The sequence below is a fragment of the Lepidochelys kempii genome, chromosome 17 (genome assembly GCF_965140265.1).
Source record: "Lepidochelys kempii isolate rLepKem1 chromosome 17, rLepKem1.hap2, whole genome shotgun sequence".
Classification (NCBI taxonomy): Eukaryota; Metazoa; Chordata; order Testudines; family Cheloniidae; genus Lepidochelys; species Lepidochelys kempii.
The window spans coordinates 24,789,169-25,365,884 of NC_133272.1; the positions used below are offsets into that span (position 1 = coordinate 24,789,169).

General features: G+C 49.7%; 5 protein-coding genes across 16 annotated transcripts; 2 read left to right on the top strand and 3 right to left on the bottom strand.

Moving 5' to 3' along the window:
• The first annotated feature begins 28,114 nt into the window (after nucleotides 1–28,114).
• On the top strand, nucleotides 28,115–36,624 carry VPS37D (VPS37D subunit of ESCRT-I). The gene is made up of 4 exons (XM_073315564.1): nucleotides 28,115–28,284; nucleotides 34,195–34,366; nucleotides 34,659–34,741; nucleotides 35,157–36,624. The coding sequence occupies exons 1-4, from the start codon at nucleotides 28,156–28,158 to the stop codon at nucleotides 35,661–35,663; spliced, it is 891 nt and encodes a 296-aa protein (XP_073171665.1). The 5' UTR covers nucleotides 28,115–28,155; the 3' UTR covers nucleotides 35,664–36,624.
• A 23,524-nt stretch (nucleotides 36,625–60,148) lies between these two features.
• Nucleotides 60,149–61,410, bottom strand: DNAJC30 (DnaJ heat shock protein family (Hsp40) member C30). Its single transcript, XM_073315469.1, has one exon. It carries the CDS (start codon nucleotides 61,393–61,395, stop codon nucleotides 60,511–60,513), a length of 885 nt encoding a protein of 294 aa, XP_073171570.1. The 5' UTR covers nucleotides 61,396–61,410; the 3' UTR covers nucleotides 60,149–60,510.
• BUD23 (BUD23 rRNA methyltransferase and ribosome maturation factor) lies at nucleotides 61,121–74,933 on the top strand. Its single transcript, XM_073315470.1, has 12 exons — nucleotides 61,121–61,413; nucleotides 62,288–62,325; nucleotides 62,971–63,066; nucleotides 63,442–63,524; nucleotides 63,671–63,767; nucleotides 65,626–65,722; nucleotides 70,794–70,844; nucleotides 71,456–71,541; nucleotides 71,864–71,909; nucleotides 72,529–72,590; nucleotides 73,997–74,086; nucleotides 74,438–74,933. The coding sequence occupies exons 1-12, from the start codon at nucleotides 61,366–61,368 to the stop codon at nucleotides 74,490–74,492; spliced, it is 849 nt and encodes a 282-aa protein (XP_073171571.1). The 5' UTR covers nucleotides 61,121–61,365; the 3' UTR covers nucleotides 74,493–74,933.
• A 372-nt stretch (nucleotides 74,934–75,305) lies between these two features.
• Nucleotides 75,306–414,092, bottom strand: STX1A (syntaxin 1A). Of its 7 annotated transcripts, XM_073315468.1 has the most exons (11): nucleotides 413,981–414,092; nucleotides 409,982–410,022; nucleotides 349,675–349,752; nucleotides 348,142–348,241; nucleotides 177,748–177,822; nucleotides 163,258–163,331; nucleotides 129,009–129,117; nucleotides 88,451–88,524; nucleotides 85,167–85,304; nucleotides 80,516–80,626; nucleotides 75,306–78,399 (listed from the first exon to the last, which is right to left on the bottom strand). In XM_073315468.1, exons 3-11 carry the CDS (start codon nucleotides 349,693–349,695, stop codon nucleotides 78,322–78,324), a joined length of 780 nt encoding a protein of 259 aa, XP_073171569.1. In that variant the 5' UTR covers nucleotides 349,696–349,752; nucleotides 409,982–410,022; nucleotides 413,981–414,092; the 3' UTR covers nucleotides 75,306–78,321. The 7 variants fall into 7 exon arrangements, with proteins under 7 accessions (XP_073171569.1, XP_073171565.1, XP_073171562.1 ...); XM_073315464.1 differs by lacking the exon at nucleotides 409,982–410,022; XM_073315461.1 differs by lacking the exons at nucleotides 409,982–410,022; nucleotides 413,981–414,092 and adding an exon at nucleotides 391,238–391,267.
• Nucleotides 414,093–498,018: 83,926 nt separating this feature from the next.
• MKS1 (MKS transition zone complex subunit 1) lies at nucleotides 498,019–562,510 on the bottom strand. Of its 6 annotated transcripts, none has more exons than XR_012155396.1 (23): nucleotides 562,380–562,510; nucleotides 561,927–562,045; nucleotides 560,446–560,510; nucleotides 555,208–555,363; nucleotides 554,462–554,559; nucleotides 554,016–554,144; nucleotides 553,583–553,687; nucleotides 553,069–553,177; nucleotides 550,597–550,653; nucleotides 548,408–548,450; nucleotides 547,841–547,903; nucleotides 545,798–545,868; nucleotides 545,351–545,420; nucleotides 544,932–545,039; nucleotides 544,112–544,245; nucleotides 543,298–543,380; nucleotides 543,122–543,219; nucleotides 511,280–511,424; nucleotides 505,453–505,596; nucleotides 503,318–503,886; nucleotides 502,336–502,401; nucleotides 501,799–501,904; nucleotides 498,019–499,511 (listed from the first exon to the last, which is right to left on the bottom strand). XR_012155396.1 is itself a non-coding variant. In XM_073315459.1 (20 exons), the coding sequence occupies exons 1-19, from the start codon at nucleotides 562,457–562,459 to the stop codon at nucleotides 505,500–505,502; spliced, it is 1,830 nt and encodes a 609-aa protein (XP_073171560.1). In that variant the 5' UTR covers nucleotides 562,460–562,510; the 3' UTR covers nucleotides 503,272–503,886; nucleotides 505,453–505,499. The 6 variants fall into 6 exon arrangements, 2 of the variants coding, with proteins under 2 accessions (XP_073171560.1, XP_073171561.1); XR_012155394.1 differs by having other exon boundaries at nucleotides 498,020–498,925; XR_012155395.1 differs by having other exon boundaries at nucleotides 498,021–498,925; nucleotides 503,318–503,461.
• Nucleotides 562,511–576,716: the final 14,206 nt, after the last annotated feature.

Consider the following 576,716-nt stretch of genomic DNA (forward strand, 5'->3'; position numbering starts at 1 on the left):
GGCAGAGTGGGTCTGCCTGGATAGCGGGTCCAGTGAGACTCTGTACCCCAGAGGGGACACCCCATAGTGGGCTGAGTCACCAAGAGGAAGCTGCAGCTCCTGGCGCGGGAGAGGGGTTGCAGTGAGGGGAGACAATGGGAGACCACAAGGGGATGTGTCGGATCTGGAAGCGAGCTATTCCCCAGAGCAGCCAGGAGGAGGCACCACCTGCGTTGAGTGAGAAGCTGTATGTGGAGCTAGCAGAAGCCAGACCGTCCTGTGGGGGGAACCCACAGTACATAGTGTCCCCCCTGAGCCACCAGAAACGGGCCTTGCTGGAGACACGGTGCTTGGAACCCTGCCTGCACCGCTGCAGCCCGAGGGCAGAGCCAGCTCTCAGAACACCAGCTTGGGCTGTTTCCCAAGTGTCTCCATTTCTGCCTCTGGACTTGTGCTCTGCTTCCTCCATCTAGGGGTCTGGATGCCTGTCACCCAGCTAAGCCCCAGAGTGAGTCACACCTTGGGGGAGCAGAGGTGCTTGCCTGCTGGGCCCGATCTGGTGGTCATGCTCAGAGCCATTGGAGCAGGGTCCTCGCTCTCTCACCAGGCTGCAGCATCATTCTCATGCTCATGTGCTCCTTCACCACCCCACCCCACCCCAATGCTTTCATTATTTAGCCAACATGGAGCAGTTTCTCCAGGAGGGAGCCCCACAACCCCATGGTGAGGGACTCCCCTTCTCATCAGGCAGGAGGGACTGGACCCGGAACCCACTCGCAGGCTGGGTGAGTTCACTAATCACTGGGCCAAGTCTTACAAGGGAGGGTGTCTTCCTCTGCCCTCCCACCAGCTTCTTGCAAGAGGCACCCACCTTCTGGAGCTGTTTCTCAGCTGAGACTCACTAGCAGAGCTGGGTACCTCACTGCAGCCTGGCCTTCCATATCTATCTCTGAGAGAGAGATGGGGCCCAGCACCCCGTCGGGGCAGCTTCTCCCATTGGCTAGTTTAGGCAGCTTCCCACCTAGCATGCTCCCTTTCTCAGGAGCCCATCTCACCCCCGGCAGCGTACAGGGAACCTGGGCACCTACCGCAGGCTCATGGATCGCAGTGTGTGCCAGTGATTTGCTAGGCACCTAACAGGTAAGCAGTGTGATGCTGTTGCAACGCCCACATCCTTTTATGGGTCCAGGCCTGAACCCTTCCCACATACAGCACAGCAACGTTTTGTATTTCAATTAGGGCTGTCAATTAATCGCAGTCTACTCAAGAGATTCACTCAAAACAAATTAACTTGATTAAAAAATTAATCATGATTAATCGCTGTTTTAATCCCGCTGTTAAACAACAGAATACCAACCTGCATCTATTATAAATATTGTGGATGTTTTTCTACATTTTCAAATATGTTGACTTCAGTTACAACACAGAATACAAAGTGTACACTGCCCCCTTTCCATTATTATTTTTTATTACAAATATTTTCACTATAAAAAAGAAATGAAAGCAATAGTATTTTTCAGTTTATCTCATACAAGTACTGTCGTGCAATCTCTTTATCATGAAAGTGCAACTTACAAATGTAGAATTTTTTTTTGTACATACCTGCACTCAAAAAACAAAACAATGTAAAACTCTAGAGCCCACAAGTCCACTCAGTCCTATTTCTTGTTCAGCCAATTGCTAAGACAAGTTTGTTTACACTTATGGGAGATAAGACTGCCCTCTTCTTATTTACAATGTCACCTGAAAGTGAGAACAGGAGTTCACATGCGCTGTTGTAGCTGGTGTTGCAAGATATTTAGGTGCCAGATATGCTAAACATTCTTTTATCTTTTTTACAGTGCAAATATTTGTAATCAAAAATAATAAAAGAAAGTGAGCACTGTACACTTTGTATTCTGTCTTGTAATTAGAATTAATATATTTGAAAACGTAGAAAAACATCCCAAAATGTATATAATAAAGTTCACTTTGTGTATTCTGTTCTTGTTTCACAGTGCAAATAAACACGATTACTATTTTTAATTGTTTGACAGCCCTAATTTCAACCACACTGTACTTCTCCCCAGCCCTCTGTCCCCTCTCCTCATTCACCACTGACATGGTCACAAACTGGGCAGACATTACGTGTGGGGTGGGGCAGGTGTATGTATAGGGTTGTACAGCAGTCAGGAAAGGCATGGTGGGTTCCCCATAATAGTCTTGACTTCAAGGCGCCAGCTGGCAGCCTATCCAGTGCTGTGTTATTAAGCAGTGTCCCATGTTAAGCACTATTCACTGCCCCTCTCCAGGTGGATGGTGTGCGATTCCATTTCTCTCAGCCCTGGACTAACAGGATGGTGAATCACACCCGGAATATGCCACGTGTATTGCTCTCTAGTGTTCCGTCCTCCATCCACACTCACCCTGGTCATTGGCACATGGTGGCTGCGTTTTACCAGGTGCTGTTAGGCCTCACCAGCTGACAGATGTTTCATAGCATGCCAGGCTAAGAAGAGGAGACTGCTCTGCAGTGAAGAACTGCCAATACTTTAACCCAGGGCTCCCCCAGAAAGCTCCCTTACCTTAGCTTGTGATGAGGCTGGTGTCTGGATGGGAGGTGCATTGCAGAGAAGCTGGGCAAGCAGAGGGTGCAGCATGCTGATTCAGCACACCTCGATGTTCTTCATAAAGACAGGCTACGGGCTCAGTTCAGTAGCAAAGGTGCTCAGCCAGGTTTATGGCTGTGAAGGCCCGGTACTAGCGCCCCATAGGAGTTATAGAGACACTAACACATGGATAACCATGACAACGGTACTGGTTCAGTCAGCACACCAGGATCCTGTCCCCTAGGCTGCCACAAAGATGCCTCTGCTATGACCTATAGAATTGTAGGGCTGGAAGGGACCTCGAGACATCATCTAGTATTATCTAGACCATCCCTGACAGGTGTTTGTCCAACCTGCTCTTAAAAACCTCCAATGATGAAGATTCCACAACCTCCCTAGGCAATTTATTCCAGCACTTAACCACCCTGACCACTAGGAATTTTTTCCTAATGTCCAACCTAAACTTCCTTGTTGCAGTTTAAGCCCGTTGCTTCTTGTCCTATCCCGAGAGATTAACAAGAACAAATTTACTCCCTCCTCCTTATGTAATTGAAAACTGATATCATGCCCCCCCTCCACCCCATACTCCCCCAGTCTTCTCTTTTCCAGACTAAACAAATCCAATTTTTTCAATCTTCCCTCATAGGTCATGTTTTCCAGATCGTTCATCATTTTGTTGCTCTTCTCTGGACTGTGATATTCCCCTAATGTTATCTGGACTGGAGATCTGCTAGGTCACTCCAATCCTTGACTCTGGGAGCCAGCCTTACCCTGCTCTGCTGTGAGGACCCCCACTCCTGGGCTGTTCATGCACAGCCTCTGGCATGTAAGCTGCTTGGATCATGCAACTGAATGACACTAGCCAATATCTCTGGTCCCAGACACAACCCTAGGAACCTCCATCTTGCAATGTCCAGTTATGCCTGCTGGACGCTGCAAGCTTATATGAGTTCATCAATTTAACAAAGAAATTGATATGCAACAGGCTTGTTATCCCAAGGGGAGTCTCTGACATGCTTCAAACCAAATGCATGGCTTCAGATAGACTAAACAAACAAATGTATTAACTACAAACGATAGATTTTAAGTGATTATAAGTCAAAGCACAAGAAGTCAGATTGGTCAAATGAAATAAAAGCAAAACGCATTTGAAGCCGATCTCAACACTTTCAATGTCCTTACAAATTTAGAAGCTTCTCACCACAGGCTGGCTGGTCAACCTTCAGCCAGGCTCTCCCCGTTGATCAACGCTTCAGTTGCTTGGTGATGATGTCTGTAGATGGAGGTGGAAGAGAGGGGAAGAGCATGGCAAACATCTCTTCCCTTTATCATGTTCTTTCTTCCCTCTTGGCTTTGCCCCCCCCCACACACACACACTTCAGGGTCAGGTGAGCATCATCATCATAGTCCCAAACTGTCCAAGGGAAGGGGGGCTTTATTTTCCCAGTTTAGCATCTTTGAGACAAATTCTGTTTCCAAATGCTTTACAGAATCAAATGCTAAATAACAGCAAGATGGGAAGAAATAATGGGAATGACAGCAAGAGGGAAGAAAAGCAATGGCTGGAGAGCTGATGATCTACAGAGTTGGGGTGGCTGATCCAGGCCTCAGGTGGCAAAGAGAAGAAAACTCTTCCACCAGTGAAGGGTGGAGCAGGGTGCTGGTGGAGAAGAAGGGAGACCGGAAGGGAAATAGAGAACATTTCTAGGATGGGATCAAGGAAAATCCATGGAGGATTTCAAAAATATGGGGGTTGCTTTTTGAACTGCCCCCTGAAATGAGTGGGAATCCGGTGGAGTTGTTTGGGGTATCAGTGATTCATGCCAGAAGGTGTGTGGACTTCACCATTGTGCACTAGTCTGGAGAGCTGGAACCTGGAGTGATTTATTAATTATATCATTGCTGTAGTGCCTAAGGCCAAGCCAAGCTGTACGGACTGTACACAGAGTAGCAGATGGTCCCTGCCCAAAAAGCTGACTATCCAGACAGACCTGCCAGACCCAGCGCGGGGGAAGGTGTAGAACACACCACCACGAGCAGAGGGCACAATGGGATGGCAGCAAACACCATGGGAGTGCCACAGTTTTGTGCGGATGAATTTAGTTCAGAGGGGCTCAGTTAATGGAAAGAGAAGTGAAGAGAAAAGGGATTAGGGGCCCTGGGCCGGGGAGCAGAGGTCAGACGGGCAGGTGTGGAGTGATGCTGAGGGGAAGAGATTGTGAGGGAGGGGTTGGAGCAAATGGCCAACCAGCACAGGGCAGAGAAAGTCATCAAAATGGCAAAAAGTTCGCTGGCTGTCCAGTGGTTGCTGCTTTGGTGGCTGTGCACAAGGCAGGAGGAATGCAAGGTGTGGCCACGGAAGATGCTGTAATTACATTGCTACCGGCCTAGGCTACCTCGTCATTTCATTACCTAGTTTTATATTATGACTTTGGGGGTTTAGAGGAAATTTAAAATTCGGACTTTTCATTCTCATTTGGGATGAAAGGGATTTCCAAAATGTCGGAATTTCCTTCCCACCTGCTCTGCTGTGTATGGAGTCTGAGATCGGCAGGGTCCCCCAGGAATTTGGGCAGCAGGTCCCATGAATTTTGAGAATTGGGCATCCAAATCTCACAGGCAGATTTGAAAATTGGTTCCCTCAGGCTGGTAGGTGGCAGGTAGACAGGTGATTGCCCTGCTCCCACTTCAGAGGTAGCTCTAACATTAGGTTCCAGAAAGGAAAGTTCCCAGCAGAGGGTCTCTTAGCTGTGGCATTGTTAATGCCCGGTCCTCAGTATGATTTGTGCTGGGTGACCCACAGAAAGCAGGGCACTTTGGTTGGGTATCTTATGCATCGTTTCTCTGAAAGTGGGCTGAAGACTCATGAAATTATTAGCTCCTTTCACAAAGATTTTGGGTACTTCCTGGTATTGGATGGCCCAGAAATACAGAGAACAAAGCTCTCATGGAATTTTTGCATCCTTCCTGGCTGAAATTGAGGAGAGGGATAGCTCAGTGGTCTGAGCATTGGCCTGCTAAACCCAGGGTTTTGAGTTCAATCCTTGAGAGGGCCATTTAGGGATCTGGAGCAAAAATTGGGGATTGGTCCTGCTTTGAGAAGGGGGTTGGACAAGATGATCTCCCGAGGTCCCTTCCAACCCTATGATTCTATGAAACCAGAGAATGCAGAATGAAGAAATGGTCTGAACTTCCAAATCTCAAACTGCTTGCGTTTGATATGAGTTGGGATGAAGATCTGTAGAGGTTCTTACTGGATCTGACCTGGTTTGTCTCTCTCTAACACAATAACATCTTGTCCCTCTTGCTCCTGTTCTGTCTGTGTGGAGGGTCTGGGACTCCAGGAACTCAAAAGACCAGTGTTTAAGGACAGCAGAGATAAATTGCATACCAGGCACAGGATCCCCTGGGCTGAAGTTCAGAATTTATCTGAAGGTCCATTGAAGATATTCAGGTTTCCTATGGCCAGGGTGAGAACTGTGGCTGACAGGGCCAGCAGGCAGGTGAGGAGCAGGAGGTGCTGGGCAGCTGAAAAAAGGAAGAGATGGAGTGACACTAAAAATACAAACCCTCCCTTCAAGGAGCTGAGAATCACAACTGACCCAGCTCCACCGAAGTCACACCAGACTCACCAACTGGACAAATCCACAGGGTACACTAGTGCTTCAAGGCCCAAGAACAGTGAAAAATTTTTAACCCAGAACAAAAGCGAACAGCATCAGGAACAAGTTGTTGAAAGCAGAGCCTGTAGAGGGAGTTGGCAAGGCCGTACAGTGAGTAACTCTTCTGCATTGCCCTGGCTCTCAGCAGCATGGCCTGGAACTAGGTGCTGGCTTTCAGAGCCTGGTGTTGAGAAGGCACCTGGGCATAGTCCAAACTGCAGATTAAGGATAAATGTTACCCTTATGGAGCAAAGTGCATCATCGGAGGAGATGGTATGATGCGGTAACATGGTTTTGGTAATTAAATATTCATGGTAAAAAGGCCTAATGGCCTGTGATGGGATGTTAGATGGGGTGGGATCTGAGATACCCAGGAAAGAATTTTCTGTAGTATCTGGCTGGTGAATCTTGCCCATATGCTCAGGGTTCAGCTGATTGCCATATTTGGGGTCAGGAAGGAATTTTCCTCCAGGGCAGATTGGAAGAGGCCCTGGAGGTTTTTCGCCTTCCTCTGTAGCATGGGGCATGGGTCACTTGCTGGAGCATTCTCTGCTCCTTGAAGTCTTTAAACCACGACTTGAGGACTTCAATAGCTCAGACATAGGTGAGAGGTTTTTCACAGGAGTGGGTGGGTGAAATTCTGTGGCCTGCGTTGTGCAGGAGGTCAGATTAGATGATCATAATGGTCCCTTCTGACCTTAGCATCTATGAATCTATGGATCACTATTGCAGGAAAGCAGGTTGTGTTTGTATTTTCCAGAAAGGGGCTTAGCTACTGCAAGGATAGGTGTGGGATAAAAACCTAGCTCAATAGACAGAACCAGAGAGCATTAGGCAAAACCCCACCAAACGGCCCAGCATGTGTCCCTCAAGAAACGTCTGGCATGAGCCATGACACACAGCACTAGCCATAACAACCACAAACGAGGAAGTCATGGCATTTGGCATAACTGCTGCACACATCCCTGTCCTGCAAAGGAACTGACAGCATTCTACCAGGGGCAGTGACAGCTGCTCTGGTTTTATGGTTTATAGGCTGGCTGAAGTGTTCTCTCCCTTCCACTGTTAAATGCGGTTTCTAACACATGTATCTTAGTATTTAATGCTACCATGGAGTTCTCCTCCTTGTCAGTTTAATTATAGTTCAGAGCTTCTGTTTCCATTTTTAGTGCTGTCTGTGTGAATACAAATAAAGCGTGTACAGCACGGTGGCTCCCATATGTCCCAAACTGCAGGAAAACCTTGATGCTGGGGCCTCTCTCCGGTAAGAGGAGAATGTATCTCACCATAGCAGGCTCAGACACTTTCTCGCTGCCTTCCTGCCAGGAACTGACAGCTCTCCCCCAATTAAGGAGAGCTTCCTGAGGGCCAGGGAGGGGAAACCCTCAAACGGGGACTGTCCCTTCTTGGCAGGGGTGGTTTGTCTAGTAGTGCAGCGTTGCCTGCGCTAGACTGCTCCCTAGGAGAGACCCATTTTGTGTGAGTTACTGGTTAGTTTTCGCTCTCACACACTTGTAGCTGGTCACCTACTCTGAGCCATTCGTTAGGCCAGGAAAGGTTGATGCACATTAACGGTTAGTGGTACTGGCCTTACAGGGCAACTCAGTGCACAAGGCGAGGGGCTGTTCCCCGTTCATGACTTCGCTGGAAGAAAGGGCCACCTCTGGGGGGAGCAGAGTGCATCTGCACAGCAAGGGGTGTGAGCACACAGCCTGCCCAGTGAGCCCCAGTTAAATACAGGGACTGCTCACTTAACGTCCTCCCGGTTAACGTTGTTTCGTTGCTGATCAATTAGGAAACATGCTCGTTTAAAGTTGTGCAATGCTCCCTTATAAAATTGTTTGGCAGCCGCCTGCTTTGTCCTCTGCTTGCAGGAAGAGCAGCCCAGTGGGGGCTTGGAACCAGGGTGGACCAGCAGCCCCCCATCAGATCCCCTAAGTTCCCTGTGCAGCAGCTTCCCAGCAGGCTACCAATTGACGGCAGTTCAGCTGTCCCGCCCCCACTGCCCTGTGCTGCTCCTGCCCTCTGCCTGGGAGCTGCTCAGGGAGCCTCCTGCTTCCTGTGCAGAGGCCAGGACAGGACAGGGCTCAGGATGGAGGGAGCTTGCTGGCAGCAGCTGCTGTCTCAACTTGCTGATCCACTTAAAAAGGCAGTGTACTTAGGGCAGGTCTTCACTTCAACAGGGGAGCGGCTCACCGCCGTCCTCACGGCCAGGTAAGTCGACCTAAGATATGCCGACTTCAGCTATGCTATTCGCGTAGCTGAAGTTGCGTATCTTAGGTCAACACCCCCCCGCCCAGTGTAGACCAGGGCTTAGAGTGGGGTCAGCGAACTTAAAAGGGCAATGTGCATCTCACACACGGGGCGTGTCTCTGTCTGTCTGTCTGTCTTCGTCACACACACACGGTGTGTGTGTCTCTCTCTGCCCTGTTGTATCTCCTCCCTCCATTCCTGCTGTCTTGTAGAGTGTGAGGCTACATTAACAATGTGTTCACTCTGGAGGGGTCAGCCGAATGCTAGTTCATCATTTAGCAGCAAGGCATTCCCTGGGAAACATCCCACCCTGACTCCACCACCTCCACCCAGCTTCACAATCAGCATTGTTGTGTGCAGTATCAAATTGTTCATTTAAAACTTCTACTATACTTATACTATATATAGATAGTCTTTTGTCTGGCGAAAAAAAATTCCCTGGAACCTAACCCCCCTCTATTTACATTAATTCTTATGGGGAAATTTGATTAGCATCGTTTCACTTAAAGTAGCATTTTTCAGGAACATAACTACATTAAGCAAGGAGTTACTGTAGCTGCATTGTCCACTTGATGCCACTCTGCTATTTCCTAGAAGGGCAGGAAACACAGTAAGTTACTGATTGATTTGGATTTTTTCAAATGGGCCCTGCGGCACTCCACACTCGTGTACAAAGATTATAAAGCAATATGCCCCCCCAACTCCCCAGGCTCCACTCATGAGCACCAGCTGTCACAGGCACTCAAAGGCTGTGGCATGGGAAGTGTTGTTCCTGGGAGAGGTTGAGGGAGTGGGAGCAGAAATAGCAGGGGTCAGAGACACCCTAGGAAAGCAAGGTGCCAGGAGAGGAAACCATAGCTTTCTCGGACATGCAGGTGCATACAGCAGTGCAGAGAGTGGAGTGGCACATTTCCTGTCTTGCTCCCAGACTCACCCATGCCGAGACTCACCCATGCCATCTCTGCAGGGACACGTGTGGAGCTGGAAGCTGCTGCAGGTGCAGGCTGGCTGGAGGGACGCTTGGTCCAGTATTTATAGTTCCCTCCTGCCCCGTGCGATTCATATCCTTAAGTAGCTTTGGAAACCTCAGCTCAGTAAATAAATACTTGGAGGCCATTATAACTTGCACTGGATGTGCCATGTTTGTCTTTCTTCCACAGGACAGAAGCGACTTTGTCTGTACAAAGTGCAAGCTGGTCTCCATATTGGAAGAGAAAGTTCAAGGTCTGGAGCAACAGGTATCGACCCTGCGTTGCATAAGAGAAACTGAAGATTTCCTGGACAGACGTCAGGATATGCTTCTACGGGCACAAGGTTCTGAAGATTCAGAGCAGGCTGCGCTGCGGGGACAGGAGGACGGTGAAGAAATTTGGCAGCATGTGACCTCCAGAAGAAGAAAGGGGAGCGTCCATGTACCAGCAACGCAGATACAGGTAAGTAACCGTTTTCATGTTCTCTCCACAGGTACTAATGCGGAGAGTGGACCAGATGATACGTCTGAGGGAAGGGAGCAGAAGGAGACTCCGCCGATTGGAAGACATGAGATGCACTGTGCTAGGGTTGGGGGTTCCACGACCACCGCTCCCAAGAGAAGGAGGTGGGTGGTGGTGGTCGGGGTCTCTCTCCTCAGGGGGCCTGAGTCATCTATCTGCTGCCCCAACCGGGAAAACCGAGAAGTCTGCTGCTTGCCAGGAGCTAGGATTCACGATGTGATGGAGAGACTGCCGAGACTCATCAAGCCCTCGGATCGCTATCCCTTCCTGCTTCTCCACGTGGGCACCAATGATACTGCCAAGAATGACCTTGAGCGGATCACTGAGGACTACGTGGCTCTGGGAAGAAGGATAAAGGAGTTTGAGGCGCAAGTGGTCTTCTCGTCCATCCTCCCCGTGGAAGGAAAAGGCCTGGGTAGAGACCGTCGAATCGTGGAAGTCAACGAATGGCTACACAGGTGGTGTCGGAGAGAAGGCTTTGGATTCTTTGACCATGGGATGGTGTTCCAAGAAGGAGGAGTGCTAGGCAGAGATGGGCTCCACCTCACGAAGAGAGGGAAGAGCATCTTCGCAAGCAGGCTGGCTAACCTAGTGAGGAGGGCTTTAAACTAGGGGGGAAGGAGACCAAAGCCCTGAGGTCAGTGGGGAAGTGGGATACCGGGAGGAAGCATGAAGAGGAGCGTGCGAGAGGGCAGGGGTCCTGCCTCATACTAAGAGAGAGGGACGATCAGTGAGTTATCTCAAGTGCCTATACACAAATGCAAGAAGCCCGGGAAACAAGCAGGGAGAACTGGAAGTCCTGGCACAGTCAAGGAATTATGATGTGATTGAAATAACAGAGACTTGGTGGGATAACTCACATGACTGGAGTACTGTCATGGACGGATATAAGCTGTTCAGGAAGGACAGGAAGGGCAGAAAAGGTGGGGGAGTTGCACTGTATGTAAGGGAGCAGTATGACTGCTCAGAGCTCTGGTATGAAACTGCAGAAAAACCTGAGAGTCTCTGGATTAAGTTTGCAAAAAGAAAAGGAGGACTTGTGGCACCTTGGAGACTAACCAATTTATTTGAGCATGAGCTTTCGTGAGCTACAGCTCACTTCATCGGATGCATACCGTGGAAACTGCAGCAGACTTTATATACACACAGAGAATATGAAACAATACCTTCTCCCACCCCTCTGTCCTGCTGGTAATAGCTTATCTAAAGTGATCATCAAGTTGGGCCATTTCCAGCTCAAATCCAGGTTTTCTCACCCTCCACCCCCGCACACACAAATTCACTCTCCTGCTGGTAATAGCCCATCCAAAGTGACAACTCTCTACACAATGTGCATGATAATCAAGTTGGGCCATTTCCTGCACAAATCCAGGTTCTCTCACCCTCTCACCCCCCTCCAAAAAACACACACACAAACTCACTATCCTGCTGGTAATAGCTCATCCAAAGTGACCACTCTCCCTGCAATGTGCATGATAATCAAGGTGGGCCATTTGTGCTGGACCTTGATTACCATGCACATTGCAGGGAGAGTGGTCACTTTGGATGAGCTATTACCAGCAGGATAGTAAGTTTGTGTGTGTGTGTTTTTGGAGGGGGGTGAGGGGGTGAGAGAACCTGGATTTGTGCAGGAAATGGCCCAACTTGATTATCATCCACATTGTGTAGAGAGTTGTCACTTTGGATGGGCTATTACCAGCAGGAGAGTGAATTTGTGTGTGCGGGGGTGGAGGGTGAGAAAACCTGGATTTGTGCTGGAAATGGCCCAACTTGATGATAACTTTAGATAAGCTATTACCAGCAGGACAGAGGGGTGGGAGGAGGTATTGTTTCATATTCTCTGTGTGTATATAAAGTCTGCTGCAGTTTCCACGGTATGCATCCGATGAAGTGAGCTGTAGCTCACGAAAGCTCATGCTCAAATAAATTGGTTAGTCTCCAAGGTGCCACAAGGCCTCCTTTTCTTTTTGCGAATACAGACTAACATGGCTGTTACTCTGAAACCTGGATTAAGTTTAGAAGTGTGAGCAACAAGGGTGATGTCGTGGTGGGAGTCTGCTATAGACCACCGGACCAGGGGGATGAGGTGGACGAGGCTTTCTTCCGGCAACTCGCAGAAGCTACTAGATCGCAGGCCCTGGTTCTTATGGGAGACTTCAATCACCCCGATATCTGCTGGGAGAGCAATACAGCGGTGCACAGACAATCCAGGAAGTTTTTGGAAACTGTAGGGGACAATTTCCTGGTGCAAGTGCTGGAGGAACCAACTAGGGGCAGAGCTCTTCTTGACCTGCTGCTCACAAACCGGGAAGAATTAGTAGGGGAAGCTAAAGTGGATGGGAACCTGGGAGGCAGTGACCATGAGATGGTCGAGTTCAGGATCCTGACACAGGGAAAAAAGGAGAGCAGCAGAATACGGACCCTGGACTTCAGAAAAACAGACTTTGAGTCCCTCAGGGAACTGATGGGCAGGATCCACTGGAAGAATAACATGAGGGGGAAAGGAGTCCAGGAGAGCTGGCTGTATTTTAAAGAATCCTTATTGAGGTTACAGGGACAAACCATCCCGATGTGTAGAAAGAATAGTAAATATGGCAGGCGACCAGCTTGGCTTCACAGTGAAATCCTTGCTGATCTTGAACACAAAAAAGAAGCTTACAAGAAGTGGAAGATTGGACAAATGACCAGGGAAGAGTATAAAAATATTGCTCAGGCATGCAGGAGTGAATTCAGGAAGGCCAAATCACACCTGGAGTTGTGGCTAGCAAAAGATGTTAAGAGTAACAAGAAGGGTTTCTTCAGGTATGTTAGCACCAAGAAGAAAGTCAAGGAAAGTGTGGGCCCCTTACTGAAGGAGGGAGGCAACCTAGTGACAAAGGATGTGGAAAAAGCTAATATACTCAGTGCTTTTTTTGCCTCTGTCTTCACGAACAAGGTCAGCTCCCACACTGCTGCACTGGGCAGCACAGCATGGGGAGGAGGTGACCAGCCCTCTGTGGAGAAAGAAGTGGTTCGGGACTATTTAGAAAAGCTGGACGAACACAAATCCATGGTGCCGGATGCGTTGCATCCGAGAGTGCTAAAGGAGTTGGCGGATGTGATTGCAGAGCCATTGGCCATTATCTTTGAAAACTCATGGCGATCGGGGGAAGTCCCGGACGACTGGAAAAAGGCTGATGTAGAGTCCATCTTTAAAAAAGAGAAGAAGGAGGATCCTGGGAACTACAGGCCAGTCAGCCTCACCTCAGTCCCTGGAAAAATCATGGAGTAGGTCCTCAAGGAATCAATTCTGAAGCACTTAGAGGAGAGGAAAGTGATCAGGAACAGTCAGCATGGATTCACCAAGGGAAAGTCATGCCTGACTAATCTAATTGCCTTCTATGATGAGATAACTGGCTCTGTGGATGAAGGGAAAGCAGTGGACGTGTTGTTCCTTGACTTTAGCAAAGCTTTTGACACGGTCTCCCACAGTATTCTTGCCAGCAAGTTAAAGAAGTATGGGCTGGATGAATGCACTATAAGGTGGATACAAAGTTGGCTAGATTGCCGGGCTCAATGGGTAGTGATCAATGGCTCCATGTCTAGTTGGCAGCAGCTATCAAGTGGAGTACCCCAAGGGTCGGTCCTCAGGCTGGTTTTGTTCAAGATCTTCATAACTGATCTGGAGAATGGTGTGGATTGCACCCTCAGCAAGTTTGCAGATGACACTAAACTGGGAGGAGAGATAGATACGCTGGAGGGTAGGGATAGGATACAGAGGGACCTAGACAAATGAGAGGATTAGGCCAAAAGAAATCTGATGAGGTTCAACAAGGACAAGTGCAGAGTCCTGCACTTAGGATGGAAGAATCCAATGCACCGCTACAGACTAGGGACCGAATGGCCAGGCAGCAGTTCTGCAGAAAAGGACCTAGGGGTTACAGTGGATGAAAAGCTGGATATGAGTCAACAGTGTGCCTTTGTTGCCAAGAAGGCTAACGGCATTTTGGGATGTTTAAGTAGGGGCATTGCCAGCAGACCGAGGGATGTGATCGTTCCCCTCTATTCGACATTGGTGAGGCCTCTGGAGTACTGTGTCCAGTTTTGGGCCCCACACTACAAGAAGGATGTGGAAAAATTAGAAAACGTCCAGCGGAGGACAACAAAAATGATTAGGGGGCTGGAACACATGACTTATGAGGAGAGGCTGAGGGAACTGGGATTGTTTAGTCTGCGGAAGAGAAGAATGAGGGGGGATTTGATAGCTGCTTTCAACTACCTGAAAGGGGGTTCCAAAGAGGATGGATCTAGACTGTTCTCAGTGGTACCAGATAACAGAACAAGGAGTAATGGTCTCCAGTTGCAGTGGGGGAGGTTTAGGTTGGATATTAGGAAAAAAAATTTCACTAGAAGGGTGGTGAAACACTGGAATGTGTTACCTAGGGAGGTGGTGGAATCTCCTTCCTTAGATATTTTTAAGGTCAGGCTTGACAAAGCCCTGGTTGGGATGATTTAGTTGGGGATTGGTCCTGCTTTGAGCAAGGGGTTGGACTAGATGACCTCCTGAGGTCCCTTCCAACCCTGTTATTCTATAATTCTATGATTCACTACCTTCCAGAGAAAACCCCCCTACAGTGCACGTGAACCTCAGATCTCAAGATAGCAAAGATACTGAATGAAGTCAAGTAGCTCAGCACAGTGGATTGTGTCTGAATGACACTTAGTTAAGATAGGTTTCAGAGTAGCAGCCATGTTAGTCTGTATCCGCAAAAAGAAAAGGAGTACTTGTGGCACCTTAGAGACTAACCAATTTATTTGAGCATAAGCTTTCGTGAGCTACAGCTCACTTCATCGGATGAATTCAGTGGAAAATACAGTGGGGAGATTTATATACACAGAGAACATGAAACAATGGGTGTTACCATACATACTGTAATGAGAGTGATCAGGGAAGGTGAGCTATTACCAGCAGGAGAGCGGGGCGGGGCGGGGGGCGGGGGACCTTTTGTAGTAATAATCAAGGTGGGCCATTTCCAGCAGTTGACAAGAACGTCTGAGGAACAGTGGGGCGGTGGGGGGGACGACTAAACATGGGGAAATAGTTTTACTTTGTGTAATGACCCATCCACTCCCTGTCTTTATTCAAGCCTAAGTTAATTGTATCCAGTTTGCAAATTAATTCCAATTCAGCAGTCTCTCGTTGGAGTCTGTTTTTGAAGGTTTTTTGTTGAAGAATTGCAACTTTTAGGTCTGTACTCAAGTGACCAAAGAGATTGAAATGTTCTCCGACTGGTTTTTGAATGTTATAATTCTTGACATCTGATTTGTGTCCATTTATTCTTTTACATAGGGACTGTCCAGTTTGACCAATGTACATGGCCTCTACACCAACATTCCACACAAAGATGGACTACAAGCCGTCAGGAACAGTATCCCCGATAATGTCACGGAAAACCTGGTGGCTGAACTTTGTGACTTTGTCCTCACCCATAATTATTTCACATTTGGGGACAATGTATACCTTCAAATCAGCGGCACTGCTATGGGTACCCGCATGGCCACACAGTATGCCAACATTTTTATGGCTGACTTAGAACAACGATTCCTCAGCTCTTATCCCCTAACGCCCCTACTCTACTTGCGCTACATTGATGACATCTTCATCATCTGGACCCATGGAAAAGAAGCCTTTGAGGAATTCCACCATGATTTCAACAATTTCCATCCCACCATCAACCTCAGCCTGGACCAATCCACACAAGAGATCCACTTCCTGGACACTACGGTGCTAATAAGCGATGGTCACATAAACACCACCCTATATTGGAAACCTACTGACCTCTGTTCCGACCTACATGCCTCCAGCTTTCAGCCAGACCACACCACACGATCCATTGTCTACAGCCAAGCTCTACGATACAGCTGCATTTGCTCCAACCCCTCAGACAGAAACAAACACCTATAAGATCTTTATCAAGCATTCTTACAACTACACTACCCACCTGCTGAAGTGAAGAAATAGATTGACAGAGCCAGAAGAGTACCCAGAAGTTACCTACTACAGGACAGGCCCAACAAAGAAAATAACAGAACGCCACTAGCCATCACCTTCAGCCCCCAACTAAAACCTGTCCAACGCATCATCAAGGATCTACAACCTATCCTGAAGGATGACCCAACACTCTCACAGATCTTGGGAGACAGGCCAGTCCTTGGTTACAGACAGCCCCCCAACCTGAAGCAAATACTCACCAGCAACCACACAACAGAACCACTAACCCAGGAACCTATCCTTGCAACAAAGACCGTTGCCAACTGTGTCCACATATCTATTCAGGGGACACCATCACAGGGCCTAATCACATCAGCCACACTATCAGAGGCTCGTTCACCTGCACATCTACCAATGTGATATATGCCATCATGTGCCAGCAATGCCCCTCTGCCATGTACATTGGTCAAACTGGACGGTCTCTACGTAAAAGAATAAATGGACACAAATCAGACGTCAAGAATTATGACATTCAAAAACCAGTTGGAGAACACTTCAATCTCTCTGGTCACTTGAGTACAGACCTAAAAGTTGCAATTCTTCAACAAAAAAACAGACTCCAATGAGAGACTGCTGAATTGGAATTAATTTGCAAACTGGATACAATTAACTTAGGCTTAAATAAAGACCGGGAGTGGATGGGTCATTAAACAAAGTAAAACTATTTCCCCATGTTTATTCCCGCCCCCCTGTTCCTCAGATGTTCTTGTCAACTGCTGGAAATGGCCCACCTTGATTATCACTACAAAAGGTTCCCCTCCCACCCCCCCTCCCACCCGCCGCTGGTAATAGCTCACCTTACCTGATCACTCTGGTTACAGTCTGTATGGTAACACCCATTGTTTCATGTTCTCTGTGTATATAAATCTCCCCACTGTATTTTCCACTGAATGCATCCGATGAAGTGAGCTGTAGCTCACGAAAGCTCATGCTCAAATAAATTGGTTAGTCTCTAAGGTGCCACAAGTACTCCTTTCCTTTTTACTTAGTTAAGAGTTGGCTGAAGTGTTCATGGGAGAATGTGTTTTTTTAATCTGAGCACCCATTCTCCTAGTACCAGTAGTGCCTGTCAGCTCACTACTCATAGCTCCTATCACAGCACGGCATCCCTCACCCTTCAAAAATCATGAGCCAGGCCCCAAAAACATAGGAGTGGCTTCAAATCACAACATTTCAAAAGTGTTAAATGTTGGGCGACTTCCATTCCAAACTTTGCTCTGCAGCCACAAGGGCTGAGCACATACTTTTAAACAAAATTAAAGCGGAGAGTCTCACAAATTCACATGGCTCCAGAAGCTGGGGCTTTAAGACAAAACATCAATTGCCATGAGAGTTAGCAACACTGTTATCCTGGCAGTGCCCACTGTGCATCTCAGCACAGTACCAACAGCCCTATTGCTGCATGATCCTTGGAGCAGTCAGTGGGGCACTTAACAATGTGTCATTGATTCTTCCACATTGAGATTTCCCTGGAAATCGGCTGATGGGCCTTGTGTGCACATTTCATTTGGAATAGCTCACTGACTCTTTAGGTGACCACGAGGTGGTGCCAAAGTCCCCATTGCAAGCTGTGGACATGCAGAGCCCTTGCCAACTCTTTGCTGTCCCATGCACCCTCCCTGGTGCTGGCCTGTGCCAGGCAATGATCCCAGGGAGTGGAGCAGGATGGCAGTAGGGTGACCAGACAGCAAATGTGAAAAATCGGGACAGGGGGTGGGCGGTAATAGGAGCCTATATAAGAAAAAGACCCAAAAATCAGGACTGTCCCTATAAAATCGGAACATCTGGTCACCCTAGATGGCAGTGAGCTACCATTCTCTCCCTCTGTGCAGCATCAAGGAGCCTATGTAACTGTATCAGTTCTAACAGCATGTCTCCAAGTACAAAGAGCCTGTAGCATTCTTATCAGCCATGAGAGGTTTCCAATAAATTTCTGCCTTTGGAAGGCAAAGAGGTCCCATGAGCGTGACCCACCCAGCGCTGGGGACACCATGGAAGAACGTGGGCATGACCCACCCAGCACTGGGGACACTGTGAAAGGATGTTGGTGTGACCCGCCCAGCACTGGGGACACCGTGGAAGGACAAGAGTGTGAACCATTCGGCACTGGAAACACTGTGAAAGGACATGGGTATGACCCACCTGGCGCCCTGGGAATGCGGTTCGGGAACAGCCTCCTAGTGCGACAGCTCCGTCTCCCCACTCACACCACAGAGGGACTGGCGGGCTGAGTCCAACGAAACTTCACCTTCCCCCTCTTCCCTTCACCCAACCCCAGAGCAAATTTCCACAATTTGCCCCAGATTCAATGTTGCAAGGAGGTTTTAGGGGCAGAATGGAAGGTGTTTTGAGCTGAGGAAAAAAGCCTGTTTGTTGGGGAAATCTAACAACTGAGGTGAAGCCATTCATGTTTAAAAATTGCATCTAAGCTGGGCAGGGCCGGCCTTAGAGAAAATGGTACCCTGGGCAAACTTGCATTTTGGTGCCCCTGGCCCCCATGGGCGTGGTGCCCCAGCCCATTGCCCCTGGCTCCCCATGGGCTTCCCAAGCTCCCCGCCCTCCCTTCCCCCCTAACCTCTGCACTGTGCCCCCTTCACCCCAATGCCTACTCCCCCTCCTGTGCTCCTAATCCCTACACCCCCTTCACTCCCAACCTCAGCCCCCCTTCCTGTGCCCTAACACCTACACTGTGCCACTTTCACCCCAATCGCTGCACCTCCCTCCTGCCCCCAACCCCTGCACTGTGCATGCCCATATTACCCCAACCCCTGCATTCCCCTCCTGAGCCCCTGACCCCTGCACTGTGCATGCCCCCTATACCCCAACCCCTGCATTCCCCTCCTGAGCCCTGCACTGTGCATGCCCCCTATACCCCAACCCCTGCATTCCCCTCCTGAGCCCCTGAGCCCTGCACTGTGCATGCCCCCTTTACCCCAACCCTTGCATTCCCCTCCTGAGCCCCTAACCTCTGCACTGTGCATGCCCCCTTTACCACAACCCCTGCATTCCCCTCCTGAGCCCCTGACCCCTGCACTGTGCATGCCCCCTTTACCCCAACCCCTGCATTCCCCTCCTGAGCCCCTAACCTCTGCACTGTGCATGCCCCCTTTACCCCAACCCCTGCATTCCCCTCCTGAGCCCCTAACACCTGCACTGTGGATGCCCCCTATACCCCAACCCCTGCATTCCCCTCCTGAGCCCCTGACCCCTGCACTGTGCATGCCCCCTATACCCCAACCCCTGCATTCCCCTCCTGAGCCCCTGAGCCCTGCACTGTGCATGCCCCCTATACCCCAACCCCTGCATTCCCCTCCTGAGCTCCTGACCCCTGCACTGTGCATGCCCCCTATATCCTAACCCCTGCATTCCCCTTCTGAGCCCCTGAGCCCTGCACTGTGCATGCCCCCTATACCCCAACCCCTGCATTCCCCTCCTGAGCCCCCAACCCCTGCACTGTGCATGCCCCCTTTACCCCAACCCCTGCATTCCCCTCCTGAGCCCCCGACCCCTGCACTGTGCATGCCCCCTATACCCCAACCCCTGCTCTCACACCCCAACACCTGCCCCCTTCTGTGCCTCTAACCTCTGCACTGTTACTGTGCCCCCTTCACTCCGACCCTGCCTGCCCTGTCAGGGACTCCCTGGGCGATGCTCTGGAGCTGCTCCCTATGAAGCCAGGCAGGACTCTGGGGGAGCCTCCTCTCTCTGAGCAGACTGTCTCCAGGGCAAGAAGCTCACACGGCTTCCACCTTCCTGGGCCTGACCTCGGAGCATTCAGCATCCCTGTGCACACCATGTGCTTCCCACAGTGAGTCCGCCCAGGCGGGGTCCTGAGGAAGACAAAGGGCCCTGCCCCCCAACTTCACAGTCAGACGTGACTCTCCGCCTGCCAGTAAAACAGAAGGTTTACTAGATGATAGGAACATGGTCTAACACAGAGCTTGTAGGTACAGAGAAGAGGACCCCCTCAGTCAGGTCCATCTTGGGGGGAGTAGGGAGCCCAGAACCCCATCTGGGCCTCCCTCCATTTCCCCAGCCAGCTCCAAACTGAAACTCTCCAGCCCCTCCTCTGGCCTTTTCTCTTTCCCAAGCCAGGAAGCTACCTGATCTCTTTGTTCTCCAACACCTTCAGTTGGCACCTTGAAGCGGAGGGGCCCAGGCCATCCGTTGCCAGGAGACAGGGCGTCGGCCATTCTCTGTGCAGACAGCAGCACACTGGCCCACTAGGGCTCTGCAACAATCACACACCCTTATCCCACCACCTAGATCCTTAAGAACTGCGTAGGGGAAACTGAGGCACCCACACAGTATTCAGAGAGAACATTAAGAACAGTCCCACTTTGTCACACCCCCTTCACTCCTACCCCCTGCACCTCCCTCCTGAGCCCCTAACCTCTGCACTGTGCCCCCTTTGCCCCTAAACCCTGTGTCCCCTCCTGCACCCATGTGGCGGGGAAACTGACCTGGATGCACAAAGCAGCTGGCATTGCTGCTTGCTCCCACACTGGACTGCTGCTCCTCTGCCCCATGCATCCCGGGGACTGTGAGCGGGGGAGCGAGGAGCCTTGTCAGGGCTCCCTGCATCCAGGTCACTTTCCCTGCCTGGCCTGTGTAAGGGGAGGGCAGGAGAGCAGCAGCTGCTGATGCCTCTGCCCAGCCCAAGGTGGGGAAAGTGACCTGGATGCAGGGAGTCCTGGTGTGTGTGTGTTGGGGGAACTGTGTGAAGGTGTGTGTGTTGAGGGGAGTGAGTGTATGAGTGTGCTCTCTCCTTAAGAAAGCACTCAGGGTCAGGAGCCTGAAGACTTGTTCAGACACAAACAGCCCAGCAGCTCTGGACCCATGTCACCTGTGTCCCATGTCACCCCAGCTTAGTGGAAATCGGGTATAGGTGGGGGGAGGGGGACACCCCGACATCAGCCCCCCCACCCCCAGCAGACAGGAGGAGGCTCCCAGGCAGGGAGGGGGCAGGGGGGCAGGACAGGAACAGCAGTGGCTGCATGCGTGGTGTAGGGGCAACCCTGCTCCGGAGGAGTCACCTGGCTCTGAGGTCCCCACTGCAGCAGGGGTCTCTCCCTCCCCACTGCTGCTCTCCTGCCTGCCTGCTGCCTCTGTCAGCACCCCAGACCCTCCGGACCTTTTCATCGGGCCCCTGCACCGTGGACCCAACCGACCCCCCCACCTCTTCACCACGAGCCGGCTACACGAGCTGCAGCTGGTCCATTTCCAGACTGCGCCAAGGAACATCTCTACACGCTCGTGCTCCACACCCTTCACGTCCTCACCCTCGCACCCTGCCCCAACACGAAGTGGCGGGACCTGCTGCCACCTCTAGAGGGTGGGGGGCCCCGGTGGGCCAGCCTGTATTCCACCCTGGTCCCGAGGCCTGCCGGGGATATCAGTTGGCGGCTCCTTCACGGGGCCGTGAGCACGGGCGTGTACTTGGCACGGTTCACCCCAATCCCAGACACCTGCCCCTTTTGCGGTGTGAGGGGAACCCTGGCGCACGTCTACCTGGAGTACGCCAGGCTGCAGCCCTTGTTCTGGCTCCTCACAAATATTTTATTAAGATTTTGGTTGCACTTTTCCCCTCACCTCCTGATCTATGCACCCCCTGTCCGTGGCCCCACTAAGTCACGGGACCTCCTGGCCCTGGCTAAAGTGGCCATCTATAAAACCAGAGTGAGGAGGTTGGCCAGTGGAGTCTCCTGTGACTGTGGGGCCTACTTCCAATCCTCCATCCGTTCACATATCCAGGCAGAGTTCCTCTGGGTGGCGTCCACTGACTCCTAGAGCAGAGAGGATACTGCACCTTTGAGGAGCAGTGGGCGCTGTCCAGGGTTCTCTGCTCGGTGTCCCCATCCGGTTCCCTTTGTTTGACCCTTTGACCGCACTCCTGTCCCTGTTGTTCATTAGTTGTCCCCACTAATTAATTGGTTTTCCAGGTCCTGTGGACCCCCCTCTTAGGCTGGGGGGGTATCCTTTAGCAGTGGGCTTTGCCCACCCACTTCCTGGATCCCAATAAGACCTTTGTCAGTCCAGCTAGCGCTCGGCAAGTCAGGTGGGAATCCAAACCCTGTGCACAATGCCCCCTTTGGTGGGTTGCCCTGGGCGGGACCGTACAGCCTGCCCCAAAGGCCGGCCCTGAAGCTGCACCAGAAAGCACGCAGCTGCACTTACAGAGAGTGCAACACCTCACACAATTTGCACATTTGTATGTAACTATAAATGCAACAGCTGGCCTTAAGCCAATAGTGCACCTAAAATGTGGACCTGGGGCTCGGGCTGTGGCTTTTAGCTAGGAGGAAATGAACACAGGCTCACCCTGCAGCGATTGTGAATGCGCTGAATGCTGCTAGGATTGGTAGAAGACAATGGAACCCGCCCCAGATAGAGGCTAATAGCACGATGTGAGATCCTGGCGCACTTACATCTTTGAGGTTCATGGAAATTAGAGAGGGACAACACCTAGAGAGTCCCATCGGCCCATCTCCTGCCAGGGCCAATCAGGGAGGGCGGGTGGCAGGAGGGCCATTTGGCCTGGGCCTCAAGCTCAAAGGGGGCCTCAAATGTAGACACTAGTTACTTTTTTGGCATTTGATAAGTTTTGCAACTTGTTTTTATCCACATCCCTATCGGACCAAAATGGGACATGCTCTCTCAGCTGAGAGCTGCAAATTTTTGGTAAAAGACATAATTTTTTGTTAACTGATATAGATTTTGTCATAGTAAAGAGTTAAAAATATTCATATTGATAAAAATATATCGGTTCTGATGGCACAAGATTAGACCACGTGTTGTCATTTTTTATTTTTATTATGGCTAGGGGCCTCAAAAGCTGGAAGTGGCCCGGGCCTCTCTGGACCTCTGAGGGGGCCTGTCTTCTGCAGGGTAGCACAGGCTTGGTCCTTACAGTCTGTTGTTCTCCAGTCTAGTTTTAAAAGACTCAGAATGAGACTTCTACCTGTTTCTTCAGGAGTCTATTCCAGCCTCACGGGCCCCACCTTTTAGGTGCACTTTTGGCTTCAGGCCAGCTCCTTGCATTTACAGTTACATACAAATGTGCAAATTGAGTGAGGTGTAGCACGCTCTGTAAGTGCAGCTGCGTGCTTTCTGGCCCAGCTTAGATGCAATTTTTAAACATGAATGGCTTCACCTCAGTTGTTAGATTTCCCCAACAAATAGACTTTTTCCCCAGCTCAGAACACACTTCCATTCTGCCCCTAAAATCTTTTTGCAACATTGAATCTGGGGCAAATTGTGGAAATTTGCTCTGGGGTGTGATGAAGGGTTTCCTCTGGGCAGGGCCAGCCCACAGCATTTTGGCACCTGAGGTGGGGAGCTCAAATGACGCCCCCATCCCCCCTTGCTTGGGCCAAAACTTAGAAAGATCTCAATTCTGCCTTCTTCCTGTTCTGCTCCTCTCATTATCCTGGTCTGCCACCTACCCCAATAAAGGAGAACTAACAACTTAAAATGCCTTGTTCAAACATTTTAAGTAACACTTAACTTTCAAACAGCAAATGTAACTTTTCTTGTCTGTGTAGTAAACACTAGCATTTTTATCTGTTTGAATAATCAAAGTGGTGCTTCTTTGGTTGCAAAGATTTGAACTGCTTCCTGCTGAAGGTCCACAGTCTGGGCCAGCTCATGCTCTGCTGAGATGGTTGCAAGGCCAACCAGCCTCTCCTGTGTCATTGTGGAGCGTAGCTGTGTTTTTATTAACTTCAGCTTGGAGAAGCTGCGTTCTCTACTGTCAACTGTTACAGGAAGCGTTAGACGTATGCGCAGAGCAACAAAAGCATTTGGAAAGAGGGTGATCATCTTATTTGTCCACATATATTCCAGAACAGCCTTTGGAGTTGATCCTGATGAAATGTATCTTGCAAGGGCTTTCAGTTCATCACCTAAATCACTCGTATCAATATCACGCATGTCATCATGTGTCCACACTGTCTCTAGTGCCCTGCATTGCTGGTGTAGGTCTTCTTCAGGTATAGTGAGGAGTTTTGGAATATCATACAACATCCCAAATATACTGCTGTGTTCCTTGAGCTGCATGAAACGTTCTTCAACTGACTGTATTGCACAATCTAGCACCCGATTAAAGAATTCAACTTTGAATTGTTGTTTGGGGTCTCTTATAGGATTATCCCATGCCTCGTAATCAAAATGTCGTCTTCTTCGGTGACTCTTGTATTCTTGAATGGGTGGGAAAATAGCTTCAGTGTGAAGTTCCTCTGCCAACTTCTGTGCACTCTTTAGAACTGGTAGCAGGGCCTGAGCGAGGGAAGGTATCAGCGTCTTAAGGGCCTAACTGGCTCCTACTACTTCAGTTGACGGCCTGCTCTCCTCAAGTGGGTTCGGGGAAGCAGCAGGAAACAGGAAGCTCCCTGAGAAGCTGGGGTTAACCAGTCCAGGCTCCTGGGGTACACAAGAGGCTCCTCCTCCCCGCAGCTCCTGCTTCTTTCTGTGATTCCCTCTCACCTTTTCTCCTGCCTGCCTGTTCTGTCTCTTGTGCCCTTCTTCCTCCAGCACAGCACTCCCCCATCCCTGTCCTCTAGAGCAGAGAGGATACAGATGCACGGGCAGCAGACACCATTTTCTACACTCTGGGTCCTAGTGGCGCCCCCCCCCCAGTCTGGCACCTGAGGCAGCCGTCTCAGTTCGCCTCATGGTAGGGCCGCCCTGTCTGTGAGTGTATGTGTGCACGCACGTGGTGCAGTGTGCACAGAAGGGTCTGTGTGTGTGTGTTTGTGTTGGTGTGTTTCTATGCTGCAGTGTGCTCAGAGGGCTGTGTGTATTGTGCAGTGTGCACAGAAGGCTCTCTCTGTGTGTGGTGCAGTTCGCACAGAGGGCTGTGTGTGTGTGTGTGTGTGTGTGTGTCGTGTAATGCACACAGAGGGCTGTGTGTGTGTGTGTGTGTGGTACAGTGCACACAGAGGGCTGTGTGTGTGTGTGTCGTGTAATGCACACAGAGGGTTGTGTGTGTGTGTGTCGTGTAATGCACACAGAGGGCTGTGTGTGTGTGTGTGTGTGTGTGTGTCGTGTAATGCACGCAGAGGGCTCTGTGTGTGGTGTAGTGTGCACAGAGCTGTGTGTGGTACAGTGCACACAGAGGGCTGTGTGTGTGTGTGTCGTGTAATGCACACAGAGGGCTGTGTGTGTGTGTGTTGTGTAATGCACACAGAGGGCTGTGTGTGTGTGTGTGTGTGTCGTGTAATGCACACAGAGGGCTGTGTGTGTGTGTGTGTGTGTGTGTGTGTCGTGTAATGCACACAGAGGGCTGTGTGTGTGTGTGTCGTGTAATGCACACAGAGGGCTCTGTGTGTGGTGTAGTGTGCACAGAGCTGTGTGTGGTACAGTGCACACAGAGGGCTGTGTGTGTGTGTCGTGTAATGCACGCAGCGGGCTCTGTGTGTGTAAGGGGGGTGCAATGTACATAGAGCACTATGAGTATCTCAAAGAGGCTGTGCACTGAAGGAGCTGGGTGCTGAGGCCCCTGGCCAAGCTGGGTATTTGCAGCATCTCAGACATTCTCTGAAGCTTTTTATCAGCCCGTTAACAAAAGTTTCCTGAGCCTGAGCCACAAGCTCTGGATTGGCAGCAGAAGGAACCAGAGCTGTTTATGCTGCTGACAGAGAAGGGGCTGGAAGAGACAGGGCTGGATTCTCATGCATATAATACGTCATTTCACCTGTTCCCCTCACAGCAAGCAAGGAAGCTGCCCTCTCTCACGGCTGGGCAGGTGGGGCACCGATGAGCAGCCTGAATGCACAGCACAGGGCTCGTTCCCTTTTCTGGTGTTGCGTCAGAAACGTGGGTGTGGCCATCCCAGAAGAGGTGCTCGGGGTCCCGGCTCTGTATTACTCCTCCAAGAACAGTGTGTAATGGGAGCTCACTGCCCAATGCAGCCTCAGCTGGCACCTTTGCCACTGCACACCTGTGGGACCCTAGCAGATACTGGCACCAGGGGACTGGGCATGTTCACTGTGGGATTCCAAGTGCCTGCAAGGTGTACCAGTGAGCCGGGGTAAGGAGGGCACACTGCCATCACCCTGACAATAGGCAGGGCATGGAACCTGCTTGCCCTGGCATGGGGCCTGCATGGGCAGAGGCACTGTGTTCACTACACAGGTAGCTGACCTCACTGACGAGGCCAGATGCCTTTGCTCTCTGTTCCTTGGGTACATTGCTGGGTACGGGGAATGAACGTAACCGCACGTGGGCTAAGAGCTGCAGGGACAGCAGAGCCTAATGCCTCTGAAATGTGTTTTCATTAAAACTCAGACAGCAGTCAGGGTGAAACCAGTCTAGTAGGTAGAGAAAGGGGAGGGCCTGGGGGGCTCCAAGAGTCGCACTTTAACCATGCATGCAACTTGCGTGCCACAGTTTGGCCAAGTCTGTAATAGACCATCTCCTGTTGGTTAGAGAGACACACTTTGGAGCCACACCGAGCCCTTCTTCAGGCCTCTCTCACCAACAGAAGTTGGCCCAGTAACAGACATTCCCTCCCACACCTTGTCTCTCTAGCATCCCAGCACCGCCATGACTACTGCAGCACTGCATCCTCTCACTGAAAGTCCGGATCAGGCCCTTCCCCTAGGGAGATGGGCAACAGGAATGTCAGACTGGTATAGCCTGGCAGTGACTCCATGCCATCTGCAGGGCTGGTCAGAGCACCCAGCATGCCCACAGGAACAGGGATCCAGTAGGCTAAGTGCCATCTCCAGAATACCAGGAATAATTCTAGGGGAGCTGGTAGAGGCCCCTATATTTAGCATGCCTGTCATTTTCCATTATAAAGAACTCTGGTGAGCCATTTTTGAGAAGCTCCAACACTTCCATTGTTTGCAGCTGGCCTCTGAAATTCCTCAGGGAGAAAGCCATGGGGGCAGGAGAGTGCCTTTTCTTTGTCCCTGTCCATGCAGCTTTGGCTGGGATACACCATTTCCCTGCTCTGGGTTGTGTTTCTCTGGAAAATGTTGGTATCCTGCCAAACAAATGACTGAACAAGAACGTTCGCAACAGCTGGGTCCTGCCCCCACAGCAGCAGAGGCTGCACTGGGAGGTGCTGGAGTACTAGCTGGGCCTGGATCTGCACCCATTGGGCCCTGCACATGACCCGAGTATCCCATCCTTCTCTCCTGGGGCTCCACATAGAGCATCATCTCCTGGGGAGGCGGGGGAGGACAAAAAGCTGGAGCTACCCCCTTTATACAGCGGTGCCCACCCACAGGGGCGCAGCCTGTCCCCACTCTTCTCCCCCGGGATAACAGCCTTGTGCTACTAGTGTACGTAATTAGTCCTGTAGCTCAAGTGGTGTAAGTCTTTGCGGAAGGCTCCGGGCTGGAGCCCTACTGTTGACACATGGTATGCTGATGACACCTAATTGCACACAACAGAATTTATTTTTATCTTTTTCAGAATCCCTAGGAAATTGCACACAAACCTCTTCCATGAAAAGAATGTCCCAGCTGTAGAGTCAAGCAGCCAAACCTTAGGAAAGGCCAGGTTTACGGCTGCTTGGGCACCCTTGACTTTGCCCCGTTGTGCATTATGACCCACTCCTTGATGACAGCACCCCATCTTAGTTTCCACAGGCCCCTGTCCCACTCAATGCAGGGGATCTAAGCTGTAATTCTGGCATTTCCTGACATTTGAGTTCTCCACTCCACAACCTTAAACATGTCCCTTTAATGTCACAGAGCGAGAATGTCACAGAGCGAGACAGGCAGAGCCCTTCCATGGGGACAGCCCCAGGCACTGCCCCAGGCACTACCCTCACCGCCTGGCAGAGGGAAGGCAGGTGCACGCCGATCTGCCTAGGCCAGCCATAGAGCTCAGGAGTCCTGGGCCCTGCACCGGATCCCCGGCGCACGGTCCCATGGCCTCCCAGCAGCGGGGCTGAGCTGCCCTCCCTGAAGCCCTGGCAGGCCCGGGGCCGCTCCATGTATGAAGGGGGCGATGGCACCTGCTGCCCAGGCAGCACTGGGGAGCAAGCCCCCCGGTCCCGGCGCACAGGGACTCCTTGCTGCGCTCGCCCCAGCAGTGCCCGCCCACAGGGGCGCGGCCCCTTTAAGAGCCCCCGCGCCGCCCCCTAGCGGGCCGGCCGCAGCCCGCTCCCCGCGGACGGCTCGGGGCGGCGGGCGATGCACCGGGGCAGGCGCGTGCGGGCGGCGGAGCCCGGCTCCCCGGGGCTCAGCACCGCGCAGCTCCGCAGCCTGCTGCAGGACGAGCCGCAGCTGGAGCGCATCGTGCGGCTGAGCGGGAGCAGGAAGGTAGCGGGGCCGGCGGGGCCGGGGCTGCAGCGCGGGGCCGGGCACCGGATCTCCCCTCCACGGCTCCTTCTCTCCCCCCCTCCGCCCCCCGGATCTCCCCCCCACGGCTCCTTCTCTCCCCCCCTCCGCCCCCCGGATCTCCCCCCCCGTTCCTTCTCTCCCTCCTCCGCCCCTCCATCTCCCCGGATCCGTTCCCCGGAGCTCCCCTCCAGCTGCACCCCCCGCCCTCATTCCGTCTCCCGTCCCCCTCCATCCCCGCGTCTCCCCGGATCATCCCCCTCCTCGCGTCCCCCCCCTCCCCCTCCCGTTCCTTCCCTCGTCCCCCTCCATCCTTCCGTCTCCCTGGATCCTTTCCCTGGAGCTCCCCTCCAGCTGCACCCACCCCCCATCCTTCTCTTGTCCCCCTCCATCCCCCCAGTACTTCACCCCCGTCTCCTCGGGCTCCTTTCCCCGCCGTCCCCCTCCATCCTCCCCAGCTCCTCCACCCCCGCGCCCCGTCCCCCTCCAACCCTCTGGCTCCTTTCCTCCCATGCCCCATTGCCCTCCATCCTTCCTGGCTCCTTCTCCCCTGTCGACCAGCTTCTTCCCTCATCTCCCTCCAGCCCTCTGGGATCCTCCCCCGCACACCCTGTTCACCCCTCGATTTGTCCCCTGCTCCATCCCCTACATGCCCTGTCCCCTGGTAATTTCCTCCCAGCTGTCTACCCGTCCCACCCCGTGCCTTCCTCCATTCCCCCTGCATCCTGCCTTTCCCCACCCTCAGCCCCCCCTCTCCAGGGCTCCCCCTGCTGCGTCCCCCCATTCTCCACAGGCCATTTCTCCTCTCCCTAGCTCAGCTTGGCTACACTCTGGGGCTGCCCCGGCCTGTAGCTGCCCATGGGAAGGGGCGGGGATGCGCTGGGAGAGGTGGTCCCTTGCGGGGCTCAGATGCTGTGGGGATGAAGGTGAGATCATACCTGGCCGGCAGACAGGCAGGCACTGTGAGGGTCTGCAATGGGGGTTGGGGGCTAGGCTGAGCTCCCCAACATTCTGCCCATAAGGGTCAGCTGGGGGGACGTGGTGACAAGACTCATTTAATGTAAACGACACTCGTATTTCCCCGGCAGTCTCCTGGGCTGGTCCTGTGGCAAGGCCTGGTTGAGCCTCTCAAGGCACCGCTGGGGTGGGTCACGGCTGCGGGGACTCCCCTCTCCGAGCTTAGTGGGAGCAAACTACTCCCACTCAGCCCCTTGACTCATGCCTAGCTTGCGGGGGGTGGGATGGGGGGGGTACTGGGGCAGACTCCATCCTGTAAACTCACCCCCAGCTGCTCCTGTCCTCCCCTGGTCTGGGCGCGGGGGAGTCCGGGCAGGGGGGCTTTTTGTCTGTTCCCATTTGGCAGCTTAGAGGTGGCTTCCCAAATCTCTCACTTCCTCTGTCCCTGGGCCAGATTCTGGGCCATGCTTTCCTCCTCAGCCTCCTCCGAGAGCCGATCCCTCTGCCACCACTTAGCACTGCTGCTCTTGGTCTTGTGCCATAGAGAGTGCCAGCCTAGGGCAGCTGCCAGGAGGGAGGGAGGCAGACCACATGCAGCTGGCACTTCTGTGGGGAGAGTTGTCCTGCAAGGCTCAGAATCTGGCATCCCCGGGACCTGGGTTCTGAAGGAGAGGTAGGAGACCAACAGAGGGGAACACCAGCTTCATAGGTAGACTTACCCCCCATAATGACCACACTTACTGCCTCATATCTCTGTATTGGGCCCTGACTCTCTTCCTGGCATGGCTAGCCCAGATAGTGTTCTCAGTGAATAATATACCACTGAAATGCAGAAACCTGTATTCATGTTGCAAATGGAAACATGCTGAGGCCAAGAAATGCAGAAGTCTGCACTCTCAAACATCGTCGCTTCACCCATATTACACATAGGGAGTATTTTTGGTTTCTAGGTAGGCTGTTAAACATTTACTTCAAGCTGCACAGGATGTGCTGTGTGGGCTCCAAGACCCGTGACGCTTTCATTTCCTGTGTGCGCTGTGGTTTAATTTTCAGCATCGAAGGTATATCAATTAGGGTCTTTGCCTTTTGTTATTTAATTCATAATCAAAGACCAAGTAAAGTTTGTACGAAGATCAATATCACAGGAATTCTTGAATACATTCTATCTTCAGAGATAAGTCCTCAGGCAAGGACTTATCGAAGGATAACAAAAGGAAAAATCATTCAAAATTCATTTTAAAAAAATCTTCCATAAGTCTCAAAAAAGCCGTTGAATTTGCTCAAATTGATACAAGACTAATTGTTAAATAGAGATAAGATTAGTCAGTTGTCTCAGAAGGATCAAATAATAAAAAATGAACGGAGCTAATGGAACCCAGCAAGTTCTTCCCGTTGTCATACTCAGAAGACATGTAATGCGTTTGATCTTTGATTAATCCAAGCTTGGCAGGGAAGAGAAAGGAGGGCAAGAAATCAAAAGCAGCCTTAAGCAAAAATAGTTGTTTACGTCTAGTGTGGGTGGCTTTAGATATATTTGGAAAGATGTTTGCTTGTTATCATACATAATGTTTCCATCTTTTTCTTGACTAGACCATACTCTTTATCATAAAAAATGTGTAAATGTTACAGTAATAAGACAGTGAGAGAATAGTTTTGTGTAAAGGTTTCAGTGCAGAACCTTTATTGGATATCCTGAAAATCTTAGATAGCCAGAGGAGAGGATTACAGTGTAGCAAAGAATTTAATAACAGGGAGAGTTAAAGTTCCCCACCCAGATATCAAAGCCAAATCCAATATTCTTGCTACAGTCTTCTCGATTTGGTATATTCCAAGGTAGTGAGGAATTACCTTTAATGAAGACTCCAGTTAGTGTCTTGATACTCCCTGTGCTTCCATATCAACAAGGTCCTTCTCTGTCATTTGGAACTGAGTTTCAGTCTGGGAGATTTTACAGTGTAGACTTTGGCACCTAAAGATTTGCTAATTACTCGGTAGGAGTATGGGGAGCTGTTGGAATTGGTCTGAAGTCATTACTAGATACAGTAACTTGTTCCAAAGAGATGGACTTTCTATTAGCCACCCCAACTGCTCATAGTGCTGAAAAGCTAATGGAGGCCATGGTGAGGATTGGAGCTACTGAGGGAGCTTGCCTTGGGCTGGGTAATTGGGAAGGAAGAGTCACCATGGTCCAAAGATCTTCCCATCATCTCCAGCTAGACCAGCAAAATATCCAAAACTGTAGACCTGGGTCAGCATGGGAAAGAAGCCTAGGTGTGAAGGGAGAAAAGGGATCCCTCTCCTAAAGCCAGTGTTCCCCTCCAGAGGCCTGCTCGCCTTTTTTTTCTTTTTTTAAAATATATAGATCAATGTGAGGGTACTCCAGGGGTTTGCAAGTCATGTCTGGGGCTGCTGACCCTGCTGATCAGCTCCTCCCCCTCCCTCCCAGTGCCTTCTGCATGCCACGGAACAGCTGTTCAGTGCAGGGCACACTTGGAGGGGCTGGAAAGAGGAGGGGCAGGGGTAGAGCCTTGGGGGAGGGGTGGGGGAGGGCTGGGGCTGAGTGGGGGCCTTAGGGGTCCACAAAAAATTTAAATCAAAATGGGGGTCCTTGGTCTGCTAAAGTTTGAGAACTGCTGAGATAGATCATAGATTCCAAGGCCAGATGGGACCATTGTGACCAGCTCATTTGACCTCCTGTATTACAGAGGCCAGAGATGTGCCCCAAATAATTCCGGGTGCAGACCTGTTGTTAAATAGAGATTGGAGGTTTTTCTAATTGCCAGTGTTGGAGATCTCACCACGACCCTCAATACATTGTTCCAGCGGTTAATTAGCCTCTTTCCCAAAGCCAGTTTCCACCCCACCCCACACTGTGGTACGGTGGGGGCATCGCTTAAAACAACCCTAGATGAAGTGCTGTGCAGATCTTTCTGTCCAGGGCCAGCTCTAGGTTTTTTTTGCCACCCCAAGCTCCGAGAGCACAACTGCCCAAGCAAAAAAAACCAACCAACCAACCAACCAAAGAAGGATGACCGGAACGCCGCCCCTGGAATTATGCCACCCCAAGCACGTGCTTGCTTTGCTAGTGCCTAGAGCCGGTCCTGTTTCTGTCTGTCCTTTGTTGGCTTTCTGAGTCTAGCCACCAGCGTTGAATTGGCCAGAGTGTAGTGCCTTGAGGAATTACTGCCAAAGAAATTGTCCCCAGAAGGTGCTGACAGAATGCACTAGCAAATCCTCATGCCCATCCACAGCTTCTAGGACAGACAGGAAAAGTGATTCTTCACCCAATTCTCCCCCTGGCCCAGCTGAGTTAATTCCCAAGCTGCTACCAGCAACTGCATGGACGTGGCATGTCTGTTCCAAGGAGGGTTAGTGTCCAGCAGCCAAGCACCTATGTTTAATGTCCTTGCAGGTGGTACTAATACAATGTTAAGTCTGCAAGATCAGATATTCCAGCGCCAGAATATTCCCAAAGTTTGGGTTGTTTAGGAAATGTTAACTTGTCCCCATTACATCAGGGCTTGAAGAATCCCTAGGGCCCATGCTTGCAGCGAGTGGAATGTCTCCCTGGTGTGTTTGGAGGCCTGCACCATCTATTTCTGCAGAGTTTAAGCTTTCAGTAACTAACAAATGAAGATCCTTATGGTTGTGAAGAAAACCTTCCAAAGACAACCAGTGCAGGGCTGGTGACTGAGCCTGCAGTCAGCTCTAGTGGCTCTGCTGCTGCTCTGAGCTTTGCCAAGCAGTTGCAGATTAGTCCGTTGTGCAGTGGTTGTTCAGAACCATTTGGGCATCAGTGACCATAACCAGAACCGCATCAGTTTCACTCTGCTGCTGCTGCTTGGGAAAGCTACAGAGGCAGATGCTGGAGTTACTCAGGGTAGAGAAATGGGGGCTAGGAGTAGCAGCCGCCTCTCCACCCCTTGATACAGACAGTGCAGTGGAGACCAACCCGCCTTAACATCAGCCAGGAGGCTCTGAAGAGTCAAGGGGGACGAGACAAGAATCTTCTTTTACCTTCAAGCAGCTGAGGGGGAAGTGGGAATGCTTCAAATTAATCAGACACAATTTATCTGAGCCAGAGGATGACATGAAAAGTGAAGCCTCAGCATGGTCCGGGGCTGACATCCTGCTAGAAATCTCAGCACCAGCCACTGGGCTGCTGCCCGGGGCCTTTCCCCTTGACCCTGCAGGTAGATACTCTTTCCTCTTCTGACCACCAGAGCCCTGGCTAGTAGATAGCCAGTTCATTTGCCGGGCTATGCGCAGGAATGCTAATGCCACTAGGATTAATTGTGAAGGTTTATTAGGCTCTGACGTGCTGGGATATGTTCCTGGGGAATTGGGTCAGATTATTTTAGTCTTTCTCGGCCTGCTTTCCAGCATCTCTTCCCCAGGTCTGTCAGAAAGCAAACCTGTCTCAGTGGTTGGCTCGTGCCTGTCAGTGTGGGGAATACAGGTGTTAGCCTGTTAGCCCGCAGAGAAGCTGTCTGGCCCATTTAAGATGTGTGGAGTTTTTATGTAATTTCCCCCAGGCCAGTTGATGTGTGGGGCTCCTAGCTGTGTGGCTGGATTTTAATGCAGCTGCAGCCTCTTGCCAGGAACTCTTCCCCGACCTGTTGTTTCTGGGGAAGCTGGGGCGGAGGGAGCAGAATGGTACTGAGAGGCGGAGCTGGTAAAAGGTCTTATTTTGATGCGGAGCTGACTGCTCTGGACAGTGCTCTGGTTAACATCCTTTGTACTTGGCTGGCTGAGTGAATTGGGGGGCTCTCTGTGGAGGACTGAGCTGCGATGGGCTGGTCAGTGGGGCTAGCAGTGTGCTGAGGAGTGTTTTCCAGAGAGTGGGGTTAGACCCTGCAGGGGGAGGTGGCAATGGAGTTGGGGGGTGGCTAGCTCTGCCTGGGGTGCAAGTTCTGAGCCAATATGTCCCTGTAGTTTCAGAGCTTGCAGCTGGAGCGGGAAATGTGCCTGGCTTCGAACTATGCCCTGGCCAAGGAAAACCTGTCCCTGCAGCCGCGGCTGGAGAACGGCAAAGCCTCACTGGCCATAAAGTACCAGGAGCTGCAGGAAACAAGGGCGGCATGTCAGGAAAAGCAGCAGCGAGTGGGTGAGTGGAGCCGCCCTGTGTCAGTGGGAACCGCTGTCCCCAGGCTCTGGTTCTGGGATGCAGCGGGGAAGCCGGCTCTGACCTGTCACTCCCTGGGTGGGCCCTGCTTTAATGGCCATTGAGGGAGGAGATTTTGGCTCAGCAAATGATGGCCCCGCAAGGGCAGGAGCATGGCTGGGCGATGGGGTCAGAGGCCTCTCCTTGGACTGGCCAGAGGGGGGTGGCTGGAGGCTCCGTTGCAGGGCCAGGTTCGTTTGTATGCCCCTGGCTGAAGCTGCTTTCCCCCCACCAGAGACCTGCCTGAGGAAGTGGAGCCCGCAGAGCATCCTGAGCCAACTCCAAGCCGCTGTGGATGCAGCCGAGGCAGAGTCGGAGGTGAGTTTGCAGGACCTGCTTTGCCATTGACCTCTCTGACTCTGGCACCTTGTAGCTACTCAGCTTCCCCACCCCCTCAGCCTCTGGGCCTCTGGGTCGGTCGCGATGGGAGCTGCATGGAGCTGGCCACCGAGCCATGTGTCACCTGCATCCTCTCGGAAGACTGCATGGGTGAAATCCTGACTCTGCTGAAGTCACTGTCAAAACCCCCATTGACTTCAGGATTTCACCCCCAGAGCATCCTCTCGTACGGCTGCCCCATCGGGTTTCTGGGGGTCCCCTGCTGCTCTGGATGGTTCCTGCCTGCTCTCTGGCTCAGTGTTGCTATCCATCTCCGGGGTCCTATGGGCCATCCCGGATTTGCATGTTCCTGCCCCCCACCCCAGGCTGATGTCCCATTCTCTGTGCCCCACAGGCGCAGGTGGAGAGGTTCCTGGGCCGGGAGCTGCCCCTGGATGCCTTCCTGGAATTCTTTCAGCAGAGCCGGATGCTGTCCCACCTCCGCAGGACACAAGTGGAGAAACTGGAGCAGCTCCTGCGGAAGGAGAAGCAGTCCAGGTGGCTCCCCACGTGCTGCGAGGGGCAGCGAGCCACCCCGCTGAGCCCAGCCCAAGCCCAAGTTGCCCTGGTGCAAAACGCAGCCTCTCCCAAGATGTTCCAGCTCCACTGTGGCTACACCCCTGCCCTGCTGGTCCCCTCTGATGCCATCATACCGTTCCCTGTGCCTGTTGCCCCTCCCAGCCGAAATCTACCTCCCCTGGCCTCTCGCTCAGGCCAGTCTCCAACATCTCACTCCAGCATCCCATGCCTGGGCTCCCCTCTGCGTCTGATTGGACACATCCCCCTGCTTAGCCCGCGGCCTTTCCGCGTGCAGCATGCGCACCCGTCTTACCCACAGAAGCAGGAGCCGCCCCACCGGTAGCTATTGGGGCAATGAGATGTCCTCAGACCCGAGTCCCTGACACACCAGCCGACCAGCACACATGAGCTTCCTGTGCTAGAGAATGAATGTGAACCGAACACAGCCTCCCCCAGCTGGGCGGCTCGAAGGCATTGTTCGCTCCCATCCCAGGTTCTCAAGAAGCCTCCAGGGTGCGCCGCTGTCTGCAGCGGTGACGTAATGAACTGCTCCCGATGCAGCTAGCAGTGGGGTCTGTGTGGCTGCCACGTGGCCAGAGGCAGGAGCGTCAGAGGCAGCCTGGCAGTGGTTAATTATAATAGGGGTTTCCCAAGAAGCCGGGTGCCAAGTTCTGGCAGGTGTTGCATGGGGGCGTCTGATTCTGCAGCAGCAGTGAGAGCAGCAGGCTAGGCGGAGTTGAGGCTGGGGCGAGGGGGGGTTGTCAGATGGCAGTGTCAGTGGGAGCGCAGCAGGTGTGTGGGGGGGGTACACAACATGAGGAGGTGGGAGGGGGGTTGCTGGCAGATTACGGGCACAGGGGGCAGGATCCCAGCTGCCCTGCATGGGTTGGAGGTGAATGCAGATGAGAGGAAGATACGGTGACAAGGAGGAGGGTCTGTGGGGCACAGAGGGGAATGCAGACCCAGGCCAGGGGCTATGAGGGTACGGTGAGCAGGATAAGAACAGGGCCATGTGGGCTGCAGAGGACTCGCAGAAGGAGGGCTCCTGCTGTCTCCCTCCCCTCCTGGATCTGCCAGCCTGTGGGACACAGTCTGTGTGTGTGTGCACACGTGTGTGAGGTGTGATGGTCAGGGGCAGGGGTGTGGGAGGCGAGGGGCAGGGCCAAAGAGGACAGGGCAGGGCCCCTGGTGCCACGCTGTATGGCACTAGGGCCTCCCAGGCAGCTACGTGGCAGTTTGTCAGGCTGCCCTGGGGAGCATGGGGCACAAAGATCATTTTCCAAATAAAGGCGCTTTCCAGTCTCTGCTCTTTGCTTGGGGCTTGTGCTGTGAGAGGAGGGGAATTTGCTCTGCCAGGAGGGTCACCGAGTGCCCTTCGCAGCAGGAGGGATCCCAGCACTGGGCCTTGAGGAGTAGGGGGCAGTGCGCTGTGCTGCAGGGAATAGGGGGCAGGTGGGGGACTGCACGCTGTGGGGAAGATGGGCGAGCGCTGTGCTGGGGAGGGGGCTGTTTAATCCTGGCTGGCATGGTGCTGTGCTTGAGGAAATGGAAGGGATAGGGAGGGTGAGGCTGTGCTGGGGGAAGGGGGCGGCTGCAGCAGGTTGCTCAACGGGGCACCAGGGCACAGCACTGGGGGAATGGCAGATGCGCTGGGATGTGAGAGGGGCTAATAGATGGGGTGAATCTTGAAAATCTCCATTGTCCCTGCTCCTCCCCCACCCATCTCTTCTCTGGCCCTGCTCTGGGAGCTGCACCCCTGTCCCCTGCGTGTCCCAGACCTTGCTGTGATACCCAGACTGCACTGACTCCCTGCTCAGTACAGCCCAGCAGCCTGCCGCCAGGGGAAGGCTAAACTGCCCATGGACAAGGGGGAGAGAGGTCGGTTTGTGGCCCTGTCTGTTGGAGGGATCTCAGGTTTCCCCTAATTGTGGTGCCTACAGGCCCTTCTCCCGGTGGCTCTGCCTCTCCTACCTTTCACTCAGTGAGTAATTATGGTAACCAGAGACAGCCCTCTCATCCCTGTGAGCCTCAGTGCATGGGAGGAGGGGAGAATACCTAGCCAGGAGCCTCCCACCCCTGCTACCGCTTGGCTGAGCTCCCTACCTCTTGTGGCCATTGAAGCCCTATGGTGGGTCTCACCAAGCAAGGGGCTTTTAACGGCAGTATCCTCCTGCCAACGTTACATCCCACTTATGCTTCCCCTGCCATTGGGGAAGGCATTGTTATCGCTTACTGCCCTGGCTGAGCCCCCCATGTGGACATTCAGCAGTTGGCTGTATTGGATCCCAACTTTGGATCCTTTGTGCTTGCAAGCCAACTGGAGCGGAGCAGTGCCCAGGCACTGGCTCTTGTCCTGGCCTCTTGGGCACATTGCCAGGGTGCAAACTCTATCTCTGGCACTGTGGGACCCCAGTCCAACTGCCCTCAGCTCTGAGAACCTGCCAAGCCTGTGTATGCTCTCTCCAGAGTCCATTCTCCATGGGTGCTTTGGGATATAATTTAACTCTTTGGGGACCATGTGACAGGTAAAGCAAAGAACACAGGTTTTACAAAGGAACTTCTTAGACGTGTGTACACACTTTACTCATAGACTGCACCACAGTGATGGAAAAACAGCAAACACCTGAGTGCAATTCCCTCCCTCTGGTGTCCTCAGCACTCCTTGGAGTCTTCTGGGTTCTGGTCAGTGTCCTGCAGGGAAGCCCTGGCAAGATTATGGGGAGGAACTCCAGTGATCAAGGGAAAAAGGGGAGAAATGAGCATGGGTAACTGCTACAGGTCATTAGGACTGGAGAGCAGTGAGACTGAAAAAGCCCTTAGTTCTTAACGCACTGGGAATGAAAGATGATATACACATGTGAGATTTTATCTAAGCAAACAAATATAGCCCAACTTAGCCTAAAGATTCCAACCCAAGGAGAAGGTGCCCTAGCTCTGGTTTGTCTGACTCTGAGACTAAAAGGAAGGCTTGGAACCAGTGACCATGAGCTATATATCGGAAGAACCCAATGCACAGCTACAGACTAGGGACCGAATGGCTAGCCAGCAGTTCTGCGGAAAAGGACCTAGGGGTGACAGTGGACGAGAAGCTGGATATGAGTCAGCAGTGTGCCCTTGTTGCCAAGAAGGCCAATGGCATTTTGGGATGTATAAGTAGGGGCATAGCGAGCAGATCGAGGGATGTGATCGTTCCCCTCTATTCGACATTGGTGAGGCCTCATCTGGAGTACTGTGTCCAGTTTTGGGCCCCACACTACAAGAAGGATGTGGATAAATTGGAGAGAGTCCAGCGAAGGGCAACAAAAATGATTAGGGGTCTGGAACACATGAGTTATGAGGAGAGGCTGAGGGAGCTGGGATTGTTTAGCCTGCAGAAGAGAAGAATGAGAGGGGATTTGATAGCTGCTTTCAACTACCTGAAAGGGGGTTCCAAAGAGGATGGCTCTAGACTGTTCTCAATGGTAGCAGATGACAGAACGAGGAGTAATGGTCTCAAGTTGCAGTGGGGGAGGTTTAGATTGGATATTAGGAAAAACTTTTTCACTAAGAGGGTGGTGAAACACTGGAATGCGTTACCTACGGAGGTGGTAGAATCTCCTTCCTTAGAGGTTTTTAAGGTCAGGCTTGACAAAGCCCTGGCTGGGATGATTTAACTGGGAATTGGTCCTGCTTTGAGCAGGGGGTTGGACTAGATGACCTTCTGGGGTCCCTTCCAACCCTGATATTCTATGATTCTATGATTCTATTTGTGTACATTTTCATGAAGGAGAATTACAGATTTCAGGAAGCCAATTTTGGGGAATTACCTTGTGTAGCCAGAACTCCCATTGAAAATTCTCTGAGTGTGCAATGAAGGATTGGGGCCCTAATGAATAAGGAACAAAGGTGAGAAGGCTGGGAATCTTAATTAAAGGGTGACAGACTATGGCTCCTCTGAAATGGAAGAGTGCAAGAGGCGGGTGGTGACCAGTGTGGCTTCAGGAGAGGCTGCTCAGAAAGCTACAGATAGGAAGTGGATAAAGGATATGGATAAAGGAAATGGATAGAGCGGACAGAAATGCTCAGGGGCAGGACAGCAGAAATGTAAAGTGAATCTGTGATTCCAAAATGTGTTGCAAGACGTAAGAGATTTGACAGCTATTGCAGGGGGAAAGCCCAGCAGAGACAAGTAGGCCCATTAATAAATTAAGGGGCTGAAATGAATGAGGACAGGAATGACTGGAACAGACTTCAGCTCCTTTGTTTGGAAGCTGCCTGGCATATTTTGGGTGCTACCATAAATATAAATAATTGTAATAGTAAAATGATGGAACAGATAGAAAAAATCCAAGGCTGTGGCTAACGGGAGTGCAGTAGCTGTAGTATATTGCGGTTTTGTACAGGATCTGATGCTGTCTCACAAATGTCTACAGAATTAATACAACCTAGGCTTGGATAAGAACAGGGTCAAGTGGAGTGAAAACTGGTAGAATGAGCTTAAGCAAAAGGCAAAGACCAATGCACTGTATTAGCTATGGGGAAGTGTCTAGCAGGGGGCAGGATAAACTCCAGTCTTACTTGACCCCTTCCTTAATGGTCTGGATGTGGGGACTAAACAGCACATTCGTGCAACTGACAGATGGAAGTAAAATGAGAAGAGCTGGAAATGACAGTGAGGAGAGAAATAGAATACTGGATGGAGACCACATGGACAGGTAACTGCTCAATGAGAGTCAGCGTGGGAAAGTCTCAGCTAATAAGATCTGGGAGTAATAATGGGATCCCAGGATTCACCAGCAGCCTGCAATATCTTATGGCTCCGTCATGTCACTGATCAGGGGGAGGGAGAGCTCCGCCCTGCACAGCTCAGATTTGGTCACACTCTGTGGGTTTCTGGCCTGGCTCACATGAAGATGTGGGAAGATTGGAGACTGAGGGGCTGAAGGCAGCAGCTACAAGGGAAGGTGCAATAAGCTGTCTCCATGTGCAGCTGTATGGAGCTGGAGCAGGTACGGCTGTGGAGGTGCTTCATAACATGCTCCAGCTCTGTGATGGGCGTAATCCCCGAGGCAGGACAGCAGTTGCTGAGGGTGTGGGTAGCACAAGAATTAAACCAACTTCCTGCCAGTGGCATCTGTGAGGCTGTGGAATGATCTCCCAGGGAGGGGGCACGACCCCATGCTTGGGACACGGAAGCTAGAGGGGAAGGTGCCCTTGTAGGTGGCCCGTAGAGGACAGCAGCCCAATCTCTGGCTGAACTAACAGGTATTCTCAATCATTACAGGCCCAGTCCGAAGAGTGCTGAGCCCCTGTGTCTCCCATTGTTTGAGGCTCTGGCCCCTCCGGACGGGGCGGCTACAGCAGAGCTGTAAACATTTGCTCCAAGCGGGGAAGGAGGCAGAGAGTGCTAAGCATAGCAGCATTTCAAACCAGACCCCTGGCGGGGACCTCAGTGCAATGGGAGTGAGCGGGAGAGGAGGGGCAGGCGGCTCCTCTCCAGTGTCAGTGAGGCTGTGGGGTTTTACTCAGACGCTGAGGTTAGCAGCACAAAGGGATCGTTCAGAGAGGGCCGGCTGGAGCAGGCATTCCCTCGCAGTCGCTCAGGTTAGACAGGGGCCGACTGTGCCGCTCGCTAGGGGAGTTAGCAGAGCTCCCTGACTCTCCGTGCTGGAGCTGCTGTGTGTGGGGAGGAAGGCCTGACGCACCTTTAGCCCAAACGACCCACCGCTGTGCTGGGAGCCCTACAGAGCCTGGTAAAGACACAAACAGCTGTCCGCTTTCCCAGATCAGATCAAATAGCCAGCAAGAGTGGAAATACAGCCCTAATCCATTGACCTCCCCCCTGCCCCTAGAGTCCCCAACCACCTGTTCCAGCCTGTGCCCAATTGCAGCGAAAGAAGGGGGAAGATGTGGGGCTGGCTCCATGCCCTGAAGGGTGACAGACAACGTGGTTTAGGCCTGGGGTGGCAGTGCACTGGGAGGAAGGCCCTGCCAGCCGCCCATCTCTATTATACCAACAGGGCTTCAGCTCGGATACCTCTGCTGATGGAGCTGTGGAGTGGGCCATAGGGAGAGAGGGGTCTCTTGGATAGGCAGGTCACAGACAGGCCCCTTAGGGCATTGTAGGTCAAAACCAACAGGCAGCCTGGAAACCAGTCTAATCTGAAGGTGACAAAGGCATCAAGGACAGTAGCAAAGTCTGCATTTGAAAGGAGCAGACAGCCCCAGTCATCCACAATTGGCTATGGCTGCTCCCTCATCTCCTAGCACTAATGCATCAGTTACGTCTTCTGCGAAAGGGCAAACAACGGGGGGGGGGGGCAGTGGATTGCACTGTAAGCGTCTCAGAGGAAGGCTGCAAGGGCTTGTTTCAAGATGGATGCTATTTCCCCCCCGGGGGTCAGTGTTAGGCCAGACACTGGGTCTCCTGCACCCTTGCAAAACCTGTGTCCTCAGAGGTTACCAGCAAAGGGTAACAGTGGGGATCAGGCCAGCCTGGGCGAGTATTAACCGCTTGCACTCTTTACAGTAGAAATTCAGCCCTTTTCAGCCCTGCATTCCCAGTCTCTTCTGGGTCCAGCTCCATTTGGGGCCTGCTTAACTGATGAGCAGGGTTGCCTCTTTGAGGCTGCCCTAGGCTGGGTACAGAAGAGGGAGCTCGCTCTAACTCTGCTGGTTGCTCAGACCGTTTGCCCCTGTGATCACCAGGGCAGCACTCCTGGTTGTGCTTCACTCTCTCTAGCAGACAGCTGCAGGAGGAGGAGGCCTGAGACCTCTCCCATCCTCCCTGCTCCTTCCTCTCTCAGTGTGGATGTGGAGAGAAAGCCAGTGTTACTGGAAAGCTCCTCCGGGATGTGTACTGATTTAGATTTACAGACACACCCATTGAAAAGGAGTGACTGGCCCTTGACCCGTCCTAGGCACTGCCGGATCATTCTTTAAAATGCAGCCATGTAACAGACCCCTCCTGTATCATCGCAGGGCTCTGACAGAAACGTCACACTGCTTAGTGTCCTGTGGCCTGGAGAATTTTATCCAGCACTTTTACACAGAGGTTGCATTCAAGCTCCAAACAACATGGAGCACAAGAATTGCAGCCAGCCTGGGAATGGTAGGGTGAATAGTTATACTTGTGCAGCCGAAATGCATGAGCAGTCGCAGCAGCTGGTACATGCAAATGACATATCTGCCCATAGGCACAATGGTTGTGAATATGTGTGGGCAAATCACTCATGCTAAATTCTAAAACTCTGGTCCTACATTCTCCCAATGGCTATTTTGAACTATCCAGCTTTTAGTGGGTAGAATGAGTGCTCTGGGCTAATGCTTTTACCCCTGGCAAACCCACGGCAGGGAAGGAAGCCTGAAGGAGAAATGGCTTGCCCTTTCCAGAGAGCTCACTGGTGAAACTTCACCCTTCTGTACGTTGGTTCATTGACTGGGAGCGAAATCCCCTTGTGATGTTCTCACATTGGTGGTCCTTGCCCAGTTGCATGGATCAGTTAATCTTAGCAGGAGCGCAGGAAGAGAGGCAGCCATGCTACCTAACTCCGTGCAGAACCTGGGCTGAGGGATTTGCTGTTGTGAGAGCTGCAGATCACCTCTCCTCTCCAGTAGTTGTCTGGGCAGTTCCTGCCAGTGACTGGGATGGGCAGGTAACTCTGCATTGCTAGTGGCCGGGCTGCGTGTGCTGAGGAGGCCCTCCGTGGAATAAGTTGCTCATGTGTCATTCATGCTTATTAATGTTTCGGAGTCCAGGCCTCACTGCTGGGCACGTAAGCTCTCTGCGGATGCTGTAATGGCAATGAATGCCAGTGGGGTCCTGTCCTCATTTGTGGTCATTTTCCCTGAAGAACAATGGGTGAAGGCAGCTCTGACATGCTGCGCCAAACCCCTTGGTGGGGAGTGGCGTTCTGGGGGCTGGGAGCAGGATTTTGGCTCTGCGGCTGCATTAGCTGGGTTCTAGGGCTGGGTGAGATGTTACCCGTGGCTTTGGGGCCAGCCAGGCTAGTGATGGGTTGGCAGCAGTGAATTCCTGCTGCCCGGCTGGTGGCCGTCCAGCGACAGTAACAGGTGCCGCAGGCACGAGGGAGTCTGCTCAGCGGCCACTGGTACACGTGCCAGCCCGGAACCCAGCCACCACACCCCAGCTTGAGACATTCCCCTGGCCCAGTGCAGCTGACCCAGCACAAGGCGAACAGGAAACCTTGGGAGCATCGCTGCCTCCTCAGCCAGTGGTCACGGAGGAATAGCCAGCTCCTGGCTGCTGGCCTCACGCTCACATCAGAGGAAGGGTCAGGGCTCTCAAGTACATGGATGGCCTGGTGGTTGCCCAGGTGATGAGAACAGCATCCAGCTCACCATGGGCTGGGTAGGGGATCTGATTATTCCCAAGCTCGTGGCTCCTGGCCAGTATGCTGACACTGAATGTCCAGCACGTCGCCCTCAGCACTGGCTGCCTGGCAGGGTGATGCTAGATTCAGCGACCACAATCTGCTTGGATATCAATGTGCTGGGTCAAGCTGGCCACTGCCTGGGCTTGGTGCCCCAGGCTGCGGGCTTGGAACTGGCCTTTCACACACTTCGCTGGCGTAGCGAGCACAAAGGTGCAGCTGCCAGAGAAAAGTGGCTGCTGACAGCAGTGCGGTGCAGGCAACAGCACGAGCAGTCTGGACAGAGGTGTGTAAAGTGAGTCACCTGCACCTCTGTAGGGCCAGCACCTTACGCCTCCCCCCCAAGCCTGAACAGACCCCGCGTCCCTTTCGCTCACCAGTGTGACCCCGGATCTTTTCATTTTGGGGGATGTTTTGCAAATGCAGCAGAAGCTGGGTCCTGTCCGGAGATGCCCCTCCTGCGAGGTACACCAGCAGTGCCAGGCAGTTTGAAACGCCTCTGGGTTGTAACTGGCTGCCAATCTCCTGGCTGCTTAAAACTGACCAAGGCTGGCATGGGAGTAACACGCTGACTCAAAAAATACCATTTGCTGTGTTATTGTCCAGCTGGATTGAGGATTTCCAAGCTCCGACTCTTGAACCCTAATCAAAATTGCCTTGTCTTTTTGATCCAGTTGATGTTGCTTTTTAACTTGGTTTAAAAACTGGATTTAAATGCACATTAATTAATGTCATTAGCAGCTAATGGTGCAAAGAAGGCAGCATGATCCTGCAGTCAGGGCACTGAATGAATCTGGTCTGGTCTTGGCTCTGCCACTGACCTCTGGGTGACCTTGGGCAAGTCCCTTCTCCTCTCCTGGGAATCATTCTATAAGAGCTGCTCTAGTTCAACCAAGCTGTCCCACTTTGTGAGGGACTCGGGGCAGATTTGCTGGCCTCTCTGGGCAGGCAGACTTGATGACCAGGTGCTCCAGGAATCCCTGGTCTCCTACTGGCTCTGGCTGGATGATGTCGGGCTGGGTCAATCCACTAGACCCTGGTGCCTAGCCCAAGCCTAGAGTAGTTGTTTTAACTTTTTATTACCCAGTTCAGCCCCTTCTGCACAGGCCAGATAAACTCTACCACTGAGCTGAGACCAGAGGTTCCTTAGACAAGGATGACATCCCTGGCCACACACCTTGTGAGCATGATCACTAGAGTTGGGGGGTTATGAGGTAACCAGCCCCCTGGGGGGGATTTTCCTTCCAACCCCAGTACTTGGCTCATGCCCTGAGCCAGAGAGTTTCGGTCCCTTCCTAGCTCTTGTTTGGGTTTGAGTATTTACTGTTTTAAATGTATAGGCTTGTTCTCCATAGAACTCTCCAATCCCTTCTTGAACCTGCTGTGCTCTTGGCCTCAGTAAGATCTTGTGGCAGTGAGTTCCTCGGGTTAACTGTATCTGAAAATGGTATTTCCCTGTATACATTCTGAATTTGCCACCTTTCAGTGTCAGTGACGGTCCCCTGCCAGTTCTAGGGGGAAGCTGTCCTAGCAGCTCTCAGGGATGCACGCAGCCAGAGCTCTGATCATGACGCTCGTATCCTTGCAATGCTGAAGGAAGAGGCAAAGTTTAGTATAGAGGGTAGGCCCCTAGCAGGATGCAAGTGAGGGAGGCAGGCAGATCTGTTAAGGAGAGGGTGTAGATTGGAACAGAGACCAAGAGCTGGAGCAATTCCTGGGAACCCAGCCCTGTCTCAGCAAGTCACATGCCAGAGGGATGTGCTTGGGGTCTCTCCAGCTGCCAGATCTACGGGTTGGAGACACACACTAAGGGAACTGATGGGCAGGATTCCCTGGGAGAATAACATTGGGAGGGGTGGGGGGTGGGAGGGGGAGAAAGGAGTCCAGGAGAGCTGGCTGTATTTTAAAGAATCCTTATCGAGGTTACAGGAATGAACCATCCCGATGTGTAGAAAGAATAGTATAGTAAATATGGCAGGTGACTAGCTTGGCTTCACAGTGTAATCCTTGCTGATCTTAAACACAAAAAAGAAGCTTACAAGAAGTGCAAGATTAGACAAATGACCAGCGAGGAATATAAAAATATTGCTCGGGCATGCAGGAGTGAAATCAAGAAGGTCAAATCACACCTGGAGTTGCAGCTAGCAAGAGATGTTAAGAGTAACAAGAAGGGTTTCTACAGGTATGTTAGCAACAAGAAGAAGGTCAGGGAAAGTGTGGGCCCCTTACTGAAGGAGGGAGGCAACCTACTGACAGAGGATGTGGAAAAAGCTAATGTACTCAATGCTTTTTTTGCCTCTGTCTTCACGAACAAGGTTAGCTCCCAGACTATTGCACTGGGCAGCACAGCATGGGGAGGAGGTGACCAGCCCTCTGTGGAGAAAGAAGTGGTTTGGGACTATTTAGAAAAGCTGGACGAGCACAAGTCCATGAGGCCGGATGCGCTGCATCCGAAAGTGCTAAAGGAGTTGGCGGATGTGATTGCAGAGCCATTGGCCATTATCTTTGAAAACTCATGGCGATCGGGGGAGGTCCCGGACAACTGGAAAAAGGCTAATGTAGTGCCCATCTTTAAAGAAGGGAAGAAGGAGGCTCCGGGGAACTACAGGCCAGTCAGCCTCACCTCAGTCCCTGGAAAAATCATGGAGCAGGTCCTCAGGGAATCAATTCTGAAGCACTTAGAGGAGAGGAAAGTGATCAGGAACAGTCAGCATGGATTCACCAACGGCAAGTCATGCCTGACTAACCTAATTGCCTTCTATGACGAGATAAATGGCTCTGTGGATGAGGGGAAAGCAGTGGACGTGTTATTCCCTGACTTTAGCAAAGCTTTTGTTACCGTCTTCCACAGTATTCTTGCCAGTAAGTTAAAGAAGTATGGGCTGGATGAATGAACTATAAGGTGGATAGAAAGCTGGCTAGATTGTCGGGCTCAACGGGTAGTGATCAAATGGCTCCATGTCTAGTTGGCAGCCGGTATCAAGTGCAGTGCCCCAAGGGTCGGTCCTTGGGCCGGTTTTGTTCAATATCTTCATTAACGATCTGGAGGATGGTGTGGATTGCACCCTCAGCAAGTTTGCAGATGACACTAAACTGGGAGGAGAGGTGGATACGCTGGAGGGTAGGGATAGGACACAGAGGGACCTAGACAAATGAGAGGATTGGGCCAAAAAAAATCTGATGAGGTTCAACAAGGACAAGTGCAGAGTTCTGCATTTAGGGAGGAAGAATCCCTACAGACTAGGGACCGAATGGCTCGGCAGCAGTTCTGCAGAAAAGGACCTAGGGGTTACAGTGGACGAGAAGCTGGATATGAGTCAACAGTGTGCCCTTGTTGCCAAGAAGGCTAACGGCATTTTGGGATGTTTAAGTAGGGGCATTGCCAGCAGATCGAGGGATGTGATCGTTCCCCTCTATTCAACATTGGTGAGGCCTCATCTGGAGTACTGTGTCCAATTTTGGGACCCACACTACAAGAAGGATGTGGAAAAATTGGAAAATGTACAGCGGAGGGCAACAAAAATGATTAGGGGACTGGAACACATGACTTATGAGGAGAGGCTGAGGGAACTGGGATTGTTTAGTCTACAGAAGAGAAGAATGAGGGGGGATTTGATAGCTGCTTTCAACTACCTGAAAGGGGGTTCCTAAGAGGATGGATCTAGACTGTTCTCAGTGATAGCTGATGACAGAACAAGGAGGAATCATCTCCAGTTGCAGTGGGGGAGGTTTAGGTTGGATATTAGGAAAAACTTTTTCACTAGGAGGGTGGTGAAACACTGGAATGTGTTACCTAGGGAGGTGGTGGAATCTCCTTCCTTAGACGTTTTTAAGGTCAGGCTTGACAAAGCCCTGGCTGGGATGATTTAGTTGGGGATCGGTCCTGCTTTGAGCAGGGGGTTGGACTAGATGACCTCCTGAGGTCCCTTCCAACCCTGATATTCTATGTTTCTATATAAAGGGGGTGCGAGTACTGCAGGGACTGCGGAGGTTGGTCTCTGTGGCACTCTGCACAGTGGGCATTTGCTTCTCTTTGGGGGACTAGAGTAAGCTGAGCCCTGTGGGGAGGGTTTGGGTTGCTCTGAAAGTGGAGCCTGGTTGGGCGTGATCCTGCATTCATTTAATTGGCGCTCCCTCCATCCATCCTCCATCTGTCATGCTGCGCCCCGGGGGCCAGGCTGAGCAGCTGCTGCCAGCTGGTGTGCAGCCAAGACCACCGGGGAGGGGCAGCCCAGGGAGCACAGCAATCCCGCCCTGGGCTCTTAGTCGTCTTTGCCCTCCCCACAGTCTGTGACTCTTTCTGGGGCCGTTTCTTGGTGTGCAGCCGGGGTCCTGGCAGTGAGGGCTGGGCAGGCCCCGGCTCCTAATCCAGCCCTGGTCTAACTTCACCAGCAATTCTCCAAGAAACATCCTGCACTAAGCTGCAGGTGTCCCCTTCCCCCAAGCCCCAGTACTCCCACTGCGTGCAGGCAAACCTTGGGTGGCCAGGATGGGTGCCAAAGGATCCAGGCTGGGCCTGGCAGGCTGCGTGCCTGGGTGTGGGAGAACCCACAATGCCAGGGAAGGTGAGTTGTGCTGCACCCCTGGAGGGGTACCTGGGGGTGGCAGGCCCCACATGTCCAAGAGGCTGAGCTGCCAGGCGGGCAGGGGGTGCACTAGGGTGATGGGGGTGGAGAGCTGGGGCTGGGGCCCACCACAGGCAGCAGGTTAATAGGGAACGGCATTAACAGAGGTGTCGCTGCAGGGGGTTCCTGCCTACGTGAGACGATCCAGCCCTGCAGCCCGTGTGCCTTTCCAGCCACGCATGGCCAGCTCCAGGGAGCTCATAGGCTGTGGCCAGGCACCTCCAGGAGTCAGGGAAGCAGACTGTCATGGGGGTGGGCTGCTAGGAACAGGTACAGATAGGAATGCCCCTTGGCAATCGGAGATTGGACAAGGCAGAGAGTTGAGAGAAGTGCTGGGGTGAGCCTAGCACAGCAGGATGGGGGCATAGGACTGCTGTCTAGACCCTCCTCAGCTCGGGGTATTAGCTGCCCCACTGAGTGACCCCCTCCCATGTGCTCCCTGGCTCTTGTACAGAGCTTTCTGAGGCACTGCCCCCATGCTTCCCCATCTCCAGGGCTTAGGTGCCCATCCATCCCAGTTCGGCTGGGACACGCCCTTTCTAAGCCCCATCCCAGATGGCCCAACTGTTTTGGCAAAACTGACAAAAGGAGAGGAATGTTTTAGGAGATGGGGGAGCAGCAATAGGCGCTGGGTGGTGGGGCTGGCTTGGGGGTCAACCCCAGCCCTGGGCAGCAGGGCTTGGCAGATGCGGTGTCCCCCTATCACCACCCTGCCGGGACTGCTGTTGCCTTGGGCTATGCCTGGGGCCGAGCTGGGGCTGTTCTGAACCCAGCACCCAGCCGCTGCAAAATGGGGTGGGGGAGGGGAGCGTGGTCACAGCCCATAGCCCTGCCCAGCAGCAGGCTGGCTTCCCTCAGCCCTGCCCCTTCCAGCCTCCTCCCACCTAGCTGGCCCCAGACTCAAGCCCTGTCCCAAGGGCAGAAACCTGCATCCCCGCACCAGCAAAAAGGTTTAACCCTTCCCCTGCCAAGCAATAGTGGAGCTCCATCCAGCTTGCCCCTACAGATAAGCAGGTGCCTTGAATTCAGTGCCCTGCTCCCTGGGCAGGACAAGCAGCCTGAGGCGGCTGAGTGCTGCCCCTGCACAGATCCCTGCGTTGGCCTTTGCAGAGAGCCATTCCCTGCATCTCCTGCATTATTGATAAGCCAGCATGCTACAGCACCTGGCCCCTGCAGAGCCAGTAGGGGAGGGGGAGGGGGAGGGGGAGGGCGCCGAACCCTCCTTCCCGCCCCCTTCCCCTGGGGTCACAGCAAGGTCACCGCGAGAGGAACAGCAGCTGTCAGCATAAAGCAAACCCCCCCTCTGCTCCTACCCTGACTGCACACTCCACGAAGGGCCGAGCTGGGGGAAATGCGCTGGAACCTGGACAGCCCTTTGCTCGCCCTTCAAGCCATCCCATAATAATCCTCTGCCCCTCTACCACACGCTCTGGGAGCTCAGAGCCCCTTCCCAGCAACAACCCCTAGGAGGCAGGCAGCTCGTGCTAGCTGCATGTTACAGATGGGGAAACTGAGGCACAGAGCATAAGAAACCCATCTGTCACACTGGCAGTCCCTGAGTTTGGGAGCCCAGCTGTAAACATTTAGGGCTGAATTTTTCAGAGGTGCTGAACCACCAGCTTGTGCTGATAGCAACAGGAAGGTGTCTCTGCTTAGCTAATTCTGGGCTCCCAGTGTGTTTGAGTTTGTGAGCAAGCTGGGGATAGAACCAGAATCCCTGACTCACAGCCCCCTCTTGTAGTCCCTAGCCCATACTGAGTCTCTTCAGCTAGTGCATCTCACGTCCACACTGCTTCCAGGAGGTGCTGCTGAGTTGGGAAGTGGACAGGACAGACACAGCTGGCGGAACACAGGCTGGGGCTGCAGTAAGAAACTTGCAGAGTGGCTGGCCCCAGTTTCTCTAGGAGCTGAGCCTCAGTTGGCTTTCAGCAGGATTCCTGCTGGTGGCAGTATGACAACCCCCACAACCAAGCCCAAAACTCAAGGACAAGCCCAGGCTGCCAGCTGGAGACGCAGAGGGTAGGACACCCCTTGCTGCATTAGCTCTAGGACTTTGTGGCCATTTCCTCTCCCTCCTCCAATCTCTTCCCCGTGCCTTGTAGCAACAGATGTGTGAGAAGCCCAACTGCCCATGCTGGGGCCGAGTGCTGGGCAGGTGCCCCAGCCATATCTCTCCATGGTGCGGTATAACACACACTCCCCTAAAGTGAGGGGCATGGGGAACACAGCTCCACCGCAAAGCACTCAAGAGAAAGGAGCAGAGCAAGGAAGCCTGCTGCATGGCTCTGAGTAGGACTGAATCCTGGTCTAATGGCATCATGCTGGGTCTTCTCCCTATGCCAGGGTTGCTTGCATAAGCAGGAAGGAAGCCCCCTGCACCAGCGGCTAACAGTTCAGCTGCTGGAAGGAACTGAAGCAAGGATCTCCACTTGTGTTTTACACACAGCAGGCCCCAGCAAGAGGGATAAGGGCTCCATCTTCAGGACTACTGAGGAACAGCAGCTCAACACCTGAAACCATTTGTTGTTCTACTCAGGCGTTGGATCAGCCCTTGGTGTATGTAGGTTGGTATCCCACCTTCTGCCAGACTGGACCAGACTTGCACTATGGAACAGGCCTGCCTCATGCAGTCCCTGCCTCCTGGCAGAACAACGATGCACGTAATTCTGCATCTCACTCTTGCCACACTGGATTAGATCATTGGGGCATGTGTGGAGGAAACAGATGTCCCGGTTGCAGATATAGCTGCACCCCGCTCTCATCTCTGAGAGCATCCCTTTAGGTGACAGGCCCTGCCCCCCCCACCTCTTTCAGGTGAGAATCCCATGATTCTCCCACTCTCAGACAGGGGCCACACTCCTTGTGTGTCAGCCTTGATCGCTGGGTTTGCATCCTGCCTGTCTTCCCTTCAAGGAACTGCAACTAGTGGTGAAGGCAGAGCCCCGCACTGGCCCTTCCAGAACAACATAGTATTTAATCTCAACACCAAAAGAAAGCAGAACAAGAGCTGAAAGTTTCAACACACTCACAGTTCTACACCCACATCTGTGTTACCTACAGGCTTAGACAGGGCTAGCTTATCCCAGACATCCCTGCCTCTGAAGACTGGGGTTCCATCTGCTCCCCAGCAAGCCCTGCCTCCCTCTCTCTGTTTTTCAGGGCTGTCCTTTTATTCACCCCAATGTTCTTGGTTCCAGTTTTTCCCACCCAGATACCCCCCCCCCCCCGCAATCATGGGCCAGACGAACTCAGCACAGCTGGAGGTGAAACTTCAAAGACGACACCTGCACTGTCCTTCAAATACTGGTGAATGGGGCTGTCTGAGGCTATTGTCCACTTTCCTGTGTATGTGCAATCCACTCCTGCAGGAATCAACCCCTTGTAATCACAGTGCAAACAATACAGTAACACTCAAATAGAGAGAATTCTCTTCTATTGAGGGTCTTATCCTGCACTCAGCACCGTCATACCTGACTGCCTTCCAATCATGCATTAAATAATGTGACTAACATCTGTCACGTGCTGGTCTCTCATCACCTCCCCAGGCGGCGACATGAAGTGTCGTGTTTAGTGGGAGAGTTTAACATACATGTTGCTGTGTGTTCACGTTAAAGAAAACAGGACAAAGAAATGCACGTTGCACTTAAGAGTGGAAGGTCCTTAGTTCCTGAGGAAGTTCATGACATAGAACATGTAGTATTCATAAATTATTACAGGCACCTCCCATGTCCTTCAGAGGAAGGCCTTGTGGTTAAGGCAGAAATATGGGACTCAGGAAATCTACATTCTATTCCTGGCTTCATATAATCTGTGTGTTAGCCCCATTACCTTGCTATGCCTCAGTTTCCCCATATGCATAATGAAGATATTTACCCCCTAGGGGTAAGATGTCACAGTAGCATTTTATTTGTCTGGAGATGAGGAGCTGGGCAAGCTGTGGCCACCAGGGAGAAGACGACCCAGAGCAATTCCACACACCTAGAAGTTTCCAATCGATACCAGGTTCTCAGCATGGAAACTGTGAAAGATACCTCTGAAGATCTAGCTGGTCCAAGGGAATGGAGAGATGCATAGGATACACCTGAGGATGGCAGCTTGGCCACCCTCTAGGAAAAAGCAAGCTTGCCCCCACGGAGTTCTCAAACCATCCAAGGAAGAGAAGACAGAGGATTCTTGTCAGGGATTCAATATTCAGAAGAATCAAAAGAAGATTCTGCAAGGGACAGGCAGACAACAGGTGGCGTGCTACCTTTCTGAAGCCAAGATCTGAGACATCACTCTAAAACTGGCTAGGCTGCTGAAGTCAATGGGAAAGGAGCCATTGGTGATGGTTCATAGTGTCACTAATCACAGTATGTTGTGGGATTGTGACGCTGGCAGACCAGGTGCCAGCTCTTGCCAAAGGCCCAGGGCCTTGCTGAATGCTGACAAATGCAGAGCTGGAAACCAGTCCAGCTCACCTGTGGGTTAGTGTAGTTAACACAGCTATAAGAATGTGTTCAGACTTTACAGAATGCTTGTAGGATGCTGCATGTACTGATCATACTTATAACCTCTGTAGCCCATGGTATAAAGTTACATTGAGAGTTTGCATTGTAAACCTCTGTAACTGTGTAACTCACCAAACAGAAGCAGCATTAAGGTAGCATGCTCATACTGCACACCAGATGGCCCACTGATAGTAAATGAGGCGTTGTGTAGCATCAAAGACACAGACCTTGTTGATTGCATTCCTCTCTCCTTCCAGGAAGGGGAGGCCTGCATGTGAACTTATCCCACCAGCTTGGAGCTGGGGTGAAGGGTATAAAAATCCCTGACAAGGAGAAACTGGATCTTTTATGCTTTCTGGGCTCTGAGGGGCAAAGATTCCTACACATAAGCAAGAGATCCCCATGCTGCTTGGCCTGGTCAGCCCTAAAGAACACGGAGATGATTACTTCAGAAGCTTATATTACCTTTTAAAATCTATGACTGTAACTAGTATGTGTGTGTTTCCTGTTTTAACCTGGTAAATAACTCCGTTTCTTTTCTTAGTTAATAAATCTTTAGTTAATTCCAGGACTGGCTACAGGCATTGTCTTTGGTTTGAGATCTGAGTACAGCTGACCTGGGGTAAGTGACTGGTCCTTTGGGACTGGGAGTAACATGAATATTGTTGTGATTATTAGTGTAAAATGACCATCTATCACCTAGTCCAGCCTGCCTGGGTGACAACACAGACTGGAATGCCCGTGGGGACAGTCTGTGGGTCTGTGGTAAGGCTGTAATAGTGCTTTAGGAGTTCAGACTTGTTACTGGGTTGGAGAAATCTAATTATAGAATGTATCACGAGTTTGGGTGTCTGCCCTGCTTTCTGACAGTCTGCCCTGAGTGAGGTTGGCACTCACAGCTGTGAGCCACTCCACACAGCATGACAGGGATATCTGACAGAAAACAGGGAACTTGGAACCATACTGAAGAAGAATGTTTAAAGTGACCTTCCCTAAGATCATTCCTTCCTACAAGTGGAGGAGGATAGAAGGCAGACAGCATTGGAAGTTAACTGCTGGCTAGGTTAGTGGTGTAGGGTGGAAGGCTTTGGTTTTGTGGAACATTGTTCCATCTTCTAAGAGGAGAGGAGGCCTTCACCTCAGTAGAAGCTGAACCAATCTCCTTAGGGACAAGCTGGTTAGCCAGAAGGGCATTAAACTAGGAGCAAAAGGGGAAGGCAAAAAGAGGTAAGAAATGAGCACTCATTTAGCACAAAGTTGAGATGTGGAGAAAAAAATTAATCAAGGAACCAAAGAAGATGCAGAGAAAAAATGAATTGCCTATACAACAATGCTAACAAACAAAGGAAATTTAAAGTGCTCTTTATGAGCATAAATTTGATCTAGTTGGTATTACTAAAATCTGGTGGGATGATTTGCCTGATTGGAATGTTAAAATCAATGGTTATAGCTTTTGTAGGAAGGATTGAGTGGGCAAAAAGAGTGGGTAGAAAAGAGGCACTCTATGTCAAAAATGGCATGATCTGTTAACTCAGAAGGAAGTGATCATAAATGCTTACAAATTTTGAATCCTAACAAATAAAGTACAGTACATGAAGAGGTACTAGCTGGTGTCTGCTACAGACATTAAATCACACATGAGAAGAGGATGACCAGCTCTTTACGCATCTATCTATAATGGGTAGGGGGAAAAAGCCACTTGATCCTGGGGGACTTCAACTGAGTGCCATAAAGCTCATGCTGCTAATATGTGGAATATATCCTTGGCATTTCTAAACATTAGAGATGACAATTTCCTAACTCAAACTGTTGCATCCAACCCAAGGGAATTCTATGTTAGAGCTTGTCCTAACAGATGGAGAAGAACTAATCACAGAACTAAAAATAATGGTAGCTTAAACACAAGTGATCATGACTTGATCACATTTGTAATGTGCAAACAGAAAAGAGTCCAGACCTGTATAATATATATACTTAGTGCTTTAAAAGGGCCAATTTCACAAAGCTGAAAACAATTATAAGCCACATCAGCTGGGAGGAGGAAGGTGTCTGAGAAACACATAGATGTAGTTTCATTATACAATGATAAAACTCTTTCCATTCCACTAGTATAGCAGGAGGATGTTCAAGAGCAACGACTAAAGTTAGACATTTTTACATCAGCAAGTCCATTCAAGAGTTTTAAAAGAGCTGATTGAGCAGCTTGCTGGACTGCTGATGTTGATTTTCAATAAGTCTTAGAACACAGGGGAAAGTACAGAAGACCGGAAAAAAGCTAATGTTGTGCCAATATTTCAAAAGGGTAAATTGAAAGACCCAAGTAATTATAGGCCTGTCAGTCTCTAATTGATCCCAGGCAAGATAATGGAGTGGCTGATATGGGACTCAATAAAAATTAAAGGAGGATAATATAATTAATGACAGGTTTCAGAGTAACAGCCGTGTTAGTCTGTATTCGCAAAAAGAAAAGGAGTACTTGTGGCACCTTAGAGACTAACCAATTTATTAGAGCATAAGCTTTCGTGAGCTACAGCTCACTTCATCAGATGCATATCGTGGTATGCTTATGCTCTAATAAATTGGTTAGTCTCTAAGGTGCCACAAGTACTCCTTTTCTTTTTGCGAATATAATTAATGTCAATCAAGATGGGTTTATGGAAAATAGATCCTATCACACAAACTTGATTTATTTTTTTGATGAGGTGACAAGGATGGCTGATAAATGTAATAGTGTTGACATCATAAGCTTAGACTTCTGTAAGGTATTTGACTTGGTACTGCACATTTTGACTGAAAACCTAGAACAGCAAATTAACACCACACACATTAAATGGATTAAACACTGGCTAACTGATAGGTTTCAAAATGGTAAAATGGGTAATCACGACCAAACAGGTGTTTTTCTAACAGGGGTCCCACAATGGTCAGTTCTTGGGCTGTGCTATTTAACATTTTTATCAATGACCTGGAAGAAAACAAACTTACCACTGATAAAGTCATCAGATGACACAAATTGGGGTCATGGTAAATAATGAAGAGTACAGGTTCAGAGCAATCTGGATCATTTGGTAAGCCAGATGCAAGCAAACTATGCATTTTAATACAGCTAAATGTAAACATACATATCTAGGAACAAAGAATATAGGCCAGATTTACATGATGGGGGGGCCCTATCCTGGGAAGGAGTGACTCTGACCCAAAAGGGCTAAGGGGATCCCAAGATGAATAAATAAGGAATCTTGAGTAGGAGTAGGGAGGTTATTTTACCTTTGTATTTGGCACAGATACGACCCCTGCTGGAAAACTGTGTCCAGTTCTGGTAGCCAGAAATCAAGGATGTTGGTAAACTAGAGAGGGTTCAGAGTAGAGCCACAAGAATGATTAAAGCATTAGAAAACCTGCCTTATAGTGATATCCAATGGCTAGAAGTGGAAGCTTGGCAAATTCAGACAGGATGCAAGGTGTACATTATAACAGTGAGGGTAATTAACTATTGGAACTAGTGAAGTATCAGCAACAGCTGCATTTTCCTTTCACAAGTCCTCGTTCTAAGGCATATTCTTAGAGCACGTGGGTTAATACAGTGATTTGTCGCAATATATTCCACCCCGAATCAGACCCAGCTAGCCGCCAAGCGTATGTGAATTCACAGATGTGTCTACTTCCGTGGAATAACCTGGCCCCTCTTCCACCCTGAGTGTGCCAGGAGCAGTGCACGTCTGGCATAGTTGCGCAGGTTTATTCCTACTCCATTCGAAGATGGTAACAATAAAGGAATTAGGAACAAAAACGTTCTTTGCAGGATCCTCCCAGACATCAGTGTGAACGGTCCGCACTGCACCATACCAGAACCATGGCACAGCCCAGCAGCAGAGCTCACAACAGTGCAATGAGTCTGTGTGCAGGGGCAGACCCAAGACCCCCAGATACTGGGCATTTCGCAGCCATAAAAGAAGTGCCCACTCAAAGGGCCCTGAGCAGGACTGCATGAGGAGCCCATAAGCCTTTGCACTGGGGATCAGAGGGAGGAGCAGTTTCTCCAACCTACTTCTCCATCACATTTCCATCTTATTCTTCCTCCTCTGACTTGGCCTCTTCCAGATGCTATGACTGGGAGAGTTGTCCAATTAGAAGGCCAAATCCTAATCAGATTTGGCCTGAAATACAGCATCAAGTCCACACTGCAGTCCAAATGCAGCTAGAAAAGCCTCAGTTGAGAAGGAGCATTAACAGAAGTAGGTCCGGAAGTCCCAGCACTCCAAATCTCTCACTCCATAGAATCTAATCCAGGCCTCCATCCCAGACTCCTAGCACCTTCTTATAAAATGACAATGTCGGGACCTAGAACCCCTCCCCCCCAGCCTAGAAGGTGGATTAGATTTAGGCCTGGTCTACACTGGGGGGGGGGAATAGATCTAAGATACGCAACTTCAGCTATGAGAATAGCGTAGCTGAAGTCAACGTATCTTAGATTGACTTAGAATCACGTACTTTGCATCCTCACGGCGCAGGATCGACAGCCGCTGCTCCCCCGTCGACTCCATTTCTGCCTCTCACCCTGGTGGAGTTGACGGCAGAGCGATCAGGGATCGATTTATCGTGTCTACACTAGACATGATAAATTGATCCCCGATAGATCAATCACTACCCACTGATCCGGCTGTAGCCGTGGTCTCAGTGGCTAATACCAAATAAGAGAGGGCCAAGGAAAGTAGTCCTTTTACCTCACAACACTCCTTGGGGCAGAAAACTCACCCATGGGGCAAGTGTTCCTCTGATCATACAGGTTTCAGAGTAGCAGCCGTGTTAGTCTGTATTCACAAAGAGAAAAGGAGTACTTGTGGCACCTTAGAGACTAACCCATTTATTTGAGGATGAGCTTTCGTGAGCTACAGCTCACTTCATCGGATGCATACTGTGGAAACTGCAGCAGGCTTTATATATACACAGAGAATATGAAACAATACCTCCTCCCACCCCACTGTCCTGCTGGTAATAGCTTATCTAAAGTGATCATCAGGTGGCCAATTTCCAGCACAAATCCAGGTTTTCTCACCCTCCTCACTTTGGATGGGCTATCACCAGCAGGAGAGTGAATTTGTGTGGGGGGGTGGAGGGTGAGAAAACCTGGATTTGTGCTGGAAATGGCCCACCTGATGATCACTTTAGATAAGCTATTACCAGCAGGACAGTGGGGTGGGAGGAGGTATTGGTTCATATTCTCTGTGTATATATAAAGCCTGCTGCAGTTTCCACGATATGCATCTGAGGAAGTGAGCTGTAGCTCACGAAAGCTCATGCTCAAATAAATTGGTTAGTCTCTAAGGTGCCACAAGTACTCCTTTTCTGATCATACAGAAGGCATCTCTGGATTCTGTGGTTGCTTCGGGGATTTGTTCTATGCATTTCTCTATTTACAGGAAAATTAAAATTTCCTGCAGCGAGAGGTAGGGGGCTAGGATTCAGTGCTCAAGGCTATGAGCCAAGCACAGTGGATCCAATGCAAGTAAGAAAGTATGAAAGTGAAATCCTTGGCATGCCAACAGCTACCTTGTGATATCCATTTTCAGCTTTGGGTTTCATTCACTCCATACTGCGTGGCAAAGTCCAAGTGAAACACAAGTAAAACCCTCACCTGCAGAAGGAAGGTTGCTTCCACTACAACATTCTCTGTCTTAAACCACCTCAACATTTCATTACATATAAATATATCCCTATTTGTCTGAACACCTCTTACACAGATCAGGATACAATGAAGTTCAGTACTGAGAATGCTACGCCTTCAAGTTATGAAGCCCTCTGGGAAGACAGGTTGGAGCCAAGTACCCCATCAGCCCTAGACAGGACAGGCTCCCCGCAGCTTAAACATAGAATGGTGTTTATGGAAGACCCTAAGAAGTGGAGAGACGAGAACCCTTCTCTACATGTAGATCCAGGCATGTGGCCTCACACCACAAGACAGAATATTTGCTACCACCATCCTGGGCTCTGTTCTATTGAACCCAAAAACCTTTGGAACCAACTGTTCCAGAAGTCAGGCAGGTCTCCAAGAGAGGCAGGGGAGCCAATAATAAAGGCAGCATGCCCAGCTCTGAGAGTCACACACCGGCAGCCCTGAAATACAGTACATCAGAGAGGTGGTAAAAGCAACCAGTTGCCTATACATTGTGGAGATAGCACCTGTCAGTTCTTGATAACTCAAGACCCACACCAAACTACTCTACAGCACCAGTGAGAATACAATTCACTCATTCATAAAGTGCAAAAAATAGGGAGGACCCAGTCTTTGCCTAGTTAGGCTCACCCTCTCCACTAGGAATTTACATCAGAATAGCTACATCTCTGTGTGAAAACCCCACACCCCGAGACATAGTTATATCAATTTAACCCTGGTGTAGGCAGCACTAGGTCAACAATAATTTTTTCATCAGCCTAGCTAATGCCTCTCGGGGAGGCAGATTACCTACGCCGATGGGAGAATCCCTCCTGTCAGCGTACACAGTGTCTACACTGGGGTGGGCAAACTTTTTGGCCCGAGGGCCATATCTGGGTATAGAAATTGTATGGCGGGCCATGAATGCTCACTAAATTGGGGGTTGGGGTGCAGGAGGGGATGAGGATTCAGGCTGGGGGTGTGGTTTCTGGGGTGGGGCCACAAATGAGGAGTTCATGGTGCGGGAGGGGGTCAGGGGGAGGGGGAGGGCTGCTGCTGGGGGTACCGGCTCTGGGGTGGGGCTGGCGATGGAAGAGGGTGTTCTGGGCTGGGACTGAGGGGATTCAGCTGTTAGCACGGGGATCAGGGCTGGGACTGAGGGTTGGGGCGTGGGAGAGGGGCAGTGCTTACCTCAAGCAGTTCCTGGAAGCAATGGCATGTCCCCCATCTGGCTCCAACACAGAGGTGCGGCCCGGCAGCTCTGCATGCTGCCCCTGCAGCTCCCATTAGCTGCAGTTTTCGGCCAATGGGAGCTGTTGGGGTGGTGCTTTGGGTGAGGGCAGCGTGCGGAGCCCCCTGGCTGCCCCTATGCATAGGAGCTGGAGCAGTAACATACCACTGCTTCTGCAAGCCGCGCACAGTGGAGCAAGCCCTGGACCTCACTCCCCAGCAGGAGCTCGAGGGCCGGATTAAAACATCTGGAGGGCTGGATGCAGCCCCTGGGCCACAGTTTGCCCACCCCCGGACTACACTGAAGGGCTAAAATGGCACAGCTGTGTCACTTTAGCATTTTAAGTGTAGACATACCTGAAGTGGGCAGGTCCAGAGGACTCTGTTTAGATGAGCCTGCAAGATTTGAGCCTGCAAGGTGAGCTGAAATGCACTGTATACCCATTAAAGGACTAGAGTTCAGGGAAGATAAATTTATTAACACCTAAACCCCAGCAGAAAGCTGCATTGTCTCTCCTGCGGTGAATGGCAGAAACATCTCCAGCGCTGGCAGGTGAACGGCAGATCCCTGAAGGCTGCTCTGGGCAGGCAAATGTCAGCGGCGACTCCTGAGCGGGAAGGGGCGTTACCCGCACCGAAGGAATGGGGATCGCAAACCGATTTGTGAAGCTGCTTTAATAGCAGTGCGGCTCCCTAGGGCGTCCTGACACAGCACAAGGCCCGCTCGGGACCCAGCCCCGGAGCTCTCCGCAGCCGCCCTCGCCCCGCGGCCTGTCCAGCGCCACGAGCGAACCCTGGGCCCGGGCCGGGCCCCCGCGCTTCACTGCGTGCGGCCCAGCAGCGCCAGGCCGCAGAGCAGGAGCAGGGCGAGCGAGAGCTCCGGCAGCCGGTCCCCGCGCCACCCCTGGGCCGCCGCCGCCTCCTGCCGCCGCCGCCGCCGCTGGCGCAGGGCCCGCTGCCGCTCCAGCTGCTCGCCGTAGTGGGCGCGGTAGAAGGCGTCGAAGTCGAAGACGGGCGCCGCGGGGGCGCGCCGCGGGGCCGCGCTGCGCGGGCCGGGCGCCGGGCGCGCGCCGGGCGCGGGCCGCGCGGCCGAGCTCAGCTCCTCGCGGCTCAGCAGGCCCCGGTCGTACCGGCGGCGCAGGGCCGCGCTGCCCAGCACGGCGTAGGCCTGGTGCAGGGCGGTGAAGCGCGCGGCCGCCTCCTCGCTGCCCGCGTTGCGGTCCGGGTGGCAGCGGAAGCTCTGCTCGTAGTAGGCCGCCTTGATCTGCGCCTGCGTGGCGCTGGCCGGCACGCCCAGCAGCTCGTACAGCCCCGCGGGCCGCGCCGGGCCCCCCCCGCCGGCGGCGGCGCCGCCGCGGCGGCCGAGGGGCCGGGGGGGCAGCAGGCGGCCCAGGAGCGCGCGGGGCCAGCCGCGAGCGGCGGGGGGCGGCGCCATGCCGGGGGGGGAGGGGCGGATCGCGCAGCCGCCGGGACCGCTCTCCTTAGCCCGACTTCCGGGCCGCCGCCGCGGCGCGCCAATGGGAGCGCTCCCTGTGAGGGGTGGGTGCCAGAGGCCCCGGCCAATGGAGTGAAGACAGACGCGCGGACGGACGGCTGCCTCGACCAATGGGAACTGCCGGCGCTCCGGCCTCACAGATTGCGCCGCGGCGCGGGGAGATGATGTCATAGGGCGAGCATGGCGGGGAGCGGCCGGAGGCCTGAGCATCGCGGGCCCCCGGAGCTGGTGAGTCGGGATCCGCGAGGCTTGGGTGGGGGTGAGGCCCTGGTGGTGGCTGCCCGGGGAGCGGGAGCGGGGGCGGGGCGGGAGGTTCTGCGTCTGTGCGGGGGCGGGGCGGGGCCCGGCTCGGGGGGATGTTCTGGGCCTGTGCGGGGGCGGGGCGGGGCGGGGCTGGGCTCGGCTCGGGGGCCCCGCGGGGCCCGGCTCGGGGGGAGGTTCTGGGCCTGGGCGGGGGCGGGGCTGGGCCCGGCTCGAGGGCAGGTTCTGGGCCCGGGCGGGGGCGGGGCTGGGCCCGGGCGGGGGCGGGTTCTGGGCCCGGCTCGGGGGCGGGTTCTGGGCCTGGGCGGGGGCGGGGCGGGGCTGGGCCCGGCTCGGGGGGAGGTTCTGGGCCTGTGCGGGGGCGGGGCTGGGCCCGGCTCGGGGGCAGGTTCTGGGCCTGGGCGGGGGCGGGGCTGGGCCCGGCTCGGGGGGAGGTTCTGGGCCTGTGCGGGGGCGGGGCGGGGCTGGGCTCGGGGGCCGCGTGGAGCAGGGTGGGGCTCTGTGGGGCCCGGCTCGGGGGGAGGTTCTGGGCCTGGGCGGGGCTGGGCCCGGCTCGGGGGCAGGTTCTGGGCCTGTGCGGGGGCGGGGCGGGGCTGGGCTCGGGGACCGCGTGGAGCAGGGTGGGGCTCTGTGGGGCCCGGCTCGGGGGGAGGTTCTGGGCCTGGGCGGGGCTGGGCTCGGAGGCCCCGGGGGGCGGGGCTCTCGGGGGCGCGGCTTGATCTGCGGGGCGGGCGGAAGTCTCGGCCCGTGGCGGTTGCCCCTGGAGGGCATAGTGGGGGAGGGCACTGTGGGGCCCAGCCCCATCGTTCTCCAAGTTTCACGCTGTTTGTTTTTCTTGCAGTTTTACGATGTGGCCGAGGCCTGGAAATACTCCCAGAAGTAAGGGTGCTTCCCTTGCATGCTTGCTCCCTTGCTGTGGTGTACATGGCCAGTCCCCAATGAAGGTGGTGAGGATGGGTCTTGTCCCATCTCTGTGCTGATGGCTGGAGCATCTGGAGTGGTGGTTGCTATGTGCGCCCAAAAAGTGTCAATGTGCACCAGGAAATGCAATCTGAACTAAATTAAATGGTGAAAGAGTTCGAGCAGGTCTGTGGTGCAGCTGCTCTGCTGACTTTAATGGGTGTGGAGTTGTGTCCTGTGCAGTAGTATCTGCTCCTAGCAAGAGTTCTCCAGTTGTACTGGGGTGTGCACAGCTCTCCCTATAGTGAGCATAAGATCTGCCGTTGTGCTCTTAGCTATTAATTCCTGAGGAATGGTAGAGCAGGCAGAGCTGGGTGCCTGACTTCAGTCTTAGTAATTGTGTGGAGAGCCTTTGGGCCCCCAAAGGAATGCAGAAATTCCCACCACAAGGCAGGTTCCCATCTTAGGCCTTTCCTTGTGCTTCCAAATACTCCATTGTTTTCATGAATAACTAAGGTCTGAGCCAGTGGTTACCTTGGCTGTGACTTTATTCTGGGTAGTAAAAGCCACTTAGATCTCTCATTATTGCTTTCATGGGAATAAAGGAGGATTCTTTCTCCTTAGCTCTCGAATGATTGAGATCCAGTCGCAGATGTCAGAGCGGGCCGTGGAGCTTTTGGACTTGCCCAAGGATCGGCCATGTTTCCTTCTGGATGTCGGGTAAGACCCTGCATATGAGCCATATAGAACTGTAAGGATGCTGCTTTCCCCCCCCACCTCACTGGCCGTCATGTTGTAGTTAGAGAAGGACAGAGCTCTGAATTGTCAGTGTAAGAGTTTTAGGTTTGTACTACAAATTACAGTGGAGCTCCTCCTGCGGCTTTGTGGAATTCCAGGAATACCATGATGATGACGACAATCATGGCTCAAATATCTAGAAAGAAGGAGGGTGTCTCAGTACTTAATTTCCACAGTTGCTGCTCAGAGAGAGGAAAGAGAAGATCATTGTCCTGAAAGGGTTTCCAGACATGTCAGTGAAAGGGCTGGATATTGGGATGAATCTGCATTTTCTAAGATCTGTTCTTTCGCTTTTAGCTGTGGCTCTGGTTTGAGTGGAGATTACATCTCTGAAGAGGGACATCACTGGGTTGGGATGGACATCAGTTCTGCCATGCTGGGTAAGTAGATTCTCTTCCACTGCATGCCCTAGTGGGCAGACAATACATATGTGCAGTGGGAGGGTTAGAAATGTATAAAATGCAGCCCTGGGTACTGATCTGAAGACTTGTGGCCATCGGACTGGCTTGTCTTTTGTGCTGTGCAGATGTTGCTGTGGAGAGAGAGGTGGAAGGAGACCTCATCCTTGCAGACATGGGGCAGGGGATTCCCTTCAGGCCAGGCATGTTTGATGGCTGTGTCAGGTAAGACATTCCTCTTTGCTTTCTTATCTTAGTTCCCAGAGGCTCTGCCTAGCAGGAGGACACAACACAAGCCTGGCCCTGTTAGCTGGCCTTACCAGCTTGCACTCCATAGCAGGTTGTTGAAATTTGGATGGGCTTTGAATTAGGGATGCTTCTTCCCGTAATTAGGAGCAGCTGCTGGAAAATTACCTTTGACTCTCATAATACTGGACTGTGAAAACAGGGGAACTGCTTATCCAAAAACCGAGGAATGGCTGAGAGTCACGGATAACTAAGGCTAGCAGAAGGTGCTGAATACCAGTGCTGAGCATGGCATAAAAAACTAGATCATGGGCATGCTGCTCATTTGGGGGGCGGGAATGGGAAGGGTCAGAACCCCTGAGCCGCAGACGGGCTCCCACTGACACTAATGGGTGGTTTGGCCAAGTATATAACCAGTTCGCTAGTTAATGCTGCTGTTACATTCAGCGTGTCACAGATCCATAGGACCTGTGCTATACCCCAGCTTTTAAATAGTCTGTTGGAGGAACCCCTTTGGTGTGCCAGATCCCCGAAGGGCCTCACTGCCTTCAGCTTAGGCTCACTGCCTCTGACGTGCTCCTGGGTCCAGCACTTGTGATTCACACCACGCACTCTGCCGGACTCCTGGTCACACTTTTACACTGTTCAGGGACTACTGCACCTCAGCAGGTATTTGCAGTGACACCAGGCAGCATTTTCAAAGCGAGTGGGGTTTACTAGTCACCTGGAACGCAGCGTCGGGAGTCCTTAGGTTAGCACAGAGAAATCAAGGTTATGACATAGTCCATCTGTCCAGGCCAGAGCAACCCGCCAGCCAAGCTGCTCCAGATTCCATTTCAGACTCTCAGTCCCTTTGTCCCTCCACGGGGATAGCAGTACAGCCTGTCCCAAAAGCTACTCTTTATTTCCTGCCTGGTACCTCTCAGTCCCTTGTTTCTGGAGCTGGCCTCTGCTCAGCTTCCCTGCTGCTGAGGGGTGGGGGAAAAACTTCCTTCCTCTTGATGGTTGTTTGCTAGGTGTGAATTGTCTGGTCACTGGGGCTTCTAATTGCCTCTTTGGGATTCTCAATTGTTATGGATTGATTTCAGCAGGTTCCAGCCAGTGCCTTAAAATTCATTGCGCCTAGGCAGCGAGATGAGACACTTCCCCCCCGCATGTCTCCTGCTGCCCCAAGAACAGACTTAGCCTTTGAGCCCCCGCTGGATAGCAGTGGAAGGTACGGGAGGAAACTGAGGCACATACAGGATCCATAATACTACAGGAAATTGCCACTTCCTCACACAGCATCACCCACAATTATGGACTCTGGTTATTGTCAAATGCCCTTAAGGTGTCGTTGCTGGGCTCCAGAGTGACTCCCACTATTTCTATAAATCTCTCTCTCAGCGCTCCTGTCTTCAGTGGTCTAAGGTTGCACTACATCCACTCAAATCTGGAAGATTTTTTAACCAGTTATGATCCATAAGGACTAGAAACTCTGTTGTAATGAAAGCTTGCATTCTGCAGAATCTAGATCTGACCGATAAGTACACCAAGTGGGTCAGACTTGCAAGTCAAATATGTGACCTCCTGAGCTAGACAGCATCTCTTTAGAATGGGCTTATACAAAATCTTTGCTCCTAAAAAGTAGGAAGCAGTGCACTGATGAAGCAAACGCAGTAGTTGTCTTGAGCACAGCAGTACGTCACATACTATCTTGGACTATAGAATAGGTACGAGGGACACTGGTAGAAGGAGGACGTTAGGGGACTTGCGTCTTTGTTAAAGAATGTGGTTCGGTTGCCCACATGGGAGGCTTGGTGGCTCAGTGTCCCTTAGGTCACGCATTCTCTTTCAGTATTTCTGCAGTGCAGTGGCTCTGTAACGCTGATAAGAAGACACACAGTCCCCCAAAACGCCTGTATCGATTCTTCTCAACCCTCTATTCTGCCTTGGTAAGTAGTGACAGATATGGCCATTTCCTGCAATGTCCTTGAAAAACCTTATTGTATTAAGTGTATTGTGAGTGGGATTGTATGTAACCTCTCTCGGGGGAGATGTGATGTGGGGCCTGGGAGCTCAAGGATTGTATTGAAAATGTGCCAGACAAGAGTGGATGCTTGGGACAATAAGGGGATTTCCTGGGGAATCCCCAGGAAGAGATTCATGCAAATTTCCCACTGTCAGTTATGCAAAACCCCAGCCTTCTGAAGCTGTGCTTGGAGGAGTGGATCATTGTCTGCTAATTACCCAGGAAGGCCCAGGTTGAATAAAGAAGCAGCTGAATGGCCCAGTCTCGGTTCTGGTTCTGAATGTGAGACCATTCTGAACTTGTAACCACAGCGAAACCCCCACTGTGAAGGTCTAACTCCAACCAGAGCCCAAGGTTGGAGTTGGGGTGACGTCTGGTAAACTTTTTAGCATGTGTGTAGGTTCTTCTATTGTTTTAATATATTTTCTCTGTAATGTCAGAATAAATGGTGCTTGCTTAGAAAGAGCTGCGTGGTAACTTGTAACTCCTGGTAAATATGCTGTTCCGAGCCTTTGGAATGAAAGTAAAGCGCAGACGCTGGCCTGTTTAGGCATCTGGCTTGCTAGGAATATCCCAGTGTAGGCAGTGAACTGTGCAGCCTGGAAAAACCCTGCTGAGGGAGAGAGACGGGGGTCTCTGCCTGAGAGAGCCGGAAACTTTTGCGTGCCCTTGATGGATCTTGGAGGGGGAAACAGGTGCAGTTACCCTGGAACTGTGAGTTTTCTTGACCCTTTATTCTGTTTTGATAAGTGGTGCCTTGCCAGCCAGCCAGCCACCCCTTCCTTCTCCCAGAATGTCGAGGGAGAGGATGTCCTCATTCAGGTGACATTCCCTAGCAGGCTATTCTGGCTGTAGTGGGTAGTAATGTCCATGCACCATTAACAGGAACTCCCAGTTCAGATCATGCCATGTTAGGCTGGGAGACTGTGTGCTAGGGGACACAGCAACGTACCAGCAACGGAGATACAGGTAAGCAACCGTTTTCATGTTCCCTCCACAGGTACTAATGCGGAGAGTGGACTAGTTGATACATCTGAGGGAAGGGAGCAGAAGGAGACTCGGCCGACTGGAAGGCATGAGATGCACTGTCCTAGGGTTGGGGGTTCCACGACCACCGCTCCCAAGAGAAGGAGGCGGGTGGTGGTGGTCAGGGACTCTCTCCTCAGGGGGACTGAGTCATCTATCTGCCGTCCCGACCGGGAAAACCGAGAAGTCTGCTGCTTGCCAGGAGCTAGGATTCATGATGTGACAGAGAGACTGCCGAGACGCATCAAGCCCTCGGATCGCTACCCCCTCCTGCTTCTCCACGTGGGCACCAATGATACTGCCAAGAATGACCTTGAGCGGATCACTGCGGACTACGTGGCTCTGGGAAGAAGGATAAAGGAGTTTGAGGCGCAAGTGGTCTTCTCGTCCATCCTCCCCGTGGAAGGAAAAGGCCTGGGTAGAGACCGTCGAATCGTGGAAGTCAACGAATGGCTACACAGGTGGTGTTGGAGAGAAGGCTTTGGATTCTTTAACCATGGGATGGTGTTCCAAGAAGGAGGAGTGCTAGGCAGAGACGGGCTCCACCTCACGAAGAGAGGGAAGAGCATCTTCGCAAGCAGGCTGGCTAACCTAGTGAGGAGGGCTTTAAATTAGGTTCACCGGGGGAAGGAGACCAAAGCCCTAAGGTCAGTGTAGAAGTGGGATACCGGGAGGAAGCATGAAGAGGAGCGTGCAAGAGGGGAGGGCTCCTGCCTCATACTGAGAAAGAGGGACGATCAGCGAGTTATCTCAAGTGCCTATACACAAATGCAAGAAGCCTGGGAAAGAACCAGGGAGAACTGGAAGTCCTGGCACAGTCAAGGAATTATGATGTGATTGAAATAACAGAGACTTGGTGGGATAACTCACATGACTGGAGTACAGTCATGGATGGATATAAACTGTTCAGGAAGGACAGGCAGGGCAGAAAAGATAGGGGAGTTGCACTGTATGTAAGAGAGCAGTATGACTGCTCAGAGCTCAAGTATGAAACTGCAGAAAAACCTGAGAGTCTCTGGATTAAGTTTAGAAGTGTGAGCAACAAGGGTGATGTTGTGTTGGGAATCTGCTATAGACCACTGGACCAGGGGGATGAGGTGGACAAGGCTTTCTTCTGGCAACTCACGGCAGTTACTAGATCGCAGGCCCTGGTTCTCATGGGAGACTTCAATCACCCTGATATCTGCTGGGAGCGCAATACGGCAGTGCATAGACAGTCCAGGAAGTTTTTGGAAAGTGTAGGGGACAATTTCCTGGTGCAAGTGCTGGAGGTACCAGCTAGGGGCAGAGCTCTTCTTGACCTGCTGCTCAAAAACTGGGAAGAATTAGTAGGGGAAGCAAAAGTTGATGGGACTCGGGGAGGCAGTGACCATGAGATGGTCGAGTTCAGGATCCTGACACAGGGAAGAAAGGAGAGCAGCAGAATACGGACCCTGGACTTCAGAAAAACAGACTTTGACTCCCTTAGGGAACTGATCCCCTGGGAGAATAACATGAGGGGGAAAAAGAAAAGGAGTACTTGTGGCACCTTAGAGACTAACCAATTTATTTGAGCATGAGCTTTCGTGAGCCACAGCTCACTTCATCGGATGCATACGGTGGAAACTGCAGCAGACTTTATTTGAGCATGAGCTTTCGTGAGCCACAGCTCACTTCATCAGATGCATATCGTGGAAACTGCAGCAGACTTTATATAGTCTGCTGCAGTTTCCACGGTATGCATCCGATGACGTGAGCTGTGGCTCACGAAAGCTCATGCTCAAATAAATTGGTTAGTCTCTAAGGTGCCACAAGTACTCCTTTTCTTTTTGCGAATACAGACTAACACGGCCGTTACTCTGAAACCTGTCATGAGGGGGAAAGGAGTCCAGGAGAGCTGGCTGTATTTTAAAGAATCCTTATTGAGGTTACAGGGACAAACCATCCCGATGTGTAGAAAGAATAGTAAATATGGCAGGCGACCAGCTTGGCTTCACAGTGGAATCCTTGATGATCTTAAACACAAAAAAGAAGCTTACAAGAAGTGGAAGATTGGACAAATGACCAGGGAAGAGTATAAAAACGTTGCTCGGGGATGCAGGAGTGAAATCAGGAAGGCCAAATCACACCTGGAGTTGCAGCTAGCAAGAGATGTTAAGAGTAACAGGAAGGGTTTCTTTAGGTATGTTAGCAACAAGAAGAAAGTCAAGGAAAGTGTGGGCCCCTTACTTAATGAGGGAGGCAACCTAGTGACAGAGGATGTGGAAAAAGCTAATGTACTCAATGCTTTTTTTGCCTCTGTCTTCATGAACAAGGTCAGCTCCCAGACTACTGCACTGAGCAGCACAGCATGGGGAGGAGGTGGACAGCCCTCTGTGGAGAAAGAAGTGGTTCGGGACTATTTAGAAAAGCTGGACGTGCACAAGTCCATGGGGCCAGATGCGTTGCATCCGAGAGTGCTAAAGGAGTTGGCGGCTATGATTGCAGAGCCATTGGCCATTATCTTTGAAAACTCATGGCGATTGGGGGAAGTCCCGGACAACTGGAAATAGGCTAATGTAGTGCCCATCTTTAAAAAAGGGAAGAAGGAGGATCCTGGGAACTACAGGCCAGTCAGCCTCACCTCAGTCCCCAGAAAAATCATGGAGCGGGTCCTCAAGGAATCAATCCTGAAGCACTTAGAGGAGAGGAAAGTGATCAGGAACAGTCAGCATGGATTCACCAAGGGAAGGTCATGCCTGACTAATCTAATCGCCTTCTGTGATGAGATTACTGGTTCTATGGATGAGGGGAAAGCAGTGGATGTGTTGTTCCTTGACTTTAGCAAAGCTTTTGACACGGTCTCCCACAGTATTCTTGTCAGCAAGTTAAGGAAGTATGGGCTGGATGAATGCACTATAAGGTGGATAGAAAGTTGGCTAGATTGTCGGGCTCAACGGGTAGTGATCAATGGCTCCATGTCTGGATGGCAGCTGGTATGAAGTGGAGTGCCCCAAGGGTCGGTCCTGGGGCCGGTTTTGTTCAAGATCTTCATAACTGATCTGGAGGATGGTGTGGATTGCACCCTCAGCAAGTTTGCAGATGACACTAAACTGGAAGGAGAGGTAGATACACTAGAGGGTAGGGATAGGATACAGAGGGCCCTAGACAAATTAGAGGTTTGGGCCAAAAGAAATCTGATGAGGTTCAACAAGGACAAGTGCAGAGTCCTGCACTTAGGACAGAAGAATCCCGTGCAGACTACAGACTAGGGACCAAAGGGCTTGGCAGCAGTTCTGCAGAGAAGGACCTAGGGGTTACGGTGGATGAGAAGCTGGATATGAGTCAACAGAGTGTCCTTGTTGCCAAGAAAGCTAATGGCATTTTGGGCTGTATTAGTAGGGGCATTGCTAGCAGATCAAGGGACGTGATCATTCGCCTCTATTCGGCACTGGTGAGGCCTCATCTGGAGTACTGTGTCCAGTTTTGGGCCCCACACTACAAGAAGTATGTGGAAAAATTGGAAAGAGTCCAGCAGAGGGCAACAAAAATGATCGGGGGCTGGAGCACATGACTTATGAGGAGAGGCTGAGGGAACTGTGGTTATTTAGTCTGTAGAAGAGAAGAATGAGGGGGGATTTGATAGCTGCTTTTAACTACCTGAGAGGTGGTTCCAAAGAAGATGGTTCTAGACTATTCTCAGTGGTAGAAGAGGACAGGACAGGGAGTAATGGTCTCAAGTTGCAGTGTGGGAGGTTTAGGTTGGATATTAGGAAAAACTTTTTCACTAGGAGGGTGGTGAAACACTGGAATGCGTTACCTAGGGAGGTGGTAGAATCTCCTTCCTTAGAAGGCTGGGATGATTTAATTGGGGATTGGTCCTGCTTTGAGCAGAGGGTTGGACTAGATGACCTCCTGAGGTCCCTTCCAACCCTGACATTCTATGATTCTATGACTGTATGAAAGCCTGGTCTGGAACAGGGGTTTATAACCACCTTTGTTTCCTGTAGGCCCGAGGATCCCGAGCCGTCCTGCAGTTGTACCCTGAAAACTCAGAACAGGTGACTTTGCCTGATGGGGAAAGGGGATGCAGGGAGGGATATAGCAGAGAAGCCCTGCTCAAAGCTTGGCTGTGTTTCCAGCGGGGGTTGGGAGCTACTATGGGTGTGTGAGGATGGGCTGCTTTAAGGGCCCAGCAGAACCGGGTTGAGCGTTTGGTTTGCAGTATTTCACAGTGGTCTGTTCACTGGTACTGGTGAAAAGCCAGAGCCTCGAGGAGCCATGGGTAGGCAGCTGGGCTGCGTGCTGTTTGGTGTGATGTAGCACCAGAGCTTTGTAGTGCTTAAAAGTCAACCCGCTGACCTTACCCTGAAGACTTACTGTCAGTTAGACTGAGCATGAACACAACCGATAAGAGCGGGGGTGGGGAACGGAGAGAGGAGTTAAAATAAATACAACCAAAGAATGGTTTCTGGGGGGATCGCTGCCTGAGGGTTAGATTTAGGGGTTGCTATGAAAGTGGGGGTGATCCCCCCGTTGGAGAGCCCTAGCCTGGCTAGACCCTGCAGTAAGGTGCAGTGCTAGCTGCTGGCTAAGCCTCGGGTACTGTGCTGTATATTACTGGCCTGGTGATGGCTGGACAGTTCCTGACAGCGTGTTCTCTCTCTGCCAGCTGGAGCTCATCACTGCCCAGGCCATGAAGGCAGGGTTCACGGGAGGAATGGTGGTGGATTATCCCAACAGCGCCAAAGCTAAGAAGTGAGTTCTGTCTCCTGCTGGGCTGGGGCCACTGAGTATGATCTGAGCTGGGGTGAGGCCATCCTTGTAGCGTGTTACTTTACTGGATTCTGTGACTTAGCTGTGTGTCCCCCCCGCATGGAAATACTGCCCCATGACAGAGGCTGGAGTTCCTGTCACAGACCCTGGTACAGATCTGTGAGGTAGATGGCCTGTGGACACCTGTCCTCAAGTGGGCTTCTGGAAGCTATGTGGGAAGCTCTTGACTAGGCCTCTGGGTGTTCAGAGTTCCAGACTCCAAATCTCAGGCCCAGGAATCTCATCTCATCTCTCTCTCTTTCAGGTTCTTCCTCTGTCTCTTTGTTGGGATGGCTGGTGTGTTACCAAAGGTAATGAGCTGCAGCTCAGAGGCAATGGCGCAGCTGGCAAAGTGGGAGGGAGCAGGAGGCGAAGTGCTCAGGGTCTCCTGCTGAGGGATGCTCTTTTGGTGGGTGAGGTTGCTAGGAAGCCTGAACAGGAGGAGCCTGGCCAGGGGCTCCAGGGGGCTGTGTGACATCGTCCCGCCAGGGGCCGACTTGGGCTTCAGAATCAAACCTTTGGAAAAGGGATCTGCACAGAGGGGCTGGCTGCCATCCCTGGATCGTGCAGCTCCAGTCACCTTTGTGTCTGAAGTCTGATGCAGCCACCCGTTGTGCACTGGTCCCTTCCCAGAAGCACTATGGGAGAGGGGGCCTAACCCTGTGCCATTAGTACCAAGATTGCCTTGCTCACTTGCCCAGCCTTGGCACTTCCACTGAGCCAGCTCGGGCTGGTCTGGTTTTGCCTCAAGCACTGGAAGATCAGTTTGCTCCTTCCCTAGCACACAGCCTGTCCCTGAGACTTGCTGACTCAGGCCCCGTTCAGTCCTCGCTCTTGCAGAGCCCCCTTCCCCTTCTGTCCGGGGGTCGTGGCTGGTGTGGCAGGGTGCTGCTCTTTGTGGCACTGAGGCCCATCGCTTTGTGCTTCCAGGCTCTTGGTGCTGAGTGCGCTAATGGAGAGGAGTCCCAGCAGGCCAAGTTCACCAGCGAAAGGTACCATGTTCACGAAGCTCCTCCCTGAGAGAGGGAGAGCCACTGGGGGCCTGGCTAGCGGGGAGGTGGTGTCCCTGACACTGGACTCAGGGAGCTGGAGGGCCAGGACCCTGCAGTGGGATGGCTCTGGCTTTGAGTGCTCAGTTTCAGGATTGCCTTGGCCTTGGCCCTTCCTGACCCAGACATTTCCCGTCAGCCAGCTCAGGGCTGGCATGGTTTAGGCCACTGTGGAGTAGCAGAAGATTTAGCTACTTTTTGGCACGGAAGATGGCCCGAAGGGATCTGTTCTGCTTGTTTATACCTTAGATCATCCAGCCTGATCCTGGCTGGGAGAATTCTGGGGTGGGGCTGAGTTGTGAGCGTTTGGGCATGAAGTGGAGTGGGGCTGTTGGATTTTTAAGATGTCCTTTCTCCAGTGTTCTTGGAGTTCAGTGGGTGGTAACCATTCAGGCAGGCTGGCCCAGAGCTTGTCTGCATGGGGACATTCACTGGCATAAGAATGTCCATATGGGCAGTCATACTGGCATAATTGTGCCAGTAAGTTACCTTGTGTAGCCCTAAATTCCCTCCCTTCTCAGCTGTTAGGCTGTCTCTCTTGTGGATACCCAGTGCATTTCTGTGCTGTTTGCATGTCTCCTCCCTATGTGGCAGTGCAGGGCAAAGCTCCCCTTGCAGCCGGTAGGAGAGACTGAGAGCACCAGCCAGAGGATAGTCGTCGTGGTTGCCAGGAACTGTTGGCTGCCATGTTTTCCTACCTCTGACACTGTTCCACTCCTTAACAGTACCCAGCTTACGGCTCCGAATTACTGAGGCAGTGTCCTGACAACTTGCTTAAAAAAGACCCTATTGCAGCAGCCTCCCCTGTAATCTGGGGTTATGTCCCATGGAGACCCCTGGTTCCAGCATGCAATTGGCTGTCAGACTAGAGTCCGCTCCAGTAAAGATGGTGCCCTGTATGCTGAGATGCACAGTCCCCAGGTGCATCCCTATCTGAGCTGAGGTGATGGCTGACTGCTTTCTTGTAGGGTATTCTACCCCCCTGTGATGCTGATAGCCAGCCAGCCTGCCTGCCTGTGTTCCTGCAGAGCACATGGAGAAAGCACTCAGCCAGGCCACACCTCTCTTCCTCTCCCGATTGAGGACTTTTCAGCATTTTTCTTGCCTGCGTCTGTGTCCTGCTTTGGCCAGTGCTGCTTGCCCATGCCGCTGCTCGCTGCCTTAGCTCCCAGCCTCCCCCACACCTGGGCTGTCATTGTCCTAGCTGGCCTAAGAGGGGCTGGGGATAATTGGCCAGTGCTCGCTGCCCTGCACTAGGAACTGAATCCCAGACCCCTCCAGACGCAGCGGATTGACTGACCCTCCTTGCGTGGACCCCCATCAGCGCCATCATTTCTGTTTCTCTATAGAACACGGTTCAGAAATGCCAAGGGCAAGTCTGTAAAGAAAAGCCGGGACTGGGTCTTGGAGAAGAAGGAACGTAGACGGCGGCAGGGCAAGTACGTACCATGGTGCCTCCCTTTGCCCGGGTTCCCGGGGGTGGGAGAGAGAGAGTAGCGGGCATTGTATGGGCTGTAACCCGGCCACCTGGGTCTCCCTTGCAGACAGTGGCTGCCACCGTTGTTTCAGGGCATGGTAACAAGGACATCACTTCACTTTCAATGTAGCCATTACCTGTCTTCGGGCAGCATGGCCACAGCCCTCTGTCCTGCTGCAAGCCTGTTCTATGCTTCTGCCGACCCCCCTTCTGGCTGTCATGGGGGCTCCAGCACTTCCGGCTTTGGGGCCTGATTCGCTTATAGCCCCCATCCCTCCCTACAGTGTAATCTGTTCTGTGCGCTGTTCTGCAGGGAGGTGAGGGCGGATACAAGATACACTGGCCGAAAGCGGCGGCCTCGCTTCTGACTGCCCCGTGTATTCCGGTTCTGTGGTCGCCATGCAACAGCCCCTGTGGAACTTCCCTGCAGCTCTCGGGCCTCCCTGGATGGCCCCCCCCCGGTCTGAAAGCTGCTTGTACGAAGTGGGTTTGTTTGTGGCCCTTGCAGTGGAAGGCTGGGCCGTCTCTGCTGCTGTCGAGGATCCCATTTGATGCTTCCGGTCGTATTGAATGGGAAGATACTGGTTGGGAGCAGACTCACTGCATCTATTTTTGTGTGCTGGGTGCTGACACTGAGCCAGCCACTTGCAGACCCCCTTTTTTTCACCATCTGTTATCCGAGCCAAATGGAGGGGGGTCAGAAACACTGGTGGGCAGCCTGCCCCCAGTACTGGGGCAAAGTGCCCTGGGTGAGGGGACCTTTCCTGCTGAGCTTCCAGCCTACTCAGTAAATAGTCCCTTGGTTACGAGTACTGCAGAGCTGTCATCTTTCAAGGGGTGGTTCTGTGCACAGCAAGGGCTGATGGACCTAGCGCTGGTCTCTGCTGCTCCTCCCTGGTATTTGTGCAGCGCTGTGCCCTCTGCTTTGCTGCTTCAGGGTTACATACTCTGCTCCTGTGGCGTATGCTCCGTGAGCACTGAGAAAACCCCCCAGTGGATCGGAGGAAGCACTTCTGCAGCACTCGTGGTTGGGGGCTGCTGTATGAGGGCTTCAGCTGGCCCTTGGAGGAACACTTCTGTTCCTGGCTGCAGCACAGCCAGGGCCAGCCAGCCCGCCCATGGGGGCGCCTTCTCTTCATCCCTCCCCTCTGGCGCAACAGAGTGAGGAGCCCACTGCTGGGTTTAAGGTTACAAATGTTTATTCTACATAAAAATTCCACTAACTGGGAAGCTGTTTTGCACCCAAAGCTGGGGGTGGGACAGGAGCTGGATGTAGACAGGGAGCAACATACAATGTTGTTCTAGCCATTGGAACAAAGCAAGTTGGGTTCAAGATCCACATAGAAAACAAGGACACTTAGCTCACGGTACAGTGACGTTACAATGCCAAGGGGTTGCTCTGAACTCTTTCAAGTACATTAATTAAAAAACAAATCCCCAGTATGAGTGAAAGGTACATGTGCGGCCCCCCCCCCACCCTTACTCCTGAAATACTGTCAAGCCTCTGGTGCTGGGAGTCCTATGGGCATGTAGGACAGATGCTTCTTGAGAAAAGACGTGTTTCCAAAGGAAATGTAAAACATCTTCCCCATGCACAAACATAGCATGGCTAATCACGTCAACTCGTGCAATGGGTGGGAGAGGGACAGGCCAGGGCTCTTGAAGGTGCAGGGATTGCAGTGTTGCACCAATTCACCTTCCCTCCAGTGTAAGTATAGCCCCTAACCCCTAGAGAATGCCCTTTGCCTTGCCTACTGCAGGCTTCTCAGCCCCACAGGTTAGTTATGTCAGCTCCCCACGGAGCAGCTGCTAGGAGGGGAGCCCTAGCTGGCAGAATCCCACTTGCTGTATTGCTGTCCCCCCAATTTCACCTGCCCCCTTTGTATTGCTGGTTTCTTTCCAATGTGTTGGCAGGTGCCTTATCCCCCATGGTACCTGTCCCCTGCATGCTCAGCTGTTCTGGCAGCAAGGTGGTGTGCTGAGTGCAGTAAGACCCTGCACCTGAGGATGTGGGGCAGGGCTGTCTGGCTCACCCCAGCCGGGGTTCTAGCCCTGCTCCTAAAGGCTGCAAAGGTGCTGTGGAGCCTTCTGCACCCACAAGGAGGGTTTAGGAAGAAATAGCTGATCAGCCTCCCCAGCAGCTGCATTTTGGAAAGGGTGACCACCCGTCCTTGCTCACCAAGAGCTGTCATGGTGGCAGCCTGTTATTGCTTGCTGATCTGCCACACTCAGGGCCCTCCCCACTCGCTGCGGGGATCCAGGCAGAGCAGACAGGGCCTTGGCGCAGACCCACCCCAGGCAGGCGAGCACAGGTGGGCTCTTGCTCCCAGGTGTCTCTGGGCTCGCAGGGCTGGGAAGGGTCAGGAGGCCAGGCTCTCACTGTGGGCTCCCTCCAGCAGGTGTGCAGGCTGCCACCACACACACGTTCACTGCAGCCCCTGGGGATGTGGTGCCCTGAAGCCAGGGGTGTCTTGGCAAACTGGTCCCTTGAGCGCTCAGTGCTGATGAGCTGGGGGTGAGGTCAGGCACCCCCCCCCCCCCCAAGGAAGGCCAGAGGGCTGGTATGGCTCTTGCATTACAGCTGGGGTGCCCCGGATGGGGGAGGGACAGAGCCAGCCCTGCAACACTCTCCCTTTGGGAGCTGGAAGAGATGGAGCTTACAACACTGAACGTCAGCTGCCCATTGGCAGCGCAGGAGCCTGGTACCTGGGCTGCTCTGTGGGGGCCTCAGCCTGGGGAACGGCTGCAGGGCTCCCATGTGCAGCCCAGGCCCATCCCCAACTGGCCAGACACAGCAGGGTTGGGGGAACCAAGCGCAGTTGGGGCACAGAGCCTGGGTCTGTCGCAGGGGAGGGGTGACGGGGGAGCCAGGCCTGGGCCCTGGGTGGCCCAGAGAGAGGGGCTGGGAAATCCAACCTAGGGGCAGGGCTGAGAGCTGCCTGCAGGAGTCCCAGCCCTGGAATGGTTGCCCAGCAACCCACACCCAGGACAACATGAGTCTCTGCTCTGGCCTCATCCCCTTACCTGGGTGAGTGGCACAGGCAATTCAGACACTTCCTGCCCAGCCCTAGAGGTGGTTCCAGGCCCATGCAGTGGCCAGCAAGCTCCTTGCCATCTGCCTGCTTGGCACTGCCCATCTCCCCCAGGCCAAACGGGCGTGGAGCATGCCAGGGAACGCTGATGCTGTGGGGCCTATTCCAAAGGGGTGCAGTTCCCCCCCAGGGAACCTGCACCAGCACTTGGGAAGCATCAGCACAAGACGGTCGTAGGCTCGCCAGGGGGGCAGTGCAGCAGAGCACATGCCACCCTACCCCAACATTCCCCCACCCCCCATGGAACTGGGCCCAGCCAACCACACGGGACAGCTGCCCCATCAGCCCAGCCTTGCAGAAAACACCCTCCAGCCGTGCAGCGGCAAAGAGAAATGAACCCCGTGCAGCCAGCCAGAGGGGAGGGAAAGGGGCAGCAGCAGGGACTGGGCCTTGCACCAAACAGCCAGCGAGGGGAGGTGGGCACTGTGGTGAGCAGGCGGGGTGGGTGCAGTACCAGGTATGGCTGGTGGAGGGGGCACTTCAGGGAGCAGCAGCTGGGCAGGTGTAGTGCCAGGTGTGCCCTGGGGAGGGAGGCACTGCAGGGAGCAGGCTGAGGGGTGTGGCGTTTTGTCAGCAATGCCCTGGCAGAGCAGAGGGAGAAAGAGCTATGACTGCCAGTGAACCCCCACGGGCAGTGCCAGGCTACAAAGGTGGGTGGGGACTGGCTGGCGAGTGCTCTCTTCTGCTCTGCAGGGGACACAGCACTGCCCCTTGCTCTCCCTCACCCAGTGCCATTGGCACAACTTGCTGTCCTACACCTGGCACCATGCTAGGAGACTCACTATACGAGGGCAGCCTGGCTCCCTCTGCACCAGTTAGCTGCCTTGCTTTAGGCTCAGTGCCACACGCGTGCTCTGCCCTCCATCAGGTCCAGCTCCCCACCATGTCCCAGCCCCGGATACTGTCCGCCTGCCCCCTCGCCACACAGACGCACCACACCGTACACACAGTGTTACAAAACGATCATGCATTAGAAACTGAAATTCTGCTGGGAGGGCCCCTCCCTGGCGGCTGCAGGGCTTGGCTCCCCTCGGGCGCAGCTGGGCCGTGGCAGCTCGGCAGCTCCATCGCATTGTCTACAGAGAAAGTTTCGCCTTGGCAAGATCTATCCGAAAATCCCGCCCAAGGTGGAGGCAATGACGATGCCCAGGACCACGCAGCAGATAATGATCATGATCTTCTTCTGCTCAGGCCGCCCCACAGCACCGACAGGGGAGAGAGGGGGAGAGGTTACAGTCCAAACCCCAGCACCCAGGCCAACCCCCTTCGCCTCTCAGCGCCCTATGCAGGGCTGTGCCTACCTGGGACCCAGGCTCTGCCAGATACAGTGCCCGCAGAGCAGAGTCCCCCAGCACCTCTGTCTCGCCAGCTGGACAGAGCCTGTTCTGCAGCCTGGGGCCAGTGCTCAGACCCCCTCCGACAACACAGCCGCCGGGGCAGAACTGCTGCAAGTTCTCTCCTGCCTGGAGAGCACGTCAGTGCCAGACCAACCAGGGTCCTTGGGCCCTCCTGACCCAGCAGGGGCTCCCTCAGTGCGAGGCCATGCACGGGGGACAGAGACGGGCTCTGTTTGCACATACATTGCCCTGGGCAAATGCCTGCAGGGCAGCGCTGGGCTGGGCCCAGGCTGCAGAGCACCGGGGGTGGGCTCAGCCCATTTGCTTGGTAGCTCTTAGGAGGGCCTTGCTCGCTCCACTGCCTTGAAGGGGAAGGGCAATGCACCCTGTGGCCCTGAGGCTTGGAGAGGCCTAGCCCCAGCCAACCCATTCTGCCCCCCCAGCGTGGGAGTCGTTCCCTGCTCGTTAGGCTGCTGCAAACCTGGCCCCTGTCTGTGGCTGCTCAGGCATAAGGGCTCGGGGCCAAGCGAGGTCATTGAGGGGCCAGTGCCATGAGGACTGGAGCCAAGCTGCCCCGAGAGGGATGGACACATTGTCCCAGGGGCTAGAAATGCCCTCCAGCACCTCACCAGGGCTTCTCTGGGGTGTTCCTTGTGCTCATGCTTCCGGGTAGATGGGGTCCTTGTGAGTCACCAAAGACCACCCCCCTCATGGCACGGGAGGCTCTGGAGCAGCAGCCTGTGGCCACCACCTGAGCAGGGAGCCTGGACTAGCCACCGGATGCTCTGATGCCGTGACAAATCCCAGCTGGTCTGGGGCAAAGCCCACAGCCCTGGCGGCGGTGGTACCGGAGGGCTGGGGTGTAACTGGACTATTTGTTCTGGCAATTGCAGACAGTGCGGGCCTGCCTGTTTGGGCTGCGAGTCCCAACTCCCACCAGCACAGATGACTCGTGCCTCCCGATCCCGGGGGTGGGGGACACAATCTAAAGGGTGGGGGCACATGACCACCCCACATCTCCTTTGCCCAGTGACCCCTCCCCATCCCATGGTACCTGCATGGAGGAGGGCCTGTCCTTCCCCTGCGCCTCCCCCCATCCCCCACACATTCAGCTGCTCTCCCTGGCAGCCAGGTGGGGAGCGGGACGGAGCTAATTCTGCCTAAGAAAACCTCCCCGCCCAGCTGCCACATCCACCCCTCCCCGCCCAACTGGCTGCTCCCTGTGAGCTGCCGCATCCCCCCCTCCACCTCCACGCCCAGCCGGCTGTGTCCTGGGAGCTGCCCATCCTCCCCGCCACAACCACCACACCATGCCCAGCCAGCTCGCCCTGGGAACTGCCAGGCACCCCCCTCCCGCTGCGCGCTCTGGCCAGGCCCCGCATGCGGTTCTCCGCTTTGAGTCCCTCACCTGTCGGACAGGCTGGACCCAGGTCTGCTCCAGCCCATTCTGAAGGAAAGGAAATTGTCCCTACCCAGGAGCTGTCACGGCATGGCCAGGCCTTCTCCAGCGCTGAGCCCTGGAGCCTGGCTCCTTTCCTGGGCCCAGCCTAGTGTGTGGGCATGTCCCTAACGCCTTCTTGCTCTGAGCGATGATGCATGGACTGCCACCAGTTGGAGCCCTTCTCCGCTCTCAGCACCGCCCATGACTTGGGACAACGATAGCTACTGACGAGATGCTCTGCTGGGGTCTGCTCCCCAGCCCACGCCATCTGCCTTCCCGGGGCGCTGCACTCCCCAGCCCACATTCAGGCAGGCCTGGCCACATGGCAGCTGGAGCACCCCGTGCCCGATTATGGGGAGCAGGTCCCTGGGGAGCCCTGGGACAAGGGGCTGATGGGTCGCTCCCCATGGCAGGAGCCCTGGCATGTGCTGTCCGGCAGTGGGCGTCGCATCCCTAGCCCCTGGGGCAGAGCGGAGAGGGGCTGCAGGCCCAGACTGGCCTCCGCCGCACACACGACTCACCCGCCTGGCTTTGCTCTGGTACTTAACAGCCTTTTTGGTGTCAGACACAGCCCGCTCCACGTAGTCCACAGAGTGCTCAACGTTGTACTCAATGCGGTCAATCATCTCGCCCTGCGCAGCACGGGAGACAGCCAGCCAAGCCAGAGACCACGCAGAGACAGACAGACAGCGAGGACACACAGACAGACAGACATGAATTCCAGGCACCCATCCCCCAGCTGCTCCCCTTACCTGCTGGCTCTCATGCTGCACCATCTGCAGTGCCTGCAGGTGAACGCAGGGGCCTCCCGCTCCACCAGGGCCACTGCTCCCCTGCACAGGAGAGAGAGCGCAAGAGTGTGAGAGTCTCTCACCTGCCTCCTGCTGAGCCCTGCCCTTCACTCGGGGGCCTGGCGCTGGGCTGGGGGGAGAAGGACTTCAGTGCCCAAGCCATTTTGGAGTCCCCAGACCCAGCTGCTGCATGGAGATGTCTGCACTGCAGCTGCCGGCTTCCTTGGACTCCCAGCTCCTTGCCCCACTGGACACTCCAGCTCCCCTCAGTGGCCAGGCAGCTGCAGAAACCTACGGTGGCCAGTCCACGGGATGGGATGTCCAGATGGTTTGTTACCCAAGTGATGTGCTCTGAGGCAGTCTCTTGGCAGACAAGTGGCCATGTTGTGCCAAGTGCCAGCACGAGGACTGATCAATTCCTGGCTGTGCGGCTCAGCGGGGTAGGCAGATATACCTGCTTTGGTCTAAGCGACCAGATGGGTGAGCTGGAGGGGTTGCTTTCCCTGTCCGGGACTGGCCCGTTGGTGTAGGGCTTTGGGACGTCAGGGTAAACTACCAGGGAAACTTTTGGCATTTGTCACCAAGGACTCACAACTCTACCAAGAAAGAAGGGCCCAGCAGTCATGGCCACCCACCTGCATAGAGCAGACACCGCACAGAGAGACAGGCACAAAGGCTACAGCCATGCACGGACAACCCCCCCCATGCACACACACCCCCCACACACCCACAAGGAGCCAACCCCCCTGCTGGGGGTGCTCTGCACCATCAGCTGGGACCATGCAAACCCACAGCCTAGTCTCTGGGACTGGAGCTCTGGGCACCCTTTAGCCATGAGGCTGGCAAGGTGCCGAGAGCAGAGTGTGGCCTGCCCTGACGGGGAGAGGTTCTGCTGGCTGCGAAGGCAGGGCCTGTGGGGCGGGGGGGGGGGGGGGGGTTGTGGGGCAGGGTAGAAGAGAGACATGGCAAAGGTCCATTCCTGTCTGTAACAGGGAACCAGCCTGGGTCAGGCTGATCCCGGCTGGGAATCCTGTGCCCTCCATCAGCAGTTAGAGCAGGAGGTGCAGGATGGGGGACTGCAATGGGGGTGCAATGTGGGTCTGGGGGAAGGACGGGGTGTGTGTAGTGGGGGGTATGGAGTATGGTGTGTGCAGTGGGGCGGTACTACACTGTCCTGTTAGCCCAGCCTGTCTGGTCTCCTGTTCCTTGTCTCTGAACAAGCTGGTCCAGGACTCATTTGGGCCTATGGTGTTTTATATGGGAGAGGGAGCCCCTCCTACATCCTCAGAGCCCCCCCAACATCTGCAGAGCCCCATCACCCTGCCCGCGGGCCTTGGCATATGGTGTGCAGTGCCAACCCCAGAGAATTGGATGGGGAGGATGACTCCTACCCTGCTTTTGGTGCAGGTCCTATTAGAAGTGACCCGTGCATGAGGGAGGAAGGAGCCAGAGACTTGCTCAGGACAGGGCACCTCTGCTGTCCCTGCTGTGCGTGGGGCAGGAGCAGGGCATCCCAGCCAGCAGGCAGCCCCCAGTGCTCCCTGCCCCCACCCCAACCCCATGGAGTCAAGACACCAAGCGCCTGCCCAAGCTTATCCCTCAGGGCACAGAGGGGCCTTGCTATTGCTCAGCCTGCCCTGGAGCCAGGGCCCTGCCCGCGGAAGCAGGGGACGGCCTGGCCCCGACGCAGCCCCAAGTGAGGGCTAGCAGAAAGGTCCCTGCTCCATGCCCACGCGAAGTCTCTCAGAAGCCATTTAACGGCTCAGGCTGAAAGGACCAGGGAGAATGACAGCAACAGGGTCAGCACCTGTCTGCAGGGCGTAGGTTCAATACACTTCTGAGCCACTTCCCCTAAACCTTTCACACTCTGGATACTGCACTCCCTTCCCCTCCCACCATGCCACCCCCATCCCTGCCCCTCAACATCCCCAGCACTAGACACCCCCCACCCCACCCCACCAGCCCCTCAGCAATAAATACCCCCTCCTGCCTGCCCACCATGCCAGCCCCTCAGCACTGGATACCACCCTCCCTGCCCCCAACCATGCCAGCCCCATCCCAGCCCCTCAATCCCACACCAGCATTGGACACCCCCCTGCCTGCCACCCCACCACGCCAGCCCCTCAGACCCCCGGCACTGGATAACCCCCTCCCTGCCTTCCCACCACATGAGCCCCATCCCAGCTCCTCAGTCCCGCCCAGCACAGGTTACCCCCCTTACCTGCCCCGCCCACCGTGCCAGTCTAAGCGAGCCCTGCCCCCCCCAGCACTGGATACCCCCCTCCATTCTACCTCCATGCCCACCCCATCCCCTGCCTTCTCACCTACCAACCTATCAGCCCCCAGCACTGGATACCCCCTCCCTACCATGCCAACTCCTCCGACCCCCAGCACTAGATACCCCCCAGCCTCCCAACCACACCAGCCCCTCAGCACTGGATACCCCCTTACCCAACCCCCCCCCGATGCCTGCCCCATCCCAGCTCCTCAGCCCCCACCCCACTACTGGATACCCCCTCTCTTCCTTCCCAACTACCAACCTGTCAGCCCCCCAGCACTGAATACCCCCCCTGCCTCCCCACCAAGCCATCCCCTCTGCCCCCCAGCACTGGATACCCTCCTCCCTGCCTTCTCACCATACCAGCCCCGTCCCAGCCATCCAGCCCCCCCCATCACACACTGGAACACCCCATCCCAATGGGCTAACAGCTACCCCTCTACCTGAGGTCAGGTACCGAGGGGGCAAGGGCATCCCACAATGGGATGTGGGGCAGGACCGGTCCCATTCAAGAGCCAGACGTGTCCCGTATCCCAAGAGCTGGGAATGCTCCCTGCTCACCATCCCAGCATGGCCCCGCGCCCCAACTGCCCTCAGGGTGACCTGCGGGGCAATCAGAGAGCGAAGGGGGGCAGCATGACTAGTGGTCCAGCAAGACCAGGGAGCCAAAAGCCCTGCATTCCACTTGGGCGAGCCACTCAGCTCCTCCTTGCCTTGGTTTCCCCAGCTGGGGACAGGGGTAGTAACTGAGAAGGCATTACCCCAGGCAGTGACAGTGTATGGAGCGTGCTGCAGGCAGCCTCGGCAATGGGGGTGTGTGCCAGGCCTCGTGTGGCGATACAGCGCCCTCCATGGTGCGCCACCAAGCGGTGTCATGAGGCCAGCGGGCCAGACCCCCAGTACGTAGGAGATCCAGGAGAGTCCTGCAACTGGGGTGGTGGGGGGCTGCAATCCCAGAGGAGCTGGAGCGACTGGTGCCCAGCGTTCCCGGGACCCTGCCCCTCCTCACTGCTGATCCCTGGGCTGGGGAGCATCACACGCACATGCGGGAAGCACAGGCCATGCAGACAAGAGCATGCAGATGTGTGGCCCACACCAGGGCATGCACTTTACCTGCTGGCTGAGACACGCTCATCCAAGGGATGGTGGCAGCATGTCAGGCAAAAAGAGGGGTCAGGAAGGGGCCCACGAGTGCAGGCCGGGTTCACAGGGCTCTGCCAGGAAGCCCAGGCCTAGCGCTACATGCTCACTGCCCAAGGAAGCTGGCTGGGCTTGTTTGCCTGCCGCCCCAGAGAGCGCAGTGTGAGCCCCTGTAGGAGGGCATGCTCTGGGGCCTATCTCCGTGGTCACCTCCCTCTGGGTTCCCAGGGCCCAGCCTGGGGCCCAGAGCCATGGGGTCAGACACCCATTTACAGAAGGTTCCTGGACCCTTCTGTGAGGTCACCACCTCCCTACCCACATACAGCATCTGGTGCCCCAAGGAGGGACAGATAGCTCAGTGGTTTGAGCATCGGCCTGCTAAACCAAGGGTTGTGAGTTCAATCCTTGAGGAACCCATTTAGGGATCTGAGGCAAAAATTGGGGATCGGTCCTGCTTCGAGCAGGGGGTTGGACTAGATGACCTCCTGAGGTCCCTTCCAACCCTGGTATTCTATGATTCTAAGGTCCTCCCATTCCCCTCTTCTACATCCCCTCCCCTGCCTCACAGCCCCCAGGGCCCTGCTGGGACCTGCTAGCACAGGGATCATTCGGACAGTGGTGGAGGGGGTGCCAGCATCAACTCTCCTGTGCCCCCAGAAAATGACCACATGGCCACCTGGAAGAGAAGGGACCAATTCCAGCCCTGGGGCAGAAGCTGAGCCTCTGTAGAAGTCAGTGGCAGGTGCCTGATTGCAGCAGGGCTGGACGTGGGTCATGTACTCCCTGCCAGGGTGCATGGGTCCAGATCAGAGCAGGGAGGAAAGTTGTGCACATGGCCCCACTGGCCTCCCTTGGAACAGACAGGATCTGTCTCTGCTGCTGCACCTGGCAGGGGTCCTAGGGCCCAGCAGAAGCTGCAGCATCAAGCAGCATGGAGCGGGCATGTCCCTTGCCCCCACCGACCTGGCTCTCCACCAGCATGGCCATGTCCATGAACATGTCATGCAGCTCTCGGATGCTGTTCTCCAGCTTGATGATCTCGCTGTGGCGCGTCTCGATCTCATTCAGTGCCTGCTTGGTGATGTTGGAATCCATGATGATCTGCCAGGAGAACGAGAGACGGGGACCATTCCTGGTGGGTAGCTCAGCCAGCAGGGAGTGCCCTCCTGGGTGCAGGCACCATGCACCATTCCCAGGGCACTAGCCTAGGGAGGTTCCTTAGCCATGTTTTCTAAAGGCCTGTCAAGGTGCAAAGACAGGTGCAGAGACACTAGGGTTGGGTAGTAGGGCCAAGACTCCCCCTAACCCACTCCTGCCCAGAGGGACTTAAAACAGCCTAGGAGAGGGCTGTGGCTGGGGAGCAAGTAGCTTCCAGGCTGACTGGGGAAGTAGGCACAGCTGGGGCCATGCCCCAAACAGACCACAGCTGGCCCTTATAAAAGGGCTGGGAGCCAGACACTCAGCCAGAGTCTCCTCTAGCTGTGGAGAGAGATGGTCCTGGCTGCTGGGGAGTGTACCAGGGCACATGTGGTGAAGCTGGGCTGGGGAAGGCCAGAGGAGCTGGGAGGCTGCAGGCTCGAAAGGCTGCAGGCCTCGCAGATGACTTAAGACAGGGGACTGGGGTTGCAACAGGGCAGACCAAGGGTAGGCGGAGGCAGCAGGGCCAAACCCCCCTTGCCTGTGATGAGCGGCTTGTACACTGCTTCCTGCCCCAGTTAACACGGGCTAGGTGGTGACTGGCAGTAGCCATATACTGAAGTGAGGTGGGGATAGGGGGTTGGGGTTCCCTGGGGAGGGTAGACCCAGATATGTGGGGGTATTGCCAGAGGGCAGGACCCTGGTGTAAAAGGGGCATTGGGGTCTGGGAGGGACTTGGGGGGCCCAGCAGCAAGTGGGACACCAGTCTGCAGAGGGTGCTCCAGAGGCTGAAAATGCTAATTCCCTGGACGACCAGCAGGAGGCACCGTAGGGTGAGTCTCACGCTGCCACAGGTACTATCTGCATTCAGGTGTTATGGCAGTGACTGTGCCCAGAGATCACACGTAGCCTAGGGCACGTGGACGGTCAGGGCTAGAGTTGGCTCCTATAACCAGACACAAGTAGGTGTCATTGTGGGGCTGGGGCTGTGCGCGATGCTGGGACTTTGTGACGCTGTCCTGCAGCATGCAGCTGGATACACTTGCCCCTGAGGCTCTCAAACTGCTCCCATGACAGAGACTGACCCCCTCTGCCCCTGCTCAGAGTGCAGCTCCCAATCCTTTCCCTGCGGGGAGCTGAAGACTGGGGGCTTCCTCCCAGTGGCTGCTAGTGGATGGTATGTGGGGTGTAGAACCATGCCAGCCTGTCTGTATGATTGCACCTATCTGAGAATAGCTAGGAGAGCGTTGGGGCCAGCAGGTCTCCTCCAGGCTGGGCACATCCCCTTGTATCCCTGCCTGCCTCACGGGCTGGGTGAGAGGTCTGGGAGTTTCTGTTGACACGGCATCCCATGCCACAAAGAGCAGGGAGCACCCAGGGAAGTGCCCTGCTGAAGTGCATGGACCTGCCCACTCTTGGGGTGCAGCTCAGCTGGGAAATGGGGTATTCTGCCATGCAGCCGCCCTGGCTCTGGTTAGCCAGGGGCCTGCTTGGCTCTGGGATCCAGCGCTGGAGCCTCTCCCCTCCAGGCCAAGGACAGCCCAGACTAGCAGTGGCTGGAAGCTGTCCTCTTCTAATGCTGCTCAGTGCCTGTGTGAAACGATGGGGGTCTCAGGGCAATAGCCTGTGCCCCTCTACAGCCCTGGCTCCAGTCTGGCTTGGCAAGGAGGCCCAGGAGTGTGCTGGTCTCTGCCCTCCCTCAGTCCTGCACCAGACCATTGCCAGTGCTGGTGCTTCAATCCTGCCTCGGGCTAACGCAGGCCCCAGGGCACTGCCAATCCCGTCCCTTTACCGCGCAGACACTCAGCGCAGCCCCATGGTCCATGCCTGCGCCAGGGCAGGGTGTTGCCCCTGACCGCTGCTGGCTGGAGCAGGGCGAACCCAACCTTGGGGGGCAATGCATGTGCAAGAGGCTCTGCTCCCCAGGGTGCTTTTCCTGCCTCTCTTCACGGCCATCGCTTCGCTGGACAAGGTCTGGGCGGCTGCTGCATTTTCTCACCCTGTGCAGCACGGGCAGTGAAGAGGGATTTTGCAGGCTCAGCCTGGGATTAGTCTTTGAAAGCACAGCTGGACCATAGAAACAGAGAGAGTTTAAGGTCTCTAGCAAGGGTGGGCAAACTTTTTGGCCTGAGGGCTAAACTGGGTTTTGGAAATTGTATGGAGGGCCAGTTAGGGGAGGCTGTGCCTCCCCAAACAGCCAGGCGTGGGGGGGATGAGCAGGAGGGTAGGCTTTGCTAGCTGCCTCTGCCCAGGTGCCAGAGAAATACCCCAGCAGCAGGGAGGGACAAAGGGGGAAAAAAAAAATCAGACTTCCTCCACTGCGCCTGGAGGGCTGGTTTGTGGTGGGCGCACAAGGAAGGCAGTGCTGGAGTGTATTATTAAGGAAAGCATGGCCAGCTGGGGCAACACTGGCCTGCCGTAACAAGCAGAGCAGCACGTAGTGCCTGCATAGACATGGCCATGAGTTCAAGGCTGGGAAGAGGCTGCTGCAATGAGGCTTGGAGTGGTGCGTGGGCATGGAGGGGCAGATGGGAGGCAGGATGTGCTCTGCACACCTGCTGCAGGCAGGTTAATACTTGGCGGCCATTTCATCACTGCTAGAAGCCTGGGCTAACACAGGGCTGTCTCCCTGGTCGTAACGCTGGTGCTACAGGGCAGACAGGACCTGCCAACCATGCCTTAGCTAGCCAGTGTCCCTTCCTCCCAGTCTGGGTGCCGTAGGTCACCCTGGTGTGCATTGTCCCACATGTTGCTGTGGGGGAGCGTTCCCTGGCACCTTGTCCCTGCTGCAGTACTATGGCAGAGGTGCCAAGATTTTCCCTGCATGCTCTGATAACACGCGGAGTTAGGCAGTGCGGTGGGTGCAGACTCAGCAGCTCCCTTGCAACGTGCTCATGCTGTGAAGAAAGCTGCTGCAGACATAATCCAACCACGCTGACAGCAACCCTGGCCAGTGAATGGGGTCCAGCCGGCTGCACAGGGTGGGCAGGGCCTGGTGCACACACTCAGCAGGCTGGGGCTGGGTGCTGTTGTCAGAACCATCCTCCTAGCTAAACTGAGGGCTGAGGTTTAAGCTTGGGTTTGAGAGGGAGAAGTCACCGAGCACTTACCCCAGAGGAGAAGATGGCTGGATTCCCGCTCTCCAGCATGTCTTCCAGCTCCTCGCTGGTTGTGGTCCTGCCAGCTGCAATGAACACAGAATGGCAATAATCAGGTGGAGGATAGCTTGGGCTCTCCCAGAAGCCCCTGCCCAGCTCCACACAGCTGTGGAGCATACATACAAACACTACAGGCCAGATCTGTTTTGCGTCGGTGGAGCAGACAGGACGCACTCCAGCCCGTGAAGCACAGGGTCTGCTGGAAGGCAAAGCAAGCCAAGGTCTCCAAGGAGCTCTTGTGAACAGTTCCCCGATCACTGGCTGGCCAAGACCCCTTATGTATAATGGTGCAGGGAGCTCCGCCCATTGCATGTGAGTCATCCTCTTGGCCAGTGGACAACGCTCTCCCAGTTGCTGTGGGAGCTGGGATCTGCCACACCCTGCTAGCCCACTGGTGTTAACACTGGTGTGGATCGGTCAGAGCACAGCAGCACCCACTCCTCCTGTGGAGCATCAGCCAGAGGAAGGGGAAGTCCTGACGCAGCCAAGCTCACTGGCAGTGTCCATAAACTGGGCCTAGCCAGGGTTTGCTGGATGCTGTGTGTATCTGTGGTGCCCCATCACCATGATATCATGGCACAGACTGGGCCCAGTCACACGTCCCGATAAAAGGAGCAAATCCACCACATCCCCTCAACGTCACTGTCATCTCTGAGGTGGAGTAACACCAAGCTTCTGGTCCTCACTGAGCTCTCCTGCCCCCATGGTCACCCCACTGTAACTGCCCCCTCCTCTGGCTCCTAGGAGGGCTCTGGTGACACTGTACAAAGGGGAATTACGCTCATGGACTGCCAGGACACTTGCCGTGCCAAGGAGCTGGCCCTGAGCAGTGGGTTCATAAGCCCAGGGCGGCTCCTTTGAGCTACATCATGGGGGAACCATCCCAGTGTCAGAGGAAAGCAGGATCCTCCTGTAGCTACAATGTCAGCCCCCATCCTGGCTGCTGTGGGGAGCTCAGGGTGGGGCTGTCACTGTCCTCTGCCCTGGCAATCCACTGGGGCTGCTGGCAGCTGACACAGGCTTCTCTGGTTTACAGAGTGCTGGGGGCCAGGACACAGGGCAAGTAGCACCCTTTCCCTCCAGCTTGCTCAATGCACCCCACACCTAGGGGGAAATACCTGCATGGCCCCCACCTTTTCAAGGAATACAAGGGCCAGGCACACACGCTCAGTACCTTTCTGCCCAACACATTGGACCACGCATGGTGTGGTTTCCCTGCATTGCCTTCATCCCTTTTCCACCTCCCCTCTCCCCACCCTTCTTTCTCACCCTGTGCCTCCTCCCTCCCTCACTGACTTTCCTTTTCCAACATCTCCTATCTCTCCTCCTTGTGCCCCCCACTGTGTTCCCCTGCTCATTCCCACCTTGCACAAGACACACACAGACCTAGCAGCTAGAGCGCTCACCTTGCTAGCCAAAGCCCGGTAGCAAAGGCTGGGATGGGGCATCCAAATGGGCAGGGGTAGGGCAGTGCTGGGATGTCACAGCCCCTCACCCTGCTCAGGCGTCTGATACACATGGATCCCCCTGACAGTCTCTGGCTGCCAGAAGGGAGTTGGAGTAGACTCTCCCTCCCTCCCAAACCCTGGCACCCATCCTTGCCTGGCCAGACTGGGACCTTCCAACACCTAGGGCTGCTAGCTGCAGTTACAGGTCTTTCTATCAGCCTCCAGGCCAGACCACTGTACCTTGCTACACAAAGCCTGCCACTGGGACCCAGCTCATATGCAGCGTGGGCACATCAGACCGAGGGTACCACAAACTCCACGGGCTTCTGTGGCAGATTGCCAGCACTGCCATGATGGGTCCCACACTTTCTCTTCTGGGGGGGCAGGGTTCAGGGCTCTGTTTCTCACCCCTGATCTAGGGTATTAACTGTCCCACTGGTATCCAAGAGAAGGGGAGTGGAGAGGGAGGGACCTGGGCTTGCCCTCTACTCCAGGTCCAGGTCCAGGTCCCAGCCCAGGGGCCCTAGAGAGAACGGCAAATCACTTGAACTAATAATTCCTTCCCCTGGGCTACTTCCCTCTCCGGCCTTTTAGCTTACAGGGCTTCCTGCCCTCCCTTTGCTTGGGCCAGGCTTCTCCCAACCCCTTGTGTCTATGGAGTCCCTCCACTCTGCACAAGCCGGGTTTCCCTTTACCTAGGGTCTTGGTCTTCTGGCCCACCACAGCACTTCTCCAAACTACTCTGCTCCAACCCCAAACCCCTCTGCTTCAACTCCTCCAGCTGTCTGATTGAAGCAGAGGGTTTTTATCAGGTGACTGGCTTCAGGTGCTCTAATTAATCTATAGCAACCTCTCTTCCCTCTACAGGGAATAAGGCTCTCATCATCCTGGGGCTTACATATCTCCCCTTGATCACCCTCCTGCTGCCCTCTGGCCTGCTGTATCACACTTCCCATTCATGTCATGAATGAATCTGAAATCCTGGCCCCCATCCCCTGACTTTTAGCTCACCACACGGCTCAGGCAGGTGCGGGAGGAGCAGGCTTTCCACGCTGTGCAATAACCCTCCGTTACACACATCACCCCACAACAAACTGCTCCGTTAGCATTTTATCAGCATCCTGGGCTTAGTTTCCCAAGTACTAGTTCCCGCCGCCCCACCAGCCATTCCTTCCTTCCTGGGCTGTGGGAGGGGGCTCAGGGCTAGGGCAGAGGATTAGGGTGTGGGGGATGAGGGCTCTGGGGTGGGGGGTTTGGGGTGAAGGAGGGGTCTCTGGGCTGGGGCAGTGGGGTGAGGGCTGGGGCAGGGGTTTGGGTTGTAGGCTCCAGGAGGGAGTTTGGGTATGGGAGGGGACTCTGGGGTCAGGTAGGGGGTTGGAGTGTGAGGGCTCTGGGGTGGGGCCAGAGCCAGGGGGTTTGGGGTGTGGGAGAGGGCTCTGGGCTGGGGCGGGTTCAGGGCGTGGGGTCCCAGCAGTGCTTACTGTGGCTCCCAGGGTTTTTCACCTTCCCCTCAGCATGGGGCATGAGTCACTTGCTGGAGGAGTCTCTGCACCTTGAAGTCTTTAAACAATATATCAGGGTTGGAAGGGACCTCAGGAGGTCATCTAGTCCACCCCCCTGCTCAAACCCCAATTTTTGCCCCAGATTCCTAAATGGCCCCCTCAAGCCTCAAGGATTGAACTCAGAACCCTGGGTTTAGCAGCCCAATGCTCAAACCACTGAGCTATCCCTCCCCCATGATTTGAGGACTAGCCAGAGATGTCAAGAGTAACAAGAAGGGTTTCTTCAGGTATGTTGGCAACAAGAAGAAAGCCAAGGAATGTGTGGGCCCCTTACTGAATGAGGGAGGGAACCTAGTGACAGAGGATGTGGAAAAAGCTAATGTACTCAATGCTTTTTTTGCCTCTGTTTTCACTAACAAGGTCAGCTCCCAGACTGCTGCGCTGGGCATCACAAAATGGGGAAGAGATGGCCAGCCCTCTGTGGAGATAGAGGCGGTTAGGGACTATTTAGAAAAGCTGGACGTGCACAAGTCCATGGGGCCGGACGAGTTGCATCCGAGAGTGCTGAAGGAATTGGCGGCTGTGATTGCAGAGCCACTGGCCATTATCTTTGAAAACTCGTGGCGAACCGGGGAAGTCCCGGATGACTGGAAAAAGGCTAATGTAGTGCCAATCTTTAAAAAAGGGAAGAAGGAAGATCCTGGGAACTACAGGCCAGTCAGCCTCACCTCAGTCCCTGGAAAAATCATGGAGCAGGTCCTCAAAGAATCAATCCTGAAGCACTTGCATGAGAGGAAAGTGATCAGGAACAGCCAGCATGGATTCACCAAGGGAAGGTCATGCCTGACTAATCTAATCGCCTTTTATGATGAGATTACTGGTTCTGTGGATGAAGGGAAAGCAGTGGATGTATTGTTTCTTGACTTTAGCAAAGCTTTTGACACGGTCTCCCACAGTATTCTTGTCAGCAAGTTAAGGAAGTATGGGCTGGATGAATGCACTATAAGGTGGGTAGAAAGCTGGCTAAATTGTCGGGCTCAACGGGTAGTGATCAATGGCTCCATGTCTAGTTGGCAGCTGGTATCAAGTGGAGTGCCCCAAGGGTCGGTCCTGGGGCCGGTTTTATTCAATATCTTCATAAATGATCTGGAGGATGGTGTGGATTGCACTCTCAGCAAATTTGCAGATGATACTAAACTGGGAGGAGTGGTAGATACGCTGGAGGGGAGGGATAGGATACAGAGGGACCTAGACCAATTGGAAGATTGGGCCAAAAGAAATCTGATGAGGTTCAATAAGGATAAGTGCAGGGTCCTGCACTTAGGACGGAAGAACCCAATGCACAGCTACAGACTAGGGACCGAATGGCTAGGCAGCAGTTCTGCAGAAAAGGACCTAGGGGTGACAGTGGACGAGAAGCTGGATATGAGTCAGCAGTGTGCCCTTGTTGCCAAGAAGGCCAATGGCATTTTGGGATGTATAAGTAGGGGCATAGCGAGCAGATCGAGGGACGTGATCGTTCCCCTCTATTCGACATTGGTGAGGCCTCATCTGGAGTACTGTGTCCAGTTTTGGGCCCCACACTTCAAGAAGGATGTGGATAAATTGGAGAGAGTCCAGCGAAGGGCAACAAAAATGATTAGGGGACTGGAACACATGAGTTATGAGGAGAGGCTGAGGGAGCTGGGATTGTTTAGCCTGCAGAAGAGAAGAATGAGGGGGGATTTGATAGCTGCTTTCAACTACCTGAAAGGGGGTTCCAAAGAGGATGGCTCTAGACTGTTCTCAATGGTAGCAGATGACAGAACGAGGAGTAATGGTCTCAAGTTGCAGTGGGGGAGATTTAGGTTGGATATTAGGAAAAACTTTTTCACTAAGAGGGTGGTGAAACACTGGAATGCGTTACCTAGGGAGGTGGTAGAATCTCCTTCCTTAGAGGTTTTTAAGGTCAGGCTTGACAAAGCCCTGGCTGGGATGATTTAACTGGGAATTGGTCCTGCTTTGAGCAGGGGGTTGGACTAGATGACCTTCTGGGGTCCCTTCCAACCCTGATATTCTATGATTCTATGATTCTATGACTTCAATAGCTCAGACATAGGAGAGAGGTTCATCGCAGGAGTGGGTGGGTGAGATTCTGTGGCCTGCGTTGTGCAGCAGGTCGGACTAGCCCAGGGGTCGGCAACCGATGGCACACGTGCCAAAGACGGCATGCGAGCCGATGTTTAATGGCACGCTGCTGCCTGCTGGGTCCCAGCCACCAGCCCTGCTCAGCCCGCTGCCGAAGCCAGGCCGGGCCCCCGGCAGGCAGCAGCGTGCCATTGAAAATCCTGCCCGCCCCGGCCCGCTCTTCTCCGTCCCCCCCCCACGGGGGCAGGGTGAAGAAGCTTGGTCCTGCCGGCTGCTGCTGCAGGGCAGGCAAGCTCCCCCCTCCCCCGCCCTGCTGGGTGCCTGCCCCTCCCCCACCCCTTCCCCCGCCCTGCTGGGTGCCTGCCCCTCCCCCTCTCCCCCTTCCCCCGCCCTGCTGGGTGCCTGCCCCTCCCCTCTCCCTCCCTGCCCCCAATCAGCTGATGGCCCTTGTGCGGGAGAGGGAGAAGGGGAGCACCGGGCACTGGCTGCTCCGGGGAGGAGGCGGAGACGAGGTGGGGACGGGGCCTTGGGGAAGGGGGGTGGAATCAGGGCATATCCCCTCCAGCCCCCTGCCGTGAGCCGCTCTGGGCAGGGGGCTGGGAGCACCCCCACACACCCCAGCCTCCTGCCCTGAGCCCTGCACCCCCCACACACACCCAGCCCTCTGCCCTGACCCCTGCACCCCCCCCACACTCCCGCCCTCTGCCCTGATCCCTGCACCTTACATCCCCCCGCACATCCCAGCCCTCTGCCCTGACCCCTGCAATCCCCCAGCCCTCTGCCCTGACCCCTGCACCCCCCACACACACCCAGCCCTCTGCCCTGACCCCTGCACCCCCCCCACACTCCCGCCCTCTCTCCTGATCCCTGCACCTTACATCCCCCCGCACATCCCAGCCCTCTGCCCTGACCCCTGCTCCCCCCACACACAGCCAGCCCTCTGCCCTGACCCCTGCACCCCCCCACACACCCCAGCCTCCTGCCCTGAGCCCTGCACCCCCCACACACACCCAGCCCTCTGCCCTGACCCCTGCACCCCCCCCACACTCCCGCCCTCTGCCCTGATCCCTGCACCTTACATCCCCCCGCACATCCCAGCCCTCTGCCCCGACCCCTGCTCCCCCCACACACATCCAGCCCTCTGCCCTGACCCCTGCACCCCCCCCACACCCCAGCCCTCTGCCCTGATCCCTGCACCTTACATCCCCCCGCACATCCCAGCCCTCTGCCCTGACCCCTGCTCCCCCCACACACAGCCAGCCCTCTGCCCTGATCCTTGCACCCCCCCACACAGCCAGCCCTCTGCCCTGATCCTTGCACCCCCCCACACACCCCAGCCTCCTGCCCTGAGCCCTGCACCCCCCCCACACCCCAGCCCTCTGCCCTGATCCCTGCACCTTACATCCCCCCGCACATCCCAGCCCTCTGCCCTGACCCCTGCAATCCCCCAGCCCTCTGCCCCGACCCCTGCTCCCCCCACACACATCCAGCCCTCTGCCCTGACCCCTGCACCCCCCCCACACCCCAGCCCTCTGCCCTGATCTCTGCACCTTACATCCCCCCGCACATCCCAGCCCTCTGCCCTGACCCCTGCAATCCCCCAGCCCTCTGCCCCGACCCCTGCTCCCCCCACACACATCCAGCCCTCTGCCCTGACCCCTGCACCCCCCCCACACCCCAGCCCTCTGCCCTGATCTCTGCACCTTACATCCCCCTGCACACCCCAGCCCCTTGCCCTGAGCCCTGCACCCCCACACACACACCCAGCCCTCTGCCCTGACCCCTGCAACCCCCCACACAGCCAGCCCTCTGCCCTGATCCTTGCACCCCCCCACACACCCCAGCCTCCTGCCCTGAGCCCTGCACCCCCCCACGTCCTGACACTTGCACCCCCCACATTCCCACCCCTACCCTGAGCACCAAACAGGAGCTCCTGCACCCTCCAACATTCCCACCTGCACCCCTCGCACGAAATGGGAGCTGCCCAGGTAAGCACTCCACACCCAAACCTCTTGCCCCAACCCCAAGCCCCCTCCCTCATAATAGCTCCTGGCCAGACCCTGCACCCCAACCCCCAGCCTGCTCCTTCACGCCCAGCCCTGTGCTCAGTGCAGAGAGAGAGGCAGAGAATGGGCTAGAACCAGGGAGAAGGTAGGTACCCACTCTGTGTGGGCAGGGCTGGGATCCCAGACTGGCAGCGGGCTGAGCGGGGCCAGCAGCCGGGACCCTGGCTGGCAGGAGCCGACGGACTGAACCCCAAACCGGCAGTGGGCTGAGTGGCAGCGGGCTGAGCCGCTCAGCCCACTGCCGGTCTGGGGTCCCGGCCGCCAGCCCCTTGCCAGCCGGGGTCCCAGCTGCAGGCCCCGCTCAGCCCTCTGCCGGCCTAGGGGAACGGAAGGCCAGGCTGGCAGCGGGCTGAGCGGGCCGGCGGCGTAAGATCAGCATTTTAATGAGTCTATGAGATGTCGTTTCAGCAGGATGGTCTCCCAGAGCCCCAGGAGACAGAGATGCTGCCGGAAAAGGGCCTAGCACATGCTGGAAAGGTAACATTTATAGCTACCTGGGTATTTAGCTCACAGCCACACCTTGGTATCCAAGTGCCTATGCCGGCTGGTGTCAGACAGACCCAATCCACACCCTGCCCTAGGGGGCTGGGCCTCCACACCTCTGCACCATCCGCAGTTCAGAGGCCCACCCTTGGTTACTCAGTTTCCTTCTGACCTTTCCGAGGACTCTCCCGGGTTCTGAGGAAGGAGGGAGGCAGCAGCTTGGCAGGTAACCTGGGAGAGAAGCCAAGGGAGTGCTGCAGTTTCCTGCTGCCATTGTCTTCCCTTCTGAGCCAAGTGTTTGCAGTGCTGATGTCCCTGTTTGGCCGGGCGCTGGGGAAGGGCTAACACACTGAGTCCCTCTGTGCTCCCAATGGAGATAGCTGTCCAGCATGGCTCCGCAGCGAGTGAGCTTTAACCGTGGAAGCGGCAGGAGGATGGGCCTGCAGTTAGCTCTGCTCTGCTCTACCCAGCTACTCCGCCCCACCCTGTGAAGGAGCCGGGCTGGACATTGCTGAATCTCCTCAGCGACTGCCCTTGCTATCGGGAGGCCCTGTGCTGAGCATGTCTAGGCCAAAGTATTCTGCCCGTTCAGCTGCACATTGCTGTGAAATTAACAGATACACTCCTGTGCCCCAGCACACATCCCTCTGGCTCACTGTGTACCCCGGCCCCAGGGTTTCTTTCGGGGTAAGTGGTTTGTCTCACTGTCTCCTCCCTGTCCTGCAGGGCAGCCGCCATCAGATCCCTTTCATGCAGCTACATGAGGGAGATGCAGTAATGGCTCTGCAGGTTACTCATAGACACGCCATGTCTAATTACATGTCCAGTACACTGGATTCTTCCAGTCCAATGGCCATGAAAAGGCTCCTGTACAGGCCAGGGTTGCTAGGGCTGGTTAGTGACTCCTGGGAGTCTCCTGATTAACGGACAGGTTCAGGGAAGGTCAGCAGAGAGGGTGCCAGGTACTGGGGCATGTTAACAATGGGGAAAAGAGCACCCAGAGGAGACTCAAGAAGTCACAGCTAAGGAAGTGAGAAAATTGAACTGAACTAATATAGAGCACTCGAATGAGGTTTGTTTCATGAATGAGAAGTGACAGCAAAGGCCAGTGGCTGCCTATGGTCATGTCTACCCTACAGGGACTGTAGCCATAGCTGTGCCAGTGTAACGGCATAGCGTAGACGCAGCCTACAGTGACCAGGGGGTTTCTGTCCCATAGGAACGCCACCTCCCTGAGCAAGGGTAGCTAGGCTGACAGCAGCATTCTGCCGTTGACTTGGCTGTGTCTAGACGGGGGCCCTCTGCGAGTGACTGTAGTATCATCCTAATTTTCCTGATGGGTAAACTGAGGCACAGGGGGGTTCAACAACTTTCCCCAGCCTGTCAGTGCCAGACCTCAGGACTGATTCACAGTGCTGATCCCCAGGGCCCTGTTCTAACACCACAGCAGCTTTCACACTGCACTGCTGAGAGTCGAGGTGTGTTGTACCGTACACAATGCTCTTACAGCCCATACCTCTGTTTCCCGCTTCTAAACTAGACATGAGGCTTTGCTCCCAGGCGGGACCCTGCAGAGATTCCTACCATGGATCTGCTCCACTTTCGTGCGCTGGCGCTGGAGATGGGGAGGAGCTTTCCTTGCTGGGCAGGCCACACCAGGCCATTGACAATGTAACGGTTGCTCACACACAAGGCAAAGCCCATGTTCCGTTGGGTTTCTTTCACTGGTAATTTGAACCAGAACAATGGGGTTGCATAGCAGGCCAGAGCAATGATCCATGCAGAGAAGTATCCTGAGTCCAGCACTGGCCTGCACGTCATGCTTAGGTAGGCATCTACCCCCATCTGCTAGCAACTATGAAGAAACCGACAAATCCAAATTGTTCCTGAAACGGCTTTTGTGAAATGGGGCCAGGAATCAACAAACTGAACCTGCAGCTGAGAAGTAACAGGGTCTAAAAATGGACTGAAAGGGAGCGACACTGCATTACCCTTTGGGAGGGTGGCACTGAGCTTCCTGGCCTGTCCATGCACAATACCAGCTCTGCTGAGCACAGTGCAACAGTGGCATGCAGGGCTCAACAGACACTCCTGCAGTGCAACAGGCTGCTCAGGCGTGGAGCTGGGATCGCAAGCCTGTACGAGGATGGATGAGGCGGGGAGGGCTAAGGGCAGAATGCCTTTTGTACATAAGCAGTCATAGTTTTGGATGGAAGCAGGAGTTTCTCTGCACCAGTCCTGAACGTTGCTGTTTTCCTCCTGGCCTTCTCATGCGGTATTTGGCCTTGATATCTGTACTGGGTTTTGTCTAGCTCCACCAGCTGGGGCTTCCTGCTAGAAGAATAAACCAGGGTCTGTCTGCAACTCCACAGCAAATCCTCTGGTGAGAGTCATGAATCCCTGACAGACAGATGAGGCTGCACTGAAGACTGTCTCCGAACAGCTCATTTTTCATTGCCTCCTTTATTTCTCTCTTGCCCTAGAGACGCTGTAATGAAAAGAGCAGCCCCGGTGCTTTGGAGCGTCTCTCTTCCTGCTCCTTATTCCCCATTTCAAGTCATAATCCCGTGTTTGTGACATCTTAACCTGTTGCTCTGGAGATGATTATGATGTCACAGACACATGTTTATGACTTCAACTGGGGACTCAGAAGCAGATTAACCCCAGGCTAACAAAGATTTTATTGTAATGCTGTGACAGTTTGGGAATCTGCCACTGAGAATTTATGAATTCCAGTTAGATGTTGTGTAGTCTCCCTTTGCTCATCCCCTTATGGAGGTCTCCTATCTGGTGTTAAGGGTAGGGTCACTGGCACCTTGGTGTCTGCCCCTGAATACCCCATCAACAACTGAACAACCTTGCTCTAGCAGGACAATGGAGACTCCCTGAAAGTCTGAGACAAAAGGGGCTGGGCATGCAAATGCTGCTTGGCTAGGGCATGAGCTCTTCTCTCACTTACATGGGACTCAGAACTGTGCTGGTAAGCAGAAGGGACCTGTGAATGCTTGGGCAGAGACCATAACCAAAAGACAAGACTGGGCAGGAGGAGACGGGGTGCAGAAGAATCCAGAAGACACTTAAACTCAAAGGACTCTCAGGAGAGATGAGGAAACTGAGGCAGGATCTTACATTCAGGAGCTTATTTTTCTGGAAATCTGTCTCTCTCTTGGGCTTTCTCTCTGAGTCAATTGTGCATGGGTTCAGGAATTTCTTTGCAAAGTGGGTGTTACACTGTCATGTATCCGCGAAGAGAGAAACAGAAAGCCAGAGGGTCCACACTCTGGGAGCATGCAGCAGCTACTGTGGAGGAGGGGAGCGGTCTCTGGAGAGCCTGCACTAATTTCAGGGCCTAGGCAATTGGACTGTGGGGTCGCAGACACAGAATCTGCTCCTGGAGTGTGTGCCTAGGGACCCAGAACCAGAGAGCTAGTGCTCAAGCTCTGCCCTGCCCCAGCCAGCCAAGCACATGTGGGACCCGAGGTTTGGATCAGTACGGCAGCCTGGTGAGTGTCCAGGAGGAGGAGCTCATTAGGGTCAGAACAAATCCAAATGGCTAAAATTTTCACAAGTACCTAGATCCCATTTTCAAAAGTACCCCAGTCACTGAGGGCCAGATTTGTAAAGGCATGGAGGTGCCTAAAGATGCAGATAGGCACTTGGTAAGATTTACAAAACCATCTAAGGCATCCACAGGCTTTCGAAAATCCCGCTACGCACCTGTCTGCACTTTTAAGAGACTATATGTCTTGAAAAATCTGGCTGCTAGTAAGCTAAATCCTATTGATTTCCCCTGGGATTTAGGGGCTAAGTGCCTGGAGTTTTGTAACTTTTATGCAATATCTGTAATCAAACAAGAGAGAAGAACTGCCCACCCATCACAGAACTGTTATTGCTAAATGGAATAGCTTTGAAATTGAAGGATTGGTGGGTGTTTTATTCTGAAAGAAAGATGTCATGGAAATCAAATCTGCCACACACTAGTTCTGCCCCTCTGATAATGGGGAAGGAACCATTTAATAGGGTTCAGAGTAGCAGCCGTGTTAGTCTGTATTCACAAAAAGAAAAGGAGTACTTGTGGCACCTTAGAGACTAACAAATTTATTTGAGCATAAGCTTTCGTGAGCTACAGCTCACTTCATCGGATAATAGGGTATTATGCAAACATCAAAATGAGAAAAGAAAAGCCTAAATGTTGATAAAGTAAAACAAAAGAATGAGTGAGCGAGAGAGAGAGAGAGAAAAAACTAATGGAAAAGAGGGAGCCAGAAGGAAATGGACTTCTTAAGAAAATCATAGAAATATGGGGCTGGAAGGGACCTTGATAAATCATCGAATCTAGCCCGCTGCACTGTGGCAGGAGCCTTCTGCACTGCCAATCCTCAGAGCTGGTTGACTAATGAAATACATTATTTGCAAATTAATTATTTGTTGAGTGAGAAGAACTCACTAATAATATATGTGACTAATGGTATCTGAGCATCTACAGAACTAGCTGAGTTTATTTGTGATTAATTTAACAACTGATGGAAAAAATCAGTGAATGGACCATCTATGAATATTATTCAACTGGCTCTCTAAATAATATTACATATACAATATTGAGCAGTGAAAGGGGGACAGGAAACTATATAAATACAATTAAAAAGGCAATTGGGGAAGCAATGAATGAATGCTGGGCGCTTGGATGCAGAGGGAATGGGACCTTTGGGATCTGGACACCAAATTCACATTAAAACTAACCCCAGCTATCTTACCCTGCTATGCAGAGCAGGATAAAAACTCTTTTCTCCAGGACACTATCATGAGAATATCACCGATGCGCCTCGCCCAGCAGAGTGAAGGCACAATGCCAGGCAATGGGAACTCTTCCTAGTTCTGAGACGAACAACCTGCTTCTGGAGGATTTGACGGCCCCTGGATGAAGTTCCAGCTTTGACTCTGGAAATGCAGGCCAGGCCCAGCTCCAGGCACTTTCTAGCTTTACACCTCTGTTATTTCTGATCTGTGATTATTGAAAGGATTCCTTTGTTTGTATGAGAACTGCTTGGCATAACGACTGTGGTTGCTTCCTGGATCTTTGATTTAGTTGGGGATTAGGTCTTGCTCTGAGCAGGGGTTGTACTAGATGACCTCCTGAGGTCCCTTCCAACCCTGATATTCTACGATTCTATGATCTTTCAGAGCAATGCGGTATAACACCGATTTAGTTGGTGTGTTCTGCCAATCATGACCTGTCTGGAAACCTTTGCATGCCTCACACTACTAATGGGGACCTCACATGGAAGTACCTCCTTCCCTCCCTTCTGCTGATTCAGCGGTGCAGACAGAATGGGATGCACCTGAGCTAGCCCTACAGTGCGTCTTGTAGCTATGCTATTTCTCTCCTTAATATGCTACATTATTAGCCCAGGTGATGACTGCGCCTGAATTGCTTGATCTGCTGTGACAGCCCACAAAGAGTTTGTTCCAATACTCAGCCTGGGATTCACATTTTGGGGAAAGCCCTAAGAATACCCTGTACTTCTGTATCTCAAACAGCTGTATAGGTTGCTGGACACAAAGGCAGCTTGATTCCCTTGATGTCTTGGTTTTGCTGGAGTTGGAGGGGGCTATGACTTTTGGACCTTCAATCTAACACACAAGACAATAATTTATAAATATAAGAAACCAGAGGAAAAAAAGGAGAAATCAAAATCCCCCGTCAACAAGAATCCCTGACCTGGATACCTGCTGATTCAGCACTTACCCATGTGAGGCAGCCTGAAGCTAGTCAAAACCTTTTGGGGACAGTATCCTCATCTTAGAAAGACACAAATCTCTCCTATGCTCCTAGGCCTGTGCGTCACACATCGCCCAGTCTGCCCATTAGTGAGGTCACAACACTGGCCAGGATGCGTGGCTTCCCGTTGGGGGCACTAGGGAGATTTGGGCCCTGCATTTAGGTTGTGTATAATCCAGGTTTTACCAAGCCCGTGAGCAATACAAATCTTCCCATGGTGTATTTGTAATTCAAATGCAAATAGCTTCGGTTCAGATGTCAGCATCCCCTCAATGTTTGCAACCGAAACACACAGCCAGTGTTAGGGCAGCAGAACTGGAAAGGGGAGGGAGATCTTCCATCTGGGTAGCTCCACTGGTGGTAGAGCGAATCAGGGCTCAGGCTGTTATCATCTGTGCAGGGCTAACACAGTGTTAAAAATGCCTGTCTACACTTGTGCTGCCACTGGTGAGGGCTCCCCGAACCTGCCAGCAGAGCTGGGAACATACAGGCAAGCCAGAGTCTGTGAGTGACGTCTCAGGCATGACTGCCCTCTGCTCTGCAGTTCCAGAGCTCCCCACGGCACCCTTGGTGGGCTCCCAGTGGCTAATGGGCTTGTTTAAATCTAGCATATCGTGGTGGGGGAAACAGAGTTTTACCCAAGCAGAGGAGAACCCCCTCCCTGTCTACATTGCTGTGATTACCCAGTGGTTAAGGGAGCCCTCCCCACTTTATTTGCACCATCTGTTCTCCACGGCAGACACAGGCTTGGGTCACTGAATACCTCTTCAGATCTCCCTGGTGGGGCAGGGCATTGACCACTCAAGGCTTCATTTTCAGCATACTGGCCCTTTACATGTCTAAGGTGTCTGTCTGCAGCTGCCATTTTGTGAGGCAGAATTAATGCAGGATGTTACTGGGGTGTCAGGGAGTGAGTGGCCCAGTCAGAGGCACTGGGTTCAGCCCCATCTGTGACTCAGTCAGCTCTCCTCCCAAGGAGCAGAAAATCAGTCACCACATGACAGGAGGGTCCCCGCTAAATCAGTGCAGGCCTGGAGATAAAAGAGAAACCTCCTATGAAGCAAAGGGGAGAGGGCAGAGAGCCTGTAAAGGAGAATGCCAGCCAGCACCTCCAGGGGAAACACTGCAGGGCTCTTCAGCGAAGAGATTTGTGACGGAGGGGCCAAGGAGTCTGCATTCTGCAAAGATTTAATAAGACCCCTCCAGGGGGAGGTTACTTTAAGTATTTTGCTCTGGGAGCAAGTTATGCCAGAACTACCAGGGAGCTGGGTGTGTGTTTTGGGACGGCCCCCTGCTACATAGGGACACATGCACTGGGCACGCTCTCTTTTGCAGCCAGAGCGTTGCTCTCTCTTACTCTTTTCCTTTAATCCAAACGCTCGTCATTTAGGTCCAAGAGGGCAGGGCTGCAAACCCCTCCTCGGCGCAAGCCATTGTGAAGTGCTGATGAAACACAGAAGTCCAGGTCTTTATCCAGCCCTCTTTTCCCGTTCTCAGAGAGCAGAAATCAAATTAGATTTCAAATGTAATTGCTCCTACCTGGCAAAGCTGAAGAGGAAATAAGAGCATGTCATTCCCTGTCACTAGTATCATGTAACGCTCAGACTTCACAATGCATTAACTTAAGGAAAGCTCCTAACCGAGGCCAACTTAGATTCTCCCAGTGCAACTTCAACAGAACGCAGCTGAGGCAGGAGAATGGCTCCGGAGGAATTTGTCTGGTTGTCATGAATTCCAGGATGTCCATGTATTTAAAAAATCTCCATGACATCTGGTGTCTTGGAGATTTTGGGGGGAGAGTGAGTGGGTTGACTGGCGTGTGGAGGAAGAGCAGGTAAAGTTGTTTAAACTGTGTCTAATGCGAATGGCTGAGAAAACTGCTCTGGAAGTGATTAGAGAGTGGGGGATCAGTCTCCACGCTGCAGGGGCTCAAAGATCAGATTGAAGGAATTTGAAGTGACCAAGCACTAACTAGACCATCACAATAGACAGGATACAAGAGGGCAACAAGAAAAGGGTGTCCACTAAAGTCATTAAGTCAGTGTTTGTGGGACATAAAACTACCGGGAGGACTATATAACGAGGCGGGAGTCCAGTGGTTCTGATATGCTCCTCTTTAGAAGCGTGGTTCTGCAAGATTCATAGATACTAAGGTCAGAAGGGACCATTATGATCATCTAGTCCGACCTCCTGCACAATGCAGGCCACAGAATTTCACCCATCCACTCCTGTGAAAAACCTCTTACCTATGTCTGAGCTACTGAAGTCCTCAAATCGTGGTTTAAAGACTTCAAGGAGCAGAGAATTCTCCAGCAAGTGACCCGTGCCACATGCTACAGAGGAAGGGGAGATTACTGGTTCTATGGATGAGGGGAAAGCAGTGGATGTGTTGTTCCTTGACTTTAGCAAAGCTTTTGACACGGTCTCCCACAGTATTCTTGTCAGCAAGTTAAAAAAGTATGGGCTGGATGAATGCACTATAAGGTGGGTAGAAAGTTGGCTAGATTGTCGGGCTCAACGGGTAGTGATCAATGGCTCCATGTCTAGATGGCAGCTGGTATCAAGTGGAGTGCCCAAGGGTCGGTCCTGGGGCCGGTTTTGTTCAATATCTTCATAAATGATCTGGAGGATGGTGTGGATTGCACCCTCAGCAAGTTTGCAGATGACACTAAACTGGAAGGAGAGGTAGATACACTAGAGGGTAGGGATAGGATACAGAGGGCCCTAGACAAATTAGAGGTTTGGGCCAAAAGAAATCTGATGAGGTTCAACAAGGACAAGTGCAGAGTCCTGCACTTAGGACTGAAGAATCCCATGCACCACTACAGACTAGGGACCAAATGGCTCGGCAGCAGTTCTGCAGAGAAGGACCTAGGGGTTACGGTGGATGAGAAGCTGGATATGAGTCAACAGTGTGCCCTTGTTGCCAAGAAAGCTAATGGCATTTTGGGCTGTATTAGTAGGGGCATTGCTAGCAGATCAAGGGACGTGATCATTCGCCTCTATTCGGCACTGGTGAGGCCTCATCTGGAGTACTGTGTCCAGTTTTGGGCCCCACACTACAAGAAGGATGTGGAAAAATTGGAAAGAGTCCAGCAGAGGGCAACAAAAATGATCAGGGGGCTGGAGCACATGACTTATGAGGAGAGGCTGAGGGAACTGGGGTTATTTAGTCTGTAGAAGAGAAGAATGAGGGGGGATTTGATAGCTGCTTTTAACTACCTGAGAGGTGGTTCCAAAGAGGATGGTTCTAGACTATTCTCAGTGGTAGAAGAGGACAGGACAGGGAGTAATGGTCTCAAGTTGCAGTGTGGGAGGTTTAGGTTGGATATTAGGAAAAACTTTTTCACTAGGAGGGTGGTGAAACACTAGAATGCATTACCTAGGGAGGTGGTAGAATCTCCTTCCTTAGAAGTTTTAAGGTCAGGCTTGACAAAGCCCTGGCTGGGATGATTTAATTGGGGTTTGGTCCTGCTTTGAGCAGGGGGTTGGACTAGATGTCCTCCTGAGGTCCCTTCCAACCCTGACATTCTATGATTCTATGATTCTATGAAAACCTTCCAGGGCCTCTTTCAAGCTGCCCTAGAGGAAAATTCCTTCCTGACCCCAAATATGGCGATCAGCTAAACCCTGAGCATATGGGCAAGATTCATCAGCCAGATACTACAGAAAATTCTTTTCTGGGTAACTCAGATCCCACCCTATCTAACATCCCATCACAGGCCATTAGGCCTATTTACCAAGAATATTTAATTACCAAAATCATGTTATCCCATCATACCATCTCCTCCATAAACTTATCGAGTTTAATCTTAAAGCCAGATAGATCTTTTGCTCCCACTGCTCCCCTTGGAAGGCTGTTCCAGAACATCACTCCTCTGATGGTTAGAAACCTTTGTCTAATTTCAAGTCTAAACTTCCTGGTGGCCAGTTTATATCCATTTGTTCTTGTGTCCACATTGGTACTGAGCTTAAATAATTCCTCTCCCTCTCCAGTATTTATCCCTCTGACATATTTATAGAGAGCAATCATATCTCCCCTCAGCCTTCTTTTAGTTAGCCTAAACAAGCCAAGCTCCTTGAGTCTCCTTTCATAAGACAGGTTTTCCATTCCTTGGATCATCCTAATAGGCCTTCTCTGTACCTGTTCCAGTTTGAATTCATCCTTCTTAAACATGGGAGACCAGAACTGCACACAGTATTCCAGGTGAGGTCTCACCAGTGCCTTGTATAATGGTACTAAAACCTCCTTATCCCTACTGGAAATACCTCTCCTGATGCATCCCAAGACCGCATTAGCTTTTTTCACGGCCATATCACATTGGCGGCTCATAGTCATCCTATGATCAACCAATACTCCAAGGTCCTTCTCCTCCTCCGTTACTTCTAGTTGATGCATCCCCGGCTTATAACTAAAATTCTTGTTATTAATCCCTAAATACATGACCTAACACTTCTCACTATTAAATTTCATTCATTACTCCAGTTGATAAGGTCATCCAGATCCTCCTGTATGATTTCCCGGTCCTTCTCTAAATTGGTAATACCTCCCAGCTTTGTATCATCCACAAACTTTATTAGCACACTCCCACTTTTTGTTCCGAGGTCAGTAATAAAAAGATTAAATAAGATTGGTCCCAAAACTGATCCTTGAGGAACTCCACTGGTAACCTCCCTCCAGCCAGACAGTTCACCTTTCAGTAGGACCTGTTGTAGTCTCCCCTTTAACCAATTCCTTATCCACCTTTCAATTTTCATATTGATCCCCATCTTTTCCAATTTAACTAATAATTCCCCATGTGGCACGGTATCAAACGCCTTACTGAAATCTAGGTAAATTAGATCCACTGTGTTTCCTTTGTCTACAAAATCTGTTACTTTCTCAAAGAAGGAGATCAGGTTGGTTTGGCACGATCTACATTTTGTAAAACCATGTTGTATTTTGTCCAATTTACCGTTGACCTCAATGTCCTTAACTACTTTCTCCTTCAAAATTTTTTCCAAGACCTTGCACACTACAGATGTCAAACTAACAGGCCTATAGTTACTCGGATCACTTTTTTTCCCTTTCTTAAAAATAGGAACTATGTTAGCAATTCTCCAATCATACGGTACAACCCCTGAGTTTACAGATTCATTAAAAATTCTTGATAATGGGTTTGCAATTTTGGGTGCCAGTTCCTTTAATATTCTTGGATGAAGATTATCTGGGCCCCCTAATTTAGTCCCATTAAGCTGCTTGATTTTCGCTTCTACCTCAGATATGGTAATATCTACCTCCATATCCCCATTGCCATTTGTCATGCTACCATTATCCCTAAGATCCTCTTTAGCCTTATTAAAGACTGAGGCAAAGTATTTGTTTAGATATTGGGCCATGCCTAGATTATCCTTGACCTCCACTCCATCCTCAGTGTTTAGCGGTCCCACTTCTTCTTTCTTTGTTTTCCTCTTACAAGAAGCTTACAAGAAGTGGAAGGTTGGACATATGACCAGTATAAAAATATTGCTCGGGCATGTAGGAATGAAATCAGGAGGGCCAAATCGCACCTGGAGCTGCAGCTAGCGAGAGATGTCAAGAGTAACAAGAAGGGTTTCTTCAGGTATGTTGGCAACAAGAAGAAAGCCAAGGAAAGTGTGGGCCCCTTAATGAATGAGAGAGGCAACCTAGTGACAGAGGATGTGGAAAAAGCTAATGTACTCAATGCTTTTTTTGCCTCTGTCTTCACGCACAAGGTCAGCTCCCAGACTGCTGCCCTGGGCATCACAACATGGCGAATAGATGGCCAGCCCTCTGTGGAGAAAGAGGTGGTTAGGGACTATTTAGAAAAGCTGGACGTGAACAAGTCCATGGGGCCGGACGAGTTGCATCCGAGAGTGCTAAAGGAATTGGCGGCTGTGATTGCAGAGCCATTGGCCATTATCTTTGAAAACTCGTGGCGAACGGGGGAAGTCCGGATGACTGGAAAAAGGCTAATGTAGTGCCAATCTTTAAAAAAGGGAAGAAGGAGGATCCTGGGAACTACAGGCCAGTCAGCCTCACCTCAGTCCCCGGAAAAATCATGGAGCAGATCCTCAGAGAATCAATCCTGAAGCACTTACATGAGAGGAAAGTGATCAGGAACAGTCAGCATGGATTCACCAAGGGAAGGTCATGCCTGACTAATCTAATCACCTTCTATGATGAGATTACTGGTTCTGTGGATGAAGGGAAAGCAGTGGATGTATTGTTTCTTGACTTTAGCAAAGCTTTTGATACAGTATTCTTGTCAGCAAGTCTCCCACAGTATTCTTGTCAGCAAGTTAAAGAAGTATGGGCTGGATGAATGCACTATAAGGTGCGTAGAAAGTTGGCTAGATTGTCGGGCTCAATGGGTAGTGAACAATGGCTCCATGTCTAGTTGGCAGCCGGTGTCAAGTGGAGTGCCCCAGGGGTCGGTCCTGGGGCCTGTTTTGTTCAAGATCTTCATAAATGATCTGGAGGATGGTGTGGATTGCACTCTCAGCAAATTTGCTGATGATACTAAACTGGGAGGAGTGGTAGATACGCTGGAGGGCAGGGATAGGATCCAGAGGGACCTAGACAAATTGGAGGATTGGGCCAAAAGAAATCTGATGAGGTTCAATATGGATAAGTGCAGGGTCCTGCACTTAGGACGGAAGAACCCAATGCACAGCTACAGACTAGGGACCGAATGGCTAGGCAGCAGTTCTGCGGAAAAGGACCTAGGGGTGACAGTGGACGAGAAGCTGGATATGATACTAAACTGCGGATGATACTAAACTGGGAGGAGTGGTAGATACGCTGGAGGGGAGGGATAGGATACAGAAGGACCTAGACAAATTGGAGGATTGGGCCAAAAGAAATCTGATGAGGTTCAATAAGGATAAGTGCAGGGTCCTGCACTTAGGACGGAAGAACCCAATGCACAGCTACAGACTAGGGACCGAATGGCTAGGCAGCAGTTCTGCGGAAAAGGACCTAGGGGTGACAGTGGACGAGAAGCTGGATATGAGTCAGCAGTGTGCCCTTGTTGCCAAGAAGGCCAATGGCATTTTGGGATGTATAAGTAGGGGCATAGCGAGCAGATCGAGGGACGTGATCATTCCCCTCTCTTCGACATTGGTGAGGCCTCATCTGGAGTACTGTGTCCAGTTTTGGGCCCCACACTTCAAGAAGGATGTGGATAAATTGGAGAGAGTCCAGCGAAGGGCAACAAAAATGATTAGGGGACTGGAACACATGAGTTATGAGGAGAGGCTGAGGGAGCTGGGATTGTTTAGCCTGCAGAAGAGAAGAATGAGGGGGGATTTGATAGCTGCTTTCAACTACCTGAGAGGTGGTTCCAAAGAGGATGGTTCTAGACTATTCTCAGTGGTAGAAGAGGACAGGACAAGGAGTAATGGTCTCAAGTTGCAGTGGGGGAGGTTTAGGTTGGATATTAGGAAAAACTTTTTCACTAGGAGGGTGGTGAAATACTGGAATGCGTTACCTAGGGAGGTGGTAGAATCTCCTTCCTTAGAAGTTTTTAAGGTCAGGCTTGACAAAGCCCTGGCTGGGATGATTTAATTGGGGATTGGTCCTGCTTTGAGCAGGGGGTTGGACTAGATGACCTCCTGAGGTCCCTTCCAACCCTGATATTCTGTGATTCTATGATTCTTATTTATATGGCTATAGAACCTTTTACTATTGGTTTTAATTCCCTTTGAAAGGTCCAACTCTACTTGACTGTTTGCCTGTCTCACTTTATCCCTACATGTTCTGACCTCAATAAGTTAGCTTTCCTTGCTGATCCCTCCCATCTTCCACTCCCTGTAGGCTTTCTGCTTTTTCTTAATCACCTCTCTGAGATGCTTGCTCATCCAGCTTGGTCTACAACTCCTGCCTATGAATCTTTTCCCCTTTCTTGGGATGCAGGCTTCCGATAGCTTCTGCAGCTTTGATGTAAAGTAATCCCAGGCCTCCTCTACCTTTAGATCCATAAGTTCTTCAGTCCAATCTACTTCCCTAACTAATTTCTTTAATTTTTGAAAGTCAGCCCTTTTGAAATCAAAAACCCCAGTTGCAGATTTATTTTTGTTAATCCTTCCATTCAGTTGGAACTGAATTAGCTCATGATCACTTGAACCAAGATTATCCCCTACAACCATTTCTTCTATGAGGTCTCACAACTCACCAAGACCAAATCTAAAATGGCATCCCCTCTAGTCGGTTCAGCAACTACTTGATGAAGGAATCCATCAGCTATTGCATCTAGGAAAATCTGAGCCCTATTATTATTACTTGTGGCACCTTAGAGACTAACCAATTTATTTGAGCATGAGCTTTCGTGAGCTTCTGCTCACTTCATCGGATGCATACTGTGGAAAATACAGTGAATGCATCCGATGAAGTGAGCTGTAGCTCACGAAAGCTCATGCTCAAATAAATGGGTTAGTCTCTAAGGTGCCACAAGTCCTCCTTTTCTTTTTGCGAATACAGACTAACACGGCTGCTACTCTGAAACCTGTCATTATTATTACTAGCATTCGTCCTCCAGTCTATATCTGGGAAGTTAAAGTCTGCCATGATCACACAGTTTCCATTAGTATTTACTTTGTTAAAAACATTGAAGAGGGCTCTATCCATATCCAGATTAGATCCCGGCGGTCTATAGCACACCCCGAGCACTATCCCGGGGGAGGCTCTAATACTTTTCTTCCCCAATGCAATTTTTGCCCAGATGGACTCTGTCTTATCCATTCCATCGCTTCTTATTTCTTTACATTCTACCTCATCATTGATAGACAATGCTACTCCACCACCTTTACCTTTATTTCTGTCTTTCCTAAACAGCACATCCCCTTCCATACCCGTAATCCAGCCATGACGACTATTCCACCCTGTTTCTGTTCTCCCTCGAATATCTGGTTTCACTTCCTGCACCAGTAACTCTAGTTCCTCCATTTTGTTACCTCGGCTCCTTGCATTAGTGTACAAACATCTTAATTTTTGCTGTTTGGCCTCACTCACATTCTGTACCCTATGAGGCATGGTCATTCTACAGCCAGTTTGGATCTGATAAAACCCTCCTTACTGGGAACAATACCACACTATAAGCCATAATCTCCCAGTTTACAATGGGAATGCTGCAGGGCTTGGGACAGTTACTCTTTCATAATGAGGGTAGTCTGTGATTTTCAGGTAATTGCTAGGATTTTCCTGGCTTGTGATGTCACCACCAGAGCCTGGCCCTGCGCTTCCCTGTTATTTACCAAGACAGATCTACATTGCCAGGACTGGAAAAATCTGTCCATGGGACTGAAGTCCTCCATCCTCATTGTGGCTGAGAGCTATTTCTATATCTGTCCACCAGCCATCTTCCCTGAGAAGAGTGAGGGGCAGTGTGAGAAACAGGCTGGTGCTGACAGAAAAGGCATTTGTCATAGAAATCAAAAGCAGAGAGGTGAAGCTTTAACTAACTGCCCCAGTTTCCAGCGCAGGAAGAAGCTGTGGTCACTATGAAACTCACTCACTTTGCTCGGATGAAGCTCAAAAAATGGTTACTTACCTCTCGTAACTGCTGTTCTTTGAGATGTGTGCTCGTGTCCATTCCAATAGGTGTGCGCATGCCACATGCACCATTGCCGGAAGCTTTTCCCTAGCGGTACCCGTCAGGTCAGCTGTGGAGACCCCTAGAGTGGCACCTTCATGGCGGTGTATATATGTCCCTGCCGACCCACCACCTGCTCAGTTCCTTTGTACTGGAATACTCCGACAGTGGGGAGGCGGGCGGGATTTGGAATGGACACGAGCAACACATCTCAAAGAACAACAGTTACGAGAGGTAAGTAACCGTTTTTTCTTCGAGTGATTGTTCATGTGCACTCCAACAGGTGACTTCCAAGCGTTACCCCAGGGAAGGGGTCGGAGTTCACCTAACTGCCGAGTACAGGACTGCCCTCACCAAACCCAGCGTCATCCCTCGCCTACTGGGTAATGGCGTAGTGGGAAGTGATGGTGTGGACTGAAGACCAGGTTGCCGCCTTGCAGATGTCCTGGACAGGGACCTGCGCCAGGAAAGCTGTGGACACCGCCTGCGCTCTGGTAGAGTGCACTGTAATCAGCGGGGCTGGAAGCCCAACAAGTCCTGATGCAGGACATGATCCATGATGAGATGCGCTGTGATGAGATCGGGAGCCCCCTCATTCTGTCTGTGATAGCAATAAAGAGCTGTGGTGACTTATGAAACGGCTTTGTGAATTCAATGTAAAATCCTAAGGCCCGTCTAATGTCTAAGGAATAGAACATGCGCTCCCTGTTAGTGGCATGGGGTTTAGGGAAGAACACAGGTAAAAATATGTCCTGGTTCACATGAAACTGGGAGACAACCTTAGCCAGGAATGCAGGGTGGGGGCATAGCTGCACCTTGTCTTTATAAAATACCGTATAAGATGGTTTGGAGGTCAGTGCTCTGAGTTCAGATACCTTTCTAGCAGAGGTTATAGCCACCAGGAAAATCACCTTCCAGAAAGGTAGGAGAGAGGGCAGGTAGCCATGGGCTCAAAGGGGGGCCCTATAGGTGAGGACAGGGCCAGGTTGAGGTCCCAGCGGGGGACTGGCGGACGTACTGGAGGATAAAGTCTGTTGAGACCCTTAAGAAAGGGCCACCATGGGATTACCAAACACTGATCCCCCGCCGTTCCCGGGTGGAAGGCTGAAATGGCCGCAAGGTGTACCCTTAGGGATGATATTGCTAACCCTTGGTGCTTGAGATCTAAAAGATAGTCCAAAATAAGGGAAATTAGGGCTGATTGTGGCTCAGTTCCCCTTTGTCGAGACCAAATGGAGAAACGCTTCCGCTTAGCCAGGTATGTGGCTCGAGTGGAGGGTTTCCTACTCCCAACAGGACGTCTCTAACCCAGTGCAAGCACTGACGCTCAAGAGGGTTCAGCCATGGAGCTTCCACGCCATGAGGTGGAGCGACTCCAGGTTGGGATGCTGTATATAGCCGTGGTCCTGTGAGATTAGGGTTGGACAGACAGGGAGTGCTACAGGTCTGTCCACAGAGGTTCAGTAACATGGTGAACCAGTGCTGGCGGGGCCACGCTGGCACTATGAGGATCAGGGACGCACTGTCCTGACGAGTCTTGAGGAGCACTCTGTGTATGCGGGGGAATGGTGGGAATGCGTACAGCAGGTGACCCATCCATGACAAGTGAAAGGTGTCCGCGATGGAGCCTGGGCTGTGGTTCAGGAAGGAGCAGAATCTCTGGCACTTCCTGTTGCTCTGCGTCGCGAACAGGTCCATGTGGGGAGAGCCCCACCTCTGGAAAATCGAGTGAGCAATGTCCGGTCTGAGGGACCGCTCGTGTCCATGGAATGAGCGACTGAGGCGGTCTGCCAGCTCATTCTGCACCCCCGGAAGGTGCGACGCCTGCAGGTGTATGGAATGGGCGATAGAAAAGTCCCACAGTGCGAGGGCTTCCTGACAGAGGGGAGAGGAGCGAGCACCACCCTGTTTGTTTATATAGAACATCGCTGCAGTATTGTCCATGAGCACTGATACGCACATGCCCCGAAGACGGGCCTGAAACACTTGGCATGCCAGGCAAACCGCCCTCAGCTCCCTCACGTTGATGTGCAGCGATAGCTGTGCACAGGACCAGAGGCCCTGGGTTCTGACATTGCCCAGAGGCGCTCCCCAACTGAGCGCCGAGGCATCCATGACCAGGGAAAGCGTGGGCTGGGGTTTTGTGAAGGGTACTCCTGCACAAACCATCTGTGGTTGCAGCCACCAATGGAAAGAGTGGAGAATCTGAGGTGGAAGGGCCACTATTGAGTCAAATGGGTCCCTGCCCGGCCTGTGCACTTGCGCTAACCACACCGGGAGGGGCCAAAGGCGCAGCCTGGCATGCTGTACCATGTATGTACAGGCCACCATGTGCCCCAGTAGTCTCATATAATTTCTGGCTGTAGTTGTGGGGAAGTGGAGAAGGGTCTGGATAATGTCCGTGAGCGCACTGAAACACAGTTCTGGAAGGAAACAAGCAGGGGGAACTGGAAATCCCGGCAAAGTCAAGGAATTATGATGTGATTGGAACAACAGAGACTTGGTGGGATAACTCACATGACTGGAGTACTGTCATGGATGGATATAAACTGTTCAGGAAGGACAGGAAGGGCAGAAAAGGTGGGGGAGTTGCACTGTATGTAAGAGAGCAGTATGACTGCTCAGAGCTCCGGTGTGAAACTGCAGAAAAACCTGAGAGTCTCTGGATTAAGTTTAGAAGTGTGAGCAACAAGGGTGATGTCGTGGTGGGAGTCTGCTATAGACCACCAGACGAGGGGGATGAGGTGGACGAGGCTTTCTTCCGGCAACTCGCAGAAGCTACTAGATCGCAGGCCCTGGTTCTCATGGGAGACTTCAATCACCCTGATATCTGCTGGGAGAGCAATACAGCGGTGCACAGACTGTCCAGGAAGCTTTTGGAAAATGTAGGGGACAATTTCCTGGTGCAAGTGCTGGAGGAACCAGCTAGGGGCAGAGCTCTTCTTGACCTGCTGCTCACAAACCAGTAAGAATTGGTAGGGGAAGCAAAAGTGGATGGGAACCTGGGAGGCAGTGACCATGAGATGGTCGAGTTCAGGATCCTGACACAAGGAAGGAAGGAGAGCAGCAGAATATGGACCCTGGACTTCAGAAAAGCAGACTTTGACTCCCTCAGGAAACTGATGGACAGGATCCCTTGGGAGAATAACATGAGGGGGAAAGGAGTCCAGGAGAGCTGGCTGTATTTTAAAGAATCCTTATTGAGGTTACAGGGACAAACCATCCCGATGTGTAGAAAGAATAGTAAATATGGCAGGCGACCAGCTTGGCTTCACAGTGAAATCCTTGCTGATCTTAAACACAAAAAAGAAGCTTACAAGAAGTGAAAGATTGGACAATTGACCAGGGATGAGTATAAAAATATTGCTCGGGCATGCAGGAGTGAAATCAGGAAGGCCAAATCACACTTGGAGTTGCAGCTAGCAAGAGATGTTAAGAGTAACAAGAAGGGTTTCTTCAGGTATGTTGGCAACAAGAAGAAAGTCAAGGAAAGTGTGGGCCCCTTACTGAAGGAGGGAGGCAACCTAGTGACAGAGGATGTGGAAAAAGCTAATGTACTCAATGCTTTTTTTGCCTGTCTTCACGAACCAGGTCAGATTCCAGACTACTGCATTGGGCAGCACAGCGTGGGGAGGAGGTGACCAGCCCTCCGTGTAGAAAGAAGTGGTTTGGGACTATTTCGAAAAGCTGGACGTGCACAAGTCCATGGGGCCGGATGCGCTGCATCCGAGAGTGCTAAAGGAGTTGGCGGATGTGATTGCAGAGCCATTGGCCATTATCTTTGAAAACTCATGGCGATCAGGGGAAGTCCCAGACAACTGGAAAAAGGCTAATGTAGTGCCCATCTTTAAAAAAGGGAAGAAGGAGGATCCTGGGAACTACAGCCAGTCAGCCTCACCTCAGTCCCTGGAAAAATCATGGAGGAGATCCTCAAGGAATCAATTCTGAAGCACTTAGAGGAGAGGAAAGTGATCAGGAACAGACAGCATGGATTCACCAAGGGAAAGTCATGCTTGACTAATCTAATTGCCTTCTATGAGGAGATAACTGGTTCAGTGGATGAAGGGAAAGCAGTGGACGTGGTGTTCCTTGACTTTAGCAAAGCTTTTGACACGGTCTCCCACAGTATTCTTGTCAGCAAGTTAAAGAAGCATGGGCTGGATGAATGCACCATAAGGTGGGTAGAAAATTGGCTAGATTGTCGGGCTCAAAGGGGAGCGATCAATGGCTCCATGTCTAGTTGGCAGCCAGTATCAAGCAGAGTGCCCCAAGGGTCAGTCCTGGGGCCGGGTTTGTTCAATATCTTCATTAATGTTCTGGAGGATGGTGTGGATTGCACCCTCAGCAAGTTTGCAGACGACACTAAACTGGGAGGAGTGGTAGATATGCTGGAGGGTAGGGATAGGATACCCTATCCCTAGGGACCGAACAGCTAGGCAGCAGTTGTGCAGAAAAGGACCTTGGGGTTACAGTGGACGAGAAGCTGGATATGAGTCAGCAGTGTGCCCTTGTAGCCAAGAAGGCCAATGGCTTTTTGGGCTGTATAAGTAGGGGCATTGCCAGCAGATCGAGGGACGTGATCGTTCCCCTCTATTTGACATTGGTTTGGCCTCATGTGGAGTACTGTGTCCAGTTTTGGGACCCACCCTACAAGAAGGATGTGGAAAAATTGGAGAGTCCAGCAGAGGGCAACAAAAATGATTAGGGGACTGGAACACATGACTTACGAGGAGAGGCTGAGGGAAGTGGGATTGTTTAGTCTACAGAAGACAAGAATGAGGGGAGATTTGATAGCTGCTTTCAACTACCTGAAAGGTGGTTCCAAAGAGGATGGCTCTAGACTATTCTCAGTGATAGCGGATGACAGGACAAGGAGTAATGGTCTCAAGTTGCAGTGGGGGAGATTTAGGTTGGATATTAGGAAAAACTTTTTCACTGGGAGGATGGTGAAATACTGGAATGTGTTACCTAGGGAGGTGGTGGAATCTTCTTCCTTAGAAGTTTTTAAGGTCAGGCTTGACAAAGCCCTGGCTGGGATGATTTAATTGGGGATCGGTCCTGCTTTGAGCAGGGGGTTGGACTAGATGACCTCCTGAGGTCCCTTCCAACCCTGATATTCTATGATTCTATGAATGTCCTCGCACACGTGGAGTCCAAGAGAACGCCAAGGAACTCTATTCTTTGTGTGGGGGTCAATGTGGACATGGGCTCGTTCAATACAAGTCCCACCATGTGAAACGTAGCCTGGGCCAGGGATACGTGCTCCACCACATATGCTTGGGACTCGGCCTTGATGAGTCAGTCGTCCAAATACAGGAACACCTGCACCTGACGTCTGTGGAGAAAGGCCGTCACTACTGCCAGACACCTGGTGAACACCGGGGGGCCTTTCGAAGGCCAAATGGGAGCACCCTGAAGTGGTAGTGCTGGCCACTAACCACGAATCTGAGAAAGTGTCTGTGGGCTGGAATAACAGCAATGTGAAAGTACACGTCCTTCAAGTCGAGGGCAGCGTACCAGTCTCCCGGATCCAGGGAGGGAATGATGGTAGCCAGAGAGATCATGCGAAACTTCACCTTTTTTATGTATATGTTGAAGTCTCGTAGGTCTAGGATAGGCTGAAGCCCGCCCTTGGCCTTGGGGATGAGGAAATAGCAGGAGTAGAGCCCCTGAATTCCTGAGGAACCTCCTCTACTGCCCCTTGAGCTAGGAGCGATTGTACCTCTTGTAAAAGGAGTTGCTCGTGAGAGGGGTCCCTGAAGAGGGATTGGGAAGGGGCATGGGAGGAATCAGAATTGGAAAGAATATCCCCCACCGTGCTGAGGACCTAGCGGTCTGACGAGATCTGAGACCAAGCACTGTAGAAGCGGGAGAGTCGATTCACAAAGGGGGGGAAGGATCCAAGAAGGCGACTGGTGCGCCGTCCTCAGGCGCATCTTCAAAAGTTGGGCTTGGGGTTGGGGGGTTGTTTGGTTGAACCCTGGCCTTGGCCCGAGGAGGATTGCAGTGGGCGCCTCCTGTTATTTCTGCCCCTCCTCGGTGGATCCCGCCTAGGGGGCCCCAGGTAGAAATGGGATGGGGGCTGAGATCTAAAGGGCTTTCTCTGAGGCACTGGGGTGTGTAGCCCCAGAGATTTCAGAGTTGCCTGCGAGTCCTTCAGGCTATGCAGGAGCATATCCATATTTTGAGCAAACAGGCCCTCACAGTCAAAGGGGAGGTCCTGTATTGTGTTTTGGACCTCAGGTGGGATCCCTGAAACCTGAAGCCACGCACTGCGCCTCATAGCAATGGCAGTGGCCATGGTTCTAGCTGCAGTCTGCTGTGTCCAGGGCTGCCTGGAGGGTGGTCCTAGAGACAACTCTATCCTCCTCAAGGAGCACACTGAACTCCCTGCGAGAATCAGCCAGAATTAACTCCTGGAACTTAGCCAACGAGCTCCAGGAATTAAAAGCGTATCGGCTAAGCACTGCCTGCTGATTTGCTACCTGAAGCTGGAGCCCCCCAGTCGAATAGACTTTACGGCCAAAGAGATCCAGCTTCTTGGCATCACATGACTTAGGTGCAGGGCCTGGTTGACCCTGCCACTCCTTGTGGTTTGCCATATCCACCACCAGGGTCCCCGGTTGGGGGTGGGTAAACAGGTGCTCATAGCCCTTTTGCGGCACAAAGTAGCGTCTCTCGACCCCTTTAGCCATTGGCGGTACAGAGGCCGGGGTTTGCCAGAGCACCTTCGTAGTGCTCTGAATTGTCCTTATGAGGAGCAAAGCTACTCTGGAAGGACCCTTGAGGGTGAGGATGTCCACCACTGGATCTGAGTCCTCCATAACCTCCTCTGCCTGGAGGTTGAGGTTAAATGCTACCCTCCTAAGCAGGTCTGGTGGCCTTTGGTATCCATTGGTGTAGAGTGGTGGAGGTGCCTGCAACTGCCTTGTCCGGTGAAGAGGAAGAAGAGGTTCCCAGGAGAGGGTCTTCCTGCCCCTCTGGTTCTCTGAAGGCCGGGTTAGGTACCTCTGAGCACCCTGCGACCGGAGGTTCAGGGGCCACCGACATCGGTGGAGGAGAGGCCGTGCTTGTCTGTGGCCGCTCAACAGCCCTGTCCCGTAAAGGATCCTCAGGGGCCCTAGGGGTGTAGTGTGCCATCGACGTTGCTTATGGAGGGGTCCCGGGGGCTGATACCACCAAGACAAGCCTAGATCCCTGACCTTGAGCCTGATGGTAGGCCCAGGGGGTCCAAAAAGGCCATTGCACTGGGCCCTGCCACTGGGGTGGCCAAGTGGCAACTAGTGCCAGTTGTTCTGCTGGCCTACGGTGCTGGGCTCGGTGCTGGGACCGAGAGCAGTAGTGCCTACGTCAGGACACAGCCGATTCTTCATCTGACTCTGACGAGTATTCTGTAACCGACCACGGGGAAGTGGAGCCCGAAGGTGCTGGGGAGATGGAGATTGATGCTGAAGGACTGACTGCATCAAGAGGAGCTTCAGGCAATGTCCATTCCCTCTTAGTCCTGGGTCTGAAGCTCCTGCAAATAGGGCACTTATCTGTCTGATGGCCCTCCCCAGGGCACCTGAGACAGGTGGCGTGCGGATCACTTGTTGGCATAGGTTTTGCATACCTCTCGCACGCTTTAAACCCCTGCAACTGAGGCATGCCCTGACACCGGAGAGAGTAGAACAGGGGGAAACCCCCCGAAGTAAGCTAAACTAATCTACAACTATTAACAACTAACTAACTAAACTGTTGTGACAAAGTTCCTCCTCTACCTTGGTGGGTCTTGCGCTTATTGGCAGATTTGCTTGCCTTGGAGCTTCACGGCAGCCCTCAGTTTGGGTGTTTTCGTCAACCCACATCCAGGTCAACTCCTCCTGTGTCTGACCAGGAGTTGGGAGGTTTGGGGGGAACCTGGGCCCGTCCTCTACTCCGGGTTCCAGCCCAGGGCCCTGTGGAATGCAGCTGTCTAGAGTGCCTCCTGGAACAGCTGTGCGACAGCTACAACTCCCTAGGCTACTTCCCCATGGCCTCCTCCCAACACCTTCTTTATCCTCACCATAGGACCTTCCTCCTGGTGTCTGATAATGCTTGTACACTTCAGTCCTCCAACAGTCCGCGTTCTCACTCTCAGCCCCTAGTGCCTCTTGCTCCCAGCTCCTTACACGCGCACCACAAACTGAAGTGAGCTCCTTTTAAAACCCAGGTGCCCTGATTAGTCTGCCTTAATTGATTCTAGCAGCTTCTTGATTGGCTGCAGGTGTTCTAATCAGCCTGTCTGTCTTAATTGCCTCCAGAAGGTTCCTGATTGTTCTGGAACCTTCCCTGTTACCTTACTCAGGGAAAAGGGACCTACTTAACCTGGGGCTAATATATCTGCCTTCTATTACTCTCCTGTAGCCATCTGGCCCGACCCTATCACATTATTTACACAGAAACAAGAGAACCACTAGGTGAGGCACTTGCAAAAGCAAGAGACTAAGCTGATCCAATGACTGAAACGGATGGTAAGAAGGAACAGAGCAGGCAGCGCGTCGGCAGGGACACATATACACCGCCATGAAGGCACCACTCTAGGGGTCTCCACAGCCGACCCAATGGGTACCGCTAGGGAAAAGCTTACAGTGATCATGCATGTGGCGCGTGCACACACTTATTGGAATGCACATGAGTAATCACTCAAAGAAGAACCAGTGTTTCTGGAAAGGCCGAGAAGTAATTCCCCTTATTTCTTTATTAATGATCTGGATGATGGAATTAATTGCACCTTCAGCAAGTTCGCAGATGACACTAAGCTGGGGGGAGAGGTAGATACACTGGAGGGTAGGGATAGGGTCCAGAGTGACCTAGACAAATTGGAGGATTGGGCTAAAAGAAATCTGATGAGGTTCAACAGGGAGAGGGCAGGGCTCCTGCCTCATACAAAGAAAGAGGGACGATCAGTGAGTTATCTCAAGTGCCTATACACAAATGCAAGAAGCCTGGGAAACAAGCAGGGAGAACGGGAAGTCCTGGCACAGTCAAGGAATTATGATGTGATTGGAATAACAGAGACTTGGTGGGATAACTCACATGACTGGAGTACTGTCATGGATGGATATAAACTGTTCAGGAAGGACAGGAAGGGCAGAAAAGGTGGGGGAGTTGCACTGTATGTAAGAGAGCAGTATGACTGCTCAGAGCTCCGGTATGAAACTGCAGAAAAATCTGAGTGTCTCTGGATTAAGTTTAGAAGTGTGAGTAACAAGGGTGAAGTTGTGGTGGGAGTCTGCTATAGACCACCGGACCAGGGGGATGAGGTGGATGAGGCTTTCTTCCGGCAACTCACGGAAGTTACTAGATCGCACGCCCTGGTTCTCATGGGAGACTTCAATAACCCTGATATCTGCTGGGAGAGGAATACAGCAGTGCACAGAGAATCCAGAAAGTTTTTGGAAAGGGTAGGGGACAATTTCCTGGTGCAAGTGCTGGAGGAACCAACTAGGGGCAGAGCTCTTCTTGACCTGCTGCTCACAAATCGGGAAGAATTAGTAGGGGAAGCTAAAGTGGATGGGAACCTGGGAGGCAGTGACCATGAGATGGTCGAGTTCAGGATCCTGACACAGGGAAGAAAGGAAAGCAGCAGAATATGGACCCTGGACTTCAGAAAAACAGACTTTGACTCTCTCAGGGAACTGATGGACAGGATCCCCTGGGAGAATAACATGAGGGGGAAAGGAGTCCAGGAGAGCTGGCTGTATTTTAAAGAATCCTTATTGAGGTTACAGGGACAAACCATCCCGATGTGTAGAAAGAATAGTAAATATGGCAGGCGACCAGCTTGGCTTCACAGTGAAATCCTTGCTGATCTTAAACACTAAAAAGAAGCTTACAAGAAGTGGAAGATTGGACAAATGACCAGGGAAGAGTATAAAAATATTGCTTGGGCATGCAGGAGTGAAATCAGGAAGGCCAAATCACACTTGGAGTTGCAGCTAGCAAGAGATGTTAAGAGATGTTAAACAAGAAGTGTGGGCCCCTTACTGAAGGAGGGAGGCAACCTAGTGACAGAGGATGTGAAAAAAGCTAATGTACTCAGTGCTTTTTTTGCCTCTGTCTTCACGAACCAGGTTAGCTCCCAGACTGCTGCACTGGGCAGCACAACATGGGGAGAAGGTGACCAGCCCTCTGTGGAGAAAGAACTGGTTCGGGACTATTTCGAAAAGCTGGACGAGCACAAGTCCATGGGGCCAGATGCACTGCATCCGAGAGTGCTAAAGGAGTTGGCGAATGTGATTGCAGAGCCATTGTCCATTATCTTTGAAAACTCATGGCTATGGGGGGAAGTCCCGGACAACTGGAAAAAGGCTAATGTAGTGCCCATCTTTAAAAAAGGGAAGAAGGAGGATCCTGGGAACTACAGGCCAGTCAGCCTCAACTCAGTCCCTGGAAAAATCGTGGAGCAGGTCCTCAAGGTATCAGTTCTGAAGCACTTAGATGAGAGGAAAGTGATCAGGAACAGTCAGCATGGATTCACCAAGGCCAAGTCATGCCTGACTAATCTAATAGTCTTCTATGACGAGATAACTGGTTCTGTGGATGAGGGGAAAGCAGTGGACGTGTTGTTCCTTGACTTTAGCAAAGCTTTTGACACGGTCTCCCACAGTATTCTTGTCAGCAAATTAAAGAAGTATGGGCTGGATGAATGGACTATAAGGTGGATAGAAAGCTGGCTTGATTGTCGGGCTCAACGGGTAGTGATCAATGGCTCCATGTCTAGTTGGCAGCTGGTATCAAGTGCAATGCCCCAAGGGTCGGTCCTCGGGCCGGTTTTGTTCAATATCTTCATAAATGATCTGGAGGATGGTGTGGATTGCACCCTCAGCAAGTTTGCAGATGACACTAAACTGGGAGGAGAGGTAGATAGGATACAGAGGGCCCTAGACAAATTAGAGCTTTGGGCCAGAAGAAATCTGATGAGGTTCAACAAGGACAAGTGCAGTGTCCTGCACTTAGGACTGAAGAATCCCATGCACCGCTACAGACTCAGGACCAAATGGCTCGGCAGCAGTTCTGCAGAAAAGGACCTAGGGGTTACGGTGGATGAGAAGCTGGATATGAGTTGACAGTGTGCCCTTGTTGCCAAGAAGGCAAATGGCATTTTGGGATATATATGTAGGGGCATTGCCAGCAGATCGAGGTATGTGATCGTTCCCCTCTATTCGACATTGATGAGGCCTCATCTGGAGTACTGTGTCCAGTTTTGGGCCCCACACTACAACAAGGATGTGGAAAAATTGGAAAGAGTCTAGTGGAGGGCAACAAAAATGATTAGGGGACTGAAACGCATGACTTATGAGGAGAGGCTGAGGGAAGTGGGATTGTTTAGTCTGTGGCAGAAAAGAATGAGGGGGGATTTGATAGCTGCTTTCAACTACCTGAAAGGGGGTTCCAAAGAGGATGGATATAGACTGTTCTCAGTGGTAGCTGATGACAGAACAAGGAGTAATGGTCTCAAGTTGCAGTGGGGGAGATTTAGGTTGGATATTAGGAAAAACTTTTTCACTAGGAGGGTGGTGAAGCACTGGAATGCGTTACCTAGGGAGGTGGTGGAATCTCCTTCCTCAGATATTTTTAAGGTCAGGCTTGACAAAGCCCTGGCTGGGATGATTTAGTTGGGGATTCGTCTTGCTTTGAGCATGGGGTTGGACTAGATGACCTCCTGAGGTCCCTTCCAACCCTGATATTCTATGATTCTAAGGACTAGTGCAGAGTCCTGCACTTAGGACGGAAGAATCCCACGCACCGCCACAGGGTGGTGACTGACTGGCTAAACAGCAGTTCTGCACAAAAGGACCTGGCAATTACAGTGGACAAGAAACTGGATATGAGTCCGCAGTGTGCCATTGTTGCCAAGAAGGCCAACGGCATATTGGGCTGTATTAGGAGGAGCATTGCCAGCAGATCAAGGGAAGTGATTATTCCCCTCTATTCAGCACTGGTGAGATCACACCTGGAGAATTGCATCCAGTTTTGGTTCCCCCCACTACAGAAGGGATGTGGACAAATTGGAGAGAGTTCAGCAGAGGGCAAAGAAAATGATTAGGGGCTGGGGCACATGACTTATGAGGAGAGGCCGAGGGAACTGGGGTTATTTAATCTGCAGAAGAGATGAGTGAGCGGGGATTTGATAGCTGCTTTCAACTACCTGAAGGGGGTTCCAAAGAGGATGGAGCTCGGCCGTTCTAGGTGATGCCAGATGACAGAACAAGGAGGAATGGTCCCAAGTTGCAGTGGGGGAGGTTTAAGTTGGATATTAGGAAACACTATTTCACGGGGAGGGTTGTGAAGCCCTGGAATGGGTTATCTAGGGAGGTGGTGGAATCTCCTTCTTTAGAGGTTTTTAAGGTCAGGCTTGACAAAGCCCTGGCTGGGGTGGTTTAGTTAGTGCTGGTCCTGTTTGGAGCAGGGGATTGGACTAGATACCTCCTGAGTCCTCCTCTATCCCTAATATTCTATGATTCTATGTTCTAAAACATGAGCTATTTACAAACTCTCCCTCAGCGCTTCTTATGCTTACTACCTGGGGATCTGGCAGCTGAAAAATGAGAGTTCAGGAATTGACTCAGCTTTCTGCTCCCTCCAAATCCCAGCAGAAAGGGTCAGGTTTACAGGAGCCTTTTCAAGACCCTCCATACGAGCAAGCGTCACATTCTGTAGCTTCTGACCATTTACAGCCCAGAGGAAATTGGAGCCTGCCCTTCAGCTCAGCTGTTCCAAGCAGTGCTTCTCACATTGAAACTGAATGGGACGGGTACTTTGTTAAGTTTTTGTTCTTGGAGGGCTTCCACCCCTGCCCCGAGTGGAGGAGCAGGCCTGCTGACAGCAATTTCGGGCTCCAGGGCCAGGGCCATCCCTAAGGGGGTGCAGGGCCCGGGGCAAAGTGAAGTATCTGTCATTTCCGGGACTGACCCATCACTTCCGGGACCGACTGCGCTGGCCAATTGCGCCAGCATGCAGGGCCCCCCAAAACGCAGGTCCCGGAGCAGTTGCCCTGATTTGCCATACCCTAGGGACAGCTCTGTCCAGGGCAGAACAGTCAATGGGTCCCTAAATCTAGAAATTCAATCATTCTCACTAGAAAGATCCACCTGCCATTTGGGCGGTGCTGCGCTTGTGCTGGCTGGTGCCCAGTGAGCTGCTGCCAGCTCCGCCGCTGGGCGCGCTCTTCTGGCACAGCCAGGGCTTCCACATGCCCCGGCTGCCTTCGCCGCCGCTGGTTCCACTCCATGCGCACCGTGGCTGCGGCCAGGGGCCCCCACTGAGCTATCCCTCCCCCTTAACATTTTAAGATCGCTTATCACTAGCAACAGGAATGTTCCTAGCTCCACAGATGCCTACCTAGGGTCACATGGCAGGGCAAATACCTCGGGAGTGGAGACCAGTGGGGAGAACCCCCTGTGACGCCTGGGTGATCCAGCCCCTGCCTTCAGAGCTACCGTCTCCCTTCATTGCTAGTTCCTGGCTACAGAGGCTTGGCAGAATTCAAATTGTATTGTTCTCTTTTCGATTCATAATATTGAGTTTATCTTTCAACTTTTCTTAGATTTTTTGCTATTTAAATGTTCACCATTGTGGGAAATTATGGGGAGGTCAGACACTAATTATTTAATGACAGTAACGTTGAGGGGAAAGTTACAGCTTTGTGAGCGCTGCACAGTTACCCGCAGCTCCAGCTGCGCTAACGCCTGAGTCAGCTGTTTGAGCAGAACTGTCAAGCCGTGGGCCATGCAGCATTCATTGCATCGCGCTTTATACACACCGAGGGGGGCACTAGTACATTTTCAAGCAGCATTTTTCTTGTGTTGTCTATCTGTACATTTTTATTATTATCGCTGGAACTATTTCTTGGTGGCTTTGCATGTGAGTGGAGAAATCGTCATTTACTGATATTTCCCAATAAAAATCTAATCCCTCTCAGTGTGAAGAGAGAAGAGATGTGAGGAACAGTATGGGAAGTTTTGGTGAGGATGCCAGCCCAATAATGACGTTGGCTGGACACAGCTGAGAAGCCTCAGGAAGACCCAACAACTTGGCTTTCTAAAAACAGGGTACTAATTAAACAGTAACCCAGTCCCTGTGCTGAAAAGGGCTCCCTCCTCACTAATTTAGCAGCTATTAATTGAAACCTTTGCACACCTCTCTCAAACACCCTTGACTGCCAACATGGAAGCAATTACAGGGTGTGCCAGACGGCACACCCCCACACGTGAAAAGGAGAGTAACACTGGGGCAGCTTTTCCAGCTAGCATCACAAAATAAAGGCACATCCCAGTGTTCGCTGAGGAGACGGCAACCTGCATGCACGAAAAGTGCTGCCAAAGGGGTGGAGGAAAGTTGAGGTGCTGAGCCAGGAAACAGCTTTATTCCCCCTCCATGTGCTTCACCATCTCCCTGGCCACACTGAAGTGACATTTCCTTATTTCCTGTAATTCCAGCTGCTAGGGGCTGCCACATAGGGACTCCCCAGACTGGGTCTTCTGACTGGGCAGTAAACTCTTGTGTGACGGGGCAGGGAAGAGTGTAGTGCATGCACAATTGAACATGGGGTCCCCCCCCAACGGGCCTAGGTTTCACACACTCTTTTATCCCTTAACAAGAACATAAGAACATAAGAACGGCCATACTTGGTCAGACCAAAGGCCCAGTATCCTGTCCTCTGACAGTGGCCAATGGTAGGTGCCCCAAAGGGAATGAACAGACAGGTTATCATCAAGTGATCCATGCCCTGTCGCCCAATCCCAGCTTCTGCCAAACAGAGGCTAAGGACACCATTCCTGCCCATCCTGACTAATAGCCATTGATGGACCTATCTTCCAAGAATCTATCTAGCTCCGTTTTGAACCCCGTCATAGTATTGGCCTTCACAACACCCTCTGGCAAGGAGTTCCAGAGGTTGACAGTGCGTTGCGTGAAAAAATACTTTCTTGTGTTTGTTTTAACCCTGCTACCTACTAATTTCATTTGGTGGCCCCTTGTTCTTGTATTATGAGAAGGAGTAAATAATACTTCCTTATTTGCTTTCTCTATACCACTCATGATTTTATAGACCTCTATCATATCCCCCCTTAGTCATCTCTTTTCCAAGCTGAAGAGTCCCAGTCTTATTAATCTCTCCTCATACGGAAGCTGTTTTATACCCCTAATAATTTTTGTTGCCCTTTCTGAACCTTTTCCAATTCCAATGTATCTTTTTTGAGATATCTATCTGCATGAGATATCTATCTGCATGCAGGTTTCAGAGTAACAGCCGTGTTAGTCTGTATTCGCAAAAAGAAAAGGAGTACTTGTGGCACCTTAGAGACTAACCAATTTATTTGAGCATGAGCTTTCGTGAGCTACAGCTCACTTCATCGGATGCATGCCGTGGAAACTGCAGCAGACTTTATTTATACACAGAGAATATGAAAAAATACCTCCTCCCACCCCACTGTCCTGCTGGTAATAGCTTATCTAAAGTGATCATCAGGTGGGCCATTTCCAGCACAAATCCAGGTTTTCTCACCCTCCACCCCCCCCCCCCACAAATTCACTCTCCTGCTGGTGATAGCCCATCCAAAGTGACAACTATCACCAGCAGGAGAGTGAATTTGGGGGGGGGGGGGTGGAGGGTGAGAAAACCTGGATTTGTGCTGGAAATGGCCCACCTGATGATCACTTTAGATAAGCTATTACCAGCAGGACAGTGGGGTGGGAGGAGGTATTTTTTCATATTCTCTGTGTATAAATAAAGTCTGCTGCAGTTTCCACGGCATGCATCCGATGAAGTGAGCTGTAGCTCACGAAAGCTCATGCTCAAATAAATTGGTTAGTCTCTAAGGTGCCACAAGTACTCCTTTTCTATCTGCATGCAGTATTCAAGGACTCTATCCATTGCTTATGAAGGGGGGTGCCTTGGGCTTCCTCCAGCCTGCTCCATCTGAGAGCAAGCGGCAGCTCTCCTTCATTGGCAAAACAGAGAAAACAACCCAAACGCTCTGTATCCAAACCCAGGGGAGAAGAGTGCCTGGTCCGGTGGGGTGTGGTGGGCTGGGGTTGGCAACTGGACACAGAGACTTTCTTCTCTAGGTCACCAAGCCAAATCCAACACATGTCATCAGTGGGTGAGCATCTGAGAATATGGGGTGCAGCGTAGGGGACATGCTGGGAGAACATAGGGGACCTGCAGCTGAGAGCAAGGTAACATTGACAGGAAATGAAAATGTGGGTGCACCAGAGTTGGAGGCCCCTGGGAAAGGAGTCTCGGGTGTCAGTTCAGTCCCCACTGGACACGTGACCTCTCACAAAACTACCATCACAACTGGCACCAGTTGGCCCCTTTGCCGTCAGACTCAGCAGAGAAGCCAAGGATTCCTCCACACCCTTGACAGTAGATGGCTCCTGGAGCCAGGGCTCAGGCCCATAGGCTCCCTGTATAGCAGTGGCTCTCAAACCTTTTTACGGGTGACCCCTTTCACATAGCAAGCCTCTGAGTGTGACCCCCCCTATAAATTAAAAACACTTTTTTATATATTTAACACCATTATAAATGCTGGAGGCAAAGTGGGATTTGGGGTGGAGGTTGACAGCTCGTGATCCCCCGTGTAATAACCTCGCGACCCCCTGAGGGGTCCCCCAGTTTGAGAACCCCTGCTGTACAGGACCCATTCTGTGCAGACACCTTTCAGCAGTCTGGAGCTCCCTTCAAAAACTGCTTTTCCCTCTAACAATACTGTCAGCATCCGAAAACCCAGGAATAACACTAGCCCTGAACTCCCCTGCAGCACAAGGAGGCGGGCTCAGTGAGCCTTGCCAGAGCCTGCCACACTGACAGCTCTGCACTGGAAAGAGGAGGTACTCCTGAAGTGATGCTGCATTACCGACACATGTACACAGGGGCCTCAGCCAGGATCCCAGCATGCCTCTACTTTGCAAATCTACCGGATCCTCTTACTCTGAGCTGTGAAGAAGAGACAGAAGAGGGCAGAATGAGCCCATGTTTCCCAAAAGCAGCCATTTACTATATCAATCACAAACACCTCTGTGGAACTTAGTCCTTCAGCTGAAGAAACACAGACTTTTACCATAGGTGTCAACTCCTTTAGCTGCCGGTATTTAGCTGTGACACTCTGAGTTAGTTTCCCAGACCTGAAGGAGAGCTCTGTGTAAGCTCCAAAGCTTGTCTCTCTGACCAACAGAAGTTGGTCCAATGAAAGCAATTACCTCACCCTCCTTGTCTCTGTAGCAGCAAATACGTCCCTTACCTTCTCTGTAGGCCCAGCTGCTGGCAGGCAACATCATTCTCACACGCAGGCGGCTGCAGTCGCACCCCACGCCCACAGCACGCACAGCCAGCAGACACAAGATTTACAGTGAGGGAGCTTTGCATGAAGCACTGAAACCCTGAAGCAGCTTTGATTGTCTAAATCAGCACCAGGAGTCGACCCGCACTCTGGACACACCAGGCACTGAGTTGCCCAGGGTTGCTGCTGCGGGTGGGTTTACTCACTGATTTCCAGCTGCCTTTGAATCCTCCCTTTGCAGCGCTCCCTGTAGTCAGACTGGGTGGCATTGTACTCAGACATCACCTCCACAAACTTGCGCGACAATGTGGAATGCTGGAGAGAGAAGAGTAACAAAGAAAGTCACATTTTACTTAGTCCCATAGGGAGGGGGGCCATTCTCCATCAAGGCTTTTGTCAGGGTGAAGAAATTCACAGCTCTGAACCGCACATCACTAAAACTCCCCCACCCCACCTGCCATTTTCATCCCAGATAGAGTAACCCAGGTGACAACTGCACAGACATTCTACAGCTTCTGCAGAAATATCATCTGATGACATCAACCAGGTGGGGTTAAGGCAGCTTGTCATGAATATTTATCACCCTGAGTACAAACCTGATGATATTTTACCACCTGTCAAAGGAAAATATTTGCCTGCGAGCAGAAAGTTTGGAAAGAGAAAATGTTCCTGGTTTAATTTAAATCTGAGAGCTACAATCAGCCGTTATTCCTGCCGTACTCAGGAAGATGCCCAGAGAAGTCACTGAGATTTGCTGAGCAGAAAGCTAAGCAAATTTCTCATGATCAGTGGCACCGGAGTCAGAGGGCTCTGTTCCCTGGAAGGACTGTTACTGAGGGGACACCTGTGAATCAGGACTGGAAGCAAGGCAGCCACTTGGACAAAGAGCCCTGCAGAAAGGTTAATAAAACTCCACTTGCTCAATGTAACCTGCATACAGCCCCGCTCTTTGCTAACTCACAGCATCTGCAGCGCAGCAGCTGGTTGCGTGAGCCCTGGGACTGGGTCTGCAGCCCTGGGTTTTGCAGGCACAAACCTCGTCCAGCAACAGACCCGGTGGAAGGAGGAGTTTGAGCTGTGCACAGACCAGCCGTGCAGGATGATGCCACCAGCAGGAAAATAAAACAGTTATTTTACCTTATTGGGGAGCAAGGGAGAGAGGGCTGCACCCCTGGGGAGCTCAGCACTGCCTCAAGCCTCACAGCAGGCCTATGGCTCCCCAAAGCCCAATTAAACTGCGGAGCGATGCAGGTTCTTCACTTGAGACCAGTGCAGAGGGGAGGGGATAGAGCCCAGTGTCACTATACACAGGCTGCTCCATGCAATTTTGGGGACTTGACAGAGTACCTAATTCAGGCTAGTCTGCAGCACTTGGGGTCACCACCTGCAGGAGCAGCTGCTCTAGGAAGGCCATCTCACATTAGACGATGCTTAGTCCTGGGGCATGCAGTGTCAGCCTCAAGACAAAGAATGGAAGCCTGCCGAGGCATAACACATTGGAAGTACAGCATGTCATGTTTTTCTGGACCCAAACAGAAAAAGATGGCCACCCAGTAATGATGCAATCAGCCCACAAACCCCTAGAGACAATTCTGGCAAAGCCCCTTCTTAGGGCTCCAAAGAGATGGCAACGCATGCTGATGAACCTCCAGTGCTACAGATAGAGATCAGACATTGTCCAGGACAATTACTGGGGTTAGCTGACACCCTGAGCAGGGGATACACACCAGCATCCACAAGATGGGGGAAGGGAATTAGGAGATGAATCTGGGATGCCCAGTTGAAAAGGGACCTGGGTGGAGCTGTTAAAAGTCTAGTTGGCAGTGCAGCAGGGCTAAGGCAGGCTCCCTGCCTGCCCTGGCTCCATGCAGCTCCCAGAAGCGGCTGGCATGTCTCTGCAGCCCCTAGGTCCAGGGGCGATCAGGGAAGCTCCGTGCGCTGCCCCCGCCCCGAGCTCCACAGCTCCCATTGGCCAGGAATTGCGGCCAGTGGGAGCTGTAGGGGCAGCACCTGTGGGCAGTGCACAGAGCCCTCTGGCCCCTGCACCTAGGAGCTGGAGATGCCAGTTGCTTCCGGGAGCCACACGGAGCCAGGGCAGGCAGGAAGCCTGCCTTAGCCCCACTTCGCCACCAACTGGGAGCCGCCTGAGGTAAGCGCCACTCGGCTGGAGCCCGTACAGGGTGGAACCCCTTCCTGCACCCTAACTCCCTCCCGGAGCCCACACCCAGCCCTGTACCCCAACCCCCTGCCCCAGACCTGAGCCTCTTCCTGCACCCCAAATCCCTCGGCTCCAGCGTGGAGTCTCTCCTACACCCCAAACCCCTCATTCCCGGCCCCACCCCAGAGCCTGCACCCTCATCCAGAGCCCTCACCCCCTCCTGCACCCCAACACCCTGCCCCAGCCTGGAGCCTCCTCCCACGCCCTGAACCCCTAATTTCTGGCCCCATCCCACAGCCCACACTCCCTTCTGCACCGCAACCCCCTGCCACAGCCCAGTGAAAATGAGTAAGGGACAGGGAGAGCAAGCAACAGAGGGAGGAGGAATGGAGTGACTGGGAGCGGAGCCTTAGAGAAGGGGCGGGACAGGGCGCAGGGCAAGGGTGTTCAGTTTTGTGCAATTAGAAAGTTGGCAACCCTACCCAGTTTCAACTGCAAAGCTGATGGAAATCAACGAGGGTACAGCAAAGGACGTCCAACTACAGACAGTCCAGAAAGTGATCCTAGCAGAGAGGCTAGATAACAAAAACCAGTTACCTGCCGGAATAGAATCATAGAGGTTTTTAAGGCCCAGCTTGACAAAGCCCTGGCTGGGATGATTTAGTTGGGGTTGGTCCTGCTTTGAGCAGGGGGTTGGACTAGATGACCTCCTGAGGTCCCTTCCAACCCTGATATTCTATGATTTCAAATTAAAGATGAGCTCAGTGTGCAGGATGGAATTACACAAAGGGATTTGTGATGGGGTGTACCTGGCTCTTTGGTGCCCTCTGCTGGAGACCCTGCAGTCCTACTATGCTCCAGGAAGGAGCAGCGGAGGTGGGTCATAGAATCATCCACATCCCTTCTGTAGTGGGTGGGATCAAAACTGGATGCATGCTACTCGCACCTGCAGGTCCCACCCCCACAGCTCCCAATGGGAGCTGCAGCAGCCAGCGCTTGTGACGGGAGCAGCGCACCCAGCCCCCTGACCCCTCCGCCACCTAGGATCTGCAGGTACATGGAGCTGTGTAGGGAGCCCCTGCCAGCCCTCTTCCCCCCGCCATCAACAACAGCGGGGTCCCCCGAGCCACCTCCCCCCACACCTGCAGCGCCCCCAGACCACCCCCCTCCCCCCCAGAGCACCGGCCTTCCCCCGCCCAAGTTTTAGTCGTGGGTATTTTTAGTAAAAGTTATGGACAGGTTGTTTACTGCCTGTGACCTGTCCTTGACTTTTACTAAAAATACCCGTGACTAAAGCGCAGCCTTACTCATTGGGAATGAAACAAGGATCTCCAGAGCGGGCCACAGTGTGTATGTAACAATGACTGTTCGAAGCTCATTGCAGAGCTTGGCCAATAGGTGGCACTGCTGGCCCTAGAGCTAGACTGGACCCTCAAGAGCAGGGGTTTTCAAACTTTTTTTCTGGTGACCCAGTTGAAGAAAATTGTTGATGCCTGCGACCCACCGAGCTGGGGATGAGGAGTTTGGGGTGTGGGAGGGGCTCAGGGCTGGGGCAGAGGGTTGGGGTGCAGGGGTGAGGCTCAGAATGAGGGGTTCAGGGTGTAGGAGGGGGCTCAGGGCGGGGGGTTGGGGAGCGGGACGGGGTCAGGGCTCTGGGCTGGGGGTGCAGGCTCTGGGGTGGAGCTGGGGATGAGGGGTTTGCGGTGCAGGAGGGGACTCTGGGTTTGGGGGTGGCTCAGGGCTGGGGCAGGGGATTGGGGTGTGTGGGGTGAGGGCTCTGGGCTGAGGGTGAAGGCTCCATGGACCCTCTGCCTAGGAGCCAGATCTGCTGCTGGCTGCTTCCGGGGCGCAGCACGGTGTCAGAACAGGTAGGGACTAGCCTGCCTTAGCTGGGCAGCACCCCCGACTGGACTTTTAATGGCCCGGTGGGCCGTGTTGACCAGAGCCGCCACAACCCAGTGCCTTATGTTCCGTGACCCAGTTCTGGGTTGCGACTGGCAGTTTGAAAACCATTGCTCAAGACGAATGCTTGTGGTCCTCCTGGGCCACTGGGTTAAGAGGAATGTGCGTATTTGAGCAGCCAGTGAAAATGTGTTTTCTGAAGAGCTCCCTGCTTTTTTCAGAGGGGCATCCTTGAGTCAGCCCATTGCTGTGGGGAGGTGTAAGGGGGCGTTGTCTCCTCAAGCCTACAAGTTAATTGTTTTAGCTCCAAATTCCTAATTCATTTCCTAATGCTGATTATAACGTTTATGAGCACCAGCAAGACAACTGGGTATAACCTGCCCCGTGCTCACTTAGCCTGAGATGCTTGTGATGAAGTCAGCTTATCATGGGACCTGGAGCTGTGCTGAGGGGAACCCCAGGAAGGCAAGGCAAGGTTTGAAGCAGGGGGACCTGCCCCATCTCATGCCCTGAGGGGCTGTTCAGTCAATGTCATGCTCCCTATTTAGGAGGAGCAGTCCCAACTTTTCTCTTATGAAATCTCTAATTTTTGCACACTGTCCCTCTCAACTGCGCTATCAGGCCTATCTATCATGGAGTTCAAGAGCTGCAAAGTCTCTGTGTGTAGCTCTCCAGTGCGGGTGGATATGGGAGAGTTACAATTTATGCAGAATGCTTGGTTTATGCTGAATCTTTGCAGCTCCCCTGTAACACCAGCTCTAGTTCACAGCACAACCCATGGAAAGAATGACTGACTCAGTGTTTCCTTTCTAACAGACCCTCCAGCTCTGTTTATCATTGAGGCCCAGGGGACGCTTTGCTGGAGCACACCATGATGTCTATGGCCTTAAATGTTTTAACTGTTCTCCATTCAGCTGGTGAACAGGGACTGTTCTCCAAGAACTCAGCTGCCTCTCAGATTCACAGGCCCACAGCAGAACAGAACACTATGATCTTGATGTCTTCCTTTCCATTTAACAGGGAAGTGCTCCAGAAAATCTGTGAATAACAATTAACAAGACCCAAGTGGAATACAGACACTGACCACAGCTGGGTGCTCAATGCAGAGCTCATTGACTGTGATTTGTGGTGTGTGCTAAGGGGTCATGCAGGAATGCAGGCTCTGGGATCCGGCTCAGTACCTGATTTAGGCCTGCTCTACACTACGAGTTTATATTGGATTTAGCAGCGTTAAATCGAATTAACCCTGCACCTGTCCACACAACTAAGCCATTTTTTTCGACATAAAGGGCTCTTAAAACCAATTTCTGTACTCCTCCCCAATGAGGGGATTAGTGCTGAAATCGACATCGCCGTTTTGAATTAGGGTTAGTGTGGATGCAATTCGAAGGTATTGGCCTCCGGGAGCTATCCCACAGTGCTCCATTGTGACTGCTTTGGACAGCACTCTCAACTCGGATGCACTGGCCAGGTGTACAGGAAAAGCCCTGGGAACTTTTGAATCTCATTTCCTGTTTGGCCAGGCGAGCTCATCAGCACAGGTGACCATGCAGTCCCAGAATCGAAAAAGAGCTCCAGCGTGGACCGAACGGGAGGTACTGGATCTGATCACTGTATGGGGAGAGGAATCCGTGCTATCAGAACTCCGTTCCAAAAGACGAAATGCCAAAACATTTCAAAAAATCTCCGAGGCCATGAGGGACAGAGGCTACAGCAGTGCTGGGTGACACTTAAGGAGCTCAGAGAAGCGTTCCAGAAAACCAAAGAATCAAACGGATGCTCCGGGACAGAGCCCCGGACATGCTGCTTCTACGCTGAGCTGCATGCAATTCTAGGGGGGGCCGCCACCACTACCCCACCCTGTCCATGGACTCCGATGATGGGGTACTCTCCACCATGCCTGAAGATTTTGCGGACAGGGAAGATGATGAGGAGGAGGACGAACTTGAGGAGAGCACCCAGCACACCGTTCTCCCCGACAGCCAGGATCTTTTTATCACCCTGACTGAAATACCCTCCCAACCCAATGAAGCCAGAGAAGGGACCTCTGGTGAGTGTACCTTTTTAAATATAATACATGTTATAAAAGCAAGCGTTTTTTAAATGATTAAGTAGCCCTGAGGACTTGGGATCATTCGTGGCCAGTACAGCTACTGGAAAAGTCTGTTAACTTGTCTGGGGATAGAGCGGAAATCCTCCAGGGACATCTCCATGAAGCTCTCCTGGAGGTACTCTAAAAGCCTTTGCAGAAGGTTTCTGGGGAGAGCAGCCTTATTCTGTCCTCCATGGTAGGACACTTTACCATGCCATGCTAGTAGCAAGTAATCAAAGCCTGGCAGCATATGGTCCCGGTGTTTGCTGGCATTCAAGCCACATCTGTTCTTTATCTCTCTGTGTTAGCCTCAGGAGAGTGATATCATTCATAGTAACCTGGTTGAAATAGGGGAATTTAATTAAGGGGACATTCAGAGGTGGCCGTTCCTACTGGGCTGTTTACCTGTGGTTGAAAAGAAATAGTCCCCACTGTTAGCCAAGCGGGGCGGTGGGGGGCATTGGCACTGAGCTGTTCGCGTTTGGCTTGCAGGGATCTTCCCTGATATCAGTCACGCGGTGGGGGGAGGGGTAAAGCAATCATCCCGGAGAATTGGATGGGGGGTGGTTAGTTTGGTTTCTGCTGCTGCACGTTAACAAGAAAACCGTAGCACTAAATGGCCAACTCAACGTGCTTTGCTTGGTATGGGAGAGGAGGCGCTGCTGTTATGAAGGTTGCAGAAGCTGAAAGACTATGGCTTACCATGGCCTCCTACAACCCAAATTCTGTTGCCTGGTCCTGCGTGTGTGATCTCGAACACCAAAGCCGCAGGCACTCAATATAAGATGCAAAATGCAACCTAGTACCAAAATCACATGTGCTATGTAATGTGAATAGTGTTGTTCACCGTGAAAGAGTATAGCCATTGTTCTGTAAAATGTATCTTTTAAAATATTTCACTCCCTTTTTTTCCTCCACTATAAGGTGGGTAGAAAGCTGGCTAGATTGTCGGGCTCCATGGGTAGTGATCAATGGCTCCATGTCTAGTTGGCAGCCGGTATCAAGTGGAGTGCCCCAAGGGTCGGTCCTGGGGCCGGTTTTGTTCAATATCTTCATAAATGATCTGGAGGATGGTGTGGATTGCACTCTCAGCAAATTTGCGGATGATACTAAACTGGGAGGAGTGGTAGATACGCTGGAGGGGAGGGATAGGATACAGAAGGACCTAGACAAAATTGGAGGATTGGGCCAAAAGAAATCTGATGAGGTTCAATAAGGATAAGTGCAGGGTCCTGCACTTAGGATGGAAGAATCCAATGCACCGCTACAGACTAGGGACCGAATGGCTAGGCAGCAGTTCTGCGGAAAAGGACCTAGGGGTGACAGTGGACGAGAAGCTGGATATGAGTCAGCAGTGTGCCCTTGTTGCCAAGAAGGCCAATGGCATTTTGGGATGTATAAGTAGGGGCATAGCGAGCACATTGAGGGACGTGATCGTTCCCCTCTATTCGACATTGGTGAGGCCTCATCTGGAGTACTGTGTCCAGTTTTGGGCCCCACACTACAAGAAGGATGTGGATAAATTGGAGAGAGTCCAAGGAAGGGCAACAAAAATGATTAGGGGTCTAGAACACATGAGTTATGAGGAGAGGCTGAGGGAGCTGGGATTGTTTAGCCTGCAGAAGAGAAGAATGAGGGGGGATTTGATAGCTGCTTTCAACTACCTGAAAGGGAGTTCCAAAGAGGATGGCTCTAGACTGTTCTCAATGGTAGCAGTTCATAGAATCATAGAATATCAGGGTTGGAAGGGACCCCTGAAGGTCATCTAGTCCAACCCCCTGCTCGAAGCAGGACCAATTCCCAGTTAAATCATCCCAGCCAGGGCTTTGTCAAGCCTGACCTTAAAAACCTCTAAGGAAGGAGATTCTACCACCTCCCTAGGTAACGCATTCCAGTGTTTCACCACCCTCTTAGTGAAAAAGTTTTTCCTAATATCCAATCTAAACCTCCCCCACTGCAACTTGAGACCATTACTCCTCGTTCTGTCATCTGCTACCATTGAGAACAGTCTAGAGCCATCCTCTTTGGAACCCCCTTTCAGGTAGTTGAAAGCAGCTATCAAATCCCCCCTCATTCTTCTCTTCTGCAGGCTAAACAATCCCAGTTCCCTCAGCCTCTCCTCATACTCATGTGTTCCAGTCCCCTCATCATTTTTGTTGCCTGTCGCTGGACTCTCTCCAATTTATCCACATCCTTCTTGTAGTGTGGGGCCCAAAACTGGACACAGTACTCCAGATGAGGCCTCACCAATGTCGAATAGAGGGGAACGATCACGTCCCTCGATCTGCTCGCTATGCCCCTACTTATACATCCCAAAATGCCATTGGCCTTCTTGGCAACAAGGGCACACTGCTGACTCATATCCAGCTTCTTGTCCACTGTCACCCCTAGGTCCTTTTCCGCAGAACTGCTGCCTAGCTGCCTAGCCATTCGGTCCCTAGTCTGTAGCTGTGCAGATGACAGAACGAGGAGTAATGGTCTCAAGTTGCAGTGGGGGAGGTTTAGATCGGATATTAGGAAAAACTTTTTCACTAAGAGGGTGGTGAAACACTGGAATGCGTTACCTAGGGAGGTGGTAGAATCTCCTTCCTTAGAGGTTTTTAAGGTCAGGCTTGACAAAGCCCTGGCTGGGATGATTTAACTGGGAATTGGTCCTGCTTCAAGCAGGGGTTGGACTAGATGACCTTCAGGGGTCCCTTCCAACCCTGATATTCTATGATTCTATCACCCCACCACAGTTAGGGAATCCCATTGCAGCAAAGCCATCTAGTATGACCTGCACATTTCCCAGAGTCACTACCTTTGATAGCAGCAGTTCAATGATTGCGTTGGCTACTTGCATCACAGCAACACCCATAGTGGATTTGCCAACTCCAAATTGATTACCAACTGACCGGTAGCTGTCTGGTGTTACAAGCTTCCATAGGGCTATTGCCACTCGCTTGTGAACTGTGAGGGCTGCTCTCATTTTGGTATTCTTGCACTTCAGGGCAGGGGAAGGCAAGTCACAAAGTTCCACGAAAGTGCCCTTACGCATGCAAAAGTTTTGGAGCCACTGGGAATCATCCCAAACCTGCAACACTATGCAGTCCCATCAATCTGTGCTTGTTTCCCGGGCCCAGAATCGGCATTCCACGGCATGAGCCTGCCCCAGTAACACCATGATCTCCAAATTGCTGGAGACCGCGGTTTTAGAGAAATCTGTGTTCATGTCCTCATCACCGCGCTGCCATCACCTCCTCGCCTGGTTTTTCAGGTGCTGGTTCTGCATAAACTGCACAATAATGCGCGAGGTGTTTACAATAGTCATAACTGCTGCGGTGAGCTGAACGGGCTCCATGCTTGCCGTGCTATGGCGTCTGCTCGGGCAATCCAGGGAAAAGGGCGCAAAATGATTGTCTGCTGTTGCTTTCACAGTGGGAGGGAGGGAGGGTTAACTGACGACATTTATCCATAACCACCCATGACAAATTTTTGGCCCCATCAGGCATTGGGAGCTCAGCCCAGATTTCCAATGGGCCACGGGGACTGTGGCAACTGTGGGATAGCTACCCACAGTGCACCGCTCGGAATATCGACGCTTGCCACGGTACTGTGGACATACACCGCCGAATTAATGTGCTTAGTGTGGATGCATGCACTCGACTTTATACAATCTGTTCCCAAAAATCGACTTCTGTAACATGGGAGTACTTTTGTAGTGTAGACATGGCTTTAGATACCTAGCTAATAACCAGAGCTGGGCAAATAGCCCCAAATGTATTCTAGGAAGACCAAGTCAAATTGCTAAATGAATCCACATCCAGCATGTTTGTGCCCCTTTTGTGATTGCTTTCTGCCAACATGCCAGTGACTAAGCTTTCACAAGAAGCAAATTTCAAAGCTCTGTGCACAAGCATCTTTGAAAACCAAATTTTACATTAACGTTGTGCAGGAACTGCTTGCACACACATTCAGTCAGGTAACACGAAATACCAGGTGACTTGTTTGACCAATCACAGTTAACACACCCAGCTTGCACAGTGACTGTTGAGTAACTGCAGAGAACTACTTGCCCTCAAGCAGAGATTTAAAGTCAATCACAAATAAATTGGAGGAACCGTTTGGCTCATGGACATTCCACAGCAGAAAGGGAGGTTCCAGTAGTTCAATACATCCCCTTCTGCAAATGATTTACTCACCCGTACCTGGAGAAAGGCTGAAGGAGAAGAGCCAGGGAGCAATGAAGAAAACATGGAGAGAGATAAACAGGAAAAGGAGAGGGGAGAGAAATGTGTGCAGAGAAGAGAGGAGGAGAAGGGAGAAAAGGAGAAAGCACTGAATGTAATTGATTAATGATACAAATATGACAAACTTGGGTCTCCCACCTGGAGTTCCCCCTGTAATTTACAGGAGTCACCAATGTTACTAGAGCATTAGAAATGGGTCAGAACCAGAACCCCGGATCTGAACACCCCTCAACTTTTGGGAAGGAGGTTTCAAACTCTGCACTCCCATTGAGGCTTTCATCTTGCAGGTTTCTCTGAATAGTTACTGCAACAGCTGAGGAAGCTCTTAGAACAGGAGTCTCAAACACGCGGCCCGCCATAGGAGCCGACTCCACCAGCAGCCAAGGTCCCCACCCCCCCCGCCCCCTCTCCTCACCCTCCCGATCACGCCGCATCTCCGCTCCTCTGCCTACCTCCCAGTGTTTCCCGCCGCCAAACAGCTGTTTGGCGGTGCTTAGGCCTTTCCAGGGGGAGGGGGGAATGGGGACGTGGCACGCTCAGGGGAGGAGGTGGAAAAGAGGCAGAGCCGGGGCAGGGATTTGGGGAAGGGGTTGGAATAAGGGCAGGGAAGGGGTGGGGCCTCATGGACTAGACCAGCAGTCTGAGGTATGAAGTTCAGCATGTATGATTCTTGCTGTGAGTAGTTGGGAAGAATGTTTGTTAAAAGTGGCAAAGTATTTTGTATGAATAGTTACTTTAAAAGGTTCCTGCCATTACAGCTATGTTGATAGACTGTTGGTGTAGATCATCATCAGTGTTAACTGACCACATAAGGAATAGTTACAGGTGTTTATATTTTATTAAAACCCCTCTTTGCATTACAATTTTAAAAAAGTTAATACATTGACTTTTAATAGCATACTATATTACTCTTCATTTTTTTCATTTTTGACTATACTTTTGTATCATTGTATGAAAAGGTTTCAGTGATGTGGCCCTCGGGCTAATGTACCAGTCCTCATGGTGATTTGAGTTTGAGATCCCTGTCTTAGAAGGAAGGTAATATGGATGGTGAGTGACCAGCTGTTGTGACTTGCACTGGATGTGCCATGTTTGTCTTTCTTCCACAGGACAGAAGTGACGTTGTCTGTACAAAGTGCAAGCTGGTCTCCATATTGGAAGAGAAGGTTCCAGATCTGTAGAAAAAAGTATCGACCCTGCATTGCATAAGAGAAACTGAAGATTTCCTGGACAGACGTCAGGATATGCTTCTATGGACACAACATTCTGAAGATTCAGAGCAGGCTGCGCAGCGGGGACAGGAGGACGGTGAAGAAAATTGGCAGCATGTGACCTCCAGAGGAAGAAAGAGGATAATCCATGTACCAGCAACGCAGATACAGGTGAGCAACTGTTTTCATGTTCTCTCCGCAGGTACTAATGCAGAGAGTGGACTAGGTGATACATCTGAGGGAAGGGAACAGAAGGAGACTCCTCCGATTGGAAGGCATGAGATGCACTGTCCTAGGGATGGGGGTTCCACGACCATCACTCCCAAGAGAAGGAGGCGGGTGGTGGTGGTCGGAGACTCTTCCTAAGGGGGACTGAGTCATTTATCTGCCGTCCCAACCAGGAAAACTGAGAAGTCTGCTGCTTGCCAGGAGCGAGGATTCATGATGTGACGGAGAGACTGCCGAGACTCATCAAGCCCTCAGATGCTTCTCCACGTGGGCACCAATGATACTGCCAAGAATGACCTTGAGCGGATCACTGCAGACTACGTGGCTCTGGGAAGAAGGATAAAGGAGTTTGAGGTGCAAGTGGTGTTCTCATCCATCTTCCCTGTGGAAGAAAAAGGCCCAGGTAGAGACCGTCAAATCGTGGAAGTCAACGAATGGCTACGCAGGTGGTGTCGGAGAGAAGGCTTTGGATTCTTTGACCATGGGATGGTGTTCCAAGAAGAAGGAGTGCTAGGCAGAGACGGGCTCCACCTAATGAAGAGAGGGAAGAGCATCTTCGCAAACAGGCTGGCTAACCTAGTGAGAAGGGCTCTAAACTAGGTTCACTGGGGGAAGGAGACCAAAGCCCTGAGGCAAGTGGGGAAGTGAGATACTAGGAAGAAGCACGAGCAGGAGAGTGCAAGAGGGGAGGACTCCTGCCTCATACTGAGAAAGCAGGAAGATCAGCAAGTTATCTTAAGTGCCTATACACAAATGCAAGAAGCCTGGGAAACAAGCAGGGAGTCCTGGCACAGTCAAGGAATTACGATGTGATTGGAATAACAGAGACTTGGTGAGATAACTCACATGACTGGAGTACTGTCATGGACGGATATAAACTGTTCAGGAAGGACATGCAGGGCAGAAAAGGTGGGGGAGTTGCACTGTATGTAAGAGAGCAGTATGACTGCTCAGTGCTCCGGTATGAAACTGCAAAAAAAACCTGAGAGTCTCTGGATTAAGTTTAGAAGCGTGAGCAACAAGGGTGATGTTGTGGTGGGAGTCTGCTATAGACCACCGGACCAGGGGGATGAGGTGGACGAGGCTTTCTTCCGGCAACTCGCAGAAGCTACTAGATCGCAGGCCCTGGTTCTCATGGGAGACTTCAATCACCCTGATATCTGCTGGGAGAGCAATACAGCGGTGCACAGAAAATCCAGGAAGTTTTTGGAAAGTGTAGGGGACAATTTCCTGGTGCAAGTGCTGGAGGAACCAACTAGGGGCAGAGCTCTTCTCGACCTGCTGCTCACAAACAGGGAAGAATTAGTAGGGGAAGCAGAAGTGGATGGGAACCTGGGAGGCAGTGACCATGAGGAGTGAAATCAGGAAGGCCAAATCACACTTGGAGTTGCAGCTAGCAGGAGATGTTAAGAGTAACAAGAAGGGTTTCTACAGGTATGTTAGCAACAAGAAGAAGGTCAAGGAAAGTGTGGGCCCCTTACTGAATGGGGGAGGCAACCTACTGACAGAGGATGTGGAAAAAGTTCATGTACTCAATGCTCTTTTCGCCTCTGTCTTCACGAACGTCAGCTCCCAGACTACTGCACGGGGCAGCACAGCATGGGGAGGAGGTGACCAGCCCTCTGTGAAGAAAGAAGTGGTTCGGGACTATGTAGAAAAGCTGGACGAGCACAGGTCCATGGAGCTGATGCGCTGCATCCGAGAGTGCTAAAGGAGTTGGCGGATGTGACTGCAGAGCCATTGGCCATTATCTTTGAAAACTCATGGCGATCAGGGGAAGTCCCAGATGACTGCAAAAAGGCAAATTTATTGCCCATCTTTTAAAAAGTGAAGAAGGAGGATCCGGGGAACTACAGGCCAGTCAGCCTCACCTCAGTCCCTGGAAAAATCATGGAGCAGGTCCTCAAGGAATCCATTTTGAAGCACGTAGAGGAGAGGAAAGTGATCAGGAACAGTCAGCATGGATTCACCAAGGGCAAGTCATGCCTGACTAACCTAACTGCCTTCTATGATGAGATAACTGGCTCTGCAGATGAGGGGAAAGCAGTGGACGTGTTGTTCCTTGACTTTAGCAAAGCATTTGATATGGTCTCCCACAGTATTCTTGCCAGCAAGTTAAAGAAGTATGGGCTGGATGAATGGACGATAAGGCGGATATAAAGCTGGAAAGATCATCGGGCTCTACGAGTAGTGATCAATGGCTCCATGTCTTGTTGGCAGCTGGGATCAAGCGGAGTGCCCCAAGGGTCAGTCCTGGGTCCGGTTTTGTTCAATATCTTCATTAATGATCTGGAGGATGGTGTGGATTGCACCCTCAGCAAGTTTGCAGATGACACTAAACTGGGAGGAGTGGTCGATATGCTGGAGGGTAGGGATAGGATACAGAGGGACCGAGATAAATAGGAGGACCGGGCCAAAAGAAATCTGATGAGGTTCAACAAGGACAAGTGCAGAGTTCTGCGCTTAGGATGGAAGAATCCCATGCACCGCTACAGACTAGGGACCGAATGGCTAGGCAGCAGTTGTGCAGAAAAGAACCTAGGGGTTACAGTGGACCAGAAGCTGGATATGAGTCAGCAGTGTGCCCTTGTTGCCAAGAAGGCTAATGGCATTTTGTGCTCTATAAGTGGGAGCATTGCCAGCAGATCGAGGGACGTGATCATTCCCCTCTATTCAGCATTGGTGAGGCCTCATCTAGAGTACTGTGTCCAGTTTTGGTTCCCCGTGCTACAAGAATGTGGAGAAATTGGAAAGCGCCCAGCGGTGGGCAACAAAAATGATTAGGGGGCTGGAGCACATGACTTATGAGGAGAGGTTGAGGGAACTGGGATTGTTTATTCTGTGGAAGAGAAGAATGAGGCCGGATTTGACAGCTGCTTTCAACTTCCTGAAAGGGGGTTCCAAAGAGGATGGATCTAGACTGTTCTCAGTGGTAGCAGATGACAGAACAAGGAGTAATGGTCTCAAGTTGCAGTGCGGGAGGTTTAGGTTGGATATTAGGAAAAAACTTTTTCACTAGGAGGATGGTGAAGCACTGGAATGCGGTACCAAGGGAGGTGGTGGAATCTCCTTCCTTTGAGGTTTTTAAGGTCAGACTTGACAAAGATCTGGCTGGGATGATTTATTTGGGGATTGGTCCTGCTTTGAGCAGGGGGTTGGACGAGATGACCTCCTGAGGTCCCTTCCAACCCTGATATTCTATGATTCTATGATTTGGGGAAGCAGTAAATGGCTTTACTGTATGAATGACAGGATTAGAGCTGTTATGTCCCAGTTTTAGCCTCTCAGAATGGTGCTGGATTCAGACCTGTCTCACGTGACTAGAGCGGGGGAGATGGTTGGGAGATGCTCATGTAATCTCCACTCCTGATTTTAACATTGAGAGGGAAGAATATCAAATAAGAAAGGATGCAGCAATGCAGAAAGGAACAGCAATGGGTAGGAGAATGGGCATTAAGAGGAAGGATAGTGCTGATAGCAGTCAGGCAATAATGGCCGTAGAATGACTGTACCCAATAAGGCGAGGAATGTTGGCAAAGCCAAACAGTAACAGATAAGATGTTTGTACACCAATGCGAGGAGTCTGGGTAACAAAATGGAGGAACTAGAGCTACCGGTGCAGGAAGGGAAACCAGCTATTCGAGGGACAGGAGAAACAGGGTGGAATAGTCGTCATGGCTGGAGTACGGGTATGGAAGGGCATGTGCTGTTCAGGAAAGACAGAAATAAAGGCAAGGTGGTGGAGTAGCATTGTATATCAATTATGAGGTAGACTGATGGGATAGTGCTTGGGGTGTGCTACAGACCCCCAGGATCCAATTTGGATATGGATAGAGACCTCTTTAATGTTTTTAATTAAATAAATACTACTTGGAACTGTGAGATTATGGGAGACTTTAACTTCCCAGCTATAGATTGGAGGACAAGTGCTACTAATAATCGTAGGGCCCAGATTTTCCTGGATGTGATAGCTGACATTCTTTGTCACTATACTTGCTGAACGAACAAGAAGTGATGCCATTTTAGATTTGGTATTGGTGAGCAGTGAGGACTTCATTGAAGAGCTGGTTGTAGGGGACAAGCTTGGTTAGAGTGATCACAAGCTAATTCAGTTTAAAGTAACTTGAAGGATAAGCAAAAATAGATATGCAACTAGGGGCCTTGATTTCAAAAGGGCAAACTTAAAATACTTAAGGGAATTAGTGAGGGAAATGGACTGGACTGAAGAACTCAAGGATCTGAATGTGGAGGAGGCTTGGAATCACTTTAAGTCGAAGTTGCAGAAGCTACCTGAAGCCTGTGTTCCAAGCAAGGGGAAAAATTCTCAGGGAAGGATTGCAGACCAAGCTGGATGAGCAAGTACGTCAAAGAGGTGATTAAGAGAAAGCAGAAAGCTACAAGGAATGGAAGAAGGGATGGATCAGCAAGGAAAGCTACCTCTTGGAGGTCAGAAAGTGTGGGGATAAAGTGAGAACTGCCAAAAGCCAAGCAAAGTTGGACCTTGGAAAGTAAATTCAAACCAACAGTAAAAGGTTCCATAGCCATATAAATAAAAAGAAAACAAGGAAAGAAGATGTGGGACCACTAAGCACTGAGGATGACTCGCACAGCACCCTGGGAGGTGGGGAAACACTGCCCGCCCTGTTACATACGGGAACGGAGGCTGAGCAGATTAGTGACCATGCAGCATTGGGGCTGAGCCAGGAACTGCACCCAGATCTCCTGAGTCCCAGTACAGTGCCCAACCCACTGGCCCAGCCCTCCACACAACACATGGCTCTGTCAGAGCAGAGCTTAGCCTCAGGCAGAGCGAGTGGAGCACAGATCACAGGAGTGCTCCCCATGTTGCCTGATACAGAGAAGGGAGCAGAGGAAGTGCTGAGCACATCGATTGAGGCAGCCAGAATTCCACTCCACCCTTTCAAGCAGACAGGAGCAGGGTGAGAGGGAAAAGGGAGAAACATCCTTCAGCACATCCCCCACTCTGCCTGCTGGGAGTGAGAGGATGTTTCGAGGAATGGAGCAACAGAAGGTAACACAATAATCCTGGCCTGACAGCTGGTTGGTGCATTGCCATGTTTGCATCAGGACAGGATGACACCATGTCAGCATGCAAATGCTGCAGCTGAATTTCCACAACTCCCTGCGCTATTGCATTATTGCTCTAGCTCTACAAGGCCAAAAATCACTGATTCACAAGGCAGTTCAAATATTTCTTCCTCTGTAGCCCCAACAATCCAGCTACTGATCAGTACATCATAAATGAGGCACTAGGGACCAGCTTAAAGATACATTTCCATTTGCTATGCAGAGTGGCAGAAGTTAAGTGCTTAAGGTGGTGTCTCATTTTCCACTATCAACCCAATTTTGCCCCCTGGCCATTCCCTGGCAACCCCTCCCCCCCAAAGCCCTTTCAGCTTCAAGTGTGGCACCCATGCTCTGTGGTCAGTAGACGAGTTTTTGAAAGTTACAAAGCACAGAACCTGGAAGGTCAAAGTGGCCACCAGAATCTGGTAGGCTTCCTAGCCATCACCGGGAGCATGACAGCTTAGTACATTTGATGGGGTGTTGACTGAACTTCCTGCAACTGCTGGCTAAGCTAGAGTGACCCAGTGCCCCAGGTCCTAGTGTAGCCCACAGGAGCAGGGCTTGCCCCTGACTTGTCCACAGCACACATTTGCACCAGTTAATTCATAGCTCTCAAAGCCAGAAGGGACCATTGTGACCATCTAGTCTGACCTCCTGACTAACACTGGCCAGAGAATTTCTCTGAATGAATTCCTGTTTAAACTACAGTGCTCTAGAAAAACTAGATTTAAAAATGATCAGTGATGGGGAATCCTTTTGTGAGTTGTTCCAATAGTTAATCACCCTCTACTGTTAAGCATTTGCCCCTTATTTCTAGTCTGGATTTGTCTAGCGACAGCTTCCAGCCATTGGATCTTGTTATAGCTTTGTCTGCTAGGGCCCATTATCAAAGTTGTGTTTGCCATGTGGGAACTTATAAACTTAAGACACTTTTAATTAAAATGGTTTACAAACCATGTGGACAGATTTTTTTTGTTTAAGAGAGGTTGTTTAAGGGTTAGTGGAAGACAACTCAGAACAGGTTTAAGCTACACCAGAATAAGAGTGTCCACACAGGTTTGTACTGGTTTAACTACTGAGTTTTGAAACCCATTTAAGTTAAACCAGTGAAAACAACCAATGTAGACAAGATCTTAAATCAATTTAAATCTGGCTTCTATCTGATTAGCTTCCTCCTATAAGCTTCCTCCTTCCATAAGCCAGGTTTAAATACGCTTCTGAGTGTCCACACACAAAGTTGCACTTGTTTAATATTGCACCTTTAGTTAAACTGGTGCAACATCTGTGTGTAGCCAAACCCTTAGGCTCAAACGGAAGAGCACTCATTGCTGATCAGTCACCTCGGATGAAGCAGATCGATCCTGCAAGCAGGAGTTTTCATGCTTCCCTGGTCTCAAGTTGGTGAGCCCAAAATGGTGGGTAGGCTCCAGTAAGTTTTACTAAATTCAGATAATTGTGTATCACTATTTTCATGCTGACAATGTAATGCAGGAATAGAAAGGGCATATGTATAGCAATTACAGCCCATTTTGCAGCAATCCTGGAATTGAGGGCTGCCTTCAAACGTGACATCTTCAAAACCACCACATTCTTAGAGTTTGGTTAGGAACAGTTCTTTCCTTTGCCCATCACCTCTCCCTCTCTTCATCCCCTCTGCCTCTCCCACTATAACATGCCAAGTGATTATAATGTTTTATGCTTCGCTCAGGGCTGTGCCAACACAGAGATACGAAACGAACAAGCCCTATTCCTGCATTTGTACTGAGGGCAGTGGCTATGCTATACGCTGACAGAGGAACACTGGGGCAGATCCTGAGCTGCTGTAAGTGTGAATAATGTACACCAGCTGAGGATCTGTCCCACTGCATTCATTTCAGGCTTCATGGGACACATGGGGGAGGGGGGACCCTTTGCCATATGGTATCACACCCAAGTGACTGAGGGTTTTTAGAAAGAACGAGGCGTATTTGTGGCATCTTAGAGACTAACAAATTTATTTGAGCATAAGCTTTCGTGGGCTAAAGCCCACTTCATCAGATGCATGCAGTGGAAAATACTGTAGGAAGATCTATATATACAGAGAACATGAAAAAATGTGGGTTGCCATACCAACTCTTAACGAGACCAATTGATTAAGGTGGGCTATTATCAGCAGGAGAAAAAAAAACTTTTGTAGTGATAATCAGGATGGCCCATTTCCAACAGTTGACAAGAAGGTATGAATAACAGTAGTGGGAAAATTAGCATGGGGCAATAGTTTTTAGTTAGTGTAATGACTCCTCCACTCACAGTCTTTATTCAAGACTAATTTAATGGTGTCCAGTTTGCAGATTAATTCCAGTTCTGCTGTTTCTTGCTGGAGTCTGTTTTTGAAGTTTTTTTGTTGAATAATTGTGACATTTAGGTCTGTAATCGAGTGACCAGAGAGATTGAAGTGTTTTCCGACTGGTTTTTGAATGTTATAATTCTTGACTTCTGATTTGTGACCATTTATTCTTTTGCATAGAGACTGTCCAGTTTGACCAATGTACATGGCAGAAGGGCATTGCTGGCACATGATGGCATATATCACATTGGTAGATGTGCAGGTGAACGAGCCTCTGATAGTGTGGCTGATGTGATTAGGTCCTATGATGGTGTCCCCTGAATAGATATGTGGACAGAGTTGGCATCGGGCTTTGTTGCAAGGATAGGTTCCTGGGTTAGTGTTTTTGTTGTATGGTTGCTGGTGAGTATTTGCTTCAGGTTGGGGAGCTGTCTGTAAGCGAGGACTGGCCTGTCTCCCAAGATCTGTGAGAGTGATGGGTCATCCTTCAGGATAGGTTGTAGATCCTTGATGATGCGCTGGAGAGGTTTTAGTTGGGGGCTGAAGGTGATGGCTAGTGGCGTTCTGTTACTTTCTGCTCATACAGACTAACACGGCTACCACTCTGAAACCTGGGGGTTTTTACACTCCTAACAGGGTATTCTGTCCAAAGAGCTAAACATCAAAATAAATGTTACAGAAATGTTAGAGCCGTCCCCCTAGGAGAACGGCGGAACCTGGGGCTCAGTGCAGACACAGCAGGTTCTCAGTGCCCTGTGCCTGACGCAAGGCCACCATGCTTTTCCCCAGGTTACAGCCTCAGATCACCCACTTGGAGCTTGCTGCCTGAGAGAATGCAGCTCTGTCTACATGTAATGTTCAATACAGACACATCAGGGTCTGCAGCCCTGGGGCATCACCTGATGTACAGGACTTTGTTTCTCAGACTCCGCTCCAGACCGACACACAAGGGAACAACACTGCACTTGCCTCCTCTGAGAAGCTCCTGCTAGGATTCCAGAGACCTCTCTCAGGAAGAGCCTGCAAAAGGTGTATAAATGCTAGCATACTGGGAGGGCAGAACCAGGAAATGCTCCCAGCCCTTGGCTAGGACAACACCTGGGAGCAATAGGCAAAGTGCTGAAGTTCCCTGAAAACTAGAAATAACTCTAAACAAGGGTCCTTATTGCAGGAAGGGAATGAACATGAGGATCCAAAGCAGGAGTTTCCTGAGAGTGAACATAAAGGGGATTATCTAGGATGAGACACGTACACACATTTTCCTCTGATCCCACTTTGCTCTGCTAGGAAAGGCTGCCTCAGGAACTCCGTGTACTTTGCTCAAAATGTGTTAGACTGACAGTGTCTTGGGCCTGGTCTACACAGCAAAGTTGCAGTGATGTAATGAAATTGCTTTAGAAACTGATTGAGTTAAGTAGCTGCAGCTCTAATTTCAGATTACGTGTAGAGCTGGGTGGAACTGTCTGGCCAAAAGTTAGATTTGGGTTTGACTGAATCATTTAACTGATTCTTGTAAAATTCACCAAACCGTTTCAGCCAAACCAAAACAATACCCGAATCGATATAAGATGATTTAAACTGAGACGAAAGCATCCACACATGGGGGTTGTCCCAGTTTAACTAAACTGGTTTCTAAAGCAGTACAGTCTAGGAAAAGAGCACAATTTTCTGACAACGACAAGCCTGTATTACCTCTGGCAGCGGCACCACAGTGGTTTGTGGAACACTGGTACTAAAATCACAACCAAAGGGCGGGGGCAAGAAAACAAGCCCTTGCTGGTTCTGGATGAGACCTGAACTCCCGAACAGATCTCCAGTACTTATACAGACCCCATTACCATAGAATCAGAGCACTTTACCCCCCAGGAGCAGGGCAGTGCCATTATCCCCATTGTACAGATGGGAACTGAGGCCCAGAGAGACTAAGTGACTGGCCCAAGGTCACACAGCTCTGTGGTGGAAAAAAGAATAGATCCCAGGTCTCCCAAGTCTGGTGAGTGCCCTGCTCACTCGGCCGTCCTTCCTCTCATTAGATGAGTTAAGTTCTGGGGTTACAAATCTGAACCCTCCCAGAATTCAGGAAGGTTGGGCCCAGGACATTCCCTTTTGGGGCCATCTCTAGTTTTATCAGAAGCATTTCATGCCACAAACAGGAATATATATGCTCACAAAACTGGGACTAGAAAATACTCCATGGGTACAACATAGCCAAGATCACTTAGTGCCTGGAATCGTCACTCCTGCATTTCCCAACTGCATTCATGGGAAGGTCTTTAGTAAAGAGAGAACAAAAGAAAGTGCTCATGCTTCAGGTACTGTCTCTGCTAGGATGTGAAGGGGTCAGGGAGCAGAGCACTCCCAGGTAGGCCGATAATTGTTTGCATTCCTGACAAGGCTGCTCTAACAGGCAGCGCACAGAGTGACAGCTATGGGAAGGCAGTGTAATCTAGTGGGTAGGGCACTAGACTGGAAGTCAGAAATCTTGCTTCTATTCTTGTCCCTGTGAACTGCTTTTTGACCTTGGATGTGTCACTGCCCCTCTCTGGGCAGTTCCCTTCTCTGCCCTTGTCTGGCTTGTTTGTGTATGATTTCAAACTCTTCAGGGCAGAGACTGTCTCTCAGGATGCATGCGCACAGCGCCTAGCACAATGGGGCTCTAACCTAGGCTGGGGTCTGTGGGCGCTACTGCACGCTGATAGTAGCAGCTGTATCTTTGTAATGGGAAAGGGCAGAAACCAATTTTTTAAAAGCAAGCTTAGAATTAGCAGCATGTTGTAGAATGCAGCAAAAATGATGGAGCCCCCTTAAAATCATGGGGTCTGTGGGTTTTTCCTGCCCTCTGTATTTTCCTCTCTCTGATTTTCAGGCAGTTATTTGTATACTGGAAAGATTTTGCTACAAGATGCTCACTACCTCCCGCATGCACGAGCTGGCGAGCAGCAGCTTTTGCCCTGTGCCCAAGACCCCTGGCTGGGTCAGGCCAGAAGTGCTGTGATGTGGAAAAAGTTGGGACCCTTGTTATGTCCTGCTCCAATGAACATCGCAGCAGGTGGGAGCTGCAGCATGGTCTGGAGGGATTCATTTCAATCATTTGCTTTAAATCAGTTTTGTGCCGCGCAGTTCCCAGACTGAATCAGGGCGGAGCTGGCAAGAGCCTACTACAGCTGCACAGAGCATGGCAGAATTCATTATGTCCAATGCTGAAGGCTGCTTCTGCAGAAGCGATCAGTTAATGTCACTGCTCTATTGACCAGACACCAGCTGCAGAATGGACTATCAGACATAATGCAGCAGTTTCACACAGGAAAATGAGACAAACCCAAACACTGAAACCACTTTCACCTCCCCTGCAAGGGGCTTTCAGACAGGCTGAGCCTGAAGCAAAGTTCCCAGCTACACGGAAGCACTACATTAAAATCTCTCCCTGCCCATGCACAGATAAGGCTGCTGTTGCCTACCCTGGGCAAAGCCAGTGCAGCTGCTAAGTTCCTGAACTGGTTGGGGTGACCAGGCTGGGAAGATGTGACCTAAACCAATGGTGGCAACAGTCTCAGGGAGTCAGAAAAAGGGTAAGCAGCCCAAAATCAGAGCTACTGACTTCACTGATGAAGGTTTTTTCTAGGTTTTATTTTTATGAAACAGGCCCAGCGACAGGAGAGGGAGCTGAATTCTATCCCATTAACCTAGCCTGGCCGACCCAGTGATTGGAGAGGGAGCTGGATTCTACCCCCATTGCCCCTGCCTGGCAATGTTGTTTACTTAGGGATTCTCACAACAAATTTTTTGGTGGCCTCAGAATGTGGCCACCAACTCTTGCTGGTGGCCACTCTGACAATATTTCCTAAAATACTTTATTAACTTTCAGAAAAGCAAATAAATAGGCACAAACATATGTCCAAATCATTGTAACTTATTTATGTAGGTGGTCTTTTTGCAGATTCAATAATAAAAATAATGTACAGTTGTCACTATTCTTTACTGGACCTAAACCGAATAGAAACACAAATAAGGTGCTTTACATGTTCTCGTCTGTTGTTGTTTCTTTTGCTTTTTGGGGTGGTTTTTTTTTTAGACTTTCTAGCTAGTAAGTCTGCTGCTGTGAAAAGTGATATTTGTATGTTTGTTAATATCACTTTTCACAACAGCAGACTTGTTAGCTAGCTGGGAGACAGTGAAAAGTGATATTAACAAACACACAAATATCATTTATCACAGTAGACTTACTCAGGCCTGGCAAGCCAGGGGACAAATTAAGCCTTGGATGCGGAGGTGAGTCGGGAGGCAGCAGTGGTGGGGGTGATAAGGTGGACGGGTGAGGGACTGGGGGATGGAGCCTGCCGAGCCCTGTGGCTGGGGAATGTAGCCCATGGCTGGAATCTGCCGCCAAGCGGCCAGAGCCCATGGCCAGAGCCTGCCTCCTGTCACCCCAGTGCTGAAGCTGGAAGCCTGAGCTCCACCGTCCGGAGAAGGTGGGGAACTCACACCGGCTGTCTGCTCCTCCGGCATTTGTGCTTCCAGATGGAGGCAGGGCCCAACCACTCTGGGCGGCCCCAGAGGAGGAGCTGCTGCTCCCCCACTCCCCACACAATCATTGCCCAGAAGTCTGTGGCCACAAGAAAAGCCCTGCATGCAGCCATGGTAACCGCACTTGAGAAACACGGCCATCATCAATACAATTGTTTACTTAAGCTTCACTACAAAAAAGCTGTTTTTTCCAGAGGAAGAATTAATGCATGTTCGCTATCCAGCGATAAACCTTAGTGGAAAGAAAGCCCTGTAGTTTTTACGATGACATAGTAAGGCGAGGTCTACCACAGGTGGGAGTATAGCACTGATTTGCCTAGCTATCTTACAGGAAACATGCTGGAATTTTACCCAGGAACTGCTAACCTGCATTAGTTATCCTGTGATAAACACAGCCCTTCTCTTGGCAGTGAAGACAAAGCCTTAGTTCCAGTCAGTTGCCACCATACAAAACTCTTGGGGGTGCACAGATGTCACTGAGGCCTGAGATCCTGGGCTGAAAAAGAGGGAGTTTGTAAGGTGCTGGCTGCTAGGAAAGGTGTCTTGTAATGAGAGCACATGTGAGCAGGAAATCAGTGAAAGAGAATGCACCTGGGATCCCACCATGCTGCTCGTCCACTTTCCAAAGCTGTTCCTGGCGTACCTGTGGTTTCTGTGGAGCAAGCCCTCTCTGCAAATTATCTAGTGATTACATAATCAGTTACTAGCCCAGTGAAGATCACGGTCTTTGTGAAATATTCCCTCCTGGATAAGGCCAGGGTGCATGAGAGCCAGCAGCCCCTTACACCCTACTAAGCTCCAGGCCCAAGGATGGAGGATCCTTCAGAGTCATTCATCTGGATCCTAGTGCATCGAAATATCCTTATCCCTGAAGAAACAAGTCTGAGATAACTGGTGCGTACTGAGGCTCCTCAGGAAGAGACAGGGAGTGAATGCTGAATGTAAAGAACAAAGACATGCTGATGCTCTTTCCCAAGGCATACACCTAAACGAGCATGCACTTACCAGAAAAAGGCACCTCGATCACTGAACAAATGAAGGCCCCAGGGAGCAATGTGACAACCAAGAACTACACATGGGAAATCTGAGCCCTTGGAACCATCAGGCTTAACAGGCATGAAGTGATGGGTTCCTAGGACACAGCAGCACAAGGGGATGTAACCTTCCCCACAGCAGTCATAGAATCATAGAATCATAGAATATCAGGGTTGGAAGGGACCTCAGGATCAAAGCAGGACCGATCCCCAACTAAATCATCCCAGCCAGGGCTTTGTCAAGCCTGACCTTAAAAACCTCTAAGGAAGGAGATTCCACCACCTCCCTAGGCAACGCATTCCAGTGTTTCACCACCCTCCTAGTGAAAAAGTTTTTCCTAATATCCAACCTAAACCTCCCCCACTGCAACTTGAGACCATTACTCCTTGTCCTGTCCTCTTCCACCACTGAGAATAGTCTAGAACCATCCTCTCTGGAACCACCTCTCAGGTAGTTGAAAGCAGCTATCAAATCCCCCCTCATTCTTCTCTTCCGCAGACTAAACAATCCCAGTTCCCTCAGCCTCTCCTCATAACTCATGTGTTCCAGACCCCTAATCATTTTTGTTGCCCTTTGCTGGACTCTTTCCAATTTATCCACATCCTTCTTGTAGTGAGGGGCCCAAAACTGGACACAGTACTCCAGATGAGGCCTCACCAATGTCGAATAGAGGGGGACGATCACGTCCCTCGATCTGCTCGCTGTGCCCCTACTTATACATCCCAAAATGCCATTGGTCTTCTTGGCAACAAGGGCACACTGCTGACTCATATCCAGCTTCTCGTCCACTGTCACCCCTAGGTCCTTTTCCGCAGAACTGCTGCCTAGCCATTCGGTCCCTAGTCTGTAGCTGTGCATTCTTCCGTCTGTGGGTTCTTCCGTCCTAAGTGCAGGACCCTGCACTTATCCTTATTGAACCTCATCAGATTTCTTTTGGCCCAATCCTCCAATTTGTCTAGGTCCCTCTGGATCCTATCCCTGCCCTCCAGCGTATCTACCACTCCTCCTAGTTTAGTATCCTCCGCAAATTTGCTGAGAGTGCAATCCACACCATCCTCCAGATCATTTAGGAAGATATTGAACAAAACCAGCCCCAGGACCGACCTCTGGGGCACTCCACTTGACACCGGCTGCCAACTAGACATGGAGCCATTGATCACTACCCGTTGAGCCCGACAATCTAGCCAACTTTCTACCCACCTTATAGTGCATTCATCCAGCCCATACTTCCTTAACTTGCTGACAAAAATACTGTGGGGGACAGCGTCAAAAGCTTTGCTAAAGTCAAGAAACAATACATCCACTGCTTTCCCTTCATCCACAGAACCAGTTATCTCATCATAGAAGGCGATTAGATTAGTCAGGCATGACCTTCCCTTGGTGAATCCATGCTGGCTGTTCCTGATCACTTTCCTCTCATGTAAGTGCTTCAGGATTGATTCTTTGAGGACCTGCTCCATGATTTTTCCAGGGACTGAAGTGAGGCTGACTGGCCTGTAGTTCCTAGGATCCTCCTTCTTCCCTTTTTTAAAGATGGGCACTACATTAGCCTTTTTCCAGTCATCCGGGACTTCCCCTGTTCGCCACGAGTTTTCAAAGATAATGGCCAATGGCTCTGCAATCATAGCCGCCAGTTCCTTTAGCACTCTCGGATGCAACCCCATGGACTTGTGCACGTCCAGCTTTTCTAAATAGTCTCTAACCACCTCTTTCCCCACAGAGGGCTGGCCATCTACTCCCCATGTTGTGATGCCCAGCGCAGCAGTCTGGGAGCTGACCTTGTTCGTGAAAACAGAGGCAAAAAAAGCACCACCAGTGCTGCAATTAGATTTCAAGAATGCACATTTTGGGGGACTCAGGCTAAGCAATGACTTCTTACAAGTCCAAACGAGAGGAAGGCCGCTTGTGGAATCTTAGCAGTGATTACGACTACAGTTGCTCAGGAGAGAAAGAATATAAAGAACAAGAAACAGCTGAAGTGGCTTCATGGAGAGCTGCTCCAAAATCAGAATCTCTCCTGGGAATGGAGAGGCGAGAGCCCAGCAAGAATCTACCAGTCATTTAGGACTTGCAGGGAAAGATAAACGAGCAGAGGGCCTAAAACTGCCCCTCTTCCCCTCCCCCGCCTCTTCCCCCGCCCCGCTGGGTGCCTGCCCCTCCCCCTCTCCCCCGCCTCTTCCCCCACCCCGCTGGGTGCCTGCCCCTCCCCGTCTCCCCCGCCTCTTCCCCCGCCCCGCTGGGTGCCTGCCCCTCCCCGTCTCCCCCGCCTCTTCCCCCGCCCCGCTGGGTGACTGCCCCTCCCCCTCTCCCCCGCCTCTTCCCCCGCCCCGCTGGGTGACTGCCCCTCCCCCGCCTCTTCCCCCGCCCTGCTGGGTGCCTGCCCCTCCCCCTCTCCCCCCTCCTCCGCCTCTTCCCCTGCCCTGCTGGGTGCCTGCCCCTCCCCCGCTCCCCCCTCCCCCGCCTCTTCCCCTGCCCTGCTGGGTGCCTGCCCCTCCCCCTCTCCCCCCTCCCCTTCCCCCACCCTGCTGGGTGCCTGCCCCTCCCCCGCCTCTTCCCCCGCCCCGCTGGGTGCCTGCCCCTCCCCCTCTCCCCCCTCCCCCGCCTCTTCCCCCGCCCTGCTGGGTGCCTGCCCCTCCCCCTCTCCCCCCTCCCCCGCCTCTTCCCCCCGCCCTGCTGGGTGCCTGCCCCTCCCCCTCTCCCTCCCTGCCCCCGATCAGCTGATGGCCCTTGTGCGGGAGAGGGAGAAGGGGAGCACCGGGCACTGGCTGCTCCGGGGAGGAGGCGGAGACGAGGTGGGGACGGGGCCTTGGGGAAGGGGGGTGGAATCAGGGCATATCCCCTCCAGCCCCCTGCCATGAGCTGCTCTGGGCAGGGGGCTGGGAACACCCCCACAACCCTAGCCCACACCCCCAGCCCTCTGCCCTGATCTCTGCACCCCCCCCACACACCCAGCCCTCTGCCCTGACCCCTGCACCCCCCCACACACAGCCAGCCCTCTACCCTGATCTCTGCACACCTCACACACCCCAGCCTCCTGCCCTGACCCCTGCACCCCCCTCACACACCCCAGCCTCCTGCCTTGACCTCTGCATCCCCCCATGACCCCAGCCCTGACTCCAGCACCCCCAACACATACCCAGCCCCCCCCGCCCCATGCCCTGACTCTTGCACCCCCCACATTCTCACCCCCGCCGTGAGCACCAAATGGGAGCTCCTGCACCCTCCAACGTTCCCACCTGCACCCCTCGCACCAAATGGGAGCTGCCCAGGTAAGCACTTCACACCCAAACCTCCTGCCCCAACCCCGAGCCCCCTCCCTCATTCTAGCTCCTGGCCAGACCCTGCACCCCAACCCCCAGCCTGCTCCTTCACGCCCAGCCCTGTGCTCAGTGCAGAGAGAGAGGCAGAGAATGGGCTAGAACCAGGGAGAAGGTAGGTACCCACTCTGTGTGGGCAGGGCCGGGATCCCAGACCGGCAGCGGGCTGAGCTGGTCCGGCAGCCGGGACCCTGGCTGGCAGGAGCCGGCGGACTGAACCCCAGACCGGCAGCGGGCTGAGTGGCAGCCGGCTGAGCCACTCAGCCCACTGCCGGTCTGGGGTCCCGGCCGCCAGCCCCTTGCCAGCCGGGGTCCCGGCCGCAAGCCCCGCTCAGCCCTCTGCCGGCCTAGGTGAACGGAAGCCCAGGCTGGCAGCGGGCTGAGCAGGCCGGCGGAGTAAGATCAGCATTTTAATTTAATTTTAAATGAAGCTTCTTAAACATTTTGAAAACCTTGTTTACTTTACATATGACAATAATTTAGTTATAGAATATACAGACTTATAGAGAGAGACCTTCTAAAAACGTCCAAATGTATGACTGGCACGCGAAACCTTCAATGAAAGTGAATAAATGAAGACTCGGCACACCACTTCTGAAAGGTTGCCGACCCCTGCTGTAGGATCTCAAAGCAGCAGCAAAGGGCATATAACCAACATGTTTTCTTTAACAGGGCCCCTTAAAGAACCTTTATAACTTTACCAGGGAAAAAGTGCCAGGGTGTGTCTACACTGGCAGAGTGACATCGCCAGCAGTTACTGTGCCGCTCAGAGAGCGCTGAAGGGGAACCGCTGTTGTGAGTTCGCACTATCAGCTGTCTGTGCAATAGCATGTTCGCACTTGCAGTGGTATTTGGAGCAGTGCACTCTGGGCAGCTATCCCACAGAGCATCTCTTCCTCTTCTGCCTCTAAGAGTTGTGGGAAGGCAAAAGGAGTCATGGGGCATCCTGAGTCCTGTCCCAGTGCCGCGTGATGCATTGCTTTGCATACCAACAATCCCTGTACTTCTGTCCACATTTGAAGCCATCTTTCAACCGTTTGTGTACTGTGCGCTCTGCTTCTTCGGTCTGCAGGAATGGATCCCGCACTGTTGACCAATATGCTGCTCACTCTCCCTAACACGTCACGAGTGGCAGTGGAGTTATTCCTTAAACTACAAAGGCAGAGGAGTTGGACATTGATCTCGCCACATGTAGTAGCTATGACATGAGATTGCTTGTGGCATTCACAGAGGTGCAGACCACAGTGGAACACCACTTTTGGGCTTGGGAAACAAGCGACTGAGCGGTGGGATCACATCGTCATGCAGGTCTGGGATGATGAGCAGTGGCTGCAGAATTTTCGGATGAGGAAAGTCACATTCATGGGAGTGTGATGAACTCGCCCCAGTCCTGCGGCAAAAGGACACAAGAATGAGAGCTGCCTTGTCATTGGAGAAGCATGTGGCAATTGCACTGTGGAAGCAGGCTACTCCCGACTGCTATCGATCAGTTGCTAACCAGTTCGAAGTGGGAAAGTTGACCGTTGAACTCGTGTTGATGGAAGTGTACAGGGCCATTAATCGCATCCTGCTCTGAAAGACCGTGACTCTGGGCAACATGCGTGACATTCTGGATGGCTTTGCACAAATGGGCTTCCCTAACTGCAGAGGGGCGATAGATGGCATGCATATTTCAATTCTGGCACCACACCACCTAGCCAGCAAGTACATTAATAGGAAGGAGTATTTCTCCATGGTTCTCTAGGCGTTTGTGGATCACCGTGGGCGTTTCACGGACATTAACGCAGGCTGGTCTGGAAAGGTGCATGACGCAGGCATCTTTTGGAACGCTGGCCTGTTCAGGAAGCTGCAGGCAGGAACTTTCTTCCTGGACCAGAAGATCACCATAGGGGAGGTTGAAATGCCCATTGTGATCCTGTGATTCCCCGCCTACCCCTTAATGCCGTGGCTTATAAAGCCATACATGGGGCACCTTGACAGCAGCAAGGAGCAGTTCAACAACAGGCTGACCAAATGCAGAATAACTGTGGAGTGTGCTTGTGGCCATTTAAAGGCCCACTGGCGCTGCCTATATGGGAGGCTGGATCTGGCCGATGACAATATTCCAATGCTTATAGCCACGTACTGTATGCTCCATAATATTTGTGAAGGGAAGGATGAAAGCTTCACTTAGGGCTGGATCGCTGAGGCTCAGCCAGAGACCAGGGCTTTGAACAGCCAGAGACCAGGGCTATTAGAGGTGCGCAGTGCGGGTCCATAAGAATCAGGGATGCCTTGAGGGAGCAATTTGAAGCTGAAATCCACCAATATTTGTTGCTGTGCTCAGGAGTGCAGCGCTTGTAATGCTAGGAGGGGATGATGATTGGTGCAGACGATGCCCTGTGAAGGTGTAAGAAAATTGCCTGTTGCTTTGCAGGGCTCTGTTTGCTTTCAAACCAAAACAATTATTTTATTAATAAACAACCAGAGGAAAGAGACAAACAAAAAAACACATCAGCACTGTGGAGGAGGGGGAAAGGGAGGGTCCCAGGAGGAGGTGAGGTCCCGGGACGGTTAAAGATTTGTGTATGTCTAGGTATCATATGCAATGTTGTCCTTTGGAGTACAGTGCAGTGGGTACTGTACTTCAGCAGGGCTAAACTGCAGAGGGACGGATGTTGAGTGCAGTGGGTACTGGGAGTCCTCAGGGCTATGCAAGAGTGTGTTGGCGGTGTCTGAGGGGCACATGGGAAAGCATTTTGCAACAGGGGCTGCAGGGGAGGGCGGGCACGGAGCTGTTTGCAGTGCTGGTAGCACCTTGGCACTTCATAACTTTTAATAGCTGCTCTGTGGCTTCATTCTCGCGCACCGCATTCTCCTTTCGGTCCCTCTTCTCACTGTCCCGCCACTCCTTCAGGTCTTGTTTTTCGGCCATAGAGTGCATCATGACCTCACGCAGAAAGTCCTCTTTAGTTCTTCGTGGCCTCTTTCTAATTCTGCGTAGCCATTCAGCTGGCGATAACCAAGAGGGACACTGGCCTCCCAAGGTCATATCTGCGAAGCCAAAATGCAACATTTTACAGAAGCAGTATTGTTTGCAACACACAGACCACTGATTCAGTGATTTAAAACACAGCCACGATTCACACACCTGTCACTAACTGGCTGAGCCCAGGCAAGCGCACATGAGCCACAAGACCCCCAAAATGGTGAGTAACCGCAGGGGTAGGGGAAATCAGTGTTCCAGGACCATACTGCACACTGGGCATGTGGCTCTTGGGGAGAGCCAGCACTGTAGTGGGGGCCTTATAATCATTACTGTCCCCCCATTTTCCACAGGTTGTGTTCATTACGGAAGATATCTCGCTGCTAAGGGTGAACAGGGAATCAGTGGAGGGTCTTCTCTTAGACTGCGGCTTCTGCCTGGCCCTTATCATAGAATATCAGGGTTGGAAGGGACCTCAGGAGGTCATCTAGTCCAACCCTCTGCTCAAAGCAGAATCAATCCCCAATTTTTGCCCCAGATCCCTAAATGGCCCCCCTCAAGGATTGAACTCACAACCCTGGGTTTAGCAGGCTAATGCTCAAACCACTGAGCTATCTCTCCCCCTTATCCTTATGCGTCTTATTTGTGCAGCAATGGTTCCCCTCCTCCCCCAGTGACAGTAGAGTGGTGCAGGAAAGTTACCCTTAATGGGGCAAGAAACAAAGCAGCTCTGCCAAAGAACCTACAGCAGCGGATTGCCCAGTATCTCCATGAGAGTTTCGTAGAGATCTCTGAGGCAGATTCCCATGAAGTGAGGGAGTCAATGAAGTCTCTGTTCCACCGCTCAGACGAGGCATGTGGTGGTATGCGCATCATACAGGCACAAGCCTGCTTTCTGCAACCCTTCTGCCCCCAACAACTCACTTCAGCGATTCCCAAAATCAAAGCCACTTACCAGGGGCCTGTCTCCTGTCTGCACTTCGCCAAGCTCCAACAGCTGTGACTGGCTAGCCTCCTCTGACCTGACATGCATCTCTGACCTCCGAATCATCCTCTGCCTCTGGGTCCCCCGCCCTCTCCTCGTCCAAGATTTCCTCCTCCTGGCTCGGTCCACTCTCGAAGTATCCACAGTGGCCTTCGCAGTGGAGGTGGGGTTGCCACCGAGTATCACATCCAGCTCTTTGTAGAACCAGCAGCTCGTGGCTGAGCACTGGAGCGGTGGTTTGCCTCCTGCGCCTTGTGGTAGGCGTTCTGCAGCTCCTTCACTTTGGCCCTGAACTGCAGTATGTCCCAGTCATGGCCCCTTTCTGTCATGCATCATGAAATCTGTCCGTAGGTATAATTCCTACGGCTGGAGTTCAGCCGGGACTGGCCTCCTCTACCCAAATGCTGATGAGGTCCAGCAGCTCGGCATTGCTCCAAGCGGGGGAGCGCCTGGTGCGTGGAGCAGGCATGGCCACCTGGAAAGATGTATTGAGACCACTGCACGCATCACCGAGCAAACAGGAAGGGGACTTTCAAAATACTCAAGAAATTTAAGGGGTAGGGCTCTCGGTTGGTCACCTGAGGGCAGGGCAGTAGAGTTCAAACTGATGACCAGAGAGGTGAGAACAGGCCTTGTGGGACACCTCCCGGAGGCCTATCGCAGCGCTGTCATCGACCAGGGTGTCCACACTGGCCCCGCGGCACTGTAGCCCCTCCACAGAAACCTGCACACGTCTCATCAGGGTGTTTTTTTACAGCGCTGCAACTGTGCAGGTTCTGCACACGAAGTGGCGTGGCCGCGTGTGCACCTCGGGAGTTACCGCGCAGAAAGCTGCTTTGCTGCGCACAGACTGGCCAGTGTAGACAAGGCCTCAGAGAAGTTAGGGATGAGAATGATTTATTGGCAGTGAAACAGCCAATCTAATTGCTTCTCACACTATGTCACTTCCTCCAGGTAGGACTGGCCCAGCATAAGATTGTTCCCTCGCATATATTCCCTAGGGCTTTCCCCAGTCCAATTTCAAATGATTCAGGGGATCAGTCCACTACCATTCTGGGTACCCCAATGTCTAGTACATTGCACTACTCCTAAAACTCCGTGACATGAGCCTAAACCTGTTGATAGTCAGTTTATATCCATCTCCAATTTGCTCTTCTCTGGTACAGGAGATACCCTGACAGACACCTCGCCCAGGGGCAGCGCCCTCTAGTGCTACACCTTCCTCAGAACTGCTCGCTATGGATCTGTAAAAGATTTGACTATAGTGCCCACTACTGGAATATGTAAGCATTGCCTGGGTATCCATGGATGTCCTGTAGACCAGCACTGTGCCCCCCTGTGACAAACACCCCACATATCCTCTTCTTTTCTCAGCTCTTAAGTTATCATTACTGTTGCTCACCTCTGGAATCTCTCTGTCCATGCGCCTAAAACTGAACATATAACAAGAGCCCTGGATCTCCCTGGTGCTGAGTAGGGGGAAATAATCACTCCCCTTGTTTCACCTGGTGCTTCCATTAATAGAAACCAGGGCAGCATTTGACTTACTTTTACAATGCTTGATTCTAATGTACTTACAGCAATTTCCTCTTATTCCTTTGAAAAATGCTTGCTAATAAAGTAGGACTTACTGCCACATTGCTGTGACAATACAGTAAGAAACCTGCTAACTGAGAGACGGTGCCAGTTACCAAAGAAGTCCTTTGCAATGGGAGATAGAATTGTTTTAACTATTCAAACACTGCTATTTCCCAGGCTGCCAGCCAGGGCGGTGCCCCATGAAGAGAGTGAATTTCCAGGAGCAGATTATGGGCCTGCAGAATGCAATCCAGAAGTTTATATTATAAACACTTTTAGGGCATACACATCCCCACAATGTCATTCAGTTTTGACATCTCTTATGATCCTGCAGAGCATCATTCCATGCTCTTTAAAGTGCACTGAGGAGCCAGGTTTAGCACACACTGCAAAAGGGACCTTTCTGTCCCCAAAGTGCATGAACTATAGTTTATTTCGTGGTTCAATAAAATCCCACTGGGCCAGATATTTCAAAACATGTGTGCAAAAAACCACACACCCGAGTTACCCACACAGAAGCCCTAATGTGTACACGCATGTGAGGAATTGGATGCACACACCCCTTTATTATATTACATACACAGATCACAGGAATCACATTGGGGCTTCAGGCATGTAGGCTGGGGGTGCACAAAGCCTGCACACTCTTTTGCAGACACACCTAGCAATCTGCCCCATTACTGTGAAGTGCTTTTCAGGGCTCTGGGCAGAATATCTGCAGCCTTTGTCCTCCATCACCTTCTGGGACACGTTAGTGTGCAAAGCTTGTCTCAACCTCCATCCTCCCAAACCAAGATTCACCAGGACAGAGACTCACCTGCGTTTTCCTTATCCTCAGGTCAGCAGATGATCTATTCAATCCTTCCTCTTGTTCAATACTCTGTTCAATACCTGGTTGTGGACAGAAGAATTCAGCTTATTTTAGACTGTTTAGAAGAGAATAAGAGATTGCTTTGCAAATCAATTCTAAAAGCCAGAATACATGTGGATTAGAGACGCATCTGGATCCCACTGCAGTCCTCATGTTCTGAGATACCGGCCCATTTTATCCTGGGCTGAAAGCAGCTTTCCTGTGGGCAAACCACTAGCTCCAGCTGTCTCTTACATTTTCAGACAGCAGGACTGGTTACTAATTTAAACAGCTGAAGACTACATCTCTCTCTCACTCTGCTGAGAAAGAGTCAGGAATGTAAAATAGAGAGTAGGAATTCTGTGCCCTGCAAAGCAATGTCTGTACTAATGGACCTGCAACCTCTCCCAGGTTGGTGTCATCCACAAATTGTATAAGCGTATGGTCCACTCCATTATCCAAATCATTAATGAACATATTGAATATATTGCTCTCCTTCGAGACCCCTGCAGAACACCACTAGATACGCCCTCCCAGTCTGACAGCAAAGTATTGATAACGACTATTTGAGTTAAGTTTCTAAACCGTTTGTGCACCCACATTATAGTGATTTCATCTGGATCATATTTCTCTAGTTTGCTTATGAGAATGTCATTTGGGACTATGTCAAAAGCCTGACTAAAATCCAGATCTGTCACATCTACTGCTTCCCCCATCCGACAGGCCAGTCACCCCGCCAAAGAAGGAAATCAGGCTGACCTGGCATGACTCGTTCTTGACAAACTCACATTGGCTATTATTTACCATCGTATTATTGCAACATCTCCAGGCTGCCACTCAGCCGCACCTATAACACACAGCCCATCAGAAGTTCCACCTCAAGTCCCATGGCTCCTGATTGGCTCCCTTCCCCATATAAACCCAAGGGGCGTTCCAGGAAGTGTACAGGCAACGGCACAGATCTTCTGTACCTGCGTCTACTGTTCCTGCTCCTTATGTGGAATTCCTGGCTTAACCTTGGTTTGATTTGGACTTCACCGCCTGATTCGGACTACGACTTTGGTATTGACTCTGGCTTGGATCTGACTACGAACTCCTCTGCTACTCCCAGCCTTCGGGTTGCCCTTGCTCTGACCCTTGGCCATGACTGCCCTTCTTGGGATCCTGAAAATTATTCTCTTGGTGGTTACAAATTGATTAATTATTTATCCAGTATCTTTTCATGGATCGAAGTTAGGCTAACTGGTCTATAACTCCCCAGGTCCTCTTTGTTCCCCTTTTTAAAGATAGGTACTATATCCGCTCTTCTCTAGCCCTCTGGGACCTCACCCATCCTCCATGAGTTCTCAAAGATTCTAATGGTTCTCAGATTGCTTCAGCTAGTTCCTTAAATACCCTATGTGAATTTTGTCAGGCCCTGCCAACTTGAATACATCTAATTTATCTACATATTCTTTAAACTGTTCTTTCCCTATTCTGACTGGGGTTCCTCCAGTCTTCTTGTTAATATTAATTGTATTAAGCAGCTAGTTACAATTAACCTTCTTAGTGAAGACTGAAGCAAAATAGGCATTAAACACCTGTCTACTTCATATCTTCAATTATTAGCTCTCCTTCCCTACTATGTAGTGGCCTATACTTTGTGTTTCTCTCACTCAAAATGTATTTAAAGAATCTGATCTTATTGCCTTTTATGTCCCTTGCTTGTAACCTTTAGTCTTTCTGATTGTGTCCCTACATGGTTGTGCTATTCTTTTGTATTCATTCTTAGTGATTTGTCTGTATGTCCACTTGGTGTAGGATTCCTTTTTGATTTTCAGTTCATTAAAGAGCTCCTAATGGAGCCATATTGGCTTCTTACAATTCTTCCGATCTTTCCTTTGTACTGGAATCGTTTGGTGTTATGCCTTTCATATTGTCTCTTCAAGAAACCACCAACTCTCCAAACTACATTTTCCCTTCTGTTTTCTTCCCACAGGATCCTGTGACAATCAGGGTCCAGACACCGGAATGGGAGAACAGGGGGTTTGAACCCCAAAGAAAAAGCAGGTGAACCAACGGCTTGTACACAATGTTAATGTACTAGAAACACGTGCAGAGTAAGGTCTTTTATGAAAGCTTCTCATGCTCTAAACTTAATAATCATTATGTGGTAGGTACACAGGCCATGCTTGTCGTGCTTTTATTTGTGTCTATAGAGAACTGCTCATAAAACTTCAGCTCCAGCTCACAGCAAGACAGTGAGTGTTCAGACAGGAAGAGGCACCTCCCAAGTCATTTGTCTACACAAAAGCAACTTCGGGTACCCACCCAGCCCAGGGAAGGACAACGGAGGATCACTAAATTTAACGGAAAGACACAGACATGCTGGCTCTTAAATCAAGAGGGGCTTTCCACATTCTGAATAAACATGAGTCACCATGGACTAAGAGACAGAGAAAAGCGAGGCAGGCGGGGGAAGCTTTTTAAAACCAGGCTTGCGTCTGAGGCTTTTCATCCAGAATTTGGGGAACAGTCTGGAAGGTGGGAGGCTGTCTGTGAATGCTGGATCAAGGTCTCTGGCTAGTGGGTAGGCTGGGAAACTGTTCAAAAGCAATTGCTAACTTGCATTAGAAAGAGGATTTTATCTAATACTGTAATGTGAAGCCTGAAGTTGTGTTATGCCATTTATTTACTGGTTTCAGAGGAGCAGCCGTGTTAGTCTGTATTCGCAAAAAGAAAAGGAGGACTTGTGGCACCTTAGAGACTAACAAATTTATTTGAGCATGAGTTTTCATGAGCTACAGCTCACTTCATCGGATGCATTCAGTGGAAAATACAGTGGGGAGATTTATATACATAGAGAACATGAAACAATGGGTGTTACCATACACACTGTAACCAGAGTGATCACTTAAGGTGAGCTATTACCTGCAGGAGAGCGGGGGGGAGGGGGGAGAAACTTTTGTAGTGATAATCAAGGTGGGCCATTTCCAGCAGTTGACAAGAACGTCTGAGCAAGGGGGGGGAGGGGGGAGAGGGAATAAACATGGGGAAATAGTTTTACTTTGTGTAATGACCCATCCACTCCCAGTCTCTATTCAAGCCTAAATTAATTGTATCCAGTTTGCAAATTAATTCCAATTCCGCAGTCTCTTGTTGGAGTCTCTTTTTGAAGCTTTTTGTTGAAGAATTGCCACTTTTAGGTCTGTAATCGAGTGACCAGAGAGATTGAAGTGTCCTCCAACTGGTTTTTGAATGTTATAATTCTTGACGTCTGATTTGTGTCCATTTATTCTTTTAAGTAGAGACTGTCCACTTTGACCAATGTACTGTGTAACTTGTATCTGTGTGCTCTCCCTTACTCTTTCATCTCAGAGTCTGTGGTTTTTCTATTAAATAAACCTCTTGTTTATTTTTACCCCTTGAAGGTCTCTCGTGTGCAGACAGTGTGGAGTGTGTGTGCTAAAGTGAGCTTGCACCCTCAGCAAGTTTGCAGATGACACTAAGCTGGGGGGAGAGGGTAGAGATAGGGTAGAGATAGGGTCCAGAGTGACCTAGACAAATTGGAGGGTTGGGCCAAAAGAAATCTGATGAGGTTCAACAAGGACTAGTGCAGAGTTCTGCACTTAAGAAGGAAGAATCCCATGCACCGCTACAGGCTGGGGACCAACTGGCTAAGCAGCAGTTCTGCAGAAAAGGACCAAGGGATTACAGTGGATGAGAAGCTGGATATGAGTCAGCAGTGTGCCCTTCTTGCCAACAAGGCCAACAGCATTTTTGGCTGCAGAGTAGGAGCATTGCCAGCAGATCGAGGGAAGTGATTATTCCCCTCTATTCGGCACTGGTGAGGCCACATCTGGAGTATTGCATCCAATTTTGGGCCTCCCACTACAGAAAGGATCTGGACAAATTGGAGAGAGTCCAGCGGAGGGCAATGAAAATGATCAGGGGACTGGGGCACATGACTTATAAGGAGAGGCTGAAGGAACTGGGCTTGTTTAGTCTGCAGAAGAGAAGAGTGAGGGGGGATTGGATAGCAGCCCTTCAATTACCTGAAGGGGGGTTCCAAAGAGGATGGAGCTTGGCTGTTCTCAGTGGTGGCAGATGACAGAACAAGGAGCAATGGTCTCAAGTTGCGGTGGGGGAGGTCTAGGTTGGATATTAGGAAACACTATTTCACGAGGAGGGCATGAAGCACTAGAATGGATTACCTTGTCAGCAAATTAAGGAAGTATGGGCTGGATGAATGCACTATAAGGTGGGTAGAAAGCTGGCTAGATTGTCGGGCTCAACGGGTAGTGATCAATGGCTCCATGTCTAGTTGGCAGCCGGTATCAAGTGGAGTGCCCCAAGGGTCGGTCCTGGGGCCGGTTTTGTTCAATATCTTCATAAATGATCTGGAGGATGGTGTGGATTGCACTCTCAGCAAATTTGCGGATGATACTAAACTGGGAGGAGTGGTAGATACGCTGGAGGGGAGGGATAGGATACAGAAGGACCTAGACAAATTGGAGGATTGGGCCAAAAGAAATCTGATGAGGTTCAATAAGGATAAGTGCAGGGTCCTGCACTTAGGATGGAAGAATCCAATGCATCGCTACAGACTAGGGACCGAATGGCTAGGCAGCAGTTCTGCGGAAAAGGACCTAGGGGTGACAGTGGACGAGAAGCTGGATATGAGTCAGCAGTGTGCCCTTGTTGCCAAGAAGGCCAATGGCATTTTGGGATGTATAAGTAGGGGCATAGCGAACAGATTGAGGGACGTGATCGTTCCCCTCTATTCGACATTGGTGAGGCCTCATCTGGAGTACTGTGTCCAGTTTTGGGCCCCACACTACAAGAAGGATGTGGATAAATTGGAAAGAGTCCAGCGAAGGGCAACAAAAACGATTAGGGGTCTAGAACACATGAGTTATGAGGAGAGGCTGAGGGAGCTGGGGTTATTTAGTCTGCAGAAGAGAAGAATGAGGGGGGATTTGATAGCTGCTTTCAACTACCTGAAAGGGGGTTCCAAAGAGGATGGCTCTAGACTGTTCTCAATGGTAGCAGATGACAGAACGAGGAGTAATGGTCTCAAGTTGCAGTGGGGGAGGTTAAGATTGGATATTAGGAAAAACTTTTTCACTAAGAGGGTGGTGAAACACTGGAATGCGTTACCTAGGGAGGTGGTAGAATCTCCTTCCTTAGAGGTTTTTAAGGCCCGGCTTGACAAAGCCCTGGCTGGGATGATTTAGTTGGGGTTGGTCCTGCTTTGAGCAGGGGGTTGGACTAGATGACCTCCTGAGGTGTCTTCCAATTCTAATCTTCTAGGATTCTATGATAAGTGGAGACTGGTTTCACACCTTTGGGGACGATGAACCAGAGGGGAAGGGTCTGAGTGTCTGGTGGTTAAGAACTGAGGAAGGATGGATTTGGGGAGACTCAGGACTAGAAGGGCTGCTGAGGTCACCCTGCAAGGAGTAACTAGGCTGGCAGAAGCCAGGGTGAGACCTTTGTGCTTGTGGGCTGGCCACACATGTCAGGGCTCTGAGCAACAGCAGCACAGCACTAGGGCATTTCAAGGTTACAGGGCAGGTAGCGACAGAACTCCCGCCTGGTCTGGGTGATCCCCAAATCTTTACACAGTCTCCCTACCAGTTCTCTGAGTTGGCTAAAGTCTTCTGCTACTCTGACAGCTTCCTTTCCTTAGAATCATGACAGCATCATTTCAGGATCACTTTCACCCAACTTGCCTTCTACATTCAGGTTGGCAACCACTGCCTCAACCTGTTGGTCACAATAAAGTCTCAAAACTCTGTCCCCATGTCCCATTCTTCACTTCCAGAAACAAAAAGTTGCCCCAAAACATTCCAAGAACTTACTGAATCATAGAATCACAGAACATTAGGGTTGGAAGAGACCTCAGGAGTCCCCTGTTCAAAGCAGGACCAACCCCAACTAAATGGCATTTTGGGATGTATACATAGAAGCATTGGCAGCAGATCGAGGGACGTGATCGTCCCCCTCTATTCTACATTGGTGAGGCCTCATCTGGAGTACTGTGTCCAGTTTTGGGCCCCACACTACAAGAAGGATGTGGAAAAATTGGAAAGAGTCCAGCGGAGGGCAACAATAATGATTAGGGGACTGGAACGCATGACTTATGAGGAGAGGCTGAGGGAACTGGGATTGTTTAGTCTGTGGAAGAGAAGAATGAGGAGGGATTTGATAGCTGCTTTCAACTACCTGAAAGGGAGTTCCAAAGAGGATGGATCTAGACTGTTCTCAGTGGTAGCTGATGACAGAACAAGGAGTAATGGTCTCAAGTGGCAGTGGGGGAGGTTTAGGTTGGATATTAGGAAAAACTTTTTCACTAGGAGGGTGGTGAAACACTGGAATGCGTTACCTAGGGAGGTGGTGGAATCTCCTTCCTTAGATATTTTTAAGGTCAGGCTTGACAAAGCCCTGGCTGGGATGATTTAATTGGGGATTGGTCCTGCTTTGAGCACGGGGTTGGACTAGATGACCTCCTGAGGCACTTCCAACCTGATATTCTATGATTCTATGATTCTAAATCATCCCTGCCAGGACTTTGTCAAGCCTGACCTTAAAAACCTCTAAGGAAGAAGATTCCACCACCTCCCTAAGGGACCCATTCCAGTGCTTCACCACCCTCCTAGTGAAATAGTTTTTCCTAATATGCAACCTAGATCTCCCCCACTGCAACTTGAGACCACTGCTTCTTGTTCTGTCATCTGCGACCGCTGAGAACAGCCGATCTCCATCCTCTTTGGAACCCCCCTTCCAGTAGTTGAAAGCAGCTATCAAATCCCCCCTCACTCTTCTCTTCTGCAGACTAAATAACCCCAGTTCCCTCAGCTTCTCCTCATAAGTCAAGTGCCCCAGCCCCTGAATCATTTTCGTTGCCTTCCACTGGACTCTCTCCAATTTGTCCACATCCCTTCTGTAGTGGGGAGCCCAAAACTGGACGCAATACTCCAGATGTGGCCTCACTGGTGCCGAATAGAGGGGAATAATCACTTCCCTCGATCTGCTGGCAATGCTCCTGCTAATGCAGCCCAATATGCCGTCAGCCTTCTTGGCAACACGGGCACACTGCTGACTCATATCCAGTTTCTCATCTACTGTAATCCCCAGGTCCTGGAGACTGTGTTTTTGCCGTGCTGTTTTTCCAACAGATCTCTGGGTAGTAAAATTACTCCTGGGTCCTGTGTTTTGGATGTTTTTGTTTGTTCTAGAAATGCCTCATCTAGCTGCTCCTCCTCCTGATTTGGTGGTCTGTAGTAGAACCCTACCCTGTTTTCTTATTTAGCTCTTCCTCACTTATACCTCCAACCTCTCATCCTGGTAAGAGATCATGCTGCTCCTCTGAAGCTGGAATGATACCCAGCCACTCTCAAAGTGACTTTGTCTGTATGGGCCAAGGTATAAGAAAGTCATTAATGGACACTTGGTGGAGTCACTGTGTGCACCTCCCTCTCTGATAGATAATCTCTATTACCGTACCAGCCATTTTCAGCTTGGAAGGTGAGTGCACTGATATGGCTTCCACTCCAGAGCTGACCTAGAGTCACCGCTGCATTTCTAAAGCATTCACATGAACTCGCCAATGGAACACAACATCATTTGCATATCGTTAGATGCAGTGAGAAATCCCAGAGCTGAAATGCCACAGCAAATGAGCCGAGCTCAAAGTGTCACAGAGACACTTACAAAATAAAACCTGCCAGGTGGTTAGTCCCCTTCTACAGGAGACCATGTACTAGGAAGTGACCAGTAACACTAAAGGATGGACTTTGGGGCTGTGCTATTCATTCTGGGGAATGACTCAGACTCCAAGGCCAGAAGGGACCATTGGGATCATCATCTGACCTGTGTAACACAGGCCACAGCATGTCCCCAAAATGATTCCTAGAGGAGATCTCTTCAACAAACAGCCAATCTGGATTAAAAATGGCCAGTGATGGAGAATCCACCACGACCACTGGTGAGTTGTTCCACTGTTTAACATTTACACCTTATTTCCAGTCTGAATTTGTCTGGCTTCAACTGCCAGCCACTGGATTGTGTTAGACCTTGCTCTGCTAGATTGAAGATCCCATGATCAACTATCTCTTCCTCCTGTGATCAAATCACCCCTTAACCTGCTCTATGTTAAGATAAATAGACTGAGCTCCTGGAGTTTCTCAATATAAGGCAGGTTTTCTAATCCTTTAATTATTCTTGTGGCTCTTCTCTCAAACCTCTCTAATTTATCAACATCCTTCTTGAATTGTGGATATCAGAATTGGACCCAGTATCTGAACAGTGGTCAAACCAGTGCCGAACACAGAGGTAAAATCACCTCTCTCCTCCTACTTGAGATTCCCCCGTTTATGCATCCCAGGATCACATTAGCTCTTTTGGCCACAGCGTAGCACTGGGAGCTCATGTTCACCTGATTATCCACCATGACTCCCAAGTCCTTTTCAGAGTCCCCTGCTCAAAGCAGGACCAATTCCCAGTTAAATCATCCCAGCCAGGGCTTTGTCAAGCCTGACCTCGAAAACCTCTAGGGAAGGAGATTCCACCACCTCCCTAGGTAACGCATTCCAGTGTTTCACCACCCTCCTAGTGAAATAGTGTTTCCTAATATCCAACCTAAACCTCCCCCACTGCAACTTGAGACCATTACTACTTGTTCTGTCATCTGCTACCACTGAGAACAGTTTAGATCCATCCTCTTTGGAACCCCCTTTCAGGTAGTTGAAAGCAGCTATCAAATCCCCCCTCATTCTTCTCTTCTGCAGACTAAATAACCCCAGTTCCCTCAGCCTCTCCTCATAAGTCATGTGCTCCAGCCCCCTGATCATTTTTGTTGCCCTCTGCTGGACTCTTTCCAATTTTTCCACATCCTTCTTGTAGTGTGGGGCCCAAAACTGGACACAGTACTCCAGATGAGGCCTCACCAGTGCTGAATAGAGGTGAATGATCACGTCCCTTGATCTGCTAGCAATGCCCCTACTAATACAGCCCAAAATGCCATTAGCTTTCTTGGCAACAAGGGCACACTGTCAACTCATATCCAGCTTCTTGTCCACCGTAACCCCTAGGTCCTTTTCTGCAGAACTGCTGCCTAGCCACTCGGTCCCTAGTCTGTAGTGGTGCATGGGATTCTTCTGTCCTAAGTGCAGGACACTGCACTTGTCCTTGTTGAACCTCATCAGATTTCTTTTGGCCCAAACCTCTAATTTGTCTAGGGCCCTCTGTATCCTATCCCTACCCTCTAGTGTATCTACCTCTCCTCCTAGTTTAGTGTCATCTGCAAACTTGCTGAGGGTGCAATCCACACCATCCTCCAGATCATTAATGAACATATTGAACAGAACTGGCCCCAAGACCAACCCTTGGGGCACTCTGCTTGATACCAGCTGCCAAGTAGACATGGAGCCACTGATCACTACCTGTTGAGCCCGACAATCTAGCCAGCTTTCTATTCACCTTATAGTCCATTCATCCAGCCCATACTTCTTTAACTTGCTGGCAAGAATACTGTGGGAGATCGTAACAAAAGCTTTGCTAAAGTCAAGGAATAACATGTCAACTGCTTTCCCCTCATCCACAGAGCCATTTATCTCACCACAGAAGGCAATTAGGTTAGTCTGGCATGACTTGCCCTTGGTGAATCCATGCTGACTGTTCCTGACTACTCAGAAATGACTCTGCACTCAGATGGAAAACGGGGATATACTTTTTTCACTGCCAGACCAAAACATGCTAGTTACAGATGTTACTGAGCCAAAGAGCCTGGGGAAGAGCATTTTACAGGCCAGCCATGTTTAATTCCTCCTTCAGGGTTATGCATCTCTCTTGAAATCTACAGAATACAGGTACAGTGGCCCCTGGAGAGGCAATGTAACTGCCTTCTTAAACCTACAGGACGCCAATTCTTCCATTAAGAGGGCTGTGTTCACCCCCGAAGGACAAGCAGTCTGCAACTGTGCACTACGCTCGCGGACCAAAGCAAGCCTAATCCCATCTAAGGCCCTATATCCACTGCAGGTAACCCGTGGGTGGGCTGCAGTCTCCAGACACTGTGGTCGCCCGAATCCTGGCTGGAGAGGCCGTGCAGCCCTGGCTGAACACATCTCATGGGCTCCTGGGGGTTCCATGCTATTTGGCTCCAATGTGTTCTCTCCTAGTCAGAGCACCCCAGCACGCCATAACGTCACCCTCAGGTTGATGGTCTTATTGTCCTCACTCCCTAGTTGTTACAAAAACTGATTCTTCTGGTAACGGAAGCTGTCATAGAATCATAGACTCTCAGGGTTGTAAGGGACCTCAGGAGGTCATCTAGTCCAACCCTCTGCTCAAAGCAGGACCAATCCCCAATTTTTGCCCCAGATCCTTAAATGGCCCCCTCAAGGATTGAACTCACAACCCTAGGTTTAGCAGGCCAATGCTCAAACCACCAAGCTATCCCTCCCCCCTGTCAATCAAGCTCACTCCATTCCCCTTCTGTGTTTCCCTGAGGCAGGAAGATGCCAACAAAATGGAGCATAGAATCATAGAATCAGAGAATATCAGGGTTGGAAGGGACCTCAGGAAGTCATCTAGTCCAACCCCCTCCTCAAAAGCAGGACCCATACCCAATTAAATCATCCCAGCCAGGGCTTTGTCAAGCCTGACCTTAAAAACTTCTAAGGAAGGAGATTCCACCACCTTCCTAGGCAACGCATTCCAGTGTTTCACCACCCTCCTAGTGAAAAAGTTTTTCCTAATATCCAACCTAAACTTCCCCCACTGCAACTTGAGACCATTACTCCTTGTCCTGTCCTCTTCCACCACTGAGAATAGTCTAGAACCATCTTCTCTGGAACTACCTCTCAGGTAGTTGAAAGCAGCTATCAAATCCCCCCTCATTCTTCTCTTCTGCAGACTAAACAATCCCACTTCCCTCAGCCTCTCCTCATAAGTCATGTGTTCCAGATCCCTAATCATTTTTGTTGCCCTTCGCTGGACTCTCTCCAATTTATCCACATCCTTCTTGTAGTGTGGGGCCCAAAACTGGACACAGTACTCCAGATGAGGCCTCACCAATGTCGAATAGAGGGGGACGATCACGTCCCTCAATCTGCTCGCTATGCCCCTACTTATACATCCCAAAATGCCATTGGCCTTCTTGGCAACAAGGGCACACTGCTGACTCATATCCAGCTTCTCGTCCACTGTCACCCCTAGGTCCTTTTCCGCAGAACTGCTGCCTAGCCATTCGGTCCCTAGTCTGTAGCTGTGCATTGGGTTCTTCCGTCCTAAGTGCAGGACCCTGCACTTATCCTTATTGAACCTCATCAGATTTCTTTTGGCCCAATCCTCCAATTTGTCTAGGTCCCTCTGGATCCTATCCCTGCCCTCCAGCGTATCTACCACTCCTCCCAGTTTAGTATCATCCGCAAATTTGCTGAGAGTGCAATCCACACCATCCTCCAGATCATTTATGAAGATATTGAACCAAACTGGCCCCAGGACCGACCCCTGGGGCACTCCACTTGACACCGGCTGCCAACTAGACATGGAGCAATTGATCACTACCCGTTGAGCCCGACAATCTAGCCAACTTTCTACCCACCTTATAGTGCATTCATCCAGCCCATACTTCTTAACTTGCTGACAAGAATACTGTGGGAGACAGTGTCAAAAGCTTTGCTAAAGTCAAGATACAATACATCCACTGCTTTCCCTTCATCCACAGAACCAGTAATCTCATCATAAAAGGCGATTAGATTAGTCAGGCATGACCTTCCCTTGGTGAATCCATGCTGACTGTTCCTGATCACTTTCCTCTCATGTAAGTGCTTCAGGATTGATTCTTTGAGGACCTGCTCCATGATTTTTCCAGGGACTGAAGTGAGGCTGACTGGCCTGTAGTTCCCAGGATCCTCCTTCTTCCCTTTTTTAAAGATTGGCACTACATTAGCCTTTTTCCAATCATCCGGGACTTCCCCCGTTCGCCACGAGTTTTCAAAGATAATGGCCAATGGCTCTGCAATCACAGCCGCCAGTTCCTTTAGCACTCTCGGATGCAACTCGTCCAGCCCCATGGACTTGTGCACGTCCAGCTTTTCTAAATAGTCCCTAACCACCTCTTTCTCCACAGAGGGCTGGCCATCTATTCCCCATGCTGATGAAATAAGTTGCCCTTCCTTGACTCTATGTCTGCTCTCTCCCCGCACTCTGTCCTCCTCTCCAGAGCCCCATGTCTTCTCAACAGTAACCTTATCTCAGTCTGACGGACACAGGAGGGGAAAAATCTGTGTCTGGAAGATTCTGATTATCGTGCTGGGCACTGGAGACGCAGCCTGTGCAGCTGTTGGGGAACCTAATGAAGATAAGTCCATTTCCATACAGGTGATGTGAACCCAGGACAAGGCAGAACTTCTGTTCAGGAACCTTGCACCCTGCCATTGCACACACAAGGATGGCACCTCTTTGCCTCAACATGCTAACTTGTTTTCCCTATTACCTCGTCAGGGACGTGCCAGCTCCACGTGCATATTTTAAAGAGGCCTCATGTCATAAAGCAGAGATAATTCCTCTTCACCCTCGGAAAGCTGCATCCAGTGCTGGAGCCCCGGGGAAGGCTCCTCCGGCAGGTGTGTCCCTCACAGACCCGTTAAGAAATGCCACCAAGCTTTTGTTCTGCTCCCAGAGAGGATGACACAGAGCCCCTGGAAAACCATGCTCCCTTGGGCTTGCTGCAGCCCTGTTCTAGCCAGCATCAGTGACAACCATGGGTCCAACACACATACCTGGTATTCCCAGCCCAGCCACTCCCCAGGCCCCTCAGCTAAAACACTTGCCTCTTGGCTCTGTGGGAGAGGTTCTCTTTCAGCCCCTGTGCTCCAAGAGTCTGTACAACGGAGCTCTGCTCTAGCCCAGCTGCTTGTCATTCTGCCTCTGCCTGGTCCATTGTTAACCCCTGGCCTGTCCTCAGGCTGCAAAAGTGGGTTAGAGGACTAGAGAGAGTAATTTACAGGGGGAGATTAAAAGTGAAAGATGGCTAATGGTTGACAGAGAGTAACCTGAGAAAGGTGCAACCATCAAGACCAGTGAGCAAAATTGCTCAGTGTGGTTCAGTGGGGCACAAGCAGGACTCACATACAAGTCTCAGATAAATAGTTCACTAAGCTGTCAGACTGCAGAGCCATCTCTCACCAGGAGTGGTGGAAGCCCCATGCTGAGATATTTCCTATTGCACTGGAGAAGACACAAGTGAAGATACACTGTAGGGGCCCAGCTTGCATTGGCTGGGGATGCACTGGGCAACGTACTATGGCTTTTCCTTCTCTAATTTCTCTGGCCCTTCCTACATTAGCCCACTTTGCCAATGCGTGGAGGAATAGGGCCAAACCGGGGCAGGGCCCTGTGTACACCACAACACAATGGGACCAAACTGTGGCAAGCAGCCCGAAATTCTACAGCCATATTAATTAATTGTACATCCATGAAATCCTTTTCACTCCCATCCTCCCACACTCACAGCACTATGGCTCACAGCTGGACAGATTCCTTCTGCAGCAAAATACTGAATTCTGTGGTTCATGGGAAAAATTCCAGATTCCACAGACACACGATCACAGAGCCCATGGGGCCCAGAGTAAGAGGGCTGGAGGAGTTCACACCTCTCAGAGCCATTGGTTTGGGCTCTTTACAGACCCAGCCCTTTTGATGTTATTCTCATAACTGAAAGGCTAGACGTGTACTTTGGTAAAAAGTGAAAGCTGAGATTTTGGACACAATTGTGTGGCCCCAAGTGAATCCTGTGGCACATTGTGCACCCGTGGAACCACAGAACACACAGGGCCCTGACCACGGTTCAGTGAAATTAGTGGTAGTAAACTGGAGTCACTGCTCAGGAGACATGGGAACGGGGTTACGGTGACTCTGTGTACTGTGCCTGGCACACTCTGCTTGAGAGGATCCAAGAGCCCTTGCCACATGGCTCAAGGGTAGAGCTGGCTCTCTGCAGCCAAAACAAGCTCTAGAGACGCTGACAATGCCTACCTCTGAGTCTTGACCACACAGATGCACAGAGAGGAAAATCCAAACACTCTACACCATGGGCTGGTCTCTGATTTGTAGGAGACAAGTGGGAGCCACTGGGGCTGTCAGACGGCAGTGCTGAGAGAGGTCGGAGCAGCACAGCACAGAGAGAGGACATGGAACAAAACCCAGGAGAGTGTGACATACAAGCCTCACACACAGTCATCAGAAGCTCATCTCCCATGTCTCCTGAAAGCCAGTGAGCAGTGACCAAGGGGCAACAGCAGAGCTAACCAAGCCTGCAGGCTCACCCACTCCATGTGGGGCCTGCATACAGCTGGTGGAGTCCTGAGAGCAGGCATTGAGGCCAACAGGGACCCTTCAGGCAGCTGAGGGACAGACGAGCAGCAGCCAGGGGCCAGTTCTCATGCTTCGCTGCAAACGAATACTCACTCTTTAACTTGGAGCGCACTTTGTTTGCTGTCTTTTTGATGTCAGACATTAATTCTTCGAGCTCCTCCTTGGTTTCTAGAGGGAGGAAGGAGAGAACAAAGATGGGTGCATTGGAGACACTGAGACACTGCCCCTGGCCTGCCCCACCCTGTCACTGGACAGGATTCAATCTACATCTGCCAGGTGATGCACTCCCTCCCACTGGGCTTGAGCATCCAGCCGCTGCAGCACTCCTCCCTTCCCCCAGGGAAGGAGATCAGAGGAGTCACACTGTGGAACAGGCCGGGAGCTTCCTTCTCCGTAGAGCCTCTGCCAGACTGAGAGCAAGACCCGTGGGACCAGAAATGATCCTGGGCTTCCCGCATGCCTGTGTCAAGGCTTCCACCCAGACACTGAGTGTGCTGAGCCTTGCTGTCAGATGCGTTGGGGTTAGTTGGGCTGCTCCCAAGTGCTCTGGAGACACTGCCTGTCTGTGCTCAGCAATAGAGCCCCACAGAACTAAACCACTTGGCTTTTGTCACTTGGGGCCCAATCAGCAGGCAGGCGTCTCCCTACCTCCTTCCCAACCAACAGGGAGAAGGGAAACGAACAGTCACCTGAGACCCGAAATGTGACAAGCTAGCTGGGAACAAAGCAGGAGAGAGATGCTGTCCAGAGCTCTAAGCCAGGCTGTTAGGATATAGATATTCAGGCCTGTCTGTAAAGGCCTGTACTCTATGAATTTAGGTGTATTCTTATCACTTAGCTAGTTCTAGAGGTATAAAAGAAAGAATCAAAATCACTGTCTGCCGGTGTAAGGGCCTTCTCTTACTGTGACAATCTGAGGCCCTGTTCTTAGGCTCAGGCCTTTGGCTAAGCAGCAGAGGCAGCCATAAGCTGGGAAGCGAACGGTCACATCCTCACATTCCAAACTAGTCACATTGAAATAAGGTGCTATTGGGCTGTTAGGCACTATCAGGACGGGATTGTATTCCTATCACCTCCAGGGAAAGGGAAGTGCCTAGAAAATGTAAAAGGAAACTTAGTTTGATAGCATCCTGTCTGGCAAGAACTCACTTATCAATAGCTGGGATGTGAAATCCTCACTTCTGTATTGTTTTGTCATTATAGTTCCCACTTTGCTGTTGTTTGTCTGTATAATCTCTGTCTGGTTCTGTGATTGTTCCTGTCTGCTGTATAATTAATTTTGCTGGGTGTAAACTAATTGAGGTGGTGGGATATAATTGGTTACATAATCATGTTACAATATGTTAGGATTGGTTAGTTAAATTTCAGGAAAATGATTGGTTAAGGTATAGCTAAGCAGAACTCAAGTTTTACTATATAATCTGTAGTCAATGAGGAAGGGGTGGGGGTGGGGGTGTGGGTGGGTGTGTGAGATGGGAACAGGGAATGGGGGTAAGAAAATTGGAATCATGTTTTGCTAAAGGGGGAGATGGGAACAGGGAATGGGAGTAAGGAAGTTGGAATCATGTTTGGCTAAGGGCAGGAATGGGAACAGGGACACAGGTGTAAGGCTTTGTGGTGTCAGAGCTGGGAAGGAGGATACTAAGGAAGGAAACTGGAATCATGCTTGCTGGAAGTTCACCCCAATAAACATCGAATTGTTTGCACCTTTGGACTTCGGGTATTGTTGCTCTCTGTTCATGTGAGAAGGACCAGGGAAGTAAGTGGGTGAAGGAATAAGCCCCCTAACATCTTGGTGCCGTGACTCGGATGCATCGCATTGGATAGGTGAGTGGCAGCCTGTAAGTCCCCCTCCCCAACAGTCCGCGCAGCTGCTTGGAGGGGGTATCGCGAACTCTCGTGATGGTAGTTGCGGGTTCTGGCAAGCCAGGGTAAAGGATTTTTTGGATAAATGGATAAGGGAGGACCAGGGCCCATACCAGGTACAGGGGTCAACCTGGGATAAGATTAAAAAGGAAATGGAGGAAGTGTTAGGGGACCCAGAGGTATGGGGGTGGCTGAGGAGCCCACCCTCCTTGGTATATGGGTAGGGGAAGAAGGTCCCTGCCCATGGGGACTGAATGCCTCCCAGTGAAAAGAGGCACTTCAGTCTGCTTGAGAGGTTTGAAGTAAGGGCAGCATTATGGGAAGCTGCCAGTAATCTTTCAAGTTTGGTGCTGCTTCAGCAAGGGCTGCTGAAGGGTTGTAAATTAGTTAGGGGTAGTGAAAGATGATTTGGCACAAAAGGGTTTAAGGTCAAAAGCAGAGTTAACAGACCACCTTTAGAGACTGGATCTGAGACTTGGTCCTGGGGGAGTGGAGGAAAAAAAAAATAAAATAAAAGTTTCAAAGTGCAACCTGCCTTTCCACACTCTTTTGTTTTTCTGAAGTTTTAATGGAGGGTACTTTGGATACTTATGTGAGATGTCAAGAAGGAAGTTTTTGTTTAATGATAAAACCCAGTTATATACATGTAACTGTATGTGCAACTCTGTGCAGTCACATTGGATGGAAGCTTGGTAATTAAATTATCCAAGGGGGTCAGGTAGAGTGGCTACTATCACCACTATGCTTCTGTCCACAGAAGCCTTTATAGCTATTCTGAGGGAAAATGGGCCCTTTTCCCACAGAAATGGTCTATAAGGGACTGCTGCAGGCAGCAGGCAGAGAGAGAATCTGAGCAAAATTATTTGACTATTGGGTAATGTAATCAAAATCACTAAAGGATGGAAGAGGTTTCTTTTGGAACTCAACTTGGCTGCCCCTAGTTGTGTCTAGTTGTACAAGATGGAAGTGTAATCGGGGTACAGTTATGTAAAAAGAGTAATTACAGTGCAAGGGATGTTAGGCAAAACAGAATTTTGTGTGTATGTGTGCACAGGTAAAAGAAAAGGAAAAGGGGAGGAATGATGGGAACACTGAACCTTGGGATGGCTCTGGGGGATCAGATTGTTGCTTTGGTGGGTTCTGCATGAAAACTCTGTAGGCATGGGGGAGGCAGTTATACCTTGTGTAAAATTAATTTGGCTAATATGATGTTATGGAGGTTAAACTATATGGAAGGAATTTGCATTTTCCCAGGACATGTGCAGTGTATATTGGAAAAGGAGTAAAAGAAATGCAAATAAAACATGGTACTTCATTAAAATCCTAATAGGGCTCCAAAAGGAGCCACAATAGGTTGTGCTTTCTTTTTCAGATCGCTGTGTTTTGGAGCAGGAGATGAAAGTGGAAAGTAATCAGAACTCTGGTGGAAGTAAAATGCTTCCCTTTTAAGACAGTGTCTGAGCTGCTAACAGCTTTGGATCCAAAAGCAAGCTAGTAAGCCTCTGTGTGTAAATGCAAATTACCTAGCTGATGGGCACAAAGGAGCTGCAAATAACAAATACATCTGGTCAGCAAACAAGCTACTAGAAGGTTTCAGAGGAACAGCCGTGTTAGTCTGTATTCGCAAAAAGAAAAGGAGTACTTGTGGCACCTTAGAGACTAACCAATTTATTTGAGCATGAGCTTTCGTGAGCTACAGCTCACTTCATCAGATGTTTACCGTGGAAACTGCAGCAGACTTTATATACACACAGAAATCATGAAACAATACCTCCTCCCACCCCACTGTCCTGCTGGTAATAGCTTATCTAAAGTGATCAACAGGTGGGCCATTTCCAGCACAAATCCAGGTTTTCTCACCCTCCACCCCCCCACACAAATTCACTCTCCTGCTGGTGCTAGCCCATCCAAAGTGACAACTCTTTACATAATCAAGTCGGGCTATTTCCTGCATAGATCAAGGTTTTCTCACATCCCCCCACCCCCATACACACACAAACTCACTCTCCTGCTGGTAATAGCTCATCTAAACTGACCATTCTCCAGGTTTAAATCCAAGTTAAACCAGAACATCTGGGGGGGGGGGGGGGGGGTTAGGAAAAAACAAGAGGAAACAGGCTACCTTGCATAATGACTTAGCCACTCCCAGTCTCTATTTAAGCCTAAATTAATAGTATCCAATTTGCAAATGAATTCCAATTCAGCAGTTTCTCGCTGGAGTCTGGATTTGAAAGGGAGGTGAAAAAAACAAGTCAAGCCTGAAAATAAGGGGGACAGGTTAACCTTAAGGTGTGTGTGTGTGTGTGTGTACAGTGCTAAAATCTGAAGCTGTGTCTCAGCTATTACCTGAGAATAAACTTAAAGCTTGGTACAGCAGAGAAACTATTGCAAACTTGGTCTGTTGTACAAGAGGGGAAACTGAGGTACACCATCTCATAAATTTCATAAATGACCAGTGAGTGAGGTAATTCACTAGCCTGACTATAGAACAAAATAAGGACAGTCTGGAGGTAATTCTTCTGTTTTTCCTGCAAGTAGCAAGGACGTTTGTAAAAGAAAGTGGTATTATTATTAAGCAATAATCTGTCCCCACCATGGGGAAGGAAATTGTTTCTTTTGTTTTTCAGACACTCTACAAGCAAGCTGGCGCCAGCGGGAAAAATAACCCAGAATACCATGGATCTATGTTTTGTGTTTGTTTGTCTTGTTGCTAGCATTGTTGGGTTTTAATGAACAGAAAACCTCATGATGTGGGTGGGGGATGGCTTCCAAAGGCTGGCCTTGTGGGGGAAGATGTGTATGGGAATGCAAATTCTCAACTAGGAGGCCAGCACCTGTGTAATAGCTACCGTGATACCTGGAAATGGAATGACAACTAAGGTGGCCCCCACAAGCCCTATGGAAATAATGAGAAGGGGAGGAGCTCACTGGAAATCAATGGGGGTGTGTGTAAAATAGTGTAAATTAATAGAAGATGTTTGGATGTGCCCCTCTCCTATGACTATAGAGGAGCAGGATCAATGGCCTATGCAAGGGGTGGACAATTGGATGTACTGTGTATAAGGTGTTTTGCTGGGAATGTACATATTACTGGGGGCACAATTACACCAGCCCATAACCAAACTACACCCATCTACATGCTGCTATATGGACTTTGGTGCACAAATGGATCTGTGAATCTTATTGCTGTGAATAAGCCAGGGCTTACTGCCTGATTCCATACCAAGTGGTCAAGCTGGTTTGGACAATATCCCATTTCTCTGTGAACATTCAATGGACTTGTGATATGGACAAAAGCATACAAAACTTGAAGGAGCAGCTTGTTGCAACTGCCAGCAACTGGACACAAGATCGTGACCCCATCGAAGGAGGAGAGGCAGTATTTTGGGGGTGTCTCGGATGTTGGACCATACTGCAGTGGTCAGGACTCGGTGTTGCTGTGGATTTTGTATTGTTAACTGTACTTGTGTTACGTTGCATAGGGAGATAACCTATTAGGAATGTAATAAGCCCTCCAAACCCTGCAGTGTACTAGACAACCCGGACCCAACCTTCTCGGGCCTGCTATAATGGGAAGTCTGGAACACTAATTGGAATAGGTGTGGTATGCCCGTATGAGAGAAGGTGCAGGGCACTATACTACACAAGGGGCAGTGGGACAAATGGAATATCGACACCTTCCACCTTGATGCCTGGCCCTATCAGGAAATGTGTCGCCATATGTCCTATGCTTTTCCAGGGATACCTGGGCAGGAGGATCCCAAAAGAAAAAGAAAAAAAAGGGGTGGAGTGTTAGGATATAGATATTCAGGCCTGTCTGCAAAGGCCTAGACTCTAAGAATTTAGGTGTATTCTTATCACTTGGCTAGTGATAGAGGTATAAAAGAAAGAATCAAAGTCACTGTCTGCTGGTGTAAGGGCCTTCTCTTACTGTGACAGTCTGAGGCCCTGTTCTTAGGCTAAGGCCTTTGGCTAAGCAGCAGAGGCAGCCATAAGCTGGGAAGCGAACAGTCACATTCCAAACTAGTCACATTGAAATTAGGCTATTGGGCTGTTAGGCACTATCAGGACAGGATTGTATTCCTATCACCTCCAGAGAAAGGGAAGTGCCTAGAAAATGTAAAAGGAAACTTAGTTTGATAGCATCCTGTCTGGCAAGAACTCACTTATCAATAGCTGGGATGTGAAATCCTCACTTCTGTATTGTTTTGTCATTATAGTTCCCACTTTGCTGTTGTTTGTCTGTATAATCTCTGTCTGGTTCTGTGATTGTTCCTGTCTGCTGTATAATTAATTTTGCTGGGTGTAAACTAATTGAGGTGGTGGGATATAATTGGTTACATAATCATGTTACAATATGTTAGGATTGGTTAGTTAAATTTCAGGAAAATGATTGGTTAAGGTATAGCTAAGCAGAACTCAAGTTTTACTATATAATCTGTAGTCAATGAGGAAGGGGTGGGGGTGTGGGTGGGTGTGTGAGATGGGAACAGGGAATGGGGGTAAGAAAATTGGAATCATGTTTTGCTAAAGGGGGAGATGGGAACAGGGAATGGGAGTAAGGAAGTTGGAATCATGTTTGGCTAAGGGCAGGAATGGGAACAGGGACACAGGTGTAAGGCTTTGTGGTGTCAGAGCTGGGAAGGAGGATACTAAGGAAGGAAACTGGAATCATGCTTGCTGGAAGTTCACCCCAATAAACATCGAATTGTTTGCACCTTTGGACTTCGGGTATTGTTGCTCTCTGTTCATGCGAGAAGGACCAGGGAAGTAAGTGGGTGAAGGAATAAGCCCCCTAACACAGGCGTGTGAGAGCGGTGGCACTGCCCAGGCTTCAGCTACACGAACACAGCCAAGCGCCCACACAGAATCATAGAATATCAGGGTTGGAAGGGACCTCAGGAGGTCATCTAGTCCAACCCTTGCTCAAAGCAGGGCCAATCCCCAGCTAAATCATCCCAGCCAGGGCTTTGTCAAGCTGGGCCTTAAAAATCTCTGAGGAAGGAGATTCCACCACTTCCCTAGGTAACGCATTCCAGTGCTTCATCACCTCCTAGTGAAATAGTTTTTCCTAATATCCAACCTAGACCTCTCCCAATGCAACTTGAGACCATTCCTTCCTGTTCTATCATCTGCCACCACTGAGAACAGTCTAGATCCATCCTCTTTGGAACTCCCTTTCAGGTAGTTGAAAGAAGCTATCAAATCCCCCCTCATTCTTCTCTTCTGCAGACCAAATAACCCCAGTTCCCTCAGCCTCTCCTCATAAGTCATGTGTTCCAGTCCCCTAATCATTTTTGTTGCCCTCTGCTGGATGCTTTCCAATTTTTCCACATCCTTCCTGTAGTGTGGGGCCCAAAACTGGACACAGTACTCCAGATGAGGCCTCACCAATGTCGAATAGAGGGGAACAATCGAGTCCCCCAATCTGCTGGCAATGCCCCAACTTATACAGCCCAAAATGCCGGGGAGTTCTGTATTAGACTTTTTCCTTACAGATAAAGAGGAACTGATCACAGAACTAAAAATTAATGGTAGCTCAGTACAAGTGATCATGACTTGACACCATTCATAATGTGCAAACAGATTAAAGTCCAGACCAGTAATATATATATATATATATATATATATATATATATATATATATTTTGTGACAGGGTCGGGCCAGACGGCTATAGGAGAGTAATTTTTTTTTTTGAAGCAAAAGGTGTTTTTATTTGCATAACATACTTACAAAGTAAAAACAGCAGCATATGCAATGTGTAACACAGCAACCAATCACAATTGTTTTCTCATTAGCTTCAGGGGAGGGAAGTTTTCAAGCTTGCCCGGGCCCAGGGCGGGGGGCTTCCTCGACTCTCGTGGTCTTCCACCCTTCCGAGTTACCTGGTAGCCCAGAGCGAGGGGGCTTCATCAACTCACGTGGTCTTCCACCCCCTCGAGTTACCTGGCGCCACGCCAGGGTGTCACCAACAATTCTCTCCTCTGAAAGCACCCAACAAGAGGGGTAGGCTGTGGGGTGGACAATCCGGGGGGGGGGAGGTCACGTGCACCCGCATGTGAAAGGACTCCTCTAGGGTGGTGGTGTCCGCAGCAGCAATGGCTGGGGCTGGGGTCCCTTACTCTCTCCCCCAATCAAAGGGTCAGACACAGGGACCCAGATGGGGACACAGAGCAGAGAACCTCGGACAGCGCCTACCGCTCCTCAAAAGCATCAAGGGAGTTGGTGGACGCCGCCCAGAGGAACTCCGCCCAGATACGTGAACGGACCGAGGATCGGAAAACGGCCCCACAGTCACAGGAAACTCGATTAGCCAACCTCCTCTCTCTGGTTTTATAGATGGCCGTTTTAGCCAGGGCCAGGAGGAGGTTAACTAGGAGATCCCGCGACTTTGTGAGGCCACGGATGGGGAGTGCATAAATAAAAAGGTGAGGGGAAAAATGCAACCAAAAATGTAATAGGAGATTTGTGAGGAGCTGGAACAGGGGCTGCAGCCTGGCACACTCCAGATATACATGCGCCAGGGTTTCCCTCACACCACAAAAGGGACAAGTATCTGGGATGGGGGTGAACCGCACCAAGTACGTGCCCGTGCTCACAGCTCCATGAAGGAGCCGCCAACTGATGTCCCCAACGGGCCTCAGAACCAAGGTGGAATATAGGCTGGCCCACCGAGGCTGCTCACCCTCCAAAGGTGGCAGAAGGTCTCGCCACTTTGTGTCGGGGCAGGACACTAGGGTGAGGGCGTGAAGGGTATGGAGCATGAGCGTGTATAGATGTTTCCTTGGCGTGGTTTGGAAGCGTACCGGCTGCAGTTCATGCAGCTGGCTCGCACTGAAGGGGTGAGGGGGTCAATTGGGTCTGCGGGGCAGGGGTCCAATTAAAAGGTCTCGCGGGCCTGGGGTAGAGGGTGGGCGGGGCATGCCCTCGAGCACGACCCGGTCGAGGTAAGCTTGAGCAGCGGGCGGCAAAGTGGCCCTCACCTCCTGAAGTACGCGCCGGGGGGTACGAGGTCTGGAGAGCCCCATGCGCTGGGCGAGCGTCAGGGGATCCAGCCAGTCTCCCCGGTCGTAGTCCAAGAGGTCTCCGACTCTTGTGACTTCTGCCAGGATCAAGCTCTGGCACACCGAGCGGGACTCTGCCACCTGCACACGGAGATGGGGGTTGTGTAGCAGAGGCTCCGCGAGCAGATCTGCCCCCTCGATGGCCACCATGGACCTGGTCGTTAAAAACAGTTTCCAAGTCCGGAGGAGGTCCTGGTAGAAGACCGGCAGCCCAGAGAGGTCTCGCGGAATACCTCCTGGACAGAGATAAAAGAGCTGCTGGTCATATTGGAGCCCTCAGATGCGGCGCAGGGTGCTGTGCGCCAATATGCTCCACGCCGAACTGCCTGCACCATAGAGGAGCCTCTGTAGGGCCTGGGGGCGGAAGACACGGACCTGAGTGCGCAGACACTTCAGGCCCTGTCCTCCTTCCTTCAGGGGTAGATGAAGAACCCCTACAGGGGCCCAGTGCATTCCTGAACAAAAGAACCCCAGAATCGATGTCCGGTGGTTGGTCAGGAAACCCGAGGCTGGGACCAGGGTGTTGAGCCGGTACCAGAGCATGGACAGGACTAGTTGATTAAGCACCAGCGCTCTCCCTCGGAGGGAGAGACATCGGAGTAGCCTCGTCCATTTCCGGATCCGCTCTATCACCCCGCCCTCTAAATTTTCCCAGTTCTCCAGCGGAGAGGGATGCATGGCAGAAAGGAAAATGCTGAGGTAGAGCAGCGGACCCGCGCTCCACTGGATGGTCTGAAGCGTGGGTGGGAGGGAGCTCGCCTGCCGCCAGTCCCCCACCGCCAAGCCAGAGCTCTTGACCCAGTTGACCTGGGCGGAGGAGGCTGCCGAATAGATGGCCTGGCAAGCCTCCACCCGTGCCAAGTCGCCGGGGTCCTGGATCACGAGGAGCACGTCATCAGCGTACGCCGACAGGACCAGCCGCAGCTCCGGCTCCCGCAGCACCAACCCTGTCAACCTCCTGCGGAGGAGACAGAGGAAGGGCTCGATCGCTAGAGTGTACAGCTGGCCCGAGAGGGGGCACCCCTGCTGTACTCCTCGCCCGAAGCTGACCGGTTCGGTCAGGGTCCAGTTGAGGTTAACCAGACACTCTGCGGAAGCGTACAGCACCCGGAGAAAACCCACAAACTGGGGTCCGAAGTCAAACGCCTGCAGAGTGCTCAGGAGGTACCCGTGGTCTACCCTATCGAACGCCTTCTACTGATCTAGGGACAGGAGGGCGAATGACAGACCGTCTCTACGCCCGAGTTCCAAAAGGTCCCGAACCAGAACTAGGTTATCAAAGATACTGCGGTCCGGGACGGTGTAGGTCTGGTCTGGGTGGATCACGTCCGCCAGCACAGACCCTAGCCGCAGCGAGATTGCTTTGGCTACGATTTTGTAGTCTGTGCTGAGGAGCGAGACAGAACGCCAATTTCGTAAATCGCAGATGTCCCCCTTCTTCGGCAATAAGGCGAGCACAGCTCGCCTGCACGAGAGAGGGAGGACCCCGCTCTGCAGAGACTCGGCCCAGATAGTGACTAGGTCTGGGCTGAGAACGTCCCAAAACACGCGGTAGAACTCCACGCTCAGCCCGTCCATGCCTGGAGACTTATTAGTGGGCATACGGCGGAGGGCTTCCGAGAACTCGGCCAGAGTGAGAGGCAACTCTAGCCGGTCTCGGTCGCTCGCACTGACCGTAGGGAGCTCCTCCCAAAGCACTCTGCAAGCGCTAATGTCGGTCATATCTGGGGAGAAAAGACTTGTGTAGAAGGCTTGGGCCCTCCCACACATCTCCGCTGGTTCCGTGAGGGGGGTGCCCTCTTCTGCCAGGAGGCAGGTGACATGTTTCTTGGCCCCCCTCGTTTTCTCCAGGGCATAGAAGAAGCGGGAGCCGCGATCCATCTCCCAAAGGAGGCGGATGCGGGATCGAACAAAGGCACCCTGGGCCCAATGGTTCTCGAGGGCCCAGAGCTCCTCCCGCTTCTCCCGGCACGCTCCGCAGAGGAGCGGGTCCTCAGGGCTGGCGGCCAGATGCCTCTCCATCGCTAAGACCTCCCGTTCCAACTGCTCTATCGCCGCATTTCTCCGTCGGCTGGTGCCCTGGGTGTAGTCATGGCAGAAAAGCCGGGCACGCACCTTCCCCAGGTCCCACCATTGCCGTGCTGAGGGAAAGGCACGCCGCTGCCCTCACCAGGCCAACCAAAATTCCCGGAAGGACGTCATGAAGCCCTCATCCTCCAACAGGCTGTTGTTAAAATGCCAATAGGCCGGCCCCGGCCTCTCCGCACAGAGGGAGGCTGTGACAGTGGCTAGGTGATGGTCAGAAAATAGGGCCAGCTGAATGCTGGAGGAGTGGGCTCGTGAGAGATGGAAGCGTGATAGATAAATGCCGTCCAACCGGGAGTGGCTCGATCGATGGGCTTCCACCCGGACAAAGGTGAACGTGGAAGTGTCATCCGGGTGGTGGTCATGCCAGATGTCCACTAGGGAGTGATGTTCAACTATCTCCCGGAGGGTGTCCGCGGCGGCTGGGCACTGCTTGGTCCCCGAGCAGTCTCGCTTCTCGAGGGTGGTATTAAAATCCCCTCCCAGGACCAGGCACTCGTGAGAATCTAAGGTGCCGAGGAAGGTGGACGCCTGCTGATAGAATTGCAGCTGCTCCGGGCCCGATGTCGGGGCATAGACGTTAACGAGGTTAATCACAAGCCCCTCTGTATGGACCTGGAGTTGCAACAGGCGACCCTGCATGGCCTCGGCGACCCCTAGCACCTCGGGCCGTAGGTCGGGGGAGAACAGGGTCGCCACTCCAGCCTGCCGAATCATGGAATGGCTAAAATAGACCCTGTCCCCGCACTCCAGCCGCCAACTATCTTCGGCAGTCGGATCCGTATGGGTCTCCTGCAGGAAAATCACAGAGTACCTTCCCTCCCGAAGGAAGGAGAGCACCTGGGACCTGCAGAGAGCCATCCTACAACCCCGGGTTGTTCAAAGTTGCGATGGTGAGAGGTGTCATGGGGATGGCCGGGGTGGATCGTCACTGGCAGGGACGCTCGCATCCCCCAGTGGGCGGCACAACAGTCCTTGACCCATCCTGTAGGTGAGTAATTGTTCACGGAAGACGCGGTCCCGCTAGTAGGCCGTGGCATCCTGCTTCCCCATCCCTTTACCTTTCCCCATGAGGGCCCTTGTGGCCCGGAGGATTTGAAAAAAATCCTCCCATCACTGTAGAGCAAGCTATACCTTGTTGTGGGAGCCACGAACATCCTCTAAAAACTTCCACAGCTCTCCTCGCAGCTCATGGGGGGGTGGGGTTACGGTTTCCCAGTTGTTCCCCGGCGGGGCCCTTGGTGCAGCCCCATGGCCCACTAAAACGGGCAAGGAGGGTGCGGACCCCTGACGGGGTGTGTGATGGGCTGGAGCTTCTAGGCCCGCCTCAAACCCTCGGGTGATAGGGGGCGGTGGAGGGCAAATAGCAGCCTCTAATGGGTCGGGGCAGGAAAACGCAAAGGCCGCTCCCTGGGGGTCATCGGTTGGAAAAGGGAAGGAGACAGCCCCGGGGGCGGCAATAACATCGCAGGATGTAGATTGGATAGGGGTGGGGCAGGGGCAGGGGCAGAGGCGAAATTCTGGGTTTCGGGAGGCAAGCAGCTGGATGGTGGCGCCTCCCGATTAGGCTCGAGGGTTAAGGGGGTAGGGTGGGAGCTCTCAGTGATACTGGGCGCAGGCTCTATGGTGAATTTAGTGGCTACAGCATCAGGAGGTGGATTATCTTCTGTTGGGCCCCCGCCCGGGAAGGAAATCAATTGCTCCGCACCAATGGGGGATGCCCCTGGCGGCTTGTGTCCCGACCGCGTGGTGCCGGCTGTCACCTGAGCAGGCTCGGTGGTCGTCAGTGGGGTGCCATCAGCAGCCAGGTCAATGGAGGAGTCCAGGGGCTCCTCAGAGGTGGGAGCAGAAGCAGCAGTTAGGGGGAGGGAGCATGGGGAAAAGAGGGGTGGAGTGAGGTCGCCCAAATCGAGGTTTGCTGGCAAAAGGTCGTCCTCCCCCTGGGCGACCGGGGTCAGATCTAGGGCCTCAATCTCCTCGAACATGGAGGAGAGGACACTTTCTGTCACCCCGGGGTTCTCCCCGCTGGCACCCGCCACGATGGTTGCCTCGGGGTTCATGGGGGCTTCGGGTAGTGTCAGGACAGAAGGGGCTTCCTCGAGGGTCTCGGAGGGGAGGGTCTCCCATGGAGGGGAGACACTACCTTCCGGTGCTACCACGTCTTTCCTGGCTGACACCGATGGATGGGATGCACTCGTGGGCAAAGCGGAAGGTTCGGCATCGGTGCCCCCCTTCCTGGTCTTCCGGGGGGCCTCTGCCTCGGGTAGATGAGGCAGAGCTCAAGCCTTCCGCTTGCCTTGTTTCCCCTGGACTGGGGCCCAGTCCTCCATGGCATCATCTCAGGTCTGGTTAGCAGGGGTCGTATCAGGGGGTAAAGGCGATGGCTCAGGGGCTGGGTGGGGTTGGGACGGTGGGGCAGCATAAGGGAGGGAGGATTTTCCCTTGGGCAGGCTCTCTCCCATGCCTGGTGGTATCTCTGCCACACCATCCTCCATAGGCCCCACCAGATTGTCAGCAGCGAGGGCGGGGCTGTCCCACTCGTCTGGGCGTTGTAGGGGAGGTGCCCCTTGGGCCTGAGTGGGAGAAGGGGTGGTCCGAATGGGGGTGGTCCGAATGGTCCGAATGGGGGCGGGTTCAGGTATCAGGCGGCCAGGGGCGTCGGCAATGATGGGGCCGATGTCCTGCTGGGTCTCGGGGATCTCAGGTGCCCCTCCTTGCCGGCCTAAGGGACAGTCCCTCCGGACATGCCCTGACGCCCAGAAGCGGTAGCACTGGGCTTCCCCCGTGGAGAAATATACCCGGTAACGGGCCCCCTGGTGGGAGACTAGGAAGGACCCCTTGAGCGCCTCTCCGTCACGCGCCGCCAATGGCAATAGAAGCTGCACTTGCCGGTGGAAGGAAAAGATGTGACGGAGGGTGGGGTCCTTGCAGCCCAACGGGAGAGGGCTGATGACAGAAACAGGTTTCCCCAGGGTGGAAAGGGCGGGTAACAGGGCAGCATTGGGGAGAAAAGGAGGGACAGAGGTCAGGACCAGGCAGACGACCAGGTCCTCCAGCGGCTCTAGGGGGACAAACGCTCCCCCCACTGCCGCCCGGGTATACATCCTGGGGGGTGAAGGAGGGACACCCGCAGAACCGGTGGAGGGGGCAGCGGGGAGGGACGCCGTGATCGGTGGTGGGGCCACAGCAGTGGGGGTGGCCCCTGCCACAGAGGGCCTGGTGGTTTTAGCGGGGCCCTTCCCCTTCTTCTTGCCCTGGCCTTTCCCGCTGGCTGGGGGGGCTCCCCTAGAGTCTGGGGAGGCAGTGGACATAGCAGCGGCGGAGGTCACCCCGGTGCCCTCTAAATTTTGCCAGTTCTCCGGCGGGGAAGGGTCCGTGGCGGAAAGGTAAATGCCGAGATAGAGCAGTGGACCCGCACTCTACCAGATGGTCTGAAGCACGGGTGGGAGGGAGCTTACCTGCCGCCAGTCCCCCACCGCCAAGCCAGAGCTCTTGACCCAGTTGACTCGGGCGGAGGAGGCTGCCGAATAGATAGCCTGGCATGCCTCCACTTGCGCCAGGTCGCCCGGGTCCTGGACCACGAGGAGTACGTCATCGGTGTACGCCGACAGGACCAGCTGCAGCTCTGGCTCCCGCCGCACCAACCCTGTCAACCTCCTGCGGAGGAGACAGAGGAAGGGCTCGATCGCCAGAGCGTACAGCTGGCCCGAGAGGGGGCACCCCTGCCGCACTCCTCGTCCGAAGCTGACCGGTTCGGTCAGGGTCCAGTTGAGCCTAACCAAACACTCCGCGGAGGCGTACAGCACCCGGAGAAAACTCACAAACTGAGGTCTGAATCCAAACGCCTGCAGAGTGCTCAGGAGGTACCCATGGTCTACTCTATCGAACGCTTTCTCCTGATCTAGGGACAGGAGGGCGAACGACAGACCATCTCTCCGCCCGAGTTCCAAAAGGTCTCGGACTAGAAATAGGTTGTCAAAAATGCTGCGACCTGGGACAGTATAGGTCTGGTCTGGGTGGATCACGTCCGCCATCACGGACCCTAGCCACAGCGAGATTGCTTTCGCTACGATTTTGTAATCCGTGCTAAGGAGTGAGACGGGACGCCAGTTTCGTAAATCACAGAGATCCTCCTTCTTCAGCAACAAGGCGAGCACCTTCTGCAAGGACTCAGCTCTGCAAGGACTCAGCCCAGACAGTGACTAGGTCTGGGCCGAGGATGTCCCAGAACGTGCGGTAAAACTCCACGGTCAGCCCGTCCATGCCCGGAGATTTATTGGTGGGTATGCGACGGAGGGCTTCCGAGAACTCGGCCAGGGTGAGAGGCAGCTCTAGCCGGTCTCGGTCGCCCATGCTGACCATGGGGAGTTCCTCCCAGAGCACCCTGCAAGCACCAGGATCGGTCGGATCCGGGGAGAAAAGGCTTGTGTAGAAGTCACGGGCCCTCCCACACATCTCCTCCGGATCCGTGAGGGGGGTGCCGTCTTCCACAAGAAGGCAGGTGACGTGTTTCTTGGCCCCCCTCGTTTTCTCCAGGGCATAGAAGAAGCGGGAGCCGCGGTCCATCTCCCGAAGGAGGCGGATGCGGGACCGAACGAAGGCACCTTGGGCCCGGTGGTCCTCGAGGGCCCGGAGCTTCTCCCGCTTCTCCCGGCATGCTCCGCAGAGGGACGGGTCCTCGGGGTTGGCGGCCAGACGCCTCTCCATCTCTAAGACCTCCCATTCCAACTGCTCTATCGCCGCATTTCTCCGTCGGCTGGTGCCCCGAGTGTAGTCACGGCAGAAGAGCTTGGCGCACACCTTCCCTAGATCCCACCATTGCCGCACCGAGGGAAAGGCACGCCACTGCTCTCGCCAGGCCAGCCAAAACTCCCGGAAGGAAGTCACGAAGCTCTCGTCCTCCAACAGGCTGTTGTTAAAGTGCCAATAGGCTGGCCCCGGTCTCTCTGCACGGAGGGAGACCATTATGGTGGCTAAATGATGGTCGGAGAATGGGGCCGGCCGAATGGTGGAGGAGTGGGCCTGTGAAAGATGGAAACGGGATAAGTAAATACAGTCCAACCAAGAGTGGTGTGACCGATGGGCCTCCACCCGGACAAAGGTGAACGTGGAAGTGTCATCTGGGTGATGGTCACGCCAGACGTCCACTAGGGAGTGATGTTCGACTATTCCTCGGAGAATGTTCGCGGCGGCTGGGCTCGGCTCGGCCCCTGAGCAGTCCCGTTCGTCGAGGGTGGTGTTAAAGTCCCCTCCCAGGACCAGGCACTCGTGCGAATCTAGGGTGCCGAGGAAGTCGGAAACCCGCTGATAGAATTGTGGCCGCTTTTGGCTCATTTGCGGGGCATAAATGTTAACAAGGTTGACCACGAGTCCCTCCATACGGACTCGAAGGTGGAGCAGGTGGCCCGGCACGGCCTCAGTGACCCCTAGCACCTCGGGCCGTAGGGTGGGGGAGAACAGGGTCGCCACTCCAGCTTGCCAAGTCGTGAAGTGGCTAAAGTATACCCTGTCCCCGCACTCCAGCCACCACCTGTCCTCAACGGTCGGGTCCGTATGGGTCTCCTGCAGGAAAGCTACAGAGTACCCCCCTTCCCGAAGGTAAGAGAGCGCCTGGGACCTGTGGAGAGCCATTCTACAGCCCCTGGTGTTCAAGGTTGCAATAATAAGAGGCGTCATGCGGAGGGCTGGGGGGGTGGGGGTTTCTTATTGGTGGGGGTGTTTGTGGCCCCCGGCGGGTTGCGCAGCAACCCGTGACCCATCCCGTGGATGAGTAGATCTTTTTGGAAGCCGCGGGCCCGCTCGTAGGCCGCAGCACCGCACTTTCCTTGCCCCCTGCCCTCCTTTATAAGGGCCCTTGTGGCCTGAAGAATTTGATCAAAGTCCCCCCATAGCTGAAGAGCCAGCTGTGCCCTATTGTGGGCGCCACGGGTGTGTTCTAGGAACTTCCGTAGTGCATGCCGCAGCTCATAGGGGGGTGGGGTTATGATTTCCGGGGTGTTCCCTGGTGGGGCTCTTAATGCAGCCTCGTGGTCCGCTAAGGCGGGTAGGCAGGGTGCGGACCACCGACGGGGCGTCTGACAGGCTGGGGTTATTAAATCCATTTCATGCCTTGGGGTGGAAGGGGATGGCGGGGGAAAAATTGCAACTCCTAATGGGTCGCGACTAGAAAGTGCAAAAACTGCTCCCTGGGGGGAATCTGCGAAAGGCGGGGAAAAAATAACCCCAGGGGCGGCAATAGCATTGCAGGAGGAGGTGAATTGGGCAGGGACAGGGGTGGGGGCAGGGGCAGAGGTAAGGCTCTGGGCTTCAGGAGGTGAGCAGCTAAAAGAAGGTGCCTCCTGAGCAGAGTTGAGGGTTAAGGGGTAAGGGAGGGGGCTCCCAGTGACGATAGGCGCTGGCTCCGTGGTGGTCTTGGCGGACATGGCATCAGGTGGTGGACCACTTTCTGCAGGGTGCTCACCCGGGAAGGCAATTAGGGGGAGGGGGCATGGGGAAAGGGGGGCTGGGGTGAGGTTGCCTAGATCGAGGCCAGCCGGCAGTAGATCATCCTCTCTGACCGGGGTCAAATCTAGGGCCTCAATCTCCGCATACATGGAGGAGAGGCCAACTCCTGCTACCCCGAGGGCCTCTCCTCTAGGGCCCGCCTCGATGGTCGCTTCGGGGTTCGCGGGGGGTTCGGGTGGTATCCGGGCAGAAGGAGCTTCCTCAGGGGTCTCGGAGGGGAGGGTCTCCCATGGAGGGGGGATTTTGCCCTCCAATGCCAGTCTGTCTTCCCCTCCCGACACCAGCGGATGGATCTCACTCGTGGCCATAGAGGAAGGCTCAATATCAGTGCCTCCCTTCCTGGTCTTCCGGGGGGCTTCCGCATCGGATGGGTGCAGCGGAGCTCGAGCCTTCCGCTTGCCTCGCTTCCCCTGGACTAGGGTCCAGCCCTCCATAGCATCGTCTGGGGGTTGGTTAGCAGGGGTCGTGTCGGGGGGCGGAGGCGATGGTTCAGGGGTTCGGGGGGGTAGCGGTGAGGCAGCATGAGGGGCGGGGGATTCTCCTTGGGGCGGGCCCTCTCCTATACCCGGTAATATCTTTGCCACACCCTCCTCCATGGGCTCCGCCGGATTGGTACTAGCAAGGGTGGGACTCCCTTGCTCGCCTGGGCATTGTAGGGAAGGTGTTTCTTGGTCCGGGACGGGAGCAGCGGTGGGACGAGTAGGAGGAGGGTTGGTTTCAGGTGCTGGGCGGCCAGGGGCGTCGGCAACAACGGGGCCGATGTCCTGCCGGGTCTTGGGAGTCTCGGGTGCCCCTCCCCCCCGGGCCAAAGGGCAGTCTCTGTGGACATGTCCCGCTAAGCAGCAGAGGTAGCACCGGGCCTCTCCGGTGGAGTAAAAGACCCGATAGCGGGCTCCTTGGTAGGGGACTAGGGAGGACCCCTCGAGCACCTCTCCGTCACACGCCGCCACCGGCGGTAGAAGCTGCACTTGCCGGTGGAACGAAAGGACGTGACGGAGGGTGGGGTCCTTGCAGCCCAATGGGAGAGGGCTGATGACAGAGACAAGTTTCCCCAGGGTGGAGAGAGCGGGTAACAGGGCAGCATTGGGTAAAAAGGGAGGAACAGAGGTGAGGATGAGGCAAACGCCAAGGTCTTCTAGCGGCTCTAGGGGGACAAACACCCCCCCGACTGCCAGGCCCTTCTCCACTGCCTCCTGGGCGGCAGCCTCCAAAGCTAAGAAAAAATGACCTTCCCATACATTTTGGAGGCCGCCACAATAGCCCACCTTCGCCAGCGCCTGCACGTATGTCTCCACGTGGGGCGAGGTGGGCACCAGGAGGCAACGGACACCGTGCCTCCTGGTCAAGGTGGGGAAGGGGCCCCGGCCGCTGGTGATGGTAGCGGAGGCAGTGGGTGGGCGAGATGACGAGGCGGCAGGCAGGGGGGAGCCTGCCACCGCCCGGGCATACGTCCTGGGGGCCGGGGGAGGGACGTTCGCAGAGCTGGTGGAGGGAACAGCGGGGAGGGGCGCCATGGTCAATGACGAGGCCACAGCGGTGGGGGCAGCCCCTGCCATGGAGGGCCTAGTGGTTTTAGCGGGGCCCTTTCCTTTCTTCCCGCCCTGGCCTTTCCGGCCAACTGGGGGGGGTCCTAGAGTCTGGGGGGGCGGTGGACGTAGCAGCGGCAGTAATCACCCCGGTGCCTCCTGCTGCCAGTGCCCCAGCGGGGGCGGTAGCAGGTGTTTTGACAGTGGTGGGGGGGGACTTGGGGGTTGGGCAGGAGGGTAGGTAGGGGAGGGACAACTGATGTTGTTAGGGGGGCCTCGCCCCTCTCATTCCCCACCATTGTGAGCACGGAGAGATGGGGAGACACCAGAAGGAGGAGGGGGGAGGGGGAAGTAGATTAACCACTCCTCCCTGCCGGGCCGCAGGCGGGGTGGGGGTACCAAATGGGTTGGACTGGAAGGGGGGAAAAAACAAAAATCGGGGTCCGGTGATAGGGGCAAGCTGTGGAGTGAACAATCTGGGGGTGTGTGTGTGTGGACCCACGCACGTTTGTCCAAAGAGTCTCGTTTGGTCAGCTGTTATGTCCGGTCCGAAAGGCAAAGTTCAAAGCAAACAGCTGGATCCGAAGGCAGACGGCAGGTTGCCAGCAGGGACGGACGGCGGGGGGGCTGTGACAGTTGTAGTAATGGTGGGGGGGGCACCGATGGATCGGGGGGCAGCTCCGTGCCACACCCCCTGTGCCGCCACAAACGCAATTAAACCACAGTCAAACTCCCCCCCACGAGAGTATAATTCAGAAAATTACTCAGTCTTACAGCCCCCCTTCACGATGATTTGTAGCTTCCCTGGGTTGTTTCTCCTGTCTTCTGAAATCTTCTTCTCCAGCTGTGTTGGCTGTGTTCCAAGGCTTCCGGCATGCTGAAAGATAAGAAGTAAGGTCCAAGCTGCCAGCAAAACGGCTGGGTCTGGGGGTTTCCTCTCCCCCCTCCGGACAGCAAAATCGGCAATCTTCCCCCCCTCCTCCGGGGGGCTCAGCTGAGGCAGATAGCTGCACCCGAAAGCAGGCGTGGGGGTGGGGGCAGGTGCTGGCGGCAAGCTGAGGGCCGACCAGCACGTAAACGGCAAGAAGAAAAAAATAGCAAAAAATCAAACCAAAACAAAAAGCATCTGGCCCGGTCGGAGGGGAAAACTAAGGCAGGTTCAAAAAGTAAGAAAAATCCAGGCCAGGGGGCTTTAGGAAAGAATAGAAAGCAGATAGCTGAGGAGCAAGCAAAGGACGTTCCGTTTCCCAGCAGGGAAGGTTCCAGAACAATCAGGAACTTTCTGGAGACAATTAAGACAGGCTGATTAGAACACCTGCAGCCAATCAGGAAGCTGCTAGAATCAATTAAGGTAGGCTAATCAGGGCACCTGGGTTTTAAAAAGGAGCTCACTTCAGTTTGTGGTGTGCATGTGAGGAGCTGGGAGCAAGAGGCACTAGGGGCTGAGAGTGAGAACGCGGACTGTTGGAGGACTGAGGAGTACAAGCATTATCAGACACCAGGAGGAAGGTCCTATAGTGGGGATAAAGAAGGTGTTGGGAGGAGGCCATGGGGAAGTAGCCTAGGGAGTTGTAGCTGTCACACAGCTGTTCCAGGAGGCACTCTAGACAGCTGCATTCCACAGGGCCCTGGGCTGGAATCCGGAGTAGAGAGCGGGCCCGGGTTCCCCCCAAACCTCCCAACTCCTGGTCAGACACAGGAGGAGTTGACCTGGACTGTGAATTCAGAAAAACGACCAAGCTGAGGGCTGTGAAGTCCAAGGTGAGCAAATCCGCCAATAAGCGCAAGACCCACCAAGGTAGAGCAGGAATTTTGTCACAATATATACACACACATACATACACGATTCTTTAATAGCACCAATTTCACAAAGCTGAAAACACTTACCAACCAAGCCAGCTGGAAGGAAGAATTTAATCAGAAAAATGACGATGGTAACTGGGAATTGTTTAATAACATAGAATCATAGAATATCAGGGTTGGAAGGGACCTCAGGAGGTCATCTAATCCAACCCCCTGCTCAAAGCAGGACCGATCCCCAATTAAATCATCCCAGCCAGGGCTTTGTCAAGCCTGACCTTAAAAACTTCTAAGGAAGGAGATTCCACCACCTCCCTGGGTAACGCATTCCAGTGTTTCACCACCCTCCTAGTGAAAACGTTTTTCCTAATATCCAAACTAAATCTCCCCCACTGCAACTTGAGACCATTACTCCTTGTTCTGTCATCCGCTACCACTGAGAACAGTCTAGATCAATCCTCTTTGGAACCACCTTTCAGGTAATTGAAAGCAGCTATCAAATCTCCCCTCATTCTTCTCTTCTGTAGACTAACCAATCCCAGTTCCCTCAGCCTCTCCTCGTAAGTCATGTGTTCCAGTGCCCTAATAATTTTTGTTGCCCTCTGCTGGATGTTTTCCAATTTTTCCACATCCTTCTTGTAGTGTGGGGCCCAAAACTGGACACACTACTCCAGATGAGGCCTCACCAATGTTGAATAGAGGGGAACAATCACGTCCCTCCATCTGCTGGCAATGCCCCTACTTATACATCCCAAAATGCCATTGGCCTTCTTGGCTACAAGGGCACACTGTTGACTCATACCCAGCTTCTCGTCCACTGTAACCCCTAGGTCCTTTTCTGCACAACTGCTGCCTAGCCATTCGGTCCCTAGTCTGTAGCAGTGAATTGGATTCTTCCGCCCTAGGTGCAGGACTCTGCACTTATCCTTGTTGAACCTCATCAGATTTCTTTTGGCCCAATCCTCCAATTGTCTAGGTCCCTCTGTATCCCATCCCTACCCTCCAGTATATTTACCACTCCTCCCAGTTTAGTGTTGTCTGCAAACCTGCTGAGGGTGCAATCCACACCATCCTCCAGATGGGGCTTACAAGAAGCCCCAAAACCTACAATCCAACAATTGAGGAAGGAGACTGTGCTGGTTAAAAATTCATATGGTTTAGAGGGAAGTGAAGGCAGCTATAAATATTTTATATATAAACAAAAGAAAGAAAGGGGAAATTGATAGTAATGAATATAAATCAGAAGTTAGGAACTGTAGAAAATTGATAAGGGAAGCAAAGAGACACAATGAGAAATCTGTGGCTAGCAGAGTTAAGGACATTAAGAAGCAAGTTTTTAAATATATTAGGGAAAAAAGAATTCTGACAATGGTGTTGGTCCACTAATAGATGGACATAATAGAATTATCAATAATAATGCAGAAAGATGGAGAAGTTCAATAAATACTTATGTTCTGTATTCAGGTAAAAAGTCAAAGTATATAATGATGATAACACTCTTCCCATTCCACTAGTATCTCTGGAAGATGTTAAACAGAAGTTACTGAAGTCTGACATTTTTAAATCAGCAGGTCTATGTAACTTGGATCCAAGAGTTTTGAAAGAGCTGGCTGAGAGGCTTGGACCATTAACACTGATTTTTAATGAGTCTTGGAGCACTGGAGAAGTTCCAAAAGACTGGAAGAAAGCTAATGTGAAAATTTTTAAAAAGGGTAAATTGGATGACCTCGGTAATTATAGGCCTGTCAGCCTGACATCAATCCTGGATAAGATAACGGAGTGGCTGATACATGACTCAATTAATAAAGAATTAAAGGAGGGTGATATAATTATTTCAAATCCACATGGGTTCATGGAAAACAGAATCTCTCAAACTAACTGGATAACTTTTTTGATGAGATTACAAGTTTGGTTAACAAAGGTAACTGTTGATGTAATCTACTTCGACTTCTGCCAGATGTTTAACTAGGTACTGCACAACATTTTCATTAAAAAACGAGAATCATATAAAATTAACATGGCACACAATCAATGGATTAAAAGCTGGCTAACTGACAGGTCTCAAATGTAATTGTAAAGGGGGAATCATCATCAAGCAGGTCTGTTTCCAGTGGGGTCCTGCAGGAATCAGTTCTTGGCCCTAGGCTTTTTAACATTTTTATCAATGAGCTGGAAGAAAACATAAAATCATCACAGAGAAAGTTTGCAGATGACACAAAAATTGGAGGAGTGGTAAATGGAAAAGAGGACAGGTCTCTGATACAGAGCAATCTTCCTCGTCCCCAATCTGGTTCTGCACATACTGCAGGATAATGCGCGAGGCATTTGCAATGCTCATAACTGCTGCGGTGATCTGAGCGGGCTCCATGCTTGCCATGGTATGGCGTCTGCAGGAGAGCAGGGTTGCAGCGGAAGTGGAGGCTGACGATGGATGCCACGAGAATAGATATTTATACAGAACGATGAGAGGATCTGCGAGGTGGATTCATGGCACCAGGAGAGCAGAGTTGCCGTGGAAGCGGTGGAGGATGAGGAGTAGCACCACGCATGTTTCCCGAGGAAGAACACATGTACCCAGGAGCCCATGACAGACAACATGGAGAAATTCACTATTGAGACAATAGCAGCAGAGCAGAATTGCAGTGGAAGCGGTGAATGATGACGGTTAGCAGTGGTGGAGGAGGGGAAGAGGGAAGGACAAGGCCACACTGCACTTCAAAACTTATTGAATGCCAGCCTTCTGTTGCTTGGGCAGTCCTCTGGGGTGGAGTGGTTGGGTGCCCCCGCGTTCTTGGGCATCTGGGTGAGGAGGCTATGGAACTTGGGGAGGAGGGCGGGTGGTTACACAGGGGCTGCAGTGGCGGTCTGTGCTCCTGTTGCCTTTCCTGCAGCTCCACCAGATGCCAGAGCATATCAGTTTGATCCCCCAGTAGCCTCAGCATTGCATCCTGCCTCCTGTCATCATGCTGCGGCCACCTCTCCTCTTGCTCGTCCCTCCTGTCCTCGCGTTCATTTTCTGCTTTCCTGGATTCTGCCATTGTTTGCCTCCACACATTCTGCTGGGCTCTTTCACCTTCTTATCTGCGCTAGCCTCTGGGACGGAGATGATAGGGGGAGTGTTGAAACATTTGCAGCTGCAGGAGGAAAAATAGGGACAGTGGTATTTAAAAAGACATATTTTAGAGAACAATGGGTCGACTCTTTCACGGTGAATGGTTTCAAACAGCAGCACCCTCCTTTCCCATACCAAGCACCCGTTGGGTTGGCCATTTAAAAGGAGGGGCTGTGGTTTTCGGGTTAATGTGCAGCACAAACCCAACTAACCACCCCCACACCCAATTCTCTGCGATGATCGCTTCACCCGTCCTCCCACCGCGTGACTAGTATCAGGGAAGATCCCTGCCAGCCAAACGCGAGCAGCTCAGCGTGAATGCCGCCCCCCCCCCCAACCGCGTGGCTAAAAGCAGGGATGATTTCTTTTCAGCCACAGACAAACAGACTAGCAGGAATGGCCACCTCTGAATGTCCCCTTAATAACGTCCCTGGAGGATTTCCGCTCCATCCCCAGACACGTTAACTTTTCCAGTAGCTGTACTGGCTGCAAATGCATCCCAAGTCTTCAGGGCAAATTAATCATTAAACAGGCTTGCTTTTAAACCATGTATTATATTTACAAAGCTACACTCACCAGGGGTGCCTTCTCTGGCTTCATGGTCTGGGAGCCCGCCTTGGGAGGGTTGGGAGGGTGTTGGCTCCAGGGTGATAAACAGTTCCTGGCTGTCGGTGAGAACGGTTTCTCCGCTTGCCTGTTGTGCGCTATCCTCCTCCTCCTCGTCCCCAAAATCCTCATCCCTGTTGCGTGAGACTCCCCCCTTGCAGGTGTCCACAAATGGGGTGGGGTAGTGGTAGGGGCACCCCTTAGAATTGCATGCAACTCATCATAGAAGTGGCATGTCTGGGGATCTGACCCTGAGCAGCTGTTTGCCTCTTTTGTTTTTTGGTAGGCTTGCCTGAGTTCCTTAAGTTTCACGCGGCACTGCTGCATATCCTTGTTATAGCCTCTGTCCAGATTTTTTCAAATATTTTGGCATTTCGTCTTTTGGAACGGAGTTCTCATAGCACGGATTAGTCTCCCCATACAGCGATCAGATCCAGTACCTCCCATTTGGTCCACGCTGGAGCTCTTTTGCGATTCTGGGACTGCATGGTCACCTGTGCTGATGAGCTTTGTACGGTCACCTCTGATGATGAGCTCGCCATGCTGGCCAAACAGGAAATGAAATTCCAAAGTTCCCAGTTCTTTTCCTGTGTACCTGGCTAGTGCGTCTGAGTTGAGAGTGCTGTCCAAAGCGGTCACAATGGAGCATTCTGGGATAGCTCCTGGAGGCCAATACTGTCGAATTGCGTCCACACTACCCCAAATTCGACTCGGTGATGTTGATTTCAGCACTAATCCCCTCGTCGGGGAGGAGTACAGAAATCGATTTTAAGAGCCCTTTAAGCTGACAAAAATGGCTTCGTCGTGTGGACGGGTGCAGGGTTAAATTGATCTAACGCTGCTAAATTCGACCTAAACTCGTAGTGTAGACCAGGGCAAAGAGAGAGAAAACACCAGCTGGACCTGCTAGAGAAGCAGAACCAGAGGCCCCCGACCCCAATGACTCCCATCACTCCAAAAATCCACAAATGGGAACACTTATTTCCTGCATACAGTGAGGACAACAACATTGTTGAATATCTGACTACCTTTGAAAGGCTGTGTGTAATATATGAAATCCCTGATGATAAGAGAGTTCCTACCTTGATTGTGAAATTAACTGGTAAAGCTCGAAATCTATTCAGTGGAATGCCTATTGAAGATGCATTAGACTATTGTAAATTTAAAGGTTTCAGAGTAACAGCCTTGTTAGTCTGTATTCGCAAAAAGAAAAGGAGTACTTGTGGCACCTTAGAGACTAACCAGTTTATTTGAGCATAAGCTTTCGTGAGCTACAGCTCACTTCATCGGATGCATACTGGGGAAACTCCACAGTATGCATCCGATGAAGTGAGCTGTAGCTCACGAAAGCTTATGCTCAAATAAATTGGTTAGTCTCTAAGGTGCCACAAGTACTCCTTTTCTTTTTGTAAATTTAAAGATACTGTTTTGTGAAGTTTTCAGATTACCCCTGAAACATATAGAGTTAAATTTAGGAATCTTAAGAGGGATATTGGTATGAGTAATGGGGAATATGTAAACAAAATGAAACATTTGTTGGGAAAATGGATGAGGGGTAAAGAGGTGGCAAGTTTTGAGGGAATGTTGGATCTTGTTGCTCAAGAGCATTTCCTAGGCGTATGTGAGGCTGATGTGAAGCAGTGTCTATGGGACAAAGATGTAAAGTCTGTGGATGAGCAGGCTCTTTTAGCTGATGCCTTTGAGGAGACTCAGGCGTCTACTGAGGGCAGGCCACGGAAAAAGGGGTTTAAAAATGGTGGGAAGGGAGGATCCCATTTTGCCCCTGGGAAGAGAGAAGGGGGTTGGGAGCCTAAACATTCCTTTACCCCAAAACATTCCTCTACTGGTAACTCCTATCCCAAATCTCCTGTAAAAGCAGAAGAGCCCAAAAGGTGCTATCAGTGTAATTCCACTGATCACCTGGGGAATAAATGCAGGAGGAAGCAGGAAACCAATAGCTCATGTTAGTTCTGCTGTCCTCAACACAGAAACCCCCAAGCAATCGAAACCAATCATATTGGTTCTGTGAGATTAGCCTCGTTATGGAGCATGTTAAAGTTGTCAAAATTAATGGCAAGGAATGCTTGGGGCAGAGGGATACAGGGGCCCAGATCTCTCTGGTGAAGCAGAGTGTGGTCCCAAAGGCCAGGATGCTACCTGGCCAAATGGCAGAGATTGTAGGGATGGGCGAAAACAGATTCCTTATACCACTAGCTAAAATCCATATGGTTTGGGAAGGTTTGGAAAGTGTTTTGACTATGGGGGTAAAAGAATACCCCCTAGTCTACTTGCTTCTTGATAATGATTTTTTACATGTAGTTCAGGTTTAAGTATTTGCTTGCAGCAGGAGGGAGTTTTATGCTGGGACCCCCGAGGGAAAGGATAAGGTCTCAGGAACTGCTGAGAGAATGGGAGAGAGTCTCCTTGATTCTTCTGCAGCTGGGGGAAGCCACATGCTTCCAGGTGGGAGGGTGGTTGAGACCAACTCCTGCATTGCAGCTGGAGGCAACACCACATCAGGAAGGGTTGGGGGTGTAATGCTGGCCAAGGAGAGAACTGTATAGGTTGTAAACTGCCAACAGGTTGCAGCTGAACCAGAGACAAACCCAGATCTAGGGAGCATAGAGAAATGTGTCCCAGAGGATAGTCCAGGGAAGGGGTAGGGAATCTCAGAAACAGCATGTTTTATTATTGCTTATCGAGCTTTTAATGGAAATAATGCACAAGCAGCAGTTTAGCATAAGCAAGAAGACCCAGGGGACTGACTGTTTTATTGTTTATCGGAGGTTAGGGATTGGGAAGGTGTTTGGGGATGGGTTCCTGTGGTTATACAGAGAGCCTGCCAGAGAAAAAATGAATTCTGCCTCCCCCATTCCAAGGCTTTTTGGGGGAGGGGTAGCTCAGTGGTTTGAGCATTGGCCTGCTAAACCCAGGGTTGTGAGTTCAATTCTTAAGGGGGCCATTTAGGGATCTAGGGCAAAAATCGGGGATTGGTCCTGCTTTGAGCAGGGGGTTGGACTAGATGACCTCCTGAGGTCCCTTCGAACCCTGATATTCTATGATTGGAAGCCATGGAATACTGTGCATGCTCCCCCATTCAGGCTGCCGTAGCTTGACAGCTCTTGGGCCCCTTGTAGTGTGGGGCCTAAAACTGGACACAGTACTCCACCTGAAGCCTCACCAACGTTGAATAGAGGGGAACGATCACGTCCCTCAATCTGCTGGCAATGCCCCTACTTATACAGCCCAAAATGCCGTTAGCCTTCTTGGCAACAAGGGCACACTGCTGACTCATATCCAGCTTCTCGTCCACTGTAACCCCTAGGTCCTTTTCTGCAGAACTGCTGCTGAGCCATTCGGTCCCTAGTTTGTAGCAGTGCATGGGATTCTTCCATCCTAAGTGCAGGACTCTGCACTTGTCCTTGTTGAACCTCATCAGATTTCTTTTGGACCAATCCTCTCATTTGTCTACGGTCCTCTGTATCGTATCCCTACCCTCCAGTGTATCTACCGCTCCTCCCAGTTTAGTGTCATTTGCAAACTTGCTGAGGGAGCAATCCACACCATCCTCCAGATCATTAATGAAGATATTGAACAGAACTGGCCCCAGGACCGACCCTTGGGGCACTCCGCTTGATACTGGTTGCCAACTAGACATGGAGCCATTGATCATTACCCGTTGAGCCCGATGATCTAGCCAGCTTTCTATTCACCTTATAGGCCATTCATCCAGCCCATATTTCTTCGGCAGCAGTTGTGCAGAAAAGGACCTAGGGGTTACAGTGGATGCTGGACATGAGTCAACAGTGTGCCCTTGTTGCCAAGAAGGCCAATGGCATTTTGGGATGTATAAATAGGGGCATTGCCAGCAGATCGAGGGACGTGATCGTTCCCCTCTATTCGACATTGGTGAGGCCTCATCTGGAGTACTGTGTCCAGTTTTGGGCCCCACACTACAAGAAGGATGTGGAAAAATTGGACAGAGTCCAGTGGAGGGCAACAAAAATGATTAGGGGACTGGAACACATGACTTATGAGGAGAGGCTGAGGGAACTGGGGATGTTTAGTCTACAGAAGAGAAGAATGTGGGGGGATTTGATAGCTGCTTTCAACTACCTGAAAGGGGGATCCAAAGAGGATGGATCTAGACTGTTCTCAGTGGTAGCAGATGACAGAACAAGGAGTAATGGTCTCAAGTTGCAGTGGGGGAGATTTAGTTTGGATATTAGGAAAAACTTTTTCACTAGGAGGGTGGTGAAACACTGGAATGCGTTACCTAGGGAGGTGGTGGAATCTCCTTCCTTATAAGTTTTTAAGGTCAGGCTTGACAAAGCCCTGGCTGGGATGATTTAATTGGGGATCGGTCCTGCTTTGAGCAGGGGGTTGGACTAGATGACCTCCTGAGGTCCCTTCCAACCCTGATATTCTATGATTCTATGAACTTGCTGGCAAGAATACTGTGGGAGACCGTGTCAAAAGCTTTGCTAAAGTCAAGGAATAACACGTCCACTGCTTTCCCCTCATCCACAGAGCCAGTTATCTCATCACAGAAGGCAATTAGATTAGTCAGGGATGACTTGCCCTTGGTGGATCCATGCTGACTGTTCCTGATTACTTTCCTCTCCTCTAAGTGCTTCAGAATCTATTCCTTGAGGACCTGCTCCATAATTTTTCCAGGGATTGAGGTGAGGCTGACTGGCCTGTAGTTCCCCGGGTCCTCCTTCTTCCCTTTTTTAAAGATGGGCACTACATTAGCCTACATTCATGATGATAAGAACAATTTAAAGGGACAGTGCAAAGATTTTTATGGCTACTGCTTCCCAGCAGAGAATTCCACGGGCTCAGGGCACAGCCATCTTCTGTGCCAGATGCCTCACCCCATGCACAGGGGAAGGGAGTGGGTAAGGCACAGCAGGGCTCCACTGCTAATCCTCTACTCACATAAGATCACTTGGGGCAACCAGTGGCGCACGTTAGAGTTGCCCCTGTGGTGCTAGAACTGACGCTGGGCTGGGTGGACGCAGGTAACTGGCTGCCCTGACAGACCCCAGCTGTAGCGGGGTGGCTACTCTGCTCCTAAAACAGAAGGGGTTAAAAGCAGCCCTGGAGATGGCGGTGGCTAGGGATGGCTGATTGGGGAAGCAGCCGCAGCTGGGCCATGCCCCAATCAGTCCCCAGCTGGTCTGTATGAAAAGGCTGTGAGCCAGTGGCCCAAGGAGTCTCTCTCCAGGCTGGGTGAGAGCAGGGCCAGACAGACAGACAGACAGACAGACAGACAGACAGACAGACAGACAGAGTACTGAGGGTGGTGCCGTGCTGGGGAAGGAGCAGGTGGAGAGGGGGCGCTCCAGGCTGGCAACTCCCCAGGCTGTAGGCCTGGTCCAAGGCCCTTAGAGGTACTGGGAGGCAGAGGAAGACAACAGGTCTGAACCCCCTTGCCTCTGATGAGTGGCCTTACACTGCAGTCTGTCCCAGGGAGCAGGGGCTTGGTGATGACTGGCAGTAGCCCAGACTGAGGCAAGATGGGGATAGTGGGTTGGGAGTTCCCCAGGAAGAGGAGACCCAGAGGTAGAGTGTGGAGGTGCTGCCAGGGGGCAGAACCCAGAGAAAGGGGCACTGGGGTGTGTGAGGGACATGGGGGCCAGAGCTGTGGGGATCACCAGCCTGTAGAGGGCGCTCTGCGCTGGAAAGAGCTAATTCCCCAATGACCAGCAGGAGGCACCGCAGGGGTGAGTCTGCTCCTTTACACCATCCCCCAGTGCCGACTGGAGTGCTGACGCAGGGGAGAATTCAGCCCAATGATTTGTGCTCCCCATACTGTCCCTACAGCAGTTCACTAGCCAACAATATTCCCAGAGCCATCCAGACATCAATGATAGTGAAGAAAAGGATTTTTTGTCATAGCAAGGTGCTATACAGGCCAAAATGATGATTAAGAACATGCTTTATTGTTTGCCAAAACAATAGCATGTTAATTTCAAATTTGTATATTTAACTTTTATTAAGAAGGGAAAAACAATAAAAAATCATTGCAAACCACGCAGCACTGCATTAGAAGTCTGAAATTCCATGTCAGCCCTATTGTGTCATTGTAATGTACAGCATGCAAATTCTGCCAAAGTCTGAATATATCTTGAGATCAACAAGACATAGTAAGGATGGAATTTAAAATCTCATTTTCCTTTGTCTTGTGAGTTTAAAATAGATCCTACTGTTACAATAAAGGTAGCTTCAAAAGGAAAGATATGGGTTTGTACCATTTTTGCATCTTTATGATATATGTGATACAACTTTTGGGGGGGAGGGGTTATTAATCAGATTAATAGACATTTAGATCTTGTTTACCTGGAAGGCTTTACAGATCATTTCTATGGAGAATTAATAGGATCATGACATAATAATGGAAAGTGAAACCTGAGTAATTGGCAGGGAAGAGATTTTTAATCAGATTGTTTAAAACTCTGGAGGTTTTTTGTTTGTGTTTGTTGAACATTTTTAACTCAAATGCCCAATGAAGAGTTTGGAGAAAATCTTTTCATTAATGATTCAGCCCCTCCAGTTAATGGCTGAGAAAGCTCTAATTCTCAAGTTCCCCATGGAGGCCTCCAGAAAAAACAGGGAACATGATATTTAATGTTATTTATATTTAAAGGTTGAAAAGAACCTTTCAGCCCTTCTTTCTTCATCCTAGAGAAGGAAAGGACACAATCCCACTGCTATTGTCCTCTGCAGGTTGCCTTTAATGTAACTATTTATCTTGCTGCTTTCTTTGCAAAAAGAACAATATATTGCACAAGAAAAATCAAAGCAGGAAGCACAGAGATATTTTGGGTTTTCCAACTATACCCAGTAGGGTGCTTCACAGCTGATCTGGCCTCAGTAGCAGCAGAGTGCAAACCCCAAAGGTTCCTCCCTGGAGGTTAACAAAGCTAGTTGAACCTTTTTCATAACATTTTATGGCATCAAACTAATAAAAATGAAAAACAGTGTTAATAAAACTCCAGGCAGAGGAGCTGTTAAAACCGCCACTTCAGCCAGGAACCTTCCTCACATCTGGAAAAAAACAATTTTCCCCTCATGTCTGCCCCAAAGTCCTCGAGGCAAATCCATCACATCTTTGTACAGTTTGTCATTTCAGAGCTTTTGTTATCTGTAAATAGGCAAGAAAAGAAGACAATGCCATCGGACTTTGTACCAAGGAACTTAGAGGCTCCTGCCTGGCTCACCTTTCAATTCTCCCTCTCCTACCCACAGTTCCTGAGAGCAGGGCACTCACTCAAATGTGAGTTTTGCCTTATTACAACCATGCCCATTCTTCAGAGCAGAGAGAGAATATCAAGGCTCTCCTGTTGAGACACAGGAAAACACCTGCTAACCAGCATCTGGGGCGACAGGGGTGCCATTCCCTTTCATCCACGTACTAGGAAGAGAAAATACTAATTTATGATTAAATAATAATACTCGGATTAAAATTTTCAAAGCTGTCTCTAGGAAACCAAGCACCAACAGGCTACAGGACTTGCCCCAGGCCACAAAGGGAGGCTCACAGCAAGGAGGGATTAGAAATTTGCACTCTCCCACTCTCTTCACTAGAACTTTCTCCCATCATTCCAACAGAGGACTTGGGATGATTTATTCAGCAATGAGATCTGAAAGTCACTGCTGCTTGTTGCTACACTGACTGCAGATGTAAAGGGAAAAGGTAATAGTTACAAAACATTGTAAACTCTAAATAATGTTTATAACACAGTATTCCATGGCTTCCAGGGGACTGACTGTTGTATTGGGTCTTCTTGCTTATGCTGAACTGCTGCTTGCAGATTATTTCAATTAAAAGCTCAATAAGCAATAATAAAACATGCTGTTACACACAGCTACCGCCACCCAGGTTGTATAATCAGCACAAGTGGCTAAAAGTGAAGATGTGCTAGTGATAGGAAGGGGAATGATGTACTAGCTAAAAGTAACACTTCAAAAGCACTTTGACACAAGGACACAAAATGGCTCTTTGATCAAAATGATTACTAAAATAATTTTAGTAAAATTTGTATTTTTTCCAATGAAAATTTTTGAGCCTTTTTTACAAATGTGTTTATTATTTTTTTTTAGTTGTTTGGGTGGGTGTTTTTAAGGTTCCCCCTCCAATTTTCTCATTTCCTCCCCTCCCCCTTTTTCCAGGGAGAAAGAAGGGGAGTAGGGAAGAAAAAGGTCTTTTGAATGCATCCGATGAAGTGAGCTGTAGCTCACGAAAGCTCATGCTCCAATAAATTTGTTAGTCTCTAAGGTGCCACAAGTCCTCCTTTTCTTTTTGCGAATACAGACTAACACGGCTGCTACTCTGAAACCTGTCTTTTGAAAAATGTTTCATTTTTAATTTTTCACTGAAAACATTTTTTTCTAAAAAGTTAAATTTTCAGACTTGTTAGAAATGTTTTGCAAAAATGGAATTCAATTCTTTACCCAGCTGTAATCACTTTTATGATGGTAGTGCCTGGATGCCAACAGAGCCACACTTTTCTAGGTGCTGAACATACACATGAGACAGGCCCTACTCCAGAGAGCTGAAAATTTGAGGGGGAGCAGGGAAAGTGGTTTCTCAAATAGTAACTAGGCATCAATTCCCAGATCTACCGTTGAAAATTCCCTCCTCAAAGAGAGGAGAGAGAAAAGACAGGATGAAAGGGAATTTCATTATCTCGAACTGAGGCACAAAGAAATTAAGTGTTCTGCCTGAGTCACACAGGCAGATCCAAGGAACTCAGGTGTCTGGAGTCCCAGTCCAGCGCCTTAGTCACAAGAACTCATGTCAAGGCCAAAGGCCCAGGTGTTTATAGAGGGGAATTCATGGGCCTGAGGTGTGGCTGCTACCGATTTAGCAGGAAGCAGTCGCGAGTTCTTATTCCAAACATTTTAATTAAATATTTACTTTTTTAAGTACAAAAAAGAAACAAAGAGCTAAGTGAACTGCACAATTGTCCTCTGGAGACAAAACAAAATTGGTATGGAAACTGCTTGGGTTCTTTCTTGTCTGTGTTTTAGGTGAACAATGTAACATAGGCGTAAAAATAGGAGATTACTAAAGAACTGCCTGTTTTGCCATAGAGCTAAAGAAATCTCAGCTAATTACTTATGGCTGTGCTCAGAATCCCAATAAAGGTCAGAGCCCCATTGTGCTTGGTGCTGTACAGGCATTCTTGGTACTGCAGGAGCATTCTTACCTGCATGGTAGTCCAGCAAATGTTGTTTTAATACTGAAGTCCACAGAAATGCCATCTACCAGGCTAATGCTCATGGTCTGTAGCTGTCAAGGTGGCTTCAGGACAGAGATGCCAACTTTGTAATTTCCCAGAGGTGCTCGACCGCTGCTCTGCCCCAGGCCCCACTCCACCCATTTCCCTCAAGGGCCCCCCCCCCGCCCCCACCTGGCTCTTCCTGCCACCGCTCTGCCCCTGAGCATGTCCCACCCGCACTCCACTCCAGTGCCTCCTGCATGCTGCTGAACAGCTGATGGTGGCAGGCGGGAGGCGCTGGGGGGGGTGGGGGGGAGCTGATCTGTGGGGCCTCCAGCAGGCAGGCGGGAGGCACTGGGGGGGGGGGAGCTGATCTGTGGGGCTTCTATTTTTTCCTGTGGGTGCTCCAGCTCCAGAGCACCCATGGAGTTGGCTCCTGCGCTTGAGGATGGCCCCCTGGGGACCAGCCAGAGGACTGATGGTGCCGGGGCAAAGGCACTTTGTTTATATCACTGACCAAGCATGAGGCATAGCAAGGCTAAAGATGATGATGGGCAGGACAGGGGTGTTTAGCATGAGGAGTTTGCTGCAGATTCTCTCATTCTGTTCCTTCCTTTTGAAAGAAACAGATGGGATTTGATTTTCCTCACAGTTATGATGAGCCAAGAATAACAATTCTTTGCTCCATGTTGAGAAGGTGGAGGTAGGAGAGAGGCAGGCACAGTCTGGCCGTTAATGTAAAATAGGACTTGACATGCTAAATAAGCGCAACTGTTCTAGCATGACTTCCTGAGCATACCTGTCCTACAACAGGCCCTCAGCTAGTGGCTGGGTAGCCTGTCAGAGCAGTTGCTACCAATGGAAGCAATTCATACAGTGACAACCCCTGGGAGGCAATAAGATTCAAACTTTATATCTGAAGCCTGCACTCACATGGTATGAAAATTATGCTGAGCAATTATGACTCCATATGATGGGCTAATTTGCATATTTTATAAATTCAGTGATATTAAAATTTGTGTCCCAAAGTTCAAAACTTTGCACAAAAGGCATATTCAAATGCAAACGCTGACAACTGCACACACTTGTGAGCACATGGAGCAGTGTAACCTTTGCAAGAGATACAGCATACATGGAATTAGACAAGCATTTCCAACAGTGTCATGTTTAAACGAAAGAATCATTTAGAAATGAATTAAGCAAGAGACTCCTGAAGTTTCATTTTCCCTCCAGAGAGTGGTGAAGCGAAAGAAGGCAGTGGGGTTTATGAGCTGTCCCCGAGGGTGTGAGCTCAAACTAGAGCTTTGCCTTCCAGAGAAAACGTTGTCGTTGGGATGTCACAGCTTTGTTACACTGCACTGTGACCTCCCAGCACTGCCTCGGCCCAGTGACACCTCAGGATGCTTGTGATGTTCCTCAAAGCCAGCTTGTGCAGAATGGCTGGAGAAATGAGGGGTGACTGTCAACCTTAATGGAACTGCAGCTAATCAAATTGCTGACAGGTCACAGTGTTGGCACATAAGAACATTTAAATTGTATCAATAGCCCTGGAAGATTTTAATAATTAATCTTAATAATGCTTCTTTATATTTAGCTATATTGCAAATTAGAATATAGCTATATTGCATAGCAATATAGTACCACTGGGATGCTGTGTAGAGAAGCTAATGGATACTCAAGCAAGACATAGGGCAAAACAGCAGCATTCCTTTGTGGAGAAATCTGTATCGGAAAGGGCATCAGTGGAAATGAACAACAATACTAGGGAGTAGAGCTGGAACATTGGATGTGGACTGGGGAAATGGAGGCTTTCATGTACACCCTACTTTCCAGGTATGCTCTTCAGAGGAAGAAAACACAGTTTAAACAGGATCTTTTATCCGCAAATGCCTCCCGTTCTCTCATTGTTAATGAGCAGACATGAAGCCCTGGAAATAACTGCCCTGTCATACAAGATCTACAAGGAAGGAGGAGCAGAACACTGGAGGAGGTAGCTAGCTACCTACATTCATAGAGCATAAGGCCAGAAGGGACCATTTGTGATCATCTAATCTGACTGCCTGCATAACACAGGCCAGAGATCTGCACTGAATTAATTCCTGTTTGAATTAGAACAAGTCTTTTAGAGAAATGTCCAGTCCTGATTTAAAGATTCCCAGCAATGCACAATCCTGGGTAAGTTGTTCCAACCATTGATAACCCGCACTGCTGAAAATTTGTGCCTTATTTCCAGTCTGAATTTGTCTAGCTTCCACTTCCAGACATTCAATCTTGTTATACCTTTGGCTGCTAGACTGAAGAGCCCTCTATTAACAAATCTGTGTTCCCCGCATAGCAAACTAGAGACTGTGATCAAGTCATCTTTTAACCTTCTCTTTCTTAAACTACAGAGATGGAGCTCCTTGAGACTTTCACTGTAAGACCTGCTTTCCAATAGTTTAATCATTCTTGTGGCTCTTGGCTGAATCCTCTCCAATTTTTCACTATCCTTCTTAAATTGTGGACACCAAAACATACCAGTAGCAGTCGTACAAGTGCCAAATCAAAGCTAATACAAGCTCTCTATTCTGACTTGAGAGTTCCCTTTGGCTACAGCATCATGCTGGGATCTCATGTTTACCTTATTATCCACCAGGATCCCCAAGTCCTTCTGCGACTCACTGCTTCTCAGGATACAGTGCACCCCCATGCTGCAAGTGTGGTCTGCATCCTTTATTCCCAGATGCATGACTTTACATTTGACCATACTGAAACACATACTGTTTGCTTGTACCCATCTTACCAAGTGATCCAGATCACTTTCTCTCAGTGACCTGTTTTCTTCATTATTTACTACTCCCTTAATCTTTGTGTTAACTACAGACTTTATCAGTGATGATTTTAGTATTTTCTTTTAGGTCATTGATAAAAATGTTTAAATAGTGTTGGGCTAGAACAAATCCCAGTGGGACCCCGCTAGAAACGCATCCACTTGATGGTGATTCCCCATTTACAATTACATTTTGAAACATCTCAATGAGCCAGTTTTTAAACCATTTAGTATGTTTATTAATTATCTTTATTAATGATCTGGATGATGGGATGAATTGAACCCTCAGCAAGTTCACAGATGATACTAAGCTGTGGGGAGAGGTAGATACGCTGGAGGGTAGAGATAGGGTCCAGAGTGACCTAGACAAATTGGAGGATTGGGCCAAAAGAAATATAATGAGATTCAACAAGAACAAGTGCAGTATCCTGCACTTAGGAAGGAAGAATCCCATGCACCTTTACAGGCTGGGGACCGACTGGCTAAGCAGCAGGTCTGCAGAAAAGGACCTGGGGATTACAGTGGACGAGAAACTGGGTATGAGTCAGCAGTGTGCCCTTGTTGCCAAGAAGGCCAACGGCATATTAGGCTGTATTAGTAGGAGCATTGCCAGCAGATCGACGGAAGTGACTATTCCTCTCTATTTGGCACTGGTGAGGCCACACCTGGAGTATTGTGTCCAGTTTTTGTCCCCCCACTGCAGAAGGGATGTGGACAAATTGGAGAGAGTCCAGCAGAGGGCAACAAAAATGATTAGGGGGCTGGGGCACATGACTTATGAGGCGAGGCTGAGGGAACTGGGGTTATTCAGTTTGCAGAAGAGAAGAGTGAGGGGGGATTTGATAGCAGCCTTCAACTACCTGAAGGGGGGCTCCAAAGAGGATGGAGCTCGGCTGTTCTCAGTGGTGGCAGATGACAGAACAAGGAGTAATGGTCTCAAGTTGTAGTGGGGGAGGTCTAGGTTGGATATTAGGAAACACTATTTCACTAAGAGGGTGATGAAGCACTGGAATGGGTTAGCTAGGGAGGTGTTGGAATCTCCATCCTTAGAGAGAAAAGGAGTACTTGTGGCACCTTAGAGACTAACCAATATCGGATGCATACTGCATAAATTTATGCCAATTTATGCAGTATGCATCCGATGAAGTGAGCTGTAGCTCACGAAAGCTTATGCTCAAATAAATTGGTTAGTCTCTAAGGTGCCACAAGTACTCCTTTTCTTTTTGAGAATACAGACTAACACGGCTGTTACTCTGAAACCCTTCCTTAGAGGTTTTTTAAAGCCCAGCTTGACAAAGCCTTGGCTGGGATGATTTAGTTGGTGTTGGTCCTGCTTTCAGCAGGGTATTAGACTAGATGACCTCCTGAGGTCTCTTCCAACCCTATGATTCTATGATTGTATGTGTAATGTTGAATTTATATTGTTCTAGTTTCTTATTAAAAATGTCATGCAGTATCAAACCCAATTCCTTAATGAAGTTTAAGTATATTACATCAACACTATTACCTTTATCAGTGAAACCGGTAATCTCATAAAAAATACAAAGTTCATTTGACAAGATCTATTTTCTATAAACCTGTGTTTATTGGCATTAATTATATTACCCTCCTTTAATCCTTTAGTAATCGAGTCAAGTATCAACTGTTCCTTTATTTGCCCAGGATTTGTGTCAGGCTGTCAGTTCTATAATTATCCACATCATCTCGTTTAACCTTTTTACACATTGGCACAATATTAGCTTTCTTCCAGCCCTCTGAAACATTTTAATGGTCCAGAGAGTTCCTCAGCCAACTCTTTTAAAACTTTCAGATGCAAGTTATTTGGACCTGCTGATTTAGAAATATAGATGCTCCCATTTAACATGGTAATAGAAATTGTATTAAATGTAATACAGTAACTCCTCACTTAACATTGTAGTTATGTTCCTGAAAAATGCAACTTTAAGTGAAATGATGCTAAAAAGAATCCAATTTTCCCATAAGATTTAATGTAAATGCGGGGGGTTAGGTTCCAAGGAAATTTTTTGGGGGGCAGACAAAAGGCATTATATACTGTACAGTACTGTACTGTGGTTGGGAGATGCCCCGGCTTACCCCACACAGGCACAGCCTGCTGCAGGCAAGGACGCTAGGAAGCACCTTGCAGCAGCAGCGGCAGCTTCCCCCCAGAAGAACAGACGCTGACTTTGCCGGGGGATGCTCCAGGCCTGCCTCTTCCTATCCCTGCTCCACTCCAGGCCCACCTCTTCCCACCCCCACTCCACCTCCTCTCCGGTGCATGCTGTGTCCCTGCTCCTCCCCCTCCCTCCCAGAAGGTCCTAAGTGCTGCCAAACAGCTGTTTGGTGATGGGGAAAGCTCTGGGAGGGAGGAGGAGGAGCAGAGAAGAGGAACTTGTGCAATGCTCCCTTGTAAAATTGGTTAGTCTCTAAGGTGCCACAAGTACTCCTTTTCTTTTTGCTCTTCCACTGAATCTTACAAGCAGTGGAGAGAGCAGGCAGCCAAACAACGTTATAAGGGAGCACTGCACAACTTTAAATGAGCATGTTCCCTAATGGAGCAGCGACGTAACTTTGAAACGATGTTAAGTGAGGAGTTACTGTAGTACAATATGCAAGGTAAGGCACTTAGGGACAAATAGCAAGAACTTATGGTATAAATTGGAGGCTCATCAGTTGGAAATGGCAAAGGAAGAGGAATGAGGTGGCTGTATTATGCAGTGTAGTTGCAGCCATGTTGGTCCCAGGATATTAGAGAGACAAGGTGGGACTGACATGGTTACAACTACACTGCATACAACGATTGAAGATATCAAACACCTCACCCACCATGGCTGTATTAGTTGATTAGTGGAAGTCAAATCCTAGTGAGGTAAATAGAAAGGAGCATAAACGCTGCCAAATTAAATGTGAAAATGTAATAAAAAAAGCCAAAAAGGAGTTTGAAGAACATCTAGCCAAAAACTCAAAAGATGATAACAAAATCTTTTTAAGTACATCAGAAGCAGGAAGCCTGCTAACCAACCAGTGGGGCTCCTGGACGATCGAGATACAAAAGGAGCACTTAAAGATGGTAAAGTCATCGCAGAGAAACTAAATGAATTCTTTGCTTCAGTCTTCACGGCTGAGGATGTTAGGGACATTCCCAAACCTGAGCCGTCTTTTGTAGGTGACAAATCTGAGGAATTGTCACAGATTGAAGTGTCACTAGAGGAGGTTTTGGAATTAATTGAGAAACTTAACAGTAACAAGTCACTGGGACCAGATGGCATCACCCAAGAGTTCTGAAAGAACTCAAATGTGAAATTGTGGAACTATTAACTATGGTTTGTAACCTGTCCTTTAAATCAGCTACTGTACCCAGTGACTGGAAGATAGCTAATGTAATGCCAATATTTAAGAAGGGCTCAAGAGGTGATTTTGGCAATTACAGACCAGTGAGTCCAACGTCAGTACTGGGCAAATTAGTTGAAACAATAGTAAAGAATAAAATTGTCAGACACATAGAAGAATGTAAATTGTTGCGCAAAAGTCAACATGGTTTCTGTAAAGGGAGATCATGTCTTACTAATCTATTAGAGCTCTTTGAGAGGGTCAACAAACATGTGGACAAGGGGGATCCAGTGGACATAGTGTACTTAGATTTCCAGAAAGCCTTTGACAAGTTCCCTCACCAAAGGCTCTTACGTAAATTAAGTAGTCATGGGATAAGAGGGAAGATCCTTTCCTGGATTGAGAACTGGTTAAAAGACAGGGAACAAAGGGTAGGAATAAATCGTAAATTTTCAGAATGGAGAGGGGTAACTAGTGGTGTTCCCCAAGGGTCAGTCCTAGAACCATTCCTATTCAATTTATTCATAAATGATCTGGAGAAAGGGGTAAATGGTGAGATGGCAAAGTTTGCAGACGATACTAAACTGCTCAAGATAGTTAAGACCAAAGCAAGACTGTGAAGAACTTCAAAAAGATCTCACAAAACTAAGTGATTGGGCAAGAAAATGGCAAATTAAATGTAATGTGGATAAATGTAACGTAATGCACATTGGAAAAAATAACCTCAACTATACATACAATACGATGGGGGCTAATTTAGCTACAACTAATCAGGAGAAAGATCTTGGAGTCATCATGGAGAGTTCTCTGAAGATGTCCTCGCAGTGTGCAGCAGCAGTCAAAAAGCAAATGGGATGTTAGGAATCATTAAAAAAGGGATAGAGAATAAGACGGAGAATATCTTATTGCCCTTATATAAATCCATGGTACGCCCACATCTTGAATACTGCGTACAGATGTGGTCCCCTCATCTCCTAAAAGATATACTGGCATTAGAAAAGGTTCAGAAAAGGGCAACTAAAATGATTAGGGGTTTGGAACGGGTCCCATCTGAGGAGAGATTAAAGAGGCTAGGACTTTTCAGCTTGGAAAAGAGGAGACTAAGGGGGGTTATGGTAGAGGTATATAAAATAATGAGTAGTGTGGAGAAAGTGAATAAGGAAAAGTTATTTACTTGTTCTCATAATATAAGAATTGGGGGCCACCAAATGAAATTAATGGGTAGCAGGTTTAACACAAATAAAAGGAAGTTTTTCTTCACTCAGCACACAGTCAACCTGTGGAACTCCTTGCCTGAGGAGGTTGTGAAGGCTAGGACTATAACAGGGTTTAAAAGAGAACTGGATAAATTCGTGGAGGTTGGGGCTATTAGCCAGGATGGGTAAGGAATGGTGTCCCTAGCCTCTGTTTGTCAGAGGGTGGAGATGGATGGCAGGAGAGAGATCACTAGATCATTACCTGTTAGGTTCAAACCCTCTGGGGCACCTGGTATTGGCCACTGTCAGTAGACAGGATACGGGGCTGGATGGACCTTTTGTCTGACCCAGTGTGGCCATTCTTGTTCTTATGATTACACCTCAGTTGACTGTGTGTCATCAATGTGATGCAATCATGAAAAAGGCAAATGAGATCCTAGGATATAGCCGCAAGGCATTTCCAATACAGACCATAGAGTTTAAGACCAGAAGGGACCATTGTGATCATCTAGTCTGACCACCTGTGTGTGACAGGCCAGAGACCTGCCTTCATGGAGTCACCGGGCGATGCTCTGGAACTACTCCATATGAAGCCAGTCAAGACTCTGGGGAAGCCTCCTCTCTCGGAGCAGACTGTCTCCAGGGCAAGAAGATTACACAGCTTTGATCTTCCTGGGTCTGACCTTGGAGCATTCAGCATCCCCTTCTCACACTGTGCGCTTCCTCCAGCGAGTCTGCACAGGCAGGGCTCCTGGGGAAGCCAGAGGGTCCTGCACCCCAATTCTGCAGTCAGATGTGACTCTCAGCCAGCCAGTACAACAGAAGGTTTATTAGATGACAAGAACATGGTCTAAAGCAGAGCTTGTAGGTACAGGAAACAGGACCCCTCAGTCAGGTCCATCTTGGGGGCCAAGGAGCTCAGAGCCCTATCTGGGCCTCCCTCCATTTCCCCAGCCAGCTCCAAACTGAAACTCTCCCCAGCCCCTCCTCTGGCCTTTGTCTCTTTCTCAGGCCAGGAGGCCACCTGATCGCTTTGTTCTCCAACACCTTCAGTTGGCACCTTTGCAGAGGAGAGGGGCCCAGGCCATCAGTTGCCAGGAGACAGGGTGTCGGCCATTCTCTGTGCAGACAGCATCACGCTGGCCCTCTAGGGCTCTGCAACAATCACACACCCTTATCCCACCACCTAGATTTACCAGGCCCTGGATTAGAGCCTCCTTCAGTGCACAGAGAGCCCTCTGGCACTGCTCGGTCCAGACCACCTCATCTGGTTTCCCTTTCTTGCAGAGCTGAGTGAGGGGGGCAGCTAGGGAGCTAAAGTGGGGTACAAACTTCCGGTAGTACTCTGTCATCCCGCTAAGGGCCTGGACCTGTTTCTTGGTCTGGGGAATGGGCCAATCTCTAATCGTCTCCATTTTGGCCAGCTCTGGGCTTGGGCAGCCACTCCCCAACTTGTGGCCCAGGTACAACACCTCTGCCACCCCACATTACACATTCCAGCTTTTACCGCCAGTCCTGCCTCCTTGGGACAGCCCAACACCCTCTTCACCTGGGACACATGTTCCTCCCAGGTCTGGCCAAAGATACAGATGTCATCAATGGATGCCAGGGCCAAGTTCTCCATCCTCCTCAGTAACCAATCCACCTGGTGCTGGGAGGTGGCCGACGCCCCCTTGAGATCGAAAGGCAGGACCAGGAACTCAAAGAGCCCCAAAGTGGTGGAGAAAGCAGATTTCAACCTGGTATTTCAGCCTGCCAGTCACCCTTGGTGAGATCCATAGTAGAGAGGTAATAAGGCCCCCCACTCTCCCCCAGCTTGTCTAGATTCTCACCAGGCCTAGGGATGGGATAGGCATCGGACACAGTGACGGCATTAAGCTTCCAATAGTCCACCCAGGATCGGATCGTGAAGGATCGGATCGACCCGTCTTCCATGGTGAGGCCCATGGGCTGTTTAACAGCTGGATCACCTCTAAAGCCAGCATGTCCTTGACCTCTCTCTCCAGGTTCTGGGCTGTTTTCCCAGTGACTCTGAAAGGGGGACACCTGATGGGAGGACTGGCTCCCACCTCAGGGAAGAGATCCACCAGAGGGTCTTCCCCCTTCTCCTCCCAATCCTCCCTTTCCAGGTCCAGGGGTCCCCTCGCTCTCCTCCCATACAGCAGCTTGAAAGGGAAGAACCCTGTGGATTCCTGAGGCACCTCCCCATACCGCAGGTGGGGCAGGTGCTTGTCCCCATCCTGCGGATGCTGATTCATAAAAGTCCTCAGCATCATCCTCAGGGTCCCATAAAATCTCTCCACCAGCCCACTGGATGGAGGGTGACATGTAGAGGCCCAGGTGGGCCAGACCCCACATTTCTCCCACCAGCCCCGGAGCCGGGCTGACATGACATTGGACCCCTGGTCTGTAAGGACCTCGCTGGGGACCCCCTCTCTGCTGAAGATGGTCAGCAGCGTGTCTGCCCTGGTGTCTGCCTCGGTGGAGGATGGAGCCACCGTCCCTGGGTAGTGGGTGGCAAAATCCATCACCATCGGGATGTATTTCTTCCCCAACCAGGTCACCTTGCTGAGGGGCCCCACTATGTCCATAGCCACCTTCTGAAAAGGTTCCTCTATTACGGGCAGGGGTCTCAAGGGAGCTTCTCCCTTATCCCGGTCCTTCCCCACCCTCTGGCAGGGATCGCAGGACCTGCCGTGCTGCTGGGCCGCATCCCAGACTCCAGGCCAGTCATAGTTCTGCAGCCGCTGCCTGGTGCCCTGGATCCCCTGGTGTCCCGAGAGAGGGACATCGTGGGCCAGGTACGATAGCCTGCGGCAGTACTTCTGGGGCACCCCCAGCTGCCTCCTGATTCCCCACAGTTCTACTTCCCCTTGGGGAGCCCATTCCTGGTACAGGAATCCCTTCTCCCATGAGAATCTTTCCCTGCAGCCTTCCCCAAGGGGGTTTGCAGTGCTGCGGCCAGCAAGTTCCCTCAGCAAGTTCCCTCATTCAGCTGCTGGGGGAGGGAGTGGGACCTGTTCCCTCTGGCAGGCTGGGCCTGAGCTCCCTCCCTGCCATGGGATCACTTCCCAGCAGCCCCTCTGGACCAGGCAAACCTGGTTGGCAGCCGACCTGCCCTGCCTGTGTGTCCCGTCCCCCCCAGCTGGGGTCTCAGCTCCCTCTGTGCTCAGTGCTGCCTTTGTTGTCCCAGTGGGGGTAGGCAGCAAGCTTGCTTCTTTGGTCACAGCATCAGAGCCAGCGTGAGCCCTCTCTCCAGTGTGCGGGGGTGGGGGGGGAAGCATCTCTCCATCCCACTCAGCCCCAGGGGGTTGGTTACAGGCAGGCAGGTAGCCTGAGCCTAGCAGCTCCTCCCCCCTGCCAGCCAGGTCATTTGCATTTTCACTGACCATTTTCATCTTAGCCAATTGTTTCCCTGGATTCGAATTCAAATCCTCGGCCGTTACAGGAGCAGGGCCTGGATCTTGTCCCAAAGATATACAGTCGTCCCCCAACAGGACCTCACAGCCGATATCCTGGAGAACCCCAACTATCAGCCAGCCTGACCCCTCCTGGGTCTGCACAGGGATCTGGGCCATAGGCAGGGCGAGGGGCTTCATCCCTGGGACCTTCACCCAGGTCTCACAGCCCCTCAGCATCTGGTGAGGCTGCACCACCTGGGGCCTGATAACAGTTCTCTCTGTCCCAGGATCTCGCCACCCCAGGAATGTCTCCCCATTGACCATCACCTTCCCCTCCCACTGGGGGTCTGGGGGGCCTGAGCCCAGGAGAGTCCATGCAGACATATAGGCCGGGGCCAGGGAGCCAGCTCCAAACTGAAACTCTCCCCAGCCCCTCCTCTGGCCTTTGTCTCTTTCCTGGGCCAGGAGACCACCGATCTCTTTGTTCTCCAACACCTCCAGTTGGCACCTTGCAGGGGAGGGGCCCAGGCCATCAGTTGCCAGGAGACAGGGTGTTGGCCATTCTCTGTGCAGACACCATCACACTGGCCCTCTAGAGTTCTGCAACAATCACACCCCCTTACCCACCACCTAGATACTTAAGAAATGCATAGGGGAAACTGAGGCACCCACACAGTAATCAGAGAGAACATTAAGAACAGTCCCACTTCGTCACACTTGCCCCACAATAATTTCTGTTAGGATATAGATATTCAGGCCTGTCTGTAAAGGCCTATACTCTAAGAATTTAGGTGTATTCCTATCACTTGGCTAGTTAGAGGTATAAAAGAAAGAATCAAAATCACTGTCTGCCAGTGTAAGGGCCTTCTCTTACTGTGACAGTCTGAGGCCCTGTTCTTAGGCTAAGGCCTTTGGCTAAGCGACAGAGGCAGCCATAAGCTGGGAAGTGAATGGTCACATCCTCACATTCCAAACTAGTCACACTGAAATAAGGTGCTATTGGGCTGTTAGGAATTTAATCCTGTCCTTATAGTGCCTATCACCTCCAGAGAAAGGGAAGTGCCTAGAAGCTGTAAAAGGAAATTGAGGTTGATAGTTTTCTGTCTGGTAAGAACTCACTTATCAATAGACACAGCTGGGAAACTCTTATGTCTTTACAGATGTAGTTGTGAAATCCTCACTTCTGTATTGTTTTGTCATTATAGTTCCCACTTTGCTATTGTTTATTGGCATGGTCTCTGTCTGGTTCTGTGATTGCTTCTGTCTGCTGTATAATTAATTTTGCTGGGTGTAAACTAATTAAGGTGGTGGGATATAATTGGTTAGCTAATCCATGTTAGGATTGGTTAGTTAAATTTTAGTAGAATGATTGGTTAAGGTATAGCTAAGAATATTACTATATAAATTAGGGGCAAACAGGAAGTAAGTTGGGATTCGAAAATAAGGAAAAAAGGAACTTGTATTTAAGCTTGCTGGAAGTTCACCCCAATAAACATCGAATTGTTTGCACCTTTGGACTTCGGGTATTGTTGCTCTCTGTTCATGCGAGAAGGACCAGGGAAGTAAGTGGGTGAAGGAATAAGCCCCCTAACAATTTCTAGAGCAGATCTTAAGGGGAAAAAAATCCAGTCATGATTTTAAAATGGCCAGTGATAGAGAATCTACCACCACCCTTGGGAAGTGTTTATGCAAGACACTAGTAAGACCTCATTTGGAATACTGTGTACAATCCTCAGGTTTCAGAGTAACAGCCGTGTTAGTCTGTATTCGCAAAAAGAAAAGGAGTACTTGTGGCACCTTAGAAACTAACCAATTTATTTGAGCATGAGCTTTCGTGAGCTACAGCTCACTTCATCGGATGCATCCGATGAAGTGAGCTGTAGCTCACGAAAGCTCATGCTCAAATAAATTGGTTAGTCTCTAAGGTGCCACAAGTACTCCTTTTCTTTTTGTGTACAATCCTGTTCACTCATGTTCAAGAAAGATGAAAGGAAACCAGAACAGGTGCAGAGGCTACTAGTATGAGCAGGAGAGTGGAAGAACTATTTTTGAGAGGAGACTAAAAGAACTTAGCCCGGTAAAAGGAAGACTGAGAGGGGATCTGATTGCTCTCTGTAAATACAACAGGTGGATAAACACAAATGAGGGGAAGAGCTATTTAAGTTACAGGACAACATTGGCACAAGAACAAATGGGGATAAACTGGCCAAGAATACATTTAGGCTGGAACTGAGAAGAAGGATGAAGGTCTGGAACAGCATCCCACTACGAGTAGTGGGGGAAAGAAACCTAACTAGTTTTAAGATGTATCTTGATAAGTGTATGAATAGGATTATTTGACAGGGTTACCGGTGACCACAGGGGACTGGACTCAGTGTCCCAGGTCCCTTCCAGTCCTATGTCCCTAAAAACCTCATGGGTTACTGCTGGAATGGAAAGTGTTTTATCATCATATCATATGACTAAATCATCTAGCCTTTCCCAAATACAGAACCGAAATATTTATTGAACACTTCTGCCTTTTCTGTATCATTACCGATAATTCTACCCTTTTGTTCCTAATCATCAATTTTCTACAATTCCTTCTGATTGATAGTAATTACTATCAACTTCCCCTTTCCCCCATTTGTTTTATATATCTAAATTATTTGTATAGCTGCCTTCACCTCCCCTTTAAGGCAATCTAGCTTTTTAAATAATGTGGCCTTCTCTCTCAGTTGTGGCTTTTTGGCCATCCAAAAAAATATTCTTAAACAATTCCCAATTATCATTCATATATTTCTGTTGAAATTCTTTCTCCCAGCTGATGTGGCTCATAATTGTTTTCAGCTTTGTGACACTGGCCCTTTTAAAACGCCCAGTTTTCTTGTGCTTTTTATGATAATGGATTTGGACTTTATTCTGTTTGCACACAATTGTAATCAAGTCATGATCAGTTGCACCCAAGCAACCTCTAATTTTTAGTTCTGTGATTAGTTCCTCTTTCTCTGTCAAGATGAGGTCTGATGTAGGATTACTCCATGTTGGCTGTAAAACTTTTTGAGACAGGAAATTGTTACCTATGTTTAGAAATTCTGTGACGTTCCCCTCTGGTGTTACCTGGACCAGTGATCTGCTAGGTCATTCTAATCCTTGACTCTGGGAGCCAACCTTATCCTGCTCTGCTGTGAGAACCCCCACTCCTGGGCTGTTCATGCTCAGCCTTTGGCATGTAAGCTGCTCCTTGTATTGTGCAACCAAATGACACTAGCCAATATCTCTGGCCCAAGACACAACCCAAGGAACCTCCGTCTTGCAGTGTCCAGTTATGCCCGCTGGACGCTGCAAGCTTATATGAGTTTGTCAATTTAACAAAGAAATTGATATGTACCGGGCTTGTTATCCCAAGGGGAGTCTCTGACACACTTCAAACCGAACAGTACACTTCAGGTAGAATAAACAAAAATTTATTCTCTACAAAGATAGATTTTAAGTGTTAGGCAAAAAGTCAGAGTGGTTGCCAAAATAAAATAAAATATAAGCATGCAGTCTAAACTCTCAACCCTATTAGACTGGACAACATCTAGATTAAGCAGTTTTTTCTCACCCCACTGGATATTGCAGTCCTTAATATCCAGGTTTCTCCTTAAACCTGGGCCAATCTCCTCTGTTAGAACCTTGTCTTCTTCTCAGACCTGGTCTACATTAGGAGTTGAGGTCGAATTTAGCAGCGTTAAATCGATTTAACCCTGCACCCGTCCACATGACGAAGCCCTTTTCTTCGACTTAAAGGGCTCTTAAAAATCAATTTCCTTACTCCACCCTCGACAAGGGGATTAGCGCTGAAATCGGCCTTGCCGGGTCGAATTTGGGGTACTGTGGACGCAATTCGATGGTATTGGCCTCCGGGAGCTATCCCAGAGTGCTCCATTGTGACTGCTCTGGACAGCACTCTCAACTCGGATGCACTGGCCAGGTAGACAGGAAAAGGCCTGTGAACTTTTGAATTTCATTTCCTGTTTGGCCAGTGTGGAAAGCTGCACATGAGTGCAGAGCTCATCAGCAGAGGTGACCATGCAGAGCTCATCAGCAGAGGTGACCATGATGGAGTCCCAGAATCGCAAAAGAGCTCCAGCATGGACCGAACGGGAGGTACAGGATCTGATCGCTGTATGGGGAGAGGAATCCGTGCTATCAGAACTCCGTTCCAGTTTTCGAAATGCCAAAACATTTGTCAAAATCTCCCAGGGCATGAAGGACAGAGGCCATAACAGGGACCCAAAGCAGTGCTGTGTGAAACTTAAGGAGCTGAGGCAAGCCTACCAGAAAACCAGAGAGGCGAATGGCCGCTCCTGGTCAGAGCCCCAAACATGCCACTTCTATGATGAGCTGCATGCCATTTTAGGGGGTTCAGCCACCACTACCCCAGCCATGATGTTTGACTCCTTCAGTGGAGATGGAGGCAACATGGAAGCAGGTTTTGGGGACGAGGAAGATGATGATGATGATGAGGTTGTAGATAGCTCACAGCAAGCAAGCAGAGAAATCAGTTTTCCCGACAGCCAGGAACTGTTTCTCACCCTGGACCTGGAGCCAGTACCCCCCGAACCCACCCAAGGCTGCCACCCAGACCCGCCAGGTGGAGAAGGGACCTCTGCTGAGTGTATCTTTTTAAATAATATACATGGTTTAAAAGCAAGCATGTTTAATGATTAATTTGCCCTGGCATTTGCAGCTCTCCTGGATGTACGCCCAAAGCCTTTGCAAAAGGTTTCTGGGGAGGGCAGCCTTATTCCGTCCACCATGGTCGGACACTTTACCACTCCAGGCCAGTAGCACGTAGTCGGGAATCATTGCAGAACAAAGCATTGCAGTGTATGTTTGCTGGCATTCAAACAACATCTCTCTGCGTTATCCTCAGGAGAGTGATATCATTCATGGTCACCTGTTTGAAATAGGGTGCTTTTCTTAAGGGGGCATTCAGAGGTGCCCATTCCTGCTGGGCTGTTTGCCTGTGGCTGAACAGAAATGTTCCCAGCTATTAGCCATGGGGAGGGGGAAGGAGTTAGCCACGTGGTGGGGGGAGGCAAAATGCAACCTTGTAACGAAAGCACATGTGCTATGTATGTAATGTTAACAGCAAGGTTTACTGTGAAAGAGTGTTCTATAAAATGTGTCTTTTTAAATACCACAGTCCCTTTTTTTTTCTCCACCAGCTGCATGTGTTTCAAGGATCACAGGATCCTCTCCTTCCCAGAGGCTAGCAAAGCTTAGAAGGCGAAAAAAACACACTCGCGGTGAAATGTTCTCTGAGCTCATGCTGTCCTCCCACACTGACAGAGCACAGACGAATGCGTGGCGGCAGACTATGTCAGCGTGCAGGAAAGCACAAAATGACCGGGAGGAGAGGTAGCGGGCTGAGAAGAGTAAGTGGCGGGCTGAAGAGAGGGCTGAAGCTGAAAGGTGGCAGCAGCATGATGAGAGGAGGCAGGATTCAATGCTCAGGCTGCTGGAGGATCAAACTCATATGCTCCAGCATATGGTTGAGCTGCAAGAAAGGCAGCAGGAGCACAGATCGCCGCTACAGCCCCTGTGTAACCAACCGCCCTCCTCCCCAAGTTCCATAGCCTCCGGCCACCCAGCCACTCCACCCCAGAGGATTGCCCAAGCAACAGAAGGCTGGCATTCAGTAAGTTTTAAAGTGCTGTGTGGCCTTGTCCTTCCCTCCTCCACCACTCCATCTGGTGCTTCCCTCCCGGGCTACCTTGGCAATTATCCCCCTATTTGTGTGATGAATAATAAAGAATGCATGAATGTGAAGCAACAATGACTTTATTGCCTCTGCAAGCGGTGATCTAAGGGAGGAGGGGAGGGTGGTTAGCTTACAGGGAAGTAGAGTGAACCAAGGGGCGGGGGTTTTCATTAGGGAGAAACAAACAGAACTTTCACACCGTAGCCTGGCCAGTCATGAAACTGGTTTTCAAAGCTTCCCTGAGGCGCACCGCGCCCTCCTGTGCTCTTCTATCCACCCTTGTGTCTGGCTGCGCGTAACCAGCGGCCAGGCAATTTGCCTCAACCTCCCACCCCGCCATAAACGTCTTCGCCTTACTCTCACAGATATTGTGGAGCGCACAGCAAGCAGTAATAACAGTCAGAATATTGATTTTGCTGAGGTGTAACCGAGTCAGTAAACTGCGCCAGCGCGCTTTTAAACGTCCAAATGCACATTCTACCACCATTCTGCACTTGCTCAGCCTGTAGTTGAACAGCTCCTGACTACTGTCCAGGCTGCCTGTGTACGGCTTCATGAGCCATGGCATTAAGCGGTAGGCTGGGTCCCCAAGGATAACTATAGGCATTTCAACATCCCCAACTGTTATTTTCTGGTCTGGGAAGAAAGTCCCTTCCTGCAGCTTTTGAAACAGACCAGAGTTCCTGAAGATGCGAGCATCATGTACCTTTCCCGGCCATCCCACGTTGATGTTGGTGAAACATCCCTTGTGATCCACCAGTGCTTGCAGCACTATTGAAAAGTACCCCTTGCAGTTTATGTACTCGCCTGCTTGGTGCTCCGGTGCCAAGATAGGGATATTGTTTCCGTCTATGGCCCCACCACAGTTAGGGAATCCCATTGCAGCAAAGCCATCCACTATGACCTGCACATTTCCCAGGGTCACTACCCTTGATAGCAGCAGATCTTTGATTGGGTTAGCTACTTACATCACAGTAGCCCCCCACAGTAGATTTGCCCACTCCAAATTGATTCCCGACTGACCGGTAGCTGTCTGGCATTGCAAGCTTCCACAGGGCTATTGCCACTCGCTTCTCAACTGTGAGGGCTGCTCTCATCTTGATATTCATGTGCTTCAGGGCAGAGGAAAGCAAGTCACAAAGTTCCATGAAAATGCCCTTACGCATGCAAAAGTTTTGCAGCCACTGGGAATCGTCCCAGACCTGCAACACTATGCGGTCCCACCAGTCTGTGCTTGTTTCCAGGGCCCAGAATCGGCGTTCCACCGCATGAACCTGCCCCATTAGCACCATGATGCCCGCATTGCCAGGGCCCGTGCTTTGAGAGAAGTCTGTGTCCATGTCCTCATCACTCTCGTCACCGCGCTGATGTCGCCTACTCGCCCAGTTTCGCTTTGCCAGGTTCTGGTGCTGCATATACTGCTGGATAATGCACGTGGTGTTTAATGTGTTCCTAATTCCCAAAGTGATCTGAGCAGGCTCCATGCTTGCTGTGGTATGGCTTCTGCACAGGTAACTCAGGAAAAAAGGCGTGAAACGATTGTCTGCCGTTGCTTTCACAGAGGGAGGGAGAGAAAGAGGGCCTGACGACATGTACCCAGAACCACCCGCGACAATGTTTTTTGCCCCATCAGGCATTGGGATCTCAACCCAGAATTCCAATGGGCGGCGGAGACTGCGGGAACTGTGGGATAGCTGTACACAGTGCAACACTCCGGAAGTTGATGCTAGCCTTGGTACTGTGGAAGCACTCCGCCAAGTTAATGCACTTAATGCACTTAGAGCATTTTGTGTGGGGACACACACAATCGACTATATAAAAATGATTTCTAAAAAACCGACTTCTATAAATGCAACCTAATTTTGTAGTGTAGATATACTCTCAGTGTCTTAGTTGCTTGCAGTGAAGGTAGGGGTAGGAGAAGGGCCCAGTGTGTGTCCACTCTATCTGTTTTATACTCTCAGTCCATGTGCTTGGGGAGCACAAATTGCGGCATGTGTGGAGGGCATTGGTGAATCTCTCCAATCAAGGTTGAGCAATTCCCCTGGTGTGGCCTCATGAAGGTGAGTCATTGCATTGTAGCTCCCTTGCTGGACAACGGCTGTTGATGGGTTGTTTGACATCCCGCCCGGGTGTTGGTTACTTTCCTTGCTGTTGCCTCTGGGGAGCTAATATCTGGTTGATTCCCCAACTTAGAGCATGTTTCAGCGACCACTATACAACACAATTATCATAACTTCATATGCATTAATGATACACATACATGGATAGAGAAATGACTTTCAGCAGATCATAACCTTTCCCCTGATACATATAAAGCATGCCTTGTAAGGTAAGATCACGATTATATGAAAAAAGAAAAGGAGTACTTGTGGCACCTTAGAGACTAACCAATTTATTTGAGCATGAGCTTTCGTGAGCTACAGCTCACTTCATTGGATGCATGCCGTGGAAACTGCAGCAGACTTTATTTATACACAGAGAATATGAAAAAATACCTCCTCCCACCCCACTGTCCTGCTGGTAATAGCTTATCTAAAGTGATCATCAGGTGGGCCATTTCCAGCACAAATCCAGGTTTTCTCACCCTCCACCCCCCCACACAAATTCACTCTCTTGCTGGTGATAGCCCATCCAAAGTGACAACTCTTTACACAATGTGCATGATAATAAAGTTGGGCCATTTCCTGCACAAATCCAGGTTCTCTCACATCCCCCCACCCCCATACACACACAAACTCACTCTCCTGCTGGTAATAGCTCATCCAAACTGACCACTCTCCAAGTTTAAATCCAAGTTAAACCAGAACATCTGGGGGGGGGGTAGGAAAAAACAAGAGGAAATAGGCTACCTTGCATAATGACTTAGCCACTCCCAGTCTCTATTTAAGCCTAAATTAATAGTATCCAATTTGCAAATGAATTCCAATTCAGCAGTTTCTCGCTGGAGTCTGGATTTGAAGTTTCATTATATGAAAATGAGGAATATAGGGGTTACAAAAAGAAAAGGAGTACTTGTGGCACCTTAGAGATTAACCAATTTATTTGAGCATAAGTTTCGTGAGCTACAGCTCACTTCATCATAGAATCATAGAATATCAGGGTTGGAAGGGACCCCAGAAGGTCATCTAGTCCAACCCCCTGCTCGAAGCAGGACCAATTCCCAGTTAAATCATCCCAGCCAGGGCTTTGTCAAGCCTGACCTTAAAAACCTCTAAGGAAGGAGATTCTACCACCTCCCTAGGTAACGCATTCCAGTGTTTCACCACCCTCATAGTGAAAAAGTTTTTCCTAATATCCAATCTAAACCTCCCCCACTGCAACTTGATCATCGGATGCATACTGTGGAAAATACAGAAGATGTTTGTTTTTATACACACAAATCATGAAAAAATGGGTGTTTATCACTACAAAAGGTTTTCTCTCCCCCCACCCCACTCTCCTGCTGGTAATAGCTTATCTAAAGTGATCACTCTCCTTACAATGTGTGTGATAATCAAGGTGGGCCATTTCCAGTACAAATCCAGGTTTTCTCACCCCTCCCCTCCACCTCCCCCAAACAAACCCACTTTCCTGTTGGGTTTGTTCGGGGGACGTGTGGGGGGGGGAGGGAGAAAACCTGGATTTGTGCTGGAAATGGCCCACCTTGATTATCACACACATTGTAAGGAGAGTGATCACTTTAGATAAGCTATTACCAGCAGGAGAGTGGGGTGGGGGGAGGTATTTTTTCATGCTTTGTGTGTATAAAAAGATCTTCTACACTTTCCACAGTATGTATCCGATGAAGTGAGCTGTAGCTCACGAAAGCTTATGCTCAAATAAATTGGTTAGTCTCTAAGGTGCCACAAGTCCCCCTTTTCTTTTTGCGAATACAGACTAACACGGCTGTTACTCTGAAACCTGTCATAGGGGTTACAGTACACTCCCCCAACGTATAGAATGTCACAAATTCTGAGGACAGCGTCGTAATGTACTGGCAACATGAGACCTCAAGACTATGTCACTCAGACTGAAATCCCCTGTGATAACACAGCATTCCCCCAACACATTACAGGGATGTGCTCAAGGAGCTGGTTATCTTGTTCCTGTGTGAGATTCAGTTGTCTGTAGTACACACCAACTAGCACCCCACGCTGTGTTTATCTGTGAGGATACTGATCCATCAGCAATGCTACTCTGAAGTCAGCATTCAAGATTATTTGCATCCAAGTTGTCAGTAACTCAGAAACAAGGAATGATATTTTACACTCCTCCTCTCCCCTTTTGCCCATTCAGTACTTCCTAAATAGGTTATAACCAGTGATTTTAACATTCCCAACTTGTGACTCTTTCCACCAGGTTTCAATTATACCAACTAGGTCGCATTTATGCTTATAAATGAGTAATTCCAATTCCTTTTGTTTATTACCCAGGCTCCTAGCACTGGTGCATAGGCAATTGAAGAATTTCTTCTCTTCACGTCCCTTAGTGCCTTGATTAATTTTGTTCTGAACATTTTGATTTTGTTCTAAATGAGTGCTCATCAGTTCCCCCTTTTCATCCTTCCCTCTTTCTGTAGGGTCTGCCTCTGAGACACCTGCCATTTCTGCTTTATCTCATCTCTCCCAGAAGCCAGAGTTTCATTGTGGGAAATTTACTAGGTAATCTTGTCATACTATGGAACAGTTAGTATAATGCCAGAATTCTATGACTTTGATATTATCCCACTGGTGAGGGTGTACTCTTATTTGACAGATTACTCTCTACTCCTATAAGATTGCCATTTAATACCAATTCTGTTGAAGGGAACAGAGTTGGGCATGATCTGAATTACATGAGACAGTTGCAAAAGACAGTTACCTTTTCTGTAACTGGTGTTCTTCGAGATGTGTTGCTCATGTCTATTCCACAATAGGTGTGTGTGCTCGCCATGTGCACCAGTGCCGGAAGTTTTTCCCCTAGCAGTACTCGTGGGAGGGAGCGCCCCTGCGACCCCTGGAGTGGCGCCTGCCTGGTGCGGTATAAGGGGAGCTGTGCGCTCCCCCCACCCTCATTTCCTTCTTGCCAGACAACTCCGACAGAGGGGAAGGAGGGTAGGATGTGGAATAGACATGAGCAACACATCTCGAAGAACACCAGTTAAGGAAAAGGTAACTGTCTTTTCTTCTTCGACTGATTGCTCATGTGTATTCCACAATAGGTGATTCCAAGCTATAGCTGTTGGAGGCGGGTAAGAGTTCACAAGTTCCCAGGACGGAGTATGGCCCTGCTGAACCCAGTGTCATCTCTGGTTTGGGGGACAATCGCATAATGCGAGGTGAACGTATGAACCAAAGACCACACGGCAGCCCTACAAATGTCCTGGATGGGGACGTGGGCCACGAAGGCAGCTGACGAGGCCTGCTCCCGAGTCAAATGTGCCCGCACAATGGGTGATGGGGGGACACCCGCCAGCTCATAACAGATACGGATGCATGAAGTGATCCAATTGGAAAGCCGCTGAGTGGAAATCGTCTGGCCCCTTGCGTGCTCAGCTGAGGTGATGAACAGTTGCAAAGTCTTTCTGAACGGCTTAGTCCACTCAAGGTAGAAAGCCAGAGCCCGCCACACATTGAGCGTGTGGAGACGGCGCTCCTCACTGGACGCGTGAGGCTTCGGGCAGAGGACCGGTAGAAAAATATCCTGACCCATGTGGTAGGCAGAGACCACCTTTGGGAGGAACACAGGGTGTGGGTGGAGCTAAACCCTGTCTTTATGTATGGCGGCTTGGAGGTCAGGGCCCTGAGCTCCGAGACTCACCTGGCTGACGTGATTGCAACCAGGAAGGCCACCTTCCACGAGAGGTGAGACCAGGAGCACATGGCCAGTGGTTCAAATGGGGGCTCAGTGAGATGAGCCAACACCAGGTTTAGGTCCCACTGTGGGACCGGGGGTTTAGAATATGGAAAAAGACAGTCCAAACCCTTAAGAAACTGGCCAGTCATAGCATGGGAAAATACCGCGTGCCCTTGCACCGGCGAATAGAAGGCTGATATGGCTGCCAGGTGTACCTTGACTGATGAGGGTGCCAGGCCCTGGGCCCTCAGGTGGAGGAGGTAATCAAGAATAAGCTGTATTGGGGTGGTCACTGGGGAGACACCCTGGTCTGCCGCCCACCTAGAAAACCGGGACCACTTCACCAAATAAGCGCAGCAAGTGGAGGGCCGTCTACTTTTGAGGAGGACGCACTGAACCTGCTCTGAGCACATCCTTTCCTCTCCACCTAACCACTGAGCAGCCATGCCGCGAGGTGAAGAGCTGCCAGGTTGGGGTGGAGGAGGCGGCCCTGGTCCTGATAAAGCAGGTCCGAGCCGAGCGGCAACGGTGGAGCTATCGCCAGGCCCATGTGGGTCCTGTACCAATGCTGCCTGAGTCACGCTGGGGCAATCAGGAAGACCCGGGCCTTGTCTGTCTTTATCTTCTCCAGAACCCTGCTGATTAGAGAGAACGGGGGAAAGGTGTAGAGAAGCCAGCCTGACCAGGACAGGAGAAAGGCATTGGAGATAGCGCCCCCCCAGGCTCCCACTGGAGCAGAACCAGGGGCATCGCTGGTTCTGCCGAGTCGCGAACAGGTCCACCTGGGGAGTTCCCCACCTTCGGAAGAGCCGGTGGGCCACTTCCGGGTGGAGGGACCACTCGTGTTGCGAGGAAAAGTCCCTGCTCAAGCGATCTGCCTTTTTGTTCCGGGCGCCCAGTAGGTGGAAGGCCTTCAGGTGGATGTCGTGGGCTATACAGAAGTCCCACAGCCTGAGGGCTTCGCGCAGAGGATCGGGCCCCGCTTTGCCTGTTGATATAGAACATTGAGGCTGCGTTGTCCATGAGGACCCAGACTACCTTGCCCTCCAGGTGTGAGCGGAAGGCCATACACACCAGCCGCACCACCCTGAGCTCCTGGACGTTTATATGTAAGGTCAGATCTTGAGCTGACCACAGGCCTTGGGTCTGAAAGTTCCCCACATGGGCCCCCTAAACCAGGTCCGACACATCGGACACCAACACCAACGACGGGGCACTGTCCCTGAACGGGACCCCTTGGAGCATGTTGTTTGGGGTGGACCACGACCGTAGGGAGGTGATCACAGAGTCTGGCACAGTGAGGACCTTGTCCATCCTGTCCATGGCCTGGGAGAACTCCGAGGGCAACCAGAGTTGGAGGGGCCTCATCCTGAGTCTGGCGTTATGGACTATGTACATGCACGCTGACATGTAACCCAAGAGTTGTAGGCAAACCCTGGCTGTTGTCACTGGCAACCTTGTGACCGACTCGATGAGATCTGGTCTCGAATCTGTCGGGTGGGAGAGAGGCCCTGGCCGACAACGCATCCAGGAGGGCCCCGATAAACTCTATACATTGGACTGGGACTAACGTGGACTTGGTGTTGTTTACCAACAGGCCCAAGGTGGTGCACATGGATAGGAGGAGCGCCACGTGATCCCTCACTTGCGACCGGGAGGTGCCCTTGACAAACCAATCATTCAGATAGGGAAATATCTGGACTCCCCCCCATCTGAGGTAGGCCGCTACCACCGACATGCATTTGGTAAACACCCTGGGGACAGTGGACAGACCAAATGGGAGGACCGTGAATTGGTAGTGATTCTGTCCCACCACGAAACGGAGGAAGTGCCTGTGCCCCTCAAATATGTAGATGTGGAAGTACGAGTCCTGTGGATCGAGGGCAGTGTACCAGTCCCCAGGATCCAGGGAGGGGATGATGGAGGCCAGGGAGACCATGCGGAACTTGAGCTTCACCATGTACTGGTTCAGACCTCGGAGGTCCAGGATGGGCCTGAGCCCCCCTGCGGCCTTCGGGATAAGGAAATAACAGGAGTAATACCCCTTGCCCATGAACTCCTTGGGCACCGCCTCTATCACTCCTAGACCTAGGAGCTGCCCCACCTCCTGCTCAAGCAGAGCCTCATGAGAGGGATGCCGAAAGGAGGGACGGGGGCTGGGGGGGGGGGGTGGGCGGGAAGGAAGTAAACTGGAGGATGTAACCCCGGGAGATGGTGTTGAGGATCCATCAGTCCTAGGTTAGCCGTGACCATTCCGGGAGGAAAGCACACAACTGGTTGGAGAAGGGAAGCTTTATTGGGGGTGGATCCCTCCTGAGGGCTGTTGGGGTGCCCCCGAGGGTCCTGTCAAAACCACCTTTTCCCTGCCTGCTTGCCCTTGGAGGACCCAGGCTGGGGGGCAGGCTGAGACTGCCTCTGAGGGCGTCTCTTATAGTCCCGCTGCTTCTTATGGGCGGCTGATACTTTGGGTTGGGGGGGTGGAGGGGGCGACCTGAATTTAGGTTTTGCTGGAGCCGGGACATAGAAGCCCAGAGTCTGGAGGGTCTGCAGGGATCTTTCATGCCATGCAGCCTTGTATCTGTTTCCTCCACAAACAAAGCTTTCCCGTCAAATGGGAGATCCTGCATGGAAGACTGCGCCTCGCTGGACAGCCCAGAGAGCAAGAGCCATGAAGCCCATCTCATGGACACTGAGGAGACCATAGATCGTGCGGCCGTGCCCGCAGCATCCAAGGCTGCCTGTAGGGACGCCCTAGTGGACGCTGCCCCTTCATAGAATATCAGGGTTGGAAGGGACCTCAGGAGGTCATCTAGTCCACTAGTGCCTTCCTCCACTAGTGCCCTGAACTCCACCCCATCGCGCTCCTGGAGGGAGTCCTCAAACTTGGGCAGGGAGCCCCACAAATTGAATTCATACCGGCCCAGGAGAGCCTGATGGTTTGCCACTTGTAACTGGAAGCTCGAAGATGAATAAACTTTCCTTCCGAAAGAGTCCAGTCTCCGAGAGTCTTTGTTCTTTGGGGTCGGGGCTGGCTGACTCTGCCATTCTCTGTGGTTGACCGACTCAACCACCAGGGAGTTGGGCGCCGGGTGGGTATACAAGTACTCATGCCCCTTAGCGGGTACAAAGTACTTGCATTCCGCCTTTTTAGAGATGGGGGACAATGAGGCCGGTGTTTGACACAGGGCATTTGACATCTTAGCCACCCCTTCATGGAGAGGCAAGGCCACCCTACCCATGGCGATCGGGGGAAAACTCACGACGATCGGAGGAGGTCCTGGATGAATGGAATTTGCCTAATGTAGTGCTCATCTTTAAAAAAGGGAAGGAGGAGGATCTGGGGAACAACAGGCCAGTCAGCCTCATCTCAGTCCCTGGAAAAATCATGGAGCAGGTCCTCAAGGAATCAATTCTGAAGCACTTAGAGGGGAGGAAAGTGATCAGGAACAGTAAGCATGGATTCACCAAGGGCAAGTCAGGCCTGACTAATCTAATTGCCTTCTATGATGAGATAAATGGCTCTGTGGATGAGGGGAAAGCAGTGGATGTATTGTTTCTTGACTTTAGCAAAGCTTTTGATATGGTCTCCCACAGTACTCTTGCCAGCAAGTTAAAAAAGTATGGGCTGGATGAATGCACTATAAGGTGGGTAGAAAGCTGGCTAGATTGTCGGGCTCAACGGGTAGTGATCAATGGCTCCATGTCTAGTTGGCAGCCGGTATCAAGTGGAGTGCCCCAAGGGTCGGTCCTGGGGCCGGTTTTGTTCAATATCATAGAATCATAGAATATCAGGGTTGGAAGGGACCCCAGAAGGTCATCTAGTCCAACCCCCTGCTCGAAGCAGGACCAATTCCCAGTTAAATCATCCCAGCCAGGGCTTTGTCAAGCCTGACCTTAAAAACCTCTAAGGAAGGAGATTCTACCACCTCCCTAGGTAACGCATTCCAGTGTTTCACCACCCTCTTAGTGAAAAAGTTTTTCCTAATATCCAATCTAAACCTCTCCCACTGCAACTTGAGAACATTACTCCTCGTTCTGTCATCTGCTACCATTGAGAACAGTCTAGAGCCATCCTCTTTCGAACCACCTTCAGGTAGTTGAAAGCAGCTATCAAATCCCCCCTCATTCTTCTCTTCTGCAGGCTAAACAATCCCAGCTCCCTCAGCCTCTCCTCATAAGTCATGTGTTCCAGCCCCCTAATCATTTTTGTTGCCCTTCGCTGGACTCTCTCCAATTTATCCACATCCTTCTTGTAGTGTGGGGCCCAAAACTGGACACAGTACTCCAGATGAGGCCTCACCAATGTCGAATAGAGGGGAACGATCACGTCCCTCGATCTGCTCTCTATGCCCCTACTTATACAGCCCAAAATGCCATTGGCCTTCTTGGCAACAAGGGCACACTGCTGACTCATATCCAGCTTCTCGTCCACTGTCACCCCTAGGTCCTTTTCCGCAGAACTGCTGCCTAGCCATTCGGTCCCTAGTCTGTAGCTGTGCATTGGGTTCTTCCGTCCTAAGTGCAGGACCCTGCACTTATCCTTATTGAACCTCATCAGATTTCTTTTGGGCCAATCCTCCAATTTGTCTAGGTCCTTCTGTATCCTATCCCTCCCCTCCAGCGTATCTACCACTCCTCCCAGTTTAGTATCATCCGCAAGTTTGCTGAGAGTGCAATCCACACCATCCTCCAGATCATTTATGAAGATATTGAACAAAACCCTTGGGGCACCGACCCTTGGGGCACTCCACTTGATACCAGCTGCCAACTAGACATGGAGCCATTGATCACTACCCGTTGAGCCCGACAATCTAGCCAGCTTTCTACCCACTTTATAGTGCATTCATCCAACCCATACTTCCTTAACTTGCTGACAAGAATACTGTGGGAGACGGTGTCAAAAGCTTTGCTAAAGTCAAGAAACAATACATCCACTGCTTTCCCTTCATCTACAGAACCAGTAATCTCATCATAAAAGGCGATTAGATTAGTCAGGCATGACCTTCCCTTGGTGAATCCATGCTGGCTGTTCCTGATCACTTTCCTCTCATGCAAGTGCTTCAGGATTGATTCTTTGAGGACCTGCTCCATGATTTTTCCAGGGACTGAGGTGAGGCTGACTGGCCTGTAGTTCCCAGGATCCTCCTCCTTCCCTTTTTTAAAGATTGGCACTACATTAGCCTTTTTCCAGTCACCCGGGACTTCCCCGGTTCGCCACGAGTTTTCAAAGATAATGGCCAATGGCTCTGCAATCACAGCCGCCAATTCCTTCAGCACTCTCGGATGCAACTCGTCCGGCCCCATGGACTTGTGCACGTCCAGCTTTTCTAAATAGTCCCTAACCACCTCTATCTCCACAGAGGGCTGGCCATCTCTTCCCCATTTTGTGATGCCCAGCGCAGCAGTCTGGAAGCTGACCTTCTTAGTGAAAACAGAGGCAAAAAAAGCATTGAGTACATTAGCTTTTTCCACATCCTCTGTCACTAGGTTGCCTCCCTCATTCAGTAAGGGGCCCACACTTTCCTTGGCTTTCTTCTTGTTGCCAACATACCTGAAGAAACCCTTCTTGTTACTCTTAACATCTCTGGCTAGCTGCAGCTCCAGGTGCGATTTGGCCCTCCTGATATCATTCCTACATGCCCGAGCAATATTTTTATACTTTATACAATATCTTCATAAATGATCTGGAGGATGGTGTGGATTGAACTCTCAGCAAATTTGCGGATGATACTAAACTGGGAGGAGTGGTAGATACGCTGGAGGGGAGGGATAGGATACAGAAGGACCTAGACAAATTGGAGGATTGGGCCAAAAGAAATCTGATGAGGTTCAATAAGGATAAGTGCAGAGTCCTGCACTTAGGATGGAAGAATCCAATGCACAGCTACAGACTAGGGACCGAATGGCTAGGCAGCAGTTCTGCGGAAAAGGACCTAAGGGTGACAGTGGACGAGAAGCTGGGTATGAGTCAGCAGTGTGCCCTTGTTGCCAAGAAGGCCAATGGCATTTTGGGATGTATAAGTAGGGGCATAGCGAGCAGATCGAGGGACGTGATCGTTCCCCTCTATTCGACATTGGTGAGGCCTCATCTGGAGTACTGTGTCCAGTTTTGGGCCCCACACTTCAAGAAGGATGTGGATAAATTGGAGAGAGTCCAGCGAAGGGCAACAAAAATTATTAGGGGTCTAGAACACATGAGTTATGAGGAGAGGCTGAGGGAGCTGGGATTGTTTAGCCTGCAGAAGAGAAGAATGAGGGGGGATTTGATAGCTGCTTTCAACTACCTGAAAGGGGGTTCGAAAGAGGATGGCTCTAGACTGTTCTCAATGGTAGCAGATGACAGAACGAGGAGTAATGGTCTCAAGTTGCAGTGGGGGAGGTTTAGATTGGATATTAGGAAAAACTTTTTCACTAAGAGGGTGGTGAAACACTGGAATGCGTTACCTAGGGAGGTGGTAGAATCTCCTTCCTTAGAGGTTTTTAAGGTCAGGCTTGACAAAGCCCTGGCTGGGATGATTTAACTGGGAATTGGTCCTGCTTCGAGCAGGGGGTTGGACTAGATGACCTTCAGGGGTCCCTTCCAACCCTGATATTCTATGATTCTATGAATGAGGGGGGGATTTGATAGCTGCTTTCAACTACCTGAAAGGGAGTTCCAAAAAGGATGGATCTAGACTGTTCTCAGTGGTAGCAGATAACAGAACAAGGAGGAATGGTCTCAAGTTGCAGTTGGGGAGGTTTAGGTTGGATATTAGGAAAAACTTTTTCACTAGGAGGGTGGTGAAACACTGGAATGCGTTACCTAGGGAGGTAGTTGAATCTCCTTCCTTTGAGGTTTTTAAGGTCAGGCTTGAAAAAGCCCTGGCTGGGATGATTTAGTTGGAGATTGGTCCTGCTTTGAGCAGGGGTTGGATTAGATTACCTCCTCAGGTCCCTTCCAACCCTGATATTCTATGAGTCTATGATACCCGGTGCCGATGGGGACAACACGTTAAACAGGGAGTGTGAGGGCTCCTCCATCTCCTCTGCCTGGAGGTGGAGGCTTGCTGCCACCCTCTTTAAGAGTTCTTTGTGGGCCCTGAAGTCCTCCCGCGGGACGGAGGGGTGTGGGGCCGCAATCGCCTCCTCCAGGCAGGGCAAAGAGGCCAGTGCGGTGCTCTGGGTGTTGGCAAGCACTGGAGGGTACACCTCCTGGTCGGACTCTGGGCACAGTGCCGAGCACGCACATCCCACCACCTCCTTTCTCGGGGGTCTGGAGAGGGAGGCCGATGGTGCCTCCGAAACTCCAGCCACCGAGTGAGCTCCCACCGGGGGCTGCGCCAGAGGCCACAGTGCCCACTGATACCATTGGGCCGTCCACAACACTTGGTGCCACTGCACCTGCTGTGGCACCGGTGGGGCCAGCTTTTCGGGTTGGCTGGGCTGGCCTGGCCCATCAAAGGACAGCTATGAATGGAGACCGGGCTGGCGTAAGATCTGCTGCTGTCTCTGGACCAGGAGAAGCAGCGGTGCCGGGATCTACGATGGCCACAGGACCGCGATCTCGACGTGGAGGACTGGTACCGACGGTAGCAGCTGCTCCTCAAACAGCCTCGAAAGGCGGACTCATAATGGCAAAACGGCGATTGACGCCCGGGGCTGTGATGTCTTGGCGGAGACTTGGAGCAGGAGTCCGAGCAGGAATGGTGTTGACGACCATGCTGTGATCGACTGCGGTATCCTCTCTGAGACGAGGACCGATGGCGATGCCTGTCGCAGTCCCACTGATGTTCGCTCCTTGAGAACGAGCGGTGCCGCGAGTCCCAGCCAGATGGAACCCAGCCAGACAGAACCCAGACAGTCTGGTCAGCATCGAGGGCAATCCACCTGGACTCTGCCCTGAGCGATCGCTGGGCGGTGATCGGCATTGGGAATGTTCCCTCAAACAAGACTGGTACCAGGTCGGAGGTGACTGCAGAGATCCCAGTGGCGGCTTGCCCCTGGAGCGCGGGGCCGACATTGGCAGCGCTCCGGGCACCAGCATGGACATAATGTCCCGGGACGCCTGTAGGGCTTCAGGTGTGGACGGCATTCGGACATCCGGAGGGGCCTGTTCCGAAGGGGCTGGACTACTCTGCTCAACTTGAGTAGGAGGCCTGGGGACTGGTGGGGATCGAGGACTGCCCGACATGGGCCTAACCTCTGTCCCAGACTTCCCACGGTGCCGCTGCAAAGAGGGAGTCTTCCTGGCCCTCTTGGCATGCTCCATGAATGGGGAGCGGTGCTGACTGGTGGATGGCACTGGAGGGTCGCCGCGTACCAACACCATGGTGCTGGGTACCGGTTCGGAGTGGCATGCCGGGGTCGAGCACTGACTCCATCAGGATGGCCCGGAGCCTAATGTCCCTTTCTCTTTTGGTCCAAGGCTTAAATGACTTGCAAATCTTGCACCTTCCGCTGATATGGATTTCTCCCAAGCAGCGCAACGTCTGCGTGCAGGTCACTTCTTGGCATAGAACGCCTACAAGAGCTGCACGATTTAAACCCCAGGGCGCAGGGCATGCCCCAGCCCGGGCTCACTGACTAACTAAACTAACTAAATAGCTAACTAACTACAGGTACTAATGTTGAACGAACGAACAGTTCTGGGGACGAGCTACAGCAAATCTGGAGCAGAGCAGTTCCGACGCACCTTCATTGGCGGCAAGAAGGAACTGAGGGTTTGGGGAGCGCGCAGCTCCCCTTATATCACACCAGGCAGGCACCACTCCAGGGGTCGCTGGGGCGCTCCTCCCCATGGGTACTGCTAGGGGGAAAACTTCCGGCACCGGTGCATGTGGCAAGCACGCACACCTATTGTGGAATACACAAGAGCAATCACTCGAAGAAGAACCTGTTTTCCTTGGAGGTGACTGAAATCTGACCATGGCAGAAGCAGAGAAAGGTGGAGGTCATTGCCTGTGTACCAGAGCACTGGTGTCAAGAGCATCCCTGAGTGATTCAGTGCCGGCACAACAGGGGCGCTGGAAAATGGTGGGCCAGGAGAAAGCTATGTGAGCGAGGAACCAAAGAATATCAGGGTTGGAAGGGACCTCAGGAGGTCATCTAGTCCAACCCCCTGCTCAAAGCAGAACCAATCCCCAATTTTTGCCCCAGATCCCTAAATGGCCCCCTCAAGGATTGAACTCACAACCCTGGGTTTAGCAGGCCAATGCTGAAACCACTGAGCTATCCCTCCCCTGATAGCCAGGAGATGGAGAGGAGTGAGCAGGAGTGAGCAGGAATGAGCAGGGAGAAGTGCCTCGGGGAAAAGGCGGTGCAGGGGCAGGGGCAGGGCCTCGGGGGAAGGGGCGGTGCAGGGGCCAGGACCACACCTGCTGCAGAGTAAGTCCTACACTACACCTGTGTTCTGGGATCCGGGTGTGCTAGGAGAAAAGGAGCATTGCCAGACCACTGCTGCATTCCAGTGAGGGCTGGCCAGTACAGTAGCCCCTTAGCGCCACAGCCAGCAGGCAGAACCAGACCCAGGATCAGGGAGTCACAAGGGAAGGTCTTGCAGTGACTTGTGCACTAGCTCAAACTGCTAATGCGCTACTGTGTGCATGCTGCTGTTCCATGTGATATGCCCAGGCAGGGGTGGGTTTAAGAACTGGTTTCCTATTAGGGATTTCTATAAAAGAACTGCCAAGGCATGAGGGAATGCACATCTCTCACCTTCCAAGAACACAGCTGCTGTCTCAGGAACTGTAACTGGATATAGATTTGCTGTACCTAAGTTACAACTCAGAAATGAACATCAAAGCAAATTGCTGTGAGAAACCAAGGCCTGAGCATAATGATGAGCTCTACAGCAGGCTCTGCAAGCTTCGAGGTTAGAACTGAGCCCACCTGCTCCTCTCATGTGAGCAGTAGCTGCGTGAATCTCACGCACACATTTGATGCAGTCCAGTGCCATAAGTTATTAATCTGGGTCTTCACCTGCTGGACTCAATAACAAGCAAGAGGAACTCATGGCACTGGACTGCATCAAATGTGTGCATGAGATTCACACAGCTACTGCTCACATGAGAGGAGAACACATCTGTTCTGGGATGTAACATGAGGAAAAGACGGTTGCTCACCTTTGTAACTGTTATTCTTCGAGATGTGTTGCTCATATCCATTCCAATTAGGTGTGTGCGCAGCGCATGGAAGGCCAGAGAATTTTTACCCTAGTAACACCTGGCGGGTGGGCTGTGGATCCCCCTGGAGTGGCTGGATATATGCCCCAGCCAACCCAGCGCCCCCTCAGTTCCTTCTTGCTGGCTACTCCGACAGAGGGGAAGGAGGGAGCGTTTGGAATGGATATGAGGAACACATCTCGAAGAACAACAGTTACAAAGGTGAGTAACCGTCTTTTCTTCTTCGAGTGCTTGCTCATATCAATTCCAATTAGGTGACTCCCAAACCTTACCTAGGTGGTGGGGTCGGAGTGAAGTACCGTGGATTGTAGGACCGCTCTACCAAACACTGCATCGTCTCTGGCTTGTCGGACGATGGCATAGTGAGAGGTAAAAGTATGTACTGAAGACCAAGTAGTGGCTCTGCAGATCTCCTGGATTGAGCCAGGAAAGCCGCTGATGAGGCCTGGGACCTTGTAGCGTGAGCGGTGAAGGGTGGGGTCAGAACACCGGCCAGATCATAGCAAGCACAGATACAGGAAGTGACCCAAGAGGAGATCCACTGGGATGAGACCGGGAGGCCCTTCATCCGTTCTGCCACCGTGACGAAGAGCTGGGTAGTTTTTCTGAACGGCTTTGTATGCTCAGTGTAGAAGGCCAGGGTCCTACAAACATCTAGGGAGTGTAGCCGTTGTTCATGACAAGTAGCATGCGGTTTTGGGTAACAAACCAGGAGGAAAATGTCCTGGTAGATATGAAAGGTCGATAACACCTTAGGAAGAAAGGCCGGGTGAGGTTGTAGCTGCACCTTGTCCTTATGGAAGATCATGTATGGTGATCGTGTATGGTGATCCTGAGTGATCAGGTCTGGAAAAAGAGGCAGCGGAACCGGGGCGTCCACCGAGATTTCGAACAGCGTGGTGTAACAATGCTGTCTGGGCCATGCCGGGGCGAACAGAATCAGTCGTGATCTGTCCCTGCGCACCTTGAGCAGGACCTTGTGTACAAGGGGAAACGGCGGAAAGGTGTAAAACAACCTGCCCGTCCACGGGAGTGGGAAGGCATCTGTGAGAGAGCCTGGGGAGTGGCCTTAGAGGGAGCAAAATGCGAGGCATTTCCGGTTGCTGCGTGAGGCAAACAGGTTGACATGGGGAAACCCCCACTTTAGGAAGATGGGGTGGATGACATCATAGAATCATAGAATATCAGGGTTGGAAGGGACCTCAGGAGGTTATCTAGTCCAACCCCCTGCTCAAAGCAGGACCGATCCCCAATTAAATCATCCCAGCCAGGGCTTTGTCAAGCCTGACCTTAAAAACTTCTAAGGAAGGAGATTCCACCACCTCCCTAGGTAACGCATTCCAGTGTTTCACCACCCTCATAGTGAAAATTTTTTTCCTAATCTCCAACCTAAATCTCCCCCACTGCAACTTGAGACCATTACTCCTTGTCCTGTCATCCCCTACCACTGAGAATAGTCTAGATCCATCCTCTTTGGAACCACCTTTCAGGTAGTTGAAAGCAGCTATCAAATTCTCCCTCATTCTTCTCTTCTGTAGACTAAACAACCCCAGTTCCCTCAGCCTCTCCTCATAAGTCATGTGTTCCAGTCCCCTAATCATTTTTGTTGCCCTCCGCTGGACTCTCTCCAATTTTTCCACATCCTTCTTGTAGTGTGGGGCCCAAAACTGGACACAGTACTCCAGATGAGGCCTCACCAATGTTGAATAGAGGGGAACGATCACGTCCCTCCATCTGCTGGCAGTGCCCCTACTTATACATCCCAAAATGCCATTGGCCTTCTTGGCTACAATGGCACACTGTTGACTCATATCCAGCTTCTCGTCCACTGTAACCCCTAGGTCCTTTTCTGCAGAACTGCTGCCGAGCCATTCGGTCCCTAGTCTGTAGCGGTGCATTGGATTCTTCCATCCTAAGTGCAGGACTCTGCACTTGTCCTTGTTGAACCTTATCAGATTTCTTTTGGCCCAATCCTCCAGTTTCTCTAGGTCCCTCTGTATCCTATCCCTACCCTCCAGCGTATCTACCACTCCTCCCAGTTTAGTGTCGTCTGCAAACTTGCTTAGGGTGCAATCCACACCATTCTCCAGATCATTAATGAAGATATTGAACAAAACCGGCCCCAAGACCGACCCTTGGGACACTCCGCTTGATACTGGCTGCCAACTAGACATGGAGCCATTGATCACTACCCGTTGAGCCCGACAATCTAGCCAACTTTCTACCCACCTTATAGTGCATTCATCCAGCCCATACTTCTTTAACTTGCTGAGAAGAATACTGTGGGAGACTGTGTCAAAAGCTTTGCTAAAGTCAAGGAACACCACGTCCACTGCTTTCCCTTCATCCACAGAACCAGTTATCTCATCATAGAAGGCAATTAGATTAGTCAGGCCTGACTTGCCCTTGGTGAATCCATGCTGACTGTTCCTGATCACTTTCCTCTTTTCCTCTTCTGCTTCAGAATTGATTCCTTGAGGACCTGCTCCATGATTTTTCCAGGGACTGAGGTGAGGCTGACTTGCCTGTAGTTCCCAGGATCCTCCTTCTTCCCTTTTTTAAAGATGGGCACTACATTAGCCTTTTTCCAGTCGTCCAGGACTTCCCCCGATCGCCATGAGTTTTCAAACATAATGGCCAATGGCTCTGTAATCACAGCCGCCAACTCCTTTAGCATTCTCGGATAAAACGCATCCGGCCCCATGGACTTGTGCTCATCCAGCTTTTCTAAATAGTCCCGAACCACTTCTTTCTCCACAAAGGGCTGGTCACCTCCTCCCCATGATATGCTGCCCAGTGCAGTAGTCTGGGAGCTGACCTTTTTCGTGAAGACAGAGGCAAAAAAAACATTGAGTACATTCGCTTTTTCCACATCCTCTGTCACTAGGTTGCCTCCCTCATTCAGTAAGGGGCCCACACTTTTCTTGACTTCCTTCTTGTTGCCAACATACCTGAAGAAACCCTTCTTGTTACTCTTAACATCTCTTGCTAGCTGCAACTCCAGGTGTGATTTGGCCTTCCTGATTTCACTCCTGCATGCCCGAGCAATATTTTTATACTTATCCCTGGTCATTTGTCCTATCTTCCACTTCTTGTAAGCTTCTTTTTTGTGTTTAAGATCAGCAAGGATTTCACTGTTAAACCAAGCTGGCCTCCTGCCATATTTACTATTCTTTCTAAACATCAGGATGGTTTGCCCCGTAACGTCAATAAGGATTGTTTAAAATACAGCCAGCTCTCCTGGACTCCTTTCCCCCTCATGTTATTCTCCCAGGGGATCTTGCCCATCAGTTCCCTGAGGGAGTCAAAGTCTGCTTTTTTGAAGTCCAGGGTCCGTATTCTGCTGCTTTCCTTTCCTCCTTGTGTCAGGATCCTGAACTTGACCATCTCATGATCACTGCCTCCCAGGTTCCCATCCATTTTTGCTTCCCCTACTAATTCTTCCCGGTTTGTGAGCAGCAGGTCAAGAGGAGCTCTGCCCCTAGTTGGTTCCTCCAGCACTTGCACCAGGAAATTGTCCCCTACATTTTCCAAAAACTTCCTGGATTGTCTGTGCACCGCTGTATTGCTCTCCCAGCAGATATCAGGGTGATTGAAGTCTCCCATGAGAATGAGGGCATGCGATCTAGTAGCTTCTGCGAGTTGCCGGAAGAACGCCTCGTCCACCTCATCCCCCTCGTCCGGTGGTCTATAACAGACTCCCACCACGACATCACCCTTGGTGCTCACACTTCTAAACTTAATACATCAGGATGGAGCGACTACTAATAGGATTGGGAGGACCTGCTGAGGTTGTCTGCCAACGTGTTCTGGACCCCTGAGAGAAACGATGCCACCAGGTGAATGGAGTGGGCTTTGCAGAATTCCCACAGTCGAATGGCCTGTTGACAGAAGGGGGAGGAATGAGCCCACCGCCCTTGCTTGTTGATGTAGAACACGGCCATGGTGTTGTCTGTGAGGACCATCACGCAACGCCATGCAACCGCTCTCGAAAGGCTTGGCACACAAGACACAGCGTCATCAGCACCCGTACACTGATATGGAGAGAGAGATCAGACGGGGCCCATAGACCTTGCGTCTGGATGTCCCCAAGGTGGGCACTCCATCCCATGACATGTCCATGACAAGGGACAAGGAAGGCTGAGGGGTGTGGAAGGGGACTCCTCCGTATACTGCCCTTGGGTCTAGCCACCATTGGAGGGAGGCCAGGATCCGCTCTGGAATGGTGACCACCAGGTTCAGGCTGTCTCGACCTGGGTAGTAGACCGATGCCATCCAGACTTGAAGAGGGCAGAGCCGTAGACTGGCATGTTTGGTCACATATGTGCAGGAAGCCATGTGTCCTAGAAGACTCAAGCATGTTCTTGCCGTCGAGGTTGGGAAGCTTTGAAGGCTCCTGATGAGGCCTGACAAGGCTTGGAAGCGAGCATCCGGAAGGAGGGCTCGAGCCCACACGGAGTCTAGGACCGCCCCGATAAATTCTATCCTCTGGCTCAGCTCTAGCGTTGACTTCGCCACACTGAGCAGGAGGCCTAATCATTGAAACGTGTCTGTCACAAATTGAAGGTGAGCCTGCACCTGCTCATTGGTGCACCCTTGGATGAGCCAGTTGTCAAGATACAGGTATACCTGTATCTGTCGTCGACGAAGGAAGGTTCCACTACCGCCATATATTTGGTGAACACCCAGGGGGCCGTGGAGAGGCCGAAGGGAAGGACCATGAACTGATAATGTTCGCAGTTGACAACAAAGCGGAGGAAGCATCTGTGAGCCGGATGAATCGTGATGTGGAAATACGCATCCTTCATGTCAAGGGCGGTGTACCAGTCTCCAGGATCCAAGGAAGGTATAATGGTGCCCAAGGAGACCATGCGGAACTTCAACTTTACCATGAATTTGTTGAGTCCGCGCAAGTCCAGGATAGGCCGAAGCCCGCCTTTTGCCTTGGGGATTAGGAAGTAACCGGAGGAGAACACTCTGCCCTGTAGCTCCCTTGGAACCTTCTCGATCACCCCCATAGCAAGGAGCGACTGCACCTCGTGGATAAGGAGTTGCTTGTGAGAGGGGTCCCTGAAGGGGGACGGGGAGGGAGGGTGGGGAGAATGAAAATTGGAGAGAGTATCCCCTTTCCACCGTGCGAAGAACCCAACGGTCCGTGGTTATGAGGGACCAGGCATGGTGGAAACGGGATAAACAATTCAAGAATGGGGTAGGATCCTGAGTGAGGTCCGGTACACTGTCCTTGGGCATCCCTTCAAAAGTTTTATTTGGGACCCACCGAGGGCTTGGAAGGAACTTGGGCCTGGCCGGATTGGTGGTTGGAGGGTTTTCTCCTGCCACTGCACCCCCGTTTCCTATAGAAGTCCCACCTCGGCCGAAGAGGAGGGTAGGAGCGTTGAGGCTGCGGTTTAAATGGTTTCCGCAGGGTAGATGGTGTGTGCATCCCCAGCGAATGCATTATGGCTCTAGAGTCTTTGAGGCTTTGAAGCCTCGAGTCTGTCTTGTCTGAGAATAGGCCCTCTCCATCAAAGGGGAGATCCTGCAAAGTTTGCTGAAGCTCTGGTGGTAAGACAGAAGCTTTGCAGCCAAGAAATGCACCTGATTGCTATCCCTGAAGAGAAGGTCCAAGCAGCAGAGTCCACAGTGTCCAATGAGGCCTGCAAAGTGGTTTGCGCGACCATTTTGCCCTTCTCTACCAGAGCCCCAAACTCTTCTCTGGAGGAACCAGTTCCTTGAACTTCATCATGGAGTTCCAAGAGTTAAAATTGTATCGGCTCAGGAGAGCCTGCTGGTTCGCAGTCCAGAGCTGGAGCCCCCTGAGGAGTAGACTTTGCGCCCAAATAAATCGAGGCGCTTGGCCTCTTTCGATTTCGATGCCGGAGCTTGCTGACCACGACGCTCCTTCTCATTCACTGAGGCCACCACCAGTGAACAGGGCTGTGGGTGAGTGTAGAGACAGTCCTATCCCTTGGAGGGAATGAAATACTTCGGCTCCACCCCCTTAGCAGTTCGGGGAATGGAGGTGGGTGTTTGCCAGATTGTTCTGGCCGTGGTTTGAATGGTCCGGATAAGTGGTAAGGCCACCCTGGAAGAAGCTTCTGTCGACAAAATGTCAACCACAGCGTCCTCCACCTCGACCACCTCCTCTGCTTGCAGGTTCATGTTCCGTGCCACCCTGTGCAAGAATTCCTGGTGGGCGCGGAGGTCTATCGGGCGGGGGGGGGACCGATATAGCAGTCCCCGCCACAGCCTCATCAGGCGAAGATGAGGAGGATGCCACAGGAAGGAGAGGATCATCTGGGGCCTCTTACTGAGCTGTGCCCCGCTGCTCCAGTCCTGCTACATCAGTGTTCAGGCCAGGAGCTGGAGTTGGAGGAAGAGGAGCTGACGCCTGTAAGGACGACGCCACCGTCTCCATGCCTCCGGGAGCAGGACAGCTGGCAGAGGCCTCAGGCACTTGCGGCTCAGACAGGGCCGAGCAAGAAGCCCCAGAGGGAACACCCTGGGCCTGGTGGTATGCCCAGGGTGTCCAAAAGGGCCAACTGGGTGGACCCTTGAGCAGGCCCCTGTTCTTGCACCTGTCACTGATCCGCCCCTGAACCCAGGCAGCCGTGATCCGAGTGGTGGCGGTCTGAGAAGTGTGACCCTGCCTCAGACCCTGATGAGGGAGAGGCGGAATGCAATGGCCACGGTGGTGCCAAGTGGGTCTTCACCGAATCACGTAGACGAGACAAAGTTGATTGGTACTGCGATGGAGAAGAATGATGCCGCGACATTGGGGAGAGGTGTCTGGACCTAGATCTGTACCAGGACCTGGACCGGTGCCTGGATCTGGACCTGGGTCTCGACGACAATGACCGGCATTGGGAGTGGCGTCGGGACTGGAATCTACACCTGGATGGTGACTGGTGGACGGAGCGGTGTCAAGACCGGTACTTGGAGTCGGAGCGGTGCTGCGAGTACGACCAGCGCTGCGATAGAGAGTGGTGCCAGGACTGCGAACGGCGTAGGGAGCGGGAATGGCACTGAGAGCAGGATCGGTACCGAGGCTCAACCGACAGTACTGGCGGGTGAACAAGAGTCGGCTTGCCCCTGGATGATGCCATGCGGACAGGTGGCGGTACCTTGGTCTGTTGAGGGGATGCCGATACAGTCAAGGCAATCAGATTCCTTGCTGGCGCAAAGGCATCTGGTGTAGATGGCAACTGGACCTCAACCACGCTGTGAGTCGGGGAAGTCCAGATGCACCGGACTCAACGGCGCTGAGGCCGTCACCAGTGTCCCTGGGCGCTCTGCTGCGGGACGAGGTTCTGCAGGCGGAGCCAGAAAGGGTGGTGCCTGCTGAGGTGGGCCAGCCTTTTCCAGCTTCCGGTGCCGCTTCTGACCAGGCGAGTGAGAGCGGTGCCGGGCTGAAGATGTTGGTTGCGGTGCCGGGGAACCTCGGTGCCGCGGCTCTCTATTAGAGTCCGACCGCGGTACTGTTCCTGTAGCTGAAGCCAGGGTGCTGCATACCTAAGCACTCGGCACTGGGTGTTGCCGCGCCGCTGGAGGCTGAGGACTAAGAGACTCCTGCATAAGGAGCTGTCTCAAACAAAAGTCCCGCTCTTTCTTAGTCCAAGGACAAAAGCTCTTGCAAATCCTGCACTTCTCTGCCTGGTGAGATTCCCCCAGACACTTCAGGCAAGAGTTGTAGGGGTCGCCCGTTGGCATGGGCTTGGAGCAAGATCCGCAGGGCTTAAAGCCCGGAGCTTTGGGCATGAGCCCAATCGAGTACGGGGAGGAGGGGAAACCCCTTCTTGCCCACTAGTACAAACTACTATACTATGACTAGAACTACAGCTATTAACCTATGACAATACTGTGACAACAAACTACAAACAAACTGTAGGGAGAGTGCTAGGGAGAGTGGAGAGTAGCAAAGCCAAGCTCCACAGTTCCAACAACTGTCATGGGCGGTAAGAAGGAACTGAGGGGGCACTGGGTTGGCAGGGGTATATATCCAGCTCCATGAAGGCGCCACTCCAGGGGGCTCCACAGCCAACCCACGGTGTTGCTAGGGTAAAAATTCTCCAATGGCCGAGTGCGCAGCGCGCACACACCTAATTGGAATCAATATGAGCAAGCACTCGAAGAAGAACTCGATGTTTCTGAAAGAAAACGGCATACCCAAACCTTTTTCCGCTGAGTGCTGAGCCAATGCCAGCTGACCAGTGGTTGCCTAGATTCCTCGCTGGACTCTGATTTGCATATTCACGCCCTGACGCCAGATGAGTATAAATCACACAAAAGTGTCACCTTCCATTGCTAAAGCCTCCAGGCAGAGGCATGCCGATCACTTGGGATCTTACGTGGAAGGACACCCTCATCCCTCTCTCTGCAGGGCAGGGTCAGTCCCTGTTGCACATTTCCTCTGGCCAGTCTCGCTGTAAGGGCTTGTTTAACTTGGACGGTCAGGAACGTTAACTCAGCTCACCTAGAAGTGTGAAGTCAATGCAGAGAAGTTAAAGTGTTTCAAACCTCCCCTCTCCCCAAAGATTGATCTCATTCAGCAGTCAAGGGTTCTTAGATCACTGTAATGTAATCCTCCTTGATCCCTGTGAATGAAGCATTCCCATAGGGTGGAGGAGGGGGGCTGACAACACTTTAACATAAGTGCATTGACTTCACACTTCTAGTTGACTTGCCTGATCTTTTTCTGAGTGTCCTGCGTAGACAAGCCCTCCGTGTTCCACACGTTCCTGGCCACTTTCCCTCACAGCAGCCCTGCTCTGCCTCTCATGGTAACAGGTGAAGGTTCTCTAGAGGTGCCCAACAGAGCATGCAGGCCCCCAGGGCAGTGTCCAAACTCCCCACCCTGGGGTGGTGGCTTTAGGGGAAACTCAGCCATAGTAAAACATAAACCTTCAACTAAGCATCATCAGTCAGCTTACAAGGGCTTTCTTCCAGGGCTGTCACTGCCTACCTCCCAGACCGCTGTGCCCCCGAGGGGCTTGTCCCCACTCCCCCACCTTACCCCAGCGGAGATAACAAACTGCATCTGCTCCACGTGGCAGGGCTACACTTTGAGCTGCAGGTGTAATTCCTGGCTCTAACTGAGCTAACTGCATGCCACCCCGTGTTTACGCCCGGGGTCTGGGATAGGTACTCACTTGGGCGGCCAGCCCCTCTCACCATGCACGCTGCTGTGGCTACACTCTGTTTTTAGCACACTGGCTCAATCAGAGCTAGCACGGGTATGTCTCCTTGAGCTGGGAGCTACAACTTTGGCTCAAAGTGCAGTGTCCCCAATGAGTCAGCACTTCAGCAGCTTCCTAACCCCTGCTGATGGCGTGAGCCCATCACCCTGTACCAGAGGGAAGAACTCCTTGTACTTGTCCATAGGAATTCACAGAGAAGCATGACTCTTGTGCTAAGTGGTTTGTTTCCTTAGTGATGGGAACAGAAAAAATCCTCAAAGTATCTGTGAGCTGCATTAGGGCACATCACTGAAAACAAAGACTCCTTCCTCACCATGCACACATGGCAACGTTCACTGGTTTGAACTGCAGCATGTATTTGAATGTCCGAGCTTGCATTGCACTGTGCATTTGAAACTAGGTCCTTTCCCTATGAGCGTCTCAGCAGAAATCAGTGCAGTCCCAAGGCAGCCCTCCCAAGCCAAAGGGTTACTGCCTGGTGACTTTGGGTGCCTCACTTTCCCCATCTGTAAAATGGATTTTTTAACACTTCGCTATCTCACTGGGTGCTTGAGAAGTTAACTTCATCAGTGTTTGTAAAACAGTTCTAGGTCCTCAGATGGAAGCGCTGGGTAATTACCAAGTCATATTATCATCACTGGGCCTAAGCTATGCTGGGAAAATGTAGGTTAAATACCAGGGAAATCTTGTAACTGAAAAAACAACCAATGGCACAAATTGCCAGTGAAGGTTGTGGAACTGGCATCACTGGGTAGACTCGGGGCTAGATGAGTCACACGTTTTTCAGCAATGGTTTAGGAGTAAAGGATTTCTGCTGGCACAATGCTGGGGGATGAACTGAGGCCCCTTCCACCCACAGACTTCTCAGAAAGCGCCGTGAAGCAGTGCCAGCTGCAACCTGATCTCAGAGAACCACTTCATCCTCACTCTTCATCAGGAGCAGTCCAAATCCTCATGTAAACTCTGGAGCCAAATTCTGCTTTCGTTGACTTCACTCTGGAGTCACCCTGCTCTAGCAGAGCTCAATGTGGCCTAATGACAATATCTTTTCCTCTGTCTCTGCTTTCACAGTGCTGTGCCTGAGGTCTTGAGCACAGTCAGTCTCTTCCATGGCTGTACAGCGGCACTCTGACCCACAGGCACCGACTCCGTGGGTGCTCAGGGGCTGGAGCACCCACAGAAAAAATAGTGGGTGCTCAACACCCACCAGCCACAGCTGTGTGGCCGCACCCCCATCAGCTGTTCAGCGACGCTGCTGATCAGCTGTTTGGCATCTGGCGGAAGGTGCTTGAGGGAGGGCAGAGAGCGGTGGGCAGCGGGGGGGCAGAGCAGGGACAGGAAGAGGTGGAGCAAGGGCGGGGCCTTGGGGAAGGGGTGGAGTGGGGATGGGAGGAGCGAGGGCGGGGCCTCAGAGAAAGGGGAGAAGTGAGGGCAGGGCCTTGGGGCAGAGCCTTGGGGCAGAGCAAGGGTGGAGCATGCACGGGACCAGTTGCTTCATAATACCTTTAGCCTTGATCTGCCCAAAAGAGCCAAAGTACCAGGTTGAGACTGTTCCTCCTCCCATGGCATTGGGTGGTACTTAATCCTCAGGCAGCTAGCTTAGTGCTTGCATCTGCTCATAAATTACACAAATAGAAAGCAAACTGCTATTGATCAGGAAGTTCCGTGGAGTCTGGCTTGAGCGAGTGGGACTTACATCCCCAGAACCATTATGGTCTTGGACTGCACCTCACAAGATCTCTCTTGCAGATCCAGTAATGTTCTGATTACAGAAAATGACTGACCAACGAGCACAGCAGCAACACCTTACTGCCAAGCTTAGAGAACCAGGGGTCCCAGGCCAAATGCAGGCTAGAGATCATGGCAGAAATACTTGACATGGGAGGAAGGGTTTCACAACATTTGTTCTGCAGTATCTCCTGCTAGCTAAACGCAACATAGAAGCATTTACACGCGCCTCAGAGGAGACCGAGGGACTGACGCCAGGCAGCTAAACAAGAAAAGAAGTGTGTGGGGGATGCAATCACATCCATGTTGGAAGGTGGAATTTGCCAGTGCTGGGTTGTAATGTGTGCAAAGCTCAGGCTGACAGCTGTGCGTTACCATTCACCAATGTTCTGGCCATTACACTGCAGTCAGAACAGGACTCTCTGGACTTGCTTTTGGACTCCCTAGCGTCTGTCTTTCTGTCTCTTCTCTTTTCCCCTTTCCTGCCCTGCAGTAAAACACAATTCCCACCTCGGTGGGCTTCACTCCCACCTGCCAAACCATCCCATTCTACTTCCCCAAAGAAGATCATGTAGCTACGAAGGGTAGGAGGGCTGGACTTCTGGGTACTGACTGCCAGGTTCACTCTTCTCATGTGACATTTGCTATTCTCCAACCTTCCCCATACCTCATTTTTCATAAAGCAGAGCGAGTTAATCATGCCAAAGGTTTTGAATAAAAAGAGCTATGACAATAATATCAGTGAGAAACTAGATCCAGTGATATATGAGAAAGGGATGAATTTAATGATTAAGATACTGAACCAGTTTTAAATGTTTTTCTTTATCAAGAAAGATGAATAAACAGTCTGAACAACTGGAAAGCAAGGGAGCCCCTGTCAGACCAACCATTGATACAGAAAATGAAAGGAAATGAGTATCACACCTGAACACCCAGAGATGGGTAAGATGAGAGGGCATGCATTCTAGGGCTGTGCAGGAACTGGCTAACAGCTCACACTTGCTGCTCTCCCCTTTTTCCCCTATAAGAATGACTTTGTGGACTCTTTCTTGGCTGTCTCATGTGCCTCATTTCACTTTCAGATTCTCTGCCCCCCACCTCAACTCTCAGATCTCTGAGCAACCTCTTATGATGCCCCATTAGACACTTCTTGGTCCTGCATTATTCTTCTGCTGAGGAATCACAGTCTGAATTAAGGTGTGTTTTTAGGATTCCCCAGCCATTTTAATGGCCCCTCCCATTGCCCCTTAACTCACTAGATTCCTTAATTTGCCAAGATTTGCTTTCCTGAATCTAATCCCCATTTATACTGCTGCCTTCTGCAAACTTATTCTTTGCTAATTATTTAACACTACAGAAGGCTCTGCAGTGCCAGAATTCACACTTTACCACTCACATCTGGGTATTGGCAGCTGGTTAGGCCAAACACTGCTACCTATATGTCTAATCATTTGAATATAGTTTAAAATTTAACTACTCTGTAGGCGATGCCATCTGCATCGGGCTAGATAGCTACCACCTCCTCGCAGCCAGCCAGGCCTGAGCAACCTCCATGCTGGAACACTGCAACTCATTCTCAGCAGGCCACCTTTGACGACCAATGCAGACTGCAGTGGAGAATCAGAGAGACCAAGCAATGATTTGCTTTCCCTTCTCACAGTTTCCCCAGAGGTCAATATTGCTTATGAAACCTGAACTGCATTGTTTCTGCATCACACGTCATCCTCAGCCACACCTACTCCCCATAACTGTTCCAGGGTTAACATCAGTGCTTCACAATCCAGGTTTTAAGAACAGTGACATAAACTGAACATTGTCTGCATTAACCATGAAAGATCCTCTAGTATCAGAAATTTTCCCCCTGTGTAGGTATTTACAGACTGTGCTCAAGTCACTTCTTAACCTCCTCTTGGCCACAGCACTATGAGTCAGTACTACGCGTTCTTGGCACTCTCCTTTGGGCTGTCTGATAGCTGTGAGGGACACAGCAGAGCATGGCACCTTTATGTTTCTAAGAGTTCTGCTGGAGACACTAGAATGTGTGCGTTCAGCTGAGTTGCTGTCTATAACAGAAGAGACACACACATCATGCTCTCTCACTGAGACTCTAGTTCTGTTCGGTTGTGATCTTCCCCCAGTGCCCTCTTAGTCTAAAATAAAGGCATTCATACCGAAAGTATCTGACTCTTCTATGATGGAAAACAGCTATTTCAGACCTGGGCTCCAACCTAATCCAAACACTGTACAGTAAAGTTTCAGAGTAGCAGCCGTGTTAGTCTGTATTCGCAAAAGGAAAAGGAGTACTTGTGGCACCTTAGAGACTAACCAATTTATTTGAGCATGAGCTTTCGTGAGCTACAGCTCACTTCATCGGATGCATTCAGTGGAAAATACAGAAGATGTTTTTATACACACAGAGATCATGAAACAAAACCTCCTCCCACCGCACTGTCCTGCTGGAGGGCTACGTTTCTGTTAAAGGGGACTTGCTTCTCATGGGATATAAAACTACACTGTATTTGATCAGTCTCTGGTAACATTATAGCACAGTGACTGAAAAACAACTTGGAATTCAATGCAGATGGCAGATTTTGAGGACAAACAGTAGGAACAGGTTTCAGAGCGGTAGCTGTTGTTTTTACAGTGGGAATAGTACATAGAGAGAGGCAGAAGACCTACTGCTGCTGAATGCCTGGAGATGGAGGTAACACAGGTTCATCAAAAGCAAAATCCTAACAGACCACGTTACATTCTTTGAGAAAATAACAAGGTTTGTCAAAAAAGGATGCGCAACAGGTAGAGACTCTTGGGCTTTAATTGGGCATATAACAGAATTCCACCTGACACCCTCATAGGATAAGTAGGGAGCTATGGATGTGGGGGAACGACTATATGATATATACAGTTGCTGAAAACGGAATACAGAGAACAGTTCATAAGGAGGTAGGCTGGGAGAAGTTTCCTGATGAGGCCCACTCAGGGGGCAGATCCAGTTCAATTCAATTTGTTCATCACCAACAAGCAGGTTAGTGCCAAGTCTGCTCATCAAATGCACTGAGGATCTCCAGCAGGGAGAGCCCGGCATTCTCTGAGTAAATGATTTAAAGTAGCGCAAGTTGGATTAATTTCCAAAATGGGCTAAAAATCAAACATGGTAGTATTGATAAGAGGCAAATCTAAAGGAGCTTCCATGGAAAGGAATAAGCAAATGCCTACATACAGCCCAAGGGATGCTGGGTCTTCAAAAGAACCACAGAGAAGGGCCTAGGGCTAGAATCAGGGAGAAATCAGACACGCGCCAGCAAGGCAGTGCTGCTGCAAAACATGAGGTCACTAACACAGAAGAGACCGCCCCTGAATGGCTGCATTTAATACTGCCATCGCCAGTTCCAGGCCCAAACCAACCCATGGTCCAAGTGAGCGTGAAGAGCCTCCCTTTCCCACGGAGAAAGGGAACAGAAAGCGACAGGGGACATAGATGATGATGAATTTAGCTACCAAGAGAAGGTCTTCAACGTTCCTAAGAAGACAAGCTATCACCAACAGCAACTCCATATTAAGTAGAGTGGAGAGAGAATTCAGCAAGGAACGCAAGGACAACAGGATGGCATGCTGCCTTCCTGGAGCAAAGACACAAAATGCAATTGCGAGATGGGATGGGATTATGAAGCCGGCCGGCAAGTCTCCTCTAGCGATGGCACACATTAGAACCAATGACACTGCACTGCAAGGAACTACACTTATTATCAAAGACTGCAGGAATCTTGAAGAGAGCTGAAGAACTGGAAAATCCAAGTGATCTCTCAGACAGCCTTCCAGTCCCATGAGTGAGCGAAGGCAGAAAATACCAGACGTGAACCATTGACTGTGTGAATTCAAAGGTGTTGGTTTTGCTGAACACTGGGCCACAATCAACTGGGAGATGGGGCTGTATGAACGGGACTGCCTGCACCTCACAGATATGGGGGGGAGGGGAGCTAATCATCTTAGTTGGAAACTAGCTGGAGCAATCAGGAGGGTGTTTAACTTATAATGCAATGGGAGGGTGCTAAGGGGACAAATATGGTACAAATTCAGAACACATTGAACTGATGTGGCAAAGAATGTGAAAAGAAGAAATTTTCCAATTGTTTATATACCAATGCTAGGAGTCTGGGTGAGAAGCAAGAGGAACTGAAAAATTCTCATTGACATAACTGGAGGGATGATTCACACAACTGCAGTGGTAATATCACTAGTTATAATAACCTGTTCAGGAAGAACACAGTGAATAAAGACAGGTTTCAGAGTAACAGCCGTGTTAGTCAGTATTCGCAAAAAGGAGTACTTGTGGCACCTTAGAGACTAACCAATTTATTAGAGCATAAGCTTTCGTGAGCTACAGCTCACTTCCTCAGATGCATATCGTGGAAACTGCAGCAGGCTTTATATATACACAGAGAATATGAAACAAATTGTTTCATTTTCATTGTTTCACAGAATCCATGACTTCCATTGACCTCCATGACATTTTCTGCCCCAGGGGTAGTAGGGGGACCCCTGCCAGCTGCCCAGCCACAGGGGAGGGGGAACCTCCTGCAACTTCCCAGCCGCGGTGGGCAGCAAGGACTCCCTCCAGCTGCCCTGCCGCAGCAGGTGGCAGTTAGTGGCTGAGGGCTCCTGCAGCTCCCAGCTGCCCCAGGGTGAAGGGACCCCACAGCAGCCCAGTGTTAGGATATAGATATTCAGGCCTGTCTGCAAAGGCCTGTACTTTAAGAATTTAGGTGTATTCTTATCGCTTGGCTAGTTCTAGAGGTATAAAAGAAAGAAATCACTGTCTGCCGGTGTAAGGGCCTTCTCTTACTGTGACAGTTTGTGGCCCTGTGCTTAGGCTCAGGCCTTTGGCTAAGCAGCAGAGGCAGCCATAAGCTGGGAAGCGACCGGTCACATCCTCACATTCCAACCTAGTCACATTGAAATAAGGTGCTATTGGGCTGTTAGGCACTATCAGGACAGGATTGTATTCCTATCACCTCCAGAGAAAGGGAAGTGCCTAGAAAATGTAAAAGGAAACTTAGTTTGATAGCATCCTGTCTGGCAAGAACTCATTTATCAATACTGGGATGTGAAATCCTCACTTCTGTATTGTTTTGTCATTATAGTTCCCACTTTGCTATTGTTTGTCTGTATAATCTCTGTCTGGTTCTGTGATTGTTCCTGTCTGCTGTATAATTAATTTTTCTGGGTGTAAACTAATTAAGGTGGTGGGATATAATTGGTTACATAATCATGTTACAATATGTTAGGATTGGTTAGTTAAATTTCAGGAAAATGATTGGTTAACGTATAGCTAAGCGGAACTCAAGTTTTACTATATAATCTGTAGTCAATGAGGAAGTGAGTGGGGTGTGGGGGGGAGTGGGGGTTGGGAGTGGGAGGGGTGTGGGAGATGGGAACAGGGAATGGGGGTAAGAAAATTGCAATCATGTTTTGCTAAAGGGGGAAATGGGAACAGGGAATGGGAATAAGGAAGTTGGAATCATGTTTGGCTAAGGGTAGGAATGGGAACAGGGACACAGGTGTAAGGCTCTGTGGTGTCAGAGCTGGGAAGGAGGATACTAAGGAAGGAAACTGGAATCATGCTTGCTGGAAGTTCACCCCAATAAACATCGAATTGTTTGCACCTTTGGACTTCGGGTATTGTTGCTCTCTGTTCATGCGAGAAGGACCAGGGAAGTAAGTGGGTGAAGGAATAAGCCCCCAACACCCAGCCCGGCAGGCAGAGGGACCGTGGAGCTCCCACGCACCGCAGCAGTTGGGAACCTAGGAGCCCCAGCAGGGGTGGGTGCTGAACCCACCAACCCCTTTTGTCGGGGATATGTCTAGTGAAAGTCAGGGACAGGTCACGGGCTTCCGTGAATTTCTGTTTATTGCCTCTGACCTGTCCCTGACTTTCACTAGAAATGTCCGTGACAAAAACGTAGCCTTATACATTAGCACTCTTTCAGTCTTCTGGAATTTCCCCACTATTCCAAGATGCATTCAAAATTAACAGCAGTGGCCAGAGATCTCCTCAGCCAATTTCTTTAGGATTCTTGGGTGCAAGGTAACCAGGCCTGCTGATTTAAAAATGTTTTTTAAATGGATGCTAACATTTTCCTTAGTTACTAATGGACTAGAAAATACTTCAACATTCTCATATGACTTGAATACCACAGCTACCAGCAACTCAAGGGATCTAAAAGCAGCTCTTCTGTTTGGGTGGTCTATCAAGCAGCTCAGATACCCGGCAGAGACCAATGTCCGAAATTTTTGGGGAAGATATAAAAATTGCACAGTGGGCCTATGTGCCTGTTTATCTGTAAAGCATTATGCATGCCCATGGCACTGCAGAATTAGGAAATAACCTGACTCTGCAATAAAATGCAAATGGCCTGAAATTTTTTCCTGGTTCCAGAAGCACTAGGATTGGCAGCCCTATTTCTGAAGAACTTCACTTTTAGGACCTATTATTTTACCATACGTTTCCGAAGCTTTCACAGTAAAACATTGTCTGGATTATTAACAAAGTCAAAGGCTAGTTCAGTATGCCCTTGGTATTGGATTACAGACATATGTGGCTGATAAGAACTGGAGTAGTTTCCCCTGCACACCTCACACAGCTAGTACCTTATTCAGGTCAAACAGATTTTTTCTGTAAGCATTAATTATTTCACATTTTAGAAGATGCAAAAAAGAGTCTGCAAATTAGTTGCTGATGTTCCTTGTGCAGCTTCCCAGCTAGGAAGGTATCTCCTTTCTACCAGAACAAACAGGTAAGATCTCCTGCCCCTAGGCTGAGCTACCTTGTGCTCCCTGCTCCTGGCTTGTGCAGCACTGCCCTGGATGTGCCACTGGCTGACCTGCACCGCACAAGTACAGCTGGTATTTCGGAGCCTATGTTCCACGCTGCTTGTGGGAAAGCAAGGCACAAAGGCTAGGAGGCTTGTTCCCCATGGCTTAGGCTGAATCCTAACACGTGTCCTTAGCAATATAACAATATGTAGCTCTTATATCGTGCTTTGCCCCGTAGCTCTATAAGTGTTTTCAAAGGAGGGTAGCATCATTGCTCCCATTTTATAGATGGGGAAACTGAGGCACAGAGAGGCAGTGACTTGCCTAAAGTCACCCAGCAGGCCAGTGGCAGAGCCAGGAATGCAACCCAGGTCTCCTGAGCCCCAGTCCAGTGCTCTGTCCACTAAGCCACACAGTGTCAGCACCACCAGCAAAGCATATTCATATTGGAAAGTAACAGGACAGGGTGATGACAAGACTTGAAAGAGTCTTTGAAGAGGGACTTTCCACTAAGGAAAAAAGCCAAAGATGTCCCACTACACACAGCAATCCATTTGCCTCCCTGATAGCTTCGAACTACCTTTCCTCTCCCTTGACCCCATGCTTTCTGTTTATCATCTGTGTTATGGTAGCGCCTAGTGATTCCAGCTGAGATCAGGGCCTGTTGAACAAGGTGCTCTGCATACACAAACTAAGAAACCCTCCGTGCCCCAGAGAGCTTACCGTCTAAGCAGACAAACCCGGGAACCGAGACAGCAGCACAAAGAGCGATAGCCTGCAGCCTCAGGTTAGTGCCACAGTGTTTTTCATTTGTTTGGTTTTCACACTCTGGGGGTGGGTTGCTGTAAAGGATATTTTTGTTTATTGTAACTGTGTAACATGGTGAGGGGCTGAGGGGAGGGTGTCTAAAAGGGACGGGGAGGGAGGGCAGCTGGGGTGAGACTGCAGGCAAGAGACAGCCAGGGAGATAGGGAAGGGAACTGAGGTCAACAGCCAATCAGCAGAGGAGAAAGACAATCACAGGGACACCTGCCGAAAGATGACATCATTGGTCAGCTGCTGCTGGGTCTGTTCCTGTCGCAAACACTCAGCTTCACAGCTCCTACCAGGCTGCCCCAGGCTGGGAACAGACTCGCACTTCCCATCTGCCGAGCCCAGCCCCGCTTCAAATCCCTTCCTACAGTCTCCCTTTCATAGGATCATCAAAGATTAGGGTTGGAAGAGACCTCAGGAGGTCATTTAGTCCAATCCCCTGCTCAAAGCAGGACCAACACCAACTAAATCAAAATCATTGTTCCCATTTGCCAGGACTCCTTCCAGCTTGTTCTCCCCAGCGCTACAGTTCTGCAGCTCACCACTCCCACCAGGAGCTCTCCAGTCAGGGGCCCCACCTTGCTCTGTATTCATAAAGCACTCTGTAGATTTACAGTAATTTCAACAGTCATTATCCAATGGTTACCAACTGCCTATGTCATTGATCCTTCCACAGATTAGTCCCACGCCACCCTGCTCTCCCTCTCCTCTGGTCCTGCAGTGAAACTACTGGGCCAACTTTTGGCAGGTGCCTGGAAATTGACTTAATGAACATCCCTCCCCACCCAAAAAGCAGTGTCCACGAATGTCAAGTGACCTGGGTTTCAACTCCCTCTGCAGTGGTGGGGGCACATATCACTTGCTAGGATCGCCTTGGTTTAGCTCACTAAATCCATTCCCAGTGCAGGGGCTTCTCACACTGGTGCACTTCAGTCCCTCCTGTTCTCTGCCTGTGGCACACAACAGTGTAGTCTGGATGGTGTCAGACTTTGGTCTAATTCTGGGTGTTGGCTCGGGGTTCAGGTGGCTGGGTGGCGCTGGTGGCCTGTGATACACAGAAGTCAGACTAGGCAATCTAACCTGAGACTCTGTGACTGCATCCATCCATCTGTACTCTGGACAACGCCAGTCCTGTGCTTAGTAGGAACTGATTGGGAGTGGGGCTGAGAACAGGAGGAGTATGTGCAGAGGCTGCTGGAGGGTCAGGTCAGGAAACATGTGTACATAACTTGTGGGTCAGGAGCCCAAGGGCACACAATACTGGGCCATGACTCCTTAGGGGAGGCAACCAGAAAAGCCTCTCTGCAACACTTTAGAGAAGCCGGAACAGTGTCAACCAGATTCCACCCCAGGCTGCTCCTGGGTTTGCTGGTGTTTCTGGGTGCAGCACCATCAATCCTGTGACTTGTGACACACTTGTAACAGATGTGTGGAAATCCCAAATCTCCTGAAATGATCACTGCCGCTCACAAACTTGCCTGCAAGCCTGGGCTACACTTTGAGCAAACTGGGCTGGGCTAGCTTTTGGGGTTAACTCAGCAGTTGCAGCTGAATTTGCTTTGAGTGTGGGGTTTATTCAAAATTGCACCTCACATGAATAGAGAAAAAGGCCTGAGTTCCATGACACAAAGCCTCCAAGATCCCCAAAACCCAAACCGTACTAGTTTCCCAGGCAACAGGAGAGGAGAACAGAGACAAGTGATGGCCAAGCCAATGGACTCTTCTGGAGGATGGTCCCTCTGAGAAAGGCACAAGGCTGAGAGTCAGGATGACTGCAGCAGACATGGCTCACAGTGTGGGCCTCAGCATCCTTGACCATCGCATAAGTAGGACGTGGGGCATAAGGCTACATTCTTCGTGCCTCTAACTCACAGATTCCCAGATGGAAGGTGCTACAGGAGTTCCAAGCAGCATTTGTGCCCAGCTGGCGTTTGTAAGGCGTCTGCTGGAAGCAGTCTTCTTGCTGGCAAGGTAACACTACCACCCATTTGGAGAGCTCAAAGCCCTGGACTAGACAGCTGCATTGATTAAGCATTAATAAAACTGTTTATTAATCAGTTATTAACCCTTTATATACTCTTTACATTAGGATACATTTATAAAGTGTGACAGAGTTTCACATAATTAATGAGAAATTCAGGGTCCAGCTCCAGGCAGGAAACCAACTCATGGCTATCCTAATTAGCTTCTCTCACTCACGCAATAATTCTAACCTGCTCCAACAACAACTGCATGGGTGAAACCATACAATCACTGCGCTCTTTAATGAACTCACACAGAAAAGCAACAGACAAAAGCACCCTATCACCCGTGGGTGAACACTTTTCACAAAGCATTTATTCCATCTCTGGACTCTCAGGCCTTGTCCTCAAAGAAAACCTTCAAAAGACGAGCCTGGGAAATGAAATTAATCACTCGGCTGGACACTGAAAGCCATGGAGGTAACAGAGAACTGGTTTGATGGCTCATTCCCACAATATGTAACAAACCCTGCTGCCTACTAACCCTTAATTGCCCACTTCATTGTAAGTGGCCTCCTTCAGCCTTCTGTGAACCCCTTCTGCTTAACAATCTGCCCGCCTTGGATTTAGCTCAGACACCCTGGTTACCTTCTCCAGTCCTGAGGAAGAGCTCTGGGAAGCTCTAAAGCTTGTCCCTTCCACCAGCAGAAGTTAGTCCAATAAAAGCTATTACCTCACCCATCTTGTCTCTCTCCTTTTACTAGACCACCCACCCCGGGGTTTAAAGTTCTGGCTTTCAGAGTGGAGTGCACCTCTAGAGGGTCACTTTTTGAATTACCACCAAAGCAGGTTTTTTACATGCATTTTGCTAATAATCTAATGACTCAGGGAAATAGGCACTTCCCCACTTGAACGGAGACTGGAGACATAGTAATGACCTTCTGAGATTGGAAGATGCTGAAATCTATTAATTAGGCATTGCTGGTGTTAAAACAGCACAAGATTTACATTGTCTGTCTTCAGGAAACTTATTTCTCTCCAGTGGACCTGAACACACTAAGGGTATGTCTACACTATGAAATTAGGTTGATTTTATAGAAGTCAAGTTTTAGAATTCAATTTTATACAGTCGATTGCATATGTCCACACTAAGCGCATTAAGTCGGTGGAGTGCGTCCTCACTACCGTGGCTAGCATTGACTTATGGAGCAGTGCACTGTGGTAGCTATCCCACAATTCCCGCAGCCTCTGCCATCCATTGGAATTCTGGGTTAAGCTCCCAATGCCTGATGGGGCAAAAACATTGTCGCGGGTGGTTTTGGGTACATGTCGTCAGTCACCCTTCCCTCCGTGACAGCAATGGCAGACAATTGTTTTGCGCCTTTTTTCCTGGGTTACTCGTGCAGACGCAATACCACGGCAAGCATGGAGCTCGCTCAGCTCACCATCACCGCTGCTGTTATGGGCAAGTCTACTGTGTGGGGGCTACTGTGATCCAAGTAGCCAGTGCAATCCTTGACATTCTGTTATCAAGTCTAGTTGGCAGCTGGAGTGGAGTGCCCCAAGGGTCGGTCCTCGGTCCGGTTTTGTTCAATATCTTCATTAATGATCTGGAGGATGGTGTGCATTGCACCCTCAGCAAGTTTGCAGATGACACTAAACTGGGAGGAGAGTAGATAAGCTGGAGGGTAGGTATAGGATACAGAGGGTCCTAGACAAATTAGAGGATTGGGCCAAAAGAAATCTGATGAGGTTCAACAAGGACAAGTGCAGAGTCCTGCACTTAGGACAGAAGAATCCCATGCACTGCTACAGACTAGGGACCGAATGGCTAGGCAGCAGTTCTGCAGAAAAGGACCTAGGGGTGGACAGTGGACAAGAAGCTGGATATGAGTCAGCAGTGTGCCCTTGTTGCCAAGAAGGCCAATGGCATTTTGGGATGTATAAGTACGGGCACTCCCAGCAAATTGAGGGACCTGATCATTCTCCTCTATTCGACATTGGTGAGGCCTCATCTGGAGTACTGTGTCCAGTTTTGGGCCCCACACTACAAGAAGGATGTGGAAAAACTGGAGAGAGTCCAGCGGAGGGCAACAAAAATGATTAGGGGACTGGAACACATGACTTATGAGGAGATGCTGAGGGAACTGGGATTGTTTAGTCTGCGGAAGAGAAGAATGAGGGGGGATTTGATAGCTGCTTTCAACTACCTGAAAGGGGGTTCCAAAGAGGATGGATCTAGACTGTTCTCAGTGGTAGCAGATGACAGAACGAGGAGTAATGGTCTCAAGTTGCAGTCTGGATATTAGGAAAAACTTTTTCACTAGGAGGGTGGTGAAACACAGGAATGCGTTACCTAGGGAGGTGGTGGAATCTCCTTCCTTAGACGTTTTTAAGGTCAGGCTTGACAAAGCCCTGGCTGGGATGATTTAGTTGGGGATTGGTCCTACTTTGAGCAGGGGGTTGGACTAGATGACCTCCTGAGGTCCTTTCCAACCCTGATATTCTATGATTCTATGACTCTGGGAAATGTGTGAGCCTTTTTAGATTTTTAGATATTGTTGTCCTTTGTCACTGATGAAGAAGTCTTGCAGCCGTACATTCCAGTCCGGTCAGCGCTGTAACACCCCATAGCACTTCTGTGGTTGACACATGTAACAGCTCCAGGGCTCTTGCTCTTTTGCCTTGGCCGAGGTACCTTGCCCTACCAGAACCTCCAAGCATTCTACATAGAAGCACCTGCAGCAGCTGGCATTGCTACACAGCAGCTGCTCCTGGATGCCTTCGCAGCAGACAGTGCAGTAGGACTGCTAGACATCCTCCTCCATGGTGTACAGCTCTACCACTTCCGCTGCAACTCTGCAGCAAACGGTGCAGTAGGACTGGTAGCCGTCCTCATCGGACATGTAGCTTGGCCGGGGGTTCTGGGAACGTCTTCCCTGCCTAGCTCCTAGCAACCTCCAAGGTATGGTGTATGGCTCCACCGCTTCCGCTGCAATTCTGCTCTCCTGCAAGCTGGAGGCTTCTGCCTCAGGCTGCTCTCCCAGCCGGCAGCATCGCGCAGTCGCGCCTACCCCTTGCTCCCATGTTCATGAAACCTGGACAGTAGTAAGGAGCAGTTCAACTATAGGCTGAGCAAGTGCAGAATGGAGGTATAATGTGCCTTTGGACGTTTAAAAGCTCAGACCTCAGCGCAACCAACATTCCCATTGTTATTGCTGCTTGCTGTGTGCTCCATAATATCTGTGAGAGTAAGGGGGAGACATTTATGGCGGGGTGGGAGGTTGATGCAAATCGCCGGGCGTCCAATTTTGAGCAGCCAGACACCAGGGCAATTAGAAGAGCACAACAAGGCGCACTGCGCATCAGAGAGGCTTTGAAAACCTGTTTCATGACTGGCCAGGCTTTGGTGTGACAGTTGTGTGTGTTTCTCCTTGCTGCAAACCCACCCCTTTGTTGATTTTAATTCCCTGCAAGCCAACCACCCTCCCCCCTTTTGAAATAAAGTAACTATTGTTTTTGAAACCATGCATTCTTTCTTTATTAATTAAAAAAAAATGACATATAACGGACAAGGTAGCCTGGGTGTGGTGGGGGAGGAGGGAAGGACAAGGCCACATTGCTTATTGTAGCCACACTAAAAATCAAACTGTTTGAATGACAGCCTTCTGTTGCTTGGGCCATCCTCTGGAGTAGAGTGGCTGGGTGCCCGGAGCCTTCCCTCCCCCCGCCCCCACGTTCTTGGGCCTCTGGGTGAGGAGGCTATGGAACATGGGGAGCAGGGTAGGCGGTTATACAATGGATGCAGCGGGGGTCTGTGCTCTTGTTAGCTTTCCTGCACCTCCAACAGATGCTTCATCATGTCCGTTTGCTCCCGCAACAGACGCTTCATCATGTCCGTTTGCTCCCCCATTAGCCTCAGCATCGTTTCCTGCCTCTGCTCTTCGCGCTCACTTAATGCTTTCCTGGCCTCTGCCACTGAATACCTCCATGCATTAAGCTGTGCCCTATCAGTGCGGGAGGACTGCATGAGCTCGGAAAACATGTCATCGTGAGTGTGGTTTTTTTGCCTTATAATCTGAGATAACCTCAGGGACGGAGATGATAGGAGGAGCGTAGAAACATCCTACACTCTATGATTCTGGGGGGACTGCGTGGTCACCTGTGTTGCTGAGTTCACCACGCTGAACAAACAGGAAACGAAATTCAAAAGTTCCCAGGGCTTTTCCTGTGTACCTGCCTAGTGCATCGGAGTTCAAAGTGCTGTCCAGAACGGTCACAATGGAGCACTCTGGGATAGCTCCCAGAGGCCAGTACCGTCAATTTGCATCTGCACTACCCCAAATTCGACCCAGCAAGGTCGATTTTAGCGCTACTCCCCTCGTCGGGGACGAGTACAGAAGTCGATTTTAAGAGCCTTTTAGGTTGATGGAATGGGGTTGGTTGTGTGGAAGCAGTCATTTCTAAATCGACCTAACACAGCTAAATTCAACCTAACCCCGTAGTGTAGACCAGGGCTGAGACACAATTGGGCCAGGAGAGTCTAAGGGGCCACAGGGGAAGAGCTACTAAAAGAGCACTGGCTGTGTCAGGTACAGGCTTTGCCTCTATCGGAGATCCTCAGCCTCTAGTTACTGGAGCTGGGGACCCGAAGGAATCCTTTTGGACGCAATATTAATTTTGCACAAGCTCTTGACAACTACAAGCAATTTTTTAAAAACAAATGTATTGGTAAATTGATAGCACAACTTCAGACGCTGTGCTTGGAGTCTTAAATATTACAGACCCTATGTATGGGAGTCTGCACAATGAGTTTATACTTCACTGCAGATCTCCCAACTGTAATGGCTACAGAAAACATGACTGGCCCATGGCACAGAGCAAACCTCGCCCTGCCGAAGGAGACACATCCCTAGAATTCCACAACCAACTGCATCAGATCTAGGCCGTTTTTGTTTTACTTCAGTGTCTCATCATTTTACTGATTCTAGACGTACAGAATGTTAGTATCAATATTCCCTAGGAGTGTACACAGATTCCAGCAGTATTATCTGGGTTTATTGGCATTTGTGTTGATATTTTTCCATGGCTTTATTTAGTTATTTATTTTTATTTGAAGGCTGGAAGCCTCAGTTTTCCCGCAGAAATACCATGAAGAGATGGATCTGATGTTATTCTGGACCCACAAAGGGCTCCCCTAAGGCAAGAAAAGCCAGTAATAAATAAACCATGAGAGAGACGAGGCAGGTGAGGTAAGACCTCTTATTGGACCAACTTTTGTTGGTGAAAGAGAGAAGCTTTTGAGCTACAGAGGTCTTCTTCGGGATACAGACAGCCCCAGGATACTCCAGTCCATTCACATAGCCCTACTGGTAATACAAGTTAGACAATGCTCCCATTTAGTTTTACAATCAGCTGGACTCGCTTAACGTGCAGGTATGGTCAGACCTATGCAACTTTTTCCTGTGCATATTTTTTTCTCCACGTCAGTTAGTTCTGGTCACTACTGACTAAATAAAATGCTTAGACGGCTTTTCGGAGACCATGGGCCCCGCAGAGCCCCCTGTAAGTCCACTCCCTGAGGCCCTCAACTCTTAGCACTGCTGAGCCCAACTGGCTGCAGGAAGTGAGCTGAGCCAGGATTCTGCCATATGCACCAACAGCACTACCAGCGTTTCAGATTCCAGCACATTGATTACGGATGGGGCACCTGAAACAGAAAGAACACAGACAGACTGATCACATACCAGGCTGAGCCTACAGAGCTGGTGATGAGAAAAATCAATGGGTGAACCAAGCAAACCTCTTAAGGACATCTCTGAAGGAGAACAAACATGGGACAGGAAGCATTAGTTTCTGACTGTGACCACTCTTAGGGAAGATGGAGGTTTGCTAAAATGGCAATAACCCCTGAGTTACTGCTGTAATAGTGTGACATTCTATATCTTGGGGGAGCGTGCTGTAACCCCCATATTCCTCATTTTCATATAATCGTGACCTTACGTATAAAGCATCCCTTGTAAGGTATCAGGGGAAAAGTTATGATCTGCTGAAAGTCATTTCTCTATCCATAGATGTGTATCATTAACGCATATGAAGTTGAGAATTGTGTAGTATGGTTGTCACTAAAACATGCTGTAAGTTGGGAAATCAGCCAGATATTAGCTCCCCAGAGGCAACAGCAAGGACAGTGACCATCTCCCAGGTGGGGTGTGAAACAACCATCCACAGCCATTGTCCAGCAAGGGAGCTACAATGCAATGACTCACCTGCATGAGGTAACGCCGGGGGAATTGCTCAACCTTGCTTGGAGAGACTCAGTAATGCTCACCTGACTCTGAAGGGAGGTGGGGAGCAAAGCCAAGAGGGAAGAAAGGACATGATAAAAGGGAGAGACTTTTGCCATGCCCTTCTTCTCTCTTCTACCTATACCTACAGACACCACCACCAAGCGACTGAAGCGCTGATCAAAGGGGAGAGCCTGGCTGAAGGGCAATCAGCCTGTGGTGAGAAACATCTAAGTTCATAAGGGCATTGAAAGTGTTAAGATCAGCTTAGAATGCATTTTGCTTTTATTTCATTTGACCAAACCTGACTTGTTATGCTTTGAGTTATAATCACTTAAAATCTGTCTTCATAGAATCATAGAATACTAGGGTTGGAAGAGACCTCAGGAGGTCACCTAGTCCAATCCCCTGCTCAGAGCAGGACCAATCCCCAACTAAATCATCCCAGCCAGGGCTTTGTCAAGCCTGACCTTAAAAACGTCAAAGGAAGGAGATTCCACCACCTCCCTAGGTAACCCATTCCAGTGCTTCACCACCCTCCTAGTGAAATAGTGTTTCCTAATATCCAACCTAAACCTCCCCCACTGCAACTTGAGACCATTGCTTCTTATTCTGTCGTCTGCCACCACTGAGAGCAGCTGAGCTCCATCCTCTTTGGAACCTCCCTTCAGGCAGTTAAAGGCTGCTATCAAATCCCCCCTCACTCTTCTTTTCTGCAGACTAAATAACTCCAATTCCCTCAGCCTCTCCTCATAAGTCATGTGCCCCAGTCTCCTAATCATTTTCGTTGCCCTCTGCTGGACTCTCTCCAATTTGTCGACATCCCTTCTGTAGCGGGGGGGCCAAAACTGGATGCAATACTCCAGGTGTGGCCTGACCAGTGCCGAATAGAGTGGAATAATCACTTCCCTCGATCTGCTGGCAATGCACCTTGGCCTTCTTGGCAACAAGGGCACACTGCTGACTCATATCCAGCTTCTCGTCCACTGTCACCCCTAGGTCCTTTTCTGCAGAACTGCTGCTTTGCCAGTCAGTCCCCAGCCTGTAGCAATGCATGGGATTCTTTCTTCCTAAGTGCAGGACTCTGCACTTGTCCTTTTTGAACCTCATCAGATTTTTTTTGGCCCAATCCTCCAATTTGTCTAGGTCACTCTGGACCCTATCCCTACCCTAGTTAATAAATCTGTTTGTTTATTCTATCTGAAGCAGTGTGTTTGGTTTGAAGCGTGTCAGAGACTCCCCTGGGGAGAAAAAGCCTGGTACATATCAATTTCTTTGTTAAGTTGATGAACTCATATTAGCTTGCAGCGTCCGGGGACATAACTGGACACTGCAAAGACAGAGGTTCCTAGGGTTGTGCCTGGGACCAGAGATATTGGCTAGTGTCATTCGCTTTCAAGTAGCTGGGAGCAGCTGACACGCCAGAGGCTGTGCGTGAACAGCCCAGGAGGGGGGGTTCTAAAGCAGAGCAGGGTCAGGCTGGCTCCAGAGTCAAGGATTGGAGTGACCTAGCAGATCGCTGGTCTAGATAACACCAGAGGGGAGCGTCACAAATAGTGTTTAGACTTTTAGGTGAGCTGTCCCTCATTCCCTGGGAGCTTTGCTGAAGCTCAGGACCTTCAGGAGCAGGCAGTTCTCAAATGCGGAAGCTCAAGCACACAGCCCTGAACTAACACTGGCATGTCTATGGCACGATGCAAGAACGGAATCTAATCCCAAAGGGCTCCTCTCTCACTGAGAGCAGGGAATGCTTGTGGAGCACATTTTTCTCCAGATCAGGCAGAAAGAATGCTGCACAAACAAACCCTATTTTGCATTTACATTCTATGTCCGGAGCCCCATACAGCCTCCTGATGCCATGCACACTAGCAAGCCGAGCAGAGAGGCTGGGCAGGAGGTAAATGCCAACCTACCTCCTCAGCTCTGCCATGGTGTGCCCACTCCTCCATGGCCAGAGCCACCATCAAGTCTACAGCGTACAAGATCAGTGGGTCCTCATGGATAAGGACATAACTGCTGCACGTAGAGTTTCACTTGCCTTTTCCTCTTTTCTCTTACACATTTTAGAAACAAGAGCCAGAGTTTAGGCTATTTACTGGTTGGGTTTTTACATGGATCTCTCATGTTTGCTCCATTCCTGCTTCGCGGCCACACACTGTAATGTTAATACTAGATGCCTTCCACTCCCAGCTTCCCTCTATAGGAAAGGAGGTAGAAAGGGCTAACAGCCTCACAAAGATATTACAAACCTGAACTACATGGACTTATATGCAATTCCCATGGAGCGGGAAAAATCAGTCAATGCTACAGATGCCAAGGAGTTGCTTTGTCACTCGCTCCTCGAGACAGCCTAGGAAGACCTGCAGTAACGCCTGATGCCGTTAGATGCTGAGAAAACATGCATCACTGGGATGAACTAGTTAAATTGCTAAAAGCAAAATTATATTCAGGGTAGCTCCCTGGCTCTCTGTGGATGGCCCCCCTATTAATTCAATAGAAGCATTTGAACTACAATAACACACTCGATCTTACTCAATATGAATGCAAATTACTAAAGAGAAACTGGCTTCACACCATGTGACTGTGGCCAACAATTTTATGTTTACAAATATCAGTGGTCTCTGCAGCATTTACAAGGGGATGAGCCGAGGGGAGGGGAAGGGGTCACATTTCTTATTGCATTAGGATGCTACCAGGCTGCAGCAGAATCACAGAGAATTGTCGAGGGGAGAACAGTGACCTCTAAGTACCATGCCCCACCCAGCACACAGGCAAGCAGATTTTAGATGCAAAGCCTCCAGTAAACTCAGCTTCTTCCCTTGATGTCTCTGTTTCTCCTCCCTTCTTGTCATTTCATTTTGAATCACCCACAGTGCCAAAACTCCTGCCAGGGATCTGCCCCTTCGCACTGTAAGGGGCCCAGGCAGCCCCCAGCCCTCTTGCTCCCTCTGGGCTCTTGTTTGAAGCGTTTGCACCAGATGACAGCGTCTGTGTTCCCAGCTGTACCCTCACCCGCTGCTGCCAGGCCACCATTTGCTGCTGAAATCGTGATTCTGAATGAGTCTAACAAACAAAGTTAAACTCTCCCCACTTCCCCCGATAACAGTGAGTCCTTCGTCCTAGCTGGCCACATGTTGCTCTCACCATATGAAGAATGCCAGCAGCACAGCAGTCACAGCACTGCACCACAACAGGGAAGATGGAGCTTCCATTCTGAATCGGGGCTTTCACTCGCTTAGAATCGGCCCACTGATTTACCTTTCACTACAATCACATGACACTGGGCAACAGGACACACTGCACCACCCCGGGATAAGAGGAAACATTCAAAGAGAGCCAAGAGGGGCCCCGCGACAGCGAGAGAACTGATGGAAGGAGCACAGGGCACTTTGGACTGCAGGCAAGTAGGCTGCTAGCTCAGTTGGTTAGTGATCATTCCTCATGCACCAACGCAGACCCTCTGGGAGGTGGGGATCCAGTGATAAGGTGCAGACAGGCTCTGGTGAAAGGGGATTCAATCATTGGAAATATCAACTGCTGAGCAACTGGCAACTCGTACAGTGACTTGCCTAGCAGAGGAGCCTGTGGTCATGGCACATTCTGGTACCGATGATTTAGGAAGCTGTAAGAGTGAGGTCCTGGAAGCTCAGGTTAGATCGCTAGCAGAGGGCCTAGGTCCAGGGCTTCTTCAGTAGCTTACTCTGAAATGCTGCTTGCACCCCATGCAATACCAGCTAGGCAGGGGAACGTCAGAGTCTGAGTACAGAAAGTAGAAGGTGACATAAAGGGAAAGGATTTAAGTTTCGTAGACACTGGGGAACTTTGGGGAGAGGTTGCGGCTGTTCAGGAATGGGCACAGAGAACTGACTGGGTTTATTTGAACTAAGAACAGGAGGAAAAGCTGCCAGGTGCTGCAAGGCACTCAGGTGACACAAGGCACTCAGGTGACATCTCCGTCCCTGTTAGGGGGGTCAGTCACACATGAGTCTCTTGGCATCCAGTGAAGGACAAGAGAGAAGTGCCGGACGAGTGGAGAAACAGGAAGAGCTCATGGAGCAACAAGCCAGAAAAGTAACAGGATAGCTGAATAAGGACAGGCCCATAACCAAGAGTAAACTTGTGACTAGACACCAGTGTGAGAAGCTTGAAAGCCAAACCAGGTGCAGGAGACCACCTGGCAACAGAAGAGGAGCGTGCCAGAAACCTCACTACTGAAATAGAGTGAAATGACAACAAGAACAAAAATCGATAAGGTCCTGAAATCCCTGGCTACAAATGATGCATGAAGGACAGATTAGGTCAGAACAATGGGGGAGTAGTAACATACCTAAAAGACTCCACAACGCCCAGTGAAACAACTTGAAAGTCTTAGAGCTGATCCCAGGGTCACCTGCGCTGTGTTACCAGAGTTATCTGTCCCTATGCTGCATAGAGAGTATAAGGTGTTTGAGCTTATTTACCGGGTTTGGTGCTTTATTACCTTTTATTTCAGCTCTGTCAGATCCTGTCATCCCTGTTATTTCCTTTCCTTTTTACTACAGAGAATGGGCTTTGGATTAGCTTCCCCTCACAGGAGTCCTGGGGTGGCGGTAATGGGACATTACTAGAGGGCACCACAGGGGCTCCACAGGCCTGATTCAAAGCTCACTACATTTAGTGAAAAGACTCCCATTGACATCAGTGGGTTTTGGCTCAGACCCCACGATCAGAGGCACTGGGGAAGGACACCAAACCTTTGTGCTAGCAGTAGGAGCCAAGCGTTCCTGCTCTGACCATCCTCCCTGACACTCAGGCCTTTCCTTTTCATTGACTTTGGATTTTCAGAAACGGTACTGTCTAGAAAATGAGTCCATGTTTCATGAGTTAACAAGGATAGAGAAAGGGCAGAGACTCCACGCCGCCCCACCCCATTTAGTCAACGTCAGAGCAGTCCAATCAGTAGAAGAGAGTGTACAATTCACAGCTCCCAGGTCTGGGGTAAAAATAAGAAGGAAAGAAAGTGTTCCAATACCAGACACAAACAAACAATGTATGGTCCAGACAAAGCGACTATCAAACCAAGTCACTCTGGAGAAGCAACAAAAGCTTCTTAAAATGACCATGCCAGCAAAGAATGTGACATTCCCCTGCCCTGACTAATGCGGCACCCTTATCATCATCACAGCAAATCCTAAAGGGATGTGCTCTCCTTGCAAATCAAGCACCATCCACCTCAATCTCTGGCAAGGTGCTTATGGTGCAATAGTGATTGTACACTTTATGTCCATCATTGGGAAGCTCGTCATACCACCAAAACGTTTTAGCACCCATGTGATCGCTGGCCATGTAGCAGCATTCCTTGGTACACACACTTCGGAATTTGTTGGTCTTCTGGTCTTATAATATATCCACACCAAAAAAGCCATTGAAATCAAACTGGTGCTGACTGAGGCAGTTGCTGGGTTTGGCTTTAAATATTCTCATTTCTCATCTTGTCCTGCCACTTGATATGGAGGAGCTGACAGAGACTATGAAAACTGAAAATGTCAGTCCAGTGTTCTTCAGCCTCTCTTGCCACCAACGGTTCACTTCCATACAGCACAGCGGGTATAACTGTGGGCCTATAGCGCCACAACTTGGGCTCAAGCTTGATGTCACAATGTCCCCACAGACTCTGAAGGGCCCAAAACGTGGCAGCTGCTGCTGCTATAGAGCATCCACATCTTTCGAGCATCCTCCAGGAATGTTTTTCCTGCTGGCAGTTTAATACTTGTCAGGTAATGACATGTTTCTACACACGCACCCAAGAATGATCCAGTTCAGCTGTTTGGCTCTATAGCCAAAGTATTGCTAACTTCTGTCACCAGTGCTTTGATAATGATCCATTAGATGCATCACATCAAAGCTCCCTCTGTGGGCAGAAGTAACATGGGGAGGAGTGGAAGAATGCCTAGCTTTTAAGAAACCAGTGAAGACTCAACTCAGTGTGGAAACAATCAGATCTAATGGCACAAGATGAAGCTACTTCGGAATATTCATTCCTGCAGTCATCTGAACATCCCAGTAACATGAACAAACAGATTGAGTGCTCTGATCTTCATACTGAGAGGAAAGATGAGACGAGACAGCATACAAAATCTCCCATCCAAGGCCTGGACTATATCATCAAGGCAAATACAGACCAAAATGTGAACCATTAATAAGGTAGGATGGAAGAACCCTGAAAAAGGAATTATTGCTATAGGGCAGCAGGAGACAACCTGGAAAATGTGAACATAAACAAACCAACCAGTCCTCATGTATCAAGGAAATTAGCTATGGAATGTAACTCACCATCTCTGTGACATCACAGATAACTTGGGAGATACCAGATGACTAGATGGAGACAAATCATTTGCCAAGAAGGAGAAAAGAGTGATCTGGGCTGAGCCCACCGTGCAAACCTAACTTCATCTGTAGATCAGCACTGTAATATTCAGTGAGACACCTGTTCACTGACACCTAGAGGGGAATGGAACCACAAGCAACGGGCAGCACAGGAAGTCTATAAGGAATAAATCTTGCCAGACAGCCCTGACAGCTTCGTTTGACAAAATCACAAAATCACTAGATGAAAAGAAGACAGAGCAGAGACTATATTTTGATTTCTGTTAAGCATTTGATCTTTCTTAGAGAATCTTAATTGACACTAATTCAAACTGGCTTGGAGAGGAATCCACGTGTGCACTGCAACTGACTACAAGATTGTAAGAGATAAAGGATAAAAAATTGCAGTGCTGGGAGAAAGAGCAGTTTAGTGGGGCACTGCAAGAGTTCAGCATCCAGACAGGCCTCATCTAACAACTTCATTTGGGATCTGCAAGAGACAGTAAACAACACATTCATGAAACTGGCAGGTAACGCCAGCCTGGGAGCCATTGCAAACACTAATCAGGACAGAGAGAGGCCAAGAGAGGTTAGAAACATGGGCAAGAAAAAATAAAGTGAGATTTCACTTAATAAAACTGGAGAATAACAATAGGGAATATAGCTGGTCTGTTGGCCCAGGGAGGCTTCTCGCTTAGTGCCGGAGGCCTTGGGTTCAAATCCTAGTGAAGCCCTGGATATGGAAATAAAATAATGGAAAGGATATTGAACCTCATGCTTCCACATTTAAAACACTCTCTATTAGAAAGGTAGATGGTCCCACATCTACTACTGTGTGGTTCTTACTCCTTGCTCTGAAACACCTGGGGCTGGCCACTACCTAAGGCATGCTTCAGGTCCAGATGAACCTCGGATCTGATCCAGTCTGGCCATTCCTATATTCCTAAAATGATCGAGAGCACCCGTTGGAGAGAAGTCTGGAGAGTAATGTCGACAGAGCCCTAGAGGTGACAGTGGAGAGCAAATTAGACTGGGGTTTGCAATGGAATATGGAGACAAAGCAGGCCAGTGGAGATTTGGAACAGATGCGCCATGTAATCAAGCAAGAGAGAGTCACTCTATAGCTGTGGTCCAGCCACATCTGAAGTAATGAGTCCTGGTCACCACATGGACAAATCAGAAGGCATCCAGAAAAGGTGTGAGGGTCTTGATTTGTGAGGAGAGATTAAAACAGCTAAACATGCACATCCTCAGGGCGAAGGGAACTTGAGACACACAACACTCTCGAGATAAATGACAGAGAACACCAAGGAGGGAAAGGAGCAATTCCCTTTGGCACACAAGGGACTAACTCAGAGCAATGGGATGGAAAGAGAAAAGGGAAAATATGGGCTGAGTATCCAGAGAAGGGTCTGGAGGCTGAGCTGGATCTGGCTGTAGGATTGGCTCCCCAGGGAAGAGACTGGAGTCTTTCAATGCACTAGTAAATATGCTGGAAGGAGCACTGCTGCCTTGGCCTAGTGTGATATACTGGATGGGGGAACAGGGGGGAGTTAATAGGAAGTTTCCATCTTTAGCTTCTATTTATGATGATTCAAGGAAGACCAGGCAACAATTGATATCCCTGTCAAATACACTGCAGATGCAGACTGTGACAGACTGAGGACTGACAATTGATTTCCATTTTCCCATTTAGCCAGAATCTTGAAATGTCCTGTACATTCCCGTATGATGGTCTGCTAAGTCACAGAGGAAAATCATCCTAACCTGACCTGTGATCTATCCACCAAAGGTCAGACTTTATGATGAGATTTCAATGGCTCAAGTGTCCTTTTGAGTTACAGTCTTGAAATCTGATTGGTTGATTCATTGTGAGCCACTGATCATAGAACAGAAATTGAAATCAACGACATCTATCCCAGGTCACTGAAAGATCAGTCCAACAAGTTACAAAGATTGTATGAATTTTTCCGGCGAGATGGCCGTGTCAGGTAGAATTAAAGACAGCTGCTCCATTACTGGATTTTAGCCTACTAAATTGTGAGATACATTGCAGGAGCCAGCATCAACAGCCAGACCCACCCCGAGTGGAGCAGCTCTCAGCTGGCGGTATAATAATTCTAGTGGGCTGGATTGGTCACTGAGCCAGTGAAGGGGCCTCCAGGAGCCTTCTAAAAACAGCTGTCAATCACACTGAAAATGAAGCTTTAAGGACTTGTTCCTGCTCTCAGACGCATGCAAAGTAGCTGATTATGTATGGCACAGAGCAACAAATTCTCACTTATTGAAAGGCAGGATCAAGCCTTTACAATTAAACAGCAAATTATATGGGAATATGCTAATTGGAAGGTCATTTCTTTCTGAATAATCTCTAGCTCACAGCCACCCGCTATACAGGATCATTGCAGTGTTTTCCCTTAATTTCTCATTAATCCCCATTGCCTGTAATTCAGTGGTTTCAAGATCACACACACAGAATCACAAAGAATATCAGAGTTGGAAGGGACCTCAGGAGGTCATCTAGTCCAACCCCCTGCTCAAAGCAGGACCAACCCTCAATTTTTTCCCCAGATCCCTAAATGGTCCCCTCAAGGATTGAACTCACAACCTTGGGTTTAGCAAGCCAGTGTTCAAACCACTGAGCTATCCGTCCCCGAACTTTGTTAAGGCCATTTTGTTTGTTTGCCTGATGAATGAACATAGAAACGCCTCTGAGCTGTCTCCCTCCAGTGCTGCTTTAGCCAAAAGAACATGGCCATGTGCAGAAACATCCTGCCTCAGAAATGAGGGCTGCAGGAGTCTGGAAATCACAGCAAGAAGCATGTCCCGCTGCTAGTGCATGTGTGCACACCACATTGCTCCTCCACTCTCCAGGCAGGGCTCAAACAAAGGCAGCCAGCAGCAGGAGCAGAAACACACCATCTGCTGGTCAATTTTTTTCTTATCTGTCTATCTTAGGTACTTCTATGGTCCCATCACCATAGCATCTGAGTACCTCACTCTTTCACGTATTTACCTGAACAACTCCCCTGGGAGGTAGAGAGGTGCTATTACCCCATTGTACAGATGGGAAACGGAGGCATAGAAAGGCTAGGTGACTTGCCCAAAGACACACAGGAAGTCTGTGGCACATCAGGGAATTGAACCGAGGTGTCTCAAGTCCTAGGCTAGTACCCTAACCGGCGGACGAACATTCCTCCTATCCCACACACATCCACAGCCCTAACAAACCATCTCCCCTCCTGGATTTGCCCTATGCTTAGCTCATTAGCTGGGATTCTTCAGACTATTTAAGCCTGCTAGTTTTTTTTATTTTGCACGCCCCGTATAAGAAAATCCCAGTGTGACTATGGAGTGACAGGTATCCGGTTTCACAGTGTCTTGAATGTTCTCTCAACACTGGTATGCAGAAGGTCAGATTATGATCACAGGGGTCCCTCCGGGCCTGCAGATCCATCGAGCCCCATTTCAGCAGTTCTGGAGTAACCACCCATCTGCAGCAGCCTAACCAAAAAAAGATTAGTTGGTGATGAAATTCCTCATGCTTAGTCTCCATGCAGGAAGTTATATCCAAACTGCTGTTTGGTTTTTTTCTCTCCAAGAATGAGACTAATTGAGTTACCAGGCACAGCATGTTGTGGGGAGGAGAAGAAAGGAGACAGAGATAATTACGTTCCCACTATGCTTGTTTCCAGCAAGAATGCAGCACTCTTGGGATGAGTCTGGGTTATGCGGGAGGTCAGACTAGAGGATGTGAATGGGCCCTTCTGACCATAGCACTTCTGAAAAGGTAGAATATGTAATAAACCAGAATTCATGGGCACCATATGGTCAGAATGTCTCCAGGTCAAAATGCAGAGACATTATGCTGTCTTGGCAGCAGAAAGCACGAGGGACAATAACTGCACTGACTGCTGGTGCTGCTTTGTAGCGATACACAAAATAGAAGTGGGGTCCTCACGCCAGACCTTCAAGGAAGGCTTCAAGCTGCATATCTATTGCAAATGTTGCCTTCATTGAATACGAGTGATAAGTGACTTCCTTCTGTGAAAGCATAAAGGAACGGATCTCTGCTTATGGAGACAATGGCTAGGGTTCTAGTGGAAGACCTCGCTCTTTTATGCCCCTTTGAAAATCCCAGCCTAAAAGCTCAAGGGCACAGGTTCAGCTTAGGAGTGGTGAGCAGGTTTTAGGAGGTTGCAGCCACCCTCCTTCTCTTTACAAGCAGACAAGAACACAGTCGCAGTCCCCAAATTCTCTTCTGTTTTTAACATGGGGTCACAGCATGCAAAAGGTTGAGACCCACAGCTCAGGAGAGGCCTCAGAAAGCGACTGGAAGAAAAACTTCATATAAATATGTAAATAGGAATCAACAGGAAAGAGAAACAATACTTTCTTTCTAGTAAAGGCAAAGATACTATGCCTACAAGCACAAACTAAACCAAAGATCTCATCAAAAAGCAGGGCAAGGCCAGGAGACCTGGCCTAAGCTCAACCCAAAACCATGTTCTGTGATACATCTAAACCAAAACACAAAGACTGAGACTATGGTTACACTAGCACTTTTGTCAGTAAAACTTTGGTCTGTTGGGGTGTGGAAAAAACCACGCCCCCGACTAACGTGTCACCAACAAAAGTGCCGGTGTGGATACCACTATGTTGGCAGGAGACCCTCTCCTGCCGACACAGCTACTGCTGCTCATTGGGGGTGATTTAACAGATGCGCCACTGTAAGGTCTGTAGTGTAGACAGCCTTAATGACAGATGGCGTGGGATGAGCTGCCCATCTTCTCCTCCTGTAATCACAGGAAAAGCAGGTGCAATACACACCCTAATTAGTATTATTTTCTTTTTACTGACGATCCCTGCTTAATGCTTATGAGGAAGGTACAAAATAATGAAACCCAACCACCCAATATAACACTCAATTGAAACTTGTGCCTGGAGATGTGATAACAAAGTTTAAATATATGTTGCAACAATGAATTTAATCAATAGTGTTCTGTAAAAGTGAGAGCTCCATGCCACACATGGACCTGGAGGTCTCTAAGACATTGACTGGCCTCCGGGTGGCTACAGTTGCTGACGTACAAACAACTAAACATACCCTTAAAGGTTCAAACCTGCTATGGAATAGAAATGAGGAACACATTCCAACAGGCATGTAGACACTCTGCCAACACAACTATACTACCATGCTAATTGCAACTGACAGTAAAACTCCGTCCTCCCCAGATGAAAATGGAGGGTCCTTTGCACGTCCAGTGTATGGAGAAGGGCACCAATGGGAAGGATGTATGGATAAATACCCAGAGGATAACCGATGCATTAAGCGGAAGGAAATCAATGGTGAGTCCAAAGCACCAACTAATCCTGATGAAATGTGGCCTGAAGCTGAGCCGTCCAACCAAACACTAGACGGCCATGGATTTATTATTGACTCAAAATATGTTTCACTTTCATGAAGGTCGCCTCTGTCTGAAAATTCACGCCTACTTGAGTGACAAGCAGGTGCCAGGATTATCAGTCAAAGAGAACAGCAGAGAAAACAATTTCTCTCTCATTCCCATTCATTTTAGTTTGTCCATTTCACAACACTTTGCGTCCAATCATTTTCAGTTTCCCCTGCAAAGACAGAGGCTCCCTTGCTGAAAAAACTCTAATGAACATAATCAAGGAGCAAAAACACTTAGGAATATGTTTTGCAAAATGATTTCTTAAAAAAATGTCAGGACATTCTGTAAAGGGGCTCGATCAGAATTAGGCATTTCCAAACAAAATCCCAGCTGACAGTATCCATTTTTAAAATCTAGCCACAGGATCTGACTCAATAACCTCCCAGCAGGGAATTCCAGGGTTCCCAGCTCTCAAGGTGCTTGGGATGGGGGGAAGCATTTGCATGCCCCCTCCCTGCTGAAAGGCTGCAGTAGATACCAGTGTAACTAAGGCTATGTTTTAGTCACGGGCATTTTTAGTAAAAGTCATGGACAGGTCATGGGCAGTAAACAAAAATTCACAGCCCGTGACCTGTCCATGCCTTGTACTATATAGTTCTAACTAAATCTTGGGTGCTCTGGTAGGGGGTGAGGGGGTGGACAGCCCAGGGGGGTGCGGGTGCTTTGGAGGGGTGGCCCAGGACCCCCACTGGTGCTGGGGGGTGGAAGGGCCGGGTGGCAGCGCATGGCCCAGGACCCCCACTGCTGCTGGGGGGAAGGAGTTTGGTGGGGCCGGCAGGCTCCCTACCTGGCTCGGCATGGCTCCCCGGAAGTGGCGACAAGTCCCTCAGCTCCTAGGCGGAGGCGTGGCCAGGAGGCTTCGCACGCTGCCTCCACCCCGAGCGCCAGCTCTGCAGATCCCACTGGCTGGGAACCAGGGCCAATGGGAGCTGTGGGGGCAGCATCTCTGGGCAGAGGAAGCGCGCAGAGCCGCCTGGATGCACCTCCACCTTGGAGCCGAGGGAGGGACATGTCCCCGCTTCCAGGGAGCCCCCGAAGGTAAACACTGTCTGGAGCCCTCACCCCTCCCTGAGCCCCAACCCCTGCCCCAGCCCTGAGTCCCCTCCCACACCCAAACTCCTGCTGCCACTTGGACTCAGTGCCCAAGACTGCCCGAGCTTCTCAGGCGGCCCCCAGGCCAGCCGCACTGGCCGCTGCAGACGTCTTGGAGGTTCCCGAAAGTCACGGAATCCGTGACTTCCATGGCAGACTCACAGCCTTGAGCATAACCCACACCTGCTTGGTGTAGCACTCTGTCCTACTCTAGAACAGCAATTTTCAAAGTTGGTGTCACAAGCCAGTACTGGGTCATGGCATATAAGGCCACTGGGTCGCTCTTGTAGGCACAGCCGACCGGGACATTACAATTCCCGTTGGCAGTGCTGCTCAGCTAAGGCAGGCTTGTGCCTACATGTTCTGACACCGCGCTGCACCCCAGAAGTGGCCAGCAGTGGTCTGGCTTCTAGGCAGTGGGGACACGGGGCTCTGCGCACTGCCCCTGCCCCGAGCATCGGCTCTGCACTCCCATTGGCTGGTTCCCAGCCAATAGGAGTGGGGGGGGCAGTGTCTGCAGGTGAAAGCTGCACGGAGCTGCTTGCGTGCCTCCACCGAGGAGTTGGACCTACTACTGGCTACTTCAGGGAAGCCTGCCTCTGCACCCCAGCTGTGCTGATGACCGGGAGCCACTGGAGGTAAGTCCATGCCCCAACCCCGCATCCCAATCCCCAGCCCTGAGCCCCCACAAACCCGGAACCCCTTCCTGTACCCCAAACTCCTCATCCCTGGCCCCACCCCAAAGCCTGCACCCCCAGCCCAGAGCCCTGACCACCTCCTGCACCCCAATCCCCTGCCCCAGCCCAGACCCCTCCCACACCCTGACCCCTCATTTCCGGCCCCACCCTGCAGCCCTCACCCCCGCACCCCAACCCTCTGCCCCAGACCTGAGTCCCCCCCACACCCCAAAACCCTCATCCCCGGCTCCATTGGGTTGTGGGCATCAACAATTTTCTTCAACTGGGTCCACAGAGAAAAAGTTTGAAAACCACTGACCTAGGGGCACCTAGCCCAGATAAAGATTGATGAGTCAGCTATAGCCTTAGCTAAAACCCATGTGGCTTTTAGCCCATGCAGTAGAGACTCAGATACTAAGTTGCAAAGGTCCCAGGTTTGATCCTACCCAAAGGCGACCAGGGCCTGTTGGCGTTACACCATCATGGCCCTCCAGCTGGCAGAGACTTTCAGGGGCACCTCAGCAGCACATGTCCTCTGAACAGGTGCTTCTGGGCCACTTCCCAACTCATTGACATGAAACCCCCCCACCCCCCAATTTTGCTTCCTTGGCCCCCTACTCTTCAGGGTACTCACGGCTCTTCATGGATTCCAAAACCAGAAGGGACGACTGGGATCATCCAGTCTGATCTCCTGTATCGCACAGGCCAGAGAACTGCCCCCAGTAATTCCTAGAGCAGATCTGTTAAAAAAAACATCCAATCTCCATTTCAGAATGGCCAGTGATAGAGAATCCATCACAACCCTTCGTAAATTGCTCCAGTGGTTAATTACTCTCATTGTTAAACATTTACACCTTATTTCTAACCTGACTTTGTCTAGCTTCAACTAACTTTCTGATTGCTCAGCTCTAGCAAGAAGAATGAAAACCTTTTTCAAGCCCCACAAATCTCGTGAGCCCCAGCAGGGTGCAGGACGCCCTGTGCAAGATGCACGATTAGAGGCTGCTGGTTAAAAACTGTCTCAGAGGCACAGGAAGCATTCAGACTGCTTCAACACATGGGGCCTGTCTGGAGTCATCCATGCAGCTCTCAATTATCTACTTGTGTGTGGAGATGGGCCTCTTGGTCCAGCATTAATCTCAAATGCAACAAATAATCATCTGTTAGCCCTGGTCTACGCTACGGGGTTAGGTTGAATTTAGCCGCGTTAGGTCGATTTAAAAATTACTGCGTCCACACAACCAACCCCGTTCCGTCGATCTAAAGGGCTCTTAAAATCGACTTTTGTATTCCTCCCCGGTGAGGGGAGTAGCACTAAAATTGACCTTCCTGGGTCGAATTTGGGGTAGTGCGGACGCAAATCGACGGTATTGGCCTCTGGGAACTATCCCAGAGTGCTCCATTGTGACCACTCTGGACAGCACTTTGAACTCCGATGCACTAGCCAGGTACACAGGAAAAGCCCCGGGAATTTCTGAATTTCATTTCCTGTTTGGTCAGCATGGGGGACTCAGCAGCACAGGTGACCATGTCGTCCCCCCAGAACTGCAAACGAGCTCCAGTGTGGACCGAAAGGGAGACACTGGATCTGACTGCTGTACGGGGAGATGCATCTGTGCAAGCCGAACTCCAATCAAAAAGAAGAAATGCAAATATATATGCCAAAATCTCACAGTGCATGTTGGAGAGGCTACATCAGGGACACACAGCAGTGCTGCATGAAAGTTAAGGAGCTCAGGCGAGCCTAATAAAAAACAAAGGAGGCAAACAGTCGCTCCGGGTCAGAGCCCCATACATGCCACTTCTATGATCAGCTGCATGGCATTCGGGGGGGGGGGAGGGGGACCCTACCACTATCCCACCACTGTCCGCGGACACCTGCAAGGGGGGAGTCTCACACAACAGGGAGGAGGATTTTGTGGATGAGGAAGAGGAGGAGGAGAATGCGCAGCAGGCAAGCAGTGAATCCGTTCTCCCTGGCAGCCAGGACCTTTTCAGCACCTTGGAGCCAATACCCACCCAAGGCAGGATCCCCAACCCTGAAGCCAGAGAAGGCACTTCTGGTGAGTGCACATTTGTAACTACGGTACAGGATTTAAAAGCAATAGTGTTTAATGTTTGATTTGCCCTGAAGAATTGGGATGCATTCGCGGCCAGTTCAGCTACTGGAAAAGTCTGTTCACATGTCTGGGGATGGAGCGGGAATCCTCCAGGGACATCTCCATGAAGTTCTCCTAGAGGTACTCTGAAAGCCTTTGCAGAGGGCTTCTGTGGTGGGCCGCCTTATTTCATCCTCCAAGGTAGGACACTTTACCACGCCAAGCCAGTAGCAAGTATTCTGGAATCACTGCAGCACAAAGCATGGCAGTGAATGGTCCTGGGTTTTGGTCGCATTCAAGTAACATTCGGTCTATATCTTTCTGTGTCAGCCTCAGGAAAGTGATATTATTCATGGTCATCTGGTTGAAATAGGGGAATTTTTGTAAAGGACAGTAAAAGGACCCCGTTCATGCTGGGCTGTTTGTGCTTGGCTAAAAGGGACCATCCTGGAGAATAGCTGCACGGTGGGGGGAGGGGAGAAGGGATCATCCCAGAGAACAGCCACACAGAGGGGTGGGGGAAGGTGTGTGCTGCACATCCACCCGAAAATCGCAGCCCCTCCTTTTAAACATGAAACCCAACCCATTGCTTGCTCTGGGAAAGGAGGGTGCTGCAATTTGAAACCATTCCCACATGTTATGAAGGCAGAAGAAGCCAACCCCGCTTACCAAAATGCTTACCATGGCTGCCTGGAAACCAAATTCTGTTGCCCAGCCGTGTGTGTGTGATGTGCCATCATACTGGCAGGCGCGCAATATAAAAGGCAAAATGTTCCAACGATCGTCAGGAGCAGTAAGAAGGAACTGAGCAGGCGGCAGGTCAGCAAGGACATATATAGGGGTCTCCGCAGCCGACCCGACGGGTACCACTAGGGAAAAGCTTCCGGCGGTGGTGCATGCAGCCTTTTGGAATGCACATGAGCAGAAACAATATTCCCCACCACTCAATGCTGCTTTCCTGGGCAAACAGCACCATTGTCACCAGCAATTTGTGTAGCTCCAGATAAGACGAGAGTCTGTTCTAATAGTAGAAAATCTCACCAGTGCTGATGTGGAGGCCGGGCAAAGGTAGACGTGAGGAGATGTCAGATCCACAGCCTTTGTTATCAGAATAAAGCAGTGCACACAAAATGTATCACATCCACTGGGGAGGCCTCTTCCTGTTCAGCTCTCCTCTCTGCTAAACAGCCACAATTATTCCATGGTAATCAGATATGGGCCAGGCACCAGCTGAATGGACGGGGAGGCGCATGTAACAACCTTACATCAGGACTGAATCTCCTCTCTCACTGATACCCAGAGATTCCTGCTCCCCAAAGAGCCCAGGTGCTGACTCCTGCAGCCAAAGCACTAGTAAACCTGCTTTCTTTAGGGGAGATCAGAGGGAGCTGGGCAGCCACCCCACAATAGCACAAAGGCAGGTTTATTTATGGGAGAGGAGCCCCCAACCACCAATTTCACCAGCTTTGGGAAATTTAGGGCTGCAGTTAAACGCCTGGCTTTCTCACTGAAATTCCTGCCAGCTTGTCGAAGATGCATGTGCATGTGTTTGCTGAGTAAGTATCCGAGTGTGTGTTTGCTGGGAGAGCAGTGTGAGAGCCTGAGCGAGTGCCTGATTGGCTGGTAGCCTGCAGGGGGCGGGCATTGGAGCTGTCTGTTTGTTGGTTTCAGGGAAGGCTGGCTGTTTAAAAATAGCCAGAGCTTCGCGAACCAGCTGAGCAGCGGGGAACAGCAGAGCAGCACACAGCAGGAGTTTGCCTGGGAGTTCGCCTGGAGTGAGCCCAGTGAGGCTTACATCTTGCCAACTTCTCTGAGGAAGCTCATAGTAGGAAGGTGATATGGAAAGGGGGGGTTCAGCTGTTGTGACCTGCGCTGGATGTGCCATGTTTGTCTTTCTTCCACAGGACAGAAGCGACTTTGTCTGTACAAAGTGCAAGCTGGTCTCCATATTGGAAGAGAAGATTGAAGGTCTGGAGCAACAGATAACGACCCTGCATTGCATACGAGAAACGGAGGATTTTCTGGACAAAAGTCAGGATATGCTTCTACGGGCACAAAGCTCTAAAGATTTAGAGCAGGTTGCACAGCGGAGCCAAGAGGCCAGTAAAGAAGCTTGGCAACATGTGACCGCCAGAAGAAGAAGGGGGAATGTCCGGGTTCCAGCAACGCGGACACAGGTAACTAACCGCTTTCATGTTCTCTCCACAGGTACCTTTGCGGAGAGTGGACCAGATGATATGTTTGGGGGGAGAAAGCAGAAGGCGACTCCGCTGGTTGGAAGACATGACATGCACTGTCCTGAGATGGGGGGTTCCACGACCACCACTCCCAAGAGGAGAAGGCGGCTGGTGGTGGTCGGGAACTCTCTCCTCCGGGGGACTGAGTCATCTATCTGCCACCCTGACCGGGAAAACCGAGAAATCTGCTGCTTGCCAGGGGCTAAGATTCGCGATGTGACGGAGAGACTGCCGAGACTCATCAAGCCCTCGGATCGCTACCCCTTCTTGCTTCTCCACGTGGGCACCAATGATACTGCCAAGAATGACCTTGAACGGATCACTGCGGACTACGTGGCTCTGGGAAGAAGGATAAAGGAGTTTGAGGCGCAAGTGGTCTTTTCGTCCATCCTCCCCGTGGAAGGAAAAGGCCGGGGCAGGGACCGTCGAATCGTGGCAGTCAACGAATGGCTATGCAGGTGGTGTTGGAGACAAGGCTTTGGATTCTTTGACCATGGGATGGTGTTCCATGAAGGAGGAGTGCTGGGCAGAGACGGGCTCCAACTTACGAAGAGAGGGAAGAGCATCTTTGCGAGCAGGCTGGCTAACCTAGTAAGGAGGGCTTTAAACTAGGTTCACCGGGGGAAGGAGACCAAAGCCCTGAGGTAAGTGGGAAAGCGGGATACCGGGAGGAAGCACAGGCAGGAACGTCTGAGGGGAGAGCTCCTGCCTCATACTGAGAATGAGGGGTGATCAACAGGTTATCTCAAATGCTTATATACGAATGCACAAAGCCTTGGAAACAGGCAGGGAGAACTGGAGGTCCTGGTGATGTCAAGGAATTATGACATGACTGGAATAACAGAGACTTGGTGGGATAACTCACATGACTGGAGTACTGTCACGGATGGTTATAAACTGTTCAGGAAGGACAGGCAGGGCAGAAAAGGTGGGGGAGTAGCACTGTATGTAAGGGAGCAGTATGACTGCTCAGAGCTCCGGTACGAAACTGCAGAAAACCCTGAGTGTCTCTGGATTAAGTTTAGAAGTGTGAGCAACAAGAGTGATTTAGTGGTGGGAGTCTGCTATAGACCACCGGACCAGGGGGATGAGGTGGATGAGGCTTTCTTTCGGCAACTCGCAGAAGCTACTAGATCGCACGCCCTGGTTCTCATAGGTGACTTTAATTTTCCTGATATCTGCTGGGAGAGCAATACAGCAGTGCATAGACAATCCAGGAAGTTTTTGGAAAGCGTAAGGGACAATTTCCTGGGGAAAGTGCTAGACGAGCCAACTAGGGGGGGAGCTTTTCTTGACCTGCTGCTCACAAACCGGGAAGAATTAATGGGGGAAGCAAAAGTGGACGGGAATCTGGGAGGCAGTGACCATGAGTTGGTTGAGTTCAGGATCCTGACACAGGGAAGAAAGGTAAGCAGCAGGATACGGACCCTGGACTTCAGAAAAGCAGACTTCGACTCCCTCAGGGAACGGATGGCCAGGATCCCCTGGGGGACTAACATGAAGGGGAAAGGAGTCCAGGAGAGCTGGCTGTATTTCAAGGAATCCCTGTTGAGGTTACAGGGACAAACCATCCCGATGAGTCGAAAGAATAGTAAATATGGCAGGCGACCAACTTGGCTTAACGGTGAAATCCTAGCGGATCTTAAACATAAAAAAGAAGCTTACAAGAAGTGGAAGGTTGGACATATGACCAGCGAAGAGTATAAAAATATTGCTCGGGCATGTAGGAATGAAATCAGAAGGGCCAAATCGCACCTGGAGCTGCAGCTAGCAAGAGATGTCAAGAGTAACAAGAAGAGTTTCCTCAGGTATGTTGGCAACAAGAAGAAAGCCAAGGAAAGTGTGGGCCCCTTAATGAATGAGGGAGGCAACCTAGTGACAGAGGATGTGGAAAAAGCTAATGTGCTCAATGCTTTTTTTGCCTCTATCTTCACTAACAAGGACAGCTCCCAGACTGCTGCGCAGGGCATCACAACATGGGGAGTAGATGGCCAGCCCTCTGTGGAGAAAGAGGTGGTTAGGGACTATTTAGAAAAGCTGGACGTGCACAAGTACATGGGGCTGGACGAGTTGCATCCGAGAGTGCTAAAGGAACTGGCAGCTGTGATTGCAGAGCCATTGGCCGTTATCTTTGAAAACACGTAGCGAATGGGGGAAGTCCCAGATGACTGGAAAAAGGGTAATGTAGTGCCCATCTTTTAAAAAGGGAAGAAGGAGGATCCTGGGAACTACAGGCCAGTCAGCCTCACTTCAGTCCCTGGAAAAATCATGGAGCAGGTCCTCAAGGAATCAATCCTGAAGCACTTACATGAGAGGAAAGTGATCAGGAACAGTCAGCATGGATTCACCAAGGGAAGGTCATGCCTGACTAATCTAATCGCCTTCTATGATGAGATTACTGGTTCTGTGGATGAAGGGAAAGCAGTGGACGTGGTGTTCCTTGACTTTAGCAAAGCTTTTGACGCTGTCTCCCACAGTATTTTTGTCAGCAAGCTAAAGAAGTATGGGCTGGATGAATGCACTATAAGGTGGGTAGAAAGTTGGCTGGATTGTCGGGCTCAACGGGTAGTGATCAATGGCTCCATGTCTAGTTGGCAGCTGGTGTCAAGTGGAGTGCCCCAGGGGTCGGTCCTGGGGCCGGTTTTGTTCAATATCTTCATAAATGATCTGGAGGATGGTGTGGATTGCACTCTCAGCAAATTTGCCAATGATACTAAACTGGGAGGAGTGGTAGATACACTGGAGGGCAGAGATAGGATACAGAGGGACCTAGACAAATTGGAGGATTGGGCCAAAAGAAATCGGATGAGGTTCAATAAGGATAAGTGCAGGGTCCTGCACTTAGGACGGAAGAACCCAATGCACAGCTACAGACTAGGGACCGAATGGCTAGGCAGCAGTTCTGCGGAAAAGGACCTAGGGGTGACAGTGGACGAGAAGCTGGATATGAGTCAGCAGTGTGCCCTTGTTGCCAAGAAGGCCAATGGCATTTTGGGATGTATAAGTAGGGGCATAGCGAGCAGATCGAGGGACGTGATCGTTCCCCTCTATTCGACATTGGTGAGGCCTCATCTGGAGTACTGTGTCTAGTTTTGGGCCCCACACTACAAGAAGGATGTGGATAAATTGGAGAGAGTCCAGAGAAGGGCAACAAAAATGATTAGGGGTCTGGAACACATGACTTATGAGGAGAGGCTGAGGGAACTGGGATTGTTTAGTCTGCAGAAGAGAAGAATGAGGGGGGATTTGATAGCTGCTTTCAACTACCTGAAAGGGGGTTCCAAAGAGGATGGCTCTAGACTATTCTCAGTGGTGGAAGAGGACAGGACAAGGAGTAATGGTCTCAAGTTGCAGTGGGGGAGGTTTAGGTTGGATATTAGGAAAAACTTTTTCACTAGGAGGGTGGTGAAACACTGGAATGCCTTACCTAGGGAGGTGGTAGAATCTCCTTCCTTAGAAGTTTTTAAGGTCAGGCTTGACAAAGCCCTGGCTGGGATGATTTAATTGGGGATGGGTCCTGCTTTGAGCAGGGGGTTGGACTAGATGACCTCCTGAGGTCCCTTCCAACCCTGATATTCTATGATTCTATGGACAAGCCAGCCTGACATGTGGCACGTGCACACAAACAGCACTTGTGCACAGGAGCTAGGTGTGCACAGTTGTATGCAGGCAAGCTCCAGCGCCCACACACGAACGTTCTGGCTCTGCCATCAACGAAATTCCTAGGATCTGCCACTGCCCTCAGTAGCCATCCAGCCACCCTTTGCAGGATGTCACAGCAGCTTCTCCTTGGGCAGCCAGGCTCTAGACATGTTTAGCAATAGTCAGCACTGCACTTAGCAATCTCTCCACACTGCACAGGCTGCTGACTCAGTCAGGGAATGTTCTGCACTCACATGGAAGGAGCACTCTGGCCCACACTCTTATGCTTATTGTAGGTTTACCAATTAATAGCATATGGAGAATAATGTCTCAGCCCTGTGCAGCCATCGCCCATCTTTCAGGACTGTTATTTCCAATCAGTATTTGCATCATTACTGAAAAACTAACATTAAAAAGCAGAGAGCAGGCAGGGTGTGCAGGTCAGACGTTAACAGGGGTCTCTGGGCGGGGAAGTTGGCAGGCACCAAAGCAAGGGCAAAGCAACTGACCAGGTAGGCAGTGAGCCTGCAAACATGCTGGGGGTGTAATGGCCGCAACAGAAACTGGGGAGTGGTAGATGTGCTGGTAAGCAGCAAGAGTGAGCAGCAGACAGACACACTGCCAGCAGCTGGTGCCAGGGAGTGTGTCAGAAGACCGCAAGACTGCAGGTGGTGGGTGAGCCAGCAACCATTGAGATGGTGGGCACTAGGAAAGAGTGAACAGGCATGCCTAGGCAGCGAGGCTGTGGGCAGGGGTACCAACTGACGGGCACAGAGACTGTGGGCACTGGGCCAGCACCAAGAACACCTGTGCCCCTGAATGACACATCATTTTAGGTTCTTCCTCTAAATACCGCAGGAGAGGCTGTGAAAGCAGAGGCGCGAAGTGCATGCCTGGACCGCAGTGAGAGTGGAGTGAATGTTTTCCCATTGCTGGTGTCATGCTTTGTAGCTCCACGGCTAGTGAAGACAAGACACTGTCAGGTCAAACCCAGTGCTGGCACCTGCTGGTACAGTGTAAATGTCGGCACAAGGAGGGAGTCGGTGAAAGTTTCCAAGAGCAAACCTGCATGTACTCAACCACAGACAGGTGACAGACTTGTCTTTGCATCAGCTGACTCCTTCCCTTCTTGGGGTTCTGTATTTTTATTACGTGGGTAAACAAGTGAAAAGGTTCTCCAGTTCCTCCCGCTCAGAGCACTGGGTTGATTACAGACAAAGGGGAGCTGCTGTATTCACGGACCAGAAGGCCAGAGGGGACCCTTGTGACCATCGCAGTCCAACTTCCTGTGATACACAGAACATCGCACTTCTCTGAACTAACAGCCACTCCAGCTAGAGCACCCAACCTCCATCTTCAAATGGACAGTGATGAGAATCCACCACCACCAGAGGCACCGACTTTGTGATTTGCCAGGGGGTGCTCGACCCCCACTCTGCCCCAGGTCCCACCCCCATTCCACCCCTTTTCCCAAGCCCCACCCCGCTCCTCCCTCAGCGCCTTCTGCACACCACTGAACAGTTGATCAAAGCGGGCAGGAGGTGCTGGGGAGAGGGGGAGGGGCTGATCCGCAGGGCTGCTGGTGGGTGCTGAGCACCCACTATTCCAGCCCCCGGGCACCCACTGGTAGAGCCCTGCACAAATACAAACATGTGTATCCGCATCCATCCGCAATCTGCAAAAATTGTCTGCAAATATCCGCATCTATGGATGCAGATATCCACAGTTTTCAGGACTCTACTTACCCTGGCTGGGCAGGGAGCCAGGGGCTGCTCTCAGCCCTCCCCCTCTCCCTGCATGGCAGGCAGGTGTACGGTCCGCTGTGGCACCCTACAGCTCCCCAGTTGGACTCCATGCTGGCCTGGCCAGGGTGGACAACGGACAGACCTGTGGAACTGCCCGGGGGCTGCTTGGGCCCCCCGCCGAGGGCAGGTGGAGAGTCCACCAATGCTCCTCACAGCTGCCCACCTGGTTTTGTGGCCAGGCTTCAGCTCCGAGCTGCACCGCCCCACCCCCTCGAGCCGGAACTGGTTCGGGGAGAACCATGTTGGCAGCTGTGGGGAGCCTGGGTCCCTCCACCCGCCCTAGGTGTGGGGTCTGAGGGGCAGGGACACAGCCGGGGGCTGCTTAGGTCCTCCACCCAGAGCAGATGGAGGGACCCAGGCTCCCCTCAGCACTGTTCTCCCCTAACAGGCCTATGGTAAGTTGTTCCAATGGCTAATAACTCTCACTGCTGATAGTTTGTGCCTTATTTCCAACCTGAATTTGTCTAGCTTCAACTTCCAGCCTTTGGATCCTGTTAAACCTTTGTCTACTAGACTGAAGAGCCCTTTGCTACCTAACTTCTGTTCCCCATCTAGGTACTTATAAAGTCACCCCTTACCCTGCTTTTCTGAAGCTAAAGAGACTGAGCTCCGTGACACTTTCATTATATGGCAGGTTTATAATCCTTTAGTCACTCTGGTGGCTGTTCTCTGAACCCTCTCCAGCTTATCCACATCCTTCTTGAATTGTGGGCACCAGAACTGGACACAGTATCCAGTAGCACCTGCACCAGTGCCAAACACTGAGGTAATATAGCTTCCCTTCTCACACTCAAGATTCTCCTGTTTACAGAGCCAAGGACTGCATTAGTCCTTTTGGCCACAGCATCGCACTCGGAGCTCATATTCAGCTGATTATCCACCATGACCCCCAAGTCTTTCATAGTCATTGCTTCTCAGGGTAGAGTCTCTCACCCTGGAAATATGGCTCACAGGAAAATACAGAAGACAATTCTCCATACACAGCTGCTTGGCAGGTCCCATTCGGAGAAGGGCTCTGCAGAGCGAGTGGGATGGACAGTTACCTGACTGGGGTTGATGTCCTGTAGTTTGTGTCAGATTTACTTCTACTGTTCATGTCTGTGACAGCTCCTTCCAAAGCTCCGACAGCCCATCTGGTACAGGGAGGGAGAGCTGCCTGTTAATCACTGGAGCATGTCAATCAATGTGTAATTGGCAGCCTATGCCCCTCCCCCTCACACACCTTTGAGCAAACATCCCCATGAAACATGCTTTCAAACCTCACTCCCTGAATACACATGGGATCCCAGCTCCCAGCCTTCACCTCCTCTGAAAACTAGCCTGCAGGATGAAGCTGTGTTTTCAGGATTTCCTAACAGTAGAGAGCCCACCCTTGGCTTAGCAGCATGCTGCAGCCCCAGAATAACCCCAGTTAAGCACAGTAAAAGGATTTGGGGTTCACTTTCACCTCAGCCTTCCTAAACTAATCTCAGCAGATGGATTAAACCCATCTGTCAATGTCAAGACAGTCAAGAATTACCAGGCTAAAGATGAGATCAAACAGCAAAGCATATGCCATGGGATTTACATCTGATCCAATGAACAACACCCTCCCCCGACCTCAGGGGACTCTGCCCTTTGTTATCTGAAAAGTCAAGCCACAAACGGTAGGAAAACCTTTCTGATGCACCACATCAGCAGTACCAGCCCAGGGATGAAAGAAGGCATTTTAAGCAGTGTTTGGCAGTTGACCCATCTCTGCACTGCATTACAGCGAGTTATGGGGGTTGCTCACTATCACCCTAAAAGGGGCAGTGAGTTTCAGCTGGCCTGAGCAGCCCGGTGACCCCAGCGCTCTGTTGTTCCAAACTGTATCTTAAAGGTGCCATGTGATATGTCACTGGAAAACTAATAACACTGATCACTAGTATTTTTGCATGATGTTTGTAGGGCCAACCCATAAAAGATTATGCAGCTGTGCTGGAGTGATAACTAACGGCTTTAAACCAGGCAAGCGAGGGGGAGTGAGAAAATGCTTTTTTCCAGGCACAGGAATATGGTTCCACCTGCTTGAATATTTCCCCCCTGCAGATGGAGCAAGGGGTGCCTGCCCAAAGACAAAGACAACCACATTTGCAGGCCAGGCAAACAAAGCTATCAGGAGAACACGTGGGGAAAAAGTGGCCACTTGACAATCTTTTAATGGGGATGGAGACTGCACCCCCAGGACTCCTTCCTGCCTCTTGAAGCAGGTCAGAGAACTTTGAGAGAGAGACTTTTCAAAGATTTACTGGCCTATAAAAAGAGGGGCAGAGAACCCTGAGGAGACACGGAAAACCAGTGTCTGGGTCTCTGGGGGGATCCGGACAGAGGGCAAGTCAGCCACTGCTGGAAAAGGAAGACTAGCGAGGACACCACCATGAACAAAGCCTGGGACTTGTTAAGTTAGGTCGTAGCCATTAGGAAGGGTAGTTTTACTTGTGTTTGTTTGTCCCATATCCTTCAACTCACCCAAAACCTCTCACTTTTTAATTGAGTAAACTTATTTTACTTTTTCTCTAACCCAGCCCACTGCTTTGATTGAATTGCAGTGATTGGTAACTCTAGTCAAGATAACAAGTGGCTGTTTCTCTCTCGTTAAAGGAGCAGTAAACTGAATAACTTCTAGGAGTGTTCCAGGAGAGGGCTGGACACTGCAGGGAGACAGTTTTCGGGAAATTTGGGATTGGGGGTGTTGGAGTCACTGTGAAAACAGTAACTGGGCATTGGAAGTCAGGCGGTGACCCACATGTGGGTCTGTGGGAGGTTGGTGTGCGGGCTGTGAGTCACAGCACTATAGCATTTAAGGAACTCAAAGTTGCGGGACAGGCAGTGACAGAACCCCTCACTGGTCTGGGCTGAATCCCAAAATGTCACACTCACCCAGACCTTCATTTGCTTAAGATAGAGCATGGTATGATTTGGACAGGAGGGTTTCAGTGCTGTGTTGGAACAGCTTGGGGGCGGGTTTCTTCTGACAAGCTGATCCATCCAGCTAGGCCAGCACTGCATAGAACATCTGGGACTGTGTAAGGTGCTAGCTCCAACTGCGAGTGGGCCCCCGCTGCATTCACTTTTTGTAAATATGCTCGAGAACAAGCTTCACCAGGGTGAGTTCTAACAAATTCCCCCATTTAAATACCGCCTAGGGGTTCCAACTAGGCCAGGGCCCTTTGTGCTGATGTGTACAGACATAATCCCTGTCCATCAAAGAGTGCATAACCTTAGTTTAAGACAAGATACAATTAGTGAGTGAAACAATGCAAAGGGTGGAGGGAGGGAGAGAGGCAGGGGTATAGTTACACAATCAGGTGTTTTCACTAACAAGTTGCATCGTCATGTGTAGACATAGGTTTGGGTTTTTCCACATGGAGACAAGCAAATCAATCACAGTTTATCACCTCCCAGCTCCTATCACCAGCCAGCCTTCTGGCAGAGATAAATCTAACAGAGGGATTTGGAGGACAGGGTAGCAGGTTTGCAAAAGGAAAAGTTTACCTTGACCAGTCAAATACCTGCTGAAAGCAAATGTCAAATTGTTCAGCCAACAACAGTGTGCTTTTCAAACTGCAATTTTGGCAACAGGCTGCTGGAATGGCACATTGTGGGTTAATTACATAAGTCATCCAGAAACAGTACCATGTGATTCTCTCTCATGTACGCACACAGCACTAACTTTATGTTTCAGGTACTCACATTGAACAGCCTATGAGTGACTGCCACACCAAGAATGCAGCACATAGGTTTGAATTACAGAAGAATTGGCAGTGACTCCACTGTCAAGCACTAAAATCCTGCTACCAAAGGCAGTGGAACTGGGGATCATGGCCTGGCCCAACAACATTTTGGCTAGGCCAAACCTGAGTGGCACTCTGACCCCATGTACCAGGTCGCAACGCCACTCACTCAGATTTGGAGAGTGTGGGTCTAGGGGATCACAGGCTGGAGGCGGTGGGGGTCAGGCTGCTGGTGGGGAGGTGCCTGAGAGAGGACGAGGAGGGTCAGGTGCGTGTGTGTGGGGGGAACCTATGGCTCCCCCGCTTTAGGTGGTGCTCCAGAGCCCTGGCCTTCTGCGTCATGGTGAGAACCAAACAATAGCTGTGCAGAGGATCCTGAATTCTTCCTGGGGTGGTTTAAGGAAAATACTGACTAGCCTTGGCAGAGGAAACATATTAAAAATGTGCCCAGTCTGACAGTTTTTCTCCTCTCTCTATCTCAGCACCCACCAGCCCCACACATCCCATGCATCATGCACATCCCCAGGACAGCTCGCATTCCACAGTGCAATGCAGTTGTTCCTTTCATTCCTAGCTGTAACGGCCACAAGGGACCATTGTGATCTCCTAATCTGACCTCCTGCACAGTCCCAGCCTCCTGGGCTTCCTGGTGACTGTCACAGCAGCAGGGCTCCCTTCTGGCAAACCTGGGGAGTCAGCAGAGCGAACAGCTGCCTCCGCAGTGCAGCTGCTTAATTTGCACACCTGGTAACCGTGGCTTTGTGGCCTGCCTATGCCAGCCCCTATATATTCAAGGGCACAGAGGGGAAGGGAGAGGGGCATACTTGTGGCCAAGTGAATCAGGAAACAGCTTTGCCTCTGGCCAGACTTTCCATGCTTTGCTGGGGAGAGTCCCATCCTCACAGATCTGAGCAGATGTTGGATGGGAAGGGACCTTCCAAGGAGCACCGTGGAAGGGCTGGCTTCCTCAACACTCCCACATCCCTGCTTGTTCCCAGGCCCACTTCCTTGCTCACCCCAGTTGCTGCTATATTCTGGCCAAACAAGAGTTGTGTTTAGAAAAGCCCTGTGCTATGGGGACTGGGGGCACCTGACAAGCTACCTCACTACAGAACCCCATTACAGCCATCAAGGAACTGGCACTTCTGCCCCAGGAGGAGGAGAATACTCTAGGATAAACTATCTCACTTATCCACTTTGTACAGGGAGTTCCGAAAGCAGAGTCCAGCATAGAAAGGCAAATGAGGTTGAGCGGAAGGGCACAAGGGAATAGGTGTTTCAATTCCTTTAGCAGAGATGAATGTTTAATATGAGACCAAGCCTGCATTGTAGTAGGCTGGCAATAGGGAAACAAGTCCCTGCCAGACCCCATGTCCCAGCAGCCCTGGACAATCACTTCAGCTACCCAGAGTCAAGCTAGAGATTAAAATGCTCAGCACCCACTGGATGTCACTCCTCTCCACAGCCTTTTCCCTTTTCATTCCCCTCTCGTTTGTTAACTAAATTACCTATATCCGACTGGAAGCAAGACTCAACAGTGGATCTACAGCCAATGCCACAAGGGATGTGAAGGGTAACAAGAAGGGTTTCTACAGATATGTTAGCAACAAGAAGAGGGTCAGGGAAAGTGTGGGACCCTTACTGAATGGGGGAGGCAAACTAGTGACAAATGATGTGGAAAAAGCTGAAGTACTCAATGCTTTTTTTGCCTCGGTCTTCACAGACAAGGTCAGCTCCCAGACTGCCACACTGGGCAACACAGTATGGGGAAGAGGTGAGCAGCCCTGAGTGGTGAAATAACAGGTTAAGGACTATTTAGAAAAGCTGGACATGCACAAGTCCATGGGTCCAGATCTAATGCTTCCAAGGATGCTGAGGGAGTTGGCTGATGTGACTGCAGAGCCATTGCCCATCTTTGAAAATTTGTGGCGATTGGGGGGAGGTCCTGGATGATTGGAAAAAGGCAAATATAGTGCCCACATTTAAAAAGGGGAAGAAAGAGAACCCGGGGAACTACAGATCGGTCAGCCTCACTTCAGACCCTGGCAAAATCATGGAGCAGGTCCTCAAGGAATCCATTTTGAAGCACTTGGAGGAGACGAAGGTGATCAGGAACAGTCAACATGGATTCACCAAGGGCAAGTCATGCCTGACCAACCTGATTGCTTTCTATGATGAAATAACTGGCTCTGTGGATATGGGGAAAATGGTGGATGTGATATATCTTGACTTTAGCAAAGCTTTTGATATGGTCTTCAACAGTGTTCTTGCCAGCAAGTTAAGGAAGTATGGATTGGATGAATGGACTATAAGGTGGATAGTAAGCTGGCTAGATTGTCGGGCTCAACAGGTCGTGATCAGTAGCTCCGTGCCTAGTTGGCAGCTGGTGTCAAGTGGAGTGCCCCAGGGGTCGGTTTTGTTCAACATCTTTATTAATGATCTGGATGATGGGATGAATTGCATCCTCAGCAAGTTCTCAGATGACACTAAGCTGGTGGGAGAGGCAGATATGCTGGAGGGTAGAGATAGGGTTCAGAGTGACCTAGACAAACTGGAGGATTGGGCCGAAAGAAATCTGATGAGGTTCAACAAGGACTAGTGCAGAGTCCTGCACTTAGGAAGGAAGAATCCCATGCATCCCTACAGGCTGGGGACCTACAGGCTAAGCAACAGTTCTTCAGAAAAGGATCTGGGGATTACAGTGGACGAGAAGCTGGATATGAGTCAGCAGTGTGCCCTCGTTGACAAGAAGGCTAATGGCATATTGGGCTGTATTAGGAGGAGCATTGCCAGCAGATCGAGGGAAGTGATTATTCCCCTCTATTTGGCACTGGTGAGGCCACACCTGGAGTATTGTGTCCAGTTTTGGTCCCCCCACTACAGAAGGGATGTGGACAAATTGGAGAGAGTCCAGTGGAGGGCAATGAAAATGATTAGGGGGCTTGGGCACATGACTTATGAGGAGAGGCTGAGGGAACTGGGGTTATTTAGTCTGCAGAAGAGAAGAGTGAGGGGGGATTTGATAGCAGCCTTCAACTAACTGAAGGGGGGTTCCAAAGAGGATGGAGGTAGGCTGTTCTCAGTGGTGGCATATGAGAAAACAAGAAGCAATGATCTCAAGTTGCAGTGGGGGAGGTCTAGGTTGGATATTAGGAAACATTATTGTCATGGAGTCCCTGGGCGATGCTCTGGAACTGTTCCCCATGAAGCCAATCAGGACTCTGGGGAAGTCTCCTTTCTGTGAGCAGCCTGTCTGCAGGACACACAGCTCACACAGCTTCCACCTTCCTGGGTCTGACCTCGGAGCATTCAGCATCCTCCGTGCGCTTTCCCCAGCGAGTCCACCCAGGCGGGGTCTTGGGGAAGCCAGAGGGTCCTGCTCCCCAACTCCCCAGTCAGACGTGACTCTCAGCCAGCCAGTAAAACAGAGGTTTATTAGACGACAGGAACATGGTCCAAACCAGAGCTTGCAGGTGCAGAGAACAGGACCCCTCAGCTGGGTCCATTTTGGGGGCAGTGAGCCAGACACCCAGGTCTGCACTTCACGCCATGTCTCCAGCCAGCCCCAAACTGAAACTCCCTCCAGCCCCTCCTCCTCTGGGCTTTGTCCCTTTCCCGGGCCAGGAGGTCACCTGATTCCTTTGTTCTCCAACCCTTTAGCTCTCACCTTGCAGGGGGAAGGGCCAGGCCATCAGTTGCCAGGGAACAGGGTGTTGGCCATTCTCTGTGTCCAGACCCCTCCACACACCTCCCCTCTAGGGCTCTGCAATGATCATACACCCTTATCCCACCCCCTAGATACTTAAGAACTGCATAGAACTGAGGCACCCCCACACTATTCAGAGGAAACATTAAGAACAGTCCCACTTCATCACAACTATTTCACTAGAAGGGTGGTGAAGCACTGGAATGGGTTCCCCAGGGAGGTGGTGGAACCTCCTTCCTTAAAGGTTTTTAGGGCCCGGCTTGACAAAGCCCTGGCTGGGATGATTCAGTTGGGGTCGGTCCTGCTCTGAGCAGGGGTTGGACTAGAACCTCCTGAGGTCCCTTCCAGCCCTGCTAGTCTACGATTCTATGCGGAGGTGATGCACAGCAGTAGCTGCAGCCACACAGCGGTGCTGGATACACTCACTGTGGTGCTGTAGCAGGAGGCAGCTCAGTTCTCCTGCCAGTGTGCAGAAAAAAAAATCAGGATTGGAAACCTCTCTCCTAACTCAAGGTTAAAGAAAATTGAACTATGAAAAATCCCAGAGCCCAGACAGCAAATACGGGCTGTAATTCTGCAAGAAGCTGATCTGTTCACAGCGTGCAATCCATTTCCCCTTACCTAAATGCTCTTGCTATTCACCCCCCCGCCCCTCCAAAAGGGTCCTGTTTTGACAAGTGTTAAGGTGGAGCCTTTGTACCCCTTGTAACAGTGTTCAGCCATTGCTCTGAGACCTTCTGAAGCAAGTCTATGGGTGACTGTATCGATAACTGGGATAACCAGGTGGATTTCAGGTCTATGGCACATTCACCTTTAGTTGCCATTCTCTTCAGAATCCAGAGACTGCCCATCCCAAGGCCAAACTGTCTGGATAACAGCACGCACTGGCCTTTTCAGGGTCTAACTGGAGCAACAAAGAGAGACTCTAGTCACCTCTGCCAAGGAGTTCAGAGATTAGTGCACAAATATTTGAATTGCAAGCGCCTCAGGGCAGAGACCTGTCTGCAAAGCTATAGGTAAAGTTCCCTGAATGCTAAGGGTCCCTGTATACATAACACTACTACATCAGTTAGACAGGTATTTCAAGAAAGAAAGCATGCAACTGGGCAACAAGTCTAAGGCAGAGTTGCAGAGATAAACGCAGGAAACCAGGGACAGAAACCACCGAGTTCTTTTGTACGCAATATTAACCCTACTTGAGGCACAGCAGCTGCCTCTTATAGCAAAAAAGCAGCAACACCTCCAGCAGTAACAGACTGAATTCTGGTCAGGAATACAGCTCTCTAGGGAAAATCTCCCAAGGGCCCAGTGCTGGGGCAAAGTTTCTGCTGAGAACTGAGATGCAGTCTCTGGGGTGCAGTGGGGTGCATACAGCGAAGGGGACACACATTACATTCCTCTAAAACTCCCCAGCTCTGCTATGAATAGCTTGCTCAGTCAGAACATGCCTTACCAAAGAGCTGCTAACTATGTGGTCTAAATTAAGGCAGAAATAATTACAGAGCGGCTTATTTTTTATGTTCACATGAATCAGGCTAAAGTTAATTGATATTTACTCTGCATACACTTGGTATTTCAGATAATACAGTATTGTTCAGGCTGGCAGCATAGACAATAGGCATCAGTAACAACAGAGCTTAAATATACATAAAGTTCTATGTGGCAATGGCAACTACCTGGTAAAAGAGAACCCAACCTGCGATAACACAAAGCATGTGAAAGGGTTTGTCAAACAGCAGAAGATGTGGGAACACATGAGCGAAGGCACAGTCTGCTAACAGCATAGTGGCCTCCTGCTGCAGCCTCAGTGCTATCTCCGTGGCACCGCACATACGCTTTGCAGTATGTTCATATTATTTGCTTACGTGAGATTCTTGTCCATTTCAACAACCTGGCTTTGTTCAATCTCTGCAGCTCTCCTGATAGACAGTATCTAGGTTACTCACCAGGAACTGAAGTTATGATTTATCATGTATATTATAGCAGTGCCTAAGGGCACACTGTGAGCAGGGCTCTATTGTGCTAGGTACTGTACAAACACAGAACACCCAATAGTTCCTGCCTGGAAGTGCTTACAGGGTAGGGGAAAGGGACAGAACAAGCAGAGAGAACAAGCTGAGGGCTGCAAATGGCTTGGGAGTGCCACAATGTTTTGTTTGTTATTTAAATCCCTTCAGTAGGTTACATAAAGGTGGGGGGTGGGGGATAGCTAGATGGAAAGAGAAGTAAGGTGGGTGGGGGGTGGGAGGAGTTGGAGCAGACAGCCAATTAGCACTGGGGAGAGGATGTCCAGTGAAAACTGCAGACAGCAGTCTGATGACATAATCAGCATCCCATGGGCCCTGATTGAACTGCTCCTGCAGCAGCTACGCCAGTTTGAGCTTGAGTCTCTGGCTCCTCCCTGCTGGCTCTGACCCAAAGGATATGTCTACACTGCAAAAAACCCCTGCAGCAGCAACTCTCACAGCCTGGGTCAGCTGACTCGGGCTTGGGGGGCTGGTGCTGTGGGGCTAAAACCAGCAGCATAGTTTCCTGCTGGGCTGGCCCCTGGGCTCCAAGATGATCCTCCCACATCGTGGGGTTTCAGAGTCCAGATTCCAGCCTGAGCCCAAAGCATCTACCCTGCAGTTAAACAGCCCCTTAGCCCAGGCCTCACGATTCTGAGTCAGCTGGCATGGGCCAGCCACAGGGATTTGATGGCAGTGTAGACAGACCCTATGTGTCCAGAAGACTAAGACCGACCGTTTGCCAGGGTCTCTGCTGGTTTCTAAAAAATACAGTGTTTTGTCCAAGGTTTGGAACCCCTGCTGATTGGAGAGCCCTGAAGCCATCAACTGGCTGAGCCAGGAAGCAGATGGCATGCTGACTGGCTGCATGCTCATTCAAGGACCACCCCCAAGCAGCCTGTCATACTGTCATCTACCCTTCCCCCTTCAGCGAGCTCCCAGCCCCTCGCTCACACAGAAAGTGCACAACCCTCCCTGATATCCTACCAGAACTGCCATCCTCCTCTGCTACAGTTGCTCCCATTTTTCAGTGTGAAACTTGTCACCCTAACAGCCTCCACCAACCCACACTCGTTGGCCCTATTTAGACTACGCAAAAAAGAGCTGCAGTTAGTAACAGCCTGGGCACCCTGAGCTACAACGCTATGCAGCCATTCCCAACTGCCAGCACAGGTGCTCCACAAGAGCTGACTCCAAAGGGTCAATAAAACCCCTGGCATGAGGTTTGCTGCCCAACTCCAGCTTTGCCAGTACCGTTTACCATGTTTTTTCTCCAGTACAAACAGAAAGCCGAAAACATTGCAGCAGTACCAGCCCACCCCACTACCCTTCTTAACTAACCAGCCTTCTGATTCCAGCTCACAACTAAATGGCTTGCAGAAGGAAATTACCCAAAAGCCCCTGCTCTTCACAACCGTGCTGAAGAATACAGAACAGGTAAGAATGGCCATATTGGGTCAGACCAATGGTCCATCTAGCCCAGTAACCTGTCTTCCAACAGTGGCCAATGCCAGGGGCTTCAGAGGGGATGAACAGAACAGGATAATTTCAAGTGATCCATCCCCTGTCACCCAGTCCCAGCTTCTGGCAGTCAGAGGCAAGGGATGCTTCAGTGCCTGGTTTGTACCCCTGCTCTTAGCTAATAGCCATTGATGAACCTATACTCCAGGAACTTATCTAGCTCTTTTTTGAGCCCTGGAGTTCAGTCCTGGTGCTCCCGGAGCGTTAGAATGCACTGGTATAAGCACTGCCATAAGCTGGGCTGTGCTCGCGGATGAGAACTGAGCAAATGGTTTATGTTGTATGAACAGAAGGGATGCAGGCCTTACCTCCTGCACAGAACAAAAGGGCTGGGGCTTTGGTTAGTACACTAACCATTTAGCAAGAATTAAAAGGTTCATCCTCGCCGGAGGAATGTTCACAAAGAGCTCGGAAGATTAACCAGTGCCACATAAGGGCAGACAAAGAAGAAAACAAGCAGGGAGCTCCCTCATCCCTCAGGGCTAGGCAGGAACTGACACACTGTCTAGGTCCTTATGGAGCACCCTCCACCACAGTACCTGGGCACCTCACAGACATTAATGAATTTGATGCACATTTTACAGATGACAGGTTTCAGAGGAGCAGCCGTGTTAGTCTGTATTCGCAAAAAGAAAAGGAGGACTTGTGGCACCTTAGAGATTAACCAATTTATTTGAGCATGAGCTTTCGTGAGCTACAGCTCACTTCATCGGATGCATCCGATGAAGTGAGCTGTAGCTCACGAAAGCTCATGCTCATATAAATTGATTAGTCTCTAAGGTGCCACAAGTACTCCTTTTCATTTTTACAGATGGTGATCCGAGGCTCAGGCTAGATAAATAATAACAAATACCCAGCTCTTAGGAAGTGCTTGTCATCGGGAGATCTTAAAGCCCTTCACAAGATGAGGTGAGGTGTAACATTTTATAGCACAGAGGAAGTGATTTGCTCAATGTCTGACCGAGCTGAGAATTGTCTCTCTTGAGGCCCAGTCCGGCGCTCGACCCACTCGTCCATCCTCCTAGCCTGTCAAGGCACTTCGATGGCAATACTTCGTAAGCCCTTCCAGTGGGCATGTGCAGCACCAGGAGAACAGGCTTGTTACTAGGCACTCCCGTAATACACATAAACAATCACAATAATAAATGTTGCAGCTCTGGTCAGGTGGCCATGACTCATCTGAGAGGAGGTTTTAAGTGAGGCAGAATGTCAGACACTGGGACTGTTGTGAAGCAGTCACACAACTAGAGCATGGCCCCAGCACTGAGTAATATTTATCTGTGGAGAACATTTACCTAAGCAGAGAAGGTGTGTTCAGAGAAGAAGTGGTCCTCTGACCCTGGGAATTCTTATAACTGAACAGCCCTGAGCAGCGATGGTTCCATGCAAACAACTTTCCATGAAGGGCCAGTGAACGTGCACAGAACAGACTGACTAGGAGTGAGGATGGAATTTTTGTCTACAGAAATACTAGGAGAAAGGCACACTGTAAAAGGATCCCATCAACTGGAACGATTTACTTATCCTTGGGACAAATGCAATTGTCCACAGGGTGTGAGTCACCCAGAAAATGATTGCATAAGAATTCATCCCAGTGTAATCTTCTTGCTTCATTTATTCTGACATGAAGTTGTGCCCCTAGAAATTATCGTATGGAGGAATTTTTTTGTTTATTTGTTCCAGATCAGAATCTCGCTGCCTGGCGGCAGCGATCTCAGCTCCTTATGCAGTGTTGGGATGTTAGGGCAGTCCTGGATGTTAGCGGGAGATGAAAAGGAGTGAATGGACTGCATAGACCACTTCACCTTCCCTCGAAACGCCTCAACATGGCACTGACAAAGGGACAGGGACTGGAAGCCAGCGCACAAGGGCCCTTGGCTCTGACTCTGGGACCCTGAAATTCCAACACCCAGTACGTTCAAGGGAAAGGAAATGTTTGTAAGACTCCTAATCTGCAATGAGAAATCACTAGAGCTGTCAAACGATTAAAAAAATTAATAGCGATTAATCGCACTGTTAAACAATAATAGAATACTATTTATTTAAATATTTTTGAATGTTTTCTACATTTTCATATATATTGATTTCAATTACAACACAGAATACAAAGTGTACAGTGCTCACTTTATATTTATTTTTGATTACAAGTATTTGCACTGTAAAAAACAAAAGAAATAGTATTTTTCAATTCACCTAATACAAGTACCATAGTGCCATCTCTTTATCATGAAAGTTAAGCTTACAAATGTAGAATTATGTAAAAAAAACCTGCATTCAAAAATAAAACAATGTAAAATTTTAGAGCCTACAAGTCCACTCAGTCCTATTTCTTGCTCAGTCAATCGCTCACACAAACAAGTTCGCTTATATTTGCAGGAGATAATGCTTCCCACTTCTTGTTTAAGTCACCTGAAAGTGAGAATAGATATGCTCATGGCACTGTTGTAACCGGCGTCGCACGATATTTACATGCCATATGCACTAAAGATTCATATGTCCCTTCATGCTTTAGCCACCATTCCAGAGGACATGCTTCCATGCGGATGATGGGTTCTGCTCGATAACAATCCAAAGCAGTGTAAACCAACGCATGTTCATTTTCATTATCTGAGTCAGATGCCACCAGCAGAAGGCTGATTTTCTTTTTTGGTGGTTCGGATTCTGTAGTTTCTGCATCGGAGTGTTGCTTTTTTAAGACTTCTGAAAGCATGTTCTACACCTCGTCCCTGATTTTGGACAGTACTTCAGATTCTTAACCCTTGGGTAGAGTGCTGTATCTATCCTTAGAAATCTCACATTGGTACCTTCATAGCGTTTTATGAAATCTGCAGTGAAAGTGTTCTTACAATGAACATGTGCTGGATCACCATCCAAGACTGCTATAAACATGAAATATATGGCGGAATGCAGGTAAAATAGAGCAGGGGACATACAATTTTCCCCCAAGGAATTCAGTCACAAATTTAATTAACACATTATTTCTTTAATGAGCATCAATTGCATGGAAGCATGTCCTCTGGAATGGTGGCTGAATCATGAAGGGGCATATGAATGTTTAGCATATCTGGCACGTAAATACCTTGCAATGCCGGCTATAAAAGTGCCATGCAAAAGCTTGTTCTCACTTTCTGGTGACATTATAAATAAGAAGAGGGCAGTATTATCTTCTGTAAATGTAAACAAGCTTGTTTGTCTTAGCGATTGGCTGAATAAGAAGTAGGACTGAGTGGACTTGTAGGCTCTGAAGTTTTACACTGTTTTATTTTTGACTGCAGCTATGTAACAAACCAAAAAATCTACATTTTCCAGTTGCACTTTCAGAACAAAGAGATTGAACTACAGTACTTCTATGAGGTGAATTGAAAAATACTATTTCTTTTGTTTATAATTTTTACAGTGCAAATATTTGTAATAAAAATAACATACACTGATTTCAATTACAACACAGAATACAATATATATGAAAATGTAGAAAAACATCCAAAATATTTAATAAATTTCAATCGATATTCTATTGTTTAGCAGTGTGATTAAAACTTAATTTTTTTAATCACTATTCCCTGCATTCCTAGGCACTGCCTGCTCAGTGATATTCATGAACCTTCCTAAGCTTTCAGAGAAATAGCATTTTCATAAATTAATTACACCACCGCTTCATCTTCTCTGTTTTATTTGCCATTTGCTGCACTGGGCATCGTGAGCTGAGCTGCTGGCTGTTCTGCCCGCAGCAGATCTCTCCTGCAGCACTCTGCAGATGCAGCTTTTATCAAACGCACCAAGGTCACAGGGGAATGTGAAGAAAATTCCATCTCTGCTGTCCTAAGGTGGACTGTGCAATGATTCCCTTCCCATTCCGCCCTGTGATAAATGAAAGGGAGCTGGGGAGCTGGGAAGGGGGGAACACTCCCTTTTATGGACACCCAGCCAGCCAGTTAGCTATGAATCCCTCTTGGTAGTTGTTCTCTACTTGCTTTACCTGTAAAGGGTTAAAAAGTCTCCCTGCATAGTTAAAAGGGCCAATGGGAAGGCTAGAACTTTTTAAAATTCGGAAAAAAACTTCCCCTTTGTCTGTCTGGGTTGTTCTCCCGGAGAGCAGAGACAGGGCTGGAACTATGCTGTAAAAAGCTTTGGGCCAGGTATGAAAATCATCAGATCATACCTAGAAACTGCTCATTTGAAACCCCAGAAATGTAAGTAGATCAGGAAATGTCTCGGGAGACCCAATGAGGTTTATCTCTTTTATTTCTTTATGGCTTGTGGACTCCTCTGTGCTAACCCCAGGTGCTTTTGTTTTGCTTGTAACCTTTAAGATGGACCTCAAGAGAGCAATCTTGATGCTCAATCCTTGTAATTGTTTTTTTTTAATATAGTAAAAAGCCTAAATTCAAAATGTATTTTTTTTCCTTTTTTGGTTTTAATAAAATTTACCTTTTTTTAAGAACAGGATTGGATTTTTGTGTCCTAAGAGGTTTGTGCACGTTGTTTAATTAGCTGGTGGCTACAGCTGATTTCCTTTGTTTTCTTTCCCAGCTCTTCCCCTGAGTGGGGGATGAAAGGGCTTGAGGGTACCGCACAGGAAGGAATTCCCAAGTGCACCTTCCTGGGATCTCAAAGGGGTTTTTTGCACTTGGGTGGTGGCAGAATCTACCCATCCAAGATCAGAGAAAAGCTGTAACTGTGGGAGTTTAATACAAGCCTGGAGTGGCCAGTATTAATTTTTAGAATCCTTGAGGGGCTCCACCTGCAATCGAAGTGCCAGAGTGGAGAATCAGCCTCGACACCCCTGACCCACACAGAGCCTTCTGGAGGTTTCAGGAGAATTGTCAGCATGATGCAGAGGCAAAGATGCAGCAGGAACACTCCTCTTCCATCGCCGGAGACAAGATTAAAGAGCCAACCCTGCACAGGACTGTACGGAAGAGAAGTACATTAAACCAGTTATCACCCAGACCTGACACATGGAAAATGTGCTTCCACCTCGACCAGTGTGGCGTTTAGATGCTGCTTGTAATTATTAGAACTGGGAGCACTGGCTGTTGGGAGTCTGAAAGGACAGGAAACAGGAAGGAGGGGGGAGGAGTTGAAGAGGCTGAGGGAGAGCTACTGAGGGTGCAGCAGCAGCTTGGAAAAGAGACTTCCACTTTAAAAAATAAAGTCCTGTTGAAGTTTGTTAGTACCTTGCCTGGCTACAACAACAACTAGGTGTTACAAGGAAACTCACAATAAAATCCCTTCCTCCTGCAACTGTGCAAAACAGGAATCTGGAAATAATCCACAGAAAATGAGAAGTGAAGCATGAAGTACAGACGTGCACTCATCCCTTTCAATTCACCATGGGAACAAACCTGCTCCACCCTGGTGCACATGCCACAGCACCAGGAAATCCTAAGCAGGGGACAGGAAGAGAAAGACAAACAGCTCAATCTAACTTTCAACAGCCTGCCTACCATTTTCCTCCTTATAAACATACCCCCATGGAAAAATCTCAAAGATATGAAACCAGGGCATCACAAAGCAACAGGGCAACAGACAGCACCTCTTTGACTCCACCGCTTGCCAGAGGAGCAATCTGATCCCTCTCTAATGCTCAGTGGTGTTGGCATAAATTGCAAAGTAAAGCATACCTTTGTGATGACACAACTTCCCTTTCTTTTTAGAATCTGCGCGCCTGTCTTGAAGATGTAAAAGGCAGGGTGTTGGACTGTCGTACCGGGAGGTTGCTAAGTGACTCAGCAAGAAGGACATTTCACCTGGATCGCGTAGGCGCGTATGCAGCAAGTAAGAGGCACTTAAAAACAGTTGACTGGGAATTTTTCAACAAAATGTTTTTCATTAAAAATGCCAATTTATTGAAACCAAAACTTTTTGCAGAAACTTACCAGTTTTGATCAAAAAAACTTCCATCAGGAAGATTTCTCAGTCTAGGATGGAATTCCTGGTGTCAGGAGGGCGAGCGAATGAGAAACACCCCACAGAACAGCCAATGGCCCAATGGCCAGGGCGCTCACCTAGGATGTGGGGGACCCAGATTCAAATCCCTACTCTGCCTGACTTGGCGTGAGGACTTGAACCTGGGTCCTTCGCATCCCAGGCTAACTGGCTATTCTGGGATGGTAAGCTCTTGGTCTCTCTCCCTCTTTTTCGTGAAGAATTTAGAAAAGTCGAGTTTTCATTCCAGTGCGGAACAAAAACAAATGGCAAAAACCTCAAATTTTTGTGTGGAATGGAACTCTGCTATTTCTTGAAACATCTGCAGTGCCCTAAGTGTGTATAGCACTTGCAAGCCCTGTACTCAGACTGTAACCTCTTGTCTTTGTTACATGTCTGTTCACTACTGAGCACAATGGGGCTGTGGCCTCTAGGCAGTGCCACCAGCCAGGTGGTAACGAAGACAACATGTCCCCTGTGCTGGCAACGTGACTCATACAGATAGCACGATAGGTAAAGAGAGCAGCAATATGCAAAGACAACAGCACACAAGGGACCTGGGATAAGCACGGAATCTAATGACAGAGAAAGGAACTGGCACCATCTTGTTTTCTGTGCCCTGTAGAAAGCTAAGCACCCTGTCGAAGCTACGAAAGTATTAACCCCTATGAGCTTGGCAGATGTGTTGGTCCAGCCAGCTGGCTTTGGCTGCAGCCACTTGATCTGTCCTGCTCCATTCCCTTGTTGCTGTTTTTATTTTAATTGAAGTGAGTTTCATTTTTAGGGAGCAGTGCTCTCATGTACAGGGAGAGGTGATGAAGGATAACTTTGAGGAGAGATCCAAGGCAAAAGGCAAGAGAACTGAAGGGAACTTGGAGGAGAACAAATCTGTGTCTTTTTCACAGAAATACTCATTTTAATTTTTACCTGTGAACCGATCTTATGAAGGAATGCCACATTAACACATGCCTGCGGCATGCACAGTAACAGGGCTGAAGCAACCTTTAATATAATGCACAGCATGCTACAATGACCTGCAGTCTTCAGAGAAAGCATTTCCACTGCACTATTTAGTCTGGGAGCTCCAGATACACTCTCTGTATTTTTAAACCATTTCTATGCTCGGAACATACACAAATTAAACCCCAAAAGGAAACCTTGAAGTGCATCTAGTAATACAACACTAACTTCACTCTTCAAACTTTACATCCCCATTTCAGTGGCTCCAGCTATCAAACTGGGCTGGCTTTTCTCACAGCCCTTCAAATTACAGGAACACAGGGGCTTTCCAGCCTGGTCTCAGAGCACTTACCAGGCCCAGCTCATCAAAGGGACGTGAGCCAATAGCTCACTAGTGGTAGTGTCTCAGTGACATGCAGGAGTATGTGCTCTTAGCCATGAATTACTCCTACTCTGTTCGTCTTTCCCTTGTCTTGGCGCACTGGCGTAGTGATGTCTGTGTTAGGGACTGAACACTGAGGCTCATCTGTACAGAGACTTAGCGCTCGGCAAACCAGGGTGTAAGTCTCCAGCGCTCTAGTCTGCTGCGCACTAAGTTTCCATGTGGCCCCTATTGCCATGCACTAAGGCTACGTCTCTACTGGGAGCTAGGGGTGTGGTTCCCAGCTCACAAAGACATACTCACACCAGCTCCTGTGGGGTATAACTTGTAGCCTAGCCGCACAGCACGGGCAGCAGTGGCCCAGGTTCGCTATGGCAAGCATGCACCCCGAGGGCTCCGGCGGTCTTGCACTCCACAGCGATGAGCCCTGCTGCTGCCGCCACTCCTATGCCACCGCAGCTGCCCGGCTATTTCTAGTTGCGCTACCACTCAGTGTAGAGGGGGCAGCACGGGGAGCATGGCTCAGCCACGCCGAGTACAAACCCACCCGAACCCCATGGGTACGTCCTTGCCATGGCTAAGCCATGCCATTGCTGCCCATGCTACTGCAGCTAGGCTACTATTTATAGTCACACTAGCTCCATAAGAGCTAGTGAGGGTACGTCTTCGTGAGCAGGAATCACACCCCCCGGTCGTAGTGTTGACCTAGCCTAAAAGTTCTGTAGTTCGTTCTGACATGAAACAGCAGTAGGCTGTCAAAGCATGCTCGGGAACTTTCAGTGCTCAGAACAGAGTCCACACAGTCACTTAGTGTGCACCAGGCTGTCGCGCTATAGATTCACACCCCAGCTTGCCGCACACAAAGTCTCTATAGACTGTAGCCATGACAATGAATGCCTGCCATAGAATTACAACTATTATTACACCAGAGAATGAAGCACAAGTTAGCCATGGAAGTGGGGGCAAAGGCGAGAAGGATGGGAGAGTCTCTAGAGCAAAGAGAAGCAACTCGTCATTCTGTTTGGTAGGCTTGCTTCAGTTTGCTGTGTCTAAGTGAGTGATCAGTGCCGCAACCAGTATCAAGCACTCTGAGTGGGACAGAATCCAATGAGTATCAGAAGGGTAAAAAGAAAAGGAGGACTTGTGGCACCTTAGAGACTAACACATTTATTTGAGCATTAGCTTTCGTGAGCTACAGCTCACTTCATCGGATGCATTCAGTGGAAAATACAGTGGGGAGATTTTATATACACAGAGAACATGAAACAATGGGTGTTACCATACAGACTGTAACAAGAGTGATCACGAACGGTGAGCTATTACCAGCAGGAGAGCAAATAACAAGAACAGTAGGAGGGGAAATAAACAAGGGGAAATAGTTTTACTTTGTGTAATGACCCATCCATTCCCAGTCTTTATTCAAGTCTAAGTTAATTGTATCCAGTTTGCAAATTAATTCCAATTCAGCAGTCTCTCGTTGGAGTCTGTTTTTGAAGTTTTTTTGTTGAAGAATTGCCACTTTTAGGTCTGTAATTAAGTGACCAAAGAGATTGAAGTATTCTCCAACTGGTTTTTGAATGTTATAATTCTTGACGTCTGATTTGTGTCCATTTATTCTTTTACGTAGAGACTGTCCAGTTTGACCAATGTGCATGGCAGAGGGGCATTGCTGGCACATGATGGCATATATCACATTGGTAGATGCGCAGGTGAACGAGCCTCTGATAGTGTGGCTGACGTGAGTAGGCACTATGATGGTGTCCCCTGAATAGATATGTGGACACAGCTGGCAATGGGCTTTGTTGCAAGGACAGGTTCCTGGGTTAGTGTTTTTGTTGTGTGGTGTGTGGTTGCTGGTGAGTATTTGCTTCTGGTTGTGGGGCTGTCTGTAACCAAGGACTGGCCTGTCTCCCAAGATCTGTGAGAGTGATGGGTCATCCTTCAGGATAGGTTGTAGATCCTTGATGATGCGTTGGAGAAGTTTTAGTTGGGGGCTGAAGGTGATGGCTAGTGGTGTTCTGTTATTTTTTTTGTTAGGCCTGTCCTGTAGTAGGTAACTTCTGGGTACTCTTCTGGCTCTGTCAATCTGTTTCTTCATGTCAGCAGGTGGGTACTGTAGTTATAAGAATGCTTGATAGAGATCTTGTAGGTGTTTGTCTCTGTCTGAGGGGTTGGAGCAAATGCGGTTGTATTGTAGAGCTTGGTTGTAGACAATGGATCGTGTGGTGTGGACTGGATGAAAGCTGGAGGCATGTAGGTAAGTATAGCGGTCAGTAGGTTTCTGGTATAGGGTAGTGTTTATCAGAAGGGTAGTCGTGTTAGTCTGTGTCCACAAAAACAAGAAGAAGTTGTTCCATCAGTGACACCTATTGTATGGGCTGACTATGGAATCTGATGAATGCCAGAGGTCACCATCAATGAGGGAATATACAGCAAAGAGTTCACCCTTTGTGCTATATAGTATTAAAGAATCTGCTGAGAGGTGTTATCTTCACAGCCCATGCACAGACCAGCCTCAGAACTGCTTCTTGCAATTTCAGCACCAGACAGCTATGCATTAAAAAAGAGATCAATAACTAGGTGTGTATTTGAAGACCAAGAACCTTATTCTAATAGAAGCTGCAAGATTATAGACGAAATGGTTATGCCCCACGCGCAGCTGTCAAACTTTTTTCTATTAGCAATATATTTTGGGACTACTGAAGCACCCTCTGCTGTCACACGCCATTGCATGCAGGTATAAAAGAATGGAAACCCCCCTGACATCCCTCAGTTCCTTCCCAGCAGATAGACTCCAATGAAGAAGGGAAGGAGGGCAAGTCATGGAATGGACATGTGAACACAACTTGAAAACAGCAGCTATGGAAAGGTAGATAACTGTTTCTTCTTCAAGTGCTTGCACATGTCCATTCTGTTGTAGGTGACTCACAAGCAAATTAACTCAGAAGTGGGCTTGGAGTCTACCTAAACAGTTACTGTAGAACAACCCATTCAAAATTGCCATCATCCCTGGGCTGATGGGAAATAGCATAATGAGAAGCAAAGGTGTGGGCTGATAACCAAGTCACCACTTTGCAAATGTCTATGGTAGGTGTAGCATTCATACAAGGTTCATGCACTTGGCAACATTCAGGGCACACCCGGAGTGTTGTGTAGGAGCAGTGCACACACGGCTCCTCTCAAGGGCATGAACCTTGGAATCTCGCCCAGATGACATGAACCGTGGGAAGCCTCCCAGGACTGGGCTCAAGGCCCAAGAGCAAGGAATGCGGTAGATAGAAATTGGTAAATAAGAATGTTAAACAAAGCCAATGTATTCCTTTTATCTGTTGGAGAATGTAATGCGCGGGGGGAAGAGAAAGAATAAAGGAGAGGGTGGAAAGCTGACAGGAGCAGTCCGTTGGCAGACCAGCCTGCTTGCTTGCTTGCTTAAAGCTTTGTGCCGTCTTGTATTTGGACCGCAACAGGTAGGTACTTGCCCCAGGAAAGCCACTAATGTGCCTGTGTTTGAGCAAAATGGCCGATACCCTAGCAGGTGGAGTTATATTAGACAATTGGTAGCATAACCAAATACACAAAGAAATCTACGATGAAAGCCTCTGACCGGAAACTGGTCAACCCTTAACTCTGTCTGCAACTGTAACAATCAACTGCACAGAGGACGTAGAAGACTTAATACAGTCCAGGTAGAAAGCTAAAATTTTTCTCACATCCAGTGAATAAAATTTCTCCTCGTTGCCAAGAGCATGAGGCTTTGGAAAGAAAGGCAGCAAATAAACTGCCTAATTAGCACGAAAATTGGAGACCACCTTTGTGAAGAACTTAGGATGAGGGTGGAAATAAACTTTATCCTTATCAAAAACTGTATACTGAAGCTCTGACACCAGGGCTCTCTACTCACCCACCCTTCTGGCTGAAATAATGGCAACTAAAAAGGCTACCTTCATAAAAAGGTGGACAAGAGAGCAAGTTGTAAGCCAGGGGAGGGCAAACTTTTTGGCCTGAGGGCCGCATCAGGTTTCAGAAATTGTATGGCGGGCCAGTTAGGGGAGACTGTGCCTCCCCAAAAAGCCAGGCATGGCCTGGCCCCTGCCCCCTATCCGACCCCCCCTGCTTCTCGCCCCCTGATGGCACCCCCCAGGACCCCTGCCCCATCCAACCACCCCTTCTCCCTGTCCCCTGACTGCCCCCAGAACCCCCACCCCTGACTGCCCCCTGCTGTCCCATCCAACCCCTCCTCTCATTCCTGACTGCCCCCCCGGGACCCCTCCCTGCTTCGACCCCCCTGTTCCCCACCCTCTGACAGCCCCAACCCCCGGCCCCTGACCACCCCCCCCCCACTCCCCTGCCCTCTAGCCAACTCCCCTCCCCCACTCCCTGTCCCCTTACTGTGCTGCCTAGAATACGGGTGGAAGAACAGCCCTGGCCTTTGTGGAATCTAAGATCTCTCCAATAAACCCTAGTCTCTGTATCGCTCTTAGGATTGATTTGTCCCTGTTAACTAAGAGTCCTTGTGCATCAAATGCAGACAGGATGATGGATATGCTGGGTGTCATATGAGCCTCGGACTGACCTCTCACGAACCAGTCATTCCAGGACCGGCCCACAACATTTTGGCACCTGAGGCAGGGAGCTCAGATGACGTCCCCATACCCCCTTGCTTGGGCCAAAACTTTGAAAGGTCTCAGTTCTGCCTTCTTCTACTCCTCACATGGTCCTGCTCTGCTACCTACCCCAATAAAGGGGAACTAACAACTTAAAATGCCTTGTTCAAATATTTTAAGTAACACTTAACTTTCAAACAGCAAATGTAACTTTTTTTTGTCTGCATAGTAAACACTGGCATTTTTATCTGTTTGAATAATCAAAGTGGTGCTTTCCATGCCTTCTTGGTTGCAAAGATTTGAACTGCTTCCTGCTGAAGGTCCACAGTCTGGGCCAGCTCATGCTCTGCTGAGATGGTTGCAAGGCCAACCAGCCTCTCCTGTGTCATTGTGGAGTGTAGATGTTTTTTTATTAACTTCAGCTTGGAGAAGCTGCGTTCTCTACTGTCAACTGTTACAGGAAGTGTTAGAAGTATGCGCAGAGCAACAAAAGCATTTGGAAAGAGGGTGATCATCTTATTTGTCCACATATATTCCAGAACAGCCTTTGGAGTTGATCCTGATGAAATGTATCTTGCAAGGACTTTCAGTTCATCACCTAAATCACTCGTATCAATATCACGCATGTCATCATGTGTCCACACTGTCTCTAGTGCCCTGCATTGCTGGTGTAGGTCTTCTTCAGGTATAGTGAGGAGTTTTGGAATATCATACAACATCCCAAATATACTGCTGTGTTCCTTGAGCTGCAAGAAACGTTCTTCAACTGACTGTATTGCACAATCTAACACCCGATTAAAGAATTCAACTTTGAATTGTTGTTTGGGGTCTCTTATAGGATTATCCCATGCCTCATAATCAAAATGTCGTCTTCTTCAGTGACTCTTGTATTCTTGAATGGGTGGGAAAATAGCTTCAGTGTGAAGTTTCTCTGCCAACTTCTATGCACTCTTCAGAAAGTTTTGAAATCCCCCATCTGACCGGACTAGATGACCTCCTGAGGTCCCTTCCAACCCTGATATTCTATGATTCTAAGACTGTAGGTATGACTTTGCTTTGTCCAGTTGTTCCACTGTTCCAGATATATCAAGGTTAACACCTTGGAGTCTCTTGCTTACAACATTTATTTCAAACAGTATGTCATGCCAAAACACTAAGCCACACAGAAATTTGAAGTTATGTATGTTTCTGGTGATTCCATTTCCCTCTGCCACCGTTCTCCCACGAACAGTTCCTGTCATAGCATTATCCTCCATAACATCTATCTTCCCAATTTGGTGTTTGATAGGCTTTATCGCCTCCACTCGACTTTTCCATCATGTGGCACTCAGTGGTTTTAGTGTCAGAGAGAATGTTCCCAGATGTTGTTTCAAAATTTGCCATCGATGAGTTGATGCAGAGAAAAATACATAGATGCTTTGAATTACATTAAAAAACTCAGCAGCTTCACTAGAAGCTGATGCTGCATCACTGACTGCCAAGTTCAATGAATGAGAACTGCATGGGACAAAAAAAGCTCGAGGGTTTAAATTTCGGATCCAGGTCTGCACTCCTCTGTTCCTTCCTCTCATGTTGGCACCATTATCGTAGCCCTGACCTCTCATGTCAGCGATCGCAATTCCTGTATCTTCCAGTTTTTTAAGAAGCACATTTGTCATACCAGCTCCAGTAGTATCATCAATGTCAATAAGTTCTAGGAAATGCTCTCTGACAGTCACCATTGCAGGGACATTGTCACTAGGTTCTGTTGTTGTTACAAAACGCACTATTAAAGTCATTTGTTCCGTATGGCTGATGTCAGGTGTGCAGTCCAAAATAACAGAGTAATATCTTGCTGACTTCAGATCTGCCACATCTTCTGTTTGACTTTTGTTGCCAGTAACTATATGATCTCATTTTGAATTGTTTTTCCAAGGTAGTGGTGTGTGTACATTTCTTGGGTGGTGACTCTTCTTAGATGCTCCTGGAGTACAGCATCAAACTCAGCCATCAGCTCCACAATTTTAAGGAAGTTTCCATTATTTGGCACATACAGCTGATCTGAAGTGTCACGCAGTGCTATGTTTTGGGTAGCAAGCATTCTCACAATGGCAAAGAGCCTTTTCAGAACATTTGGCCAGTAAAGAGACTCTGATGCAATCTTCTCTTGATGCCGATCATCTATGGTGAGTTTAACCTTAGTCTCATCTCAAGCTCTTTCCACCTATGGAATGCTCTTTGGTGATTTGCTGCCTTCTCATGGCATGCCAGATTTCCAGCCAGATTTTTCCAGTCCTTTGTTTCTGTAGAACCCAATGTGGCTGGAACATTAGACTGGCAGAGTTTGTAACGAAAACAGTATGCAGCATTCTGAGTTTTTGAGTACATAAGCCATGGCCTCTCCACTTTGTCATCATTTGGGGATTTCACACCAGTAATAAGAAAAGGAGTACTTGTGGCACCTTAGAGACTAACAAATTTATTTGAGCATAAGCTTTCGTGAGCTACAGCTCACTTCATCAGATGCATGCAGTAGAAAATACAGTGAGGAGATGTTATATACACAGAGAGCATGAAACAATGGGTGTTACCATACAAACTGTAATGAGAGTGATCAGGTCAGGTAAAGTAAGGTCACACTATCAGAGGCTCATTCACCTGCACATCTACCAATGTGATATATGCCATCATGTGCCAGCAATGCCCCTCTGCCATGTACATTGGCCAAACTGGACAGTCTCTACGTAAAAGAATAAATGGACATAAATCAGATGTCAAGAATTATAACATTCAAAAACCAATCAGAGAACACTTCAATCTCTTTGGTCACTCGATTACAGACATAAAATTCTTCAACAAAAAAACTTCAAAAACAGACTCCAATGAGAGACTGCTGAATTGGAATTAATTTGCAAACTGGACACAATTAACTTAGACTTGAATAAAGACTCGGAGTGGATGTGTCATTACACAAAGTAAAACTATTTCCCCATGTTTATTCCCCCCCCCCCCCACACACACACACTGTTCCTCACACATTCTTGTCAACTGCTGGAAATGGCCCACCTTGATCATCACTACAAAAAGTTCCCCCCACTCCCGCTGGTAATTGCTCACCTTACCTGATCACTCTCATTACAGTGTGTATGGTAACACCCATTGTTTCATATTCTCTATGTATATAAAATCTCCCCACTGTATTTTCTACTGCATGCATCTGATGAAGTGAGCTGTAGCTCACGAAAGCTTATGATCAAATAAATTTGTTAGTCTCTAAGGTGCCTGTCAAGGTTCGTTCCCCACTCTGAACTCTAGGATACAGATTTGGGACCTGCATGAACGACCGCCTAAGCTTATTCTGACCAGCTTAGGTTAAAAACTTCCCCAAGGTACAAACTTTGCCTTGTCCTTGAACCCTATGCTGCCACCACCAAACGTGTTAAAAAAAGAACAGGGAAAGAGACCACTTGGAGATGTCTTTCCCCAAAATATCCCCCCAAGCCCTACACCCCCTTTCCTGGGGAAGGCTTCATAAAAATCCTCACCAATTGGTACAGGTGAACACAGACCCAAACCCTTGGATCTTAAGAACAAGGAAAAATCTTAAAAGAATCTTCTTAAAAGAAGAATTTTAATTAAAGAAAAGGTAAAAGAATCACCTCTGTAAAATCAGGATGGTAAATACCTTACAGAGTAATCAGATTCAAACATAGAGAATCCCTCTAGGCAAAACCTTAAGTTACAAAAAGACACAAAAACAGGAACATACATTCCCTCCAGTACAGCTTATTTTACCAGCCATTAAACAAAAGGAAATCTAACGCATTTCTAGCTAGATTACTTACTAACTAACAGAAGTTCTGAGACTGCATTCCTGATCGGTTCCCGGCAAAAGCATCACATAGACAGACCCTTTGTCCCCCCCGAGATTTGAAAGTATCTTGTCTCCTCATTGGTCATTTTGGTCAGGTGCCAGCGAGGTTATCTTAGCTTCTTAACTCTTTACAGGTGAAAGGGTTTTGCCTCTGGCCAGGAGGGATTTTATAGCACTGTATACAGAGGGGTGGTTACCCTTCCCTTTATTTTTATGACAGTGCCACAAGTACTCCTTTTCTTTTGCCGATACAGACTAACAAGGCTGCTACTCTGAAACCTGTCACACCAGTAATGTGTTGGATGGAAACTTCTATTTTCATTGTCTTTGGGGAACATGAAGGTTTTTCACTTGCTGTGGCCCATGTAGTACAAGGAAGCCCCTCAGGCTACTGCTCAAGTGGGTCCACAGTCCTGGATCATCTAGACTTAAGGAACTAAACTCAGCAGCAGCTGTTTCTTGCGCCTCCACCACACTCTTCTCCAATCTACACTTCAGAAATGTGCATGGCTACATCCATTTGAGATGGAGATATGGATGCTGCAGTAGCTGCCAGGTCACCTGCACTCTAACTGGAAGATCAGGCATCTCCTCACACTCACATCCTCCCCGGGGTCGGAAGGCTCACCATGAACATTTGTGTCTATATATCTCAGGAGAGCGCCTTCTGCTTAGATAGAAAAGCTTCCTTTGCATTCTTTCTTTTTCTGAATGCTGCCCCAGAGGGGCGTTTTCTTCTTTCACTCATGACTACTGTTTTGTGCCAGCTATAGTGGCTCTCAACACTCAGTTGAAGGGGACAAATAAGCAGGCTGGTAGCAGGGCCTGAGCGAGGGAAGATATCAGCATCTTAAGGGCCTAACTGGCTCCTACTACTTCAGTTGATGGCCTGTACTCCTCAAGTGGGTTCAGGGAAGCAGCAGGAAACAGGAAAATCCCTGAGAAGCTGGGGTTAATCAGTCCAGGTTCCTGGGGAGGGGCTAGAGAGGTACATAAGAGGCTCCTCCTCCCCGCAGCTCCTGCTTCTTTCTGTGATTCCCTCTCACCTTTTCTCCTGCCTGCCTGTTCTGTCTCTTGTGCCCTTCTTCCTCCAGCACAGCACTCCCCCATCCCTGTGCCTCTAGAGCAGAGAGAATACAGGTGCACCGACATCAGACACAATTTTCTACACTCTGGGTCCTAGTGGCGCCCCCCCCCAGTCTGGCACCTGAGGCAGCCATCTCAGTTCGCCTCATGGTAGGGCCAGCCCTGAGCCGTTCACTACGGGAACACATGGACTTCTAATTTTCGAAGACACGTTCTCACCACTGCCATGCATTTCATGAAAACTTGAGGAGCAGCTGAGTGACGAAATGGAAGCATCATGAATTGGTAATGGGATCCATCTGCCATGAATCTGAGAAATGTTCGATGGAAGTAAGCATCTTTTCAGTGAAGGGCAGCGTACCAGTCCTGTTCCTGGGAGGAAATGATGAAAGCTAAGGTAACCAGGTGGAATTTCATTTTCTTCAGGAACTTATTTAACTCTCTCAGATCTAAAATAGGCCTCAGACCCCCTTTTGCTTTGGGAATAAGGGAAGTAGCAGGAATAGAAGCCTTTCCCCTGGAGGCACAATTGAACTTCCTCCATGGCCCCTGCTTGAAGAAGAGATTGGACCTCCTACTGAAAGATGGTCTCATAAGAGTGGTCCCTAAAGAGGGACAGGGAAGGAGGGTGGAAAGGGAAGGCAGAAATAAACTGGAGGGCATTTTCCAGCTCTGCTGCGCTTACAACCCACGGATCTGATGTTACGTAGGTCCTAATACTAAGGAAATGGGGTAAGTGACTGGCAAACAAAGGGGTTTGAGGGTGAACTGATGGAACTGTAGAAACTGGAACTTTGCTCTTGACCAACCCAACAAAATGCCTGTTTGGACAAAGCAGTGGGACTGAACAAACCTGCTGATTCAGAAGACAATGGCAGTGGAGGTCATCTCCTGTAACCTCTGCCCTTCTTTCTTTGCAGTTCCTGAAATCGGGGAGCAAAACCTTGATTTCTGTATGACTGCTGGGACCAAATTGTTTCCTTTTCACCACTGCTGTTTAGAGTCCAAGTGACTTTAATGTCACCCTGGAATATTTTAGGGTATGGAGCCTATTATCAGTCTTATCCAAAAACAAAAAGGGACCTTCAAATGAGAGGTCCTGTATGGTCTGCTGGACATCTGGGGAAATCCCAGAAGACTGCAGCCATGAATGAGGGAGGCAACCTAGTGACAGAGGATATGGAAAAAGCTAATGTACTCAATGCTTTTTTTGCCTCTGTCTTCACTAACAAGGTCAGCTCCCAGACTGCTGCCCTGGGCATCACAACATGGGGAATAGATGGCCAGCCCTCTGTGGAGAAAGAGGTGGTTAGGGACTATTTAGAAAAGCTGGACGTGCACAAGTCCATGGGGCTGGACGAGTTGCATCCGAGAGTGCTAAAGGAATTGGCGGATGTGATTGCAGAGCCATTGGCCATTATCTTTGAAAACTCGTGGTGAATGGGGGAAGTCCCGGATGACTGGAAAAAGGCTAATGTAGTGCCCATCTTTAAAAAAGGGAAGAAGGAGGATCCTGGGAACTACAGGCCAGTCAGCCTCACTTCAGTCCCCGGAAAAATCATGGAGCAGGTCCTCAAACAATCAATCCTGAAGCACTTACATGAGAGGAAAGTGATCAGGAACAGGCAGCATGGATTCACCAAGGGAAGGTCATGCCTGACTAATTAATCGCCTTCTATGATGAGATTACTGGTTCTGTGGATGAAGGGAAAGCAGTGGATGTATTGTTTCTTGACTTTAGCAAAGTATTTGACATGGTCTCCCACAGTATTCTTGTCAGCAAGTTAAAGAAGTATGGGCTGGATGAATGTACTATAAAGTGGATAGAAAGTTGGCTAGATTGTCGGGCTCAATGGGTAGTGATCAATGGCTCCATGTCTAGTTGGCAGCCGGTGTCAAGTGGAGTGCCCCAGGGGTCGGTCCTGGGGCCGGTTTTGTTCAATAGCTTCATAAATGATCTGGAGGATGCTGTGGATTGCACTCTCAGCAAATTTGCCGATGATACTAAACTGGGAGGAGTGGTAGATATGCTGGGGGGCAGGGATAGGATACAGAGGGACCTAGACAAATTGGAGGATTGGGCCAAAAGAAATCGGATGAGGTTCAATAAGGATAAGTGCAGGGTCCTGCACTTAGGACGGAAGAACCCAATGCACAGCTACAGACTAGGGACCGAATGGCTAGGCAGCAGTTCTGCGGAAAAGGACCTAGGGGTGACAGTGGACGAGAAGCTGGATATGAGTCAGCAGTGTGCCCTTGTTGCCAAGAAGGTCAATGGCATTTTGGCATGTATAAGTAGGGGCATAGCGAGCAGACCGAGGGACGTGATTGTCCCCCTCTATTCGACATTGGTGAGGCCTCATCTGGAGTACTGTGTCCAGTTTTGGGGCCCACACTACAACAAGGATGTGGAAAAATGGAGAGAGTCCAGCGAAGGGCAACAAAAATGATTAGGGGTCTGGAACACATGACTTATGAGGCGAGGCTGAGGGAACTGGGATTGTTTAGTCTGCAGAAGAGAAGAATGAGGGGTGATTTGATAGCTGCTTTCAACTACCTGAGAGGTGGTTCCAGAGAGGATGGTTCTAGACTATTCTCAGCGGTAGAAGAGGACAGGACAAGAAGTAATGGTCTCAAGTTGCAGAGGGGGAGGTTTAGGTTGGATATTAGGAAAAACTTTTTCACTAGGAGGGTGGTGAAACACTGGAATGCGGTACCTAGGGAGGTGGTAGAATCTCCTTCCTTAGAAGTTTTTAAGGTCAGGCTTGACAAAGCCCTGGTTGGGATGATTTAATTGGGGATTGGTCCTGCTTTGAGCGGGGGGTTGGACTAGATGACCTCCTGAGGTCCCTTCCAACCCTGATATTCTATGATTCTATGAACACCTTCTCACAGTAACAGCTAATGCCATAGTTCAAGCAGCCAATGAGTCCCATCCATACTCTCCTGAAGAGCAGTTCTGGCAACCAGACTGCCCTCTTCCATCATTACAGTAAACTCCTGCCTGCAGTCTTCTGGTAGCCTGTCCTTAAATTTCATAATGTTCTCCCAGAGTGTGAAGTCATAATGATTCAAGAGTGCCTGCTGGTTTGCAATGCTGAGTTGCAGACTTCCTGTGGAATGAAGTTAGCAGCCAAACAAATTCAGTCTCTGAGTCTTTGCCTTTAGGCATTGATGCTTGGTGTCTCTGCCTCTCCCATTCGTTAATGGCTGCCACTACTGAAGAGCCCAAAGGAGGGTGAAAATAACAAGTGCTCATAAGGGAGGTTGTATCTCTGTCCGACTGTTTTGCTATGGGAGGTAGGGAGGAGAGGATCTGCCAAAGCGCCTTAATTGACTTAATTAATCGGCAAAGCCACTTTCAGAATGTCCACCAATTTGTGAGATCTCCCACAGACCAGCTCCGCCTGAGCGTCTAGAACAGAGGTCACCCTTCTTATAGACCTTAACGACCCCTTAACGACCCCTCCATGCCTCTCATGGTGACAAGTAGCTTGTTGCCTCTACAGCCTCAACTGGTGATGAGGAAGAGGCTGCAACAGGCTGCTGAAGCAATGGTTGCTCTGTGTCTTGCAATAGGGAAGCCACTTGAGTGACTCCTGGCTGGCTGGCACAGATCTCAGTACCAGGCGCCGGAGAACGCGGTCTGCAGTGCCGATGCCCTCCGTGCAGTCCTGAAGAAACCAAATGAGACAGAGGAGGAGAAGTCCTAGCAGGAGAAGGGACACTGCATGATGTCCAGAATGGCCATTGATATGGGCCTGGGACTCATCCTTGACCGGGCCATTGCCCCTTAGGAGCAGGCCAGTGCTGCAAAGCTCATGGTCACCAACTCTCTGATGGAGGGAATGCTCCCCACCTAGGGTGGAGTACAGAAGGACACACCTCTGATTCTAAAGAAGAATTGGATTCTCTGACAACAGAGGAGCAGAGCCAGTGGACACTGGTGGACATTCTGAAAGTGGCTTTGCCGATTAATGAAGTCAGGGACAGGTAGCCAGAACCGGGGGATGGCAGTACCAGAGAGAACATTGATGGCTGACCTCTTGATTGCACCAGCATTTGTGGAAGTGTGAAAGGTAACAATACTGCATGTTCCTGATATGGTGAAGTAAGAGCCAGAGGCACTGGTACCAACTGGAAGCCACTGGGGGCACCAGCACCAAGAAGCTAAACAGGTCTGTCGCGGCTGCATATGTCTCCGAAGTGGTTGGTAGCAGTAATGATTCCTGACCAGGATGCAAGGATTTCTCAGGGATAGCCTTGATGGACCTGGCACAAGTTCCAGAGGCAGAGAGACTCTCCTTTTAGTCAATGAGTGCTCTAAGAAGTGCATCTTCTCAGAGCCTCTTCTCGAGATTCTGCCTCTAGCTGCCTTCAGTATCAGTGAGCTTCACCAGGGTAACAAGCCTAAGGAGGGCCTGTACCTCTTCTTCAGCGCTGGTGAAAGAGATTGAGGAGCCGCAGGCATCTCTGGTGCTGTGCTCCACACTGAAGCTGAAGTACCAGGAGTGTGTGCCAAATGCAATGACTCTGACGGAGGGCGAAACACTTGAGCCTGGCCATTCTAGCTTTCTTCAAGCAAGGCATGAGCCCTTTAGAAATGTGACACTTGTCACTAGCATGGGATTTTCCCAAGCATTTCAGGCAGGCGGAGTGTGGGTTGCTGACCAGCTCTGGCTCACTACAGGACCCCAGAGAGCAAGGCATTGTTCTGGTCTCACTCCCAGGACCAAATCTTAAAATTTGGTCAAAAAGACTTAAAAACTGAAACCTAATACTAATATCTAACTAAAATATACCTAAGGAAATAACTAATTTTTAAGGGTAACGGTATATAGAATCATAGAATATCAGGGTTGGAAGGGACCCCAGAAGGTCATCTACTCCAACCCCCTGCTCGAAGCAGGACCAATTTCCAGTTAAATCATCCCAGCCAGGGATTTGTCAAGCCTGACCTTAAAAACCTCTAAGGAAGGAGATTCTACCACCTCCCTAGGTAACGCATTCCAGTGTTTCACCACCCTCTTAGTGAAAAAGTTTTTCCTAATATCCAATCTAAACCTCCCCCACTGCAACTTGAGACCATTACTCCTCGTTCTGTCATCTGCTACCATTGAAAACAGTCTAGAGCCATCCTCTTTGGAACCCCCTTTCAGGTAGTTGAAAGCAGCTATCAAATCCCCCCTCATTCTTCTCTTCTGCAGGCTAAACAATCCCAGCTCCCTCTGCCTCTCCTCATAACTCATGTGTTCCAGTCCCCTAATCATTTTTGTTGCCCTTCGCTGGACTCTCTCCAATTTATCCACATCCTTCTTGAAGTGTGGGGCCCAAAACTGGACACAGTACTCCAGATGAGGCCTCACCAATGTCGAATAGAGGGGAATGATCACGTCCCTCGATCTGCTCGCTATGCCCCTACTTATACATCCCAAAATGCCATTGGCCTTCTTGGCAACAAGGGCACACTGCTGACTCATATCCAGCTTCTCGTCCACTGTCACCCCTAGGTCCTTTTCCGCAGAACTGCTGCCTAGCCATTCGGTCCCTAGTCTGTAGCTGTGCATTGGGTTCTTCCGTCCTAAGTGCAGGACCCTGCACTTATCCTTATTGAACCTCATCAGATTCCTTTTGGCCCAATCTTCCAATTGGTCTAGGTCCTTCTGTATCCTATCCCTCCCCTCCAGCGTATCTACCACTCCTCCCAGTTTAGTATCATCCGCAAATTTGCTGAGAGTGCAATCCACACCATCCTCCAGATCATTTATGAAGATATTGAAGAAAACCGGCCCCAGGACCGACCCTTGGGGCACTCCACTTGATACCGGCTGCCAACTAGACATGGAGCCATTGATCACTACCCGTTGAGCCCGACAATCTAGCCAGCTTTCTACCCACCTTATAGTGCATTCATCCAGCCCATACTTCCTTAACTTGCTGACAAGAATACTATGGGAGACCGTGTCAATTATACAATTGAGAGAGAGAGGAACTTGTTCCAAGAATTCTGGAAGCCCTCCAACAACCACTACTTGGTAAGAAGGAACTGAGGGAGGCTGGGGTGCGGAGGAGGGCTCTGCTCTTTTATACCTGCATGTAGCTGTGCGTGACAGTAGAGGGAGGTTGAGTCTCCCCAACAGGTACCGCAGAGGGGAAAAAGTTATTTGACAACTGTGCACGGGGTGCTCGCACACTTACAGTGACTGGACACATGCAAGTGCTCAAAGGAGAATCAAAGATTCCAAGTCCAGGAGGGACCGTTGTGACTATCTAGCCTGAACTCCTGCATAGCATAGGCCAGAGAACTGCCCCACAACCATTCCTAGAACAGAGATTTTAGAAAAACCTCCAATCTCAATTTTAAAATGGCAAGCGATGGAGAATCCATCATGACCCTTGGTAAATTGTTCCAATGGTTAATTCCTCTCTCTCTTAAAATGTATGGCCTATTTCCAATCTGAATTTGTCTAGCTTTAATTTCCAGCCATTGGATTTTATACCTCTCTTTGATAGACTGAAGAGCCCATTATTAAATATTTGATTGTAAACAAGTCACCCTTTAACCATCTCTTTGTTAAGTAAAATAGATTAAGCTCCTTCAATCTATTACTAGAAGGCAGGTTTTCTAACCCTTTAATTATTCTTCTGGCTCTTCTCTGAAACAGCTCCAATTTATCAACATCCTTCTTGAACTGTGGACACCAGAACTGGACACATTATTAAGGTAGCAGTCACAAAAGTGCCAAATACACAGGCAAGATAATCTCTCTGCTCCTACTCAAGATTCCCCTATTTATGCATCCCAGGATCCTTTTGGCCATAGCACTAGGAACCCACATTCAGTTGATTCACCAGCATGGATTCACCAAGGGAAGGTCATGCCTGACTAATCTAATCGCCTTTTATGATGAGATTACTGGTTCTGTGGATGAAGGGAAAGCAGTGGATGTATTGTTTCTTGACTTTAGCAAAGCTTTTGACACGGTCTCCCATAGTATTCTTGTCAGCAAGTTAAGGAAGTATGGGCTGGATGAATGCACTATAAGGTGGGTAGAAAGCTGGCTAAATTGTCGGGCTCAACGGGTAGTGATCAATGACTCCATGTCTAGTTGGCAGCCGGTATCAAGTGGAGTGCCCCAAGGGTCGGTCCTGGGGCCGGTTTTATACAATATCTTCATAAATGATCTGGAGGATGGTGTGGATTGCACTCTCAGCAAATTTGCGGATGATACTAAACTGGGAGGAGTGGTAGATACGCTGGAGGGGAGGGATAGGATACAGAAGGACCTAGACCAATTGGAAGATTGGGCCAAAAGGAATCTGATGAGGTTCAATAAGGATAAGTGCAGGGTCCTGCACTTAGGACGGAAGAACCCAATGCACAGCTACAGACTAGGGACCGAATGGCTAGGCAGCAGTTCTGCAGAAAAGGACCTAGGGGTGACAGTGGACGAGAAGCTGGATATGAGTCAGCAGTGTGCCCTTGTTGCCAAGAAGGCCAATGGCATTTTGGGATGTATAAGTAGGGGCATAGCGAGCAGATCGAGGGACGTGATCGTTCCCCTCTATTCGACATTGGTGAGGCCTCATCTGGAGTACTGTGTCCAGTTTTGGGCCCCACACTTCAAGAAGGATGTGGATAAATTGGAGAGAGTCCAGCGAAGGGCAACAAAAATGATTAGGGGACTGGAACACATGAGTTATGAGGAGAGGCTGAGGGAGCTGGGATTGTTTAGCCTGCAGAAGAGAAGAATGAGGGGGGATTTGATAGCTGCTTTCAACTACCTGAAAGGGGGTTCCAAAGAGGATGGCTCTAGACTGTTCTCAATGGTAGCAGATGACAGAACGAGGAGTAATGGTCTCAAGTTGCAGTGGGGGAGGTTTAGATTGGATATTAGGAAAAACTTTTTCACTAAGAGGGTGGTGAAACACTGGAATGCGTTACCTAGGGAGGTGGTAGAATCTCCTTCCTTAGAGGTTTTTAAGGTCAGGCTTGACAAAGCCCTGGCTGGGATGATTTAACTGGGAATTGGTCCTGCTTTGAGCAGGGGGTTGGACTAGACCTTCTGGGGTCCCTTCCAACCCTGATATTCTATGATTCTATGATTATCCACAATGACCCCCATTTCTTGATCAGAGTTACTGCTTCCCAGGATAAAGTCCCTCATTGTGTAAGAAGGCCTACACTATTTGTTCCTAAATGTATACATTTAGCCATATTAAAATACATATTTATTTGCTTGGGCCCAGCTTACCAGACGATCCAGATCTCTCTGTATCAGTGATCTGTCCTCTTCATTATTTACCACTCCCCCAATTTTTGGGTCATCTGCAAACCTGATCAGTGATTATTTTGTTTTCTTCCAGGTCGTTGATAAAAATGTTAAATAGCGTAGGGCCAAGAACCGAACTCTGCACGACCCTACTGGACACACACCCATTCAATGATGATTCTCCATTTACAGTTACATTTTGAGACTTATCATTGAGCCAGCTTTTAATCACTTTAACGTGTGCCATCTTCATTTTATATCCTTCTTATTTTTTAATCAAAATGGTCTCTATCAGTCTACTCCGTAAAGAAACCATGTCCACGGCCCCAATACCTTACAGAGCATGATGATGCCCATTCAACTCCCTGGATCAGAAACAGTCTCAGTCAAATCCCATCCAGAAGACAAGGAGCCCAAAGGAAAATGTACAAGCAAACTGCATCCTGATTTCTGGAAGCCACCGTCTCAGTCTCATGTAATTTAGATTTATGAACTGGAGAATCACAGCTGGGATTTAAATTTATATGTAACTGAAACGTTCCTTGCTTTCTGTTACCCAGAAGCAGTTAGAGGTTTTAAATATTTATCATGCATTCTGAAGTCCACTGGAGATGGACTGAACCGACAGACTGAAGGAAACTGGCTATGGATTTGAGGATTTATGCTCTCAGGAGTAATTCATTCACTGAACATAATCCAATATACAAGGCAGTAAAGGAAACACGTTAGTGAGGAACCTGTAAGGAAAACTGGTGTATGTAGGAAAGGCATGGCAGAAATCACTCAGCATGCTTATCGATGGCTCTAAAATACAATTAACTCTTCCCCATTAAACATCTAAACTCCCTTCGCTGGGAGAATGGACAGAATTGAGCCCTAGAGGCTGAAACAAAATAAATTCTCTTTTGAGCACCAAAAGTGACAACAGCTGTAGCAGTCAGATGGAATAAATTTAAGGACTGATTTATCAAGGGACTTGTGATTCAAATCACAAACCTTAACAAAAACGAAACTGCCAAGTGAATTATAAATACAATAAAACCTCAGAGTTATGAACACCAGAGTTATGAACTGACCAGTCAGCCACACACCTCATTTGGAACTGGAAGTACACAATCAGGCAGCAGCAGAGATGCAGGGGGGGTTGGGGGGGAAGCAAATACAGTACAGTACTGTGTTAAACATAAACTACTGAAAAAATAAAGGGAAAGCAGCATTTTTCTTCTGCATAGTAAAGTTTCAAAGCTGAACTAAGTCATTGTTCAACTGTAAACTTTGGAAAGAACAACCAGAATGTTTTGTTGAGAGTTACGAACAACCTCCATTCCTAAGGTGTTTGTAATGCTGAGGTTCTACTGTACTTCTCCTTTAAGCTGGGCAAAGGGAACCTCCGTTCATTCAGCAGCCTCTCTGTGTGGTTACCAAACTTTGCAGTCAAACTGCCATCTTGCTGATGTCCACTCCAGCCCATGCACCACTCATGCAGCTAGCTGCCAGACAGACACCCTCACTTTTCCTCTATGCTCTGGAAGTGCATATCGAGAGTCACAGATGATTGTTATTATGATGATCTACAGCAGTGGTTCTCAGCCTTTCCAGACTACTGTACCCTTTCAGGAGTCTGATTTGTCTTGTGTACCCCCAAGTTTCACCTCACTTAAAAACTACTTGCTTACAAAATCAGACATAAACATACAAATGTGGCACAGCATACTAGTATTGAAAAGTGGCTGACTTTCTCATTTTTACCATATCATTATAAAATAAAATGACTGGAATATAAATATTGTACATACATTTCAGAGTACTGTATACAGAGCAGTATAAACAAGTCATTGTATGAAATTTTAGTTTGTACTGACTTCACTAGTGATTAATAACAAGAATTTTGGTTATAGGCTGGGGACGCATCACTTGGAAGTAACAGAGGGACAGAAGGACGGTGAAGAAATTTGGCAGAATGTGACCCCCAGAAGAAGAAAGGGGAGCGTCCATGTACCAGCAACACAGATACAGGTGAGCAACCGTTTTCATGTTCTCTCCGCACGTACTAATGCGGAGAGTGGACTAGATGATACATCTGAGAGAAGGGAGCAGAAGGAGACTCCACCAATTGGAAGGCATGAGATGCACTGTCCTAGGGTTGGGGGTTCCACGACAACCGCTCCCAAGAGAAGGAGGCGGGTGGTGGTGGTTAGGGACTCCCTCCTAAGGGGGACTGGGTCATCTATCTGCCGCCCCGACCAGGAAAACCGAGAAGTCTGCTGCTTGCCAGGAGCTAGGATTCACGACGTGACGGAGAGACTGCCAAGACTCATCAACTCCTCGCATTGCTACAGCTTCCTGCTTCTCCACGAGGGCACCAATGATACTGCCAAGAATGACCTTCAGCGGATCACTGCAGACTTCGTGGCTCTGGGAAGAAGGATAAAGGAGTTTGAGGCACAAGTGGTGTTCTCGTCCATCCTCCCCGTGGAAGGAAAAAGACCAGGTAGAGACCATCAAATCGTGAAAGTCAACGAATGGTTACACAGCTGGTGTCGGAGAGAAGGCTTTGGATTCTTTGACCATGGGATGGTGTTCCAAGAAGGAGGAGTGCTAGGCAGAGACGGGCTCCACCTAATGAAGAGAGGGAACAGCATCTTTGCAAGCAGGCTGGCTATCCTAGTGAGGAGGTGTCATAAATATAAAGGGAAGGGTAACCAAGAGGTCAGGCAGAGCCTGAAATACCCCATAGTGCACCAGTGGAGAGCGGTTCAGAGTCCACGGAAACAGACCCACCCCCTACATCGCTTCCAGAGGGACCAAGCCCAGGTCCACAATCCAGTGAGGAACTTATGTCTCCAGCATCAAGGGAACAGTTCCAGGCCGAACAGGAAGCAGATGAAAGCCTCCAGAGAGCGTGGACGGAGGCACGGAGCAACCCACCACCTCTCAGCTCTTCTAATTGATCCCAGTTTGTTGTAGAAAGAGGACTTTTATACACAGAAACTCTTTCTGGTGGACACCAGGAAAACTGGCGTCCGTGGAGACAGTTGGTAGTTCCAACTAAGTACCGAGAAAAGCTCTTGAGCTTAGCCCATGATCATCCTAGTGGCCATGCTGGGGTGAACAGGACCAAAGACCATTTGGGGAGGTCAATCCACTGGAAGGGAATGGGCAAGGATGTTTCTGCCTATGTCCGATCTTGGGAGGTATGCCAACGAGTGCGAAAACCCCAAGACCAGGTCAAAGCCCCTCTACAGCCACTCCCCATCATTGAGGTTCCATTTCAGCGAGTAGCTGTGGATATTCTGGGTCCTTTTCCGAAAAAGACACCCAGAGGAAAGCAGTGCATACTGACTTTCATGGATTTTGCCACCTGATGGCTGGAAGCAGTAGGTCTAAGAAACACCAGGGCTAAAAGTGTGTGTCTGGCACTAACAGACATTTTTGCCAGGGTATCATAGAACCATAGAATCATAGAATATCAGGGTTGGAAGGGACCTCAGGAGGTCATCTAGTCCAACACCCTGCTCAAAAGCAGGACCCATCCCCAATTAAATCATCCCAGCCAGGGCTTTGTCAAGCCTGACCTTAAAAACTTCTAAGGAAGGAGATTCCACCACCTCCCTAGGTAACGCATTCCAGTGTTTCACCACCCTCCTAGTGAAAAAGTTTTTCCTAATATCCAACCTAAACCTCCCCCACTGCAACTTGAGACCATTACTCCTTGTCCTGTCCTCTTCCACCACTGAGAATAGTCTAGATCCATCCTCTTTGGAACTCCCTTTCAGGTAGTTGAAAGCAGCTATCAAATCCCCCCTCATTCTTCTCTTCCGCAGACTAAACAATCCCAGTTCCCTCAGCCTCTCCCTCTGAGGTAGGTTGGTCCTCCGACATCCTTACAGATGCAGGAACTAATTTCCTGGCAGGAACTATGGAAAGCTCATGCGGTGAATCACTTGGTTGCCACCTCCTACCACCATCAAACAAATGGCATGGTGGAGAAGTTTAATGGAACTTTGGGGGCCATGATATGTAAATTCATAAATGAGCACTCCAATGATTGGGACCTAGTGTTGCAGCAGTTGCTCTTTGTCTACAGGGCTGTACCCCATCCCAGTTTAGGGTTTTCACCATTTGAACTTGTATATGGCTGCGAAGTTAAGGGGCTATTACAGTTGGTGAAGCAGCAATGGGAGGGGTTTACACCTTCTCCAGGAACTAACATTCTGGACTTTGTAACCAACCTACAAACCATCCTCCGAACCTCTTTAGCCCTTGCTAAAGAAAACCTAAAGGATGCTCAAAGAGAGCAAAAGCCTGGTATGATAAACATGCCAGAGAGCGTTCCTTCAAAGTAGGGGACCAAGTCATGGTCTTAAAGGTGCTCCAGGCCCAATAAATGGAAGCATCGTGGGAAGGGCCATTCACGGTCCAAGAGCGCCTGGGAGCTGTTAATTATCTCATAGCATTTCCCACCTCAAACCGAAAGCCTAAAGTGTACCATATTAATTCTCTAAAGCCCTTTTATTCCAGAGAATTAAAGGTTTGTCAGTTTACAGCCCAGGGAGGAGATGACGCTGACTGGCTTGAAGGTGTCTACTATGAAGGGAAAAGTGCTGGTTGTGTGGAAGAGGTGAACCTCTCCATGACCCTTCGGCATATGCAGCGACAGCAGATCAAGGAGCTGTGCCTTAGCTATGCGCCGACGTTCTCAACCACCCCAGGACTGACTGAACGGGCATACCTCCATTGACACAAGTAATGCTCACCCAATTAGAGTCCAACCTTACCGGGTGTCTCATCAGGCTAAAACTGCTATAGAACGGGAGATCCAGGATATGCTACATATGGGTGTAATCTGCCCCTCCCGCAGTGCATGGGCATCTCCAGTGGTTCTAGTTCCCAAACCAGATGGGGAGATACGCTTTTGCGTGGACTACTATAAGCTAAATGCTGTAACTCGCCCAGACAACTATCCAATGCCACGCACAGATGAACTATCGGAGAAACTGGGATGTGCCCAGTTCATCTCTACCTTGGACTTAACCAAGGGGTACTGGCAGGTACAGCTAGATGAATCCACCAAGGAAAGGTCACCCTTCATCACACATATTCTACGATTCTATGTCGGGCTGTATGAATTTAATGTACTCCCTTTCGGGCTGTGAAATGCACCCGCCACCTTCCAAAGACTTGTAGATGGTCTCCTAGCGGGATTAGGAGAATATGCAGTCGCCTACCTTGACGATGTGGCCATATTTTCGGACTCCTGGGCAGAACACCTGGAACATCTACAAAAAGTCTTCGAGGGCATAAGGGAGACAGGACTAACTGTTAAGGCTAAGAAGTATCAAATAGGCCTAAACAGAGTGACTTACCTTGGACACCAGGTGGGTCAAGGAACTATCAACCCCCTACAGGCCAAAGTGGATGCTATCTAAAAGTGGCCTGTCCCAAAGTCAAAGAAACAGGTCCAATCCTTCTTAGGTTTGGCCAGATATTACAGGCAATTTGTACCACAGTACATCCAAATCGCCGCCCCAATGACAGACCTAACCAAAAAGGAACAGCCAAATGCAGTTCAGTAGATTGAAGAGCGTCAGAAGGCCTTTAACCAGCTTAAAGCGACACTCATGACTGACCCTGTGCTAAGGGCCCCAGACTTTGACAAACCGTTCCTAGTAACCACAGATGCGTCCGAGCGTGGTGTGGGAGCAGTCTTAATGCAGGAAGGACCGAAACAAGAGTTCCATCCTGTTGTGTTTCTCAGCAAGAAGCTGTCTGAGAGGGAAAGCAACTGGTCAGTCAGTGAAAAAGAATGTTACGCCATTGTCTACGCTCTGGAAAAGCTACGCCCATATGTTTGGGGACAGCGTTTCCACCTGCAAACTGACCATGCTGCGCTACAGTGGCTTCATACTGACATGGGAAATAACAAAAAACGTATTCGGTGGAGTTTAGCTCGCCAAGATTTTGATTTCAACATACAACACATCTCAGGAGCTTCTAAAAAAGTGGCTGATGCACTCTCTCGTGAAAGTTTCCCAGAATCAACTGGTCCAAATTGTCCTTAAGATGTGGGAAATATTGTTAGTCTTTATACAGTTAGTAGTATATTTAGAGATGCATGTGTCTTATTAACTCTGTTTTCTCCTAGAGCTCCAGGAAGAAATCACAGCCAGTGTTTCGCCCTATCTGTGATTTGGGGGGCGTGTCATAAAAATAAAGGGAAGGGTAACCAACTTTCTGTCTACAGTGCTGTAAAATCCCTCCTGGCCAGAGGCAACATCCTATTACCTGTAAAGGGTTAAGAAGCTCAGCTAACCTGGCTGGCACCTGACCCAAAGGACCAATAAGGGGACAAGATACTTTCAAATCTTGTGGGGGTCTGGGGGGAAAGCTTTTGTTTGTGCTCTTTGTTTACGTGTTGGTTCTCTCTTGGGACTGAGAGAGGCCAGACAGAAATCCATCTTCTTCAACCCATCCTAATCCAAGTCTCCAGTAGTGCAACCAGTGTAGGTAAGCCAGGCAAGGCGGATTAGTTTATCTTTTCTTTTATGTGAATTTCCCCTGAGTTAAGAGGGAGGTTTATTCCTGTTTTCTGTAACTTTAAGGTTTTGCCCAGAGGGGGATCCTCTGTGTTTTGAATCTGAATACCCTGTAAAGTATTTCCCATCCTGATTTTACAGAAATGATTTTTACCTCTCTCTTTTTTAATAAAATCCTTCTTTTAAGAACCTGACTGATTTTTCCATTGTTCCAAGATCCAGGGGTTTGGGTCTTTGATGATTTTGTAACCAATTGGTTAGGATATTATTCTCAAGCCTCCCCAGAAAAGGGGGTGTAGGGCTTGGGGGGATATTTTGGGGGAAGACGTCTCCAAGTGGGCTCTTTCCCTGTTCTTTGTTTAAAACGCTTGGTGATGGCAGCATAGAGTTCAAGGACAAGGCAAAGTTTGTACCTTGGGGAAGTTTATAACCTAAGCTGGTAAGAATAAGCTTAGGGGGTCTTTCATGCGGCTCCCCACATCTGTACCCTAGAGTTTAGAGTGGGGAAGGAACCCGACAGTGGGGCTTTAAACTAGGTTCACCGGGGAAGGAGACCAAAGTCCTGAGGTAAGTGGGGACGTGAGATACCGGGAGGAAGCACGAGCAGGAGAGCACGAGAGGGGAGGGCTCCTGCCTCACATTAAGAAAGCAGGACAATCAGCAAGTTATCTCAAGTGCCTATACACAAATGCAAGAAGCCTGGGAAACAAGCAGGGAGAACTGGAAGTCCTGGCACAGTCAAGGAATTATGGTGTGACTGGAATAACAGAGACTTGGTGGGATAACTCACATGACTGGAGTACTGTCATGGATGGATATAAACTGCTCAGGAAGGACAGGCGGGGCACAAAAGGTGGGGGAGTTGAACTGTATGAAAGAGAGCAGTATGACTGCTCAGAGCTCCGGTATGAAACTGCAGAAAAACCTAAGAGTCTCTGGATTAAGTTTAGAAGTGTGAGCAACAAGGGTGATGTCATGGTGGGAGTCTGCTATAGACCACCAGATCAGGGGGTTGAGGTGAACGAGGCTTTCTTCCGGCAACTAACGGAAGTTACTGGATCACAGACCCTGGTTCTCATGGTAGACTTCAATCACCCTGATATCTGCTGGGAGAGCACGGACAATCCAAGACTTTTTGGAAAGTGAAGGGGACAATTTCCTGGTGCAAGTGCTGGAGGAACCAACTAGGGGCAGAGCTTTTCTTGACCTGCTGCTCACAAACCAGGAAGAATTAGTAGGGGAAACAAAAGTGGAGGGGAACATGGGAGGCAGTGACCATGAGATGGTCGAGTTCAGGATCCTGACACAAGGAAGAAATGAGAGCAGCAGAATACGGACCCTGGACTTCAGAAAAACAGACTTTGAGTCCCTCAGGGATCTGATGGGCAGGATCCCCTGGGAGAATAACATGAGAGGGAAAGGAGTGCAGGAGAGCTGGCTGTTTTTTAAAGAATCCTTATTGAGGTTACAGGGACAAACCATCCCGATGTGTAGAAAGAACAGTAAATATGGCAGGCAACCAGCTTGGCTTCACAGTGAAATCCTTGCTGATCTTAAACACAAAAAAGAAGCTTACAAGAAGTGGAAAACTGGACAAATGACCAGGGAGGAGTATAAAAATATTGCTCAGGCATGCAGGAGTGAAATCAGGAAGGCCAAATCATACCTGGAGTTGCAGCTAGCAAGAGACGTTAAGAGTAACAAGGAGGGTTTCTTCGGGTATGTTAGCAACAAGAAGAAAGCCAAGGAAAGAGTAGGCCCCTTACTGAATGAGGGAGGCAACCTAGGGACAGAGGATGTGGAAAAAGCTAATGTACTCAATGCTTTTTTTGCCTTTGTCTTCACGAACAAGGTCAGCTCCCACACTGCTGCACTGGGCAGCACATCATGGGGAGGAGGTGACCAGCCCTCTGTGGAGAAAGAAGTGGTTTGGGACTATTTAGAAACGCTGGACTAACACAAGTCCATGGGGCCAGATGCGCTGCATTCGAGAGTGGTAAAGGAGTTGGCGGATGTGATTGCAGAGCCATTGGCCATTATCTTTGAAAACTCTCGGCAATCGGGAGAGGTCCTGGAAGACTGGAAAAAGGCTAATGTAGTCCCCATCTTTAAAAAAGGGAAGGAGGAGGGTCCGGGGAAGTACAGGGCAGTCAGCCTCACCTCAATCCCTGGAAAAATCATGGAGCAGGTCTTCAAGGAATCAGTTTTGAAACACTTAGAGGAGAGGAAATGATTAGGAACAGTCAGCATGGATTCACCAAGGGCAAGTCATGCCTGACTAACCTAATTGCCGTCTATGACAACATAACTGACTCTGTGGATGAGGGGAAAGCAGTGGATGTGTTATTTCTTGACTTTAGCAAAGCTTTTGATATGGTCTCCCACAGTATTCTTGCCAGCAAGTTAAAGTATGGGCTGGATGAATGGACTATAAGGTGGATAGAAAGCTGGCTAGATTGTCGGGCTCAATGAGTAGTGATCAATGGCTCCACGTCTAATTGGCATCCAGTATCAAGCAGAGTGCCCCAAGGGTCGGTCTTGGGGCCGGTTTTGTTCAATATCTTCATTAATGATCTGGAGGATGGCATGGACTGCACCCTCAGCAAGTTTACAGATGACTCTAAACTGGGAGGAGTGGTAGGTACGCTGGAGCGTACGGATAGGCTACAGAGGGAGCTAGACAAATTAGAGGATTGGGCCAAAAGAAATCTGATGAGGTTCAACAAGGACAAGTGCAAAGTACTTCGCTTAGGACGGAAGAATCCCATGCAACGCTACAGACTAGGGACTGAATGGCTCGGCAGCAGTTGTGCAGAAAAGGACCTAGGGGATACGTTGGATGAGAAGCTGGGTATGAGTCAACAGTGTGCCCTTGTTGACAAGAAGGCTAACGGCATTTGTATAAGTAGGGGCATTGCCAGCAGATTGAGGGACGTGATCATTCCCCTCTATTTGGCATTCATGAGGCCTCATCTGGAGTACTGTGTCCAGTTTTGGGCCCCACACTACAACAAGGATGTGGAAAAATTAGAAAGAGTCCAGCGGAGGCCAACAAAAATGATTAGGGGGCTGGAACACATAACTTATGAGGAGAGGCTGAGGGAACTGGGATTGTTTAGTCTGCAGAACAGAAGAATGAGGGGGGATTTGATAGCTGCTTTCAACTACGTGAAAGAGGGTTCCAAAGAGGATGGCTCTAGACTGTTCTCAGTGGTAGCAGATGACAGAACAAGGAGTAATGGTCTCAAGTTGCAGAGGGGGAGGTTTAGGTTGGATATTAGGAAAAACTTTTTCACTACGAGAGTGGTGAAACACTGGAATGCATTACCTAGGGAGGTGGTAGAATCTCCTTTCTTAGAAGTTTTTAAGGTCAGGCTTGACAAACACCTGGCTGGGATGATTTAGTTGGGGATTGGTCCTGCTTTGAGCAGGGGGTTGGACTAGATGACCTCCTGAGGTCCCTTCCAACCCTGATATTCTATGATTCTATTAGTCTGTCAATTCCTGAGCACAACATTCACCCCTAATATACAAGAAGATCAAAAAATCCTCCTCAGCAGGTCAGAATAAAATATCAACCTAGCAGCTTCTGAACTCCCCCATAAATAATTAAACTCTGTCCAAAATAATCCTCGGCTACAGAATCACTTAGTGCTCAGCAAAGCAATTTCTATACTCACTTTCTTTCAAATCAGGCTGTTTGAAGAGTGCAAAGCTGTGTTTCTCATTGCTGATTATTAGCTGGCTCCAGATTCCCTTTTAGAGCCTTCTTCCCACTGACACAAATAATTAGCCAATTTCCTTTTACCTGTCTGATCTGTCCTGCAAAAAGCATCTCTCCCCTGTTCCTCCGGTACCTGCTTAGAAAGCTCAGGGCAGCAGCAATCTGGTGGGTGAACATCCCTGGGGTGATGTCAAAAAGCAGAAGGCATTAATGAAATGCTGCTCAGCTAGTGCCAGCTGCCATGCTTACCACATGGAGACTATCCAGCCCCCTGCTAGCCTTTAGTAATCCGTTACCACAATGGCCTCCTGAAAGCACAGTGCCCCCAGACTCACTGGGTTGCGCTGAATGGCACGTTCGTGATTGCGCTGAACCAGCACGCTGCTGCACCTGCGTGCTCTGTCTTCTGGAGTGAGGAGAGAGATGAGGGAGCCTCATTTTCCCAACTGCATTTCTTAGCCCCAGTATGAAGAGGTCTAGATGTTTCTTGGGGCACAAAATCAAGGTAAAGTATCCTGGACAGCACAGAGGAACAGGCTGGATTTTAGGATGGAAGCGGCAGAAAGCAGCATTTTCTCCTGACAACTTGCTAATGGAATGGAAAGGCACTGGTTCTTTAAAAAGAACAGGAGTACTAGTGGCACCTTAGAGACTAACCAATTTATTTGAGCATAAGCTTTCGTGAGCTACAGCCCACTTCATCGGATGCATAGAATGGAACATATAGTAAGATATATATATATATATATACACACACACACACACACACACAGATAAGTTGGAAGTTACCATACAAACTGTGAGAGGCTAATTAGTTAAGATGAGCTATTATCAGCAGAAGAAAAAAAACTTTTGTCGTGATGATCAAGATGGCCCGTTTAGACAGTGGACAAGAAGGGATGAGGATACTTCACTTAAGGAAACAGATTCAATATGTGTAATGGCACTCCCTAATTGAGACACAGATTTGAGCTCAAGGTAAATGGGACACCAGGATTAGCCACAAAGAGTAGCCTTGTGCAGCACCTCACAAGAGCAGGTTGGAGAGCCCCTCCCCGGGACAGTCTGGAGCTGTGAGCGGAAACACATACTGCCCTCAGGATTGCTGAATCTACTGAAATTCAGAAGCAACAAGCATCATAGAATCATAGAATATCAGGGTTGGAAGGGACCTCAGGAGGTCATCTAGTCCAACCCCCTGCTCAAAGCAGGACCAATCCCCAACTAAATCATCCCAGCCAGGTGTTTGTCAAGCCTGACCTTAAAAACTTCTAAGGAAGGAGATTCCACCACCTCCCTAGGTAACGCATTCCAGTGTTTCACCACTCTCGTAGTGAAAAAGTTTTTCCTAATATCCAACCTAAACCTCCCCCACTGCAACTTGAGACCATTACTCCTTGTTCTGTCATCTGCTACCACTGAGAACAGTCTAGAGCCATCCTCTTTGGAACCCTCTTTCAGGTAGTTGAAAGCAGCTATCAAATCCCCCCTCATTCTTCTGTTCTGCAGACTAAACAATCCCAGTTCCCTCAGCCTCTCCTCATAAGTCATGTGTTCCAGACCCCTAATCATTTTTGTTGCCCTCCGCTGGACTCTTTCTAATTTTTCCACATCCTTGTTGTAGTGTGGGGCCCAAAACTGGACACAGTACTCCAGATGAGGCCTCATGAATGCCAAATAGAGGGGAATGATCACGTCCCTCAATCTGCTGGCAATGCCCCTACTTATACATCTCAAAATGCCATTGGCCTTCTTGGCAACAAGGGCATGCTGTTGACTCATATCCAACTTCTCATCCACTGTCACCCCTAGGTCCTTTTCTGCACAACTGCTGCCGAGCCATTTGGTCCCTAATCTGTAGCGGTGCATTGGATTCTTCCGTCCTAAGTGCAGGACTCTGCACTTCTCCTTGTTGAACCTCATCAGATTTCTTTTGGCCCAATCCTCTAATTTGTCTAGCTCCCTCTGTAGCCTATCCGTACGCTCCAGAGTACCTACCACTCCTCCCAGTTTAGAGTCATCTGTAAACTTGCTAAGGGTGCAGTCCATGCCATCCTCCAGATCATTTATGAAGATCACAATTCTAGCTTCCAAGGACTGTGGAAGTTTAACGCCTTTCTTGGTAATCTAATTAGACCCCTGTGGTACAGCAACAGTTCCCATCCATCCCAAGGACACAGAGGAAAAATTGTATTGAAGTTTTTATCTTCTCCACTGATGCAGAACAGAAAATGGTGCTCTTCAGTGCTCTCAGCTGCATTCAGTGTCCCTGTCCAGGTGTTCACATCTATTTCAGAGATCCATTTAATAGAATCATAAGAATAATCAGGTTTGGAAGGGACCTCAGGAGGTCATCTAGTCTAACCCCCGGCTCAGAGCAGGACCAATCCCCAGCTAAATCATCCTAGCCAGGGCTTTGTCAAGCCTGACCTTAAAAACCTTAAAAGGAAGGAAATTCTACCACCTCCCTAGGTAACGCATTCCAGTGCTTCACCACCCTCCTAGTGAAAACGTTTTTCCTAATATCCAACCTAAACCTCCCCCACTGCAACTTGAGACCGTTACTCCTTGTTCTGTCATCTGCTACCTCCGAGAACAGTCTAGAGCCATCCTCTTTGGAACCCCATTTCAGGTAGTTGAAAGCAGCTATCAAATCCCCCCTCATTCTTCTCTTCCGTAGACTAAACAATCCCAGTTCCTTCAGCCTCTCCTCATAAGTCATGTGTTCCAGTCCCCTAATCATTTTTGTTGCCCTCCGCTGGACGCTTTCCAATTTTTCCACATCCTTCTTGTAGTGTGGGGCCCAAAACTGGACACAGTACTCCAGATGAGGCCTCACCAATGTCGAATAGAGGGGAACGATCACGTCCCTCAATCTGCTGGCAATGCCCCTACGTATACATCCCAAAATGCCATTGGCCTTCTTGGCAACAAGGGCACACTGCTGACTCATATCCAGCTTCTCGTCCACTGTAACCCCTAGGTCCTTTTCTGCCGAACTGCTGCCGAGCCATTCGGTCCCTAGTCTGTAGCGGTCCATGGGATTCTTCTTTCCTAAGTGCAGGACTCTGCACTTGTCCTTGTTGAACCTCATCAGATTTCTTTTGGCCCAATCCTCTACCACTCCTCCCAATTTAGTGTCATCTGCAAACTTGCTGAGGGTGCAGTCCACACCATCCTCCAGATCATTAATGAAGATATTGAACAAAACCGGCCCCAGGACCGACCCTTAGGGCACTCCGCTTGATACCAGCTGCCAACTAGACATGGAGCCATTGATCACTACCCGTTGAGCTCGACGATCTAGCCAGCTTTCTATCCACTTTATAGTCCATTCATCCAGCCCATACTACTTTAACTTGCTGGCAAGAATACTGTGGGAGACAGTGTCAAAAGCTTTGCTAAAGTCAAGGAATAACATGACCACTGCTCTCTCCTCATCCACAGAGTCAATTATCTCGTTATAGAAGGCAATTAGATTAGTCAGGCATGACTTGCCTTTGGTGAATCCATGCTGACTGTTCCTGATCACTTTCCTCTCCTCTAAGTGCTTCAGAATTGATTCCTTGAAGATCTGCTCCATGATTTTTCCAGGGATTGAGGTGAGGCTGACTGGCCTTTAGTTCCCCAGATCCTCCTCCTTCTCTCTTTTAAAGATGAGCACTACATTAGCCTTTGTCCAGTCTTCTGGGACCTCCCCCGATTGCCGAGAGTTTTCAAAGATAATGGCCAATGGCTTTGCAATCACATCCGCCAACTCCCTCAGTACTCTTGAATGCAGCGCATCCAGCCCCATGGACTTGTGTTAGTCCAGCTTTTCTAAATAATCCCAAACCACTTCTTTCTCCACAGAGGGCTGGTCACCTCCTCCCCATTCTGTGTTGTCCAGTGCAGTAGTCTGGGAGATGACCTTGTTCGTGAAGACAGAGGCAAAAAAAGCATTGAGTACATTAGCTTTTTCCACATCCTCTGTCCCTAGGTTGCCTCCCTCATTCAGTAAGGGGCCTACTCTTTCCTTGGCTTTCTTCTTGCTGCTAACATACCCGAAGAAACCCTTCTTGTTACTCTTAACATCTCTTGCTAGCTGCAACTCCAAGTGCGATTTGGCCTTCTTGATTTCACTGCTGCATGCCTGAGCAATATTTTTATACTCCTCCCTGGTCATTTGTCCAGTCTTCCACTTCTTGTAAGCTTCTTTTTTGTGTTTAAGATCAGCAAGGATTTCACTGTGAAGCCAAGCTGGTTGCCTTCCGTATTAATATTCTTTCTACACATCAGGATGGTTTGTTCCTGTAACCTCAATAAGGATTCTTTAAAATACTGCCAGCTCTCCTGCACTCCTTTCCCCCCATGTTATTCTCCCAGGGGATCTTGCCCATCAGTTCCCTGAGGGACTCAAAGTCTGTTTTTCTGAAGTCCAGGGTCCGCATTCTGCTGCTCTCCTTTCTTCCTTGTGTCAGGATCCTGAACTCGACCATCTCATGGTCACTGCCTCCCATGTTCCCCTCCACTTTTGCTTCCCCTACTAATTCTTCCCGGTTTGTGAGCAGCAGGTCGAGAAGAGCTCTGCCCCTAGTTGGTTCCTCCAGCACTTGCACCAGGAAATTGTCCCCTACGCTTTCCAAAAACTTCCTGGATTGTCTGTGCACTGCTGTACTGCTCTCCCAGCAGATATCAGGGTGATTGAACATTTTGACTGTCCTGGTCATTCCCCTCCTACAGCCTGCACATAGCTAACATCCACAGCTCCTCCAGTCATAATGATGCAGAGGAGCAGAGTTCATTGGGCCTTGGCCTACTGAGACTGAAGCTGGCACTTACCCTTCTAGGTGAGCGTCTGTCATGGTTCAGCAGGTTTTACTAACAACTCACTGTAATTTGCTGCAAGGCTCCTGGCTTCCAGCACCTAATTAACCTCCACTGCAGCCCTCCTGACAAGACAGCTCATGCTAAATCACTGCACTGATGTGAGAGGAAAAAACACAGGCTCTACTTTTACTGCCCAATGGGCATGTAGGGCAGGAATTACAAAAATCACTGAGGGAAGCAGGAGCACGTCCCATTGAAAGATAATGGGAGCTGGGCTCAAACTTCTCAGACACTTTTCAAAATCCTGTCTCCAACTCTGGGATGCTGTAAACCGCCCATGAGCCCCTACCTTCTATCAGCTCTCAGCCTGTTAAATAGATTCACAAACTGTAAGGTCAACGGGAGCCATTCTGATAATCTAGTCTGACCTTCTGCACGTCCCTGGCCAGAAAACACCACCCAAGGAGTCCTGCAGTGAGCCCAACACTTTGTGGTGGAAACATAGCTGATCTTTCAGAAAGATACCCTTAAATAATTACTGCAGGACCTCATGGTGGAAACACAGACAAAGAAGCCAAGGTGAGAGGTGGTTCTAGGAATGTAAAGGCATGGAGGAATTGCATTATCAGGCTGAGAGCTTGGTGAACATTGACTGAGAAGCTGTTCCACATGTAATTAGGGATTAAGGGCCTGGGTGTCCTAGCGCTTGACACTGTAGATGGAGGAGCCAGAAAGGAGGCAAAAGAGGAAGATGTGTAGAGAAAGGACAAAGCAGGAAGAGAGAGTGTGTAGAGGGAAGGGAAGAGGAAGTAAGCAAAAGAAGGAAGAAGGGAGGTTCGGGACAGGAGGGGCAAGCCAATCGATAAACATCTAACCCTCACATCCTCTCCCTCATCCTCCCCTCCCTGTGTCCCCTCTTGGGATGAACTCTTTACAGGAGGGGAGCTGTCCTATTGGTACCCAGAGCATAAACACAGATTACGAATCAGGAACAATTGCAACCTGGCCTCTAAATGTTATTCTATTGCCAAAGACAAAGGCTTACCACCATTTGAAAAGCAGCCTTCTCCCTAGCGGTCACCCCCACCGCAGCCCTCTGGACAAGGGATCTGATGCTAAATTGCTGTCAAAAGGAACCAGACTCAGTCCTCCAGCATCCCCAGGGCTCTCCTCACAATGCTGGAGGGCAGCAGAGGGAGACCTCCAGGAGCATGTGTTTGGAAAGTGAAACTCTTCACTGGTTTATGTTCCTATTATCAGATACCAAATGAAGGTGGCAGGCAGCACTGTGGGGAGCAACATAGGCTGTAACCATACAGTTTAAACAGGGTCTTTCTGAAACAGGAGGATTTCTTTCTTTGTTGCCTACTATACCTTAGTAGCATATGGAACAACCTGTCGGAAGCACATGGCAGCAGGTCCAGCTGTGTCCCACCAAGCTGTGCTGAATAACTGCCCCATGCATATTGATTCACCCAAACTCTCGCTGTGGGAAGAAAAAGTCACAGACTGTTTTAGGAAATCTGAACTGGAAAAATCTCATCCCCCATGGGGGCAGGTTCCAGAAATCAGGCACGGAAAAACTGCCTGGTAAAAGCCTGTCCACTGAGCAACAGCATGAACAGGGATGATCAGATAGGCATCTGACAGTTCAGATCCTCTGCATTTACTGCGATCTCTTATCTAGTGGTTAGTATTTGGGATTGGGGAATCCAGTAGCTCCTCCTGTGACCTCAGGCATATCTCAACCTCCCAATGTCTCAGTTTCCCCCTTTGTAAAATGGAGATAATAGCTATTAGCTACCTCACAGGGGACTGTGAGCCTTCATTTATGCCAAGGACCAGCATGTGATGGGGGAGAGAAAAGACATACTTGAATGTTTGAACTCCGAGACCACAGGGACGGGCACCATAGCCAGATAGAAACAGAACTTCAGGCAACCTTTAAGAGGGCTTAGGTTGCGATTCAGAATAAGGTTCAGGTCAATTCTTATTTAATCCTGATTGGTTCACCCACCCCGCATAAAAATTGTAATCTAGCCAGAAGGGGAGCAAAATGGATGGTATAAAGCAGGGGTCCTTCCATCCATGCATTCTACACTCCACAGCAGGCATTTCAGAGACCCAGCTCCAGAGGGTGGCCACACACCCAGACTGCAAATCTGGAGGCACAGAAAGGGTTGCATCACTTCTCAGACTGTGCCTACAGTGGTGGGAACTCATTGAGAATCCTGTCTCATTAGTTTATTCTCCTTTAGCAGCCTGTCTGGCCAGGAGCTATTGCCAGGGAGCGAGCAGGCAGTATATCACCAGTTCTCTCAATTAAACCCTCCTGTTCGTTCTCTTTGCAGAGCTGGAGGACGTTGCTGTTTCCTAGTCATGACACAATCTGGAGGTGGCAATGGTGTCTGTAAATTAGTATTTTGATACCGAAGTGGCACGAGTACAAGCTCCGGGTCTCGGCAGCAATAACAAGACAATTACATTTGTTTTCTAGCTGAGTGGACAGGAAAATGACTCACCTGGATTAAAAGGGCCATTTGCTCTTTGCAGCCTCACTGCATCCACAAGCCTTAGGCACAGAATCATTCTGCACTAGCCTTAAGAAGCCCTCAGTGTTCCTCCTCATCTCCTTTCCTACCAGCCAAAAGAGCCCAGCAAGCCATCTAATCTCCTTTCCTAGCTGCCCAGCCATCTGCGGTCTCTCTCTTCCCCAGATGGCTTCTATCAGCTCCATGGTCATCACGCACTTCATCAGCCTCCTGGTTTACACCACATGCTGGTTACATCACAGCCAGCATGACCACTGTCGCACTGTACCAGCATCTAATTCTTTGCATATGTCCCATCCATCCACTCAAGAAAGCAGATCAAGCCTGATGTGTCATGGTAGTACACATGTTCCCCACACCCCACAGCCTGCTGGAGCAGAAAGCCGAGAACGCCTCACTCACTCTCATCTGGGTTTGGGGATGCAAGAATAGCACTGTGCTTCCTCTTCACTTCCTCCACATTCTCAGAAATTTTATCGATGAACCCTCGAATTTCTTCCACCTACGGAGACATGGCCCAAATGAACACAGCTGTTCAGCATATTCATGACAGTTGAGTCTATGAGAAGGGGAGAGGTTGTTAAACTCAAGTGCTCCCCCATCTGAAAGCAGTCATAGGAGACCTGGGCCAGCATAGGCTGCTTCCTGCAGGAGAATTTCGCTGGCTACCACCTGATTGGCTTCTTAAAAGTGTGGCTATATCATGAAAAGAGACTCTCTAAAGTGCAGCAGTGTGGTTTGGGGGCAGGGGAACATGTTTATTACATCAGTGACTCTATGTCACGTCTGTTCAGTTTACATGTTAGAAAATGTTATTTCAACATGCCAGCCCAGAAAACTCCCTTGGGATCCAGGAGACTCCAAGCTTCCCAGCTCATGCATTAGCATCAAGAATAATGGTTTTCCATCTGGGACACTGAATAATTCTGCTCCAGATGCACAAGTCAAACTGCAGACCAGCTTGCTCTTCTATAACTGCTGGATCCACAGGGTTAACCTTCTAGTCATTAAGGAAAACACACTTGGCCGATACACTGGGAGAGTAGACGTAGTGAGTGAGAAGGTGACCGTCACTGCACTTTAAGGAAGTTTGCTGATGTCTTGGGAAATGCAGTCAGGGTTGCATTATGCTGTTTTTCTGGGCTGCCTATCTAGAATACCTCTTCCTTCAATTCGCTGAGTGACTTTTCAATGGGGTTTTACATCCTACATTCAACTTTTGATAGACTGCCTAGAGATGTCTTCACCCCCCCAACACACTATGATAAAGGTGTTCTAAAAAGCTGCACGCATTGCTCACAGCCACCCACATGCCAGAATAGAACCTCCATTTGTAAGCCAGATATGTACAGAAAAAGTCAGCCAGTCCCATGCAGAGGGACTTCCAGGGTTGTTTTAGTGCCTTTCTGCTATAATCAAAGCACTGAGGCAAGAAAGGTTGCAGGGTTTGAGGCTTTCTGCTGCCCCAAAAGACAGTGGCTTTCCTCCACACTGGCATAGGGACATCTGTTCTAATTTACCAACAGTTGCTAAAGTTGTCCCTTTGGTTTCGAAGGATGCACCTGGAGGATCAAATTTCACATTACATCATAGGCTTTGTAATTGCACATTACAACATTGGCTCTGCTGTGAAGACTGCATGATACTAATCAATGCCTAAACCTTTATGGGGCATGCTCTGGGGTGTGACCGAGGAGGAGCTAACATAGGCTGAAGCCTGAGAATTGGCAGACCTCATGTCAACGAGTAAAAGACTCTGTTCCCACTGGCAATTCCTACACACGTGACTGTGACATCAACTGGAGGGCAGGGATGAGAACACAGGTGCCATGTATTCTGTGGCTAGAGTCCAGTGGGAGGTCAGGGAGAGAGCACCACTTAGAGTTCTGACCAGCGGCACAGCTCTGAGCTTCGCTGAGAGAACCAACATCTCACCTGTTCAAAGAACTCATCCATGAAGCGATCCCGGTCCACGCTAACGGTGACTTCATCATCATCATCACTGTCCTTAGCCTGTGCAGACACAAACACAGACATTAGCAAGATGCTCTCTACAAACTTCGCTGATCCATTCTAAGAACGTAGCCCAATGGCCCTCTCTCGAGTCAGCAGAACATGGGTTTCCATCTGAACTTTGCCTGGGAACAGGTTACTCCTGTGATGCGGGAGGTAAATGCTGACCCTTTAGAAGCTGTGGGGATTAATTAAATTAATGGAAAAGGAAAAACCCAGGAAAGAATCAATCCCTGGACACTGCATTTAGAGTGTTACTAAAAGGCTTAAGGAAATATCAAGATCAGGCTCACACACAGAGGCATGATGAAAATCACCACTGAAACTCATGGTCAAGTCTCTTAAGCTTTTTGTGCCTCAGTTTACCTTAGTGTAAAATAAGAATAATGATTTTTACATAGTGTGCTGAAAGGAATCATTTCATGTATAAGTAGGGGCATAGCAAGCAGATCGAGGGATGTGATCATCCCCCTCTATTCGACATTGGTGAGGCCTCATCTGGAGTACTGTGTCCAGTTTTGAGCCCCACACTACAACAAGGATGTGGATAAATTGGAGAGAGTCCAGCGAAGGGCAACAAAAATGATTAGGGGTCTGGAACACATGACTTATGAGGAGAGGCTGAGGGAACTGGGATTGTTTAGTCTGCAGAAGAGAAGAATGAGGGGGGATTTGATAGCTGCTTTCAACTACCTGAGAGGTGGTTCCAGAGAGGATGGTTCTAGACTATTCTCAGTGGTAGAAGAGGACAGGACAAGGAGTAATGGTCTCAAGTTGCAGTGGGGGAGGTTTAGGTTGGATATTAGGAAAAACTTTTTCACTAGGAGGGTGGTGAAACACTGGAATGCGGTACCTAGGGAGGTGGTAGAATCTCCTTCCTTAGAAGTTTTTAAGGTCAGGCTTGACAAAGCCCTGGCTGGGATGATTTAATTGGGGATTGGTCCTGCTTTGAGCAGGGGGTTGGACTAGATGACCTCCTGAGGTCCCGTTCAACCCTGATATTCTATGATTCTATGTCCTCATACACACAGCAGAGGACAGCTCAATGAAAACAACTGCTCCATGCACAAAGAGGATGTGTGACTAGTAAACATGGGGTAGAAAATAACACAGAATATAGTATAATCACAATATATAAATGGATGCTATGTTCACTTTTGGTGGTCCTATTGCAGTAAAACCTTAGCAGAAATAGAGGAGAGCAGGGTTCAGAGACAGGTGACCAAAATTAGAGATCTAGAAAGTCTTCAACATGAGGAGTTGTTATAGCTGTGTTGGTCCCAGCATATTAGAGAGACAAGGACTCGTGAATATCCTAGGATCAACATGGCTACAACACTGTACACAACAATGGAAGATATCGAACTCACCCACCTCCTCTTTAGTATGAGGAGACAGTTAAAAGATTTCATGCAGAGAGGAGACATGAGAGAGAGGAAATAATGAATGGGTAGGGAAGTTCCTATATACCTTTGCACTCTTGGAAAGGGGAGGTGCAATGAAATTGAAAGGGAACAAATTTAATACTAACAAAAAGAAAGATTCTCTTTTACTCAACACAGAATTCACCCATGAACTCCCTGCCACATGGTATCAGAGCCCAGGAGCTTACCAGGATCCTAGGAAGGGTTTGACATTCATGTGGGTAATGAGAATACTCACAAATACTGTAGACAGGATACAAACAGAAGGGCTCTAAACCCCAGTGCTTCAGTCTACAAGCCCACCATGAATTGTATGGAGTTAGGAAGACCCTTCCCATGAGCAGGTGATTCCAGAATTGTCTGTTATAGGGGTTTTTTACACCGTCTTCTACAGCAGCTGGTGCTGGGCACTGTCAAGCCATATCTGCACTACAAATGGGTGTGTTCTACAAGATAGCCAACACAGTGAAAATCCAAGACAAGACAAACTGACGTTTTACCTCAATATAACTGATTGAGGTGAACTCTAAACTCCCCCTTGGGTACACCTCAATCAGCTTCACCGTGATAAAACTACAGCTTGCCCAGTCTTCACCAGGATTCTCCACCATGTCGGCTGTCTCACTGTAAAAGCACATCTCTTTGGAGTGAAGACATGACCTTCAAGGTCAGATCCTGGAGTTGCCACTCCCCAATCTGATTCAGTCTGGCTGTTCCTAAATCTCTACTACAGGGGAGAGATTTCATCAAGCCATATTTGTAAAGCACTTTCAGACCCAATACACACACAGTGTAAGCACAAACTCTCATTGGCTATTATGGGGGCAAAAGCCTCTCCAGATGTTACTGACAGCACCTGTTTTGTTTCCAAGAGTATTGCTTATGGGCAGGTGTACCAAAATTCAGAACCTGAATGTACGTCACACAGAGGAGGAAGAGCCCAGCCCCGGAACAGCCTCTCTCAAGTGCAGACTCTGAGGCCCTTATCCTGCAGAGCTCTGCATTCAAGGCCACAGCTCCAGAAAGTAGCCTGTGACGTGAAGTAAGAGAACAATTTAGGCTTAACAGACTCTCACCCTAATCTGCTCAGCTAACAAGATGTGCTGAATCAGCACCAGACCTACAGGGCTATTAAACAAAAAGGAGACAGTCAAGAGAGCATTATGTGACCATACAAAGATACAGTTTACTGCCCGAACACCCCTCACACACAGCCCAGGGCACTCTGCAGCCACTCAGAGCTGCAGATACACTGAAGCACACAGATTGCTAAACGATCATATAAATGATTTCATCAAGCAAAGCAAATAACCCTCACACCTGAATGCTTAGGGATGGGAGGGGAAGGACCCCCCCAACCCCCCACATGGCAATCCTCCACCTCAATTGTATTATTCTGAGCGTGCTTTCACCCATCTGGTGCCCTCCTTCACATGTTCTTCCCTTTCCCTTCTCCTGATGGCCCAAGCCAAGGCAGTTTGTGGATAAACACTGATCTCTTCCCACTCATTCGCTTACTGATTTGTGGCAAGAAACACCCTACCTACTTTATCCATATGTCTGCACAGGATCCACAAACAAGCTTTGAACACAAATGAGGCTGTGTCCCGTGCACATGCTCCCATAATTATCAATTGCGCTGTATGTTTCGGGAGTTATTAGTACATCGTCTCCCAGAACTAGTATAATTGCCTGTTTTAGCCATTTGGTTTTTGTCCCACCAGATAACCTATTTGTTTTTCACTTTACTTAGGTTTCAGTGAGGACTCTCTATGTTGAATTAAGATGGACTGCATTTTCAAACTGCTAAATGGCTAGGAAGAATCTGAGACCAGTTAATAAGCCTGTCGCACTCTCTACACCTGTACATGACAGGGAAGATTTAATCAGAAAATTATCTGCCCAACTGAACACATTTTATGCCTTTACTTACAGTGAGCCCTGGTCTACACTAGGAGTTTAGGTCAAATTTAGCAGCGTTAAATCAATTTAACCCTGCACCCGTCCACACGACTTTTTTTCGACTTAAAGGGCTTGTAAAATTGATTTCCTTACTCCACCCCCGACAAGGGGATTAGCACTGAAATCGGCATTGCCGGATCGAATTTGGGGTACTGTGGATGCAATTTGACGGTATTGGCCTCCGGGAGCTATCCCAGGGTGCTCCATTGTGACTGCTCTGGACAGCACTCTCAACTCTGATGCACTGGCCAGGTAGATTGGAAAAGGCCTGTGAACTTTTGAATTCGAATTTCCTGTTTGGCCAGCTTGGCAAGCTGCAGGTGAGTGCAGAGCTCATCAGCAGAGGTGACCATGATGGAGTCCCAGAATCGGAAAAGAGCTCCAGTATGGACCGAACGGGAGGTACAGGATCTGATCGCTGTATGGGGAGAGGAATCTGTGCTATCAGAACTCCGTTCCAGTTTTCGAAATGCCGAAACATTTGTCAAAATCTCCCAGGGCATGAAGGACAGATGCCATAACAGGGACCCAAAGCAGTGCCGCAAGAAACTTAAGAAGCTGAGGCAAGCCTACCAGAAAACCAGAGAGGCAAACGGCCGCTCTAGGTCACAGCCCAAAACATGCCGCTTCTATGATGAGCTGCATGCCATTTTAGGGGGTTCAGCCACCACTACCCCAACCGTGTTGTTTGACTCCTTCAATGGAGATGGAGGCAACACGGAAGCAGGTTTTGGGGATGAGGAAGATGATGATGAAGTTGTAAATAGCTCACAGCAAGCAAGTGGAGAAACCGGTTTTCCAGACAGCCAGGAACTGTTTCTCACCGTGGACCTGGAGCCAGTACCCCCCGAACCCACCCAACGCTGCCTCTCGGACCCGCCAGGTGGAGAAGGGACCTCTGTGAGTGTACCTTTTAAAATACTATACATGGTTTAAAAGCAAGCATGTTTAATGATTAATTTGCCCTGGCATTCGCGGCTCTCCTGGATGTACGCCCAAAGCCTTTGCAAAAGGTTACTGGGGAGGGCAGCCTTATTCCTTCCACCATGGTAGGACACTTTACCACTCCAGGCCAGTAGCACATAGTCGGGAATCATTGCAGAACAAAGCACTGCAGTGTATGTTTGCTGGCATTCAAACAACATCCGTTCTTTATCTCTCTGTGGGTATGTCTACACTACGAAATTAGGTCAAATTTTTGTAGAAGTTAGTTTTGTAGAAAGCGTTTTTATACAGTCGATTGTGTGTGTCCCCACATAAATGCTCTAAGTGCATGAAGTTGGCGGAGTGTGTCCACAGTACCGAGGCAACCGTCAACTTCCGGAGTCACAGTTCCCGCAGTCTCCGCTGCCCATTTAAATTCTGGGTAGAAATCCCAGTGCCTGATGGGGCTACAACATTGTTGTGGGTGGTTCTGGGTACATATCGTCAGGCCCCCCCTTCCCTCCCTCCCTCCATGAGAGCAAGGGCAGACAATTGTTTTGCGCCTTTTTTCCCTGAGTTACCTGTGCAGACGCCATACCATGGCAAGCATGGAGCCCGCTCAGCTCATTGTCACCGTATGTCTCCTGGGTGCTGGCAGACGCGGTACTGCATTGCTACACAGCAGCAGCAACCCATTGCCTTGTGGCAGCAGACGGTGCAATAGGCCTGATAACCATAGTCATCGTATCTGAAGTACTGGCCGCCTCGGTAAGGTCAGTCAGAAGCGCCTGAGCAGATATGGGTGCAGGGACTAAATTAGGAGTGACTCGACCAGGTCGTTCTCTTTAGTCCTGCAGGCAGTCCTATTGTACCATCTTATAGTGAGCAGGCAGGAGATGTGGCTAGCAGTCCTATTGTACCATCTTCTGCCGGGCAGGCAGGAGATGACGATGGCTAGAAGTCCTTCTGCGCCGTCTGCTGACAGCCAAAGATGCAAAACATAGATGGAGTGGATCAAAATAAGAAATACACCAGATTTGTTTTGTATTCATTTGCTCCCCCCACCCTCCCTCTCTCCGTGAAGTCCTGCCTGAAATACCAGAAGGAGGGACAGCTCAGTGGGTTGAGCATTGGCCTGCTAAACCCAGGGGTTTGAGTTCAATCCTTCAGGGGGCCATTCTGTGTGACAGTTGTTTTTCTTTCTCCTTGATGTAAAGCCACCCCCTTTGTTGATTTTAATTCCCTGTAAGCCAACCCTGTAAGCCATGTCGTCAGTCACCCCTCCCTCCATCAGAGCAACAGCAGACAATCGTTCCACGCCTTTTTTCCGTGCAGACGCCATACCATGGCAAGCATGGAGCCTGCTCAGATCACTTTGGCATTTAGGAGCACATTAAACACCACGCGCATTATCCAGCAGTATATGCAGCACCAGAACCTGGCAAAGCGAAACCAGGAGAGTAGGCGACGTCAGCGCGGTGACGAAAGTGATGAGGACACGGACACAGACTTCTCTCAAAGCATGGACCCTGGCAATGGAGGCATCCTGGTGCTAATGGGGCAGGTTCATGCGGTGGAACACCGATTCTGGGCCTGGGAAACAAGCACAGACTGATGGGACCGCATAGTATTGTGGGTCTGGGATGATTCCCAGGGGCTGCGAAACTTTCGTATGTGTAAGGGCACTTTCACGGAACTTTGTGACTTGCTTTCCCCTGCCCTGAAGCGCATGAATACCAAGACGAGAGCAGCCCTCACAGTTGAGAAGCGAGTGCCAATAGCCCTGTGGAAGCTTGCAACGCCAGACAGCTACCGGTCAGTCAGAAATCAATTTGGAATGGGCAAATCTACTGTGGGGGCTACTGTGATGCAAGTAGCCAATGCAATCAAAGATCTGCTGACATCCCTGGGAAATGTGCAGGTCCTAGTGGATGGCTTTCCTGCAATGGGATTCCCTAACTGTGGTGGGGCCATAGACGGAACCCATATCCCAATCTTGGCACCAAGCCGGCGAGTACATAAACTGCAAGGGATACTTTTCAATAGTGCTGCAAGCACTGATGGATCACAAGGGACGTTTCACCAACATCAACGTGGGATGGCCAGGAAAGGTACATGATGCTCGCATCTTCAGGAACTCTGGTCTGTTTCAAAAGCTGCAGGAAGGTACTTTCTTCCCGGACCAGAAAATAACCTTTGGGGATGTTGAAATGCCTATAGTTATCCTTGGGGACCCAGCCTACCCCTTAATGCCCTGGCTCATGAAGCCATACAGAGGCACCTAGGACAGTCAGTCAGGAGCTACTCAACTACAGGCTAAGCAAGTGCAGAATGGTGGTAGAATGTGCATTTGGACGTTTAAAAGCGTGCTGGCGCAGTTTACTGACTTGGTTAGACCTCAGCAAAACCAATATTCCCACTGTTATTACTGCTTGCTGTGTGCTCCACAATATCTGTGAGAATAAGGGGGAGATGTTTATGGCGGGGTGGGAGGTTGAGGCAAATTGCCTGGCCGCTGTTACGCACAGCCAGACACCAGAGTGGTTAGAAGAGCACAGGAGGGCGCGGTGTGCATCAGAGAAGCTTTGAAAACCAGTTTCATGACTGGCCAGGCTACGGTGTGAAAGTTTTGTTTGTTTCTCCTTGATTAAAACCCCCACCCCTTGGTTCACTCTACTTCCCTATAAGCTAACCACCCTCCCCTCCTCCCTTCGATCACCGCTTGCGGAGGCAATAAAGTCATTGTTGCTTCACATTCATGTATTCTTTATTAATTCATCACACAAATAGGGGGATAACTGCCAAGGTAGCCCGGGAGGGGTGGTGGAGGAGAGAAGCACTGCGAGAGGTGGTGGAGGAGGGAAGGACAAGGCCATACAGCATTTTAAAAGTTTAAAACTTTAAAACTTATTGAATGCCAGCCTTCTGTTGCTTGGGCAATCCTCTGGGGTGGAGTGGCTGGGTGACCGGAGGCCCCCCCACCGCGTTCTTGGGCGTCTGCGTGAGGAGGCTATGGAACTTAGGGAGGAGGGCAGTTGGTTACACAGGGGCTGAGCGGCGGTCTGTGCTCCTGCTGCCTTTCCTGCAGCTCAACCATACCCTTGAAACACATGCAGCTGGTGGAGAAAAAAAAAAGGGACAGTGGTATTTAAAAAGACACATTTTATAGAACAATGGGTACACTCTTTCACGGTAAACCTTGCTGTTAACATTAGATAAATAGCACATGTGCTTTCATTCCAAGGTCGTATTTTGCCTCCCTCCACTGTGTGGCTAGCCCCTCACCCTTCCTCCCTCCCCGTGGTGAACAGCGGGGAACATTTCTGTTCATCCACAGGCAAACAGCCCAGCAGGAATGGGCACCTCTGAATGTGTTCTTAAGAAAAGCACCCTATTTCAACCAGGTGACCATGAATGATATCACTCTCCTGAGGATAACACAGAGAGATAAAGAACGGATGTTGTTTGAATGCCAGCAAACATACACCGCAATGCTTTGTTCTACAATGATTCCCGAGTACGTGCTACTGGCCTGGTGTGGTAAAGTGTCCTACCATGGTGGAAGGAATAAGGCTGCCCTCCCCAGTAACCTTTTGCAAAGGCTTTGGGAGTACATCCAGGAGAGCCGCAAATGCCAGGGCAAATTAATCATTAAACATGCTTGCTTTTAAACCATGTATAGTATTTTAAAAGGTACACTCACCAGAGGTCCTTTCTCCACCTGGCGGGTCCGAGAGGCAGCGTTGGGTGGGTTCGGGGGGTACTGGCTCCAGGTCCACGGTGAGAAACAGTTCCTGGCTGTCTGGAAAACCGGTTTCTCCACTTGCTTGCTGTGAGCTATTTACAACTTCATCATCATCTTCCTCGTCCCCAAAACCTGCTTCCATGTTGCCTCCATCTCCATTGAAGGAGTCAAACAACACGGTTGGGGTAGTGGTGGCTGAACCCCCTAAAATGGCATGCAGCTCATCATAGAAGCAGCATGTTTTGGGCTGTGACCCAGAGTGGCCGTTTGCCTCTCTGGTTTTCTGGTAGGCTTGCCTCAGCTTCTTAAGTTTCACGCAGCACTGCTTCGGGTCCCTGTTATGGCCTCTGTCCTTCATGCCCTGGGAGATTTTGACAAATGTTTTGGCATTTCGAAAACTGGAACGGAGTTCTGATAGCACAGATTCCTCTCCCCATACAGCGATCAGATCCCGTACCTCCCATTCAGTCCATGCTGGAGCTCTTTTGCGATTCTGGGACTTCATCATGGTCACCCTCTGCTGATGAGCTCTTCATGGTCTCCTCTGCTGATGAGCTTTGCACTCATCAATCCTGAAGCTGATGAGCTCTGCACTCATCAATCCTGAAGCACTTGCATGAGAGGAAAGTGATCAGGAACAGCCAGCATGGATTCACCAAGGGAAGGTCATGCCTGACTAATCTAATCGCCTTTTATGATGAGATTACTGGTTCTGTGGATGAAGGGAAAGCAGTGGATGTATTGTTTCTTGACTTTAGCAAAGCTTTTGACACGGTCTCCCATAGTATTCTTGTCAGCAAGTTAAGGAAGTATGGGCTGGATGAATGCACTATAAGGTGGGTAGAAAGCTGGCTAGATTGTCGGGCTCAACGGGTAGTGATCAATGGCTCCATGTCTAGTTGGCAGCCGGTATCAAGTGGAGTGCCCCAAGGGTCGGTCCTGGGGCCGGTTTTATTCAATATCTTCATAAATGATCTGGAGGATGGTGTGGATTGCACTCTCAGCAAATTTGCGGATGATACTAAACTGGGAGGAGTGGTAGATACGCTGGAGGGGAGGGATAGGATACAGAAGGACCTAGACCAATTGGAAGATTGGGCCAAAAGGAATCTGATGAGGTTCAATAAGGATAAGTGCAGGGTCCTGCACTGAGGACGGAAGAACCCAATGCACAGCTACAGACTAGGGACCGAATGGCTAGGCAGCAGTTCTGCGGAAAAGGACCTAGGGGTGACAGTGGACGAGAAGCTGGATATGAGTCAGCAGTGTGCCCTTGTTGCCAAGAAGGCCAATGGCATTTTGGGATGTATAAGTAGGGGCATAGCGAGCAGATCGAGGGACGTGATCGTTCCCCTCTATTCGACATTGGTGAGGCCTCATCTGGAGTACTGTGTCCAGTTTTGGGCCCCACACTACAACAAGGATGTGGATAAATTGGAGAGAGTCCAGCGAAGGGCAACAAAAATGATTAGGGGACTGGAACACACGAGTTATGAGGAGAGGCTGAGGGAGCTGGGATTGTTTAGCCTGCAGAAGAGAAGAATGAGGGGGGATTTGATAGCTGCTTTCAAGTACCTGAAAGGGGGTTCCAAAGAGGATGGCTCTAGACTGTTCTCAATGGTAGCAGATGACAGAACGAGGAGTAATGGTCTCAAGTTGCAGTGGGGGAGGTTTAGATTGGATATTAGGAAAAACTTTTTCACTAAGAGGGTGGTGAAACACTGGAATGAGTTACCTAGGGAGGTGGTAGAATCTCCTTCCTTAGAGGTTTTTAAGGTCAGGCTTGACAAAGCCCTGGCTGGGATGATTTAACTGGGAATTGGTCTTGCTTTGAGCAGGGGGTTGGACTAGATGACCTTCTGGGGTCCCTTCCAACCCTGATATTCTATGATTCTATGATTCTAAGTGGCGGGCTGAAGAGAGGGCTGAAGCTGAAAGGTGGTGGCAGCATGATGAGAGGAGGCAGGATTCAATGCTGAGGCTGCTGGAGGATCAAACTCATATGCTCCAACATATGGTTGAGCTGCAGGAAAGGCAACAGAAGCGCAGACCGCCACTACAGCCCCTGTGTAACCAACCGTCCTCCTCCCCAAGTTCCACAGCCTCCTCACTCAGACGCCCAAGAACACAGTGGGGGGGCCTCTGGTCACCCAGCCACTCCACCCCAGAGGATTGCCCAAGCAACAGAAGGCTGGCATTCAATAAGTTTTTAAGTTTTAAACTTTTGAAGTGTTGTATGGCCTTGTCCTTCCCTCCTCCACCATCCCTCGCAGTGCTTCTCTCCTCCACCACCCCTCCCGGGCTACCTTGGCAGTTATCCCCCTATTTGTGTGATGAATTAATAAAGAATGCATGAATGTGAAGCAACAATGACTTCATTGCCTCCGCAAGCGGTGATCGAAGGGAGGAGGGGAGGGTGGTTAGCTTACAGGGAAGTAGAGTGAACCAAGGGGCGGGGGTTTTCAACAAGGAGAAAAACAGAACTTTCACACCGTAGCCTGGCCAGTCATGAAACTGGTTTTCAAAGCTCCTCTGATGCGCACTGCGCCTTCCTGTGCTCTTCTAACTGCCCTGTTATCTGGCTGCACGTAACGAGCAGCAAGGCAATTTGCGTCAACCTCCCACCCTGCCATAAACGTCTCCCTCTTACTCTCACAGATATTGCGGAGTGCACAGCAAGCAGTAATAATAGTGGAAATATTGGTTTTGCTGAGGTCTAACCAAGTCAGTAAACTGCGCCAGCGCGCTTTTAAACGTCCAAATGCACATTCTACCACCATTCTGCACTTGCTCAGCCTGTAGTTGAATAGCTCCTGACTACTGTCCAGGGTGCCTGTGTATGGCTTCATGAGCCAAGGCATGTAGGCTGGGTCCCCAAGGATAACTATAGGCATTTCAACATCCCCAATGGTTATTTTCTGGTCTGGAAAGAAAGTCCCTTCCTGCAGCTTTTGAAACAGACCAGAGTTCCTGAAGATGCGAGCATCATGTACCTTTCCCGGCCATCCCACGTTGATGTTGGTGAAACGTCCCTTTTGATCCACCAGTGCTTGCAGCACTATTGAAAAGTACCCCTTGCGGTTTATGTACTCTCCGGCTTTGTGTTCCGGTGCCAAGATAGGGATATGGGTTCCGTCTGTGGCCCCACCACAGTTAGGGAATCCTATTGCAGCAAAGCCATCCACTATGACCTGAACATTTCCCAGGGTTCTACCCTTGATAGCAGCAGATCTTTGATTGCGTGGGCTACTTGCATCACTGCAGCCCCCACAGTAGATTTGCCCACTCCAAATTGATTTCTGACTGACCAGTAGCTGTCTGGCATTGCAAGCTTTCACAGGGCTATTGCCACTCGCTTCTCAACTGTGAGGGCTGCTCTTATCTTGGAATTCTTGAGCCTCAGGGCAGGGGAAAGCAAGTCACAAAGTTCCATGAAAGTGCCCTTACACATACGAAAGTTTCGCAGCCACCGGGAATCGTCCCAGACCTGCAACACTGTGCGGTCCCACCAGTCTGTGCTTGTTTCCCAGGCCCAGAATCGGCGTTCCACCGCATGAACCTGCCCCATTAGCACCATGATGCTCGCATTGCCAGGGCCCATGCTTTGAGACAACTCTGTGTCCGTGTCCTCATCACTCTTGTCACCGTGCTGACATCGCCTACTCTCCCGGTTTCGCTTTGCCAGGTTCTGGTGCTGCATATACTGCTGGATAATGCGCGTGGTGTTTAATGTGCTCCTAAACGCCAAAGTGATCTGAGCAGGCTCCATGCTTGCCATGGTATGGCATCTGCACGGATAAAAGGCGCGGAACGATGTTCTGCTGTTGCTCTGATGGAGGAAGGGGCGACTGACGACATGGCTTACAGGGTTGGCTTACAGGGAATTAAAATCAACAAAGGGGGTTGCTTTACATCAAGGAGAAAGAAAAACAACTGTCACACAGAATGGCCCCCTCAAGGACTGAACTCAAACCCCTGGGTTTAGCAGGCCAATGCTCAACACACTGAGCTGTCCCTCCCCCCAGTATTTCAGGCAGGACTGAATCTCCATTAAACTTTTCAAGGTGCCCCTGACAGACCTCACCGAAACGATTGCCGGCTGTTGATTTCATGGAGGGAGGGAGGGGAGGGAGCAAATGAATACAAAACAAATCTGGTGTATTTCTTGTTTTGATCCACTCCATCTATCTTTTACATCTTTGGTTGGCAGCAGATGGTGCAGTAGGACTGCTAACCATCCACATCTCCTGCCTACTTACCATAAGATGGTACAATAGGACTGCCTGCAGGACTAAAGAGGATGACCTGGTTGAGTCACTCCTAATTTAGTCCCTGCACCCATATCTGCTCAGGCGCTCCTGACCGACCTTACCCAGGCGGCCAGAAGCACTTCAGATACGATGACGATGGTTATCAGGCCTATTGCACCGTCTGCTGCCACAAGGCAATGGGTTGCTGCTGCTGTGTAGCAACGCAGTACTGCATCTGCCAGCACCCAGGAGACATAGGGTGACAGTGCTTGCCATGGAATGGCGTCTGCACAGGTAACTCAGGAAAAAAGCGCGAAACGACTGTCTGCCGTTGCTTTCACGGAATGAGGGAGGGAGGGCCTGACGACATGTACCCAGAACCACCCGCGACAATGTTTTTTGCCCCATCAGACATTGGGATCTCAACCCAGAATTCCAATGGGCGGCAGAGACTGCGGGAACTGTGGGATAGCTACCCACAGTGCAACACTCTGGAAGTTGACACTAGCCTCGGTACTATGGAAGCACTCTGCAGAGTTAATGCACTTAAAGCATTTTGTTTGGGGACACACACAATCGACTATATAAAAACAATTTCTAAAAAACCAACTTCTATAAATTCCACCTAATTTCGTAGTTTAGACATACCCTTAGTGTTATACAAAGGGTAGGTCGACACCGGAACAAAAGACCCGCGACACATCACACATCACCACCTGGCTCAGTTGACTTGGACTCACTGGACTCAGGCTCAGGAGCTAAAAATTGCAGTATAGACATTCGGAGTCAGGCTTGAGCCCTTCGTCCATGGCATGGTCCCAGAGCTCGGGCTCCAGGCCGAGTGTCTACATAGTGATTTTACAACCCTGCAGGCCAAGCCCCGTGAGCCCAAGTCAGCTGACCCCTGCTAGCCACAGGTGTTCATTTGCCGTGTAGACATACCTTAAATAACACTGTAACCCAACCCCAAGGTGTGGGTGAAGCCTTCTCCCTTTTCTACTCTGGGTTCACCTATAACAACACCTGCTGCCTCCACCAAAGGAAACCCCTCCTAATGCAGAGAACACAGGGGGCTTGTCCCTTGGGGAAAATATTAAATACACAATCTGATACACAATCACATCAGCTCCAAGGGGCTCCTATCCACCTTCTGTATCTCTTTTCTGAGATGACATGAACATCTCTCTCAGGTGGCAATATTTCTAAGGCACACAGCACCAAGGTATCTAGGTCCCATGAGACTGAATCGGAGCAGACTGCTGGGTCTGTGTGCGCCCCGGCAGGGAGATAATTCACCTAAAATACCTGTTTCTTTACCAATGTTTCAACCCCCAAAGCACTCAGTGCTCACTGTTAAAAACATACCCACACAATGAGAGGACCCCATTATACCAAATACACATGAATACTGGGTCGGGGAAAGGGGCCTCAACATCATTCTAACTCTGAAGACATCGTCTGTAACACCCTGAGGGGTCATGGCACCCCTGTCAAGTGTAATCTACAAAGCCTCATGGGGACAGGCCGACTTGGGACGTTCCGATAGTGATGGAGACAAATTAGCTGAAGAGGATTCAGAGTAACAGCCGTGTTAATCTGTATTCGCAAAAAGAAAAGGAGTACTTGTGGCACCTTAGAGACTAACCAATTTATTTGAGCATAAGCTTTCGTGAGCTACAACTCACTTCATCGGATGCATACTGTGGAGTTTCCCCAGTATGCATCCGATGAAGTGAGCTGTAGCTCACGAAAGCTTATGCTCAAATAAACTGGTTAGTCTCTAAGGTGCCACAAGTACTCCTTTTCTTTTAGCTGAAGAGGAGAACACATCAGAAATGGGAGTGAGACAGCGTGAGAGACAGGCAGTCTTGTGAATTCCTTTTATTTACCTTTTAGCGATATGACTGTATTTTCTGTTTGCACAAATTTTCCAGGCTGCCACACTGCACTGTGCGGACCCCTGCAGCTAGCAAATGCATTTCGTTTCACTAGAAGGGACAAGCAACTGCATTTTGGGAGATTCACATCAGCAGCTCCTCCACTCAGTGCTCCATATTACCCTGTGGCTTGCTGCAGAATTTTGGGATGTGTGGGTCCCCCAGTCAGCTAAATCCTTGCACATCCAACATGTGTTCTCAAGAGCAGATTCCCAGTTTAACCAGCAAACTTCACATGCAGTTTTGGCAAGACAAGGAATGGAAGATGACAAATACTAATGTCTGCCAAAGCCAATCCCCCTTCAATGTCAGGAAGCTGTTTGGATGTGAGGAAAACATGCCCCTTTAATCCTGACAAATGATCCTTGAACACTGCTGTAGAGAAAGGTGAAATAAATCCAAGGTCCCTAACCAATATACCCCAGCAGAAGTTACCATCCAAGCTCCAAATTAAGGGCCCCATCCAGATGCTCACAAAGTTCAACAGAAGCAGGATGCCATCCAGGGCCTGTTTAATATTGAGCATGGTCGACAACTCATCATGATTTGCATCTAATGCCATTTACACACCAAGATACTGAGTAAAATTTTCCAAAATACTTACGTGATTTAGTTGACCACATTTTCAAAAGTGACTGAGGCCTGGTCTACACTGCAAAGTTAGATCAATGGTGTGTGTCCACCTAGCTGGGCATGTGTCTATGTAACGTTGACAGACCCCGGTCATTGGCGGGCGGGATTGAACCAGGAACCTCTGGAGCTTAGTGCATGAGCCTGTACAGCAGGAGTGGCCAATCTGCGGCTCCGGAGCCACGTGCGGCTCTTCAGATGTTAATTCGCGGCTCCTTGTCTAGGCCCCGACTCCGGGGCTGGAGCTACAGGCACCAACTTTCCAACGTGCCGGGGGGGTGCGCACGGCTCAACCCCTGGCTCTGCCACAGGCCCTGCCCCCACTCCACCCCTTCCCGCCCCTCCCCGAGCCTGTCATGCCCTCGCTCTTCCCCCCTCCCCTCTCCCCCAGCAGGCCTCCTGCATGCCATGAAACTGTTGATTGGGAGCTGCAGAGAGGGAGGGGGAAACGCTGATCGGCAGGGCTGCTGACGTATCACTGTGGCTCTTTGGCCATGTACATTGGTAAATTCTGGTTCCTTCTCAGGCTCAGGTTGGCCACCCCTGGTCTACAGCATGAGCTGAAAGCCAACTGGTTGTTAGCTAAGGCTGTAGAGCATAGAATCATAGAATATCAGGGTTGGAAGGGACCTCAGGAGGTCATCTAGTCCAACCCCCTGCTCAAAGCAGGACCAATCCCCAATTAAATCATCCCAGCCAGGGCTTTGTCAAGCCTGACCTTAAAAACTTCTAAGGAAGGAGATTCTACCAGACTCGTTTTATCTCTCTAAGTGGTCTTGGTGCTACTAGATGGGACAAAAAGAAAAGGAGTACTTGTGGCACCTTAGAGACTAACCAGTTTATTTGAGCATGAGCTTTCGTGAGCTACAGCTCACTTCAGCAGATGCATACTGTGGAAACTGCAGAAGACATTATATATACACAGAGACCATGAAACAATGGGACAGATGGTACAGACACCACACCCAGAAAGTGTGTGGGTTACATCTACACTCAAATTTGTCTCTCACCAATGTAAGCTCTCTATTACGCGGACTTAGCAACCCCCTCTTCCCGACTGGCACTGAGCCATGGTCAAGGCACTGAGTTCAACGCAACATGAATGGAGACGTGTTATCAACCAGAACAGTCCTCTAACAGCTGACCCACAATACCCGACACAGACCACTCTCCCAACTGTGAATTTTATTCCTGGGAGACACAGAGAGCAGAAACCCCACTTCCCACCCCAAAACCCCATGAATTTCTGAAATGCGTTTTTCTGATTGTTCAGCTTGGTGAGTACGTCAAGCAGCTCTCCCTTGTTGTGTGCAGCTGCCCTGCTGACCATGCCAGCTACATGCTCCAGACACACTCCAGCCTGGAGCAGACAGGAGACAGTGGATCTCGTGGGCCTGTGCAGGCACAGCTACAAACCAGCCATAGAAATGCAAACATCTACAAACAGATTGCACAGGGGGTGCAAGCAAAAGGATATGACAGGGACCAGCATCAGTGGCACATGAAAGCAAAGGAACTTTGCCAGGAATACCACAAAGACAGGGAGGCCAACAGTCGATCTGGTGCCTGGGCCCAGAAGCAGCACTTCACCATTTGTAGCTGCTCCATGAATGACACACAGCTTGAACTGGTTCTCGCTATGCCCAACAGAAGTCTGCCTGCCAGGAAATCGTCATGGTTTCCGTGGTGCTTCTTGCAGCTCTGCAAATATCAGAGGATTGTGCGTCCTGTGTTTGCCATGCTCATGACAACACTACAGAGCTGTGCAGACTCTATGTGCTGTCAGAGATGGTGGACAGCAACAAGTCCCAGGCAGGTTTTGGGGATTTTAAAAATAGGCACAAAAATTGTGTGCTAGAGATGGCGTTGTGGGAGAAAGTTCCATGCTGGGAACTTGACCCCGCACTTTCAGTCACCCCTGCGGGCCCCATTTCTGCCCCACCATGCATTGCCAAAACTTCCCAAAAGACACTGCACTGGACGGGGAAAGCTGCACACTGGAATATCTACCCATGCTGTATCACCCTGTGCATCAAACCAAGCACTCCCGGTGGCATGCGCCGAGCTGACACATGGAGCTATGGAAGCTTACACACAAGTGATATACTAACTGAAGCAGCTTTATGCCTATGTAAAGTCTGTAGTGTAGAAAGGCCCTTGGGCACTTTAAGTGTCACTGAAAATCAATAGGACTTGGGCTTCGAAATCACAGTGTTTCTGAAAATTTTACCCACTGTATCCCCGACATCCAAATAACTGTTCTTTTCTTTCCCTTACCATTAATAGAACTGACTTTGCCAATGGAAGGTTCAAAATCAAAGTAACGTTGTTTCAGAAATTCCACTGCATTTTTCATGCTAATATTGGTGTAGTGGTGCATTTTTTTTCTTTAGTTATTCTCTTTTGTATGCTACACAACTCCCACACCTCCTCCAACGAGCCCTTTGAAATACGCCTGTTCTGTGATGCCTTCCCAACTGCAATGATCCCTTTCCTCTCCTTAACAGCCTCATTGTTACAGCTCAGAGCAGGCAACCTGTGATGTGCCTGGTAAGGCTCTCCCACTGGACGGCGTCACATATGCATACAACACTGCATATATTAGAAGAAAACTCGGAAATTCAAGAGTCATCTCAAATGGTTTCATTATTTAATTCTGCCACAATGATGCAGCAGCTAGAAGAATCTACTGGTCCCATGATCCTGCCAAGTCAGAGTCAGTACTTAGGGAGACCTCCAGGGAACAAGTAGACCCTGCAATAAGTAGTGTTGGTGATTCACTTGTTAGACCTCTTCCTTTCCAGTTAAGGCAGACTCAGTCTGTGCTGTGTAGGCCTGCAGTTCAAAAGTAGCCTTGCTTCTCTGCACTCAGTCTGCCTCCTGAGAGCTTGCTGTATATTACACTAATCCTTCGTCAGCAGAGATACAATGGCACTGTGTGTAAGAGCTGAGGTGCTAGCCCTCACGTCTTGGCCAAATTCCATGTTGATAATTACATTCTGCTTCCCTAAATTCCACTGGCTGTTTCAGGATTCATCTTCATGTCCATGCCTGCTGCACACTGTTGCACATTTACAGCTGCCACTTTATCACCAATGAAAGAACATGACTATCAGGAAGAAGTGAGTATACAGGGCTGCCGGGGAGGATAAAGGGATATTCTAGCTCCCGAATTTGATAAGAAACTATCATTTATGTTGAACACTGCAGCCATTTTCCTCTGAATGCTCGCTTGCTGCATGTAAAACAACTAAACAAGGTTTTTGCTCTAAATTTCAATTTTAAAAATTACATTATCCTGGCTAAGTCAAATCTCCCTTACTAGTCTGTTGTTCTCTTAGTATTATTTTTGATTGAGTATTTTGCTTATGAAGTCTTTATAAAGGACAATGTTTCAAACAGATAATTTCCCCCATGCACACTATATTCCCCTGTATCTATAGGAGTTTATATTATTTCAAACTAACACATTACAGTTTAGTAAGGAATTGTCACATTCCACTGGAGAATGAAATTATTTGTAGTATATTTTATATATTCACTTATCCCTTACTTACATCGTGTGTTGTGAGGCTGAACTAACTAAAGAGCTGTTAGACCCATGGATGAAAGGCCTTTAAGAAGAGCAGAACCAGAACCCCAGAAGGAAATTAGGTCTAAAGCTATTTGGGACAGAAACCGTGCCTCTTCCATGTTCTGAAAAATGCCCCACACTTTCCAGGTGCATGTAAAACAATAAACAAATGGAAAGGTATGCTTTGTCAGCCCTTTGTACAGGTTAGTTTGGTGGTACTGAAATTTACATTTGCTCCAGTGTGGACATTCTTCCACATGTCAACTTAGAGTAATAGCTGAGGGAAACCATGTCAGAGAACTGGTCAGTAATGTTTGGTGTGATCTGTGATACTGGTGGACCAGGGGCCAGCTAAAGCCAAGGTCTCTGTGTCTCAACTGAACACAGACAAATACACAGAAGTGTGTTTTAGAAGTGTGAGCAACAGGAGTGATGTAGTGGTGGGAGTCTGCTATAGACCACCGGACCAGGGGGATGAGGTAGATGAGGCTTTCTTCCGGCAGCTCACGGAAGCTACTAGATCGCATGCCCTGGTTCTCATGGGTGACTTTAATTTTCCTGATATCTGCTGGGAGAGCAATACAGCGGTGCATAGACAATCCAGGAAGTTTTTGGAAAGCACAGGGGACAATTTCCTGGTGCAAGTGCTAGAGGAGCCAACTAGGGGGGGAGCTTTTCTTGACCTGCTGCTCACAAACTGGGAAGAATTAGTAGGGGAAGCAAAAGTGGATGGGAATCTGGGAGGCAGTGACCATGAGTTGGTTGAGTTCAGGATCCTGACACAGGGAAGAAAGGTAAGCAGCAGAATACGGACCCTGGACTTCAGGAAAGCAGACTTCGACTCCCTCAGGGAACGGATGGTCAGGATCCCCTGGGGGACTAACATGAAGGGGAAAGGAGTCCAGGAGAGCTGGCTGTATTTCAAGGAATCCCTGTTGAGGTTACAGGGACAAACCATCCCGATGTGTCGAAAAAAAAGTAAATATGGCAGGCGACCAGCTTAGCTTAACGGTGAAATCCTAGCGGATCTTAAGCATAAAAAAGAAGCTTACAAGAAGTGGAAGGTTGGACGTATGACCAGCGAAGAGTATAAAAATATTGCTCGGGCATGTAGGAATGATATCAGGAGGGCCAAATCGCACCTGGAGCTGCAGCTAGCGAGAGATGTTAAGAGTAACAAGAAGGGTTTCTTCAGGTATGTTGGCAACAAGAAGAAAGCCAAGAAAAGTGTGGGCCCCTTAATGAATGAGGGAGGCAACCTAGTGACAGAGGATGTGGAAAAAGCTAATGTACTCAATGCTTTTTTTGCCTCTGTCTTCACAAACAAGGTCAGCTCCCAGACTGCTGCCCTGGGCATCACAACATGGGGAATAGATGGCCAGCCCTCTGTGGAGAAAGAGGTGGTTAGGGACTATTTAGAAAAGCTGGACATGCACAAGTCCATGGGGCCGGACGAGTTGCATCCGAGAGTGCTGAAGGAATTGGTGGCTGTGATTGCAGAGCCATTGGCCATTACCTTTGAAAACTCGTGGCGAACGGGGGAAGTCCCGGATGACTGGAAAAAGGCTAATGTAGTGCCAATCTTTAAAAAAGGGAAGAAGGAGGATCCTGGGAACTACAGGCCAGTAAGCCTCACTTCAGTCCCTGGAAAAATCATGGAGCAGGTCCTCAAAGAATAAATCCTGAAGCACTTACATGAGAGGAAAGTGATCAGGAACAGTCAGCATGGATTCACCAAGGGAAGGTCATGCCTGACTAATCTAATCGCCTTCTATGATGAGATTACTGGTTCTGTGGATGAAGGGAAAGCAGTGGATGTATTGTTTCTTGACTTTAGCAAAGCTTTTGACGCTGTCCCCCACAGTATTTTTGTCAGCAAGCTAAAGAAGTATGGGCTGGATGAATGCACTATAAGGTGGGTAGGAAGTTGGCTAGATTGTCGGGCTCAACGGGTAGTGATCAATGGCTCCATGTCTAGTTGGCAGCCGGTGTCAAGTGGAGTACCCCAGGGGTCGGTCCTGGGGCCGGTTTTGTTCAATATCTTCATAAATGATCTGGAGGATGGTGTGGATTGCACTCTCAGCAAATTTGCGGATGATACTAAACTGGGAGGAGTGGTAGATACACTGGAGGGCAGGGATAGGATACAGAGGGACCTAGACAAATTGGAGGATTGGGCCAAAAGAAATCTGATGAGGTTCAACAAGGATAAGTGCAGAGTCCTGCACTTAGGACGGAAGAACCCAATGCACAGCTACAGACTAGGGACCGAATGGCTAGGCAGCAGTTCTGCGGAAAAGGACCTAGGGGTGACAGTGGACGAGAAGCTGGATATGAGTCAGCAGTGTGCCCTTGTTGCCAAAGGCCAATGGCATTTTGGCATGTATAAGTAGGGGCATAGTGAGCAGATCGAGGGACGTGATCGTCCCCCTCTATTCGACATTGGGGAGGCCTCATCTGGAGTACTCATCTGGAGTGTCCAGTTTTGGGCCCCACACTACAAGAAGGATGTGAAAAAATTGGAAAGAGTCTAGCGAAGGGCAACAAAAATGATTAGGGGTCTGGAACACATGACTTATGAGGAGAGGCTGAGGGAACTGGGATTGTTTAGTCTGCAGAAGAGAAGAATGAGGGGGGATTTGATAGCTGCTTTCAACTACCTGAAAGGGGGTTCCAGAGAGGATGGTTCTAGACTATTCTCAGTGGTGGAAGAGGACAGGACAAGGAGTAATGGTCTCAAGTTGCAGTGGGGGAAGTTTAGGTTGGATATTAGGAAAAACTTTTTCACTAGGAGGGTGGTGAAACACTGGAATGCATTGCCCAGGGAGGTGGTGGAATCTCCTTCCTTAGAAGTTTTTAAGGTCAGGCTTGACAAAGCCCTGGCTGGGATGATTTAATTGGGGATGGGTCCTGCTTTTGAGAAGGGGGTTGGACTAGATGATCTCCTGAGGTCCCTTACTACCCTGATATTCTATGATTCTACAGCTGGAATCAGTCTGACACATGTGTGTTAGTATTGTTAAAATAGGTATTAGAATCTTAAGAATGGGTTTAGTCTTTAGTGAATGCTTGTGAGTTGCTGCCAGCATTAATCTCACTTCCAGCATCTGTATCCCATATTGTAAGGTACTCTTTGAGCATTACCATTGTAAGCCTCTGTAACTGTGTAAATCTCCAAACAGTAGAGAGACATTAACTAGCATCTTCAGCAGAAGGTGTGTTATGTCCTGCCCAACAAAGACCCATCAACACCAGCCAAACAATTATGAAACATTAAAGTGGACAAAAGATTTTGCTGATTGCTCCCCAGCTCCTGCCCCCATTAAGACAAGTCAAACAAATGAAGTCCTCCCAGTTTCCTCTGAGTTTGCTGCTCAGAGCACAAGGGGGGAAGGGAATAAAATGCCCTAACAAGAAAGACCTGTATCTTTATGCTGTTTGGACTCTGAAGGGAAATATTTTCTAGGCATAAGCAAGAGATCCCCAGCTGCTTAGCCTGGGTAAACCCCAAAGGACAGATACAGTTGGTTATTATAGAAGCTTCAATTATCTTTTGACACTTAAGAATGTAACTTATTTGTATATGTACATTTACCTGCTTTAACCGTGTAAATAATTCTCTTGTTTCCTTTTCGTGTTAATACAAAAAGGCTAACAGAATGTTGGGAATCATTAAGAAAGGGATTGATAATAAGACAGAAAATATCATATTGCCTCTATATAAATCCACGGTATGCCCACATCTTGAATACTGCATGCAGATGTGGTTGCTCCATCTTAACAAAGATATATTGGAATTGGAAAAGGTACAGAAAAGGGCAGCAAAAATTATTAGGGGTATGGAACAGTTACCATCTGAGGAGAGATTAATTAGACTGGGACTTTTCAACTTGGAAAAGAGACAACTGAGGGTGCATATGATAGAGATCTATAAAATCATGACTGGTGTGGAAAAAGTAAATAAGGAAGTGTTATTTACTCCTTCTCTTAACACAAGAGCTAGGGATCACCAAATGAAATTGACAGGCAGCAGGTTTAAAACAAACAAAAGGAAGTATTTTTTCACACAATGCACAGTCAGTCTGTGGAACTCCTTGCCAGAGGATATTGTGAAGGCCAAGACTATAACAGGCTTCAAAAAGAACTAGATAAATTCATGGCGGATCAGTCCATCAATGGCTATTAGCCAGGCAGGGGTGAGATAGTGTCCCTAGCCTCTGTTTGCCAGAAGCTGGGAATGGGCGACAGGGGATGGATCACTAGATGATTGCCTGTTCTGTTCATTACCTATGAAGCAAGTGGCATTTGCCACTGTTGGAAGACAGGATACTGGGCTAGATGGACCTTTGGTCTGACCCAATATGGCCATTCTTATGTACATCTGTATATAGTTTACCCTAGGATTGGCTACAAGCATTATCTTTGGTGTGAGATCTAAGGTGCAATTGACCTTGGATAAGTGATTGATCCTTTGGGACTAGGAGAAACCTGAATACTGCTGTGATTCTTGGTGTAAAAAGGGACAATTTATCACAAAGGTAGGCTCACCTAGGTGGCAAGACAGATTGGGGTACCCAAGTGGACTGTCTGTGACTCCATGTTAAGGCTGTTGTAGTGGTACTGCCTGAGGAGTTTACGAAAGCTTATGCTCAAATAAATTTGTTCGTCTCTAAGGTGCCACAAGTCCTCCTTTTATATTTTGTGTGGATCATTTTTAGAATACAGCGGCCTTGAAAAGGGACATTTAAACCCTGCAGAAACAATGCTCTTTGTGAGCTAGGTTATGCAATCAAACCAAGTATAAATGGCACACGGATCGTATTAGTACTTCTGGCAACCTATCCCTCTTTTTAACGAGTATCCTTCCTAACTCCTGGATTACCCCTAGAGTTGTCAGCTTGAAAGTGCCCTTCTCTGGATAAGTGAACTCTGGGCCATGGGTCCCCAATTCTATGTCACTGAAGAATGCAATCTCTCAACCCAGAATGATGCAGAAGAATAAAAGCTCACTGGAGAGATGCATGTGTAGCAGACACACCGTGATGAGAAAGGGAGGGTGCTTACCCCAGCCAGGCTCTGAATCAGATGTAGATACAGCCATCATCAGTTCCAAGGTCTGGTTAAAATTATCAGCCAGGCTGGGCTGAAAAGGAACTGTGAGACTCTCCCTACTCCCTGTTGCAGGCACCTCTTAAGAGAGTTGTGACTACTATTAGCGTCCTGCTCACACTGAATGAGGGATGGCTCCCTATCTCCAGAAGCAGAGCTTCCTAATTGGGCAGGAAGTGAAAACTAAGGTGACAAACTAATACAAGCCATTTCACAGAGAAATCCCCACACCCGATGAGACCAAAGATCCATTATTAGTACCAATTATCTGCAGTGCAGTAGTGCACAGAGGCTCCAGTCAGAATCAGACTCTGCCAGGCTGGGTACTCTCCAAACACAGTGAGACAGAGTCCTAAAACCAAAGAGCATACAATATAATCTAATCAATCCAGCGCAGTCCAGTGAGCTGTCTCCAACAGTGGCCAGCAACTGATGCTTCCCAGAAAAGGGTAAAAAACCCCATCCTTTTGGCAATGTGATTGAATAACTGTCCATCAGAAAAGCTAATCCAAAACCAGGCAGCTAGTAGTTGGCTTTTGTCCCGAAGCAGGAGGGTTATACCCACTATACATGTTTATCTTCCGAGGATATTTTCATTCAAAGAAGTGTTTAACCCTTTTTGGAATCCTACTACCCCAAATAATACCTTGTAGCAGTGAGTTACATGGGCTGTTACTTGCTCAAAATATTTCCTTTCAACAGTTTTAAATACGTGCTTTTTATAGTTCTTGGTATCCTCTTGTATTGTATTCTTGGTATCCTCTTGTATTGTAAGAGAGTAAACCGGAGCAGCAGATTTACCCTCCCTGCCATGCATTACTGTAGATATCTCTTTCTTATCACCTCTTACTCCTCTTTTCTCTAGATGGAACAATCTCTCCTTCTCTTGAGGACTTGCCATGCCTCCAAGAATTTTCATTGCCCTTCTGTGGGCTATTTCTATCACGTTCTTTCTGGGACAGCGTGATCAGAAATGAACATGAGACTCAAGGAGGGGATTTCTGACATAGCCCCCGCCAGCATTTTAAAGTGCTTTACCATCTTAAAGTCAATCCACTATTTTACAGGCAGCTGGTGTAAAGAATGCAAGGTGTAGATGGCACTATGGTGGGCAAAGGGCATGGAACTTAGTCTGAGCATCCTTTCCAAAACATACATTTCAAAGGTTTCCTGGACTATTAAAGGGAAGAAAAGGGATGACTTTGTCATTGTCATTTAAGGGACAAAAGGGGCCAGCCCTCTTGGAATCTGTGAAAGATGAATCCCCCCAGCCATGTGGGATGAGGATGCTGTGGACTGACTGTAGGTGTGAAATTACTTGAGACCAGGAGTGTTATCTGTTCAATTTTAGACTCTAAAAAGCATTTTTATTTGTAACAATTTTCTGTTTCGGTCATCTCTATGTAGGATCACTTCAATCTCTCTTCTTCATTAACACACAGAATATCAGGGTTGGAAGGGACCTCAGAAGGTCATCTAGTCCAACCCCCTGCTCAAAGCAGGACCAATCCCCAACTAAATCATCCCAGCCAGGGCTTTGTCAAGCCTGACCTTAAAAATATCTAAGGAAGGAGATCCCACCATCTCCCTAGGTAACCCATTCCAGTGCTTCACCACCCTCTTAGTGAAAAAGTTTTTCCTAATATCCAACCTAAACTGCCCCCACTGCAACTTGAGACCATTACTCCTTCTTCTGTCATCAGCTACAACTGAGAACAGTCTAGAGCCATCCACTTTGGAACCCCCTTTCAGGTAGTTGAAAGCAGCTATCAAATCCCCCCTCATTCTTCTGTTCTGCAGACTAAACAATCCCAGTTCCCTCAGCCTCTCCTCATAAGTCATGTGTTCCAGCCCCCTAATAATTTTTGTTGCCCTCCGCTGGACTCTTTCTAATTTTTCCACATCCTTGTTGTAGTGTGGGGCCCAAAACTGGACACACTACTCCAGATGAGGCCTCATGAATGCCAAATAGAGGGGAACGATCACATCCCTCCATCTGCTGGCAATGCCCCTACTTATACATCCCAAAATGCCTCTGGCCTTCTTGGCAACAAGGGCACACTGTTGACTCATATCCAACTTCTCGTCCACTGTAACCCGTAGGTCCTTTTCTGCAGAACTGCTGCCTAGCCACTTGGTCCCTAGTCTGTAGCGGTGCATGGGATTCTTCCGTCCTTGTCCTTGTTGAACCTCATCAGATTTCTTTTGGCCCAATCCTCTAATTTGTCTAGGGCCCTCTGGATCCTATCCCTACCCTCCAGCGTATCTACCACTCCTCCCGGCTTAGTATCATCTGCAAACTTGCTGAGGGTGCAATCCACACCATCCTCCAGATCATTTATGAAGATATTGAACAAAAAGGACCGACCTTTGGGGCACTCCACTTGATACCGGCTGCCAACTAGACATGGAGCCATTGATCTCTACCCGTTGAACCTGACAATCTAGCCAGCTTTCTATCCACCTTATAGTCCATTCATCCAGCCCATACTTCTTTAACTTGCTGGCAAGAATACTGTGGGAGATCGTGTCAAAAGCTTTGCTGAAGTCAAGGAACAACACATCCACTGCTTTCCCCTCATCCACAGAGCCAGGTATCTCCTCATAGAAGGCAATTAGATTAGTCAGGTATGACTTGCCCTTGGTGAATCCATGCTGACTGTTCCTGATCACTTTCCTCTCCTCAAAGTGCTTCAGATTTATTCTTATATTATAAATCATCTCAATGCTATTATACTAAAGTTAAGTGGGCATCCTCAGTTCAGACAACAAGTTGGGTGTATCCTGCCTCTGGACACAGCACATGTACAGCTCCGCTGGGGCGAAGCTCTAGAGTAATATCCAGCACTTAGAATGGGAGTCAAAAACTACACTAACAGTAGAATATGATGAGAAATGGCAAAATTAGCTCATTCACTCAGCTAACGTTCCCTCCAACAAGCCATGCAAATGTAGTGTGAGGGGGAGAGACGAATTGACAACATATATTGGTGTGACTGTTTTCCCAAAAAAGCCACTAGGGGCTTTACAACAAGCCAGATGAAAAAATGGAGGCCACTACAGCTCTGTTACCTGTTTAAAATGCCATTAACCTTTAATAAGAACAGACCATGCTCCCATGAGACTTAACCTACTGGCTCCCCTCTTCAGCTTTGACAGTTTATTCTCATTTATCAGACACATCTCCATTGATCTATACAGGCTCCCAAAGCTGCACCCCGCCACTCACTGTGAAATCTCAGTGACTTTCAATCTGACTCTCTTTGTAAAATGTCTGTCTTTTCCTTATCAGCAAAGCAACATACTGTGCGGTACAAACTACACAATACAGCCCACTGCTCTCAGCAAAGCAGGGAAGGCCCCTTCCTGCAGAGGGAATTTGCCCGAGCAAAGACTGTAGGATTTGGCCTGGTCCATGTGTATACACAGAGCAGTGTGTTCACTGGCACGTACAGAAAAACACGATATACAGAATCTGTAATTAGCTCACTAATTTTTCTTTTCAAGCCAAGGGAACCCAAACTAATGTACTCCAGTCACAAACGTCTGGCTGTAATTTTGAGTACGCAAATGAAGCCAGTTCTCATGACAAGCACGAAGCACAGGTTTGCTACTGCACACGCAGTTTAGCAGCTGCAACAGATGCACAAGGCCAAAATAATTCTGCAGAGAGCCACACAGAATCATAGAATCATAGAATATCAGGACTGGAAGGGACCTCAGGAGGTCATCTAGTCCAACCCTCTGCTCAAAGCAGGACCCAATTAAATCCCCAATTAAATCATCCCAGCCAGGGCTTTGTCAAGCCTGACCTTAAAAACTTCTAAGGAAGGAGATTCCACCTCCTCCCTAGGTAACGCATTCCAGTGTTTCACCACCCTCCTAGTGAAAAAGGTTTTCCTAATATCCAACCTAATCTCCCCCACTGCAACTTGAGACCATTACTCCTCGTTCTGTCATCTGCTACCACTGAGAACAGTCTAGAGCCATCCTCTTTGGAACCCCCTTTCAGGTAGTTTAAAGCAGCTATCAAATCCCCCCTCATTCTTCTCTTCCGTAGACTAAACATCCCCAGTTCCCTCAGCCTCTCCTCATAACTCATGTGTTCCAGTCCCCTAATCATTTTTGTTGCCCTCCGCTGGACTCTCTCCAATTTTTCCACATCCTTCTTGTAGTGTGGGGCCCAAAACTGGACACACTACTCCAGATGAGGCCTCACCAGTGTCAAATAGAGGGGAACGATCACGTCCCTCCATCTGCTGGCAATGCCCCTACTTATACATCCCAAAATGCCATTGGCCTTCTTGGCAACAAAGGCACACTGTTGACTCATATCCAGCTTCTCGTCCACTTTAACCCCTAGGTCCTTTTCTGCAGAACTGCTGCCTAGCCATTCGGTCCCTAGTCTGTAGCGGTGCATGGGATTCTTCCGTCCTAAGTGCAGGACTCTGCACTTGTCCTTGTTGAACCTCATCAGATTTCTTTTGGACCAATCCTCCAATTTATCTAGGGCCCTCTGGATCCTATCCCTACCCTCCAGCATATCTACCTCTCCTCCCAGTCTAGTGTCATCTACAAACTTGCTGAGGGTGCAATCCACACCATCCTCCAGATCATTTATGAAGATATTGAACAAAACCAGCCCCAGGACCGACCCTTGGGGCACTCCACTTGATACCGGCTGCCAACTAGGCATGGAGCCATTGATCACTACCTGTTGAGCCTGGCAATCTAGCCAACTTTCTATCCACCTTATAGTCCATTCATCCAGCCCATACTTCTTTAACTTGCTGGCAAGAATACTGTGGGAGACCGTGTCAAAAGCTTTGCTAAAGTCAAGGAACAACACGTCCACCACTTTCCCCTCATCCACAGAGCCAGTTATCTCGTCATAGAAGGCAATTAGATTAGTCAGGCCTGACTTGCCCTTGGTGAATCCATGCTGACTGTTCCTGATCACTTTCCTCTCCTCTAAGTGCTTCAGAATTGATTCCTTGAGGACCTGCTCCATGATTTTTCCAGGGACTGAGGTGAGGCTTACTGGCCTGTAGTTCCCAGGATCCTCCTTCTTCCCTTTTTTAAAGATGGGCACTACATTAGCCTTTTTCCAGTCGTCCGGGACTTCCCCGGATTGCCATGAGTTTTCAAAGATAATGGCGAATGGCTCTGCAATCACATCCTCCAACTCCTTTAGCACTCTCGGATGCAACACATCAGGCCCCATTGACTTGTGCACGTCCAGCTTTTCTAAATAGTCCTGAACAACTTCTTTCTCCACAGAGGGCTGGTCACCTCCTCCCCATGCTGTGCTGCCCAGTGCAGCAGTCTGGGAGCTGACCTTGTTCGTGAAGACAGAGGCAAAAAAAGCATTGAGTCCTTTAGCTTTTTCCACATGAAAGCTTCTCCACAGCCCTCAGAATGCTATGAGGCACATATTAAAGAGACTGGATGCCAGGCTCCCTAGAAATGCAGTCTGACCCAGCCAGAAGTGAAAGTGGGCCGGTACGGCATACCGGTAAGAAGTAGCCGCCGGTACCAGCCCATACACAGCCGACGTTAAAGCGCTGCCACAGCAGCACTTTAAGGACCATCCTAAAATCACTGCCCTTTTTGCCCGCCCCACCGGGCTGCCGACGGGGTTGGGCAAAAGGGGCAGCTGCCCTTGGGCCCAGCGATTTAGAAGGGCCCAGGGCTGCTGCTACCGGGCCCTTTAAATCTCTGCCAGAGCCCTAGGAGGCGTGAGCTGGGCAGCGTGGAAGGGCTGGCTGGGAGAGGCTGACCCCGCAGCCCTGCCCCTTCAACCCGAGGCCCCGCTCCTTCTGGGGGCCCGGAGCCAGGCCCCTGTACCAGAAGTCTTTTGTGTTACTTTCACCTCTGGACCTAGCCTTCCATCTGTGAACCTCTGCCATGCTAGGCAGGAAGATGAGAGAAGTTTACTGCATTTTTGCCATTAGAACTTCATGTAAATTAGATTCAAACATCCAGAGGCTGCTGTTGTACTCTGCTACAAATAAAACAAAACACACCATTGCTCTGCGGTGTGGCATTTACCACTCACATCTTCTGGTTACATTTAGAGACGGGCCCAAGAGGCAACGGTCAAATCTTTCCTCAAAGTTCAGGGTTTCCTGAGCCAGAAGTTTGCTTCAGGCCCAGCTCCAATTACTTTCTTGTCAGGTAAGTGACAAGAAATTTCCTGAGTCGTTACACACAAAATAGTGATAACAAGAAAACACAGAGGGCTTGTCAATACTTAAAACACTGCAGTGGTGTAGTGCGCCACTGTAGCACTTTGGTGAAGACACTACTACACTGAGGGGAGGGGTTCTCCGAACGAAACAGTAGCTGGCAGCTAAGTTGACAGGAGAATTCTCCCATTGACCTAGTGCTGTCTACACTGGAGATTAGGTCAGTTTAACTGCGTCATCCAGGGGTGTGGATTTTTCACACCCCTGAGTGACATAGTTATACCAACCTAATAACCTAGCATAGCCCATACATTACAGTTCCCTAATAACTTGATCCTTGGGAGGACCTCCTCTGGAAAGGGACAACAGCACCAGAGTCCGGGAGTGAATGCTTAAGTCAATAGCTACAGGGTCTCAGGCATACATTTTAATGGGCTATATGTCTAGCACATATATTCGACATAAAAAGCTGTGTATTTTACAGTCTGTACAGTGATTCTAGCTCTGAGACATCTGTTCTCACCTTTCACTGATACCAGCCCAGATTTCAGAGAAGAAATGTCAATGAATAAAGTGTCAGAAACCAGCTACAGAAGCAGCTGAAATCCAATCAGAGGTAAGACATTTTTCAGCACCTGACAGCAATGGCAATGCCATGGATCGTCAGGCTTCCAAACGAATTTCATCCTCAGGTGCTAACTTTTATTACTGTGAAAATTCTGTTATCAGCCATTGGCATAAAGCCCACTCATTTTCACAGAGCCATGATCAGTTTCTAAATTCAGTCCCAGAAATGTATGTCAAATCTGGTTAATTTAGCTATTTTATCAGCATGTATTACAACCTACTTGAAAGGCAGTTGTGCTGCAATCAGCATTTCACAGAGCTGGGATGGGGGATATTTTGGCAACTAAGGACAAGATGCAGACATCAGACACATGCAACAACAGCCAGAGAATAATCTGGGCTGAAAACAGCATCATCAGACCTAGGGAATCTGAAATTAATCACTCAAAGACCCAGATGGTCTATGAAAGGTCTTACTACACATGGCACTATCAAGCTCCATGGGAATAATTTACAAAGTGACAAAACTGCCGCAAGGAGCAGCCATGACTCAGCAACCTTGCATCCTAAAGTAGCACCAAAAAAAAAAGAGGGACTAGTAAGAAAGGCTCCTGTAGCTCTCAGAACTTTGGCAGGGAAGCCCAGTAATCAGCAGCGACAGGGTGATCATACGTCCAGTTTTGGCCGGGACAGTCCCTTTTTTAAGCCCTGGCCCAGTCGGCCCACTTTTTTTTTTTTTTTTTGCAAAAGTGGACACATTTGTCCCATTTGCTCTTGCTGACTTGATCAGTTGGCAAGAGCAAATGGGACAAATGCCAACTTTTGTCAAAAAGTGTGGTGTGGTGTAGAGGAACATGCGGGAGGCAAGCAGAGATGCCCGCCCCAAGCAGGGAGCAGCGTTCCAGCATGTGGGGGAGGGAGACAGGGCTCCAGAAACTGGCAACAGCCTTGCACCGGGGGGTGGGGAGGCTCAGGCAAGGAGTGAGCTGGGGGTGTCCCATTTTCTCTTTGGGAAGTATGGTCACCCTACACAGTGAGGAACACTTAAAGGAAATGGAAAAGCTGCAACCAGAGCTCTGCAGACCCTTAACCCTGGACTGGAATCCAGCCAGAAACTCAGTGCACACTCAAATCTGGCAATCTTCCCTCATTTTCTTTATCCAAACACTGACCAATTTTCAAAGCGTAATACAGGTGAACGGACTTCAGAGAAAGGAAAACACTGCCTATTGCTTCCTCCCTGTTTAATCTTAAAGGTGCAAGTATTCAATACCTTTGTGTTTATTTACTGAGCACCAATTGTGCTCCTGTATCATACACTAGGAAGAAGGAGATCCAGTCCTTTCCCTGGTAACATTTTTGTTCCTTTTCTCCATGTCAGCATCACTCTTACAGTTGCCGTTTTAAACAACAGCAGCACCTTTGACAACAGCAGAAAGACAGACTTGTAGCAGACTCCAGACAGGGACAGGCCAGTTCCGAGGCTCCCAGTTGCACCGTTTTATTAACAAAAATCTGCTCTTTATCCAACTCCCGGCTTACTGCACCCAAAACAAGAGAAATAGCCAGTTGGAATCAACAAAGGCCACATCCAGGATAAGAAAATAGGTCACGTTTAAAAATGTTTAGGAGGCTGGGGCACAAGACTTAAGAGGAGAGGCTGAGGGAACTGGAGTTATTTAGTCGGCAGAAGAGAAGAGGGGGGATTTGATGGCAGCCTTCAACTACCTGAAGGGGGGTTCCAAAGAGGATGAAGCTCGGCTGTTCTCAGTGATGCCAAATGACAGAACAAGGAGTAAGGGTCTCAAGTTGCAGTGGGGGAGGTCTAGGTCGGCTGTTAGGAAACACTATTTCACTAGGAGGGTAGTGAAGCACTGGAATGGGTTCCCTTGGGAGGTGGTGGAATCTCTATCCTTAGAGGTTTTTCAGATCCGGCTTGACAGAGCCCTGGCTGGGATGATTTAGTGGGTGTTGGTCCTGCTTTGAGCAGGGGATTGGACAAGATGACTTTCCGAGGTCTCTTCCAACCCTAGTATTCTCTGATTCTATGATAAAACTTGTCTGTTTTTTTTACACATAGCAGGATTTGACCATATATTCATGGCTGGCTGCAATACAATTTCCAATAATGGGGTGTGTGATTTCACTAGTGAAAGGGGATCTGAAAATATCGTACACACAATGAGATGTCTCTTCCACTGTTATTAATGGCATTTTCAGCATTGTAGACAATCTTTCTACTGGAATGGAGCTGGTTTTGACACTCCTTATGAGCTTTCGAAGTGAAGGTGCTGTATATGGCACAGCAAGAGAGAGAATGACCTTTCTCCATCAAGCCAGACACCTAACAGATGTCTGAACCTGGGAATACAGTATGACAAGAGGCACATCTCTTAAGCCCTGGCCTTTTTCCTTCTGCATCCTCAGATCCCCCATGCCAGAACTGACTACAATTAGCTAAAGAATGAAACAAAAATAACTTTATTAAAAGAAATTAAATTTCAAATGGTAATCCCATGTTAACTGAGAGCTTGCTCAGCGCTAAGGCACTGTTGTTTGAGGCAACAATTCTGGATCAGAGCAACTCAGCGAGCTTCCTGATCCACCTGCAAGCATGGTTGGAAGGAACTGAAGCAGCTGGAGCACCATGCACCTTTTTATAGCCTCTCTCTCAGAATGTTCAGAAGCAGTGAAAAGGCAGGAAGGACCATCAAAGTGCTCCCATGGTCCTGCCCCAAGAAGGTTCCACTGTCAGAACTGCACCACAAGTGCATCCCGTGAGTGGGCATGTGCAGAGGCCACTCCTAGAAGGACAGACAGCTATTTAATGTTGAATGCTATCAAGAGAAAACATCCCCACAGCAGCTAAACTCAGATTTTGCTTTGCTGCCAAAAGCCCCAGATTTAACTCCTGTTTCCTAAATCCCACTGTTTATGATAGTAAGGCTCTAAAGTCAACCCTGACTAACTACTCTACCTTGTCAACCGCCAAATCTCGTATAACTACCTTTTCATTTCTCCAGGACCAGACATCAAGAGTCCTATAGGTTTTTTCATATCACTATGAATTGTGTACCTTCAGTAAATGTGTGCTTTATATTCATTTGAAGAAATGCCTGTCCATAGAGGCAGCCAGGCATCTCACCAACATTTTCAGAGGCTATTTCAGAGCAGTTATGAATGAAGGTCTCTCTCCATTTCTGGGTTGGGGAGATTGTGAACAGTGCAAGATATGAGAACCCATCTACACTACATGCAAAATTCGATAACTATTGGTTCTGAGCATTGGGGATGTGAAGCTATTTTCTGCGGGGGGGGGGGGTCACAAATTTTACTACAGAATCCTAAGTTTTCATTTCTAATCAAGTTTCCAGCCCTGTGGCTAGGAAGGTACTCTACTAGACACAAAAAGAACAGGAGTACTTGTGGCACCTTAGAGGCTCACAAATTTATTAGAGCATAAGCTTTCATGGGCTACAGCCCACTTCATCGGATGCATAGAATGGAACATATAGTAATATATATATATATACAAAAAAAAGGAGTACTTGTGGCACCTTAGAGACTTACCAATTTATTAGAGCATAAGCTTTCGTGAGCTACAGCTCACTTCCTCAGATGCATCAGATGCATCCTCAGACTAACACGGCTGTTACTCTGAAACCTATATATACACACACACACACACAGATAAGTTGGAAGTTACCATACAAACTGTGAGAGGCTAATTAGTTAAGATGAGCTATTATCAGCAGGAGAAAAAAACTTTTGAAGTGATAATCAAGATGGCCGACTTAGACAGTTGACAAGAAGGTGTGAGGATACTTAACTTAAGGAAATAGATTCAATATGTGTAATGACCCAGCCACTCCCAATCTCTATTCAAACCCAAGTTAATGGTATCTAGTTTGCATATTAATTCAAGCTCAGCAGTTTCTCATTGGAGTCTGTTTTTGAAGCTTTTCTGTTGCAAAATTGCCACCGTTAAATCTTTTACTGAGTGGCCAGAGAGGTTGAAGTGTTCTCCTACCGGTTTTTGAATATTATGATTCCTGATGTCAGATTTGTGTCCATTTATTCTTTTGCGTAGAGACTGTCCGGTTTGGCCAAAGTAGGATGCAAGAGGGGCATTGCTGGCACACGATGGCATATATCACACTGGTAGATGTGCAGGTGAACGAGCCCCTGATGGCGTGGCTAATGTGATTAGCTCCTATGATGGTGTCAATTGAATAAATATGTGGACAGAGTTGGCATTGTGCTTTGTTGCAAGGATAGGTTCCTGGGTTAGTGTTTTTGTTGTGTGGTTGCTGGTGAGTATTTGCTTCAGATTCGGGGGCTGTCTGTAAGCAAGGACTGGTCTGTCTCCCAAGACCTGTGAGAGTAAGGGATCATTTTTCAGGATACGTTGTAGATCCTTGATGATGCGCTGGAGAGGTTTTAGTTGGGGGCTGAAGGTGACAGCTAGTGGCGTTCTGTTATTTTTTTTGTTGGGCCTGTCCTGTAGTAGGTGACTTCTGGGTACTCTTCTGGCTCTGTCAATCTAGATACAGTGCATGCCAGTAATAAGGTTCTTAGAACAGATCCCACTGAGGAATGTGCAGTTCATGGCATTGTCTACTGAAGAGATGCCCTGTTCCTGTGGGGTACGGGAGGTACACAAGAGGAGAGGCCTGTTCCTGCAGCATAAAGAGATCCATGGTGGTGGGGGAATGCACCCTTGTTCTGCTGGACACAAAGTCCCTTAAGAACATAAAAACAGCCAGACTGGGACAGACCAATGGTCCATCTAGCCCAGCATCCTGTCTTCCAACAGTGGCCAATGTCAGGTATCCCAGATGGAATGAACACAACAGATAATCATCAAGTGATTCATCCCATCGTCAAATCCCAGGTTCTGACAGAGGCTAGGGACACTGAGAGCATCGTGTTGCATCCCCTGCCTATCCTAGCTAATAACCGTCGATGGACCTATCCTCCAGGAACTTCTCTAGTTCTTTTTTGATCCCTGTTATAGTTTTGGCTTTTAAAACATCTCCTGGCAAAGAATTCCATGGGTTGACTGCGTTTTGTGAAGAAGTGCATGAGACCTGATCAAACCCCACCCACCCTACCCCATATTAAATCAGCCTCGGGGGAAATTCAGAGAGTTCAACACTAAAATTGAAAAAAGGAATGTTCTGCTGCTGATAAAGCACCCCCACTTCAGGAATGTCCCTAACAAGAGTTATAACCACCAAGATTGTAAAGATGCTGGAAAATTAGGGAGGATACAGAAAGAGACTCAACAAATGGTAAAATAAGCTCTGACCAGTGTTTTATGCTGACCATCTGCACAAATAGAGAAAGTCATGATTAAGTTATAATTTGAGCATGAAAGATAAAATATAAAGAACTTGGGCAGGAAGGAGGACACACAGGTGCCAGTGCGTAATTGGTTAACTTTTCTGTTATTTAGGAGTGTGAGATAATGTGATAGATTTAGTAAATTTGAAGGAGGGAGCTAGTTTTACCTATATAATGTAAATGAAAAACAATGCTCTTTAGGAACATCAAGCTGCTGGAACTCTGACCCCTCTGCATGATCGTGATGTGCAGAGGCATCGCCAGGAACCCCCAGATCAATTAATCCTGACTGGCCATCGGATGAAATTTGTCTGTATATTGGGAGTGGTGAGCATAAGAGATTTGTTTGATTTGATATGTATTCTCTGCGTGTTGCTAATAAATACATGTTTAGATCACAACTGTGTGAGGCTCTTTCATTGGGAAAAGGTTCGCAGACCTGTAGAGCCCTGAGAGAAAGGGTGGGTTCTTAAATTGACCAGGTTTCTTCTTGAGCCCTGTGGGTAAGGATAGATGCCTTACAACCCGAGCCCTCGGAAGGAAAAGGGTGGGGATGCCTAAATTGATTGGGTCACGTCTTGAGCCCTCAGTAGGGTATAGGCGGGGAGCCCTAAATTGCACGGGTAACAGTGCAGTATGCACCCAACTCCCTGTGGAGGGGAGTTCTGATTCTGCAGACCTTCTAGGATCAACAGAAAATAAGTCCCATGCCAGCAAATCTCTAAATTATCAGGATCAAGGTTCTTCTCCTGCAGAGCCTAGGAGGTGCATAGGAGAGCAACTCTCCCTTCTGTCAATTTTCTAGTATCAATAGGATGGGGACTCTCTTCCAAAGGTCTATAAGAAATGGGCAAGTGTTTCTTAGAGGAAGACTTAAGGATCAGTGAAAATGGACAGAGAAGAACCTCCCACTCTTCCTGCTGCTCCCCCCAGCCCTACTTAGGGATTCCAAGGAATGGATTTTTGTGCGTCTTGGTAGACTCTCATCCCTGAGATAAGCCTCACTGAAATAGCTTCAGAGATAGGCTATCAGGCTCACTGGGTCTCACAAACCCCACCTCCTGCGAGCTTTAGAAGCCTAATCCTAAAAGGTCCTCCTTCTCATGACCCTTCAGAGGAGGCTCATGGCTCCCCCGTATCCTCATAAGCCAGGCCCTCCAACCTCTACCGGTGGCCTTTCAAGGCTCCTTCCTCACCAGGCCATCAATGAGCCAGAACAGGTTCATTAGGAGCTAACAAGCCAACTGAATCTCACAGTGGGGTCAGGGTGGTCCTGCTGAGCCATGTGACTTTGGCCAGCCGACTGCACCCTCTTGCATTTCCAGTAGCTCTGACTTCCATCATGGGTATGCCTCCTTCACCAGGTGTCCAAGATGCAAAACAGTCTTCTTAGTCACAGTTACTTGCCTGGGCTCCCATGAGATCCAACATTAAACCACTATAACAGAGTCAGCCGTCTCCTAAGTGCCCCAGGTGCCCTGAGGCCTCCTCCCTCAATCTCCCTTCTTGGACTCCTCAAATACTCACAAGAGACTTTCACAAGTCCAACAACAGCCCTTCTCAGGGTCTGGTTTATTGAGATGAACTTCAAAATTAACACAAAAGTCTTCCACCCCAGCCTTTGGGTGAGCCCAGCCCTTCGTCCCCGAGGTACTATCTCTTCTGAGTTCTGACTCTCTGAGCCTGCCTTCTTTACCTTCCCCCAACAGGGACAAACCTTCCAGCTACAGCTTTCTAGCCTGACTCCCTTCCTCAGGGAGCCCTGCAGGAGATACTCTCTTCCCGCAGTGTCACCTTGCAATCCCCTCTTAGCTGCTTACAGGCCTCTGCCCCCCATCCCCCAAGAGGACTTGGTTTAGTCACATGACCATCTGTCACATAACTTAATTAATAGAATCATAGAATATCAGGGTTGGAAGGGACCCCAGAAGGTCATCTAGTCCAACCCCCTGCTCGAAGCAGGACCAATTCCCAGTTAAATCATCCCAGCCAGGGCTTTGTCAAGCCTGACCTTAAAAACCTCTAAGGAAGGAGATTCTACCACCTCCCTAGGTAACGCATTCCAGTGTTTCACCACCCTCTTAGTGAAAAAGTTTTTCCTAATATCCAATCTAAACCTCCCCCACTGCAACTTGAGACCATTACTCCTCGTTCTGTCATCTGTTACCATTGAGAACAGTCTAGAGCCATCCTCTTTGGAACCCCCTTTCAGGTAGTTTAAAGCAGCTATCAAATCCCCCCTCATTCTTCTCTTCAGCAGGCTAAACAATCCCAGCTCCCTCAGCCTCTCCCCATAACTCATGTGTTCCAGTCCCCTAATCATTTTTGTTGCCCTTCGCTGGACTCTCTCCAATTTATCCACATCCTTCTTGAAGTGTGGGGCCCAAAACTGGACACAGTACTCCAGATGAGGCCTCACCAATGTCGAATAGAGGGGAACGATCACGTCCCTCCATCTGCTCGCTATGCCCCTACTAATACATGCCAAAATGCCATTGACCTTCTTGGCAACAAGGGCACACTGCTGACTCATATCCAGCTTCTCGTCCACTGTCACCCCTAGGTCCTTTTCCGCAGAACTGCTGCCTAGCCATTCGGTCCCTAGTCTGTAGCTGTGCATTGGGTTCTTCCGTCCTAAGTGCAGGACCCTGCACTTATCCTTATTGAACCTCATCAGATTTCTTTTGGCCCAATCCTCCAATTTGTCTAGGTCCTTCTGTACCCTATCCCTCCCCTCCAGCGTATCTACCACTCCTCCCAGTTTAGTATCATCCGCAAATTTGCTGAGAGTGCAATCCACACCATCCTCCAGATCATTTATGAAGATATTGAACAAAACTGGCCCCAGGACCGACCCTTGGGGCACTCCACTTGATACCGGCTGCCAACTAGACATGGAGTCATTGATCACTACCCGTTGAGCCCGACAATCTAGCCAGCTTTCTACCCACCTTATAGTGCATTCATCCAGCCCATACTTCTTTAGCTTGCTGACAAAAATACTGTGGGGGACAGCGTCAAAAGCTTTGCTAAAGTCAAGAAACAATACATCCACTGCTTTCCCTTCATCCACAGAACCAGTAATCTCATCATAGAAGGCGATTAGATTAGTCAGGCATGACCTTCCCTTGGTGAATCCATGCTGGCTGTTCCTGATCACTTTCCTCTCATGCAAGTGCTTCAGGATTGATTCTTTGAGGACCTGCTCCATGATTTTTCCGGGGACTGAGGTGAGGCTGACTGGCCTGTAGTTCCCAGGATCCTCCTTCTTCCCTTTTTTAAAGATTGGCACTACATTAGCCTTTTTCCAGTCATCCGGGACTTCCCCGGTTCACCACGAGTTTTCAAAGATAATGGCCAATGGCTCTGCAAACACAGCCGCCAATTCCTTCAGCACTCTCGGATGCAACTCGTCCGGCCCCATGGACTTGTGCACGTCCAGCTTTTCTAAATAGTCCCTAACCACCTCTATCTCCACAGAGGGCTGGCTATCTCTTCCCCATTTTGTGATGCCCAGCGCAGCAGTCTGGAAGCTGACCTTCTTAGTGAAAACAGAGGCAAAAAAAGCATTGAGTACATTAGCTTTTTCCACATCCTCTGTCACTAGGTTGCCTCCCTCATTCAGTAAGGGGCCCACACATTCCTTGGCTTTCTTCTTGTTGTCAACATACCTGAAGAAACCCTTCTTGTTACTCTTAATATCTCTTGCTAGCTTCAACTCCAAGTGTGATTTGGCCTTCCTGATTTCACTCCTGCATGCCCGAGCAATATTTTTGTACTCTTCCCTGGTCATAAGTCCAACCTTCCACTTCTTGTAAGCTTCTTTTTTATGTTTAAGATCCGCTAGGATTTCACCATTAAGCCAAGCTGGTCGCCTGCCATATTTACTATTCTTTCGACTCATTGGGATGGTTTGTCCCTGTAACCTCAACAGGGATTCCTTGAAATACAGCCAGCTCTCCTGGACTCCTTTCCCCTTCAAGTTAGTCCCCCAGGGGATCCTGGCCATCCGTTCCCTGAGGGAGTCGAAGTCTGCTTTCCTGAAGTCCAGGGTCCGTATCCTGCTGCTTACCTTTCTTCCCTGTGTCAGGATCCTGAACTCAACCAACTCATGGTCACTGCCTCCCAGATTCCCATCCACTTTTGCTTCCCCCACTAATTCTACCCGGTTTGTGAGCAGCAGGTCAAGAAAAGCGCCCCCCCTAGTTGGCTCCTCTAGCACTTGCGCCAGGAAATTGTCCCCTACGCTTTCCAAAAACTTCCTGGATTGTCTATGCACCGCTGTATTGCTCTCCCAGCAGATATCAGGAAAATTAAAGTCACCCATGAGAATCAGGGCATGCAATTCACTCCCTCAACCTGGGCAGACAAATCTGCTGTGCCACAGGTGGGCTCAGACCTATCTCCCTTTAAAAGGGCCAGCCACTCTGTAACAACGACAAACATTCTTTTTATTAGGTTTATTTCTCCCACTCTTACCGTGAAGTTCTTGCTCTACATGGGACTATTTAATGCAGCCGCACAGCTCCAGTTAGTATTAATGAAAATGTGCAGGGAGCTTACAGCACTTCACATTGAATACTGACCCAAACTTTCCCATTCATTGAGTCTTTTAATTTTTTGTGCTTCCAGACTTGCCCAGTCTCTGTCCACTACTGATTAATTTCTTCCATAACCTCCTTTAAACCTCTGATTTTACTGGTATCCCCCAATTTGGTTCTTACCTCTCTACCATTTGGCCTTTTCAGACTCTATTTAAGGTGTATCACGTCTTCTACCTTAAAGTTTTGTTCCCTGGCCTGATGCCTCTTTATGCTTGGCTTGATATTTGCACATTATTACTCGGTTTTCTTTTCCTCAGCTATATTTCCCTGCTTTCTTTCCCTCCATTGTGCATTTGCTTTAGATATCATCCCTGAAGCAAAGGGACATTCTAACGTCTCTTGCCATTTGTGTTTGCTTAAGGTAACCTCCTGGCTCCAGCTGGAGTGCATACACTATTGCAGAGTCCGCCTTTCCTAGTCTCACAGTTCTGCTAACGTTCGTCTTTATTAACGTCTATACATGTTCTGGAAGTAACAATTTATCACGGTACTTAGCTTAATGAGCCTTACTGTACATAATTTTGCATATTTCCTTAGAAAGTGTAAGGCCTTTGTTAACTAAGGGGATACGTAGTAAAACAAACATTTGTGTACCATCTGTGTGACTCATACAAAGACAAAACCATTCTCACAATTAAAGCAATGGGAACTCATGCTAAAACCCCTTTGGCTTAAATGTCTTCAGATAATCAGCACCTACTCAGCAAATGAGCCCTGGTTTGTAACCACAGTGTCTCATCATTCTTCTAAACTCAGATCATATGGGACCCAATTCTGTGAAGTGAAGAGTACCTTCAATTCCCATTGATTTTAATGGAAATACAAGGAACTCTGCTCCCCATCAGATCAGGCTCGGAGTCCCCTAGTAAAAGCAACAAGCTGCAGTAGGAGAGACTCCATCTGCCACATTAGAGTACATGTATTGCAGTAAAGGGCAGTGCATTTGTTTCAGTCTTCGTACAGCTTCTTGCTCCTCTTTTTACTATTAAGACTTTACCGAGGATAACAGTATACAACCAAAAGATAGCTACACACTCCTTTCACAGATCAACCAACCCCTTAAAGTTTAAACCCACCCAAAAACCAAAACCTTACCTAACAAAGCAAGCCCAGTGATCTGTTACTTGAAGGTGGAAAGCATATGTAAAGATGAAATCTTCCCAGTGTACCAATCCTTCCAGACAACATAGTATCATACATTTACAAACATTCATCCTAAACCCACCTGTGTAATCCCCATCTTGATCCAGCAAAGTCCCAATTTGCTGACCTTCAGGACACCACGGAAAGCCCATTTTCCTTTGTTTTTTAGCGGGGAGGCATACCTTAGCATTCACAGCTTGTGGAGTTGTTACCTGCCTATTTCAGCTCAGATGCGACAGAACGTTTTTATTGTAAATGGTACATGAATGTAGAGCTGTTTTGATAAGTGTGTTATATGAATCGGAATCCATAAATTGGCTGGCTATGTTTACAAATACATCTCCCTGCCTTATATTTTTAAAGTGTTCTCTCAAGAGGCTCCATCTGGGTAAGGCTGGCCATCTGCTGCCTCTCGGGAAGGGAGCAGTGTATTTGCTTTGCCTTCAAATTCTCATTGGACACCATTAATCCAGTTGGCACCAACACTGCCCTCTTTGCTTCAGAAGAATCCTTTAGGACAGTGGTTTTCAACCTGTGTTCCACAGACCCCTGGGGGTCCGCAGACTATGTCTAAGATTTCCAAAAGGGTCTGCGCTTCCATTTGAAATTTGTGAGGGGTCCCCAAATGAAATAAAGTTGACAACCACTGCTCTAGGACACATACACTAGGACTAGCCATCAAGCGCACGCCCACAATGACGTTCATTGTGCCTGTCACCCTTTCCCCGGGTGGACTGATGAACGCAGTCCCAAGTGTATAGATAAGGTCTCCCCCATTGTTCTGACAGCTCCAACATAAATGTGTAGCTCTCCGACCTAACCTGTAAAGACTGGGTTACATTTCATATTCATGTTCATTACCGTTTTATAACTAAGGAAGATCTTTTCCCAGCTCATCTCCTATGTGGATTTTAGTTGTGTAGTACAGGTCCATCGCAGAGCCTGATCATCTGTGACTCCATTTCCTCTCTGGTTCTCAGAAGAATTCTCTCTCACACACACACATGGTTTGAACATCGTCTCCCCTGCCCGGGGCTGGTTTATTAAGACATGACACAGCAAACGCAGACAGCTCCCTTGTCTCCCAGACACAAGCAGTTCCTTCCTTGCGAAACAGGGTTTCATAATCAGTCCGTTGCTTCTACCCCTCTAAGCATAGCTCTTTCTGCCCCATGATGCAAGGCTCTCCATCCCGTCCTCTTCCCCTCGGCACAGCATTGTCCATTCACCCCTCCAGGAGGTATAGCCAAAGATGTGAGGGAGCTCATTCCCCACTTCTACCCTGAGCTCCAGCCCTGAAGCCCTGTCTAGGTCACCTGCTTCAGTCTCATTCAATAGCATCTCACTATTCCCATAGGGCTACTTCCTGTTCTGGCTGGCTGCCTTTCCTCTTAAAACCTTTACCCCACCCTTCCTCAGGTTTCTTCCATTCCTCCCTTCTTCATGTTAAGACCCTGGGGCTCTGTTTCCAGGCATCCTGCCTGGTGGCGGTACAGAATCTTACCCTCAGGTCTTGCCTCAGCCCTGATCTCACCTACTGAGTAGCTGGCTCTTTTCTGGTACGTCTTGTTTCCATCCTGTGGTCATATAACCCCACTGTCATGTGTCCCATCTGAAAATTACCACTCCCAAAAACCCAGCCTTAAAGGAACTACCTCCTCATACAAGGCATTCTGGGCTGTCTCAAAGGACCAGCACCCGGTTACAACTGTACTAAGGCAGCACTATTAACACATATCAAATTCATGCTCACCACTTCCATATTATTAAAGCTATTAAGAACATACCAAAATATTGCACATGGGAACTTAGGGATGAATACACCCGTGGGCCCATATGCTTCAGACGTCACTATCTGGCTTGCATTCCATTTTCACTGGCTCACAGGATGTACATCTTTAACATGAGAAGCAATACATTTAGAAGCTAGAATTGCTCTCTCAACGCTTGTCTTGACATTGTTAAAATGGCAGAGAACTATTCTTTAACTCCTTAGTGCATTTCAGATGCCATTTGAATGAGACACTTCAGGGGACCTGTTTCTAATGGGAACTGAAATTCTCCCAATACCAACATAGTTTCCAACCCCAATCACTATGGGGATGCCTGGGCAGCCTTAAACATTACAAATACCCTTTTTAAAACCTGCTAATATCTCAAAGATTGCAGGGATTTATGATGGGTTCTGCATGAGGCCTTTTAGCCAAAAAACCCCCAACATTGCTACCATTGGCTCAAATGGTGGGAACCCTCATGTGGACAAGGCTCAAGGTTGCTGCTGTTGTTTTTACACTAACTGTGCTCAGACACGGCCTAGGCAATGCAGTGCTTGAAACACCAGCAGCTTCTCTGCACTAGCGCTCCCACTGTCGCTAACACAAGCAGAGCTGAGCTGGTGATGGCAACAGTAGCTTGTGTGTCCTGCAGAAGCGTCAGGTAAAGTGCAAACGCACAGAGAACAGCAGGCTTTTCCCTGGCCTGGGTGCTAGAGACATCAGCATTACCAGGGGCGACACCACACCTTGAACTCAGGACCAGGCCAGTACACAGCAGAAGAAATGATGTTCCTGATTGGTTTAAAGTGCAATTATTAACTTTGTGACTTTGTCCTTACCCATAACTATTTCACATTTGGGGACAATGTATACCTTCAGATCAGCGGCACTGCTATGGGTACCCGCATGGCCCCACAGGATGTCAACATTTTTATGGCTGACTTAGAACAACACTTCCTCAGCTCTCGTCCCCTAATGCCCCTACTCTACTTGTGCTACATTGATGACATCTTCATCATCTGGACCCATGGAAAAGAAGCCCTTGAGGAATTCCACCATGATTTCAACAATTTCCATCCCACCATCAACCTCAGCCTGGTCCAGTCCACACAAGAGATCCACTTCCTGGACACTACAGTGATAATAAACGATGGTCACATAAACACCACCCTATACCGGAAACCTACTGACCGCTATTCCTACCTACATGCCTCCAGCTTTCACCCTGACCACACTACACGATCCGTCGTCTACAGCCAAGCTCTGCGATACAACCGCATTTGCTCCAACCCCTCAGACAGAAACAAACACCTACAAGATCTCTATCAAGCATTCTTACAACTACAATACCCACCTGCAGAAGTGAAGAAACAGATTGATAGAGCCAGAAGAGTTCCCAGAAGTCAACTACTACAGGACAGGCCTAACAAAGAAAATAACAGAACGCCACTAGCCGTCACCTTCAGCCCCCAACTAAAACCCCTCCAACGCATTATTAAGGATCTACAACCTATCCTGAAGGATGACCCAACACTCTCACAAATCTTGGGAGACAGGCCAGTCCTTGCCTACAGACAGCCCCCCAACCTGAAGCAAATACTCACCAGCAACCACATACCACACAACAGAACCACTAACCCAGGAACCTAGCCTTGCAACAAAGCCCGTTGCCAACTGTGCCCACATATCTATTCAGGGGACACCATCACAGGGCCTAATCCCATCAGCCACACTATCAGAGGCTCGTTCACCTGCACATCCACCAATGTGATATATGCCATCATGTGCCAGCAATGCCCCTCTGCCATGTACCTTGGTCAAACTGGACAGTCTCTACGTAAAAGAGTAAATGGACACAAATCAGACGTCAAGAATTATAACATTCATAAACCAGTCGGAGAACACTTCAATCTCTCTGGTCACGCAATTACAGACATGAAAGTCGCTATTTTACAACAAAAAAACTTCAAATCCAGACTCCAGCGAGAAACTGCTAAATTGGAATTCATTTGCAAATTGGATACAATTAACTTAGGCTTGAATAGAGACTGGGAGTGGCTTAGTCATTACACAAGGTAGCCTATTTCCCCTTGTTTTTTCCTAACCCCCCCCCAGACATTCTTGTTAAACCCTGGATTTGTGCTGTCAATGGCCCACCTTGATTATCATACACAATGTAAGGAGAGTGGTCACTTTGGATAAGCTATTACCAGCAGGAGAGTGAGTTTGGGGGGGGGGTGGTGAGAAAACCTGGATTTATGTTGGAAATGGCCCACCTTGATTATCATACACATTGTAAGGAGAGTGGTCACTTTAGATAAGCTATTACCTGCAGGAGAGTGAGTTTGTGGGGGTGGGGGGGTGAGAAAACCTGGATTTGTGCTGGAAATGGCCCAACTTGATTATCATACACATTGTAAGGAGAGTGATCACTTTAGATAAGCTATTACCAGCAGGAGAGTGGGGTGGGAGGAGGTATTGTTTCATGCTTTGTGTGTATATAATAAGATCTTCTAAACTTTCCACAGCATGCATCTGATGAAGTGAGCTGTAGCTCACGAAAGCTTATGCTCAAATAAATTGGTTAGTCTCTAAGGTGCCACAAGTACTCCTTTTCTTTTTGATATTTTAAAGTCTTCACAGGCGCTGGCTTAATGGGGGGGGGAATACAATTTGTAGTTGTTATAGGGCGAAAGGGTGCTGTGAGTGGATAGTGCAGAAGACAGAATCAGGCGACATGGAGCTAGTCACTCACTTTTTCTCTGCCTCCGTTTGCTCAGCCCTGACACCATACTTGGTGCTCTTCAGGCAGGAACCTGAGCTGCTTCACGCTCTCTCTCAGATCATGTGTGATCAGCTTTTAGGGATTTTTGATGTTTTTAATTATCTATTTGAATGTCACATACTTGAAAGTAAGGAGCTAACAACACTGGCAGTGTGTGGGCAGCAGCAGTGCAGGCTTCCTCCCCGCACAGCTCTGCCAATTCACCTCACCCACAAAACCCTCACAGCAGCTGAAGGAGCCGCGAGCTACAGGTTCTGCTCCGCTCACTTGTTACCTCAGGAATGCCAGGTGACATGAGACACTTAGCTGGCAGTCACAGCCTGCACATGCTGCCCAGGTCTGCCAGGTGAATCCCCAGGGAGGGGCCCTAAGGGGTCTCACATGCAAGGAAGCAGAACCACCACATTTGCTCCAAAATATGTACATGTGCTCTTAAAAAAGCAGCAAAACCAAGAAGAAAAGGATTCCACAACAATCATCTGACGGTCTCTTGTTTTCCTGTTTAAAAGATTCATTCTGAGAAGCAGGGGGTTCAATCTGCAGAGAATAAAGTCCATGCACTTCAACCCTGACTTGCAAAAAGGAAAGGAGGACTTGTGGCACCTTAGAGACTAACCAATTTATTTGAGCATAAGCTTTCGTGAGCTACAGCTCACTTCATCGGATGCATTCACTGTATTTTCCACTGCATGCATCCGATGAAGTGTGCTGTAGCTCACGAAAGCTCATGCTCAAATAAATTGGTTAGTCTCTAAGGTGCCACAGGTCCTCCTTTTCTTTTTGCGAATACAGACTAACACGGCTGTTACTCTGAACCCTGACTTGAAACATCTACGTTTAATCCTTCCAGTGCACCTCAACCTTAACCTCTAGCCCTGGGTCCTACCTGATCACGTTACACTCAAGCCAAAATGGGAAGTTTCCCTGTGAAGTGAACCAATATCCACTAACGATTACGAAACCAAGCAACACAGTTGCACTTGTGATGCAGGACAGCACTTCAGTTCTCCAGAGGGGGAAACACCTGCTCTTCAGCCCGCCATATCCCTGCCCAATAGTTTTAAAATGAAAAATGCCTAGTGAAAGTTTCAGTGTTGCCAACTCTTGCGATTTTATTGTGAGCCTCATGATATTTGGTTTTTTTTTTTTAAAGCCCCAGCTGCTGGAATCCACAGATGGCATGAGAAACTCAGCTTTCGTGTTTTAAAAAAGCAAGTTTCTAATGCTCATGGTTGCAGAGAAAAGCTTGGAAGCATGAAGCAAGTGTGCCCTACAGGCTCAGAAAACAAGTAGGCAAAAATAAAAAAATCAAAACACTTATTTTTTTAAAAAAAATCTCATGATTGTTAAGCCAGTCTCAGGATTCTGAAGGCTTGGGGTTGGCAATAGTGTGTTTCTAAAATTCTTGTTACCCAGATGAAGAACAAAGGCTAAAAAGAAAAACGTTTCATGAGTGTGCCTGGAACAGAGCAGTCATTTCCAGAAGCAGCAATGTATTATTAACGACAATAGGTGGAACAAGGATTGGCTACAAGTTTTAATTTACAACTTAAACCCCCCTGACATTTCACTGGGGCCGTGGGAGAAGGGAGGCGGTGTAGCTACACAGCTACCCTTGGAGCTGGATTCTGAATGTCACTTTTTTTTTTTTAAAAACACACACCCATCCACTCCCAAAGGCAAAAAGCAAGACTTGCCAACTGGATGTAAGCCAGATAGGCAGAGAGAACCTGAGCATTCGTGGCCTGCTGCAGCTGAATTATGTAGTGTGGTAGAAATACATGGACAGTTCTAGGGTGGGACATGTTAAAGTAATGGTAAAGGTTTACCAAAAAATAACTAAAAGAAAAGGAGTACTTGCGGCACCTTAGAGACTAACCAATTTATTTGAGCATGCATCCGATGAAGTGAGCTGTAGCTCACGAAAGCTCATGCTCAAATAAATTGGTTAGTCTCTAAGGTGCCACAAGTACTCCTTTTCTTTTTGCGAATACAGACTAACACGGCTGTTACTCTGAAACCAAAAAATAACTGTTTCACAAAGAAAGGATGATGCACAGCCATTTCAGCTACTGTTCTGAAGCAGGGACAGTTAAAAGGAGACGCCTTATTCCACTCCCAGGATCCTTGCCTCCCATTAGTGCAAAGAGAAGGTAAATATGCTACATACCCCTCAACGGTGGGCTGTAGTTCATTACCGGTCCCTAGCACGTCTCAGTTAAGAAGCTCTGAGCTATTGCTGTGGTACTCTGACCCTTCCCTCAAAAAATAAAAACAATGGGCCCAGTTCTCGTCTCACTAACACCCGTGCAACTCAGATGACTTCAGTAAAGTTGTTCCTGGTTTACACTGGTTTGAGCTAGATGAGAATTGGACCCAATGAGCAGATGGGATCCACAACGACTCTTTAAGTATGTTCTATAACACTGTCAATGAAAAAGAAATAATACACAACAGTCTGGGCCCTGATCCTGCGAACACTCACGTGAGCAGTCCCACTGAGTATATAACATTACCCAGGTGTGAGTGTTCGCAGGACTGAAGCCCTAGTCAACCCTAAAAACCCTTTCCTGCTTTAGAGGAAAGTGGCAATTCCTGTTGCAGCTCATTCGCTTTCATACAGTAAGGTAGTCAGATATACCCATTATATGGGTAATACACTACCCAGCTAGAACGCTCAGGTTTGTAAAAGACATCTATCACCATGGTATCAAAGCACAGACAGAATTAAGAGAAGAAAGCTCCAACCAAAAAGAGGTGTGCTCCTTTCCCCCTTCCAAAAGGTGGGTGACTTGCATGTATTGTCTGGACATGAATTGCTTTTTTCTCTCTGGCAACATTCCCAGTGGAAGCCTCCATCAAACTGGAGAGACTTCCATCTAGATCTGAATCCCATCAGACCTGGACTCTGTCTGCTCTGTTCCGGCAGCATTCCACAATCCTGATCCCATTGCTGAAAACACTCTGTCTGCAGCACCTGTCACTATCTGCACTGATCCAGCTGCATTGTCTTGAGCAGTGTTTCCCAAACTTGGGACACCACTTGTTCAGGGAAAGCCCCTGGTGGGCCGGGCCGGTTTGTTTACCTGCTGCATCCACAGGTTCAGCCAATCGCAGCTCCCACTGGCCACGGTTCGCCGCTGCAGGCCAATGGGAGCTGCGGGAAGCGGCGGCCAGTATGTCCCGCACCGCTTCCCACAGCCCTCATTGTCCTGCAGCGGCGAACCATGGCCAGTGGGAGCCACGATCGGCCAAACCTGCAGACGCACCAGGTAAACAAACCGGCCCGGACCACCAGGGGCTTTCCCTGAACAAACGGCGTCCCAAGTTTGGGAAACACTGGTCTTGAGGAACATAGTTAACTTGGGGAAAGTGATCAAGTAAGAACATAAGAACGGCCATACGGGGTCAGACCAATGGTCCATCTAGCCCAGTATCCTGTCTTCTGATAGCGGCCAATGCCAGGTGCTTCAGAGGGGATGGACAGAACAGGGCAATTATCGAATTACACTTTCATATATTTGTTTTAACCTGCTGCCTATCAATTTCATTGGGTGACCCCTGGCTCTTGAGTTATGTGAAGGAGTAAATGACACTTCCTTATTCACTTTCTCCCCACCAGCCATGATTTTATAGACCTCTATCATACCCCTTCTTAGTCGTCTCTTTTCTAAGATGAATGGTCCCAGTCTTTTTCATCTCTCCTCAGATGGAAGCTGTTCCCTACTCCTAATAATTTTTGTTGCCCTTTTCAGTACTTTTTCCAATTCTAGTATATCTTTTTGAGATGGGGCGACCAGAACTGCATGCAGTATTCAAGGTGTGGGTGTACCACGGATATTTATAGTGGCATTATAATATTTTCTGTCTTATCTATCCCTTTCCTAATAGTTCATAACTCTGTTAGCTTTTTTGACTGCTGCTGCCTATTGTCCAGATGTTTTCAGAGAATTATCCACAATGACCCCACAATCTCTTTCTTGAGCGGTAATAGCAAATTTAGAACCCATCATTTTGTATATATAGTTGGGAGTATGTTTTCCATTGCACTTTACTTCACACTTATCAACATTGAATTTCATCTGCCATTTTCTTGCACAGTCACCCAGTTTTGTGAGATCCCTCTGTGCTGTGCTGTCACCTTTGTACTTAACTGTCTTGAGTAATTTTGTATTATCTGCAAACTTTGCCACCTCACTGTTTACCGCTTTTTCCAGATCATTTATGAATATATTAAATAGCACTGGTTCCAGTACAGATCCTTGGGGACACCACTATTTACTTCTCTTCACTGTGAAAACGGACTATTTATTTCTACCCTTTGTTTCCTATCTTTTAACCAGTTACTGCTCCATAAGAGGACCTTCCCTCTTTTCCCATGACTACTTACTTCGCTTAGAGCCTTTGGTGTGGGACCCTGTCAAAGGCTTTCTGAAAGTCCAAGTATACTGTAGCCACTGGATCACCCTGGACCATGTTTGTTAACCACACCAAAGAACTCCAGTAGATTGGTGAGGCATGATTTCCCTTTGCAAAAGCCATGTTGACTCTTCCCCAGCATATTGGATTCATCTATGAGTCTGATAATTCTGTTCTTTATTACAGTTTCAATCAATTTGCCTGGTGCTGAAGTTAGGCTTACTGGCCTATAATTGCCAGGATCACCTCTGAAACCTTTTTAAAAAATTGGTGTCACATTAGCTATCTTCCAGTCATCTGGTACTGAGACTGATTTCATATTTGAGTGGTGAATACCATCTGCTGCTGGTGATTTATTACCATTAAATGTATCAATTTGTTCCAAAACCTCCTCTATCGACACCTCAGTCTAGGACAATTCCTCAGATGTGTCACCTAAAAAGAATGGCTCAGGTGTAGGAATCTGCCTCACATCCTCTGCAGTGAAAACTGATGCAAAGAACTCATTTAGCTTCTCCAGAAAGGCCTTGTCTGCCTTGAGTGCTCCTTTAGCTCCTCAATCATTCAGTGGCTCCACTGATTGTTTGGCAGGCTTCCTGCTTCTGATGTACTTAATTTTTTTTATATTTTTTGTGTCTTTTGCTAATTGCTCTTCAAATTCTTTTTTTGGCCTGCCTAGTTATATTTTTACACTTGATGTGCCAGAGTTTATGCTCCTTTCTATTTTCCTCATTAGGATTTTACTTCCAATTTTTAAAGGATGTCTTCTTGTCTCTAACCGCCTCTTTTAGTCTGTTGTTGAGCCTGGTGGGGTTTTTTTTTTTTTTTGGTCCTCTTACTGTTTCTTCGGGAGGGGGGAGGGTATATATTTAGTTTGAGGCTCTATTATTGTGTTTTTAAGAAGTTTCCATGCAGCTTTCAAGCATTTCACTCTTGTGACGGTTCCTTTTAATATCCATTTAACTAGCTTCTTCATTTTTGCGTAGTTCCTTTTTCGTTTTAAGTTAAATGATACGGTGGTGGGTTTCTTTGATATTTTCCCCCGACAAGATGTTAAATTTAATTACATTATGGTTGCTATTACCGAGCAGTTCAGCTATATTCACCTCTTGGAGAAGATCCTGTGTGCCACTTAGGACTATGTCAAGAATAGCCTCTCCCCTTGTAGGTTCGAGGACTAGCTGCGCCAAGAGCCATTAATGGCATCTAGCAATTTTATCTCTGAATCCCATCCTGAGGTAGCCAATACCCAGTCAGTACAGAGATAGCGGAAATCCCCAGTTATCACTGAGTTTTTTGTTTGGGTAGCCTCTATAACCTTCCTGAGCATTTGACAGTCACCATCACCATCCTGGTCAGCTGATCAGCAGTATATTCCTATTGCTATATTCTTATTATTCAAGCATGAAATTTCTATCCATAGATATTCCATGGTACTGTTTGATTCATTGAAGATTTTTACCATATTTGACTCTATGCTTTCTTTCATATATAGTGCTGCTTCCCCAACAGCATGACCTACTCTGTCATTCCTATGTATTTTGTTCCCTGGTATTACCGTGTCCCATTGATTATCATCATTCCACCAAGTTTCTATTATGAAGCCTATTATATTAATATCCTCATTTAATACCAGGCACTCAAGTTCACCCATCTTAATATTTAGCTTCTATCATTTGTGAACAAGCATTAATAAAATTTGCCAATATTTAGTTGTCTGCTTTCATGTGGTTTAACTGAATGGGACTCTTTCCTACCTGTACTTTATCAACTTCTATTCTCTCCTTTTTACTAGGATATGGAGAATCCCCTTTAATAAATCCTCCCCTAAGGGATGTCTCTATCTGAACCATGTGCTCTTCTGCAACTGTTGGCTTTCCCCCAGCCCTTAGTTAAATAACTCATCTACAAACTTTTTATACACACCAGCAATCTGGTTCCATTTGGTGTAGATGGAGGCCATCTTCCCTTTACAGCTCCTTCCTTTCCCAAAAGGTTTCCTAGTTCCTAATAAACCTAAATCCCTCCTCCCAACACCATTGTCTCGTCCACCATTGAAATCCTGCAGGGATAGTCTCAGTGCCAAGAAGACATCATGACATCATCTGGAAGGAGGGTCCCAACTATGGGATCATTTCCTTCCACTACAGCGTGATGTTCTCCTTCCCTGAGACTTTCATCGTCCGCAACAGCACAGAGGCTGTCAGACTGGGGGTGGAACCCGCTTCTACTGAAAAGTCTCACGTATGTAACTCTGTCTCCTTTCACTCCTCCAATTCAGCCACTTTAGTCTCAACAGCCCATACTCTTGTCTCTGAGGTCCATGAGCTGCATGCACTGAATGCACACATATGTAATGTGCCCACGAGGCAGGTAATCACACTTGCTGCATTTGGTGTAATAAACTGGATAGCCCCACTCTGCTATCGAGGTCCCTGAAACATTAGCGAACGTGACTGAGGAGTGGGGCTTTGCATAGCCATGAACCTTCTCCCTACACCAATTGCCTTCTCAGACCCTCCAACCTCTGATCCATGAAGTCTCATTGGAGTGGCACAGTGGCCTCCAACTCTGCAGCTCCAATCCTTGTTTTCAGATGGGGAAACTGAGGCAGACTGTTTTTAAAAACATATGCATAAAGCCCCACGTGCCAGAGCTGGGACTGGAAGCCAGGAGTTCCTGCTTCCCTGTCCCATGCTGTAACAGGGCTGGCTGCCTCCTGAGCACTTCCTTGTGGCCAGAGGTCACTCTGTGGTATCCTGCCACCAGTTTCTCCCCTATTCAGGGCCCCTTAACTCACAGTCCACAGGTAATTAAACTTTTCCTTTCTGGGGTCCCTTTTATTGAGTCCTTACACCCTGGGATCCCAGGCCCCAAACCCAGTTCATCTGCTTTCTCCCTTTACATAGTCCCCAGTCCTCTGTCCCAGAGCTAGGTCTCAATTCAAACTCTCTCAGGTTTTACCTGACTAGAGCTCAGCCCTCCTCAGCCCCCTAGCTTCCAGACCCCATCCTCCCAGTCAGGGTCTCTAGCAAAAACTGGGCCCAATCCCCCCAGCCTCAGCCTTCCTTCAGCACTCTGGGTCTGGTTTTCAGCCCCAAACCTTTCCCTCAGTCAGGCACCCTAGCAGGAGCCTCCTGCTCTTCTCCCCTTCACTGCAGCTCTTTATAGGACAAGGTAAGACTCATTCTGTAACCAGGGTTGGCTAGCCCCAGCCCTTCAGCAGCCAGCCACCCTGTTTCACATGCTAAACCAGAACACATCTACCCACTCTTGAATCCATCTTAACATGTTTGAGCATGTTTCATATTTTTTTTAACTCTTTTATATCCTGAGTGAGCAAATGTCTCCTGTACAGAGAGTTCCTACTGTATGGAGCAGAGAAACAGAATGGTTCAAGACTCTTGTGGAGTCAATATTCTCCACAGAAATTTTAGCCCACTCTTGCTCTTTTTGGTCTTGCACAGCTTAACAGCTACCGAGGCATTTCACACCATCTCCCACTTTGCGCCTGTTGAAATGTGGGAGACTCTTCACAAAGAGTAAAGTGTTTGCAGAGATTTCACCTAGAACCCAGGCTTCCCTACTCCCTGCCCCACCACCACCCAATGAATAGCTTTTATTATCTACACAGTGAGTTCAATATACAATCACACACATAGCTGTCCTTGAGGTATAGAGAGCACAGCACATATGAAGCTCCTCAACTAAGACATTTTTGAGCTGAAGGCCAAAAAAGCATGATGCCTCTCTTCCAAAAGTGAAATCATTGATTTTTGAAGTCACTTCTCTCCCATCTCACTTCAATCTAAAAAAAATAAATAAATCCTCCTACGGCAGGACACAATGTAGGGAGAATTCCACTTGGAAAGGACCTCTTGAGGGAAGTTGAGGGGAGGGGAGTTGTCAGTAATCAGTCTTATAATGGAACTTATCTTACTCCATTAACTGTGGAGTTCTTATGCTATTAAGTTAGGTCAAATTGCTGATTTTTGCTGTTACCTCAAAGGGATTTCCCATCAATTCAGGTTCATATCTCCCGTATTTATACTGCACTGAGTTCTACCATTGAATTCCTGCTGTTCACTATTTTATTAGCGCAGAATTCAGACCCCTGTAAAACCGATGGCTTCATACAGCATTTTAAGAGATCACAGTGAATAGTGCTTACATGGGACCAGGTTTCTAAACTTCACTCTCATGGCTGTAGTGTGCTGTGCTAGAGTCACAAGGACAAATTCATAGATTCCAAGGCCAGAAGGGACCAATGATCACCTCGTCTGACTCCCGTCTAACACGGGCCAGAGAACTTCCGCACGATAATTCCAACGCACCACCTCCTACTCTCAGAGTCAGAGGAGGGAAAGGTCCGCAGGGGTCAATGGCCACTTGGACTCATCTCCAAAGAACCCCCATGCTCCAGCCTCAGCAAAATTTCCCTGTCAGACACAACGAGAAGAAATGACGGAGAGGAAAGACAGACTTGCCCAGGCCTACGGAGGCTAGGCAGAGACTCTCAGGGCCAGCCTCCAACTACAAAATATTACCATGATTGAATATAGATGTGAAGAATCAAATTAGCTGACATGACGCTAAGCATGACTTTGCAATCAACACGGACCAGGCTTAATTAGCATTAGCTGACACGATGCTGGTCTACACTGACTCCAAACCCATGGTCAACCTGTCAGCTAACCTGACTCTGCACAATTCAAAACTTGTGTGTTGTGTAGCGTAGACTAGCACTCATTGTCTTAGGGTCTGGCTATGCTGCAGTTACAGGGTGTGACTGCAGACTGAGCCAACATATCTGAGCTAGCTTTAAGCCTACTAGCTCGAGCACCAGAGCAGTGAATCTAGGGCAGTGTACACTCCAGCACAGGTTAGCCCACATGGAAGCGCATGTTGCCATGGGGACACTGCTCCTGCACCCAAGCTAGCTAGACAGAATCTAGTTTAGAATCTAGAATCTTGTGTGTCTACACAAGATGCAGTCACACCCTTGGATTGCAATATAGACATACTGTGATGGAATACACCCCTGTATTCACACTCTACACACTATTGCAATAATCTTTGTACAAGGTATGCCTTGTAAAGTATCATTTGAAAATTCATAATTTGCTGGTCATTATTGTCCTGGTAAAATATGTGTGGCAATATGTATGTGAAGTTATAAAATCCCCCTGGACAATGTTATTAACCCATGTTCCAAACCCAACAGCCCCGCGCAAGCAGAAGTCAGCGGACAGGTCTGTCCTAAACAAAGGAATGTGTGCTTGCTTTACTTTGCATTTAAGCAGTCAACAGATTCATCAAGCACAAAGGGAAACAAAGGACGTTCAAACAGATGAAAAAATCCAGCAGGGAACATCCTTCCACATAGACTCTGTGATTCCTGGTTCTCAGCTGGAAACGTTTTTTGAGAGGGTGATGGAAACTATAAAAAGGAGGAGCAAACACCCCAATAAACCCCTCTCTTCCCCTGCCCATCTCATTCTCTGCACCTGAGAAGACAAAAGGAAACAGCTGTTGGACTTGGTGGAAGGGTCCTGATCTGAAAGTTTGGTCAGTAATCTGCTGGTGCATGTGGTGAGAAAGTGTGCTTTGCAACTAAAATAATTCCCTAAGCAGATACTAGTAAGCATTTTATCTTTATTTTTCTTATAACCATTTCTGACTTTTATGCCTCATTACTTGTACCCATTTAAAATCTCTCTCTTTGTATTTAATAAACAGTTTTATCTAATTCAGAGTGTCTAAATTCAAGTGTCTGGGTAACAATTTAAGGTAATAAACTGTCATATTTTCCCTTAAAGGAATAATGGACTTTATATACTTGAACTGTCCAGCTGGGCAGTACAGGACATACATGTCTGGAGGAAGATCCAGGACTGGGGATGTGTTGGAGTCACCCTGCAGTGTAACCCACGCTGCTGAGAACCAGGGTGCAGCTGGCAGGCTGCAGTTACACACAGTCACTGAGGGTGTAGCTTGCATGCTGGAACACTGTTTGTGAGTGACCCAGGTGGGAGCTACTACAGCCTCCAACTAGTCTGGATTGTGCCCGGTACGTCACACAGAGGAATACTAGCTAGTTTCCCCACCACAGGCCTGGGTCTGAATAAAAGCAGCTGCAATAAGGCTAAATTAAAGCAATAATAATGAGAGCAAATGGCCTGATATATTACCATGACACCTGCAGAAAGTGTCATAGCCTGTGTCTACACTAGCATGTATCTGAAAATCTCCAATCATCTAAGTGGCAGCACCAGCAAAGACATTTTCTCACTCCGTCATCAAGCGTCACTCAGCCCATCTAGACGACAAAATGCTGTGAATGCCAGTGGCTGGTCTACACTAGCACTCCACCAGTGGAGCTGCACGGATGGCAGCACAATTGTGCAATGATAGGAAATGTTAAGAAAAACAGCAGTTTCAAGAAGATACAGTTCTTTGAAGAGGAACAGACCTAGCTGTTCCAAGGGTCGTATTGCCCAAATCACTCACTGTGACAGAGGTAAAAGAAGTTACTTGCATGCTGCTCTGAAACAATGAGTCGCCCAGTTCAGAGGAGGCTGTGCTCCTTTCCTCAGTTATGCCTCCCCGGGAGTATTTGGAGAAATCTCAAAGACAGTGGGATGCAACAGGTAAGAGGCGATATCAGGAGAGCACAGCAGTTTGTGCCATGGTTTTTAAAGCAACCAATCAAATTCAGCAGTCCTGGGACTCTCAGATCTTGGATTTCTGGCTCCCAAGCAAGCTCAGAACTTGGCAATTGCTCAAATTACACTTCCCCGAGGATGTCTGCGAGAGGAAGAATCAGACTGTGTCAGCAGCTGCCCGTTTCACTGGCAATGCCCATGCATATCTGAATTTAACCCTAGAAATAAGGGAACAGATGGGATCGAGAGGCAACATATTACTCTTTAGTCCAAGGGCCAAATTCAGCCCTGGTTTAAATAGGCTCATCTCTTACTGATTTCAATAGGATTTTCAATCTGTTTACACCAGGGCTGATGTCAGTACAAAAACCTTTCAAGATCAGGTCTCCAATTGACTCTTTCTTCACATTAAAGTAAATTTCTTAGCTCTGAGGGGACACATGAATCTCCCATTCCCTGATTGTTTCGAATGCCCATTCTTCTGTGAGCAGTGCCCTTCCCTTCCCAGGGCGTTAGATGGGCATAAAAGCCACTGTACCCAGAACACTGAAGAGAAGTACTAGGATTTGCACTTTAAATGTTAAAATTCAAGTATAATTTTAAGAATCCCATTAAAATGCAAAGCTACAGCCTATGGGGCAGCAGAACCCTTGTGCTGTTCTCCTTTTGCTTTGATTAAAGCCATTTTTTCATCTTCTTACTAGCTGAATTTACAAGATCTATGAAAATGAGAAGAAACTGGCCCAGATTATTAATGAGGCTGGCTAGAAAGACCTGCATCTCAAGTACAGGAAAGCAAAGCCAAGCCCCCTCCTAGCCTCAATTCATTAGAGCAGGCAACGCCGCCGCTTGGTCAGGGAAAGCCCCTAGTCGGCCAGGCCGGTTTGTTTACCTGCCGTGTCGGTGATCGGCCGAACCTGCGGACGCGGCAGGTAAAGAAACCAGCCCAGCCTGCCAGGGGCTTTCCCTGACCAAGCAGCGGAACAAGTCTGGGAAACACTGCCTTAGAGGAACCACTAGCAAACGAGTAGATCTCCCCAAATAGAGCCCCCTTTATCATTTCTTTAAATAAACATTACTGTCATGCTTTGTCTTTCTGATGTACTGTTTGCACCTACCACAGAAATTTCACCTCTCACTGCCCTAGGGTTTCCATCTCTAGCCATTCCCAGCCCAAAGGGCCTTAACACTGTCTTTTAGGGACACACAGGTGCTTAAAGGAGGCCTGCTCCCATTTGGTTCAGACATTCACAGGGTGTGAAGCCCTTCGTGCCACTCAGAGAACAGAAAGGATCTGCAACTGAAGGCTTTAATAAAAAATTTTTTTTCCCGAGCATACACCTGGTGGCAGCCATCTTGCTGAAGACACACACAGCATGACACTGGCAGAGAAGGGGTCCCAGTGAGACACAGTCCTGCTGGAATGCTGTTGTCAGGAGCAGAAGGACATTCATGTTTACAATCTCTAAATACGTTCAACATTAAGCTATGGTTATTTCATTCAGTTGCTGTATCCAGTAACACAGCAGGATAGAAACTAAATGGCCCGTTCTCTTTTTTTTTTTAAATATTTAAAAATGAATATTTTAAATTCTCTGCCAGTGTCATTCCTCAGCCAGCTAGTGGCTGCCAACAGGGCACTCACGTGACTTTATTTCTTTATTTAAAACTCTATTTTCAAATCTATTTCACAGTCAGAACTGTACATGGAGGAAGAATCCCTTGCCTTGGGAGTTTTCCAATTGCTTCTGTTGAACAGAATGGCTGCAATTTTTCTTCATTCATCCCCCTCCCCCCTCAACACACACACACACACACACCCCTTTCTGTTTCAGAATCACAGAAAAGAGAAAGACTTCCTTACTGTACGTTTTCTAGTTTTCCATCCAGCCCAGTTTTAGGAGTTCGAAGTAGTAGGGCAGCTACCCCTTCCCTTGGGAGATAATTGCACTGTCTAACAGAGCTCACCATTACAACTTTCTCCTGGCACTCAGCCTTTTCTTCATTTTCCTCTGTTCATCCTAGGTTTAACCCCATTGTATCATTCCTAAATTATTCCTCTCTCTCTCTCTCTGGGATTAACACGTTTCAAATAGCGTTCATGAAATTGAACTGCCTGCAGCAGAGACCGTACAGACAGGCTCTGAGCGAGTTCATCAATCACAGCTCTGAGAGTGGACTTCAACCCTGACCCCCTCCCCCTTCCCCATCTACTCTAGTCCTTGGACTTCCTAGAGCAGAAACTGCTCATTGCACCCGTTTGCTCATTTCAAAATGTGGGTGAGAGGGGAGCAGCAGGAGTGTCGCTCTGTACTAGTGCCTATCACTGTAAAACGATGATTAACAGACTTCATGCTTGTTTCTGGCCTAGCTGCACATTTGAACTCAGGACTCCGGAAGAGGCAGGCCTCTGCACAGACATCACCACTATTTTTGCAGGACATACAAAAACAATGTTTTTTGGCTCGGCAGCAGGGATTGTCCCATTTGTAAAGCATCCAGCACAATGGGGCTCCAGTCCCGACTGGGGCCTCTGAAGGGCTTCCAGGATATAAATGTTTGCTACTATGACAGTGGCCCTTGCGTTATTTATTTGGATAGTCAAAGTTCATTTACTGTGTCCCCACATGTTCAGTTTTTCATGTGCCACAGTGACCATGAGTAACGGCATCATAGACGTTATCAAGGGAAACCTGAGGTTTTAGCTGCTTGGCTTGTGGCAACTGGTGAGGAACGGGAAGTGGCTGGCAGCTTAACTGAGTGTTTCTTCTAACATGACCAGCAACGACAAAGCTAACGCCTACATGTAAAGTAGCATTGTTAGGTTTCAGAGTCAACTCTCTATTTGACCCGAATGTGCCAGTTCACTTCTCTCACAGCTACTGTTCCAGGCTGCCTTCAAACTTAAGCAGACAACCTGACATTGGTTACAATGGTGTCACATTTTCAGTTACCTTCACAACCATGAAGGCAAGAAGCATGATTTCCCCCTCTCTCCCCGCCTCCAGGAAAAGCTGAGATTCTGCAGCACAATTCCATGTTCACAGAATACACGGGATGCTGGCAACGGTGAACAGAAAATTAAATGTGTGATATGGTGGCAATGGACAGTCACTTGCAACTATCAGGTCAGAAACAAGAAAACAAAAATGCCTGAATGGCATTGGTGAGACTGCACTTACAATACTATGCAGCTCTTGGTTCCTTGGTTCCTGAACGATATCTGCAAACCAGAGAGAATGAAAAAGTAACAGAACTGTGTAAGTGTCAGAGGGACTGATTTATGAGGAGTTAAACAACTAAATATATACACTTGGATTAAATAGCAACTAAAAAGCTACGATATCAAACTACAATTACCTGAAAAGCAAAAATACCAACAGATCTCAAAAAGGACAATTAAACTAGGAGAAATTGCATGAAATTCCAGAAAGGAAAACAGTCTGGATATCCAGAATAATTTGTGAGATCTCTTGTATAGACTCCCAATTTCTAATTTCTCTGTCACTGGGGATCTGCTGCAGCTTCTTAGAATAACTTTCGGCAGTAGCCCCCAGGCAGCGTTACAAAGGCAAAACCTCAGCAACTCCGTTCAGTTTCATTCTGAAGCCGATGCCTTTGCTAGGAAGCATAACTAAGCATAAATACTCTCCAGAATGTAGACAAAAGATGCCTGCTGAGATGCAGAGAGTCCGGTAAAATCTGGGTTAATGGTGTTACTATTTATAACATGATAATGCCCAGACCCTCAAGGGAAGATCTGGGCCACGTTATGCTCCATTCTGCATAAACTCACAAAAAGATACAGTTCCTGCCCCAAAGAGCTTACATTTAAGGGCCCCAATCTTACAATTGGATCCACATGGATGGACCCTTAACTTCAAGGGGGTCCTGTGTGGGCACAAGGGTCTGTCTGCATTGATTCAACCGCAGCAGTGTGGGAATACAAGTTGCAACACATGGGTGTAGCAAAAACCAGAGGGGAAGGAGGGAGGATGACAAGAACAGTTACTTACATAGGCTAGCGATACATACACTTTAATGGTTCCAGGATATTACAGACACCCACTTCAGCAAGCTCACTGACATCTGAGACCTGCTGCTGAAAGTAAACCCTGGTCCACTGATTAAGGACATCCAGAAATAAAACCTGGCCCAACTGATTCGGACAGTCACACAACAGCCATGGAAAGCTCTCTGGAAGTCAGGGTGAAACAGCCTCACAAGGCAGGCTCGGGGATAAAGCCAGTGTTCGATGCACACATCCCTTTCAAGGGCTGGAGGGTATATCAGATCCCTTCCTACAACCTCCTATCGATCTGCCACTCACCAGAACATCCATTCAGACAGCCTTTGCCACAGCTCCTGGGAAGATTTTCAGACCCACACACAACCTCCTCACCCCCAGCAAGTGGGTCAAGTCCACTTACACAACCTCTTGCAAGGCCTTCCCCTCCCTAAACCCCCCACATTCTCACACAGGTTCACATCTCTTCTCCCCACCCTGAGTTTACTGCCCCTAACCTAGAGGGTGTCAAAACCTACACAGCACTCCTGCCCTCCTTTGCCATATGGGGAGTGGGGAGACTTTTTATTCTAGTCAAGACAATCCACTCACACAAGTGTGCCTTCCTTCCGGACCCGCGAGTGTGTCAGAGCCGCTCACGCAATCAGCTGCCCAGGCCCTGCAGCAAGCGTGTCACATTCAATAATACTTCATTGCCATGTCAAGCTCTACGCTGTCAGAGCACACAAAACAGACACCTCAGATCACCTCTGTGCGCAGACACAACACATCAAGCCCCCCAAACACATACACACCAAGCCCCAAGCCCAGCAAGAGCAGGGTTTGACATGACACCAAACCTCAGTGAGGGATGGAGCATCACAGTGTGTTTAGGGTTTGGTCACTTGTTTGTCACATTCACTCACACAACCTCCCTGGCCACCCCACCCTGCCACTGCAGACGTGCAGTATTTCCCCTCACGACAGCTCCATCTTTCCAGGAATGCCAGACCCCCCCCCCCCCAGATACACACAGTCCCTCACCACCCCAGGTGCCAGAGCCGTCAGAGTGGGGGTGTTGGGGGTCTGCCACTCCCTGGCTACAGGAGTGCTTGGGGGGTCATCCAGGGTGCATCCAGGGTGACATCTCCAACACACGCGCACACCCCCCTCCCTAGAGGGCTATGACTCTTGCACTCCTGGATCCAGGGGGTGAGAGAGCAACATACACCCCCTCCCCCCACCCCAGGAGGGTCCAGCCCCCCCACCACAGCCCCATCCCCTCCTCCCCCCGTCCCACGAGGGGCCAGCCCCCCCACCACAGCCCCATCTCCCCCTCCCCCCGCCCCACGAGGGGCCAGCCCCCCCCACCACAGCCCCATCCCCTCCTCCCCCCGCCCCACGAGGGGCCAGCCCCCCCCACCACAGCCCCATCCCCTCCTCCCCCCGCCCCACGAGGGGCCAGCCCCCCCACCACAGCCCCATCTCCCCCTCCCCCCGCCCCACGAGGGGCCAGCCCCCCCCACCACAGCCCCATCCCCTCCTCCCCCCGTCCCACGAGGGGCCAGCCCCCCCACCACAGCCCCATCTCCCCCTCCCCCCACCCCAGGAGGGTCCAGCCCCCCCACCACAGCCCCATTCCCTCCTCCCCCCGCCCCACGAGGGGCCAGCCCCCCCCACCACAGCCCCATCCCCTCCTCCCCCCGCCCCGCGAGGGGCCAGCCCCCCCATCACAGCCCCATCTCCCCCTCCCCCCGTCCCACGAGGGGCCAGCCCCCCTACCACAGCCCCATCTCCCCCTCCCCCCGTCCCACGAGGGGCCAGCCCCCCCACCACAGCCCCATCCCCTCCTCCCCCCGCCCCACGAGGGGCCAGCCCCCCCCACCACAGCCCCATCTCCCCCTCCCCCCGCCCCGCGAGGGGCCAGCCCCCCCCACCACAGCCCCATCCCCTCCTCCCCCCGCCCCGCGAGGGGCCAGCCCCCCCCACCACAGCCCCATCTCCCCCTCCCCCCGCCCCGCGAGGGGCCAGCCCCCCCCACCACAGCCCCATCCCCTCCTCCCCCCGCCCCGCGAGGGGCCAGCCCCCCCCACCACAGCCCCATCCCCTCCTCCCCCCGCCCCGCGAGGGGCCAGCCCCCCCCACCACAGCCCCATCCCCTCCTCCCCCCGCCCCGCAAGGGGCCAGCCCCCCCCACCACAGCCCCATCTCCGCCTCCCCCCGCCCCGCGAGGGGCCAGCCCCCCCCACCACAGCCCCATCTCCGCCTCCCCCCGCCCCGCGAGGGGCCAGCCCCCCCCACCACAGCCCCATCCCCTCCTCCCCCCGCCCCGCGAGGGGCCAGCCCCCCCCATCACAGCCCCATCTCCCCCTCCCTGCGCCCCGCGAGGGGCCAGCCCCCCCCATCACAGCCCCATCTCCCCCTCCCCCCGCCCCGCGAGGGGCCAGCCCCCCCCACCACAGCCCAATCCCCTCCTCCCCCTGCCCCGCGAGGGGCCAGCCCCCCCCATCACAGCCCCATCTCCCCCTCCCCCCGCCCCGCGAGGGGCCAGCCCCCCCCATCACAGCCCCATCTCCCCCTCCCCCCGCCCCGCGAGGGGCCAGCCCCCCCCACCACAGCCCCATCTCCCCCTCCCCCCGCCCCGCGAGGGGCCAGCCCCCCCCACCACAGCCCCATCTCCCCCTCCCCCCGCCCCGCGAGGGGCCAGCCCCCCCCACCACAGCCCCATCTCCCCCGCCCCCCGCCCCGCGAGGGGCCAGCCCCCGCCACCACAGCCCCATCTCCGCCTCCCCCCGCCCCGCGAGGGGCCAGCCCCCCCCATCACAGCCCCATCTCCGCCTCCCCCCGCCCCGCGAGGGGCCAGCCCCCCCCATCACAGCCCCATCTCCCCCCCGGAGGGGCCAGCCCCCCCCATCACAGCCCCATCTCCCCCCCGGAGGGGCCAGCCCCCCCCATCACAGCCCCATCTCCCCCGCCCCCCGCCCCGCGAGGGGCCAGCCCCCCCCATCACAGCCCCATCTCCCCCCCGGAGGGGCCAGCCCCCCCCATCACAGCCCCATCTCCCCCCCGGAGGGGCCAGCCCCCCCCATCACAGCCCCATCTCCCCCCCGGAGGGGCCAGCCCCCGCCCCACTCTCACTCCAGGGGAACCAGCCCCGGGGGCAGCCCCAGCTCACCGCGCGGAGCTCCCCCGTCCGGTCCTTCATGCTCGCTCCGCCCGGCGCCCGCTCGGCTCGGCGCTGCCTCCCGGCTCCGGCTCCGGCTCCGGCCGCGGTCGGGGGCGGGGGGAGGCGCGGCACATGCGCCGGAGCCGGGCGGGCGGCGGGCGCAGCGAGGGCCCCGGGGGCACCGGCCTGGGGCTGCGCAGACTCCGGGGCCGCTGGGGGAGCGAGGGCGCGTGAGGGGGCCCCGGGGGTCACACCTGGGGTGTGCAGGGGCGGGGCTACACTGGGGTGCGGAGTTACACTTCGGTGGAGGTGGTTACACCTGGGGGGGTGCTAGTGCGGGGGGCTTGCACCTAGGGGTGGGGGGGGTTACCCTTGGCTGGGGCTGTGCTAGAATCACAGAGTATCAGGGGTGGAAGGGAGCTCAGGAGGTCAACAAGGGCACACTGCTGACTCATATCCAGCTTCTCGTCCACTGTCACCCCTAGGTCCTTTTCCGCAGAACTGCTGCCGAGCCATTCGGTCCCTAGTCTGTAGCTGTGCATGGGATTCTTCCGTCCTAAGTGCAGGACTCTGCACTTGTCCTTGTTGAACCTCATCAGATTTCTTTTGGCCCAATCCTCCGATTTGTCTAGGTCCCTCTGGATCCTATCCCTCCCCTCCAGTGTATCTACCTCTCCTCCCAGTTTAGTGTCATCCGCAAATTTGCTGAGGGTGCAATCCACACCATCCTCCAGATCATTTATGAAGATATTGAACAAAACCGGCCCCAGGACCAACCCTTGGGGCACTCCACTTGACACCGGCTGCCAACTAGACATGGAGCCATTCATCACTACCTGTTGAGCCCGACAATCTAGCCAGCTTTCTACCCACCTTATAGTGCATTCATCCAGCCCGTATTTCTTTAACTTGCTGACAAGAATACTGTGGGAGTCCCAGTCCCAGGGGTGGTGGGGCTAAGCAAGGAGAGTGAGGGCATGGGCACAGTGCTGCTGGGGCGTGACCCTGGTGGAGAGGGAAGCACCCCTGAGAGCAGTGTGTGTGCTGAGGGTAGCAACCCTAGTCAGCATGGGGTTACAACAGATACAAAGTGTGCTTGGCAGGAGTAGTAGGGGGAGCAGTGGTGATGGGCTCCAGCGAGTGAGGTAATCCCAGGGGGAGAGCTGCATGGCTGGCCCTTCAGGGAGCATTCTTGGAGTTACAATGAGGGGAACCATCTCAGGGGGGGACAGTCTTGGGACCAGTTCAAGTGGGAGTCAGCAACCCCACGGGGGTTATGGTGGAGAAGCAATCCCAGGGGTTTGCAATGGATTGAGCAAGCCCCCCAGAGGGGGAGTTACACTGGGGATGATCCTGGGGAAGGTTAACTGTGGGGTGCTGATTCTGGGGGGTTGTGATGTTACATGGACAGGATGAACCAACCCCAGGGGTGAGGGGGTTACCCAAGGCTAGCAATCTTCCCACAAAGACAAGAAGAGATACAGAGACACACAGTAAAAGGAAAACAGCCAGGAAAAGCATCTGTATAGTGCCATTGTGTCTTTGGTCCCAACTGAGCTCTCCTGTTTACTGCTAGAGCAACCTCAGAAGCTGAAGACCTGGGAAAAAAAAGGCTGTTGACTAAAACAACAAGGAGTCAACAGACTAACACCCGCTCTGAAGTCTGTTGACTGTTTGCGACCTGACTGCAAGGAACTTATTACGTCAAAGAGAAAAGTTATTGCCCAGAGTCTCGGTCTTGTTTGGTGAATGGCTGCTATTCAAGGTGATAAACTGTTCTAGCTGAGAAGGTGGATTAATTATTACTGAGCAGCCACAGATGTCAAGGGCACCAATTTGGATGATGAGCCAAATGAGTTAATGCTTTTCAGAATGACTTTTCTTAGAGAGCTACAGGGCTTCTCTGCATTGTGTGCAGAAATATTAACAGTCAAACTGATTGTACTTTCTTGGTTGTGACATATGCTGTGTCAGGACTGTACAAACCTGTGATTGGGCTGTCAATGTTAATTGCCAGGATGTTTCACCAGCATGTATTCCTTCACTTAGTTATTTGTTGTGTAAATATATATATTTTCTGAGGTAGCTGACGGTTTATATAGGAAGCTTTCATTTATTGCCAAAATCTACAGCCTCTCCAGTCCATCTAGAAACTTAGGTTTACAAAAAGTCCCAACTCTGGGGCATGATTTGAAATCTAAAATGATTTTCTTCAAAACCGAAGTCACAGTCAAGTAGTCCTAGTCCCATAAAGGTGTATTTTGTGTGGGTCTGTGTGATCATTTGAAAGCTTCCCCGCCCCAGCCCCCTTCCTCAGACGTTCTTGTCAACTGCTGGAAATGGCCCACCTTGATTATCACTACAAAAGGCCCCCCCCACCCCCACCCCGCTCTACTGCTGGTAATAGCTCACCTTTCCTGATCACTCTTGTTACAGTCTGTATGGAAACACCCATTGTTTCATGTTCTCTGTGTGTATAAATCTCCCCACTGTATTTTCCACTGAATGCATCCGATGAAGTGAGCTGTAGCTCATGAAAGCTTATGCTCAAATAAATTGGTTAGTCTCTAAGGTGCCACAAGTCTTCCTTTTCTTTTTGCGGATACAGACTAACACGGCTGCTACTCTGAAACCTGTGGTTAAATTATTCATAGTTGTTGTTTTTTTAAGTCCAGAAAGGACCATTATGGTCATCTAATTTCTAGTGTGACTTCCTGCACAGCACCATGCCTTAGAATTTCATCAAGTCATTCCTGCATCTAGTCCAGCAATCTGTGATTAAACTAAGGCATATGTTTTAGAAAGACCGCCAAACTCATTCACTGGGAGACTCTAAATTCAGAATTCATCACATCCCTTGATCATGTGTTTGAGTAGTTAAATTCTCTCACTGTCAAGACATGTCTGTCTTATAGCCAGTTTGATTGTTATTGACTGTACTAGATTAAATAGTCCTCTACTATGAGAAATCTTAGAATCCTAGAAGATTAGGGTTGGAAGAGACCTCAGGAGGTCATCTAGTCCAACCCCATGCTCAAAGCAGGACCAACCCCAACTAAATCATGCCAGCCAGGGCTTTGTCAATCCAGGCTTTGAAAACTTCTAATGATGGAGATTCAACCACATCCCTAGGTAACCCATTCCAGTGTTTTACCACCCTACTTGTGAAATAGTTTTTCCTAATATCCAACCTAGACCTCCCCCACTGCAACTTGAGACCATTGCTCCTTGTTCTGTCATCTGCCACCACTGAGACCAGCTGAGCTCCACCCTCTTTGGAACCCCCCTTCAGGTAGTTGAAGACTGCTATCAAATCCCCCTTCACTCTTCTTTTCTACAGACTAAATAAGCCCAGTTCCCTCAGCCTCTCCTCATAAGTCATGTGCTCCAGCCCCCGATCATTTGTAGCCCAACTACAGAAAGGATATGGACTCTCTCCAATTTGTCCACATCCTTTCTGTAGTTGGGGCACCAAAACTGGATGCAATGCAATGCAAAGGCCTCTCCAGTGCCGAATACAGGGGAATAATCACTTCCCTCAATCTGCTGGCAATGCACCTACTAATACAGCCCAGTATGCCATTAGCCTTCTTGGCAACAAGGGTACACTGCTGACTCATATCCAGCTTCTCGTCTACTGTAATCCCCAGGTCCTTTTCTGCAGAATTGATGCTTAGCCAGTCGGTCCCCAGCCTGTAGCAGTGCATCGGATTCATCCGTCCTAAGAGCAGGAATTTCTGTGTGTAGGCATTTACAGAACATGACCAAGGCAACTCTTAGCTTTCTCTTCCATAATCAAAATAGATTAAGCTCCTTTAGTATCTCATTGTATGGCATGTTGTCCAGGCCACAAATCATTCCCATAGTTCTTCTCTGAAACCTGTTTAATTTTTCATTGTTTTAAAAGTGTGGACACCAGAATGGTACACATTTATCCAGTAATAGTCTGAGTGATAGTCTCATCAGTGCTGTATACAGAGGTAACAACACCTCTCTACTCCTACCTGATATTCCCATTTGCTTAGCCAAGTATCATATGAACCATTTTAGTCACAGCATGGGACTGGGAGCTCCAGTTCAGTTAATTAACCACTGTGAGCCCTAATCCATGTCAGAGTCACTGCAGTCCAGAAATAGAGTTCCCTGTCATGTAAGTATGGCCTGCTTTGTGCCTAGATGTAGAACATTGCATTTGGCCATATTAAAATACATGTTTGGTGGAGCCAGCTTACCAAGCAATCCAGTTCACTCTGTATTTGTGCTACTCTATGCATCCTTGTGTTACCTGCATATGTTGTTATCAGTGATTTGATGTTTTAATCCATATCACTGATACAAATATTAAATAACATTGGCAAAGAACTGATCTCCTCAGGGCCCCACTAGAAACAATCCCACTCATTTACAATTCCCCATAAACAGTTAGATTTTGTGATCTGTCAGTCAGGTTTTAATTCATATAATATAGGCTATATTGATTTTTACAGTGCTAATTTTATAATCTGAATGTGGTGTGGTACTAAGTCAAACACTTATCTCTGCATTTGGCACTGGTGCGACTGCTGCTGAAATAGTTTGCAGTTCTGATGGCCACACTTCCAGAAGGAGACTGATAAATTAGGGTTCAGAGAAGAGCCATGAGAAAAGATGAAAGGACTGAAAAACATGCCTTGTAGTGATAGATTCAAGGAACTCAATCTGTTTAGTTTAACAAAAAGAAGGTTAAGGGGTGACTTGATTACAGTCTATATTAAGTACCTACATGAGGATCAAATAGTTAATAATGAGTTCTTCAATCTAACAGAGAAAGGCGGATTACTTCATAGGGGCCTTGCCACTGGGCTACCAGATTGGACTCCGCAGAGGGGAGCAACACAAGGACCTGGTCCCCAGGTTCAAAGGTCCATGCTCATGCTCCCCGGTTGTAGGTTCAGGCTTGGACCCCTGGGCAGCCTGCAGGTTTTCCTTCACTAGGTCCCCGGTTTGTGTCAGGTTCTCATGCACAGTCACATGACATAATGAAGGAGTCCCTGGGTCAGGGGTGGGGTCTGCTCCCAAGTCTCCCACATCAGGTCTAGCAGCCCCCACAGCTGGTGCCCATAAAGCAGCTCAAGTGGGAGAACTGGGTGGAGGCCTGCTGTACCTCCCAAATGGCAAGCAGCAAAGGCGGGAGGAATAGGTCCCAATGGCGCAAGTCCTCCAGGAGGAATTTGCATAGCATCCCCTTGAGGGTCCGAGTGAACCGCTTGATAAGGCCATCTGTCTGAGGGTGGTAAACCAAGGTTTGCAATTTCTGGATCCCTAGAAGGCCATAAACTTCACAGAGTAGCCGGGAGGTGAAATTGGTCCCCTGGTCAGTTAGGATCTTGCTTGGTAAGCCTACCTGAGCAAAGATTTTTAGGAACTCAGCAAGTCAGCAGTGATGCTCTGTGTGGTGGCGAACCGCAAGGGGACAACCTCAAGGAAGTTTGTAGTGTCGACCATGACTGGAAGGATGTAGCAATAGCCCTCCGCACTCTTTGCGAGGGGTCCTAGCAGGTCCATGGTGACCTACGTTCCCTGTAAGCTTCACGGCTGTGCTATCAAGGGCCACACAGGAGGGGAGAGGAGCTCCTCCCTCAGCCCAGCCCTGCCGGAGCTGCTGGAGAAAGGAGCCCCTCCCCCAGCCTAGGCCCAGGGGAGAGGAGCCCCTCCCCTAGCCCAGAGGATTTCAAGCCCCCTTTTCAGCTCTTTATTGAACTGAATGGGCCAAATCCCTCTCCCCCCGGATGTAATTCTACTGACTAACCCAGGGATGTGTGTGTGCCCCAGTATTTAAGAGCTCTCTCATCTAAGATTATATTCTCCTGCAAATGTAGACGAATCATATGAAGATCTGAAAGGCGGGAAAGGATTTACAATAAGGATGGCAGGGAGGAGGCAAGTCCTAGGCATTTGGAGAACTGAGGAGCGGAGTAAGAGCAGGTTTGATCTGGGGGTACTACTTGTAGTCTATATGATCTGGTTAATCAGCTGGGTGGTGCACTGCATGGAGAGTTTTGTGATTGTCGTCAGGTTTGAAATATTACTTGTTAGCTTTGTTAAACACCTTGGGATTTATTTTTGTAGCACCTTGTTAGGGGGCTTATTCCTTCACCCACTTACTTCCCTGGTCCTTCTCGCATGAACAGAGAGCAACAATACCCGAAGTCCAAAGGTGCAAACAATTCGATGTTTATTGGGGTGAACTTCCAGCAAGCATGATTCCAGTTTCCTTCCTTAGTATCCTCCTTCCCAGCTCTGACACCACAGAGCCTTACACCTGTGTCCCTGTTCCCATTCCTACCCTTAGCCAAACATGATTCCAACTTCCTTACTCCCATTCCCTGTTCCCATTTCCCCCTTTAGCAAAACATGATTCCACTTTTCTTACCCCCATTCCCTGTTCCCATCTCCCCCCCCATCCCCTCCACTTCCTCATTGACTACAGATTATATAGTAAAATACTATATTGACTACAGATTATATAGTAAAATACCTTAACCAATCATTTTCCTGAAATTTAACTAACCAATCCTAACATATTGTAACATGATTATGTAACCAATTATATCCCACCACCTTAATTAGTTTACACCCAGCAAAATTAATTATACAGCAGACAGGAACAATCACAGAACCAGACAGAGATTATACAGACAAACAATAGCAAAGTGGAAACTATAATGACAAGACAATACAGAAGTGAGGGTTTCACATCCCAGCTATTGATAAGTGAGTTCTTGCCAGACAGGATGCTATCAAACTAAGTTTCCTTTTACATTTTCTAGGCACTTCCCTTTCTCTGGAGGTGATAGGCACTATCAGGACAGGAGTGTATTCCTAACAGCCGAATAGCACCTTATTTCAGTGTGACTAGTTTGGAATGTGAGGATGTGACCGTTCGCTTCCCAGCTTATGGCTGCCTCTGCTGCTTAGCCAAAGGCCTTAGCCTAAGAACAGGGCCTCAGACTGTCACAGTAAGAGAAGGCCCTTACACAGCAGACAGTGATTTTGATTCTTTCTTTTATACCTCTAGAACTAGCCAAGTGATAAGAATACACCTAAATTCTTAGAGTACAGGCCTTTACAGACAGACCTGAATATCTTTATCCTAACACACCTTTATTAAACTCCACCAGTACTTCTGCATTCAGAGCTCAGAATGCTTGAAAGGAGAATGATATGCATAATTTTACCAACAGCATTGTGGCTCTATGCAAAGGAGTATTTGAGCAGCCTAAACCTAACCCTAAATCCACACTTCATCAAGAGCGAACAGCAACTGGAGTGAAAAACAAATGGCATTTCCTCACCATGCAGCCCACCATTGGATGCAGCAGCATTAACAGATGGATAGATGGGTGTGTATGGGGACAGATGGATAGACGGGTGTGTATGGGGATAGATGGATGGGTGGACAGATAGGTGATGGGTGTGTATGAGGACAGATGGATGGATAGAAGGGTGGTATGAGGATGGATGGATGGATAGATGGGTGTGTATGGGGATAGGTGAATGGATGGACAGATGGATGGATAGAAGGGTGGGATGAGGATGGATGGATAGATGGGTGTGTGTGGGGATAGATGGGTGTGTATGAGGATAGCTAGATAGAAGGGTGTGTATGAGGACGGATGGATGGATGGATAGATGGGTGTGTATGAGGATAGCTAGATAGAAGGGTGTGTATGAGGACGGATGGATGGATGGATAGATGATGGGTGTGTATGAGGATAGCTAGATAGAAGGGTGTGTATGAGGACAGATGGATGGATGGATAGATGGGTGTGTATGAGGATAGCTAGATAGAAGGGTGTGTATGAGGACGGATGGATGGATGGATAGATGATGGGTGTGTATGAGGATAGCTAGATAGAAGGGTGTGTATGAGGACAGATGGATGGGTGGATGGATAGATGGGTGGTATGAGGATAGCTAGATAGATTAGGGTAGGGGTACACCAACTGAGATGCAAAGGATATACTTTACTGTATAACTTATGATCAGACTCTGACAGAGGTTACTAGTGACTCACTCTTTTCAGAGTTCCCATGCTCCATCTGGCTACATTTCTGGACCCCTCCTCTCTCTCATGCGGAAAGTGAAATGTGAACTTGTGGCACCTGTGATTAGAGCTTGTTGGGCTCTGCTCGGATGCAGCCCCACGCACAAAGATGGGTGGGGGCTGAGTCCTCCCTTCTTTGGGACAGACCTTTTCCCTCCTAAAGACAGGGACTGAAGATGCAAGATGCCCAGCCTGGTTCAGGAGGAATGGTGATGGGGCCACCCAGATGCCTCTAGGGGAGGGCCCCAGTGGGTGTGGCCACATCGCAGGGTTAGGACCAACATGGGCCCTATGTGTGGAGTGCCAAGGGCCCTGGCAAGCCTGTTCTGGAACTCTCTGCTGGACAGAGAAACACAAGACAGAAGCCAAGGTGTCAGGTAGCTTTGATTTTTGACTGAGCAACTCAGGAAAGGAGCAAAACTCGCACCATCTTCTCCCAGCAAGAGAAAAAACCAGCTCTCCCATGGGGCACAGCAAGGGAAGGTTTAAGCTTCCTATTGGCCCCCAAATGTAGCCCTGAGGGCACCTATCCCAACTTGGAGCCTTTGCCAAGGATCACAGCTGGGAAGGAAGAGGAGAGAAAGAATGAAAGGAGTCTCCATGCACAAATGCATTCTGTATCTGCTTCACCAGAGAGCACCTTAGCCAGAGAAACTCATTTGCTCCTGGTGAGACTCTCTGAGCAAACTAAACCCAAAGTTATTCCCCAGCTGCAGTGTAGGGAGGTGGAGTGGTCTCCCACCCTGATGGAGAGACCCACGACCATCCTCTGGTGGGCAGAGCCTGGACACCCACGGGCACACTGCCAGAAGCAGAGGAGTGGGACAGGAACCAGAAATATAAAAGACAGGCCCTCCAGCTCAATTGGAGGAGAGCTGCCTATGACCAGCTGGCCTATGTCAATGGTGTTCCTATGGACCCATGATACGCAACCCAGTGGCCGTGCTTTGGACTTGAAGGTGAACGCCTCTACCAGGTTTCCCAAGATCCTTGCACCCACGAGCCCTGATCCCAGCTGATTGTACCCCGTTGTCATCGACAGGCAGTGTTGAGGATGGCCCACGATGGCCCAGCCACTGGCCATTTGGGCCAAGAGAAGACCTTAGCCTGAATACTGGCCTGGTTCTTCTGGCCGGAGGTGCACCAGGACGTTAAGAACTTTTGCGCATCCTGCCCCAATTACCAGAGGGTGGCACCTGTGGGAATCCCGAAGGCACCCTGGTGCCCTTGCTGGTGGTGGGGACACCCATCGAATGGATGGCCAGCAGTGTTCCCTCAAATTTTTTATGTCCATGTGCAGAATTTTGTTATGTGAACCAATATGGAGGGGGTGGGACTGAGGGGTTTGGGGTGTGGGAGGGGGCTCAGGGCTGTGGCAGAGGGTTGGGGTGTGGGAGGGTATGGGCTCTGGCCCTCATTGCTGCATGCTGTGAGCAAGAGATAGTGATGCCCTCACAAGAATCCCATTCAAGTTTCACAGCGGGGTCCAGAGGTGAGCGTTGTGGATATTGTCCAATATGTTTCTGATGCCAGGCCAGCGGCCTCTAATGGGGTCAGGTGGCCAGCTCAATGAGAAGAACTCATGCTCCAACTAGGACCCCAAACCAAAGGCAAAAGCAAATCAACCATCTTTTATAGGTGACAAATCTGAGGAATTGTCACAGATTGAAGTGTCACTAGAGGAGGTTTTGGAATTAATTGAGAAACTTAACAGTAACAAGTCACCGGGACCAGATGGCATTCACCCAAGAGTTCTGAAAAAACTCAAATGTGAAATTGTGGAACTATTAACTGTGGTTGGTTTGTAACCTGTCCTTTAAATCAGCTACTGTACCCAATGACTGGAAGATAGCTAATGTAACACCAATATTTAAGAAGGGTTCTAGAGGTGCTCCTGGCAATTACAGACCGGTAAGTCTAACATCAGTACCGGGCAAATTAGTTGAAACAATAGTAACGAATAAAATTGTTAGACACATAGAAGAATGTAAATTGTTGCGCAAAAGTCAACATGGTTTCTGTAAAGGGAGATCGTGTCTTACTGATATATTGGAGTTCTTTGAAGAGGTCAACAAACATGTGGACAAGGGGGATCCAGTGGACATAGTGTACTTAGATTTCCAGAAAGCCTTTGACAAAGTCCCTCACCAAAGGTTCTTACGTAAATTAAGTAGTCATGGGATAAGAGGGAAGATCCTTTCATGGATTGAGAACTGGTTAAAAGACAGGGAACAAAGGGTAGGAATAGATGGTAAATTTTCAGCATGGAGAGGGGTTCCCCAACGGTCAGTCCTAGAGCCAATCCTATTCAACTTATTCATAAATGATCTGGAGAAAGGGGTAAACGGTGAGGTGGCGAAGTTTGCAGATGATACTAAACTGCTCAAGATAGTTAAGACCAAAGCAGACTGTGAAGAACTTCAAAAAGATCTCACAAAATTAAGTGATTGGGCAACAAAATGGCAAATGAAATGTAATGTGGATAAATGTAATGTAATGCACGTTGGAAAAAATAACCCCAACTGTACATACAATATGATGGGGGCTAATTTAGCTACAGCTAATCAGGAGAAAGATCTTGGAGTCATCGTGGAGAGTTCTCTGAAGACGTCCACGCAGTGTGCAGCGGCAGTCAAAAAAGCAAACAGGATGTTAGGAATCATTAAAAAAGGGATAGAGAATAAGATGGAGAATATCTTATTGCCCCTATATAAATCCATGGTACGCCCACATCTTGAATACTGCATACAGATGTGGCCCCCTCATCTCCAAAAAGATATACTGACATTAGAAAAGGTTCAGAAAAGGGCAACTAAAATGATTAGGGGTTTGGAACAGGTCCCATCTGAGGAGAGATTAAAGAGGCTAGGACTTTTCAGCTTGGAAAAGAGGAGACTAAGGGGGGAGATGATAGAGATCTATAAAATCATGAGTGGTGTGGAAAAAGTGAACAAGGAAAAGTTATTTACTTGTTCCCATAAGAACTAGGGGCCACCAAATGAAATTCATGGGCAGCAGGTTTAAAACAAATAAAAGGAAGTTCTTCTTTGCACAGGTTTCAGAGTAGCAGCCGTCTTAGTCTGTATTCACAAAAAGAAAAGGAGTACTTGTGGCACCTTAAAGACTAACCAATTTATTTGAGCGTAAGCTTTCGTGAGCTACAGCTCACTTCATCGGAATGCATCCGATGAAGTGAGCTGTAGCTCACGAAAGCTTATGCTCAAATAAATTGGTTAGTCTCTAAGGTGCCACAAGTACTCCTTTTCTTCTTTACACAGTGCACAGTCAACCTGTGGAACTCCTTGCCTGAGGAGGTTGTGAAGGCTAGGACTATAACAGGGTTTAAAAGAGAACTGGATAAATTCATGGAGGTTAAGTCCATTAATGGCTATTAGCCAGGATGGGTAAGGAATGGTTTCCCTAGCCTCTGTTTGTCAGAGGGTGGAGCTGGATGGCAGGAGAGAGATCACTAGATCATTACCTGTTAGGTTCACTCCCTCCGGGGCACCTGGCATTGGCCACTGTCAGTAGACAGGATACGGGGCTGGATGAACCTTTGGTCTGACCCAGTATGGCCATTCTTATGTTCTTATGTTTGTGAGGAACACGAGAGAATCGGGTGATAGATGAGGTAAGAACTAAATCTTGATCCATACAGCAGTATTATGGACAGCTGTGGTCTCAGCATGGTGAAGAGCCACTGAGCTCTTGCAGCCCAGTAGTGAGGACATGCTGCCATCTGCAGGGTTTAAACAGTATCACAGGTAGAAAGAAAAGGAGTACTTGTGGCACTTTAGAGAGTAACGAATTTATTTATTTAGTCTCTAAGGTGCCACAAGTCCTCCTTTTCTTTTTGCGGATACAGACTAGCACAGCTGCTACTCTGAACCCTATCATAGGCTACAGGAGTATAAAAATCCTGATTTAAAACAAAAAATTATTTTAATACATTTAAATCATGGTTGTTAAACGTAAATACATTTTTATCTAAATCTGCTTTTTTACTTGCATGTCGCTAGTTCTTCATCTTCTTCCCGGTCTTATAGCTGGGCTTGGGGGGATTACATTTTTATCAGTAAATGTCAATAAACATTGATTTCACTATATACACACAAAACTAATGAAAAAATATTTCCATCGGTAATAATCAAAATTTACAGATAGGCAAAGTAAGAGCAATGCTGCTTGAGAAGTTATTAGAGTTTAAGGATATTTAAAGGTCTCCCACAGTATTCTTCCCAGCAAATTTTAAAAGTATGGATTGGATGAATGGACTATAAGGTGGATAAAAAGCTGGCTAGATTGTCGGGTTCAACAGGTAGTGATCAACAGCTCAATGTCTAGTTGGGAGCTGGTATCAAGCGGAGTGCCCCAGGGGTCGGTCCTGGGGCCGGTTTTGTTCAACATCTTTATCAATGATCTGGATGATGGGATTAATTGCATCCTCAGCAAGTTCACAGATTACATTAAGCTGGTGGGAGAGATAGATATGCTGGAGGGTAGGGATAGGGTCCAGAGTGACCTAGACAAATTGGAGGATTGGGCCAAAAGAAATCTGATGAGGTTCAACAAGGACAACTGCAGAGTCCTGCACTTAGGAAGGAAGGAAGGAAGAATCCCATGCATCCCTACAGGCTGGGAACCGACTAGCTAAGCAGCAGTTCTACACAAAAGGACTTGAGGATTACAGTGGACGAGACGCTGGATATGAGTCAGCAGTGTGCCTTTGTTGCCAAGAAGGCCAATGGCATATTGGGCTGTATTCGTAGGAGCATTGCCAGCAGATCGAGGGAAGTGATTATTCCCCTCTATTTGGCACTGGTGAGGCCACACATGGAGTATTGTGTCCAGTTTTGGTGCCCCCACTACAGAAGGGATGTGGACAAATTGGAGAGAGTCCAGCGGAGGACAACAAAAATGATTAGGGGGCTGGGGCACATGACTTATGAGGAGAGGCTGAGGGAACTGGGGTTATTTAGTCTGCAGAAGAGAAGAATGAGGAGGGATTTGTTAGCAGCCTTCAGCTACCTGAAGGGGGGTTCCAAAGAGGATGGAGCTAGGCTGTTCTCAGTGGTGGCATATGAGAAAACAAGAAGCAATGATCTCAAGTTGCAGTGGGGGAGGTCTAGGTTGGATATTAGGAAACACTATTTCACTAGGAGGATGGTTAAGCACTGGAATGGGTTACTTAGGGAGGTGGTGGAATCTCCACCCTTAGAGGTCTACCATTCTCAGAGGTCCATCCTCAGAGGTCTACCATCAGAGGACCCAACCACATCAGCCACACCCTCAGGGGCTCATTCACCTGCACGTCTACTAATGTGATATATGTCATCATGTGCCAACAATGCCCCTCTGCCATGTACATTGGCCAAACCACACAGTCTCTACTTAAAAGAATAAATGGACACAAATCGGACATCAGGAATGGTAACATACAAAAGCCAGTGGGAGAACACTTCAATCTTCCTGGACATTCTATAACAGATTTAAAAGTAGCCATACTTGAACAAAAAAACTTCAGAAACAGACTTCAAAGAGAAACTGCAGAACTAAAATTCATTTGCAAATTTAACACCATTAATTTGGGCTTGAAGAGGGACTGGGAGTGGCTGGCTTACTACAAAAGCAGCTTTGCCTCTCCTGGAATTGACACCTCCTCATCAATTATTGGGAGTGGACTACATCCACCCTGATCGAATTGGCCCTGTCAACACTGGTTCTCCATTTGTGAGGTAACTCCCTTCTCTTCATGTGTCAGTATATAATGCCTGCATCTGTAATTTTCACTCCATGCATCTGAAGAAGTGGATTTTTACCCACAAAAGCTTATGCCCAAATAAATCTGTTAGTCTTTAAGGTGCCACTGGACTCCTTGTTGTTTTTATGTTTTAACAGTTATTAAAGCTTTAACGTTTTGAATCCCAGTGTCTTCTTGTAATTGCATAATTATCTGAGCCCCTCAAATGTCTGAGCCCCCGCAATGTCCTGCAACTGTGAACATTTAAATCAATGAAAAGCTAAAAATAGCTTTTAAATAAACATTGTCAAAATTATCAAAAACTAAAAATCAAATTCTGCCAAACCTATTGATAATCTCAAATTGCTACATGGATATTTTGTGCTTGTTTCTTTAATCAGTTTCCAGATTGTTAGAAGAATTTCAGAATAAAGACTTTTTTTTTTACTAAGAAGTTTCACACTTATAATGTTCATTTCTGCTGAAAAACAAAAGTCTAGGACATTAATAATAAGTGTATCACCTAGGAATCACTGTGCCAGGACCTGTACAAAAAGATTGTCCTTACCCCAGAGAGCTTACAATCTAAGACAAGAGACAACAGTCGGAGACAGACAGACAGGGGAGCCCAAGTAAACAATGAGACAATACTGATCAGCATGGCAGACAGTGGTCTCAGCACACCAGCTGTGAAGGTTTTGTTGGCATTTATAATACAGCAGGGCCAGAGGGCAGCAGGAGAGTGTTTTTTTTTTTTTTTTTTGAAGCAGAAAAGAATTTTATTTGTGTAACACTTACAAGGAATCACCAAAAAGGATAAAGCAAAACTATGCAACAAAAGCAAACACAAGGTATAACACAGCAGCCTTCAGGAGGGAGAAGTGTTCAGGCTAGCCTGGGCCCAGAGCAGGGGGGCTTCCTCGACACTTGTGGTCTTCCACCCTCCTGAGTTACCTGGTGGCCTAGAGCGGGGGGGGCTTCCTCGACACTCATGGTCTTCCACCCCCTCGAGTAACCTAGTGCCACGCCCAGTGTCACCGATTATCCCTCTCCTGAGAGTGCCCGAGAAGATGGGCACGGCTGCGGGGTGGGCGGGTTGGGGGTGGGGGGGGATGTACACCACGTGTGATAGGACCCCTCCTAGGTGACAGTGATGATGGTATCCACAGCGGCAACGGCTGGGGCTGGGGTCTCTTGCTCTTCCCCTCAATCAAAGGGTCAGATGGAGGGAACCGGACGGGGTCACTGAGCAGAGAACCTCGGACAGTGCCCACCGCTCCTCGAAGGTGTCAAGGGAGTCGGTGGACGCCGCCCAGAGGAACTCCGCCCGGATACGTGAATGTACTGAGGATCGGAAAACGGCCCTACAATCGCAGGACGCTTCATTAGCCAACCTCCTCTCTCTGGTTTTATAAATGGCTGTTTTAGCTAGGGTTAGGAGGAAGTTAACCAGGAGATCTCGTGATTTTGTGGGGCCACGGATGGGGAGTGTGTAAATAAAAAGGTGAGGGGAAAAATGTAGCCAAAAGCGTAATAAAATATTCATGAGGAGCCGGAAAAGGGGCTGCAGCCTGGCATGCTCTAAATATATGTGCGCCAGGGTTTCCCTCATGTTGCAAAAAGGGCAAGTATCCGGGATGGGGGTGAACCGTGTCAAAAACACGCCCGTGCTTACAGCTCCGTGAAGGAGCCACCAACTAATGTCCCCGACGGGCCTCGGGACGAAGGTGGAATACAGGCTGGCCCACCGGGATTGCTCACCCTCCAAAGGTGGCAGGAGGTCCCTCCACTTTGTATTGGGGCGGGACACCAGGGTGTGAGCGTGGAGGGTGTGAAGTGTGAGTGTGTATAGATATTTCCATAGTGCGGTTTGGAAGCTGACCGGCTGCAGTTCATGCAGCTGGATCGCAGTGAAAGGGTGAGGGGTTTGTTGGAATCTATGGGGTAGGGGCCCAATTGAAAGATCCGGCGGGCCTGGGGTAAAGGGTGGGCGGGGTGCACCCTCGCATAGGACTCGGTTGAGATAAGCCCGAGCAGCGGGCGTCAAGGCGGCCTTCACCTCCTGAAGTACGCGCCGGGGGGTACGAGGTCTGGAGAGGCCCATGTGCCCAGCGAGCGTCAGGGGATCCAGCCAGTCTCCCCGGTCGTAGTCCAGGAGGTCTCCGATTCTCGTGACTTCTGCCAGGACCAAACTCTGGTGCACCGAACGGGACTCCGCTGCCTGCACACGGAGATGGGGGTTGTGTAGCAGGGGCGCCGCAAGGAGATCTGCTCCCACGGTGGCCGCCACGGACCTGGTAGTTGAAAACAGTTTCCAGGTCCGGAGGAGGTCCTGGTAGAAGACCGGCAGCCCGGTCGTATCGGAGCCCTTGGAAGCGGCACAGGAAGGCGTGCGCCAATATGCTCCACGCCGAACTGCCTGCACCATAGAGGAGCCACTTCAGGCCCTGCCCTCCTTCCTTCAGGGGTAGATGAAGAACCCCCACAGGGGCCCAGTGCATTCCTGACCAAAAGAACTCTAGAATCGATGTCCGGAGGTTGGTCAGGAAACCCGGGGCCAGGACCAGGGTGTTGAGCCAGTAACAGAGCGTGGACAGGACTAGTTGGTTAAGCACCAGCGCTCTCCCTCGGAGGGAGAGACATCGGAGTAGCCTCGTCCATTTCCGGAGCCGCTCTATCACCCCGCCCTCTAAATTTTGCCAGTTCTCCGGCGGGGAAGGGTGCGTGGCGGAAAGGTAAACGCCGAGATAGAGCAGTGGACCTGCACTCCACCAGATGGTCTGAAGCGCGGGTGGGAGGGAGCTCGCCTGCCGCCAGTCCCCTACCACCAAGGCAGAGTTCTTGACCCAGTTGACTCGGGTGGAGGAGGCTGCCGAATAGATGGCCTGGCAAGCCTCCACCCGCGCCAAGTCCCCCGGATCCTGGACCACGAGGAGCACGTCATCGGCGTACGCCGACAGGACCAGCCACAGCTCTGGCTCCCGTAGCACCAACCCCGTCAACCTCCTGCGGAGGAGACAGAGGAAGGGCTCGATCGCCAGAGTGTACAGCTGGCCCGAGAGGGGGCACCCCTGCTGTACTCCTCGCCTGAAGCTGACCGGTTCGGTCAGGGTCCAGTTGAGCCTAACCAGACACTCCGCGGAAGCATACAGCACCTGGAGAAAACTCACAAACTGAGGTCCGAATCCAAACGCCTGCAGAGTGCCCAGGAGGTACCCATGGTCCACTCTATCGAACGCCTTCTCCTGATCAAGAGACAGGAGGGCGAAAGACAAACCATCTCTACGCCCGAGTTCCAAGAGATCTCGGACTAGAAATAGGTTGTCAAAAATGCTGCGACCCGGGACAGTGTAGGTCTGGTCTGGGTGGATCACGTCCGCCATCACGGACCCTCGCCGCAGCAAGATTGCTTTCGCTACGATTTTGTAATCCGTGCTAAGGAGCGAGAAGGGACACCAATTTCGTAAATTGCGGAGGTCCCCCTTCTTCGGCAACAAGGCGAGCACTGCTCGCCTGCACAAAAGAGGGAGGACCCCGCTCTGCAAAGACTCAGCCCAGACGGTGGCTAGGTCTGGGCCAAGAATGTCCCAGAACGCGCGGTAGAACTCCATGGTCAGCCCGTCGATGGCCAGAGATTTATTGGTGGGAATGTGATGGAGGGCTTCCGGCCAGGGTGAGAGGCAGCTCTAGTCGGTCTCGGTCGCCCACGCTGACCGTGGGGAGTTCCTCCCAGAGCACCCTGCAAGCGCCAGGATCGGTCAGATCCGGGGAGAAAAGGCTTGTGTAGAAGTCACGGGCCCTCCCACACATCTCCACCGGATCCATGAGGGGGGCACCGTCTTCTGCTAGAAGGCAAGTTACGTGTTTCTTGGCCCCCCTCGTTTTCTCCAGGGCGTAGAAGAAACGGGAGCCGCGATCCATCTCCCGAAGGAGGCGGATGCGGAATCGAACAAAGGCACCTCGGACCCGATGGTTCTCGAGGGCCCGGAGCTCCTCCCGCTTCTCCCGGCATGCTCCGCAGAGGAACGGGTCCTTGGGGCTGGCGGCCAGACGCCTCTCCATCTCTAAGACCTCCCCTTCCAACTGCTTTATCGCTGCATTTCTCCATTGGCTTGTGCCCCGGGTGTAGTCACGGCAGAAGAGCTTGGCGCACACCTTCCCTAGATCCCACCATCGCCGCGCCGAGGGAAAGGCACGCCGCTGCTCTCGCCAGGCCAGCCAAAACTCCCGGAAGGACGTCACGAAGCCCTCATCCTCCAACAGGCTGTTGTTAAAGTGCCAATAGGCTGGCCCCGGCCACTCTGCATGGAGGGAGGCTGTTATGGTGGCTAGATGATGGTCGGAAAATGGGGCCAGCTGAATGTTGGAGGAGTGGGCCTGTGAAAGATGGAAATGGGATAAATAAATACGGTCCAACTGAGAGTGGTGTGACCGATGGGCCTCCACCCGGACAAAGGTGAACGTGGAACTGTCATCTGGGTGGTGGTCACACCAGACGTCTACTAGGGAGTGATGTTTGACTATTTCTTGGAGAATGTTCGCAGCGGCCAAGCTCAGCTCGGCCCCTGAGCAGTCCTGTTCCTCGAGGGTGGTGTTAAAGTCCCCTCCCAGGACTAAGCACTCGTGAGAATCTAGGGTGCTGAGGAAGTCGGACACCTGCTGATAGAATTGCGGCCGCTTCGGGCTCGTTGTCGGGGCATAGATGTTAATGAGGTTGACCACGAGCCCCTCCATACGGACTCGGAGATGCAGCAGGTAGCCCGGCAAGGCCTCAGTGACCCCTAGCACCTCGGGCCATAGGTTGGGGGAGAACAGGGTCGCCACTCCAGCTTGTCGAATCGTGACGTGGCTAAAGTAGATCCCATCCCCACACTCCAGCCGCCAGCTGTCCTCGGCGGTCGGATCCGTATGGGTCTCCTGCAGGAAAACCACAGAGTACCCCCCTTCTCGAAGGTAAGAGAGCACGTGGGACCTGCAGAGAGCCATCCTACAGCCCCTGGTGTTCAAAGTTGCAATAACGAGGGGCGTCATGCGGAGGGCTGGAGGGGTGGGGGTTCCTTGTTGGCGGGGGTGTTTGCGGCCTCTGGCTGGTCACGCAACAATCTGTGACCCATCCCGTGAGTAAATTGTCACGGAAGCTGCAGGCCCGCCCGTAGGCCACGGCACCGTGCCTTCCTTTCCCTTTACCCTCCTTTATCAGGGCCCTTGTGGCCTGGAGGATTTGATCGCAGTCCCCCCATAGCTGGAGAGCCAGCTGTACCCTGTTGCGGGAGCCACGGATGTTTTCTAAAAACTGTCGCAACGCTTTTCGCAGCTCATGGGGCGGTGGGGTTACGATTTCCAGGGTGTTCCCTGGTGGGGCTCTTGGTGCAGCCTCGTGGTCCGCTGAGGCGGGCAGGCAGGGTGCAGACCACCGACGGGGCATCTGACAGGTTAAAGTTATTAGGTCCGTCTCAAGCCTTGGGGTAGAAGAGGATGGCAGAGGGAAAATTGCAGCTACTAATGGGTCGCGGCAGGAAAATGCAAAGGCTGCTCCTTGGGGGGGATCCGCAAAAAACGGGAAAGAAACAACCCCAGGGGCGGCAATAGCATTGCAGGAGGCGGTGGATTGGGCAGGGACGGGGGTGGGGGTGGGGGCAGAGGCGAGGCTCTGGGCTTCGGGAGGCAAGCAGCTAAGAGGTGGTGCCTGCCGAACAGATTTGAGGGTTAAGGGGGTGGGGAGGGGGCTCCCAGTGATGCTAGGCGCAGGCTCTGTGGTGGATTTGGCAGCCATGACTTCAGCTGGTGGACCACCTTCTGCAGGGTGCTCGCCCGGGAAGGCGGTTAGGGGGAGGGAGCATGGGGAAAGGGGGACTGGGGTAAGCTTGCCCAGATCGAGGCCAGCCGGCAGTAGGTCATTCTCTCCCTGGGTGACCGGGGTCAAACCTAGGGCCTCAATCTCCCCATACATGGAGGAGAGGTCGTCCTCTGGCGCCCGCTACGACAGTCGCTTTGGGGTTTGTGGGGGGTTCGGGTGATATTCGGGCAGAAGGGGCTTCCTCAGGGGTCTCAGAGGGGAGGGTCTCCCGTGGAGGGGAGATTCTACCTTCCAGTGCTATTTTGTCTTCCCCTTCCGACACCGGCAGATGGATCTCTCTCGTGGGCATAGCGGAAGGCTCAGTGTCAGTGTCTCCCTTCCTGGTCTTCCGGGGGGGCCTCCGCATCGGACGGGTGCAGCGGAGCTGGAGCCTTCCGCTTGCCTCGCTTTCCCTGGACTAGGGTCCAGCCTTCCATAGCATTGTCTGGGGGCTGGTTAGCAGGGGCCATGTCGGGGGGCAGAGGCGATGTGGTTCAGGGGCTCGGGGGGGGTAATGGTGAGGCAACATGGGGGGGGGCAGTTCTCCTTGGGGCAAGCCCTCTCCTATGCCCGGTAATATCTTTGCTACACCCTCCTCCATAGGCTCTGCTGGATTGTTAACAGCAAGGGCGGGGCTCCCTCGCTCGTCTGGGCGTTGTAGGGGACGTGTCTCTTGGGCCCGGGCAGGAGCAGCGGTGGATCGAGCAGGAGGAGAGGTGGTTGCAGATCTCGGGTGGCCAGGGGCATCGGCAACGACGGAGCTGACGTCCTGCCGGGTCTCGGGGGTCTCGGGTGCCCCTCCCCGCCGGGCCAAGGGGCAGTCTCTTTGGACATGCCCCGCTGATCGGCAGAGGTAGCACCGGGCCTCTCCTGTGGAATAGTAGACCCCATAGCGGGCTCCCTGGTAGGGGACTAGGAAGGACCCCTCGAGTGCCTCTCTGTCACGCGCCGCCGGCGGCGGTAAAAGCTGCACTTGCCAGCGGAACGAAAGGACGTGATAAATGGTGGGGTCTTTGCAGCCCAATGAGAGAGGGCTGATGACGGAAACGGGTTTCCCCAGGGTGGAGAGAGTGGGTAACAGGGCGGCATTGGGTAGAAAAGGAGGGACGGAGGTCAGGACTAGGCGGACGCCCAGGTCTTCTAGCAGCTCCAAGGGGACAAATACCCCCCCCCCCACCGCCAGGCCCTTCTCCACCGCCTCCTGGGCAGCAGCCTCCGATGCTAAGAAAAAGACGACCTTCCCATACATTTTGGAGGCTGCCACAATAGCCATGGGCCCCACCACCCTCGCCAACGCCCGCACGTATGTCTCCACGTGGGGCGAGGCGGGCACCAGGAGGCAACGGACACCGTGCTTCCTGGTCATGGTGGGAAAGGGGCCCTGGCCACTATTGATGGTAGTGTAGGCGGTGGGTGGGCGAGATGACGAGGCGGCGGGGGGGGGGGGGGGCTGCCACCGCCCGGGCATACTCCCTGGGGGCCAGGGGAGGGACGCTCACAGAGCTGGTGGAGGGAACAGCGGGGAGGGACGCCATGGTCGATGACGAGGCCACAGCGGTGGGGGCAGCCTCTGCCATGGAGGGCTTGGTGATTGTGGTGGGGCCCTTCCCCTTCTTCACACCCTGGCCTTTCCAGCTAACTGGGGGGGGCTTTCCTAGAATCTGGGGGGGCCAGGGGAAGGAAACAGGAGTTGGGGTCAGGTAGTGGGGGCAAACTGTGGGGTGGGCAGTCCGAGGGTGGGAGGGGGGAACGCGGACCCACGCGCGTTTATCCAAAGAGTCTCGTTTGGTCGGCTGTTGTGGCTGGTCCGGATGATGGAATTCAAAGCAAGCAGTTGAGGCTAGAGGCAGACGGCAGGTTGCCAGCAGGGACGGATGGCGGGGGGGCCGTGACGGTTGCAGTAGTGTTGGGGGGCCACCGATGGATCGGGGGGCAGCTCCGTGCCACACCCCCTGTGCCCCTACAAACGCAATTAAGACAGTCAAACTCCCCCTACATGAGAGTACAGTTCAAAAGTTACTCAGTCTTACAGCCCCCTCCATGATGATTTGTAATTTCCCTGGGCGATGTCTCTGTCAGCTGTCTTCTCTCCTGGTCTTTGTGGAGCATTCCAAAAATGCAAAGCAAAGATAAGAAGACGAGTAATCGCAGGTCCACAAACGAACAGCAAAACAGTTGGGTCTGAGGCATCCACTCCCCTCCTCCGGGGAGCAGGTCGGCAGTCCTCCCCCCTCCTCCGGGGGTTACAGCTGAAGCAATAGCAGCGTCCGAGGGCAGGCGTAGGGGGCGGCTGGCAGGCAAGCTGGCAGCCAACCAGCACTCGAACGGCAGCAAAAAAAAAAACAGCAAAAAAAACAAAACGAAGAAAAAGCATCTGGCCCGGTCGCGGGGGGGGTGGGGGACTAAAGCAGGGGCAAAAAGGAAGGAAAGCCCAGGCCAGAGGGCAGCAGGAGAGTGCTAGAAGGGAGCCTTCTTCCCTGGAGAGGGAAGAAAATTTGCTATCAATTAATTAAAGCACCTGAAGCCAATTAAAGCACCTGAAGCCAGTCACATGATAAAAAACCCCTGCTTCAATCAGACAGGAGAAGGAGTTGAAGCAGAGTGGATTGGTGTTGTAGCACAGAGCCGTTTGGAGGAGTTGAAGCAGAGTGGATTGGTGTTGGAGCAGAGGGCAGTTTGGAGGAGTTAAAGCAGAGTGGATTGGTGTTGGAGCAGAGGGCAGTTTGGAGGAGTTAAAGCAGAGTGGATTGGCGTTGGAGCAGAGGGCAGTTTGGAGGAGTTAAAGCAGAGTGGATTGGCGTTGGAGCAGAGAGCCGTTTGGAGGAGTTGAAGCAGAGTGGATTGGCGCTGGAGGAGAGCCGTTTGGAGGAGTTGAAGCAGAGTGGATTGGCGTTGGAGCAGAGAGCCGTTTGGAGGAGTTGAAGCAGAGTGGATTGGCGCTGGAGCAGAGGGAAGTTTGGAGGAGTTGAAGCAGAGTGGATTGGCGTTGGAGCAGAGAGCCGTTTGGAGGAGTTGAAGCAGAGTGGATTGGCGCTGGAGCAGAGGGAAGTTTGGAGGAGTTGAAGCAGAGTGGATTGGCGTTGGAGCAGAGGGCAGTTTGGAGGAGTTAAAGCAGAGTGGATTGGCGTTGGATCAGAGAGCCGTTTGGAGGAGTTGAAGCAGAGTGGATTGGCGTTGGAGCAGAGAGCCGTTTGGAGGAGTTGAAGCAGAGTGGATTGGCGTTGGAGCAGAGAGCCGTTTGGAGGAGTTGAAGCAGAGTGGATTGGTGCTGGAGCAGAGGGAAGTTTGGAGGAGTTGAAGCAGAGTGGATTGGCGTTGGAGCAGAGAGCCATTTGGAGGGAAGCAGAGGAGAGTTTGGAGAAGTGCTGCAGTGGGCTAAGAAGACCAAGACCCCAGGTAAAGGGACACTTGGTTTGTGCAGAGGAGGGCAGGAAGCCTCACTAGCTGAAGGGCAGGAGAGGGAAGTAGCCCTGGGGAAAGAACTGCTAGTTCCAGTGGTTTACCGCTATCCCTAGGGCCCCTGGGCTGGGACCCGGAGTGGAGGGCGGGCCCGGGTCCCTCCCTCTCCAGTCCTCTCCTCTAAGGCACAAGTGGGTCAGTTAATACCCAGTTCAGTGGCAAGAAATGGTGCCCTGAACCCCCACCCAAGAAGAGAAAGCGTGAGACCCATCATAGTAGTGCTGGCAATTTGCCACACATCACAGCACTGGAGGGATTTGAAGGAGGGAGATCAGGTGGTTTCATGGATGTTCACAGGGAGCTCCTCCCAAGTGAGGGGCGGAGTGGGAGGAAGTACAGAGGTGCTTGTTTCAAAATGTCACGAGTAGGCAGCGAAGACTGGCATGGTTGGCAGAGGGGATGGGAGTCGTCATCACAATGGTGTGAATGTCTTTACTGTGAGAACAACACAAACTAAACACTAAATGGAAAAGCAAATACCCCGTGCTTTATTTACACCTGACACTGCCTTCCCATGCCTTAAGCCACCACAAGCCAAGAAAACTGGCATGCTTCCATCAAACTACACTTCTCCATCATGGCTTGCAGCTGGAAGGCAATGGGACTTGTGCTCCTAAACTATCCCAATACCACCCTTTGGCCTCTCAATATGAGCTCTGGACTGGAGTCTAACTTCAGCTTCTATTTCTGAAAATGGCGTGGAGCATAAAACAGCTCCCAGTGACTTAGTGGATGTATTGAAAATCTCAACTGCTTTCACTGCTAACACTGAAGCAATTTTGTTTTGAAGGGACAAAGATGTTATGCCACTAAAAGAAAATCTTTAAATACAAATAAAATTGCAGATGCCACGAATGTTTATGCACATGCTTACCTTCCTCATACAAGCTGTGCCATTGGCGTCCATCATCATCGTCGTCATGGTAAATCCCCCAAAGGGATGTGGCCTCCTTGAGACCGAGCGCCACCCAGATCGATCTCTGGCTGGATGTCAGGGACCAGGACTATAGATGGCATGCCTTGTGACTGGAATAGGAGTCAGGCCTGTGGTTGGAGCAGGAGTTGGACATCCCGAAGGGCAGAGGCCAGAGCCAGAAGTCAGGAACTGGAGCCGAGGGGCAGAGCTTGCTTACCTGGAATGAGGCAACGGTGGGACCAGAACGGGGCAGGACTGGAAGAAGGCCGGAGCAAAGCGAGGAACAAGCAGGCACAGGAGCTTCCAAGCCATGGACAAATACTTTGAGCAGCCAGAGCCCCGCTGCTAGCCTTAAGAACAGTGTGCTGGTCCCCTCAGGCTAAGCTGGGGCCACCTGTGCTCATTAGACTCTCTAGCACAGAACCAGGTCTGAATATTGGGGTTTTTCTCACCCCATTTCACCCCCAACCCCCAGATGGAACAGGAATAACTGAGTCTTTGTGGCATTTCTCCCTGTCAAGCAACAGCTCTTTCCATTGTGGTTGATGGACTTGAATCGGATTTATGCAGGAGGCTGAGACACCACAGCAATCCAGCAAGCCCTGCGCTGATGTACTGAAACCCCACGCAGCAGGGGAGAGGCATGGGGGAGTCATTGAACCATAGGGTCTGGTCATTCTTTTGGGCACCAAGTGAAGGGCATGCGCATTGTGGGGAGAGTGGTCACTTTGGATGAGCTATTGCCAGCGGGATAGTGAGTTTGTGTGTGTGGTTTTTGGGAGGGGGGTGAGGGGGTGAGAGAACCTGGATTTGTGCAGGAAATGGCCCAACTTGATTGTCATGCACATTGTGTGGAGGTTGTCACTTTGGATGGGCTATCACCAGCAGGAGAGTGAGTTTGTGTGTGGGGGGGTGGAGGGTGAGAAAACCTGGATTTGTGCTGGAAATGGCCCAACTTGATGATCACTTTAGATAAGCTATTACCAGCAGGACAGTGGGGTGGGAGGAGGTATTGTTTCATGATTTCTGTGTGTATATAAAGTCTGCTGCAGTTTCCACGGTAAACATCTGATGAAGTGAGCTGTAGCTCACGAAAGCTCATGCTCAAATAAATTGGTTAGTCTCTAAGGTGCCACAAGTCCTCCTTTTCTTTTTGCGAATACAGACTAACACGGCTGTTACTCTGAAACAAAATACTATGAAACGCGCTCGGTGTCTCAGACTTCAGTGTTTAACTTGAGGCCTCCTTATTGTTTGAAAATATTGAGCACTGTTTGCAAGGCCTAAGCAGAGCATGGTCTGGAAAGATCTGGGCGACTCTGAACTCAAAAAGAAAAGGAGTACTTGTGGCACCTTAGAGACTAACCAATTTATTTGAGCATGAGCTTTCGTGAGCTACAGCTCACTTCATCAGATGTTTACCGTGGAAACTGCAGCAGACTTTATATACACACAGAAATCATGAAACAATACCTCCTCCCACCCCACTGTCCTGCTGGTAATAGCTTATCTAAAGCTATCTTACCTTTTCTTTTTGCGAATACAGACTAACACGGCTGTTCCTCTGAAACCTGTCATTATGCAAGGCACTGCATTTAGCCGTATGGAGTGGAAATCTATCAACTGCATGAAGAAACTTGTACAGATACAGACAGACATCATCTTCCTTTCCAAATGCAAACAGATGGACATCGTACCAAAAGGACTGAAGGTCAAAAATCCATTACAATCTACATACCACACAGACTATGCTGACAGCTTGTGCCTCACGCTCTCAAAGAAACTGCGGAATCACCTGATCAAGATCCTCTACAGCAAACAGGGAAAGATTAAGAATGAGCTCTCAAAAATGGATACTCTCATAAAGAACCAACCTTCCACACAAACTTCCTCGTGGCTGGATTTTACTAAAACTAGACAAGCCATTTACAACGCACACTTTGCTTCTCTACAAAAGAAAAAAGACACTAAACTTTCTAAACTACTACATGCTACAAGGGGCCACAGCAATGGTTCCCTCACCCCACCTAGCAATATTGTTAACCTATCCAACTATACTCTCAGCCCAGCAGAAGCAGCTGTTCTATCTCGGGGCCTCTCCTTCTGCCCCTCCACCCCCACGAACATGATACAGTTCTGTGGTGACCTAGAATCCTATTTTCGACGTCTCCGTCTCAAGGAATATTTCCAAAATACCTCTGAACAACATACTAATCCACAGAGGTCTCCCTGCCAACACTACAGAAAGAGGGATTCTAGATGGACTCCTCCTGAAGGTCGAAACAGCAGACTGGACTTCTACATAGAGTGCTTCCGCCGACGTGCACGGGCTGAAATTGTGGAAAAGCAGCATCACTTGCCCCATAACCTCAGCCATGCGGAACGCAATGCCATCCACAGCCTCAGAAACAACTCTGACATCATAATCAAAAAGGCTGACAAAGGAGGTGCTGTTGTCATCATGAATAGGTCGGAATATGAACAAGAGGCTGCTCGGCAGCTCTCCAACACGAGTTTCTACAAGCCATTACCCTCTGATCCCACTGAGAGTTACCAAAAGCAACTACAGCATTTGCTCAAGAAACTTCCTGAAAAAGCACAAGATCAAATCCGCACAGACACACCCCTGGAACCCCGACCTGGGAGATTCTATCTACTACCCAAGATCCATAAACCTGGAAATCCTGGGCGCCCCATCATCTCAGGCATTGGCACCCTGACAGCAGGATTGTCTGGCTATGTAGACTCCCTCCTCAGGCCCTACGCTACCAGCACTCCCAGCTACCTTCGAGACACCACTGACTTCCTGAGGAAACTTCAATCCATCGGTGATCTTCCTGATAACACCATCCTGGCCACTATGGATGTAGAAGCCCTCTACACCAACATTCCACACAAAGATGGACTACAAGCCGTCAAGAACACTATCCCCGATAATGTCACGGCTAACCTGGTGGCTGAACTTTGTGACTTTGTCCTTACCCATAACTATTTCACATTTGGGGACAATGTATACCTTCAGATCAGCGGCACTGCTATGGGTACCCGCATGGCCCCACAGTATGCCAACATTTTTATGGCTGATTTAGAACAACGCTTCCTCAGCTCTCGTCCCCTAAAGCCCCTACTCTACTTGCGCTATATTGATGACATCTTCATCATCTGGACCCATGGAAAAGAAGCCCTTGAGGAATTCCACCATGATTTCAACAATTTCCATCCCACCACCAACCTCAGCCTGGTCCAGTCCACACAAGAGATCCACTTCCTGGACACTACAGTGCTAATAAACAATGGCCACATAAACACCACCCTATACCGTAAACCTACTGACCGCTATTCCTACCTGCATGCCTCCAGCTTTCACCCTGACCACACCACACGATCCATCGTCTACAGCCAAGCTCTGCGATACAACCGCATTTGCTCCAACCCCTCAGACAGAGACAAACACCTACAAGATCTCTGTCAAGCTTTCTTACAACTACAATACCCACCTGCAGAAGTAAAGAAACAGATTGATAGAGCCAGAAGAGTTCCCAGAAGTTACCTACTACAGGACAGGCCTAACAAAGAAAATAACAGAACGCCACTAGCCGTCACCTTCAGCCCCCAACTAAAACCCCTCCAACGCATTATTAAGGATCTACAACCTATCCTAAAGGATGACCCAACACTCTCACAAGTCTTGGGAGACAGGCCAGTCCTTGCCTACAGACAGCCCCGCAACCTGAAGCAAATACTCACCAACAACCACATACCACACAACAGAACCACTAACCCAGGAACTTATCCTTGCAACAAAGCCCGTTGCCAATTGTGCCCACATATCTATTCAGGGGACACCATCACAGGGCCTAATAACATCAGCCACACTATCAGAGGCTCGTTCACCTGCACATCCACCAATGTGATCTATGCCATCATGTGCCAGCAATGCCCCTCTGCCATGTACATTGGTCAAACTGGACAGTCTCTACGTAAAAGAATAAATGGACACAAATCAGATGTCAAGAATTATAACATTCATAAACCAGTCGGAGAACACTTCAATCTCTCTGGTCACGCAATCACAGACATGAAGGTCGCTATCTTAAAACAAAAAAACTTCAAATCCAGACTCCAGCGAGAAACTGCTGAATTGGAATTCATTTGCAAATTGGATACTATTAATTTAGGCTTAAATAGAGACTGGGAGTGGCTAAGTCATTATGCAAGGTAGCCTGTTTCCTCTTGTTTTTTCCTACCCCCCCCCCAGATGTTCTGGTTTAACTTGGATTTAAACCTGGAGAATGGTCAGTTTAGATGAGCTATTACCAGCAGGAGAGTGAGTTTGTGTGTGTATGGGGGTGGGGGGGATGTGAGAAAACCTTGATCTATGCAGGAAATAGCCCGACTTGATTATGTAAAGAGTTGTCACTTTGGATGGGCTAGCACCAGCAGGAGAGTGAATTTGTGTGGGGGGGTGGAGGGTGAGAAAACCTGGATTTGTGCTGGAAATGGCCCACCTGTTGATCACTTTAGATAAGCTATTACCAGCAGGACAGTGGGGTGGGAGGAGGTATTGTTTCATGATTTCTGTGTGTATATAAAGTCTGCTGCAGTTTCCACGGTAAACATCTGATGAAGTGAGCTGTAGCTCACGAAAGCTCATGCTCAAATAAATTGGTTAGTCTCTAAGGTGCCACAAGTACTCCTTTTCTTTTTGCGAATACAGACTAACACGGCTGTTCCTCTGAAATCTGAACTCAAATAAATTGGTTAGTCTCTAAGGTGCCACTAGTACTCCTTTTCTTTTTCTGAACTCACAGGCCCTGTTCCTGGCTCTGACTCTGGCTCCCTGTCTGGCCATGGGCAATCTGTGGACTTTTCAGAAGTCAATGGGAGCTGCAGGCCCTTCAGGGTTCAATTTCCCCAACTTCAAAGCAGAGAATAATGTCCCCTTTCCAGGTTGGGTGACCAGATGTCTCGATTTTATAGGGACAGTCACAATATTCAGGGATTTTTCTTATGTAGGTGCCTATTACCCCCTACCCCCATCCTGATTTTTTAGTGACCCTTGTTATTTAGTAACCCTCTGCACTGGTGGTAGCACCTAGAGGCCGTAATCAGGGCCCTGGGCTACTCTGTGCTCGGCCCAAATTAATGTTTGCATGTGAAGGGTATCACAGAAATGCTGATTGTTATTTAAAATAAATCGCACCATGATATACCAAAGGCACTGACGAGCCACAGGCCCACGACACGCTCAAGTGGGTTCAGGGCACTCAGCACCTCCTAGGAAGCATTAAGCATCTTGCAGGATCAGATGGTTAGTATGGCTGAAAATGCAGTTGTGTGGTTAAGGAGCCATCCACCTCCCAGGCCCCACCAGGGTCTCCTGTGCTCTCTCAACGGGCTTGAGGCACAGTCCCTGTTTCATAGAGTAAACCCCATGCAAGTCCAGTTGTGAGTCCATTTCAACCCCTAGCTGCTCTTTGTGCATGTGGAATGTGCACCGTAGTTAAGCCGGGTAGGATGCTGTATTAAACAGTGAAAGGTGTCCAAGTGGCCCCCTTATTAGGCTGCCCCAACTACAGTAGAACCTCAGAGTTATGAACTGACTGGTCAACCATATGCCTCATTTGGAACCAGAAGTACACAATCAGGAGCAGCAGAGGCCAAAAAAAGAAAATACAGTACAGTACTGTGTTAAACGTAAACTACTAAAAAAATAAAGGGAAAGTAAAAAAAATTTTTGACCAGGTAAGGAAAATGTTTCTGTGCTTATTTCATTTAAATTAAGATGGTTAAAATTAGCATTTTTCTTCTGCATAGTAAAGTCTCAAAGCTGTATTCAGTCAATGTTAAGCTGTAAACTTTTGAAAGAACCATAAAGTTTTGTTCAGAGTTACGTACAACCTCCATTCCCAAGGTGTTTGTGACCATGAGGTTCTTCTGTATCCCCAACGCTCTGGGAACAGGCCTGCTCTTCCATTAGCAGAGGCATCTCCTTTCTGCACAGTAACTTTTGATGGACACTCAGGTCATCACTTATGGAATAAAAGCTTCTGTAATGTGTCATGCCAGATATTAGCTGTAACATTCTCTGTTCCAGCTGACCCGTTGTACCTGTCAAGGAGCCTATGAGGCCCAGAAATACAGCCTCAGCCTGTGGAGAACAAGGCAAATTAGTTGGTTCCAGGACTTATTGTTAGGTCTGATCTTTGTCCAGATCAGCCCCCTGGTGTCCTGCTGACACACTACTGCCTCTCTTGGGGTCTGTTTAAGTCAGCTGCTACAGGAACTGTAGTCCTAATGGTAGCTCAGGGTCCCATGCTGTGACCTGACTCAGTCTGCACAATAATAAGTAAATCTGGTGCAAGTTTATCTTCAGCGCTAACACAGTTTAAATCAGCTGCGTGACAAGATCATTGTGTTTCCAGAGGAGATGCTGCTCCCTTTGTAATCACACCCACAATGCCTCCCACAATGCTGGCTTATGAAGTCCACTTTCTCCCTACACTTTTGTGTATCTCCAGCCTTCTCTGCATCCTGCCTTCATGCTCCCGGAATAGGGTGGAGTGGGGATAGGAAGGCATGCCCAGAGAGGTGCCTCTCTCTCCCCTCCACTCTGACCTAAGAACAACAGCGCTAATTTGAGCCTTGTGCTGTGGCTTCCTGAGCAAAAGCAAAGGGGGGTGGCTTTGGAGAAAGGAAGAAGACAACAGAGCAAACCTGCCAGCACGTACCTGGCTGCTGAGTTTGGGGCTCCAGCAGACTCCCACATAAACAGGACACAGCAGCCGCAGGCCAGCAACAAACTGTTATGTAGTTCCACCAGTTTGGGGCTTCCTCAGCCCAGCGCACAGAAGCAAAGACTGTAATTACCACTGAGAATGCCAGCCGGTGCTGGAGCCCCCCACCCCTGGATTGGCATTCATTGGCATGCCAAGGTGACCACTACCAGGCTCAGAAGAGGCTGCACTGGGCAGGCTCCTATGTGGGGTTGCCAATTTTCTAATCTCACAAAACCAAGGTCCCGCCCCTGCTCACTCCATCCCTCCTCCTCCGTTGCTCGCTGTCCCTCACTCTCAGTTTCACCGGGCTGGGGCAAGGGGTTGGGGTGTGGGAGCGGGTGAGGGCTCCGGCTGGCGGTGCTGGCTCTGGGGTGGGGCCAGGGATGAGGGATTTGGGGTGCAGGAGAGGGCTTCGGGCTGGGGCAAAGGGTTGGGATGTGGGGGGCATATGAGCTCTGGGTTGGGGTGCAGGCTGTCATGGAGCTACTCCCTACAAAGCCAGTCAGGACTCTGGGGGGAGCCTCCTCTCTCTGAGCAGACTGTCTCCAGGGCAAGAAGCTCACACGGCTTCCACCTTCCTGGGTCTGACCTCGGAGCTTTCAGCACCCCCTTCCACATCATGTGCTTCCCGTAGCGAGTCTGTCTAGGCGGGGTCCTGGGGAAGCCAGGGGGTCCTGCACCCCAGCTCCGCAGTCAGATGTGACTCTCAGCCAGCCGGTAAAACAGGTTTATTAGTCGACAGGAACAGAGCATAGGGCAGAACTTGTTAGCACAGAAATCAGTGACTTTCAGCCAAGTCCATTTTGTGTGGAGGGGCCTCCCCCTGAGCCCCAAACCAGCCGACACTGACTCATGTCCAGCTGCCTGGCCCCTACCCTGCCCATTGCTCCTCCTCCGGTCTTTGTCTCACTTCCCAGGCCAGAGTCACCTGGTCGCATTCCTCCCCTGGGTCTCAGGTTACAAAGGGGCAGCCATAGCATCCATGCAGGCAGCTGGAGCATCCTCCACAAAAGTCACACACAGCATCCATGCAAAACAGCAGGACACACACAACATAACAAGGGAAAAGCCCCACTTCATCACATCTCTCCCCCCTTTGAGACCGAACTTAGCGGGGTCACTTTAGTCAGTGACCTGGGGAAGTTCAGGCCTCCCTCTCTGGGACAAAGCATCAGCTATAACATTTGCACTCTCCTTAACGTGGACCACCTCCATTTCATAATCCTGGAAGGACAGACTCCACCTTGGAAGCTTGGCATTGGCCCCTCTTATCTGGTGCAGCCACAGTAGGGTGAGTGGTCAGTGTACACAGTGAATCATAGAATCATAGAATATCAGAGTTGGAAGGGACCTCTGGAGGTCATCTAATCCAACCCCCTGCCCAGAGCAGGACCAATCCCCAATTAAATCATCCCAGCCAGGGCTTTGTCAAGCCTGACCTTAAAAACCTCCCAGGAAGGCGATTCTACCACCTCCCTAGGTAACCCCTTCCAGTGTTTCACCACCCTCGTAGTGAAAAGGTTTTTCCTAATATCCAACCTAAATCTCCCCCACTGCAACTTGAGACCATTGCTCCTTGTTCTGTCATCTGCTACCACTGAGAACAGTCTAGAGACATCCTCTTTGAAACCCCTTTCAGGTAGTTGAAAGCAGCTATCAAATCCCCCCTCATTCTTCTCTTCTGCAGACTAAACATCCCCAGTTCCCTCAGCCTCTCCTCATAAGTCATGTGTTCCAGACCCCTAATCATTTTTGTTGCCCTTTGCTGGACTCTCTCCAATTTTTCCACATCCTTTTGTAGTGTGGGGCCCAAACCTGGACACAGTACTCCAGACGAGGCCTCACCAATGTTGAATAGAGGGGAACGATCACGTCCCTCAATCTGCTGGCAATGCCCTTACTTATACACCCCAAAATGCCATTGGCCTTCTTGGCAACAAGAAAAGGAGTACTTGTGGCACCTTAGGGACTAACCAATTTATTTGAGCATAAGCTTTCGTGAGCTACAGCTCACTTCATCGGATGCAGACAGTATGCATCTGATGAAGTGAGCTGTAGCTCACGAAAGCTTATGCTCAAATAAATCATAGAATCATAGAATCATAGAATATCAGGGTTGGAAGGGACCCCAGAAGGTCATCTAGTCCAACCCCCTGCTCGAAGCAGGACCAATTCCCAGTTAAATCATCCCAGCCAGGGCTTTGTCAAGCCTGACCTTAAAAACCTCTAAGGAAGGAGATTCTACCACCTCCCTAGGTAACGCATTCCAGTGTTTCACCACCCGCTTAGTGAAAAAGTTTTTCCTAATATCCAATCTAAACCTCCCCCACTGCAACTTGAGACCATTACTCCTCGTTCTGTCATCTGCTACCATTGAGAACAGTCTAGAGCCATCCTCTTTGGAACCCCCTTTCAGGTAGTTGAAAGCAGCTATCAAATCCCCCCTCATTCTTCTCTTCTGCAGGCTAAACAATCCCAGCTCCCTCAGCCTCTCCTCATAACTCATGTGTTCCAGACCCCTAATCATTTTTGTTGCCCTTCGCTGGACTCTCTCCAATTTATCCACATCCTTCTTGAAGTGTGGGGCCCAAAACTGCACACAGTACTCCAGATGAGGCCTCACCAATGTCGAATAGAGGGGAACGATCACGTCCCTCGATCTGCTCGCTATGCCCCTACTTATACATCCCAAAATGCCATTGGCCTTCTTGGCAACAAGGGCACACTGCTGTCTCATATCCAGCTTCTCGTCCACTGTCACCCCTAGGTCCTTTTCTGCAGAACTGCTGCCTAGCCATTCGGTCCCTAGTCTGTAGCTGTGCATTGGGTTCTTCCGTCCTAAGTGCAGGACCCTGCACTTATCCTTATTGAACCTCATCAGATTCCTTTTGGCCCAATCTTCCAATTGGTCTAGGTCCTTCTGTATCCTATCCCTCCCCTCCAGCGTATCTACCACTCCTCCCAGTTTAGTATCATCCGCAAATTTGCTGAGAGTGCAATCCACACCATCCTCCAGATCATTTATGAAGATATTGAATAAAACCGGCCCCAAGACCGACCCTTGGGGCACTCCACTTGATACCGGCTGCCAACTAGACATGGAGCCATTGATCACTACCCGTTGAGCCCGACAATTTAGCCAGCTTTCTACCCACCTTATAGTGCATTCATCCAGCCCATACTTCCTTAACTTGCTGACAAGAATACTATGGGAGACCGTGTCAAAAGCTTTGCTAAAGTCAAGAAACAATACATCCACTGCTTTCCCTTCATCCACAGAACCAGTAATCTCATCATAAAAGGCGATTAGATTAGTCAGGCATGACCTTCCCTTGGTGAATCCATGCTGGCTGTTCCTGATCACTTTCCTCTCATGCAAGTGCTTCAGGATTGATTCTTTGAGGACCTGCTCCATGATTTTTCCAGGGACTGAGGTGAGGCTGACTGGCCTGTAGTTCCCAGGATCTTCCTTCTTCCCTTTTTTAAAGATTGGCACTACATTAGCCTTTTTCCAGTCATCCGGGACTTCCCCGGTTCGCCACGAGTTTTCAAAGATAATGGCCAGTGGCTCTGCAATCACAGCCGCCAATTCCTTCAGCACTCTCGGATGCAACTCGTCCGGCCCCATGGACTTGTGCACGTCCAGCTTTTCTAAATAGTCCCTAACCGCCTCTATCTCCACAGAGGGCTGGCCATCTCTTCCGCATTTTGTGATGCCCAGCGCAGCAGTCTGGGAGCTGACCTTGTTAGTGAAAACAGAGGCAAAAAAAGCATTGAGTACATTAGCTTTTTCCACATCCTCTGTCACTAGGTTGCCTCCCTCATTCAGTAAGGGGCCCACACATTCCTTGGCTTTCTTCTTGTTGCCAACATACCTGAAGAAACCCTTCTTGTTACTCTTGACATCTCTGGCTAGCTGCAGCTCCAGGTGCGATTTGGCCCTCCTGATAACATTCCTACATGCCCGAGCAATATTTTTATACTCTTCCCTGGTCATATGTCCAACCTTCCACTTCTTGTAAGCTTCTTTTTTATGTTTAAGATCCGCTAGGATTTCACCATTAAGCCAAGTTGGTCGCCTGCCATATTTACTATTCTTTCGACTCATCGGGATGGTTTGTCCCTGTAACCTCAACAGGGATTCCTTGAAATACAGCCAGCTCTCCTGGACTCCTTTCCCCTTCAAGTTAGTCCCCCAGGGGATCCTGGCCATCCGTTCCCTGAGGGAGTCGAAGTCTGCTTTCCTGAAGTCCAGGGTCCGTATCCTGCTGCTTACCTTTGTTCCCTGCGTCAGGATCCTGAACTCAACCAACTCATGGTCACTGCCTCCCAGATTCCCATCCACTTTTGCTTCCCCCACTAATTCTACCCGGTTTGTGAGCAATTGAGACTAAATTGGTTAGTCTCTAAGGTGCCACAAGTACTCCTTTTCTTTTTGAGAATACAGACTAACACGGCTGTTACTCTGAAACTTGGCAACAAGGGCACACTGTTGACTCATATCCAGCTTCTCATCCACTGTCATGCCTAGGTCCTTCTCTGCAGAACTGCTTCCTAGCCATTCGGTCCCTAGTCTGTAGCGGTGCATTGGATTCTTCCGTCCTAAGTGCAGGACTCTGCACTTGTCCTTGTTGAACCTCATCAGATTTCTTTTGGCCCAATCCTCCAATTTGTCTAGGTCCCTCTGTATCCTATCCATACCCTCCAGTGTATCTACCACTCCTCCCAGTTTAGTGTCATCCGCAAACTTGCTGAGGGTGAAATCCACACCACCCTCCAGATCATTAATGAAGTTATTGAGCAAAACCGGCCCCAGGACCGACCCTTGGGGTACTCCACTTGATACTGGCTGCCAACTAGACAGGGAGCCATTGATCACTACCCATTGAGCCCGACAATCTAGGCAACTTTCTATCCACCTTATAATCCATTCATCCAGCCCATACTTCTTTAACTTGCTGGCAAGATACTGTGGGAGACCGTGTCAAAAGCTTTGCTAAAGTCAAGGAAGAACACGTCCACTGCTTTCCCTTCATCCACAGAGCCAGTTATCTCATCATAGAAGGCAATTAGATTAGTCAGGCATGACTTTCCCTTGGTGAATCCATGCTGACTGTTCCTGATCACTTTCCTCTCCTCTAAGTGCTTCAGAATTGATTCCTTGAGGACCTGCTCCATGATTTTTCCAGGGACTGAGGTGAGGCTGACTGGCCTGTAGTTCCCAGGATCCTCCTTCTTCCCTTTTTTAAAGATGGGCACTACATTAGCCTTTTCCCAGTCGTCCGGGACTTCCCCCGATCACCATGAGTTTTCAAAGATAATGGCCAATGGCTCTGCAATTACATCCGCCAACTCCTTTAGCACTTTCGGATGCAGCGCATCCGGCCCCATGGACTTGTGCACGTCCAGCTTTTCTAAATAGTCAGCCTGATCTAAATAGATCCGGCTGCAGCCTTTTAAGAGCCCACTCCATGGTCAGGCATTTCTTCTCAATGGCTGCATAGTCCTGCTCCAGGGGCAGCAGCTTCATGCTCAGGTACATGATGTGGTGTTTCTCCCCCTTTGCATTGGCCTGCCTTGGCATCAGGCCCAGCCCTGTCAGTGGGTAGGGTGTGGGCTCTGCTTGAGGCCAGAAATGAGGGGTTCAGGGTGAAGGAGAGGGCTCAGGGCTAGGGCAGGGGGTTGGAGTGCAGGGTGTGTGTGTGAGAACTCCAGCTGGGGGTTCAGGCTCTGGGGTGGGGCTGAGGATGAGGGGTTTGGGGAGCAGGAGGGGGCTCCGGGCTGGGGCAGGAGGTTGGGGTGTCAGAGGGGGCTTGGGGTGCGGGGTCCCCGAGGCACTTATTGCAGCTCCCAGGAAGCAGCTGCCAGGTCCTTGAAGCCCTTAGGTGCATGGGCAGCAAGGGAATCTCCACAGGCTGCCCTCGCACCCACAGGCACCACCCCTGCAGCTCTCACTGCTTGTGGTTCCCAGCCACTCGGAGCTGCAGCCGGCACTCAGGGCGGGGCAGCGCATGGAGCCTCCCTGGCCACCCCAGAGCCTAGGGGCCACAGGGACATGCTGGCCACTTCTGGGAGCCAAGTGGAGCCAGGGCAGGCAGGGAACCTGCCTTAGCCCCGGGTCCCTGCTGCACTGCTGACCGGACTTTTAACAGTGGTGCTGATTGGAGCCGCCAGAGTCTCTTTTCGACCGGTTGTTAAGGTCGAAACTGGATGCCTGGATGCCTACTCCTATGAGGCTCAGTCTGAGGGGCCATGTGATGAGGCAGACAGCACTGGAGGCGAGAGAGCCATTTTGACTCTCCCTGTCATGGAGCTTGAGGCCAACCCAGAGGTCCCTGCTCCACAACCCAGAGTCCAAGCCCCAATATACTGATGCACCCACAGCCCCCTGCACCAGGAACCAGCCACCAGCCAGGGCTCCATCCTGCCTAGGACACAGTCCAGATGGAATGAGAGCCATAGGCTGCCCAAGTGGGATCCCAGCCCACCATTTTGAGCTCCAGCTCCACTGCCAGACAGGCCTGCGGGGCTCATTGGGGGTGCCTCATCACATCGATTTCATTGCGGGCTTTCAGTTGTTGCTGTGAGATGGATTGAGACCTTGTTTAGTTATCTTCTGTTTACCCCACTCCACATCTTCTGTTTACCCCTATCCTGACCAGAGAATAAATTGTCAGCTGCCTTTATGGGATCCTGGATTTACCCTACTTGTGAAGTTAGATTCCAGAGCTTGCTATTCATTTGGCTGCCTGACCACTAGGGGTAGGCACCAGTTGCTAATATCCCAGCACCCACTGGTCTTAGGAGGGATGGGGGGTGCTCTTAGAGTTCCTGAGGAGGGAGGAATAGGGGTTCCATCATCCTTGGGTTTAGGGGTTCCCTAGAAAGAGGGGCTACAATTATGTTTTAGAGGGATAGTCTTAAGATGGTTCCTGCCAGTCCATCAGTTTTAATGTGGATTGTTAAAGTGGCTCTTCATTCTGTGCAGAACACAACATGGTCCTTTCCCAGCACCCTCCCCACATCCCTGCCACTATCAAAACCGTTCTTGAGGCACTGCCCAACACAGTGCAAACAAATACAATATGAGCAGGGTGTGTTCTACCCTCGTAAAACACAGACAGAGACAATCACAGTGCCAAAGCAAAGGGAAGAAAAGGGAAGGTGACAAATAAAGGGCTCTAGGGCTTTTTTAAACCTCTGTGGGGGGGGAGCCTGGAGCTGTTTTAGGGTTGCAAACCCTCCAGAATTTGCCTGGAGTCTCCTGGAATCAGCATCAATCTCCTGGTGACTACTGAAAGCACTCTAGGAGATTTTAATAGGCTATTTTAAGAAAATTACATTACGCCATGTTGGGGGGGGGGGAGGTGCAAAGGTGAAACCGTATCCTGCTGGTGCTGCATAAGAACAGCTGTGTCAGCACAAGGCTGAGGGAGTGGGGCCCACATGGATGGGGATCTTACCATGGAGTTTATAGTGCTGGGTTTAACCTATAACCTGGGTTTAACCTTCTCAATGGCTTGGGAGCTGGTTATCTATGTGATGCTCTCCTCCCACGTGATCAGCAGAGATGCTCATGATGGACGCTCCTTGGCTCAAACAAGAGAGTGCTTCTGACAGGCTGTTGTCCATGGATGGGTCCTTGATTTTGGAACTTGTCGCCTTTTGTGACCCAGGGGCCTCTTCATGCCATGAGGCAGAGGGATGCTTAAGAGTTACAGGGTTCCCCTGGGTCCAGTATTTACATACTAGTTCACCAAAGAACATCAGGTGAGCTCTCTGCTGAAAGCCTGCATCACTGTCATCATAATCAGAGAGGCTAACAGAGGGAGTTTGCCTGGGATCTGCCTCAGAGGAGGTACTCTAAGGGCTGCATTAAGGAGGCTGTGTTGGTTAGTATCTGAGTGTCTGTTGTGGGGACAGTTTGACAGTTTGACCATGTGCTTCACTGGTGGTTTGAAAAGTGTGAATTGGGAGTGCTTTGTTCCAGGTGAGTTTTGAGTGGGCCTGACTTATAAAAAGCCAGTCAGCTGCGAACCAGCTGTGCGGCGAACAGCAGAGAGGCTAACAGAGGGAGTTTGCTTGGGGAGAGCCCACTGAGGCTTACATCTTGCTGGCTTCTCTGAGTAGTTACCCTGAGGAAGCTCATAGAAGGAAGGTAATATGGATGGGGAGGGATCAGCTGTTGTGACCTGCACTGGATGTGCCATGTTTGTCTTTCTTCCAGAGGACAGAAGAGACTTTGTCTGTACAAAGTGCAAGCTCATCTCCATATTGGAAGAGAAGGTTCAAGGTCTGGAGCAACAGGTATCGACCCTGCGTTGCATAAGAGAAACTGAAGATTTCCTGGACAAACGTCAGGATATGCTTCTACGGGCACAACGTTCTGAAGATTCAGAGCAGGCTGCGCTGCGGGGACAGGAGGACGGTGAAGAAATTTGGCAGCATGTGACCTCCAGAAGAAGAAAGGGGAGCGTCCATGTACCAGCAACGCAGATACAGGTAAGTAATCGTTTTCATGTTCTCTCCACAGGTACTAATGCAGAGAGTGGACTAGATGATACGTCTGAGGGAAGGGAGCAGAAGGAGACTCCGCCGATTGGAAGGCATGAGATGCACTGTCCTAGGGTTGGGGGTTCCATGACCACCGCTTCTAAGAGAAGGAGGCGGGTGGTGGTGGTCGGGGACTCCCTCCTAAGGGGGACTGGGTCATCTATCTGCCGCCCCGACAGGGAAACCCGAGAAGTCTGCTGCTTGCCAGGAGCTAGGATTCAGGATGTAACGGGATGTCTGCCGAGACTCATCAAGTCCTCGGATCACTACCCATTCCTGCTTCTCCACGTGGGCACCAATGATACTGCCAAGAATGACCTTGAGCGGATCACTGCAGACTACGTGGCTCTGGGAAGAAGGATAAAGGAGTTGGAGGCGCAAGTGGTGTTCTCATCCATCCTCCCCGTGGAAGGAAAAGGCCTGGGTAGAGACCGTCGAATCGTGGAAGTCAACAAATGGCTACACAGGTGGTGTCGGAGAGAAGGCTTTGGATTCTTTGACCATGGGATGGTGTTCCAAGAAGGAGGAGTGCTAGGCAGAGATGGGCATCACCTAATGAAGAGAGGGAAGAGCATCTTCGCAAGCAGGCTGGCTAACCTAGTGAGGAGGGCTTTAAACTAGGTTCACCGGGGGAAGGAGACCAAAGTCCTGAGGTAAGTGGGGAAGTGGGATACCGGGAGAAAGCACGAGCAGGAGCCCGTGAGAGGGGAAGGCTCCTGCCTCATACTGAGAAAGAGGGACGATCAGCGAGTTATCTCAAGTGCCTATACACAAATGCAAGAAGCCTGGGAAACAAGCAGGGAGAACTGGAAGTCCTGGCACAGTCAAGGAATTATGATGTGATTGGAATAACAGAGACTTGGTGGGATAACTCACATGACTGGGGTACTGTCATGGATGGATATAAACTGTTCAGGAAGGACAGGCAGGGCAGAAAAGGTGGGGGAGTTGCATTGTATGTAAGGGAGCAGTATGACTGCTCAGAGCTCCGGTATGAAACTGCAGAAAAACCTGAGAATCTCTGGATTAAGTATAGAAGTGTGAGCAACAAGGGTGATGTCGTGGTGGGAGTCTGCTATAGACCACCGGACCAGGGGGATGAGGTGGACGAGGCTTTCTTCCGGCAACTCACAGAAGTTACTAGATCACAGGCCCTGGTTCTCATGGGAGACTTCAATCACCCTGATATCTGCTGGGAGAAAAATACAGCGGTGCACAGACAATCCAGGAACTTTTTGGAAAGTGTAGTGGACAATTTCCTGGTGCAAGTGCTGGAGGAACCAACTAAGGGCAGAGCTCTTCTTGACCTGCTGCTCACAAACCGGGAAGAATTAGTAGGGGAAGCAAAAGTGGAGAGGAACATGGGAGGCAGTGGGAGGAAGTGACCATGAGATGGTCAAGTTCAGGATCCTGACACAAGGAAGAAAGGAGAGCAGCAGAATACGGACCCTGGACTTCAGAAAAACAGACTTTGAGTCCCTCAGGGAACTGATGGGCAGGATCCCCTGGGAGAATAAGATGAGGGGGAAAGGAGTCCAGGAGAGATGGCTGTATTTTAAAGAATCCTTATTGGGGTTACAGGGACAAACCATCCCGATGTGTAGAAAGAATAGTAAATATGGCATGCAACCAGCTTGGCTTCACAGTGAAATCCTTGCTGATCTTACAACACAAAAAAGAAGCTTACAAGAAGTGGAAGATTGGACAAAAGACCAGGGAAAAGTACAAAAATATTGCTCGGGCATGCAGGAGTGAAATCAGGAAGGCCAAATCACACTTGGAGTTGAAGCTAGCAAGAGATATTAAGAGTAACAAGAAGGGTTTCTTCAGGTATGTTAGCAACAAGAAGAAAGGCAAGGAAAGTGTGGGCCCCTTACTGAATGAGGGAGGGAACCTAGTGACAGAGGATGTGGAGAAAGCTCATGTACTCAATGTTTTTTTTGCCTCTGTCTTCACGAACCAGGTCAGCTCCCAGACTCCTGCACTGGGCAGCACAGCATGGGGAGGAGGTGACCAGCCCTCTGAGGAGAAAGAAGTGGTTCGGAACTATTTAGAAAAGCTGGACGTGCACAAGTCCATGGGGCTGGACGAGTTGCATCCGAGAGTGCTAAAGGAATTGGCGGCTGTGATTGCAGAGCCATTGGCCATTATCTTTGAAAACTCATGGCGATCAGGGGAAGTCCCGGACGACTGGAAAAAGGCTAATGTAGTGCCCATCTTTAAAAAAGGGAAGAAGGAGGATCCTGGGAACTACAGGCCAGTCAGCCTCACCTCAGTCCGCGGAAAAATCATGGAGCAGGTCCTCAAGGAATCAATTCTGAAGCATTTAGAGAAGAGGAAAGTGATCAGGAACAGTCAGCATGGATTCACCAAGGGCAAGTCATGCCTGACTAATCTAATTGCCTTCTATGATGAGATAACTGGCTCTGTGGATGAGGGGAAAGCAGTGGATGTGTTCTTCCTTGACTTTAGCAAAGCTTTTGACACGGTCTCCCACAGTATTCTTGCCAGCAAGTTAAAGAAGTATGGGCTGGATGAATGGACTATAAGGTGGATAGAAAGTTGGCTAGATTGTCGTGCTCAATGGGTAGTGATCAATGACTCCATGTCTAGTTGGCAGCCAGTATCAAGTGGAGTGCCCCAAGGGTCGGTCCTCGGGCCGGTTTTATTCAGTATCTTCATAAATGATCTGGAGGATGGTGTGGATTGCACCCTCAGCAAGTTTGCAGATGACACTAAACTGGGAGGAGTGGTAAATACGCTGGAGGGTAGGGATAGGATACAGAGGGTCCTAGACAAATTAGAGGATTGAGCCAAAAGAAATCTGATGAGGTTCAACAAGGACAAGTGCAGAGTCCTGCACTTAGGACGGAAGAATCCCATGCAACGCTGCAGACTAGGGACCGAATGACTAGGGAGCAGTTCTGCAGAAAAGGACGTAGGGGTGACAGTGGACAAGAAGCTGGATATGAGTCAGCAGTGTGTCCTTGTTGCCAAGAAGGCCAATGGCATTTTGGGATGTATAAGTAGGGGCATTGCCAGCAGATCGAGGGACGTGATTGTTCCCCTCTATTCAACATTGGTGAGGCCTCATCTGGAGTACTGTGTCCAGTTTTGGGCCCCACACTACAAGAAGGATGTGGAAAAATTGGAAAACATCCAGCAGAGGGCAACAAAAATGATTAGGGGACTGGAACACATGATTTATGAGGAGAGGCTGAGGGAACTGGGATTATTTAGTCTGCGGAAGGGAAGAATGAGGGGGGATTTGATAGCTGCTTTCAACTACCTGAAAGGGGGTTCCAAAGAGGATGGCTCTTGACTGTTCTCAATGGTAGCTGATGACGGAACAAGGAGTAATGGTCTCAAGTTGCAGTGGGGGAGGTTTAGGTTGGATATTAGGAAAAACTTTTTCACTAGGAGGGTGGTGAAACACTGAAATGCGTTGTCTAGGGAGGTGGTGGAATCTCCTTCCTTAGAAGTTTTTACGGTCAGGCTTGACAAAGCCTTGGCTGGGATGATTTAATTGGGGATTGGTCCTGCTTTTGAGCAGGGGGTTGGACTAGATGACCTCCTGAGGTCCCTTCCAACCCTGATATTCTATGATTCTATGTGAAACATACATGTGGCTAGTAGGGAGGGATGTCTATATATTGGAAATTATATTCTTAAAGCCTTGTCGTTAAAGGCAGGTCACCCAGAGGTAAATGCCTTAAGACAGGTTCCAGCAGGCAGGAGGTAGGAGACACTTATGGCCCTTGCTGACCATTGTGTATTATCTGTCTTTCAAGGGGAATCTTTTATTTGCATACTACGTCCAACTCTAAAGGAGAGCTTGTGGGGACTTCAGGAGAGGAAATTAACAGGAAGGAGTGAACAGTAGGGGAAGTGGGGGAATCCTGTTTACAGGTGAAAAACAAAGGACTGGTCTAATACGTACAAGCCGCTTCATCCTTCAGTGGCCCAGTTCCTGCCCGTGAAATGCAGATAATAATACTGCCTTTCACACCCCTTGTGGGTGACTTGGCTATATAGATTGTAAGCTTTTCATGTAGGTAGTTGGGGACTGTGGGTATGCATCACAATGCGTTGCCAGTATTCCTGGAGGTTTCATCGCATGACATAAGCTTTAAATAAAGATTCATCTTTGATTCCTGGAGACTCCAGGACAATCCTGGAGGGTTGGCAATGCAACCCTGACCTCAGTAATGCCATAATAATACTCTTGGCAACACCATTTGCCTCCTGTGGTACTGTTAGAACCCAGCACTAGCATAGCCTGACCTTGCTTGCTTTTGGCTCCCATCAGCTTGCCTGTGCCTGCTGTTTTTCCACCACCTTGGCATCCTGCAGCGTGTCAGTGCCTCAGAACACAGACACAACTCGCAGTTGCTCACCAAATGTTCTCTCTTCCCTTTCTCTGCCCCCTTATGGAGTTCACTGGTCTCTGCTTTAGCTGCCTGGAGAAAACTCTGCAGTTGCTCATGTCATGGCTCCCAAGATCACTGTTCTCCCTGTCCCGCCCTCAGGTTAGCAGAGGCTGGAAATTTGTCTTGTTTAGGGCTTCAGCTCTGATTTTTGATCCTCACCCTCTTGCAATAAGTGCACACAAATAACAAACTATTATCAATCCTCTTTGTGAAGCAACAACTCAGACTACTTGCTGCAGTAACACATAACCAACACTACAGCTGCCAGTAGGCTGCTGTGCTCTACCCTTCTCAGGGAAGTACCTGTGTAAATTAGTACTCTTGAGCTAACTCAAGCCAAACATAATGGAAGGCCAGATCCTCAGTTTGTGTAAATCAGCACGCTCCACTGAAATCAATGTAGTTATTCTAAATTACACCAACTGAGCATCTGGGCCAGAAACAGCTGAATCCAGGCAGGACGAGAGCTTGCTTCTCAGGCACAGCTGTGTGTCAGGAGTATTTGTGGCCCTAGGCTGTCTTCCAGATGTGTTTTCAGACATTCAGTGACTAATTTGAAGTGGGTAATTTTAACACCTTCCCTTGCTGCAGTCATCTAGGCAGGTGAGAGAAGGCAGGGAGGAGGGATATATAGTGTGTGGTGAGATGCTGCTAGAGTACAAGTGAGCCTGGCAGCAGCCCAGAGATGCTCGACTGAGGGAACCTAGGTCCAGAGCCTCAAAGCTGTTTAGGCACCTAATTCCCATTGGTTTTAATGGGAGCTAGGCAGCTAAGTACTTCTGCCTTACTACCTACCCCCAATGACAGCAGGGAGTCAGGAGTCTAGTGCTTGCTGGGAGGAGGGATGGTGATGAGGGAATTGGGGACGTTGTGCTAGGCCTGGAGAAGGACGTACTATGTTTGGATTCAATAGCTCCTCGAGGCCCATCTCTCCTGATGGTGCAAGGGGCAGACGCAGAGAGCTGGTATATAGTTTTTGGTGTAATTTTAAACTAACACGAAAAAAATTGCTAATGTCTGTAAAAAGAGGTGCCTGGTTGGTTGTCTGCCTCGCCCTCCACTCCTTCTGTGTCACTTTTCTTGGAGTGCAAGCTGTGTGGAGCAAGCGGTGCTCAGGGCCCTGGCCACTGCTCTCGTCTAAACAATAATGGTAATAACAATTAATCCAGGTTTAGGTGCTTATCCAAACCAGACTCAAGCTCTTTGACAGTCCCCCCATCACTAGTTTTTCATGTGTATGTTTGGGATGGAGGAGCTGCATTTGTGAGTCCTGCTGCATAGTGAAGCTTTTCCATTGCTGAGCTCAGACTTCACAGGTTTCTTATTTCAGTTCCCATGTGTCTGAGAAGAGGGGTGTATTTTTTTCACTTTCAGTCACAAGTGAATGGAGAAACTTGTAAGGTGTAAAGTCCTCCATATTTCTATAGGTCAGGAAACCAAACCAAAGAAGTTTTGTCAAAAGCAAGACATGCATTCCAGGCAGCCTCTCCTTCCAGTTTGATCTTGCTGACATAGAATCTCAGGGTTGGGAGGGACTTCAGGAGGTCATCTAGTCCAACCCTCTCCTCAGAGCAGGACCAAGCCCCAGTTTTTGCCCCAGATCCCTAAATGGCCCCCTCAAAGATTGAACTCATAACCCTGGGTTAAGCAGGCCAAAGTTCAAACCACTGAGCTATCCCTCCCCCAACATCTTAACATCCCCAGTGTTTGCATTTATCTAACTGCACTGTTATTAAAATAACAACTTGTTATCAATAGAACTCAGCAAGTGGAGCTGAGAAAATAGTGGAAAGCAGTTCTGAGCTCATTAGTTAGAATTCAAAAGCTAATTTAGACTGATTCAGCCATGTCTATCACTCGGACATTCATGGAGAGTGAATATGAATTCAGTCTCCATGAATGTCTGAATGGTTGAGCTTTACAAACACAAATATTCAAGAAAAGCAAATGTGGCACTTGAATATTAAAATATTCACTGAGAAATCATTTTTAATTGTATACTTGGTTGCAACATTTAAAATTCACACTGCAGGTTAGTTACAAATGTCATCCAGTCAGGGAACAGAAATAATATCCCACAACTTATGTGACGAACCACTGGAGTATTTATTGCTCAGGAATGACTGGATACACACACAGAGATACTTGTTTTCAGTCATTGCTATGACCCCCTTATACAGCAAACACTTAAAATACTTAACTTTTTAAGTACATGAGTAGTCCCATTAAAATCAGTGATACTACTCTGAAATTACCAATTTTGGTGGACATATTCCTGGAGGTTTCATCACATGCCATAATATTTAAATAAAGATTAACCATTAATTCCTGGAGACTCCAGGACAATCCTGGAGGGTTGGCAACCATATGCTACTCAAATGCTTAAGAGCATGGTTGTTCATCGGAATTCACTGATTCACCAAAACTGAAACATTTCATGGGATAGTTCAATATCAACCAAGTTTCTCTGGAAACCAGACAGGGCTCTGCTGCAGCCCTGCCTGCTCAGCAGCTTGTGAAACCTGCCTGCTGTTCCTGCCCGTCCATCTGCTGCACTCCTTGGGAGCCCAGGCTTCAAGGAAGCTGCCAGGACAATCCAAATATTTAGCTGAAATCAACATTTTCCCATGGAACATTTCAGTTTTGACAGATTTTTCTGATGGAAACAATTTTTGTTCTAAAAAATTTGACTAGCTATAATAGGGACAGTGGAACACTGGGGAGAGCTCATTGCTGGTCTGCTTTCAGTATTTTTCCATAATGTTTATTTCTTGAAAACAAACCCTCCTATTTGCCTGCAAACTCTTAGGGATCCAGAGCTAACTTTGTATTACATAAAACATATTACATGAGCAAATCTGGACATGGGTTCATCCCACAGAACTTCTCAACATCAATACACTGGAATGGCAAATTAAGGCTTGGAATGTGTTACAAGTTATTTGCAAACCACAGTCTGCATCCATTCAGGATTATCCCACATTCAGCCTTTCAGGGTCTCTCTTCACTGCAGAGTTAACTTGAGCTTTTACTGGGGAGTTGTTCCAACCCCCCCTCTGTCCACATACAAAACCTTCTCACCTGAGTTTGGTGGGGCATTACACTGGAGCTAACTGATCTGGCTGGTAACCTGCCCACTTTGCAGTGAAGAACAGGCTAAATTATTTGAGTGCTGATAGAAAAGGAGGACTTGTGGCACCTTAGAGACTAACCAATTTATTTGAGCATGAGCTTTCGTGAGCTACAGCTCACTTCATCGGATGCATACCGTGGAAACTGCAGCAGACATTATATACACACAGAGACCATGAAACAATACCTCCTCCCACCCCACTGTCCTGCTGGTAATAGCTTATCTAAAGTGATCATGAAGTTGGGCCATTTCCAGCACAAATCCAAGTTTTCTAAGGTGCCACAAGTCCTCCTTTTCTTTTTGCGAATACAGACTAACACGGCTGCTACTCTGAAACCTGTGGTACCTTAGAGACTAACCAATTTATTTGAGCATAAGCTTTCGTGAGCTACAGCTCACTTCATCGGATGCTGATAGTTCTCCAATGCCTTCCCACAATTCCCCCCAACCATGTTCCCAGAAGGACAAGCAAATTCTCCCACAATTCATTGGGAAAGAATCACAGAGCGGTTCAGCATACTGCAGCACAAAGGACTATGGGATGTGCCCCCAGAAGTCCTAGCATCACACATAGGTGAGCTCAACACCAGTGAGGATGCAGTAACTTGGGTCAAAAAGAAAAGGAGTACTAGTGGCACCTTAGAGACTAACCAATTTATTTGAGCATGAGCTTTCATGAGGTACAGCTCACTTCATCGGATGCATTCAGTGGAAAATATAGTGAGGAGCCGTCAGGAACAGTATCCCCGATAATGTCACGGCAAACCTGGTGGCTGAACTTTGTGACTTTGTCCTCACCCATAACTATTTCACATTTGGGGACAATGTATACCTTCAAATCAGCGGCACTGCTATGGGTACCTGCATGGCCCCACAGTATGCCAACATTTTTATGGCTGACTTATTCCTACCTACATGAATCCAGCTTTCATCCTGACCACACCACATGATCCATCGTCTACAGCCAAGCTATGCGATACAACCGCATTTGCTCCAACCCCTCAGACAGAGACAAACACCTACAAGATCTCTATCAAGCATTCTTACAACTACAATACCCACCTGCAGAAGTGAAGAAACAAATTGACAGAGCCAGAAGAGTATCCAGAAGTCACCTACTACAGGACAGGCCCAACAAAGATAATAACAGAACGCCACTAGCCATCACCTTCAGCCCCCAACTAAAACCTCTCCAACGCATCATCAAGGATCTACGACCTATCCTGAAGGATGACCCATCACTCTCACAGATCTTGGGAGACAGGCCAGTCCTTGCCTACAGACAGCCCCCCAACCTGAAGCAAATACTCACAAGCAACGACACACCACACAACAGAACCACTAACCCAGGAACCTAGCCTTGCAACAAAGCCCATTGCCACCTGTGTCCACATATCTATTCAGGGGATTCCAACATAGGGCCTAATCCCATCAGCCACACTATCAGAGGCTCGTTCACCTGCACATCTACCAATGTGATATATGCCATCATGTGCCAGCAATGCCCCTCTGCCATGTACATTGGCCAAACTGGACAGTCTCTATGTAAAAGAATAAATGGATGCAAATCAGACGTCAAGAATTATAACATTCATACACCAGTCGGAGAACACTTCAATCTCTCTGGTCACTCGATTTCAGACCCAAAGGTCACAATATTAGAACAAAAAGACTTCAAAAACAGACTCCAACGAGAGACTGCTGAGTTGGAATTAATTTGCAAACTGGATACAATTAACTTAGGCTTGAATAGAGACTGGGAGTGGATGTGTCATTACACAAAGTAAAACTATTTCCCCATGTTTATCCCCCCCCCCCCCCGCCACTGCTCCTCGGACATTCCTGTTAACTGCTGGAAATGGCCCACCTTGATTATCACTACAAATGGTTTTCTCCCCCGCCTCCCCCGCTCTCCTGCTGGTAATAGCTCATCTTAAGTGATCATTCTCCTTACAGCGTGTATGGTAACACCCATTTTTTCATGTTCTGTGTGTATATAAATCTCCTCACTGTATTTTCCACTGAATGCATCCGATGAAGTGAGCTGTAGCTCACGAAAGCTTATGCTCAAATAAATTGGTTAGTCTCTAAGGTGCCACAAGTCCTCCTTTTCTGTTTGCGAATACAGACTAACATGGCTGCTACTCTGTAACTTGGGTCAGGCAGCTCACACCAGACCTAGGTTGACCTGGATGCTCAAACCTGGGTAAGGCACCTGAGTTAACTCAGCAGTGAAGACATCTCCTGGGAGAGATAGAATCATAGAAGATTAGGGTTGGAAGAGACGTTAGGAGATCACCTAGTCCAACCCCCTGCTCAAAGCAGGACCAACCCCAACTAAATCATCCCAGCCAGGGCTTTGTCAAGCCTGACCTTAAAAACCTCTGAGGAAGGAGATTCCACCACCTCCCTAGGTAACGCATTCCAGTGCTTCACCACTCTTCTATAGGACTCTCCAGTGGGGTGTAGTTTGCCACTCAAGTTCTGTGTTGTAAGAATTTCTCTGGACAACCGTCAGACTTGTCCTTCGGTGTCCATGTCGCACCACACCACCAGCGGGGGTAGAGCCTGCTGTCTGGATGACATAGACTCCGCTGCTGCTGTTCTTGGGGATATTGTCACAGTCTCTGGGGAACCCTGAAATACAGTGCACAGCAGAGTCACAGAGGTCACTATCATCTCAATAGGGCCTTTCCCCACAGAACAGCTTGTAATGTTTTGTCTAGTCCATTTTTAAATGACTCAGCTCATACGAGGTTTCTGCCTCATATAGGATCTTGGGAGATTATTTCACAGCCTCATTTATTCCACCTTTAGGGAGACATTCCTCATATTCATCTCACATTTTCCTTTCCTTAACTTTTTCCCCATTATTCCTGGGTTCATACAACCCTCATTTCTTCCTAGATAGTCTTTCCCCCTTGTCAAGGCTGAATCCCCACTCTGTCACTCCGAGTGCAGAAGGTGGGGACCCGCAAGGATTCTGAAAATTAATGTTTGCCACTCCAGGCTTGTATACACTCCCAAGGTACAGCTTCTCTCTGACCTTAGCTTGGTAAACACTGCCATCACCCAAATGCAAAAAAACCCCTTTGAACACAGGAAGGAGCACTTGGGAATTCCTCCCTGTGGGGTACCCTCAAGCCCTTTCACCCCCACTCCGGGGAAGAGCTGAGGAAAAAAACACAGGAAATTAGCTGTGGTTACCAGCTAATCAAACAACATGCACAAACCTCTTAGGACACCAAAAATCCGATCCTGTTCTTAAAAAAGGTATACTTTATTAAAACAAAAAGGAAAAATATACATCTGGAACTTAGGCTTTTTGCTAGATCTTAAAAGAAACAATTACAAAAATTAAGCATCCAAAATAGCTTTCTTGGGGGTTCAGCTTAACAGTTACAAGCAAACAAAAAGTATCTGGGGTAAGCACAGAGGAGATCCACAAGCCTTAAAAAATAAACAGAAATAAACCTGATTGCATCTAGCTAAACATTCTGATCTACTTACACATTTGGAGTTTCAGATAAGTAGTTCTAGGTGTGATCTGATGATTTATGATCATACCTGGTTTAAAGCTGCTTACAGCATTGCTGCTTTGTCCCTCCAGCCCAAAGAGAACAACAGAGAGACAAAGGGAAAGCTTTTTTCCATTTTAAAAGTTCTAGCCTTCCCATTGGCTCTTTTGGTCAAATGCCCATTCCCTTTTCTTTACCTGCGGACTTTTTAACCCTTTACAGGTAAAGCAAGCAGCCACCAAGAGGGACTTTATTGCTAACTGGCTGGCTGGGTGTCCATAAAAGGGAGCTCCCCCACACACACTTTATTTATCACACCCCTCCTTTGTGTTTAGACTCCTCCAGTCCTTGTAGATACCCCCACCTTATGTCCCCCTTTAGTTATACTATCCATATTTTGATCTTTTGACCATCTCATAAATCAGTTCCCCCAACTCCATAATCATTGCAGTCTTCTTTCCTAGTTTCATAGTTGCATAGAGTTTTCAGGCCAGAAGGAACATGTAGTGTGACCCCCTGTGTATCACAGGCTATTACAGTTCACCTGATCCCTCTATGTTAAGCCCAAAGACTTCAGTTAGACTAAAGCATTTCAGTCCCCAGGAGATTAAACTGTATGCCACAGGCAGAGAACAAGAGAGACTGAGGTACCACTAATGCTCAAGGTCTCTGCAGTGGCAGGCAATTGATTAGGAGAGACGTGCCCAGATGATCCCAGATGATGATCCACACCCCATGAACACAAGAACAGCCATATTGGGTCAGACCAAAGGTCCATCTAGCTCAGTATCCTGTCTTCTGATATTGGCCAATGCCAGGTGCCTCAGAGGGAATGAACAGAACCGGTCACCGCCCATTCCCAGCTTCTGGCAAACAGAGGCTAGGGACACCATCCTTGTCCATGCTGCAGTGGAAGGAGAACCCCCGCCCCCAAGGTCCCAGCCAATTTGATCTGGGGAAAATGCCTTCCTGACGCCATACCTGGCAATCAGTTAAGCCCTGAGCATGTGAGCAAGACACACTAGTCAGGCATCTTGGAAAAGGATTCTTTGTACCGCCTCCAAGCACTGCACCACCCTGTCTGGTGTGCTGTCCCCAGCTGTGGACAGTGTCTGGTGCTTCAGAGGAAGCCAAAACAAACAAACAAACAAACAAAACCCAAATCCCAGAACACATCTAGCCAATTGTGCTAAAACGTCCTTCCTGACTCCTGCAGCTGACCAGCTACTCTTTGTGGAGAAGCTGGGGCATTGTATATCAACATGGCTCCATTGCTAGCTACTCTATAGCCTCCCTGACAGCAATGTTCTTGGAACCCATTAGCACCCAAAGCTCAGCAGCCTCACCACCTCTATCTCTGTAACCTTCCTGTCACTCATAGAATCATAGAATCATAGAATATCAGGGTTGGAAGGGACCTCAGGAGGTCATCTAGTCCAACCCCCTGCTCAAAGCAGGAGCGATCCCTGACTAAATCATCCCAGCCTTTGTCAAGCCTGACCTTAAAAACTTCTAGGGAAGGAGATTCCACCACCTCCCTAGGTAACGCATTCCAGTGTTTCACCACCCTCATAGTGAAAAAGTTTTTCCTAATATCCAACCTAAATCTCCCCCACTGCAACTTGAGACCATTACTCCTCGTTCTGTCATCTGCTACCACTGAGAACAGTCTAGAGCCATCCTCTTTGGAACCCCCTTTCAGGTAGTTGAAAGCAGCTATCAAATCCCCCCTCATTCTTCTCTTCTGCAGGCTAAACAATCCCAGCTCCCTCAGCCTCTCCTCATAAGTCATGTGTTCCAGTCCCCTAATCATTTTTGTTGCCCTCCGCTGGACACTTTCCAATTTTTCCACATCCTTCTTGTAGTGTGGGGCCCAAAACTGGACACAGTACTCCAGATGAGGCTTCACCAATGTTGAATAGAGGGGAACAATCACGTCCCTCGATCTGCTGGCAATGCCCCTACTTATACATCCCAAAATGCCATTGGCCTTCTTGGCAACAAGGGCACACTGTTGACTCATATCCAGCTTCTCGTCCACTGTCACCCCTAGGTCCTTTTCTGCAGAACTGCTGCCTAGCCATTCAGTCCCTAGTCTGTAGCTGTGCATTGGATTCTTCCATCCTAAGTGCAGGACTCTGCAGCTGTCCTTGTTGAACCTCATCAGATTTCTTTTGGCCCAATCCTCCAATTTTCTAGGTCCCTCTGTAAACTTAATCCAGAGACTCTCAGGTTTTTCTGCAGTTTCATGCTTGAGCTCTGAGCAGTCATACTGCTCTCTTACATACAGTGCAACTCTCCCACCTTTTTTGCCCTGCCTGTCCTTCCTGAACAGCTTATATCCATCCATGACAGTACTCCAGTCATGTGAGTTATCCCACCAAGTCTCTGATATTCCAATCACATCATAATTCCTTGACTGTGCCAGGACTTCCAGTTCTCCCTGCTTGTTTCCCATGCTTTGTGCATTTGTATGTAGGCACTTGAGGTAACCTGCTGATCGCCCCTCTTTCTCAGTATGAGGCAGGAGCCCTCCCCCCTCACGCGCTCCTGCTCGTGCCTCCTCCTGGTATCCCACTTCCCCACTTACCTCAGGGCTTTGGTCTCCTTCCCCTGGTGAACCTAGTTTAAAGCCCTCCTCACTAGGTGCATTTGTCTGTTCACTCCCCATACATGCCAACACTTCTCACACCAAGCCCGTGGAGGTGCCATCTGCAGTGGAGATCACATCTGGGATCTCTGGATCTTAACTCATGAGCAAGGATACGATTTAGTCATGGAGGTCACAGACTTTAACAGACTTCTGTGACTTCTTCATCTGCAGCCGGGGCTGGAGCTGTCAGTGTTGGGGGCTGCCAGCAGCCACAGCCAGCTGTCCCCACTCCCTCTAGTGCCAGAGCTATGCTCCCTCCCCCACCCAGTTAGACAAACTGAGACTGGAAATAAAATGTGCCTTTTTAACAATGAGGGTGATTAACCATTGGAGCAAGCTAATGAGAGATGTGGTAGGTCTCAGTCCATCACCTGAATTCTTTAAAATGAGATTGGGTGTCCAAGAGATTTGCACAAGTGCAACCAGAAAGGATTGGCTTGATGTTAGAATCCCTGAGTGACACTGTCTGGCCTGTGCAGGGTGTCAGACTGATGAATATAACAGTCCCTTCTGGCCTTAAGATCTATGGGAAAAAATGTTTTAACTAAAACTCTCCAAGCCCCTGTTCTGTTCATCTCCAGCCCAGCATGAATTTCATTCCATCTAAGACATCAACCAGCCCTGCCATAAATATAAAGGGAAGGGTAACCACCTTTCTCTATACAGTGCTATAAAATCCTTCCTGGCCAGAGGCAAAATTCTTTCACCTGTAAAGGGTTAAGAAGCTAAGGTAACCCCATTGGCGCCTGACCCAAAATGGCCAATGAGGGGACAAGATTCTTTCAAAACTGGAGGCGGGGGAACAAAGGGTTTGCTCTGTCTGTGTGATGCTTTTGCTGGGAACAGATCAGGAATGCAGCCTTACAACTCCTGTAAAGTTAGTAAGTAATCTAGCTAGAAAATGCGTTAGATTTTCTTTTGTTTAGTGGCTTGCAACATAAGCTGTGCTAGAGGGAATGTATATTTTTGTTTTTGTGTCTTTTTGTAGCTTAAGGTTTTGCCTAGAGGGATTTTCTATGTTTTGAATCTGATTACCCTGTAAGGTATTTACCATCCTGATTTTACAGAGGTGATTCTTTTACCTTTTCTTTAATTAAAATTCTTCTTTTAAGAACCGGATTGATTTTTCATTGTTCTTAAGATCCAAGGGTTTGGGTCTGTGTTCACCTGTACCAATTGGTGAGGATTATTATGAAGCCTTTCCCAGGAAAGGGGGTGTAGGGCTTGGGGGGATATTTTGGGGGAAGACATCTCCAAGTGGTCTCTTTCCCTGTTCTTTGTTTAAAATGCTTAGTGGTGGCAGCATACTGTTCAAGGACAAGGCAAAATTTGTACCTTGGGGAAGTTTTACTAAAGCTGATAAGAATAAGTTTAGGGGGTCTTTCATGCAGTTCCCCACATCTGTACTCTCGAGTTCAGAGTGGGGAAGGAACCTTGACAAACCATTTGATTGTTTCACGGCTCACTACTCTTTGTTCTGATATCTTCCAGGTTCAGGAAGTCACCTTCAGAGCCATGAAAGAGCTGCATGTTGCCAGTAGGAAGTTTTACAGCAAAGGAAAGAGACACCAGGCACAGAATGGCAAGCTGTGCCCAGGATGGGAATCCTACAGGGAGCAGACAGGATATAGGAGTCAGATACTAAAACCTTCCCACACAGCAGAGCTTCTGACTGAACACTCAGTACTGAGCCCATCCATACAGTCACTGATTCAGCCTGGGTTCCACTGAAGAACAGAACTCTCTATTTGAAAGACAGTGCTTGAAAGAGGAAACTTTTTCTACCTGCCTCAGGCCCAGACTCCCTCCAAATCCTCATTTTGGCCTTGATTCAGCAAAATGCTTAAGGATGGGCTTAGTTCTCAGGCCTGTGGTATACTTGATGATCCAAGTTGTCCTTCTGGGCTTAAAATCTATTATTCTATGAAAAATTTGAGTAGAAGGGTGAGGGAGGGTGTCACCAGAGGCTTAGACACAGGCCTTATCTTGACTGGGAAAAAGATTGAGTGTAGGCTGAGCTTAGTTAATATGAGCCAGCTAGTCCAGACCTAAACGCAACCTTTTTACCACTTTGCCTTATCAGTATACACCCCAAAGTGTTACTTCATTTTCTTCTTTCTCTCATAGCCTAAAATGAGGATATGAAGAAGCCTCCTACAATTCGTGATCAACCCGGATACTGGGGAGAGCCATAGCAGAATCCCAAGTTGCCAGATCTCTTGACAGGTTGCAACCGTCTTCATCCTGGTAAAGACCTTCAGTTAATTCTGTGATGCTGTCAGGGGTTTACAATGCAGTATAAGTAAGTGATGAAACTGATGCTTTATTGTTTTCTTTTTATTTCACCATTACATTTCTAAGAGCCCTGTTTGCAGAATTCTGTAGCCATTTTGCTCTGCAAGTTGCTTCTGCCTGCCCTAGATAAAACACACACACACACACATTGTGCTCCTTCATGGTGCCTTCACTATTGTTTTTTATTACTAATATTTTCCTTATTCTAACTAAAGTCATTTTAGACTGAAAGTACATGCTGTTTATGGAAACAAACATATATCTCTGCACATTGATAGGAGCTTCTGTTTGACACTGTTAGATTTTAACTGAACATTCAAATTAATGGCAAAAGGTTCTCAGCACAATAACATGGAGTAAACTAGGAAAGACTAACAGATGCTTCCACCCACACATTCAGTTATGCAGCCATGACACAAAGAGATCAGCTCAATTCAACCATTTTGAGATGGTGTTACTGAGCAGCTAATACGGTATTAGAAACCTTGAAAGTCCTCTTTTCAGCTTTCAAACTCAGGGCTGGGGATTCATCCATTTATACAAGAAACTCCATAACTAATTTATCATTGTTTAATCATTAATCAGTCATCAACAATTTAACTCCATGTTATGAAATTTTATCACACGGCCCTGAATACTGCTTCAGGGTAACATAAGGTATTTTTCCTGATTCCCTCAGGAGAAATGATCAATCTAAAGAAGAAAAGGAGTACTTGTGGCACCTTAGAGACTAACCAATTTATTTGAGCATGAGCTTTCGTGAGCTACAGCCCACTTCATCAGATGCATATCGTGGAAACTGCAGCAGGCTTTATATATACACAGAGAATATGAACCAATACCTCCTCCCACCCCACTGTCCTGCTGGTAATAGCTTATCTAAAGTGATCATCAGGTGGGCCATTTCCAGCACAAATCCAGGTTTTCTCACCCTCCACCCCCCCACACAAATTCACTCTCCTGCTGGTGATAGCCCATCCAAAGTGACAACTCTTTACACAATGTGCATGACAATCAAGTTGGGCTATTTCCTGCACAAATCCAGGTTTTCTCACATCCCCCCCACCCCCATACACACACAAACTCACTCTCCTGCTGGTAATAGCTCATCCAAACTGACCACTCTTCAGGTTTAAATCCAAGTTAAACCAGAACATCTGGGGGGGAGGGGGAGTAGGAAAAAACAAGAGGAAACAGGCTACCTTGCATAATGACTTAGCCACTCCAAGTCTCTATTTAAGCCTAAATTAATAGTATCCAATTTGCAAATGAATTCCAATTCAGCAGTTTCTCGCTGGAGTCTGGATTTGAAGTTTTTTTGTTTTAAGATAGCGACCTTCATGTCTGTGATTGCGTGACCAGAGAGATTGAAGTGTTCTCCGACTGGTTTATGAATGTTATAATTCTTGACATCTGATTTGTGTCCATTAATTCTTTTACGTAGAGACTGTCCAGTTTGACCAATGTACATGGCAGAGGGGCATTGCTGGCACATGATGGCATATATCACATTGGTGGATGTGCAGGTGAACGAGCAATATTAGCAATATTGTTAACCTATCCAACTATACTCTCAGCCCAGCAGAAGCAGCTGTTCTATCTCGGGGCCTCTCCTTCTGCCCCTCCACCCCCACGAACATGATACAGTTCTGTGGTGACCTAGAATCCTATTTTCGACGTCTCCGACTCAAGGAATATTTCCAAAATACCTCTGAACAGCATACTAATCCACAGAGTTCTCCCTACCAACACTACAGAAAGAGGGATTCTAGGTGGACTCCTCCTGAAGGTCGAAACAGCAGACTGGACTTCTACATAGAGTGCTTCCGCTGACGTGCACAGGCTGAAATTGTGGAAAAGCAGCATCACTTGCCCCATAACCTCAGCCATGCGGAACGCAATGCCATCCACAGCCTCAGAAACAACTCTGACATCATAATCAAAAAGGCTGACAAAGGAGGTGCTGTTGTCATCATGAATAGGTCGGAATATGAACAAGAGGCTGCTCGGCAGCTCTCCAACACGAGTTTCTACAAGCCATTACCCTCTGATCCCACTGAGAGTTACCAAAAGCAACTACAGCATTTGCTCAAGAAACTTCCTGAAAAAGCACAAGATCAAATCCGCACAGACACACCCCTGGAACCCCGACCTGGGATATTCTATCTACTACCCAAGATCCATAAACCTGGAAATCCTGGGCGCCCCATCATCTCAGGCATTGGCACCCTGACAGCAGGATTGTCTGGCTATGTAGACTCCCTCCTCAGGCCCTACGCTACCAGCACTCCCAGCTACCTTCGAGACACCACTGACTTCCTGAGGAAACTTCAATCCATCGGTGATCTTCCTGATAACACCATCCTGGCCACTATGGATGTAGAAGCCCTCTACACCAACATTCCACACAAAGATGGACTACAAGCCGTCAAGAACACTATCCCCGATAATGTCACGGCTAACCTGGTGGCTGAACTTTGTGACTTTGTCCTTACCCATAACTACTTCACATTGGGGGAAAATGTATACCTTCAGATCAGCGGCACTGCTATGGGTACCCGCATGGCCCCACAGTATGCCAACATTTTTATGGCTGATTTAGAACAACGCTTCCTCAGCTCTCGTCCCCTAAAGCCCCTACTCTACTTGTGCTATATTGATGACATCTTCATCATCTGGACCCATGGAAAAGAAGCCCTTGAGGAATTCCACCATGATTTCAACAATTTCCATCCCACCACCAACCTCAGCCTGGTCCAGTCCACACAAGAGATCCACTTCCTGGACACTACAGTGCTAATAAACAATGGTCACATAAACACCACCCTATACCGGAAACCTACTGACCGCTATTCCTACCTGCATGCCTCCAGCTTTCACCCTGACCACACCACACGATCCATCGTCTACAGCCAAGCTCTGCGATACAACCGCATTTGCTCCAACCCCTCAGACAGAGACAAACACCTACAAGATCTCTGTCAAGCTTTCTTACAACTACAGTACCCACCTGCAGAAGTAAAGAAACAGATTGATAGAGCCAGAAGAGTTCCCAGAAGTTACCTACTACAGGACAGGCCTAACAAAGAAAATAACAGAACGCCACTAGCCGTCACCTTCAGCCCCCAACTAAAACCCCTCCAACGCATTATTAAGGATCTACAACCTATCCTAAAGGATGACCCAACACTCTCACAAATCTTGGGAGACAGGCCAGTCCTTGCCTACAGACAGCCCCGCAACCTGAAGCAAATACTCACCAACAACCACATACCACACAACAGAACCACTAACCCAGGAACTTATCCTTGCAACAAAGCCCGTTGCCAATTGTGCCCACATATCTATTCAGGGGACACCATCACAGGGCCTAATAACATCAGCCACACTATCAGAGTCTCGTTCACCTGCACATCCACCAATGTGATATATGCCATCATGTGCCAGCAATGCCCCCCTGCCATGTACATTGGTCAAACTGGACAGTCTCTACGTAAAAGAATAAATGGACACAAATCAGATGTCAAGAATTATAACATTCATAAACCAGTCGGAGAACACTTCAATCTCTCTGGTCACGCAATCACAGACATGAAGGTCGCTATCTTAAAACAAAAAAACTTCAAATCCAGACTCCAGCGAGAAACTGCTGAATTGGAATTCATTTGCAAATTGGATACTATTAATTTAGGCTTAAATAGAGACTTGGAGTGGCTAAGTCATTATGCAAGGTAGCCTGTTTCCTCTTGTTTTTTCCTACCCCCCCTCCCCCCCAGATGTTCTGGTTTAACTTGGATTTAAACTTGAAGAGTGGTCAGTTTGGATGAGCTATTACCAGCAGGAGAGTGAGTTTGTGTGTGTATGGGGGTGGGGGGGGGATGTGAGAAAACCTGGATTTGTGCAGGAAATAGCCCAACTTGATTGTCATGCACATTGTGTAAAGAGTTGTCACTTTGGATGGGCTATCACCAGCAGGAGAGTGAATTTGTGTGTGGGGGTGGAGGGTGAGAAAACCTGGATTTGTGCTGGAAATGGCCCACCTGATGATCACTTTAGATAAGCTATTACCAGCAGGACAGTGGGGTGGGAGGAGGTATTGTTTCATATTCTCTGTGTGTATATAAAGCCTGCTGCAGTTTCCACGATATGCATCTGATGAAGTGAGCTGTAGCTCACGAAAGCTTATGCTCTAATAAATTGGTTAGTCTCTAAGGTGCCACAAGTACTCCTTTTCTTTTTGCGAATACAGACTAACACGGCTGTTACTCTGAAATCTAAAGAAGGAATCTCAAGGCCACTCATAAAAAACACAAGTCATAGCTCTCTCACACTTTGTTTGCCCCTGACAATTATTTGCAAATACAATGAATAGAATGGATGAGGACCAGCCACAACCCCTGTTACCTAGCAGCTCTGTGTTCTTGGGGAACTAGGGCGCAGTACCCAGCCTGTCTGACTCACAAAAGACCTCCCTCCACCCAGCCTCTGCTTGAACTAAAACCGATCAGAAGAAAGACATACAAAAAGCAATGAAAAGGCAGTGGAAGACACACCTAAACCCCTCGGATAAGAGTGACAGGATTAAGGAAACTCCCCTAGCCCCATTTGCATCGAAGATGGGACAAGGAGGCATCCCCATTAGCATACAGAATGGAGAACAGCGATTCCAAGGCAAGAACCGCACAGAACTCTGGGACCAGAAAAGCAAGGAAGTACTGCATGATGGGAGATCTCTACTTCAGTTGTTAATGAGCCCATGCCTGCACACACCCAACTCAGTAGTTATCAGACTAATTATAGTAATAAATCCCTTTATTGGTATCCAAAATAGTGAAGCTCCCTAATTACATTGTGAGCTCCCTCCAAGGAACATCACCCATAGCCAGGAATGATGAGTTCCCATTGTCTAGCCTGAACTCTGGTATATTCCCTTGAGCTGGCGGTTTACACATAAACAAATCCAGTGTTCTCCCTTGAACCACTGTTGTTTCTCTACAAAAAACCCCTATCCATGCTCAGGTAAGTGCTCTGATGCCTGGATCCAAAATCCTCATCAGTTCCATTGGGACTTCGTCTTCTCCTGACTGATCGTGCTGTCTCCAGCACTCCGAACCCTTAGCTACCACCACCACCACCTAGGATCCCTGATTGATTCAAGCTTCATGGAGTGGTGTGGTGAGAACCCATCTCTCTCTCTCTCGCTCTCTCGGTGTAGACTTCTGACCCTGACTTGTGGGAATAGTTCTAGTTTTCTAAACCTGACTTTTATAATCAAATTTAAGTTAGATTTAATATTATCCCTGTTTTGTTTTTTCAGTCCCCTATGGTTATTACCTGGCAATAAATAACTTTCATGATTAAGCTGGTTGCTTCTTTCTCGCTCTCTCTCTCTCTCTCTCCCTGTCGTGGGTGGTTTTTTGTTGTTGTTGGTTTCCTCATTTGCTCTGCAACAACGTTCCTCGTACCTAAGCTAAAAGATCCCTGCAGCGCCCAAAAATCCTGTGGGGTTTGCTCATCAAGTGGGTTACTACCAGAACAATTGTAATGTAAAAGTGGTGATAGGGACGTGCTCAACCTGGGACATTTGAGGGTGGCAGCTTGGAAGTGTTGTTCGACCCAGTCTGCTGAGTCCAGGGACATATAAGGGGTCAGCTTGGGAGTGCTGATTAATCCAGTCCACTCAGATGCGCTCTATTAATGTGTGTGTGTGTGTATTTGTCTGATTCTGGAGCTGGACGAACCCAGCCCTGGGGAACCTCGGTCCTGCAGGATAGTTCCATTGGGAGGGAACTTTCAGCAGGGAGAAATAGAGCTCCATATGAGAACACAAGTGACACAAGCAGTACATTGAAAGAAGTACAGACCCGTCCCCCCCCGAAGAGTAACCCTTATAAATGAGCATACCCCAAAGTAATGGGAAAAGCTGGTAACACCCCAACAAAGGGTGATGAATGACCAGGGCTCTAACAAGAAATTTGGAAGCCCCCTGTGAGAGAACCTAGGAGGGCCTCTTTCCAGTAATAATATTGCATTACCAATTTAATCAAAGTATACAAATAATAACATACAGAAATCTACAACTCGTTATTGGCTGCAAATACCTGCAAAGCTAAACAAACAAATATATAAATTGCCTGTCATATTTTTCTCTCATCAGTGGATATCTACTGCAAAGCAGGCCCCCTGTACTGTTCCACTCCCAAGTCCTACCCTGCCACGTTCCTCCAGGACCATCCTCCCGCTCTTGGGTGTGGCCTCTTCTGAGCTGAGCTGGTTCCTCCCTTCTACCTGAAGATCCTTCAACCTGGCGGGGTATTCCAGCTTTGTCACAACCCTTTCTGCACCATCTTGCAGGAATTCATCAAGGAGCAGTTTTAGATACAGCAGCAGCAGCTCCTGCAGGGGTTGGTAAGTTCCAGTGAGAGAACTGGAAGTCAGGCAGCCTGGAACTATGTAGGATGGCCTCAGAGATGACCCTGATGCCTTTTTGCTAACTTTTGTGTGGTTGGCTACTTGCTCCAGATGGTACAAGGGTGCCTGGGCACTACAACTAGCCTTTTACCTGACCAGTGAGGCTCAGGTTACTGAGATGGCCCTGAGAGAGCACCAGGCTGAAGACTATGATATGCTGAAGGCTGCTATTCTGGACAGGGTGGGCCTGTCAGTGGAGAAATACCACCAACAATTTAGAGCTGCCAGATGGAACACCAGGATACATCCCTGGGCTTTTGTGCAAAAATGATCTGACTGGGCCAATCGATAAGTGAGGCCAGATAGGCAGGACACAGAGGCCATAATGGACTCAGTTGTTCTTGAGCAGTTTACCCAGAGCCTCCCCGAGGCTGTGAGAGTTTGGGTCTGAAGGCATCAGTCATAATCACTGGAGACCACTGTAAAACTAATGGAGGAGTACGTGGAAGAAGGAAAGAAGGTTGAGGCACCTCAGTCTTCAAAACTGTGGAAGGGAATGGAAGGGGCAAACAAGGGGGCCCCTAGAGCCAGGTGTCCAGTTTTGGGCCCCACACTACAAGAAGGATGTGGATAAATTGGAGAGAGTCCAGCGAAGGGCAACAAAAATGATTAGGGGTCTAGAACACATGAGTTATGAGGAGAGGCTGAGGGAGCTGGGATTGTTTAGTCTGCAGAAGAGAAGAATGAGGGGGGATTTGATAGCTGCTTTCAACTACCTGAAAGGGGGTTCCAAAGAGGATGGCTCTAGACTGTTCTCAATGGTAGCAGATGACAGAACGAGGAGTAATGGTCTCAAGTTGCAGTGGGGGAAATTTAGGTTGGATATTAGGAAAAACTTTTTCACTAAGAGGGTGGTGAAACACTGGCATGCGTTACCTAGGGAGGTGGTAGAATCTCCTTCCTTAGAGGTTTTTAAGGTCAGGCTTGACAAAGCCCTGGCTGGGATGATTTAACTGGGAATTGGTCCTGCTTCGAGCAGGGGGTTGGACTAGATGACCTTCAGGGGTCCCTTCCAACCCTGATATTCTATGATTCTAAGGTTTAAAGGACCCTAGACATATGACAACAAGTTCAGAGAGAGTCGACACACTTGAGGTCTTCAGGAATAGAGGGGAGAAGTAGTTGAGAAGGGGGCAATGGATCCAGGAGTGAAAGAGCTGAGACACCTATTGAAAGAGAAGGGCAGGATCTTCTTGCAAGGCCTGGGATGAAAGATATACCAAGAAGGGGGAAAAGGGTGTAGTCTGGAGCCTGGGGCAAGAGAAGTGAATCCCAGTATTGAGTCTCTGGAGGGACAGCTTACTAGAGTAGTTACAAAGCAGAGGCAAAGGCAACTAAAGGAAAGGACCATGCGATGTGTGGGTGGAAGGCAGAAGACCCTCACTGGTGCCCTTGGAATGCAGTCTGAGAGAGCCCAGAAAGGTCCAATTGAACCCATAAAGAGGGCAGAACTCAAAGCGTGAAGAAGGCCTCCCCTGGAGGCAAGAAAAGGTCTAAATTGAAATAAGGTGGCGGGGGAGGGGGGGAAGGACACAGAGGCCCGTTGTAGCATCCAGGTTTCTGCAGCACAGTGAAGGTTGCAGGCTTAGTTGGAATCAACCAACCTACCACTGAGGGGGATCACTGACACTTGGTGGCAGTCACTGGGCTAATGAGATAAGTGGCTTGGTAACTGGGAGGATATCCATTTGGGAGGAACAGGACATCAGGAAAGGTCAGCGGGTGAGCCTGGTGGAGGAAAGAGAGCTATGGAAGGCTCTTCCTGCTGTATACCTGTGCTCCCTCCTGCCATGTTTGGGCACTGAGGATTAAAGGGGCACATGGTAAATGAGAAACAGACTATGTGTTTGTGACTAGAAGACCATGAAAACAGGCTAGGCAGCGCTGCTCAGTGGGTAGCTGAAGAAGCCTCTTGTGACAGTGCTGAACAGTCCTTCACCCTCAAAGGGGAGGTCCTCAATATTTGTTGAATATCAGCAGAGAGACTAGCAAAGCACAATTGTGAATACCTCTGTAGAGAGCTGCTGGAGGCCGCAGCCCTACAGCTGCCTCAGATGTGTCCTAAGCTGCTTGCACATTGTATGTGGAGACCAATTTGCCCTCTTGTATCAGCTCCTTAGCTGTCTTCTACTGTGCATCTGAGTGGAGGTCAAGGATAATCTAGGCATGGCCCAATATCTAAACTAATACTTTGCCTCAGTCTTTAATAAGGCTAAAGAGGATCTTAGGGATAATGGTAGCATGACAAATGAGAATGAGGATATGGAGGTAGATATTACCATATCTGAGGTAGAAGCGAAACTCGAACAGCTTAATGGGACTAAATCGGGGGGCCCAGATTCTTCATCCGAGAATATTAAAGGAATTGTCACATGAAATTGCAAGCCCATTAGCAAGAATTTTTAATGAATCTGTAAACTCAGGGGTTGTACCGTATGACTGGAGAATTGCTAACATAGTTCCTATTTTTAAGAAAGGGGAAAAAAGTGATCCTGGTAACTACAGGCCTGTTAGTTTGACATCTGTCATATGCAAGGTCTTGGAAAAAATTTTGAAGGAGAAAGTAGTTAAGTACATTGAGATTAATGGTAAATGGGACAAAATACAACATGGTTTTACAAAAGGTAGATCGTGCCAAACCAACCTGATCTCCTTCTTTGAGAAAGTAACAGATTTTTTAGACAAAGGAAACACAGTGGATCTAATTTACCTAGCTTTCAGTAAGGTGTTTGATACCGTGCCACGTGGGGAATTATTAGTTAAATTGGAAAAGATGGGGATCAATATGAAAATTGAAAGGTGGATAAGGAAATGGTTAACAGGGAAACTACAGCGGGTTCTACTGAAAGGTGAACTGTCAGGCTGCAGGGAGGTTACCAGTGGAGTGCCTCAGGGATCAGATTTGGGACCGATCTTATTTAATCTTTTTATTACTGACCTCGGCACAAAAAGTGGGAGTGTGCTAATAAAGTTTGCAGATGATACAAAGCTGGGAGATATTGCCAATTTAGAGAAGGACCGGGAAATCATACAGGAGGATCTGGATGACCTTGTCAACTGGAGTAATAGTAATAGGATGAAATTTAATAGTGAGACGTGCAAAGTCATGCATTTAGGGATTAATAACAAGAATTTTAGTTATAAGCTGGGGACGCATCAATTAGAAGTAAAGGAGGAGGAGAAGGACCTTGGAATATTGGTTGATCACAGGATGGCTATGAGCTGCCGATGTGATATGGCCATGAAAAAAGCTAATGCGGTCTTGGGATGCATCAGGCGAGGTATTTCCAGTAGAGATAAGGAGGTGTTAGTACCGTTATACAAGGCACTGATGAGACCTCACCTGGAATGCTGTGTGCAGTTCTGGTCTCCCATGTTTAAGAAGGATGAATTCAAACTGGAACAGGTACAGAGAAGGGCTACTAGGATGATCCGAGGAATGGAAAACCTGTCTTATGAAAGGACATTCAAGGAGCTTGGCTTGTTTAGCCTAACCAAAAGAAGGTTGAGGGGAGATATGATTGTTCTCTATAAATATATCAGAGGGAGAAATACTGGAAAGGGAGAGGAATTATTTAAACTCAGTACCAATGTGGACACAAGAACAAATGGATATAAACTTGCCATCGGGAAATTTAAACTTGAAATTAGATGAAGGTTTCTAACCATCAGAGGAGTAACATTCTGGAACAGCCTTCCAAGAGAAACAGTGGGGGGCAAAAGACCTATCTGGCTTCAAGATTAAACTCGATAAGTTCATGGAGGAGATTATATGATTTTAGCTAACATGATTTTAGCAATTAATTGATCTTTAACTATTCATGGTAAATAGGCCCAATGGCCTGTGATGGGATGTTAGATGGGGTGAGATCTGAGTTACTACAGAGAGTTCTTTCCTGTATCTGGTATCTGACTGGTGAATCTTTCCCACATGCTCAGGGTTCAGCTGATCGCCATATTTGGGGTTGGGAAGGAATTTTCCTCCAGGGCAGATTGAAAGAGGCCCTGGGGGTTTTTCACCTTCCTCTGTAGCATGGGGCACGGGTCACTTGCTGGAGGATTCTCTACTCCTTGAAGTCTTTAAACCACGATTTGAGGACTTCAGTAGCTCAGACATAAGTGAGAGGTTTATTGCAGGAGTGAGTGGGTGAGATTCTGTGGCCTGCGTTGTGCAGGAGGTCAGACTAGATGATCATAATGGTCCCGTCTGACCTTAATATCTATACGTCTATGAGTCTATAAGAGCAAAGTATAATGAACCAGACATTAAATACTTGTCTCTCCCCCACTGCAAAAGTGTGTGTGGGGGGTCGCCTTCAGGGACCACATCTCCAAACAGAGACTGTGAAATACCCCATTGTCCTCCTAACCCAGATGGGGTGCTTGGGCCTTTGCTTTGTGGTTTAGTCCAATCAGAATGGAGCCAGGAGAAAAATTTCCACTCAAAATGGTCTTCTGATGGAGAGTGGCTTTTCCACTAACGGAAATTTGTGAAGGAAAAAAATCCATTTTCCTCAGAATTTAGGGGGTTTTCATCTGAAAACTGAAAAAAATCCATTTTAACCAAAAATGGGAAGTTTTTGATTTTCTGACAAACCTGCCCCCAAAATTTGGGAAAAAAATGAAAAAAAGTTCATCAACATTTTAATGGGGAAAAAACTCTTTTCCCAATCAGGCTGGCTCACCAGCCCAGCCCAGAGGCTGGTGCTGAACACACATAATTCCAGTGGGAGTCAATGGGAGCTGCAAGTGCTCAGCACTGCCCTAAAAGTGTTGATGAGCTGGAGTCAACTAGATTTGCGCCCAGAGATTGGGGGTGGGGGGGGGAGGTGAGGGACCTTGGGGGAAATGCCTCCTCCAGGAGTTAAAATTGAGCTAACGGAGATCAGCCACTAAGGGTATGTCTACACAGCCCACAGCAATGATTCGCAGAGCCTGAGTTGACAGACATGGGCTCACAATATGATGCTACAAATAGCAGTGTAGACATTCTGGCCTAGTCTGGAACTTAGGACGTTTCAGAGCCTGAGTCACAAAATCTATACTGCTATTTTTAGCACCGTAGTGTGAGCCCCGTGAGCCTGTGTCCCTTGCCCCAGGCTCTGAGACTCATTGCCTTGGGCTGCTGCTCTCTGCGTAAATGCTGTTTAGGGCCAGAATGCTGTGCCTGATGGCCTTTTTCCTGTACCTCCAGTCACTTGTGCTCAGGCCCTTCGTGGGTTCTGAGCTAGAGGAAAGGATGAGAATTGTACATGCAGTGCTGTGAAAATATCTATGAATGTCCTTGAAAAACTTCATCATGTGGCCTGCATTGTGCACAACCCATAGCAATTATTTACTAGATGCCCTTGTGCCTTGTGCCGGATGAGTCAACCCAGTCTTTCCACCTCCAACTGTCCAGTAACATGTTTCTTGCTGTTATAGTCTGTTTCCATGACAGCAGCATCTTTCTCAATGGTTTTCTTACATTTCTGATACATATAGCAATCTGCAATCACACTGGGTAAACAGGTAAATAAAAATCCTTTGTTGTGGGACAGAAAAGACATTGGTACACTCACATCTGCTCTGAACCAACTAGGAACAGCAATTAAGCCAAGGCAGAAGCTTTCAGGACTAAGCTGAGTCCTTAAAAGGCTAGTGTACCCAAAACCTTCAGTCCTCTGTCACAGGGTATACCTGCCCGATAGTGCCCTCCTCCTGGCCAAGTATGGCACTGTAGGTGCTCCCTGCCTCAGTTTCCTCTAATGACATCAGTAAGTTCAGTGAGGTTGTATATAGGGAACGCTGCCCCTTCTGAGGGGTGTACTTTATTAACCAAAACTCAATGAAAATACAAGCAAACCTTCACCCCAGGCTCTTATCTGGGAGAAAGAGTCAGTCTTAATTTATTGCAGTTGTTCTCAACCTGCAGCCCACGGGCCACTTGTGGCCCAATCAGCACACAGCTGTGGCCCAAGTGACATCCTCAGGGCCATACAGGTAGTATTGGATGTGGCCCACAATGGTAAATAGGTTGAGAACCTATTGTTATTGGATCTCCTCTGGGTCTACCACTCCCCTCCAGCAGGGTTCTTTCAGCTTGGGTCCCTTCCCTGAAGGAGTCTGGCCCCTTGCCACTACCTGGGGAGAATCCTTTACCAGAGCCAGGGGGCTTCAGAGAGTTTACAGTGAGGAGTTCCTGACAGGCTAGGCTTCCTGCTACTGTTTGGGAGTTCCCTGTCCTTCTCTGGTGTGGGACACACCTTCTCTGGTGAGCCTGCCTCCTCAGCTCTCCCATCAACTCCCCTCCTCAGGAGGTTCCTGTCTCTAGGACCCCCACCTTCTGATCCCTGGTAACACTTACAGGCTTGTTAGCTAATTAGCTGCTAAGCAGCTAGGGATTTATTACTTCCAAGTAGGTCTGAGTTCACTCTTTCTCCTGTCACAGGTAGGCTGGTGCCTGACTTCCCTGAAAGGGCCAGTCCCCTGTCACCCTCCTCTAACCTTTAACAATAAACATGATGGAGACGTACCACTAAGTGTGGACCCTTTAGTTATTTACCACTCCAAAGTAAGACTATGTTTGCTAATATAAATGTACACAGGGCAAGCAGTGTCTTTGTTTGGATTCGGCCAAAAGCTTAACTACAATGCTCCAGTTGAAAACAGCCCCTGGCCTGGGAGTAACAGACTTTCACTCTTCATAGTGCCTCCAAGTTGATGCGCAGAGAACGTTCATGTTTACAGAACTGCCATTTAAGAAAACAGTATTTTGACGTTGTAAACCCACAAATCTTTGCTTGGAGAATTCAGTGGAGTCTTTCATAAAGATGAATTCTTGGTCTCCAAATGTCTCAGTGCTCTCTCCTTTTAATGACTGTATGCATGCCCCACAGTCCTTTGCCAGTTACCATGGCTAACTCCATTGATGTATCCTGGTAGATCACAGGCGTAATGGTCTGAGTCCACCAGAGAAGGAAGTGAGGCTATAAATGGCAGTTTCCTAGAAGAGGGAAGAAAGGGGAAGGAAGTGGTCACAACTGCTCTCCTGCTTGGTCCCGTAGTACTGCACAGGGAGGATATGGGGAAAGCTGGAGAGTAAGATGCAGCTGCAGACAGGTCTTCACAGGGCAGGGGAATGGAAAATAAAATATCAGCTGCTTGACTTTAGCAAATGGACAGATTCCATGACAGAAATGCTGGATTCTGGGGCATCTGAAAAACACCAAATTCCATATCTGCAGCATCCACACGGCCTTGATTTGAGATGAATGGAGCAGTTCACAATCACATCTCTTAAGAGTAATTGTTTCAGGCTGGCTGCAGGTCCAGGCAGATATCACTGCATTCACTGATGCTAAGCTCACATTTTCAAGGTTCTCTTCACAACCATGAGGGCTAGAAACACATTTTAAAGGAAAGAAAAGGAAAGGGAAAGAAAAGGAAAGGGTTGTGACCTCCCACCCCTGAAACCTACATGACCCAACTACAGGTTAGAACCCACAGGTTATGGATCGCCTGCTTTATACTACTCACAGCATCATGGATTCTTCCCTCGCTGCATCCTGCAGCCACCCCTCTGCTGTTGCCATGAGGGATCCATAGGAAGATCCTTCTCAAGCATCATAGCAAGGGGTGATGCATATGCCTCTTTCGGGGAGAGGGGCTCTGTGTGCCCCAACCTCCTACGCATCTAGTGGGCAGTCACTGAACTGAGCGTCACTGTTTACAGGGGTTCAGGTCACAGCAACAATTAAATATATTTGTAGAGGCATTGTGTGCTCAGTAATGGCTCATTTCCACCCTGCTCCCAGCTCTCCTGTCCTGAGATGACCATGCCCCAGTCTCCTGTGAAACTAGCCGCTTCTGAATGCAGCCAGCCCTCTTCTGTCTGTGCTCTGGGAAAAACAGGCTCTGGCATCCAGGTTCTTCACCAGCTGCTCCCCCAATAGACAGCCTTACATTCCAGCCTATACTTCGAGCACAGGTCCCTTGCATGTGTGATACCTGTCAGGCATCACAAATGATATCCAGGAGATGTATGCAGCTGTGGTCTCCTGTCCCTCGGAAATAACTGGGAGACTTTCAGCAGCTAAGTGGGCGCTTGGGTTGAGGTCAAAGAATCATAGAATATTAGGGTTTGAAGGGACCTCAGGAGGTCATCTAGTCCAACCCCCTGCTCAAAGCAGGACCAATCCCCAATTAAATCATCCCAGCCAAGGCTTTGTCAAGCTTCACCTTAAAAAATTCTAAGGAAGGAGATTCCACCACCTCCCTAAGTAACGCATTCCAGTGTTTCACCACCCTCCTAGTGAAAATTTTTTTCCTAATATCCAACCTAAATCTCCCCCACTGCAACTTGAGACCATTACTCCTTGTTCTGTCATCTGCTACCACTGAGAACAGTCTAGAGCCATCCTCTTTGGAACCATCTCTCAGGTAGTTGAAAGCAGCTATCAAATCCCCCCTCATTCTTCTCTTCCGTAGACTAAACATCCCCAGTTCCCTCAGCCTCTCCTCATAAGTCATGTGTTCCAGTCCCCTAATCATTTTCGTTGCCCTCCACTGGACTGTCATCAGCTGTTCTGTCATCAGCTACCACTGAGAACAGTCTAGATCCATCCTCTTTGGAACCCCCTTTCAGGTAGTTGAAAGCAGCTTTCAAATCTCCCCTCATTCTTCTCTTCTGCAGACTACGTGGGCTCTAGCAGACAGCCTGTCATAAAAATAAAGGGAAGGGTAAACCCCTTTGAAATCCCTCCTGGCCAGGGGAAAGCTCCTCTCACCTGTAAAGGGTTAAGAAGCTAAAGGTAACCTCGCTGGCACCTGACCAAAATGACCAATGAGGAGACAAGATACTTTCGAAAGCTGGGAGGAGGGAGAGAAACAAAGGATCTGTGTGTCTGTCTATATTCTGTCTTTGCCGGGGATAGACCAGGAATGGAGTCTTAGAACTTTTAGTAAGTAATCTAGCTAGGTACGTGTTAGATTATGATTTCTTTAAATGGCTGAGAAAAGAACTGTGCTGAATAGAATAACTATTTCTGTCTGTGTATCTTTTTTGTAACTTAAGGTTTTGCCTAGAGGGGTTCTCTATGTTTTGAATCTAATTACCCTGTAAGGTATCTACCATCCTGATTTTACAGGGGGGATTTCTTTATTTCTATTTACTTCTATTTTTATTAAAAGTCTTCTTGTAAGAAAACTGAATGCTTTTTCATTGTTCTCAGATCCAAGGGTTTGGGTCTGTGGTCACCTATGCAAATTGGTGAGGCTTTTTATCCAACATTTCCCAGGAAAGGGGGGGTGCAAGTGTTGGGAGGATTGTTCATTGTTCTTAAGATCCAAGGGTCTGGGTCTGTGGTCACCTAGGCAAATTGGTGAGGCTTTTTACCAAACGTTGTCCAGGAAGTGGGGTGCAAGGTTTTGGGAAGTATTTTGGGGGGAAAGACGTGTCCAAACAGCTCTTCCCCAGTAACCAGTATTAGTTTGGTGGTGGTAGCGGCCAATCCAAGGACAAAGGGTGGAATATTTTGTACCTTGGGGAAGTTTTGACCTAAGCTGGTAAAGATAAGCTTAGGAGGTTTTTCATGCAGGTCCCCACATCTGTACCCTAGAGTTCAGAGTGGGGGAGGAACCTTGACACAGCCCAGGACTGGGAACCATAGTTCCAGTTCTGTCCTGACTTGCTAAGACACCACAGAAGTCAATGGGGATCCACTGAGGTGAAAGTGGGTCAGTGAAAGGAGAATTAGGCCCATTGAATTCAGTGAGTGAGCATCGTCTGGTCCTGGGATAGTGTGACTCAGAGCAGAGGTGCTGGGAGCCGAGCCTCCAGGGCCACAGGATCCCCTTTCCCATGACTGCACAGCCATTACACTCCATAAGAGGCTGCCCGAGTGGGCTAGCCATTTCATGTCCATGGGTTACAGTCATGCTGGCTCACAGAGGAGTCACAGCATGAACTGTGGACATTCCCCTGATGCACACACACCTCACTGCACAGCATCCCCCCTGGGGAGCACTATGAATGTGGGGGTCGGGGTGCTGGAACTGAGAGCAGGCTCTAGTCCTTGGTCCATAATGCTGGTCCTGGTCCTGCTCTCACTCAATCTGCTGTAAATGCACTAACTCCCAGGCCTGGTCCTGCTCTCACTCAACCTGATGTAAATCAAGGTTATCTGTGCTGAAGTCAATGGAGTTGCACAGGGGCAAGGTCATAATCAGGCTTATTGACTTCAATTGCGCTGACTTCACCTCTGTGTAATTAAGAACAGGATCAGGCCCTCAGTCTTCAACTACACACCTGGCAGTACAGTCACACCCTGAGTGCTGTTCACTCCGTGCAAGGGACATGGGGGCAGGGACTGTGGGGAGGAGAAGGGGAGTGGGCATAGAGCAGGCTCTCCCTGCCCAGAGAAACCAGCAGCAGGTCACTCACTTGGCTCATCCCCCTGCCCAAAGCAATGGTTGTTTCCACAGTGTCCAGAGAAGTTTTATGGATTATTTACTCCTGCAGCACTCCCAGGGGAAGGCTTCGCATTGGATCCTCCAGGAAGAGACAAACACAGTGACACTCAGCCTGGTGGCCAGGGACATCCTGAAGGGGTATCTGGGGTGAATCCAAGAGGGGCATTAGCCAGGGATTTAGAGGAAAGAGTTCCGTGCTAGGAATCAGGTGGCCAACTTGCACTGATTTGTCATTCGGGTGCGGGAGAAAGCAAAGGAGTGTGACTTGCATGCCATGGGGAGGGAAGGCAATGGTTGGAACAGCTGCAGCAGGAGGAAAGAGATATGTGGGAGGCAACTCCAAGTTCAAATCCCATGACTCAGCCTATCTCTGATTGCAAATAGCAGATCCTGGCCTCAGGGGCCGCAGGCAGCCAAGTAACTCCAGGGTCCAAGGTGGTGGAGAGCTGACCCTGCCCATTACCATAGTGTTGGCCAACACACCGAGCTACAGGGAGATTAAATTCAGAGGCCTAGCTTCAACAGGGGTATCCCCTGGCTCTCTCACCTGCAGGGCCAGGACAAGACACTGTCACTGGTGGTGGTGAGATACAGGTCTAGACAGCTGGCAGCAGCACAGGCTCAGTCCCTGCACAGGCCAGGCAGGCTCACCCCCAATGGCTGAGTGTGCAGAGCTTTGGGGTGTGTCTGCCCAGCACAGCATGGGAACACGGGGGACTATTCATTGCTACAGGGAGCAGGTCACACCTAGGGCCCTGCAGCCAGACCCATGGGCCCTGAAGCTGCATAGTGGGCCCTGTGCTGCAGCAGGCTCTCACCTGACGGGATATAAGGGAAAGTCACTGAGCTCTCACTCACCTGCTCCTTATCTTCAACACCGATGATTTCTCCTGTCAAGGCCAGGATCCCAATGTGAGTGTTTCCTCTGCCCATCTCCAGTTTGGTCTGGATGATCCCCGTCAGGTCCAATGGGTGGGAATGGGCTGTCTGGAGCAGAAAGCAGAACAGCGGGCAGTGTGGAGTGAGCTCTCCTCTCCCGTGCTGAATCGGAGATCCTGACCCAGCAGCAGGCACCAGAAGTGACTCCTTGCTCCATTCAGCCCTGCTGCAGCATCTCACCTCACCTTACCAAGTCACTGGAAGATGCGGATCTCAGTGTGGTTCTCTCTGTATCATGGCATGATTACAAGCTGGCTGCATCTCTGACCTTCTCTGGTCTCTCTGTGTGGACCCCACAGGTGTCAGGCCTTTATCTTTACTGGAGTGGAATTCCGCAATTCTCCCACTCTTAGCCCAAGCCCTGGGCTACAGCACCCTGTGTTCTTACCCTGCAGGTCCGACTCTGCTCACACATCTGCAGTTCTTCCCTTCAGGACCAGTGCTGTACATAGAATCATAGGACTGTAAGGGACCTCGAGAGGTCATCTAGTCCAGTCCTCTGCACTCATGGCAGGACTAAGTCTTATCTAGAATTATTACAGCGATCGGACAGCCTGCATAAAGCAAAAGTGTTGTTATTTTAGCAGTAGGAACACAGACTTTAAAACAATGAACAATCTATACACGCTTATCTTATCTAAAGACTAACCTCTGATGATGGTACCTAGACAGGCCTGGTTTCATCACGTACTCCAGCGGATGCCTGTATCTCAGCCTGGTTCCCTAGACAGCTACTCCAGGGCCGGGAGCGTTCACCTTTTCAAACCTATCACGATTCTTTTACTCGCCAGGCCATTTCCTGTCCTGGCATTATCTCTTAACATCTCTCAAGTGTCTGCTGAGAACAGACTTATCTTGAGCCACTTTCCCTTCCTGCTTGTTTTCCCAACAGTCCATCATTAAACTAACCCAATATATTCACACAGCAAATATCCCTATAATCAGGTAAACATAAGGCAGTCATAAATTATTACAAATCCATCACACTCTGCTAAACCAATGGGGCTGCTCTTAAGGCGCTTCAGCAAAGTAAGCTGTCATGGGAAAAGAGGGAAGGTAACTGGTTAAAAGATAGGAAACAAAGCGTAGGAATAAACGGTCAGTTTTCACAATGGAAAGAGATAAATAGTGGTATCCCCAGGGGTTTGTACTGGGACCAGCACTATTCAACCTATTCATAAATGATCTGGAAAAAGGAGTAAACAGTGAGGTGGCAAATTTTGCAGATGATACAAAACTAGTCAAGATAGTTAAGTCCGAAGCAGACTGCGAAGAACTACAAAAGGATCTGTCAAAACTGGGTGACTGGGCAACAAAATGGCAGATGAAATTCAGTGTTGATAAAAGCAAAGTAATGCACATTGGAAAACATAATCCCAACTATACATATAAAATGATGGGGTCTAAATTAGCTGCCACCACTCAAGAAAGATCTTGGCACCATCATGAATAGTTTGCTGAAAACATCCACTCAATGTGCAGCGGCAGTCAAAAAACTGAACAGAATCATAGAATCATAGAATATCAGGGTCGGAAGGGACCTCAGGAGGTCATCTAGTCCAATCCCCTGCTCAAAGCAGGACCAATCCCCAATTGAATCATCCCAGCCAGGGCTTTGTCAAGCCTGACTTTAAAAACTTCTAAGGAAGGAGATTCTACCACCTCCCTAGGTAACGCATTCCAGTGTTTCACCACCCTCCTAGTGAAAATTTTTTTCCTAATATCCAACCTAAACCTCCCCCACTGCAACTTGAGACCATTACTCCTTGTCCTGTCCTCTTCTACCACTGAGAATAGTCTAGAACCATCCTCTCTGGAACCACCTCTCAGGTAGTTGAAAGCAGCTATCAAATCCCCTTCTGCAGACTAAACAATCCCAGTTCCCTCAGCCTCTCCTCATAACTCATGTGTTCCAGTCCCCTAATCATTTTTGTTGCCCTTCGCTGGACTCTCTCCAATTTATCCACATCCTTCTTGTAGTGTGGGGCCCAAAACTGGACACAGTACTCCAGATAAGGCCTCACCAATGTCGAATAGAGGGGAACGATCACGTCCCTCGATCTGCTGCTATGCTCCTACTTATACATCCCAAAATGCCATTGGCCTTCTTGGCAACAAGGGCACACTGCTGACTCATATCCAGCTTCTCGATCACTGTCACCCCTAGGTCCTTTTCTGCAGAACTGCTACCTAGCCATTCTTTCCCTAGTCTGTAGCTGTGCATTGGGTTCTTCCGTCCTAAGTGCAGGACCCTGCACTTATCCTTATTGAACCTCATCAGATTTCTTTTGGCCCAATCCTCCAATTTGTCTAGGTCCCTCTGGATCCTATCCCTGCCCTCCAGCATATCTACCACTCCTCCCAGTTTAGTATCATCCGCAAATTTGCTGAGAGTGCAATCCACACCATCCTCCAGATCATTTATGAAGATATTGAACAAAACCGGCTCCAGGACCGACCCTTGGGGCACTCCACTTGATACCGGCTGCCAACTAGACATGGAGCCATTGATCACTACCCGTTGAGCCCGACAATCTAACCAGCTTTCTACCCACCTTATAGTGCATTCATCCAGCCCATACTTCCTTAACTTGCTGACAAGAATACTGTGGGAGACCATGTCAAAAGCTTTGCTAAAGTCAAGAAACAATACATCCACTGCTTTCCCTTCATCCACAGAACCAGTAATCTCATCACCCATCATTAGATTAGTCAGGCATGACCTTCCCTTGGTGAATCCATGCTGACTGTTCCTGATCACTTTCCTCTCATGTAAGTGCTTCAGGATTGATTCTTTGAAGACCTGCTCCATGATTTTTCCGGGGACTGAGGTGAGGCTGACTGGCCTGTAGTTCCCAGGATCCTCCTTCTTCCCTTTTTTAAAGATTGGCACTACATTAGCCTTTTTCCAGTCATCCGGGACTTCCCCCATTCACCACGAGTTTTCAAAGATAACGGCCAATGGCTCTGCAATCACAGCCGCCAATTCCTTTAGCACTCTCGGATGCAACTCGTCCAGCCCCATGGACTTGTGCACGTCCAGCTTTTCTAAATAGTCCCTAACCACCTCTTTCCCCACAGAGGGCTGGCCATCTATTCCCCATGTTGTGATGCCCAGCGCAGCAGTCTGGGAGCTGACCTTGTTCGTGAAGACAGAGGCAAAAAAAACATTGAGTACATGAGCTTTCTCCACATCCTCTGTCACTAGGTTGCCTCCCTTATTCATTAAGGGGCCCACACTTTCCTTGGCTTTCTTCTTGTTGCCAACATACCTGAAGAAACCCTTCTTGTTACTCTTGACATCTCTCGCTAGCTGCAGCTCCAGGTGCGATTTGGCCCTCCTGATTTAATTCCTACATGCCTGAGCAATATTTTTATACTCTTCCCTGGTCATATGTCCAAATTTCCACTTCTTGTAAGGTTCTTTTTTATGGTTTCAGAGTAACAGCCGTGTTAGTCTGGATTTGCAAAAAGAAAAGGAGTACTTGTGGCACCTTAGAGACTAACCAATTTATTTGAGCATGAGCTTTCGTGAGCTACGGCTCACTTCATCACGGTATGCATCCGATGAAGTGAGCTGTAGCTCACGAAAGCTCATGCTCAAATAAATTTGGTGCCACAAGTACTCCTTTTCTTTTTGCTTCTTTTTTATGTTTAAGATCCGCTAGGATTTCACCGTTAAGCCAAGCTGGTCGCCTGCCATATTTACTATTCTTTCGACACATCGGGATGGTTTGTCCCTGTAACCTCAACAGGGATTCCTTGAAATACAGCCAGCTCTCCTGGACTCCTTTCCCCTTCATGTTAGTCCCCCAGGGGATCCTACCCATCTGTTCCCTGAGGGAGTCGAAGTCTGCTTTCCTGAAGTCCAGGGTCCGTATCCTGCTGCTTACCTTTCTTCCCTGTGTCAGGATCCTGAACTCAACCTACTCATGGTCACTGCCTCCCAGATTCCCATCCACTTTTGCTTCCCCCACTAATTCTTCCCGGTTTGTGAGCAGCAGGTCAAGGAAAGCTCCCCTCTAGTTGGCTCCTCCAGCACTTGCACCAGGAAATTGTCCCCTACGCTTTCCAAAAACGTCCTGGATTGTCTATGCACCGCTGTATTGCGCTCCCAGCAGATATCAGGAAAATTAAAGTCACCTATGAGAACCAGGGCGTGCAATCTAGTAGTTTCTGCGAGCTGCCAGAAGAAAGCCTCATCCACCTCATCCCCCTGGTCCGGTGGTCTATAGCAGACTCCCACCACTACATCACTCTTGTTGCTCACACTTCTAAACTTAATCCAGAGACACTCAGGTTTTTCTGCAGTTTCATACCAGAGCTCTGAGCAGTCATACTGCTCCCTTACATACAGTGCTACTTCCCCACCTTTTCTGCCCTGCCTGTCCTTCCTGAACAGTTTATAACCATCCATGACAGTACTCCAGTCATGTGAGTTATCCCACCAAGTCTCTGTTATTCCGATCACGTCATAATTCCTTGACATCACCAGGACCCCCAGTTCTCCCTGCTTGTTTCCAAGGTTTTGTGCATTCGTATATAAGCACTTGAGATAACCTGCTGATCGCCCCTCATTCTCAGTATGAGGTAGGAGCCCTCCCCTCACAGACTTTCCTGCCTGTGCTTCCTCCCGGTATCCCGCTTTCCCACTTACCTCAGGGCTTTGGTCTCCTTCCCCTGGTGAACCTAGTTTAAAGCCCTCCTCACTAGGTTAGCCAGCCTGCTCGCAAAGATGCTCAAGGTCTTGGCAGTATCATTGGTGCCCACGTGGAGAAGCAGGAAGGGGTAGCGATCCGAGGGCTTGATGAGTCTCGGCAGTCTCTCCGTCACATCGCGAATCTTAGCCCCCGGCAAGCAGCAGACTTCTCGGTTTTCCCGGTCAGGGCGGCAGATAGATGACTCAGTCCCCCGGAGGAGAGAGTCCCCGACCACCACCACCCGACTCCTTCTCTTGGGAGTGGTGGTCATGGAACCCCCCATCTCAGGACAGTGCATCTCATGCCTTCCAACCAGTGGAATCTCCTTCTGCTTTCTCCCCCCAGACATATCATCTGGTCCACTCTCTGCAATGGTACCTGTGGAGAGAACATGAAAGTGGTTAGTTACCTGTGTCCGCGTTGCTGGAACCCAGACATTCCCCCTTCTTCTTCTGGAGGTCACATGTTGCCAAGCTTCTTCACTGGCCTCTTGGCTCCGCTGTGCAACCTGTTCTAAATCTTTAGAGCTTTGTGCCCGTAAAAGCATATCCTGACTTTTGTCCAGAAAATCCTCCGTTTCTCGTATGCAATGCAGGGTCGTTATCTGTTGCTCCAGACATTCAATCTTCTCTTCCAATATGGAGACCAGCTTGCACTTTGTACAGACAAAGTCACTTCTGTCCTGTGGAAGAAAGACAAACATGGCACATCCAGTGCAGGTCACAACAGCTGAACCCCCCCCTTCCATATCACCTTCCTACTATGAGCTTTGGGAAAGGAATAGATAATAAAAAACATAGTGAATTATTAAGAAAGGAATAGATAATAAAACAGAAAATATCATATTGCCTCTATATAAATCCATGGTACGCCCTCATCTTGAATACTGCATACAGATGTGGTCGCCCCATCTCAAAAATGGTATGTTGGAATTGGAAAGGTTCAGAAAAGGGGAACAAAAATGGTTAGGAGTATGGAACAGATTCCATATGAGGAGAGATTAATAAGACTGGGACTTTTCAGCTTGGAAAAAAGATGACTAAGGGGGGATACAAAATCATGATTGGTGTGGAGAAAGTAAATAAGGAAGTGTTATTTACTCCTTCTCATAACATAAGAACTAGCGGTCACCAAATGAAATTAATAGGCAGCAGATTTAAAACAAACAAAAGGATGTATTTCTGCATACATAGCACAGTCAACCTGTGGAACTCTTTGCCAGAGGATGTTGTGAAGGCCAAGACTTTTACAGGGTTCAAAAAAGAAATAGATAAATTAATGGAGCATAGGTCCATCAATGGCTATTAGCCAGGATGGGCAGGGATGGTGTCCCTAGCCTCTGTTTGCCAGAAGCTGGGAATGGGCAACAGGGGATGGATCACTCAATAATTGCCCTGTTCTGTCCATTCCCTCTGAAGCGTCTGGCATTGGCTACTGTTGGAAGACAAGATACTAGGCTAGATAGATCTTTGGTCTGACCCAGTATGGCCACTCTTATGTTCTTACGCTATGCTTTGGAAGTGACCTGAGGGGAGATGGGAACAGGTCAGAGAAGCCTGCTCATTCAAACAAGAATGCCCTAAAAGGCCCAGGGCCTGATTCTGATTTGAGTCCCAGAGTGTAAATGCAGAGTGATGATTCGGACTCCAGTGCAGATTCACATTGATAGGGCTGGGAGTAGGATTCGGAGTCAGATTGGGCCACGTGACCACCACAGACACTTAAGAATTCATGGCAAAGGCCCTGTGGTATGTACTGTGTATGACACAGCCAGAGCCCTGAGATGGGACTAAAGGGCCTGATCCTGCTCTCACTTATACCAGGGTAAATTAGGAGAAACACCACTGGACGCCAAGCGGGAAAGGAGAATTGGGCTCATAGACACTAAGGGCTTGATCCTCTGAGGTGCTGAGTGCCATTGACTCTCATTACCTGCAGTGCTGAGGGCACAGGGAGGTCTCCAGTATGGGGCACCGTGCACTGTACGGAAGCCTGCTGGCATCCCTGAGACCTGCTGGTCCCAGCAGTTTGACACCAGCCCCACTTTCCCTCACCTGGCAGCTCAGAGTATGGGAGATGGCCTCCACATGCACCTCTGGGATTGGGTTGTTGTTGGAGGAAGAGGCCTCCAAGGTCTGTCCCAGAACCTGCAACAGATGGTAAGAGGCATCAGGCGAAGATGGCACAGGGGAGCACAGTGTCTGAGCCACACACATACAAGCTTTTCGCTCATAGAAACTCCTACGGCACCTGCGTCTCTGCATGTGGTCTGCTTCACCCCAGGAGGGCTTCACTGTCTCTGGAAAAGGTGAAGTGGGGAGCTCTTGTAATACCAACAGACTGCAGTTGGTGGGCAGGATCGAACCTGGGATCTCTGGCGCTTAGTGCATGAGCCTTTACTGTATGAGCTAAAAGCCATGTGGCCCTTAGCTAAGGCTGCAGAGCAGATTCATTAATCTCGCTCTAAGTGGTCTCAGTGCTAGTGGATGGGACAGAACACCACACCCATGAGGTGTGTGGGCTACACTCTGCCCAGTGCACAGACCCTGCCAGACAAGGACCTAATTCTGCTCTGACACTGGTGCAGCTCACTGGCCATGATGGAGTCACTCCTGCCTCACATGGGTGGAAGAGGGGAATCGGGGGCTGCAGGAGGACACTGTGAGGACCCATGTGGATTCAGACCCTCTCCTCCTGAACCCATGTCCATATCTGTCCTCACTCAAAGCCACGGGTGCTCCAGACCCAAAGCAGCCATGGACCAAGGCCTGTGCAGGTTGTGACCAAGTATATTCACCAAGGGCAGATTCAGCAACCAGCAGCGCTGACCCATGGGCCTGTCACACAAGCTGGTAGGAGGAGCTCTGCATGGTTACTCATGGATAAGAGCACCTCTCCCAGCCGATTAGGTAGACACATATGGCTCCACATATGCACTGCATTGCTGTGGGAGAGCAGAGAGAAATGAAGCTTGGTCCAGGGTTGAGATAAGGTTCATTACAGAGCAGCTCGGCCCATTAGGGAGACAACACTGGGGGGAAATCCTGCCACTCTCAGGAACCAATCTGCACGGGTACATCCCTGCCTCGCCCCGTCACCCCAGGGTTCATGCTGCAGACTCTCCCCCAATGCCCCCATGGCTCATGCTGCTGTAGCCTCCAGCCCCAGGAGATATGGGTCTCTGCAGACAGTGAGAGTCCTTGGGGCATGACATGAGTCTTCTGCAGTCAGCAGGTGTGACGGAGACAAGACCTGGCCCCGAAGCTGTGGAGCCAAAGGTGATGCCCCATCAGTGCACCCAGACCCAGCAGCTATATATCCCTTCCCTGAGACACAGGAGGGAACCAAGACCTCAGCTAAAAGTGGGGAGGGGACGGCTCTCACCCACAGCCCAGGACTGTTCAGATCCCAGGATTTGGTTCAGCTCTTTATAAAGAGGGGTTCAATCTGTACAGTTGGTGTCCAGCTCTGGCTTCGGGGTGCGAACCCCCAGGGTCACAGGGTGCTGGAATCCAGGACCAGACTGGCTCTGTCTCTAGCCACCATGGAGAACAAAGGCTTGGCACATGGGGCACAGGGTAAGGAGGGGTGTTAGAAGATAGATATTCAGGCCTGCCAGTAAAGGCCTGTACTTTAAGCACTTAGGTATATTTTTATCACTTAGCTAGTTATAAAGGTATAAAAACAAAGAATCAAAATCAGAAGTCTGCATGTGTATGGGCCTTATCTAACTAGGATAGTCTGAGGCCTTGTTCTTAGGCTAAAGCCTTTGGCTAAGCAGCAGAGGCAGCCATAAGCTGGGAAGCGAACGGTCACATCCTCACATTCCAAACCAGTCACACTGAAATAAGGTGGTATTGGGCTATTAGAAAGACGATCCTGTCCTGATAGTGCCCATCACTACCAGATAAAGAAACAGATTTTAAGATGGTTAAAGAAAACTTAGCCTGATAGCATTCCGTCTGGCATGAAATCACTTATCAATGGTTGTGGTTGTGAAACCCTCATTTCTGTATATTTTATCTTTATGGCCCCCACTTTTCTATTGTTAATCTGTCTGGTTCTCTAATTGTTTCTGTCCACTGTATAATTAATTTTGCTAGGTGTAAGTTAATTAGGGTAGTGGGATATAATTGGTTAGAGAATTATGCTACAATATGTTAGGATTGGTTAGTTAAATTTCAGTAAAATGATTTGTTAAGGTATAGCTGAGAATATTACTATATAAACTGGGGTCAAACAGGAAGTGGAAGGGAAAATTGGAATTATGTTTGCTAAGGGCGGAACAGGAACAGGGAATAGGGAACAGGGACACGGGGTAAACACCCTGTAGCATCAGAGCTGGGAAGGGGGACGCGGGGTAAACGCTTTGCGGCATCAGAGCTGGGAAGGGAACACTGGGGAACAGACTCCATCAGCATATAGAGATAAGCCCGACTGGTGTGAAGGGCTTCTGAATATGCTTGCTTGGAAACTTAAATACCCAATAGACATCGCATTGTCTGCACTTCAGACTTCTGGTCTTCTGCTTTCTGTCTACCTGACAAGAACCAGGGGAGAGGGTGAAGGGAAAGCCTTCTAACAGGGGGGAATTCCCTGGGCAGCATAAAGGGCCTCAGGTGCTTCAGGAGCTGCATCACCGGGCCAAAGTAGCAGCCAGCGAGTGCGGCCAAGGTGTCACAGGCAGCTGCGTGGAGCTCGTGCTGGGAGGTATGTGTCTAAAACCCCTAGGCAGCTTTGAAAATCTCAACCCTAGCCCAGAGAGTGCCCTGGAGAGGCCCCACCCCAGACAGGAGGTCCCGGTCAGACATCTCTTTGGAGCAGAGGATTTGGTTCTTCCAAGCAAACTCCTGGGCTTTTCCTCTGGGCAGAGGCACTTTACCCTGAACCTGATCCTGTGTGTGAGCAGAGCTGGAGTAACAGGGCACGACCCCAATGGCACTGAACCCGTTCACCCCAGATTGGAGCCTGGCATGACCCCACTAACCCCAATGGCACTGCACCCGCTCACCATCTTCAGGGCTGCTGCTGTAAATCCAGAGTAACCCACTGGAACAGCTCCAGATTTACCCCAGTGTAAATGGGGACAGTCTGGCCTCTGAAACCAGGTGATGGCTCATCCTCCATCCAAGGATCAGCCCCGAGTGCCAGGCCTAGAGTATGTTCATGCCCTACAGGCACTAGTGTTGCTGGCACCCAGTGCCAGAGGTGAACAACAGCAGTGGTTCTTTGCCCGGTGTGCATCAGCCAATAATCACAACGGGGTGGAGAAGCAGAAAAGTTTATTTGCAGCTGCAAACAAGGTACAAGGAGAATAGAATCTCCAATCCTCCACCCAGAGCAGGAAGTTACACAGGCTTTTATACATCCTTTCTTCAGCGTACTTATCCAATAGCAAGCTGCCATAAGTATCCATATAGCCAGCCAATCCAGTTCCCAGCTAGTTCCCTTGTTCTCTGTACCATCTGTTAAACCATACATAAAGCTGCTTTATTCAGCATTGTTCTTCCATATCTGCCCTGTTTGGCCTTGTTTAGTTTCAGGCAGTCTGACTCTGCAACATATTGTTGCAGATCCTCAGTATAACTGCTGTGAGTGTCTCCAGGCAGGGGGGCCAAGGACACTTGGGCCTAGTACTCATAACTGCTGCGAGTGCCTCCAGGTTGGGGGGGTGGCAAGGACACCTGGGCCTAGTGGAGGGGGCTTCATCAACACTCATGGTCTTCCATCCCCTCGAGTTACCTAGTGGCCATGCCCAGTGTCCCCAACACTAGGTTATCGGGGCTCACTCAGATCAGGGTCAGAAGTGCAGGGCTGCTCAGTCCAAAAGATCAAAAATCACAGATCAGCCCCCCAAATTCACCAGCCTGGCCTCCAAACCAGAGGACTGGCTCCAAAGTGCCAGATGTTTGTAAAGTGACAGTTGTGTTATTTGCTGTGTCTGATTGCTGAAGTCCACCCCATCCCACCCCCACGTGTGACCAGGGCTGGCTTTCGGGAAAATGGCACCCTGGGTGAATTTGTATTTTGGCACCCCGGGCCCCCAGTACCTCCCTGGGCTCCCCACCCCCACATTGCCCCTGGGCTCCGCTGCCTCCTCCCACATTGCCCCAAGGTCCCTCATTCCCTAGGCCAGCCCTGCTCCTTCCCTCTTGACCACGTCACCCACGCATAAGGCTGGCCCTGAGCCCTGCTGCTGTCCGGGCTGGGTGTGGGGCCCTTGTGAGCAGTGTTTCCTCCTGGGCCGCAGCCTGCTGCGCTGCACGGGGACAGAGTTCACTGGCCTGCTGGTGGGAAGGAGGAACAGCCCGGGCTTGGGACAGTCCCAGAAGGTGCGAGGGTGGGAGGGGAGAGCCTGCTGGCTCGCAGCATGTGGAGGTAGGACTAGGAGTCAGGCTGGGAAACCAGTGGGGTAATGATCAGAGCACGCTCCATCTGGGAGCGAGGAGGTGGGCGCTCTTGCTGTGCCGTGCTGCACCTTGCAGGGAGCGAGGAGGAGCTTGAGCCCTTTGCCTCTTGACACATGACCCCCCGACCATGGTGCCCACCACTAAGGCCAGCCCTAGGCTTGAATTGGTATTGGCCAAATGGGGTGGAGAATAAGGTCTTTTCCTGTGACTCATATCAAAAGAATCTGCCAGTCCCACTCTTGACCTGACAAAGGGGAGATAGATTTGGTGGCCACTGAACTCTCCAGTGACGCATCTACTTTAGACATAGGATACAGGTCAAATTTCAATAGTGCATTTATCTTCCAGAAATCCATGGAAAAATGGGTTGATCCGTTCAGCTTTAGCACAAGTACAATGGGATTCCTCCACTCACTAGGGGATTCCCCAATGACCCCTAGGTCCAACGCAGCCAGCAGTTCTTTGCAGAACGTTTCCCCCAACATCCATGGAATGGGTTGTAGTTTCTCAGGAACCATTTTTTCCTGCTTTGGTATCCACATGATGGTAGGCTTGGTGGATTTCTTCAGGCATTGCTGAGAACACTGAGGGAAAGTCTTTGATTAGCCGTTGTATTTGCTGTTTCTATTAGGGCCAGAATAATGGATTAAGGGGACTTGTGGGCTCAGTTCAGGGTCCGGTGGAAAAGGCATTATAAGGAGGCTCTATTGGTCCTTCAGCAGGTTCACATTGTATACCCGTGTCTCCTTTCTCTTCCTTGGATGGCGGATTTCATAATCAACCGCCCCTGCTCTTTTTACCTCCTTGAATGGTCCTTGCCACTTGGCTAGCAGTTTTGACTCTGAGGTTGGCAGCAACAACAAACCCTATCACTGGATTTAAATTGTCACATCCTAGCCCATTTATTGTAGGCCCATCCCTGGCTCTCCTTAACCCCTTCTGTGCTGGTTTCTCCACTTTCCCACACTCCTCCAGCTGGAGCAGGTTCTGCAGGTACAGGATCACAGAGGCCCAGGACAGCTCTCTAACCCCTCCTGGCCCAGGTGTGGGGTTTATACCCCCCCCATCACAGGCATTCTATCAGGCAGCACTCCTGTAGAGGCTCAGGCACCTGCGAAGGGATCGGATGGCATGGAGCTGGCACATCATCTTGGCCGTGATGTCCTCCTGCTGCAAGAGGACAAGAACCTGTCACAGACTTGGATGCCCCCAGGAATCGGGGGATTCATGGCAACTGAACCAGCAGCATTTCCACCAAGCACCTGCCCATGTCTCAGGGATAGATTTACCCTCCTGACCCCTGGGGTGGACTCTTGTCTTCCTCTCTAGTGACCTCCAGTGCCAAACACCCCCCACCCCATTGTAGGGTCCTGCCTCCATTCCCTCAGGTTCCCTCCATTCCCAGTCTCTATTCAAGCCTAAGTTAATTGTATCCAGTTTGCAAATTAATTCCAATTCAGCAGTCTCTTGTTGGAGTCTGTTTTGGATGTGTCATCACACAAAGTAAAACTATTTCCCCACGTTTATTCCCCCCCAACCCCCCGCTGCTCCTCCGACGTTCCTGTTAACTGCTGGAAATGGCCCACCTTGATTATCACTACAAATGGTTTTCTCCCCCGCCTCCCCCGCTCTCCTGCTGGTAATAGCTCATCTTAAGTGATCACTCTCCTTACAGTGTGTATGGTAACACCTATTTTTTCATGTTCTGGGTGTATATAAATCTCCTCACTGTATTTTCCACTGAATGCATCCGATGAAGTGAGCTGTAGCTCACGAAAGCTTATGCTCAAATAAATTGGTTAGTCTCTAAGGTGCCACTAGTATGCCTTTTCTTTTTGCGAATACAGACTAACACGGCTGCTACTCTGAAACCTCCAGTAGATGGAGTATCCTGGGTGTGTTTGGGGGGACTGATCCTAAGTTGGGGAGGGAGAGAAGGTGAGACAGAGACCGACTCATCATCCAGCTGGAGTCAATCTCAGAGGAGTTGGCGGGTTTCGACAGGGGTCCCATTACCCAGCTGGGGTCAGTCTGAGATGCCCAGGGGCTTGTTTCTTTAAGGGTCCCATTGCCTAGCTTCTGTCCGTCTCAATTGTCTCTTGGGTCCCATTTCCTAACTAGTTTAAGAATAGCAGCCATGTTAGTCTGTATTCGCAAAACGAAAAGGAGTACTTGTGACACCTTAGAGACTAACAAATTTATCTGAGCATAAGCTTTCGTGAGCTACAGCTCACTTCATCGGATGCATGCAGTGGAAGATACATTGGGGAGATTTTATATACACAGAGAACATGAAACAATGGGTGTTACCATACACACTGTAAGGAGAGTGATCAGGTAAGATGAGCTTTTACCAGCAGGGGAGAAAAAAAACCTTTTGTAGTGATAATCAAGGTGGGTCATTTCCAGCATGGCCCACCTTGATTATAGTGACTGTGAGGACAATCCCCACCAGGAATCTTAGTGCCCATAGGAGAGATTGGCTGATTTCCTGGAGTCCTCTGGTTTCTCTAGAAAGGAAACAGTGATTCTTCTCTGAGGATCATCTCCTGGATCTCATGACAGGGGGAAGGTGGGAAGTTGAGGCTCTCACTCCTCAAGGCAGCCTAGGACCCTGTGGTTACTGCTCAACAGAACCAGGCAGAGCCCTGGCTTGAAGTCCCAGCTCCTTTCCCTGAAGGAGGAAGGGCCCAATATTGCATTGTACTGACTGACCTGACCAAGGATGGCCCAGTGGGATCCCAGCTAGGAGGACAGACTAGAAAATGGATCTTCCAGTCTCTCCTTTCCAGTCCTCCCCAGCCACGAGTGCAGGGGACTGGACTAGATGACCTCTCAAGGTCCCTTCTAGTCCTATGATTAAGGTAGAATTGCCCCCTGCCCTTCCTCATTGGGCTCACCTCCAAGATGTACTGGAGCCTGTCTGTGTCTGGGGACTCTGCCAGCAGGTTCCCTGGCATGGCATCCAGGAGCTCTGCCAAGACCTTGTGCAGAGCGTACAAAGGAAGGGAGAGCCATGGGTCAGCATTAGGGAAACTGGGGCTACACCTGCCACAGGATGGGAAGAGGGTTCTCTGTGAAGCACTGGTGAGAGCCCAAACACATGTCGTGACCTCTCTCATTCATGTCCCACTGCAGGCAATTAGCAAAGACTCATGGCAGCGTCACAGCTGGCTCTTTAATGCCCTTAGCAGGTCTCTGCAGAGGGCCTCATAGACAGCAGAGTATGGAACAGCCAAGTTGCTATGGATGGAAGTTGGGCAAAACACAGCATGTGGAAGGAAGGAAGGAAAGAATCCTCCTTGGATGGGTAATGTAATCGCCCCAGCGGGACGGATCCAACCCTGTGGCCTGTTCCATCTCTGCCCACCCCAACCCTATCTCTGTAGCTCCAGCTAATCAAGGGAGCAGGGGCCAGAGGCCACTCCTGGCAGGGAGGAATAGAAGAGTGATCTACCTGGACATGGGTGCTGTACCTCTCCATGCCCATGGTGAAGACACCATGCAGGATAGCTTGCAGGAAGTGGATCTCCAGCTCTGGCTTCAGGGCAGGTTTCATTGTGCTGGCAAGAGAGAGGAGCCGGTATCAGACTGTGCAGTGCAGGGATGCGACTGGCATCAACACAGGTGTGAAACCGCAGGGAAATAGGCACAGGCTGGCAAGAATGGAAACTGAGGCACTGAGCCAGGAAAGGACAAGGGCAAGGCCTCACAGACAGACAGTGGCAGGGAAGGACTAGCACCTGTTCCCTGTGGTCCCTCCTGTATCTGACCCCAGAAGTGAGCCTCTCCCCAAGGCCATTGTAATGCTACCGAAGTGAAAATATTTGAGGGTGAGCCAAGAGTGGGTGAATATTCCCGCCACCTCTGGAGGAGGAGCTTCACCTGGGGGTGACCTGGGAGGGGGAGGGGCAGTGACTCCCTGCCCTGGGCCTGAGCAGCACCAGGGTTAGGGGAGCCGGGCGGGAGGGTCTCGGTACATGAGGTTGCTCACAGTGATCAGGGAGTTGGTGAAGACTGTGCTGGGTGCAGAGTCACTGGGCAACTCCTCAGTGAGCTCCTGTGAGACCCAAAGGAGACAAAAGAGCACGTGAGATTCAGACCCCACTGACACTTCCCAGTGAGGTTACACAGCCAGCGCCCCACACCACCAGCAGGAGCCTCCCAACTGCATCCCCTCATCTGATTCCTTCCTGCCAATCAAAATTGGCCCCTCGTCCCATAGGCCCTGACTTCCCTGTTTTCCTTGGGTGCTCGACTCCCCCATTCTCTGCCCCCAACCCTGCCCCCACTCCACCCCTTACATGAGGCCCCACCCCTGCCCCACCTCTTCCCACCCCCGCCCCCCCCATTCCAACCCATTCCCCAAAGTCCCTGCCCCAACTCTGTCCCCTCCCTGCCCCTATTCCAACTTCTTCCCCAAATCCCCACCCTGACCCCGCCTCTTCCCCACCTCCTCCTCTGAGCGCACCATGTTCCCGCTCCTCTTCTTCTTTCCCAGAGCATGCTAATGCTGCCAAACAGCTATTTGGCAGCAGCCAGGCAGGCAATGCTGGGAGGTAGGCAGAGGAGTGGGGATGCGGCACACTAGAGGGGGGGCGAGGAGCTTGGTTGCCAGTAGGTGCACAGCACCCACTAATTTTTTCCCATGGGTGCTCCAGCCCCGGATCACCCACGGAGTCGGCACCTATGCCTCCTTCCCTTCCCCTTATTCCCTCCTACCTGTCAAAATTGCTTCCTTCTGACTCCATCTTGACTAGTGAGCTGGAATTCCTTGTTCCCCACCAGCCTCAGCTGCCCCTCCTCTCCAGCCCCACTAATGACCGTTCTCTTCTCCCCAACCATATCCCAGCAATCTCTGCCCTCTGCTGCCTCCTCCAGCACCACCCATCCCCCACCCATTGGCCATGGGGAGGCCCCTGCCCATCCCATGTCTCTTGCCTCCCTCCAGCTGCCAGGCACCGTGGCTCACTCACCACAATCCTCTCCACCACAGCTGCTTTGGAGTAGTGCGGCTCCAACGTGTCCTGCCCTCTCTGCTGTGCAGTGATGCACAAGGGGGGTGATAGTGTGCAGGAACCTGAGCTCTTGGCCTCATCCTGTACCCAGCAGGAGTGGGGCTGGGTGAGAGACAGCTTGTTAGCCAGGGACTGCCCTGCCCCTCCCACACCAGCTCCATGGTTCAGGCCTTGAGGGGGGAGAGTGGGGATCCCCTCATTCTCAAAATCACCCATGACTCCTGCACAGACAGGGTAGGAAAGGGGGGAGGGGACCCCAGATAGTGTGAGACAAACACCCCCATCTTGGGGGTCCCATATCAGCTGGGATAAAATCTCCATTGGGGTGGTGGATCGGCTGGGACAAGACCCCCCTGCCGGGGGTCAGGATGCTGGGAAGGGGCAGGACAATGTCAGTTCCAGCCCAGCTGGGGAATGTTTGTACCTGTTCTCTGCCCTGGAGCTGCTCCATGAGACCTGGAGGGCAGTTTCCTCTTTGGCCATGCCCACCCCCTTCTCCACCTCCTCTAATGAGTCCCTGGGGGCCCCTGCACCAGGGAGAGAAGGGGACAGGGTGACTCCTGCTGGCATGCAGGGGAAGGACAGGGGTGTGGTGTCCTCCCTTCCCACCTCAGGGACGTAGGGCAGAGCAGGCCCCACACTCCTCACTCTCAGGAATGCGTTTGGCCCCCAGCTGTTTCAGAGAGCCCCTCTCACTGTTCTGGACTCCCTAGGAGGTGCCTGCCCCACGGGGAATCGGGGACCCAAGTGGCAGCAGCTCCCGCTGCTCCCCAATCCCCCAGATCCCCTTGCTCCCAGGGACAGCTGTGTGACCACTGTTGGTGTCACTGGGGTTCGTGTGGCTCAGGCCAGACGCCTGAGCTGAGATAGCACCCCACTCCATATCACTACAGTCCCGTGCTTTTCCCTCCCTGAGCCCAGCCTGGCTCCTCATCTGGATGCAGCAGCAGCAGCAGCCATCGGCCTCGCTGCTGCCAGACTCCCAAGAGCTGCTGCTGCCCCATGGGGAGTGGGCTGAGCTGGTGGCGCTGGGGCAGGGATCCCCCGCCTCCTGCCCTGGGGAGGCTGGAAGGTCCTCAGTGACCGGGCAGGGCGATGTCTCCTGCTGGGAATCAGGGTAGGTTCCTGGTGCCGGTGCTTCCCACACAAGAAGCCCCAGAGCCACCCTGCCTGGCTCCTCTCCTGGGCTTGGTCCTGCCTGCCCAGCTGCATCCTGGGCCAGCTCCATTTGGGCCTGGCCAGTGCCACTCTCCCTTGGCGCCTCCTCCAGAAAGCCAGACACTTCCTCCTCCTGGCCTGGCTGGGAGCTGCTTCCCCACCAGCGGCGACAGAGGGGCTGCTCTGCTCCTGGGGAAGATGGCAGCTGCCTCCCTCAAGCTCTGGGGCCACCTGCAGAACCTTCTTCCTGAAAATCCTCAGGAACCTGGCCATCGTGGAACCAAGCAGGCGTGAGTCTGGGGTCAGTGCAGCATCTCATTAATGGGCCTTTTTTGGTCCCTCTTGCCCCAGCCAGAGCAACTCCTCCTCCCCCCAGAGGGGGTGCACACACCCTGGCACGAGCTCATTACATGATCTGCTCCCAAAGGTCCCCCTGCCACTCTTGGTGCTGCAGTACCAAGGGAATCTCATACTCTTAGAGCAGTGGGATCAGACACAAAGACCACTGATTAGCGTGGACAAGCAGCCCCCTCGTCCTGTCCCAGGCCATGCTCCCGCCCAGGTGAGAGAAGGAACAGAACCCAGGAGTCCGGACTTCTCCTGGGAAACCTTTCCCCATGTCAGATTCACAACCTCCCTAGTCATATGAAGCCCAGGGCCCCTGTTTCCCATTGATTTCCACAGCAGCTCAGAGAGCCTGGCCCAGCTCAGAGATTCTCAGCCTGAGGAACAGTCTCCCACAAGGGAAGGGCTGGGAGCCCCATTACTGAGACATTTCCAAAGAAACTGGAGATGGCTCTTGAGAAGCCTCTGCAAAGAACCTGTGGCCCAGTCTGAAAGCAAGGGGCTCCTGGGGACTTTTTGCAAAGATTCTCTCCCCCAATTCTGCTTCTCCCCGGACAGACAGGGGAAGCCACAGAGGAAATGCCACTTACTTGCTCTAGGTGGATCTTCAGTCACCAGCTGTCCCTCACCCTCTTCCTCACTCTCCAACCCAAGGCACGCTGGAGAGGGTGGTCCCCAGAGGCATTACCCTGCTCAGCCAGCAGGGAGGGTGTGGACACTGGGCAATTGACTGGCTGTGAAAACAAGAGTCTATCCTATTGCCAAGGGACAGAGAAACTCAGCCAGCAGCAGGGGTCCAGAACCCTGCCCTACTGCGGGGGTGAAGACGGCTCTCGGCAGCTGACATACCAGTACTTTATACACATTCATGAAGGCTGTAGGAACCCCAACCCTCCTGAGGGGAAACAGGCATGGGGAGGGAAGGGAAGCTACTGGCTCAGGGTCACACCAAGTGTCAGAGCCATGGATGGGACCCAGCAGTCCTTATTTCCAAGCCCCTTCACTAATCACTGCTGCACACTCCCTCCGAGAGCTGGCAATTACAGCCAGGCCCTTAGGTCCAGTCCCCCTGCCTTTGAGAGGCAGCGTGATCCGTTGTAGTCACTGTACCAGGGGATTGGGAGTCCAGACGTCTGGGTCCATTGTTGGTTTTTCTGTGGGACTTTGAGCAAGTCGCTCCCCCCTCCATGGCTCAGTGCCCAGCAGTCAAATGGGGATTTAATACCTCTATTGTAAAGTGCTGGGAGAGCTCTCAGGAAAAGCTGCTCTTTCAGTGCTAAGGAGCATCTGATCATTAGAGGTCAGAGCATGCTGCCCAGAACGAGGAGTGTTTGGCTCTGGGGTTTCAGTTGTTTGCTTTTGGCAGGGAATCAGTATAATATCCCCAAACAGCAACAATCCTCCATTGGCCTTCTCAACACAAAGGGGTAGGAGACAAACCTCTCTACAGATGCAGAAATGGTTAGTCATGCAATTATTATAATTTATTTGGATAATGTGAGGTCATTACAAACTTGCCTGAGTTTTTACTAAATCTGAAGAAATACTTATAAGTATTTTTCTATATGTTGCGCTTGGAGACTAATAGCTTATAGATTGATGCATGTAGGAATGATATCAGGAGGGCCAAATCGCACCTGGAGCTGCAGCTAGCCAGAGATGTCAAGAGTAACAAGAAGGGTTTCTTCAGGTATGTTGGCAACAAGAAGAAAGCCAAGGAATGTGTGGGCCCCTTACTGAATGAGGGAGGCAACCTAGTGACAGAGGATGTGGAAAAAGCTAATGTACTCAATGCTTTTTTTGCCTCTGTTTTCACTAACAAGGTCAGCTCCCAGACTGCTGCGCTGGGCATCACAAAATGGGGAAGAGATGGCCAGCCCTCTGTGGAGATAGAGGTGGTTAGGGACTATTTAGAAAAGCTGGACGTGCACAAGTCCATGGGGCCGGACGAGTTGCATCCAAGAGTGCTGAAGGAATTGGCGGCTGTGATTGCAGAGCCATTGGCCATTATCTTTGAAAACTCGTGGCGAACCGGGGAAGTCCCGGATGACTGGAAAAAGGCTAATGTAGTGCCAATCTTTAAAAAAGGGAAGAAGGAGGATCCTGGGAACTACAGGCCAGTCAGCCTCACCTCAGTCCCTGGAAAAATCATGGAGCAGGTCCTCAAAGAATCAATCCTGAAGCACTTGCATGAGAGGAAAGTGATCAGGAACAGCCAGCATGGATTCACCAAGGGAAGGTCATGCCTGACTAATCTAATCGCCTTTTATTATGAGATTACTGGTTCTGTGGATGAAGGGAAAGCAGTGGATGTATTGTTTCTTGACTTTAGCAAAGCTTTTGACACGGTCTCCCATAGTATTCTTGTCAGCAAGTTAAGGAAGTATGGGCTGGATGAATGCACTATAAGGTGGGTAGAAAGCTGGTTAGATTGTCGGGCTCAACGGGTAGTGATCAATGGCTCCATGTCTAGTTGGCAGCCGGTATCAAGTGGAGTGCCCCAAGGGTCGGTCCTGGGGCCGGTTTTGTTCAATATCTTCATAAATGATCTGGAGGATGGTGTGGATTGCACTCTCAGCAAATTTGCGGATGATACTAAACTGGGAGGAGTGGTAGATACGCTGGAGGGGAGGGATAGGATACAGAAGGACCTAGACAAATTGGAGGATTGGGCCAAAAGGAATCTGATGAGGTTCAATAAGGATAAGTGCAGGGTCCTGCACTTAGGACGGAAGAACCCAATGCACAGCTACAGACTAGGGACCAAATGGCTAGGCAGCAGTTCTGCGGAAAAGGACCTAGGGGTGACAGTGGACGAGAAGCTGGATATGAGTCAGCAGTGTGCCCTTGTTGCCAAGAAGGCCAATGGCATTTTGGGATGTATAAGTAGGGGCATAGCGAGCAGATCGAGGGACGTGATCGTTCCCCTCTATTCAACATTGGTGAGGCCTCATCTGGAGTACTGTGTCCAGTTTTGGGCCCCGCACTTCAAGAAGGATGTGGATAAATTGGAGAGAGTCCAGCGAAGGGCAACAAAAATGATTAGGGGACTGGAACACATGAGTTATGAGGAGAGGCTGAGGGAGCTGGGATTGTTTAGCCTGCAGAAGAGAAGAATGAGGGGGGATTTGATAGCTGCTTTCAAGTACCTGAAAGGGGGTTTCAAAGAGGATGGCTCTAGACTGTTCTCAATGGTAGCAGATGACAGAACGAGGAGTAACGGTCTCAAGTTGCAGTGGGGGAGATTTAGGTTGGATATTAGGAAAAACTTTTTCACTAAGAGGGTGGTGAAACACTGGCATGCGTTACCTAGGGAGGTGGTAGAATCTCCTTCCTTAGAGGTTTTTAAGGTCAGGCTTGACAAAGCCCTGGCTGGGATGATTTAACTGGGAATTGGTCCTGCTTTGAGCAGGGGGTTGGACTAGATGACCTTCTGGGGTCCCTTCCAACCTTGATATTCTATGATTCTATGATTCTATGATGGGTTAGTTGCTTGTTTTCATAAATGAACTGATCCAGCCAGTTAAAGAAACTCCTAGGAACTCTTTGCTTTCTCCCAGCAAGTGATAGGCACAGAAATCTTTGAGGAGTCACTTCCTCCTGCCCATCAATCTGTAATTATCCCCTCTAGGAGCAATGGTAGATTCCAAAATGGTGCTTTTTCAATGGTATATTTTCTATGTTGTTGCAATATTCTGTATAGTTTATGTAATGCAACGTTAGAAAGAGATCGTTCAATATTAGTTGATTGTGATTTATTTGTTTGTGTAGATGATGTTTGGTAGGAGCTTTTCATTGTGAATTGAGGGTCAAGCTATTATTGAGTGTGATGTTAGGAACTGTTTGGTTAAAAGCAAACACCCAACATCAACAACATTGTCCTCTCAAAAAGGAAGACAACCTTCCACCCCTAGCTCTCTTATGGAATCTTTGAAATGTCAGTCTGAAAGGGACCTCGAGAGGTCATCAAGACCAGCTCCCTGCACTGAGGAAGGACCAAGTGAACCTAGACTATCCCTTAAAACCTTCAGTGGGAATTCCACAAACTCCCTTGAAGCCTATTCTAGTACTTAACTGTCCTTATAGTTAGACAGTTTTTCCTAATCTGTAACCTAAATTTTCTTTCCTGCAGATTTAGCCCATTGCTTCTTGTCCTACCTTCAGTGGACATGGAAAACAATTGATCATGGTCCTTTTTAGAACAGTCCTTACCATATTCCAAGACTGTTACCAGATTGTCCCTCAGTAGTGTGGGATGATTACCTCCCCTGACTTATAAAGAACACTGCTGTTAATGCACCCTAGAATGATATTTTATCCTTTTTCACAACTGCATCCTATTGCTGACTCATTTTCAATTTGTCATCCACTGTAACCCCCAGATCCTTTTAGCACTACCACAACGTAGCCAGTTATTCCCTAGTTGGCAGTTCTGCATTTGACTTTCCCTTCCTAAGTTAAATACTTTGCACGTCTTTATTGAATTCCATCTTGTTGATTTCAAATCAATTCTCCAGTTGCTGTCATCTGCAACTTTTATAAGCATATTCTCTGATCCATTATCCAAATCATTAGTGAAAATATTTGAATAGTACCAGACCCAGGACTAATCACTAGATACAGTCTGACTGACAGCAAAACATTGATCATATTCAAAGAATCGTTGTCTTTCAACCAGTTGTGTACCCACATTATACTGATTCCATCTAGGCCACATTTCCCTAGTTTGCTAATGAGAATGTCATGTGGGACTTTGTCAAAAGCCTTATTAACACTAAGATATAGGATATCTACTTCTTCCCCTCATAGAATCATAGAATATCAGGGTTGGAAGGGACCTCAGGAGGTCATCTAGTCCAACCCCCTGCTCAAAGCAGGACCAATTCCCAGTTAAATCATCCACTAGGCCAGTAACCCTGTCAGAGAAGGAGATAAGGTTGGTTTGGAATGATCTGTTCTTGACAAATCCACACTTACTCTTCCTACAATCCTGTAGGTGCTTACAAACTGATTGTTTAATAATTTGTTCCAGTAGCTTTCCATGTATCCAAGTGAGGCTGACTAATCTGTAAGTCCCCAAGTACTGTCTTGCTAATGGATGGGAAGATACTTTTTTCTAGCAGCTCAGAAGAGAACTGGTGTACAGCACCTAGTTTGTTAAGGTCACAAAAGCTGAGCCAGGAACCTCTTCTCTCCCCCTGGCAAAGAACCCCTGGTGACTAAAACGGTGGGAGTCATAGCCCTGAATGGGCTTTAATAGCGACAGAATTTGGCCCTGACCATTTCTTGTAGCAACTTTTAGAATTCCTTGGCACTCAACACCTTGGCACACCCCTTTCTGCTTCACAAAGGGGTGTAATGCCCATTATCTCACCAAGGCTCACTACTCCCCTGAATTTAGAGAAAGGGACAAACAGCAAGGTGGCAAAGTTTGCAGACGATACTAAACTGCTCAAGATAGTTAAGACTAAAGCAGACTGTGAAGAACTTCAAAAAGATCTGACAAAACTAAGTGATTGGGCAACAAAATGGCAAATTAAATTTAATGTGGATAAACATAAAGTAAAAGCGGCAAAGAGTCCAGTGGCACCTTATAGATTAATAGACGTATTGGAGCATAAGCTTCACTTTTTCAGATGCATGTACAGTAATGCACATTGTAAAAAATAACCCCAATTATATGTACAATATGATGGGTGCTAATTTAGCTACAACAAATCAGGAGAAAGATCTTGCAGTCATCGTGGATAGTTCTCTGAAGACGTCCTCGCAGTGTGCAGTGGCAGTCAAAAAAGCAAATGGGATGTAAGGAATCATTAAAAAAGGGATAGAGAATAAGATGGAGAATATCTTATTGCCCTTATATAAATCCATGGTACGCCCACATCTTGAATACTGTGTACAGATGTGGTCCCCTCATCTCAAAAAAGATATACTGGCATTAGAAAAGGTTCAGAAAAGGGCAACTAAAATGATTAGGGGTTTGGAACGGGTCCCATATGAAGAGAGATTAAAGAGGCTAGGACTTTTCAGCTTGGAAAAGAGGAGACTAAGGGGGGATATGGTAGAGGTATATAAAATCATGAGTGGTGTGGAGAAAGTGAATAAGGAAAAGTTATTTATTTGTTCCCAAAATATAAGAACTAGGGGCCACCAAATGAAATTAATGGGCAGCAGGTTTAAAACAAATAAAAGGAAGTTCTTCTTCACTCAGCGCACAGTCAACCAGTGGAACTCCTTGCCTGAGGAGGTTGTGAAGGCTAGGACTATACCCGGGTTTAAAAGAGAACTGGATAAATTAATGGAGGTTAAGTCCGTTAATGGCTATTAGCCAGGATGGGTAAGGAATGGTGTCCCTAGCCTCTGTTTGTCAGAGGGTGGAGATGGATGGCAGGGGAGAGATCACTAGATCATTACCTGTTAGGTTCGCTCCCTCTGGGGCACCTGGCATCGGCCACTGTCAGTAGACAGGATACGGGGCTGGACGGACCTTCGGTCTGATGCAGTATGGGCATTCTTATGTTCTTATGTCTCCTTGCACTCAAAGAGGAGATGCTTTGATCTAGAAAATTAGATAAGATGCTTCAGTCTGTGCTAAGTAGTTGCTGCTCTTAACTATTTAACAATAATAAAACACAAGTAAAATAGAATATTCCAGCTATAATGTCATAATCTGATGGGACTCGACATGAAAGGGCACCTTATATTATGTACTACTACTAGTGACGCTCTCAAACTGATCCCCACAACTCCCCATCCTCCACCTGCGGTGAGGTAGGTGGGAAAAGACTGTTATCCTTAACTGACAGAGAGAGAAACTAAGGCTGAGAAAGGTGAAGTGACTTGTCTGAAGTCACATAGCCAGTCAGAGGCAGAGGTGGGAACAGGATCCAGGAGTCCTGACTTTCAAATGAACCATCAGATCTTGAACGTCATACATTGACTGATGAGAATAAAGTGCTCTCAGATGAGCTACAGACCAACAACTAAGGTGCCACAAATACTCCTCTTCTTTTAGCGAATACAGGCTATCACGGCTGCTACTCTGAAACCAGACCAACAACTGTTCAGAATAATTATTCAGTACATATTTTAGAAGAACTAGAATGTTAGAGAGAGAATCATGATCTGTGCAGAGTCAATTAATGGGGACAAGCAGCAAGATTAATTGAATACATGATTGGTTTTGACTCATTTGCTAGGTCTTAAAGAGAACAACAAGGACCCGAGTCGACTCCCTGTCAATAGCACCGTGCTCAACCAATAAATGTTGAGACCCTCAGGGGCAGGAGGCGGAGGATTCTCACTAGAGAACCCACAGGATGGCCCAGGTCACCACCAGAGGTGATCACTCTTGGAACACTTTTCCAGCCCCACCTCTTTGTGGGAGGGGAGCAGGGAAAAACTCAAAGACAAAAGAAGCAAGAGAAGAAGAGAAAGGAGGGACATAGAATCATAGAATATCAGGGTTGGAAGGGACCTCAGGAGGTCATCTAGTCCAACCCCCTGCTCAAAGCAGGACCAATCCCCAATTAAATCATCCCAGCCAGGGCTTTGTCAAGCCTGACCTTAAAAACCTCTAAGGAAGGAGATTCTACCACCTCCCTAGGTAACGCATTCCAGTGTTTCACCACCCACCTAGTGAAAAAGATTTTCCTAATATCCAACCTAAACCTCCCCCACTGCAACTTGAGACCATTACTCCTTGTCCTGTCATCTTCTACCACTGAGAATAGTCTAGAACCATCCTCTTTGGAACCACCTCTCAGGTAGTTGAAAGCAGTTATCAAATCCCCCCTCATTCTTCTCTTCTGCAGACTAAACAATCCCAGTTCCCTCAGCCTCTCCTCATAAGTCATGTGTTCCAGACCCCTAATCATTTCTGTTGCCCTTCGCTGGACTCTCTCCAATTTTTCCACATCCTTCTTGTAGTGCGGGGCCCAAAACTGGACACAGTACTCCAGATGAGGCCTCACCAATGTTGAATAGAGGGGAACGATCACGTCCCTCGATCTGCTGGCAATGCCCCTACTTATACATCCCAAAATGCCATTGGTCTTCTTGGCAACAAGGGCACACTGTTGACTCATATCCAGCTTCTCGTCCACTGTCACCCCTAGGTCCTTTTCTGCAGAACTGCTGCCTAGTCATTTGGTCCCTAGTCTGTAGCGGTGCATTGGATTCTTCTGTCCTAAGTGCAGGACCCTGCACTTATCCTTGTTGAACCTCATCACATTTCTTTTGGCCCAATCCTCCAATTTGTCTAGGTCACTCTGTATCCTACCTGCCACCGTATCTACCACTCCTCCTATTTTAGTATCAGCTGCAAATTTGCTGAGGGTGCAATCCACACCATCCTCCAGATCATTTATGAAGATATTGAACAAAACCGGCCCCAGGACCGACCCTTGGGGCACTCCACTTGATACCGGCTGCCATCTAGACATGGAGCCATTGATCACTACCCATTGAGCCCGACAATCTAGCCAACTTTCTACCCACCTTATAGTGCATTCATCCAGCCCATACTTCTTTAACTTGCTGACAAGAATACTGTGGGAGACCATGTCAAAAGCTTTGCTAAAGTCAAGAAACAATACATCCACTGCCTTCCCTTCATCCACAGAACCAGTAATCTCATCACAGAAGGCAATTGGATTAGTCAGGCATGATCTTCCCCTGGTGAATCCATGCTGACTGTTCCTGATCACTTTCCTCTCCTCTAAGTGCTTCAGAATTGATTCCTTGAGGACCTGCTCCATGATTTTTCTGGGGACTGAGGTGAGGCTGACTGGCCTGTAGTTCCCAGGATCCTCCTTCTTCCCTTTTTTAAAGATGGGCGCACATCTAATGGTGGCTTTCACCTTGTTCTCCACAGCATCACACTGGGAGCTCATGTTGAGTGGCTTGCCCAGTATGACCCCTAAATCCTTTTCAAACTCACTGCTTTTCTGGTGTGACAGGGTCGGGCCAGATGGCTATAGGAAAGTAACAGAAGGCAGATATATTAGCCCCAGGCTAAGTAGGTCCCTTTTCCCTGGGTAAGGTAACAGGGAAGGTTTTTTTTTTTTTTTTTGAAACAGAAAAAAAGTTTATTGGTAACGCTTACAGAATTACCAAGGGAAACAAAACAACTATGCAACAAAACAACGCAATCACAAGGTATAACACAGCAGCTTTCAGGAGGGAGAAGTGTTCAGGCTAGCCTGGGCCCAGAGCGGGGGGGCTTCCTCGACACTCGTGGTCTTCCACCCTCCTGAGTTACCTGGTGGCCTAAAGTGGGGGGGCTTCCTCGACACTCGTGGTCTTCCACCCCCTCGAGTTACCCAGTGCCGTGCCCAGTGTCACCGATCCTCCCTCTCCTGAGAGTGCCCGGTAAGATGGGCACGGCTGTGGGGTGGGCGGTTTAGGGAGGGGGGGTAGACACCCATGTATTATAGGACCCCTCCTAGATGACAGGAATGATGGTATCCACAGCGGCAACGGCTGGGGCTGGCGTCTCTCACTCTTCCCCTCAATCAAAGGGTCAGACGGAGGGAACCGGACGGGGTCACCGAGCAGAGAACCCCAGACAGCGCCCACCGCTCCTCGAAGGCTTCAAGGGTGTCGGTGGACGCCACCCAAAGGAACTCCGCCCGGATACGTGAATGTACTGAGGATCGGAAAACGGCCCCACAATCGCAGGACGTTTCATGGGCCAACCTCCTCTCTCTGGTTTTATAAATGGCTGTTTTAGCCAAAGCTAGGAGGAGGTTGACCAGAAGATCCCGCGACTTTGTGGGGCCACGGATGGGAAGTGTATAGATAAAAAGGTGGGGGAAAAAATGAAGCCAGAAGCGTAATAGAATATTTGTGAGGAGCCGGAAAAGGGGCTGCAATCTGGCACACTCTAAATACACGTGCGCCAGGGTTTCCCTCACATTACAGAAAGGACAAGTGTCCGGAATGGGGGTAAACCGTGTCAAAAACACGCCCGTGCTCACAGCTCCGTGAAGGAGCCGCCAACTGATGTCCCCGACGGGCCTTGGGACCAAGGTGGAATACAGGCTGGCCCACCGAGGTTGCTCACCCTCCAAAGGTGGCAGGAGATCCCGCCACTTTGTATCGGGGCAGGACACCAGGGTGTGGGCGTGAAGGGTGTGAAGCGTAAGTGTATATAAATATTTCCGTGGAGCAATTTGAAAGCTAACTAGCTGCAGTTCGTGCAGCCGGCTTGCAGTGAAAGGGTGAGGGGTTTCTTGGGATCTACGGGGTGGGGGCCCGATGGAAAGGTCCGGCGGGCCTGGGGTAAGGAATGGGCGGGGTGTGCCCTCGCACAAGGCTCGGCTAACATAAGCCCGAGCAGCGGGGGTCAAGGCGGCCTTCACCTCCTGAAGTACGCACCGCGGGGTACGGAGGCTGGAGAGCCCCATGCGCCGAGCGAGCGTCAGGGGATCCAGCCAGTCTCTCCGGTCGTAGTCCAGGAGGTCTCCGACCCTCGTGACTTCCGCCAGGACCAACCTCTGGCGCACCGAGCGGGACTCCGCCACCTGCACACAGAGCTGGGGGTTGTGTAGCAGGGGCTCCGTGAGGAGATCTGCTCCCACGGTGGCCGCCACGGACCTGGTTGTTCGAAACAGTTTCCAGGTCCGGAGGAGGTCCTGGTAGAAGACCGGCAGCCCGGAGAGGTCTCGCGGAAAACCCCTTGGAGAAAGATAAAAGAGCTGCCGGTCATATCGGAGCCCTTGGAAATGGCGCAGGAAGGCGTGCGCCAGTATGCTCCACGCCGAACTACGTGCACTGTAAAAGAGCCTCTGCAGGGCCTGGAGGCGGAAAACGCGGACCTGAGTGTACAGACACTTCAGGCCCTGCCCTCCTTCCTTCAGGGGTAGATGAAGAACTCCAACGGGGGCCCAGTGCATTCCTGACCAGAAGAACTCGAGAATCAATCTCCGGAGGTGGGTCAGGAAACCCGGGGCCAGGGCCAGGGTGTTGAGCCGGTACCAGAGCGTGGACAGGACTAGTTGGTTAAGCACCAGTACTCTCCCTCGGAGGGAGAGACATCGGAGTAGCCTCGTCCATCTCCGGATCCGCTCTATCACCCTGCCCTCTAAATTTTGCCAGTTCTCCGGCAGGGAAGGATGCGTGGCGGAAAGGTAAACGCCGAGATAGAGCAATGGACCCGCACTCCACCGGATGGTCTGAAGTGCGGGTGGGAGGGAGCTTACCTGCCACCAGTCTCCCACCGCCAAGCCAGAGCTCTTGACCCAGTTGACTCGGGCGGAGGAGGCTGCCGAATAGATGGCTTGGCATGCCTCCACTCGCGCCAAGTCGCCCGGGTCCTGGACCACGAGGAGTACGTCATCGGCGTACGCCGACAGGACCAGCCGCAGCTCCAGCTCCCGCAGCACCAACCCTGTCATCCTCCTGCGGAGGAGACAGAGGAAAGGCTCGATCGCCAGAGCGTACAGCTGGCCCGAGACGGGGCACCCCTGCCGCACTCCTCGCCCGAAGCTGACCGGTTCGGTCAGGGTCCAGTTGAGCCTAACCAAACACTCTGCGGAGGCATACAGCACCCGGAGAAAATTCACAAACTGAGGTCCAAATCCAAACGCCTGCAGAGTGCTCAGGAGGTACCCATGGTCTACTTTATCGAACGCCTTCTCCTGATCAAGAGACAGGAAGGCGAACGATAGACCATCTCTCCGCCCGAGTTCCAAAAGGTCTCGGACTAGAAAGAGGTTGTCGAAAATGCTGCGACCCGGGACAGTATAGGTCTGGTCTGGGTGGACCACGTCCGCCATCATGGACCCTAGCCGCAGCGAGATTGCTTTCGCTACGATTTTGTAATCCGTGCTAAGGAGTGAGACGGGACGCCAGTTTCGTAGATCACGGAGGTCCCCCTTCTTCGGCTGCAAAGCGAGCACCGCTCACCTGCATGACAGAGGGAGGACCCCGCTCTGCAAGGACTCAGCCCAGACGGTGACTAGGTCTGGGCCGAGAATGTCCCAGAACACGCGGTAAAACTCCACGGTCAGCCCGTCCATGCCCGGAGATTTATTGGTGGGCATGCAACGGAGGGCTTCCGAGAACTCGGCCAGGGTGAGAGGCAGCTCTAGTCGGTCTCGGTTGCCCACGCTGACCATGGGGAGTTCCTCCCAGAGCACCTCGCAAGCGTCAGGATCGGTCGGGTCCGGGGAGAAAAGGCTTGTGTAGAAGTCACGGGCCCTCCCACACATCTCCTCTGGATCCGTGAGGGGGGTGCCGTCTTCCGCAAAAAGGCAGGTGACGTGTTTCTTGTCCCCCCTCGTTTTCTCCAGGGCATAGAAGAAGCGGGAGCCGCGGTCCATCTCCCGAAGGAGGCGGATGCAGGACCGAACGAAGGCACCTCGGGCCCGGTGGTCCTCGAGGGCCCGGAGTTCCTCCCACTTCTCCCGGCACGCTCCGCAGAGGGACGGGTCCTCGGGATCGGCGGCCAGGCGCCTCTCCATCTCTAAGACCTCCCATTCCAACTGCTCTATCGCCGCATTTCTCCGTCGGCTGGTGCCCTGAGTGTAGTCACGGCAGAAGAGCTTGGCGCGCACCTTCCCGAGATCCCACCATCGCCGCACCGAGGGAAAGGCACGCCGCTGCTCTCGCCAGGCCAGCCAAAACTCCCGGAAGGACATCACAAAGCTCTCGTCCTCCAACAGACTGATATTAAAGTGCCAATAGGCCGGCCCCAGTCTCTCTGCACGGAGGGAGACCGTTACAGTGACTAAATGATGATCGGAGAATGGGGCCGGCCGAATGGCGGAGGAGTGGGCCTGTGAAAGATGGAAACGGGATAAGTAAATACGGTCCAACCGAGAGTGGTGTGACCGATGGGCCTCCACCCGGACAAAGGTGAACGTGGAGGTGTCATCTGGGTGATGGTCACGCCAGACGTCCACTAGGGAGTGATGGTCAACTATCCCTTGGAGAATATTCGCAGCGGCCGGACTCGGTTCGGCCCCTGAGCGGTCCCGTTCCTCGAGGGTGGTGTTAAAGTCCCCTCCCAGGACCAGGCACTCGTGCGAATCCAGGGTGCCGAGAAAGTCGGACACCTGCTGATAAAATTGTGGCCGCCTGGAGCTCATTTGCGGGGCATAAATATTAACAAGATTAACCACGAGCCCCTCCATACAGACTCGAAGGTGCAGCACGTGGCCCAGCACGGCCTCGTTGACCCCTAGCACCTCAGGCCGTAGGTTGGGGGAGAACAGGGTTGCCACTCCAGCCTGCCAGGTCGCAAAGTGGCTAAAGTATACCCCGTCCCCCCACTCCAGCCGCCACCTGTCCTCGGCGGCCGGGTCCGTATGGGTCTCCTGCAGGAAAACTACAGAGTACCTCCCTTCCCGAAGGTAAGAGAGCACCTGGGACCTGCGGAGAGCCATCCTACAGCCCCTGGTATTCAGGGTCGCAATAATAAGAGGCGTCATGCGGAGGGCTGGGGGGGGGTGGGGGCCTCGTATTGGCGGGGGTATTCAGGGCCCCCGGCGGGTTGCGCAGCAACCCGTGACCCATCCCGTGGGTGAGTAGATCGCGTCGGAAGCTGCGGGCTCGCTCGTAGGCCGCAGCACCGCGCTTTCCTTGCCCCCTGCCCTCCTTTATAAGGGCCTTTGTGGCCTGGAGGAGTTGATCAAAGTCCCCCCATAGCTGAAGAGCCAGCTGTGCCCTATCGTGGGCGCCACGGGTGTGCTCTAGGAACTTCCGTAGCGCATGCCGCAGCTCATGGGGGGGTGGGGTTACAATTCCCGAGGTAGTCCCTGATGGGCCTCTTAATACAGCCTCGTGGTCCGCTAAGGCGGGTAAACAGGGTGCGGACCACCGAAGGGGCGTCTGACAGGCTGGGGTTATTAAATTCATTCCACGCCTTGGGGTGGAGGGGGATGGCAGGGGAAAAATTGCCACTCCTAATGGGTCGCGGCTAGAAAGTGCAAAGACTGCTCCCTGGGGGGAATCTGCGAAAGGCGGAAGGGAAATAACCCCAGGGGCAGCATTAACAGTACAGGAGGTGGGAACTTGGGCAGGGGCAGGGGTGGGGGCAGGGGCAGGGGTAAGGCTCTGGGGTGCAGGAGGCAAGCAGCTAAAGGAAAGTGCCTCCTGAGCAAAGTCAAGGGTTAAGGGGTAAGGGAGGGGGCTCCCAATAATGCTAGGTGCTGGCTCCATGGTGGTCTTAGCGGCCATGGCATCAGGTGGTGGATCGCCTTCTGCAGGGTGCTCACCCGGGAAGGCAATTAGGGGGAGGGAGCATGGGGAAAGGGAGGCTGGGGTAAGGCTGCCCAGCTCGAGGCCAGCCGGCAGCAGATCATCCCCTCCCTGGGTGACCGGGGTCAAATCTAGGGCCTCAATCTCCGCATACACGGGGGAGAGGCCAACTCCTGCCACCCCGGGGGCCTCTCCTCTAGGGCCCGCCTCAACGGCCGCCTCGGGGTCCGCGGGGGGTTCGGGTAGCATCCAGGCAGAAGGGGCGTCCTCAGAAGTCTCGGAGGGGAGGGTCTCCCGTGGAGGGGGGATTCTGCCCTCCAATGCCAGTCCGTCTTCCCCTCCCGACACCAGCGGATGGATCTCGCTCGCGGCCGTGGCGGGAGGCTCGATAGCAGTGCCTCCTTTCCTGGTCTTCCGGGGGGCTTCCGCGTCGGGTGGATGCAGCGGAGCTCGAGCCTTCCGCTTGCCTCGCTTCCCCTGGACTAGGGTCCAGCCCTCCATAGCATCATCTGGGGGTTGGTTAGCAGGGGTCGTGTCGGGGGGCGGAGGCGATGGTTTAGGGGTTCGGGGAGGTAGCGGTGGGGCAACATGAGGGGCGGGGGCTTCTCCTTGGGGAGGGCCCTCTCCTATACCCGATAATATCCTTGCCACACCCTCCTCCATGGGCTCTGTTGGGTTGGTACTAGCAAGGGTGGAAACCCCTTGCTCGCCTGGGCATTGTAGGGAAGGTATCTCTTGGGCCCGGACGGGAGCAGCGATGGGTCGAGTAGGAGGAGGGTTGGATTTAGGTGCTGGGCAGCCAGGGGCGTTGGCAGCGACGGGGCCGATGTCCTGCCGGGTCTCGGGGGTTTCGGGTGCCCCTCCCCCCCGGGCCAAAGGGTAGTCTCTGCGGACATGCCCTACTGAACGGCAGAGGTAGCACCGGGCCTCTCCGGTAGAATAAAAGACCCGATAGCGGGCTCCCTCATAGGGGACTAGAAAGGACCCCTCAAGCACCTCTCCGTCACGCGCCCCTGCCGGTGGTAGAAGCTGCACTTGACGGCGGAACGAAAAAATGTGACGGAGGGTGGGGTCCTTGCAGCCCAACGGGAGAGGGCTGATGACAGAAACAAGTTTCCCGAGGGTGGAAAGAGCGGGTAACAGGGCAGCATTGAGTAAGAAGGGAGGAACGGAGGTAAGGACGAGGCGAACGCCCAGGTCTTCTAACGGTTCTAGGGGGACAAACACCCCCCCACCGTCAGGCCCCTCTCCACCGCCTCCTGGGTGGCATCCTCCGAGGCTAAGAAGAAAACGACCTTCCCATACATCTTGGAGGCCGCCACAATAGCCGTGGGTCCTACCACCTTCGCCAGCGCCTGCACGTAGGTCTCCACGTGGGGCGAGGCGGGCACCAGGAGGCAACGGACGCCGTGCTTCCTGGTCAAGGCGGGGAAAGGGCCTCGGCCACTGGTGATGGTGGCAGAGGCGGGGCGGGGCGAGATGACGAGGCGGCGGGCAGAGGGGAGCCCGCTGCCGCCCGGGCATACGTCCTGGGGGCCGGGGGAGGGACAATCGCAGAGCTGGTGGAGGGAAACGCTGGGAGGGGCGCCACGGTTGATGACGAGGCCGCAGCGGTGGGGGCAGCCCCTGCCATGGAGGGCTCAGTGGTTTTAGTGGGGCCCTTTCCTTTCCACCCGCCCTGGCCCTTCCGGTGAACCGGGGGGGGGTTCCTAGAATCTGGGGGGGCAGTGGGTGCAGCAGCAGCAGCAGCAATCACCCCGGTGCCTCCTGCTGCCGGTGCCCCAGCAGGGGGGGTGGCAAGTACCTTAACAATAGTAGTAGGGGGGGGGACCTTGGGGGTCAGGCAGGGGTGGTGGTGGGGAAGGGACAACTAATTTCATTAAAGCAGTCTCGCCCCTCTCGTTCCCCGCCATTGTGAGCAGGGAGAGACAGGGAGACACGGGAAGGAGGAGGGGGGAGGGGAGAAAGCGGAATAGCCCCTCCTTCCGCTAGGCTGCGGACAGGAAGGGGAAAAATGCTGAGGGGGGGGGCTGGGAGGAGGGGGGGGGGGAACAAAATCGGGGTCCAGTAATAGGGGCAAGTTGTGGGATAAGCAATCCGGGGGGGGGGTGCAGACCCACACACGTTTGTCCAAAGAGTCTCGGTTGGTCGGCTGTTAGGTCCGGTCCGGAAGGCAAAGTTCAAAGCGAACAGCTGGATCCGAAGGGAGATGGCAGATTGCCAGCAGGGACAGACGGCGGGGGGGCCGTGACAGTTGTAATAACGATGGGGGGGTAGGGGCACCGATGGATCGGGGGTGGGGGTCTCCACGCCACACCCCCTGTGCCGCCACAAACGCAAGTAATCACAGTCAAACTCCCCCCCACGAGAGTATAATTCAGAAAATTACTCAATCTTACGGCCCTCGTCACGATGATTTATATTATTTCTTCTGTCTGCTGAAATCTTCTTCTCCGGCTGTGTTGGCTGTGTTCCAAGGCTTCCGGCATGTTAAGAATGTTGTAAGGTCCGAGCTGCTGGCAAAACGGCTGGGTCTGGGGGTTTCCACTCCCCCCTCCGGACAGCAAAATCGGCAATCTTCCCCCCCTCCTCCGGGGGCTCAGCTGAGGCAAATAGCTGCGCCCGAAAGCAGGCGTGGGGGGGGATGGCTGGCGAAGGACGTAGATGGAAAAAAAACACAAAAAATGAAAAGAAAACAAAAAAAAGCGTCTGGCCCGGTCGGGGGGGGGGGGGGGGACTAAGGCAGGTGCAAAAAGTAAGAAAAATCCGGGCCAGGGGGCTTTAGGAAAGAATAGAAAGCAGATAGCTGAGGAGCAAGCAAAAGACGTTCCGTTTCCTAACAGGGAAGGTTCCAGAACAATCAGGAACCTTCTGGAGACAATTAAGGCAGGCTAATCAGGACACCTGGGTTTTAAAAAGGAGCTCACTTCAGTTTGTGGTGTGCATGTGAGGAGCTGGGAGCAAGAGGCACTAGGAGCTGAGAGTGAGAACGCGGACTGTTGGAGGACTGAGGAGTACAAGCATTATCAGACACCAGGAGGAAGGTCCTATGGCAAGGATAAAGAAGGGGTTGGGAGGAGGCCATGGGGAAGTAGCCCAGGGAGTTGTAGCTGTCGCACAGCTGTTCCAGGAGGCACTCTAGACAGCTGCATTCCACAGGGCCCTGGGCTGGAACCCGGAGTAGAGGACGGGCCCGGGTTCCCCCCAAACCTCCCAACTCCTGGTCAGACACAGGAGGAGTCGACCTGGACTGTGGGTTCAGAAAAATGGCCAAGCTGAGGGCTGCTGTGAAGCTCCAAGGCGAGCAAATGCGCCAATAAGTGCAAGACCCACCAAGGTAGAGCAGGAACTTTGTCACACTGGATACAGTTCCCCATTTGTGGGGCCGGCATGCTTTGTCGTTAGGTATATCACTTTGCAGTTGGTGCTGTTAAAACATGGTTCTAGACTATTCTCAGTGGTAGGAGAGGACAGGACAAGGAGTAATGGTCTCAAGTTGCAGTGGGGGAGGTTTAGGTTGGATATTAGGAAAAACGTTTTCACTAGGAGGGTGGTGAAACACTGGAATGCATTGCCTAGGGAGGTGGTGGAATCTCCTTCCTTAGAAGTTTTTAAGGTCAGGCTTGACAAAGCCCTGGCTGGGATGATTTAATTGGGGATGGGTCCTGCTTTTGAGCAGGGGGTTGGACTAAATGACCTCCTGAGGTCTCTTCCAACCCTGATATTCTATGATTCTATGTTTTGTTTGAATGGGTCCAGCTTACCAATATGGGTCCACTTCACTCTGTATGACTGCCCTGTCATCGTTATATACCACTTTGCCATCCATCAATGGTATCAACAGTTATTTTATATTTTCTTCCAGTTCAGATAAAAATCATTACAAAAAATTAGTTCTTGAGAGCATCTTCAGACCCCTAGTACCAAGAACTTGGTCCCCACAGCACAGTAGGAAAAGGCCATCCAGCCCTGCTCTTACATAGGGGCTAAGCATAGAACAAACAGATGCTCAGGAGCTGTCTTACCCATAGGCTCTGAACAACATGTGGGGTCAGCAGCTTATAGATGCACTACAGACCTGTAGACTAGACAGGTCCCAACTATGAGTGTAAAATGGGAATAATGAAACCTTGATTTTCTCTATTTTATAGTTGGGGAAACTGAGGCACCCAGCGGTAAATAGACCTGCTCATGGTCACAAAGGCAGGAATAGAAAATGGCAGGTTTTCTGATTGCCAGTCCTGGGCCCTCACCCTGGTTACCCTGGCCTCTCTGCTCTAACTTTAGTCACAGCCCAAAGAAATGTTTTCTTCTCTATGTCCCTTAACTCCACACCGCTGCAGAAGAGATTCTCTGCTGGCCAGCTGGCTCTAATGCAGCAGGTGTCTTTCTGAAAGATGTGCTCTGGCTCTCTGACATGTTATGGGTTCGATGGAGGAACCACTCGGTGACATTCTACGACCAGTGTTGTTCAGGAGGTCAGACTAGATGGGCATAATGGTCCTTTCTGACCTTAAAGTTGATGAATCTATACATTTCTCTGCTGCTAGGAAGAAAACTCCGGACATATTTTCTCTCATTCAGTATTAGTTGGAATAATTTAAATCCAGTCTAAAGCATTTCCTTTTCAATTGTGTCTTCAGCCACTTTGATCTCAAACGGTTACTGTTAGACTGAAGCTTTCCAGTTTCAGATGTCCCAGGGTGAGATGGCCATTAAAGGGGCTGGAGTTCAACTGCCCTATCCCAGGTTATGTCAACTCCCCAGGTGAAGGGAATAAGTCTAGGGGTCACATGACAAGGAGCAGCATGTGACTAGGACCCAGGCCTGCTGCAGATATAAGGGCAGCCTGCGCTCAGCCAGGAGAGAGACCCCAACAGGACCAGTCTTGGGAGGGGCTTGGATAGTCCTTTAAAGGTCAGGGGAAAGTCAGGAAGGGGCCAGGCTGAGCACATAGGACAAGGACCTAGTTGAGAAAGACAGGACACTTTAGGTGATGGGGCAGACAGTCCAGTTGGTTTAGGCTCCGAGGTCCAGACACCCACAGGTGAAGGTGATTGTTGGGACATATGTCCTACTTCCCTAGGGTAGATTTTGTAGTGGAGAAAACAGATACTCCAAGGGGAAGTGAGTTAACCACCAAGGTCACCCAGTGAGTTTGTATTACAGTACATGCTCACAAGGGGGCTGAATTAAGAGATCACAGCCAACCTTAAATCTGGCATTTCCTAACTTCTGAGTCATCAAACCTGCAACCTTAATGAAATTCTTTTAATTCAGGTTGTGTGTAATATCCTAGGTTTGCAAAAAACAAACAAACAAATTCCATCACATGGCATTGTATTGCCATACATGGGTCATCACCAGGGCTGGAGCCTTTTGATCTGTTCCACATATGAGCCTCTATTATGGTGTTTTTAAAATAGTTTCCATGCAGCTTGCAGGCATTTCACTCTTTTGACTGTTCCTTTTAATTTCCATTTAAGTAGCTTCCTCATTTTTATATAGGTTTCCAGAGTAGCAGCCGTGTTAGTCTGTATTCGCAAAAAGGAAAGGAGGACTTGTGGCACCTTAGAGACTAAACAATTTATCTGAGCATGAGCTTTCGTGAGCTACAGCTCACTTCATCGGATGCATTCAGTGGTAAATACAGTGAGGAAATTTATATACACACAGAACATGAAAAAATGGGTCATGTTTTCATGTTGTGTGTGTATATAAATCTCCTCACTGTATTTTCCCAATGCATTTAATGAAGTGAGCTGTAGCTCATGAAAGCTTATGCTCAAATAAATTGGTTAGTCTCTAAGGTGCCACTAGTACTCCTTTTCTTGTTCCTGAGTTAGTGGTTCTGTTGTGTGGCGTGTGGTTGCTGGTGAGTATTTGCTTCAGGCTGGGGGGCTGTCTGTAACCAAGGACTGGCCTGTCTCCCAAGATCTGTGAGAGTGATGGGTCGTCCTTCAGGATAGGCTGTAGATTCTTGATGATGCGTTGGAGAGGTTTTAGTTGGGGGCTGAAGGTAACGGCTAGTGGTGTTCTGTTATTTTCTTTGTTGGGCCTGTCCTGTAGTAGGTGACTTCTGGGAACTCTTCTGGCTCTGTCAATCTGTTTCTTCACTTCAGTAGGTGGGTATTGTAGTTGTAAGAATGCTTGATAGAGATCTTGTAAGGTGTTTGTCTCTGTCTGAGGGGTTGGAGCAAATGCGGTTGTATCGCAGAGCTTGGCTGTAGATGATGGATCGTGTGGTGTGGTCTGGGTGAAAGCTGGAGGCATGTAGGTCGGAATAGAGGTCAGTAGGTTTCCGGTATAGGGTGGTGTTTATGTGACCATTGCTTATTAGCACTGTAGTGTCCAGAAAGTGGATCTCTTGTGTGGACTGGTCCAGGCTGAGGTTGATGGTGGGATGGAAATTGTTGAAATCATGGTGGAATTCCTCAAGGGCTTCTTTTCCATGGGTCCAGATGATGACGATGTCATCAATGTAGTGCAAATAGAGGAGGGGCATTAGGGGACAAGAGTTGAGGAAGCGTTGTTCTAAGTCAGCCATAAAAAAGTTGGCATACTGTGGGGCCATGCGGGTACCCATAGCAGTGCCACTGATTTGAAGGTATACATTGTCCCCAAATGTGAAATAGTTACAGGTGAGGACAAAGTCACAAAGTTCAGCTACCAGGTTTGCCATGACATTATCGGGGATACTGTTCCTGACGGCTTGTAGTCCATCTTTGTGTGGAATGTTGGTGTAGAGGGCTTCTACATCCATAGTGGCCAGGATGGTGTTTTCAGGAAGATCACCAATGGATTGTAGTTTCCTCAGGAAGTCAGTGGTGTCTTGAAGATAGCTGGGAGTGCTGGTAGCGTAGGGCCTGAGGAGGGAGTCTACATAGCCAGACAATCCTGCTGTCAGGGTGCCAATGCCTGAGATGATGGGGCATCCAGGATTTCCAGGTTTATGGATCTTGGGTAGCAGATAGAATACCCCTGGTCAGGGTTATAGGGGTGTGTCTGTGAGGATTTGTTCTTGTGCTTTTTCAGGGAGTTTCTTGAGCAAATGGTGTAGTTTCTTTTGGTAACCCTCAGTGGGATCAGAGGGTAATGGCTTGTAGAAAGTGGTGTTGGAGAGCTGCCGAGCAGCCTCTTGTTCATATTCTGACCTATTCATGATGACGACAGCACCTCCTTTGTCAGCCTTTTTTGATTATGATGTCAGAGTTGTTATATAGTTCCCCTTTTTGAAGGTAAATGCTACTGTGATGGTATTCCCCCCCCCCCAAAAGATGGTGAGTTTAATTACATTATTGTAATTACTATTACTGAGTGGTTCAGTTACATTCATCTCCTATACTCCAGTTAGGACTGAATCAAGAATTGCTTCTCCCCTCGTCGGTCCAGGACTAGCTGCTCCAAGTTTGAGGTTCTCATTTGTAGTGAGATATGTTTATTTATATTTTAATTTTAAGTATTTTTTACCTTTCCTACTATGAAACAGTATATTTTCATGAGAAAGGAGTATGCTTTCTGTTTACAAGGTAACCACAAACTCTCTAAAGAGAAATAAATTAAAAAGCACCAGTAAGTTAGTATTATACTACTATTGTTTTCATTAATAGACCAAATCCTTCTGTCTTCACCATAGGCAAAACTTCCAGTGAATATCATATTAAATATTTAAAGATATTAGCCATAGTTAAGCTCTAATTAGTTTTGAATTACAAGCCAAATTCTTCAAAACTATGGTCCATTTCTACTGATTTTGTTCGCAGCACATATATGTACATGAGGGCAGAAGTTGGCTCCAAATTTATTTTGAAAGGAAAGTAAAGCTAATAATAGCTAGATGAAACAAAAAGTTGAGGTGCCTGTATTTATTTTGGGCATATGGGTAGTGAGTTCTGAGGACAGGATTGAATCAGAGTGTAGGGCTTTGGTTACTAGAACCACCTGTTTATTGATGGTCACTAACAGCAACATGCAATTAAATAGCCAATCAGACTTCTGAGTTTTACTGAGGCCCAATTTTCACAGGTAGGGACCTTAATGAAATGTCCAAATTCCACATTTGGATGCTGAAATAGGTGCTAAGGTGCATAAAGTGAGCAGCATTACATAGTCAGTGGGACAGAAGTAGAGCTGCTGTGTAATTATTTATTAATACTTTATATTGACTGGGTTATCAGGATGGTCACTCTATGGATACGCTGGGTCAGTTTAATAGTGGGATGTGACACTGTATGGAACATGTGGGACACTTTAGAATATTGTTGATACCATATTATAAAATTGCAAGGAATCTGACTAGATATGCCACGTGTGGTGTTTGTGAGATGTTACAATTTGCCAAATATGGTAATCTTGCATATATGTTTGTATCATCTTTGTATTATGAGTTAGACGAGTAGGATCACAGAATATCAGGGTTGGAAGGGACCTCAAGAGGTCATCTAGTCTAACCCCCTGCTCAAAGCAGGACCAATCCACAATTAAATCATCCCAGCCAGGGCTTTGTCAAGCCTGATATATCTGTATTTCCAAACTTGTGTTGTGTTTCTGGGTGATGGCCCATTAAGGGTCATCAATTGTACAATGAACCCATTGAAAGGAACCAGGGAAGACACCTTATGAGTCAGCAAGGCATGTGGTATGCCTGTGGACAGAGAATCATAGAATTATAGAATATCAGGGTTGGAAAGGACCTCAGGAGGTCATCTAGTCCAACCCCCTGCTCAAAAGCAGGACCCATACCCAATTAAATCATCCCAGCCAGGGCTTTGTCAAGCCTGACCTTAAAAACTTCTAAGGAAGGAGATTCCACCACCTCCCTAGGCAACGCATTCCAGTGTTTCACCACCCTCCTAGTGAAAAAGTTTTTCCTAATATCCAACCTAAACCTCCCCCACTGCAACTTGAGACCATTACTCCTTGTCCTGTCCTCTTCTAGCACTGAGGATAGTCTAGAACCATCCTCTCTGGAACCACCTCTCAGGTAGTTGAAAGCAGCTATCAAATCCCCCCTCATTCTTCTCTTCTGCAGACTAAACAATCCCAGTTCCCTCAGCCTCTCCTCATAAGTCATGTGTTCCAGACCCCTAATCATTTTTGTTGCCCTTTGCTGGACTCTTTCCAATTTATCCACATCCTTCTTGTAGTGTGGGGCCTAAAACTGGACACAGTTCTCCAGATGAGGCCTCACCAATGTCGAATAGAGGGGGACGATTACGTCCCTCGATCTGCTCGCTATGCCCCTACTTATACATCCCAAAATGCCATTGGCCTTCTTGGCAACAAGGACACACTGCTGGCTCATATCCAGCTTCTTGTCCACTGTCACCCCTAGGTCCTTTTCTGCAGAACGGCTGCCTAGCCATTCGGTCCCTAGTCTGTAGCTGTGCATTGGGTTCTTCTGTCCTAAGTGCAGGACCCTGCACTTATCCTTATTGAACCTCATCAGATTTCTTTTGGGCCAATCCTCCAATTTGTCTAGGTCCCTCTGGATCCTATCCCTGCCCTCCAGCGTATCTAGCACTCCTCCCAGTTTAGTATCATCTGCAAATTTGCTGAGAGTGCAATCCACACCATCCTCCAGATCATTTATGAAGATATTGAACAAAACCGGCCCCAGGACCGACCCCTGGGGCACTCCACTTGACACCGGCTGCCAACTAGACATGGAGCCATTGATCACTACCCGTTGAGCCCGACAATCTAGCAAACTTTCTACCCACCTTATAGTGCATTCATCCAGCCCATACTTCTTTAACTTGCTGACAAGAATACTGTGGGAGACCATGTCAAAAGCTTTGCTAAAGTCAAGAAACAATACATCCACTGCTTTCCCTTCATCCACAGAACCAGTAATCTCATCATAGAAGACGATTAGATTAGTCAGGCATGACCTTCCCTTGGTGAATCCATGCTGACTGTTCCTGATCACTTTCCTCTCATGTAAGTGCTTCAGGATTGATTCTTTGAGGATCTGCTCCATGATTTTTCCGGGGACTGAAGTGAGGCTGACTGGCCTGTAGTTCCCAGGATCCTCCTTCTTCCCTTTTTTAAAGATTGGCACTACATTAGCCTTTTTCCAGTCATCCGGGACTTCCCCCATTCGCCACGAGTTTTCAAAGATAACGGCCAATGGCTCTGCAATCACAGCCGCCAATTCCTTTAGCACTCTCAGATGCAACTCGTCGGGCCCCATGGACTTGTGCATGTCCAGCTTTTCTAAATAGTCCCTAACCACCTCTTTCTCTACAGAGGGCTGGCCATCTCTTCCCCATGTTGTGATGCCCAGCGCAGCAGTCTGGGAGCTGACCTTGTTAGTGAAGACAGAGGCAAAAAAAGCATTGAGTACATTAGCTTTTTCCACATCCTCTGTCACTAGGTTGCCTCCCTCATTCATTAAGGGGCCCACACTTTCCTTGGCTTTCTTCTTGTTGCCAACATACCTGAAGAAACCCTTCTTGTTACTCTTAACATCTCTTGCTAGCTGCAGCTCCAGGTGCGATTTGTAAGCTTCTTGTAAGCTTCTTTTTTATGTTTAAGATCCGCTAGGATTTCACCGTTAAGCCAAGCTGGTCGCCTGCCATATTTACTGTTCTTTCGACACATCGGGATGGTTTGTCCCTGTAACCTCAACAGGGATTCCTTGAAATACAGCCAGCTCTCCTGGACTCCTTTCCCCTTCATGTTAGTCCCCCAGGGGATCCTACCCATCCGTTCCCTGAGGGAGTCGAAGTCTGCTTTCCTGAAGTCCAGGGTCCATATCCTGCTGCTTACCTTTCTTCCCTGTGTCAGGATCCTGAACTCAACCAACTCATGGTCACTGCCTCCCAGATTCCCATCCACTTTTGCTTCCCCCACTAATTCTTCCCGGTTTGTGAGTAGCAGGTCAAGAAAAGCTCCCCCCTAGTTGGCTCCTCTAGCACTTGCACCAGGAAATTGTCCCCTATGCTTTCCAAAAATTTCCTGGATTGTCTATGCACCGCTGTATTGCTCTCCCAGCAGATATCAGGAAAATTAAAGTCACCCATGAGAACCAGGGCATGCGATCTAGTAGTTTCTGCGAGCTGCCAGAAGAAAGCCTCATCCACCTCATCCCCCTGGTCCGGTGGTCTATAGCAGACTCCCACCACTACATCAGAGAATTCTAAGGCTTTCATGCCATGTGCTGGGCAGCTTGTGTTTGGGACAAAGCTGCATGGCAAAAGACTATAAAAGGCAGCTGCATCGTCTCCATTTGTCTTCAATCCTGCTTCTTACCTCTGGAGTAACTTTTCTACAAACCAAGCTCTGAACAAAGGACTGACTGACCCATCCAAGCTGTGGATGTGTTCCAGAGGGACTTTCAAGCCAGCAAACTCACCAATACTGCTAAGAATCTGATATAAGGACATATGTATGTATGTGAATGCTTTACCATTTAACAACCCTCTTCTTGTTCTCTTTTTTTTCTTTGTAATAAACCTTTCATTTTAGACACTAAAGGATTGGCTGGCAGAGTGGTATTTAGGGTAAGATCCAAACTAACATTGACCTGGTAACATGGCTGATCCTTTGGAGTCAGAAGAACTTTTTGTATAGTGAGCAAAGTTTTCAAATAACCTCTCACTGTACTGGACCTATGTGCTGAGTGGGGGCCAGAGACTGGAATGCAATGAAGGGGACTGTGTGATTCCTTTTTCTTTTTCTTTTTTTGGGGGGGGGCGGCAGCTTCTTGATAACCAGTGTGGGGAATCACAGTTTGTGACTGGTTTCAGAGTAACAGCCGTGTTAGTCTGTATTCGCAAAAAGAAAAGGAGGACTTGTGGTACCTTAGAGACTAACCAATTTATCTGAGCATGAGCTTTCGTGAGCTACAGCTCACTTCATCGGATGCATACCGTGGAAACTGCAGCAGACTTTATATACACACAGAGAATATGAAACAATACCTCCTCCCACCCCACTGTCCTGCTGGTAATAGCTTATCTAAAGTGATCATCAGGTTGGGCCATTTGTAACATTTTTTGTAACTTAAAGTTTTGCCTAGAGGGGTTCTCTATGTTTTTGAATCTAATTACCCTGTAAGATATCTACCATCCTGATTTTACAGGGGGGATTTCTTTATTTCTATTTACTTCTATTTTTATTAAAAGTCTTCTTGTAAGAAAACTGAATGGTTTTTCATTGTTCTCAGATCCAAGGGTTTGGGTCTGTGGTCACCTATGCAAATTGGTGAGGCTTTTTATCCAACATTTCCCAGGAAAGGGGGAGTGCAATTGTTGGGAGGATTGTTCATTGTTCTTAAGATCTAAGGGTCTGGGTCTGTAGTCACCTAGGCAAATTGGTGAGGCTTTTTACCAAACCTTGTCCAGGAAGTGGGGTGCAAGGTTTTGGGAAGTATTTTGGGGGGAAGGACGCGTCCAAACAGCTCTTTCCCAGTAACTAGTATTAGTTTGGTGGTGGTAGGGGCCAGTCCAAGGACAACGGGTGGAATATTTTGTACCTTGGGGAAGTTTTGACCTAAGCTGGTAAAGATAAGCTTAGGAGGTTTTTCATGCAGGTCCCCACATCTGTACCCTAGAGTTCAGAGTGGGGGAGGAACCTTGACATGGTTGAAAAGTTTAAGAGTTGAAGAGACATGGTGACTGGTTGAAGAGTTTAACTTCAGTGTTAACCACCAGTTTTGGGAGTGTCTCCTCTCCCTTTTGCAGCCTTCCCTGACCATGGCATTTCCAGTGAGGGCTGCCCCAGGCACCCCAGGTCACATGGGACATAAGGAAAAATAAGCAGGAAGGGAAGAAGAGTGTCTCACGATAAGATGAAAAGGAGTACTTGTGGCACCTTAGAGACTAACCAATTTATTTGAGCATAAGCTTTCGTGAGCTACATCTCAGCATCCGATGAAGTGAGCTGTAGCTCACGAAAGCTTATGCTCAAATAAATTGGTTAGTCTCTAAGGTGCCACAAGTACTCCTTTTCTTTTTGCGAATACAGACTAACATGGCTGCTACTCTGAAACCTGTCAAGATAAGATGCCCCTCAGCAAACACTTGAGGGTTGTTACAAGACAGTGGCAGAGCCATTGGCTCCGAGGAGTCTGGCTTAACTTCCTGAAGGACCTACCAAACTGGTTTAGAGAAGCAGGGCTGGAGTTTGGGAAATTACAGGAACAAAGAAACTTGCTGGATAAAAAGGGACTCTTTCTAGGAGGCTATTTGGGAAAACCAGACTAATGCAGGCACCTCCTGGGGTGGCTGAAGAAGATTGGCTTGTGTAGGCCTCCATCATACAAGATTAGGGTTGGAAGAGATCTCAGGAGGTCATCTAGTCCAACCCCCTGCTCAAAGCAGGACCAACCCCAACCATGGCTTTGTCAAGCCGGGTCTTAAAAACCTCTAAGGATGGAGTTCCACCATCTCCCTAGGGAACCCATTTCAGTGCTTCACCATCCTCCTAGTGAAATAGTGTTTCCTAATATCCAACCTAGACCCCACCCCCCACTGTAACTTGAGACCATTACTCCTTGTTCTGTCATCTGCCACCACTGAGAACAGCCAAGCTCCATCCTCTTTGGAACCCGCCTCCTTGTAGTTGAAGGCTATCATCAAATCCCCCCTCACTTGTCTCTTCTGCAGACTAAACAAGTCCAGTTCCCTCAGCTTCTCTTCATAAGTCATGTGCCCTAGCCCCCTAATCATTTTCATTGCCCTCCACTGGACTCTCTCCAGTTTGTTCACATCTTTTCTGTAGTGGGGGGCCCAAAACTGGATGCAATACTCCAGATGTGGCCTCACCAGTGCCAAATAGAGGGGAATAATCACAGGCTGGACATGCATGTAAGACTGTTATTCTAAAACCTCTCTTCTCTTAGTCTTTGTCCTTATGGATAAAATAAGTAACACTTTTATTTTAAGAAGGCTGTCTGGTAACTGTGACACAGTTACCAAGTCTCATGAGATAAATAGGTTACCCTGCCTTTCAAAAACAAGCCCAAGCTGCCCAAAAACAACCAGCTTGGTAAGAGGTGACTTGAGCTCACCCCGGGCCAGTCGGCCACCTGCAGGCTCCTGGCTGGTTCCCCTCCACCTCTTCTCATATCTGCTCCATCACCTCCCCCCAGGTTCCCAACCGCCCACCCCTCACATCTCTCAACCCTCCCCCATCCACTGCTCACACATCTCCGGCCCCTCCTGCCAGGTTCCCAACCGCCCACCCCTCACATCTCTCAACCCTCCCCCATCCACTGCTCACACATCTCCGGCCCCTCCTGCCAGGTTCCCAACCGCCCACCCCTCTCCAGGCCCTCCATCCAGGCTCCCCCATCCACTGCTCACACATATGTGGCCCCTCCCCCCAACTGCCCACCGCTGGCTCACTCCTTTCTCTGCTTCCCCACCACCACCACCACCCTAGGAGCGCTAAGTAAACACATGGCCTGCAGATAAAGCACTATGGTTTTAATTTAAAAGACAGGGTGTGTGTGTGTGTGTGGGGGGAGTAAACTGGCCCCTTCTAGTTGAATTTAGAAACCTGCCAAAGGCACTAATCAGATTAGGTTCCTTTGAAACAAATGGTTATGAAAGGACTAAACCTCCCATGGTTTAGCAGAAAGGGAACTCTGAGCCTTCCTCTGCACCACATGTAGTCCTCCCCTCGCAGCTGCTAAGGCATCAACAGCATGCCAGGCTCTTTAGAAGGGTAATAAGATCCGGTCCTGTAGGTTTACAGGAGGTAGGCAACATACCACTGCAGGGAGATGGAAAGAAAGGCAAGAGAAAGCCACATACCTGAACATCAAAGTAAGGCGCAGTGTCGGGTTAGTTCCCTAATTTTTTTTTTTTTTTAAACCATGCGTTGGGAGGGAAGTCAAAGGAATGGTGGGAAGATTAGGGTTTGAAGGAAGACAAGCTTATTAAAGTAGGGCATGGAAGAGAGAGTGGGTACATGGCAGCTTGGTGCTGAAAGGGGGATCCAAAGAGCCTGGAGTAAGAATTGGGGCTGCTCCTTCTCCTCCCACCCCTCCCCCAAAAATCTCTATGGCTCCTGAGGGGTAGGAGACAAGTGCCTGCAATCTGTCCAGTGTCCCGTGGAGCACCTGGCACCTGCCTGTCTTACCCCATGGAATGGAAGCTGCTTGTTGCTGGTTCTCATACAGCGCCTTGCATAATGGGGCCCCTGACTGGGGCCCCTAGGTCCACCCTAACACAGCTTATGACAGCCAGGGCTCAGCAGTTCTGGTCTCACTCCTCGGTGTCCCTTGGCAGGCCAAGGAAAGGGTTTGGATGCAGAGTTCAGATAATAGGCAGAGACCCTGGCCGCCAGGGAGGCCCCCCTACTGCTGAATGGCTCCCATGGCAGCACAGAGAGCCCCTAGCTGTGAGTGGAGCCATGACAGCCAAGATGCAGAGAGCTCCCTGTGCTGCTGCCTCTCAATTATCTCAATGAAATCCATGTCCCCTCTGGTGTTGTCTGGACTGGTGATCTGAGAGATCACGCCAATCCTTGACCCTGGGAGCCAGCCTGACCTTGCTTTGCTGTGAGAACCCCCACCCCTGGGCTGTTCATGCTCAGCCTCTGGCATGTCAGCTGCTCCTTGGATTGTGCAACCGAATGACACTAGCCAATATCTCCAGTCCCAGACACAACCCTAGGAACCTCCATCTTGCAGTGTCCCGTTATGCCCGTTGGACGCTGCAAGCTTATATGGAGTTAATCAATTTAACAAAGAAATTGATATGTACCAGGCTTGTTATCCCAAGGGGAGCCTCTGGCATGGCCTCACACAGGTGAGTCACTGCATTGTAGCTCCCTTGCTGGACAATGGCTGTTGATGGGTTGTTTCACACCCCACCTGGGCATTGGTCACTTTCCTTGCTGTTGCCTCTGGGGAGCTAATATCTGGTTGATTCCCCCAACTTACAGCACGTTTTAGTGACAACCATACTACACAATTCTCAACTTCATATGCATTAATGATACACATCTATGGATAGAGAAATGACTTTCAGCAGATACCTTTCCCCGATACCTTACAAGGCATGCTTTATACACAAGATCACGACTATATGAAAATGAGGAATATGGGGGCTACAGCACGCTCCCCCAAAGGTATAGAATGTCACACCCTGCTATTTGGCTAACTGGGAGAATTCTGCACTTAACTGGCTAATCAATCCTAAGTGAATAGACACCCAAGATAAAGGTCCCTTATATTACTTTGGACAGTAACATAAAAGAACTGATACAGCTGGTGCCAGGGTAGGGCATCCCCTTTCCCAGGTCGCTCCGCAGTGCGGGAGATATGACACTCACCTCCCCCATGCATCTCTGCTGGATGCGCATGGCAGCCATGGACTCTGCCGACAGCAGCACGGAGATGCCCAGCACCAGCTTGAAGCCCATCAACATCCCCCTTCCCCACCTAGCTGCTGAGCATGAGCCCCAGATGGTCAGCATGCACACGCTTCTGCTGCCTGGAGCAGGGCTAGCTGCACAGGCCACCCTTGCCAGCACACCAACAAATAGAGCACAGACTGCATCTAGCCCTCCCCCTCCGACCAAAAGAATAGACACCAGAGAAAGGGATGGGGGTGGCTGGGCCAAGCAGGAGAGGGGGTACTGCTGTTGTGGGAAACAGCACTATTAAATCAAGCCAAGAAGTTGTTTTGCTTATAAACAGGCGTGTTCTCACATACTAGAACTTACACAGCAGGTAACGTGCTCAGTCTGGAACGGTCTCTACCAGTCTGAGACAACTGGAGGCCATCTAAACCAAAATTCTGGCAGGTGGCCACAAACTGCAAGATTCCCAGTTTCTGGGTGCACAGTGAGAGACAGCTGAGGCCTGGTTTGCAAAAGTGCTGAGTGCTCACAGATGAATTCTATTGGGACCATAATTGCTCAACCCCTCCAGCAGTGTGCTATAGAGGAATAAGTACAGGGTTGGGAAGCAGGAGGTCCCAATTTCTAATCTGCACCCACTGAGCATGTGCCATCAGGCCAGTCTATTTGTGTCTCCCCCCGTAAAACAGGGACAATATTCTCCTCATGTATTGCCGGCAAGCTGTGAGGAGAAGTTAATGCAGGTTTGTGAAGCACTCACATCATGATAAGCACCATTGAGGAAACAATTCTGAATTCGGAGAAGGGTTTGGAGGGTGTGCAGGACATACAGTTCAGGGCAACACACTGAATGATAGGGATAAAAATAAAGAATAGCTACCCACTCAGGAAGCACTGTCAATCCTATGCATTGAATGAGGCAGCCTCCTTTACAAAAAATAGGATGTGACTATGTCATTAAAGACTGTAACAGTTACAAGAAGGATTAATTAAAATTGCCCAGGCAACCTTAATTCTCACATTTCCTAACATACAAGTGCTTTATTTTGAAACTTTAATACCTTTAATGTACTTGTTGGTACGTGATATATTTCAAGAGAGAAGACTGGGCTTGTACCATTCTGACGCAGCCCAGGGAGATTACACCCTCCTTGGTTGGCTGCTTTTTGAGAGAACATTTTCTTCCCTCAAGGCTGTTTGGGAATGGAAACCCTCTTCCAGGGTAAAATCTCCAGGTAGATACCAGATTTGGATCTGGAAGCAGAGCTCAGAACCAGGGTTTTTGCACTCTCCACATAAGCTGAACCCACTACTAAGTTTTAGGGCTACCCAGAGCTGGAGCCCACCTTAGAAAACCCAGATGTTCCATTGCCCCAAGGATGTCTTGCACTGGTGATTCCCAATCCTGTCCAAGGCGAAAGCAGAGATGGAGATGGAGAGAGGCCAATCCCTATTTTATAGCCAGCCCATAGGTTGTAGTTCTGTGGCCCATGTGGCATATTTTGCAGAACCTCAGTTTTTTTCTCTCATTTACAAAAAGTTTAACCAGATGGAGCAGTGTCTGCCTGGATTTGTGTGTTCTCCCATTAATCTCATTGCAGAGTTAGCATTAAGGCCTAATTAGGGCCCGTTTCCTTGACTCTTTCACCACTAATCATTTTTGCGGGTGGGATGGGAGTGATGTACAGAGGCACTGGGAGTTCCTGAAGTGAAAGAGGGAAGACAGACACAGGGAAGATGGAAAGAAACAGGTTGATGGTAATTAAGACCAGCAAAGGGCAGAAATAGTGGGATCCCAGAGGGAAGCATGTTTCCACACAGTGACTGATGGGGCACACTCACCTCTCATGAGCAGCTCCAGTCGACTGGCTGTGATCCTGCATTCTTTCCCTTTCCTCCTCCCCCCAGAATCAGCTGTTGCCCTCAACAGGAGAATCTTCAGTGCTTCAGCCCTCCAGCTAAGTCATACAAAGTCTAAAATGGATGGACCCCTTCCAGAGTAACACAGTCCGACAAACGATCGGCCCTATCTGGGGTTTTCAGCCCCATGGCTAGGCCTGTTTAAATTCTAGTCCCTTTCTCAGGCTTTTGGTATCGAGTCTGATCCCCTTCTTGGGCTTAGGCCTCCTTCCTCAGTGGCAGGACCCAGGGATGCCCACTACTCTGGATCTCAACCCAGGGACCCTACAAATAGCAGCTACGTATTATTTTAATAGCTGCTGCAGCATTCCCTGGCTGCTTCCCATTCAGTCCCATCACCGTCTTGCATTCTCTGTCTGTTCCCTGTTTGAGCAGGGTCTCTCCCAGATGTCCTTGTCTGGAGAGCGTCTCTGTCTTTGTCCTGATGTCTCAGGGTCTTCTCTCAGGCATCTCTGCCCCCTTTTTATCAGGGTTCGCTCTCCCAGGCCGCTGCAGAGCTTCCCAATCCTGTCCCTGCTCGAGCAGGGTTTCTCCCCAGTCTTTTCACCTGGGGAGTGTCACAGCCCCTCAGTCCTCTGTCACCCTTCTAATCCTAGTAAGCAACTGACCTGCTCAGGCCCTTCAGCTCCTTTGGCTCTGATTGGCTGCTTCCCTGCAACCTCTCTAGGCAGGCCTGGAGGACCTACCTTTACTGCTCTTCTTTTGGGCAGGGTGTAATAGGATTGCAAGCAGAGAGCCTCAAAGGGCCCAGTACACCCTGTCACAGTGAGATGGAACAACTAATAAAACAGTGATAACAAACGGCCAGGCAGAGCTCTGCCGTGAACTGAGGGGAATAAGGAGTTCTACATTTATAACCCACTCCAAAGGTCCTTTCTGCGAACAACTTCACAGACTACAGGGCAGACACACTCTGGAAACAGCAGCATAATGGGGTCTTGTACCCTTGGGAGCTTCAGAGACAGAAGCCCCAAACCCACTCCTATTGTGATTCTGACTCCATGTCATATTTTTGGCTGGCTTGCAGGTATAACTGGTAGGCAGCAGCACTACACTTGAGAAATGATCCAGTCATAAGGCTCAGGTGGAGGCAATCACTTTTAGTAGCAACACACTTGGTTTCTACAAAGAACTGTATCACTGCCAACAACTAGCATTTCTCAAGGACCTACCTGCTTACTCATTCAGTTAAACAGAACTTCTGCAATGTCACCATCCTGTGACCTCTAACATCATCCCCCTCACATAGTAGAAAAGAGAACTTATCAGATCAGTTACTAATATAGCCCAGAGATTTGCTGCTTGCTCACTAATCACTATAGAAATAACAAGTGCTCCTACATCCAGTCTCTCAGATGGTTTCACAGCCTGCCCAGCAGGGATGATGGAATGATTGTCCATGGCTTTTAGGCTTCGGCAACAAATCTCTAAATGTGGCCAGCAGTGAGTGCTGCTGGTAGAGAGAACTGCCATGTGGTCAGGAAAAAGGATTCCTCAAGTGTTGTCAGAACCATTCGGGCTAGAATTAACTCTTGGCAATTTGATCAAACATCTCATTTCTATTGCACAGTCCTCACAGTAAACGTACAGCAGGCAGGATCGCAGGGGGTGTGACATGACTGACAGTGCAGAGATGCCACTGCCCATCAGCATTCTGCATGCATGCTCTCACCTTGGCTGCGCATCTGTGCTCCTACTGTAACCCCAGCACTCATGGACCTGGGGCCTCCAACTTTCCCCAACTTGATGGGTCTGAAAGGAGGGGATTGCTGGTACCAAACCCTAGGGGTTGCTGGAAAGGAAGGGGAGGGGCTTGTTTGCACCTATCTTTGGTGATATATGAAACTTCACTTAGGCACTACCCTAGAGGAAACAGGGTGCTACCGAAGCCAGGGCCTGAGTGCCCCTCAAGGCTTTGGGAGGCTCTCTGAATCTCTCCCGTGAGCAAGTGAAAGCCAGAGCTTTACCTCATACCAAACATGGATGGAGTTCTCTAAAACACTGCTTGGACATCAGCACCAGCCATTTTGGTGGGGTGTGCCTCTGGCTCTAGTTTGGAGCACCAGATGGGATCCAGAGGCAGACATCACCTTACAGGGAAGATGCCCCCTTTACTGGGGCCAGTAGGGATGCAAGAGAAGAGTATGGAGGCTGGGCATCCTAGAGACACTGACAACTGCAGTGGGAGGCACTTGCAAAGCCTGAAGGGGCTGGAGCTGAGACTCCTGCTGCACAAGGTGCTTTTAGAAGAGAGGCTGCTGCACCCAGCCAGGCCTGGTGCCAGTGGAGCCGCTGGGAACACAATGCTCATGGCTGCTGCACGGTGGAGGAAGAGGTGCTGATCAGGTCCTGGGGGAGGCTCTCACGTGCTTCCTGCATCCGGCGCCGTGCCCTCTGGAATGCCTCTACAATAGAGCATCCAAGAATGGGCTCAGCACCCATTGACACTCCTGCTAAGTCAGTCTGTCGGGGGAGGGGAGGGATGGGGGCCTGTCTGGCTAACACAGTCGCTCTCTCTCTGGCTGGCTATGACAAACTCTCCCATCCACAAAGCATGAGACCCTGGGTGCTCTCTCTGCCTTCCTTCCCCTCCTACCATGACTACACCACAGCACCCCACAGCCAGCCTGCACGATATAAATGCCGACTACTTACTTGTAAGTGGTGTTCTTCGAGGTGGACTTGGCACATTCACACTCTTGGAACTTGTGTGGACCAGTGCAGCATGAGGGTAGAACCTTCCGGAAGCAGTGCCTGTTAGGGTGCCCACGGGCCCTTCCCTGCTGCAGTACTCAAGTGCACTCTGAGAAAATGGGTATAAAAGGGCATAGCCCCCCGATGCCAAACTCAGTTGCTTCCACTGCTGACGCATAATACCAAGACACTTCAATTTGGACTCCGCAGTAGTAAGGAATGTGAATATGCAGAATCCATCTAGAAGAACTCTGGTTACAAGTAAGTAATCTTCCTTTCTCCTTTGTGTGTCCTCTGCATATTCCCACTCTTGGGATAATCTGGCAAGCAGTACAGTAGATTGGAAGGAGGGATGTGGAGTCTTAATTAAACAGAGACTGGAGCACTGCTTTAATGAGCATCAGACCCGTGAGCCAAATTCAATGCATAATGTGTGGTCAATGTCCTCCATGTAGCAGCTTTGCATATTTCAGTAAGAGGAATATGTTTAGCAAATGCCATAGATGCTGCCACAGCTCTAGAAGAATGAACTCTAGGCCTCTACAATGCTCTTCAATTTGCTGGCTAACCCATCTAGATAGGGACTGGGATGAAATGGCCTTACTCTTGCAGTTACATACATACGAAAAACAATCTGGAAGAGGACCTAAAGCTTTTAATTCTACCCAGATCTGATCCCAAAGCACCAGATGATACGACTGAGGTAGGGATCTGAGATATGTAAAGAGGTGATTAATTCTTTCTTAGTGAACTCACTGGGTCTTAGGTGCTGGAGATCCTGCTTGCTGGGGATCCTCCTCACTCAACATCCTGTTTCAGTTTCTTCTTGGGAGAGCAATGCAATATGGGTAGCCATCTGTCTCGGATGGTGTAGACCAGGGGTCTCAAACTCCATTTGCCTTAGGGCCAGTGCCAGTAGTCAAATCCTCCCAGCATGCCAATAATGTCATTCATGCTGCCCAGAACCTGCACCCGCAAACTCCGCCCCCCACCTGCCTAAGGCTCTGGGAGGGAGTTGGGCGGGAGGAAGTTCTGGGGTAAGGGATTGGGGTGCAGGCTCTGGGAGGGAGTTTGGGTGCAGAAGGGGTGAGAGGATCTGGGGTGCAGGCTCTGGGCTGGGGTGCAGCAGGAGGGGATGGGGTTGCAGGCTCTGGGAGGGTGGAAGGAGGAGGGGTGCAGTCTCTGGGAGGGAGTTTGGGGTTGGGATGGGGTGTGTGGGAAGGGGGGAGGGATGCAGGCTCTGGGAGGGGGTCGGGGGTGCAGCGCTTACCTAGGGCTCCAAGGTGGGGCAGGCCGGGGGGGCCTCTGTGTGCTACTGCCCCAGGCACTGCCCCCGCAGCTTCCCATTGGCTGCAGGGGCGCTCGGGGTGGGGGCAGCATGCAGAGGTACAGCCCTGCCCCAGGGCCACAGGGAAGGGCCGGCAGCCACATGGAGCAAGCAGCAGGAAGCTGCTCAGTTCCACAGGGCTGCTGGTGGTGGGTGGGGCCCCGAGCCATTGTAAATCGCCCAGGGGACACGTAGGGCCAAGGGAGAGATCCAGCCCCAAAACTGCTGGAGCCCCGCGGGCCACACTGGGGAGATTCTCGGGCTGCAGATGGCACATGGACCGGGAGTTTGAGACCCCTGGTGTAGACACAACAATCCTGAAACTTGGCAGGGGGTTAGACTAGATGACTGTTGGGGTCCCTTCTAACTCTATCATTCTCTGAATATAGCTGGATCTGAGAGAAGATGCAGGTCTGAGTGATTCTGTGCTGTGACTCTGATCGTATGCTGTTGAGCTGCCATGCTTGGATCCGATGGTCTTTTCTTCAGGTTTGAGTAACTGGAACAATCCAGAGATCTAACATTGCTAGATCTCAGATCCACATCTGAATGGTCTGAAGACTTACCTGATGCATGCTTAAATTTAGACTCTCTTTTTCTGTGGACCAAAGTAGTAGGTTTCCAGTAAGTCATCTGAATACTTTGGATGTCTGTCTGGTAGCAGTCCCAAGGGAGATCTTAGAAGTTTTGGAGCCAGATCTGAGGACTGGGGTCCAGTAAGATCAGTCAGCCTGGAACTGAACCGCATCATCAAGGCCAAAGACTTAGTTATTGCCATTTTCTTAGATCCGGATGTATTCGGTGCTGATTCCAGTTTCCTATCCTTGGATAGTTCTAAAGGATCTGAAAATAAGAAGCTTGACTGACAAGGCCTCTTTGTAATAGAAGAGCCTGAAGTCCATTTTGTTTCTCCCTGCAGGCCCAAAGTGTGAATGTGCTACAGGTAGCAAAAACATGTTGGTGAATGATTCTTACCCTCAGCATTTTAGACAATGAACATGGATGCCAGGAAGACCACTGGCAAGACACGCAGCTTTTGAACCCTTGTTTCTTCACGCTAGGGTCCACCATATTGAAAATATATAAAGATTTTCTTATCTAACTAACCTATAATTTACTAAAAAACTACTAATGATAAAAACTAATTATGAGCACTAACAGTCTATGAACCTAGGAGACCCAAAGAGGTTCACGTCCTTTTGCGGCTGTGGTTGGATGGAGGAGGACTGAGGTGGCAACCAGTATCACTCCCCTTTTAGACCCAAACTCTCAGAGCACGCTTGAGTGGGGGAGAGGGCACATGGGCACCCTAATGGGCACTGCTACTTGCTGTCTTGCTGCACCCTCGGCACAAGTCCAAAGATTGGGAATATACAGAGGCCACTTGAACAGCCATTCTCAGCACTGGGGGGTTCTATCTGCTCCGACTTCAACAGCATATGACAGGGAGCAGTCTCCTCTTGGGAGCTGGTGTCAGAACAGCTAGTCATGCTGGGTCCCAGGTGCTGGTAGGCCCTGGATAGACAATTCTCCAGCTTTGCTAGCTCAGACAGAAACTCCATCCTGCCACTTTTTTGACATTCCTTTGCCATTTCCAGCAACTCCCTGTCTCATGGTTTAACCTCTGCCCTGCTGGAGTCAGGCACAATGAGCCTGCAGGGAGGAGGGGAGATGCAGGGGGAGGGTCAGAGGGGCCCTCTGGAGAATGACAGCTTCTTCACTCCTTATGCAAGGAGCAAGCTGAGCTGTGGGTTCTCCACATGGTAGAGACTGACAGGAAAGAGCCTCACCCAGGACATTGTAGAAGGAGCTCTGCTGGCTGAAGCCCCCAAGTCGGTCCAGCACGCTCTGCATGCGCTTCCTCAGGGCACTGGACTCCAGGAAGGCTCTGCACGGAAGCACAAACATCAGGTCAGGGCTGGGCAGGAGCCACTGGCACACAAGCTGGAGGTAAGGCAGCACTTACTTGGACTGCTGCAGGCAGTGGAGCCGGAACGTGACGCTTCCTGTCGTCTCTGTGCGGAAGCCAAAGCGGCTCAGGCACTCTCCCTGCGGGGAAAGCACAAGTCAGAGCAGCCCTTGTCTGCAGTCACTAGTGCCAGGCTGACCACCAGGGAGAGTAAGCATGGCCCCTGCAAGAGGGGTAGCGACAGGGTGGGTGCATGGAGTCTCCTTTCCCTGCAGCAGGTCCCAAGCACTAAGATCAGACACCCCTGTGTGGTGCTGAGAAGGGCACAGAGAGTTCCAGGCCATGCTGGGGCAGGGCTCACTGCTTAGGGCTCCTGATTCCAGCCTCCTACTGAGTCCACCTTGTTTGTTCCCCCACAAACTGCTGAGAGTCTCCAGAGCACATGGGCATCCTGCTTGCCTCTCCCCACAATGAGTCCCATCTCCAGGGAGCAAGCTCAGCTACAGCACAGCTCCATTTCTCAAGGGGAATTGCACCTGCTTTTCTACACATGCAAGGGAATTTAGTGCTGGTGAAAGGAAAGATGCTGGATCAACAGCCACTCTGCAGAGAGCAAGCCCAGAACATGCCAGGGCAGTGCAAGCCTCCTATAGACACCCCATGGTAATGCACCCATGCCCTGGAAAACAAAGTTCAGTCTCCGTGGCCCATTTGATCCTGTTCAGACAGCCAACGAAGAGGCTCATGATGGTTCTGGCAATGCCCACTGGGCAGCAGGCTGGAATCTGGTCCAAGTAGCCCCAAGCGTTTCCTGTGAGAGGAGCAGAATCTGACTCAGAGTGAGTGGCACAAGCCCCAAAGCTGAACTCACCTTGAAGGTTCCTGGCACCCTGATGTAGGTCATGTCCTCCAATTCAGGGGACCCACCAATGAAAAACCTCCTCAGCTCAGAGACCGTCCCCAGCTCAATGGGTCGCCAGGTGGGGGCTGTCAGGGTGTGGAACCCTGTTCCAGGACGACGAGGCCAGTTAGAAAGGTAATGTCCACAAACCCGTTGAAAAATCACAGTGGAGGAAGGTAGGTAGGAAGGACAGATGTCCACTGATTCCCTCCCCCCACAAACAGGCTGGAATAGATCATGTGAGAGACCTCCCCACCCTGCTCTCACACAGCTAACAATGGAGATATCACATGTGACAGAGCCTACCCTTGCCCCCCCACGCACACACAGCTAACAATGGAGATACCATATGCACTTAACTCAGGCCCCTCAGACCAAGCCAAGCTTTGCATTTTCCTGACTAGAACAGTTATATTTCCCTGTTCAACATGAGGGAAATGACCTGTGTTTCTGTAGGGCCTTCTGCCCATGGGCCTCAGTGGCAAACAGCCCCCTGTGGGGTAGGGAAGGGTAACTCCCCTCGTATGGAGGGCAGAGAAGGTGAGTAATAGAAGTATTTTATCAGGGCTGGCTGCCTGATGTTACCAAGGGAACAGCCAGACAAAACAAAGGTCACCTCTGCCTCTTGCTCCCCAGTAGCAGCACTGAATGCCGACGTGACTCCTTCTCACTGTTTCAGAGAAGGCCCACTGTGCCCCCTCAATGCATAGTAGGGGAAATCCTTTCCCAGTGCCTGATGATCAGCTGAGCCCCAGGCTCAGGAGGAGCTGGCCATCTGGGGAGGCTTTACCTGGAGCTGCTGGCAGCACCACAGAGCCATAACCTTCAACACGATGCCTCTGCCAATAATCCAGTGAGAGAACCTCAAAATAGATCACAGGCCACTGCGGAAGAGAACCTAAAAGGAGGGACAGCAATGTCATAAATGAGCCAACGAGAGCTCTGCTGGCCACAGAGAACTGAGCACGCAGGACCTTGCTAACAGAAATGTCTTATCCCTGCATATTCCCTGGCAAGGGAAGCGACTGTTTGCCAGACGCCCCAGGTCCATGCGGCATGGGAAGAATGTTTGCCAGATACAAAATTTTGCTCCTCTCTGGGTGAGGGAGAACCTAGGTGCAGGGCTGTCTGCATCAGGCTGTGCAGTGCCTACGGTGTAATGCCCCTGGCAGATTCTGGCAAACAAGGCTTGAGCAGCAAGGGACTCACCTTCTGACTCATCCTCTTGGGTGAAAAACATCTCCAGAGTAAAGGGGTAAGAGAAGTATGCCACATTGTCCTGGGAAAGGGGAACAAGAATGAGATGAGAGGGCAGAGATCAGACCCTGGGCAGGGTCACCAGCATCATGCAGCACATGGCAAGGGCTTGAGAGAACCAGCTGTGCGGGATGAGGATCCTGCTGGGGATTGACCCTGGCCAAGATCAGTCATAAAAAAGGGCATTCAATGTGCTCCCAGCACTGGAAAATCCCCAAGATAATGCCAGGCCTGAGACCTCTATCCCACTGAGCTGTATGAGGGACCCCTGTAACACCTCCCACTGTAACACTCCACACACAGAGCCAGAGTGGGCACATGGAGTTCCTCGCAAGCGGTAGGAAGCCCCATCAGCCTACAAAACCACACCATCAAAAAGTGCCCTATTTTGCCCCTTACCCTGCCCAGGGTCTTGGTGGCACAGGTCTGCGTCACCCCAGAGAGCTGCTGGAATGCTGGGCTCGACCAACCTGGCAGAAGAAGAGGAGGCCGTGAGGGGAATGACTAGTGCTGTAAGAAAAGCAGCATGGGCTGTCCTGGAGCAGCCGAGAGGATTGTTAGTCCTCTCCCACTGAGCTCCCCTTAGGCACTTTGTTGCCCTCTCACCTTTCCAGCTGTGTCTCCTGGGAGAGCCCCCAAATTGGGAACTTCGGCGCCAACTTAACTCAGATTTAAGGATCAAACTTACTTAAATCTGACCTGAAAACAGAAAGTAGGCAAGGCTTGTATCCCCAGAGAGACAGACAGCCAACTGGGCTATAATCCCATAGAGAGGAGGGACAAGGGCTATAGCCTCACAGAGACAAAAAGCCAAGGGTTTAAAACAGGGCAAGACAAATTAACCCACTAACACTGACCAAAGCCTGCTGGGCAGGCTGCAGAGTGATGCAGCACAAAGCTGAGAGCATCCTGCACACACGACTCCAACCTACAGCGACCCTAGGGCCAGTGGCCTGCCTCTCTCAGCCTCAGGAAAGCAGGATTGATGGCTCAGTGTTATTGGAGCACATGGAAACTGGACACCACCAGGCAGCAAGATCTGAGTGGGGCCCAGGGCTGAAGGGGAAGAGGTGTCAAGCTCTGCTCTCTACAGTTTGCTCAGGAGGGGGCTCAGGGAGCCTACATGACCACAACACTGCAAAGGGTAATCCACTGTAAGGGTAATCCACTGATCAGCGTGTGTTACATGTCCTTGTGAACCAGGGACACCTTGGTGCTGACTGGCCAAGAGCATAAGGGGTGCATGGGGTTTTAAAGGGTTCACCTGGGTCTGACATCTGTATAATAGCTAGCTAAATGGAGGCATATTAGCTCTTTACTGAGAGCCTGTAGCCCACTGGTCATCATAATCCTGTAAAATGTTTATAAGGATGTTATTTAAAAAGCTATGCGTCTATACTGAAAACTATGCTTTTAAGATATGTAAGTTAAGCAGGTCACCACAAGATGATAAACCAATTCTGGTCAGGCAGGGGGTAGTACACACTTATCTCCCTGGCTGTTCATTGTGCATCTAACAGCATAAGTCTATTTTCACACAGAGACACCTGCTAATCAAGTTTGTGAAGTCAAGAGATCACAACCTACAGGATGGAACACAAAGCAGCAGGGTGTCCTGTTTATGATTAAGATCAAAGAAACAGTCTGGTACATCAGGACAGTGCAGAGAGACACACGGTATCCTTCACTGAGCAGACAAGCTGAGAGTGAGACTTTTTTTAAGAAAAGGGGATCACAGCCTGCCTGGCTGAAAAATGCTGATGAGCAACTCGAAGACATGACAGTACCTAGTTAAATAAGTCTAGGTTCTAGAATGTGTATTGTGATTTTTTTTTTTTTTTACTTGTAACCATTTCTTTCTAATATTTCTACTTGCTATCACTTAAATCTCTACACTTTGTTAAATAAACTTTTACTTGTTTTCACTATACTCATATCAAAGTGCTGTGTGTTAAATAGCGCAGTGAACTGAAGGAAAACTGGTAAACTACTGTGTTCCGCTTCTTTGGGAACAGCAGATCTGTGAATCCTGAGAGTGTCCAGGACTAGGGGCTGGTCACTCTAGGGGAATGCTCAGAGGAGTTGGGGGTTGCTAACCTGGAGAGAGACAGCAGGAGGGGACTGCTTGTGTTGGGAAGCTGTCCCCCAGCTGGCACAGATAAGGCTTCTTCACACTAAAGTTAGGTGGTAGTAAGCTGCCTCACAACCACAGGTACCCCCACATGCATCAAGCTTGGCTCAAGCCATAGAGACTCATGCTCTGAAGGTGTCTGGTTCAATCCCTGGTGCCAGCCAAGATGGTGGCCAACACATTGCTTGCTTGCTTGCTGCTATGCTTGCTTTTAGCAAGGACTGATCTGCTGGACCCTATAGCAGAGCAGAGTTCCTAATGCTGCGGTGTGGCAGGGACACTGGCTCAGGAACCAGACCACGGCTACTCACGGCTGGGCAGCTCCAGGAAGAAATGAACATAGAGACGGTCATACTCGTAGCCCTGGGCTGAAACTGAGATGAAAAGACAATGACAATGGTGTCTCCTAACCACAGCCCAAGCCCTCCAGAAACCCTCATTTGCACAGGCTGGGACAGTCCCATAGAGGGTTCCCGAAGGTCCCAGTAAGGAGAGGAGATTACTGCGGATGGTGGGGATGAGCCAGGGTCTTCTCAAAGGGGCCTTCCTTGTGTGACTGCAACACCCCTCCCCACCAGCAGCATATTAGCCTAGGAGGTTCTATGCGAAGTTCTGTTCTTTGCTATGGTCTCCATTACTGCCGTTGCACACCTATATGGCTAAAGGCACCCTCCAATATGCAAACACTGCTCCTGGGATTAGTCAGCAGAGATGTGGGGCACTGGCAGGGAATCAGCTCACATCCTTCCCAGCAGACAAAGCACTTCTGACCTAGACTGAACTGTCGACCTGAGTCTCCGGGTCTCTGCTGAGTGCAGGGCCCTACATGGCAGCATGCTGCCCCCTTACCAGAGTGAGAATCTATAATAGGCACTCACCTATCTCTCCATTCACAAACAGCCGAAGTGCACCAGGGAGAGTCTATGACAGAGAGAACACAGGCAGAATGGTGAGAAGCAGCTCAGCAATAGCTGATTGATCACTGTGCGCTCGCTTCCCTAGAGAACCCTGCCCTAAGCCAGGGCACCACTGCAGGACACTTCATAGTCACTTACACTAAAAGCCCCAGCCAGGGGATTCTCTCTGCCGGTCATAGGGAGACAAGACTCCCTGGGGTAATGTCCTGGCTTCCCACAGGATCCAGCCAAGATTTCCAAAAGCAACCAGCCAATCTGGGTGCCCACCTCAACTTTCCTTGGAGAGTTCAACCCTCTCTAAAACCAGTCCCCTTACAGCATTTCAAGCTGGTCACAGTCACTAGCACTCAGGAAATCCCGGCTCTCGTCCCTTCCACTCAAGCCTGCCTGTAAAAACGAGCCAGAAGTTTTGCTGAAGCAGAGAAAACATTTGGTTCCCACTCAGCTCAAACACGTGCCACCCACCTGGGGCTGAGACCAAGCAGAAGAGATTCCAAAAAAAATGAGCAATAAACATGAGACTGAAAATAGGGGCTTTCAATAGAACACCCTAGGCTCTAGCTGAGCCTTCCACAGCTCTGAGAGCGCAATGGCAGCTGATTCCCAGAACAAAGTGGTGTTCCTTTTGTCTCACAGAACCTAATTCCAAGGCCTACAAAGAGTTCAGTCCCACAGAGACTACAACTCTCAGCAGGCAGTGGGGCATTTGGATCCTGGCAGCTCTGTCTTGGACCAAGGCATGCTGGACTGGTAGTCTCTACAGGCCAAGTATCCATATAAAAGGTAAGGGCTGCTACAATCAACTCCACTTCATGCAAGTCAGCAGACAGAGATCACAGTGCTGCGAGTTGCCAGCATGCTGCCCAAGCCAAGCAATCTTTGGATGCCCTGGCACAATGGCCTCCATGCTAAGATCAGGAGAAAATTCAGATACACTTCAGCCATAGCTGTAACCAAGGACATGTCTACACTAGAAATGTAAGTTGACCTATGTTAAATCAACTTACAGCCACTGCAGTAATTACTGTGGTGGTTCTTGTCCACACTACCCTCCTTCTGTTGGTGGTGCGTGTCCTCACCAGGAGCACTTCTCACCAACCTAAGAGGAGCAGTGTTGGGGGCTGAGAACCTGGGCTCTCAGCTTCCCACTGGGAGCCCAGCTGCCCACAGGGCTTCCAGCCCCCTGCCAGCTGTCCCCTCCCCCACTCTCAGCTCCCTGCTCCCCTCTGGGAGCCCAGCTGCCCCCCACCCGCTCTGGATTCCCTGCTCCCGGCTGTCTGGACTCTTGGTTCTGCGCTCCCTTCCGGGAGCCTGGCTGCCAGATGCCCAGGCTCTCAACTCTATGCTCCCCGCCTTGAGACCAAGTGTCTGCCATCCTCCCAGTGGGGAGCCTCAGTACAGTGGGGACCAGGGAGCCGGGACCCCAAGAGCAGCCCGGTTCCAAGCAGGGAGCCTGAGCAGCAGCCCAACAGAGAGGGTGGAGCCCGGAGGCATCCAGGCTATAGTTGGAGCCCCCTACCCACCCTGAGGTGACAGCCTGGCTTTCTTGTCAATTTCACGGCTCAAGCATGACACAAAAATGACAGTCAACAGCCAATGTAAGTTGCAGTGTCTATATGCAAAAAGAAAAGGAGGACTTGTGGCGCCTTAGAGACTAACAAATTTATTTGAGCATAAGCTTTCATGAGCTACAGCTCACTTCATCGGATGTAATGAAAATACAGTGAATGCATCCGATGAAGTGAGCTGCAGCTCACGAAAGCTTATGCTCTAATAAATTGGTTAGTCTCTAAGGTGCCACAAGTACTCCTTTTCTTTTTGCGAATACGGACTAACACGGCTGCTACTCTGAAACCTGTCTATATGGACACTGTTTCCCTAACAGCAGCAAAAGCCCTACGCCTTTCGTGGAGATGGAGTTATTAGGTCAGTGTACTATAGGGCACTTACATCAGTGGAAGCAAGGCTTAGTGTGTACACTGAAATAATTAGATCAACGTAAGCTGCCTTACATTGACCTAACTCTGTAGGGTAGACCAGGACCAAGACTGCCCCATGAGACTTGGAGTCATCATTCTCCAAAGGCAATTTATTAACAATTCTGGCCTCAGGTCACTGATTAATTCATTCTTACCACATCTGTTACTCACCATCTCAAAGTCTGAGCCAACAAGGCCATTGAGATATTCCTTGTGCCGACTATACAACTAAAGAAAAACAGTGGATTAGAAAAAGTCCATCATGCAGCAATCATTTCAACTTCCAAATACGTTACAGAGAACAGCCCCAAACTAGGAGACGTATGAGAAAAACAGCATGAGACAACCAGGACCCAGATAAAGAAAACCAGATAAAGAAGCCAGTGCTGCAGAAGTATCTGAAAGGGTGACAGAGTTCCTCAGTTGGGTGCAGTCCATGTGGGAACAAGTGACAGGATGAAGATACCTACAACAATCCAGTGTTTTTAGGGACCTGGGAAATCAGCTAGAGATGGGCTGGACGTATGAACTTCTCCGCTTTCTGGTGCCTGACAATAGAGGCCATCTGACTCAAGTGCTGAAGGTGTGGAAAGGAGTTTCAGATTCTTGGCATATCGGAATCCCCCCTGCAGTGAGATTGCCTCTTGAATTACAGTCTCTCTACATTAGCAGATAGGGCACCAACCCCTATGCTTAAACAGCAAGGCTGATGATTAGGCAGGCTACAAATTAGGTGGGGAAAAGGGAAAGGAGCAAGCAACTAGGAGCAGCAAATGGGGGAGTTTTGTGCTCAGACTTTTGGGAAACTGAAAGATTACTACATCTCTGCTACCATTTGGAAATAGAGACTACGACGCACACGTACATACATTTTTACCTGCTTTAACCTCTCAATAACTCATTATTTTTTCTTAGCTAATAAACTTAAGTTAGTTTACTAAAGAATTGGCTACCAGCGTTGTTTTTGGTGTAGGATGCAAATCAACATGGGTGAGTGAGTGGTCTCTTGGGACTGGGAGTAACCTGAAATATTTGTGATTTTTTTGTGTAAGTGACCATCTATCACACAGTCCAGCTTGCCTGGGTGGCAAGATAGACTGGAGGGTCTATGGGGACTGTCTGTGACTCCATTATAAAACTACGGTGGTATTTGAGGAATGCACATTTTGTACTGAATTGGTGAAATCTAATTATGGAACATACCACCTACTTTTGACAGTTTGTCCTGAGGTAGGCACTCATGGTAATGAGCCTCCAGACAGTGTGACAAGGGGTACGGAACAGCTTCCATATGAGGAGAAATTAAAAAGACTGGGACTGTTCATCTTGGAAAAGAGACAACTAAGGGGGGGGAATATGACAGATGCCTATAAAATCATGAGTGGTGTGGAGAACGTGAATAAGGAAGTGTTATTTACCCCTTCATATAACACAAGAACCGGGGGTAACTCAATGAATTAGTAGTGAGCAAGTTTAAAATAAATAAAGAAAGTCCTTCTTCACACAACGCACAGTCAACCTGTATAACTCATTGCCAGTGGATGATGTGAAGGCCAAAAGTATAACTGGGTTCAAAAAGTTCAAGATAAATTGCTGGTGGACAGGTTCATCAATGGCTATTAGCCAAGATGATCAGGGATGCAACACCTGACTCCAGGTGTCCCTAAATCTCCCAGAAGCTGGGACTGGACAACAGGGGATGAACATTGCCCTGTTCTGTTCATTTCCTCTGAAGCATCTGGCACTGGCCACTGTCGGAAGACAGGATACTGGGCTAGAAGGACAATTGGTCTGATCCAGTATGGCCATTCTTGTTAATATTTACTGTACTTCCATGATAATCCAGAAGGGGGAGTTAACCTGAAACTGAAAGTTAAGAATAAGAGTTCAAAATGAAACATTCATGAACTTAAACATCTTACACACACATGCAAGGAGCACAACAACTCTGCAAATGGAAAGAATGACCCAACACTTATATGAGATTGGCGCGTGGAAGAGGGCTAATTTAGCTGGATAAGAGGTTGAGGAAAGCAGCAGGAAGAGCTGGTAAAGGTTGTATCAGCTGCCTAGAGTGCAGGAACACGTCCATCATTTATAACTCTAGTTTGCAATCTGCGTGTTTTCTTAGCTCCTGAGTTACTACTGGACCCCAAGACAGCAGCAGCAGTCCCCAGAGGGTGTCCCCATCTGTGCTCTGCTAGAAAAACATCCTTTCCCTCCAGATACATGACTCTACTACTGTCCAGGCCTTACTCCCCTCCAGACTGGGCTGAGGCAATGGGCTCCACAGCAAGACCATTCAGAAAATGAAGCTAGTGCAAAATGTGCCTGCCTGCTTATCAAGCTGTGTCAGAGCACATGAGAGCTGTGCTTCGAGGCCTTCTGTAGGCATCTCAGTGGAACTCAGGGTGCTGGAATTAGCCTAGCTTAAGATCTGGTTACCTGAGAGACCAGCTGTCAGTGTGATGCAGCACAGTTACAGTCAGTGAAGGGTTTGATCTGGAGCTGCCTCCATTTAAACAGGAGGGAGCTAGAGGCAGGGCGTTTTCTGGGAAGGTCTCTCCACTTCAGAAACAGTTTGTGATGGAATCAGTCTCTTGAGCTGAGTCCCCAAGGGCCTTAGCCAAAGCTGATCCTTACATCTCTGAACATGCGCTGCTCCCGCTCCTCCTCCTCTTGCTGCACCTGGGCTGAGGCATTCTCAATGGTGTATCTCCACAGCTCCCGCTTCTCGCCATCCAGCTCAATCCTGCACATCCCCAGAGCACCATGGGCAAGATTCAGAACAGGACAGGCAGTGCTCGCAGCAGCTATACCACCCCTAAGGCTGAGGTGATGGCTCCAGGAGCAGCCATGCCCCACCACTCACACACTGGGGGCTTGCCCAGCAAGGGATCATTAAAGAAACCCCCAGGATGTCCCTGCTCCTACATGCCCATGGGGGTAACTGCCTGCTCAAGAGGCTCAGCAGATCCCATGATGTATCAGAGAGGAGCATGCTATGATCCTGCCTGAGGAGTTCCGGAGCCCATGCTTCCCATTCTACGTGCTAGGTTTCAGGGTCCCCCATTCCACAGTATATAAGGTAACCCTGGGAAAAGTGATTTCAGCCCCAATCCCACCTGCAGCACTAGCCCCACACTGCCTTGCTCACCTGTAAGCACCTTTAGTGCCCGTGAAATCAGGCTTCACTGTAATCACCCCATTGCCATCCACCTTGACTGTGCAAAGAACGTGTTCGTACTCCCTGTGGCCGAGCCTGAGGGGAGAGACCATAAAACAGACACCCAGTCTTAACAGAGTCCATGCGCACTGGCTGCCAGTGGACTTATGGCCCTGCCTGTGGACGTGGGGGATGGGAAACAAACCCAGTCATACCCCCACTGACCAGAATAAGAAGGTTGGGGTGGGGGGACAGTATAACGCTTCCCACTGAGATAAGGGATAGAAGGCAACAGCAGCTGGAATTGCTGATGATCTCGGAATTCCCCTCCTGGGACTGGTGCCAAGGGATTGTGGTTTCATAAGGGAGTGGGAGAGACGGGTTTTCCATCCAGGACACCAGATTATTCCGAGTCTTTACTTACATCCCATATGGTCCCAAGTCTCCCATGATGTACATGGTCTGAACAGGGGTGTTGATGACATGGTTATTCTTAATAAATTCTTCTGACGGCTCCCAGGTGATGACTCGGGACTTCAGAACACTTCCTTCTCTGCCAAGGAAGCCACAGCACAGTATTATCCATGCTCTTCAAGGTGCCAGGTACAAAATCCCACAACGCCAGTGCAATACAGCCCCAACAAAGAGGATAACATGCATGGTGGGATCCACACACTGGGGCACCAGAGCAAGGAGCCACAATCCCAGGCTCCAGAAGCCAGACCCTTGGGGGCACCCATGCTGAAATCCACACCACCAGCTTCCCCGGGCAGGGGTACTCAAACTCCCCAGGCACAGGTGCTGGCAATCTTGCATTAGTGAGTTCTGAGGCGGGGCTTAAGTGAGCTCTGAGCTCTTCTCTGCACTTACGTTGGTCTGTGGTCCTGCCTTCTTCTCCTTAAATTGGCCATCCTCTCTGCCAGGAACGAAGGCACCTCCTGCTCTGAGCTGGTCACTTTCTGACAGTGCTGGAAGAGAGGGCAGGGAGTGGAACTATTACAGTTATAGACAGAGCCTCTCCTTCCCCTTGGAAAGGCCGGGGCATTCACACCACAAGAGATTTCTCCTTCCCCTTTCCTAGCTGCAGGCAGACCTGACTTCAGTCCTGGAACAGGCACATACATGTGTCCACAGCCACACATGCACACAAAGCACCCTTCTCAGCTGATCCAAAGTCAAAGTGAACGTGGGAGGGCCTTTGACTGGCTCCCCTCTTAGGGGAGAGCCCAGTTCCTGATCTTAGCCATAAAAGTGCTATCAATCCATCCTCCATTCTTTGAACAGGGCACATTTGAGACTCTACGTGTTATGGCAGCGGCCATTATAACAGGGAACAGACAGTGGAGTTTGGACTCTTGACAGCTTTCTCTAGACTTTCAACGTGCATCTTTCTGAAAGGCCCAGAACTCAGCCTGGAGTTGGGACAGTGGCTGGAGGTGTCTTGCATGAAAATGTATTATGCTGCCCTTGAGCTGGCCTCTCACAATCCTCATCTTCAGTTCCTTGAGCCACCACCTGGTAACGTATCCCTCTTTCCTAAAGACTGAAGACCTGGCCATGTGGAGAGCTACCACTGCACAGACAGCAGCAGCTTAGGCACAATTAAGAGCAGGTACCTCCTCCAGGTTGGTGAATCGGTCATGATCCGTGTAAGTGAAGATGCGGTAGTTCTTCCGGCCTCCTGACTTCTCCAGCTTCAGTATCTCCTGGTGGTACTGCCGGTCCAAGGGGGTCTGACAGGCTGACTCATGTTGGTACAGATCCACCTCAAACTGAGAACAGCACAGAGAAATATAAGGGCTGCTTTGGCATAAAACATATCGCAGAGATCAGAGACAGGAAGGGCCTTTAGACTGGGATTCTTAAAGGATCCTCAGGGAGCTAAGTTCCTTTTAAAATCCCAACCTCCAGCCTTACTTCCAACCTAGTCAGAGATTCATAGAATGCAAGCCCAGAAGGGTCTACTGGGATCACCTGGCCTGATCTCCTGCACAACACAGGACAGAGATCTTCTCCAAATAATTCCTGTTTGAACTAGAGCATACCTAGTCCATCCTTCAGGGGCTGACATGAGTTTAATAGATTCCTAGATTCCAAGACCAGAAGGGACTGTCTAGACTGACCTCCTGTGTAACACAGGCTAGAGACTTGCCTCATAGTAATTCCTAGAGCAGAGCTTTTAATAAAACATCCAATTTTGATTTAAAAATGGTCAGCGATGGAGAATCCACCACGACCCTTGGTGAATTGTTCCAGTAGTTAATGACCCTCACTGTTAAATATGAACACCTTATTTCCAGTCTGAATTTGTCTAGCTTCAACTTCCAGCCATTGATCATGTTATACCTTCTCTGCTAGACTGAAGAGCCCATTATTGTCTGTTCTTCATGAAGGTACTTACAGACTCTCTCTTTGTTAGACAAAATAAATTGAGCTCCTTGAGTCTATAACTATAAGGAATGTTTTCTAATAATCTTTTATGGCTCTTCTCTGATCCCTCTCCAATTTACTAACATTCTTCCTGAATTATGGACAACAGAACTGGACGCAGTACTCCAGTAACAGTTACATCAGTGTCAAATACAGAGATAGAAGAACTTCTCTATTCTATTGGGGGGGAGGGATAGCTCAGTGGTTTGAGCACTGGCCTGCTAAACCCAGGGTTGTGAGCTCAATCCTTGAGGGGGTCATTTAGGGATCTGGGGCAAAAATAGAGGATTGGTCCTGCTTTGGGGGGGTTGGACTAGATGACCTCCTGAGGTCCCTTCCAACCCTGATATTCTACGATTCCTACTCAAGATTCCTATTTATGCATCCAAGAATCGCATTACCCCTGTTGCCCAAAACATTGCACCGGGAGCTTAAGAGATTATCAATCCCCACCCCCAAACCTTTTTCAGAGTCACTGCTTCCCAGGATAGTGTCCCCTATCCTGTAAGTATACACTATATTTTTTGTTCCCTAGATGTATACATTTATGTTTAGCTGCATTAAAACACATATTGTCTGCTTGTGCCCAGCTTACCAAGCAGTTCTCTTTACTATTTCTCACTCCCCCAATTTGGGTGTCATCTGCAAACTTTGCAGTGATGGCTTTGTTTTCTTCCACATCGCTGATAAAGATGTTAAATAGCGTGTGCCTGGGGTCACACACAATCAGTGACAGAAATACGAACAAAACCCACTTAGCATCTGTAGCTCAGTCTTGACCTTTAACCCCCCACCCCCCATGACATGTCCACTCCCTCCTGGGCTTGGTCTGGTTTCATTTTTAGTGTGCACCAAAAGATCCAGCATCCCCCACTCCCCTGGGGTGTGATTCCGCAGTGCGACACACCTCCCTGCCAGGTAGTGGTGCTCTGCATTTAGCCTCCATTTTCCCTGTCAGGTTTCATCCTGTCACTCCTTGTTATATGCCCACTTTTTTGGGGTGGTCCTTACAAATTTTATATTGGGAGTACTTGAGGCCTGATCCTGCAGATACATGAGTAACCTGACTCATGCAGGGCATCCCATTGATATCAGTGGGACTACTTGCTTGAGTAAAGCTGCTCATATGTGTTTGCAGGATTGGCCTTTAGGTAGGTCTGGTGCTTTACTCTCTAAAATCAGATAGACTGCATAAAATCTCTGTAGTATTAAATTGGGGGCCTCCTACAGTTGGAGGGTGAAGATTAAGTTGGAGCCTGTAGTGGGGCAGTCACCCCGCTCCAGTCAGAAAGGGGGTTAAAAGCAGCCAAGGGAGGCTGCTTGGATAGTCAGCCACAGGTGTGGTTGCACCCAATTAGGGCACAGCTGGCCCTGATAAAAGGGCAGGCTGAGCAAGTGAAAGATTCTTGCTCCAGCTGGGGAGCAGAGAGGACCAAGCTGCCTGGGAGATCAAGCCGGGTACATGAGGCAGACCAGGGCTAGGGAAGGACAGGCAGAGCTGAGGAGCTCTGTGGCCTGGGGAGTCCCCAGGCTGAGGCCTTGCTAAAGGCCAGGGGAGGTACTAGGGCTGCAGGGAGGCAGCTGGGGCTAGAAAGGCAGCAGCTCCAACCCCTTTTCTGGTGGCCATTACAGACTGCAGTTTGCCCCTGAGAAAAGGGGCTAGATGATGACTGGCAGTAGTCACTGAGGCAAGGTGGGTATAAGGGATTGGGGCCCCTCTGGGGGGGGAGACCCAGAGTGTGGGGGCACTGCTGTGGGGAAGCACCCCAAGATAAGCGGCACTGGGGTCTGGGAGTGATGTGGGGCCTGAAGGACTACAAGTGGTGGAGATTTAGAGAAAGCAGATACCAGTAGGAAGACACCAGCCAGCAGGAGGCACTTGGAGGCTGGAATCAAACTAATTCCTGCATGTTCAGCAAGAAGTGCTGTGCTGGTGTGTCAGCACTCTGCTACAGAGCCCTTTTAATAAAACACAGTTCCAAACAGGATGAGATCAGTATGGAATGTAAGGGCTACACAGCAATTGGTTAACATTCAAAGGAATTCACTGTGGCTAAATATGTAAATAGAGGGTGGTCACTTGCACTAGTTGCAAGGAAACATTAAAGATTTTCTGCACACAGTGACACACAAGATTTCATGGAAATCAAACTGCATTCTTATTGTTTTGCTTCTTCCAAAAAATCTTTTGCCTCTAAATTGGTCTGTAAATAATAAACCTGCCAGAATGACCATGTTTGCTTTTAATGTGATATTGGAGTAATTAGTTTGTGTTATTTTAATTTTTTTACGAGACTTAAACCCTAAATCAGCAACTACTTACACATATGACTACCAATGGACCACTCAAGTGTGTAAAGCTACTCACATGCATAACTGTTTGCAGGATTAGGGTTTAAGATTGCTGTGGTTGTAGCTATGGGGCCACAGATTGCTATTCCCGGAGCTGGATCCTGGACAGACAGTAACCATAATGCTGTTTCTCTCTCTTGGTTCAGAGTCACTTCCACAGCTTTTATGAGTACTGTCCACTCATCCCCTACAGACATGGATGAGATGGCACAGGAAAGCAGCTGGGATAATTCTAGATCAGAAACATGCTCCATTTTCTCCTCGTGTTTCAAGACTACAGTCGCCACATGAGGTTAGAGAACACAGACCCCTTTTGAATTGTATCAGCGAGTGCCATATCTAAGGGTATGTCTAACCTTAGAGTTTTTGCACTGTAAGTTTCACCGGTGATAGGGAACCAATGAAAGTAAAGTGCTGGTTTGTGTACTCATTCAATTCCTCAGCTGTCAGAGTGTTTACACTACCAGCACTTCCATCGCCTGAGAACAGTGCTGTAGGGCAGCTATCCCACAGTGAAGCTCTCTATAGGTCTTGTGGGAAGCAGGGGGTGAGCAGAAGGCATTCTGGGTCCCTGCTCAGTGCCCCATGCTGCCTTGCTTCACGTCTCAGGAGCTCCATTACTTCCTGGTTTCTTCATAGGAGGTTTAAAAAAAAAAAAAAATGCTGTCTGGCTGCTTTCCCCGCCACATTTACAAACAAAGGGAAAAGGCGCTTCAAACTTCCCAGGGCTTACAGGGGAGAGGGGGAGGTCCGTGTGTCAGAGCAGTGGAGATGCTGGCCAGAGTGCTCATTTTTTGGGAGACAGGCCAGTTCTTGCTTACAGACAGCCCCCCAACCTGAAGCAAATATTCACCAGCAACCACAAAACAAAAACACTAACCCAGGAACCTATCCTTGCAACAAAGCCCGTTGCCAACCCTGCCCACATATCTATTCAAGGGACACCATCATAGGACCTAATCACATCAGCCACACTATCAGAGGCTCATTCACTTGCACCTCTCTACCAATGTGATATATGCCATCATGTGCCAGCAATACCCTTCTGCCATGTACATTGGCCAAACTGGACAGTCTTGATATCTGATTTGTGTCCATTTATTCTTTTGCATAAAGAATTATAACATTCAAAAAAACAGTTGGAGAACACTTCAACCTCCCTGGACACTCAATTACAGACCTAAAAGTTGCAATTATTCAACAAAAAAATTCAAAAACAGACAAATGAGAAACTGCAGAACTGGAATTAATTTGCAAACTGGACACCATTAAATTAGGCTTGAATAAAGTTTGGGAGTGGATGGGTCATTACACAAACTAAAAACTATTTCCCCATGCTAATTTTCCCCCTACTGTTACTCTCACCTTCTTGTCAACTGTTTGAAATGGGCCATCGTGATTATCACTAAGAGGTTTTTTTTCTCCTGCTGATAATAGCCCACCTTAATCAATTACTCTCGTTAGAGTTGGTATGGCAACTCCCATTTTTCGTGGTCTCTGTGCATGTGCATATATATATATCTTCCCACTGTATTTTCCACTGCATGCATTTGATGAAGTGAGCTGTAGCTCACGAAAGCTTATGCTCAAATAAATTTGTTAGTCTCTAAGGTGTCACAAGTACTCCTCGTTCTTTTTGCTAATACAGACTAACACGGCTACCACTCTAAAACTTCTGAAACTATGGGCTATCCTCTGGAGGCCAAAGGGCGTTTACACTGCTAGAACGTGTCTTCACTTTCATAGCAGTGCAAAAAGAACAGCAGAAGAGTTGTACGCCTCTTGTGAAGGTGGTTTTCTTTTTGTGGTGAAACTTCTGAGTTTCACAGCAAAAAATCATTAACTAGTTTAGACGCTCCCATGGTTTTAGTGCAAAAAGGGGACTTTTGGGGCTTTAAAGGGTAAGTGTAGCCATACCCTAAGTGGAACAGGCCCTTCATTTCTCTTTGGGATCTGGAGATGAAGCCAGGGCCCCTTGCATTAGTTCCAATAGGGTACTACACTACCCAGCTGTGAAATTCTGAGTATTATCTGCCACTCAAAGGGTCACTCCCAGCCTTCCATTTGCTCACCTGGCTGAAGAGTTTTTCTTGCCAGCCAATCACTGCCTTCTCTTCATCATCAGGACAATAGCCACCTGAAAGACAAAAGGGTGCTGGTCACTTCTTCACACCTGTGCCTCTTTCCCCCCCAGCAAAGAGCACTGTGCAGCACAACAGTCCTGCCAGCATCCTCTCTTCTGTTTCAACAGCAGGACCTGGAATCCAGAAGCTAGCAGCCTTGCTATACATGGGATTCCCAAGTCACCTGCACCTAATGAACAAGAAGTTTGACACTCAGCTTCCTGCAGGCCTTCGTGAGGGATAGTGCAGCCATTAGCATCAATGGCAGCAGTGGGGGGGCAAAAATATTATACCACCAGCCCCTCCCAGGATTGGGGAATGAATGAGTGGACTAGATCTGCAAGGGGAGAGTAGAAGTGACACAGACAGGTCAGAGTCTTTCCTTAGCTGTGTTACAAACACTAGCTTAGATAATCAGTTCTCAAGTTATAGGCCACTGAAAACTAAGTAGTTACTGTACCAGCTCCTTCTCATCTTTGCCAGATGCATTAAAGAAGCTACAAATGCAACTCCTTACAAGTCCTATCCTAATATTTTTCCAGATAAGCAATTGCTGTAGCTGTAACAGGGATGTTAAGAGATAGCAGATGGAGATGGGCAGAAAACTGTTTGATAGTGGATGGTAGGGAAAGCATCCCCATGGTTCATGCTATTGAAGTGTTTAGGAACCCCCAACTTAGTTATTCCAAGGGAATTTACTTTTCCTCATTTATGATTTGCTTTCTACAGGTCTCTGGGTTGAGAAGTAAAAACCAACCAGGGGGTTTCACTTCACATCTGCTCAATAAGCAGCAGCAAGCAAGAATTAACAGAATGTTAGGAACCATTAAGAGAGGGATAAGACAGAAAATATCAGCATGCCACTATATAAATTCATGGTATGCCCACATTTTGAATACTGTGTGCAGTTCTAGTTGCCTCGTCTCAAAAGAGATATACCAGAAGTGGAAAAGGTGTACAGACGGGCAACAAAAATGACTAAGGGTATGGAATAGCTTCCCTATGACAAGAGATCTAAAAGACTGGGATTTTTCAGCTTGGAAAAGAGATGAGTAAGGGGGAATATGACAGAGGTCTATAAAACAGTGTAGTGAAAATGAGTAAGGAAGCGTTATTTACCCCTTCACATAACACAAGAACCGGGCTTCACCTAATGAAATTAATAGGCAGCAGGTTTAAAATAAACACACGACCCACACTCAACCTGTGGAAATTGTTGCCCAGGAGTGTTGTGAAGGCCATAATTATAATGGGGTTGAAAAAAGAATTAGATAAATTCATGGAAGATAAGTCTGTTAGCCAAGATGGTCAGGGATGCAACCCCATCTCTAGCCTCTTACTCCCAGGGCTCCTGTACAGTGGCAGAAACCTGAGATGGCCATTGCGAGGTGGGTCCGCACCAGAACAGGCGCTGGCCATGAGACACCTACTTGCCGCTGGGTGGGAGCTGAAGGCGGCCAGGCTAACGAGCTCCTTCCCCTGCCGGCCAGCGGGCTGCTGGAGCTGCTGCAGGAGCAGGCTGGTGGAAGTGACCCTCTGGATGCGAGCCCTGGCAGGGGAGAGGAAAAGGCAGGGGTCACCCGGCGGCCAGGGAGCGGAGGGGCAGCTACTGTCCGCTGCCAGCGGCGGGAGGGGCCGCCTGCCCCAGGGGCGAAGATCCCGGGGCTCTGCCGCGGGGAGCAGGGGCCGCCCGCCTGGGCCCCACCCCAGGGGCACCAACCCGCTGTGCGGCAGCAGCGCCCCGCGGGGGCCGGGCCGGGCCCGGCTCCCCCCAGCCTAGGGCTCGCCCCGGCTCCCCCCAGCCTAGGGCTCGCCCCCCCACTCCTGAGGGTCAGGCCCCGCCCCGCCCCGCCCCGCCCCGGGGAGCCCGGCCGGGCCCTGACCGGATGCGCAGGTTCCGCACGGGGTCGCGGGACCGATACACCGCCCCGCCGGTGTCCGAGCTCCAGCCCGGCTCCTCCATGGGCCCGCGGCGAGCCGGGTCTGCGCGTCCCGCCGTAAAGCGCGTCTGCGTCACCATGGAGATGGGCGGGGCGTCCCACGTGCCCGCCCATGCGCATGCGCGGGGTCTGTCTCCCAGGTGAGCGTCTCGTGGCTGGGCAGGAGCCGGCGCTCGCTGCGGGCGGAGCTGTGCCCCTAGTTCCGTGGGGAGGGCTGCCCCGCCCCCCTTGGTCCTGCCCCCCCCTTGGTCCTGCCCCTAGCCAGACTCTGATAAAGGATCAGCCACAGCCCCATCATCTCACAGCTGGGGAAACTGAGGCAGGGAGGGGGACGTGGCTTAGCCAAAGTCACTTAGCAACCCAGTGGCATAGGTGCTGGAATTATGGGTGATGAGGGTGGAACAGGTTTCAGAGGAGCAGCCGTGTTAGTCCGTATTCGCAAACAGAAAAGGAGGCCTTGTGGCACCTTAGAGACTAACCAATTGATTGGAGCATGAGCTTTCGTGAGCTACAGCTCACTTCATCGGATGCATGCCGTGGAAAGTGTAGAAGATCTTTTTATACACACAAACCATGAAAAAATACCTCCCCCCACCCCACTCTCCTGCTGGTAATAGCTTATCTAAAGTGATCACTCTCCTTACAATGTGTATGATAATCAAGGTGGGCCATTTCCAGCACAAATCCAGGGTTTAACAAGAATGTCGGGGGGGGGGGGGAAACAAGGGGAAATAGGCTTGAATAGAGACTGGGAGAGGCTAAGTCATTATGCAAGGTAACCTAAGTTAATTGTATCCAATTTGCAAATGAATTCCAATTCAGCAGTCTCTCGCTGGAGTCTGGATTTGAAGTTTTTTTGTTGTAATATTGCAACTTTCATGTCTGTAATCGCGTGACCAGAGAGATTGAAGTGTTCTCCGACTGGTTTATGAATGTTATAATTCTTGACATCTGATTTGTGTCCATTTATTCTTTTACATAGAGACTGTCCAGTTTGGCCAATGTACATGGCAGAGGGGCATTGCTGGCACATGATGGCATATATCACATTGGTAGATGTGCAGGTGAACGAGCCTCTGATAGTGTGGCTGATGTTATTAGGCCCTGTGATGGTGTCTCCTGAATAGATATGTGGGCACGACCCCCTGCGGCTGTTAAACATGCACACTGTCTTACAGGGACCGTGAGTGGGCAGCATATTGCCAAATGGTTGCTGGCTCTATGGGCAGAAAACATTAAAGCAGAGGTGTTAAAGAAACCCATAGTCTGGGTAGCTGGATTACATCTGGCTGGCACCCCACACAAATGTGAAGCCAGCCCAGGTAAAACCCAACATCAGGTGTTTCAGGCGGCTAACCCCAACCAGATAAAGGAGGGGACACTGGTGTGGTTTTTGGATGGAAGTTGTAGGTATCGGGGGGGATATAAAACTGCAGGCTTAGCTGTTGTGGGAATCAGAGGAAAGGAGAGAGTCAGCACCGTTGGTTTCTCATTAGAAGCAAGGTCAGCTCAGGAGGCAGAACTGGCAGCCTTGCTAACAGCTTTAAATGAAGTGGATCCCAAATTTGAGCCAGAATGTTGGGTAGAGGTAGATTCAGATGATGTATTTCGTGAGGCCACATTAATGCTGAGATGGTGGGCAGATAATCATGTCAGGGCAACAGACGGCTCCACAATCAAGCATGCTACCTGGTGGAAGCGAGTGGAGGAGCTGAGTCACTGTTTTACACGGATCAGTGTGGTAAAGGTGAAGGCATACAAGAAAACAGGACCCCAAGCAAAGAGAAATAATCTGGCCAACGCAGAGGCCAAGCGGGCTGCAACAGAGGCACCCCATGGCCCTGGGAGCCAGAAGAGAATGTGCCTATAGCCGTGATAACAAGAAACAGGATGGATACAGATCGGGGAGGGCGAATTCGAGAGTTGCAGGAATCTGACCCAGGACTGGAAGGCATCATGAAACTTGGGGACAGGCATGTGCCAAAGGTGGAACTAATGGAAGGGATTTGGTGTGTCTTAACAGCTGAGGGAGCAGTAATGCTGTGCCTTCAGGGAAGCCAGATAGCTTAAGCTGGGTGCATGGGAGCTTGGCAGGGGGACACCCCGGGTTTGAGGAGGCACTGAGAACTTTAAAAAGGTTGTGCTGGTGGCCCTGAATGGCAGCTGATTTAAAATCACATCTGTAACGTTGTTTGGACTGTGCCAGGCACAGCCCACCTCACAAGGTGCTGAGGGGAGAATTAATGAGACAAGCCCCAAGGGGACCGTGGGAAAGAATACAAATTGATTACACAGGACCCCTACCACCAGATCACAGGAAAAACCGATTCATGTTGGTGGTAGTGGATGCTTTCAGCCGGTGAGTGGAAGCTTTCCCCACAAAGTATCAAACTGCCCGGGTAACTGCTGCAATACTGGTAAATGAGGTATTCACTCGCTGCGGGGTCCCAAAGGTGATTGACTCAGACCAAGGAGCAGCTTTCCAGTCAGATCTGTTAGGGGAGCTATCGGCCCTCACTGGAATCCATATTGCTTATCACCCCCAGGCTGCGGGGCAGGTGGGATGCATGAACCGCATCATTAAAAGTGAGCTAAGAAAAGGAGTGGAAATGGGAGGAAAAAACTGTTCACAGTTACTGCCCTTTGTCTTAATGAGAATAAGGGCCCGAGAATCAAAGGGCACAGGATTTTCTCCATTTGAGGCTCTCATGGGAAGGCCCATGGAACGGTGGGAAAATCTACTTACCCCAGTACCTGGGGAAGTCACTACACACAGCTTAACATTAGAATGGATTTTAACTCTAATCGACCATGTAAAACAGGTACAGCAGGCGGTGGCCTGGCGAGACAAGCAAGGAGCAGCAAGAGTCAAAGCATGGTATGACCTGCCTGGGGAGCGTGAGCTACCCATGGTGGGAGATCTAGTGATGTACAAGTTTCCACGTCAACATCATCCATTCCCAGCTCCTAAATGGAAGGGCCCTTATCTTGTCCTTGACCAATTAGGGCAGAGTCTGCTATTATTGGGTACAGAGAATGGAGGACAGGAGTGGGTTCACTGCACACAAATAAAAAGGTACAAACAGGGGATTGGGAAAGGGGACGTGTAAATTTTGTTATGTGTATATTATATGTTAATTCAAAAAGGAGACAAGGATGAAAACTCCCTGGCCTTGGCTGGAACAATTACTAGTGCTAATCACAATTGTCACATTTACAAATTCTATTCAGATCCCACGATGTGACGTGTCAAAAGGAGGAAATACATGGACGGCTACACATGCAACCTGTGGTAATAAAGCAAATGAAGACTATGGGAATCTCCCCATAGAAAGATGTATCACTAATATGCCAACAGGAATTTGGCAGTGTCGATATATGGTTTATGGATTAGATTGGGAAATCCCAACCCAGTGGAGAATATCAAATTTATCAGGAAATATTGCATGGTACTCCCTGGGTGCTGCCATGATTAATCACAGTGGAAAACACAGTTACCCAGCTATTTGGTTTGTTACAGAGGGTCCAAAGAATATAACCCTCTGTTCTCCTGGAGCAAATGAACCCTCTTGGGAAAACAGGGCTCCACATTTAGGGTGTGATGTTACCATATGTAACCCCAATGGTACTTCCATTGAAGATAATCCCCGAGGGTGTGATTGTTATGTACATATTACATTGGGCATAAAATCCCCTTTGGGATGCTGGGGGTACGATGAGTTAACCATTTTACAGACTGTAACCCTGCAGGTGATATGGATGCCAAGTTGGAAGAATCCAAATTTAAAGTGGCCACAGCCTGGAGCTGAGAATATTCCCCGACGAGCAAATGTATGGAAGCCATTGTGGGAGCAGGTATAGCCAGCACTTTTTGACATGTCCTTTCACTCTGTTCCAGGGGTGGGACACCCCAAGGAATGGTGGGTGGACCAAATTCATCCTAATTGTAGTATGTACATCGAAGGATTGAAACAACAATTCAATGGGTCGGTGAGGGGACACACCTGGAATCATCATCGGAAAAGGGGATTGTGGGCACCAGGGAACACTATGCTGGGTACATGGAATCTGGGGGACGAGTGGGTAACCAAACAATTAGTAAGACAAAATGTGAGATTTCAACAACAAATTAATGAATTAATGGCACAGCAACTATCAGCAGTTGTCACAAGGTGGAAGAGAGCAGTAGAGCTAAACTTGCAGTTAACTCATGGTGACATGGGTTGGGATGGCTTCAGAAGATTAACATGGGGAGAAGTGTGTGTAGGTATTCAAAATGCTCAGTTAATAATGTTAATGGATATTATGATAGATGCTTGGTCAGAACAATGGCCTTCAGTATTAAATTGGGAGGCTAGCCCATATTTATCCACAATTGCAAAAACATACCCATCTACCTGGAAAATAACATCCCCGACCTGTGAGGAGAGTTCTTGTGTAATTATTACTATGATACCATAGGAAGGAAATGCAAATAAGGTGGTCCCCTTGAACTCTATGGGAGTAACTAGGGAAGGGGGAGCGCGTTGGGAGCCACAAGGAAATAGATGTGATGGGGTGGGGGGGCTGGAATGGGGTAAACTGGACTGTCATCACATTAAGCAGTTGTATATCCAGGGAAGGAATATGGATGTGCCCCTCTCCTATGACTATGGAGGAGCACGATCAATGGCCTATTGCAATGGGGGGGGGGGCATTTAGGGGTAATGTATATGGGGTATGGTGTATTCTGTTGGGAATGTATGCAATCCTGCAATATAACACTAGGAGGCAAAATCCTTCCAGTGTATGACCAAATTATGAACTTCTATACACTGCCACCTGGACTATGGTGCACCAATGGATCAGGGGACTTAATCGTTGTAAACAATCGAACCAGCACCTACTACCCCATGCCATACCAAGTAGTTGAATTGGTTTGGACAATACCAAATTTCACCGTGGATATTCAATGGACACACAATATGGACAAAAGTACACAAAGATTACAAGAGCAACTTGCTGCAAGAGCCAACAGCTGGACACACTTACAATACACACTACAGGATGGCACTGACAAAAATTTAACCCTATCAAAGGAGGAGAAGCAGTGTTCATGGTGGTGGCCAGGATGTTGGACCATACTGCAGTGGTCAGGACTCTCAGTGTTGCTGTGGAGTATCATAGCAGCTGGTGTATTGTTAACTGTATTTGTGTTACGTTGCATATGGAAACAATCAAGGGGGGCACAACCCCCTAGTGAACAGCCACTAATTATAACCTATAAATAATGTAGTAAGCCCTCCCCCCAGTGTACTAGACAACCCAGACCCAACCTTCTCGGGCCCACTATAATGGGAAGTCTGGATCACTAATTGGAATAGGTGTGGTATGCCAATATGAGAGAAGGTGTAGGACACGGTACTACACAAGGGGCAGTGGGACAGATGGAGCTTCGAAACCTTCCACCTTGATGCCTGGCCCTATCAGGAAGTGTGTCACCATATGTCCTCTGCTTTTCCAGGGATACCTGGGCAGGAGGATCCCAAAATTAAAAAAAAGGGGTGGAGTGTTAGGATATAGATATTCAAGCCTGTCTGTAAAGGCCTATACTCAGTGATGAGCTGTCAAAATCTTAACAACCGGTTCCCTCCTCACCCCACGAGGGGGTTGTTGCCCACCCCCGCCCCCCGGGACTCCTGCCCCATCCAACCCCCCACGTTCATTCACGCTCCCCCCCGACCCCTGCCCCATCCACCCCCCTCCCCTGTCTGCCCCCAGAACTGGGCAGGAGGGTCTTGTGGGCCACTGTAGTGGGTGCTCACCCCACCCCTAAGAGCCAGAGAGACCTGCCGGGGGTCGAGGCGGGGAGTCCCGGCGCTGCTTACCTGGGGCAGCTGCCAGGAAGCATCTGGCAGGTCCCTCTGGCTCCTAGGGGTGGGGTAGCATAGGTAGGGGGAGAGCAGGGGGAGCGGCTGCTCCCCCCACTGATCACATCAAAAGTGGTGCCTTAGGTGCCGACTTCGTGGGTTCTCTGGTGCTGGAGCACCCACAGGGAAAATTTGGTGGGTGTAGAGCACCCACCGGCAGCTCCCCACCCTGTGCCCAGCTCACCTCACCTCCACTCTGCCTCCTCCCCTGAACGCGCCGCCCCGCTCTGTTTCTTTCCCCTCCCCACCCCCGGCTGCCCACGAATCAGCTGTTCACACGGGAAGCCGGGGTGGGCTGAGAAGCAAGCAGCGGCTTCATGCTCAGACCCAGGGAGGCAGAGGTGAGCTGAGGCAGGGAGTGGTTCCCCTGCACCCCCGCCGGGTTACCTGCTGCAGCACATGCGGCTCTCCTCGTGCCCCCTCCCCCCCCGCCCCAGCTCACCTCCACCTCCTTGGGCCTGAGCGCGAAGCTGCCGCTTGCTTCTCAGCCCTCCCCAGTTTCCCGCGCGAACAGCTGATTCGCAGGAAGCCGGGGGGAGGGGGGTGTCAAGGTTCCTCCCCCACTCTGAACTCTAGGGTACAGATGTGGGGACCTGCATGAAAATCTCCTAAGCTTACTTTCACCAGCTTAGGTTAAAACTTCCCCAAGGTACAAATTAATTTTATCCTTTGTCCTTGGAATATCCACTGCCACCACCAAACTCTAACTGGGTTTACTGGGAAACGTAGTTTGGACACGTCTTTCCCCCCAAAATCCTCCCAACCCTTGCACCCCACTTCCTGGGAAAGGTTTGGTAAAAATCCTCACCAATTTGCATAGGTGACCACAGACCCAAACCCTTGGATCTGAGAACAATGAAAAAGCATTCAGTTTTCTTACAAGAAGACTTTTAATAGAAATAGAAGTAAATAGAAATAAAGGAATCACCTCTGTAAAATCAGGATGGTAGATATCTTACAGGGTAATTAGATTCAAAACATAGAGAATCCCTCTAGGCAAAACCTTAAGTTACAAAAAAGATACACAGACAGAAATAGTTATTCTATTCAGCACAATTCTTTTCTCAGCCATTTAAAGAAATCATAATCTAACGCATACCTAGCTAGATTACTTACTAAAGTTCTAAGACTTCATTCCTGGTCTATCCCCGGCAAAAGCAGCATACAGACAGACACAGACCCTTGTTTCTCTCCCTCCTCCCAGCTTTTGAAAGTATCTTGTCTCCTCATTGGTCATTTTGGTCAGGTGCCAGCGAGGTTACCTTTAGCTTCTTAACCCTTTACAGGTGAGAGGAGCTTTCCCCTGGCCAGGAGGGATTTTAAAGGGGTTTACCCTTCCCTTTATATTTATGACAGGGGGCAAAGAAGCAGAGCGGGGCGGAACGTTCAGGGGAGGAGGTGGAGGCAGAGCGGAGGTGAGCTGGGGGTGGGGGTGGGGCGGGGAGCTGCCGGTGGGTGCTCTGCACCCACCAAATTTTCCCCTTGGGTGCTCCAGCCCTAAGGCACCACTTTGGGCCGGTTGTTAAATTTAGAAGCCTTTTTAGAACCGGTTGTCCCTCGCAGAACAACCGGTTCTAAAAGGGCTTCTAAATTTAACAACCAGTTCCAGCGAACCGGTGCGAACCTGCTCCAGCTCACCACTGCCTATACTTTAAGAATTTAGGTGTATGTTTATCATTTAACTAGTTATAGAGGTATAAGAGAAAGAATCTGTGTAAGGGCCTTCTCTCACTGTGACAGTCTGAGGCCCTGTTCTTAGGCTCAGGCCTTTGGCTAAGCAGCAGAGGCAGCCATAAGCTGGGAAGGAACGGTCACCTCCTCACATTCCAAACTAGTCACATTGAAATAAGGCAATCTGGGGCTGTTAGGAAGGTGATCCGATCTATCACCTCCAAAGAAAGGGAAGAGCCTAGAAGATGTAAAAGGAAATTTAGTTTGATAGTTTTCTGTCTGGTAAGCACTCACTTATCAATAGACACAGCTGGGAAACCCTTATGTCTTTATAGCTGTAGTTGTGAAATCCTCACTTCTGTATTGTTTTGTCCCACTTTGCTAATGTTTATTTGCATGGTCTCTGTCTGGTTCTGTGATCATTTCTGTCTGCTGTATAATTAATTTTGCTGGGTGTAAACTAATTAAGGTGGTGGGATATAACTGGTTAGGTAATCATGTTACAATATGTTAGGATTGGTTAGGTAAATTTCAGTAGAATGATTGGTTAAGGTATAGCTAAGAATATTACTATATAAATAAGGGGCAAACAGGAAGTAAGTTGGGATTTGAAAATAAGGAAAAAGGAACTTGGATTTAAGCTTGCTGGACGTTCACCCCAATAAACATCGAATTGTTTGCACCTTTGGACTTTGGGTATTGTTGCTCTCTGTTCATGCAAGAAGGACCAGGGATGTGAGGGTGAAGGAATAAGCCCCATAACAAGGGTGTCTCGCTCTGCCGGGGAAGGGTTGTGGTGTATGTACCCTGGGTAGGATCAGACCGAGTAATATGGAGGGAGGCTTAGCATTTCTCCTTCCGGCCCCGCAAAGGGGAGGCGGGGGACATTGTAAGCCCTGATGCCGGTGTGGGCAACGTGAAATCTCAAAGTGATTAAAAGACCTTCAGAGTTGTATTAAGGGATTGTGACAGCACGTTCAGGAAACAGAAGGGTACAGCTGCGGACTCGGGAGTCCCGCAGTCATGGGCGATGGGTTCAAGGCCGGACGTATGGGCATTAGGGAGCGCGGACACGGTAGTCCAACTGCCTGGTCAGCTGGTGTCACGGGAGGCAGGTGGACCTGATGCCTGAGCCACGGGGGAGGCAGCAAAGAGGGACGGGACCCTGCTGCCTCTTTCAAAGGAGGGGTGGGGTGAAGACAAGGGAAAAAAATCTAGGGGCAGCTGTGGGATTAATTTGGACTGCAGCAGCTATGTGGTATCAAATGTTGTCGGGACAAAAAGAGGAGTTGGGAAAAAGGAAAGAGGTGTGTACCCGACAGCTGTTGGAAATGGAGCAACTGAAAGCGCAGATTACTAACCAGGCTGCAACCCAGGCCTATGCCCAGAACAAGTTGCTATTCATGCTCAGCATACACCACAATGGCAGCTTGATCACCATGAAAAGAAAATTAAACAGTTTAAACGTCAGTTGGCCATGTGTTCAGTCCAGGTGGTGAGCCTCACGGCAGATGAATCGGGTGACCCTTGTGGGGGTTTAATCTCTCCCTTTGTGAAGATCCTCAGTTTTGGGTGGAATCTTGTTGCACCCCTATAGCAGCCCTCATTAAGACCGAGGAGAAGTCCAGTGGGTGAAGGGGGAGAAGGCCATATGTAAGGCACCCCCAACAACGAGGAGAGCACCCTGTGGGGTGATTATGAAGAGGAAAGGAACCAGGAGGGGTGGGGGCTAATTATGGAGCCCACCTTCCTTGCTAAATTGGTAGTGGAACAAAGCCTGTGCCCATGGAAAGGAATGGTGCATTGAGAAAAAAAGGATTGGGCCCAGACAAGCAGGCAGGCAACAGATAAGGAAATTGGAAAACCAGTTGGAAGCCCTAAGGGCAAAGTCGCAGGAGTAAGGGAAGCAGTAAATACAGTCATGGGAAATTCAGATCCCTGAAATAGTACTTAGAATGGTAAAATCTGAGTTGATAAAGGTGTCATTTTGGGAGATAAGCAAGTGATTTAAGGAAACAGAGTGAGAAGTTAACTCTGCAGAGGCTGGAGGGAATTAAGCAGTTAAACGTTGTAACAGTGTTAAAAAGGAAAAGTGTTATAGAAAGAAAATTCTTGGTTTCTTTGCAGCCATTCTGAAAGGAAAATGGGCCCTTTTCCAAAGGAATGTCTGTAAATAATCCAGGCAAAGAGACTATCTAATTGAAATCATTTGACTATGGACAATTTAGTCAAATTTGTTAAAAGAATATAAGGGGGTTCTGTTGAAACTTAGCTGCCCCAAATGTATAAATGGAATGTAATTTATATACAGCTATGTAAAAACAGAGCAGTGTATATTGTAAAAGGGGTAAAAGAAATGCAAACATAAGCACGCTACTTAATTAAAATCCTATTAGGGCTTCAAGAGCCACAATAGGCTGTGTTTTCTTTTTCAAATTTTTGTATGTTTTAAAAGCAGGAGTTGAGAGTGAAAAGTAATCGAAACTCTGGTGAAACTTGATTGTGTCCCTTTTAAGACAGAGTCTATGAGCTGCTAATGGCTTTGAATCCAAAAGCAAGCCAGAAAGCTCTGTGTTAATGCAAATTACCTAACTGATAAAGGTAGAAGCCATTGAAATCTGGCCTGCCTATAGAACAAGCAGGGTAATTCCTCTGTTTTGCCTGCAACCAGCAAGGGTATTTGTAAAAGAAAGGAATATTTTAAGCAATAATCTGCCACCCCCAGAGGGGTAGAAATATGTTTTTCTTGTCTTTCAGAACAACAGAAAAAGCTAATGCTGGCTGAAAAGCAACCCAGAATACCATGAATCTACTGTCACAATAAAAATTGTGTTTTGTGTTCTATGTTTTGTCTTGTGTTGTTTGTCTTGTTGCTAGCACTGTTGTGTATCAAATGTAGGGATACCTCCTCAGATAGCAGACACCATATTAGGAGAAATTGGTTTTGGAGCAGTGATCATAAATACTGTAGACCTGGAGGTGATTAAGAATAAATTAAGCTCTCTGTCCCAGCTACAGGACAGCCTAATACAAAAACAAATGAAAAGGAAAATCATACTGATATTGCACATGGGATGTACTGGAATGCAGATACTTGCTTTGTTCACCTTGGAACATAAAATGTTTTGGGTAATATCAGGATACACTAAGGTTTTGATACACTTGCTAAAGCAAAGCAAAAGATCACTGTTTGATACTTATCAATACGAATGGATGCAGTATGTTTCTGGCATAGTAAGGCCAGACGTTTTAATTGGGGAAATTGTTGTTAAAAATGCACACCAACAAGCTCTGGAAGCAAGGATATGGAAAGTTAGCCCACTCCTCATATGGCACATGGAATCTTTCTGGCTACCCCAGTCCTTGAGCCAGTGGGCTGAGGAGGGAGGGAAGCTATTGGACACCAGGGGTTGTACCGAGTGGACTCCTCACAAGTGGGTGTGCTTGTCTTTGCCTGTTGCTCCAGAGCCTTGTAGTGACGACATTTCACTAGGATCCTGTATGTAGGATGAATTGGATAATGAGACCAAAGTACTAAATAATGGACAATGTGTAAGTGTTAATTCCTGGAAAGAAGTGTTTTGGGAGGATGGAAGTGTTAGCAACCCGCTAGTAGACAGATGTAAATGTAATGTAAGTACGGTGTTTACCAATAATCACATTTACTATTTGCCACAACCAAAAAAGTCTCAGCTTTGCCCAATTGAAGGAGGAGCTATGTGAAACCCACAAAGCCGTAGAGACTGCGTTAGATAAGGAAAAGGCTGAGCGTAAGGGGATCATCGTTAAAGACATCCGGGGATGGCAAATTAGAAACAAGGTAATGTTGCAAAAGCTGGGGAAGGCAGCCCACAATCTGAACATCAAGTGAGTGGGTCCGTACTCCATCGTGAACTGCATCTCCCTGGTAGTGTACCAGCTTCAGCTACCAGGCAAACTAAAATGAGTGCAGCTCAAAACATATGCTTTCCCCTAGGTTTCTGGTCATGGCGTCGTGGGCCTTGGTTGTGGACCAGCCACCTGCCAGGACCATCCGGGTTTCCAGCTTTCCATGGGATTATCTGGATGATTACAATTATCAGGAGAAAAAATACCTCCCCTGAATTCCATGGGGATGAACCCTGTTCCTCTTGTGGTGGCCTGGAGTGGAAATGGAATGGGAAACCTAATAGCAATTACTGATCTCGGGATGTAATATTGTTGTTGTAATCACCTAAACCAGACAAACAACATCCATGACAAAAGCCAGGGAGGGCTGTAATGGGACAACTAATAATTTAGGGAGTTTTTCCATCTGTGCCTCAGTTTCCCCAATAGGTGCATTTATGTTGTTCTTTCTTTCCCTTTTGCTTTGTTAACAGGACAAGGCGGTATTAGCGAGAGCCTAGGGACACCTTGAACAGGAGTGGTGGGACCGCTCTTGCTGCTTTGGGCCTGTAGAATTTGTTAGTGTGATACAGTGTCTATGGGAATCCTCGGGTTGCTGATGCTTTTGTCCTCCTTTGTTAATTTTACCACTGTTCAGAATTGGCCATAGTGGAAGACAAGGTCAATTATCCATTGGCCGGAGGTGGGGGGGGGCAACTGGGGCTTAGCATCCTGGGAACGTGGCATCACGTATTATATGGAATTGTGTGGTCCATCACGACATGGGTGAGTTGGCTCCCCCCAGTGACATGGCTAAGGGTTATGTGTTGACTACATTTTCTATCAGAACATATGGATTGCAGAGGGCAACACCTGGCAATTATGGCCTATGGAGCCCCTTCAAATGATATGTAAAGAAAAGGCGATGCTAGGCCGCTTTTACGAGGTGGGTCAACACATCTGCTGGGAAGGGGAGGCATCGCGATATGCCCCCACTAAGGCCCATGTGTTTACCAATACCTCTGCAGGTGTTTGGAGGACCACCTACCCCAGGGTGCCCCTTAATTTGCGGTTACACTCTCAGGCACAAGGTTTTTTGGTGCATTGGCCCACCATTATACAAAGTATGGTCAGTATCTCTAACTGTGCTGTGTTTAATTTTTCATGGATTACACCCAATGTTTTCCTGCCCTTGATGCACACCCGGGAGCAACAGATCTTATTCCAGACAGATGCCTCCTCCTTTACAGTGCTGCAGCACACGTTTAATCTGGAGAAAGCTGCCTTTGCCACAGCCATCTGGATGGGGCATCTATGTCAACAGGGGAACGGGTTATCCTATGTTACTAATGAAGCCAGAAACCATTACTGGCTAGTGTATGCAATTGTTGCTGCCCTGATGATTTTGTTTATGCTATATTGCTGTTTGTGTAGGAGACCAACAGTAACCCTAGCCACCATATAAGAGGGAGGACGGAAACCTAAGTGGTGACCCCTCACAACAAAATGTTGATTCAGGGTCGGGAGGGGGGGGAATGTCACACCCCCACGGCCCCCCGCTCAGGGGGTTCCCTGGGAAGGCAGATCAGCACTGCATGTTGCTAATGCTGTTGCAAGCATCGCAAAGCATTTTGGGGAGGGTCAAAGGTGTGAGTGGGAAGTGGAAGATTCCTTTGCAGGCTGCGAGAGGCCAAAGGGGGAAGGAGGGAGAGAGCAGAGAACAAGTTAACTCAACACTTTGGCTAGCTTGGTCCGAAGATAAGATGCTGGCTCCAGCTCGAGGCCACAGCACAGAACCAACTCTCAGCGGCCTGCCAAGAAAGACGGGGGCGGGCCCTGGATTCCAACTCCGACCAGCCACGCGAAAAGATGATTGAACTGCATAAATCTGCAGCGGCTGCAAAACTGAGCGAGACAGTGAAGGCCGACGAGGGCGAAAACAACGTAGCATCCCTAAAGCCAGGATGTTTTGGAAAAACCGAAGAAGCCATAAAAGGCCAGCTTGGACTGGTACAAAGAGCATGGTGGGGGACAGACATCCCAGACCAAGATGCCCCCAAAGGACCCTAAGGTTTAAAACCCTCCCTAGAGCTGAAGCAAATTGAAGATTGGCAGTGGACCCTGGACGACCTGTGCATACAGGACAGAACTCCCGTCCACCCCTCCCCTTCTTCTTATGTTACACCCAGGCCTGGCCAGCCTCGGGTAGTGCTGGTGTGAGTATGAAAGTGGGTTAGGGCTTGGGGCACTAACGCTTTCTTCCTTCCTCTGAGTGATGTGGGAAGCCCCTCCCCCCCAACACTTTCCGCTGTTATTTTATTATTTTATCAATAAAGCTTTAAAACTTAGACACTTGGTGTGTTCCGTCATCTCCTCCCTTAATGATCCTGTGGCCCCAGCCTGATCACCTGATGCCTCAGGCAGATTGGTAACAGAAATTTGTCACAATATGGATATCAGATGCAAAGCAAAGGAGGTGAGGATGGATTAAGAATGATAGTATGGAGAAAACTCATGATGGCAGGAGAACAAAAAGAGGAATGGAATGGGAAACCCACAAGTGAGTTACTGCAGAGAGTTGCTTCTTAAGAGCCCTTTTGGGAACCTGGAACTTCTTGAGGGATTTCATTGAAGTGTATGTGGACAAGAGTTGCCCACTGTATTTTCTCCTAAAGAAAGGGTGGCAGTGGGAGTGGGGGCCTGATCAAGCAAAGGCATTGCTGACCCTGAAACAGGCCCTGGCTCAGGCCCCGACCCTAGCATACCCAAAGGTGGGAGAACCATTTATCCTGCAATTGGCTGGTACTGATATAGCACTGGGAGCAGCGCTATT

What these genes read in the sequence shown, in the direction of transcription:
- VPS37D (XM_073315564.1), top strand. Translation starts at nt 28,156, where the DNA reads ATGCACCGGGGCAGGCGCGTGCGGGCGGCGGAGCCCGGCTCCCCGGGG. An exon ending in GGCTGAGCGGGAGCAGGAAG is followed by an intron (nt 28,285 to 34,194) that starts GTAGCGGGGCCG and finishes ATGTCCCTGTAG; the next exon opens with TTTCAGAGCTTGCAGCTGGA. An exon ending in GGAAAAGCAGCAGCGAGTGG is followed by an intron (nt 34,367 to 34,658) that starts GTGAGTGGAGCC and finishes TCCCCCCACCAG; the next exon opens with AGACCTGCCTGAGGAAGTGG.
- BUD23 (XM_073315470.1), top strand. Translation starts at nt 61,366, where the DNA reads ATGGCGGGGAGCGGCCGGAGGCCTGAGCATCGCGGGCCCCCGGAGCTG. An exon ending in GCCTGGAAATACTCCCAGAA is followed by an intron (nt 62,326 to 62,970) that starts GTAAGGGTGCTT and finishes CTTTCTCCTTAG; the next exon opens with CTCTCGAATGATTGAGATCC. An exon ending in GCCAAGTTCACCAGCGAAAG is followed by an intron (nt 72,591 to 73,996) that starts GTACCATGTTCA and finishes GTTTCTCTATAG; the next exon opens with AACACGGTTCAGAAATGCCA.
- DNAJC30 (XM_073315469.1), bottom strand. Translation starts at nt 61,395, where the DNA reads ATGCTCAGGCCTCCGGCCGCTCCCCGCCATGCTCGCCCTATGACATCA.
- STX1A (XM_073315464.1), bottom strand. Translation starts at nt 414,010, where the DNA reads ATGAAGGACCGGACGGGGGAGCTCCGCGCG. An exon ending in AGTGCGCTCCAAGTTAAAGA is followed by an intron (nt 163,332 to 177,747) that starts GTGAGTATTCGT and finishes GTCCACAACCAG; the next exon opens with GTATTGAACAGAGTATTGAA. An exon ending in TGAGGATAAGGAAAACGCAG is followed by an intron (nt 129,118 to 163,257) that starts GTGAGTCTCTGT and finishes TTCTCTCTCCAG; the next exon opens with CATTCCACATTGTCGCGCAA.
- MKS1 (XM_073315459.1), bottom strand. Translation starts at nt 562,459, where the DNA reads ATGGAGGAGCCGGGCTGGAGCTCGGACACCGGCGGGGCGGTGTATCGG. An exon ending in AAGAAAAACTCTTCAGCCAG is followed by an intron (nt 555,364 to 560,445) that starts GTGAGCAAATGG and finishes TGCTGTTCTCAG; the next exon opens with TTTGAGGTGGATCTGTACCA. An exon ending in AGCAGCGCATGTTCAGAGAT is followed by an intron (nt 550,654 to 553,068) that starts GTAAGGATCAGC and finishes GTTTTTCTTTAG; the next exon opens with TTGTATAGTCGGCACAAGGA.